At 45.0% G+C, this 576,716-nt stretch overlaps 14 protein-coding genes and 4 long non-coding RNA genes across 26 annotated transcripts in view; 9 read left to right on the top strand and 9 right to left on the bottom strand.

Annotated features, from left to right (window-relative positions):
- LOC119179440 (uncharacterized) overlaps window positions 1-111,945 on the bottom strand; it is a 169,595-nt gene extending 57,650 nt beyond the window's left edge. For 2 of the 7 annotated variants that reach the window (XM_075868474.1, XM_075868481.1), the window contains exon 1: window positions 26,428-26,713. The gene's annotated coding sequence lies outside the window, so the exon portion shown is untranslated. Of the gene's footprint in view, window positions 1-1,026; window positions 1,142-26,427; window positions 26,714-72,198; window positions 72,312-87,336; window positions 87,444-111,707 lie in introns of those variants that run through there. The other 5 variants (XM_075868475.1, XM_075868478.1, XM_075868476.1 and 2 more) reach the window with 5 other exon arrangements.
- On the top strand, window positions 78,403-92,709 carry LOC142767217 (uncharacterized). The gene is made up of 3 exons (XM_075868482.1): window positions 78,403-78,817; window positions 87,345-87,467; window positions 92,253-92,709. Exons 1-3 carry the CDS (start codon window positions 78,757-78,759, stop codon window positions 92,492-92,494), a joined length of 426 nt encoding a protein of 141 aa, XP_075724597.1. The 5' UTR covers window positions 78,403-78,756; the 3' UTR covers window positions 92,495-92,709.
- A 25,285-nt stretch (window positions 111,946-137,230) lies between the features above and the next one.
- LOC119180187 (WD repeat domain phosphoinositide-interacting protein 3) lies at window positions 137,231-184,910 on the bottom strand. The gene is made up of 10 exons (XM_037431329.2): window positions 184,700-184,910; window positions 184,232-184,306; window positions 181,703-181,804; window positions 177,673-177,760; window positions 176,580-176,674; window positions 175,361-175,551; window positions 162,813-162,898; window positions 147,008-147,112; window positions 143,942-144,063; window positions 137,231-137,711 (listed from the first exon to the last, which is right to left on the bottom strand). The coding sequence occupies exons 1-10, from the start codon at window positions 184,767-184,769 to the stop codon at window positions 137,599-137,601; spliced, it is 1,047 nt and encodes a 348-aa protein (XP_037287226.1). The 5' UTR covers window positions 184,770-184,910; the 3' UTR covers window positions 137,231-137,598.
- A 14,331-nt stretch (window positions 184,911-199,241) lies between these two features.
- Window positions 199,242-200,450, bottom strand: LOC142767215 (uncharacterized). The gene is made up of 2 exons (XM_075868473.1): window positions 200,115-200,450; window positions 199,242-199,986 (listed from the first exon to the last, which is right to left on the bottom strand). Exons 1-2 carry the CDS (start codon window positions 200,149-200,151, stop codon window positions 199,682-199,684), a joined length of 342 nt encoding a protein of 113 aa, XP_075724588.1. The 5' UTR covers window positions 200,152-200,450; the 3' UTR covers window positions 199,242-199,681.
- Window positions 200,451-221,809: 21,359 nt separating this feature from the next.
- Window positions 221,810-228,734, bottom strand: LOC142767214 (uncharacterized). Its single transcript, XR_012884780.1, has 2 exons — window positions 228,566-228,734; window positions 221,810-224,386 (listed from the first exon to the last, which is right to left on the bottom strand). It is a non-coding gene; the product is annotated as an uncharacterized LOC142767214 (long non-coding RNA).
- Window positions 228,735-257,374: 28,640 nt separating this feature from the next.
- On the top strand, window positions 257,375-302,752 carry LOC119179438 (lysosomal alpha-mannosidase). The gene is made up of 21 exons (XM_075868381.1): window positions 257,375-257,648; window positions 258,769-258,868; window positions 260,014-260,163; window positions 261,476-261,669; window positions 263,107-263,212; window positions 271,983-272,062; window positions 274,360-274,410; window positions 274,744-274,797; window positions 277,047-277,295; window positions 279,708-279,827; window positions 281,256-281,477; window positions 283,739-283,799; window positions 284,078-284,117; window positions 286,748-286,817; window positions 288,809-288,928; window positions 293,375-293,491; window positions 295,253-295,379; window positions 296,611-296,690; window positions 298,838-299,026; window positions 301,791-301,909; window positions 302,576-302,752. Exons 1-21 carry the CDS (start codon window positions 257,490-257,492, stop codon window positions 302,685-302,687), a joined length of 2,520 nt encoding a protein of 839 aa, XP_075724496.1. The 5' UTR covers window positions 257,375-257,489; the 3' UTR covers window positions 302,688-302,752.
- Window positions 302,753-302,757: 5 nt separating this feature from the next.
- Window positions 302,758-310,607, top strand: LOC142767213 (lysosomal alpha-mannosidase-like). Its single transcript, XM_075868471.1, has 4 exons — window positions 302,758-303,689; window positions 304,513-304,743; window positions 307,408-307,560; window positions 309,996-310,607. Exons 1-4 carry the CDS (start codon window positions 303,624-303,626, stop codon window positions 310,236-310,238), a joined length of 693 nt encoding a protein of 230 aa, XP_075724586.1. The 5' UTR covers window positions 302,758-303,623; the 3' UTR covers window positions 310,239-310,607.
- Window positions 310,608-317,009: 6,402 nt separating this feature from the next.
- LOC119179939 (ankyrin repeat domain-containing protein 55) lies at window positions 317,010-326,062 on the top strand. The gene is made up of 4 exons (XM_037431064.2): window positions 317,010-317,359; window positions 317,533-317,695; window positions 318,777-318,928; window positions 321,808-326,062. The coding sequence occupies exons 2-4, from the start codon at window positions 317,550-317,552 to the stop codon at window positions 322,281-322,283; spliced, it is 774 nt and encodes a 257-aa protein (XP_037286961.1). The 5' UTR covers window positions 317,010-317,359; window positions 317,533-317,549; the 3' UTR covers window positions 322,284-326,062.
- A 165-nt stretch (window positions 326,063-326,227) lies between these two features.
- Window positions 326,228-328,335, bottom strand: LOC119179941 (uncharacterized). Its single transcript, XR_005110913.2, has 2 exons — window positions 328,133-328,335; window positions 326,228-326,344 (listed from the first exon to the last, which is right to left on the bottom strand). It is a non-coding gene; the product is annotated as an uncharacterized LOC119179941 (long non-coding RNA).
- A 1,341-nt stretch (window positions 328,336-329,676) lies between these two features.
- eRF3 (eukaryotic translation release factor 3) lies at window positions 329,677-388,361 on the bottom strand. Of its 2 annotated transcripts, none has more exons than XM_037430572.2 (11): window positions 387,934-388,361; window positions 384,301-384,354; window positions 383,010-383,192; window positions 379,909-379,942; window positions 374,550-374,658; window positions 357,151-357,455; window positions 338,116-338,356; window positions 337,567-337,749; window positions 333,188-333,349; window positions 332,843-333,011; window positions 329,677-332,592 (listed from the first exon to the last, which is right to left on the bottom strand). In XM_037430572.2, exons 1-11 carry the CDS (start codon window positions 388,139-388,141, stop codon window positions 332,549-332,551), a joined length of 1,692 nt encoding a protein of 563 aa, XP_037286469.1. In that variant the 5' UTR covers window positions 388,142-388,361; the 3' UTR covers window positions 329,677-332,548. The 2 variants fall into 2 exon arrangements, with proteins under 2 accessions (XP_037286469.1, XP_075724585.1); XM_075868470.1 differs by lacking the exon at window positions 387,934-388,361 and adding an exon at window positions 386,754-386,848.
- A 445-nt stretch (window positions 388,362-388,806) lies between these two features.
- On the top strand, window positions 388,807-413,344 carry LOC119180248 (luc7-like protein 3). Of its 2 annotated transcripts, XR_012884782.1 has the most exons (9): window positions 388,807-388,977; window positions 389,763-389,869; window positions 390,922-391,054; window positions 391,671-391,886; window positions 393,342-393,506; window positions 400,165-400,810; window positions 405,614-405,674; window positions 411,706-411,887; window positions 412,498-413,344. XR_012884782.1 is itself a non-coding variant. In XM_037431394.2 (8 exons), exons 1-7 carry the CDS (start codon window positions 388,873-388,875, stop codon window positions 405,643-405,645), a joined length of 1,404 nt encoding a protein of 467 aa, XP_037287291.2. In that variant the 5' UTR covers window positions 388,807-388,872; the 3' UTR covers window positions 405,646-405,674; window positions 411,706-412,195. The 2 variants fall into 2 exon arrangements, 1 of the variants encoding a protein (XP_037287291.2); XM_037431394.2 differs by lacking the exon at window positions 412,498-413,344 and having other exon boundaries at window positions 411,706-412,195.
- A 3,568-nt stretch (window positions 413,345-416,912) lies between these two features.
- On the bottom strand, window positions 416,913-463,112 carry LOC119180305 (ATP-binding cassette sub-family C member 10). The gene is made up of 20 exons (XM_037431466.2): window positions 462,860-463,112; window positions 459,857-461,189; window positions 456,933-457,091; window positions 454,398-454,625; window positions 452,451-452,616; window positions 451,000-451,130; window positions 448,074-448,325; window positions 446,101-446,199; window positions 444,066-444,255; window positions 442,884-443,150; window positions 441,520-441,607; window positions 438,753-438,912; window positions 437,462-437,677; window positions 434,273-434,400; window positions 431,834-432,003; window positions 428,096-428,256; window positions 426,717-426,970; window positions 425,216-425,483; window positions 418,893-419,005; window positions 416,913-417,183 (listed from the first exon to the last, which is right to left on the bottom strand). The coding sequence occupies exons 2-20, from the start codon at window positions 461,153-461,155 to the stop codon at window positions 416,973-416,975; spliced, it is 4,560 nt and encodes a 1,519-aa protein (XP_037287363.2). The 5' UTR covers window positions 461,156-461,189; window positions 462,860-463,112; the 3' UTR covers window positions 416,913-416,972.
- LOC142767216 (uncharacterized) lies at window positions 420,542-426,028 on the top strand. Its single transcript, XR_012884781.1, has 2 exons — window positions 420,542-423,072; window positions 425,155-426,028. It is a non-coding gene; the product is annotated as an uncharacterized LOC142767216 (long non-coding RNA).
- A 191-nt stretch (window positions 463,113-463,303) lies between the features above and the next one.
- LOC119179815 (uncharacterized) lies at window positions 463,304-494,918 on the top strand. Its single transcript, XM_075868469.1, has 12 exons — window positions 463,304-463,538; window positions 464,812-465,093; window positions 467,277-467,445; window positions 474,486-474,659; window positions 476,104-476,193; window positions 477,864-478,029; window positions 483,868-483,988; window positions 484,525-484,610; window positions 485,204-485,399; window positions 487,650-487,852; window positions 488,518-488,986; window positions 494,495-494,918. The coding sequence occupies exons 1-12, from the start codon at window positions 463,397-463,399 to the stop codon at window positions 494,848-494,850; spliced, it is 2,454 nt and encodes an 817-aa protein (XP_075724584.1). The 5' UTR covers window positions 463,304-463,396; the 3' UTR covers window positions 494,851-494,918.
- A 4,216-nt stretch (window positions 494,919-499,134) lies between these two features.
- Window positions 499,135-506,974, top strand: LOC119179435 (sodium- and chloride-dependent neutral and basic amino acid transporter B(0+)). Its single transcript, XM_037430502.2, has 6 exons — window positions 499,135-499,372; window positions 500,385-500,516; window positions 501,506-501,681; window positions 504,276-504,463; window positions 505,038-505,173; window positions 506,694-506,974. The coding sequence occupies exons 1-6, from the start codon at window positions 499,165-499,167 to the stop codon at window positions 506,838-506,840; spliced, it is 987 nt and encodes a 328-aa protein (XP_037286399.2). The 5' UTR covers window positions 499,135-499,164; the 3' UTR covers window positions 506,841-506,974.
- Window positions 506,975-513,640: 6,666 nt separating this feature from the next.
- On the top strand, window positions 513,641-550,992 carry LOC142767211 (uncharacterized). Its single transcript, XM_075868468.1, has 12 exons — window positions 513,641-513,952; window positions 514,759-514,883; window positions 517,595-517,707; window positions 521,828-521,956; window positions 523,733-523,832; window positions 525,429-525,529; window positions 526,937-527,083; window positions 528,899-529,039; window positions 530,849-531,133; window positions 534,211-534,402; window positions 534,720-535,451; window positions 550,871-550,992. The coding sequence occupies exons 1-12, from the start codon at window positions 513,849-513,851 to the stop codon at window positions 550,907-550,909; spliced, it is 2,208 nt and encodes a 735-aa protein (XP_075724583.1). The 5' UTR covers window positions 513,641-513,848; the 3' UTR covers window positions 550,910-550,992.
- On the bottom strand, window positions 546,702-569,544 carry LOC142767212 (uncharacterized). The gene is made up of 3 exons (XR_012884779.1): window positions 569,303-569,544; window positions 550,159-550,212; window positions 546,702-547,161 (listed from the first exon to the last, which is right to left on the bottom strand). It is a non-coding gene; the product is annotated as an uncharacterized LOC142767212 (long non-coding RNA).
- An 812-nt stretch (window positions 569,545-570,356) lies between these two features.
- LOC142766799 (uncharacterized) lies at window positions 570,357-574,761 on the bottom strand. The gene is made up of 3 exons (XM_075868020.1): window positions 574,572-574,761; window positions 570,726-570,906; window positions 570,357-570,542 (listed from the first exon to the last, which is right to left on the bottom strand). The coding sequence occupies exons 1-3, from the start codon at window positions 574,640-574,642 to the stop codon at window positions 570,480-570,482; spliced, it is 315 nt and encodes a 104-aa protein (XP_075724135.1). The 5' UTR covers window positions 574,643-574,761; the 3' UTR covers window positions 570,357-570,479.
- Window positions 574,762-576,716: the final 1,955 nt, after the last annotated feature.

The following is a 576,716-nucleotide window of genomic DNA, read 5'->3' as shown; positions in this document are numbered from 1 at the left end:
CCCTCCGTGTCAATGTGCTGTTTCCGGTAGTTGTACTGTTTTCAAGAAAATTGGGTGACTGACTGAAGATGGATTGCGATTCCGACTTGTTGATGTTGTGGTGCTCGACTGGCAGGTCGCTGAATCGAATCCCGGCCGCATTGCGATGAAGGCGAAATAGTAGAGGACCATGGGCTTATATTTAGGCTACGTCAAAGTCATGCACTATGACATGGTCACCCAACAATTTATGGTATCCAGTGATGGGGGTGAGCTCTCTGCCTTCTTCTGACGGTCTGATCGGCCGTTTCATCTTTCTCGTAACGCGCTGTACCAGTTCAACTGCTACTATACCTTTAAATATTCGAAAAATCGGTCATAAAAATAATTTCGTTGCAAGACAAGCTCCAGAAGTAGCCGGGTTGTAAAGCCCACCCACTGTCCGATACCGCCATTTCGCAACGACGCGTGCGATGTCATGGGCAGCGAAAAACGAAGCAGTGGTATTCTACATACGTTTAAGCGGCTGCACACCATTCAATTTTTTAGTGCCAGCTGGAAAAGGCTAAAATACCTCGATCTCATGCGCAGCTTTCCGCGGTACGATACCGTTCGGCGGAATGCACACGCGCGCACAGCTGTCCTCGCGGCTGAGCCAGTGTTGCCCGTCTCTCAGATCGCGCGCGTGGTAAAAGAAACATTTAATAATAAATTAAGCGCTTGACAAAATGCGCCAGATTTCCACCAGCTAGTTTGTGAATGCACAAAGATTAAGCCACATAGCACAGATAGTGATAAAAATGAAAATGGGTGTCGCGGCACCTTTAGTGAACCCTGGGTGGTCGAAAGTTCCGGAGCCTTCCACTATATGACGCGTCTCTTCTGGTCATCGTAGCTCTGAGACGTAAAATATGAATAATACACTGTTTCACAAAGCTGTTTCATTTTGCCTAAAAATGTGTAATGTTAAATGCATTCGAAAATGAGACTTGCAGTGTTAGATTCGACAAAAGACGTGCTTACAAAATCAAAAGCAGGATCACTCACCCCACCATTGGTTATGCCTGCCTTCTCTTCTGGTCGAGGTCGCTGCACATAAAAGTTTCCCTACGATATGGCGTAACTCTCTTTCTTTTCCGGCTAACGCGCGTCCGTAGCCTTTGCTGCCATGGTCGTCGTCGTCACCTAAGATTGGCCTCCCCACAAGGGAGAGGAGGCTTGAAGGAGGGCGCGTGACAAGCACGGTAATCACACAGTGCGAAGCCGCAATTACCCACGCGCGCGAATTAAGAGGGGCGACGCGCCAGCTCCATCTCACATCCCCCGCGGGCCACAATCCCGTGACGTCACAGTCACCACGCACCTTTGATAGCGGTTGTCGCTGCGCCGGAGACGCGCGCGGGCGTCAAAATAGAAAAGATACCTTATACATTCTCCTTGCGCGAGTCGGAGGCGCAAGCAATCGACTTTCTCTGGTCTGCCGATGCACTGGTTCTCCCCCCGGCACACACGAGGCTTTCCACACCTAACGTGGTTTTGCTTGGCCTCCAAGATCGGAGACATTGCTCACAAGTATGCACCAACTAGCCAAAAAACAAGTCCTTTTGGAATAGCCAGGGGAACTTTGGCGCTATGGGAGCTGCAACGCACGGCGCTTCAGCGAGCACATAGGAATGATGGGTGGTACATGGATTTGCCTAATTTTCCTACTTCATGCTCCGTTTGGCTCCACGTGGCTTGAAGCTGCTTTCTCACGAAACAACAATCGGCAAATGTTCGGCAGCTACGCTTTCTCACGAAACAACAATCGGCAAATGTTCGGCAGCTACACTTCACCACATTAATCTTCTAGGCTCACCAATTCGAATCGGGTCACAAAGTTCAAAACAGTTTTTTCTTTCATTCGAGAAAAAAATGAAACACAGCAACAAACGAAGCCACGATTTCCATTAGAGGCCCGCAAGTACAAAGACTATATGCAACATTCTACTACACGAGACTATACCCATCATTCCCATGGTACGAGTGCCAGAGTCCCCTCTAGTTAATTTTGGAAACTGTTTCTAGCTATCTGTGCCTCTTCTGGTTGTGCGCTGCCTCCGTGATCGGCTTAGCAGTGACAAAACGACCACTACATGTGATGACGTCATGCTGACGTCTTTATAACGTCATAAATTTTGGTGACTTGTGACGTCGTAAAGACGCCATTCGGTGGCGTCATCACGGGGCTGTGATCTTTTTTTTTTTTTTTTAGGGCGGTGATCTTGTGCATCACTCGCGTGGACTCCAACACCGAAGTATAACCGAAGGACACCGACGGTCGATTTGCGCGCTTGTGGAGGCATCTGAGACTTCCGCTTGAGTAAACATGCAGTGTTTGATTGAACGCTCGTATGTATTTGTGTGTTTATGTAGACATTGACGCATTGACGCACTGTAAACCAAGTTCCCGACGAATTGGCACAGTTACTTGTAATCAGAGGCTGATAATGTCATGATGACAAACTGTTACTGTCGAATTTATAGCTCAGCTATGACTACGGCTATGTCGTTAAGCTGCTAAGTAGAAAGGCGTCCATTCGTTTCCCGTCCTCAAAAGCCTGCATTTAGATGAACGTGAAACTCAAAATCGTGCATGCTTTGCATTGTGGCACTCGCAAATAACCAAGTGTAGTTGAAATTAGTCAGCAGTCCCTTGCTACACGACATGGTGTCGCCACGATAAAGTTAAATTTTTTTTGTCGTTTCGATAATTTTCGGTGGGTTTAAGGTCCCAAAACCACAATATGATTATGATATGGGGCCGTAGTGAAGTGCTCCGCAAATTCTAACCGATTGCGCTTCCGTAACGTGCACCTAAATACACGGGCCTTGAGCATTTTCACCTCCATCAGAAATGACGTCATCACAGCCGGGATTCGATCCCGCGACCTGCGGGTCAGTGGTCGAGCACTACCAAACTACCGTGGCGAACTCGGTTTTCTTTTGTCACATGTGTATATGAGCGAGGATTTCACAAAGGTCACATTGAACATTTTTTTTATGAGAGCTTAGCCCTTACTCGCCGCAGTGCATGGTCAAGTGGTTATGGTCTTACAATAGTGACTGGAAAGTCACGGCAAAAAAACACGGCCGCAGCCACGACAATTTCTATGGAGGCGACAATGCTGAAGGCCCGTATGCATGGATTTAGATGCACGTTATAAAACGGCAGAACGACTAACACACAGTATAATTAGGATCACTTCAAATGCTTTAAAACCGTCCGCTACGAGCAACAGAAAACTTGGAGCATATGATAAGTTCCCAAACATATTATTCCAAAAAAATAAATATTAAAGGTGCCCAAACTCGACACATATAAACTATTCCTTTTATTTATGCGAAAATTAAAGTCTGACAAACATTCCTTCCAGAGTAAATACAGTGTGAAAACGACAGGCTATAATTTCAGAAATAGTTTTGTGTCTATACCACATAGTAGAACAAATTACGGGGAACAAAAACTTGCGGTTCAAATTCCTGATCTCCTCAATGGGTATAGCTTTACCATAAATCTCTTCAAATCCGGAATTGGGAAGCAAGCCTATCAAAACACAATAAAATAATTAATAGTTTCAGAAGACTAAAGCAAATAAAAAATAACTTGGTTCTGTATCATTGTTATGTACTATTTTTATTTTCTTTCTTCTTTCTCTTCCCACATGGGGATTGCGAGCCAATGCAATTTTTTTTTTTTTGCTCTGGAGTTGTGCGTGCATATTTCTGTTATAATTGCACTTATGTTTTCTTTTCTTTTTTTTAGTGCTATATGACTGTATTATTGATCTGAAGTGTCGTATTTGATTTTCATGTACCATTTTATATTTGTAAATGTCGTTTTCTGCTGCTGCTGTATGGGTGGCACGGCCCAGTAAGGCAGTGTTTGCCTTTTTGCCGTGTCTCCTAAGACAATTTTGTAATTGCTCTAAATAAAGTATAAAGAAAGAAATAAAGAAAAAGAAAGAAAGAAAAAGGAATAAAGGAAAAGAGAAAGGAAGAAAGGAATAAAGAAAGAAAAAAAGAAAGAAAGAAGGAAAAAGAAAGAAAGAAAGAAGAAAAAAAGAAAGAAAGAAACAAACAAAGAAAGAAAGAAAGAAAGAAACTTCCGCAGCCCTCTTCTACGGCGCCTCTCATATTTATATTGCGCTTTTGGGACGTTACACCGCAACAATTATTATTATTAACTCAACATTTGTTTTGAGGAGAAGCGGTGCTATTTTGTGTCCCAGGAACGGTTTCAGATCGGCTGTAGGACATTTCGCGCAATTGGCAGTCTTTCTGTGCCGCCCAGTCGGCACCACACGCCATGTGGAAAGGTGACAAGCAAGTCCGTCCGTCGACAGGCCATCACCGCCCGAGGGTGCTTGGGGACCACTCATTATCACATCTCCGGAATAATACGCGCTGCGACCGCCTCCGTCCCGCGTCGTTTTCCAGCCGTCGATCGTGCAACCTTTCAAGACGTAGCGAAACGCGGAAAAATCTTCGAGAATTACTCGTGACAACGCGTAGCAAGTTTTGCATCGTACACTTCGAGGATGATGTATTTCTTTTTCTCTATCTTGGTTGCTGCTTGTTAAAGTGACGCTAAAATAAAATATTCAGTCAATTTAGAGAAATTATTCCATCAGGGCTCCATAGTCATTAGTTTGACGTAAAGTCATCGCTTCGTGATGGTCAGTCGATCACGGAAATGGTACAGAACCAAGAGAGGTGCAGCACAAGAGAGATTAGAATAAAAGCAGGGAGGCCCGCCAGGGCTGCGCCTCGGCAGACTACACTGAAGAAGGGAGAGAGAAAACGAGTCTCGGAAGAGGAGAGTAAATCTGACATAACAGTTCCACGTCGGACGTCACAAACGGCGAATCAGGCGCTGAACAGCTTTCGCTGGGAATCGGCAAGGATGAACACATCGACTGAAAAAAAGCTTTTACCTTAGAATTGTCTTAGGCGAATGCAGAAAACCACCTGTTAGATTTTTCGCTTGTTGTTTTACGATTTACAACATCACAATTATGTGAAATGTTCTCATGGGAAACTTTTTGGCCTTATAAATTCTTGTCTTGCCCTAAAACAGGGACCAGGACCAGCGATTCAGGGCTGGTTAAATTACAAAAAAAAAACTGTGCAGGAGCGAAGCAGGTAGCAAAAGGTGTTTCAGTTCCACGAGGAGGGGGCGAATCAGGCAGTGTTTTGGGAGAGATGTGGTTTCAAACCTGAAACCGGGCATGTAGGGAATGGCGTTCCACTGAGGTCATCGGCTATTCGTTGAGATCCTCATCTTCAGTGAACAGGTGCACGACTGGTTAGATTTACCCATTGTGGCGCATATACCATTCATATGCATAATGGACTGCGACTATATCCCACCGTGACGACACGGGACGCCGACAAGCCCTAAAGTGATTCGCACCTAACACGAAAGCCGGAACCACAACTGATGCCCACCGGTGCGCTTCCGCGTTAAAGAAAGCGACGCCACGACATCCTTAACCTTCTTAGGAGTGACGTTATTCTCGCACCTACACTCGCGCGTAATTTTGGAAACGCGTCACCCGTGGCCACGCGCTTATTTGTGTGGTTTCGCACCTTGCAATAGTTTCGTAATGACGAAATATCCTAGATAAAAAGACAGTGGTGACGAAATGATAAGCTGCATAGAAATGAGACCGAGAAATTAGACCTAAATATAGAGCTCATTTTTCTGCTACGACGAAAAGGGAAGTACGCTTCTTGCAGCAATGGCGCCTTTTTTTTTTTGTTCGAGGAAATCAGTAATCTTTTTCCATCTTCATGAGAACAATAACAGGTCATTATGAATACGCGTAGCTTCGTGTCGAGCAGCCCCTCCCCCCCTCCCACATCGCCCCTTTCCCCTCTCATACACACGCATTAGTAATCATAACTGCTTTGCTTCAACGTCCCAAAACCACAATATGATAATGGGAGACGCCATAGTGGAGGGCCCCTCAAGTTTCGCGTGCGCCTATATCTATAGTTCGTGGGTCTGACAGATACTTTGCTTCCGTGAAAATGTGGGAATCGTGGCTGGGATTCAATCCCGCGACCTCTGCATCAGCAGTCGAGCTGATCACAAGAAGATCGCAGTGGGTGTTTGCAGCGGGGAAATGCCAGAAGCCTCCGGTAAGCCAAAGATGTCGCCCGGATCCAAGGGCTCAAGCCGTCACACCACCATCATCATTGATGAAGGGTGGGATGGGACGAGGGCTAAACCTTCCTGCTGCCTCCTTCGAAAGAAACTGCCGGCGATTGAACAAAGTTTATTCGTTCATGCCAGAAGCTATCATTGGACGGAACTGGTACTATGCGGTAGTAGTAAATGCGGTATATAGTTCAACTCGGTGAGGCACCTTCGTCGTCCTATGCAGACAGCCGGTTCGAAAAAGCACACTTGCTGCAATATTCACATCCGCAGCATCATTCGGGGGACACGTAAACGTCTGCTTCAAACTGCGCAACTTCGAAAGAAAGCAGCAAGCGACGGCCTTGCCATGCGTGAACCCCGGCATTTCGTGTGCCGCATCGACGCTATACCTGAGATGCGGCGACAGCCGAGAGGAGGGGTCTCCGTCATTTTTTTTTTTTTTTTCTGTTAGTCCGCGCAGGCTTTCCTCGTGAGTGGCGGGAGAAACCAAGGCCGTTAGCCCTTTCACTGTGGCGGCCTTCCAAGGTGTGGTGTCCCTTTCAGCCCTCCCCTACCGGGTCAGATTGGCGCGCGCGCCTTTTGGCAGCCGCCACGTCCAACGCTTTCCATTCGCACTGCGATTATACACTGATGAATTCGTCCGCTGATCGATCGATCTCAGTGTGGTGTTACAAATTTAAGCAACAATTATGTCAGTGCTACTTATCTACAACGTTAAAGCATCGGCAGAGAGAGAGAGTATCATTCAGTTCGGCTAACAAGTGGTGCGGTGTTCCTGTGATTGCGTTTTATGTCAACTGTATACGGTAGCGAGACAGAATTGTATATTGTATATCGTTTCACGTCAATGAACTAGCATGAACACTTTCTATAGGCACTCTTCTATGTGACTTTTCTTTTTATTTTCGTTACTGTGGCTTGCACGTACCATATAATCCGTGAAAAGGAGTATTGAGATAAAATAGAAGGTGCTTCCCGACAACTTCGTCGAATATTTCTCTCTGTGTGCGTAGGGCCTGGGAATGTTAGCCAGCTACGCTTGTAGCCAGTTCCGTTTGAAATCGAACCATCCCGTAGACTTGCTGATACTAGGCTGATGAAAACACTGATAGGTGAAATCTACTCGTCAATGCTATGTCGAACATGTGTGTTGTTCACGTTTCACTGCCTCCAGGATCAGTCCACTTTCAATGGCCAGATAGTCGTCCACATGAAGTGGGCATAGAGAGCGAGAAAGAGCTTCACACTCGCTGTACACTCCGGGTGATGCTACGAATGTATAAACACTCAGTGAATATCCACTCACTGTTAGGGTGAAACTGTTTGAATGAAACTGTTGGCCGTTGGAGTGTATGCCCGAAGCCACGATGACTCGCCACAATTTCGTGACTGCCCCTGTTCCGAAAGTGTTCCTGCCTGCATGCGTCGTGCTTATGGCATCGTACGCAGTGCGCATGCGCGTAGCTGCCGGTCGAAGCAAGCATTCTTTTATAACTTCCGGTGGTTTCATGAAGTCCGGTGCGATCACAAAGAAAGCCTTTGTACCTATGTTGTTTCACTTAGTACAACAACCATTGTGTCGCTCTTCCGGCCCGCAACAGTTGGACATCGCCCGTTATTCAATACCGCTAACAGCCAAACAACCAATCGCGTTCAAGATGCCACGCGTGCCCTCTCGAACGAAGTTGTCATATAACTATATGACTGGCCAACTGAGGTGTACAATCAGAACTAGGCTTCTCCGTGCTTCCGCACCTCTCGATACACATTTCCAGGCATCACGTGCGTTGTCATCACTGATGTCTTCGTCAACCCCTGCATTACTGAATCGTTATTTGTTCATCACGGAAGAAGAGGCGGCCTGTAAGTGTCTTAGCCCGAACAAAGCGTTTCTCTTCAGCATGGTATCAACGATACACTAACGTGTAATTGACACTTTTTCCGTGTTGGCGGCGTCACGAACGTCGTGAAGTCGGAGGAAGAAGCTGTCAGGCTATACTTTGCTCGAATGAAGCCGTCCCTCGAGGATAGACCGGATGACAAGTTATCGAGCCACGCCCACTTGGCGCCTTCTTATATCGGCGAACCAGGAATGGTATAGTCTACAACGAGGACAGCTGTCAGTACAAGAGGTTAACCGAGTCTGTACACAAACACACGATAGTGGGCTGTCATGTCGGATGGACTTCAATTGTATGATGAAACGGCAGAAACCTGAGCGAGTCAACCTTCCATGCTGGTCTTATGCTCAACCTCTGACCTCAAGGTTGCGAAATCGAATCTCTGCCGCATTTTTGGTGGAGGTGGAGGCGTTTGAGGCCCGTGTACGTAAATTTAGGTGTGCGTTAAAAAAAAACGGAACTTCTGGAGTGCTTTCTCTTATAAGCGCATATGGTTTTGAGACGCACCACAATCGACATTGATGTGGTATTACGTACTGCAATAAGCTTGGTCAGTTGGTAGCTAGTTATCATAAGAAGAAGGAAAGGCGCCGAAACACGCACTTACGTGGATCCCCACGTGTGCCGGATGGACAGGTGGCGCGCGGTTCAACACTTGTGCACGCACAGATGAGTTCTTGTCGGTCTTTTACTTAATTCTTGCGCAGTGCGCCCTGTAAGTTTATAGTCAACATTTGTGTGGTCCTGTTCACTGTTTCCCCGTCCTATAACTTTTTCATGTTGTACGAATGTATATGGACGTTGTTTTTTTTTTTTTGTATGCCGATTTTTCTATATTGCGTTGACGGGTGACTGTCGCAAGGGTGTGTGCACATGGTTGGCGAACGAACTTGTTTGCGTTCCAAACGTGCCGAGAGCGTCTCGGGGGAACCGACGCAGCTGTCCCCTGGCGCACGCTCGATCGAGCATCTGCCGCGACGGTCACGGAATCGATTCCCACTTGCCAGCGATGAAAACGAAATCGAACGAAGAGGCGGCGCCGAAAGGGGCCACGTCCGTGAACTTCCGCGTGCACCCGCGGGACTCGCTATAACCGGAAACGCCATGGCCGTACTGTGGGCTCATATAAAGGCGTTTGATTCAGTAGAAATATCAGAAGTCATGCAGACACTGTGGAATCAGGGCGCCGATGAAGTATATATAAACATCCTGGAAGAGATCTACAGGAGATCAACTGCTACCATATTGCTTCATAAAGAAAGTAACAGAATACCAATCGAGAAGGGTGTAAGGCAGAGAGATACAATCTCCCCAATGCTATTTACCGCGTGCTTACAGGAGGGTTTCAGAGGCCTAGAGAGGGAACAGTTAGGGATAAGAGTTAATGGAGAGTACCTTAGTAACCTGCGCTTCGCCAATGACATTGCATTGCTGAGTAACTCGGGGGACGAATTGCAACTCATGATTACGGAGTTAGACAAGGAGAGCAGAAAGGTGGGTCTTAAAATTAATCTGCAGAAAACGAAAGTAATATACAACAACCTCGGAAGAGAGCAGCGCTTCGAGATAGGTAATAGTGCACTTCAAGGTGTAAAAGACTATGTCTACGTAGGGCAGGTAATAACCGCGGAGCCGAACCATGAGATTGAAGTAACTAGAAGAATAACAATGAAGTGGAGCACATTTGGCAAGCACTCTCAAATCATGACAGGTAGATTTCCACTATCCCTCCAGAGGAAGGAATATAACAGGTGCATCTTGCCGGTACTTAGCTATGAAGCAAAAACCTGGAGACTTACAAAGAGGGTTCAGCTTAAACTGAGGATGACGCAGCGAGCAATGGAAAGAAAAATGGTAGGTGTAACCTTAAGAGACAAGAAGAGAACAGAGTGGATTAGGGAACAAATGGGGGTTAAGGATATCATAGTTGAAATCAAGAAGAGGAAATGGACATGGGCCGGGCGTGTAGCGCGTAGACAGGATAACCACTGGTCATTAAGGGCAACTAACTGGATTCCCAGAGAAGGCAAGCGCGTTAGTGGGAGACAGAAGGTTAGGGGGGCAGATGAGATTAAGAAGTTTGCGGGTACAAATTGGCAGCATCAAGGACAGGACCGAGTTGACTGGCGGAACATGGGAGAGACCTTGGTCCTGCAGTGGACGTTGTCAGGCTGATGATGATGATGCTTTTTCACGCAACGTCCGAATTGCAGTAGGGTGTTGCTGCTACGTACTGCGGTAAAAATAAAAACTCCTGTTTATTTGTAAGTTGTCGCATTATTACCGTCATTGTCTCGAACATGCATATAATGTTAACAATAGCGTGAAACAGTTCAGTTCTCATAAACTTAGGTGTCGGTGCCCACGGTTTTCTGTTGGCGAAAATTCAAAATAGATGCAAATAAATCATACAAATTTTCAATAGGAGCTCAGAGTTTTTGTGTGGCCTGTAAAGGTGTTTTAAAGGGGCCCCGAAACACTTTTTTGCGTAACCATAGAATTAATTCACTAGAAAAGCGTATAGCCTCACGAATTCAATGCCGCAAAAACTTTAAAAATACGTCCAGTACGAGCGGAGTTACAAAGGTTTGTCAAACGCTGCAATCACATTCACTCTTTTCTCGTCCTGACGAAAGCGCGGGAGCTAAGCAGGGAGGGATGGCAGGGCCGAACAAGAAACGTCATGCGCACCTCGTGACCTTGAGCACTTTTTTTCTTTTTTTCTTCGAATACGGGGCTGTGATGGCCTCTCGCGGCGATCTCGGTAACAACCGAGCGCGTCATGTTCTAATAAGCCAATGGCTGATAGATGGGCTGAATACGAGTTATTTTTGGGCTTATTCCGTGCTTTGTTGAGAGAAGAGAAAGCAATTTTCAGCTGACTTTGATAATTTATTGTGGATTGCAGGCCACGTGCTGCGCTACAATATTTCGCTCGCGTGTTGTCGGAAGCCTCTACCACCGATCAGCAGCGTTTTCTGGCCATGCTCGAAAAGTGTTGCAGGGCCCCTTTAACACAGACCTACGTCAGCACTTGAAAATACTTCGGGAAAATGCCCTACACAGCGGTAATGTGATGCGAGGAGCCCCGTTGAAACATCTAATATTGCACGACAGAAGCACTAAAAGACTAAATATGCTCTTTCGTTCAGATTTGCGCATATTTGCTCTCCTCAAGATATTTAAAATTATTTCGTATCTGCAATAACTATATAAGTTTTCGGCCATAAACTCTCGGCTTATGCAAATTAGAGCTACTTTTTAATTATCTGGAACAGGGAAGGAGCTTCTTTTCAGATCATTTATTTCCTTATTACCTTGGTAACATCTCGGAGCCTTGTTCATAATCGTAACTCAATTTCAGCGTCTCACCGCATGGGGAGCGCACGTACATTATATAAATTCTTAGCCTAGAAATTCTATAATCGTTCTATCACCCATAAGATTTACATGAACTGTGCGCCGGATATAGTCAAACCTGTGTGCGTGGCAGCGCAGTGATTCTTTTCTCAACCCTCTCCTGCCTGCCGTGTAGGTACGCTATGTGCGCGCAGGTAAGTACGCACACACGCATGTACGTACAGACACGGGTCGTGTCGTCTCCCGCCCATCGTGGGTCTTCCTTAGCGTGCGCGGCGCATTGGGCAACGTCACCCCTCACGTTTCCCCGCACGGAACGAGCCGTGACAGACTGTCGCGCGCGTGCTGAGGCGGATCTCGACGCAGCATCGACAAAGGCGGGAATGGCAGCCCGCAGAATCAGACCCCGTAATCGAGACAAAAACCCGTACGCGCACGGAGCATGCAAGCAGCAGCCACTGCCTTTCTTTTTGTCTCTCGACTGTCCGAGACCTTAGCGGCAAGTCCCAGAGCATCCGGCCTGCGGGGTAGTTCGAAATTGGGCACGGTATTCCGTTGAGGAAGGAACGAGAGGGTTATACGGCGAAGTTGGCGGCATTTCTTTTCGGGCTTTCGTCACGCGTAACAGACCCAATCACTGCCGTCGTCTGTGGGATGGTAGAAACAGAATACCGGGGGGTATTCGAGAGCCCGGTAGCTTCGAACGACAGGCCTTCCATGACGTCAGGTGGTAACGACACATTCCGTCACTACCACTCACACCTCACCCCTACCCTCTGTTTCTTTTTTTACGGAGGAGAAGAAGGGGGGAGGATGGACTTGCCAAGGGTCCGGTCTTCAAACAGGTCGCTTCGATGACGTCAGTTGTTATAGGCACCTTCCGAAGCTACAACTCTCCACCCCTTCCTTCTCCGCTTCGATCTCCCTACAATTATAGTGGCCGCCGCTGCCATTTCTAGTTTTTTCTTTTTTGTGGTGGGGAGGGAGGGGGGGCACAAGGCAATGCTTGCCCCCAACAGATGAAATACAACATGGCGCAGGTACCGTTTAGAGTTATGAGTCATCGCAGCGATACGTATTGCTACACGATGATGGCAGGCGCAGTGCAGTCTACTGTTAATGATTGATATTTGGAGTTTAACGTCCCAAAACTACCATATGGTTACGAGAGACGGCGTAATGGAGGGCTCTAGAAATTTAGACCACCTTGGGTTCTTTAGCGTGCACCCGAATCTGAGCATATGGGCCTACAACATTTTCGCATTCATTGAAATTGCAGTCGCCGCAGCCGGAATGAGATCTTGCGACCTGAGGGTCAGCAGCTAAGTTTACTTAGCCACTACACCTAACTCCACGGCGGGGCGGTCCACTGTTAAGAGGAACACTAAAGTGAGCACCATTGATATTGCCGGCCCTCTAACAAAAAGCGGATAAGGAAACAATGTCCATGCACGGCACTGGTGTGACAAAAAAAAAGTGAAACCTCCCAATTACTCGTATACGTATGCAAGTTAGTGCGATCCGAACACTCCGTTCACGCAAGCGTTTCCTCCAACAATGCATCCGTCCGGTGCGAACTGTACCGTGAGACATCGAGTCCATGAAACAGCTGTGTCAGCAGAGTTAAATATAATATATTAAAATGAACCGCAGTGTTGCGACACAGTGGAGCTTATACGAGAAGATTGACGTAGAGAAGCACGTGTTCACAAGCTCTGGTGGCTCTACGTTCAGTGGTGTAAGTTTCCAAGAAAACATTTGACATGCTTGTAAAGCCATGTTAGTGTCATTAGGACAACATTTTAAAACGGGCAGACCGAACAATGCTGCACAAAGCCAGCTGAAGAAAAAGTGTGGCTATAGTCTTTAGCCATATAATCACTCGAGCTGATGACTTCCACCGATTTAAGTTACGGAGTTGCATTGGTAACTTTTTTTTTAGGAAACAGAGACACGCTGTTTCGGGATAGGAAGACTACACTTCTTGAGCGTTTGAGACTAAAAGAGACAGTGCAGGGCTATTTCCAGCGGTGTTTGCACTATAGTCTTATCGAACTGAAATATATATACCTCGCACTAAATTTTAACTAAATAATAATGTAATAAAATGCTAGTCAGGAACATGCGTGTCAATCACGTTAAGCAATGCGTAAAAACGAAGGAAATAAAAGTAAGAGGAACACTTTCTAGAATGTTGCACGTGTCAAGAGAGAACATCAAACAGTATCGTGTCAACATCGATTAGCGCTGTCGTCGAAGAGATCCGGCTTACCATCTTGCCTTGAGAGTCGAGGCGGTACCGTCGGGTCACGGGAATTCCGACGCAGTTCCAGTCGTACAGCGAAAGCAGTAGCGCTAACACGGGTGATGCTGATTGGCGTTGGTGCACTAGACAACAAGCGCTACATAAGCCTGTTTTGTTGGAGCATTTGGATTCAAGTGTAATTTTCGCCAAACCATCAGAACCAACCGCGAGGCGACGTGCCGTTTGCGTGCTCTCGACACCGTTTCTCCTTTTTTTTTTTCTATCACGTGATTTTAAATTTTCGGTAACTTCACAGTCAGCTCGCACAACGAGCTCGCCGTGTGACAGCCTGTCAGTCAATCGAAACCGTACAATAGCACCACATTAATTAAATAATTAATTAATTAATTTGGTCTCATCCATCAGATAATTAAATGCTCTTCCGAGACAAGCTTCACCAAACAGTAATACCACAATTTTTTTCTTCCAATCTCCTGAATCATCTTTGCAACATCCTTATCACGAGTCGCCATTTTGTGTCCATTACTCATATCCTTCGGGTTCGAAAAAGAAAAAGAGAAGTAGTATTGAATCTCCTTGTCCCCAATTATCTGTAACAAAAGTAACCAAGAGCACTCACTTTTTGTTGCCTAAGAAGGCGCTGAAACAGTATCGTGGGCGAAGGACAGCTCCTAAATAGAGTGCACGTAAACGAACGTTATCTGGTACTGATAAGAGCAGCCACTACGTCTGTGGTCGCTTCATTATTACGAATGGTAAAGGCCCGTATATACTGTACGATGTCAGTGCACGTTAAAGAACCCCAGGGGTTCAAAATTTCCGGAGTTCTCCACTACAGCGTCCCTCGTAATCATATGGCGGCTTTGAGACGTAAAACGCCACATATTGTCTGAAATGTGACACGGAAGACAAATCGCGGCTGAATGTGCGCAAATGTAAGCAGGTAAAAGTACCAGCGAAGCCGATCGGGCCGCTAGGAACACATTCTTAAAACAGCGCACACGCAACTTGACACAAAGAGCTGAGACGCAAGCGTGCTGACTATCATGTGACCTTTTTATCTAACCCAAAAACAAAAACATCCAGAAGAAAAAGGCCAGGTGATATAAGGTGCTCGTATCAAGCAAACCACGAAGTATAAAACGGTTTGACTCATTCGTATGTCGACTCTAAAATACGCAAAAGGAGCTCTTCAAACAATTACCCCTTTTGTACTTTCATATCGAGGGCTACGACCTGGCGGATCTGATACCTAAGCGTGCGAGTGTTTATTGATCAGCCGCCACATCGGGCGAATGACGTGGCCAGTGACGCCCTCTGGCTAAGAAAAAAATATATAAAGAAAGTGTTCCAAACTCACCGCTTGGGGCGTCGGCTAACACTCCCAAGTATTCAGCGTACATAAGTACGAAGGTGGACGAGGGAGCAACCGCCATCGTAGTTCTAATGATAGGGCATCGGACGCGTAATTGGAAAGTGGCGGGTTCGGATCTCACCGATAGAACACGTGATTTTTAGCCCACTTTTTACTCCTTTCAATTTATGTGAGAGTCATTACGATACAGTTTGAAAACCACAGGTAATATCCCCCACGCTTCCCTAGGCTTGAATCTATGTCGATTTCATAAGTTGTGTACAATACAGAAAATGACCTTTTTGAACTATTCTCCTTCTTTTGTATTTGGATACAAATATGCGGCACAAAAGTCCAGGCCTTCCAGGCGTATGGCTCAATAAACAGGCACATCAACTCTCTTTGGAGTTCATGATACTCTCTTAGGAGAGTAATTAGAACCAAAAGAGAGTCATACCTATCTCTTTAAAAGATTCTTATGCATGCTCAGTCAGGACTCCCCTAGGAGGGTCACGCATACAATTTTTTGTTATTGCTTAGTGTGAATACGGAGAATCAGCTAATCTACTCTAGTAACATCAATGCTCACGACGTGAGAAATGCGACGACAATGATGACATAAGACTAGAAGTGTTTAACATCTAAAAAAATGCAACAATTTTTCTTGGCACTGAAGGGAAAGCTACGGAGGCGGAGCTTCTCCACATGCAACACTACGCGAAGTAGTGCGCTTTGGCGCGCGTCTCGTAAAGCTGTGGAAAGTGACGGGGGCGCACCATCAGCGTTTCACGTATAGACGCAGACGCCGCTCAGCGTTTGCGGTACACGTGAAAAGGCGGGACTTTGTCGCCGGTTCAAAAACACGAAGTTCCAACGAATAAATTTAAATACGAATATTTCGCTGGTGTGAGTTGTGCCCTGTCTCAAATAGCTATACGAAGAAAATAAAGGAGGAATTTTTGTATTTCACGTTCAAAGTATGGGTGCTATTGTAGAACTGCATTCTCTGGCGGTAGGATGCACGTGCTTTGGCTTTATAGCCTTCGCTCCAATGCCAAGAAGAGTTGTCGCCGAGTGTAGCTACTGTAAGGAGTGTAAAGAATGAGCTCAGCCACTGTAATACAATCAAATGCGATTATGAAAGACGTACGACTCTTATGCCCGTATATTTTGTAGCTATAACCTGTTTTTTTTTATTGTATCTGTCAGTCTTTGCCTCTCTTCATTGTACGTGTCTGTTCATGGGCTACGTAAAATAAAAATTGGAAGAGAAAATTGTGTTCAATGTCACAATTTTACCATTCAGAATGACGACTTCGTATATGCTTGAGTGGAGAAGCTAATCAGTTTTCTCTTCCGAAAGGAACAAGATGCGATCAAATCACGTGTAATGAAGCGTCATCATATGCTTGCCGATAGGCGGAATTAAGGCCATCCGCATAAACCAAAGAGGTAAGCAGAATCCCTCAGCGCAGTGGCGCACCGATCGTTACCGCAATAAGGAAGACAGAAACGGAGTCAAGGAGATTCGTTCGTCAGACACACCGTGGACTGTCGGGAGGCGACGGTGTGACGTGCCGCGAGTCGCGCTCATAATGCTCGCCATGAAGCGAAATGAGCGATGCTGTCTTCGCGTTATTTCTTGCTGTCTAAGAAGAAACGAAGAATTTCGGGCCACCCGCCAAAGCTGAAGCACTCGGAGTTCTGGTTTCTCCTTCACTATAGCATTCTCGCCACAGTGTAACTGTGGTTACGCTGCTCGACCACTGACAGGAAGGTCGCGGGTTGGAATTTCGGCCGCCGAATTTTCGAGCGAGAATACTTGCCCATCTGCGTACGTCAGACACGCCGGGAAGAACTGCTAAATGAAGCGTGGTATAACCTTAGTGGATGCGTCGAAGTAGAAGCGACCCACGCACCACTGGACGCACCGTCAAAAGCAGTCTTCACGAGTTTTACGAACCACTTCTGTGACATCGCAAGCGAATCTCTTCTTAATGAGGAGGCAAGAGACAAGTTCCGCTGAGCCAAGAATGCTACGCTATTAGGAATGTTGCAGTGGCGGGACTGACGCATGCAGTGTATTAAAGGATCGCTGCACAGCCTTTTACGCCGCCAACTTTTCAGGGTTATTTAAGCGCCACTGAACCCACGCACTTTCTTTTTTTCTCCTAATGGAACCGTAAGGAGGAAAACGCTGCTTCCCGACTTGGTAAATTACCCTTTAACAATATTGAAAGAACCCCCCTTTGGCGAGAAGACGAAGCTAGGAAACGCGAAATAAGAAAAAACAGGTGGCGGAGGCACCTTGAAGATCCCGCACCAAACGTCATGACGTCATAAATATTCACGGATTCTACTAGACCTTAAGTAGCTTTTTATACGTAAAAGCAAAGTACAATGTGCTATGATGCGGATGGAAACTCACAGTACCAAGTTTCAGGAAATGTTCAGCCAACATGGCCTGCATGCTGGAAAAGTTTTCATTATTCGTGACGTCACAGCGCGAAATTCGAAAGTGAAAGTTACGCCGTAATTTTCTATTTGAGAAATGAGCTCACAGAGTCTCTAATGCAATCGCCTGTGATGACTTTCTTTTCAGTCAATGTATTGGTTCTCCCATGACCCCCCCCCCCCTTTCCCCTATGAAAGCGTGGTTTTGCACTTTTTCCAAGATTGGAGTCACCGTTGACCAGGCGATTACGTCATGCGATAACGTCATGGACTATGTTATGTGACTTCATGATGACGTCCCGATTTCTAGTGATCTGTAACATTGTCGTGATTTCAACGTATGGTGATGATTTCTTGCATCACCCGTGTTAACGCCGCCATCGGTCAGTTATCGCATTTGACGAGGCATGTAAGGGTTCGGACTTTACAAACTTATGACTGAAACTAGCGCGAGTAGAGTATTTGAGGAATAAATGACCGATCTAAGTAGATTCATAATTTCACTTTAGTGTACCTGTAATTGTTTGCAGCGCTACCAGTCATGCACGTAACTAAAAGAAACATGCCTCTTTCTTTTGGTCCTGCTCAGTGAATCAACATGCTTCCGCGAATAGTGAGGTATAGTGCTATCCATTCCTCTATACTTCTAGCGAAGACATTACCCGAAAGTGCAGTAAGATAACGTAAAAAAAAAAGACACGAACGACGTTTCCGAGGAAAAGAAAATGCGCGCGCAAGATGTCCCAGACCCCTCTTGACACACACGCGCGCTCGGCCCGATGCAAACGACGGCCACGGAAAAGGATGACACAGGGTGAAGGAGAACAGAAAATAGATTAAAGAAGAAGAAGAAGCCAAGAAAGAGAGTGAGGTAACGTAGAGGAAACGCCCGACTCTCTCCCCGTCCTTCGCCACGCGGCAACGCACGAACCATACCTACTCCCACAGCGGCCGACAAGATGACAGGAATAATCGTAGCGTAATAGGCGGCATCAAACCGAGCCGAGCCAGGGATTACTGGCCCCGTGCACGCGTCGTCTGCAAGTTGCCGTCTGTTTTCTCTTCCAGGAGACGGACAGCCAGAAGCGGGGGACGTCAGCTCCTGCGGATCTGCTTTTTCTTGTTATTATTCATTTTCTTTTTCATCTCGCGTTATTTCCTTTTGCCGGATAGGAAGACGAGACTTTCGCTTTCTGCAACGTACGTGGGCTTTCGCCGCCAAGAAAGCAGCCGATGAAGTCAGAGAGAGAGAGAGGGGGGAGAGGCAGGCCAGACTATAGAAGCGTTAGAAGCGAAGGAAGAAGTCATGAGCGCAGCACCGGGAATACGAGACGTAAAAACGCCGCGATTCACGGAATTGAAGTTTCTACTCTATCTAGTTAAAGTAGAAGGAAGGATGAAAGGTCGGAAGGGGGGTTGTCATTCATGTGCGTGCTTGTCTTCTAAATGCGTAGTTTTCGGCGGTCAACACGAAACCAAAGGCTCAGCCGATGAAAATGCTCACTTTCTCTCGTTTTTATTTTATTTCTACATTGTTTATCTTTCCAGCTTCCCGGTCCCGACGGGACGCCTAGCTGTCACGGAGCACGCACAACGTGGTGTGAATTTACATTCGAAAGAACACTCCCTCAATGCCCAACGGAGCGCGTTAAAAACATGCATCCCCGCTGGTATTTGTGATATATCCCGCTTTGCAAGGTATTTCTTTTGTTTTGTGTTTCGTATCACCGTTCGTCGTCTTCGCACGTATTCGCGATAACGCCTAGTGCCTGACGCAGTTTTTATTGTGTTACGTCACCAATGAGGTAAACATCCGGACGTCAGCTTCCATACTACGCACCGTGGCCCGCAAATTTCCGAAGTCGGTGGCCAGTCATCAAACAAGTAGCCTGGCGTGCGCGGTCAGTTGCGATGCTGATATCACGAATGCAGATTTCGGGCACAGAGCGGGTTTACAAAACAAGGCCGACACATCAATCCAGAAAGATTCAGGTTGCATAGCGGCAAGAGGGTTTCTCAAACGCAGTTTCTTTTGTGTTCACTTTCTTGTTGACACTGACTTTATAGCAAAAGAAAGAAATAAACAGCAGTGTGTATGGGCTGCTACACAGCTAAAGAGCATCTTACCAGGGTTCACGCTGAGTTTGAGATGTCCGCACCGGAAGACTGCGTCAGTGGCATGCGTAATCGCGGCATGGTAATGAAAGCGAAAGTAAAATCAGCAATTCCTTCATAACTATGTCTGAGTCATTCATTCTTTTGGGTGAGCAGTGACGTCATCATTTTGCTTGATGCGAATATAAAAGTGCGTATACAAAACTGACTACAAGGGTGAATGTAGCAATTATCAATATGCATATATAAATATATTTTGAGGTGGGTATAGCAAATATTATTGTGTATATACAAAATTCATTATAAACTAACTATACAAAGAAGACTTGGGCCGGGCACGTAGCACGCAGGCAGGATAACTACTGGCAATTAAGGCTAACTGACTGGATTCCCAGAGAAGGCAAACGCACGAAGGGGAGACAGAAAGTTGGGTGGGCTAATGAGATAAAAAAGTTCGCGGATATAACGTGGCAGCAGAAAGCACAAGACCGGGTTGATTGGCGAATCATGGGAGTGGCCTTTGCCCTCCAGTGGGCGTATTCAGGATGATGATGATGCTAAGGGGCAAGAAAACCTTAGCATGACGTGTATACCAATGCTCACACTATACGGTATAAGAGAAGTATTGAATAAGTTAGGCACTCTACCACGTGTCATGGCGATCCAGGAAAATCAAATGAATGGAAGAATAGCGGATTAAGGTTTGTAAACACATGGAAGCATGCCGGACATTACGAAACATCAATGCGTTTCACAAACGCGAGCTCGTATAGCGTGAGGTAGGAAGCTTGTCCTCTAAAACCTCGTATTGCCTCAGAAAAAAAAAAGCAATAAAGAAGGACCTTCGTTTCCCGAGAAACACGTAAATAAAGTGTCGAAAAAAAAGAACTTGGGCGTAAAAGATTTTCCGGCCGTGATAGACTGCCTTACGTGGTCTAATCTATTTTGGAGCTGTCGACAGCCCCTTACGAACGAAGATGCTTGTAGCTACGGTCATCGAATAAGCGGAACTTCGGATGCACGCTTTCAAACATGGGCGGCTATCCAAGTCCGAGAGAGTAAGGACATCGTAATGGCTGGACTGTGCCATGCCGGTTCAAGCACAAAAGAAAAGACTAAGAAGAATACAATGAAGGTATATCGGGGGAGCCACGGTGTATCGGTGCACGGACGTTATAAAGGGAGTTGTCTGCAGATTGACAGCGGACGTTCGGCAAGCTGTCTGTCCTCTTTTAACTCCTCTAGTAAACTCCAGGCCACGAAGGCTGCATTTCGATGAGGGGGGCATGTTTTGAACACTCGAGCGCTTGAGATTTAACAGCACGTTGAAGAGCTAGAACACGCGTTGTAGAAATTAAACCCTCACCACGGTGGCCCTCGTAATCATATCGTGGTTTTGGTACGCGAAGCCTGCGCAGTCTTGCGCGCGAAACTTTCAGGGCTCCTAGCCCCATTGGAGAAAAGTAGGGATAGCGAACTTGGCTTGAGTGTACCTCATCAGTTACTGTTTTTAACCTCGTTTTATCACACGGAGTAACACTCCCTCTTAACCGTTTCCTTCCACCCGAAATGGCACTCCAATTTACGTGCTTAGCAGCGCAACACTTCAATCGCTACAGTCATACATTCAATGGGACCGTAAAACGACAACCCAGCTCGATAATAGATTATATCGCTGCAAAAGCCCCGATCAAGGGAGCATCAGTTACTGTAAAGCGGCTACAACAAGTGCGCTCGTGACCGGTGCGCCTTTAAGGAGCGCGCTCGCTGTTCAAGTGCGAAGGGGCTGTGTCGTGCGCTGTCGTCGTCGCTCGCCGTAACGCTCCCTGTGCAGCTTATTGAGCGCGCGTCGAGGAGAAGTCTTCTTTCTCTTGTTCTGGGAGCGCTTTGATGGCGTAACGCAGGGAAAACCTCGCATAGAAACTGGAAAACAAAGGAAGCAAGAGCGAAACAGGAAAAGAGGGAACAAATAGAAAGAAGATATAAAGAGCAAGAGAAATAAATAAAGTGAAATGGAAAAAAAAGAAAAGGCATAAAAGAGATGAGAAAAGAAAAAAAAACCGAAGAGAAACCATGAAAGCTGTCCAGCTCTGCGCTTCATTCAGGTGGGGCAGCTGCCTTAACTTTCTTTTTTATCTTTCTTTTCTTATTTACTTTTTTCTTTTTTGGGTCACGTTTGCAAAGCCAATGACACATGTGAGGCAATAAAAGTGTCGCTTTTACGTTAATAATTGTTTTTCAGTGCCCCCTTAACAGATCTGCATCTTAAATTGAGAAATACGCGTGCCGCTGATGTTTTTTTTTTTTGTTTTACTCACGCGATATGACTGGAATTGATTGAGCAGCGCCGAGAATATAAAAGCCGCCGCAAGTTTTTCAAGAAAAACAAGAAGAAAGGGAAGGGAAATGCCACGCCGCAGTATAAAACCACGCGTAATAATCCTGCTACTTCATAATCCTGAATGCACATACTAGCTTTTCTTTTGATTGCACGAGTCGCACGTGAATTCCTCCTCGATGCCTTGTGGCTTTCTGCAGGGCGCTGGCGACCCTGCCGTGGTCTTCGTGGCTCTGCTTATACGCCGAGAAGCTCAGGAGGAAGTGATTACGTTAGCGGTGTTTACACGCCGAGAGCTATAGGTCTGCGAAGGTTCCCTGAAGGCGTCTGCCTCCTCTCGTCTCGTATAAGGTCGGGCACAGCGGGAGGGAACGCTACGGCGCGAACAATCACGCGAACCGCATGTATTGCGTCCAGTGAAGAATGTCCGTAATTGCGAGAGATAGCGCGAACAATGGGAGAGGGAGAGTGATTAGAGGGAACCGGCACGCACGCTAGCTGGGAAGGAGAATGACGACTTCGAAGGGTGTATTTTTACTCTCTCTCTCTGGTACTACGCCCAATGTTTATACTCCACCAAGTGAGTTTACACAATTTGGAAAGGTTGTGGGATAGATAAAGCACGGGCGTAGACAGTTGGAGGGAGCACTTGAGGAGGGTTCCACTTTTTTTTTTAGCTAGCATGCATATCTATACTCGCAGACGTATACCAACATATGCACGAACTTATATAAAGGCTGTCTATTGTGCCGTTACACGCTAACTCGAATTCCACCAGAGCTTTATCTAGACAATACCGGGTCATTCGAACCTAAACCAATGTTCGCGCTGCTGTTGACGCGATCTTTTTTTTTTTTTTTTTTTACGCTGAGCACGATGCCGCTGCTATAAAAAAGCAAGGTCGATTACTTCTTTTTTTTTTGTTACAACCACGGCGCCAACCAACAGCCAGCGCACTACTACTCGTATTTTTAAATAGAGAAGAGATCCATTAAAAATTGCGTCACTCTCCATCGCGCTACTCTCCATCGCCCCAACACTCTCCATCGCGCTACTGCTTTTAACGCGATCGGTGAACGCAGACCATCAGCCCTTAACGAGCAAGGCGTCCGATTTCTTTTAAGCACTTTCACCTACACAGATACCAAGCCTGTGTGCACAAACTTCCTCAAATTAGAAAAAAAATAGCGTAGCTTGCACCAGTGGCGCAAGGCTACATACACAACGGAGCTGATCGGTATCGATAGCCGGTCGTGGTGTTTTCCATATTATGCAAGGTTATGAATACGAGGATGCTATGTGCACTTGGTCGTGACGTGACTAGTGCCACATGACACTACAGTCACCTGACTGGCCACGGGACACTGGTATCACGTGAGTGACAGTGTCCCATCACTCACGTGAGCATCACGTGCCATGTGGCTAGTCTTGCTAAAATGTGACGGGACTAGCTACATGACATTTCGTTACCACCTGGGTCTCGCAATGTGACAGTGGCGCTGCTGTGGTAATAGCGGTTGCTATATGCAGCGTAAGGCGCCTCGAGAGTTTTTTTTTTTTTTTTTGAAACCAAAGTTTGTACAGCCGGCTTGATCAGCTTCACTGTTAAGAAATCGAAAGTGTCACACAATACCACTGAGAGGAATCGAAGACGAAAACTTTAGTGCTGATGAGGCCCCCACCTTGAAATTTGGATAGAATAGGGTATTTTACCGCGAGAAAAAAAAAACAGAAATAGGTGTTACTTAAGCTCTTCCACAAATGAGCCTCTCTGCTCCCCCTTCTTCCCCGAAAAAAAGAGTTGCTGGCTACGGGCCTATTGCCGATGCATTACAGGCAAGCGTCGCGTCCGAATTTGACCAGCGATGAAGCTCTTAGTGTTTGATTTCGCGATTGTGGAACGTCCTGTGGAGTTCCGTGCCTAATGGATTGTCACACAATCCAGTAGACGATGGCTCGGTTTTAGAGTTACCCGTAGCTGTCAGTTGGCAGGGTCAAGAATACGCTCCAAAGATCCAAATCTAAATACACGAGCCGTCTTTCATTTCACCACCGTCGAAACGCGGCCGCCTCGGACGGAAAGCCACACCCTCGCCTTCTTAGCAGCGTAACGTCACAGCAGTTCAGCCATTGCAGCTTGAGCAAAAGAGAACTCACATATATGAAGGCGACCCAAAAAAAACCAAGCAAACTATCGAGCTAACAAAAAAAAAAACAACGAAAACGAACCACCCAGATTTCAGAATAGCGACACTAAGAGAATGAGCGAGCGCGAAACAAATTCGCAAAAAAAAAAGAAAAGAAACACGATGCACCCCAGTAATCCAGAAATGCGTATGCTAAACACCCTGGTAAGATGGTGTTATAGGTCACCCCACAATATCGCCCTTAAACGATCACCCTTAGATGTTCGTCACCCTTAAATGTGTGCCACCAAATCGGCAAGAATGTTGAAGTCGCCTCGAACCGTAAGTCTACGAATCATAAGTCTTCATTCTAGATTTTGTTGATCGGAATCTTGCATACCCAAGTGCGAATATCCGCAGCTCCGCGGCAAACCCCTTGCCATCCAGCTTTCACAAACTCGTGTATGGCGCGGTTTCATAAGCTTCTTGGAAGGGGCTCCATGAAAAAGACTGGATATCTCAATTTTCCTCGAACGTCCATTTGTCGCTGACACATGACAGATACGTGACTCGTGGTTTTGAAACACGGTAGCGAGCGGCGAAAGTCATCCTCACTTGAAGTACGTCTTCGTGTGACACGGTAGGAAAAAATATACATATAATAAGACGGTGAACAGATAAAAGCGGCGTCAGGCGAAGTAATCGGCTGCTTATGCGTGATCAATGCGGCCCCGAGAGGCGACGACTGTCCACGTTTTCTTCTCTTTTTTTTTCTTGCGGAACGCCTCTTAGGGGCTGTGCCAACCTACACTGACGGATCGAAGGTCAATCTTTCACCCGAGTCTTTGCCAAGTAGATGAGCCATTTTGAAATCAAATATCCATAGTTCATGTTTTATACCATAACTTTGTTGCCCTTCTGTGAAAACAGAACATTTATAACTTTGAAGTAATAACATGGAAGTGGACGACCGAGCGTCGTTGCATCTTCCAGCACTGCAGTGAACATATGACGCTGTCACTTATACGGAAATATCGTTTATAACAAATTTTAGACATCCCATTAATATTTTTTATTTGAATGCTCACTACACCAGAGAGAACTAACGTTAAAAAACCTTCTGAATACGCATGCTTCTCCCTTACGTCGAGCGGATTGTGAGCGTTCATTTTTTTTTTTTTTGCTAAGCCTAACGACGACGTGAGTTCAAATCCGGGCCCAGGCGGTCGTATTTAGATGGAGGTGAAACGCAGGAAAGTACTCGTGTGCCTGGATTTATATGCACTTTAAAGAACACTTCGTCGAAACTAACCCTGGCACCTCCATTTTATGTACAAGAGTCATATCGCGGATACGGTGGGTAATGCCTTAAATGTTATTTGAAAATTCCATTTATAATTTCAGTTTTTATGATCAAGAAGTAAAAATTATATTGCACTCTCTCTCAGCGCTAAGCTGCGGGGAAACTTATGTGAATTTCTCATAAAGAAAGCTTGATCGACGAAATAGTCGTCTTGGTTCAGAAATCGAACCAGTGATCAACGCCTTTGCGTGGCAATCGCTCTACCGATTGAGCTGACCAGGTTGCTGCCATAGTGCTGGCAGGACGAACTTATTTGCATTTTTTGTGTGCATTATCTGTAGTAATAAAACAACGTAACATACAGTGGTGCGTTTTGAAACACCTTTATATATTTAGGTGCGGACATGAACGAAAGTATCATCTCCTTTTCACCGATGTCCCATTGTGCAAGGATGTCGCAAACTTTAGCTCCACACTCCTGCAAGGATAGTATGCTTACACGAGTCGATCCCTGTGGAACCGTACCTACACGTACTTGACGATTACAGTAAAAGATTATAACAGTAGTTTATATATTTACCTACACTCAAAAGAGTTTTACTGGCCCCTAGAGGCATTGCGCAAAGGTGCGTATGCATCTAAACGTTTTGAAACATCTACAATAATTTAGAGGCAAAAAGAAGGAGTGCAAATATATACAAAAATGAATATATGCGGTAAATAATATTGCTCTGGGTGATATAGAAAAACGAAGCCAATTGGTCACAGGTAAACCATTTTGGACAAAGATAGCTTATTAAGCAAAAAAATTTGACACATTCAAATATGAATGAGATGAACGCGAACGAGCTATGTAAAATGACTTACTGATGAGCTAGTTGTCTCACTGTTTCAAAAAAAAAAAAGAAGGCATGGGGCAGAAAGAACGGGAACGAAATGAATACACGAAACGACAAACAGCGGTGCCACGACGTACGTTTGGTAATTGTGACAATGTACTTTAAAATATAAAGTACCACCAACCTTTGACGACGCTTCGCCGCTGATGACGTTTCGGCACTGCTCTCTTCTGTCACGTGACGTCGCTGAGTAATACCGAGTCGTCTCCCCTCGACGATCTCCGTTGCCCGCACTTCACACGTCCACTCACGCTGCAAGCACACACGTCAAACGCGAATCTTACTGGCTAAAGTCATTGTCATCTCGTATTGGTTCTGCGCGTAGGCACTCTTCCTTTTTCATCGACACCGTGTGTCTGTAGGGTGGGCTTCCCTGCCTCGCCTGTTCCGGTGGTGTGTACACCACGCGCGCCTGTTTTTTCCGCACACAGCGATGCCGCCGATGCCCGTTTTATAAAAAACCGCCGCGCGCTTACCTCCTTTCCGACAGGTGGTTTCCTCCTCGCCCTCGTCTTCGAACAGGGCTACGCGATTGGCTGTCGCGAGCCGCTTCCGATTGGCGAACGTAACCCGGACCGGTAACTTCCTGGGCGAGCGCGCGACGCAGCGGCGAGTTTGAAAGGGAGCGCGTTTGCGGTGTCGGATGACGGTCAATGCCTTCGCCGCCGGCGACCCAGACCTTCCTTCCTTCTCGCGAGCCATGCGGGGAAGCCCACTTGACGGGCTGGTCAAGCAGTGGACATGATTAGTGGGGTTTAACGTCCCAAAACCACCATTTGATTATGAGAGACGTCGTAGTGGAGGGCTCCGAAAATTTTGACCACCTGGGGTTCTTTAACGTTCACCCAAATCTGAGTACACGGGCCTACAACATTTCCGCCTCCATCGGAAATGCAGCCGCCGCAGCCGGGAATCGAACCCGCGACCTGCGTCAAGCAGTGGACAGAGACGACGAGGTCGAGCACCAGAAAGAATAACCGGAAGAAGCAGAGCACAGCCGGAAGCGGAAGAGAACGAATCGGTAGACAACACAACCCCTGCAGTGACGTACTGGGGTGACGGATTCACCATAACTTATCGGACCCTTAAGATGGGAAGACATCGCCGAATGGACAATTCTAGTTTCTAGCGTGCGCAGTGTCAACGTTATCAACACCAGAGTCGGATAACATGCATAAAATATTTTAGTTTGATTTTAATGTTTTCGTGGCAGGGTACACGCAAGCCAGATAGTTTGCTAGCTCTGCGTCCTGTATGCAGCCTATATCTCACGGTCACTGGACTTATTTCAATCATCTTTGTTTACGTGCACCGCGACAGGTTTGCCGTTAGTATGTCATCAGTTATTGTCTACCTGTGACGTCACACTTCTATGACACGTTATTAAGAAGCCACCCCCTTGACATCAAAACAGAGTGTGTAAAGATTGCAGTAATCATGATATATTCTATGTATGCATTCCCAGACACCACAGTGCTAGTTTCTAGTTTTAAATTTCTTGAAATTGTTACATTTATTTAATGTAAGAATCCAAAAATTTTGTAAATTCATGTCATCATTACATAAAGGCCAGGGGAGGGGTCAATCAGTTAAAGCATTTCACAAGATAAAAATATAGTAGCGCAAATATGCAAGGAATAACAACGCGGCACCGGATAATGCACGCACACAAAAGGAAGGCACAACCATCACCCGTCCTACCGAAATTTTTGAATACTCATGTGTATAGGTGTACAAGTACATATACAAACAAACGCATGAACACACTGACGCGGATGCCAAAAAGTCTAATCTCGGCCGCGGCCATATTTTAAACGACGAGAACCGAACATTGGCACACCGGTGTGCGCCGCTATAGATATCTTTTAGCAAATATTATCTATTCGCAAAGATCCCGGCATTTGACAGTTTATTTCAGTTGATGATTTCAGTTGAACAACTGCCTTTGGTATTCAGGGGTGGATCGAGCCACTCATTTAAGGGCGTTGGGGGGAGAGGGTGGTCCTTGAAGTAATACCAAGGAGTTTGGGGAGGGGGGGGGGGGGCTCTTATTTTTTAGCAGTTTTACTATCATCACAAAAACATCACCACCGAATAAATACTGTCAATTTGTGCTCACAAAGGTCACACTGATTGGCCTACTCCGTGATAGAAGGGGGAGCAAGCCCCGAAGGGAAGGGGGGTGCTGAGACTAACTTCGCGGGGGAGAGGGGCTTTACCTTTACTACCCCGGCCTACCCCTCTAGATCCGCCATTGCTGACACCACAGTTGCGTCTTTTCCGTTGTCCTTTGGTCACTGGGGTTCCTAGACCCAACATAACCTGGTAGCTTCTTCAACGTTGTTGAATATCAACGCTAATATCCCAGTACCATACACCACAATTTTCAGTGGAGCATATTTTTTTTTGTTCATCGCATCATACAAGTGTCGTTTGTGGAAGTAAATCATAATTATAACGATGTTTCAAGCAGTCAGCACTTGCTTCATGCTTGTAGAATTTTTTCGCTGTATTTTATGCATGACAAAGTATAACAGGGCTAAAGCATGTACATTGCTGTTATTATTGTAATTATTTTACACAATTATCAGGAACATACTTTTATACTAACCGCGGCACAAGGACATTTTTCAGCAATATTGAATCACCTCTGGCTTTTGTCAGCGAACGCCTAGCAGTTCCTTTAAATATGCTAATCTTATCGCAACACACAATCCTCTGCCGTTATGGATATTATTCTTCCCAATGGTTTTATATCCGACACACGGACAACTTCAACCATGATTAAGTTGACTAAAATTACAATTACCCACGGATACGAGAAGCTATAAATATATACATGACAGGCCTATCAACAGTTAGTCTCCTAACCATGGTTATCGCAAATAGTGCTAGGCGAGCATCGCTTATCATCACAAACCGAGAAGCCGACAAGATGACGGACAAGCTTCGCACCAGCCGCAAAACAGCGCAAGATAATCGGCAGCTTCGTATTCGAGCATTTTTATGGCACACGGCTTCAGACGGCGAAAAATTGTCAAGCGAAACTCGAGGAAAACTAGGTTCACCGTGGAATGGCTATAGCTACAAAAAAATATTCGCTCTTCGGTTGGATTAGCGAGAGAGTATGTTTCTTAGAAATATCGCTTTTTGCGTTGTTCGTGTCTCGCCGTCCCGTAGAACCGCAAACACCGAATTTGTAGCCGAAGGCGGAAGGATTCAATGCATTGTCCCGCAAACGTAGAAAGGCCGTTTTGGATAATGAAACTTGACGAGGATGTGCGTGAACTTTTTGCGGACCAATGATGAGCTCGTAAATTTTATCAGCTTGCTCAACTGAGCTCACTTGAGCACGCGTAGAAAGTCGCGGTGTTAAGTGCAGTTCATGCTGTAAACGTGCGTTAAGCCTAAAGTTAAAGCTCTCGGTGTGACACGATCTCCCCAATGCTATAAACACCGCGTGTTTACAGGAAATTTTCCGGTCCATGGATTGGTAAAAATAAGGGATAAGGGTTAATGGAGAGTATCTTAGTAGCCTGCAACTCGCTGATGGCATTGCCTAGATGAGTAACTCAGGGGACAAATTACAGCTCATAATTACAGAACTGGACATGGAAAGCAGAAAAGCAGGTCTGAAATTAATATGCACAACACTAAAGTAATGCGCAACAGTCTCGACAGAAAACAGCACTTTGCGATAGGTGGAGAGTCGCTGGAAGTTGTAAAGGAACATCTTTACATAGGACAGGTAATAACCGCGGAGCCGAACAACGAGATTGAAGTAACTAGAAGAATAAGAGTGGGGTAGAGCAAATTCAGCAAGCACTCTCAAATCGTGACTGGTGTAGTCTGCCACTAATCCTCAAGAGAAAGGTATATAACAGCTGCATCTTGCCGGTACTTACCTACGGAGCATAAAGCAGGAGGCAAACAAAGATCCATGGTTCAGCTTAAACTGAAGAGGACGCAGCGAGTGATGGAAAGAAAAATGATAGGTGTAACCTTAAGAGACAAGAGGGAAGGGTGAGCAAGGGAACAAACCAGGGTTAAGGCTCTCATAGTTGAAATCAAGAATAAATGCACATAGACCGGGCACGTAGGTAGGATGCCCGTTGGTCATAAAGGGTAACTGACTGGATTTACAGAAAAGGAAAACGTACGAGAGGGAAACAGAAAGCTGATGAGATAAAAAAAATTCACAGCTTTGCCGCAAAGGCGAAGCAATGAACGCGATAACAACAAATTGGAAGGTCACGCGCAGAATGGCAAGCAGATTTAAACGTGCCCCGCATTTCGCTCGCACAAATTAGGCACGAAACGTATTCGCAGGTACATATGAAGGGGAATAAGCGTCTCAGATGTTACTTCGCTAAAGCGTGCTCTTTTCGCAAACAGACTGTAAAATTGCAGCAACCTTTGTGCGCCCGGAAACTACATCAGAATCATTCCGGCGAAAGCCCTAGGCCAGCCAAGACGTACGATACTCCCCACCGAGAGATAAGGTGGGTATGTGTACGTATATAGATACGTACACATACGGTGAGTGAAGGCGGCGCCCACGCCGGGGGTCAAATCCAGCCGAGAGTGTCGACATAATTGCTATCGCAAGAAAAGTCTGCAGGTATAACGAGGCAACGAAAAACACAAAACCAGGTTCGTGGGCAGAGCATGAGATAGGCCTTTGCCTTGCAGCGGGCTTAGTAAGGCTGATGATGTGACATGGGTATCAGTTGTTATCTATATCCTGTCAACCTTTCAATTCACACCTCGTCTGAAATATTAGCCAACCATATTTAAGTTTTACACCTGATCTACGCTATCACCTTCACCAGTATGGACATAGCTGGTGCAGCAGGGCCGAGAGTACCAACACCTCCGCAGAAAAAATGTTACTCTGATTTGCAGTTTGTGCATGAGAGCTCTGCCTTCAATCGACATCATTCGGCTTTCGAATCGAAGGAGCTGGAAATTATTTTTGTGAAAACTACGGTGCATGGGCACTCAGCCGTGCTCCCCAATTAGGGCTGCACAAGTTGCGTCTTTTCCTTTCCTCAACCTCTCCTCAACTGAGCGAGGAGACAATGCAGCACGTCTTCAGCAAGTGCCCTCGCTACAATGCACTGAAAAAAATCCCTCGCAGTCACTTTAGCTCACACAGATCACCGGTGCCAGAGAGAAAACATTTTAGAATGTCATCTTGTGATGTAATCACTGATAAAGGCGATGAAGGTACTTATCAGATTCTCTGAAACATCAGCCCACTGCGCGCTAGTTGCGTCTCCCATGACTGAAGAAGATTCATCATCCAGTCATTCATCAGGCTTGGATCTACTGTTACAGGCCGATGGTGACATCGTGGTCCCCTTCCCGCTGTAGGATGACCTCCCTGCCCTTTCTGTCCACTCTCTTTCTCTCTACATATTTATTTTAAAGATCGCCAAGCCTCTCCGTGGGGTACACAGTGTTTCTAGACCCCTGCCTCCTTTTTCTCTCCTATAACCTGTCCTTGCTTCCGAAAACTCTGGCGTTTATTTCACCAACAAAGGTGTACTTATAGATAAGAAAATTAATGCGAGTAGTTTCGTTTTTAAATGTGACTCTTGACATAGTCAATGGTGACATCACGAACTTTGAGTGTTTTTTTTTTTTGTATTTGCTCAACTAAATTTCTGGCTCCCTCGACAGGTAGTGCACGTTACTTGTGCCGATCAGAAACTACGTATGCTCTATTGCACACCGTCAAGATCCATGACGTCACAGTGACTGGAGCTTAAACTTCACTGTGGCTTCGCCATCCGCATTCTGTCTTTGCGCCTTTTCTCGCTTACCACGCGTTTTCTAGCGGCGAGCATGATGTCTCTGGTATGGTGAAACAGCGATTTACTAATACGATAAACATTTCTTTTTTCTCTTAGGTGTGCGTCTAAGTTTGATACGTTTGAATGGGCACACCAATTTGCCAAAATGAGCTGATGTAATCACACGTGACAGGACAAAAAAAAAACATTTTCGTTGCAAGCCACGTGCATACGGCATTGCCAAACCAGTTTTGTAGTTCGATGGGCCTACGTCACTCAGTCATTTAGATGCAGAAACTTAACTTCAACGCTGCTGATTTCGGTGAGAAGTCCTTGCTACAGACACTTGCGCATGCGCGAACGTGTCTTGGCCTCAGGAGAATATGACGACAACCACGGTAAACAAATCTGCAACTTGGATTCTTCGTACAATTTCTGAATCCTATCTTTAACATCCATGCATTGAGCTGTAACTATGATTGTGTAAATTAAACCCAGACTAACCATCCCAACAGCGAGTCTTTCAGTCGATCTGATAAACATGCAGTGTACGCCGGTTTTCATCGGAAAACAAAATTAAGTAGTTTCAGCCATTTTCAAATCATGCGTGGATGTTTGCAAGTAAGTGTGAGAAAAAGTATGGGATAATGTTTAGTAGCACATGCGTACATACTGCGTTATCTTTATTATAAAAGATTAATTTTACAAATTGCCGAATGGCAGAGAGAATAACTGTGGTGCTTGAATTCGACTGCTCTTCGCAGAAGATATTTGAAAAAAAATATACAGAATCGACCAACCAATCATTATGTATTTGTTTAGTGTCAATTGGATTGTGACGTCTACGTATATAGTGCAATTAGTATTGCAGTTGCTAAGAATGCTCGGATTATGGAATTGGAATAACATCTGAAGATTATTTACATTTTTAAACACGTGCCTTCAGACTTGGGGGCACCCGTTCCAGCTTTCCAACAAAACATTTAGCGCGCTGGAGTGCACAAGTAACAAGAACGGCCATGCATGTTGTTGCACACTTTTACAATCCCAATCTGGAAACTCATCTTACCCCGAAAATTCGCTTACCTTCCGCAGTCACGTGGTACAATTTGCAAGCTTGAAATGTGTCGTAAAGTACACTCATTAAAAAGTTCATGATTTGAAAAAAAAAAGAGCATCGCTTTTTTTACTAAGCAAGCACGTTTAGAATATCTGTCAAGCGTCATTTATGAAATGGACAGACGAAGAAGTTCAGACAACACCCTCCTTCCTACCCCTCGCCGAATTCCTTCCGACACTCAAGAAGGCTGCGAGAGACGCCATAGGCGACAATTCGGACCACCTGGGTTTCCTTAAACGTGCATTGACATCGCACAGTAGCCAGGCCTCAAGCATATTGCCTTCATACAAATTCGACCGCTGCGGCGAGGATTGAAGCCGCGTCTAGCGGGTCAGCAAACGAGCATCGTAACTACGGGCACAGCTGGACACTGTGTTCAGAGGGTTGAACTCTTCCAACCACCCTCCTGGCTACTGACCGGAACCACTGCATGCCGTCGCTAGAACACGTGCTTGAGTTGCTTGCACGTGCGTGTGTAGCTTGTCATGGCGAGGCAAACGTGTTCAGAGGTACTGCACGGAGCACGAATATAGCCCTCGTCGTGATGACGTGAAAGGGGCATTTTGCAGTCTGCTGCCAGCCTGACGCATGTCTCGCCTCGTGTGAATTCGGTGGGAAGCTCCGCGGGTCCGTTACCACGATGCCTTCGATCGATTCCCGAGGTGGGGGCCTCCCAGCACGTTTTTCCGGTGCTGAGGTCGCCTGTAGCGGTCACCTTCTTGCCGAAGGAGTGTCGCCCCGACCGCGCCGGCCACGCTTGTCACTCAAAAAAATGTCGTGACGTCACCTCTGTCCCCAACGCGATCGGAAGAAGAAGAGACGAAATTCTTGTGGCTTCTCCTTTCAATCTGTATTTCTGGGAGATGAAGAAGTAAAAATAAAGAAAGAGAGGGAAAAGAAGGAAGAAACAACGAAGGTGGTCGCAAAAGTCTTGTCAAGCGAATCGCAGTAACACGCTTCGTATCGCCGCAGTATCGGCGTCTGGCATGCGGACATCAGCCGAGGAGCTTGAATGCGACGGGTGACAGACACCGCGCAGCGGGTGCTACCGGAAAAAATAAAAGGACCACACGGACGTCGTCGAAATTTCACTGGAGCCTAAAATATGGCCAAAACTTGTCATAATCTGCTGTGGTAGCTTAGCTGTTTACGGTAAATGGACAAGCCCACAATCAATCAATCAATCAATCCACCAATCGATCAATCAATCAATCACTCCATCCATCACTCCATACATTAATCGATCAATCAATCAATCCATCAATCAGTCAGTCAATTGGTCAATCAATCAATTTTAGTTGACTTTTATTACAGCGAGATAAGAACACGAGCACAAGAACAAAAAGCTGCATCTTGACAAAGGTCCTTACCCCATTTATCGACAGCAAAAACAACCTATCATGGATCTGAACATCTCCGATTCCGAATTTCTACTGAATATTTTCGGTTATCATATATAGCAGAGAATCAATACATGATAACTATAAAGTACACGCTTTTCTTGAGCTAACAAAAAAAAAGAGCACAGGGCATAACAGAAGCGGAAATAACGTGGAATAATGGAATGCGCAGGCTATTTCACACAAATTAGACGTACGAAATTTGTGTACGCAATAAAAATCGTTATGCATCCCATGTATAAACATATTAATTGTGGGGAAAGAAATATAAAGCATCTGTATAACTGAAAAACAAACAAACTGAAAAGCTTGCATAACAGGCATATCGTTTGATAAATAATGTAACGTAACGATCACAACTGATTTGAATATAAGGGCTCAACCAGAGACCGCTTCACTGCACCTCTTGAAAACTTCTGTATGCAAATGCCATTTATTTCAAATTCATTGAGCTATAGCATGGCACAAGGTATGATGGGCTTCTCATTCCATATTTCGTGCACGAAAAATGCGTAAGCCATTTGTCGCTCTCCCTTGTGTTGTATGAGATAGTTTTTTGGTACAGTCAGCTTGCATAATGGAAAAAAGCTATGGTTCTTGCATCGCGAGTATTTTTGGCATATTAAAACGAGGTTAAGATTATAGAAATTTTTCAGCGGGAAGATCTTAAGGGTGGAAAGTAGTTCTCTAGTATGGGCATCAACATTTGCTATATGCGACGTACGAACTGCTTTTTTCTGAAGCACTCAACCTATGTACATTGGCTTTTGTAGTGGCACCCCATACTAACAAACAATACGTTAAATGAGGGTAAAATAGGGTGTTACAAATCGTGCGCTTAATGCTCCGCGGTAAAGTATAGCGCAGTCTACAGAGTGCCTCGCAGGATTTTGCTAAACAGGTGGCAATAGTATCAACATGATCATTCCAAATAAGATCATTATTAAAAACAACTACCAATGTTTGGACGTTCAATGCAAGTTCTATGCAATCAGAGCCAAGCCGCAATCTGAAATCTTTTAAATCATGTCGTTGTGGTGGCGTGAAAAGGACCGCCTTAGATTTTGCTGTATTCAGTTCTAGTGAATTAACGAAGCTCCTTTCAGCCAAGCATTTCAGTGCACTATATATATTAGAGATGACCGAGAGAATATTATGTCGATTTGTCTGATGAAAATGCTGGTGTCATCTGCATAAACTATAAAGTTAGCGTCATTGGATATGTTTGTTATATCATTGATATAGATGTTGAATAGTATGGGCCCCGGTATTGCGGTACTCCTTGAGTTACTTCTTTTAGTGTAGATTGTTCTGACATGACTGAACCGCATTGCTTTCTGTGCTTTAGATACAAAATGAATAACTCAAGAGGAGTTCCACGAAATCTGTAATGCTCTAGTTTGTTAAATAAAGTGCAGTGATACAATTGGTGGAATGCCTTAAAATAGTCAACAACGATACCCAACAAATTTTGAAAACTGTACAACAATAACTTTTTTGTATTATATAGTAAGGCAAGTTCTGCTGACATTCCTTCACAGAAACCTTACTTTTGCGCTGTTATGATCGAATGTTTATCGCAGAAACTCGTAATTCTTTTGCAAATTTTTTTTTCAATCCTTTTGATATAACACCGAGAACAAACACTGGCTGATAATTCAAGAATACATTTCCGTCAGCAGATTCGAAAATGGTGCAAACTTTCACGCATTCCATTTCCCGAGGAAAAAATCCGGCAAATATTGAAAAGTTAAAACATGCGAGTAAGTGCTGCTGATAAAATGCCAACCACAAACTTTATCGGTCTTATCTGCAACCCGTTTATGTCCCGTGCTCTGTTATTTGTTTTAAGAATATAAAAGTTTGAAACACGTCATCCGAAGTTGTGGGCGCGAAAAAAAAAAGGTGTGCGTGCATTGCGCGGACCTAAAAATTTAGTTGTAATATTAAAATGTATTTTTTAAACAAGTGAAATAATCGCTAGCCTGCTGTGCAATCTACGCCTTTTATGATCCTGTGAATGTATTAGCTTAAGATAAGCAGACTGGCGGTTGTTGCGGTTTAACAACTGGTTAATTTCACGCCTAAGCAAGTCGCTCCAACTATTTATTCAGTGAAAAGGTTTTCAAAGTAAACTGCCCCGGTTGCTACTATATATATCTGGAGTTTTACGTGCCAAAAGCACGGAATGATTGTGAGAGACGTCGTAGTTGAGAGTTTTATAAATTTCGCCCATCTGGTGTTTCTTAACGCGCTCTGACATCACAAAGTACACGAGCGCGCTTACCATTCGGCCTCCTCCATCGATTTGCGACCACCGTACGGGATCGAACATGTTATCCATAACCTTGTATGCTTCCGTTATGAATCCCCAATGAAAAAACTCAAGGTGTTTCATGTACATGCGCCTAAAGCGGCTCGAACGTGAAAGTCACCCTTTTCTTTAGAGTTTTATATTGATCTTTCCCTTCCCCCCAAAGCTAATGAAATATTTGTAAAACTAACGTGGTTTGCCCTTTTCCGTGATCATGCTACCTTTGCAAAAAAAAAAATCACAGCATATCCACGGAGTGAAAGATGATGAGTGGGCGAAGCTCTGGATGTTCATCGGTGTAACAGTGAATCTTTTCCAGTACATCATCAAAGACGTAAATAACAGTGTATATGTATGCAGTCATCCGTCCATCCGTCTGTCTGTTTATCGAAACATCTCGAACGATGCGAGCGCCTTCTAGTGAACGCTTCGCCTACTAGGGGTGGCTACTGCAGACAACTACAACAACACAAGCCTACGCCTTAAGGAGCTTCGCCCCTAAAAGGCGTTGTCATGTCAAGTTGTCGCGTGACGCTACGTCATGTGACAGTATGATGACAACCCACATTTTGGAAATCTGTGACGTCATCAAGCCATATGTGCAGTCATCACGCGACAATCTTTTCCATCACTCATGTTGTCGTTAAGGACATGGGACGCCGACGGTCCATTCCCGAGTTTGATGAGCCATCTAACACTTTCGCCTTAATAGTCAAATAAAGGGTTCGGCAGAGTCCCGCCCGCGCTGAAGCTAACTGTTTAGCGACTGAGGGTTAAAAGGAAGACGCTAGATGAATGTATGTATGTATGGCCTTTGTTTCTGAAAGGCACAGAATAAAGACCATAACTGTAAGTGGTCCTGTGTTTACGGACCTGTGGGCATACCGACCCCAGCTTTTGCTTTAGGCCTCCATTCAATAGCTTTGCGAATATTGAAGTAACAGAATTTCATAACCGGTCACATAATGGTACAACTGCTTATACAACTTTTGCCTCGGCACTGTCCTTGCTAACCGAAAAAAAGAGTACAGTATATGTGGCTAACATGGCGGAGCAACCTCCGGAAACATTCTTGAGAGGTTATATTCAGGAAAACAATAATGAAACCAAAACAAAACAACATAAAGGAATAGAGTAGAGAAGGTGACGTAAACTTGAACCTCTCTATAGCAAGCCAGTTAGAACAGAAGCAACATATCGGCGGTATATGTATGTTATTGCAGGATGTACAGCAGAACAGCATGCATGCTTATTTCTGCGAACGACCTTATTTTCCTTAGGGAAGGCTCGAAACTGTAGAATACGTCTCGTCATAAGCCTAACCGGCCTGTGAAGTCATTAAAGTAATTGCGCCACTCTAGCAGATCACACTGCTATAAAATCATATGGACAGATGGAATGGAATGAAAAAGCTTTATTTTAGTTCTGCAGGACGCGCTTAGCGCGTAGCGGGCGTACCCAAGTAGGGACCGACAGGGAGTACCTGGCGGCCGTTTCGTGGGCCTGCTGGACGGCCCATTGCAGGCCGGCGAAAAGGGAGCTCCTGAGGGACCTTTTCCCACTTGTTTGAGGTCATAGCATATTCCTAGCAGTACACAGCAAAAGCGTTTACTTTGCCACAGTCGAAAGCAGAGGCCCGACAGTAGTCAAAGCCGCATCCGAAGCCCGAAGTGGGGACTAGTGAACAACCCGAATAACGGACCTGGGTGGTCATTAACGTAACTGCACCGGTATGGCAGCTGACAGTGGTACAGAACAGTCTATAGACTGATCTTCAGGTCGTACCCCCAGCAGCAGTTGACAAGTCGTTGCTCCGCCATAGCCGGTAGTGGTAGTCGACAGTAGCCAAAGCCGCATCCGAAGCCCCAGGTGAAGACTAAATAGCGAATATTCCATCGAAGGGTAAACGCTTCTGCGAAGCCCTCCCCTGGTGGTGCCAGCCACAGTCGACGTGCCCGGAATCCGGCCCAAAATGCGGAAGCGTCGCAAGCAATGGCCACCGCTGCGAAGACAGTTTCTGCATGCGGGCCTCCACGACACCGGCGAATTTACAGCGCACTCTGCGAGGAACACATGAGACCCCGACACTGTGTTAGATGCAAATGAAAGCCGCCCCTTACAAGAAACAACCAGGCATAAACGAGGAAAATATAGTAAAAGAAAGCTCCCCGGAGGCGACGCCGCTACTTCGTCTCTCTGTCCGTTCGCCGTAACGGTCGTGGCGCTGGCCGGAAACTCCGCCATTATGTCCTTGACACCGCTGCTTTCTCTTTTACTTTTCTCTCTTTTACAAGCGCACATATCTCTCGATGTGCGCGCATACGCGTTACGTAGTTAAGCGCCGTAAGGGTGCGGCTAGTGGTTGTGTGCATACTCGTTGTTGTGGTATGCGAGAGTTTGTGCGTGTGGTGCCTCGTAACCGGAGAGGTCCGCCGCTGGCTCGTCAGTCGGGTCGGTTCCGTCGTCCTTCTGCGACCCCGCTGCTCCACCTTAGTGCACACAGAACCAGAACACGCTTGTACAGCAATAAGCACTTCTCTTTTCGAGAGAGAGAATTATTTTGATGGAGTATTTTAGAGGTTTGCCGGGTTTTCACCTGTTCCCTCTATCTTAATGGCCTTTGGGCCTTAGCGGGGACAACCCCCGAAACTAACGGTAAGCTCTGACATCTCGTTCTATCTTAAGCGTGGGAAGGAACGTTCGAGAAATGCCTGCTGTGGAGGAAAAGGTTGCTACAATGAATGCGAGAATAAAACGAATGATGCCTGCAATGCGAGAGCAATAAAGGACTAGAATCATCTGGCCCTCCTCTCCAGAGCTAGGGGCTAGGATACTTTGGCACTAATTAGCCAGGAACCGCCCTCATGCCTTTCTAATTTCAGAAGTGTTCTGATTACTTCTGCTAAAGAAAAGAACAACCGAAGAACAGATTGCTTAAGAGACAGAAGAGTTAGAGCAACAAAGATTGGGCCGCAATTAAAATGAGCCAAGACGAGCTGCACGTGCGGCGACAGCTCGACTCTCCGGTCCTTGCCGTGTGCACAGGGGCGGAGGGTGGGTTCGTATCTTTAAAAGCGCGTACGCGACCTCACAGAGTGGTGCGAAAGTAACCCGACGAAAGAAGACCAGTGCAGACTGTACAGTGTGAGGCGGAAGAGACAAAGGCTGAGACGAGGTGTCACCTTTAGACGTCGTTGGCGATTGTCATGGTCAACGGACTTGCCCGTTGGAATGCAACGAGGAATCACTGAGAGTTCGATACAAATCGGGAAGGCTATAAAGTTTTTGGGCAGCCGTACTATCAATCATGAGGATCAACCATCAAGCCTTTCCACGTGCTCTATATAGATTGTCGATGAGATATTGGAGGAGCGTTTTGTTGCATGATGAAGGTGAAGTAGTATCGACCTGTTATACCAAATTCAGGGTATAATTCAGATCTCAGAATAATCGATCAATGAGATGAATGACCACAAATATCCTTATAACAAATTCATTATTACGACTTGGGAAATCGAGGTGATTTGATACTTTATAAGTTTGTTTAATCATTACAAACGAACGAAGAGTGAATGATCGAAGGTCCTCTTTTTAGTCTAACCTTGAATGGTTGTAGAACATAAAAGTGACACTCGGGCTGTCTTAGAAGACACAGCATAATGCGTCACATGGAAATGCCTGGCAGATCTGGTCGGAATAATAAAGAGGGACGGTTGGGAAAGGACTCCGTTGCGTCCTTCTGTATGTGCAATTGAATATTTTTGCTAATTCGTATCTCTCCATGTAAACTACCTGCTGTCCCCATGACGCTCCCTGCTAAAATTTTTTTGTTTGCTTGCCACCTCGATTTGAATGCGCTCGCCTTCACTGAGAGTCGAACATGCCCCCCCCCCCCCCCCCCCCCCGTGCTCGGCAGTACAGCTACCATACATCAGAGCCCCGTGGATTGGGCGTCTATACATTTCAGACACTCGGAGCATGGTAAAAAAGTTGCTGGGGCGTGACATACGAAACGCCCCATACATAATACAAAAGAGCTATTACTAAGACAGAAATTAAAAAAATAGTGTGTACTTCTGCACGGTCTTTGCACGTGAACTTCATTTTATTACCATTCAAATAAATTTTACCAGCTTTGAAATACCGTCGCCTTCTCAAGCCTTCCACTTTCTTTGCGAGAGTCGAAAAAAAAATAACAGAAGTGAAACAGGAATGTCTGTTACGCAGTAAATAACGTCTACGGCTCTACGGCTGACAGTTATGCTACTACTCTACATTGCAGTACACGTCTGATCATTGATATCGAACACCGTGCAAAGCATCACGTCGCCTACAGCCTGATAACGGGAGCTCGTTTTACGCAGGATGTTCCCTCACTTCGGCGTTTGCATAAGGAGCGGTAAGCATAGCTGAGAACCTTTTGCTTTCGACGTTTTTTTTTTTTTTTACTTCAGATCGAGATGGTGCAGGGCCGGTGAACGATAGGTGAATCTAGCTGCGAGAATGCGTACACGGATGCCCAGTTCAGCCCCCTTTTTTTGTTGTTGATACATTCGAAGCACTTCCTGCTCAGACGAGACCACCACGAGCGATTCTTCGACGGTATCTTTTTCTCAGGCGCCTCGGTGCGGAAGAAACAGATCAAGCTAGTGAGCATCCCTGCGCCCACGCACTTCGCACAAACAGCGCCGCATTCCGCGAACATTAGGATGTGTGTGTAAAGCATTTGTGCCGCGTGATTTTGGTATACAATCTGTGCGTCTCCCCTCCCCCCTGCCTTTTTCGGTCTCTTATCTCGCTCTCTCCTTCCCCTTTCCTCTCTCCTGTCTATTACCCCCTCCATTCATTTTCCCCTGTGAACCACTGCTGAGTTGTCACGCTTAGTTGAGGACAGTTGCGGGGTTCACTTTTCTTTGCCAATCCTAAGAACCACTCCGTCCACGTGGACATGACCGCCGAGACCAACGAGCGGAAGGTGCGCTCATCCAAGAGACGTAACGGGCAAGAGAGGAGGAGGGCTGAGGTGACGCTCTCGCATTACACCATTTCACGCGACGCGCGTGCGAGACGGGAGGACCTCGATAAGAATCAGAGGAAGCGGAGCGTCGAAAAGCGAAGCACAATCCTTTCAATTGCCTTATTTCATCGAGTGGAATCCGATCCGCGGCTTCATGCGTGTGTGTACACCCCGCGTGTAACATTTTCTGCACGCTGCGCGTAGGCGAAGCCGCTCGAGTCAACGCGCCGGCGACCTCCTCAACCGGCGCCTGAGTCGGCATGCATTCCGCCGAAGTTTGTTGGCCCTGCGTACTGTCGATAAGCTTTTCTCTCAGCCGCGGCAATCCGTAGCTTAGGGAAAGCCTTCCAGTGGTACGATACAGGAGCTCACCAGAGGAAGAAAGTAAAGAAAAATATGGCTGCCATGTCCTCCCGCTGGCCTGTCCGGAGTGCACTGTGGCTTAACATTTATACTTGTAGGGCCATATCAAGCAGAAGTCGCGGAGTAATGGAGCAGCCAGAGTGATCCGACTGCGCAGGGACGATTCCTAATGTTGACGATGATGATTGACACTCACCCGCAAAGTGGAACTGGCCAAGAAACTGGTGGTATGGGATGGTCAGTGTAAGTTCCTGCGAAGCTGAAAAGAGCTCGAAATAAGGTGTAAACACAACGTAGGATAAATCCACTGGGATCTATGGCAAAGTTTTGTGATGCCGTGCTGAAGAAATAGGAACGAAATAGCGTGGTAATCACACGATTTCTGAAGGCGCGTTATTTCATCTTCAAATGGCCCGCTTTTATCTCCCGTTTTGGTCTGCAGAAGTGTGTGCATACTGTGGGGAAGCTAAGGAAACGCACGTTCTGATTGAATGTAGAGATCCAAGTGTACGGTTCAGCACGAGTCTACATGAAAGTTTGGGGACAGCAATGAAAAGATGAACATGACCGCGATAAAAATAAATAAGCGACGCTCAGAGCATTAGTCGCAGAAAAGTAGAGAAAATGGCAAAAATAAATAGTGGGAAGAGTGGGGGCAATCGGCCGTGGGGGGGGGGGGGGGGGGCAAAGAAGCTGTATCTTGAATTTATGTTTCTTTTATTTATAATAAGACGGGTTGAATTGCGCTAGGCAAGACATTGGGTGAACTTTACAAAAATGGGGCAAACGTTATGCTTATTATCCTAAATATTTTTTGTCGAGCCTGGTGGAACACTTGTTACCACCCCGTTGTAACGGGCATGCTCAGAGCATCCATACATCCATGCATTAATCTAGGTGGGCATGGAAGACATGGCAGTTGTATAATTGCACCCAAAGAGGTTTGCTTGCGTCTTAGACCCACAGCGTCACGTGACCTAGGCATCCCGTCACGCGTGACGTCATGCCACTGCCACACATTATGAATGAAAGGCAAGGCCATGGCTTTCATTTATGGCAACTCGTCCTCTTGGCCGTCATTGTTTACATGATACCAGGTGCACAAAGTTAATGTTGGAGATCTTGTTTAACAAAATGCTGAATGTACGTCGGACACATTTGGAAAAGTGTAGTTTCAATGTACCAGTGCATCCCTTCGAACTTCTTAACTTCGTGATTTCAAACTCCAGCATTCGATTGAAGTCATTGTCTCGTCCAGCCACAACTCTTCGATGCCTTGTCAGCACATTGTTAAGGCGTAGTCTGTCGTATCCGCAAACAAATGAAAGGTCCCAAGGAAGAGCGCGTGGTGAAAGGCTGAGTTCACAGGTCAGGCCTGCCGCATCCGATCCCATAGACGCACGGCCTTTCTTTTAAAATGAAATAAAGAAAGAAAGAAAAGGAGAGAGAGAGAGAAAGAGAGCAGGAAAGAAAGAAAGAAAGAAAGAAAAGGAGAGAGAGAGAGAAAGAGAGCAGGAAAGAAAGAAAGAAAGAAAGAAAGAAAGAAAGAAAGAAAGAAAGAAAGAAAGAAAGAAAGAAAGAGAAGAGACTACAGAGCGCCCTCCTATCACCGGAAGGGTAATTTTCGTGTATACGACCCGACCTTCGCTTCCCACTCAATCTCGTCGGCCGCGCATGACCAGCGCATTCGTCGCGGACCAACGGCGCGTGATAGGACGAAGAAGAGGAAGACGCCGGCGATCGACATCCGGGTGAAGTAGTCACGGGCACCTCATCCAGTACGGTTGTTTCAACGCCCGACATCGGTGATGCATTCCCAGCGTGCAAGAAAAAAAGTTTTCAACCCCACAGGCAGACACAGAAATTACAGTAAGATCGCTGGCAAGTTAAATTACCCAGCTGACCACTTAAAGTATAGCGTTCTCTCGACTGCTTGCCGGTTACTGCATACCGGGTTCAGGGTTTTTTCGGGCGTAGTTGCTTTGACATATTCGAGAAGTTCTCAAGACGAGCCCAATCATATACGTTCGACGCTTTCAGACGCCACCTATAAAGAACGGTCCTTAAATGTGTCAAATCACTACAACGTTACTTCAAGACTATTCTACTGAAAGAAGAATAATAAGATCATTGTGGAATTCATGTGTGTTACAGTGACTCGTGCGAATTAGGTTGTAATTAAATACCTTTACCCTGAAGTCATTGGTTGCATACGGCATAAACAGAATAGAATCTCAGAATACGAATGTAGTGCAAATTCATTTTTGGTTTTGTCCATTTTGAGCATAGAAAATTGCCATATATTTGCACAGCGCAAGACTACCCTGCCCCATACTGCGGTGCGTTGAGGATTGCATTGACAACTTCGGTTCAGTTGCGTTCCAGAATGCTGCGGGCGTAACAGTCAGTGGCTTTCCCGAGCTCGTTGGCTTTTACTTAAAGACAACGTTTGCATCATGGAACGAAGGCACTTTTATTCAAAAAAAGGAGTGTGCATCTGTTCATGCATAGCACCCGCTTGAAGTGACATTTTTCTCGCTCACCATGACCGACTCTTGACTAGCCACCTCGACAGAACGGATGTCGTAAAGGTGTTTCGTTTTGTTGACGATTTTCTTGTGCTTTTATACTGCGATGATCGGGGCTTCAAAGCTGCCGTTTCAAACGCATTACGTCTTTTCGATGAGTGCATGGCACCTCTTTCTGACGCATGAGCTTCCGCAAGATGCTCCGTTCAGGTTTTTAGATTTGAGATTAAACATCTAAAGCGATCACCTTTGCTGTAAATATGAGCCCAGAGGAAGCAAACCTCTTCTACCGTGCTTGTCGGCTCATTCAAAGCTCGTAAAGCGAGGAATTGCTAGTCATTCTTTAAGAAATGCCCTCCGAAAGTCTTGCGGCCACTCGTTAATTAGCAGCTTCGTCGAGCAGGCTTCCCGTCTAATCAGCGCTGGTTCCCCCGATCATGTGCTGGTCTCGGTGGCGGAAAAGTCGCTTAGGGCAATTAAACAGAGACGAGAAACAGCGGTGAACTGCGTGGCTAGTATATATCTCAAAGCGCGTGGCTGTGATTCCCTATCTACATAGGATTTCTCACAATTTGAAAAAGATAGATGATAAGGTAGATGTGAAGGTGGTTTTCTCTGCCCCAGAAAAGCTTTCAGAGCTCTGCAAACGGGTGAATGCGCAGTCCACACGAAGGAGCTGCTGCTCAATCAAACATAGAATGCTATTCGTAGCATGGGTGATAGCCGTCGTTTATTTGCTCTCGTTGTCATGCGGCAAGATACATGTTGGGCAAACGGGCCGGTGCCTGAATGAACGTTTAAAGGAGCATCATTACAATGTATATCAGCAGTGCAAGGTCATTTGGGCATTAATTGCAGAGATTGTGGTTGCAGACCGGAATTCGAAAAGTGCACTGTTGTAGCCAAACACCGTCACCAGCTAACACGGGACATTATGGAGGCCAGTGAAATGCAAATGCTGGGTGATCGATGTATCAGCATGTCTTCGCTTGCTCAGACTAAAAAAGAAATCGAGTTTCTGGCTTTGACACAATAAATTGTGAACTTGTGCTCAGCTGTGGCGTTGTAACCTTATAATGAGATGATTATCTTGCTGTGATGCAATAGGTTGCGTGATTGCGCGGTGATATTCTCTCACGAGTATAAATTTCCAGTGTTTTCGCTAATAAAATTTCAGCGCTCTTTCTGTCCTTGTCTCTTGTTCTGTAGTTACGTCGTAACTACTCGTAGTCTTGCGCTGTGCAAATATGTTGACTCGGGGACGACATGAGGAGCTCGAGAGGATGGCTGCCCCCCTCATAGGATCAAACAAATTCGAAACACACCACCCCCTTCAAAGAACACACTTGTGGAGGACGCCTTCAAGAATAGAAGGCTATGATGCAATCGGGCCTCAATAACATCCCCTTCCCTCGTGCATGCCTCGACTTTGTCGGAAGGAAACGCACGTTTGCGCGATTCCCATCGGTCGGTTCAAACTAACGCCCACTCCAAGTACAGTTAGTAGCCAATTTATTTTATTTTTAAATGCGAATCTTTTCTTAGCGAACTTCGGTGACTTTGAGCGTATATATCTATTATCTAGCCGCCTACGACTTTTAGCTCTCCTGGTCATTTCGATAATGGTCGATACCAAAATTGGTATGACACAACATGACTGTATGACGAGCATAAGTGACTAGTCATAACAAAAATCATGTCATGTATGTCATGAACGTCATGATTTAAATTTCGTGACCTTGCTGATCTTGCGGTAGTTTCGTTCACATGACATTTCGCGAAACTGGTATGGTATGACATGACTGCATGGGGATCATAAGTGACAGAACCTAACGTGAAAATCATGACATGCAGGTGATGATTTTTGTGTTATGACTACATGCCACGCTCATGGTGCGCTCGCAGTCATTTCGCTAGCTTCACATATACGAAATTCGGAATTACGGGACCAGAATGGATGACAAAAGTACATGCTAGAGCAAACATGATAATTATGAGATGCGTACCATGTAAGAACATGACTACATGCTACATTCATGACGCACTCGCGGCCATGTCGCTAGCTTCACATATACCAAATTTGGTTTTACGTGACGTCAATGGATGACGAAGGTATATGACTGGTGGGAACATGGTAATAATACAACATAACACCCTCATGATGCGCTCGCGGCTCTTTCGCAAGCTTCACATATACCAAATTTGGTATTACGTGACGTGAATGGACAAAGAAAATAAATGAGACGTCCAAACACGATAATCATGACATGCTTTTCATATGACGCCCCACTGTGGTGGTCGAGTGGCTAAGGTACTCGGCTGCTGACCCGCAGGTCGCGAGATCGAATCCCGGCTGCGGCGGCTGCATTTCCGATGGAGGCGGAAATGTTGTGGGCCCGTGTGCTCAGATTCGGGTGCACGTGAAAGAAGCCCAGGTGGTCGCAATTTTCGGAGCCGTTCACTACGGCGTCTCTCACAATCATATGGTGGTTTTAGGACGTTAAACCCTACATATCAATCAATCAATTAATCAATCAATCAATGTAAAGCATGACTACATGCTCCGCTCACAGCACTCACAGCCGTTTTGCTAGCTCCATATATACCAAATTTGATATCACGTGACGTGGATTGACGAAAAAGGTAAATGACACGTCTACACATGCTAATCAGGATATGCGTGTCATGTGAAACATGATTACATGCAGCGCTCTGAGCGCGCTCACGGTCGTTTCACTACAGATCTACACATACCAACTTTGGTATCACGACGAAGGTAAATGAAACGCCCAAGCATGATAATCATGACATGCATATGATGTAAAACACGACTGCATTCTACGCTCATGGGGTGCTGGTGGCCGTTTCGCTTGCTGAACATATCACGTCAGGTAATACTAGATTTCGTATCACGTGACGTGAATAGACGACGAAGATAAATGACGCATTCAAACATGATAGTCATGACATCAAAGTCATGTACGGCATAATTTACGTCCTCCTCGTAGCTTTGTGCTCCTTTTAAAGTGACATATCAACCTTCCTTATTCGTGCTTCGCATATAATCGATTCCCACAGTACGTGGGATCTGCCAATTTTTGCCACTGCGAATCAGCGAAGAGCCCACAACGTGTTCGTAACACAACACGCGTATTTGCACTGCTGCACAGTTTGTTCATTATTGGACTTATCCGGGTTGTGCCTCGATCAGTCAACCTTTCTGTATACGCCGATGACATTTGCATCTGGGGTTCGGCAGTGACGCGAGCCCAAGTATACGTGCAAGGCTCCAAAAAGCAGCGATAATATCTTCGAAGTACCTCTGTGCTCGAGGGCTGAGAATTTTCTCAGAGAAGTGCGCCTTGATCTCTTTTATCCGCAAGCCGATGTTCCGGTAATTTTCGTCGGAAATGCAATAATTTAGTATACGACATGTCATCGGTTCTTGTGCGTCATTATCTACAGACATCTGTCATGGAGTGCTCATATCTCGCCCTTGAAAAAGAGGCTCTCCTCCATCGCCCACGTAATGCAATATCTCGTCGGTAAAACGTGGGGCACATCTATGTCAGCCATGCTTGACCTATACGGAGCACTCTTGGAGTATTCGCGGTAGCACAATCATGCTTTCAAAGCATGATTGAAGACTAACATCCGGATCCTGCAAATCATTCAAGGTCAAGTTCTTTGCACATGCTTGGGGTCACCTAAGTGTGCTAAAACTGTCGCAAGAATTGTCATTGCAAAAGACCACCCGATTGCGACATATATAACTGTCCACACACTCCGGGCGCATATTTGCTATATATATTCAGAGTGCCTGACCACACCTCGCCTGCCTGACACAAGAAAGACCAAAGGCAGAATTCTCCAGAGTTGATGCTACTAAACAGCATTCCATCCCCTGGAGGTTCTCACCCGCAAGCATATTGCTACGGCTGGTGTGGTACCAGTTATTATCTGTAATAATAATTAACCAAACTCGGTCTCGAGAAGTCCGACTGGCACCTTTGTGGTTTCATCTCGGTCAATCATCAAGTTCAAGACCTCGAATGTCACGGCATTTACGGGCTTCAAGCTCGCGATCCTTCTCGCCGCAATGAAATTTGCCATGCCAGAATCCTCTGCAGGTTAAGTGGGCTATATTCCGCGACTCCAAGACGACACTTGAATGTGTGCGAAGTCTACGACGTGGGAACTACCATCAGTTGTTGACCGAGATCTATAAAATCATGTCATCGGGCCATTAACCAAAGACATGACAGTCTTCCAATGGCTACCGAGTCACTGTGAGATCAGTGGTAACCACCTCGCCGACAACGCTGCACCGATGTGCCCACGATGGAGCGCCCACACGTACTGCTCAAAGACCTGTCAAGGGTTGGAGTAGCAAGAGAACTTCGCCTCATTGCGCATAATGTCACACTTATACATTGGAATCTTACACTCAACTCCACTCGACGGACAGAACCTCGATGCATTACTCCAACGACAGCTGCAGAAAGACTTCGTGGCGTGACGCTACAATGCTGTGTCAGTTGTGGGTCGGCGTAGCCTTTGCCAACTCCTACAGTTATCGCATTGGTATGGCTGACTACTCCAACTGTGATAACTGCACCTGCGTAAAAACTGTCGACCACGTCCTGTGCTATTGTCCCGGCTTTGGAAATCGCCGGACTCTCCAGATCAGCCCAGAAAGCCGCACGAGCCCGTCTACAATTCTTGAGGGCTCCATCACTGAGCCTGTGAAACCCTGCACTGTGTGTTCGGTGAGTGTGTGTGGTGTGCAATGTTTATCTCCTCCTCTCTCTCTTTTTTACTCCCTCTTTCGCTTCTCTCCACGTGTAGGGTAGCAAACTGAACTTAGTCTAGTTAGCCTCTCTACGTTTCTTATATTATTACTCTCTCTCTCTTGCAGCTATATTGATTAAATGTGCCTGGACGCTTTGCCTTTAAAACAAAAACTCGATGCTCAATTCCTATACTTTGACGTGCCAGGCAATATTCCATGCGCTCAGGAGAATCTTCCCACTATTTGTCATTCAGATAGCGTTCTTTCCCGTAGCAGTCCCAAACGATGACGGGGATCTGTGATAGCGCATCTGCTTGCCGCGCAGGTACCCTGGGTTCAATTCTCACCTCGAACCAAAAACTTCCACTATATTTCATTTGCATCTTTCTCGATGTTTCGGCTGTAGGAAAGATGATTTTCCGCTCCCAACCAACGTCGTCGACTCAGACACCTGAATTTGTATGAAACGAGTTATATTTAATGCTATCTGGTTACCGCAAGATTCGTTTGAATTATGCGCTACGAAAGACACTGTACGCATTTTAGCAGGCTCGGCTAACAAGAGGTGACCGCGGGAACGGTATAGTGGTGCCGATTTCAATCTGCGTATGGGACAACGACAACAGTGTGAGGAAACAACTGAACAGAAAATATATATGCTCAGCGCACGGGGGCAGGTTGCGGAAAGTACTGGTGAAACCTGCGAAATTAGCGACTCTAGAAACAACATGGACCATGCCTAAAGCACAGTCTGAAGCAAGGCACGCGAAGAAAAATTGCAAACAACGATGGGGCGCCACGTTTTTCGACACCGGGGCAAAAATAATGCATTTAGCTAAGCTGCAGAAGTTGTCCGATGTCGCAAGGCGGGAAGCTTGTCACTTAAGAATTTAAAAAAAAAATCTCGTAGCTTTGTGAGATAACGTTGTTTTTTTGCTCCCTGCTAGCTTGCCTAATGCCTTTGCTGCGGCGTATAACGCGCACGGTGTAGCGTACGTTATCAGATGCCACGCGGGGATAGGTGCTGTAAAGCACCGTGCATGACTTGCCCGTCTGGGTCATCCACGTGTTGAAACCGAAGTTTAGAAGGAACATAAACAGACGAAGTAAGGATGTCGCTGTTTAGTATGCGTGTGGCTACGCCAATGATTCATTGCTGCTTCTACCTTTTTTTTTTGTATAAGCTGGATTTGTTTGCGGGGACTATTACCGAACGGTCATAGCATTCGTTCACTCAACGACCCATGTGACCACTTCCTCTCTGTATCTCTCTCTCTCTCACGCCTCCGCAGCGAAGCTCAAATGTCATCGCCCCAACGCGCGCGCGAACACACACACACACACACACACACACACACACGCACACACACACACGCACGCGCACACGCACACGCACACGCGCACACACACGCACGCGCACACGCGCGCACGCGCACACGCGCGCACACGCGCGCACGCACACGCACACACACACACACACACACAAACACACACACACAGTCAGCCAATGGTACCAAATCTGCTCCATGTGGTTACTTTTTAGGACTTGTGCAGTGTTGCAGCCATGCAGGTCTGACAGTGAAAGGTAATCGGATGTGGCATTCCAAGAATTGCTTGCACCCCCCCCCCCCACACACTCGGAATCAAACGTAGGTAATTGTGAGAAGGATGAAAAAGCTTCGATATTATGTAAATTTTGCTTCTATTGCAAGTTCTTTTCTTTTGTCCGGATCTTTGTGGGATGGTGCTGCGACAAAGCTCCCTCCTCATTCTGTCGGTTCTAATTGAGAACTGACTCTTCGTACGCAACTAAATCTACCCAACTGCTTACTACTAATCTCACTATGAACAGTGGCTGCTCGGTATAAACGGCGAGTTTTGAATAATGGCAAGGAGGCCACAAGAGCAAATAAACAAATAAAATATTAGAAAGGAATTAAAATAATAGAAAGGAATACTCGAGCTAACGAGAGAGAAATAAATGAAAGAGACAGGGAGCTTAACCTAGAAAACAGGTTTGCTACCCTGTGCAGGCGTGGGGAATAAAGGGTCGGAAAGAGGATAGAGAGATATAAAATAAATTAGAAAAAAATTCACATGCACACACATGCAGGGCGTTCCGATCACAGTCGTTTGGACAGGCCGGTTGAACGCCAGAAGTGCAGGAGCGCCCTCACAGCCTTTTTCTGCGACATAAAGTCCTGTCTGTAGCGCAGGATCCTTTCTTCCGAAAGAGTCTGGTTATGCAGTTCGTCTAGAGCATTGCAGAGTGACTGTCTCTGCGAGCAGTATTGTGGGCATTCACACAGAATGTGCAAAGTTGTTTCGTCACTGCCGCAATGGTAGCATGCTGCAGTGTCGGCCATTCCTATGCGGAACGCGTACGCATTAGTAAGTGCGACGCCCAACCATAATCTGCACAGCACAGTAGCGACTCATCGGCGAAGTTCCAGAGGAATTCGGAGACTGAGAGTTGGGTCTAAGGTACATAATCGTGCATGGGTGAAATGTGACTCGTTCCTTTGCAACGTGCGCTTGTGAGCAACCATGCGGAGTTTCCCTGCAGCGTTAGTTCTGGAGAACGGAATTGATATTTGATCGTTTTCAGTATGGGCAGAACGGGCAGCTCAATCGGCCCACATTGCCAATTATTCCACAATGACTTGGAAGCCATTGAAAGGCTATTCATTTCATGTCTTTTCTCAATGAAATGGTGAATATTTTCTGCATTTTCGAATACCAGTTGTTCGTACGGGCCATAGCAAAAAGCGACGCGTGATTGCGTGCTTTGAGACGACCCCTACAAAGTAACAACTGGCCGCAGGCGAAGCGGCGCGTCTTTTCATGCCTTAAGCGCTAGTGATCCAAGATGTGGTCATTGTGTTGCCGGGCAACCAACTTGCTGCCCGACACTGACGGCATATTTGAGAGTTTTTTTTTTCTTTTTTCACGCCTGCTTCGAGTGTGAGGTAGAGAAGTCCTACACGTCAAAGCGCTCACAGGTGCTGAATAGACAACGCGAACGGGTGGTGTGACAAAGAAAAACGTGTCATCATATCCACGAATGTCTTCGCATCGCGAGCCATTCGCGATGGCCTGCGCATATGTCAATTTACGTTTGTGACGAGGTGCGCGTGATAAAGCAAAAGTGTTTCATCAAATTGTGGGTGTGCTAGTCGAGGGAACATGCTTCATGTACTCGGTGTGCAGCAAAGAGCTTTGTTGTAATAATCACGTGTCATTAATGTATATAAGGAACAAAATAGGCCCTAATATTGAACCTTGTAGGAAGCCATGAATATTTATTTCAAGTCGGACTTGATATTATTGATTAAAGCAAACTGGCTTCAGTCCCAGAAATAGTTTGGTATCAGATTTAATGTTACGTCTCTAATTCCGTAACCTGGTAACTTAGCGAAAAGAATTTCATGCTTGATCGAATCAAATGCTTTCTTAAAGTCTAAAAAAATACCGACAGCGAACAATTCGTTTTCTATAGGTACATAGACTCCTTGAATAAAACGATAAACCAGCTTCAGGATGCGCACACAAAGAGGAGAAGATGCTACACACCAGCGTGTGTGTGTCGTCCTCTCCACTTGTGTGCGCGTTCTTAGGCTGCAGGTTTCTCCGTTTCTTCAAGTATGCACCAACAGGCCCAGCAGAAGATTCTCCTCCTATACATAGATTCCCATGTGCGCTGGAAAAATGTGCGTTGGTCGTTAAGTGTGCGTTGACCGTATGTACCGGTCGTTTAAAGCATCCTATAGCTACGACACAGAAGGCAGCCATATGCGAAAGCTTCACTGACACAAACCACTTTCAATTTCATCGCCTACGTGTAGTAATCCAGAATGTAAACTTCTCGAGTAAAATCCTGCACTGAGTGGTTGAAGTACGCAACAGAGACAGGATATTACTATCCTGTTCAACTCTTGGAGGTGAAGCTTAAGGATCCCCCAAATTTCTTGCAAAAATCTTCTTCGTTGTTATTTAACTCTAGTTCACTGAATATACCACTTCGCATTTAACTACTCCCCCCCCCCCCCCCCCCCCGTTTCAATGTCGTATTGAGCCTGAGGATATGTTCATCAAGTCAAACCCGCAACCGGGGCACACCCTGCATCGGTCTTATAGCGTACTGGGCCCGCACTCCTCTGATTCATACTCGGCAAGACGGTGTATCGGCGCGATTGCCAGACATGCATCGTCTGTAGGGCCTGCTGCACTACACGCGTGTAGACTCGCCAAGGTCGTCTATCAAGGGCGTTCGATCTCGCCGCTGGATTCGCGGCGAATGCGTGTCGTGCCAGCTCCGTGTTTATTGTGAGGATCCCAGTGAGGAGATCGCAGTCGCAAGCGGCTGCTCATTTGTGGCAGCATACGCTGCTAACGTCCATGGTAGGTCCGAAGCAGTGCTTGATTATATGAAACATGCTACGCTGTTGTGGTTCTGTCGATTGTGCTCAGAAAAAGTGGTTAACGATTTAGAGTACTCGGTAGTCTACTGTATAGGAGGGCTGAAAGCCGTCTCTTGGGGCTCACGCTTGATGAGGCCGTATCGACAAAAATTACGCCCGGGCCGAAAAGTCTAGCGATGCCGCAAATGCGCGCCTACCCATAACGGATGGTAGCCAAAACTACCCGCATCATATAAATTAAAATGCTACCGTGTATACATGCAAGACCGTGCAGCTTGCAACAGTTGCGGGAGTGAAGATCCGATAAAACCACTAACTAAGCCATGTTCAAGCATCCTACCCCCGAAATAAGCACACTTGAACACATGCAAAGGGTGATTGATCACCCACTCCCTGCTATACCTTAACATTTTTTTTTTCGGCTACGCCCTTGATACTATAGAACATGTCTATGATCGATATCTTCTCTACAACGCGCACATATCACGCATAACTTGTTGACACAACCAGAAGACAGTCGGAACCCACTGGGCGCTAGCCGGTAGTGTATAATATGTAGCGCTACGATTTAACCCTACAATGACACTACAATCGGCTCTACAATGTGACAGTCGGAACTGCAACGTCAACCCGTAATGTCATCGCACCAAACTCTATGGCACTTCTCGCGCGGCAGTGGACTGTTGGGTAGGCTATACACTGCAGTACTCCTGCTTACACCTTCTTAAGTTTGTTTCGCCACCGTCATGAAGCGATTACCTTTTTGGCTGACAAGGGGAAGAGCTATTTTCTCAATAAGTAGGCATAAAAATTGCTTACGCAATAAATGGGTACTGCGAAGCCTGTCCGTTGAAGAAAAAAAAATCAAGAAACATTTTCAAAGGGTTTAATAAATGTATGGCAAGCGTGGTAGTACCAAGAAAAATTAAGCACACGATTTTGTGAGTGCACCCTCAAAAAATAAGTGCATGTTTTCAACAGTTTTTTTTTTGCCTCCTACTGTACCCTGACATCACTACGTTGTGCAAGCCTCTCGTCAAGTGCTCGCACAAGATATCGTGACGCTTATGCGGCCGTTCCCCTGCGCAGCTCAAGTTGGTGACATTCAGGCAGCCATCTTTAATGCTTTTGGCGATGCTAAAAATACCGCATTTTATTCCTTGGTGCCTGACGTAATCAAGCCTATAGCCGCACTGGCGCGTCATGTCAACAAAACTGGCACTGTAGCCTGCCGTGACGACAGCGTCAATGTCAGTTGGTGTGACATGCCAAAATCTCCTTTAACCCTTTACTGCCTAGTGTCGCGAATACACGCCATATTGAACGACCTTGAGCAAGCAAGTCACAAAATGCTGGGCGCCTTTAATGCTGGCTGTCAAGTATTAACGGGGAATGTAGCTTTCAGCATAAAAAAATGTAGCAGCGTCTTGTTTAAAGTATTTTGTGCTAGAACTAAATGTTTTGTAGCTGATGGTGGAGAGTGCGAAGCGCGTGCAACAGCTCTCACTTCTTCGGTTTTTTTTTTTTTTTTTTGCCTGAGTGACGTAAGTTCTATTTTTAAAATTTTGTTCATGTGGTGTCTACGCAAGCAACAGATGGCGCATGACATGTACGTAGTTCTGAGGTACGTTTTTTGTTGCCAGGGCCTCGTTTTTGTTGCATATGGAAAATTTGTCACATACATAAAAGTATGCATCAAAGTTCTATTTTAGATAATTTCACGGCCGAATCATTTAAAAGTTTCTATTTAAAGCTGGAACAAGAACACAATTTTCATTTTGTTAGACAAAATCATAACTCAGGCATTAAAGGGTTAATTACAAATGGAATATATTATAAGCATTTACTGAGATTCACACTTGCGCAGAGAATATGGTATTGGGGTTAGTTGGTATTGGTGCATGTTTTAACTGAATAAGGGCGCGCACATAGACACCGACGTGCTCTAGAGCAAGAAGATGCACAAAAGAAATATACGAAAGAAAGGAGGCTCGTACATATATATCACTTCTGTCACACGACCTGGCAGATGAAACCCCCCCCCCCCCCCCCAAAAAAAAAAACACACACACAAAAACGGGCTATAAAGCACCGGCCTCATGGTCAGATCCTCAGAGTGCTGATGAAGTAACTATTTTTCTGTTAACCTTATCGAGGGTGCACTTCCGCATTTCTGCCCACTTCTAAAGTGAAACGCGCCTATCATTTTTCTGGTGGTCTGATCTGGGTATTTAGATAAAACAATAACATCCCCCCTAAAAAAATGGTTAACCGCACGAGCTGCAATGTTTGAGCAAGTGTAAACTATATTTTGTGTCCAACGATGTCCTATGTTCTTACAGCCTGGTGTTGACACATCTTCCGGTTCGGCCTATGTACGTGTGACCACAGGAGAATGGTACCAAATATACAACACTTATTATACACTTCACGTACGACTGCCTACGATTCACGTCGCATCCTACTTGGTTTCGAACCTTGCTAGTTTTCTATCTATTCAGATACATAGCTTGTTTAATTTGTTTGGGACCGAAAATAGTATACCCCAGCATCATATCGATCCGCAACGTTTGTTATACCATGTGACAGCTTGTGCACGGAGGGGATGACAGTGCTTATTACCTGGTTTTTTTTTTTTTCATTTTATCATTTCCTTGGTCTTCCGGTTTTACTAACTTTAGTAGCTTCTGCGCAACCTCGCGTAGGACGAGCTGAGGGAAGCGAGCGCTGCGCAAGCTTTCTAGCTGATTTGAGAAACTTTCTGTCATTATATCATGTTACCATTTTTTAATGGCAGAACTCAAGGACGACATAACTATTCCCATTTTCATACATCATCATCAGTCTGAGGATCTGATCTGAGGCACGTGTTTTATAGCCCCTTTTGTGTATTCTTGCTGTTTCACTTGCCAGGGCATGTTGACAGAAGTGATTTATAGGTACCTACCTTTCTTTCGAATAAACTTTAGTTGTGAGGGGCGCTCTGTTGTGTGAATTTTCTCGCTGTAGTGTCTGTGTCTAAGTGCGCGCCCTTGTTCAACTAAAATATAAAGTGTTCTCGAGATTTGTATGGCAAAGTGAGCTCAGCTGCGAAATTTGGTGTCAGTACCCCTAAAATAGAGTATTTGCACCGTTTCACCCTATAATACTCAGTTACCGTATGTGAAGCTTCAACATCTCGTCACGCCAGAGTCATTGACTTCTCGCGTAGTCGTGGTTATAGTGTATAAAGCGAGCTCGTCAAGGATATTTATTAATTGATTGATATGTGGTATTTGACGTCCCAGAACCGCCATTTGATTAAGAGAGACGCTGTATTGGAGGGCTCCAGAAATTTCGGCCACCTGGGGTTCTTTAACGTGCACCCAAATCTCAGCACACGGGCCTACAACATTTCTGCCTCCACCGGAAATGCAGCCGCCGCAACCGGGATTCGATCCCGCCACCTGCGGGTCAGCAGCCGAGTACCTTAGCCACAAGACCACCGCGGCGGGGCCTCGTCGAGGACATCGAACCCGTGCTACGAGCCGAGACAAGTCAAGCCGCGTTGTCCGACGCCTCTTCTTCGGACTCGGCACTCAATCAGGCCATGCGGATGCTTCCGTGTGCACGCCTATAAGTGCTTGTTTCGAAGCTGACGTCCGCACGTCCAGGTCAGAAATTACAAAAAAAAAAGAGGCCGAGCAGTCATATCACCGCGCAGGCGGCACGCGTCGGTGCCGACTTTCGGAGAACACGAGACCGGTTACGTCATGGGCCGCCATTATATCCGCTCGCGCGTCAGTCCGGCACGGGCGGGGTCCCGAATGGGAGTTGAGTGGGGCGGATCGTGGAACGGATTCACTTTCGAGTGTGAGCGAACACCGCTGGCTCACTCGCTCTCACCTTCAACGCGTGGTCAGCGTACGCGAATCCTGCAGATTGATAACTGAGTGAGCAGGCGAATAATCGAAAAATGCGAATCCGAACTGAATAGTGACTTCCTAGATTCGGTCTTCGAACAGAACAGCCATAACTGACGAGAAACAAACATATTTAACGCAACAAAAGACGAAGTACAAGACACATAAGCAGACACTTGTTTTAACCGTGACAGTTTTTTTTTTGTCTTGCTCTGAATTATATACATCTCAAGCCAGTTATTTGTTCCAACTAGCCGAACTCATCTTTAATGGACATCACTCGTAACTATGAGCACATTTAGAATATCTCACGAATATTTCGAAGTAATGACTGCACTCATATAGACGCAGTTGCTGCAAAAGTGCTATATTTCTAGCAAAACATTTGCCGACTCATGTTGAAGTAATAGAGAATCATCAATTACAGGACAGCAAGGACGCTGGTCTTCAATTGTATGGATACTCTGAAAAATGCGAGGCAAGATACCCGAGCACATTTGTGCAAAAGAAAAAAATAAAGGAAAATTGGACAGCTCGTATAATTTCGTTTAGTAATATATTACTGAACGAAATTGATGATATATCAATATCTTTGATATCGATATCGTGATATCAATATCGTTGATATATATCGATGATATATCATATATAAGGTTTTACTTCCCAAAACCACAATGAGATTATGAGGGACGCCATAGGGGAGGGCTCCGGAAATGTTAATCGCCAGGGGCTCTTCAACGTGCACCGAGGCCACACAGGCATCTGCACTGCCGCGGCCGGGATCGAACTCCCGACATTCGTCAGCAGCCGAACACCGGAATCGCTACACCAACCCGGTGTGTACCGGTCTTTGTGAAAACCAGCAGATTAAGAAGCCAAGGAAGGTAGAGAAATCGAGTATTTTGTTCTGTTTTAGGTGAGATCGAAAGGAAGTGAAGGGGAGCAAAAAACAACTTGCCGCTGGACCGAACCGGTAGCCTTCGGAGGTTGCAGGTTCGGCCCTTGCCATTCACAAGAAACGACGAGAACCAGTAAGTACAAAAAGAAAAACTGGTTAGTTGATTGAACACCTTGCATGTGTAGTGGGTCAGTTACATTAACGGTATAACTTACGTAATCGCCAGATGGGCTGACCAGTTTTAAAAAGTTCGCAGATGTAACGTGGCAGCAGAAAGCACAAGACCGGATTGATTAGCGGATCATGGGAGAGGCCTTTGCCCTGCAGGGGGCGTAATTGGGCTGACAATGATGTTTACTAAATGTAATAGGTGAGAAAGAACAGTTATAGACCATTTTGGGCAAAAAAGAAATCTGAAAAAATTAAAACCCTTCGTGCAGGCCTGTTACCAGGATTTTTTTTTTTTTGAGGGGGTTGGGACACATGACGAATGTCGTGAGTATTTCGGAAGAATATATATTTTCTTTATTTTCGGTAAAACACTCCCTTCATCAGAAATATTCACGGCGGGAGAAAAAACTCAAACACCCCTGCCCCCCCCCCCCCCCCCTCTGACTACATGGCTGCCTTCGACCGTGCTATGGATATAGCACACGGTCACTTTACTTGCCGAACACTGTTTTCACTGTGCCACCCTTTCTTTTCTTCCACCTCTTTGAGTTCTTTCTACTTACGCTAGAAAATGTCGTATTTCAAAGTTCCAACTAGCCAACTTCCAGGTTTAAATACAACAAATCTCACCAGCGCTGGCATAGTACAGACATATATCAGAGACAACCGGTCAGAAGTGTGTAAGTAGATCCTGGTAGAAATGAAAAGACCGTAACAGCTTCAAGCATCCTTGTCACTTTGCGAGTAGGATTTATAACTTCAAATCACGTTTAAATGTAACAAAAAAAAAACGGTATCTCAGGCGGCTCAGCAGAAAAGCTTTGAAGTTGGATTATGGTGTAGATAACTGTGGTACGTAGTCTAACGATGCCATGGGCGCCGTAATTAGTGCTCAAAATTATAGTATGTGCATTATTATTTCTTCCAGCTTTTACCACGTGGAGCAGCGGCGGCGCATGCGCAGTGAACCACCGAGCTCGAACACGAACCGCTCTCACGCTCACGGTTTGCACCATGCGTTGCCACTTGTTTTGTCACACATTCTGATCGCAAATGTTTCGAGGCGTTTTCCTCGTTACCGTTCCGAGATTAGACACTGTACAGTGAGCCTTCTATTGCGCCAAATAAAATTTGTACTGCTAAAATTGGTCATTGCTCCCTTTAATTGTCAGGCTACGTTGCTCAGACCGCCCTACTTTACTGGCTGTTGTAGAATAATCACTCATAATTTATGTAAACGTAAGTTAGCGTAAAACTAATAGTGAGGATGGTGATTGTGTATGTAGTTCACGATGCCTGAATAGAGAGCGCAGCAAACGTTATCGTTAAAAAAGTCACGTTTTCGCCAACCTGTGAATGATGATGTGCATGCAACCATTTCCGCCTCCGTGAGGAGCTAAAGATTGTTACTGCATTTTTTCCAGAGACCCATCTCATTATCTAGCTTTTTGGTATGTATATTAGCGTTAAATTAAGATAAATTTCGAGGCAACTTCCATAAGCCATACTGAGTTCTCTTAACGGCAACCAAGACGAGTACGTTTCATAACTGAGGTCGACTTTTTTGCTGTTCCGGCAACCACGGTTCACGGTCGACAGGATGAAGAAAAGTGATGACGGATTATCCAAGACAAATTAAATGTAACAGCTACTAACTACAACACAGGCGGATTTCCCGCTCAGGTAATTACTGCTTACCGCTGGCAAGCTGAATAATCATTATATACAACACATTATACCGAATAAATAAAAACCAAATAACAAAACTAGCAGTGGAGAAGCCCGACCTGTAAGGTCGACAACCGGTGTGGTATCGTTTGTTTTGTTTTTAGATAGTAGTGATTTCGTGTAGGCGTGAACATTTTACCGCGCTTAAAACAGACAACGCAAAGATGCAACGATTATGGAGTCAGATCATTAACTTCACTGAAATTTGAAGCGCATAAACAAGAGATCTGAGGCACAGAAACAAGAGTCTTTACTAGCGATTAAATATTAAGAATAAATGGTTCTTTACGAGCCGATTAATCCTCCGCATTAGGTATGAGTCAGAGAACGACGAGTGACAACTACAACAACCCGTTTCGTTCTATGCTCACACCACTCCCACAAGGTAACCGCTAAGAAATGTACAGTGCTCACTCACTCATCACCCCTGTCGTGATTGATAACGAAAGGGTTGGTCTCGGTACTTCCTGGAAGAGGGAAATGGAGATTTCGGGGTGCGAAGCCGAGTCGCGTGCGCTGTGAGGCGCAAGTTTGTTAGAGGTACATATTGATAAGCCGCATAATAGAGACGTGTCCCGCACCGCCTCCCCTCTCTCTCATTTTCACTCTCCGTGATCCCGGACGATGCGGGCATGATGGAGACGCCATGCACCGCCCTGGGGACGCAGAGTTCAGAAAGAGTAACGCGTTATTTAAACATAGCTGAGGTCAATCCATCATCTAGGTGCTTTAAATCATAGAGTTTAAAGCATAGAGCGTAGGATACCCTGGCGCCGCGATCGTTGAGTGATCATGGAAATGATGGGATTCTTCGTACTTGCAGGTAGCGAACCACACTTGCGCCTTCGTTTAAAAGGACAAACCATTTTGCACTTCGTGACCCGATTCGAATTGGCGAGCCTAAAACATCAAGGTAGTGAACCATAACTAATAAACTATTGCTGGTGGCTGTTTCGTCATGCTGATAGCCTCGTCACGAAACAACAATCAGCAATAGTACTGATCAGCAATTATGTTTCACCACCATGATAGAATAACAAATAAACTATAGTTTATTGTTGTTCCGCGACAAAACAGCTTGAAGCCATAAGAAGCCAAAGGGAACGTAAAGTACTAAGATTAGGCAAATGCATGCATTGCACATGATTCTCATGCTCGCTGAAGCGCCATGCGTTGCAGCTCCCATAAACATTATAGCTCCAGAGTTCCCTCTAGTGTATATATAGGAAACTATGATTTAAAGTGCCTCGTCCGCGTGTGTTACCGCCATGCCGCACTTCGAAACACGATTGCATTGCAGCACGTGAGCTTTCAAGAGTAGCGCGTAAAAAAATGGAGACAAAAAAAAAAAAGCTGTAGCTCGCCGTAGTTTGTGGCGTGTAGCCAGAAAACTCGTTGGTATTCATCACACGGCAAGCCCAACTGCTGTGTTCAGCAAGTGCGAATTTCAAACGAAAACGAACACGTGAAGAGAGATCTCCCGAACTCTCTAAAGAGCGTTGCACATTCCATGGCTCTCCAATAAAGAGTCAATATGACTTGTGATGTGACTGTCTAAAGAGAGTCATGCCAGAGCAGCAAAAAAAAAAAAAAATTAGTCAGAAGCACTATACTATTTCTTAGATGACCCTGGAGAGAGAAATATTGTGTGAACAAACTCGGCAATGCGACACCTGGTAAATAAATACGGGAAACAATAAAGTACACACCTCCAAAACATCATAACTACGATGAAAGTGCCAGGCAGAAACGGGCCTCGATTCATATACAAGCTTTTCAAATAAATATAAAAAAGGTGCTATTCTCTTAGTGTGCACGTAACGTGAGCGTAAATATGTGCGTGTGGACTCTTAGCGTACAGTGAACTCTACCTGACCGTTCAGTTATCGCAACTTGTTTGGTAATTTCTATTGGTTATGTTGTCATTGATTTGCTTCTTCTTGGTTACGCATTTGCGAAAAGGACCCATAGATGTGTGCTCTTCCTCGCATTAACTGATATGTGGAGTTTAACGTCTCAAAAGCAGCCTATTTTTATGAGATACGCCGTAGTGGAGGGCTCCAGAAATTCGCACCACCTCTAGGGTTCTTTATCGTGCACCCAAATATGAGCACACGGTCCTGCAGGATTTTGCTTCTATTGAAAATGCAGACGCCGCCGCCGGGATTCAATCCCGCGACCTGCGGGTCAGCAGCCGAGTACCTTAGCCACTAGATCACCGCGGCGGGGCTGCTCTTCATCGCAATCTCTCACGGTTATTCGAGAATGACACAGCAAAGCAGAGCGTTAATCTTGTCAACAGTCATGGACCCCGTGAAAAGGTGGACAACCGATGATGAGGAAGTGCCCGAAGAAGAGCAAACCTATGTCAGAAAGCGCCGAATTCCACTGACGGACGGTGCAGACATTAGCCTGCTCAGGACAGGCAATCGAGTGGCGTTCACAAGTTCGTTTACCCTAATTTTCCTTTTTCTCACCGTTACGTAGCGGGACACACGCACACTAAAAAAAAAAAAAAAAACTCGGGCCCATAACAACGCTGATTCGGGCAAGGATTGCGCAACTCTCACGAGGTTCACCTTCAATTAGAAAGCAGTGACTTGACGAAAACCGATCACAGCGTTCAGAGTCGACGATCGGAACGTACCCCTCGTAACAATCACTTACGTAACTACCCGAGAGGTGAGGGCGCTGGTGGATAGAACGGAACGCTATCTTCGAACGTGTACCGCCTCAAAGCAACAATAATGCTGCAGCAAGAAATGGTATAACAGGCTAGCGAATGTGATCAAGGCGAAATGGTTCATAGAATGAGTCGTATGCAGTGCATCGTATAGGGCTCGATGAACTTTTCGTTAAGAGCTGGTTATGTCGAAAGACCCTTTGGCCGGCGCTCATTATGGTAAAACTTGCCGGTAATCGCTCCCTTCCAGATTATGTATAGAAGAAGGGAACGTGGCTGATGCGGCAACCGGTGGTTTTAGTTGGGCGTGCCTTCTTATAGTTTATTTTTCCTTTCGTGTGACAGCGGTGGAAGATGTTCACACTACATGTACATGTTTCGGTAGCATAATGGTTCAGATGTCATTTATTTATCCATTTTAACAGCGAAGCTGTCTTGCATATCGCCTTTTGTCCAACGAACCAAAAAACTACGATAATCATAAACGAGTGCACGCCATAGAAATCGGATCAATCCCACTGCTACCACTGGTCCCCTGAAAATGAAACACGCAACCAATTGTTATTGTCGTTTGCTTTGGTTCTTGTACATGCCTTCCTTTTGTGCCCATACTCTCCGCAACACGCTCGGGGCGTCCCTGTAATTACACAGAAAATCAGGCAAGGCTTGATTGAGTTTTTAGGGGCGAAGCTCCTTATAGCGGCACCCGTTCGTCCCCCGTAGTATGTAACGAGTATAACATTTTGACCTCCAAGGTGGTGCCGGTTAGAGACTTCTGTGCGTTGTTGAACAATAAAAAATAGTGCTTAATGTACATGTCAATGGCTGCTAATGAAGAATGAGAGACAGGAGCATTCGGTTTTTAGTTAACGCGCAGGCTGCGATCACCATTAGCAGCCATTGGCATGTACATTGAGCACTATCTGACAAGAAAGGGTTGCTACGGTAAACTAGCTGGGTGTAATCTTTTTAGCTTTAGAAAGGTTTAGCGAGCGTTGAGCCGCTGTGCCATGAATACAATGAACTTGTATATACCATGAATGAACTCGAGGTGGTTAAAAATGGGTAGTAGATACGACGCGCAAGCCGTAAGAAAGTAAAAGCCGAATTCTCCGCCTCTCATTTCCCATTAGCAGCCATTGGCATGTGCAATGAGCACTATCTGACTAAAAAGTTTGCTACGTCATACTCGCTGGGCGTAACCTCCTTGGTTTTCGAAAGGTTTAGCGAGCGTTCGGCCGCAGTGCCATAAATACAGTGAACTAGTATATACCATGAACTCGAGGTGGTTAAAGGTGGTTAAGGTGGTTAAAGTGAACCCGAAGCGCAAGCCGTAAGAAAGTGTGCCTGTGCCACCTCTCGTTTAGTCCTTGGAATGTCCGCTGGATGGCGGTGCTTCTATATGGGGAATATATGATGAAAAAATGCGAGATGGTGGTACTTGGAGTGTTGAATAGATGGACGAACGGACACATAGACAGATGCATGGATGGACGCATGAACGGACGCAGGGGCGGCTGCATGGACGAACGCAGGGACGGACGCACGAACAGACGCACACATGGACGGGCTGATGGACGCATGGACGGTCACACTGACGGACGCATGGACGGACGGAAGCAAGAACGAATGGACGGACGAATTCTTCGCCCCACTCTCCATCATTCACTCCGTGGATATGCTGCCATTTTTTTGCGTGGTAGTGGAATAGGCTTTAGCAGCCCCGCAGTCACGCGTCTGCTTTTTCTGTCTTCCCCCTGCCCTTCGTGCAAACCAGATGCCATAGTTTTGGCTGAACTCTCACACTTTCTTTCCTCTCTTACTCTCTCATTTTGTCTATTTTGTACAATTCAGCGAATTTCTTTCATTTTGTACCAAGTGTTGTTTCTTATTATTAACATATATATATATATATATATATATATATATATATATATATATATATATATATATATATATATATATATATATATATATATATATATATATATATATATATATATATATATATATATATATTTACTTTGTAGCGAGCAAACCAAAAGAGGGAAACAAATAAAATGTGCCATCAAGACTGGGTAAATCCCACTACTAAATACTGGCCCACTAAAAATGGCGCAAGAAACTGCAAGCCCTACAACAAATGGCTGCGAGGCGCTAGCCGAAGACCCCGAGTTCGTATAACGAGAGCACACTACGGAACGGGAAAGCAACGGCGGCTGCGAAGACACTGCGAAGGTCTACTCCAACGACCACGCGCCAGGGGACCTGTGAGAGGGGCGCCAAACAGAAGGTGACAAACAGCCCAACAAATTGAGTTCGCGTTACCAAAGCCACCGTCACGTGATAGTTCGTCGCTGCATATATCACAGGTGGTGGTAGCTATACTACCATATCAAAGCTTAACAAGGAGCGCTGCATAAAAGGCAGTGATGCAACATATCCGAAATACTTGAACGACATTTAAATGCGTTATCTTGACGAAGGAAAAGCTACCAGCTTCGCTATTTCATCGGTGTCTGCTAAAGCAGAGCTTGTTGAATATTGTTTAGTCCTAACCGTACGAGGGTGTCCCTAGAATAGGCTTTATTTCTCTCTCTCTCTGTTTTTCTTATTCGCGGCCACGATCGTGGCTTACTCGACCCTGAGGATGGCGGAGTGCTCGCGTGGATTGCAAAGTATCGCAAAGCAGCGGCACTCGCTCCAGCGTCCGCACTCTCTCCCCTTCGGTCAAGGTGGCTCACCCCTTTGTTCTATCGCCTGACCGCTTCCGCTTCGTTTCCCGGCTCGCTTTTTTTTTTCAAGGTATTGCTCGATTTCTCGACGAATCAGACAAAGAAACGCCCACCTGGAACGCTATATTCCTAAGTTTATTTCTGAGGATGCAAATTATCAAACAGCATTAGAAAAGAAAAAAAATGACAAACTTGCAATAAGCCGCGCAAGGCTTGGCACAGAAAAACTGGACAATTCTGAACACTAATCTCGTTGATTCTAAGTCGTTTCTAGGCTTTATCCAAGTTATATGGCTTGTTTAGAAACGGTAATAGCGTTCTTTAGTATTTCCGGTATTCCGATATTGTAAAGACGTATAGCGTAATACCGGATTGTGTGTGTCATGGCTGCCCCCACGTCAAGTGGCGTAAGAAGTGGAAAATTGTTAGCAGAACTACTAAATAAACACCACCCAAGCACTCCAGGGTTAACCAGCGACAGCTCAAGCATTCGGCCCCGGTGTTTAGCAGTGGGTTCAACCCGACGTGGCACTGCCGCCTTCCAGAACTATTGGTCCATATTCGCGCTTCTTAATGAGGTTAGACACGTTTGGCTTGGGTTTACCGCAGTGTTTATTTCAGGTGCCGCACATTTTGACTCGCATGATCACGGTCATAAAAAAGCGTAACGAGCGGTTAAATGCGTTTCGCAATGCGTGATCACAGTGGTTGTTCTTGAAACACAGGGGGGCACAGACGTCGCAGCCGAAGCCAAAGTGCCGCTGGAGAAACTCCCACTAGACACTTTCAGTTGGGCGTACGGAGAGGTATACGCTGTGAAAGTTACCGTTGCGTGCGCGGCGAGTGAAGTGCGCGACAACACTTTTAATTTAACGTACCTTAATGCGTTTCACGACGTTTCATAGACGGAATGCGAGATGCAAAGGTTTGTAATGCTTATCAGTGCACCGACGTCAGAATTATGCTAGGTCCCAGTAGCGTGGTCCCAGTATAATAACGTGGCCCCTGTGATCTGCACGAAACACATCCCAACTGCCAGGGGAAGGCCCACCAGCGTACAAGTCAGGCCGTGGCGTTCGCTGTGTAGATTTTTAGCATCGTTTCTGGGTGCACCGAATGCGCATGTTCACCTTTGCTGTTTGAACTTGGGTGTTTTGAACGCCATGGCACGCCGCGTTGTTGCAAGCGGTTGACTCCGGAAGCTAACTCCCACCGCAGACTATAGCGCACGTGTTTGGGTACGACACTGCGAACGACGTAACTGATAACACAGCCAATGAAGACCGCTCATGGCACCATGCACTGCCGGACGGTTTTTAGATGCGAAGAGGCTCTGACTAGCCTGTGTAACGCTGTCCTTCGTCCGCACCATGATCTCCTGGCTGCAGGTGTTGGGGCCGTGCCAAGTGGGTCACGCATTTTCTCGCAGTGCACACGTGTTGACGTCACACTCTCCCTAGCCTGTCGGCGCCCACCACGTGTCAGCTCACGCTTCATCCTCTCCACCCCCGGCAAAGCTCGAGCCCACTCCTCCCGTGGGCATAATCTCACCCGCGCCACCTCTCCCCATCTGTCAGCGAGAAGAAGCCGTGAAGGCGGGTGCGCTCGGCGCCGACAATGTGGTCAGCGCACCGCTGCTTGCCGGGCGATCTCGCCGACGGGCGGGACGTTGTCGCGGAAAGCTTCCCGCTAGTGTGCGCGTACCTTTCCGGGCTGTCACCGATGTTGCGAGGGTTAGCGAAGCCGACCGCGTTCGCGAATGGCGACGTCAACACCGAAGAGTCACGAGCCAGGAAAGCCGAACGCAAGCGTCGGCAGTAAAAGACGAGCGACACTGATGAGGTGCGAGTCAAGAACACCGATCGCGTTCGAGAATACAGACGGCGCACGGGTAACACCGACGAGACGCAAGCCAAGGAAGCTGAGCGCAAGCGTCTTCAGCGCATCCCGCCTCCCATGCCTTTGCGTTTCAAACAAACGTTTACGAAGACGAGCCCCCGCGGGGTACTGCAAACGTCTGGGCGTGGGAGGATCGTATGACCAGGCTTCACGATACCACCACACACTACCAGTTACAGAGGCGCATATACCCATCCCCTCACAAAAGGCTTAACAGGACGAAAGGCTTAGCAGGACGAAATGCTTAACAGGTGATTGACACATGGTATCTGCTCAGGAACGACGAGAACACACATGAGAAATTTTAACGCGCGAGTGTTAAGAAATACCCGACGTCGGTAGCGTCAATCCAACAAGTCCCAGCTGGAATCGAACCCAAGCATTTTGGGTACCAATGAAGCATTTTACCACGAAGCTACGCCAAGCCTTGGAACTACTTTTCAAATAGACGCTAATCTTTGTGAAACGTCACTAGGGAATGCAGTGCTGGCTATTCAATTTTATATACATTGCATACGTACCCCTTTGATACAGCTGTCAAGTCGGGTTAGCGTGAATTGTGGTTGGTTGCGATGCGCTGAAGTCGATTCATCTAGCAATGTCTGCAGGGCAAGCATATTCGCGAGCGTCAGCGCTTCATATCAGCTTGTGGTGTTGCGAATACGCGTGTTCCAGTTGGCATTGTTGCGTAAGTGCAAACAACTGGTTATATAAACACCTGCAATCTCTTCAACATATGTCTGTATATGCGACATTTGTACATTCATTCAGCGTCATTTCATGACGTGTCTTCAATAAAAAATTGCAACACTGTAATTTTTCTTCCGCCTGCTTCGCATTACGTGGATTCCCAGGTACGTGGAATCTGCCGAATTTTTTGTTTCTGCTAGCCATATAAAGCTTTCGCTGCAAAAGGCAGAATTTGTGTCATTAGAGATTTCAGGTGCACACCGTTGCCACTCACTATGCGTTTAAAATCATGGATTATTTTTATAGCGATAGGAATTATATCCATCATTCACGTTTACACACACACACACACACACACACATATATATATATATATATATATATATATATATATATATATATATAAGGGATTATAGGAAGTATCACGCAGGCTCTGATAGTATAGAAAAAGGAGTAATTCACACACAACGAACGTTTCAGCACAGTTTAGTCCGACGTTTCGACCGTGGGACCGGCCTTCGTCTGGGAAGGCCGGTCCCACGATTCCCAGACGAAGGCCGGTCCCACGGTCGAAACGTCGGACTAAACTGTGCTGAAACGTTCGTTGTGTGTGAATTACTCCTTTTTCTATATATATATATATATATATATATATATATATATATATATATATATATATATATATATATATATATATATATATATATATATATATATATATATATGAATGAAAAAATTACCAGCTGTGATTTTTTCTGGTAATTTTTTCATCCACTTGTCTTTCTTCTTATTTACATTACATGGGTTCTAATAACTTCCCCTGTACATTCCTTGGCATTACTGTCTGTTATATATATATATATATATATATATATATATATATATATATATATATATATGGGGAAGGATGCGCTATACATTAAGTATCTGCGCTAGAAGGCTCCTCATACTTTATAGATATCTGCTAGAGCACTCGTGTGTTTTCCAAGTTCCTCCTGTGGAATCAATAGCGAACTTTGCACCAATATCACGACCACCCTGAAAGACGAACAGAAACTGGCGCTGAACGGGCGCTCACAGTTACAACTGTTTATTCCTTGAGAAACATTCGCTAATAAATTCACTTTACGCAAGCACATGCGCAATGTGCTCGAGCCATCCTCTACTTATTCAGGCTATCGGGCACTTTCTGGTATCCTATTCTGCTCTAGTGTATATAAGGAAACTCCATGAAACCCTGCACACACCTAGAATGCCTCTGGTGGCGCTCGGCTTGCGTCTGAATCTGACGAAGCGCAGGGTTGACTCGCTAGCGTTCCGCTTATCTCTTCCGTGGATCAGCTGTACTTAACGCCCAGAATCTCTCGCGCAGACGAATCAGCTCTGCAGCTTTCAGGGCCAAGCGCGCGTTGGCGTTCAGAACGTGCAGCCTTTTGCGCGTTAGTGGCGGAAAAGGAAACTTTCAGCTGTGATGCGGTGGCGCCACATTTCGGTATGCTGGGCGTTACACCTACAGCGACGACATGAGTGATTCATACATACACTAATGCCAATCGCTGGGGCGTATATACAGAGCGACACGATCGGTCCTGGCTCGACGATCAGGGGTGATCATCGATTTAGAAACCCGTTAAGAGAGCACTATATGGTATAAATTAATATGTAGTTTGTCAAAAAGCGGTGTCGGCGTGGCAGTCTCCCACTGCGCGCTAGGACGCGTGCCGCAGAGTTTCGACACAGTTGCTTCCATAAATCAATCCCCGCTACGGAGTGTGTCAATTATATTGTAGATTTGGGGCACGTAAGACCCACGTATTAGTCTTCAGAGCGTACTGTGCTGTTATAAGTGCACAACCGGGGCTGCCGTTGGTCGCTACTTGCAGACCTTGTCTGGCGATAAAACTATCAGGCTAGCGCCATGGCTACTTTCTGGCTACTTTGATCTTGCATTTCGGTACATTTACGTACGATTTATTTTATTAATAAAACAGCAAGCATCTGTTAAGAATAACCGTTGGTTTTCTGTGGCCTATGCGTGCACGTCCTTTTTCGCTCGCGGCGCATGGTTCACGAGTGTCCCTGTCTGAAAACACAGGGACACTCTACGCCGACGTCGGAATTTCTGCGAAACAAGCTCTTTAACGCTATTGAGTTAATCATTTATTAATTTATTTGCAACTCACCTGTGGCTTGAACATAAAGAGGGGGAATATGTTCGTCAGGCGCTGTTGCTTATTCAAAATTATGTCACTTAATTTTGAATACTATAACAACTCTACACGTAATATCATTTTTTCCTATTCAGCTACAAATTCGGCACTAAAATAAAATAGTATGGCTTCTCTGATTATGACTTCTGGCTCTTTTTCGGATCTGCCAAACGACAATGCTCACAACAGGCTAAACGTGGTTTTTGAAGCGGGTTTCAACCCTGGGATTTTTTTTTCCCCTCAGAAGGCGTTCTACCGCAAAGCCACGCCACTGGTTGAAAAGTTTCTTGGCAAAATAAGCACTTTAGAAACACCGTGTACATATGGGAACGAAACGCAGATATATTATAGAGTGAAAGAAGATTAGAATCGCACCATGTCGTCACACCATGCGAATCGCGTAACGAAGGAGTAGTTTCAAGCTTTCAACCGTCACAGAGGGCTAAGCCGTACTTGCTTATCGTCTACGCGAGAAATGATGAAGTGCTGCTACGTATAAACGGGTTTTTTGTATTACGCATGCAATGCAACGGGCATACCTCGCAAGTAGGCGTCCTATGAGAATTCACAACGCGCGCTTAGTTGGACTAGTGGCTTCAGCACGTTGACGATGTGGGTGAGTTTCGAGGACATACACACCGAAAAGACAAGACATTATAACAGCGCTGTGCTTGTCCTGTCTATTCCCTGTTCGCCTCCCTGCCTTTCCTTGTATCTTTATCTCTCTCTCTCTCTCTCTCTTCCCTGTTCGCGTCCTCAAAGGGCACCCACCTCGTCGATTTACGTCGTGTTCTACGAAGGCTGCTCCGACAGCTTAGCGTGCTGACTGCGCTACGCATCCACGCAGCTTGCCTGGCAGTTTTTGTGTTAATTGCACCTTTATATTTCATAGAATCGGCGTCGGCAGGGTGGAAGGTTGCAATAGGCACACTTACCGCCCCTCAAAACACATCATTCACTTTACCCCACCCAAGAGACCAATGCTGTATTGAAACCAAACAGTCATACTGAATGCTATCTCATTGTTCTATGATTCAAGTATTATCGGAAGCTTGTAGCTATAGCGCGGACGAAGCCAACTTCTAGAGCCACGCGTTCGGCTGCTCGAGACAAGTACGATTCAGATCGTACAAGACTGGATGAAGAGTTCATGAGAACACTGTTTCAGCTATTGATGGCTGTTAACGTGGTGGAAAGCATCAAGCGATATACATGCTCCGTCCTACCTGTGTCCGGCGGCGTTTTCTTGCCAGTGAAGTACACCACGAAGACGTTCCAAGTGTCGTCTGTCGGGAACGCTCTGCCGCAGCTCTTCGCTTGGATCGGGGACAGGCTGCGGAACTGGCATTACACACATTCGGCGAAGCAGCACTGCAATATACTGCACAGAGGACCAACAAATAATACGTGAGCTCGTGACAGGATTGTCGTCCGCGCAATCTAGCTGCGATACTTCTGCTTTGAGAGCATACATCTCTGGACGCGTGAAATGGCCACAGCAACGCTCTCGATAGCAGACGTCGATTCGGTCACGCGCTAGCATGGTCCACATTATTTCGGGGCCGGCTGTACGTGACCTTGCGTCGCACGGCGCGCGAAAATTGTGTTCCCAATGTTTCTTCACGGCACAGTTGAGCCGGAAATAGTGCCATCAATCACATGGGTACTTTAACAGTTGGATGTCGAACAGACATGAGATCGCAATCGGCGTTTTATAATCTGACTGTGGTGGAATGTTGAACTACACGCGCAGTCCATCGCGTATAGTTTACATGATACCACTTGGTTATTCACTCCGTCATGCGCAGTCTGGCTTAAGCCATTTGCACCTTTGGAAACGAATCTCCAATGACGATGTAATAAATCATTATATGTGTTTTCTTTTTAAGCGCCCGCCACTTTCCCGTCAGTAACGCTACGTCACCCTCGTGCACGCATGCGCACAATAATTGAATTAGCCGAAAAATTGCCTCAGACTGTCTGGCCGATGTTTCGATAAGTGGACATATTTCAAAAGACGCCTCGCCACCCTTGACTTTGATTGGGGATAGTCTTGACGTCATATCCCATGATGACGCTAATCGCTATACCATATCTTCTCTCCATATAACGCTTTACAACCTTTGACAACTCGAGAAATGACGTCAACACCTGACCCACGTAAAACTAACTGGACAAGGATGACGAGCGCTTTTAGATAAAAATTTATGCACCAATCGAAATGTCAGCCAGCCTGTTTAAGGCACCTCAACCAGTTCCTTGAACAAATCTGCACTTGTTGCCACCCATCGGCTGCCGCCTTGGCATTCAATTCTGAGACGCGCGCACCACACGTGACTTAGAAGTCTAACAGCGCGCAGCGTCGCTTAAACTGGGCGCTACTTAATCGCGGAAATTCGCAGAGGACCGTAGAAAGGTACGCAACACTTATTCTTATGCTGAACAGGCATCCGTCGTCGTACCTTAACCACTAGTTGGTGCCAGTTCAACGTCGGTGAATCTTTCACCCGACCATGTCTGTCGAAGATGGTTACATGAAAGCGGCCCCTCTGTGCCGCACCACGTCCTGCCTGTGAAAGTTCAGAGGGGCGACTGGCCTCTCGCCGTCAGCACGGATGAACCGTCCGCGTCAGTTGAAGCGTGGCACGCCCATTACACGCGAATCGACGGAGCTCTCCGATACACGCTCAAGTTCAAGCCTTTCGCGTAACTCTTTTCGACTCCGGCTGTCAAAGAAGATTGAGCACGTTAATTCCTATAGTTAAGCCATGTCCTGTCCTTGACCCTTCCGCAAGGAACGATTGGACCGGGTGGCCACTTCTTTCTTTTTCTGGACCAGTGCCGAAAGCAATGCCACCTTTTCCCCTACATCACTGTGTTTAGGGTGGGAGTAGGTAGTGCTGGTGAAGCAAAATAAGCCCCCTCACGCCCTTCTTGACAAAGGAAATATGTGGTTCACAGGGAAGCAGGTGAATAAATAAGCTATTACAATGTGGAAAACTGAACTCAGACAATCAATAAAAGCTCTTACCGGTGGCTCTTTTTTTCGAGAAGAAAAACTGGGCTGTCGATCCGTTTCCGTACAGTGTACACGGAAGTATTAAGATAAAAAACAAAGCCTAAAAAATGTGCGGAATAAGTTACAGATGGGAAGGAGTGTATTAAAGAAGATCTCATGGACCAATCTTATATACTGTGCATCTCGGCCAGCGTGCGTATAGAGGAAAGTATTAAACGATAAAAAAAAAGAAGCAAGTTTTAAGAAGCTGAGAAAAAACAGTGAAAGAACACTGAGAACAAACAAAAGAAAAAATCTCGCGGACTGATGTTATACACTCTGAATCCCAGCGCTGCGTGCATAGTATACTTGCTGGGACGTCTATGGGGTTTGTTTATTGCGCACCAACCTGTTTATCGGTCTGATCGTCGACAAAACAACGTAATTTGTCAACCGCGCCCTATAAGGCGGCGGGACCGCACAACTGGCTTCCCCTGACGGCGTTCGCTGGCGACAAGCTCGACTCGATAATCTGAAGTTTATATATTCAACTCCTGCGTCCTTCCGAGAGAATGCTGGTAACTCTTTCGATTTTTTTAAGGCGTCCTTATTCACGCGTGACACGGCACATGATGTCTTGACGTTTAGTTTCTTGCTTTTTTTTGTGTTGATTTCTTCGTTATCGCTACGGCTAAGCGGCGTATGTTGCGATCCTGCCTATCATTAGGGCCTTTGCAGTGGCGTTGGCATTCCTGAAAGTGTCACGGTATCGCTTTTCTGAAAGCAAGGACGTTCACTGCAGAAGCGAAGTTGATGTGACTGGCTGTTTGCGAAGTACGCAGATGGTGCGTGGTATCACAGGGGCGAATGCATTAATATAGTACGTGGCCGAGCGTGTTGTTTTGTTTTTGTTTTCATGAAACTTGGCGTGATCGGGACGGGTTGATGACCTCGCCGTGTGGATTGGGTTGGTGTATTGCACGTTAGACGGGGCACTGACACCAATGTTTCGAGGCGAGTTCTGCCATACGAACCTCCTGCATGCGGAACGATCTGCATGTCCCTGGATTTCAATCGCCTGACGTTCTTTAAGGTGCATCATATTTAATAACACAAGCCACTATCACTTTTACCTTCAACGGAAACGCAACCGCCGCTGCCGGGATTCAATGTCGTGATCTTCGGGGGAACTTTCAAGCATGAAAACCTATATAGACCACTGCTGCGGCTGGTGCGAAAAACAATATGCAAGTGATATTGCGACATGATGTAAACGTGGCGAGAACGAAATTCGTGATGTCACCATGACTTCACTATGACTTCATTCGTATAGGGAGGAGGTTACCACATGAAATTGTCGCTTGGTCATAGGACAGCCGATCAAGGAGGCAGTACAAAGCCAAGTGAGGTACAAAATGTTCAACGAGGGGGAGAATGAATACACCGACCCAGAAGACTGATTTCACCTTCGAGTCGTCTTAGGCAAACCAAGGAACCCTGTCGATCGGCGTGCGCTGTTCGAAGATCAGGCATTCATCTTAGCCGTCATTCTCTCTGGACAACAGTGTAGCCGTCATAGCACTTGTCTGCGACGCTGCCCTCACGTCGCTGCCAATTTTGCAGAGCTGCGTGATGGGAGAGAGAATAACTAGTAAAGGCAGACCTGTTTAAGACAACCGGTGTGCTACCCCACACATGAGAACAGTATGGAAAGGTTAAAAGATGGAGAGGAAAAGCACAGAACACCGCATACGCGCACTCAGTCGCCGGCGCTGCGCCGTGCTCCTTACCGGGCTGCAGAAATTAGTGAAGAAAATTAAAGATGTAACCCGGGCATAAAAAGAAAGGCAACACGATGGGGCGACAGAACTCACGCCCTATCCTGTCGCCTTTCTTTGTTCTGTCTGCGTAGATTGCGTCCTTATTATTTCTTCGGTATGAACAAACTACCTCAACAACACGTTCCAGTAAGCTGCAGAAATTATAGGCGCCGTTTCTTTCCTCTAACCACCACCACTCAGTCGTAGTCCGTCACTCTTGCGTGGTACTCGACATCCCTGTCACGGCTGTTTGTCCAACTCTGTTTCTCTTAAAAACCTCAGTTGTGCCTTCGTCGTCTTAAGCTGCGGTGTCCACTGCATATACACGAAGAGTTTCAATAGACATTTGTTCTAGGCTATGTGAGAATCGGAACGATAGTAAACGTGCTCACGGTCCACTTAGACGCCTATTTAGCCACCTGTTGCGAGTATTAGGACATATGCATGCGTAATAATAATAATGTCAATTCTTGGGTTTGACGTATACCAAAACTACGATGTGGCCAAGGCATGCCCTAGTACAGCACTCTAGAAATTTCTATCGCGTGAGATTCTTGAACGTGCACCTCAGTCTATAGCACTCGATCTTCTTGTATTTTGTCTCCACTGAAATGCAGCCAGGATTCAGCCTTCGCATCAGCAATCAGGCACCGTATACCGCTATGTCTAAGGGGAGCAAAGCACAAGCATGCCTTCATTGAAGCTTAGTATAATAATTGAGGTTTCGGTCATTCTTTTTTTACCGAATTCGTGTTCTCCTCAGTCATTATCGGGAAAAATAACTTTTTACTTATATTTTCGTTGTTATCTTTGATGATTGCGCGGCTTATACGTATGCGATGGCGCGTCCTTTCAATGACATCTCGTTTCGCAAAAGTCGAAGGAAACCGCCTTAAGCCTAATCAGTTTCCCGCGCGCCTTCGGGGTCATCCCGTACCTCATACACAGTGGCCACGTCAGTCCATCGAGTGACGCCGCCTGCAGCCGCTAATCTATTCAACGGACGCGGCGCGCGTGCAGCCACACGCAAGCGTACATTTGAATATCTTCCCGTCTCCGCCACCCTTTCCACATTTACCCTTCTTTTATGAAGACACCGAACGTTGTATCCGTATAGGAACACTATAGGTGAAGGCTGCGCGGCTGCGTCATCTTGTCTATCTTGTCCACACATTTCTTGCGGCGCGTTTGGTTACAGCTATTCGCTCGGTTTCCCTTCTTTCTCTTTCGATTCTTGTTTGTATTTGACTCTTTCAAGATTGTTCTTTTTTGTCTTCATTTTATTTCATGTCTTCATTCTTTTGCACTAGCATGCACTGCATAAATAAGCCTGTTTATCCTACAGTGATTTTTATACTTTGCGTGCGGTGCGTGCGACGCATCCTTCAGTGCATTCCCAGTATATTTACACACTTAGGGTAAGTGCCGCCACTGCCTTTTCCGTTAACATGCCAAGGACGCAACTTACGGTGTGCGTGTGTGTGTGTGTGTGTGTGTGTGTGTGTGTGTGTGTGTGTGTGTGTGTGTGTGTGTGTGTGTGTGTGTGTGTGTGCGTGTGTGTGTGTGTGTGTGCGCGTGTGTGCGTGTGTGAGTGTGTGAGTGGGAGAGAGAGAGAGAGAAAGAGAGAGAGATCGCGGCGGTAATACGAACGGAAGAATAATAGACACACACGCATAAAGCTTGTTATAACTCTCTGATTTCGGCGGCGGCATCGCACGCGAGAAATCTGGCCAGCCTAAAAGCGGCCTTCGAAGGAACTGCCGTCGCTGGCGTATTTGTACGCGCTATTTTCCAATTACTGGTGCTCTCTGGATCATGGGCTATGCGGCGATGAGCCGTTTGTCATACGCCTTGTGATTTCACGCGGGTACATTTCAGTTAATTTTTGCCTGGACATGAACGAGTGATTATCATTGTTTTGTATAGCAAGGGAAGTGGTTTACTGCAAAGAACGTTGGTGAAGATACAATTTCAGGCATGGAGGAAGGCATTGCCCAGTGATAAATAAGTAAATAAATAAAATAAGTCCTGTACGCAGAAGCCAAGCTTCAATGGCTTCCATCTGCAGGACAGCACAAGGACTTATTTATTTATTGTCAAATAGTGCACTATAGTGCACTATAGAGCAATTGAAGGGTGGGGTACGTGAACAAAATGGAATGATAACAAGGCTGACATCACAGCAAAAAAAAACTATGAATGGGATGGAAAAGCTTTATTTTTGTCCTGCAGGACGCGCTTAGCGCGTAGCGGGCGTCTGAGTCCACGTAAGGACCAACAGGGAGTACATGGTGGCCGTTTCGCGGGCCCGCTGAACGGCCCAGCAAAACAAAGAAACAATGATTTAGCATCACAGTGCGTCTACAAAACCCGACAACGACCATTCACGACTACTACCGGGTAATTCAGTGGTTCCACCTTTCAATAACTCTGGGAAAATAACTGTTTGTGAATATGTTCGTGTGCGTAAAGAAATGCTTCAAGTTCAGGCTGTGGTAACGTTGTGTTCAAAGAGTGTTAGCACACGAGACGTAATCATCTGAAGGTTGTCGACAAGATGGTGAAGAAATGAGCGCAGTAGCTTTCTTTTCTCCTTATGTTCTTTCTCTCTCTCTTTCTCTAATTCTCTGGTTGAGGCACCGGAACGTGCGCGGTGTGAGCGCAAGCATACGGAATATCCCGTCGTCGTCATCATCGCGTGCGTGTGTATATTTACAAGCCGCTTCGCAAGGCGACGCGACTCCCGCAGCCGATACGCCACCGCCCGCGTTAATTCGGCGCCGATCTCCCCCTCGGCACTACGTCACGAGTCAAAAAGCGACGCCGTGTAACGGCCGACCATGCGTGTACACCGCGTACAGCCAGCGACGCGAAAGGATGGGAAGACCGCATCTCAGGCAGCGCCATCGTCTTCATTCATCCCCCGCTGCCAGCCGGCACCGAATGCTACATGGCCTTAATGGGTCATGGCAAAGGCATATATACCCCCTCCTGCCTTGCATACGAGGGCTGCCTTTCGAAGCTTCGGTGGGCCTCTTTTTTCTTTCCTTTTTTTTCGTTATGATTAACGTTCGCGGAAACACCCGTGCGCATTCCACTGTGGTGTTTTGTTGTTGCATTTCCTTCCTGTACTGCCAAAAATCTTGACGAGATTAAGTATTCAACCGAGTACGGTGTTCAGATTCCCTAAAGAACTCGTTCTTGCGCTAGTTTGTGCTTGCTATTAATCATGTCAGAAAGACATCAAACAAATAGAGAAACGGACAGTGTGTGTACTTGTGTCTCTGTTTTCTGTCTTTGCGCTACAACACGATTATCATCATGGGAGCAGCGGTACCTCCACTGTATTCAATGGGAAGATGCCTCCCGAAATACGGAAGTTGAGCAGCAGCGTCGTCAACGCGAGCCATGCAAGAAAACATCCCATGATGACATCGGCACACAGCACGACAGTTCGTCAGCACTATAGTGACATCGCAATGACGTCATCACGCCGCATTTAAGGCGTCCCATAACGTGACGACTCCTTACAGTGTTAACAATTGGCATCTTAGTACTCAAGGGTGGGTTAATCTCTGAGGAAGTGCAAAACCAGAGGAGGAGCAGGAAACTTTCGAAGAGTGGCAGGGATGCATCAGTATACTACACCGATTGAAAGGCAAAAGAGTTCATTTTTCAGTCGTTTTAGTCATAAGCATAAAAGACCCTGTACATTTTTAAACGTTAACATTCTCATATAAAAGCTGTCAGAGGCTGATATCCGAGTTTGGCGAGAGCAGGAATTTCAAATGGCAGTGGGAAGACCACCGACATATCCACAAAGTGAGGGATGTTAGAGGAACCCTCTAGGAGGTGCACGGGGCGTTTTTTGGCGAGACCATTTCTGTATAGAAAGGCTTGTTGACGAGCCGGCGCATGATGTATTCGTCGGAAGCCATGGTTTTTCTAAAATTAACTATAGGGGGCTCTGGCGCTGCGATAGAACGGCGACCATGGGAATGAGTACACGGATTTGCCTTATTTTTGTACTTGCGGGCCTGGAATCTCACTTGTGGCTTCGTTTATTGGTGTGTTTCGGTTTCGTTTTGAAGGAAAGGAGGAACCATTTCGAACTTCGTCACCCAACTTGAAGTGGTAAGTCTAAAGAATGTGGTGAAGCGCAACTGCTGAACATTTGCCGATTGTTGATTCGTGACAAAGCAGCTTCAAGCCATGCGAAACCGAAAGGAACGTAAAGTACGAAGGCTAGGCAAATCCGTGTACTACCCATAATTCCCATGCTCGCTGAAGCGTCGTGCGTTGCAGCTCCCATAGACAATGGCGCCAGAGTTACCTCTAGTGTATATAGGCACCATAGGCTCACTGGGCAGACGCAAATCTCTCTCTCTCTCTCTCTCTCTCTCTCTCTCTCTCTCTCTCTCTCTCTCTCTCTCTCTCACACACGCACGTACACACACACACACGCACGTACACGCACACACACACACACACGCACGCACACACGCACGCACACACGCACGCACGCACACACACAGAGAGAAACTGATTTCCGGTCACAACTGAAAGTGACTACGCAGAAAACACTACACAGAAACGACGCCATCCAGGGTTGGCTGAATTGTTCCTAAATGTAATTAATTTACATTGGTAATTACTTTTTATCGTTTTGAATTATGTAATTGATTTAAACTCTCAATTGCATCTGCTCGAAAGTAATCGCATGACATGTTACCTTTTAAATGTAACAAACTCACTTTGAAGTTACTCCAACGAATGTTCATCACTTTTGTAACTAACTCAGGGCTGTGACCTTCCAGCAGTTCATTAATCAATGCATCAAGTTCGGATTGTACGCAGCCTTTGCGGGGTCTCTGCACCAGTTACTGATCGTAACGGCTTCAGTGGGATGTGTTCCTCTTTTTGGTGGACCCGGCACACGCCTATGCGACACAGCCCCAGGACTGCGACATGTAACAAAATTTGCACTAAACATGAAGCGATCATACTTGTAGGGGTTTAAGGCGTCGTCAAAGTACCCATATGATCACGAGGCGTGCCTTAATGGAGGACACCGGCAATTTAGCCGACATGAAGCTTTTTAACGTGTACCTAAAATACACATGTACACGGACGCGGTCCTCAAGCGATTTTCGCGTCTATCGCGGCTGCTGGGGTCGGTATTCGATCCTGCGACTTCCGAGTCAGCAGTCGAACACTAAAACCACTAGGCCTGAAGAGATCGACTCTTGGCCATGGATCGCTGGTCCCGGCGAGGTGGACTCCTTTTGTCAAAACCACGCAGGTTTCAGCATGTCGTTCATAATCAAAACAGCGTAAAAGACAAAGATGACCACAGGCCAAAAGCAGTAGCGGATGCCATTATAAAGGCATCAACCTCTCCCATTCATCATTTCAATAAAAGAAAAACTACAGAATAAGGCGCTCCACTAAAGATATAAACTAGTCTCGCACTAGCGGTGACAGGCCTGAAGTGAGGCGCGGAGCTGGGCGACCTTCTTTTGAATTTTCTCTCTTTCTAGTTTGGTTTTTCTACCACTTTTTCTCTATATTACCACTTTCTATTTGTTTGTTTTTAATATCTATTTTTTTCTCTTGGTCACTATTTATATCTTCTTATCGCCATTTTCTCTTTATTTCTAGCTTCCAAGCCCTCTACTTCTACCTCGTTCTCTCTTACATCCTTTTTCTGTCTTGCTCTTTTTTTCATCTCCTTGCCTGTGTGTCTATTTCTTTAATTGTGACATCTTTTTCTCTGACTTAGCTGACCTTTCACTCTCTCTCTGTGTGTGCTCGATCTCTGTATCATCGTAATAACCACGCCTAACAAGTCGACGCGCGTGTTCTGGGAGTGATGCAGAAGACGAGCCGGGTTAAGAGGACGAAGAGATAGCGTGCCGATTTTCGGCTAGCTCTGCACGGAACAATGGCTATTCTAAACACTCCCTCTGCTAAATAGGACCCGACCTTGGCACGACGAGGTCAAGGCGCGGATTACTCCAGCGACCGCATAGACATCGGCAGGGTATCTTGGAAGTGTTCCTAATTGGCTTTCGCCGAGTACAAGCAGCGCCATGAAACTGCTCTTATACGCCCCACATATTATAACGACTTATCTAAGATGCTTAGTTAATTTATTCACAGTACCCTTCAGGGATTTCTTACGAGGGCATCACATAGGCGGGTGGGAACACAAAAAAAAGAAGAAGAAAAGAAAGGCAAAATCAATACTATAGTGCACGGAATACGCACGTCAGACATGTTAGGAAAAAAAGATATCGCGGAATCAACACATGCTAATGGCAGGAACATGAAGCTTAGCACAAATATGAAGATTGGGCATTCATTATTTACGACTAAATAACAAGTACATAGTAGCAGTGAGTAGATGTGGTATAACATTAAAATCAGACAGATCCAAAATATGGTATTGCATGCGTAACAAAACAGGTATACAGTAACGTCAATCTAAGTCGAACTGTTTTAATGGAATGAAACTCTAGAAAGCTGCCATTTATTTGCAGTTGTTATGGAGGATAGTAAGTCATTGCGTACATCTATTAAAACAAATTTCGAATGAGAACGTCATCAACATTTTTCAACGATGAATTTAGCCAAACAAGCCAGTCTTCCATAGCCCTGCAAAGAAAAAAAAAGGTCATTTGACTCTTTCTAGCGTCTCCTGACTCGCCACTTATAAACCGTTTTAGAAGATACACGTGAACTTGGATTCTACGTCACGACACTCCTGAAAGTTTTTTTTTTTTTTCACCAAAAGAGTTCAAGTGTCTTTTTAATGAGAGTCATATACGTAGCAAGTTGCAACTCAAAAAGAAAGAAAAAAAAGACAGCGAGCTTTTCTCTTGTGCTTATTGTACGCACGCTTGTCGTTCCGCCACGGTACCCTTCCTCGTCCAGTAATTGACGAAAGATTGAAGTGATTGTTCAATAAAGCGTCAACTTACATCTTATTCAAGGTCTTTTATATACAGTAGTGGATGCTTATTACTGTTTCTTTCTATTTGTTTACTTGCCGCCTCTTCCTCGTTAGCGCCTACATGCCAAACCCGCCCAGGTCGGTGACAGATACGACCACGGCATTCGGTCCATGCACGCGCAGGCGACAAAATATGCGGCAGGGCATCTTTATCTTCAAAAACGACAAAAAGTCTGGAGCGGGCAGGGCATCTTTATCTTCGTCAGACCAAGTTCCAAAACTCCTTCGTCACTCAAAGACGCTTGGAATCTCGCCCCTTGCATCTGCTCGACTTCGCAACACTGGACAGGTTTGTTTAAAATTATTCGTTTGGTTTTTTTTTTTCTTACATCGGAATACCCGCTGCATGCTTAGAACTGTAGCAGCCATGCAGAAAAAAATAGGCGGAGAGGGGGAGATATTGATGAAGAGGTGGGGACTTGGTCTTTCGTCTCAAGCCCGCTGATGGCGGCCGCGATTTCGCTTCAAATGGATAATAAAGTGGATCGATGAATTTGGTTATACCAGGGGTATCAAACTTGTATCAGCTACCGGGCAGCAGTCGTGAAATTTATTCCTGGAAAGTGCCGGGGCAGAAAAGAAGTTTAAAGCGGGCAGGGGAGGCGAGGGGACGTAATCCTCATTGGTTTTAACAATCCAACTAGAACAGACCGGGAACTTGCGGCACGCCTGTCGACTATCGTTTTTCACGACGCCTCCTCTTTGTCGCTCCCGCTAACAGGGCACTGAGACAGCTAGCGCGAACCCGTGACCTGAAGGCCTTCACCTTTCATGAAATATATATCGAGAAAGTTACGTCGCTCCGAAAGAAAGCGAAAGGGAAGGAACGTGTGCTACATGATCGGCCGAGAGCACCAGACGGACAATCCCTCTTGTTCGTGCGTTCGCCCACCGTAACAAGCAAGGCAGGGGGGAGGGGGGAGTTTACGGTCATCCTCTTAACCAATTCCGTCACGCTATATCCTATCAGAGTCTAAATCAATTTGTAGTTCGCACACGCCATGCGTCCAGTCACGCTACAGTGGAGCGTCCGAGTGGTCGCCTCTCCCTCCCCTACTCTGCGTCTCCCCCTCTCTCCTTCATCGCACGCCGATGGTGCCAAGATGCGGGCGATCTCTTTGTGCATTGAATGGGGCCGTGGACCTTTCAAAGAGTCGTGGAGCAACTGTGTGCCCAGAAGATGCACTGGGAAAGGAGCTCGAACAAACTGCAAGAGACGGAGGACCCTCGCATTTGAGTGACCAGAAATAGCAGACATCCCCCCCCCCCCCTCGTCCAGCCAGCTCAGTGAACATTGTCGCCTCCCCCAGAAAACAAGCGGGCTTCATTCGGGAGGACATTAAGCATTCGTTCACCTCGACTCGGAGGCGGCGGCCCTGAGCCGATTGCTTTCTCCTGGTCGCACCTCTCCGGTTAGTTGAGCACCGACCAGCTCCGGTTCCCGTATTTATACGAGGGTGCATGCACCGCTCGACTGCTGGGATGAAGTTCCGCTGCCTGGCTTGTGGAGAAGTGCTGTCCGGATGGGTTATTCTCTGTTAAAGAGGGAAACGTGTCCTGGCGATCGCTTTTCGCACATTGCAAATGTTTACGCGCGTACAATACGGTAGGCTTTGCGAGAAACAAATACAGAGGACCTGAGAACACGTCAAATATATTTGAGGCGTTTGAAATTCGCAAGAAGGAAGCAGCTTATCTTGATTGACAAGAAACTTTGCTATCTCGACGACATGAGACTGCGATCACGTGTCATGTATTTGCCCTAATTCTGATTTACCCCCAGCCGTCGAATGGGACAAATTTTCATGCTTTCGTGCATCAATGTTTCTTCCTATATGTTTCTTCAGGTATAATCACTGACACAAGCCTGCGTTCGGTGTTCTTGTCGAGTCGGTGTTCGCTTCTCCGTAGTAAAATTTAAAATGTACCAAGTTCAACCGTCGACGCTTCAGCTCTTGTCATTTTTTTCGTTCACTTATTTGCTTCATTACTTTCTCCCAATCCCCTCCCCGGTTCGTGAAATATCTTGCCAAGAAAAGGAAATTAACAACCAATCGTTTGTAGCACGAAGTCACGAGGAAATCTGAAAAGATTTTTCAGAATTAACGCGCTTAATAACCCTGTCACACGACAAATATGTCATTTACAGCGAACGTCATTCGCTTGTAATGTCATTTGTTTGCTGACACGAGAAAACTAATGACATTCGATGAAAATGACATTTTCGGTCGACTGAGTTCCCTAAACACATTCGCATTCAATTTCGAGCTAAATGAGTATATTGTCTCGACGGCAGGCACTTTTAGGGAGATGACTGTTAACATATGTAAACGTAACCTTTATCATTTGTAAATGTATGATTCTTAACTATATCAACTTATTACTGGTTTGATGACATATTAGTACGCGCGAAAGTTTCTAATAAACAAAAGCTACTCCCAACGCTCTCAACTACAGTGGCTGGACGCCGGCCATGAATATTTTTTTTTCTCTGCTGTAGTTGCCTGTATCGCGGATGTTGGTCGCCCGATTGCACGTGTTCTGGTGACCAAGGTAATGACTCCACGAAATCGCTGCCATCGTCTCATTTCTACAGCCGGAAAGTTAGTCATGTTCAGTTCACTCCACTCACGCCCGGTCATGTTATTTTTCGAGTGTGTCGTACTGATGAGGCAAGTTGTGTAAAACGGCCGCGTTTATATTCTAGGAGCACCTTTCCGCCCATAAAAATTATTTTTGTGAATACACGCATGTTACATACAAGTATTAGTATATTTTTATTGCTCCCAAAGTCCACGGCTCAGGAGGGATAAAGTCATGGTCATCATTTCAAAATGACATTTATTTTCGTCGAGTGACAGCACGCACATGAAATGACATTAGGTCCGCCTAATTTCATTCGTTGTAAATGACATTAGATTTGCCGGGTGACAGAGGTATTAAGCTTTCCTTAACAGTTGTGCCCCTTTGATTGATTGATTGACACGTGGGGTTCAACGTCCCAAAACCACCATATGATTATGAGAGACGCCGTAGTGGAGGGCTCCGGAAATTTCGACCACCTGGGGTTCTTTAACGTGCACCCAAATCTGAGCACACGGGCCTACAACATTTCCGCCTCCATCGGAAATGCAGCCGGGAATCGAACCCGCGACCTGCGGGTCAGCAGCCGAGTATACCTTAGCCACTAGACCACAGCGGCGGGGCGTTGTGCCCCTCTGCCGGTTTCAGCAGGAGTGACTTGCAATCCACGCTAGTGAGAAAAAGTTCAACCTCCCTGCCTTTCGTACTTTCTCTCTCTCCCCTCTATCGACTCTCTCCCCTCTATTGACAGAGTGTCCATTGCTGGAGACATTCACTGCCGTATTAAACACGTCAAAGGTTCGTTCTCCGGAGATGGAGTTAATGATTCCATTATCCCCAGACATGGACCATAATTGTAGCAGCGGCGACAGTTTCTGTCGGCCAGATGTGGAGAAGAAGACGTGCACTGAACTGGACGCTAGCCATCCACACGCTCATCCCGAAGCCGACTTTTCTTCCACACCCACCGGCCGCATCTTTTCTTGTACGGCGATGACCGCTGCTATCTTTTTCTTCCGAATTCCTCGTTCTGGCAAAACGGTGTGCGGGAAAAAACCGGTCCTCCGGCCATGCATATGATCGCGCCGACAGCGTCGACCACCACGCCGTACGTCGACTCGACGCCCAAACAAGTAACCCTTTTCTGTATCAGTAAACCTGATAGGACACTTATGAAAATTCTGCCTAGGTGGAACGGGGACCGCCGTTGGGAGAACTCACATTTATTCTTAGGCTGCATGCAATCGACTATAAGTCTATCACCTTGACAATGTAGACACCTGTGTGTTCTTCATATTTACTAATTGATTGATTGATTGATTGATTGATTGATTGATTGATTGATATGTGTGGTTTAACGTCCCAAAACCACAATATGATTATGAGAGACGCCGTAGTGAAGGGCTCTGGAGCCCTTCACTACAAGCATTTGGACTACGAAATTTCTGGACCAAAATTTCGGCCACGTGGGGTTCTTCAACGTGCACAGAAATCTGATCACACGGGCCTGCAACATTTTCGTATGTTTCGAAAATGCAGGTATTCGATCCCGCCACCTGCTTCTTTATATTTAGTGAGTCAGCGGTGAGTCATGGGGTTTTCCCAATTTCAGCCTCAAATAGGCTTCCGCTCTTTAAGAAACGGCACGCCCTGGCCACATACGGCCTCGCGGTAAAAATATCTTCCACTCACAATGATTCATTTTAAAAGGTCGTTTTCGGGGGTTCGACACTCAGCCCCTGAGAACGGGGCCCCGAGAAAAGCGGGCCGTTAGTCTTGCGTACTGTCTACTTTCCGGTGCTTCTTTTAAACATAGCACCTTGATGCGGCCAAGTAAAATCCTTTCTCCCTTTGTGCATTGTCCCGGTTACCGATATAAAGCCGTCGCGGAACGTTTGAGGTTCCGGACTGTAAGAAGAGATTTCAAAGGGACGATGGCGTTTCTCACTTTTCTAGCCGTCTTCCTTGTGTGCGGCGTTTTACTGCCAGTCAAGGGCCGAGACACCGAGGTGGAAACCGGCGCAAGTCCTCGGGGTCCTCTGTCATGGTTATTGCCGAGGTGGGGTGGCTGGCGAAAAAGTACGTACATTATTTTGTGCACATAAGTTTTAACTGTATAGCGCAGGATCGAATGATGCACGCTTTGAAAACTCGTATTCTTTCGAAAAATAAGAACGCACTAGATTTATGCTTCAATTGTACCAAGCTTTATAACTAACAAATAGCGTATTGGAGAGGTTCAGCACACCGCGAAAAGGTCAGTGTGGACTCTTCAGAAAACATCTGAGAAGTCAAAGAACGAGCACGTTATTTTCTTCTCGTGTTGGGCACAATTCGTGACAGTCTGTTCGCGTGACTTCATGAGGAAATAAGCTCTAGCTCATATACATGCAATGTGAATAGTCTCCCAGCCTGCTCTGCAAGCTATGCCGTTTTTGCTTTGTCTCGCATCATTATCATGCGCGGTCGACTTACTTCACTTCGCTTTGTGCGTTTTCCATTGCGCAGTCGGATGTAACTGCGTGTAGGCGTGAAATTCTGACTGGGACACTCCGGAGCAAAACGCTTTATCGCGTATTATTGAAGTACAAGTTGGCAATTGCCGAAAGCACGACACGACACCTGGTAAGCGAGAAAACGCGCGAAGAGGAACTGCGGCTGGGGGAGACACCACCTTGGATTCTCGTATCAAACACTCTGACGTCATCGATTTTCGAAGGCGTCTACTGGTTCCTACGTAGCTTCTAATCGATAAAAATGAAGTACATTGCCTGTGCACGCCATAGACTTAGCATACGAAATCTGAGAGAGAGAGAGAGAGAGAGAGAGAGAGAGAGAGAGAGAGAGAGAGAGAGAGAGAGAGAGAGAGAGAGAGAGAGAGAGAGAGAGAGAGAGAGAGAGATGCTCGTATGAACATGTATAGATGCTCGTTTGCGGTATGGGAGTCGACAATGCTATCTGTAATCTCGCTTGTAATTGGCCTAGGGAATGTGGTTTCGGCCTGTCCAGGTAAATGAACTCTCGTGTGGCACGTCCACCAGCTCAAACGAGGATGTCATCAATGGTAGAAGTCGTAACAAGGGAACACGGGTTCGCTAAGGAGAAGCACGGGCAGCACTTCTCTTTTAGTGAAGTCTCATCTCCACTCACTTCATTACAGAACAGAAAAAAAATATGGCAGCATATCCACGGGGTGAATGATGAAGAGTGGGGCGAAGCATCCGTCCGTCCATTCGTTCTTGCTTCCGTCTGTGTGACCGTCCATGCATCCATCCGCCCGTCCATGCGTTGAGTTCGTCCATGCATCCACCCCTGCGTCCGTACATGCGTCCATCCGTCCGTGCGGCCATCTGTGCGTCCGTCCATGCATATGTCTGTGTGTCCGTTCGTCCATCTAGTCAACACTCCTCCCTATATAGAAGCACCGCCATCCAGCGGACATTCAAAGGACTAAACGAGAGGTGGCACACGCACACTTTCTTACGGCTTGCGCTTCGGGTCTACTTCCCATCTTTAACCACCTCGAGTTCTTGGTATATACTAGTTCATTGTATTCATGGCACTGTGGCCCAACACTCGCTAAACCTTTCTAAAACCAAGGAGGTTACGCCCAGTGAGTATAACGTAGCAACCCTTTCTTGTCAGATAGCGCTCAATGTACATGCCAATGGCTGCTAATGGGGAATGAGAGACAGGGGAATTCGGCTTTTAGTGAACGCGCACGCAGCGAATTTTTTATTGTTCAACAACGCACAGGAGAAATTCCCTACCGGCACCACCTTGCAGGTCAAAGCGTAAGACATGTTACGCACTACGACGAGGGGCGAACGAGTGCCACTTTAAAAAGCTTCGCCTCTAAAAAATGGCTAGTGTTACAGCATAACAGCGGTTGTACACGAATACTGTCCTGACCGATATGAGGTGAAACACCGATTTCATGTTCATTCAACGACCTTGTAATTTACCCAACGGAATGTGACGCTTTCAATAGCCAGATATGTCTTTTCCCCTTGTGCACGTATTGTCACGAACGAGTTCGGGCTTGCCAACTGTGTTTAGCCCCTATGACTTTTGAAAGGTAATTTCGAGTTGGATCTCATATTCCTGACTACAGATGGTCAGGATGATTAGGAGAACATTCGAAGTGATGTGCGAGACGAATTCACTATCAAAACACAGAGCAGATATGTGAGGGTATGTGACCTTGCAAAACAGATGGATGTGAGAGAAGTAGCAGCGGAACTGTTTATATTCGGCAACACTCCGGAGAGCGTTTCCAAAACCATCATCATCATTCTGGCACACGCTCTTTTACGACACCGATTTGTGCGATGCGAAAACTCGGACGGGTGAGAAAACTAGCCCAGAGAAAGAGAAAGGAGAAAAAAAGAGTGAGAAAGACAGGTCAAAAGAAGAAAGACAAGGAGATAAAACAGATAGAAATGCAGAAAGAGAAATAAACAGACGCTAGAACAAGTAAAGCCAACTGCAGTTTTACAGACGCACACTTTAAAAGCGCTAACACGTTTCTTACAAGACAGTGGAATTGCTAACAAGTACTAAAAAATAACGAACTTTCATTTGTATAACACATGCGCTTATTATGGGCAGTATCATATGACATTCATCATATGTGTATGCTGAAGTGAATGACGTGTCGACTGCTTTTTACATACGAGCGGATACATCTTCATAAGAACCAGACGTGTGCTCTGCTGTTTTGTGCTAGTTGGATCAAATATTAAGGAGGGACATTATCAGAGACTTCATTCGTTGACTTCGAACATTTCCTTATCGTTGTGTTGTGATATGTGCGTATGTGCTTTTGCATATGTGTGCACGAGTGTTCTGTTTTACATGCACCGTTTCGTATGTTTTCTTTTGAGATACGTGTTAATTAACTTTCACTCAAGGGCTAAGGCGTAGCCGGTGCCATACTTGTGCGCCAACATCTCCTTATATATCATATCAATAAAAAATAAAATAGAGAAAGACAGAAGCAAAGAGAAACAAAAGTGCAAAACGGGAAAGGGCGAGAGGGAAAGGAGAATTAAATAAAAAGTAACAAAAAAGAAAGAAGGGTGAAGAAATGTAGGAAGAAAGAGAAAAAGCAAATACAAATAAGGAAAGCGCCCAGTTCCGCTGTGGTTTAAGCCTTGCGCCACTATAGTGCGAATTGCATACTTTTTTACTCGAAATAGTAAGTGACGGTAGCTGGATCATCATCTTCATGGAATTTGGGAGTGCGGGGGCAAATTTTACACTGGCTGTGTAAAATTTGAGCTCGCCAAAAAATCACGTGAAGATGGACGGATAAATGTCACATGTGAATGAGAGCTGAAATGACGCCGATAAGCTCACGCACATTAGTAAAGCTTTTTAACGAATTAGAAATATTGCAAACACACTATATCAGATAAATGTTATTGCTCGCACGGATAATTATGACTATAATCTGCGTTTCTGTGTAAAGCTTGCTGTACTAGGATTATATTTGTGAACGGCCATTTATACGTGCGTTTTGTATTGCTTCATGATTATTGCAAAATTATAAATCTAATCTTTATGTACGCTGGAGCCAAACATAAGCAACAACCTATCCTAAAACACATTTAGTTCAAAAACAAAAGAAAGCAAAATGCTACAGTAGGCCAATAAGCGCTAAAATCAAGCTATCGTAGGAGTACAATGTTACTGAAGGCTGTATGAACATTTTATTCTTTCAGACATTTATTTATTTATTAATTTTATTATACTGCCTGCTCAATTAGGGTGCTAGCCTGAGGAGTAAAAGTGCAGTTTACAAGTAAAAAAAAAGAAGGCCTATGTACATACAAAAAAAAAATAATTTCAAGTCATACCCACGGAGTGAATGATGACGATTGGGGCGAAGCTTTCATCTCTCTATCCGTCCGTCTGTCTGTCCATCCGTCAACTATATGGAAACCACTAACGCCATCTAGTGATATTATTTCTAAGTACGCATACACACAACGCCTCCTATTGTGTGAAAAGAGAGAGGCTACTGGGTACGCTGGAGGGACGAGGAATCGCCCTAGACCATAAGGAGCTTCGCACCCTGAAGAAGGATTGTTGCCCAATTACCACAACCAAGTACAATATAAACACAGCTTAGTGTAGCAGAAATAAATTTAAAGAAAATAATTAGAAAAATACTCAAAATTTAAAAGAACTAACAGTAACCCTGGAGACTCAATTATTTTTACACAATGCAGTATTGACAAATGTAGTGAATTCCATCCGTTAATGTTGCGTGGAAAAAAGTAGAATTGGGTCATTTCCAGTGCTATGTGGTGTTAGCGATACTTCGTGCCCTGTAGTTTGCGATGTCAGTGTTATTGCGTAATGTTCGCGATTAACAATCTGCGATGTTTCGAACGGAATAAAACTATTATTCTGCCAGTTTCCCGTCGTAATTGTAATGATTTTATACCTTGAAGATTCGTTGGATGAGTTGGTGAATCATTTGGACAATATTGAGAATAATTAAATGTAACTGATTTTTTAAAATCATATACAATGTTTCAGTATCATATTTTATATACATTTTGAACATTGTCAATTAGCCAAAGAGATTATTACAGCATTGGGAGTAAATTCATACGTGAAATACAAAACAAGTAATGCTAACAACAGAATATACGCTCAATATGGAAAGGTCTAAACAAAAATTTACAATGGTTACATGTTCCGTTCAGAATGAGGTTCTCAGACCATGAATGAGTACTCTAGCTTGGGCCTCATAATAGTTGAACAGACTAACAGCCTATTCATCTATTATGAGTTGGTGTACGTCTGTTTTTATTTATGTTAGTTTATTTGCATGAATGTGTACGTATGCAGGATGCCCGTGGGGCGAAGTGTACAAGGAGTGCCAGAGCAGCAGCTGTGTGGAGAACAAGTGCCACCAAGTCGGACTGCGTAGACGACGCGCATGCACGCTAGACTGCGTCAACGGCTGTTTCTGTATGAGACACCTGTACAGAAACAAGAAAGGAAAATGCGTGCTACCCTGGCGGTGCCGGACAAGCGGCATCAACCGGCTGCGCCCGTCAAGGCCTTCCGTAAAACCCGAGGAACACTGAAGAAAGCGCACATTATATTTACAAAGAAGAACCCACATATTTTCATTGTTTGGTGCTGTCGAACTTAAGATAACCCTTAAGTGCAAAGCCGAAAGTTTAGTCAGCGCAAATAACTCTCTGACAAGCTACTCTGTGAAGAAAAGAGCAGTGAAAAGAAACAAACTGTTAGCATATATTTTATAACGTCATATCCGTGACGAAAGTACGTCAAGAGAGCCGCAGTGAACCCCGGCATAAAACACTCTCGTGTTGAAAATGCAAGAGAGAAATGTGAAAAAATAAATTAGGAAATAAAGTTAAAACAAAAGAGACAACCTAAGTGCGTCGAGTTGATCAAAGCTGTCCAAATATGTAAATACAGTTTTCATCACACACCTTCTTTGCGTAAATCAGGCAAAAGGGCCCGCCCTGATACAGTAACGTGAAAAAGTTATCTGTGCCATCGAAAGCGTGCAATCCCTATTTCTCAATACATGGAAACCATCGGCTTCGTGTATGCAATGTCTGCTCGCGGAACCTTTTCGGTCAAGCGGAAAGTCGTAACTGCAACCGCTGTGGCTCAACCAAAACTGTAGAACATATTTTGCGTTCAAGCCCAAATAAACATCCCAGTGATACAAAAGTAGTATTACTCTGTGTTGATACCTTTAAGGCGAAAGCCTTAAATCAAGCACAAAAAGAGACCATTGGTGGCGTTGGTGTATCCGGGATAATAATTGATGGGGTTTAAATTCCCAAAACCACCGTACGATTATTATAGACGCCGTAGTGGAGGACTCGCTTCTCGTGCCAGCTGTCGCCTCCCCCCCCCCCCCTTATCTTTCTCGACTTGCGAGGCTGACACAGGCAGTGTCTGCTAGCTAGTAAAAAAAAAATTGTTCACACCTCCCCGAAGGAAATCATAAGGAAATGCAAATGCATTTTTGTGCCAAGAGTACACGGCGTAGTAATTTTAATGGCGTAAATTAATGACAAGACGACGATTTGCACCATAACCATTTATTTACATATTCATCAGCCAATAAACGGTCGAAAGTGAGGCGCGCGCTTCACTCCATTAATATATACGAAAGAGAGAGTGGACGGTAGAGTGGGGTACAGGAAGAAGAAAGAAGGAGCGGTGAGGCATTGCACCTACACTCTCCGCACACGTGGCAACTCAACCGAGGATGGATGGATGGATGGATGGATGGATATGGCTGTACCCTTTAGATCGGGCGGTGGCTAGCGCCACCAAGCCGTAATACTTAATGAACTCAAAACTATATTTATTTATTTATTCCTTAAAAATTGAGTTTGAGGATTCGTACTTTGCAGTGAAAAGTTTAATTTTCACTCGTGCCTTGACCTTAGCCACCAATCAGATAGCTTCCTTCTAGTTAAGTCTACCCGCTTAAAGTCTATTTTGCCCTCCCGGTCCCTAAACCCGAGTGCTTTGAAAAACTCTGCGCCATCATCCTGAACTATAGGGTGAAGCCCTTTACAGAACATTATCAAGTGTTCGGCAGTTTCTTCTTCCTCTCCACACGCACTGCATACTGTGTCTACCCCTTCTTATTTGGCCCGATATGTCTTGGTTCGCAGTACTCCCGTCCTTGCCTCAAACAGTAGAGAACTACCCCGAGTATTATCATAGATCCTTTCCTTGGCAATTTCCTGCTTAAAAGTTAGATAGATCTCTAGTGCGGACTTCATCATGCCGATTTTCCACATGTCAGTCTCCGTTTCCTTCACTTTCTTCTTAACCGACAGTTCTTTTTGGTTTGCCCCCCTGCTCTTTTCTAAGTATTTACCCGTCAACTTCCTGGTTCGCTTCCTCCATTTTGTATCGACATTCTTCATGTACAAGTAGCTGAAAACCTTCCTAGCCCAACGCTCTTCCCCCATTTCTCTCAATCGCTTCTCAAATTTTATCTTGCTGCTAGCTTCCCTGCCCTCAAATGATGTCCATCCCATATCACCTTGTACTCCCTGATTTGGTGTATTCCCGTGAGCTCCTAAAGCAAGCCTACCTATTCCACGTTGCTTAATTTCTAATCTTGCTTGAACTTCTGATCTCATGCACAAGACCGCATTGCCGAACGTCAGCCCAGGAACCATGACCCCTTTCCATATTCCTCTCACAACATCATACCTATTGTAATTCCACAGTGCCCTATTTTTCATCACTGCTGCATTCCTGTTACCTTTATTCGTCACGTATATTTCGTGTTCCCTCAGGTACTCGGTCCCATTGCTTATCCATACGCCCAGATATTTGTATTTATCTGTTATCTCTAGCGTGACGTCCTGTATCCTAAGCTCACTACCTTCGTTGTCATTGAAAATCATGACTGCTGATTTTTCCTTACTGAATCTAAAATCTAACCTATCTCCCTCATTACTGCAGATGTCCATCAATCTCTGCAACACTCTCCTACACTCTCGCCTACCCTCTCCTACACTCTCCGCACACGTGGCAACTCAACCGAGCTCCCGTTATGCGAGCGCCCTCACACGCCAAATCGCGCTCTTCCTCTCCACTCACTCTCCGCTTCTCCGCTCGCACCACCTGCTCCGGTTGCTAAGGGCGGGGATAAGCGCGTGCGCCTGCAGCTGTTGCTATGGGAGATGAAGTGAGAGCGGAGTGATAACACCTGCAGGCGCACGGACATCGACAGACGCCTGACATGCCCCGACTAAGAAATGCATTCACATTTAAAACCGAGTGGTCGCGCTGCACCACCGTGAACTGTCGAGTGCCTCGTATATGAAGGCAGTGGATCGCGCGTTCGGAATTCAGTCAAGGTCGTCTTCACTTGGCTTTCGTTTGACTTGACGCTTTGCTTGGGTTGAGTATAAGCGAAGGAAGCAACAGAACCTTCGACCAGTAGTGTGGCACAACCCAACATCAGCGTCCCACCACTCGTTCAAGGCAACGCTTCTCCTTCATTCGATAAATAGGAATAATAAAGACGGAATAACAATGATGCATTCCCAAACCGTACCCAATTACGCAACGTTCACGCGATACCCCTACCACTCGATCCGCGACACATTTACTCGAGTTTTCCTCGTGGGAAGATGTGGGCGGCTTTTTTTCTCTTTCTGTCTTTCTCAGCTGCTGCGCAAAACTGTGTGCCTGCTGCCGACTTGTGGTCACAAGAATATGCTGAGCCTCAAGCGCGATCGAATATCTTGACCAGCAAGTCGAGCCCGTTCATTGGCCAGTATATCACGAACACCTGTCCATTAGAGCTGGCATTCCCCCCATGGACACGACGAGTGGCAGGGTGTCAACTAAAAGGGGAGGGCGCTGCGATAAACCTTCACTCGCCCCACTCTGAAAGGACACGCCTATGATTCCACCCCTCGATATGGAACAACGACGTCTGGCCCGAATTGACACTGCTGCATGCGCTGACGAGCATATCAATCGAATGTCTCTGGTTTGACGAGACCTTTAATGTTGGCGGATATGCTAGTCTAGACGGACGCTATTCCTCCTGTCCTACTACCAACACGAATAATATTTCGCACAAGGTATCGTTGAACGCCTCAAGGAAATACACGCTCCTCGTCATGAACACTAGCTGGCACGGGATGCTCTCTGGTTCACCATCTGCGACGTCGTTCGTCGCAATAACTAGACGGTGACGCAGGCGGCAAACTTCGTCATGTTGACGAAGTACAATTTCTGCGTGGATGCTGCCCAGCTATATCAGTTCTGCTACAGTTCATAGCCACTGTAGTTCCGCCTTGGAATGGTGGCGAAAGTGCCGGACCTCAAATGGGTCGAAGAAAACTAGGTGATCATATCGAAGATCAAGAAGAATATGAAGAACTTCACTACGTTGGGCGTTGTACCTTCTTGATAATAAAGAAAGGGGAAAAATGAACAATTTCACACTATGCACCATTCTAGGATGGCTTTTTTGTTTTTCTTGGTATGTTTTCTTTTTCGATGAGTGGTGACAAATTTGAGACGTCCGTCTGGAGAGTTTGAGGTATATTCAAAATATAGATATACTGGCATCCTAACGATTTATTGTCAGCAAGCATTGTTTTGATGGGGCAGTTGAAAACATAGATGACCAATGTATGGGCGAACCAGTCTGACACGCATGTCATTAGTGATTCCAGAGATAAGAAAAGGCAGATCGCTTGTCTTTCAGAATTGCAAACACTTGGTGCATGGAGGTAGGAGAAAGGTTGGGAATAAGCAGAGAACATGCGCACCAGCATACAATGGTCTAGATGCGACCGTGACTGTACCGAAAAAAAGAAAATACTTTCAAAACTTTGCTGACATTATATATTGTGCAGTTTTGTACGAGATAACTGACTATAGGCGCGTTCGCTTTTTCGAGTTATGGATGAGGAGGAGACAATTCAACCAACATGTGACTTAGAAGGCACTGAGATCGTACGTGTCTTTCGCGCTTACAAACGTTATGGAATATACACGTGTATGTCTACATTGTTTGACTTCAATGCAGAGCATTGTTCCTCCAGAATTTCGTTATCTTCATTAAATAAGTTGAAAACACACATTAATAATATTTATATATTATGATGCGCACATTGCCTGTATTAAATACTAAGCAATTCATTGCTAAGCTAAGATATAAAATGCTAAGCATTTCATATGTAGCCGCTTACGTCTGGGTGCTCTCGTGATCACCCCCTAAACTTGGCCGGAACAAAAATTAGTACAGGAGGGAAGATGGTTTGACTAATATGACAAGCTGGTCAAGACATGAATAATGTCACAATACCGTAGCGTACGTGAAGCACCTTCCGCCAGACAGTGGCACATACCCGCGGGAAGGTGTGTGCCTCTGGTATTTGGGAATGTGCCACAGGCAATCGACACTCAGTGTCAACCCGGAACGGCGAGAATACACATGGGTAATTTCTGGCATCTGCAGCATTGACCCGACGAAGGCAAATAATAAATGTTAGAATTCCAGCAGGAATCGAACCCAAGCATTCTGCGTGGCAATCAAGCAATCTACCACAAAGCCACACAAAATTTCGGAACTAATATTCAAATAGACCGTTATATTCGCGAAACGTCAATCGTGGTTGCAGTTATGGGCTATCCAATTTTATAAATAATACATATGTACTCCTATGATACAGCCGTCACGTCGGGTTAACGTCAATTGTACGTAAGTGCCATGTGCTTAAATTGATGTCCAGGGCTACCATCCTCGCTAGCACCAGCGCTTCACATCAGCTTATCACTTCTGGTGTTGCTAATACGTTCCTCTTGGCATCGTTGCACAAGCGCAAACATCCGGTTGTATAAACATCTGAAATTTATCAACATACGTCTTACATTTGTACATATATAGCGCCTTTTTATGACAGGTCATTTAATAAAAAGATTGCTCTACGGTCGCTTTCCCTTCGCATGCCTCGCATAACGTCTGTTATCAAGGTACGTAAGATCTCCCAAATTTTTTTTTTCAGTTTAAAAGAGTGTCTTCGTTTTTGTTTCAGTACCGCTATGGTTAATGTTTCAATGTGATTTATTTATTTATTTGTTTATTTATTTATTATACCCCTCAAGGCCAAAGGCATTGCAGAGGGGACAGTAAAACAAATACAGTGAAGAATAATAACAGTAATGTAAAACGGGCTTCTATATTTAAACAACATTGGTTAGTGCTTCTCGAAAACGTTTATTGTGGGTGATTGATGTGATATCAGCTGGAAAGTCATTTCACTCGATCGTGGTGTGTGGTGAAAATTATTGCATTAAATGATTGCATGTATTATATACATTGTCAAATGCCGTCTGAAAGGGATGTGAGGGCGAGGACCGTTGTCAGACTCGCAATCCTTTAGTCCTCGCCGCCCTCTTGATTAAACAAGAAAAGTTGAGAAGAGGTGGTGGCGAGGTAAAGGTGAGCTTGAGGAAGTGGGAAAAGCTTTGCGCAACAGGATAACAAGGGGATGGGAAAGGTAAATGAAGGTGATGGTGTGATGTGATGAGCAGGAGGGGGGAAAAGGAAAGGAGGAAAGGAAGGCCACCAGCTCCGCTGTTTCCACTGGTGTGTAGCTGCATGCCCAATGTTCTTTAACACAAAAGTGTTTTATGCCGGGGCCCACCAAAACTTCAATGACGTATTTCCGTCACGGAAGTGACGTAGAAAAATACGCACGTTCTAAAGACAGAGCAAAAAAGTTCCGTCATCGGGTGTCAAACCCGTCACCTCTGGGTTCACGGAAGCAGATGCCGGGCACGCTCTCCACTGCGCCATGGCCTTTTTTTTTTTTTTGTTACCGGCTCTTACACGTATTACAGAGATCAATATAGGTCTCTATGAACAATAATACGCACAACAGAAGCGATGTCAAGACAGTCGCCAGACTATAAGTGGTTACATTGCTGAAATTTCTTTTGGTTCACCAGGCGTTCTACCCTGGAGAGCGAATCCGGAACAAAGTATTGTTGTTTGAGTATTTCAACGTATTGAGCAAGGCTTTCGCGGAAAAGCCCGCGAGCAGGACGCCTGTCAGAGTCACAGTAGAAACCGGCCACTCGAGCCCGCCATAGACAATGGAGGCCAAGCACCATTATAAGAACAAAATGTGGTCCATTCTCATTTTCCATTGTTAAAAACCCGATACCCAGTGAAAGTAAGGGGAGTTTCTTTTTGAGAGTTCTCTGTAAAACATCCCAGAAGTAGACACCTTCCCAACAATGCAAAAATACGTGTTTCATTGCCTCCGACTTTCAGCAGACCAAATAGTTCAAATCCCATGGCATATAAAATCCCCTATCCTCTACAATAGTCTTAACAAGTAACCATGACCACGGCATCTGCAACTCGTCGTTTTCTGAATCTTCTAAGCATGGAACGCATGTTCGGTCGAGCAAAGGCTTTCAATTCATCGGCGTTACTTCGAGCCACATAATATTGGACCAATCTTCCAGACAAAACTGTTAGCATACCTTCACCTGAAGCGTTCAAGAACTACACATTATGTTCTCATAGTTTTTATTGTTTGTGTTTTTTTCGCATAGCCTCGACTTTCGGCTTGTGCAAAGGATGCTTGCTTTGTTTAATTCGTATGGTCGAGTCAGGTGTCTTCTGTAGCACATTTCTTATGTCGCCTAGACATTTCTTATGTCTATTGCTACTACTCTACTGTGTCAAGTGTATTGAAATATCTGTATTTAATATTGACTTTGTACAACTGTATTCACTTTCTGTATTCACTAACTTACAATCTGTGCTGTTTGAATTATGATTTAGGACCCCCCTCAAGTGATGTTCTAAATGGGAACCTGTGATGTACTTGAATAAAAAATTAAAGAATATAATATTTATTACTGTTATATATAGTTACATAATATATAATCAATATAATAACCATTAATTAATTATTTAATTAATCAGTTCCTTCAACGCGTCGTTTTTAAGCGTCCGTCTCATTCGGCTCGTTTCTAGTAGGAGTGTGTGCAATTTTGTCAACACCAAACACACCCTTAGATGGCGATCTTACCCCAAGCGCCGGTGCCACTCACAGCACTCACTCATAACAAAAAAAGAAGCTCCGAATCGCGCTTACGGTCGCCCCGAGAAGAATCATGGCCAGCCAACAGATAAGACTATCATACCATCATCGAGAACAATATAGGTGGTGGTGCACCGGCCCACCAGCCTCGTCTGGCTCCGTGTTCCTCGTTCTGCGAACAGTCGAGGCCGGCCAGAGGGAAGGCGGGACATGTGTTGGGTTTCGCTCTCGTCGGGCAGTGGTGTTTCACATGCCACGAGTAGGTGACCTGAAGTTTGGCGCCCAATCAGTCGCGCTCTTCTAGCCGCCACATTGTTTTATCTGGTTCCGCTCTCGCCCTTAACTACCACGACCATCTATGACCACAAGGGTTTGTTTGATCATTAATGATGGATGTAATCATGACGCAGATGTATGACGAAGCGGCAACGTGGATGAATCCAAGTTAGAACACCAATAGGCAATGTGCAAGGACTACTTTTCTGAGCACACGTTTTACTTTCGTGTTTTACTGATTCCTATGACGGAGGGATCAACCATGTTTTTTATGCTTTCTTTTCTATGTTTTTTCTTTGTGTGTGTGTTACCAAGTGAGTAATGGCGCCTCGCTGGTAAGATTTTTTCCTAGGCGGCCGCCTATTGCGTCTAAATTAATTTCAGCGAAATACAGCAAAGAAAAACCAAAGCGCATAAAGGCACTATAGAACTCTTAAATCCATGATGAATTACGCTGTTTGATAATATATTATCCCGTGAACAACTAGATTTCCCCTATATTATATTCACATTGCAACTAATATTTTCTTAAAGTGCACTTTTTGCTCCTTCGTAATATCGCCCGATTCAACCCAAATATCTCGCCGTAAATTGAGCCCTACTGCAAAACCTATCAAGTTAATTGACCTACCAGCAAAAAAAAAAAAACATGCAGGATAGTCTTTTAAGCCAGTTTAACTATACGTAAATTCCGCTTCACTGGAGCCTTCCTCTGGTTAACCTACCTGTTTTCCCTTTATTTTCCTCTCTCTCTTCGTGTGCCGCGTTCATTCGTATAACTATACAAAAGTGGATACCTCCTGCGCTTAGCCTAACTGCAACTTATTAGTGCATCAATTGGGGCTCAAAATTTGTTCGTCGAAATTCAGCGTGATGCGTCCCATTCTTCGGCAGCCACTCTACGTGCAGTATGCTTGATGTAGGCAAAACCTTAAAAGTAATTTATTGTGCGTGTGCAACAATCAGGACTGCTGCAGCGGCGATGAATCAAAATGTTGTGAAGCATATACCTTCCACTGAGCCATAGTTGCTCATTGGAAATCGTCAGATTTCTCATTACGTCCAATGCTGTGTTCATTATTTTTCATGAATATTCTTTTGCAGGTGCCTATTAAAGGCTCTACAGCAAACAGCCGCACATGCTCCAACAAAGAACGGTGAAGTGATATAAACTACGCGTTCATAAAGCTCACGAGCTTTGAAATTCGAAATGGAAGGTTCGACCCAATTTTCTGACGTAATGCATGTGATACGCTTACATAGGCGCGAACTGCGTTCGTTTAAAGTTGTACATACTTTTTTCATGAAACTAAACAGAATGCTTCCAGTCACAATGATTGATTGGAAAAAAAGAGGGTCACTAGTTTCAACGAAGTGGCCCCTTTCTGCTGCTCCTTTAATACACATAGAGCATTCAAACGAAGAAAGTACCAATGTAATCATTTTGTGCGTTGTCTCTGTGTTATTTCTTGGTCTGTACAATTCATTGGTGTGCTTTGACCATTGTCTTCGTTCACATATTAAGCCGCCGTGCGATATTCAAGGCCACAGAGCCATCGCGAAGTGATAATGGCTTTTATGTGCATCATAGCCGGCTTTATTACGTGTTGCGCTTTACTGCCAGCGAAAGGGCAAGGTCCACAGCCACTTGTTGCAAGTTGTTGCCGAACTGGGGTGGTTCGAGAAGACGTGAGTGCTTCATTTTACACGTATAAGCTTAGCTAGACCGTGGGATACCATAATACACATTAAAAAATGATATCTGTTAAATACGAACGTACTAGATTTACACGTCACTTACAATAAATATCATAACTAGCAAGTAGTGTAAATGAGATATACGTTAAAGGCCAACTCTGGCGATTTTTTTACCATGTTAGGGTAATGACACTTTCATGTTCCTAAGACACTGTTGTCATTCTAAGAGAACTTGTTGTTGGGCTAGTTGGTATATCATTTCGAAAAGTTAATTAGAGCGCGAAAACTTGACACGATCACTCACACATGCACACACCCATGCATCAAACACACAGCGCTCACTTCCAACTGATTTATTCATAGCTCGAAGGCTTGAATATATACAGGACACATTGTGCGCACACACACACCAAAGAAGGCCAACAGCTTCAATTTCGTTGTTACCAAGCGAACTTCAGTTTATCGCTCTAAGGCGATGACATCGATTAACTGTACGTTTTGATAATTTATGCTGTTGGCCTTCTTTGGTGTGTGTGCACACAATGTGTCCTGTATATATTCAAGCCTTCGAGCTATGAATAAATCAGTTGGAAGTGAGCGCTGTGTGTTTGATGCATGGGTGAGTGATCGTGTGTGAGTGATCGTGTCAAGTTTTCGCGCTCTAATTAACTTTTCGAAAAGACACTGTTGTCACGCACCCGATAGCTGAAAATGCTCAACAAATTTGAATATAAATTTTAATTATCAAAAAACCGCAATACCAAAACCGAAATCCAGCCGAGTGGAAGCAACGTGGAATAGGTAGGCTTGCTTTAGGAGCTCACGGGAATACACCAAATCAGGGAGTACAAGATGATATGGGATGAACATCATTCGAGGGCAGGGAAGCTAGCAGCAAGATAATATTTAAGAAGCGATTGAGAGAAATGGGGGAGGAGCGTCGGGCTAGGAACGTTTTCAGCTACTTGTACATGATGAATGTCGATACAAAATGGAGGAAGCGAGCCAGAAATTTGACGGGTAAATACTTCGAAAACAGCAGGAGGCCAAACAAAAAAAAAAACTATCAGTTAAGAAGAAGGTGAAGGAAACGGAGACCGATATGTGGAGAATCGGCATGATTAAAAAGTCCGCACTAGAAATCTATCGGGCTTTTAAGCAGGAAATTGCCAAGGAAAGAATCTATGATAATGCTCGTGGTAGTTCTCTACTGTTTGAGACCAGGACGGGAATATTTCGAACCGAGACTTATCGGGCCAAATACGAAGGCGTAGACACGGTATGCAGTGTGTGTGGAGAGGAGGAGAAAACTGCCGAACACCTGATAATGTTCTGTAAAGGGCTTCAAATGATATTTCAGGATGATGGCACAGAGTCTTTCAAAGCACTGGGGTTTAGAAACAAGGAGGGCAAATTAAGCGGGTGGAAATAACTAGAAGGTGGTTATCTGATTGGTGGCTAAAATCAAGGCACAGTGAACATTAAATCCTTCACTGCAAAGTACCAGTCCTCAACTTCACTATCCAAAAGAAAAAAAAAGATAAACGTAGTTTTTAGTTCACTAAGTTTTACGACTAGGTGGCGTTAGCCACCGCCCGACCTAAAGTGCACAGCCATATTCATCCATCCATCCTAGTTTGTGCCGGCGGCGATCAGCTCGCTGTTACGGCGAATGCATGGTCAATCGTGTGTGGCTCATAAAGCAACACCACTTGGTACCTATCGCACGCCCACCAACACGGAAAAGGAAATCGCACGTTCAACCAAGGAAGCACCGGCCAAACCCACGCAATCCATAGCAGACAAGCAGACGCTACAGTGGCGCATCAGTTCGTCACTTCCGCCATGCAAAACTCAACGTCACACACACAATGTCATCATTAATTCTGGCAAGCGAGGTGAGCGTTTGGAGGCAAGCTATAAAATTCATTTGAAAAGAACTTCTGCGAGATTCTCAAGCCAGCAGTTTGGCATGAATGTCGCAAACGTCAAATGAGCGTACCCAGTGAATTTCATTGAAACTCATTGCCCTCGAAAAATCACCGGGGTAAGCATTTAAAGAAATTCGAAACTTGAAGCGATGAAAAACTTGTCGAGCACAAGGTCTTGCTGGATCCAACATTGCAATAGTTACGATATATGGCTATATACAGCCATATGCTGCAACTTAATTACTTCTACAAGCAGACTTGTCATCTTCAAGGTTCAATGTTAATACCAGGGGAGGAATGACAATGCCAGGAAAATTATGTATGGGACGTGTTCTTTGCAGTAATTCTGATGTAAATGTGGAGAAATACCGAACGTGCGACCTTCGAATTAGACGTCCAATGCTCTTCAAATTGAGCTACAGCAACGGCAGTCATTCCCCCCTCCCCCCATTCTCAAGGACGCGGACGAAGAAAGAAAATCGGACGCGTAATTCGAAGGTTGCAGGTTCAGTACATGCTGAAAACTAGCCCTTATTATTTTTTTTTGTCTTCGAGGCTGCAAGTGGAAGAAGACAAGGCAGCTTGTCGAAACGTTGACAGAGAGAGACACGCCATGTTCAAAGATTTCGGGGGGGGGGGGGGGGGGGTAGTGAGTAACGCAGAGAGAGGCTGCGTGTATGTTCACCCCTTATGTAATGTGCCGCGGGACCCTTGAGGTATCAATCAATAAATAAACAAATAATAAATAAATACCTGAATAAAAGGAAAGAAGGCGTTCATGAACGCGTGCGCAAGAAGAGAAGACGAGAGACAGATGCTGGAGCTAGCAACATGTTTATTGAAACAATTGGCGTGTCATTACTTCGGAAGGTACGTAGCATGGGCGTCCGAATTCAACTGCCCCGCCCCCGAAATTATTCAGTTTTGCAGGCGTATATACACGCACGCATAAAAATGTGCGCACGAACAAAGTATGGCTGAACCTATTCCCCGAAAAAAAAAATTTGGCTACTCCACGGGTACCTCCCACCTTTTGATGTAATGCTCACTACGTCACTACGGCTGTACTTGTGGGACACTTCGAGTAATATTATGACGAGAGGAGAAATATTCTGCAAGACTAATCCATTCTGCGGGCACAAAGTAAGTATTTAGGGCAACTATGTGTCCTGATAACGCCAAGTCGTGCTAGTTGTACAAATATCTTCATGGAAGTTTGGTGTGCTATGGTAAGAGGACACCAGCCTTGTTAGCTTCCAGTGTTTTAATAAATAATGTCGTTGTTTAGATGGATAAATTTCATGCATAGGTGAAGCTCAAAATTACATATATATTAATGAAAAGGAATTCGCGTTACAAGAATAAAACTATCAAAAAAGTCTTATGCTCCCGAAACGCTGTATTGAACGGCAACGTAAATGTATGCGCAGAATGCCCGCGGGGCCAAGTGTACAAGGAGTGTGAGAGCGGCAGCTGCGGCGAAAACAAGTGCTACCACATCGGCATGCCTAGACCACTTCGTTGCACACTAGACTGTGCGACTGGATGTTTTTGTAGGAGATACCTCTTCAGAAATGACAAGGGACAGTGTGTTTTTGGTGGCAGTGCCGGAAAGGCGGACGCAGCAGGCCACGCCAGACGCCGCCTTCTAGAGGACCTGAGTAGGAGTGAAGAAGGCACATACTGAACTTGGAAAAGGGAACATTTTTATTTTTTAACTTTGGTGTCAGAGGATTTTACTGGAGGCCAAATAAACAGCGCACTGATTGGAAAGCCTTCAGTCTGCGTGGATTTATTTATCTATGCTAAATACCCCACCAGCGCTGCCAAGCACTTGTCGGCCATTATTTCCCGATACTCGCTCGCAAAACTAAAACGTAGAAAAGGCTTCGCATGCTTTTCGTGAGCGATCATTAAAGAAATTGCCATGGTCCAAGGCAGTTAAGCATAGTTCGTCGAGCGATATCTTGCTTATTTTGAAAAATGACGAAACAGTTGGGTTGCAGAGATTTTCTTAATCGCATGTCACGACGGGAAGTCGACATGCTCAGACAAGAGAGCCAACTTCTTGCACCGCGAGATAATATAGCGTCTTACAAGTGCAAATCAGAATAAGAAAGCCAGAACCCCTACATTTTATAAGTGAATAAAACGTAACGAAACCTGCAATGACTATCATATTACAACGATATCACAACTCGTATATACTCAATTAATAAACAAAATATTTTTCTTATTCATTCTTACTGCCGGCCGATTCAACGCCCATAACCCGTGATTCACTAAGACACGTCATAAAGATCCATGGGCCAACAAAACGAACTACATGCACAATTGTCCTGTCAACCCCTGTAAGAACATGGGTTCCATGCACCGCGTTTCTTCGTGTAATACAACGGCTTCTTGAAGTTTCATTTTTTGGTGTAACGCATACCATAACCGGCTGCCTCACAGTAACCTTTTTACTGCGACTCAGTTCTCGAAATGCCGTGCCATTATGTCTGAAAGCGTTGATTAGGGCTAGTTGGTAATCCATACTTACTATTGTTTTACAGCGCACGACTTCCACCACCGACAGACGCTATAACTTCCTATTGACGTTTGATATATCAGAGCTCAGAATATATACAATGAAAGGGAAAGAAAGAAACCCAGACCCCAACAACACGTGTGTGTTTCCACCAGCTGCCATCAAGAAAGTGCAGTTCTCTTAGGGATAAGGAACGGTGAGCTGATACACACGTAATCTTCGTGGTTGTTGTTGCAGCTTCCACGACCTCCCTTGTACACTGGCCTCTAAACAATACTATAGTGTTGTCAAAGCGCGCAGTACACTCACATTCATGGCAATACTGTATAGCGTCAGGCGCCCTGTCCCCCCTTTTCCAGGCAGCATCCTTCGCTCTGCCCGAGTTACGTTCTGCCGCATGATGATGGTATCCTATACATAACACCACATGTGAGTGATGTGACGAACCTTTTATTGCGACTCACACTGCAATTTTTATTTCTGTAAACTTTGTCATGTTGCACAACTTGACCTATTTGCGAAACTGATATTTAGGGAACTGAACTGACTTCCACGCCTGCATCTTCTCCAATCTTCACGAAAGTTTTCGAGAAACTGATCGAGTTGTGCAAAATTTTTATGGGCCTGCATTTTCACATCTGACTTCGACAGGCAGGACTGTCAAAGTCAGATGTGAAATGATAAGCCTTTATTAATATCATGTAGTAAGGATGATTGCGTCATTGATGACGTATCAAAGTGTAATAAAACAATTGAGATCCACCTGCACTAATGTTGTTACCTGAAAGTGTGAAATGTCTATGATGCGCAGACTAATGGGTTTTTCCTCTCTTTTTTTTATGAAGAAGTTATGCAGGTGATCTTCAAAGTATTCATAGCAAGCACACTATTGTGCACTTACGAAGGACAAAGAGCCAATTATAAAATTATAAATTATAAAATTATACTTTATATATTTTGAAATGCACATGCAGGAGAACACATGGCGAAAATGTTTCTGAGAATACTTCTGCTTTGTGGTCCAACAAACGTGTTTACATTCGTTCCCTGTCATATAAGTTTGAATCAGGACAATGAACACGGCTAGCATCGATAAAAATCAGTCCTAAGAAAAAAAACGGTGCACAGCATGCAATTGTTACATTGTGAAAAACACTCTTAAAAATTGCCTTTAGAAATTGAATTCAGGAACAGCGCAACCTACAAGTAGTTACTTCGTAACTACGGAAGCGAAAAAACAAGGACAGAAAAGAGCGCTGACTTTCAACAAAGATTTAATATCGGAGTGAAGTACATATATAAGCGAAAATTGAGAAAAAAAAAACTTTTGTGAACTTTTGTGTATTGTCTTGCTTCAAAATGTAAAGCCGATAGGCAGTACTTGATGTTGTAGAACTTACAAGCCATTTAAAACAGGCAAGGGCTTTTCTCGGTCTTCTAAAGCCGCTTAGAACTTAATAATATAAACAAGCTGCGCCCTTAGAACTGCAGCACGCCTGCCATACATCTATGCAACAGAGTAGTGCTACTTCATTTCCATTCTAAATATGAGCGCTTGCCCCGCCGTGGTGGTGTAGTGGCTAAGGTACTCGGCTGCTGACCCGCAGGTCGCGGGTTCAAATTCCGGCTGCGGCGGCTGCATTTCCGATGGAGGCGGAAATGTTGTAGGCCCGTGTGCTCAGATTTGGGTGCACGTTAAAGAACCCCAGGTGGTCGAAATCTCCGGAGCTCTCCACTACGGCATCTCTCATAATCATATGGTGGTTTCGGGACGTTAAACCCCACAAATCAATCAATTAAATATGAGCGCTTTCTCGTTGCTAATGTAAATACTACGTATATCGGTAATAGAAAGTTCATCATTCCTTCTGAAAATGATACGTTTCGCCGAGAGCTGATGCGGGAACATTTGTTCAAGGGGGTACCGAGTCCTGACCCCTTCATTAGGAGGTGAGTTTACTCTGCCATACAAATTTCCTGTATACAGATACGGCTCTGAGCAAGTTTGACGCGCAGAAAATGCTATAACAATATATTTCAGTTTGATATTAAGGTCAATTTTTTCGCGACGCACCTACTGACATCGACACTAACTTGACTTCAGGCTACAGTACTAATACTGGTGACTCCACGCAGCAGCCTGGCAAGTTGTGATGACGTCAGGCGCCAAAAAAAAAAAGGCAGCTTGAGCATCGCTTTCTCAATCGCCTACTCTCGTCCTGCCGTCAATGTCATCCAGCGTACCTATGAAGCGAGCTAGCGGAATCTGGAATAGTGCACGTGCATGCGAATAGAAAATATACGCTTATCAGAGGGCAACGTAATCGTTTGATTGCGAATTTGTCGTCATGGCGCCAATATTTTGCCCTGTGAAGTGTTGCATCAGTGAAACGGGAGACAGTAGGTGCAAGTTGCACCGATTCCCGTTTGATCCTTATCTGACACAAGCGTGGTTTGACTTCATGCGCCGCGGCCGAGACTGGATACGCCAACCACGCGGAGCTTCGCCGCACATCACTCTGAACGCGTATACACGCGCAACGTGCAGTTACTTCGCATTGTCGACGAAGAACCAGTGCCTTCAATGTGATGTCGTCCCAACGTTGTGCCCCCCTGCCACGATAGTTACCACACGTGCGACGTGCCGCGGACGATCGAAGAAGCAACGCGCGGACGAAGTTACGTCACGAAAACGTGCGCGTGCACATACTACCACCTGGTGGCGCTGCTCATACCATGTCGTAGAGGAAGTTAAGAGAGTCATAGCAAAACGTCAGCAAGCCTCTAGGGAACACAGACATGCTAAGCAGCAGGGTGAACCGGCAGGTGATGTTCAAAGAAAATGGGAAATCTTTCTAAGCTGTGGAAGGGATGCATCCCTTCTGATCAATGATAAGATTAGAAGAAAGGGAGCTGAGTGGCTGGCAGAAGTACATAAAAAAGATAGAAAGGCAGCTGCGAAATTTGTGGAGCATCTAAACTCCTTAAGAAATGAGACGAGCCTACAGCAGAGGTTTATAACTACAGCTCCAGGTGCTAGGCTAGAAGGGGACGAAGCTGTTGAATATATAAGAACAAGCGTGACAGAAGATTTTCAACAAAGAAGTGCTTTATGCACCACAATAGACAAGGATGAATCAAGTGGCGCAATTGCTCCATTTTTACAACGAGAGTGGGAAAACGCTGAGAAAAGGGTTCCCAGTAGTACATCAACAGGCCCAGATGGCATTCCAATTATGCTGATAAAGACATTAGGTCCGAAGTCTAAGCAGGCTTTGAGAGAGGCAGTGAAAAAATTAATAATCGATGGAGAAGTTCCCGATGGATGGAAACTTATAGCATGATGAGCATGATCTCTAAAGGAAAGGGGGACAAAGCTGACATAAACAACTACCGTCCCATAACAGTGACATCAGTGATCTACAGGCTGGCGATGCAGATTATAAAGGAAAGACTGCAGGCATGGATAGAGGATGAGGGGGTGCTGGGGGAACTGCAGAATGGGTTTAGGAAACACAGGAGGTTGGAAGACAATCTGTTATAACTGACGCAGTGCATCGAAATAGCAGAAAAGGAACACAGGCTCCTGTGGCTAGCATATTTAGATATCAAAGGAGCGTACGATAGCGTGGTTCAAGAGGAATTGTGGGGAATACTGGACACACTAGGCACGGAAGATGTAGTCGCTAATCTTTTAAAGGATATCTATAAAGGTAACAAGATAGTTATAAAGTGGGGAAAACAGGTATCCAAGTCTGCAGAGGTAAAACGGGGGCTTAGGCAGGGGTTTCCTCTGTCACCCTTATTATTCATGATGTACCTACAAGGATTAGAGGCCAAATTAGAGAAAAGTGGACTGGGCTTCAACCTCTCTCTCGTCAAACAAGGAAAACTCATTGAACAGACACTACCAGCATTTATGTACGCAGATGATATAGTGCTAATGGCCCACAACAAGGAAGATTTGCAGAGATTGGTGGACATCTGCGGTAATGAGGGAGATAGGTTAGATTTCAGATTTAGTAAGAAAAAATCGGCAGTCATGATTTTTAATGACAATGAAGGTAGCGAGCTTAGAATACAGGAGGTCACGCTAGAGATAACAGATAAATACAAATATCTGGGCGTATGGATAAGCAATGGGGGCGAGTACCTAAGGGAACACGAAACATACTTGACGACTAAAGGTAACAGGAATGCAGCGGTAATGAAAAACAGGGCACTGTGGAATTACAATAGGTATGATGTTGTGAGAGGAATATGGAAAGGGGTCATGGTTCCTGATCTGACGTTCGGCAAAGCAGTCTTGTGCATGAGATCAGAAGTTCAAGCAAGATTAGAAATTAAGCAACGTGGAATAGGTAGGCATGCTTTAGGAGCTCACGGGAATACACCAAATCAGGGCGTACAAGGTGATATGAGATGGACATCATTTGAGGGCAGGGAAGCTAGCCGCAAGATAAAATTTGAGAAGCGATTGAGAGAAGTGGGGGAGGAACGTTGGGCAAGGGAGGTTTTCAGCTACTTGTACATGAAGAATGTTGATACGAAATGGAGGAAGCAAACCAGAAAATTGACTGGTAAATACTTAGAAAACAGCAGGGGGGGGGGGGCAAACCAAAAAGAACTGTCGGTTAAGAAGAAGGTGAGGGGAACGGAGATGCACAGACAGACAGATGCACGGACAGACGCACAGACGGACACGCGCGCGGACGGACGGACGAACGCAGGGACGGACGCACAAGCGGACGAATGCACGCACGGAAGCACGGACGGACTGATGCACGCTTCACGTTACTTACCATCATTTAGTCTGTGGATATGCTGTGACACAGTTTTTATTGACATGAAATGCAATGAAACAGGCTACTACGACTACGACGACACGACCCGCGACATACGACCCACGGCGTAAATGGCTTTGCCCCTAAACGAAATAGTTGAAGGCTCCAGCAGCAACAATTGCGCACAACGTAGGCGCACATCTTCGCGCAATTGCAGCTTGTGCACAAGAAGCTATTAACAACAACGCATTTTGTGCAATCCAAAATGACCAAGTTAAATACGCATGTACACAGCATGCCAATGAACGTGTATTCCACACGGTGCACTGGTGATCGCCATTAAGCCCGATCATGATCAAATTTCCCGTGATTGGCGCCCTTCATCAGCTGACGTAAGAGAGTCTATCACATCAAGCTTGATAGCGATTGAAAGTGCCCGCCTTAAGTTATAACTCTCGAAATGCAGAAATGGCATGACTTACGCTGCACAAACAGGAACGGTCTATGGGTTGCAACTTGTCGCGCTTGACCTTTACAAGCCACAAGAGTCGCCCTTTCGGATCTTTCGGGAATTTAAACATCCTGTAGCCATTTCGCGAGTGGTTTGTGCACCGTGGCACGCAACACCTGGACATTTTGCCCGAGAAAACGCCGTGCACGTGTCTCACTCAACCAGCCGCTACGAGATGGAGGAAGCCGAATGGCGGCTGCCGACCAGAAGGTGGCGCCACAGTCTCACAGAACACTTATACACACGCTTATACACTACCACAGTGCGCCTATACTCTACCTATACACTACTAGTGGTGGCACTCACCCCTTCAAAGAGTGACTCGACCATTCATGGGTAGAGTGTACCCAAGGGGGCGCTGACATCGAAGAAACCTACATGTCGTGACAAGCGAACCAAGACTTTTCGAACCAAATACGAAGGGGTAGACACGGTATGCAGTGCGTGTGGAGAGGAAGAGTAAACTGCTGAACACTTGATAATGTTCTGTAAAGGGCTTCACCCTATATAGTTCAGGATGATGGCGCATAGTTTTTTCAAAGCACTGAGTTTTAGTGACAGGGAGGGCAAAATAGACTTTAAGCGGGTAGACATAACTAGAAGGAGGTTATCTGATTGGTGGCTACAATCAAGGCACGAGCGAATATTAAATATTTCACTGCAATGTGCCCATGCTTAAGTCCGCCATTTAAAGGGAAAAAAAGGTAAATCTAGTTTTTGTTCACTATGTATTACGGCTAGGTGGCGTAAGACGCCACCCGATCTAAAAGGGTACAGCCCTATCAATCCGTTTATCCATCGTGACTTCAAGGTACAGCAGGAATCGCAATCGCTACCAATTGGTTTCTATGATTCTTTTAGCATACCTTCCCTTTCATTTTGTCCGGCCTTGTGCTTCTGCATAGGCTTCACTAATTTATTGGGTGCTAAAGAAAACTACGTTTGTGCCACATTTTCTTCCTATTTGTTGTGTTGTCTACCCGTTAGTCGCCTTGGCCGAAGGCCGTGGCCTTGTCGTGTGTCTACCTGATTCCACTGGTGGAAAGTGCTATATCGGACAGACCGGTAGATGCATAAATGATCGCTTGCGCGAGCGCAGTAACAAACTAAATAGCGTTGCTCCTGATGCTTTTCTCTCCCTTCATTGCCATATGTGGAAGTGCACACCTATAGATTTAAAGAAACGGTAGTTATGAGCACAAGTAGGTGCGAGATAACGCGGTTGATAATGGAGGCTAGTAGAATTTCAGCGCTTGGTGACGCTTTTGTGAGCAGTTCACCAATGAAGTTGAAAAATAAGGAACTCGATTACATGTATTCGCGATAAACGGTTTTTAGAGGCGAAGATTTTTGCACCATAGGTCGTATGTCCCATGTCGTCGTAGTCGTCGTAGCAGCCATGTGCATTGCATGGCAATAAAAACAGTGTCACAGCATATCCGCGGAGTGAATGATGATGAGTGGGGCGAAGCGTCCATCAGTACGTCCGTACATCCACCCGTCCGGCCGTTTGTGCGTCCGTCCATGCATCCGTCCGCCTCACCCCACCCGTCATCATTCACCTCGTGGATATTCGGATTATTATTTTTTTTTGTTTCGCACTAGGAAAAAAAATGCGTGCGATGCAGTCTTATTTTGATGTAGAAACAGCGCAAATATACAGGCACAGACGGAAGAAGAGATTTCCGCTGTATGTGCATCCAGGTATGAAGCACCAACTAGCCCAACTTTCGCTTCCAGTTCGATACAGTGTTTTCAAGCGTTGATGTATACGCGTTGGCTAGAATTTATGGGTGTGAGATCTACGCACATGTGACGTATGACGTTCTGGATAACATGGACTAGCCAGATCTGCGAGTGATAAACTGTTGTTAAATATTAGCGCTGTGTTGTCTTGAATGTACCTTTTGTTGTCCACGTCCTCTGTCTGCGCTACCATATAAAAAAATAGAAGAATGCTGCGTCCCGAAATTAACAATCAGCACCAAAACAAATGACCCGTGGTTCACACGCGATGTAAAAAGATGCCTAAATAGGAAGAAACGAGCTCTTAAAAGGGCTATACACGAACTAATACTCCGGAAGATTGGCTTAATTATAAAAATCTTTCAAAACAAGCTGAGGCCTCAATAAAAGAGGCCAAGGAAAAATATTTTAACTGCACCTTACCTAACCTTTTGAAAACTGACCCCCATAAATTCTGGCGCGTGGTGAACCCTACAGCCTACCCTTCTGAGCCAACTCTACTGAGTGATCAAGGCAAAGCGTTGTCGCCAGAGGAAAGTGCTGAATGCTTCAACGAATTTTTTGCATCTGTGTTCACGGAAGAACTTCCACTAGACTCACTGGCACTGTTAAAACCTACCATTCACGACCCTTTTTCTTCAATTACAATAACTGAAAATGGTGTCGCACAAGCTGTACAACGCCTTCCTCGCAAGACTAGCCCGGGGCCCGACGGAATTAGTGCCAAACTCCTAAAATTAACCTGCCACATATCAGCGTATTTATTGTCGCTGATCTTTCAGCAGTCGCTTGACACGGGCTGTGTACCGGAAGAGTGGAAATATGCGTTTGTTAAACCCATATACAAATCCAGCCAAAAGTCAGGTCCGAACAACTATCGTCCAATCTCTCTAACCTGTATATCTTGCAAGCTATTAGAACATATCATTTACTCGAAAATTATATCTCACTTGAACAGAAACAACATCCTCATCCCAAACCAACACGGCTTTCGGGAAAAACGCTCTTGCAACACCCAACTATTCGAATTGTTGACAGACTTGCACAAATCCATGCATAGCTCTGCTCCTACAGATGCTATTTTTATAGACCTTTCAAAGGTATTTTGATCGCGTCCAACGTAACCGATTAATAACTAAAGTCCGTAACCTCCAGCTTGATCAGAAAACAATCCAATGGATTCAAGAGTTCCTCTGTAACCGGTCGCAATCGGTCAAACTTAACCACATAATTTCCAGAAAGTGCATGGTAAAATCCGGTGTCCCCCAGGGCTCCGTGCTCGGACCATTATTATTTTTGGTCTACATCAATGACATTGGATCTAATATTGTTTCTTCTCTACGCCTATTCGCAGATGATTGCGTTATATATAAGGAGATTACCGAACCGAATGACAGTAGCATCCTACAGTCAGATTTGTTAAAACTCACAGAGTGGTGCAACTTGTGGCAGATGCACATCAACGCTGAAAAAACCAAACATATTAGATTTACTTCCGTAGCCAACCCCTCATCATCCGTCAGATACATAGTCAATAGCACCGTAATTGAGACCGTTTCATCCACAAAATACCTCGGCATTTTCTTTAGTTCCGACCTAACCTGGAACAGTCACATTGAATACATCACCAGCAAATCATCAAAAAAACTCGGTTTTTTGAAACGCCGCCTCAGATGCGCAAACTTGAAAACTAAACTTCACGCATATCAAGCTCTGATCAGGCCTTCACTAGAGTATGCGTCAACCATCTGGCATCCACACACGATTAATGTTATCTGATATGCTAGAATCGGTACAAAATAAAGCAGCTCGGTTTATCACCTCCTGTCATTCTCGCCACCAAAGCGTAACATGTCTTAAGCGTTCTCTGAACCTTCCATTGCTTGCCACGCGCAGAAAGTTGTCCCGCCTATGTTTTTTCCATAGCTTATATCATAGTGACTCGTCATTTTCCCGATCATTCATTCGCCCGGCTCCCTACGTTTCTGATCGCGTTGGTCATGCACATAAGGTCAATCCAATATATTCACGCACTAAGAAATACCAATTTTCACCCCTGCTGTTATCCATTAACGAGTGGAACGCGCTGCCATCAAACATCGTCGCTATTACAGAACCCTCCCTTTTCCAGTCTGCAGTACTAACTTACTTAGAAGTTGACAATAATTTGTAACCACCATTGACATTTAATGTGTAACGCATGCTTAGAGAATGTTTATTGCTATTTCTTGAAATATGTTTCCTGTTATGGTGAGCTGCTTACTGTGTTTTTTGCTTATTGTGTTATTAGTAATGTTGCTTGGGCTATCGGTCAGCTTGATTACTAGTATCACTCGCTGACATGTTGTTTTACTGATGCTATAGTAACCCCTTGTATGTATCCCCCCTTATGTAATGCCCTCTGGGCTCTTAAGTTATTTAAATAAATAAATAAATAAATAAATATATTATAACGCTACCAAACCAACAAGCCCAGACCACCACCCTCACCCGATGCACTTTCTTCATTGTGCGAGCTCCAGCATCGCGTCACCGTGATTGTCACGTGCACCTAACAGGAGTGTAGCCAGATTTTTTTTTTCGATTGGGGGGGGGGGGGGTGAGAGGGGTATGTGTCACACAGGTCCCGTTAATTAGGGAGGCGATCGCCGGGCTAATTCCAAGGGCCGAAGTACCGGCCCCCCGAACCACACCACGAAAGCGTGGACAATTTAGAAGTGGTCCTTCTTGGCGCGCCAGCGGACGCCGGCTGTGGCCCAAAGAACAAGTCAGAGCCGAGAGTTGATAAACAAACAAAATTATATTCTCAATAATGGCAGATCCAAAACAATACACACGTATGCACACTCCACAATAGTTGAGTACAATATGTCACCAATCAAACGACGTACTACACAGTAAAATCAGCCACACTCGAAACAACGGACACAGACAACAATACGCACTACAATGCAGTCGCATGCATTGAACAACCAAGACACTTAAAGACTAAAGAGATAGAAAACCTATTCAGTCCAAAGTTCTTGGAACAAAAGTCTAGATGATACTCTTCCGAGAATCACTCACTCAAAGTCCACGTTGTTGTCGTTCCGCGGCCCCCGAAGTTTCTCTTCCAGGAAACCTCGCCGAAGTTTCTCTTCCAGGAAACCTCACGTCTTCAATAGGCCACTCTCCAAGCTTCAAACTTCTTCGCCGGAAACACGTCGGCTTCACACACGCAGCTGTTGCCACGCGTCTTCGCTCGATAGCAGACGCACGCTCTTGCCTGTAGCTCGAGCCTTCACCCCTCAGGTGGAAATCCTCTTCTTCTTCTGCTTTGTCTCTACGGACAAAACCTTCGCCGACTACACGGCGGAATCCCTCCGCGCTCTGGCGCTAACTTCTGTCTTCTCCTGATCTTTCGTCTTGGCTGCGCGATTAAATACCTTCCGCGCGAGATTCCAGAAAGTTCTCATCATTTCGTCGGCGCGATGCGCAGCGAAGGCTGGGGGAAAGGTCGAGACGATACGAGGGCCGTCCGCGTCGGATGACTCAACCCGGCATTACCACGCCTCTTTCCTTCTAGAAATTTCGAGTGCTTGCTCGGCCGCCGATGTGGGGTGAGGAGGTTCGTCGGCGAGCCCACGCTTCCGAGGGAGAGAGTCGCGCGCCCGGGAGTCTTTGAATGTTTGTTTTCTTTTCTCCTTTTTTTTTAATCGTTGACCTCGCGGCGTCACTCTGGCTAGAGTGCCTAGAATATTCTCCTAGTGTCATGAACAGGCGCCTTCCTCATCGGCGACTGGGAAATTTATTTGGATTCAGCGTTAGGGGGCGCTACTTGCAACTGGCGCGTCAGTTTGCGTGCCGGCCGGGCCTTTCAACGTTGTGTCGGGTGGCGACTTGTCTGTGTGGTGAAGCGTGTTCTCGCTACGTTTCGAACATGTGCCGTGAATTCTCGTGCAGCGATTGTGTGTGACTATGCCTGAAAAAAAGGGAAGAACGTGCTTTGTGCCTTTGTGCAAAGGCGGGTACAAGTCTTTCAAGGAGAAGGTGTCTCTGTTCAGGTCTCTGTTCGTCTTCAAGAATGGGCGCGAAACATCAAAAGAGGAGACAAAGTTCTAGACAAAACTTGTGTAGTGTGTTCTCGTCATTTTGATGATCGCTACATCCAAAGAACTTTCAAGCATGTCATCAACGGCGAGGACGTCGAATTCGACCGTGAACGACCATCGCTAACGCCGGACGCCGTTCCTACCATTTTCCCGGATGGCCCCGCTTACCTGACTAAACCAGTGCCTCGAAAAAGAAAAGAGAGGAATATTGCTGACTGCACAGCTCCGCCTGCTAAGCGTAAAGCGCCGAATGAACCCGCGACTTCCCAGGCCTGTGACGATGCTGCCGCTGGCGAGGAAACAGCACAGGCGCCGCACCCGTTTCACAGCATAACGCCGCCGTCGGCATTATGCAGCAAAATTTGCTTGCCCAGTAACCCAGAAGCATTGTGCTTCGCATGGCACTACAATACAGTGCCGGGTGACGTGTGCGTGTTGAAACACGTAGTGTTTTCGTCAAGCAAGGAAGTAGGTGCTGCAGGTGGGTACCTTTGCAGTACTTACTGCCGCGGCATAAATGTGGAAGAGCACTATGTCAGCACCGAAACTGACGCACTCGCTTCGCTGAAAAGGGCCGACGATCTGCTTCTTTGTTGCGGCTGCGAAATTGAGCCAGCCGCTGGCACTAAGTGCGTCCGTTTCGGAAGCGGATGTTTTTCGCCCAAGTGCTTGGTTACTACGCAGGATGGGAAAGCTTGCTTGAGGTGCAAGTACCTGAGGAGACTGATTCAAAATCAGCGGAACAGACTGAAGAAGAAACGCAGAGGCACATTCAAGCAGCGCATTTCTAGGAAGTCTGTGCAGTTGTTCCGGGCCAAGAAGAAGCTGGCTAAGGCGCAAAGGAGCATTGAAGAGCTACGGGCAGTCAACAATGGAATTGCCAGGGCTGCTTTAGAAAAAAAGTTGAGTGGTCTGCCAGTGAAGCAGCGTATTGCTGTCAAAACCTGCTTTCAGGCAGCCACTCGGAAGTCGACCAGAGGCATGTCGTATGACACTGTGGATATTGGAGTGCATTCTTATGCGAATGAAAAGTCCACAGCTTTACGAGCATGTCCGCAGGCACGAAATAATGGCTCTGCCAAGCAAGTCTTGCTTAGACAAGCATATGAAAGGCTTTAAGAGCGCATTTGGATTTAACTCCAAAGTCATTTCAGCACTACAGGAGAAGACCAAGGAAATGGACGAGTTTAGCCGTCATGGTGGACTTGTATTTGACGAACTTAAACTTTCAGAGAACATTAACGTCAAGGCATCTGGGGAGCTGACAGGATTTGTGGACTTAGGACCATTTACGGATGACAGAAATAAGACAGAGGCCAGTGACCACGGGTTCGTGGTTATGTTTCAGCCATTCCAAGGTATGTGCATTTGAAACACAGCCGTATTGTGGATGAATGTTTACAAGTACTTAAATTTATCAGCAGCGTTTGGTACTATTACTCGATTGCCTTTTTAACCTGATTTCATCTGGGGGGCTACTCATGCATTGTGGGATTCGATATCTTTGCAGGAAAATGGACTCAGATCCTTGGCGTCTTTGCCTCAAAAGGCAATGTAAAAGCCTCGGTACTGTCTAAAATTCTTCTGGAAGCCACAATCCTCGCCGAAAACGCTGGACTATTTGTTGATTATTGGACAAGCGATGATGCAACCTGGAACCGGGCTCTCTGGAAGCTGTTTGGAATCAAAGGTGTGATATCTCTACTTTTAATTTTTAAATTAATTATATGAGCTGGTAGTCAACCAGGTGCTTTTTTTCTATTTGTGCAGCAACCTCCAAGGGAATCACCTGCATAGTTCCACATCCGGTCGAGCCAGGGAGGAACGTGCACTTCATATAAGACTTTCCTCATCTGATCAAGTGCATCCGAAATGCATTTGTGTCGACAGGCCTGCAGATCCCAGATGGTCACGTCCATGTTGATGTTGTCAGAGAGGCATGGATTAAGGACAGCAAGTCACTGACACTAAAAGTGACGCCGCACATCACGGAGTCACACGTGCAGCCAAAAGCATTTGAGAAAATGAGGGTAAACCTCGCATTTCAGATTTTTAGTGAGGAAGTTTTGAAACGGATTTTTCTTTTCAAGGACCACCTAGTTAAGACGTTTAAGATAACACAGTCTACGGAGAAGTTTATTCAAACGATGGAAAGACTGATTTTTTTAATGACGGCACGAATCCCTTCGAAAGGCCTTAGATGTGGTTCAGCAAGTGCGAGGTTTCTGGAAGACTTTCTCCCATTTCTGCGAGAGTGGGAAGAGCATGCTGCCAAGCACGGTGGGGGGTTTTTAAGCGAGAGTACTGCTCTAGGGCTCCGGGTGACTATTCAGAGCACACTGTCACTCCTCAGCTACGTTACTAGCACACTGAAGTACACATATTTGCTAACTGCAAACCTAAGCCAGGACAAGATGGAAAATGTGTTTGGTGTCGTCCGGCAGGCCTTTGGGAGCAACGATCACCCCTCCCCTGAGCAATTTTTGGTCGTCGTCAATAACATGGCATTTTACAGCCTCGCCAGACCCCCTAAAGGAGGTAACTCTCCTCCTGAACTGATTACTGCTCTTTTAGAGCCTTCTGATGTGCCCGAACAAAAGGGAGCTCGTGTAACAGCCCTTGTTGATAGCCTTCTGGATGAAGGAAACCTGCCGCATGCTGAAGAAGTGCTGGAAAAGCATGCCTCCCTGCTTGACCATGATGGCATGGTAGAAGAAAAGAGCGATAGCCGGCTAATTTTCTATATAGCTGGCTATGTTGTGCGCAAATCTCTGAAAAAATTTCCATGCCCTGATTGTGCATCTTGTCTCTGCATTATGCCTCTGCAAGCAGAATCGAACTGCAATGCCACGCTGACAAATCAGTTCAACCATGGGGGCCTGCTTTACCCATCAGACGCTCTTGAAAAGCTCATCATAAAGCTTGAAAATGCTTTCACTGTGTTTTTCAGCCGGAACAAGCTTCATGCCGAAAGCTTGGTTAGCTTCTTGCTTTTTCTTCAGGGTCATGAACTTGAAAAAGTTGGCTGCATTGAGCACGGTCGTAAGCTCACTACAGCGATTATTAAGTTTTACGCACTCACCAGACTGCACTTCTTCACGAAAGCAACAAATAAGAGCCTGTCCTCTAAGCGAGAGAAGCAAAAGCTCTTGAAAATGCGGTGGTGTCAGTAAGGTGTTCAGTGCTGTTCATGTAAAAAATGTAAATAAGTTCCTGGTACAGTGGCTTTTGTAATTCAGAAATCTGGCATAGTGAATCTGTTGGGAGGTCGGAGCTGCCAAAGTGAAAAATGTAAATAAATTCTTGACACTGACTTCTGCAATAAATGTTGATATTGTAAATTGACATTTTGTATTGGTTTGTTTTTCCTTACTGCTGGTAACTCATTCGCAGAGGGTCCTGTTCGCCAGTGGTTTCGTCTGGCGCACTGTCATTGCTTTGGCATTATTTATTTTTCTGATTACTTCGAGGCGTGAAGGGCCAATCGAAGAGATAATGACCCTTGTACGTGGGTGCGTCCAGGCCTGCCACCGAGTGCAGGGAAAGTAAGTGTCCATAATACATTGTATATATAAAAAGTTGCGAGAAGAGGGTTTGTACAGTGCCTGCGATTCTGCACATGACAACAAAGTCGCGACAGCAGCCTACGGGAGGGAATGGTGGTCGCGGATGAGGAGAGAAATATGTGATTTTTTGTGTTGAACAGTCGTACCGCTGGGAGCTCCCGGTTGGCCACCCCTTAATTACCGCAATTTAAAAAGTAGCATTGGTAACGCGCGAGCGGCCAATCTATGAAGAGGCGGCACGGCAGGAGGACACAAAATCTCAACAAGGCAGAGAGCTCGCATACATTTCGTTCAAATTCACATGCTTTATTTACAGCCTGCATGAAAAATGCAGGATAACAAGGCAATCGCGTGCTAAGCCATGAAACCACCACTGCAATTTCAACGCAAAGCGTCTGCTCCGGCTTGCGGCCTCCCCAGCTTGCCGAAAAAGCAGCGCGCCAGAGAGCGGTACTGCCACCTGGCGGCTGTATCGCATACCATTTCCCCTCGGCCGGCCCGTTCACGACACTAGGAGAAATATTCTAGGCACTCTACTCTGGCGTTTCGACCACTGATCTCCACTAGGGTTGCTGGATGGCGCTTCGCCGCTGTCACGGCCTGGCGCGCGCACGGCCACCGGAAGTTCAATGGCTCGTCCCGGAAGTTGAGCGTCTGCTACGCTTCTCAACCGCTGATCAGCATTCCCATTGACGCATTTTGCATTTTGTTCTGACTTAATGGCATTTTGGTGATACACATCGCGTTCAGATCACAACTTATGCTATACCGAAACATGCGACGTTAATATGAAGCAGTTTATAATTGCGAAGGAGAACAAAAATGTCACTTAGGTATCGGTTCGAGAGGAGACGACGCAGCTCGAACGGGATTTATGCTGGCGAGTGGACTTTATGATTCGTGTTAGGATGCACGTCTTACAATAAATTAACAGTCATGAAGGGGCTTGTATTAGTCGAAAACAATAAATCAACAGCCGTGAAAGGCCTTGGATTATCGGAAAATCAACTAGCTAAGCGAGTTCGATAACAACGCGGAGGAAGCTGCCTGAAACAGAATAACCGATTTGATGTTTGCTACGTGCCGGCCAAAAAAAAAAAAAAAAATCCTGAATTGGCTGTGCGCAGCTTGCTCCTGTTTTACCTTTGAAGGTTAGTACATCGGAACCCTTTACAATATGAATTCAAGCATATATGTGTAACCAGCAGGTCAAAGTAAATTCTTTTAAAACGCGCTTTCTCATCATTGCCTGACAAAAAGTATCGCCCTTTCTCTTGAAGGAAAATTTCTAGCTTATGAACACATTTATTGCTAGTTTTTAGGGACGCCCACCCATTGCGCACACGCAGTGCCTAATGCAAACTGGTCTATCCAGATTTAGATTTGCCTAGTGGTTACGGCTTTAATTGGACATTTTAGTGTAACCCTTAAAGAATGATAAAGGAGGACGCGTGGAACTGCTTCATTCGAATTGAGAGGCCTGCAATTGTACGAAAAACTCATTTACTCAGAACGTTTGTGCACGTGTCCTTGTTACTGACAATGCAGTGCCTGGAGATGGTTGGCAATAGTGCATGCAGGTTAATATTTAAGTATGCTTGCTGCCTCGCCATTGAAAACAAAACAGGCATACATGTACAAAGATGGATTTCACGTGTTTATTGTACTCGAAGCACTTAAGAACTGCCACGTCACGTCACTTCACTGGTGACTGAAAATAATCAACTCTGCAAGTCGCTTGAAGCACTTAAGAAATGCCACGTCACATCACTTCACTGGTGACTGAAAATAATCAACTTTGCAAGTCGCTTGCGAATGTTTGGTCCTGTTATCTTTGCAGTAGCTTGCTTCGCGGCATAGTGCATCCTGATCTTCACGTAGCAGCCGATGACACATTTAACAAGACGCACAAAGTGGTTGGAGTCAACTGCTGATTCGAACATATGGCCATGCAGTTCCGGATAGAGCTTGTTCGTGCTCAGCACTCCCGAAAGTTCTGCCATAACCTTGGCTGTCACAGTGTCAGCTGCATTCTTTTTGGGAAGGCCTCCGTCGTGAACCTTCTCCTGCAGTCGAACAGCTTTTTCAGTCAGCTGACAGATGTACGTTGTCGATGACGACGGCTTGGAAAGACCTCCACGGTTTTTTCTGTTCAGGAGTGCCGAACCACATGTCTCGGCAATGGTGGCCGAGTAGCATACTGCGCAAGGTATTTTACGTTTGACCATTCGGCAAACGAACCCTGCGATGTAACCAACGACGTTTCCAAGGTACGGAGACAGTGCAGGGAGATCCTCAACTATGACATCCAGCTCGCTCTCGTCGGGTAGGTCTATGCCTTGCATGAGGTCTTGTGTGCCGCTTCGCTTTGCTGTGGCCATGTCGAGCTCATCGTTGGAGCAAAACTGACTGCTCACGTACAGTATGCGCGTATTGTCAAGAGACTCACAGTTCCCTCGCCCACCCTTCACCTGGTTGTGTGTGACAAGTCGCTTGTATGCCGCCACAAATTGTGAGACTGTGGGATTGTTATTCCAGCCCCCTTTAGAACGCACAGCGGCAAAGAACAGTTCAATATGGTCTTGTGAAAGCTTGTAAGTAAGAAAGTAACGGAGTGGAGCATTGTCCGAGAGGAGGAGCGCGGATGCCAGACCGATGACACTTTCAATGGTCACCAGAAATCCTAGAAATGGAGAGTTCTTCTGGGCGTCCTGAAAATGGGAACACCTCATCCGTCAGTCAGCCCCCTAATGTACTCCTTGGCTTCTTCGAAGAAGTTCATCCAGGTTCCCTTGTTGCTAGGTCGGAGCGGCGCTTTGAAACCATTGGCCACTGGGTTGCGTGAATTGAGGAAATCAAACAGTTTATCGAACATTCGAATAAATTTCACAGTTCCTTCTGAATTTTTGAACTGTGGGAGTTGCAAGTCTTCACGACAAAAATCTATGGCGTCAGCCACACTAGTGCTTAAAGTCTGGACAGCAAGGTTGACTTTCATCTTCTGTTTCTGCCACTGAATGTGTGCAGCACGTAGTTTTGTTGCTGCATGCAGGCCTTCTTTTTCTTGAAGTTCTTGTAGCTGGACAATGTAGTCTCAGCTCACCGATGCGCCTGATGCGTCCCTGAGGCACCCAAGAGCAGAAAGAGCATTTCTAACTAACTTGACCATGTGACATGCGTCTAAAAGGCAGTACACCTTTTCTTGTGTTACAGGGTGAGGGAATGATGTTGACATCGCTGATGCATCTTCAACGGAAGCCCCCAGGTCTTTGAACATTGTAAAGTTACAACGGAGACCATCACATGTCAATGATGTCACGTGCACTCCTGTCTCATGCAACTTTGTCAGACAGAGCTTCACAATGTTCGCACGCTCTTTTCCTGAAAGACCATTGATCAAAAAATAGCCACACGGTACCTTCCAGTGGGAGTCCAGAGATACGAGCATGAAAACAAGGGCTTCAGACGCAACTGCGTTACTGTCATCGTCCACTTCATTGCCAATATCCACGTAGCCTCGAAATTTTTTGCCGTCCCATTCAAGGTGCTTTCTAATGGCCATTTCATCAACAACAAGGTTGCAGAGAAGCTGTTTGTTGTTCTTCTTAGCCTCATTGGCTTTTGCTCGGATGGCGTTGATTGCTTCGCTTGTGAATCCAGGTTCTCCGTTAATGGAGCTATACCATTTAGTTATAGTCGATGGATGTGGCAAGGAACATTGAAATGTTTCTCTGACATAGTTATATGCCTTTGTCGAGTAAAACTGTAGCGTGAGTGCAAATGCACGCAGTGCAGGAGAATATTTGTCTCGGCTTAACTTAACAGACGACTTGTCGCCTTCACTGGATGTTTGCTTGAGCAACCGTTTCGTAACTTCCAAGGGGATCCCCATGAAGCACCTTTCAAGCATTGCCGAGGCATCTTCTGAAATGAGCTGCTTGTGCTTGAGGTCATCAATTATTTCATTAAATGAGCTGACCTTCCTTCTTAACCGACGTTCTCGTTCAAGGCTGAGCTTCAGCTTTCTTTTCACTGTCGCCGCTGAATCTGTGCAAGCATCCAGTTTCCTCCTCAGTGTTTTTGGCGTGTCAAGGACTGCATAGCTGTGCTCGGCGACCTGAAAACAAAACAGTGAAAGTTAAAGCTGTTGAAAAAGACACCTTTCACAAAAACCACTCATCATATGACAGTCTTTGTAAAGCAGGCATCTGTTCGTAGCTTACGTGGTTTAACGCAGAAAATAAGCAACCAGGTGCACAGGGGAGTTTAGAAATTAACTTTGTCCCCTTCATTTACCGGTGCACTCGAGAAATGCCACATCAGACAGGAATTTCAATATTTTCCCTGGATTAGAAAAACTGGTGCTGCAGCCATGAATAAAACCAATGTTCTGCTATGACTACAGAACATACCAGGACTACTAACTTGATTCAAATTGGATGCTATCCTAGTGTGCGTAATGTATACAAAGTTATCGTGTTGGTTACCACGAGATTACAAGAAAGTGGCCTGACTAACATCGGACTAGTTACATTCAACCGAGGACGGACCAAGTAGCTGCACTCGGGCAGCGTAGTACAAAAAAAGGCAACTTGCATGGGCTGAGTTCTCTTGCACCGTGGTTGGAGTGTTGTCGTTTGGCTGTTCCACTGGGGTCACATCCACAATGGCAGTTCTCTGCTTAGGCGGCTTTCTCTCAGCAGTCCTCTGAAACAGCCGTGTTTCATTCACAGTTATGCTAATTTATTACTGCGAGTGCAAAATGCTGTAAGTAAAAAAATATGCTGGCGTCAAGCATATTATAGCAGTCTAGCAGTTTCTGAATTATACCACTAGCATCTTAGACAGCTATCATAGCACCACTGAGATATATAACGCAGATAGGAGCATTTCAGAAATTGAAAGAAAAAATTGGGCACTTAAAATTCAAGACCTCGCGCTTTGTAACGTAATGGACATGTTTTTCCAATTCCGTTTCATTGCTTACAGTACATGGTTTTCAGAGTAAGTGTGCCAAACAATTTCTCAACCACAGCTTCTCACAGCTACATGTAGATTTTATTGTGCTCCGAGCTAATTTGTAGGGCGTCATTTTTAAAGTGACTCAGCAGATGAACTACGAAAGAAGGTAGCGCCCATTCAGGCGATTTCAGTGTCTAATAAACGTAGCATGAACTAGTTATACGAACGCTAAACGAGCGAACTGCGATGGCCGAACAGTATGTTTTTTTTTTTCCGGGCCGCTATACCAAAATGCCGAGATGTCGTACTATACCTTTTCCAGGTGCTTCGGGAAAGAAAACAAGGTGGGCACGGCGTCAGGCTGTAGCCGAGTTCGTGCGCCCGTTCTGTCAAAACAGTTGTCAGTAAAGTGGTCACTGCAGAGTCTGCTACCTGGGGATGGAGTCCATTTGTCCCTTCTTAAGTTTACCACCCAACGCCGGTATAAATCCGGCTTAGAGCGTGGGAACCTGCGTAACAAGAGCCACAGCTTAACAACGACACTGATATGACGTTTGCGTTTCGCTGCGTATCACGCACGTCGCGCAGAATATTGTAATACTTACAAGTGGAACGTCTTCCCAGACGACTTCTCTGGTCTGCTGGTGCAGTTGACGGCGCAACAAGCAGGCATATTTAGCGGAATGCGCGCGAAACCAGCCCATACGTAGCACGCACTATGCTGGAACGGCGGCCATTTGTCCGACTTCCGGGACAAGCGCTCGAACTTCCGGCGGCCGCGCGCCGGAGAGCTCGAAGCGCCATCCAGCAACCCTAGTGGAGATCAGTGGTTTCGACGCGAGAATTTGGCGGCGCGCCCTTTTTGAGCGCTCGTTTTGTGACAGTATGTCACGCGTCAGTTGTCCACACTCACACTACACATGCGCGACTCTCCTCCTTCCATCTCTCTCCAGCTGCTGCGCGTTACTACAGTGTGGTGGTAGTGGTTAGAAGGAAGAGGAAGAAGGCACCTAATTTCTGTCTGCCTTCAGGCGACACGGCGCAGTGCCTTATAGGGGTGGGGTGAAGGAGGGATAAAAAGAATAGAAGGAAAATAGACGAAGAAGTAGACAGGCAAGCGACGGAAAAAGAAGGAGATAGGAAAGTGGGGATCCGGTCGAAGCAGTCCAAGGGCGGGGGCCACAATGCGAGAGCTGCACGGCGTCAGGAGACCGCGGAGGGCGAACCAGTCGGCGGGAGCTACGCTGGCGTCGGAGATCGCGAGGGCACAACCGTCCAGCTTGAAATCCTGCGAGCGAATCTTACTATAGTGTCTAGAATATTCCTGCAGCATTACTCTCTTCACTCATCGCCTACCACCTGCTTGCACTCACTCCCCCATTGCGCCTGCGCGTCGCCTCCCTTCTTTCTCCTCTCATATGCTCCTCCTCTCCTGCATCTCAAAGCAGACGCAGAGACCGTCTGCTAGCAAGTTCTTTTAATAAGGGGAAAAAAACGCCAGCTCGCGCTTAACAATCGCTAACTGGCCACCCTGTACATATAGGCACTGGATCTTGACCTCCAAGGTAGTGCCGGTGGGAGATTTCTTTTGTGAGTTGATGAACATCAAAAATTTACAGTGTTGCCGTTAACTAAAAAATTACACCATCTCCTCAAAGGGGACCATGGGGTGACGCGAACCATCGCAGCAGTTTCCAACACAACGTTCACGCGATGCGTAGTAGCGAACCAAGTTAACAAAGGAATAACACGCAAGGTTTATCACAACACCACAAACCGATAAAGACCGTTGAAACTCCCCACGACGCTCCGCATCACCCCATCGGGGACATGGTGTAACTTTTCCACTTGAAGTGGGGGCCGGGCGGGCTTATGAGGTCGACCGTCATTTTGTGCTTTGCTAGAGGCGTAGCCAGGGGGCCCGGTGTGCCACCCATTGACGCCCGGCCAGCGTTTCGATCGTCAAGCACGCGAACCTCGCGCTGGCAAATTCATTCCGGATATGCCTACGGCGACTACCGCTTCTGCAATGCTGCACACTTTATAAGCGAACCAATGATGATTGATCAATCAACAGGCAGCATTGCCTGCAGGACGACGTAGATGCGTCATGCGGGCGCGGCATGTTTCGGCGCTTCCTTTCAGGCCATAAAGGGACACTAATGCCTACCATCGCCGACGGGTGGACGTCTATTTGCGGCCATCAGAACGAATTACGGCAGCAATTCAGCAACAACTGAGAGGGTCATTTTGCGATGCACCAATCAGGGTTGTACTGTGTGTGCAGGGGGCACCCGATGTCCGGGGAACGACCGGACAGTCGGCAATTTAATTGCCGGTTTTCGGCGTGAAATGTCGGTGCGCTGTTCACGCGTTGCGCAATTAGATCGACGGCACTCGCGTTTTGGCGATGCCTTTATCTTCAAAAAAGATAACAGATAAGGGGGGCAGGGTAAGGTGTGTTCAAAGGGGGCACCTAAGACAACGGCGAGGAAGACAGACACACTATGCCTCACCTTCTTTACATGATGAGACCCGTCGCACATTGCTCTCGGCGTGTGAATGCCACAACGGTGGGCAGAATCCTGAGGAGAGACTGGCGACTGCCGCACGCAAACGCACAACAAAATTGGGCACCCCTTTTCGTTGTGGTACACGCAGTTAAGGTGAAATATGACACGAATGAATGTGTTTACCAAACTACGGACAATGCAAGGCAGATTATCGAAGCTTTTCTCGAAAAGCTTTGATAAAACGAAATCCCTAGATGCGTCATCAAACGCGAACATTGACCGCCGGCGTCAACGCGAGTGGAGCAACTATTATGAGTTGACACCGCAATATGACGTCACAGATCGGCGAAATAAGGTTCGTCGCAGCCAACCTTTTTAGATGGTTGTAGCGCACCCCTCCCGGTCATGTCATGTCAAAGGCTAGCTTAGCAACCTCCCCAACTCTTCCGTGCGTACGCCTATGCATGACATTGTCACTTGGTTGAGGGTCAGACAATGACGAAGGCTCTACAAAAAAAACTAGGTGACGTGCAAAAAGCTTCAGGTAGTGTACTTTCGGAGGGGGGCAGGCGAGGATCAATACATCGATTGAGCTGGCTTTCGTTTTCGAGTCGTTTCGATTTGCCACAAATGCAGAAGGGACCCTGTAAGTCTTTTACAATTACTACTGCAATACTAATAACAACGAGAATAATAATAGTAATATTAATAAACCAAGATCAATTAAAAACTGGGAAAAACCACCATAGCCATGTCTGCCCCTCAGGACCGCCGCCGTTTAGAGGGGAGAAGCCAGCGGCTTGCCCCCCCCCCCCCCCCCCCCCCCGAAAGGTTTCATGGATCAGTAAGTGCCCCCCCCCCCCCCTTACACAGAAAAAAAAAAAAAAAAGTCCTGCTGGCTACAGGCCTGCGGCCCACGGATCGCGATTCATGGGCAGCCAATTCTTTCCGATAGTTGTCCAAACTCCTTCAGTAGCCCGCAGTCAATGCATACTTCAGATTTCCATTTATAGCATTTCGTGTATAAATTTGCCGCGTGTTGCGATGCGGTTGAGTCACACCTGCTTTTTTTATTTTTGTTGTCGCTTTTTTGCGATGGTTATTACAGATGGTAAAATGCAACACCCGTGTGTTTAAATTTTGGAGCACGTTGAAGGGATAACAAAGTAAACGAATTTTAGACAGGCAAGTTCTTCATTTGGAATTGTTTTGTCATTAAATTCGCTGGAATGGGTTATTTATGTGAAGAGACGTTCAAAATTTCGCGCCGAAACTTTTCGCGCGGACGTCACCATGAAGCCACGAATTTCAAATTCTTTTCGCGTTTTGTGGCGACGTTAATACTGCGCAATGTTCAAAAACTTGGCATGTCAAGACTTTGGGTCCTTTAGAACACAGAATAACTATTTTGTATTTTGTAACATTGACCGTATTCCCGCCGAACTCTCAACAGAGTCGTACAAAGCTTCCAAGGCACAAATGACGACCTTCTTCAGGCCCTTGCATCTAAATATGTTAACACAGCAGTAGACCACACCCCAAAACCAGCTTACAACGGACCCGATAACCCAAGCCTGTATAAACAGTTCTCACTTGAAGAAATCAAAACAGCCATTCACTGCATGCGGAAAGGCACAGCGCCAGGTGCTGATCAAGTGTCAACAAATCAGCTAGCCAATCTGAGTGATGACATGACCGAGCTCCTCACAGATCAAATTAATAGGCACTGGGAAACTGGCCCTCTACCAGCAGAATGGAAAACCGCAGACCTGATCTTCCTACCCAATCCAGGCAAACCCGTTAACATAGATAATATACGTCCGATATCCCTTACGTCATGCGCAGGCAAAGTCATGGAGAAAGCCATACAGCTTCGCTTTACGGACTACTTAGAAGAACATCACATCCTTCCTGACACCATGTTTGGCTTTCACCCGCTTCTTTCAGCTCAAGACGTCCTTTTACAGCTTAAACATGAGATGATCGACCTACCTACCCCAGGTGCCCGACGACAAGAAAGAGCCATCCTAGCAATTGTTTTTAAGAAGGCCTTCGATAACGTAAGGCACTACACCATCATGACTAACTTGATAGAACTCGGCTGTGGACCAAGAATGTATGCATACGTGAAAGCTTTCTTAGAAGGACGGACGGCCACAATACATATAAGTGATCTATCTTCACAACCTATCACCATGGGTAATCGCGGCACCCCCCAAGGTGCAGTGATATCCCCACTCTTATTTAATATTGCCCTCCTTAATCTACCGCATGCCTTACAACAAATTCCGGGAATCCACCACGCCCTGTACACAGATGATGTCACCATATGGTCCAAGGGCTCACTGCAACTCGTAGAGAGCAACCTCCAAAAAGCAGCCTCGACAGTTCAGTTAATTGGTAACGCAGCAGGTCTGGAATGCTCACCCTCTAAGTCAGAATTGCTTGTTTTCCGGCACAGATATTCGAAAACCACACCTCTCAAAATCAAGACAGAGGACACCTACGTCCAGGAAGTCAGAAACATCAGAATCTTAGAAGCAATACTTTAGCAACAAGGGAAACAACGGGATCCCAATACAGAAGCTTAGGAACAGGTGCCTCCAAATTTCCCGTATGGTTAGCCGGATTGCCAATAAGCACAGAGGGCTGATGGAACACGACCTCCTAGGCCTCTTTCAAGCTTTTGTAGTCAGCCTTGTAACATACAGCTATCCCTACCTACAAATATCCAGGACATATGAACAAAAGATCGACAACATATTGTGCGACACCCTCAAAAAGGCATTGAACCTCCCTGGATGGACATCTACTGAACGACTCCAACAACTGGGACTTCACAACACCGCAGCAGAACTATTCAAAGCCCATCTCGACAATCAAATAATCAGGCTAGCCCTCTCCAGAACTGGCATGGCGGTGCTTTCTAAGCTAAACATCACACCACCAACACATGTTAAGAACAAACATAGGCTGCCGGAGGCATGGCGGACAGGCATCATCATCAAGCCTCTTCCTCGGAATATGAACCCCACATTCCATGCAGATAGGCGCAAAGCCAGAGCCAAAGCCCATGATAAATACTCAGATGACGAGAGCGCCTTTTTCGTGGACGCCGCCCGGTCACACACAGGACAGTGCACGGTGGCAGTAGCAAACCAGGGGCAATGTGTCGACTGCGTATCTACCATATAGGATGATGTTACAAGCACAGAGGATGTCGCTATCTCCCTCGCGCTTAGAAACCCAGCGTCAACCTTCGTCCTTACGGACTCAATGACGGCCTATTGCAACTACCTTAATTAAAGGCAAAATCAGTCCTCTAGCACGCAGAATACTTTCACAAGCAGCAGAAGGCCGTACTGAGGGAGACTGGAAACAAGTCATATGGATACCTGGCCACTGTGGAGTTAGAGGCAACGAGCTAGCTCCCGCCTCTGCCCGAGCTCTCTTACCCCGGGACTCTAAATTCAGTGTAGAGACTCCAGCCCTTCTAGATCAGGCGGCCCACCTGGCCACATACACTGAAATATTACAAAACCAAAGGCTTGCGCGGAGGAAATATCCTCCACCACATCCTCAACTCAGTAAAGCCGCACAGGTAGCCTGGCGCCGCTTACAAACGTTATCGTATTCGAACCCACACGTACTCTCCAAAATCGACCCTGGTAAGTACCCCTCATCAACATGCAGGCTATGCAACACTAATATAGCTACACTTTATCACATGGCATGGGAGTGCCAATGCAACACATCCAAAACAGATGTCTTTAGGGATTTCAGTAGAGATGGATGGGAGGCGGCACTGTCTAGCCCGTACCGGGGGGTCCAAGAGGCCCTGGTGGCCTGCGCAAGGACCAGGGCACAAGCCAATGGGATCCCGGACTAGGGACTCCACCCATTCAGCAATATGTATAATAAAGTTTTTCATCCATCCATCTGCTGTTCAGCTGTGGGTGGTAGCCACACTGCTGCCAGCGGCGCTGACTAGCAGCGTGTTATGCGAATGACTTAATACGAACTATGCCTAGCTGGTCGAGAAATGGGGTAGCCGATGCTATACAAAAGCGCCAACATCTCCTAAATATATAATAATGAATGACACAAGTCCAATGAACCTGTGCTACTGGCTCAATGGTTCGGTAAAAATTGTAAAAACTATTCCAGGTATTCACTTAAAAACGTCTAATTGCTGGCTATGTAATGCATAGCACAGCAAAATGGTTACCAGGGGATAAGATATGTCAGGGAAGAAAGAGATGGGGTGACAAAGTTAAGAAGTTGGCAAGGATAAAATGGAATCAGCTTGCGCAGGATATGGTAAACTAGAGACTATCGGAGAGGCCTTCGTCATGTACTGGACCTGATTAAGCCGGAAATGTTGATAAATTTCTGAATAAGGTCGGCAAAGCAATGAGCTTGTCTATAAATATATGTATTTCTTCAAAGTACAGTAGTAACAGAAGGAACATCTCTTCTCAATGCATTCAAGAAAAAGATAATGAAAAAGTTACTACAGTGTCACAACGTCCTGCGTGTTCACCCTTCATCCAGTTGTCTAGAGAGCACCCCATTTCCAAACAGTACTTGCACGAAAATTGTTCAAAAGGTATAAAACTGCAAAACCCACATGCAAAGTAGATTCCTTTTTTGCTTCATACCACGGCAAACTGGAACAAACACAAGGAATTTAAGAAAACAAACATCAAGCAATGCCATTTCTAATGCACGAAGAATTCTGCTGTGGCAATGCAATTTCTGCACCGTGAAGTGATCAGACTCTTAATCTCATGTGCATGCAAGCTGTTAGTGACAATGTCACGTGGTCATGGTTGCTCGGCACGGATCACACAAAATTGCTCATAAAGCTAAGAATAAGTAAACATGCAAATTAAAGTTTATCAATCACTGTGTACAGTGATTGATAAACTCTACAGTGATTAAAGTTTAGTGTTATACAGTGATTAAAGTTTATCAATCACTGCAGTGCCAAACAGGTCCCACAGTAAACACAGATACAACCAAGTATTGAAAGTAATTCTTATAGTTATTGATTTTTGATGCCCGATTCGCGCTGAAATCAACTTTAACGCTCGTAATAAAAGCTATAGAACACAATGACGGTACCTTTATGCCACTGACATAGTGAGGTTCCACGTAGCAGCAGAACTGCTTGAATTCTACATAGAATGGCATCAAAAAATATTTCTTTTAAGGTACAGTCAATGTAAACCTATAACTGAGTTCTATGGCCTGTAATAGATGGGGCTATATTAGCCTTATACACAAAGCCAACACAGTGACATTTATTTTGTAATCAAAATACAAACTCTAAGAATAAATGAGAATGAAATATGCACATGACCATGAAAAGAAAGGTCGCACGAAGTGTGAATATACAGTCCTCAGCATAAACAAGTTCTTACATCTCCCACAGCACCAGTCACACAACATATCTCTATATGAGTTCATGATGAGTGCCCCCTTCTTAGCGACCTCACCCACCAAAAAACTATGATGCTATCGAGAATAGAATGAAGGCCTGAAAACATATAAGAATGTTCCGCAGGAACTCCTCATGACCACACTTCATAGGTAACAAGTGTACTCGTCAAGGAATCGCGCACAAAAGACTGGACAGAGTAAAGACAACGGTTAAGAATTCTTCGCGATGTTACTACACCTCCACCACATCCAGCAACTGACCCAAGCAACATGGCAAATGCTATCTGAGCAAGTGTGCCTTAACAGTGCAGTACAACTCAAATTTCTCGTTTTTTTTTCTTTTTTGATTTTCCCTTGTGATTGCAATGTTTTTTTTTATTTTGCAATCAATTTACAACCCCTCCTTCATGGACCATGCGTTGGTCTGAAGTATTGTTGAATAAATAAAAAATGAAAAGCTCCAATGCCAGCCAATGACAAAACCATGACTTGTTAATGACAAGGGGTATTAATTCATGCATCAACAATGAGTTATACAAAATATACTACTGTCGAATGTTGCGTGACACCAATTACAGCTGACTGAAATTTCTGTGCAGAACTAAAATTGAGAGAGAAGTGAACAGAATGCGTCAGGCACTAAGGTTAGCATAACCCAACTTCCCTTTCAGGTCTTGGAGTATACAAACTTTTTTTACTCATTGCAGAATTTATTGTTGTCAAAAAAATAAGGACACAGCACGCATGTTCAAAACATGAGTTTGCGAATTTTCGTATTTTATGGTCCTGATGGAGCCCTGCAGACTTGGAAAAAATGCTCAAAGTGGCATGCTAGTAAGCTCCGGAAATAGCTGAACGTGTGAGTGCACATGATAATTGCACATATGAAAAGGCCCAACAAAATTGTGGGCCAAATCCAGCAAGTGACACATTTTTACTTCAAGCCAATGCGATCACCACGAATTGACAGGAATATCTTGACAGGTTCGGCCGGCCAAGTGTTACGCAGGGAAGATGGATGGGAAATTGTAACCCCACTGTCTTTTCTCCTTCATACATATTGTTTTGCGGCCCAAATGTGCTAAGTTGGAGTACCTTTGAACGATAGTAGTACGCTACTATTCATATCCTAGGAAAAAAAGCACCTGTTTGGTTTAGACTGTTGAAAGCATTACTTTAAATGTCTTTTTTCATCAATACAGTATACACAATCAATTTTCATCTATATTGCATGCACATTGATCAATAGAGCTCAAAAAGTTAATGTTATGTGTTCCACATCTTGCACTGAACAGAGATGCCAATATGTCATAGAGTGTGCCAATATGTCATTTTTTTTTTGTATACTTGATCAAGTCGTGCTGTAAAGCTTTTCGAAACACGATGTTACACTGAATTCACAGCTCTTTTTTCTATTCCTCTACAGCAACAGAATCATGACAAGGTAGCAGGTTACAAGTTATTTGTGCCAGGTACTGCTGAAAAAAAAGAAGCACAATGATTTTGCAAAACTATTAAACAATTTCATAAATTCTTAAAGATGCAGAGTAAGCATATTAAGGAACAGCATGTGTATATCGAATGGCAAGCAGTGAAGCAGTTTGGATGATAATAAATGCCCACATAACAGCAGAAAACTTCGTGGAGGCGAAATAAGAACAAGTTCACCATTTGTAATGATAAAACCAGAAACCAAACTTATAACACAACTCTACGAACTATTCATACAAATGGTTGACCACATTCGGCCATAACATGTCAAAAAGTACAGTATGGGCTATACAGGATGATATAAATTCAATTCTTTTGACAACAGTTGTGCAGTGTTCTGCTTGAATCAAGTTCAAAAATCCAGGAACACAGCAAGCTTGGTACACAAAGTGGCCACTGTGCAAATATTCAAGGGCTTTGAATATTCAGATGAACATTACAATTTTCGAATCAACTTCAACACATACTCAAAGTTTCAACTATTTGAACTACAGTCGAATCTCTTTATAAGAGACACTGATATAAAAGACAAATGGGTATAAGAGACAACAGTGTGCCTACAGTAAAATACACATTTATAGGAAAATGCATATGACGTACTTTGCTTATAAGGGATATCTCATATAAAAGACAAGAATTGCTGCCCAGAGCATGCCTCTTATAAAGGGGTTTAACTGTATTCGAAACAAATGAACAAATATACTGCACCCATATGACACACCTGGAAAGGTAATCTGAAATCTAGATGGGAGCCGACAGATGGAAACAACATAGTGGGATAATCGGGTTTAACAGTGGCCACCACTTTTGCAGCACACCGCTCCAACTTTGCGTTTTTCTTTCTTCTTTTTTCTCTTCTTTTTTTTCACTCTCCAAGAACAAATTTTGAATCACTACCACCTGACTTGAAGGGAAGAGAGGACAGTACTCTTCTGCTTTATAGTTTTTTCTTGCTTTTCAGGCGGCGATTATCAACAGAGACACGAGCTACCACCGTGACGTCACCGCTAACCCCTTCAAAACTAACACGCCAAGAATGACACGGCGCCTTTGAAGAAGATAGATCCTCCTATCGAAACGTCTGCTAGCCTGTCTGAGGCACTTACACTGTTAACCCTGATTATCCCACTACCTAAAAAGGTAGTTTCATAACAGAAACATGGTAAAACTGGTTATTCAGATCTGCCCTACTGCAGAGCTACACTTCGTGGTCAAATATGGCATATTACCCACATAATAATATTTATGTGTGCGCAAGTTTAAAGGCACACTATACAAGCTACCGTATATTGCCGATTTGAAATAGACATTTTAGACATTAGAATAATGTCTTTGAAATAATGATTTGAAATAGACAAATAGACATTAGAACAAGCTCGATCTGAAGTTTGATGCTATGCTACAATTTTTTTTACCTGGGCGGTTTGCTAAAAGAATGACTTCTAATCTGGAATACACGGTAAGTACGGGAAACTTTAATATGTGATGCATTTCACACCTTACACTTGCACCTTACTGCATTTAAACTTGCTTCAAAATTCTGCTACACTAATTACCACTCTCCCCAACTTCACTTGAAATCGGAAAAGTTTTTTTCACTGAAGCCAACAAGGAACAACTCGTCGTCACACCAAGATCACGCATGAGCTCAATCAAACAACAAAGAGCACGGTTAACAGGTTCACATCTTATGCCACGGCTTCGGCTTATCAGTCATAGTTAATTGGAATGCTCGAGTCTCTACTATCCAACTGGCCTGGTTGAAAATACTCTTCTGTCTGGAAACACAAGAAAAGAAAGAAAAGCACTGAAGTCTTTAGAACACCACGGACACCAAGCGTAGACAGGCTATATCGCAAGCGTACACTGAGGCAGCATTGTAACGACACAGGCGGCTTGCTGTGGTGGTTCAGTCACTAAGCACAGTTGTTGCATCCTCCAAGGCGCTAATGGCACCCGTTCGATGATCAGTCTTTTAACTATATTTTGGCCACTGTTGCAGATCACACAGTTCCTTGCACCAAATGGTGAGGCCCGTGACTACGTTGTTAGGAACGGCCGTTGTCGTCCGACATGTCGAGGAACTGTGCGTACACATCTCTCGTGCATTCCCCCTTTGCGTTGAACACGAACTTGTAATAACTGCCATCGGCACAGATAGCTGCGAGAAAAGAAAAAAATGTTTTTAAAAACTTTGCTTGTAAGGCACACAAAAAAAATGTTCAATAAGTGCAATGACTCGTATCATTGACACAATTAGAAAGAAAGGCAATAAAAAAATATATAAAATAAATACATAAACAAAATCTCGCAAACAAATTTCAAACCAAAATTTTCCAAAGCACTTGCACCAGTCACTCAATTTCGCAATACAGTAACTAGGGTGTCTAGAAGGTGTGGGAAAAGGTTTGCTAATGGCTTCCCTACGATGCAACCGGAAAGGGACGCAACAATCTCCACTGCCGTTGCGCACAAAGACGCTACGGCCGGGTTCCTCGACTTTTCAACACGGCGCAGAGATGGCACTCCAAGCAGGTTGTCAACAAACACGAATTTATTAACCCAAGATACAGCAAAGTGCGGCAATCACGGGCTTGCGGGCCAGCAAGGAACTCTGCATGACCGACCGAGAGTATTGCCACCTGGTGCTTGCCGGCAGGCACTAGGGCTATCGCAGAAAGAGCAGCAGCGGAGCGCGCGTACGAGAAGCTGCCTGCTGTGTGACGTTTGTTCAAATGCTACTTTCTTTCTTCTTTTTTCCTGGTTGTCATATATAAATGCAGTGAAGAATAAATAAACCTTCAGTTGGTAGTCTGCGCTTGTTCTCGTCTTTTCCCGTCCGTGTTTTCTACCACGTAGTATACTTAGATCATGTACCACCAACCGGCCCAATCGTACACTTTGGTTACAACAGTGCTACGCTTGCTGTCTCATACGTCTTTTCAGTGTGATAGCGTCAATGCACCTAGGTATCATGACGCCCTCGATTAGCAACACTCAACTCTGCGACAGCAAGCTGCTTTCGTTTTTGCAAAGTGGTGCGCACTTGGACAAAGTCCTGCCCAACAAGGCAACAGCAATCGGCAGCCCACTGCGTTTACATAGTCGCCGATTAAGGGGTCGTGAAATGAAAATGAAGCTGCTTGGTTGTAATTTTCCCTGCTTCAATTAGGATTAGACATGCCGATTACGAAATATTTTGGTACAATTTCCAGTCCACAATTAATTGCACCCACTTGAAATTGCAAGTTTTCTTGGGCACCTTATACCCCTATAACATAGCACTTGTAATGTCATTCGCAGTGAATAACATCAGGCATTAAAGTCATTTTCGTTGCTGCTACATAGCCATGGTGAATGAGACATTTACACCTAATGACATTCGCGCATTGAATGTGTTCACTGAACTCATGGAAGCGCGACATGTGTACTCTCTCAACAGGCAGCTGACAAGAGATTATAAAATCGACATCTTAATGCAAGTGTAAACGATGTTCAGTTGTCTATTAAAGGTTGTTAACTTTTCAGTAACTTTCTAAAGTGTAACGCTATAGTGGAAGCAATTTGTGCAGCTATAATCTCTTTCCCAGGTCTGACTTGCCTTGCTTACACAGGCTCTCTGCTGTTTTGGTGCAGCGTCACCACGTGCATTTAAAACCAAGTTGTTTTATGCTATCTATGGTCACAACTGCTGCAGTTTTGTCCACAGAGTTTGCGGAAAGCAGCGTTGCTTTGACTGGTCGAACGTTGGCTGTGCCCACTTTAGGAGTTCCGTCAGTAACGTTACCGCCATAAGTGATCGTGTCGAACGACTGCAGTTTTGTCCACAGCGGTTTTAGCAACGACAACCACTCGCACCATAGAAGACAGTGCGTGCGTTGGTCGCACGCGTAGTTCCGAAGCTTTAAGCACGGCGCTCTCGATCGGCCTTCGATCGACAGTTTCGGTACTAAAGTTCATATCGCATGCCGTGATTAGAAAAAGAGTTCAAAACATTCAAACTTTGGCCCAATGGACACATGAATTTGGCTGGGGAATTTCACGAATTCGTATCTGTCGTGGTTTCGCATCACTGAGACTCAACTGTAAGTTTAGATGAACACCTCTCAAATTTGTTTATAATGTGGTGGGCTCGCAAAAAGCCTAGAACGGACTAACCTGCATTTTGTTAATGCGGCCAGATCTCGCACACACATTTCCATTTTCGGGAGATTTTCATGGCAACCCTAGCAACGGAAGAAACGGTCGCAATCCAGGAGTCTCCCGGACAATGCGGGAGACTTCGTATATGATAATGATAACACCAATACATATAGCTCTCTCCTGGTGGCGGAATATAGCACTATGCCGAGAAATATAGACTTCAAGAACTAACGCGGCAAAAGAAAAATGGTGGCTATGACGTCATCATAGCTTGTTTTGTTGACCGCAGCGTGGCGGCGTGAGGGAAGCAGGGGGGTCACCTCGGGGTTCTCTCCGAGGGTGTCTATAGCGCTACGGAGTCGCTTTCTCACGCAAACTTCAAAATAAAATTAAAATTCCTTCCCAGCTATATTCGCGCTTACCAGCTATATTCGCTGTTGATCATCATCATCATCAGCCTGATTACGTCCACTGCAGGACAAAGGCCTCTCCCATGTTCCGCCAGTTAACCCGGTCCTGTGCTTGCTGCTGCCAATTTATACCCACAAACTTCTTAATCTAATCTGCCCACCTAATCTTCTGTTTCCCCCTAACCCGCTTGCCTTCTCTGGGAATCCAGTTACTTACCCTTAATGACCAGCGGTTATCCTGTCTACGTGCTACACGCCCGGCCCATGTCCATTTCCTCTTCTTGATTTCAACTACGATATCCTTAACCCCCGTTTGTTCCCTAATCCACTATGCTCACTTCTTGTCTCTTAAGGCTACACCTACCATTTTTCTTTCCATTGCTCGCTGCGTCGTCCTCAATTTAGGCTGAACCCTCTTTGTAAGTCTCCAAGTTTCTGCTCCATAGCTAAGTACCGGCAAGATACAGCTGTTATATACCTTCCTCTTGAGGGATAATGGCAATATACCTGTCATAATTTGTGAGTGCTTGCCGAATGTGCTCCACCCCATTCTTATTCTTCTAGTTACTTCAATCTCGTGGTTCGGCTCTGAGGTTATTACCTGCCCTAAGTAGACATAGTCTTTTACAACTTGAAGTGCACTATTACCTATCTCAAAGCGCTGCTCTTTTCTGAGGTTGTTGTACATTACTTTCGTTTTCTGCAGATTAATTTTAAGACCCACCTGTCTGCTCTCCTTGTCTAACTCCATAATCATGAGTTGCGATTCGTCCCCCGAGTTACTCAGCAATGCAATGTCATCGGCGAAGCGCAGGTTACTAAGGTACTCTCCATTAACTCTTATCCTTAACTGTTCCCATTCTAGTTTTCTGAAAACCTCCTGTAAGCATGCGGTAAATAGCATTGGGGAGATTGTGTCCCCCTGCTTTACACCCTTCTTGATTGGTATACTGTTGCTCTCTTTATGAAGCACTATGGTAGCAGTTGATCCCCTGTAGATTTCTTCCAGGTTGTTTATATATACTTCATCGACACCCTGATTCCGCAGTGTCTGCATGACGGCTAATATTTCTACTGAATTTCGCTGTTTCACTATTTCGCAACATAACAGCTATTTCGTTGTTCATATGTTGCCCCTTTCGAACGCTAGGCCAAAGAGCGGTGCTGTGTCCTAGCGCGTGGTCGTACTACGCCGACCCGTACCTTGAAGCCAATGCAAGCTAATTTTGCCCTCGCTCGAGCGACCAGGCCCTGTTGTCTCGGTGTCACCATGAATCTCATTTGCTCACAGAGACATGCTCGCGACGCCCTGTGTTGTACTTCTTGCCCGACATGTGGATAAGCCGCCCCTTTTCCCGTTGCCCCTTTTGCAATGGGCTCTGTACTGCATTTTTGGTGTCGCCTTGCCTGCGGCAACAGGCAACTTGTTTTGAGAGCAGCACTGCGTACTTGCCACGCTGCGCTCTGCGACGGTCAGCGCGGCCCTGCGGCTAGTGGCTGTACTCCTTCGGGATATGAGTACATTACAACCTGCCATTAGGCAAGAAGGCAATGTTAATCCCCTGAGATTAGCCCGCTTCACGGTTTCTTAAGCTTTACAGGCTAGCACAAACTCTTCCTTTTTTCTGTTACACTTGCGCAGTCATACTTATGAACTACAGTCGGACCCTGCTACAACGAACATCGCTTCAACTAAGTTTCCAGTCTAACAAAAAAATTCGCAGTTCCCCATCAGCAATCCATACGAGTCAATGCATAAATATTTTGGACACAAGAAACACTTTTTCTTCTGCCATTCCGCTTCAACAAAATTTAACAATGCAATTCTTGGTCTCGGACATTTATGAAGTGCAGTAAGTACAATCTGGAACAGTTTGACGCATTTATATAAAATAAAAATGCATATGCAAAGTCTAAATCGTGTGCTGGCACCACTAGAAACTAGAGTGTACTAGAATGGGAGAGTGGGGCTACCCCCACCGGCCAAGCTACCCCCACCGACGACGAAGCTACCCCCACCGGCCACTGTGCATGGCTGTAAGCATGGCAACATCAATGGTAACCATGGTAAACTTCAAGTGAAGGCGATGGTGGCACCACCTGAATTTCCAGAAAAAAAGATGAAAAAAAAATACCTAAGTGCTGAGCTCCATGCTGATCCATTCCCACATTTTGGTACACTCTTTGAGAAACTGCTGCTCAAACATTATAAAACATGGCGGCCGCCATTGCAATCAAGCAATGGCAATAAGACTGCCCTGCTTTTACCACTGGCTTGCTTCCAAGCCACAGACAATCCGAAGCTAAAGCTCAGCTGGTTCAATCGCTCAAATGTCTATGCTGCTACTGGGTGAAATCGTGGAACCATGCCTTTTTCGATGCACATTCCTTTCTTTCTGTTCTCACTTAGCCAGTGTGGTCGCTGATTAGAGTGACAGTTCGCCTGCATTATCAACAAAATCAGCCAGTCGCGATTAAATGATGACAAAAGAATAGCATAAAGTAAGGCATAAGTCACTGCTTCATAATACTACGCCTGATTTTTGGCGTTGTCAAATACTTTTTGACGGCAGATAGCTGCTGCTGTTGGTGTGTTAGTACAACTCTTTGGTTCGTCCTTGGAAGCCATTGCTCCAGCGTTCTTTTCAACATGGGGGTAGTTAGGCATACATGAGAATCGTGTCATGATGCTGCTGGGAAAGAAAAGGAAGCAGTCGACACATTTTGAATTTTGGTAATAGAGGCTGCTTTGTTTTGCTAGCTCAGGTCGACTATACCGTATTTACTCGTGTAATCCTCGCACTTGCATATTTCTCGCACCACCCACATTGCCCAAGAAAAATACGATTTCTTTTTTTCCTCGAGTAATTATCGCACCCCCGAAAACTGCCCCAATAATGTCGTCAGCTCGTTTCAGCCACTGATGATGATAGCGTGCGCCATCTGGCGCAATCTCTTAAGCATCAAGCGTATTATTGCACGCAGATTCAATCCACTTTAAGCTAAGCCGAAGTGGCCAGTGCGCGTTGCGGCGTGTTTTGTATGCTGTGTCGGTAATCGTGGCACGTTATGGGGTGATACTGAAGCTACACGGCTGCTTCAAGCTGCAAGTGATAGATCATGCACTAAACGACGGCAACAGGGCCACTGGTAGGCCCTTTGGAGTCTACGAGTTTTGTGTTTGCTACTGGTGACGGCAGCTGAAAGCCACTAAGACGCGTTGGGCCTGCCGTGTGCCTAAAACTGGGATTGATGGTAAACTTTATTTCTTCTGAAGGAAACTGCGGACGATTCTGTTAAATAGCCATCAGCCCAATACTGACGCCCTACGCTTACCTTTTGAGGGCTCCTGTTGAGCGACGAACGCTACCGCTACACCCGCAACGCCCACAACCTTTGAGTATGGTATTCTAATTCTCGACTATTTGCTTCCACTTTTGGTGTCTCAAATAAATCTTGCCTTGTGTTGAACCTCTGCTTTTATTGTTGAGGCAAGTTCTAAATAGTACTTTTTGAAGCTTGCTGTAAGTTGCTGGTGTGAGAATCCCCATTTGCGGCCACTTCGTTTTCTTTTTCGCTCTGTGCGTTTTCGTGGAAAGTTTTTCCTGCGTAATTCTAGCACCCCCATACTTTGCATCAGTTTTGCGGCAAAAAAAGTGCGAGGATTATGCGAGTAAATACGGTATATATATTTTTTAATTCACTTGTACAACAAAACTTTTCCTTCAATAAAATTTTATCCGTGCCCTGTGAGTTTTGTTGTAAACCACTGGCCTGCCAGCAACTGTCGCCAGAGTGTCAGAACTGTTCATAATTTGTAAAAATTTAGCACACATACCGATGACGGCGTTCTGGTCTGCTACAAAGGCACATATGCTAGGGCCACCCCCGGGCACCTGGAATTTGCCAAAGCTCCACTTGGAGCTGAAGTACTTGGGTAGGAAGCTTGCTGTTGCCCAGCTGAAAGCGCAAGATAATAGGTATAAGCACACACACTTTGCAACCGCTGTATTTGTGATCATCAGTTTTTACAAAAATTTTATATTAACAGTATGTTTGCAAGTAATGTCAACTGAACATTTCTTTCTTTTTTAATGAAAAAGTTCCTCTCATATGATTCTGAGAAAACAGGCCCCATCGAGCGAATGCCCCCTCAAATTTCACTAATATTTTAAAACTTCCGCATTGCTCAAATAGAGTGCTACCCGTCCCCTTCTCGTTCTGCTCCCCATCATGCAACACTGGCCTGCATGAATCCCTTCCAATTCAACTCAGCAGCTTGACCTGAAAGCACCTGAAACTTGTTCTCCAAATTCTATCACTTTTCCCCCACATAATGATTGCACCCTAAACTTAGTGAGAGACACCCGTGACTGGTTTCCTGGGACATGTGAGCCAAAAACTTGGCTTTCGAGACCTGTATTACAAGACGGTACCTAGGACACCATATTCAATAAAAGCAAGGCCTACAAGGTCTCAGTTTGTTGTTAAGAGCTGCTGCTTTTGTTCATCACTTGAGATGTTTCCATTCCCAAAGTCTCATTGCATTGTGATAGCGGTTCTTGTTTTTGTGACCTGTTGCAATGCACAAATGGGAGCGAGGACACTGCTGTCTATGGCGGGCACTTTTTTCTTTTTCTTGCGCACAAGTACTTTTCTGATACCATCCTGAATTTGGTGCCATTCCGAAAAAAGTCCTCCCCCCCCCCCCCTCACTGCCTTCACTTTGCCATCAATTTAGACACAGTGAAGGGGAGGGGGTAGGGCACTTGCTTGAAATTTATATTCTTATCAGTGCAACCTCCAGCCTAAATTATTCACAGCACACGGTAATGAAGCACATGAATTCACAGCACAGCATCGTCCACATGATGCCAACTAAACCAATGCATGGCTGGTAAAGAGACTAACTCATGACACAAGGTCTCCTATAGTTTAATACAATATGTCAGTGCGCACAGCACCAGTACCACTTCGTATGTAGACCATTCACAGTTTCCAGCTAGTAATAGATATCAGATTAAGGCCAGAGGTAGAAATATGCAACCTTTAGTTTCAGAGTACTCAAACCACATTATAACAAAGTTGCGTCTTGCAGAAAAATAAATTTTTTATGTCCGAAAATTCGTAATAAAGGTATATTCCTCACACATATTTAATGCAAGACTATATTTAATTTACTTTGTTACAACCAATATTTCGTTATATCTGGGGTTTATTATATTGAGATTCGAGTCTACTTCGAAAGCGAAGCAGAATTTACATTATAGTGCCACCTACCGCTTGCTACTTCCACTGATGTTTATATCAGGTGATTTTCAAACTTGAATGTACAGTTGAACCCCGCTATAACAGAGGCCGCTTCAACGAAATTTCCGCTACAACGAAAAATTCCCGGTTCCCCGTCAGCAGTCCATAGGAGTTAATGCATAAATATTGTCGCCACAACGAACACATTTTCTACTGCCGTCCTGCTTCAACTAAATTTCACGATGCAATTCCAGGCACAGATATTTATCGCTATACAGAAAACCCAATCTACATAACACTTTGATGCATTTTCAGAACCTGGAGATACGTCGACGAAGTCCAAAACACGCGTTGGCACCACCAGAAACCACCCCGATTCAGCAAACATGGGCGCCGCCATTGCTCGATAGTGATGGCAATGAGACTTCCCTGACTGGCCGCGACTGCCCTGCTTTTGCCACTGGCTTGCTTTCGAGCCGCAGACGATCCGAAGCTGAAGCTCAGTCGCCAAGTTCACAGTTTCTTTCACGCAGCTGCCATAGCTGCTCAGTGCAACCGCGAAGCGATGCTTTTTCAGATTCCAATGCTTAGTTTATTCGCGTTTGGCCAGTGTGGTACCTAATCAGAGCGGCTGTACGTCTGCATTACCAACCAAATCAGCTAGCCCCAGGTGATGGATGATAAGAATGGCATAGAATAAGGCAAAAGTCACCGCTCCACGATACCCTGCTTCCATCTCGGCGTTGTCGGATGCACTTTGACGGCAGACAGCTCCTGGTGTTAACGTGTTAATGAAACGGTTTGGTACGTTCACGAAAGCGGTTGTAGGCATTGTTTCAACGTGGTTTTCACCATGGCCTCGCTATGCAAGAATGTAAATTGCGTTGTGATGCTGCTGAAAAAGAATAGGAAGCAGCAGACACTTTTTTTAATTTTAAGAATAAAGGTTCCTTGGTTTCGCTAGCTCAGATCAGCTATCTTTTTTCGATTTCACAACAAAATTCTCGCTTCAAAATATTTTCACGCCCCATGAGTTTCGTTGTAGCGGGGTTTGACTGTAATTCCGTCTCCCACGTATCGAAGAAGTCCTGCAACGCTTTTCAAGGTATGCATCGAATGGCTCAATTAAAGAGGTGTATTGCCCAAATAATTGACCCCCACTAATATCTTTAGAATTTATTTACACGAACTTGCAGCATGCTGCTCTGGAAGCTAAGCAGAAAGGGATGAACACGGGAGAAAGAAGTTACTTTACATGTGCCTCATGACCTTGAGCAGCTTACTTTCAGCGGAAGAACGTACATGGTGGACACAATAACTATTCAGCTCACATCAGCGAATGACAGAGAATTTGAGCACATGACATCGTAATTTGGGCATATGACATTATTTGTAAAAAGACAAGGCAATGGTCCTAGCTGTCTTCAAGAATCAATTGCAAATACCAGGCCGCAGGCTGCGCTTTAAATGCTCAGCCCGTTTGTTTTCAGAAGCCCCAACAACCGATCGGCAACTTTTTCTGACTGCACTGACAAACTGTTGTAGGATCCCTTTAAATTTGCTGAATTAACAGCATCTATCCTACTCACTCTACAATGAACTTGTTATACATGTTAAGTTGTCATATGTATGTTTGAGAAGGACTGCTTCTTACCTTGACTGTTTATTTCTTACCGAGGAATCTTGAACCGAAAATATGTGCACTGTACCATGATCACTGGAAACGCACATCAAGGTCGAGTCCAAGTTGAAGTTGATACTGGGGAGAGAAGATTAAACATTTAGGACCAACAGAATGTTACAAAGAATAATAAGGCATGACTCTAAGACCACAACACCTGCTTTAGACCGGACCATGTATGTTGGCTCTATGAAACTCAGTCACGTAAAGGTGTTCAAACATTTGCACCCATGCACCCCAAATTTAGTAGAAGCCTCCCACGCCAAACGTGAGGGGTGCCGAAAAGTTTACTTTCTTGTCAATCCCAGAAAGGCTCCTGTTGAGGCTAACAAGGAAGACACGATAAGCATGATCACAAGGGACCTCATCTTAGCAATATGATTATTCAATAGGAGCATAAGGTTTCCTACAGAATGAAGAAGATAGTGGCAGGTAAACTGGGCATTAAATATATCCTCGTTACAATGGATCTGCTTACAACGGACATTCGGATACTACATACCAATTGGTGGCATTGCGTTGACCTCACTACTTGTTCCAATGATTGAGCTTCGTTTACTGCGGATTCTCGTACAACAGACATCAGATATAATTGAGTAAAATGTTAGGTCAGCAAGGTGGTCAGGACTCCTTTGCAGTAGCCTTTTCTACCGCAGACATCCCTAATTCAGTATTTTCTGACTTCAAACACCGCTTAGCATGCATTTTGGATGGCAATAGCGCCGCAGATGTCAACATACCGATTTAAGAACGAAGGCCACCCATCTCTGGTTTGTTAATGATTAGTTATGCCGAACTACGGCAATAAAAACTTGGCGTGCAGTGTGCTTGGTTTGTGTTCTGAAGCGCTGACACTTGAAATCGCATGCTGCTGCCACCGCTCTTCCAAGCGGTACGTGCGAAGCAAGCTTGACCGAGGTCCACTACAGATGTACAAGATGCCTATTCGTGGTCCTAACAGCCAGCGGCCGAAGTGATTCGTTGCTTGCGACAAACATTGCAGCTTCTTCGCTTTCACATATCCGCTAGTGCGACGGTCTTGCCCGCAGAGTTCAGGCGGAGTTAGGCCAAGCCACGACTTTGAGCAGAAAGCGCGGCTGCGATGTGCATAGCAGCGGTGCCCGATGTTTCAAAGTACGCCATGCTCGATCGCAAGTACAAAAATATGTCCCGCAGTGGTCTTCGTCGCCAGGTCCGAAGCGCTCTTAATCAGAACGTTCCTGCCAACGAGTCAATGCTATGACAGTGGGTTCGAGAGGCGCGTGTGCAGCAAGCAGTCATAATCTGAAGACTTCTGCTTGCTGCTGCCTTAATTAAAGCATTATTGTATCCTGAATCCAGACCTAAACACACAGTACGAGTGCGAAAATGTCATTTAAGTTGCGCAATTTTAAACAGTCACAACCTTGCGACGCACAAGAAGCAGACGACGCTCCCGAAGGCGTATCCGGGAACGTGCATCGGACCAGCAAGGCGTACTGAAGCAACACGGGAGAAGCAGCCAATCGGAGGCCATGAAATGAATTTCAAACATCTGCATTTTGAATTCCGAATGCTCTTCATGAAACACTTTTACGAAAAGCCCGAAATGATGGCGGCTATAAATTTTTGAACAATACTTTTTTTTTTTTCAACTTCCACAATAATTTTGACCACCTTGGCAGGTGCAAGAAACTTTTTACAGTACTTATATGTAGTTTTCAGTGAAGATATTTTGAAGTCAGATCGAAAAAAGGCTACAGGAATTGAAGATGCGATTTTCAAAAAATCAATTTTTTTTATGCCCCATTGAGAATGAATTTGTATATGACTCAATTCTCTCCAGTTATAACAGACACATGCAGTGTTTCCATAAAAGTTTTATGTAACAGTAGCTGGATTTTACATACTTCTTTTACAACAGACCGAAATCCTCATCATGGAGCTCTCCTGTAATGAGGTTGTACTGTAAAGGGACACTAAAGGCAAATATTAGGCAGCCCCTTGGTTTGGGCATGGTTGGACTTCTGGGCAGAGCAATGACACAACGACGAAGAAACACAGTAGACACCATAGGTGCTAACTCGCAACTGGCCTTTAACTCCATTGCATGTCCTTAAAGAGGTACTGACACAGAATTGCTTGGCCAAGATAAAGATAGCCTGCAGGATTGATTTCCGTGAACATGAGTATATCATCTGAAAAATATCAACAGTGAATACAGCTTCGCCAGTATTTCACGTGAATTTCGAAAATACAATATAACCTTGTTACAACAGACCTGCTTACAACAAACTTACGGATACTACATACAAATTGGTGCCTTTATACGGAGCAGTCTACTTGTTCCAATGATTGAGCTTTGTTTACTACATGTTCCAGTACAACGGACATTCGGATATAACTGACTAAAATGAAAGGCCAGCAAGGTCATCAGGATTCCTTTACAACATGAATATGATGATGATGATGATATATGGTGTTTTTTGGCGCAAGGGCCATTTGATGGCCAAAGAGCGCCAGTTCATGGGACATGGGATGTGAAAAATGATTGTGATTAGCGGCTGTATAAGGGCCATAAAATTCCTCGCGGTAAGGCGGGTAAGAACATACAGGTAATAAAATCATGACCATGCCGTGAAAGGTGTGTGTGGTGTGAACAGATGACAAAACTTGGTGATAATAAAAGACGATGGTGGATATGTATGGCTTTAGCACAAGTGCCTCACTCGTTCATACCCTTGCGTCCAAGGGCCGTGAGGCAAGTGCTTTCTTGTGTAGCCACCGCAGCGGAAACCTCTCTAAAGAGGTCGTGCTACGGAATGACCGGGTATATAATATGAAAACTATGAATTTCTTTTAAAAACGCTAACAACGATTTATGACTAAAAAGCGGGTCCCTACCGACGAACATTGCAGGGTGTAAAGTTATATGTTGTCGGTAGGGTAATGGAAAATGTTGTTTTCTTATAGTGTCCAATTGTTTGCACTGAATTAAAATGTGAAGAACTGTTAGTACTTCACCACATCTGTCACACAATGGTGGATCGCCACCTGATAAAAGATATGAGTGTGTCGTGTATGTGTGTCCTATCCTCAGCCTCGTTAATGTTACCTGTGTATGACGTGATTTTGATACTGGTAGCCAATGGCCAAGGTGTGGCTTGATAACGTGTAGTTTGTTTTGTATGTGTGTATCCCACTTGCTCTGCCAGTAGTCCCTGAGCTTTCGTTTGAGAGACGGCTTAAGATCAAGGGCCGGGATTGATGTGGGTGTAGTGGCGGTGCTTTCGTGGACGGATGCAGCAAGCTGATCCGCCATCACGTTGCCTTGAATCTCACGGTGCCCTGGCACCCAGCACACTACAACATGTTGGTTGAGTGTATAGAGTGTGCATAAAATGGAGTAAAGTGAGACGAGAACAGGGTTTTTTTGTTTTTTAAGACTGTGCAGAGCCGTTACCACACTGAGGGAGTCTGTATAAATTACTGCTTTTTGTATTTGATATTGTTTGATGTGTTTAGCTGCCACAAGTATCGCGTAAGCTTCCGCTGTGAAGATACTTGTGCCTGGATGTAGAGGGCCAGCATCCGAAAAGGAAGGGCCAACAGCAGCGTAGGACACAGAGGAGTTGGACTTAGAGGCATCTGTAAAAAACTCAGGACGTGTGTATTTGTGTTGAAGTTCCAGGAAGTATGTTTGGATATGGGCAATAGGCGCATGTTTTGTAACTTCTAGGAACGACACATCGCAGTCTATAATCTGCCACTGCCACGGTGGCGGGTATGCTACAGGAGCCATTAGACTGTGTTCAAGTGACACTCCAGTTTCTTCAGCTAGACCCTTCAGGCGTACTGAGAAGGGCTGCCTCATCGAAGGCCTGTTTTGGAACAGAATGGAGCTCGACAGATCATTAATAGTAGAGTATGAGGGGTGCTTCTTGTCTGCTTTCACCTTCAGGAAATATACAAAGGACATGTAAGTTCTCTGCAGATGAAGCGACCACTCATTTGACTCAACATAAAGGCTTTCTACGGGACTGGTGCGAAAAGCACCCGTAGAAAGGCGGATGCCCAAATGGTGCACGGGGTCCAGCATCTTCAAAGCACTTTGAGTTGCAGACTGATAAACAACGGCCCCATAATCTAAGCGGGTGCGAATGAGGCTTCTATACAGGCTGATGAGACATTGCCTGTCACTACCCCACGTAGTACGTGACAACACTTTTATAACATTCATGGCTTTTAAACATTTTGTTTTTAGATACTTGATGTGCGGTACGAAGGTCAACTTGTTGTTCAAGATTAAGCCTAGGAATTTATGCTCCGCATTGACAGACAGACGTTGACCGTTCAGTTCAATGTCAGGTTCCGAATGCATGCCTCTCTTTCGAGAGAACAAGACACAGGTGCTTTTTTGTGGGTTAAGTCGAAATCCGTTTTCATCTGCCCATTTGGAGACCTTGTTTAAACCCAGCTGAACCTGCCGCTCACACATTGCCAAGTTGCATGACTTGAAGCCAAGCTGAACGTCATCGACATATGTACAATAAAACATATTACGGGGGATGGACAAGTGCAAGGAATTCATTTTGATAATAAAAAGTGTGCAACTAAGTACACCACCTTGTGGCACGCCTGTTCCCTGGACAAATGTTCGGGAGAGAACACTGCCCACACGGACATGGAATGTTCGGTTTGACAGGTAACTTTCAATTATGTGAAACATTCTTCCGCGCACACCAAGGTGGGACAGGTCTCTTAGAATTCCAAAACGCCATGTTGTATCATAAGCCTTTTCGATATCGAGGAACACAGAGAGAAAATATTGTTTATGGACGAAGGCGTCTCTGATCTGTGCCTCAATACGAACAAGGTGGTCTGTGGTGGATCTACTTTCTCGAAACCCGCACTGAAATGGGTCGAGCAAATTGTTTGTTTCTAAGTAGAGGAGTAAGCGGCAATTAATCATTTTTTCAAATAGCTTACAGAGGCAGCTTGTTAACGCTATAGGTCTGTAACTTGATACAGTAGAGGGATCCTTTCCCTGCTTCAAAATTGGAATTATAACAGCCTCCTTCCAGGAGGAGGGGATCACACCTGAAAACCATATGCGATTATAAAGAGAGAGGAGGGTTTCTTTAGTTTCGGAGGGTAGTTCCTTCAGCATCGCGTACATTACGTTGTCAGAACCTGGGGTAGATGTATTACAGCAGTTGAGTGCTGTTCGCAGTTCTGCTAAGCAGAATGGTGCATTATATGCCTCATTTCTTGGGGATTTTCTTTCTAACTTTTGTTTTTCTATTCGTGCCTTGTAATTCTGGAAGGATTCGGAGTAGTGTGAGGAGCTCGATATGTGTTCGAAATGTGTGCCAAGAAAGTTGGCTTGATCCTCCAAGCTTTCCCCGAGGCTATTTACTAGTGGAAGAGAATACATTTGTTGGCCCTTAATTTTCTTTACCTTATTCCACACTTTTCCCTCATCTGTGTACGAGTTGATACTCGATATAAACTTTGTCCAGCTCTCTCGTCTAGCTTGTCGACGCGTTCTCCGTGCCTGCGATTTGACCCGCTTGAAATTTTCCAGGTTTTCTGCTGTAGGGGAATCGCGAAGCAACGCCCATGCTTTGTTCTGAGTGGTCCGTGCTTTCCTGCATGCGTCGTTCCACCATGGGACTCGCCGTTTAGAAGACATGCCACTCGTTTTGGCAATACATTTAGATGCGGCATCAAGTATAAAAGCTGTAAAATACGTGACAGCGTCATCTATGGTCAGGGCAGACAGCTCAGTCCATGTCATGTGTGTAAGAGTTCTATACCCTTCCCAATCAGCTGACTCAATCTTCCATCGAGGAACCTGCGGGGGTAGTTGATCTTTGTTCGGCGCACTCAGGATGATTGGGAAGTGGTCACTCCCATAAGGGTTTTTAAGAACGTTCCATTTAAAAACAGGTAAAAGGGACGGTGATGAAATGCTAAGATCTATGGAGGAGTATGTGTTGCTTGCAAGGCTAAAATACGTAGGCTCCTTCATATTTAAAAGACATAAACTAGAAGAGAAAAGGAGCTGCTCAATGAGACGTCCTCGCGCATCACAGTGAGCATCGCCCCACAGGACATTGTGTGCATTAAAATCACCTAGAACCAGAAATGGCTCTGGGAGTTCATCTATTAGTGATTCCAGATCACGTCTGTGTAGCTGTTGATGTGGTGGTATGTACACAGAACATATGGTAATGAGTTTGTTAAAAAGTACAGCTCGAATGGCCACTGCCTCCAGGGCGGTTTGGAGCTTCAAATGCTGGCATGCTATACTACGATCGACTATAATGGCTACACCGCCAGATGGTACGACAGGATCCTCCCGGTCTTTTCGGAAAATAATATATTGTCGTAGGAAGTCCTTGTGCTTAGGAGTTAAGTGCGTTTCTTGCACACATAGCACTTTCGCGTTAAACTTACACAGAAGTTCTTGGACGTCATCTAAATTTCTAAGTATTCCCCTTACGTTCCACTGTATGATTTTGTCCATAGTGGAAAAAAAAAGGGAAAAAGTGCTGTGTGCAAAGAAGACGGGGATTAACTCATTTTACAGGGCCTTTGTCAGGCCCTGTAATCGGCGTTCTGTCCTTTTTGGGGCGGTCGAGCGAAGCTCGCCGCTCCTTCGGCGCTTCCTGCGCCGTTTGGCTTGAACTGGTGTCCATAGCCTCTTGCGAGGCACTGGACACCCGCTCTAAAGAGCGATCTGTGCGTCGCTTAGACTTCGCCTCGATCGACGAAGTCTTTGTCCCCACCGAGCTGGGGGTTGATGGAGCCCCCTTGGCCTCGTGATTGCCCTGGCTGCTGCCAGAGCTTGTAGAGGTCACTGGTGTGGACAGGCTGAAAGTGGGCAGGGCAGCGCTGGCTGCTCCCGCCGCAGGGGCGTGTGGCATTGGCCTCGGCACGCTAGGCGTGGTCCGGGCAACTGCCAAGGGCCTTTGTGGTGCCGCCCCTCGTTGCACCACTTCGGCAAAAGGTGTTTTTAGTGCTAATGATAACGAGACTCGTTGTCTTGCTTCCCTGAATGTGATATTTTCCTTAACTTTTATAGTTATTATTTCTTTTTCTCTTTTCCAGGCTGGGCACGCTCTGGAGTATGCGGGGTGGCTACCTTCGCAGTTTGCACAGAGGATCTCGTCATGACTACATTCATCAGCACTGTGGCCGGTTGTGCCACACTTAGCACACATCAGCTGTCCTCGGCAGCTCTGGGATGCATGACCAAATCGCTGGCATTTAAAACAACGCCTCGGGTTTGGAATGAAGGGTCGGACATGGAGTTTTACATAGCCAGTTTCGAGAGTCTCGGGTAAAGTGGTTGAGTTGAAGGTGAGTATCAAGTGCTTTGTTGCTATTTCATTATTGTTACGTCTGATTTTGATGCGCTGGACTTGTATTACACCTTGATCCTTCCATCCATCAAAGAGCTCTTCTTCACTCAGTGTCATCAAATCTTCGTCCGATACCACGCCCTTCACTGTATTCATGGTACGGTGTGCACTCACAGAGACAGGGATGTTACCAAAGGCCACGAGGTGCGAGAGTTTATTGTACTGTTCCTTGTCTTTTAATTCGAGAAGCAGATCTCCACTTGCCATCTTCGTGGCCTTATAACCGGTTCCAATGGTCTCTCTCAAGCACTTGGCCACAAGGAAGGGTGAGATTGCTCTAGCTTTTGTAGATGATTGTTCGCAGTGGAGGACATGGTATTTTGGAAAAGTTTCTCTGTTTTTGGGCCAAAGTAGGAATGTTGCATCCGTGCGTACCCTTTTCGAAGCACGATCAGTTAAAGAGGGGGTCGGGGATCCCATGAGAAAGTGTGTATTTTTCGGTAACGGCGCCTACCACCCACCACGGAGTCCAACGAGGGGACGTGGCAGAGCATGTGGGCATGTCTGCGCAACGCCAGCAGTACGCAGTTACTATAACCCAATATGGTTTACCCTAGTTTGGATAGCCACACAAGGTTAACCCTTGCCGCCAGGAAAAATTGGAAGTAAAATGAAGTGAGGAGAAGACAGGAAAGATGTAAAGTGAGAACAAAAGACGAAGATATAGGGAGAGAGAGATAGGAAAAGGCGACTGCCGATTTCCCCTGGGTGGGTCAGCCCAGAGGTGCCGTCTACGTGAAGCCGGGGCCAAAGGGGTGTGTTGCCTCTGCCGGGGGGCCTTAAAGGTCCAATCACCCAGCGTCGGCTCAACCCCCAGGATCCCCTTTTCCCCGGACACGGCAAAGCCACGCACGGCTAGGCGTGGGAGGGAGTAGAAACTCCCCCGTTAGCTCGGGTCCGTGGTGTCGCTACACACCAAACGCCTACTTGCGCAGGCGCCCCTGCGGGGTTCTTTTACAACAGATTTTTTTCTACTGAGGACATCTAATGTTCAATACTTTCGAAATCAAACATCGGCATAATTTCGGGACGGCAGCAGTGTGCCGTGAATATCGACGTACCGGTTTAAGAACGAAGGCCGCCGATCTGCGGTCTGTTAATGGTCAGTTATGCCTAGCTAAGAGATACATGGCAACAGAGACATTCGACATTCGTAAAACCTCCGAGCAGGGGGGGGGGGGGGGGAAGGTTACCGATTTTTTTTTAATTTGTAGCTGTAATAGATTTGCCTCTAATGACAAGCATATTCATGATTTGCCACCAAATGTCAAATCGACACAATGAATTATTTTCCCCCATTTTTGGCACCAGAAGAAAACAAAAAAAAACATCACAAAAACAATAGAAAGAGAGGGGGGGGGGGGTCCCAAATACAATTGCAAACATTGATGTTGCAGTATCATAATGGCTTGGAGTGGCCGTACACACGAGGGTAGGGTTTCCCACTAAGGTAAGAGTCTCGAAGGGGGAGCGCAAATGGTCCTGAAATTTCGCGTCATCAAAACTACCAGCAAAAAAGTCAGTTTCTCTGCAAAGGCGAAGCAATGAATGCGATAGCAATAACTTGGAATGTAACGCTGAGAACGGCAAGCAGATGGAGACCTGCATAGTTTTAAGAGAAGATATTGTGGAATCAAATTTTATAAAAGGGAAGGACGCTATGTGATTTTTCAAGAAATCATTTTTTTTTATTCCCCCATTGAGAGTATATTCGTTTTTTACTTGTTATTTTCTTCAGCTATAACAGACGTATTCAATGTTTACGTAAAAGTCTGTTGTAATAATAATTGGATTTTACATACCTTTTTACAACAGACCAAAATCCTCTTCACTTAGAAGGTCTGTTGTAATGAGGTTATACTGTATCGACACCCTCAGAAACCACCCCACATAGACCTTCCTATTTCCCTTATGTCACCACACTGCGGTTAACACAAGTTATGATGATGTCATAGCCGCCATTTTTCTTTTGCCGCCTATGCTCCAGAAGAATACTACTCGATGGCTACTTGCGAACCAGTGGCTGTGGCGCACACATTTAAGGCTTTGTGTTTAGCAACACTGCTCTCACGTTTACCGTTTGAAACAACTATGCGGAAGTGCGTCACAGTTCTGTCTGCTGACAATGTTGAGACTTTGGTAAAGAATTTAGGCAAGACCAAAGGCAAATAAGAATTTCTGTAAGAGTGAAAAACCAATGTTTGAGAACATCTAAAAGATCATCATTATACACGACAGTGTTCTACTTACACAAAAATTAAGGTAAATGAACAACACCATAAGGGTCGTGAGAGGGACATTTTGAAATTATTCCAATGACGTCAAAGGGTCTGACTACAATCAACCGCTAGCAATCAAACCAGTTGCAATGAAAAAGAACTTTCCATGCATTACAACACACAATAAAATGCTGCTTCTCCGTTTGTGTTTGATTCATGAATGGCAATACCACAGGGAATAGCAAAATTGTTTCAAAAGTTCTGTTTTTGCCTGGTTAGGCTGGATAGGTGGTGCTATCTACCAGGGCTCACTTCAACCAGGCAAGCACCAAATTTTTATTGCAAGAACATTGTGCATTCTACTTCTGTTGCAAACGCGTTTTAATAATTTAATAATGAACAAGTTACTTTTTAAATATTTTTTGTCTCTCCCTCAATAACGCAAAGCAAACATGAATTTGTCTACGACTGTTGTTGCACAAAGCATCACAAGATGTCGACGCTATCGTCCAGTAACCCTGCATTCCTAGAACTTTTTACGCGTGTCAGAGGCTGCACAGTAAAGGCGGGCAACGTTGGGCAAGGAAAGTGCTACGCCAGAGAAGCCCACTTTCAGGCTGGTGCTTTGAAAAGTGCTAACACCATGTGGACTACTAAAATGTGGTTGTATTTCAAAATAAATACTTGCTTGACACAAAGGTAGCACTATAAGGTTTCTGTATCACTATATCAGCCATCGACATCAACTTAATATTTGCCTTTAGTGTCCCTTCATACGCAATACTGTAAAAAGTTTATCAACCTGTGAATGTACAGGCAAGGCGAGGCTCTCGATCATCTGTGCTGCTCGTGCACGGAGCAACTTCTTCCTCAGAAGTTCGAACAAACCCGGGCTCACTGCATATTTTATTAATTTATAGGCAAAATTTATGTATGCAACTTTTCATCTGTAAGCCGCAGCAACAACAGTGATCAAAATAGGAGACCTGACATCATTCAATGAGGTCCCCAAGAAGCATCACATAGGGCGCCCCACCGATTTCTCGATTTTGTTATTTTATCACTTATGAATGCACTGTTCTCGCCAGGAATGGTGAATGGGTGATTACACCAGTCAAATCAGACAATCTAGTTATATTTAAAGGGACACTAAAGCGAATATCAAGCTGATGTTGATTGCTGAAATAGTGGTCCAGGAAGGTCGCAGTGCTACTTCTGCGCCAAGCAATCCCCCACCAGAAAGTGGTTCGTCCCATGTCACTGTTGCCGTGCACAATGTTACCCGGCTTTGCACAGCCGTCGACACTACTAGCAACAGAGCGAAATTAGTGGGAGCACAGCAGCAACAATGGCCATTTAACAATTTACAGCCATGTCGGAGGCCATGGTTATACTTGCTTGGTACAACTGGGCGCCGCTAGATGGCACCACCTATCCAGCCTAACCAGGTGAAAACGCAATATTGTGAACTACTCGCGCCATTCCCTGCAGCATACCTACCAAGTTCAAGGATTCTGAATCCACGAGATTTCCGCAATGGGGGGGGGGGGGGGGGGATGAGTGAGTCTAGAAGCATCCACACAACTAGCGGAACTTATTTCCTGTGATGACGTTTATTCGAGCCGAGAAGTCGCAACGAGGTCGCAACGGAAAGTGGGCGTACGGCAAGTCTGGCAAAGACGGCACAAACTCTCGCGCAAGCAGAGCACGGGCTTTTCGTTGTCTTCCGAAGGCGCATACGCGTTGGTGCGTATGCTCCACTACAATACCCCCGGGGTGAAGGGTAGCCATCCTGGCGACTCAGGGAGTAGGCACAATGAGGGGGTCGTAGTAGTAGGGCTTGAGACGGTCGACGTGTACGGTCTCGCGTCCTCGACGGCGCAAATCTGGTGATTGTGTTAATGGCTCGATGACGTAATTCACCGGGTAGGTCGCGTCAATGACACGGTACGGACCATGGTACCGGGCCAGAAGTTTAGAAGACAGGCCAGGAACGTGCGGGGGCACCCAAAGCCACACAAGGGAGCCAGCACGAAATGTAGGAGCTATGCGGTGAGCGTCGTCGTGTCGAGTCTTTTGTAGACCTTGAGCCTCACTTGTCAGAGACCGAGCCAACTGACGGCAGTCTTCAGCGTATCTGGCGACTTCTGAAAGCGGGGAGCACTCAGATGCATCAGGGCGGTACGGTAGTATTGTGTCGAGTGGGTGGGAAGGTTCGCGGCCGTACAATAGAAAGAACGGGGAAAAACCGGTAGTCGCTTGCGTCGCGGTGTTATAAGCGAAGGTAACAAAGGGCAATACAGCGTCCCAGTTAGTGTGGTCGGAGGAGGTGTACATCCTCAGCATGTGGCCAAGTGTGCAGTTGAACCGCTCAGTAAGACTATTTGTCTGTGGATGGTATGCGGTAGATTTCCGGTGGATAATGTTGCATTCAGCGAGGATAGCTTGGATGACCTCCGACAGGAACACTCGACCCCTATCACTGAGTAATTCCTGCGGAGCACCATGGCGTAGAATGAAGCTGCGGAGAATGAAGAGTGCAACTTCGTGGGCGGTCGCTGCCGGTAGAGCTGCAGTCTCAGCGTAGCGTGTCAGATGATCGACTCCGACAATAATCCACCGGTTTCCAGAGCTTTACTCGATTCTACCGCGCCCTCGATTGTAACGCGCACCCGATTTCCACCGCGAAAAAAAAAAAAAACGTAAGACATCGATTGCAACGCGCACCCATTTTTCTCGCTGGCCCGCACGATCACACCACTCAAAAAAACGACTCCTTTCGGGAGCGTCTTCCATTTAAATATGAGGTACGGGCGAAGATTGTGCCCATCTGACGTGTAACAGAGCATTGCCGTCACTGTAGTTTTACCGTGGACCGATGTCAGCACGCGAACTTGCTTCGCCCCCTTCTTCTCGACGGTTGTGGTGCCAGGCATGTCGAAGTAAAGAGGCGTCTGATCGGCATTCCCGATTTGCCCAAGCAGGTAGCCGTTGTTGCGCCGCAAGTTTAGGACGAGCCTCTGAAAACTGTAAAGCTTTTCATCGTACTCTTCCGCAAAACTTTTCGCATATGCATGTTCCCCTTCGGAGGGAAAAGCCTTTCCTCTTCATAAAGTTAGTTAGCCATCACCTGCTCGCTTTAAACTGGCTCCGCATTAGACCTTTTTCTAAGACTAATTGCATAGCCCACACTTCGAGCAGTTCTGTCGTCACGGGCCGCTGTGCCGCTCGCTGCTCAAGCACATACTCGCCGAGCAGCTCTGTAATTTGCGGAAACCGACCCTGCTGTGGTCCACTGAAGCCTTTGCGTGAAGCTTTGCTGTCGACAATCTTCTGCTTTTGTTTCCGCCGGTCCCGCACGCATGTTTCGGGAACTCCGAACGACCGCGATGCGGCCCTATTTCCGCCCGTTTCTGCACACGCGATGACTTTTCTTTTTAAAGCGGCATCGTGGTGCACTCGAGTTTTTGGAGTCGGCCCTTCCACGCCGTCGATGCTAATGCACTACTAGATGACGAACTCCTCGGCACACGTACGAAGTGCCGCACATGGGAAACACATAGGCAGAAATGGCCGACGCGCCATGCCGACGCACGTAGGGGGTGGCCATTTTGGATTTGCCGATGGCAATAGATTGACCGTAATTTTTTTGTTCGTACTCGATTCTAACGCGCATGCGATTTATGAACTCGCTTAACCGGAAAAAAGGTGCGCGTTAGATTCGAGTAATTACGGTACTATATGGGAGGGGGCCATAGAGGTCTATACCCACGCGGTCGAATGGGCGAGCCGGGCACGGGGGCGGCTGTAACATGCCAGTAAGGTGCCGCGGAGGTGTCTTGTTCTGTTGGCAAGTGGTGCAAGACTGAACGTATTTCTGCACAAAGCGATACATTCCTCGCCAGTAATAGCGTTGGCGCAGCCTTTCGTAGGTTTTCAGGACACCTGCGTGAGCACTTTGGTGATCTGCATGGAAATTCATGCAGATGTCAGAGCGCATATGAGTTGGGACAGCAAGGAGCCACTTCCGACCACCAGGCATGTAGTTGCGGCGGTACAGAATGTTGTCACGTAAGCAAAAGTGGGCTGCTTGCCGGCGTAGCGCTCTCGTGGAAGGGACAGAAGACGGATCGGTAAGGTAGTCGACTAACAAGGCAAGGTATGGGTCTTTACGCTGCTCCGAAAGCATGTCAGTGGTGTCGAGTGGTGACAAGGTGGTAAAAGGGGGTGACAGAGAAGCCACATCTGGTGTTAATGGCGATCGGGAAAGTGCATCGGCGTCCGCATGCTTGCGACCGGAACGATATACGACACGGATGTCGTATTCCTGCAATCGAAGTGCCCAACGCCCCAGACGTCCGGACGGGTCTTTCAAGGTGGACAGCCAACATAGAGCGTGGTGGTCTGTGACCACGTCGAAAGGACGGCCGTAAAGGTACGGGCGAAACTTCGTAAGCGCACAGATTATGGCCAAACACTCCTCCTCTGTCACGGAGTAATTCGTATTCGGTTTGGGTGCCTTTCCGTTGTGCCAAAACTGCGCCAAGACCAACGCCGCTTGCATCAGTGTGAACTTCTGTGGCAGCAGTGGGGTCGTAGTGCCGAAGAATAGGTGGCGAGGTCAGCAGGCGGCGCAGCTGGTGAAATGCGTCGTCACATGCAGGTGACCATGCAGATATACCTTTGCTGTTGGAAAGCAGACTAGTCAGAGGTGCAATGATGGACGCGAAGTTGCGCACGAAGCGACGAAAGTAAGAGCAAAGTAAGAGCATACAGCTGTCCTGTATGGTGGAGGTGCAGTACCCAGCACCTCCACCAAATGTGATGACGTTTATTCGAGCCAAGAAGTCGCAACAAGGTCGCAACGGAAAGTGGGCGTACGGCAAGTCTGGCAAAGGCGGCACAAACTCTCGCGCAAGCAGAGCACGGGCTTTTCGTTGTCTTCCGAAGGCGCATACGCGTTGGTGCGTATGCTCCACTACATCCGTCAAAACAACTCACTCACGTATGTCTTTCTGGGACACAGGTGAATAGACGAGACGGCGCAGCTGGCTGCCACAAAAGCGCGGGTCAAAGCTTTGCTCACTAATCGATTCTTTTGACAGGAACGCCAAAACGCGTCCTTTTTTTTACGTATTTACTGCCTTTAATCTAATGCTGTGTTAGCCGCGTGCCCTCGGAGCTCGTAGATAGCTATCGTGTCATTGTGGCTGGGGTTTTGTCCGCAGAGTGTGCGGAAAGCAGCATTGCCTTGACTGACTGAGTGGCTCAATGCGCGCACACTTTTGGCGTTCTGCCAGTTACATCGTCGCCATACATGATTGTGTCAAGAACGACCGTGGTTTCGTATCTGCCGCAGTTTTGCATCACTGAGATTCTACTGTACGTTTAGATGAAGGACTCTCAAATTCATTTAAAATAAAACAGGGTTGGTTCGAAAAGCGTGGAGCGGATTGAGCTGCTTTTTTGTCAATTCGGCCAGATCACGCACAGAAATATGAATTTCCGGAAGATTCTCATGACAACCGTACAAACGGAAGAATTAGTTGAAATTCGGGAGTATCCCTGCCAATCCGGGAGATTTGGCAGGTGTGCCGTAGTAACAGCAGGCGTTTTTTTTTTGATCGAACAGAAATGGAGAAGCGGCATTCTATTATATCACTTGATGCACAGAAGGTTCCTTTTTTATGGCAGCTAGTTTGATTACTAATGATTAATTGTTGTGGGACACTCTCATGCCATCGGGATAATTTCCAAGATACCCCACTCATGTGGCCCATCGTGTGGTACATTTATTAGCCTAATTTTTCGGGAAAGTAAGGCACTGCTATTCATAACATGGCTGTTTTAGATGCATACATTGTGCTTTCACTCTGACATAAATTGTTATTTACCTTTAGTGTCTTTTTAATATTTCCCTTTAGTGTCCCCTTTCAAGTGCTGTTCTCCCCATGTGGCAAGCTCTTAGCAGTTGAGTTAAAGCAAAGGCCTCAAAACTTTTTCTATGCTCCTCACCAATTTGCCTCAAGACAGTGATACACGAACAGCAATCTGATGCGCGTGCAAGATGTGTCTGCTGCACGAGGTGTCACAGTAGGGAGGAATGCCTGAGCATCATAAAACAGGCTGGACTCAGTCAGAAGGTCTCACCAGTAGATGCTGGCTGTGTTAGCACCACGACGCAGCTCATTCACCAGGTTCCCCGAGGCAGTGTCGAAGACTCTGATGAGCGTACCCTGCAAAGCAATCAGGTATGCACAAAAGTCACATAAATGCTGCATAAAAAGAACAGCTAAGTACGCTGCATGTGCGATAGCTCTTCGACCACTTAGTGCATCATGAACTTCAAAGAAGGGGGTGACAGTGCACACGACTCAAACACACACACAAAAAGACACGGATGAACGCATGGACAAACACGCAGGTGCCAGTGTTCATCCGTGTGTACCACCCTCTTCTTGCATAGATGTTTAGGAGTATTCACTGGTACCCCGTCTTTGAAGTTCATAATACACTGCATTCTTGTTCATGTTATTCCACCAAAGTATTTACATAATTACGCTCACAAGGAAGGATCTGCACAAATTGGTTCATGATAAAATGCTGAAATTAAACTAGAGCTTTGAGAATAGAAAAATTCTATGTGGGAAATGAATTCCAATATTGAAGAGTTAGTATGAATCAAATAGAATATTCCTTGAGTGTTCGTCGAATATTTCTACCGGGAAGATTTTTCGAGTACAGTAGACTCGCGATAATTCAAATTCTTATAATTTATACTTTCAGGTAATTCAACAAAATTCAATTTTTTGGTTGGCCCTTTATTCTTTCAATGTATTTAAAAGTCTCTTAATTCAAACTCTATCATTAGGTTAATTCATACTCAGTGAAGACACCGAGGTCTTCTGATTTGGAGCAATTTTCGGAGCAGCGATATTTTCATTTTGGAGCACTTTAAAGCAGCAAAAGTTTCCATTTTGGAGCAATCTGGAGCAGCTAACTTCAAATCCTGGAGGGGAAGCAAGTTTGATTGATTGATTGATTGATTGATTGATATGTGGGGCTTAATGCACCAAAGCCACCACATGATAATGAGAGACACCGTAGTAGAGGGCTCCGGAAATTTTGACCACCTGGGGTTCTTTAACGTGCACCCAAATTTGAGCACACGGGCCTACAGCCTTTTCGCCGCCATCGAAAATGCAGCCGCCCCAGCTGGGAATCGATCCCGCGACCTGCGGGTCAGCAGCCGAGCACCTTAGCCACTAGACCACCGTGGCGGCGCAGGAGAAGCAAGTTGCGTTTACATTAAAGGGGAAGAAAAACTATTCTGATGCTCTTGTGAAGAGCTAGGAATATTTTGATTCATTGTAAATTTTATAGAACCGATCATCTTAGAAGCACTCCCTATTTCAGTTGATGATGCGAGAATAATGGCGTCATGCTGTTGAGCATTCTGGAAAAACTTGTTCAGTGATTCTTTCCATTCCAAATAAACATAATACTGGTTGAATAAAATTGTACTTCATTAAATAATATAAATACACCTATGTGGCTATCAGCAGATATGGTAGACAAATGCTGTGATATACAATGCTAGAGACTCGCACAGTCCCTAGTGCATTTTTCTAAGCAAGAATAAAAAAAAGGTTCTTTTTCTTCACAACTAATTAGACTGCTGGGCGTAATATGACATCATTCAGCTAGTTTCAGAAAGCCAACCTCTTACGACACTCATCTCTGTGCTGAAACTACACAACTCCACAAACTTCAATTTACTTTTGCAGCAATAGTTTATGTGGCTAAGGCGTTGTGTCTATGCTCTAAAAACTCCCTACCATGTCCTCTAGAAAGCAGTGCATAAAAAAATCTAACTGGGTACCTTATGCATATCTCTAAGATAACTCGAAGGCAAGGTTCATTTAGTTTTCAATGGGATAGCAATTGTATGAACATTCGCGACTGGTTTTTGACGTTGCAAGGGGTTTAGGCAAAAATTTAAAAATTAGGAGGCTTGCACCTTGGTCTCAAAGATGGGGTGGGGGCAGGCAAAAGGTCATTTTGCGCTATATATGCCATGACAAAAACAGATCTAAAGAAGGAAGCACATTCCCGATGTGCCCCCCCTCCCCGGCTACGCCACTAGCCGTCATGTTATGTGTAATGTCCCAATCGATAACATCCCCCAGTGCATCGTATTCTACACGCGGGTGAAAGCGCGCAAATGATGGCGACGAACGCGGCTAAAGCAGAGATAAGAACCAACCTGTCTCCTTTGCACTGAGGCCGGTTGTGGTAACATCACCTCACGTGCTAAGCCTACCGTCGATTATTAGTCAAGCAGAGAGGAACGTGCCGCTCGTGTAAAATAAACATGGGGGGAGGGGGGGTAAATTAAGCATCGCAATAAATTTGTTGAGTGTGCACAGTCTGTTGTTTACAGAGTTCCCTTGTCATGTGGTCTTGTTTATGTGGGAACAACCGAAAGATGCATCAATGAAAGGCTAAAGGAGCACCACAATAAAGTGCAGAAGGGTACTGATGGTCACTTGGCGATCCCCTGTAAGGAGTGCGGTTGTGTGCCTTATATTGATAACACGTGCGTGCTGTATCGAGACAGAGACTTGTTAACCCGTTTGATAGTAGAAGCGGCTGAAATGACACGCAATGATTTTGATTGTGTTAGTGCACCCTCTATCTCGCTCACGCGGAAAGAACTATGTTTTTTGGATGGGGTGATAGACAATAACGGATAGCGATGTACGGGACTGGCACGTGTGTTTTTTGTTGTCTACCATTTTTATCTTTTTTATTCACTTTTCTCTTTTTCTCTTTTCTTCCCCTTTATATACTCTGACGTTTGTAATAAACGTTTAGTTGAAGTTAAGCGCTTGTGTTGTGTGTTCTTTGTTATAGTGGCTGCGCTTCATAGCAAGATGGATCCTTACCAACTGGCCCGATACAATTGTTTATTGGGTATTATAAACTTCGACGTTAAGGGCGTGATCGCTGGCGCACGTACTATTTACGGCTGGTGAACCCTTCTACCTTATACTCTATACGCAAACAGACTGTGTGAAAAGTGCTTCACTTTCTAGAGCGGCACTGACCTTTGATCGCACGGCCATTTCGTCGCGCCATTTCGGAGGTCCATTCGTACGTGCCATTCATGCTGGACAGAGTCACACTGGCCTAGAGCAGCGGAGCGTGTGCCTGTCCACACTGTTGTTGGCCGCGGCTTCTATCTCACGCTAGCTACAAGCTACCGTTGATGCTTACATTACAGCACAAGGGTCTAAAATGCAGTATGACCATGTTTGGTAGTATTATGGTGTCTCTCTTTACATATTTCTGAAGAAAATGTCAGCTAGAGCGGTCGGCTGGGCGCTCTAAACAAATCTGATTCGATCTGTACGGGCATCAGCGTGCAAGAGATGTTTCAGGGGTCATCCAAGTCGCGGATATCGAACACTGCGCATCTGATTCCATCTGTACGGGCATCGGCGTGCAAGAGATATTTCGGAAGTCTCTAGTCACCCAAGTCCCAGATATCGAACATTGCGCGTCTGATTCCATCTGTACAAGCATCATCGGCATGCAAGAGATGTTTTGGGGGCCTCTAGTCACCCAAGTCACGTATATCGAACATTGCGCAGGCAGCAAGTTTTTTCGAGTGCGCGTACCTTCGAAATTGCAGCCCTGCCGCTAGCGCTTCTCACGGATGATGTCAAGCCTTATTATTTGGTATAACAATATAATTTATTGGTATCAGATTCATTGCTAAGAATATGAGTGAAACTAACAAATTGTATCTTTGAGATCTGATATTGCCGATATCGCGTAACTAAAAAAAACGCTGGCTAAAGGGACAATGATCATTCCAGTTTTCGTGCTGTCCATTATTTATACGCAAAGCAGACGTTAGTAGCAAAGAAAGTTCATGGGCAGTCTCATTATGCCTCGAGATAGCGCGCGCCAGCTACCTCCGCTGATGCAGCAGCCTCCCCTCCCTTCAAAACAAAGTAATAAATGCAATACCATGATGTTCATTTTTTTTTCAACGGTCAGCCATTGACCCTGGAAAGTGAGAGGCGGACGTGTAACAAAGCGTAGCCGCTTCACAGTGAGCTTTCCGACGCCAGAGCCGCCAGCGATGGCCTCACTACAACTATGCGTATTAAAACCGTATTGCGGCTGCTCCGACCAGGAGGTAGGTTTTTATAAATGAGATAATATTTAAAAAGAAAGTACACATAGTTTTGAATTCGGACCCTAGCAACCTCGAGTTCGAAAAGGCAGGGCCTTTAAGGGCTTTAACTGCCACAGCGATTATAAACGTGGATGTAAGCGCTGGTGGAAGGAATTACGAAACAGCTGTCCTGTATGATGATCCATGGATAAAGTATATTATAGGATCGGTGTCAATGGGTTCCCACAATTTATGTGTTCTTCTGCGGACGCGAAGCACAGAAAATGAAATTGCGATGTCCAGACAGACGTCATAGACATTCTGGCGGCACATGTGCAGTTATTAGTGGAAATTGCTTTATTACATGCTGTGCAACTCTTCAAACGAGCTATCAGCAGCATTCCTAGAACAGACGACGTCCACCGATGAATCGCCACCACAGTTTCACGCTACCGTTCTGACTATACGTCAGGAGCCCCTGCAGAGAGCGCGTTTCCCCGTTAACGGACTAGCACAACAGAGTTGCGTCGGCACCAAAAATAGCACCGAGGATTTTAGAATGCATGCACGACCGCTGTTTATTTAGCACAATAAAATAGGTACGCGATTGTGACTTTGGTGGCCCCAAGAAGAAAGTGCCCGTGTATTGACATGCTGGCATGACTATTGCTGGTGATAGACCATCCCAAATCCGACTTTAGCACGGTTCGGCGCAATTTCCGTTGATATTATCAGGACGGCGCAAGTAAATCTGATTTGGCACACTTTGGCGCAGTTGGCACAAAAGTGGGATCACTGCATACTTTTTGCCAGTCTATACCAGAAAATATCTGCTGCTTTCCCATTTTATGCTTATGCTGCTTTCCAATTTATGAGCTTATGTAATCCTAACAGTCTAAAAATGAAACGTAAGCCTCTGAAGCCTTCAAATAAAAAGGCTTTGCAAGTAAACAAATGTTTGAAAGGAAGCACACGCATGGTAAACCGTGATGCTTCTCAGATGGTATAGAGAGCTTTGTGCTGAAGGCAGATATAGCAATGAAGCAGTTGGCAATTCACGATATCCTTAAAAAGTCTGATACGCAGTAAATGGCCAATAAACTTGTTGAATTTACACCTTTGCTTTCTGCTCACTGCATGCAGTTAGGACTTAAAAACACTTAAATTTTTGAATCTGATAACATTAATGCCTAATCGTAACATGCGGTGTCACTTCACCAAGAGTAATCTATCTAAGAACTTCTGATAATTCAAACTTCTTGATAATTCAAATAAAATTCAGAGGTCCATTCGAGTTTGAATTAAGGAGAGTTGACTATACTTCAAAGTGAAATGACAGGAAAAAAATAAGTTGGATAAGATTCCTAAGCATTACCAACACATTGCTAATGCTTTCCGATAACTATTAAAGGGCCCTGCAACACTTTTTGAGCATTATCAGAAAATACTGCCTATCCGTAGTCAAGGCTGCCGAGAGTACACATGCCAAATATTATAGCACCACAAGCGGCCTGGAATTAAAAATAAATTCTCAAAGTCAGCAAGAAATACTTTCTCTTCTCTCAACAAATGATGCTACAGCCTTGAAAATCTCTGCGTCACACGCCAAGCATCAGCCATTGACTGATCTGAGCATGGAATGCTCGGTTGTTACTACAGTTGAACCCCGCTACAATGAAAGCCGCTTCAACGAAATTTCCGCTCCTACGAAGTATTTCTTATGCCCCGTCAGCTTGCCATAGAAGTCAATGCATCAGAGTTTTTGCTACAATGAAACATTTTTTGGGCTTGTGTTCACTTCAACGAAACTTTTACTTAGCAGCGCTTGGATTGAAAATTCGTTCGATGGTTGTAAGTCAGCGCATCGCCAACTGTGCAACTTTTTGTACGTTGACGACGCTTTGTTTCACCGAAAATGTGCGGCCATTGCAAGCCGCACCGCCTGTAAACAAAGTTATGGAGAGTGCCGCTGATTGGTGGCGATGACGATGCGGCTACCTTGCGATGCGTCGCTGTCCCGCTTTGCCGAGCCGGAGCCACAGCCAGGACGCATCCATGCCAGATCATGTGATCATCTGTGACCGAAGCTGCCGAGGCGATCATCGTGCTTCATCTGTGCTTGTGTGCTCACGTGTGTAGGACTCTGCGCCATCATGGCAGCAAAGCGCAAGTTTCTTACCCTTGAGGTAAAGGTGCGAATCATCAGCGAAGCTTCAACAGGCAGAAAAAAAACATTGCTGCGAAGTTCGGCATCTCCAACAGCACGCTGTCCACAACTTCAAAGGCGAAGGACGCGATAACCAGTGCTATTTCTGCAGGGACGTCCACAAAGCGCAAGAAGTTGACACCGTCGGCGCACGAGGATCTCGAAAAGGCACTGTCCACTTGGTTACTTGATATGCGCGCCAAGAAGATGCCAATCAGCGGAAGTGTGTTACAGCGAAAAGCACTGAATTTTGCTTGCATTCTAAGCATTTAGGACTTTGTTGCAAGCACAGGTTGGCCGACATTTCAAGGCCCGGCATGACATCGTGGGGAAAGTGTTGTGCGGCGAATCTGCGGCTTCAGACGCCAATGGTGCAGAGACTTGGGCGTCATCTTCTTTGCCGGACGTAATGAAAGATTATGCTTCGTCCGACATTTATAATGCGGACGAGACAGGACTCTTTTATGAACTGCTTCCGAAAAAGACTCTGCATTGAAGGGCCAAGCATGCAGCGGAGGGAAACACGGCAAGAAAAACGTGCGACTCTGCTTTTCTGCACTAACATGAATGGTTCAGATAAACGCTGCCCGCTTGTCATCGGCAAGAGCTTGAGGCCTCGATGCTTTAAAGGCAGCAGAATCTTGCCAATAAAGTACCGTATTTACTCGATTCTACCGCGCCCTCGATTGTAACGCGCACCCGATTTCCACCGCGAAAAAAAAAAAAAAACGCAAGACATCAATTGCAACGCGCACCCATTTTTCTCGCTGGCCCGCACAATCACACCACTCGAAAAAACGACTCCTTTCGGGAGCGTCTTCCATTTAAATATGAGGTATGGGCGAAGCTTGTGCCCATCTGACGTGTAACAGAGCATTGTCGTCACTGTAGTTTTACCGTGGACCGATGTCAGCACGCGAACTTGCTTCGCCTCCTTCTTCTCGACGGTTGTGGTGCCAGGCATGTCGAAGTAAAGAGGCGTCTGATCGGCATTCCCGATTTGCCCAAGCAGGTAGCCGTTGTTGCGCCGCAAGTTTAGGACGAACCTCTGAAAACTGTGAAGCTTTTCATCGTACTCCTCCGCAAAACTTTTCGCATATGCATGTTCCCCTTCGGAGAGAAAAGCCTTTCCTCTTCATAAAGTTAGTTAGCCAGCACCTGCTCGCTTTAAACTGGCTCCGCATTAGACCTTTTTCTAAGACTAATTGCATAGCCCGCACTTGGAGCAGTTCTGTCGTCACGGGCCGCTGTGCCGCTCGCTGCTCAAGCACATGCTCGCCGAGCAGCTCTTTAATTTGCGGAAACCGACCCTGCTGTGGTCCACTGAAGCCTTTGCGTGAAGCTTTGCTGTCGACAATCTTCTGCTTTTGTTTCCGCCGGTCCCGCATGCACGTTTCGGGAACTCCGAACGACCGCGATGCGGCCCGATTTCCGTCCGTCTCTGCACACGCGATGACTTTTCTTTTAAAAGCGGCATCGTGGTGCACTCGAGTTTTTGGAGTCGGCCCTTCCACGCCGTCCATGCTAATGCACTACTGGATGACGAACTCCTCAGCACACGTACGAAGTGCCGCACATGGGAAACACATAGGCAAAAATGGCTGACGCGCCATGCCGACGCACGTAGGGGGCGGCCATTTTGGACTTGCCGATGGCAATAGATTGACCGTAATTTTTTTGTTCGTACTCGATTCTAACGCGCATGCGATTTATGAACTCGATTAACCGGAAAAAAGGTGCGCGTTAGATTCGAGTAATTACGGTATGTGGCAAACAGAAAATCGTGGATGACACAGGCCATCTTCTGTGATTGGATAAAGGGGTTTGACCGCGACATGAAGGCCCAATACCGCAAGGTGTGCTTGCTAATTGATAACTGCTCAGCTCATAACGTTGACAACGTTGAGCTGGGCAATGTGGACGTGCGATTTTCCCCACCCAACTGCACGACTTTGATTCAGCCATTAGATCAGGGCATAATTGGCAGCGTTAAAAGGGCTCATTGGCAGCGGCTGATTCAGCGACTGTTGCTGAATATTGACACAGGGCACCAGATGAAACAGTTAGGGATAAGAGTCAATGGAGAATACCTTAGTAACCTGCGCTTCGCCGATGACATTGCATTGCTGAGTAACTCGGGGGACGAATTGCAACTCATGATTATGGAGTTAGACAAGGAGAGCAGAAAAGTGGGTCTTAAAATTAATCTGCAGAAAACGAAAGTAATGTACAACAACCTCGGCAAAGAGCAGCGCTTCGAGATAGGTAATAGTGCACTTGAAGTTGTAAAAGACTATGTCTACTTAGGGCAGGTAATAACCGCAGAGCCGAACCACGAGATTGAAGTAACTAGAAGAATAAGAATGGGGTGGAGCACATTCGGCAAGCACTCTCAAATTATGACAGGTAGATTGCCACTATCCCTCAAGAGGAAGGTATATAACAGCTGTATCTTGCCTGTACTTAGCTACGGAGCAGAAACCTGGAGACTTACAAAGAGGGTTCAGCTTAAATTGAGGACGACGCAGCGAGCAATGGAAAGAAAAATGGTAGGTGTAACCTTAAGAGACAAGAAGAGAGCAGAGTGGATTAGGGAACAAACGGGGGTTAAGGATATCATAGCTGAAATCAAGAAGAAGAAATGGACATGGGCAGGGCATGTAGCGCGTAGACAGGATAACCGCTGGTCATTAAGGGTAACTGACTGGATTCCCAGAGAAGGGAAGCGGGTTAGGGGGAGGCAGAAGGTTAGGTGGGCAGATGAGATTAAGAAGTTTGCGGGTATAAATTGGAAGCAGCAAGCACAGGACCGGGTTAACTGGCGGAACATGGGAGAGGCCTTTGTCCTGCAGTGGACGTAGTCAGGCTGATGATGATGATGACCAGATGAAAGTGGATTTATTCATGGCCTTACAAATGGCTGCCGCGTTGTGGACAGCGACCCGGCGAAGCATAATATAAAACTGTTTCACTCACACCAGCTTTAAGCCTGACACTAAAGTAACGGCCAACTCGTCAGTTCAACTCGACGAAGACGACGGTTGTGGCAGAGTGGATCCACCCTTCAGAAAAGCAACTGCGGCCTGGGCAGCCCTTCGGGACACCGAAAATATACCAGAGGATGCGAGCATGGATCAGTTCTTCGCCGTTGATGCGGACGTTATTGCTCATAAGGGGCTAACTGACGAGGCAACTATTGATGAATTTTGCCATGACGACGCGTCATCAGACGATTAGTGTGACGCTCAAGATGCTTCGGCGCCGCCTCCTCCCTTGAATGTAATGAACGCATTTGATGTGATTCGCAATTTCTTTGGCGTCCATGATAACGACGTCGCGATGCAGCAGATCACCAACAGCGAACATCGCTCCACGGCGCTGATGTCGTAAGGAAGACGGCAGACGAAGCTGACAGACTTCTTTCCCAAATAAATTATGTTTGTGACGCTTCTAGTCAAATGCGACAGTGTTCTGGGGGAGATTTCACCACAACAAAATTTCTGTATCAATGAAATTTTTTGTGCGTCCCTTCAGTTTCATTATAGCGAGGTTCGACTGTAGGGCCGTTGCAGAAGGCCGCGACTTGTCCATGTCGCGGTCTTCCGAAGAGCTATGCAACTCGAGGGGAAAAAAGAAAGTGGTCAACGTAACATGCTATGCGTGATGTATTTTCCCCTGTGCCACCACAAGAAGTGGGGTTAAAAACCCTGCCCGTTGACTATGCACATTTGGAGGGTGTGCACGAAAATGCCCTTCACAAATTTCCCAGCAGACCTCCACTGCTGGGCTGTACAAATCTGACTAACCTCCCTGTCTTTCTGCTTAACCTTTCCTCCTTACCCTGTGCCACCCCTCCCGGCTTACCGTATTTACTCGATTCTACCGCGCCCTCGATTGTAACGCGCACCCGATTTCCACCGCGAAAAAAAAACAAAAAAACGTAAGACATCGATTGCAACGCGCACCCATTTTTCTCGCTGGCCTGCACGATCACACCACTCGAAAAACGACTCCTTTCGGGAGCGTCTTCCATTTAAATATGAGGTACGGGCGAAGCTTGTGCCCATCTGACGTGTAACAGAGCATTGCCGTCACTGTAGTTTTACCGTGGACCGATGTCAGCACGCGAACTTGCTTCGCCCCGTTCTTCTCGACGGTTGGGGTGCCAGGCATGTCGAAGTAAAGAGGCGTCTGACCAGCATTCCCGATTTGCCCAAGCAGGTAGCTGTTGTTGCGCCGCAAGTTTAGGACGAACCTCTGAAAACTGTGAAGCTTTTCATCGTACTCCACTGCAAAACTTTTCGCATATGCATGTTCCCCTTCGGAGGGAAAAGCCTTTCCTCTTCATAAAGTTAGTTAGCCAGCACCTGCTCGCTTTAAACTGGCTCCGCATTGGACCTTTTTCTAAGACTAATTGCATAGCCCGCACTTGGAGCAGTTCTGTCGTCACGGGCCGCTGTGCCGCTCGCTGCTCAGGCACATACTCGCCGAGCAGCTCTTCATTTGCGGAAACCGACCTTGCTGTGGTCCACTGAAGCCTTTGCGTGAAGCTTTGCTGTCGACAATCTTCGGCTTTTGTTTCCGCCGGTCCCGCATGCACGTTTCGGGAACTCCGAACGACCGCGATGCGGCCCGATTTCCGTCAGTTTCTGCACACGCGATGACTTTTCTTTTAAAAGCGGCATCGTGGTGCACTCGAGTTTTTGGAGTCAGCCCTTCCACGCCGTCGATGCTAATGCACTACTAGATGACAAACTCCTCAGCACACGTACGAAGTGCCGCACATGGGAAACACATAGGCAGAAATGGCCGACGCGCCATGCCGACGCACGTAGGGGGCGGCCATTTTGGATTTGCCGATGGCAATAGATTGACCGTAATTTTTTTGTTCGTACTCGATTCTAACGCGCATGCGACTTATGAACTCGCTTAACCGGAAAAAAGGTGCGCGTTAGATTCGAGTAATTACGGTAGCTTCCAGTACTTTGGTCAGGTCAAGAAAAGAAGGAATGTAAAGGCAGCATGTGACCAATCTTTGTAACTCCGCTCGTACTGGACGAATTCTGAGAATTCTCGTGGAGGTGATTTCGTCAGGCAATAATCTCTTTCAACGAATCTATTTCGTGCCTACTTTAAAAAAGATTGCGGGGCTCCTTTAGGTCAATGACGCCTGATGCTGTCAAGTAACGTCAAGTACAAGAGGTATGTCGTTGTAGGCTGGAAAAACTGATGCTAATCTCAGATGTTTCAGCAATTTCAAATAAATAGCTTGTGGTAGCCAGCCAAATCTGCAGGCAACCTGAACTGCACAATCCATTCTAGTCCTGGCCAGTATTCGTAATACCAAGCCTTCCTTTGATGAAAGAAGATCATTTACTGTTACGCTCTAAATTATGCATTGCAATTATGTCCTATGTGTATCACTACGTATATGCATATCAGAGACAAGTGCACAAGGCCTCAACGTCCAGAAGCACTAAAGAGCTTGATAAATTTTGGAATGAAATCATCATGACTGGTGACGTGACTACTATTGAAACTAATATTCACATAAACTCAGTCACTTGGCCAATAAGGAGTCAGACTGTGTTTCAAAGCCCTTAAAAGGGTAATGAACAACTCCCTGTGCTTGAAGTGCATTTCCATGAATGTATTCATGACGAGTTGTTGGAGCTCTGGGTATTTCGTGGCTGAGCAGATATTGTAAACTGAATGGCACAAAGTGACATAATGTGATAATGTCTACGTTAAAATCGCCAACTAAAATGAACGGTTTGTACATTCAGGTGTTTTACATTGCTTTGTTGCAATTATGATTAGTCAACTAACGCCCACAACAAATGTTTTCGAATGCAATTATGAATTTGAGTTGCAGCCCAAACAACAGGGCCAAGAAACCTCCCAGATGGCCAATGAGCACGCCGATATCGCCGACCGCATCGCTGGCAAGAAAGTGAAACTACGTGCGAGTGTTCTCACAGGCCATCTGCAGTTTGTGCTGTACTGTACTAATTAGTTCGGGTGTTTCAAAATTTCAATAATCGTGCCTTTGTCGAGCATCTACAAGCATGTATATACAGCTGGCGAAACGTCCCGGTACGACACAGGCCATGTTGAATGTGTGCAGCCAATGCCGTCAATGGAGATCGCATCACTGTCGCGGCTCTTCTCTTGCAAGCAGGTGGACTTGTGAACCCGCCACACAATGTCCCCATGGTGATCGAGTGCAACACACCACTTTTGCAGCTCACACACATTAATAAGCAGTGATGAGAACCAGTTCATATAAATATCAATTCACACCTTTTCAGAGGCTGTTGCCAAGAGCGTTCCACTTAGGTTGAGCGCAATGCAGCTCAGAGATGCCTCGTGTGCTTCGATGTCAAGCGGAGACTTTTCGGTTTGGCCAAGGTCCACGATTTGAACGTGGCCAGTGTGTCGCCCGGGGAACGCCAGTAAGCTGTTGTTGCTGTTTGGGCACAGCACGCACAGACCTGCAATTGAGGGCAAGTATGTATGGGCAGCAATCACAGATGTGGTGTACAATCCAAAGGTCAAAGCAATTAAAACCAATCAGGAAGTCCTGAGGGGCTAGTTGATGAAGCCTAGTAAATCACTGGGAACAGCGTGCAACTAGAGAAAAGACAACACTAGGCTTGCCCGAATAATGAATTTGAGGTTCGAAGCAAATTCGAAGTAAATAGTGATCTTGGTCAAATAATTTCTAATCGAACTCAAATAGTATATATATCACATATCATAAAGAAAAAAGGGCATATTTGTCAAGACCAAACTAATCTGCACAATATTTCTGAAAAATTGAAATAAGGCCTGTGTATTTGCCCTTTTTTTTTTCATCATAGAAAGCGGAAACAACTTTGAATAGTTGAAGGACTTTACTTTTAGTATAATGAAAGTGATAGCCTGTAAAATATATCACTTTTTAACATTTGCTAAACTTGGAGAATATAAGTGGGCATAACAAGCTTCAAACTTTAAAAAAAAATCAATCAATGTGAGGGTAATATCACTATTCAACATTGAAATGGGGCTTTGCGACAGCGCAGATTTCCCCTTAATACATGTTTTCACGGTTTAGCATCACTTCACTGCAGTGAAACCACTTTTACAAAAAGTTGCGTGCAAACTAGTATACACCTGGATATGTGCTTTCAGGCTTAGCACCGCTTTACTGCAGTGAAACCACCTTTACATAGTGTCACATGCAAGTTAATATGCACCTATTTGTTCGTTTCAAATAATTTGAAATTTAGCAAATTTAAATTATTCAATGTGAATTCAAATAATGCATAATACATCCGAATATTCAAAGCATTCAAATATTCGCACAAGCCTAGACAACACGGAAGAAGACACAGAAGACAGATTGAGTCCTTTTAGTAATTGCACAATGATTTATATCGTTTAGAACTGTGACCAAGTTGAGGCACACTCCAGACAAACGATTGCTCTGTCCAGCTGGGCAAGCAACACAAAACTGTTTGGCTGCAAGCATGCTTACCTTTGTCATTGGGGCAGGTCTCAAAGACATGCAGCTGCTGTGGATTCTGGGTGAAGGTGTACACCTTGATCACAGACTCCAGTGCAACCACAATTCTGAAAGAAATTGATACAATAATATGATCATTGTCAAGGTTTTACATCTCAAAAGCACAATATCGATATCACCATAGCAGAAGGCACAGAAAATTGCGACCCTCTGAGGTTGTTTAATCAGCGTCTAAACCATTTAGCGCTATGCCTATGTCGAAACGCACAGCCACATTCGGGATCTTACTGAAAGAAAATGATAGCAAGCCCAATGCAAGCCAATTTCAGCTCAAGAGGCTTGTTTGCTTGTTGATTTATTTACTCACAGACTCCCTAAGGTTTGTCGCTCATAGACAAGCGAAATGAGGCAGAAGTTTTGAAATGCATGTAATTAATTACCAAGCGGAAAACTGAATTGCATATGGTTATGCATTTAACCCCTTTTAATGTTTTCCATGAGCACGGCTTCTGCTTGCCCAACTGTGCCCAAACAGCTTTGAATGAGTGTGGCTCGTCTGCTTGAGATAATACCTCCCCATGAGCGTTCTGAACAAGACTCACTGGTTTCCAGGCTAGTTTGTGTATCACTTCACAGATGACAGCACTAGCTTGAAAATTTCTTTTTTTTTAAGCTGCCATTTCACACTTTTTTGCAACTTGTGTTTAGAAAGTGTTTAGTAAAGGCAACACATGCGTTGCTCATGTATGAAGATGGAAAAGAAGCCTTTCATCATCATACAGCCCTTCCGGCACTAAATATTCAGATATCAATGTTATATTCACCTGTTTCTTGAAGATAAATTATTTCACTAATTGTGAAAGACACTAACAGGCCATGAGAAAAACTTCACCTTGTTCATTTAAGTGAACATATGCTTGAATTTTTTTGTCAATTAGAACTTTTTAGGAGCAAAAGATTTTATATCAAAATTTAAAAAAAAAGAATGAAAAGTTTTAGACAGAAAATTTTACAGAAAAGTAAGACAATTAAGGGGTTAATTTAGAACTGAATTTTTCAAATATCTGCACATTCCTAAAGAATAGAGAACAAATTCAAGGGTTACCTGTCTCGTCTCAGTCTCACTGCCTTGACATCACTGGTGAATTCCAGCTCAATGACATTCAACTTTTTTAGGTCGTCCCACACCATAACTGCAATATAATGACACAAGCACCAATTTTGCTTTTCACTGAGCACATAATTAAAGCGATAAAACATCAGTGTCCTGGTCATTTACCGCAATTTCATAATGGAAGTCCATTGTAGTTCAAGGTCATCATCTAACTTATATACTTAAAATATTGCCATTGCCACGCTCCTTTCTCAAGTTTCCTCATTGTCCCATTACACATGTAAGTGCAGCCTTGCGCAACCATGTCCATTGGGGAAAGAACCATCGAGATAATTGTAGAACCTTATGATGCGATTAAGAACACAACGGGAGCATTACAGATTCGTCTGGAACTTACGTAGCCGCTAGCGATAGCGCTGGAATATTCGACGGCACATGCGCAAATGCAGACGGGCGTCATCGCTTGTCAGTTGATCGACGGCCGGCGCTCAGTTCACCGCTATCCGTGCCAATGTGTATTGCTGTAACCCGATTTTCCTTTCACCGGCCACAAGTTCGGCCAAATATACAGTTTCATCTTAGTCGTACTGACAACTGTCGACATCAATGTCACAACTACATGACAATATAACTGAAATGATTTATTCTGTCATTATAAATAATTTTATTTTGCTGTTAATTGTATTGCAGTGATAGTAATACCATTTATGTTGCTGTAGTTATGGCTATATTTTATAGTTTAGTTTTTGCTTTACTTAAATAGAAGTGTTTCACTGATATTGCACTTTTTTACGATTCCCCTAAGCATTTTTTGATACACACATTCTTCAACATTGGCTGCCTAACAATTGTTGGACTAAGAAACCCTAGACAACAAAAAGTCTCCATTTTGTGTGTCACTACTTTGTTAACCATAAACTTGAAATGCATGTTTTGGAACGCATTTTTCACAAAAAAGTGGCCATACGCAAATGATTATTAGCTACCTGGCACCATGTCTGAAAAGTTACGAGCTTTAAAATTTGTGAGAATCTAGTGAACACCGTGTGAGAAGTAGGAACACCACATGCTTCGAAATCCTAAACACACTTTTCTTTATTCTTGTCACATCAGCATGCCCTTCATCACTATCTCTCGATAAAGCACACAGTTTGGAAGAGCAGACTGACGAACAACACATTGTTTATAAATCACAATGACGTTTTCATATGTTCTGATGGTGCCAATAATATTAACTTCTGAAATGTACATACACCTCTATGCCCAGCTGCAACATTAGAAAAAATGACAGCTTTGTGCACAGAACCCCCACAGAACAATGGCATGCATGCCTTCACCAGTCGTGCTAGCTAATTTCCACTCAAACTGTCAGTACATTTTCTCAGCTAATGTCAACACGACCTACATTAAGAGCTAAAGGGTCAACAACAACACGTTTGGCATCCTTCATGAAGCTCCCACCCAAGTTTCCCACCTAAAACCAGCGACGAAAATGTGCACCTGTATGAAAAGGTAACTACAAGGAATGCTCTAAAAGTGTTTGACATCACGAAAATGAGTAAGCACGACTGGATGAAACGTATAAGGTTATTCTCTCTCACACCAATGGCTGTGAGAGAAGCTGACATTTCTTCAGAGCTTGTAAACTGAGCATAGCGTCTTCTCATCATTGAATGTTTGCAAAATTTCTACCAACACTTTGTTTTCAAACAAGCAGATTTCTTGTTTTCAGCTAAAATTGCAAATGTTATCAAATAAGTAGAAGTACACTGTCAACATCACGGAAGTTGATTCGTAACGCTTGAAAACGGTTCTGCATGCACCTTGGAAGTAAAGTGAACGATCATGTTGCTATGGCAAAATGAATGTGGTTTTTCAAAATAGCTCTATGTACAAGGTGCCTTTTAAATAAATTTTTAAAATGCATTTCAGCCCATAATATGTCATATTCTATGTAATTACAGGGAAGGTGATGAAAAATTCATGATAAGCTACACAGAGGAAAAGAACTGTCGAAAGTATGCAAGCTTTCATTTTGACATACTATTACGGCTTGACAACGCCTCATCAGCTCTCCCTCTCTCCGAGAAAAGCACAAATAGCAAAGTGGTTGTAAATAGCCCAAATGAGTAAATAGGAAGAAAAGTTTTCATTTATGACCAAGACCTAGAAATAAGTACGAAAAAGAAAGAAAGCTGTAGCTGCAATTATGACCTCTATGAATCTTTCAATACGTCCGTGTTGGCAGTCTTTCCAATTTGATTGATATGTGGGGTTTAACGTCCGAAAACCACCATATGATTATGAGAGACGCCGTAGTGGAGGGCTCCGGAAATTTTGACCACCTGGGGTTCTTTAACGTGCACCCAAATCTGAGCACACGGGCCTACAACATTTCCGCCTCCATCAGAAATGCAGCCGCCGCAGCCGGGATTTGGTCGCGGGTTCCAATTTCAGCTGATGCATCATCGAGCGCAGTCCAAAACATAACTGTTGATGCGACAATGCTTCTACAGCCCCTTTAGTCAATGCACTGGATGATGTAATACTGAAACCATGTCAACAAACGCGTGCATTGATAAATTTCTACCACCGCATGAACTTTGGACATAGCCTAACACTTAGAAAAAGAAAAAAGCAAGAGCTGATCATTCTAATTTTCCCAGTGAATCAGAATATGTAGCTGATTACCAATTCAGCAGGGAAAACTACAGAAAACACCCAATTCTACCCAGTACACTGTATAAAAGGTATATATCAGATTGTACCAGGAATGCATATGTAGGTGCTTTCATGCGAGAAAGACCTGCACTCAACACAACCTAACCTGAGGCAACTTGGAGTTATAAAATATTAAGTTAAAAAAAAGGTAGCAAAGAGCTCCTGACTACTGACTCAGCCACATCAATACACAGATGCACAAATAAAAACTCAGTAGATTACCTAGCAACTTTGGTAGCACAGTGGTTAGCACTTTTCTTTTAAGACATTTTTTTTTAAACCGAGTCCCACCTTTATATGCAACATTACTAACAGCATGCAACACTGCTTCATGCAGCAGGTTAAATATATGCTTGAAAAAAACAAAAACAAAAAAATACATCATGAAAGCGTGCTATGGGCAGTGTTCATATGAAAATCATGGTCCTAATGCAAATAAAAAAAACTAGATTCCGTTGAGCACTATAGCTGGAGTAGTGTTTTGATAATTCTACGGACTGCAACACAAAACAAGATTTCAGGCATAACAGACTCATTGCGAACATCAACTTGAAGCAAATGTGCCAACACAAATTTCCGAAGCTGGATTTACTCTGCCACAGACATATGACTCTGAGCAAGTGTGAATGTAGATAAGATTTTGACATTGAAGTCTACTTTTGCATGGCACATACTTATATTGGCACCAGCATGATGTCAGGTTATAGTATCAATTCTGGCGACTTCTTCCGAAGTATGACTAGTTGTGATGACGTCGGGTATCAAAATATGCAAAATGATAACTTGCGCAGCACCGACAGATCCAGAGAAGGGAGCTGTCATAGAAATGTCGCAATATTTTGGACGAGAACGTGGCAAGCTCGTAATGGCAGTCAGGGTACAGCAGGAACACAAGCTGACCTTTAAAAATGCGCGATTATTCTTCAGGGTGCACTCACTCTTATTAGTACATTTTTTAGGTTCTTGAGGACCTGCCTATTCATCTGATGCAAGAAAATGACAACAGAAAACTGTTGTGTCAGTACCCTTTTCAAAGCTTTCCTTTTGGGGTTCTAGCCATAGCGGAAGACAAGAAAACGAGAGCCTAAGATCGTTAGATGATGCGATTCCGGCAACAAGAAAATGTCTAGGTGAGCTTAAATAACTTGTACTAAATATATCTGAATGGAATCCAAAAACTGATTGCATCACAAGAAATCGTCAGCCATTCAATGGTAGTGAACGTCAACTGCTGGTATACTACGAGGCCAAAAACTAAGACATGGCAGTTGTTGAGCCACAAAGAAACGCCAATGCCGACCTTTGTTTGGTGGGTACCTCGGCTTGCGTCCTCCTCCGACAAGAGCGAGGTAGTTGCAGCGGAATAGCATTTCCACTATGCCAATGCCGCCATCTGCAAAGTCTGATAGCATAACACTATATTTGTAAGATTAAAGTATTTTGAAAAAGGTCCTGCAACACATTTCCAAGTATAGCACTCTGAAACGCGGTTCCGAAAACACAGCACGGTTTATTAATGCATCTCCGCCATTGTTCCAACTACTACTTTTTTTTCTCCTCAGCAGACTACCCACTACTAGCTTATGTACCAAGAATGTCGTGCCAGAAGAAGAAAGTATGCCACAGATAATCACGTCCGGGTCACCAAAAAATATAGCACTCTGAAACGCGGTTCCGAAAACACAGCGCGGTTTATTAATGCATCTCCGCCATTGTTCCAACTACTTATTTTTTTTCTCCTCAGCAGACTACCCACTACTAGCTTATGTCCCAAGTGTGTCGTGCCAGAAGAAGAAGAAAAGTATGCCACACAAGTAATCATTTAATGGCCTCATTAAAGGAACTTATTGCCTCCAGATTGAGTGACACAAAAAAATACTTAGAATCCGACAAGTACGTGCAGAGTTACAGGGATTTACCCCCACTTTACAAAAGCACTGACACAAAAAATTCATTTTTTTTTTTTGCAGCAATATGTCGCTTATGACAGCTAGAAACCTCGTTTGCACGGGTGCGCGACAGTTACTTATTTAAAGATGTTTTTATGTCAAAGAGCATAAGCTAGGCAGGAGTAGTTCTGGAGGCAACGCACACACAACTGGGCACGTGATTGTGACCACGCACGAGAGCATGCGTGAGCAAGCACTGCACTGACAGCCAACACATGCAATGTCGCAGAAACGGAGGGAGAAATCGCAAGTAGCGCAAGTGCAAGCAGTCAGTAAACACAAACTCATGGCATAGGCTTGTCTACATTGCCGCTGTGCTGATGTTGGCGTTCGGAAATGCTCCAAATCTCGCTCAGTCGCACAGCATGCACTTCAAAATTGAATTTAAATATGTTCTAGCTATATTTACCCTTGATATAGAGTTAACATTGTGCCTGTCTCTGCATAAACCGATCTCAGTCATTATCTCGCGTTTGAAATTTTGTGTCCGAGCTCCCTGTGTAATTTTGTGTAAGCGCTTTCTTTCACTTTTGTATCAGTAAGTGTGGTGAGAGTTACTCAGGAGGAGGAAATGACAAAGAGGCAAGAAGCTTTCCATTCGTCAGTACATGCCATGACCTTGAGCTTTTTTTTTTCTATTGAAGCCATGTTCGGATTCCTGAGGCAGAGTGCAGGCTGTGACGATGCCTTGAACACCAGAAGCATATCGTGGTCTCGAAAAAATGCCGAGAACAAAAATCATAGCCGCTTCCAGTAACAGCAACGTGCAGAGCTCGGCGACATTCACATCGACGCAGCTTCTGCCAATTTTTCAAGTTACGTAGTGCTGCTGCAGTAATGTTATCGATGTGCTGGGTCCAGTTAAGGTCCGAAGTAAGCGTCACACCTAAATATAAATGTTTGTTTACTTTAGGTAGCATGGTGCCATCGGCTGCATGGTTGAATAGTGAGGGTTGTTTTCTTTTGGTTATTGTGATCACAGCGGATCTTTTTTTGTTTATTGACATCTGCCATGGTTGGACCAATTCGAAACTGTGTTGAGGGAGGCACTCAGCACAAGGCACTCGGTATGGCTATTGATTTCTTAATATATAACACAATCGTCAGCAAAAAATTTTGTTGGAGCCCATGTTCATTTCGATGTTGTTAATGTAGGTTAAAAATAACAAAGGCCCAAGAACTGATCCTTGTGATACACCTGATGATTCACAAATGATATTTTTGATGTAGCTTGTTCAAAGAATACAAATTGTTTTCGATTGAGCAATAAATCCTCTATCCAACAGGTGAATGATGTGTTACCTAAGTGGGCTTTCAGTTTCGCAATTAATTTATTACGGAAGACACTGTCAAATGCCTTTTAAAAATATAATAGAACCATATCTGTTTGACTGCTGCGATTGAGGCTATGTGCAAGGTTATGTACAACTTCACTCAATTTTGTAATGGTCGATAAGCCGCTTAAAATCCGTGCTGGTTTGGAGAAAGTGTGTGTGTGTGTGTGTGTGCGTGTGTGTGTGTGCGCGCATTTTCTATATTCCGTTCGTTTAACGTTGTACGTTACACTGGTGTTTGGTGAGCTAGATGTCCCATTCCGTGACCGTTTTCTAGTATCATCTGTCGTGTGACACGTGTAGCTGTCAAAATGACATTTCGCGACGCTAAAGGTCGGACTAGCATAGCACTGCTAATAGTTTTGACGCATGTAATCGGGACTGAGCGGCAAGTCGCCGATCGACCTACCACTAATACGCGTGCCCAAACAACTTTCTTAATTGCGTGACCGGTCATAAAGCATGCGGCTGTCGAAAACAGGTATATCCTATTCTGTCCGTGTACTTAAAACGTGTCTCCCACTACGGGACAGTCATAAAACTCACCCTGTTTCTCCTTTTCCTTCAGAGGATCACAGTTGTAGACCCTGAATCCATCCTCCATACCGCAGGCGAAGCATCCTGTGAAAGCGGACGAAACGGCACCACGAAACAGTTGGTGGTACGCACTTCGCTGAAGACGGAAATAGAAGCGAGGGGCGTCGTCGTTTGCCAATCGCTTCGGATAAAGTTCGTGTCAAGAGCAGTGACCCCCTTTTGCAACAACGTGGCCAACAATGCGGCTTCATCGCGACACTAAATCTCGTAGACCAGACGCGTCACCTTTACGACGGCACTAGAATAGCAAACATCCAGCTAAGACGTCATTCGAAGCGCCGCTTTTAAGTCGCAGCAGAATGTAAAACAGTGACAGCTCCCAGTGCATGGTAGCCCAAAAGAAAACGTGCTACTTCAAGTCTAGAAACGGGCAGTTAGTTACAAAGCCTTTCGTCACACTCCCATGTTTTACACTACCTTGGTCCTGGTTGAAGCCGGCGAATAGGAGGCCGTTGCCATAGCGGTTACGCGGCCAGAGGTTCATCATTGTAGACGTTGCACCCGAAGGCGGACAACGTCAATTTTGCTGGTTGTCAGAAATGTGCTATTGTGGTACTGAAACTGCTACCACCACTCGCAAGCTCGACATCTCGACAAGCACCACGTCCATCACCACAAACAAAAACAAATACAGGTGCTACAGTAGGAAGCATTAGTTTCGTACTAATTTCTCCGTTGACAGAAAACTTGCGGAAGGAAAAAATAAAAAAAACAAGCGTGTCAGTTAAAATTAATATATATAGATAGTTTATTTGCAATTTTTATTACCTTGGCGTTCAAAGTCACACAGCAAATGACAAGGTAGAGTTGAAAATCTCAAAGGCTATGCTTTCTACCCAAAAACCAGCCAAACTTGTCTGCACACACACACAAAAAAAAATGTTACTGCATAGTTTCCTGGATTTCCCTTGCCTGCGGGATTATCGACGGTCACATGAAAAACGGCCGTCGTCGGAACTATGGTGGTGACGCCACCTAAGTAGGAATGTCTTCAAATACAGTTTTACGTTTTTGGAGCCTAAATGCAACAAAAATAACGTAAAAAGTTTTTTAAAGGCGTAAACGTAATTATAATTACCCTACGTAAGTGACGCCGTCATTCAACAGGCAACTCCTTCAATACAAGGCATAGCCTCTGAATTCAGTACCAAACGCTAAAATTGCCGATCTTAAAGGTCAAGTACAAAGATCCTTATTCCTGCGTAGGCAGCGTTGCCATAGATGACGGGTGTTTCGCGCTCATTCGGCAGGCAATGGAAATCTAGAGTAAAAAAAGTAAAGAAACATTTTTTCGTGCGTGTTTTTAAAACATGTTTTTGTACAATGCACAAAATACAACTTGAAGCAGTCAAAATATGTCGTAATTGTGATGTTACTAACACAATGACTATGACGTAATTATTACAAAAAACATAGCCTTAAAAATTTGCAAGTTCTAAAGTTGCGTTTGGTCCACTTTGGCCCATGGTTTGGCCTGACCACGACCGGCTTTTTATTTATAAAGCCGGTCGTGGGCCTGACCCAGCCTGACCACACGTACTATCCGCGTCATAAAGTTTCATACAAATATTGTATGAAACTCTATGAAACTCTTCCGCAGTGTTTGTATGACGGCTGATATTTCAGTAGAAATATCAGCCGTCATGCAAACACTGCGGAATCAGGGCGTAGATGAAATATATATGAACATTCTGGAAGAAATCTGCAGGGGATCAACTGCTACCATAGTGCTTCATAAAGAAAGCAACAGAATACCAATCAAGAAGGGTGTAAGGCAGGGGGACACAATTTCCCCAATGCTATTTACCGCGTGCTTACAGGAGGTTTTCAGAAGACTAGAATGGGAACAGTTAGGGATAAGAGTCAATGGAGAATACCTTAGTAACCTGCGCTTCGCCGATGACATTGCATTGCTGAGTAACTCAGGGGACGAATTGCAACTCATGATTACAGAGTTAGACAAGGAGAGCAGAAAGGTGGGTCTTAAAATTAATCTGCAAAAAACGAAAGTAATGTACAACAACCTCGGCAAGGAGCAGCGCTTCGAGATAGGTAATAGTGCACTTGAAGTTGTAAAAGACTATGTCTACTTAAGGCAGGTAATAACCGCAGAGCCGAACCACGAGATTGAAGTAACTAGAAGAATAAGAATGGGGTGGAGCACATTCGGCAAGCACTCTCAAATTATGACAGGTAGATTGCCACTATCCCTCAAGAGGAAGGTATATAACAGCTGTATCTTGCCGGTACTTAGCTACGGAGCAGAAACCTGGAGACTTACAAAGAGGGTTCAGCTTAAATTGAGGACGACGCAGCGAGCAATGGAAAGAAAAATGGTAGGTGTAACCTTAAGAGACAAGAAGAGAGCAGAGTGGATTAGGGAACAAACAGGGGTTAAGGATATCATAGCTGAAATCAAGAAGAAGAAATGGTCATGGGCAGGGCATGTAGCGCGTAGACAGGATAACCACTGGTCATTAAGGGTAACTGACTGGATTCCCAGAGAAGGGAAGCGGGTTAGGGGGAGACAGAAGATTAGGTGGGCAGATGAGATTAAGAAGTTTGCGGGTATAAATTGGCAGCAGCAAGCACAGGACCGGGTTAACTGGCGGAACATGAGAGAGGCCTTTGTCCTGCAGTGGACGTAGTCAGGCTGATGATGATGATGATGATAATGATTGTATGCATGGATAAATTAATAGGAATGTACTATTTAGATTGGTCAGCGGCTAACGCTATTTTGATACTTAGAAACCCAAACAGCACCAAACAGCGGCAAAAAAAAAAAAGAAAATCGGGGAGCAGAACTTCCTAAACACTCAATTTTTTTGGAGGTGACCTTTATGAGAGAGAGCCTTGAATTTTACGGTAAAGTAGAATTTTTAAAATGGCTCGGCTGATTACAAGCACGGTGCATACAAGCAACCATGGAGGAAGGAAAGGAAGGAAATTTTTCCTTTCTTCACCCATGTAAGCAATGCACCTAACAACACTGTCCTTATATTGACTGTGTTGCTCTAGTCAGTTTGCAGTTTATCCACAGCACACCTATATATGCTATTTCTTTATTCTTTGCGTAACCGTGGTCGTGTGGGAGTACAGCGGCAGTATTCACCCCCCCCCCTCCCCCCCCCCCCTTTTTTTTTTCTTACGCCTTGCGATTCTTCTTTTCTCAACGGCGACCCAGCCGCCGGCTATCTCCCCACCCTTCACTTTTTTGCGCTATGTCGGCGACTCGGACGCATATTCGACACAACGCTTCTCTAAGTTGTGAAGCGTGTTAACGCTGGCACGGTGCTTTCGTTCACTGCAAGTCAGCTTGCGCACCCTCTCACCTCACACTGCCTCCCCCCTTTTGCAATACTGCCCCCCCCCCCCCCCCCCCTGTCTAGACACATGGGGGCGCCTGCGCCAGCAACTTTGTCGGCGAAGGTCTGTAGGTCAGCACCGCACACAGTCGTACACAATGAACCGTATATGCGCTCCCTCTCCGTTCAGATGCGAAGCAAGAAAGTCCACGTAACCACGGCCGCGGCAGCGCCTCCGTGACGCGACGATTCTCGCCGAAGGAAACCCACGGTAGCTGCGTGCTAAGGTGGAGGAAGGGCCGGGTGGAAAGCCGGCTTCACCGCTCCTGTTGCGGGCTAGAGTAGCACTACCATAATTCACTACCACACAGGCTCTTGTGTTCTGTGGTCCACACTCGGGCAGCTCATGTCTGTGAAGTGCAACGCATAGTTAGGCACACGGCAACTGTTTTACCTCAATTTTATTAAAACCAATCGTTCAAAGAACCCGTCATTCAAAACTCTCCTTTAGAAGACTAAATGGCGAATCACCCATTTAGCTAATAACATTTCCTGTCAAAACTTCCATGAATAAAACCAAGATAATGCTTTTTAGCATCTTGTCTGGCTTGCGACCTTTATTTCAGCCTTTAAAAATGACGAGGACGCTTAAGCACTTTTTATGATGTAAGCCTGGCGACTAAAGAACTCGTGACCGATTGCCGAGCGTGTTCGGAAGATCAGGCATTCGAGAGGTCAAGCCCAGGAGATCAGGCATTCCTGGATCTTTACCTGAAAGCTGGTCATCCCGCACTCCTACTGCTCCGAGTGGGATAATTTCATTATTATCGTTATTCTTTAAAATCTTTTTTTGCAACTTCGCTCGGTTCCCAAGACTCGGCATATATCCGCACTTGCCTTGCCTAGCAAAGAGGACATTGGGGACGAACATATTTTGCCACACCCTTAATAACTACTACTGTATTAGCACACTTAAATTAGTAATGTAGGCCTGAGTACTTGTTCTATTGAAGTCGAAAGCCACAACGTGTCCTCTAGGTGCACCTTTAGTTAGCCAAAGCCAAGGGTTGGCGTGGTGTGAAAGTGGGAAAAATCTGTCAATTTTTAAAAAAGAAACTTAGGCTTAAATTGGTCTACAAAGAAATGTGTTATTCTAACGGATATTGCAGAGATAAATGAATTATCCCTGCAAGTTGGTTCACATTGATGCCCCACACTGCCAGCCCGATATTCATCTCACAAGCAGTTTACTACGTAACACACATAAAAGAACTTTTGCGACAAGGAAGACATTGCATAGCTGCGTACAGGCGAACACAGAAAGTTCTCCTCCCCCCACCCATGCTTGCGAGCCCCGCTCGATAAGCGTGAGTGCTGACAAGCAGTGCGGCTTAATGTTCCATATCCGTTGCAAAGACATAAAGTGCACGAGCGGTGGTGCACTGTTCCTATTAATACCTAAAAAAAATCAGATCTAAAAGGTTCCATGCCCATTAACGAAATTTTAGTAAATCTTAGTTTTCTCCTCGATTGATTTGTGGGGTTTAACGTCCCCAAACTATCATATGATTATGAAAGACGCCGTAGTGGAGGGCTCCGGAAATTTCGACTACCTGGGGTTTTTTAACGTGCACCCAAATCTGAGTACACGGGCCCACAACATTTCCGCCTCCATCGGAAATGCAGCCGCCACAGCCGGGATTTGATCCTACGACCTGCGTGTTAGCAGCCCAGTACCTTAATCACTAGACCAGCCTGGTGGGGCTAAGGTTTCTCCTCATTCACGGCCACTCCATACGTGTGACTAAACAGCTTAGCCTTCCTGAATGCTACTTATGCCTGCATAAATATACGTGATGTCGTAATTTTTACATTACCACATTTAAGCTTAAATATTGTTAAAACACATTTGCTCAAACATGCTCACCATGCAAATACTATATGTAGTGGAAGAATTGCTCCTATGGAAATTAGTAAGGTGGTTTTACTACATGGGATGTGCCTTTGAGCTACTATCCCTCCGACTTGATAACATTATTTGCATACTTTTTCAGTTCTTAATGCATCTCGCGACACCAACTTTATGGGGGTGTACATTATAAGCTAAAAAATATTTATCAAAATGTATTTTCTACATCGCAAAATTACAGGAATGAAATTGAACTGCCTGGCCATTCTAGGACTGGGAATGAGCTAAGTTTTTCCATTCCGAGGAATTAAAAGGAATGGAATTGCGACAAGCCCTAAATCCTCGGAATGGAATCGGAATAAAATAGAGGTGCCCATTCCGCAACACTGCTTAGTATAGTCCAGTTATCATCATTGGCAAGCATTTTTGGGTTTCATTTGATGCAAATAGTACACGTTAAAGCCCGTCAGTGCGTGGCTTTTTTGACATGGAGGAATAGGTGTATAGCAAAATCGTGGCTCACGCAAAGAATTGTGGACTACAGTGCCCGTCTGCATCGACTTTCCGATTCTCATGTTGTTTAGCAGTTCAGTGTGACACCTCCCCCATGCTCTCTGTTGTAATTTTTGCACAGGCAGTACTACCTTTTTCATCTGAATGTGGCGCGCATTACTCTGAATCAAACACACATCACGCTTAGCCAAATAAAACACACATAAAAAACAATCCTTCGTTTTTCTTTTGTAACAGCAATCAGGAGTTTTCAAATAGGGGCCCCAAAGCTCTTTGTGTATGGACACTTTGGGTCAAGCAGGAGCGAAGAGTTTCTGAATAAGGTCTGCGGCGCTTTCGATATTCGCTCTATTCTTGGTCATGTCACTTCAGTGGGTGCCGTTTCGTTTGTCTGACCCAAAACTATTGGGGTAGGCTTCGGGGATCCCACTAAATTCGAGAAACAGCATCGCCAACACGAAACCCAAATGCAGTTTGGGTGTTGCGCATACGCAGTGGCCTTGACACCAATTTTTGAGGGCCGTGAAGCTTTGGGGCCCCGATTCGAAAACTCCCTAAGACTTCTTTGAAGTCTAGTTGGTTCATACTACAAATATTATTTGCTGCACAAGCAAAAGGAAAGAAGAAAGGAGGCACGAAAGATCACAAACTACCAGCTGTTTATTGTCAGTTAACGAAGCCAATACAAAGGAATGCCACAATGCACCAACGCAATGCAAAGAATGTTGCTTTTCTGCACATTGTGATGGCATTGTGGGGCATGCCTATACATTGGCTTCAATAACTGACAATGAACAGTTGGTAGTCTGTAATCTTTCCTACCTCCCCTCTCCTTTCTTTCTGCTAGTGCAGCAAATAAAGTTTTTGGCTCCGTGAACGGCACAGATATGAGAGTTCTGCATGAAGATGTGTGCTCAAGAAGAGAACGTAGCTAGCTTTTTGTTCCAACACTTTTATTGGTTTTCTACAACCAAGGCATCTGGTACATCAAGGAGTGAATGCAAAGCACACTTTGGCATTGACTTTCATATGTAGCAACAAAAACAACTAGACTACGCAGAAGCATTGAATATTGGTTCTGTAGAAAATTGAAAGGCAATCAAATTGGACTATACGTATCAGGTACATTTCATGAAGGTTCAACCATCAGATTCAGATGCTGGCTTTCACTCTTGAGTTCCACTCATGCAGATGGTTTCATGGGATGGTTTCTGGAAACGTGGTTCATTCGCTACGACACACTGGCTTGCAACAGCAACCCACTGCCCACTACTAAACGTTTGCAATGACATGTGTGACTAATGAATTGATCGACCTCCGCTTATTTTTATTTTTTTGCCAGCATCTACTGAGGATACCACCTGTATAGGAGGCGGAACGTCAATTACTTTGTTAATAATTGTTGTGTTAACTTGAGGTAAAGCTTTCACAATCAGTTACAAACCCATTTTAAATGCTTCATGCTGCTATTTTCTAGCCACCTGTCAAACGCGACTTGCTGAAAGCCTCAGACGGAGGAATGCTCCACCGGCATACCAAGAAAAGGGATAGAAGCTCAAATGACAAAAAAATATATATAAATTCCCCTTCCCACCCCCCCCAAAAAAAAGAAAAGCCAGGGCGGGGGGGCATGTAAACTTGGCAAGGTGTTCAGTGGCACATTATTGATTTACGGGATGTAGCTTTACGAATAAATATACCCTTCACACGCACTTTGCTTCAAACCAGCCAGACGTAGGTCTTTGACAAGTATGTTTACCTTTAGACATGTAGTATACAAGTAAACTCCGAAGTCGGTCTTCTGCAGGAAAGATATACCTCTTAGCGACCTGTTCTCTTGAACTGCAATGGGAGCCGTCGAAGTGGAAAGGTGAAGAGAATATTGTAAAAAAGAAAGTTTTAAAAAATGGAAAGCGTGCAACGTCGGCCTTTAACGAGTGTGGCTGTTGGATGATTTTTTACAAAAACAGAAGCAACTGTAATTTTCGTTACAGTTACTCAGTAAAAAAGTAACGGGGTTACAGTTACAAGTTACTCTAAACTGAAAATAACTAGTTGCATTTACAAGTTACTGAAGAAGGTAACTAGTTAATGGTAACACGTTACTAGTACATAACTAGTTACTGCCCAACACAGAATACATCAAAAAAAAAATTACACCATTTCCCTAAAGCTATTAAGCTCCGCATCGTGGTTGTGCAGCGCAAGCAGTCAGCTTTTTCAATTAAGAAACTTGCAGGCAGACGCTGCCTGCATCAGCTTTGCGAGTTGCGGTGGCGAGAAATGCCTAGAGGAGAGGGGTGAGCGAGCATAGGTTTGTAGACGCTTTCTGCGTCGGCATTGCGAGGGAGGAGAGGGGGAGTATAGGAGAGGTGAGAGAGGGTAGGGCACGTGCATGTGCAATGCAGGAGCAAGCGCAAGCAGCTGTTGGAGAGAGCGAAAGAGGAGAGTCGCGCATGCGTAATGTGAGTGCAGACGCCAGCTGACACGTGACATGCGAGTGAGCAAGGGATTCTCCGCATCTAAAATAGCGCTACTTTACGCATGAAGAAGCGAGCAACACATGATGGACCCTGACTACCAATAGAGATTTGGCATGTGCAGGGTTCTCCGTTATGAGAAAGTCTTAACAAAGAAAAAGCTCTGTAATAGATGCAAGGATTAAAATGAAGAGACAAAAGGGCTTCTTACAACGAGCCGCCATTTGTCCTAGTCTTTCTGGGTCAAGGAATGCAAGTGAGCAGTTCTTTGAACGCAACATTAGGTGTCCTTGGCCAGGATTATTGTCAAAAGACGTGTAGACATAACCATGCGCATTAAAGAGACCGAGAAGCAATCTTTAGGATACCTATTTTCTCTAGTGCAACACAAAGTTTATCAGTCAGATTGTCTAATCAGGGAAATGTAACATATGCGTAAAATGACACGAAACAGTCGTAGCTAGAATTTATCTGCGGCGAATATGAAGTCGTAAATGCACATGACGACACCTGCTGCAAACAATGAGCACGGAAGCAGTTCGTGTTTGAGCACAGTGGTTTTTTGTGCATGCATGCATGACACAAGAATGCACTGTGGCTGACATGGTTCACTGGCTGCCACACAGGCAGTGCCATTTCTTACTATGCAGCTCCTTTCTCCAAGTAAACAGCACACAACAGAGCGAGTATGGATAATAAAATACACACCCTAAATTTGAGGACTAATTATGGCATGCATGACAGCATCAGCTGCATGACAACGAGCAGCAAAGTGATCAACTTCATATTCTAGCATCAAGGCTCTTCTGTTGGGCATGACATATAGTTTAGTTACTTTTGAACAAGATTTAAAAATATAATTTTTTCTCACAATGTGGAAAAGATGCTCAAATCTGTCACTATATTTCACTGTCATTTAATTTCTACCAAGATCTAATCACACATTTTGGCCAGTTGTCGATCTCTGTAAAATATGTGAAAGGTCTGAACGAGTAAAGGTATGTGACAGAATTAGCACCCTTTATGCCATTTCCCTCCCTGCCATGCGCAAACCCTCAGCCATTGGTAATATTTGTCTTCGATGTTTTGTAGATGGTGTTTGCAAAACCATACATATCTTGCTGTGAGAATTGATGATTTTTCGCTGTGCTGAAGATGATGAGAACGAGACAGGGGCTAAAGGCCAGGTGGTGCTCAACTGGCACACAACCTGTCCTGAAGTCCCTGACTCCTCCTCGTTTCGTTAACTGCAGCCTAACGATAACTCATGAACCACCACCAACTAGCCCAATCCATCGCTCTGCTAAAAGTACCATCATGACCTTGAAGAGTTCAAAGTGAGTTTTGAGTAAAAAAGCAGCGCTGGAACTCAGCATGCAAAACAATTGCAAAATGGTTAATCTGTTCATGATGACATAGATACACGATTAATCCTGAATCAGCCCCTTCTCATGGACCGCATTCACAGAACTTCGTGGAAGATTTTAAATGAAATTGCATTCAGCGACACATTATTCATGGTATATCTCAAGGCAAGCAGTGTCATCTGCTATGAAGCCACCATCTTCCAGTGAGACAACATTTATGGGAACCGACACATGCCCCAAGTAGAGCACTTGGCTGCCCCTGTACATGATCTCTTGATCTGGCTTGACCCAGCTGAATTCGCCGGTAAATTTCATGTCTGTTGAAAAGCCCGAGGGATCAATGAAGCGCACGAGTGAAGCCTTAGTAGGTGCTGTGATAAACTTGTCGTACAGGCCTTCGATTATGTAAGGGCTGTACCGGATAGCATTAGAGCGTGGGTAAAAGCACAATCGTGGAACCACCAGATATCCTTGCAAGTAGTACGAAGGGCCGAAACGATCTTGACGCCTCTGGCGACCACGTGCGTGACTCACGTAAGTGAAATCATCCCAGTCGTCTATTTTCCAAATACGTGTCGGCGGGTTTCGCACTAGAGCTTTGTTTTTGTCGCCAAAGACAGTGGCAGCCAAGAGCATGAGGGCTTTGGATGCACCCTCACCCGTGAGTGTCGGCTGGGTAGAAAGCTCTTTCGCTAAATCGCAAATCTCTTCGGTCACAACGGCAGCCATAGCGCTGGGAATGGTATCGGTATCGCGTCCACACCCTTGGGCAACGGCATCCTTGATCGTGGCTTTCAACGAAGTCAGGTTCTTACGGTACTCCGATTCTAGGAGTTGTCTCGTCACTACATCGTTCAGAATCTGCTGACGCTCGATCGACGAAGTCACGCTGCTCAGATGGCCAGCGAATTGAGCACGAACAGCATCTTCCGTCTGCTCGGTGACTGACGTCACGGTGCGATCCAATTTCGCCGACAGGCGCTGTTCGAACGTGTTGAGTCTCGTCTGTAGCGAAGCATTGTCCCGCGACAGGTTGCTCAGCAGGTCTCTGACCTCCATGAGCGCGTTAGCCGAGTTTTCGTTCGCTGACCGATCCAAGTCGTCGGACGTCGGAAAGCAGCAGCCCGATGAGACGTGGTCCGAAATGTCCCGGTGCAGCACGCTGGCGCCGCACGTGGGACACTTCGCGCTGTGAAATCGGCACGCACTCGCGAAGTGATCCAGCATGGCAGATGCGGTGTCTTCGGCTACGCAACCGTTAGTGGCGTTCCAGCAACGTACCCTGAGTTCTAGGACACTGTCCCTGCTGTGCGTCGACCACGTTACATCGTCAGTACTCTCAAGGGTTTCTCCGTCGATCGGACAACGCTTCATCCCGCTGATAACACTGTCGAAGCATTGCCGACAGATGTGGTGACTGCAGGGCAAAGCGGTAATTGTTTGTGGCACCAGTCCGCAAACGCTGCACAGTCTTGACGACGGTAGCGGACTCACGAACGTCGTGGGCCGCCAGTCAAGGTCCGTACCGTAGCCGAATACTGTACGAGTGCTACCAGCTGCAGCCATGGCTGCGCTTACGCTTGGGATACGCAAGAATGGAGTTCAGGGCAAGCTTAAACTATATCAGTACCGTCAGTACATTGTCCGAAATAGCCGCGGCACAAAACACCTAAAACGTGCGCGCAGGTGGCAGGCGTCGGCTATCTAGCCACCTTATGTCAGCTGTACATCCTAGCCAAAGTGGTGGTAGCGGTTAGAAGATGAGAAAAGGCACCTAATTTCTGCAACCCGGTCGGGAGCACGGCGCAGTGCCTGTAGCCAAATTAAAATTTCCTATGCATAGTTCACTATTCCATTTCCTTAAATGAGTTTTCCCACCACCTAGTTCAGAAAAGTGCAGGTGCAGAAAAAGCGGTGCCAAGCGGTGCAGTGAGCGTGCAGCGCCGGTCGAGCAAGTGCAGGTGCAGCCTCAACCACGCCTCGGCACTAGCCGACACTAGCGCGCGACGGCTACAGCCAAAACGAAGGCGTGAGTTGACGTGAGTGCAGGCCGGAGAACACCTTGTAGTGTAAGCCTAAAATAGCCGCCTCCGCCGCCTTGTCCGATCAATACACGGCCGTGATGGCACTTCTTGTGACTGCGATGGAATTGCTGGACTCGAGCAGCGACGACGATTCCGTCAGCGGTGCCGTTTGCAGTGACTGCGACGATGAGTACGACGATGCGTGCATCTTGGTCGCGTGCGCGTTGGTGCGCGACGATGCCAACCGTGTACCCGGGTACGAAAGCATTATCGGCAGGTACCATGAGTATGAATTCAAGCGCCTCTTCAGGCTGTCCAGGGAGACTTTTGATAGTTTCAGGGCCAAGTTCAAGACTTCAGCCTTCTACCCAAGGGCAGTGCAAGGCCGCCAACAAATCAGTGCCGAAAAAACATGCCTCATAGCGCTTGTGTACCTAGGCTCACAAATATCTATGTACGCCATAGGCGACAAATTCGATGTTACCGAGTCGTCTGTTCATGTTTGTGTGACACGGGTCGTTCACTTCTTACACGCTATTAGCGATGAGATAATTTGCTGGCCTAGTAGCGCGGAAGTGACCCGCATAAAGAACGGCTTCCTCGCCAAAAGTAAAGGCAAGGGCCCAAGAAACACCATCGGCTGTATCGATGGATCACACATCGGGATACTCACTCCAAGCGAATCTACGCAGTCTTACTTCAACCGGAAAAAGTGGCCTTCGATAATCCTGCAAGGAATCTGCGACGACAGGAACAAGTTGCTGAACGTGTTTATTGGGTTTCCAGGTTCGGTTCACGACGCCCGTGTCCTGAGGGAGAGCCCCTTCTTTGCACGCGCAATTCAGGAATGTGAAGACAATTATATACTGGGTGACAGTGCATATCCACTGATGCCATGGCTCATGACCCCATTCAAGGACAATGGAAGTTCTTTTCCTACGTGGAAAAAGAGCTTCAATAAACGACACAGTCAACAACGAGTGCTTATTGAGAACACCTTCGGCCTGCTTAAACAGCGTTTTAGGAGGCTCTACCTTGTTGATGCAAAAAGTGTGCAACAGTGCTGCTATATAGTTATGGCTGCGTGTGTGCTACACAACATGTGCAACGATGAAAGGGACTTCCTTGAGGAACTTGCAACGCTTCCCCAAGAAGAAGATGTGGGCAATGATGAAAGTGAAGGAGATTTTGATTGCAGTCTGCCAGGCTACAGTCAGTCTCTGCGAGAGTTCATTGCAAAGGAACAGTGCTAGAAGTTCATCTTTGCTTCGCGATTTATTCAGTGTGCAAATGTTTTGCGAAGTGGGGTGCCGCGTCTAGAAGCAATGTTTTTTTTTAACAAATTAGATGGAGTAGACACTGCTAGTGTTATAAAAGTTTATTGCCCATATTATAACCCGTCCTTATTTGAGAGTACGTCGATCAACCGATCGAATCGCTGCATGCGCTCATCATGCCGCTTTGCCTTTGCCTCTTCCCATTTTTTTCTTTCCTCCAGTTGTTTCACTGCTGCCTCCTCTTGCTTAGCTCTCGAAGCTTGCATTTTTTCTAATGCCTCCAAGAGCGGCGTGACTTGGGACCTACTCTGGCGCTTCCTTTTTGGCGTTGTGCTGCTCCGAACTTTGGATGCTGTGTTGCACTCGACTGGGACTGCTGCATCTTGAGGTGCTTCAGTGATGCTGGTGCTGTTGAAAGTAATTGTACAGGTGCCATGTCATTTCCAGGCTACAGCACAAATTAAGTAATTTTTACTTACTCTGGACTTGCACTAGGCAGGATTGTTTTTCCAGGCTCCAAGAGCAGCCTTGGATTTACACTATGTTCTTTTTCCAAGACTTCTGCCAGCTCTCTGTAATAGACACTATGAGAATCACTGAAGATATGAAGACACAATCGTAACTTACTCTTCATATTCACAGTTCACACGGTGGTGACCTGAAGAATTGTTGTCTTTTTTTGACTTTTTATATGCTCTGTCCAGCGACTTCCATTTGTTTTCCACTTGTGTGGCAGTCACGTTGCACAAGAACTCCGTATTGATGGCCTCAGCCAACTTCTTCCACAGAAGCCTTCTTGTGCTAAACAAAAAAGCAAAGCACAGTTAGTAGGAAAGAAGGAAGCGACGTAACGTGACCCAAGTCTTGCAGTAGCACATGAACCTTTCCTTAGTACTTCATATGTGTAGCTTTCAGGGATAATTGCTAGGGATGTTCGATTATTCGAAAATTTTGGATAATGAATCAAACAGCACTGTATTCGGTTCCTAAGTCGAATCGAATTGCACATATTCTAAGTAACAAATATTCTTTTAATAATCGGCACTGGCGGGAGAACCCCAAAACAACGAAACAGCTACAAGTCATTCTTTCAATCCCTAATGTGACCTGTACGCAGCCCAAGCTTTTGCAAGACTACCTACACTATATTGATTGTCGAATGAATGCGCTTCTGAAAGCTCCATTCTTGCTCAATTTTTACTGCACTTTAGCTGTATCGCATTTATCAGCTCCTGTCTTCGTCTTGTAATAACCAAAGGTGGGAACTACGAGTGCTTGCAGCTTCACGACTAGCAACAGATACAAGTTTTGCGTTTGCGTAAATTGTTCTTGCAGATGTAAATTTCAACGCCCATTGTTATCCGCTTTTAGTGCGCAGGCCATGTTGTGATGACGGGTTGATCTGCTCCGTTACATATTTAGTTGTATCTGCAATGTTTGGTTGTAAATTGTTTTGTTTTTGTGTCCCAATTTTATTTAAAGTGAGGTGACAAAGTCTCACGTTGATAACGCTAGTCAATGCCGTAGTTGAACCTACAATTACAAAATGTTACGAATATTCTAGTTCCTGCTGCATACGAGATTACCTTAGTTTTCGTAATTGTGGTATTTTGAGTAGATTCAAACTGACTGTAATGGCCTTTGTCGAAAGTTTGTGACTATTTGTTTCAAATAAAATGTTCTGTTCTAAGGCTGTTTTGAAAATGGTCTACTTACTATTCAAACAGTATTCAATTACTATTTGTATTCTATTTGGTGCCATTACTATTTGACTCTTACTTGATTAGGTTCCGAAATTCACTATTCACACACTTCTGATAACTGCGAACGTTCTTTTTGTGCGGGAAGCATTATGTTGGAGAAGTTGAACATTGTGTAAATCACTCTTTTGGATCATAAAGCTTCACTAAGGAGACAGCCATATTCTAACCTGTCTTTGCATTGTAAAACATGCAGCTGCGCAACCTTGTTTGCTGACACGACGGCGCAGTCTAGGTTCAAAGATAGGGTAGCACGTGTCAAGAAGCATATCTCTTTTAACAATGAGCTGCACCATCTTGAAAAGTGGCAGTGCGAGAGAAATGCGGACAGACAGTGAAGACACAAGGACTGCAGGGCGAGACTTGCTAGAGATGTGCCTCAGAATAACAACATGCAATTCCCTCTAGTGCAAATTCTCAAGGCAGCACTACACTTGCAACATGGCTTGAGCTTGGAGGTGCTGCACCTTTTCGGCAAGACAGCGGTTGTGCAATGCCCAACACAAAAGCACCGTCGCTGTTTTTGAAGATCACTTGACTTAATGAAACATTACGAATGCCTTCGTTGTGTATATATGTGCGTGACTATACATACTGTTTGTGTGTATATGTAAACGTATATGTCACAGTCAGGCGCATAGCCAAAATTTTTTTTCAGTGGGGGGGGGGGCAGTAAAATGTAAATTGCTGGCAGTAAAATGTAGGCAACAATAACCATCGCCATTGTGAACTTCATGCGCCCTTATCTTGTTGGTGCTTGCCTAGAGTGAAACGGAATAATAAAAAGCTGCAAATAATTTTGGACATAGGATGACATACCGAAGTGCCCTGGTTTTTCCCACCAAGTCCTTCATTTCCGAGTATTTGGCGATGAAGAACCTTGTTTTTCGGGCGCTCCAAAGCTCTTCCACATCTTCAGCCGACGCGGCTGCTGCTGGAAATGCGGCTAAAGCCCCATCGCTGTCAACGTCGCCGTCGCAGGCAGGAGAAGGCGTCGGCGGTTGTGCCGGAGGGGGGTCATTTTCACGATTCCCTGCCATGAACCGCAACGTAACGCGCTTGCCGTCTGCAAGGGCGAAAACCAAGATTAAAAATACCGACATAGCATAAGCAATGCTACGAGGCTGTTTGCTGACCGACTACGACTCCTGGCCGCTAACCACGTTTTTTGGCAATGCATGCAGCCTGACTTACCTGATGCCTCATAGACGTAACCGTTGGCGTCCGTCATAAATGACCCGTCGGGATTGTGAAGTGCCTTAACTTCCTTTTGAACGCCCTGAACAACTATTTGCAACGTCGTCTGCTCTGGCCTTGGGGGGGACGCCCGCCATGCTGCACTACTCTGCACCTGCTTTGGAGTGCGTGCACGCCGGTACAGAACTCGTCAGGAACTAGGCTTACACCTAGACAAAACGAGGGAGCCAGTGCAGAGGGTGCGACAGAGGGCGCGCGCTGCTCCGGCAAAACGAGGACGAAGGTGCTGCACCCTTTGAACTGGTTCAGCCGGTGCAGCCAAAACGAAGAGACCAATGGAATGCGCCAGGCCCTGTGAGGAAGTGTTTCGGTTCCCCCGGTGGCACGAACCATTTCGAGGCAAAACGGTTCGGTTCACCCAATAGCCGCTTAAAACCGACTTGACTTGGCTTAAAGTGTATGAATAGATGGCGTTAGAATCGGTGTGTTAAAAAACACTTTTCAGGCGATTCGGGCGTTCGTTATTCTGTGGTTCAGGTAGAGTTCCTCACTAGCTTGTGACACACAGTCTGTGGCGGGTTCATCGTATTCTAGTCGTGATGTTTTTTTCTCCGATGCTGGTGTTGGATTGGACTGTAATCTGTTTGAAATGGCGAGAACCGCCTCTGCCCGTGGGGTCGTGGTCGCTTTCTGTTGTTAGAAAGTGATTCATACGCAAGTCGCTGCCGCTTTTCTTAATTCCTGTGATGTCGCCGTGCTTATCGAGTAGTTAACGTCATTCGCCCGAAGCACAGAATTAACACCTACCAGCCCGAAGTGTTTGCCACCAAATCTACAAGCAATGACAACGAGTATAAAATAAAGGCCTTTGGAACGCGATTTGTGAATATTGGTCTGATGCATGTACTACGCGGATGTATGGTAGGTGCATGCGTGTTGCTTGAGGACCGATCAAACAGCTGGTGTCACATGGGAGGAAGTATATACTGTGCCAACGCTTTCATTGAAGCTTGTTCTTGCGTAAGTGCGCGAGATAGATACGGCATGCACAAGTTGGAATTAGAGAACGTTCTTGTCCGAGTGGCTTTATTAAGCAGTCGCAAATGATGGCAATTTGTTTGCTTAGCAGTGTGTGTTTAGAATGGGGTAACCAACAGTGAAGGTAGTTGTGTGTGGGCGAGGAAATTAGTTTCCTTTGTTGCGGTGCCTTCCAAACAAATCCGTTATTTCTTCTCTTCATTGCGTCGGTCTCCTGATGTGGCACTAAATTTTGCTATGTGCTCTTCGTGACACTTCCTCTCGCTCTAGAATGCTCTAGTAAAAGTTGACGCTAAAGTTCAGCTGAAGTGTTTAAAGTTCCTTGCAGCTAACCACAGCAACATTTCTTTGTCTATGTTATCAGACGGACGCTCGTTACTTGGCATGCCTTTTATAACGCAAAACGTTTCTTTTTTTTTTTCATTTACTGAACAGTCCGGAAAAAATCGGGGACATTTGTCCCGACTGGGACAGCGCGGGCAAAGTCTTGGACAGTCCAGCGAAATTCGGGACGGCTGGTAACACTAGTTTAGGCAAGTGTATAACAATGAAAAAAATGTAATAAAATAGAAGTTTCATTGCTGGGAGCATTGTTGAGCTTCAATTGCTAACCCGTAAAGGTATTTTTAAATGTTAACATTGCCGCAATACATCAGTGTCATGGGGTGAAGTGCTTGCAGTGTATTGCAGTAAAGCATACATTATGCGCGCGCGTGTGTGTGTGAAATGGAAGCGTAGCACTGCTATTAGGCCTAATGCGATGTGCCGTGCTTTGTCTCATTACTGGTCATGCGACAGACGGCATCAGCACCAACTTCAACCTTTGTAAAGAGTCCATATGTTCCCCCCATAATTATTTTTTTTAATTGTGGCAAGTGATTCACACTGCGGTAAACTTCTAGTATATCGCATGAATAATTTAAAATTGTTGCATGACCCCTAATAAAGAAGTGAAAGATACCTGTGACAGACTCCTTGGTACTCCAGATTTTGTGCCATCAGATATGTGCTCTAAAATGAAAATGATCATTATTAGTGAAATATATACTCAGGCTAGGTATTGAAGATGGTTGTGCATGTTTTGCAAATTTCCTTTTAAAAGCTCATGCTTCACTTTATCGGGCTTTCTTTAGTTATTAAGAAAAATAGCTCCCCAAGAATGGTCTAAAATTAAACACACAGTTTGTCATGGGGCTAGTTGAGCTTAGCAAGAAAATGATTTATGAAAACCATTCTGTCGCATAACTAAGAGCAAGCTGGTTTCAGGAAACATGTTGATCTGAGATGATGGCACGTGTTCACGCATCTTACAAAGGCTGCTTGTTGTTATAATGTGGCTGTAATTGGACAAATGTCTGTCATCAGGTGTGGAGATACATCGCATCTCTGATGATCAAATTTTTAAAGAATAGGTTTTCAGGGGATGCTAAAAACTTTTTTTGAAGGGTTGAGCATTAGAGAGCATTACTTTATTAAAGTCTCCAATTTCATTAGGTTAGCACTGAGGCTTGCAGGTATGTTAAATGAGCATGGTCACTTGAGTAACACTCAGAGGTCAATAATTATAGGGTGAACAGCAAGGTATGTATGAAACCGGATTATGCAAATTGCAGAAATAGACATAATGAAGTTGTCGAGAAGACTTTGTTAACAGTACATTTACAGGCTTCATGCAGAATTTGCTTTCCAGCAGGGTGCATTTACTTTCGCTGATGCTTTCGATGGCATCATTGCAGTTCATAAGCACTGGTTTTACGGACTGCACGTGATGATCTTGTTTTTTCAAGGTTCATGTACTGATTAAAAAGTATAGGATCTAGAAACTTACATGCTGTCTTAAGGCATAATCAGGCTCACCATAGAGATAAGTGGTGACATTTTAGTGAGTTGTATGTGGGAGGTCTGTGTACATAACATCATAGTAATCTTGCAATGCTGTAGCTTTATATGTGTAACGAGTGAAGCTTCTTTTCCTGTTAAAAATTTCTGCCAAGCAAACAAGTTCCAACAGTAGGATTTGCCCTTGGGTAAAGCAGGTGGTAAGAGTGAGCTTATTCAGAAGCCCTTCAAGAGTACCCACTGAAGGAATTAGTACCTATAGGGCAAAAATTCCAGTGCACCAAGAAGGGCAAGGGAGGACGGTGCAGGTTAACATTTCAGGAGGACATCTTCTGGACATCATCCTTCTCTAGCCACAAGCTTGTATGGCCAATGTTTAGCAGACTCCTACTAACATAAACTAGGTATAAATGTTGCTTCTCTATCGCAAGACGACACACCATATACCTTTTGAGAGTCTCCTCACCACAAGCTCTTACATTAGCCTAAAAATATTTTTTTTCTACGGTGCCCTTTTTTTGTCCTAAACAGTTGTCTGAAGCAACAATATGCACATTGTGACAGTCTAGCTGGTGACCACAGAGATGGCTCCGGCCATCACGATGTATACTCCACTCAAAATGTAAGACACTGCAAAATCATAGTCCGGTGTGCGTGTATACAACCTTGGACATGCAAGCAGTGACCACTTCTCTTGTGTTCTCTGCACTGGCGAATGCTTGTTGCACACCTGTTCAAGATTGTGACAGTGAAATTAGTTCTGGCAATGCTGTCTCAGAGGTAAGACTGTGTACGCCCTTAGGAACACCATGGTGGAGCGAGCAGAGATTCATATCAAATGTAGTAATAAAGTGGCAACACCATGATGATACAAGCACACTTGCATTAATTTATTACATTTTTATTGAGGCAGACATCACACAGCTAAGCCTAGTTGTGATCTCTTTTCATTATTGTCTGCATAGTTTTTCCGTTGGTCACAGCACAGGAAGAAAAATTTCTCTGTGGGAGCACCATATTTTAAGCTTGCATGACTCCAATGAAGCACTGTGCGAACAGATATATTGAAAATGTCAATACTTCGGGTCCTATAAATGGTGAACTGGTTGTCACATTCAGCCGGTGATCCTGCAGGAGCTTTAGCATATACTCTAAGGTCATTTTTCATCAACAATTCCACATACAATAGTTTAACAATGGTTGTTAATGGGCAAGATGATGCATAGCTTCAGGGAGCTAATTAAGCTAAGGGGCAAAAATTATAGACGCCTAAGCACCACTGGAAAAATGAAAAAGCACAGAAAAAAAGCATCGGTCGCAGCTGAACTACAGAAAATATTTACACTGCACCACACATTCGCATCGTCTAGAATTTTCCCTAATAATGTTATACCAACCTGCCTAGCAGCAAGTACTTCTAAGGTAATAAAGTGCAGAATGATACTTGTATAAGACAGGGAACAGGACGCGAGTTAACTGCCATCTATCTTTGTTTGTGGCTTTGGTATAAAATATATAAGGAAACAGACACATGTGAAGAGTGACAGTGTGCAATGTCACAGTCATCAACAACATCACTTAACATTGCCTGCTCGAGAAATTTTCCTGGTTTTCAAAGTTTCAACAAATGTGTCACAATTAAATACACCACTTCTTTTCCAGCTTGAACTGCTTCGAACAGTTCACATCTATCAGGACTGCTGCCTGTAATCTTTGTCTGGTATTTAATCTGAACTGACATGCCCTAATACTTACACACAATCAGCCATATTTGTCTATCTACCCTTAACAGCCTGTAAGTTGACGTGTAACAACACACGCCTCACCCTTCCAGTGGTCATAGTCCATACGGGTCATTATATCATTCAGTTAGCTGCCTAAGTATACTTTCATTCATTCACTTCATATTTATTGAAAATAGAGATATGTGAACTCTACAACTGCTTTGCAAAAAACAAATGAAGTACCACACTTGCTATAATGGCTTAATTAAAAAAATTATTTCACGATGATGGCCCAGAAGCTTTCTCTAGAAAACATGTAAAGCCCATATGGAGAAGTATGCGTCCCAGAGAAATTCTGCAACTGCCAAATTCGAAGAGTGTGCAAAATATTCTACGATTTCACATACCAAGTTGAATACTGTTCTATTTGATTCAGTCGCCATTATTTGTAGAACTAAACATTTTTTACTAGTTTAATAAAATTTAAAATGTTAAGTGCACTGAAATAAAGTGAAAATGTGTAAAAGTATCATAAGTTTCATCTCTGGCAGGTTATACGCATTAAACATGACAGCTTATCTAGTGCAGCTGGCTGCTTCGCTCTAGGAAAGTAATTTTGCTACCTATACAATTGTCACTTACCCTTTCTTAACACTTCTGTAGATTTTAAGGGCTTGATGTTTTCGCCAAATACTCGATTCCTACTTTCAAGATTTCTAGGAGTCCTTATCATAGCTGCAAAGGGAGATACAGCCAGTATTTGATGTACTTGTTTTTATATTGCAATGGAAATAATACATCAACTGGGAAATAGCAATGAAACATTTTGTGTTAAATTTTATTTCAAATTCATTTTGCTGCGCAACTTGTGTACCAAACAGTGGCTGACAACCATTGGGTGTATTTCCACCATGCTCTGCCATGACGAAGCACATGCATGAAACTTGAGAGACAAAAGCTCATGCATGCAGGTGCAATTATTATGTAGTCATCTCTTGAAACATCCTTGGTAATTTTAAATACTTGGCTGGGCAGATGTCTGTTAAATTATTCTCGAATGTCCAGGCTGGCTACAAAATGAGCAATGCTAATAATGTTCTTGGCTTGTGCCACAAATTTTTTACCACTCATCCTTTGAAAATATTTCCTAACACTGTTTTTGTACAACCAAACAAGAATATGTACATGCTATTTAGCATACTGTTATTCACAAACTAAATGCCAGTTCATTAAAACTCAAGATAGTTAAACATTCATATTCCATAATTACGATCAAACTGCAGGTGAGTTACCACGACAACCAATCTTCCACGGATGTCATTATGTTTTCATTATGAATTTAGTAATTTGCATGCTTGCTTCTTTTTTTAAAAGTATGCATATTATTATACAAGACGCCACAACTAACTCATTTATCAACTTCAGTATTTTATCACTTTCAATTAACCATCATATTGCAAAGTCTTGAAACAAGTCACTTTTAAGACCCACAAGTTTTCTTGTGCCCTTACAGTGCATCGAAGGCCCTGAAGTGTCAAACAGGCCAAAAGGCATTGGTAAGGCTTGTTCATAGGCATTGGACAAATCTGTTTACAAAATGTGTTAAAGCCACATGCGTGCACATGTTTTGGTTTGATTGTACGATAACATAAAGAAAGGAAGGAGTGGTGCGACATTTCTCGCACAAGCCAAGCATGTGGTTAGCATTGCTAACTTTCACTTCACTTCACTTTATTATCTTAAAGACCCCGGTGAGGGGGTATTACATAAGGGGTAGGTTAACAAATGGAGGTTACAGAGAGTGATCTTCTGACAAGCAATATGTATTTATGTTTTGCGCAAACGTTGATGAACACGTGATGGCTGCAATGTCACGGGGAAGGCCATTCCAGTCCACTGCTGTGCAAAGAAAAAATGAGGCAGCAAAAGTAGTAGTGCCAGCGCGTGCGCATGCGATTGAATAAGAATGGGTTGTGCGGTGAGATATGCGCGTTGGTGGGATAATGTAAGGTGCTCGATTGAGGAAACTGTGAAAGAACTTGTGAAACAAACAGAGGCTGGCGATGCGGTGATGCACAGAAAGATTATCAATATCAATGTCATGTTTGAGGGATGATATGCTTATTTCGTATGAATATGAAGAGTGAATGAACCTAGTGGCACGATTTTGTACAGATTCTATTTCGTTTATTAGGTATATCTTGTGCGGGCTCCAGATGGGCGCTGCATATTCTAGTTTAGGTCTGATGAGCGATTTGTAAGCCAGAAGTCTTATGTCTAGTGGTGCGTGACGCAAATGACGCTTTAGGAAACCGAGGGGTCTGTTCGCGGATGATATGATGTTGTTTATGTGAGTGTTCCAGGAAAGGTCAGATGTTAAGGTGACGCCTAGGTATTTATGACTGAACTTGTTCGATAGCGGAATTAGATATTAGGTATGAGAATGATAAAGGATTACGCTGGCGTTGAAATGAGGCGAGTTTGCATTTAGTAGGGTTAAGCTTCATTAACTAAAGATCACACCACTGTTGCACGAGATCCAGATCCTGTTGGAGTGTAGTTTGATCAGAAATGTTAGTAACTGTGCGATAGATGACACAGTCGTTGGCAAATAAACGGATATGGGAAGATACATGAACAGGAAGATCATTAATATACATTAGGAACAAGAGGGGTGCGAGTACAAATCCTTGGGGGACGCCGGATGTTACTGGGAGGGAGCTAGAACGGGTATTTTTAATGGAGACGAACTGAGAGCGGTTAGTAAGAAATTGTGTTGTCCATGCAAGAATGTTGGGGTGCAGGTTCAGCTGGGAAAGTTTTAACAGTAGGCGTTTGTGCAGTACCTTATCAAAGGCTTTTGCGAAGTCGAGAAAGATTGAATCGGTCTGAAAGTGATGGTCGAGAGAAGAGTGTATATCATGAATAAATATAGCAAGTTGGGATTCACTGGATAATGATTTACGAAATCCGTGCTGGGAAAAATGAAAAAAATTGTTGGTGTCAAGAAAGTTCATGATGTGTAATTATAGGATATGTTCCATGATTTTGCAGGGGACGCTTGTTAGAGAGATGGGTCAATAATTTAGGGGGGACTGTCTGTTACCTGATTTGTGGACTGGAATGACCTTTCCCTCCATCCAGTCGTCTGGTAAAATTCCTGTTTCGAGTGACAATGAGAACATCATCGAAAAGTACACTGCAATAATTTCCTTAGTATTTTTTAACAACTTAGAGTTAATATTGTCTACGCCAGCTGATGATGAAAGTTTTAATTTGTCAATGAGTGATGAAATGCCACTAACGGATAACACAACAGGGTCCATCGCTGGTAAGGTCGTAGTAGGTGGCGTAAGAAACGGTACGTCAATTGGCTTCTTTAGTGAACACTGATGAGAACGCGGTGTTAAAGATATTGGCACAAACAGTGTCGCTTACGTCTTCATTTTTATCGTTTGTAAGCGTGATGTCTCGTGTTAGTTGCAGGTTTATGATTTCCGAGAATTTTCTAGGGTTAGATTTCAGAATTTTAGTTAAATCATTGTGATAGAATGTCTGTTTCGCTTTTCTAATTTCAGCATAATAAGCTTCTTCCGCAGCATAGTACTTGCTCCATGCACACGCATTACCATTAAACTTCGCAGCTCGAAAGAGGTGCTTTTTTTATTTTCAAGTGTTTTCAAACTTGTGGAAAACCATGGTTTATTTTTATTGGCAGTAAAGCTCACTGTGGGGATGAATTTATTAGTCAAGTCAGTTATCTTGTCCTTAAGCATTAGCCAGCGGTCATTGAGAGAACAGGAACCGAGATTGAGTTCGAAGTATGATAGAAAATCTCGTAATTCACGATTAATTAATTCATAATTACCCTTATCGTACAAGTGAATCGTTTTCCGGAAAATGGAGCGTATTTTTGGGGTGAAGTTAAATATGGTATGGATGACTTTGTGATCACTGATTTCACGTAAGTATGCAATAGATTTCAAGCTTTCGGGGCTATTTGTTAATACCAGGTCTAAAATGTTTGAGGATTCACTAGTGACGTGCGTTAGTTTGGTTACCTGTTGGATGAGGTTAAAGTTGAGGCAAACATCGACGAATTCTCTTGCTTCAGTATTTCCCGAGGTTGGTGAAACCTGATTGAGCCAATTAATGGAGGGAAAGTTAAAATCACCATAAAGCAGAACACGTGCGTTAGGGTGTTTATTAGTTACCTGGGATAAGATTTCGTTAAGTTTGCGCGGGAAGTCTCGGTCAGTTCGAGGGGGCCTATAGCATACGCCAAGCATTATTGCTTCGGGAGGGGCACGGCATATTACCTACCCATAATGATTCTAGTTGTGAAGATGTGTTGATTAGAGAGCATGATAGTTCTTTTTTAGTGGCGATGAGTATGCCTCCGCCATGTGAATTTTTACGATCGTGACGAAAGAATATGGTATTTATCCCGCACTAACTTTATAGTTAGTGCGGGAGTTTCAGACTAATTCCAGCCTATTTTTTAGCAATATATCTATAACATGTGGTACAAATAGTTTCTGTTAGTAATTTCACAAATGACAACACTATTATCAGCAAATCATGACGAAATTTAGATGATAGCAAGGAAGGGGCATTGGCAGTTAAAATGAGAAATAAGCTGGGCTTAGCTGAGCACAAAGCGAGTTCAATTTCATGCGAAGCATTCAAAGTACTAAACTTTGTTCGGTAGTGCCAAGGTCCAGATGACTTAATTTTAAGGTAAATGTTTATGACTGACCCTCTCAAATGTGTTAGAAAATTATAAAATAATTCAGTCTATGAATCACTCCATCAAGAGATTGGCACAATTTATGAGTAAATAAGTGGAGTCTAACTTTGAAGCGTAGTTTTAAATCTATACTGCGTAGTGTTGTATGAAATGTAGGGTGATATAGAGGTACTTAGCTGCTGAATAAGCTTTGTTAGAATATAATAATAGTAGTGGTATTACAACATATGTGCAAGTTAAAATGAGGAAAAATAATGATAAATTTTTAAATTCCAGAAGAAAAAAAGAAAATTACAAAAAATTACAGCATATTCATGGAGTGATTGATTATGAGTGGGGTGAAGCGTCCGTCCATGCATGCGTCTATGCGTTCGATCGCGTTTGAGAATGCAGGTGACGCATGGGTAACACCGATGAGACGCGTGCCAAAGGAGCCGAGCGCAAGCGTCTTTAACGTGCCCGCCACTCTGCCTCGTTCATGCCCCACCAACGATCCACTACGTATGGTGACTATAAAGGAGACTGAGAGATCCGCTCGTTCTATGCATATCCAGGCACAGCCCCCCATGCAGCCAATCTGAGAGTAGGGGTACAGCGCCATCTAGTTATCTTTACCCAACTGCAGTTTCTATTTAATTCTTAAGAAAGCGCTGTCTATTATACTGTTCGGCAAATACTGCCTTCCTTTCTTTGTTTTCTCTTCTCTCGGTTATGCGTGATGCTTGTACCATATCTAAGGACACAGTGAAAGATGAGGCATCAGTACCAAAAGGACTTATTTGGTTTGCATTCTTTCATGGTTTGGGGGAAGTATGAATATTTATAGCAACTTGATTTAAAAGTGTATTTATTATGTGTTTGTGAGTGCCTGTAAGGTGTTAACTTAAAATGACAGAAAAAAATTACTTCTGACGTGTCGATGTTTATGTCACTATGAATTAATTGAAATAAAATCTTTAGTTTTGCTATTTTTGCCCTATCTTGTAGTGTTAATAGACCAGCTTTCGTTTGCAACTCAGTAGAAGAATTCGTTAGATTGAATTTGTTATAAATATACCTCACTGCCTTCCTGTGCACCCCCTTTTAATCCTTGCAATTAGTTACTTTGTATGTGTAAACCCCACAATACTATTATAATCATGTTAGTAATATATTCATTATTATTATTATTATTATTATTATTATTATTGCATTGATAACATTGCACTTGATTTGCAGTTTACTCATTAAATCTGTATTTCACTGTTACACTGTTCTAGGCAGTATTTATAATGTCATTACAAAGACCTACATATTTTAACTGCATTTGATGGACTCAGATATATCAGCCAGTCCTGTGGCACACCCTACAAGACAAGAATATTTTCGACATTTCAGGACATCCCGGGGATGTTTTGGATTTTTGAACGAGGTATGTATTAGGGAATGACTGATGCACGGCTACCTGTTTTTTATGCAACCTTACCTTATCTCCAAAAGATCAGGTGATGGCAGTATGAGGCAAAGGAGTTAGACCTTTTCAGAGTAGCTTTATGCCTTTCTATAAATTGCAGCGCCATGTCCTCCTCTGGCAGAGAGGTGCTAGGCAATAGGAGGTAAGGGAGTGCCAGCCCGTTTAAACTTCGATGCAGCACACAGCAATATTTGGTTGTGCATATGTCCTGTGCTTAACACAAACTGTTTTTTAGTTGTTTGCAATGCTTGAAATACCCTGTGCCTTTTTGAAATGAAACTTGTACTGGCATACAATGAACTGTAAATGTTGTCAGCATTAGATGTACAAAAAGAAAAACCATCATGAAGGCAATGTGCCTTATCACTTATTTGCCTTGCACTACAGCTATTCTGGGATGAAGAGAATGGCCATAAGGAAGATAATAATAATAATAATAATAATAATAATAATAATAATAATAATAATAATAATAATAATAATAATAATAATAATAATAATAATAATAATAATAATAATAATAATAATAATAATAATAATAATAATAATAATAATAATTCACACCAACTGGTTTCATTATAACAAATGATTCCAGCTGATTCTATTTCCAGGCCAGCTGGTGTCATTTTCAGTCTCGAGTGGTTCATGCTGGGACCAACTGGAACATGTTGCTAATGTGTTGGCTTGTACTTAGTCCCAGCTGTATATAGCCATGGTTTCAGTTAAAGTGAACAGAAACCGTGGAGCATTTTCACCTGGAAAGGAAAGAATGTAGAAAGTGATGCATCCAAAGGCAGAAAAGAAAACAAAGAGGAAAGATAAAACAGGGAACAGAGCAAGAAAAAAAAGGCGAGCTCTCAAAGAGAAAGAGAGAAGAAAAGAGAGAAAGAAGGAGGCACACGCACACTGAACTTCTCTCACCCTCATTTTTGAGGGCTCCTCGTTTTTTCCCTGTGTCACTTTTTTACCGTTACCTGGCTAAATTTTTGCTCCTATACACCGATCGATTGAATCGACGGCACACTCAGATTTAGCGTACATGCTCGTTGTCACATCCTGTCCCAAAATTCTCATGCCTGTCGTGCCAGAAAACAGCTTTGCAATGAAAATCACTATCGTGCAGCTGAGGAGCTGTATCATGCACAGATCATAATGTCAGCCTGATCGCACGAAGTAACGGTAATAACTTAGTAGTACACCATGCATAACACAAACGTTCAGTGGGCCTTTAAGTTATGTTGTCTTAACTGCAAAAGTGCAAGTTGTGCTTTGCCAGCATTTTCCTCAACTATGAGGCATACACTACAGCTGTGTTTTGTGTGAATATAAAAGAGAGTACTGCTTAAAATGTTAAGTACACTGATTATACAATAAAAAATATGGTAATCGGCATTTCTAAGAGTTACATTTTCTTGTAAAAAACTGACACATACTTATGTCAAGATTCGTGCCGAAAGTACGTCTTGCCCAAGGTTATTTCTGAAAAATTCAGCATATTCCACGTAGCTCCGGAATCGACATTATGCGAAGCATGCGGAGGCATGCTTAGCATGACCATGTTATGATTTTTTTATAGCGGCACGTCATGAAATTATGCCAAATATACGTCCAAATGTTCCACACACAGACATACATTGAAGAATTCCAAGTGTTTATATAACCAGTTGTTTGCACTTGTGCAATGATGCAAACATGAACTTGAGCATTAGGAACACCAGAATCAATAAGCTGGTATGAAGTGCTGGTGCTAGTGAGGATGGTAGCCCTGGACGCTGCTGCATAAATCAACTTCAGTGCATGGCACCTAGCAACAGTTGACGTCAACCCGATATCACAGCTGCATCATAGGAAATTGGGCGACCCTTAAGGTTTGCTTTCAAGAATTGAACACGATAATGATACCCTGACCCTAGTGCGTACTTCAAGCACTTGGTGCATGAAATATTTTCGAACTTGGTATGCACTCACTATGTGGTCTGAAGGAAATGTGTGCAGCAAAATGTGTGCGTTTTGTTATGGCTGGCCACCTTGTAACTATGAAGTCATTAAGATGATCACATGTTCTGATGCCTGATTACAATGCACACTTGTATCAAGAAATATTACTGTGATATTACATATTGAATTGTGAAGGCAGTATACAGGACACATGTGTTTGCAAAGCCTAACATTATTTTCACTGCATTTTCAAGCAGATGAAGTTATTTTCCTTAATTTCCAAGTATATGTGTGACTGTGCGGTAGAACGCCTGCTTGCCATGCAAACGGCCTGGGCTTGATCCTCCCGCAAACTGGGAAATTTTTTATTACTTATTTTATTTGCATCTTTCTTGATTTTTCTGGTTGCTCACAAGGTTCATCACTCACAATCAACGATGCCCACGAGATTTTTAAAACTATCGCGTTAAAACTGGCATAAAAGGGTAACAATGTATGACTGATTGAATAAGCTTTTGCAGCTTATGCCAAATCACATTGGTGTGATATTGAAATCCCTAGGTCCATTGTTAGACTACCAAATGTCATTGTTTTCACTTTTATGTCTGGTTAGGGGTACAGCAATTAACTGGCCAGGAAGTGTAAATAGATCTTTATTTGGAAACATGCAGAAGTATGATAAAGTCAAGCTCCATTTCCCTTGAGAAATTTGAGTTGTATATGTATTTTGAAATGGTGTTTGAAAATCACAGCAGCTGTGCCATTACACCGCTTCGTGGCAAAAGCTTAGTATCGAGTTCTGGAGAATTTCTGCACGTTGCCTGCTGCAGCTCAGACAATCGTTAATCTGGCTTAAAATTATATAGCATATATATTGCATTCTCACTTTCAATTTTGCTTATTATGCAATTTAACTTACCCTTCGTGAATTCATCGATATTTTTCACATAATAACAGAAATTTGCAGAACTTCATGCCTAAAAATAGTGTGACACAGTCTTCACTAAAATATGGCCATCAGTTTATGAGAAAAAGTGGGACGCATGTGGCTCATCGACCCATGAAGCATCTTTGAATAAGTGGGGCAACACATGTCACATTGTCTCATAAGGGCACTAAGCTGTAATTCTGCTGCCAAATTTCTTGCCCAAAAAGGCCCAATGGAAGCAGTACAGAGGAACACTTCTAAAACTGTGGGAGAAAAATTGCAGTGAACCTTAATTTCAGATTTTCTACGCAATTCTGCGCCTCTGCCTGTGGCATTGAGTCTAGCGGCTCTGTCCCAAGGCCTTCACATACACGTACCCTTTCAGCTTGTGTCTGTCTTGTCGGTAGGTGGCGATAATATTGAAACTCGTCGAAAACAAGGAGAAAACAGCAGGCATAGATGAGTGCACGCATTCATATGAAAATAAAGAAAAAGGAGAATATTGCTTTTCATTCACATTTAACGAAGCTGTGTCTATGCATGTGTTGTCTTGTATCTGCAATGAACAAGGGCAAACATCTTAGTTAAGCCTGCATTTTCGCAAATAATTAAAATTGTGGTAATGAATCATGGCAAGCCACTTTGACGTGGTGTCAATGCACTGAATGCTGTAAGTGTATTAACAAATGCTGCATCATATTCGTGAACTCTATTCAGGTGTGACATATTTGCTTTTCTCATATATCTTGCATGATTTGATGATCTTGAAAATTCGTGTTCTCTTTGGCTTCCTGGCTGTATGAAGCAGCAATTTTGCCATATTTTTCCTTTGGCACGAAATTTTAGCAACAGTGTCTTAGCCACAGCTTTTGGTCTCATTGCCTCTCCTCATAATAATAAAAAATATCAAAGAATGTGCTGTTTTGCGGCATCCATCAAACATGAAAAAACAGTTATGCATGTATGCTGTGTTGTTAGGCTATGCAAGGAACTGCTTCATCATTTTTCATTCGACTGCACTTCCACAATGATTTTAGGCAGATATAATTTTTGCAATTTAGAAAGAAAATCTATAGTTGCATGCTAAAATTCTTTAAAAAATCTGAACAGAAGAATACCATAAATTTGAAACTTTAGCTACCTGGTACGCAATATGACACCGGCTGAAAAAAAAATATTAACAGAATAAAAGATTTTAAACTCAACGTATCACTGATACCATGCATTGTAAATGTGCAATATATAGTTTCTCAGTTTCCTTAATGTTTCTGGTACACCACAACTGGAAGGCATTGTGCTGATGGCAACGTAAAGTAGCAGAGAAAGTTTTACTGAGGAAAAAGTGGGATGCATTTATCCTATTAACCATCAAAAGGTTAAGAAATTGATGCTCAGCAGTGGAGCTTCCTTCACAGCAACAAAAAACCTGCATTGAACCACAGTGCATGTACACACCATCTCTCCAGCACTTTGCTCATGCACTCTGTCATGGCAGAATTTGGTACCAATGCAGTGAACAGCTGTAGGCCACTGTTTTCAACATGTGTTGCATATAAGACTCCATCAGCAACAACGGTTGGTGAAAACTGTTTCATTGCCTTTTTTGTGTTGCCAATGCGTGATTAGACATTCTGAATTACGAGCTTTCCAGTGACATAAAAGAAATGTACATTAAAAAAATTGATTGGCCGTAGGAAATAATCAAGCCCTCGAAATCCACAGAACCGTTGAGAAAGGGTAAGTATTCATTGGTACAAGTACATTCCTGGAGCTGAGTAGCCAGCTGCACTACACAACTTCTCAAGTCTTTTTTCTTTTAATGTGCCAGGGCGGATGCTGTGTATCATACTGTTGCACAAGTTTTCTTTTATTTTGGTGTACTTAACATTTTAAAACATTAGTCAACTTTTAAAACATATACAGTTTTGCAAATCATGACTTTTGAATTGAACACAACAAAATTAAATTTGGAGTGTTAAATCACTTATATTTCTAGAGATTGAATCACACTTGTCTAAAACACCCAGCCGACCGCTCCAGTTGCTGTTTTCTGCTGAAATATGTTAATGCCGACGCCGTATGAATATCTAACATGGCATACGGCGTGCTAGGCCTTTGTGCGATAATTTAAGCGTGAACAGAAGCATGTAGCTAAGGTGAAGTAGAAGCCGTCACTAACAAGAGCCATGCGCTCCGCTGCTCTGGACAAGTGTGGTTCCACCTGTACAGCTGCAGCGTTGGTATTTTTTTGGTGCATGAAATTCTCCATGTTCACTTTACATCTGGTCTATTATATAAAAACATGGAAATAAAAAGAATAACAAATAAAACCTTCTAGGTCTGAGTGAGAATAGAAGCCAAGCTGCTTGTGTGGCAAGCAGGCATTCTACCACAAAGCCACGTGCCTGCTCAAAAATAATTTTCATGCTTTACAAATACACGCGTCTAGTATACACGCTTCACAATACAATATGTAATATCGCAGTATTTCATGGTACAAATGTGAATTGCCACTGGCCATCAGAACGTGTGATTATCATAATGACTTCGTTGTTTAAAGCAGCCACGAAAAAAAAAAGGCACAAATGCTACTGGAGTATTCTCTTAGGACCATGTACTGGGTGCATATCAAGTTTAAAAACATTTCATGCACATAGTTGCTCATGGTTTAAAGCATACTACACAGTACCTGTATTGCGTGGTCTATCCTGTGTCCCATCTCTGCGCTCTTCGAAGTAACTATGTGTACGTATCAACAAGCGCGCTTAGCCACCATTTAGAAATCCATTACGCAGACTGCAACTATATGCGAAACCCTTACTAGCACAAGCCACTTTAAACATTGATTACGTAGTAATAATCTGCAGTATGAACTTTTCAAGTAATGTTACCCTGCAAAAAGTATGCACTAGGTGGTTGGAGTATGCACTAGGGATAGGATATCACTGTTGTGTTCAACTCAAACCTTGAGGGTCCCCTAATTTTTTTCACCAAACAATTGTAAGATTCATAGATAGTAATGTTCCACAAGCATGGTATTGTAAATAATCACCCTTTTGGCCTATACTGGAAGAGTGGAGGGGGTGTTGTTAGGAGTGAATTTACAGGCTGTTAAGAGTGTATGGAAAATTTGACAGATTGTTGTGTAAGTATGCAAGCATTAGGGCATGTCAGTTCATATTAAATACCTGAAAAAGATCACAGGCAGGGGTCCTGATAGGACTCTTGAAAGCATTTCATCCTAGGAAAGAAGTGATGTGTCATTGACACATCTGTTGAAACTTGGAAGGTCAGAAAAGTATTTCAAGTGTAGGTATGTGACGTTTCTTGACAATACATGACTGTGACATTGCACACTTCCATACTGTACATGTGTCTGTTTCCTAACATACTTGCTAGCAAAGCCACAACAGGGTGTTTATCAATTATAATTTTTTCAACTGTAGTGATTTTTCCAGGTTTTCCCATAGATTAAAAGCAAATTCCATGACCATAATGTCTTCTTGGAAAATGTGCAGTGGAAAGAACACTTTAGCAGTAAAAAAAAAATAAAATAAGAGGCACTCATATAAAACAAATGAACACATTTTACACACACACTCATAATGTTGTGAGTGTATGTGGTAAATATGAAAAAATGTGTGTATCTGGTCAAAACAAAACTTGCGACCCAGGCACTGAGGAAGTTGGCTGTTTGGTTTTTGGAACAACCAGAACACAACCACACAAATAAAATCACCTGTAGCTGCAAGTTTGAAGGAGCCTGCGATAGTCCAACAGTGCAGCCAATGCTGCTAGGAAACGTAAAGGTGGCGCTATCTCGTGGCATTCGTATAAAACAAAGATGCAACAGCCCGGCCAGTTGGCTTACTGGAGCACATTCTAGTTCATTATAATGGCTATAGCCTGCAGGCCATTTAGGATTGGATTAGATTACTTTGATTTAGACTGCTGTATTTACTAATGATTTGCATCCCCGTCTCATTTGTACACGTCTAAAATATACTTTTCAGCAAAAAGGAGTATTTACGTATTTTATGCGACCTTGTCTTGACAACGACTAACAACAATGTTGCGACAACGAAACTGTACAGCAAAATTTACTTTATCCTTTCTTTCACTCTCTTTTTTTTTTACACAATGCACACATGCTTGTTGGTGCTTTATTTCTCTGGGTTCTGACACGTGGAGCACAATCAAAGTACTCAGACACCTGCAATAAAAGCTGCGGTAGCGTTTGAAGCGCTGATGTTTGAATATGGGGTGGAAAAAAGGAATCTGTCAGACCGCAACTGCTTCCCCGATTCCATAGGTAAATAAAAGATGCAGAATCGTGAGTTAGGCAAATTGGTGAGTGTTCACCGTAGAATATTTTACAAAGGAACAGGTTAGAAGCAGTCAGAGAGCGTCACAGCGCTGATTTCACAACTGAAATTTATTTGGAAAAGGAAAGAACATATATAGAAAATATTGACTCATCAAAACTATGCACATGTACACATTTGTTACAACACAGAATGATTCATGTCTTCTCTAAGACCTTATGTTCTTCATCTAGACGAGTGTTACATGAAATACTTATGCACTTGTTGTTAGATCTAATGAAAATGCTTTGGCTACTTCACACATGCGCTAATCAACATGTCAATATTTGATATTTGTTTTCTACAAGTGGGGCACACACAGGGCTGGGTAGTATCGCAATAGTATTTAAGAGATACTTTTGAGTGTCTGTATTGCTGTATCGAGGCACTTTTAAAAAATGTATTTGTATCTCAGTAGTGAAATACTTTCACGGTGTATCGCATGTATCGCGATACTATCCAGGACACGGGTATCTTGTTACTTTTTTTTTTTTTGTAAATGAGCTGAGACGTGTTGACAATGGGGAAAAACATTTCTGCTGTGACCTTGGCAGTCCACGGCAAGATATGCACCCACCATTTCTACATTTCTGCTGAGGGCGAAACTGACTCCTACCTTCTTGAAAGCGAGCTAGTTGCTTTGCTACTCGCATCCCATGATGTGTTTGAATGATGGCCTGCTTCAGCGTGACAACAATGTTATACTGCTATATTGAATTCTAGCACAGATATTTTCATTGTGAGGAGTACTGTATACTGCACAATGGGCGCCATTTTTTAAATGTATTTCCTCATGCCAATTGAATGAGTAGAGTTTGTTTTTCTCGTTTTTTTCCACTTTTCTTTTGCAGCACCCATTTGAAAAACTGGAGCTTATTGCGGAAGCCACAAACCACCCAAAGAGAATTTGGTGCCATGTGCCATCTACGATACTTCTTTCTGCAGAGCATTTCTAAAAAACGCCACCATGGCCAAACAGCGATTCGAAAGAGGTCTTTTTGAGTTTCCTTTCGCATTCCTTGTTTTGTCCGTTCTTAATTCTTTCTGCCTTTTCTAAGATGTTTCTAGAAAACACTAAAACTTCAACTGGAAGTTCGTTTGTTTATGGTGGTTCCAGCACTTCGCTTGAACTATGCTCCTTTTAGCATAACTAATAGTGTTGCTGTTGAGTTACGGATTTCAGTGTACAATGCGTGTGACTGATGCTCTCATATGGCATAGTTTTTTATTGCAACTGATATCTGTAAATATGTGGTTATTAACAATTATGTGCAGTGTAAGCATCCTTTGTAATGCCTTAATGACATTGGGAGAATGGCGAAAATATAATAAATCAATTTCATTTGCAAGTTTCAATGTGCTGCACATAACAAATGTTTGTATGGAGTATAACTATCCCCGACATATACAAAAGTATTTTAGTATATGTATTCTGGAATACTTTTTTGTCTTTTTGCAAACGTATCTCTGAAATATCCTGTCACATGAATTACAAATTTATCTCAGTATCTGTATTTTATGCTTCCAAACCACGCATTTCGATATCTGCATTCCAGAATACTTTTTGGGGCATCTCTGCCCAGCCCTGAGCACACATCCACATGGCCTACAACGAGCTGCCAAATTAGACGTGATTTTAGCATCTGATAGCATTAGCCCATGCTCTCTTAAGCACACGTTTATGTAATGCCCCATTTCACCCAAATATTTGCAGCTGCAAGACAGTGGAATCCCATAAACCACGCCAGTAGTGCAAGGAGCATATCTGTGGACATGACTGGAGACACATTTGTTCCCTTTCCCTGGCTGCTGACACAATGCTCTATCCACCAAAGTACACACATTATGCACTTTATCACGTGCTGAGAATGACATGTTTATGCAATAACGAGCACCAACATTTTTCAAACCATGTGCTATCCTGTGTATGTATAGGATAACTGCCTGCCTCTTTTTCTTGCTAATTTCTAGTGCACTAGAATCACAATGATAAAACTTCTCGATCTTTGAAATAAGTTTTTGCAACAAGGAGCAAATCACGTCACCCAGAAAGCCAGAATTTGCAAGGCGAGCAACTTGTGCATCAAATGCATGCGCCAAAAGGTGCTCGCGTAACTTCTGAAGAGCGGCACCCAGCACAGTTGATGCAATGGCTCCCTGTATGGTTTTGAGCGGCCAGAATTAAAATTTAGAATTGGCTTTATGAATCTAGGTTGGTATTGCTATATATGTGATCTTTGATGAAAGCCTGTCTTAAATCAAGAAACTGTAGCTCATCAATTTTTTGAAACTCCAAAGTGAAATGCTGACATTTCGTTTTCCTCAACATCTTTCTTTATATTAGCAACCAGTAAAGAGCAATTGTTAATGTCCAGTAGAACTAAGAAGTCATGGACATATCAAACAGTGTGTGATGATAACCAATTCAAATGCTTTTGCAGCTGCCCGTCTACATACCCAAGAAAAATATAACTAATTACAGGTATACTCATGATTCAATGCAGATACCAGATTTTTGGACAAAATTATTTCTCTTCCAAGACACAACGGTAGAATTTAGGTGGCCTGCATGAGCTCTAAAAACGACGCAATAGAGATGCCACACTGGCACTGAAACAACAACTCATCATTATCTTCTCTGATGCACTGCTTTATACACTTCAAATCTTCACATTGGGGCAAACAATAATATAAATCTTTTACATCTATACCGAATGCATTACGGCACAAAGAAGGTTGTTCACTTAGTGATAAGATGATAGATTCTGAGTTAGAAATTCTTAGCGGATCACAAGTCTTCAAACGCTCCGAATTTCTTTGAATATACTCTGAAACATTTATTTACCAAGTGTCTTTTTCTGAAACAACAGCTCTTAGTGGCAACATGAATCTTCACTGAAATAAAAACTGAGTTTTTGCCTTTTTGCTTTTTTCACACTTGCCGCTACATGTTCCTGATTGAGCGTTAGTAACAGGGCATAAACTTATTCGTTCAGTCACCCGCTTTGTGCATCAACACTTTTTTTTTATTAATATATACCCTAAAGGCCCATTCAGGCATTACGCAGGGGGTTTTAGTTATACAATAAATTTGCAAATCAGAACATTGCCATTATAAAATTAAAGTGGTAAACAATGTAAAATACAGTTCCATAGACAAAGATGCAAAAGGAAAAAAAAATTGTGGCATGAATGAAAACTCAATAAGAGAGACACAGCTATAGTGCAAAAAATATATATATACAGAAAATTGCCATGAAAAAAATTGTCCCCTATCTGCATATTTGACCAAAAATGTCGTCGAAAGACTATTGTATTTCGCCTGAAAAGAGTGAATAGACAGAAATATTTATTTGATGTTTTGCACGAGAAAACTGGTGAATGGGATCCTGGAGGTGTTGTGTGAGACATGAGTGCCATCTGGCGGTAATTTCAGAAAACGAAAGGATGGCCTTTGTTATAGCGAGCACGCAGCACGCAGCATGCGTGCAATCTTGGAGGCCATACTTTGTAGATTTCAAGACAGGTAGCAGCACAGTATCGTCTTAGAAAAGCGTAGGAGACTCGCCTTTCCATGCAAAGCGTCGCATTGTCAGCTGCAGTGCTTAGAATTACTTATTTATACCTTTTCTAGTATAAATAAACACAGTGCACAATATTGACGTGTTGATATTGTGCCTCAAATATGCTCAATATTTGCTTTTTATTGACAATAGTACAAGTATGAACGCAGAAACTTGAGCAATACTGGTGGATGCTGTGGATGTGGTCGTACTTGAGCCTTTTTGCTGACAGACAGACCAAAATTTTTGCGTTGGAATATCCCAAGCAAGACTATCATCTTTAAGGAGAAAATATATTTACAATGAAAGAAGAGTAAAAATAAGCACATACATGCACTTACAAACTCACACAGATAGGTAAGTCATATGTCCAAGAAAATATTGAATTGGTTTACAAAGGCGGCATGATCAATGAATCAAGCAATGTCGCTCGGCAGTGTGTTCCAGTGATGTGTGCTTCGAAGTAATGTGAGTGTTGATACATAATTGTGTGTACCAAAAAAGGCTGTATTTTGAATTGGTTGTCAATATGTTTCAAAATATTATGAGGTGTGTTTGTGCAAGCTTTACGAAGGCAGATTTACTACGATGAAATCTATGAAAATGCAACAACAGCAACGACAGTCTGCGTGTTTCAAGAAGGGGTAATGAAAGTGAGTGTGTAATATCTGTAGTGCTGCAGTTGCAAGAATACTACTTGGTGGTAAATCCTGCTGCTTCATTTTGTATTGATTCTAGTTAATCGATGAGATATGATTGATGTGGGTTCAAGATGATGGATGCATATTCTATCTTTCAACGGACAAGTGTAGTGTACGCTAGCATTTTAGAGGTATAGTCCACCAAGTAAAGGTTTCTTTTAATAAATCCAAGTGCTTTTGACACCTCACTAGTTATGATATCGATGCGCTTATTTTAAGGCAGGTCAGAAGATAAATGAATTCCAAGATATTTAAATAGGGATACTTTTTCAATGGGGAGAGCTTGAATTTCATATTGACTCATTTCTGTTTTATGTGCTCTTGTAAACGTCATGGCTTTCGTTTTGGAAGTGTTAATTTGCCATGGTGACACAAAATGCGAGTTTATTAGGGTCCAACTATAATGACTCGTTAGCTTGGGTACTGTCAATTTTTCTATAAATGATGTAGTTGTATGTAAATAATTTGATAGTAGATGACAAACCATGTCCAATGTCGTTGATGTAAATGAGAAACAAAACTGGTCCCATGATTGATCCCTGGGGAACACCAGACTTTGCATGTGAAAGTGAAGATGCATGTCCATCCACATAAATTGATTGGCTGCAGTTGCTCAGAAAATTATTTATTCAGCTTTTTTCCAAACCAGTGGCTACCTTATCATTATACATAGAGCCATCTAGAGTTGAAAAGAAGCCTTCCTTGTCAGCAACCAAAACATGCAACTTAGCTTCCAGATGCGTCTCAGACAGCATGAACACTGTTGTGAGGAGTGACCAGGCTATGCACAACAAAGGCAAGCTGAAAAAGCCAGTAGGCTTTTTTTGTGAAGCTAAGTTGCGTGTTTTGGTTACCTTCATGCTACCTTCATTTACGTACTCTTCTATGAACATAATGATAAAAAATACTCATGGATTTAATAACACCATCTCAAGGAAATGAAATGAAAAGAGAGTGTGCTACTCTTGAAATATCTGCAATAAGTGCACAGCGGAGGACGTTTGCAGCTGCATCGCCAATAATAATAATAATAGCAATAATATTATACAAGGCAAAACATAGCCCAGCTAACCTCTTGTGATGGCAGTTCTAACATAAGCACCAAACTAAAAGGCCTTCAAGCCAAGCCGAATTTGTGGCCACGACAAATATGCACAAATTTACCGATGTGAGAAATGCTGTGCTTGGAAAGTCAGATATGATATGTGATATGTAGAAGGAACATACATCAAAATAGTGCATGTACCAACATGGAAGCTAAGAAATGCTTTAGTCAATGGGAAGAATAAGCTGCCGAGCGAACTTTCTGTAGTCTTCTTTACACTGTAGTCTGCCACGAGTGTGACAACATGTCAGTCTATGAGACCTGTGATTTCAATGAAAGAGTTAAACAACACAACAGTTCAAAATGAAGTCACCAAATCATGGGTGGCCTTGGATGCCCTCGCTGAACATGCGGAATATACAGGCTTTCAAACTGACTGGTCAAGCAACCGTGTTCTGGTCGAAGAAAACAAGCTTGCATCATGCCAGCACCTGGAATCCCTGCACATTCACACAGCTGCACATATACTCAATAAGATTTATGGAACGCTGACCATATACTTTTGGTGCTTACATCACGCACCTAGTCATACTTAAATACGATGTACCTTTCTTATGGCTGTCATTTAGAACAATATCAGGTGCCCAAACATCAGTAAACTTTGTGTTATTTTGGCCGGTGTATCCTTTTGTTTGTACACTAAGAAGAAACAGTTATGCATTGCCTTTTTTTAGGCCTCTTCTAGCTGTTCACTGTAGTTGCAGTCGAAGGAGTGACTTTTTGAGTATTGATCAAGGGTAATGCTTATTTTTGTGATGGTGGCACAGACTGCCGCCAGTTTCCATGAATTAGCCAGGTTTTACCAAAGTTTCTACAGTTTTCCAGCAAGGCCCCAATTCCCCGACTTTCCCAGGTTGGTAGACACCCTGCACAAACAAACATAGATGGCAGTTAACTCGCGTCCTGTTCCCTGTCTTATGCAAGTGTCATTCTGCACTTTATTACCTTAGAAGTACTTGCTGCTAGGCAGGTTGGTATAACATTATTAGGGAAAATTCTAGACGATGCGAATGTGTGGTGCAGTGTAAATATTTTCTGTAGTTCAGCTGCGACCGATGCTTTTTTTCTGTGCTTTTTCATTTTTCCAGTGGTGCTTAGGCGTCTATAATTTTCCCCTTTAGCTTAATTAGCTCCCTGAAGCTATGCATCATCTTGCCCATTAACAACCATTGTTAAACTATTGTATGTGGAATTGTTGATGAAAAATGACCTTAGAGTATATGCTAAAGCTCCTGCAGGATCACCGGCTGAATGTGACAACCAGTTCACCATTTATAGGACCCGAAGTATTGACATTTTCAATATATCTGTTCGCACAGTGCTTCATTGGAGTCATGCAAGCTTAAAATATGGTGCTCCCACAGAGAAATTTTTCTTCCTGTGCTGTGACCAACGGAAAAACTATGCAGACAATAATGAAAAGAGATCACAACTAGGCTTAGCTGTGTGATGTCTGCCTCAATAAAAATGTAATAAATTAATGCAAGTGTGCTTGTATCATCATGGTGTTGCCACTTTATTACTACATTTGATATGAATCTCTGCTCGCTCCACCATGGTGTTCCTAAGGGCGTACACAGTCTTACCTCTGAGACAGCATTGCCAGAACTAATTTCACTGTCACAATCTTGAACAGGTGTGCAACAAGCATTCGCCAGTGCAGAGAACACAAGAGAAGTGGTCACTGCTTGCATGTCCAAGGTCGTATACACGCACACCGGACTATGATTTTGCAGTGTCTTACATTTTGAGTGGAGTATACATCGTGATGGCGGGAGCCATCTCTGTGGTCACCAGCTAGACTGTCACAATGTGCATATTGTTGCTTCAGACAACTGTTTAGGACAAAAAAAGGGCACCGTAGAAAAAAAATATTTTTAGGCTAATGTAAGAGCTTGTGGTGAGGAGACTCTCAAAAGGTATATGGTGTGTCATCTTGCAATAGAGAAGCAACATTTATACCTAGCTTATGTTAGTAGGAGTCTGCTAAACATTGGCCATACAAGCTTGTGGCTAGAGAAGGATGATGTCCAGAAGATGCCCTCCTGAAATGTTAACCTGCACCGTCCTCCCTTGCCCTTCTTGGTGCACTGGAATTTTTGCCCTATAGGTACTAATTCCTTCAGTGGGTACTCTTGAAGGGCTTCTGAATAAGCTCACTCTTACCACCTGCTTTACCCAAGGGCAAATCCTACTGTTGGAACTTGTTTGCTTGGCAGAAATTTTTAACAGGAAAAGAAGCTTCACTCGTTACACAAATAAAGCTACAGCATTGCAAGATTACTATGATGTTATGTACACAGACCTCCCACATACACCAATTACCTCTATGGTGAGCATGATTATGCCTTAAGACAGCATGTAAGTTTCTTGATCCTATACTTTTTAATCAGTACATGAACCTTGAAAAAACAAGATCGTCACGTGCAGTGCATAAAACCAGCGCTTATGAAGTGCAATGACGCCATCGGAAGCATCAGCAAAAGTAAATTCACCTTGCTGGAAAGCAAATTGTGCGTGAAGCCTGTAAATGTACTGTTAACAAAGTCTTCTCGACAACTTCATTACTTCTACTTCTGCAATTTTCATAATCCTGTCTCTTCATACCTTGCTGTCAACCCAAAAATTATTGACCTATGAGGTGTTACTCATATGACCATGCTCATTTAACATACCTGCAAGCCTCAGAGCTAACATAATAAAATTGAAGACTTTAATAAATTAATGCTCTCTGCTACTCACCCCTTCAAAAAAGATTTTTACCATCCCCTTCAAACCTGTTTTTTAAACACTGAACAGGCACAGTGACGTGACTCATGAAAGGCATATCCGGAGCTTGTGGTGCAACTAAAATCTTTTTGGAGCAGCATAAAAGCTGCCTGAAGCTTTTAAGCTAGAGCTGTTGCACCACATGTTACAGGGAACTAGTTCATGAACATATGCATGCATGTTCACTTGGACTTCTGCTCAACATAAACGTAGGCTTTTTGCTTTTTTGCAGACATCCCCAATTTATATAAAGCTACCTAGCGCTTTCCGGGAATCCACATGGCATTTGTAAATGACTCTGGCTTTCAACGATAGTTTAGCTACAATATTGAATCACAGACTGGTAAGACTATTTATGCATTGTATTTACTTTCCAAAAAAAAAAAAGAGTCTGATTATATTAATGCTTTTATGAGTACAACCTAATCGTTCAATCTGTGGAGAAGTGGTTGCTGTCATCGTTTATGTACAGAATTGTTAGGTCCCTGATTAAAGAGCACTTCATAAAAAAAGGGTTTTGTAACTGGTTCTTACTGCCAACTATTTATTATGGCTCGACAAAATTTAGAGTTATGGGGGGAGTAAGTAGTTACACTTGGCAAACTGTTTGACATGTACAGTCGTCGAGGTCGAGAAGCCCAGCCGAGACATACCGGAATAGTGGAACACCATGCTTTCTAGGAGAAGTAAAAGTGATTTTACAGCATGCGGTACTGCTGATAAAATTTGCCCACTGTATGGACTTAAAACTTAACCACCTTGTATGAAATATTTTGAAAGTAAACTGTAACAAATAGGACCACAAATAAAAAAAAATAAGTGGTCAGTTCTATATGCAGGTACTAAATTAGATTATTTTAATACAGTAAAGCAAGACTATTGTCCAAGCACAACTAGCTCATTATTACTTTTATCTGACAGCAACCACAACAGTTAGAAACTATTTGGCTGAAGTCACGTGGTAACTTTTGTAGTATAAGCGGGTTCAGATTGTTAAGAAAGTTGGTGCCCAGCAACGTTTTCAACTACATTGCACGTTCATGTCCACTGTGATAACATCTTCAAATCGCAGGGGTAACGTATGGATTTCAAGCGTATGCCATATACTTGCACCCTGAGAGAACACAACAACGAAGAGTGCACGCATGCTTGACACAAATAATGAAATTTATGAAAAAGATGTAGCAGGTTTCATCTCTTGGCGCAGATCCCTGCAGGCACTTACCTAATTACCACCCCGTTTTGCCAACAAGCAGCCCACATAAGACGTTCGAACATGCGTTATTATGTCGGGTCATAACCAGTTTCCTATAACCACCCTTCACTTAGTTCTGGCACGACATATGTTTCAAAGATTTATTTCTTGCAAACTGTGTGAGTAACTGTAGACCATTCTTCAACACCTACGTCGTACGGCCTTCAACAGTTATTTTCGTGCTTACTCAATAAGAAGACATGAGCTACAAATTTTCTAAGTTTCTAAAATATGAATGGCAATTGAATTGTGAATGGTAATCTACACCCAGCCTTAGCATATATTTCCTTTATAATCATTTTCAATTTGAGGCATGGCACAAATTTTGAAGTACGACTGAAGCCTCTCATATGCATGTTTCGTTTATTTGAAGGTGCCATTTAACAATCTTGAATTAATCCTGCAATGAACTAAAATTTGAATGCCTTACGAATTGCCTGCCACAAAATGTATTTTACTAGGTAAATTGTTCTGGGCTTGTTACACAAGCTGAAGATGATGACGATACTGACTGCCGCATCGTCACTGATGAGGCAGAGGATAGCGCGTGTACAATTTAGGTGCACACACGAGGCCCAATGTCAGTGCTACATTTCCAATTTAAACACGAGCGCGCGCAATATGTATGCTTTACCGCAATACACAGCGTGCACTTCACCGAAAGGCACGACTGCCTTGCGGCACTGTTTAATTTTAAGAAGACGCTTAAGGTGGCAATTTTGAGCGAATATTTATAGTGCTCCCAGCATATCTTCAACTTTATTTCTTTTTTTTTTCTTTGTATACACCCACAAGAAAAGACATAGCTTAGAAAACCGATTATCGTATTCGGCGACAACATATTTAAGCCACTTGGAAAATAACGTGGTGTGAACGCCTGGTAATAGTCCATCGCTTCCAACTTGTGCATTTCGTATCTGTCTCACGCAGTTACGCAAGAAGAAGCTTCAATGAAAGTTTTGGCGCAAGCATACACTTCACCGAAGCGACACATCGATCCTTACGCTACACACGCACTTACCAGACATACACGTACGGCATACATCCACAAATAGCATAACACACGGTGTTCATGATCGGGCAAGTCGTTACCACATTGCTTATAGACAGTATTACAGAACGAGACCACGTATTCATGCGCAGAGGCGGTTCTCACGAATGCATGAGGCTCCCGGCCAAGCAAAGACCACGGATAAAGATCCTCACAAGCTAGTGAGGAACCTTGGACCTTTCGTTCCCACCACCTAAACGTCCCCCAAAAAATGTCCAACACGGCGATTCTGTCGCCGTCTATTTATACGTTTTCAGCCAAGTCAAGCCGGTTTTAAGCGGCTATTGGGTGAACCGAACCGTTTTGCCTCGAAAAGGTTCGTGCCACCCGGTGGCAGCAAACGCGGCCCTCTTCAATTGAGAGTTTGCTGCCTGCATAAAATCTTGGAGGCCATGCGTAGGTGTTCTATGACAACGCCTCCTAAATTTCCTGTGCCTGCCGGATTATCGGCGGTCACTTGGGAAGCAGCGGCCGTCGGAACCATAGAGTTTCTCAAAATTAACTAGAGGGCCCTCTCGCGCTGCGATCGTTCAGCGACCATGGGAATGATCATGGAGTGGGAATGGGTAGTAGACTAGTCTAGTAGTACACACATTTGCCTAGACTTCGTACTTGCGGGCGGCGAATCGTACTTGCGGCTTTGTTTATTGCTGGTTACGGTTTTGTTTTGATAGAAAGAACAACCCCTTTTGAACTTCGTGAGCCGATTTGGAAAGTAAGTATAAAAAAATAAAATGGTGAAGCGCAACCGCTGAACATTCGCCGATTTTTGTTTCGTGAAAAAATCGCTTCAAGCCACACGAACGCACACGGAGCCAAAAACAGGCCAGAAGTACGAAGCTTAGACAAATGTGTGTACTACTACTAGTCTACTACTAGGGTGGCTAGAATGGCCACCCATTCTAGCCACCCTACTACTACTACCCCATCACTGCCATCAGTCCCATGCTCGCTGAAGCGCCGTGTGTTGCAGCTAGAGGTGTGCGCCGAGGCGATTTCGACCGGCGGCGGCGTGGGGGTCGTCCAGAATCGGCGGCGGCGGCGTTGTCGGCGCACGCCGGTTTTTTCATCGGCGGCGGCGTGCGGCCAATTTTCGTCGGCGGCGGCGGCGGCGCAGAAACCGAAACTGAAAATTCAAAAGGCTCTTCTGCCACAGGTTACTGAATTCGTTGAAATTCAGGGATTTTCATCCAAATAGCATAAATGACACTACACAGATGTGTCGACATCCCGATGAATGCAAAGCGTTTTGTAAAGTAGTTTTTATTTTGCCTTCATATAAAAATAACGCGCATTTCAATATATGTCCATGTTCTACCGTAAATGTGCAGCACTTTGCTTTTTTTTAAATTTAAGATGCAGCAGTTTGTTGCTTTTGTTGGCTACGTCATACTTTATGAAACCTTCTTTCATTGAACAATGAGCAAGCAGTGACGCACGTCACTCATTTCGCTTTTTCCGAATCCGATCTTACTTTTACACTGTACGCTGCACAATAAAGAAGCACATCTGCTTCAAGTTTGCTTGTTGCGATTGCATGAAACCGCTTTTCTGAGTATCTGTCATGCTTTTAATGTAACTTTCCTTCAAACGAATCAAAATACCTTCTTTTCACAATGTGAGAATCTTTTATGCAGTGGTATAGGATGCGGAAGGAAACAAATCTGCGCATTTATTCAACTAGTTCTCAGCGCGGTGTTCAATGAATGAAGTGTAGACATGGGCGTGGGCGAGGCGGGTCGTGCAACATGAACACTTGACCCCTTCAAGCTCCATCAGCACTTGCTGCCCACTCTAGCGACACCAACACGACCCGCTCCCTCAGTCGTGATGCAAGTTGAAAGAAGGGTTTGCATCCCCCAAGACAAAAACCTGTGGATGGTCATATGTGCAGATGAGAGAAAATGCAATATTTGCTCAGATACACAGCCCATACTGGTCACGAGCTCGGTGTCCGTTGACCACGCCTGCAGAGAACGTTGACTCCCTGACCCCTTGGTGTTTGGTCAGGGGAGGGGAACACCCCTTGCAAGCGGGCCCCATTAAAATTTCTCTTAAAAACGTCACAAATAAGAATGCTTGATAAGTAGGTATAAAACATTCAACTTTCCAATGCTTTCTTTTTATAGCGTGTACACGTGCTCGAAACCCATAAGATGTGTGAGACAATCGAAATAGCAACAGCCACTCTCGACTTGTTCCGGAAAAGACTCAATAGAAGAATGCAATTACGAGTGCTGGGACCTATGTTTGTTTGTATATTTGATTTTTAGGCATGATTTAAATTCTTATATAAACTTACACGTGCTCGAAACCCATAAGATGTGTGAGACAATCGAAATAGCAACAGCCACTCTCGACTTGTTCCGGAAAAGACTCAATAGAAGAATGCAATTACGAGTGCTGGGACCTATGTTTGTTTGTATATTTAATTTTTAGGCATGATTTAAATTCTTATATAAACAAAAATAAAACCTGCAACATATTAAAAAGAGGCTGCTATTGCAAGATGTGTGTTGCAAGACGTGATTTTTCTAGACTTACATCTCTGCAAGGCACATCTGGTGTCACAAACTTGCAAGTGCCCCCCCTTTTCCCCACGACATTTCCCGAACCCCCCACCCCCCACCTCTCTAATAAAAAGTCACCAATGTAGGCCTCCGTAGGCCTCCGTGATTGCCTACTGGTGCGTGGCGGGCCATTCCGGTGGCTAGGACCAACAGTGCCGATTTCGACTTGCTTTATTGCAGGTGCTGAAGGATCAAGAAAAGGCCGATGTTTGTAAATTTCTTGAGAGTACAGTGATAGTTTCTTCTTGAATACCGTGGATTATTTAACTTCACTTTGAGTGTAATGCTCCAAATGAAAAAAAAAAATGGTTTCATCCTGTGTCACTGCAGGGTCAGAAGCCATCACATGTGCAGGCATCAATAAGCTTATATATAACATTGCTAAGATTCAGTACATTTCTACAAATAATTCTCAATTCTCCTTAACTGAACATTTTGAGTATAATCCTTGCTTGGGTTAGTATGTGTGAAACATAAAGTTGAGTTTTAAAAATTCTCCTTGTGGGTTTCTGCAGCAAAGACACATTGATTAAAACTGATGACTTCGGAGCTACGGCAGAGGTAACATTCGTTATGTTTTTTTTTCGGTTACGGTAACGGTAATGCGTTACCTTTTTTATGTATTCATATAACGTGGAGCCGTGAAACGTTCCCCTTTTTCTTATTGGAGTAACGAGTGAGGTATTTAGTTACTTTTTACTGTAACAGGTACATCACTAAATAGACTTACACGAGTGATGTCGGCCCGCACCATTAGTTGTTGTTGCGGTCTATAGGCTGGCTGTAAACATTACATGAATATATTCCTTTCACCCAGCACGTGAAAGGGAAGGGTTGCTTGACCACTGAGAATCTCGACCTTTGAGAAATACACAACAGCTTCTTGAATATGCATATCAGCATGAATATGCATATCATCCCACCGAAGCGTGCACTTCGTTTCGTTAAAGTTTACAGTCAACGTGAGTGCTGTCGTCACGCCGTATGTTTTAGGTAGAAATTTAGCCTACTCAAAATACCCAAAGACGTCGATCCACCTTCCAACGCGTGGCCACCCGCTGACGGTTCTGTATGAAAATGACATCCACAGTGAAACATGTTGCATCTGCTGAAATTTTATCGCAACAATATTATACTGCCACGCTCGCTTGTATTTTTATGTCACTGTCTTGCGCAAAGGCACTGCCGTAGTGGTTCAGGAGCTAAGGTACTCGGCTGCTGACCCGCAGGTCGCGGGATCAAGTCCCACCTGCAGCTGCTTTATTTTCGATAGAGGCGAAAATGCTGTAGCTCCATGTGCTGCGATTTGGATGCATGTTAAAGAACCCCAGGTTGCCAAAATTTCTGGAGTCCTTCACTATACGGCATCTCTCATAATCATGTGATGGTTTTGAAACGTTAAACACTACATATTAATCAATTGCCTTGCGCAAAGGACGCTTGGCTGTCTGCGAAAACTCTAGATTATTTTGGAATCATCTGATAAGCTTGAGACACCTACGATATGGATGCTACGTGTATAAATGGCGACTTACCTTCGCGCAGATCATATTACCAACGACCAGTGCTCTGATTACCGCTATCTGTGTAAAGCACAAATTTCTAGTACTTTGCACTTTCCTATGCACATGTTCACTAAATAAAAAGTGTCGTCTTGAGCAACCCATGTACCATCTTCTTTGACGTCGCAACCACGTGGCAATACCGTAAGTGAAATGAGAACGCTGAAATGATCGATACAAAACAGTGAGATGGGGCGTAAGTGCACGCCTAAGTTTGATTTGAGATGCGTATACCACAAGCTATTTTCTTCTATAGAGCCAATATGATGCGGATCTGTTAAAATACTGTTAAGTTGAATGTCAAGAAAGGAAGAACACCAACTTGGAAAGAGACAGTGGAGACGAAAAGTGATAAGTATTGACGTAAAGTTTGATCGGTCATTCCACGCCAAACGTCCAAGGCGTTTTGGCGACTATCTCAGGTGTATTCGAAAAAGTTTGGGCTGATTTACTCTATTGAAAGCAGTCTATTGCGAAAATGTTTTGCAGAGAAAAATGTTTTGGTCACCTATATGTGACCGAAATTCCGGCAATAGGCTGGGCCCTATAACGAGTCCTAAGATAAAAGAGCATTTACTGAGTGAGTCTATGTGGGCTCCATTTATTTTGCCGACCTATGGTTCCGAATATTTAAAACCTCACACGATGGCGTGCCTTGTAGTCGCATTGACGTTCCGGCTTGTAAAGCCGAAAATTTTATTTTTCAAATTATAAGACTGTTCATATCTCCCCCCTCCCCGGAACTCGTTCTGGGGTTGGTCCTTTGATAAAAACCAGTCTTATATCTTTAAAAAAAAATGCTTGGATATCAACTATTTATAACTCTCATTGAAGATGTGGAAATGAATGGCCATCACTAAATGACTGATGAGGTGAATTATTAACATTAAAAAGCACAGTGAACGTGACTAAAAAGCTAATTCTACAAAACCAATGTAACCTGAACTAATGATGTCACCACACGTCTAAAACCTCATGCAATGTACATTGCATACCTGCAAGGTGCAGTTATTCGAGCGCTTTTTGCAGTGAAATTCGGTCATGGAGTTAATCCCGTTCACGGTGGAGCTATTTTTAAATTTAACGGTTGAATATCTAACGAAGCATTAGGAAATTCTTTGCGTGAAACCCGTATTTTTTTTTGACGTAATTTAGGATTGTATACATTGTACTGGCACGAAGTTTAATGCAGGTGATGTGTTTATAGAGTACACCGTTCGGTGACTGTGGTAAAATAGAAACAGCAATTTATGTTAATTCATGCTACAAAACTCACGTGACCTGCTCCCAAAGAACAGAAGAATGCATAACGAAGGGCGTTACTAACGAACGGAAGAATTAAATAATTCTCGGTCTTTAATGTTGTTTCTGTAGTCCAATCTACAAACGTTCGTATTAAACGAGCATGACGGTATGAAGGCATGGAATTGGGTTCTGCAGCATGTTGTGACGCATAGTGCAACTTCAGGTCACCTTTATTACGTGACATTGGAATCCACACTGAGCTTGATCTATGATTATGTACCTAATCAAAGGAGAATGAGTGCTAAGCTCCGGTTTCATTATTAATGTGGCTTCAAAGACGAGAAAGCAGCACGATTCACAAGCAATCGAGCACCCGTTCTGTTTTTCTATTGCGTTGAACTGCTTGTGCCCTCAGATGCCACTTCAGTTTTTTCTTGAATAATTGTGGCGATTGGGAAAGTTGTGAGCGCCAAACAAGGCGCTAACAAGAATGAGAGAGACAGGACGGGTGCTTGTGAACGTCGCGTGGAGGCATTAGTTAGCGCTCCAAATTTCCCGATAGCAATGCGCCATCTGGCAGGATTTCAAGTTTTGTTAAAATGTAGCGATGACACAGATCATGGGTTTTGTCATGTCATTTGCTACCAATTAAACAGTGGCTGCGTAATTTAGGTTACCATGAAAATTGTCGCGGTCATATTTCAAGAAGGAAGGAGGCAGAAACGCACCGTTCATGCCATACGTGATCCTTCATCACTCGTGGAAATAAATTTATTCAAGCTGTAACGTGATTGAAGAATTCTGTTACTTCTCGGCAATCAGAGAGGCTTTTAATTCTCCAGTCTCTTTATGAGATATTGCTGCCATCTTTTTCCAACAGGCTTGCAGTTCTGTTGTACCGACATAGCAACACCCATGTTTTTGAAGATTTTTTTTCATTCCCATTCAAAAACGTTTCTATTCATAGTCATTTCTGAAGCACATAAGAACTGAATTCCTGTCGTTCGTCACCCGTCGCTGCGTTCGTCCAGTACGCACTGCAAAATGCTTGATGGCAAAGTCGTTTTTCACGCTCAAGTTCCTCGTACCCAACCTTCCGCGCTCTTTGTGCACTTCAAGGAATTCAGAAAGACTACAATACAGCCCAACGAGCTGTACACCATGCCGTCGGGACTGGTATGCATGGCGCAAACATGTTGCCAGTGGTCTCGCAGTGTTCTGCCATTGCGCTCCGTTCGCTGTTCCCAGAGCTCAAGTTTGGTCGACACGCGGCGTCGTTGCGGGCCATTGGTGTCGTGTTTCCCATGTCTTTTCTTATACACAGTGTTCTGCGAATAAATGCCTCTGTTTAGCCGCTGGTGCCAAGGTCACGGATTACGCTTTTCCTTCTTTCCTTCCGCAGGTGTGGTGACAATTGGTGGTTAGATTATCGGTTATTTCTTTATTTATTTTAGTTTTCTCGTTTAGCTAGTTTTCTGTATTCTTGCCCAAGAAAGGTGATTCAGAACATTTTTTTCTCGTGGGAATGATCATAGGTATGTGCGTATGTGGTTGCAGCTCCACATTTCCAAATCGTACGACTCGGACTGCCCTGCCGACGGCCCCTATTCTCTTTCTGCTCTAGCAGCCATGGCCGTCACGTTCTTCCAAACCTTCTCCTCCTACCTACTTCTAAACTCTTTTCACCACTCTCCCCTTTCCCTTCAAGCGACTGAGCAGTGGTCTCGCAAGGAAAGATAGTGCCTTTTTTTCTTTTCTTCAACCACACATTCATCCATTCAGGGGAAGCTTGCATCTAGTAACTGGATTGGAAAGAAGGTAAGGTTCGTGGAAAGTCACCTCACCCTGAGCTGCCGAGCACAAAACAAAGCTTAGCGGAGGGCCATGAGAAGGCAAGGAGCACAGCAAGATGAAAAGAGAAGATACTTTGTCTAATGGATTATTGCGAAAGCCAGTGGGGAAACCCTTTTCTTTAAAACCATCCCCACTTCTAGTCGTACATTGAAGTAACGAGAAAACTCGAACCAAAACATATTTAAAAGAAGCGACGTTTTCAAGCCAATCTCTCACCCCTGAGGAAGAAGCCGGACCAGCTTTGAAACATCGGGTTTTTTTCCCTTAAATATATATTGGTTCGAGTTCTCATTCCTTCAGTTTCTATTCAAAACAGGCAGACTTATATCGAATGTTTACCTTTGATTCCAGTCGTACATTATATCCTCGCTGCTCCGACAAACCCCCTCACACCGAGACATTTAGAGAAGGAGTGACAGGTGCGCAAACATAAGCAGCCCCTCTTCCTTCTTGGGCGCTTATAGCTCTCGTGTGCGTGTGTGTGCGGGGGGGGGGGGTAGAGAGAGGAGTACTGACGAAAAAAATGTTACATCTTGGTTTGTTTGTTTTTTCTGCACCAGGTAGCTAACGACCTAGTCATTATTTTATTTTTGAGGAAGCAGCATACAATACAACACAATCATGCCCACCTAAAAAGACGCAAACACAGGCATTGTATTGCAACTGATGAGGTATTGTCGAAAGACTCAGCTTATGTAAGATAACACGTACATGTGCACTAACACCAGAGCATACAATGAAGACAAGTTTTCTTGCAATGTTTTACAGGAAGACTTGATGAATGATGAACCATGAATGCACCTTACCTAATTTGAAACTCGGGACAGGTAACAGACTTTTTAAAGAACGCGACCCTGTCAAGTCATGGTTCTCAGATTTTATGCTGCAAAAATTTTATATTACACCATTCCGCACAATGACCAAATTACAAGCGTAGGCGAATGTATTGACCAGCATAGTATCACCAAATTTCAAAATAGCACAGGTATTTACAGCAGCCAATTTATGTGGTACTCATTGTATATAGTGCTATCAGCGCGCATGTGCCTGTCGCAGAATATATATAGTGGGAGTAATAATTCAATGGGCCAGTCAGTCTTCGTGAACGTATGGGATATGGCACAACGGGAGCGTTGTCAACAAGGATTGATATATTTATTTCCCAACAGTTTCGGGAGGGGTCCTCCCTTCATCAGGGGATGGTGAAGGGAGGACCAAACACAAATTGCCCCAGACACTTGGGCAGACTTGAATATAATGTTAAGTTTTATTTGGTTGATTTTGAGCATTACATTCGCAACAGAAGTACATCTGTCAGCGACAATCATTCTTAACCTCTCCCAGTGCCAGTAGGTCCGTTCAAGTTACGTGATGAAAACCAGTTTGCTGGACTATGTCATATATGACATGTCGCTCAAATTTCGGTCTCATGCATTTTTGATGAATCCAGCCGTCTTTTGTAAAGTCTCTACTGGCAAGTTTTTTTTTAAATTTTGTTTTGTTATTTTTAAAACTGGTGGCCTCAGACAAGCTTATTACGCCACTTCTCACCACTGGATAGCCGTTGTTACGCACGGCGCCTGGGCCGACGGGGGAGGGCCACGTTCTTTGTTCATCAAACAAGTCACCAAAGGGCTGCCAGCCTGCTGTCCGCCGTGTATCGTCCATCTTAGCCGGGAAGTGAGGTGGCATTCCGACAACATAATACGTTCGACGAGACGATCACAATTGTTTCTTGGTGTCACAGGTGCAGTGTGGTAGTCACGCCCCAATCAAAGATCTTGACTTGAGCGAGCGTGAGCGGCACTGTCACAAATGGTGTGTATGTCTCGTGATTCAACAGCTCATTATGGACCCATTCCCTGATTTAGTCAAAATGCACACTTTATAGTGAGCCACCCAGCTCATTCGCAAGAGATCTCTCGCCCTGTCTGTACAGAATGTAACAAATACTCTGTTAAGTTTGCCGTCTTACTCCTGAGTGCACATGCGTTTTCCTTTCTGTCTCTCTACACGCCCTTTCTTGCCCCTATTTCTCCACCCCAAGTGCTGGGCAGCAAACCAGATGCCAAGATATGGTTAATCCCCCAGCCTTCCTTTCTCTCTCTTGCCATCTTACTGCCTTGTCATCTTCATCCCGGATATCCAATGTCTTAAAATACCGGTACAAATAGATAAATTAAAGAATAAAACAGATGGTGAATATTTTCCGCATGTTCAGACGCTGCATATAAGTGGTCATCCTCGAAAATTATCAACTTTAACACCGCGGACAGGTGCTGATGTACCCTGAGTAGCTTCGAGCATGTATTTAGACTCGACGCTTTTAATCTTCATTAAACTTCTCCCTTTCGATTTCATCCTTCGGGGCTTTATGTAGTTCTTCATCTAACGCGCTGCATTCGTGCTGCACTGCTACCACTTCATTTCTTCTGTATATACTAACTGTTTCGGGCACAATTACAGGCTGCCATCTTGGACTGATAATGATGCCGTTTTGCATCCGTATGAATATTCGAATAGTGCTATGGTGAACTCGCACGCATCAAAACGCTGGGTCATTACATTCAACGTCGTATGACCATAATCATAGCTAATAACGGCACAAAAAACAGCAAAAATTGCTTTTAAGCTTAAGAAGGCAGTGTCTATGCTTTACTGTAACTGTTACATTTATTTTTTGTCAATTTGTCCAATATGTCATTTCATGCAGCGGCCGCCGAACTTGTGCCGCTGTTCATAGTGGTACTCTCGGTTTCTGAAGCTGGATGAAGATAACTAAGAAGCCTGATTTTTACTGGCTACATAAAATGTGAAACGAAGCTATGAATCAAGATAAAAAAGAAGACAAATCTGTGAAAAGTCCGTACTGGCGCATAAATGGCGCACCGATTGCGCCGATGAAAAACGTCGGCGGCGGCGGCGGCGGCGCGCCGATCAGTTCGCGTCGGCGGCGGCGGCGTGGCGACAACTCTCGGCGGCGGCGCGCCGACCAGTCGGCGCACACCTCTAGTTGCAGCTCCCATAGACACTAGCGCCAGAGTTCCCTCTAGTGTATATTGGGAAACTCTATGGTCGGAACTACGGTTGTGACGCCACTCAAGTAGGGATGTCTTCAAGTCAGTTATCACGTTTTTGAGCTTATATGCAAAAAAAAAAATAGCGTAGAAAGTTTTAAAAAAACGTAAACAAATTAAAATAAGCCCTACGTAAGTGACACCGTCATTCAGCAAGCAACTTTTTTAATTTTAAAGCATCTTTTGAAATTAGTAGCAAACGCCAAAATTGCCAATCTCAAAGGCTAAGTCCAAAGACCGTTATTCCTACGTAGGCAGCGCTGCCATAGCTGACCGGCGTTTCGTGTTCATTTGGCAGGCACAAAAAATCTAGGAGGCGTTGTCTGTGGCCATGCCTTCTACCGCGTGTTGTGACCGTCCGCCGCGTGAGAACGCTCGCCTCCGTACCGCTTTGTCACGTGGCATTACCGTACCGTTTTGTTACGTGACATCACGGCTGATTGAGGCAACTGTGACATAGCCTCCTAGATTTCCTTTGCCTGCCGGTTAATACGAAACGCCGGTCATCTGGCGGCGCTGCCTACGTAAAGATAAGAGTTTATGTGCCTTTGAGATCAGCAATTTTGGCATTTGCTACTAATTTCAGAGGATGACTTGTATTAAAAAATTTGCCTGTAGAATGACGGCATCACTAACGTAGGGATAATTATAATTACTTTTACGCTTGCATTTAAGCTCCAAAAACGTAAAAAATTATTTGAAGCTATCCCCTACTTAGATGACGCCACCACCATAGTTCCGACGATGGCCGCTTTTTATGTGACCACTGATAATCCGGCAGGCAAAGCAAATCTAGGAGGCTATGACTGTGAGATCATTTTAGGGTGCCTTGTTAAGGTTCGTAGGGGGCGACCGCCACAGGCGTTCGCATCCGTGCCGGAGGGGGAGGATAAAACCCGAGGGTAGGGCGGCGCGTTCGCGTCTCACGCAAGGAGGATTAAGGCTAAACCTCATAAGCGCGAAAATGCACGCGACAGCGACGAGCGACGCGACGTAAATCGGCTTCGCGCGATCAGTCGCTAGCGCAGGCAAACCTCATTCACGCGACGGCTTCGGCGAGCGAATTCCACTGTTGCTGGCATGAGGCCGTCTACTCGCACCAAGAAAAACCGCGCAGCGAGCGGTATGCAATTTAAAAATAAGATATATTGTTGTGTAATGGAACGGAATGTGTTTATTATTGCCTTGCAGCACTTTTTTATATGCACATGCGTAATAAACATTGCGTTATTTCTTGTTGCGCATACGTGACTCGGGCAGGGTCACGTGCACCTATGTAGCCTCTGTCTTTTCCGGTTTTTCGCTATTGGCTGCTTGAGCCCAGCACTTCCGGGCGATGAGCGACGGTTTCCAAATCTGGAGAACCGAGCGATCGCGCGAAAACGAGCACGCGACACGTCGCGCGAACGCCCTGTTTCGTCGCTCATAGTGTCGCTCGTCGCTGTCGCGTGCATTTTAGCGCTTATGAGGTTCGGCCCTTAAAGAAAAATTGCTGCAGTGGAAGCTTCTGCAATGCCTTGCCAGCAGAAGTGAAGCCACCTTTTGGCACTGCCAAGATCGCGGAAACATGCTCTTTTCTGATAGTGCCCACTTAAAAATTAAGTGGCTTTGATACGTTATGTAAATGCTACGTTAGTTCTCTATTTAAGGATAGTTGTTCCCGACGAAATAACACACGGAAGCAAGTATGGATGACTGAATCTTCAAAGAACTTTGCCCACAATTAGAGGCTCACTACAGAAAACTAGTCACTTTAAGACGCACTTGGAGCACTATGTGGCCCGGAAAAGTTCCCACATTAAACTCGTTGGGCATGCGAGAAAAACGTTTCGTTTTTAATCGCTGAACGGCGATACTTTATTATGCCCCTAGTAAGATGGCCGCTACAACCGCCATCTTGCCAGAGGAACGGCTTCACTTCTGCGCAATCATTTCCACTCCAGCAATTCTTTAAATCCTCCTTGGTCTCACGTTCTAGGTATAATTGGTTTTCCAACCCATAGCCCCCTCTATTTTTCTTGTCTGCCGGATGAGCGCGAAGCACTCATATATGATGGCGCTACCTACGTAGGGTTAAAGGTCTTTGTACTTGGCCTTTAAGATTGGCAACTTAAGCGTTTGCTAATTTTAAAGGCTATGCCTTGTATTGAAGGGGTTGCCTTTTGAATGAGCGCGAAACGCCCGTGATCTATGGCAGTGCCGCTTACGTAGGAATAATTATAATTAATTACAATTAAGTTTAAACCGTTTTAAAAATCTTAAAGTTATTTTTGTTGCATACAAGCTCCTAAAACGTAAAAATTTATTTGAAGACGACCCTACATAAGTGACGCCACCAACGTAGTTCCGACGACGGCCGCTTCTCAAGTGACCACCGATAATCCGGCTGTCAAGGGAAATCTAGGAGGCTGTGTCCAAGCAGTCGCAGTTAAACTATAGATGAAGTTTTTTCTTCCTCATTGAGTAAAACTTTATCTCATCTATAGAGATGACGATACTTGAATATCACATGCAAATATAATACTACTACACATGAATAAGCACTGCGATACATTTTTTTTTCCTTACGGATACTTAACTAGAGTTTTTTCACGGTTGGTTAAGAAACGAAATACGCAGCCTTTGATGAGATATAAGGTTTTTCTCGAGTAATATCACCGATAGTACGAAGTAATAACTGATGTCGGCTGAAGAAGACCCGGTGCAGCGCGGAGGACGAAAGAAAACAATGGTGGAGCCGCTGGAAGAAACTCTGATTTGATTGATTGATTGATTGATTTGTGGGGTTTAACGTCCCAAAACCACCATTTGATTATGAGAGACGCCGTAGTGGAGGGCTCCGGAAATTTGGGAGAAACTCTATGGCTGGAATGATGGAGGAAGAGAAGCTTGTAGGTGTTCTCCGGAAACCCTTGTTTACACTACGGAGTCAAACAGTGCAGTCAAGGTCTGAGCAGCTTCCTGTCCCCTTGTTTACACTACGCTGTACCTTGGTACTTGGTGGTCACTTTTGCGGTGACGCCACGTCGCCACCAGTGGAGGTTGTAATCGACCAGTGGGCTAAGCGCGCAAAATTTAAACACGCGTGGGTCCAAACTGCGTTTAGAGAATGAAATGCCAACGTAACTCAATTAAAGGTAATGTGACATGTAAAACACAAATATCACACAACAATTAGCTCATAATACTGAAATAAACAAAATGAGATCAATTCACATTTAAGCGAAGAAAAACGCAAAAAAAACATTACTTGTTTTTTTAGTAAGAATAATTGTGGGGTTTTGCGTCCCCAAGCGATGATATTGCTACGTGCCAGTGCATGGAGCTGAAGAAGACAAAGCAGATAGACTGGCACAAGCTAATCTGTGTGGCTGGCGCTGCTCACATAACCGGCTGTGAATACATCGGTGACTACCCCTCCGAATCGGTCTCCTTCTCGTAACATATTTGGTGGAGTTGTGCGATCCCCGTCCTCGCCACGGAACTCCGAAGCGGACGCTCCCTCGCGGCTTTCAACATGACAACTCAAGACTCGGCTACATCCTCTCCGGTCGCCCGCCCTTTTGCCCGGCCTGTCAACCCAGCTCCCGCAACAACTTTAGTCACGCTTCCCGCGCTCAAAGACCCCGGCGTGTTCTCGGGCAGCGAAGGTTCCGACGTGGACCAGTGGCTACACCTCTACGAACGCGTCAGTGCCACTTACAGGTGGGATCCCACTCTTATGCTCGCAAACGTCATATTTTATTTCGACGGAACTTCTCGTGTTTAGTTTGACAACCATGTGCACGAGCATGACATAACAAGCTGGGACAGCTTCAAGGAAAAGATCCGCGAGCTTTTCGGCAATACCTCTGGTCGTCGTGAAGCTGCGAAAAATGAGTTGCCGACTCGCGCACAATCTTCCACGGAGCCTTACATTGGTTACATTCAGGCTGACCTCTCACTGTGCCGCCAAGCTGACGAAAACATGTCCGAGTCTGAAAAAGTTGCGCATATCCTAAAGGGTATTTCCGACGAAGTGTTCAACCTGTTAGTATTCCACAATGTGTCATCTGTTGATGCGATCATCCAAGAATGCCGCCGGTTCCAACAAGTTAAAAGAAGGCGCATCTCCCATCAGTTCCAGCGTCTTCCGAACACCACTGCGACGTCCTCGTGTCTCGACACATATGAGGGAACTATGAGGGAAGTTGTAGTGTAGGCCTTCAAAAGTTTCCATCACATAGGTCTCGATTTTTTTAGGTCAATAGATCTCAATTAATTTCACTGGGTACATTCATTTGCACGTTTGCGCCATTCATGCCAAATTGCAAGCTTCAGGGTTCCTTTTAAATGAATTTTACAGCTTGCCTAAAAAAATCCACCTCTCTTGCCATAATTAATGGCAACATTGTGTGTGTGACGTTTTGTTTGGCGGAAGTGACGGAGATGATGTGCCACTGCAGCGTCTGCTTGTCTTGTCTGCGATGGATTTTGTTAATTTGGTCAGCGCTTCCTTGGTTCAGCCTGCGATTTCCTCTTTCGTGTTGGTGGGCGTGTGATAGATGGCGACTTGCTGGGCACAAGACATGCGGCTCATTCGCTTACGTGACAGAAAAGGCTGAAAACAATGGCTGATCTCAGGGGTTTTTTTTGTTCTTTTACCTGCAAATAATACGAACATTGACAACTAAATGCGCCTTTAACAGAAGTTAAATGTAGCCAAAAAGTAGCCATGACGGCCACCTCAATTTTTTAAAGCCAAACAGGGTCCTACAGTAGCTCATTTGGCAAAAGTAGCAACCGAATGCACTGCATTTTTCTTGCTTATAACAGAGCGTAAGTCAGGCATCGTTCATTATTGTGGCAGTCGATGTCGTACACATCACCATCAAGCTGCAATCAACGCGCTTTTCGCCGACAGTCGACTCAAACCGTCTGGCACGAACCACCTTTTCACAGACTCCTAGCACGACGCCATAACCCGCTCAGGGCTGCGCTAAATAGATGCCCCCCCCCCCCACCACACACACACACTACCACCACAAAAACTAATAAAAATACTAATAAAAAATTAGCCCCGTATCTGCATGTAATCAGCAAATGTCGTCGAAAGACGATAGTCTTGCTTGTAGAGCGAGTGAACAAAACATTTATTTGATGTTCTGCGCAAGAAAAAATCGGTGAATGGTATTCTGGAGGCGCTGCGTTAGAGTGCCTCGAGCGTGCAACGGAGGCGAACGAGCGCTTCAAGGCACGTCACACGTGAGACATGAGCGCCATCTGGCAGTTTTCTGGGAAAACAAAGCGTGTGGCTCTGAGAGGGGTGTGCGCGCCCGTTTCAGAGGTGATAAGGTGTAGAACGTAAGGCGACGAGTAGGTACCACCACCGTGTCGTCTTATCAAAGCGTTGGAAACACTCGCCTTTTCGCGCAAGCGCTGCATGGTCAGCGTAGCGTGATAAGCGCAACGGTCCTTAGAATTAGGTATGTATGCCTTTTCTAGTAAAACACGCACATGCAAAATATATACGTGTTGTTATGGTACTACAAATATGCGCAATTATTGCTTTTTAATTGGCAATAGCACAAGTATGAATGCTTAACCTCAAGCAACATTGGTGGGCGCTGCGGATGGGGTCGGCTGTTTAAGGTATCGGCTGACGCCGTTTCAAGTACCCGGTGCCGTTAACTGTGGACAAACAGACGAATGTACACACAGACAGACCAAAATTTTTGCGTCGAAGGTCCCCAAGAAAGACTATCGTCTTTAAAAACTAATAAAGTAATATGCCAAGAACATATCGGGCCATATCGAACCAAGACATATCGGGCCAAATACGAAGGGGTAGACATGGTATACAGTGCGTGTGGAGATAAAGAGGAAACTGCCGAACACTTTATAATGTTCTGTAAGGGGCTTCACCCTATAGATGATGGCGCAGAGTTTTTCAAAGCACTGGGGTTTAGGGACAGGGAGGGCAAAATAGACTTTCAGGGGGTAGAATTAACTAGAAAAAGGTTATTTGATTGGTGGCTAAAGTCAAGACACGAATGAAAATTAAACCCTTCACTGCAAAATACCAATCCTCAACCACACTAGTTAAAGGGAAAAAAATAAATCTAGTTTGTGGTTCACTAAGTATTACGGCTTGGTGGCGTTAGCCACCGCCCGATTTGAAAGGTAAAGCCCTATCAATCGATCCATCCATATAACTAGACGGCATTATTGAATTTCACAGCATATCCACAAAGTAAATCATGATGTGTGGGGCGAAGCGTCCGCCCGTCCGTGTGTTCATTCGCCCATCCGTCTGTCTGTCCGTCGGCCCATTCTTCCATCCGTCCATCCGTCTGTCCACGGACTGTGCGGTATGACTCTGAGTACAACTAATGGGCACGTGCCAAGACTTCCATTGCCCCAGGGGCCAAGCGACAAATACCATGCCTTTTCCGTTGCGAATGGCTTTACTTACAACCTAGGCAACCAGTCCATGCCGATCTCGAAGCCAAACAACCATTTCCATGCCGCTGGCAGCCATGATCGTCGACGTGCTTTTTCCAGCAGCTGCGCTTATTTCTCTGCACCAAACAATGTCTTCGGAAACGACACTAACACGTTAACGATGTGAACCACAGCCTCATCGGACTGCTCTGTGAATGGAGTGACTTCGCTTCATTCAGCGCGCATGCCGGGGAACTGTCACGTAGTCTTCCGCTTTGCCGTTAATCTATGCGCAGATCACAGAGTCCGATAGCATGCACGAACGTTTTTTTTTTGCTTTCTTCAGATTTTTTATTTTTGTGACTTAATTGATTAATGGTTCCAGCTACACATGCTCTACTAACGTGGTCCCTGCATTTTTCGTCCCACGTAGATGTCTTACATGAACCGTTCTGATCAGTTAGCCAGCGGCGGTTGTCTTCAAGTTGTGGTGACCGACTGCAGATCGAAGCTCACGGAAGCGAATCTCAACCGGGCCGGGCGGCGGCATTTCGAGGGAGGGGTAATGCTGGAAGCCCGTGCACTTATTTAGTTGCACGATAAAGGACCCACGGCCTCTTTTGTACGCGGTTATGGACAAAACACTCCAACAGTCTTTGTTATTAGCTCTACTGTGCCGTTGTACAAACGTCAAGGATCAAGTGTACCGACTCATCTTGCAGTTTCTTTAGTGCAGCTTGCAATATAAAAATACACACAGATATTCCTGACCAGAAATGAACACGAAAAAAATTGCCTTGCTGGAGCTAAAGATGCGCGAGGGCTTCCACGACGCAAGTCACGTGAATGCAGACCACTCTCAACACGCATGCCCACAGTGACTGTACCGGGCTGAAAGGCTGCGAATTGAAGTCACGCTTTCCAACTCGGGAAGATAATACTGAATTGTGATAGCACGATAAAGAGCTTCCGCAAGACACCACCCAATCTGAAAGGCGGAGAAAGCGGGAAGCGTAGAAAATCGACGAGTGCATTTTCTTGAACGACATTCACATCCAAGGCCTTCGCCTACAAGCATGAGCTCGTGGTGCTTCGTTACCGTCATCGAGTCTCGGCGCGAATCCTTCGTGAACCATTAGCACCTTACGGACCAGTATATTGAGTCTCGTCGTTCTGACTTTTGGTGCGTTGCTCTGCAGCTACATGATCTACGAGACCCGCTAAGAGCACTGTCCCGACCAAAATTGGCCAAGTAAATGACCTATCCTTCCGCAATATATCGAGACATCGAGGTGAAGACATCCGGCTAAGAAAGCCACTCACCGAGGTGAAGAAATCCGGCTAAGAAGGGCACTGCATTTCGCTTCCACGTACTCGGCTGGAACGTGAAAAAGGTGAGCGACTTCGTGGATACCCGGTTTCCGCGACGCCTGTATGGTACACTTCGTTGTCGTCAACGCCTAGCTGTCCGTTTCACGCTGTCGGCTACCAAACAGTTGCGGTCGCAACTGAGTCCTAGACTTGGACTGCTAACAAAAGCACAAGTGTGAATCACGTTGCACCGTTCACGCCGGTCTTGCCAGAGCCACTGTAAAGACGACTTTGCGAACGCAGTGCCCGGAACGAGGACAAAAAGTCGTGAAGCTCACGGGAACTACTTGCAGTGGACGTGCGCTCCCTACGAGCGATTATCGAGCAATACATGGAACCGCTCTTGTCTGATAAAGACAGCGAGGCATCATCGACACTTGCCGAGGCCGACGCAGCTCGAACAAGCCCGCAAGACGTTGCGAGCGTCTCGGACGAAGCTCGAACCACAGGGGACGGAGACCACAGCACGGAAGTCGAGGACGGTCCTGTCGGCAGAGTCGATAGCTCCGATACAGATGAAGAGCCAAATCGGTACTTAGAGGATACGATCGAAGAACACGGGAACCCTGAAGGAGAACCACGGGCCACGCTCTCTGCAGACGTCGTCGCCGTTCCTGGTGCAGTGGGGGGCGCTGCGGCTACCACTGAAGTAACAAGTGAACTTGCAGAGCGTCGTGCTAGAGCGGCGCTGCTGAGAGCCGTGAGGGGGCACGTTCGTCACACGTCCGGCGTCTCGCACGTCGTCGCGGCATCGGACACCGCGCACGATGTCTCGGAGCCTTACGAATGGACCATCGAAGACGTGCGGTCCTTCCTCGCCTTCCGGACCAATCAGCGAGAACGAACACATCTGCTGAGTACGCCGCGCTATTACTACGGCTACCGGGTTGTGGCGGACGTCGTGATCTCTCCAACGTTTCCTTTCGAGATCAAATTGAAGGCGTACGCCCTGAAAGGAGACTTCGACGAACAGCTGGCGTGGCCCTTGAACAAAACGCCGACGCTGTGGTTCGTCCACCCGAGTGGCGACCTCAGTCGTGACATCAGACTACGGGAGACCACCACTCCCTGGGGTCGGATCTCGGAGGACAGCAGCAGCAGCAGCAATGCGCCCCGCGAAGCCCTGTACAAGTGGTCGAGTGTGACGATCACGAGTATTGCCGAACTGAGAAAGCGCGGTTTCACGGCGAACGGCAAACTTCGATTCCGCTTCAATCTGGAGCGAATGCATGATCGCTCTTGAGGCTTTAATTCACTGGTCAGTACCACGGCGCAAGTTTGGTCCAATTATGTAGACCTGCAGTCCTGTTGATCTTTTTAATTATTTATGGTTTTAGAGCACGTTGGATGTTTGAGGGTGACCTTGGTAGCAATGAGCGCAACAACGTTTACAGAATCCCAGACACCTTCCACCCTCACGATTTTATTTTGACCTATCTATATACGGCAATAAATAAGCATACTTTCACTTGCCTGCGAATTCCTCCTATTTTTTATTCATACGTGGCAGATCTACACACCGCAAAAGAAAAGCTGGCAGAAACAGAACACTTCTTAGTAAAGTGTAAAGACGGTGAGAACTGCCGCAAAGTTCCTCCCTGCCGAGTCGCGGCAGATACGTGCGGCGTCTAATCTGAGAGCGATGTCGACGGTATAAGCATATACGATAAAAAAACACACACTCTCCTGCTGTATACCGGCTGGTGATGGCAAGAAACGACTGCTCGTCACATAAGAGACGGACCGCATAGCGTCGATCGTGGCTGCCTTGCACGCAGCCTTTCAAACCGCAATTAAACTGCAGCGGGATATCTCGGAGCAGATATTAGAATTATTCCTATATAGTGTTACTGTGATGCGACTGCCTTCAACTGTTCAATACGAACATGCCCGCTTTCTGTTGTCACTAAAATGTTCATTATGCCGCCCTAGTTAATTGTGCTGCTGACAGCGATAACTACTGTCTCTTTTTCAGTGCCCCGTAGACAAAATTTAACCGGAAAAATGCTTTTCCCGTTCTTTTGCATTTATTAAAAAAAAAAGAAATGAAGCTGAACTGTGTAAACACCCAGCGTGTGCGTTTTTTTTTTTGCGGAGGGTAAAGAGACGGAGTATGCCGGTGAATAGTGAAAATTGTAGAAACGGAAAAACTAGCTTAAGCGCGCGACAGACGCAGGCTGGATTTTGCAACATGTTTAATGAAACCATAACACACAAAGTTCCCAGGAAAGCCAATAGCGCATGCGTCGTACGAAAGAAAAAAAACACATGATTCACTAGAGAAGGGAATGACATCAATAGCCACATTTCCAACAAATCCGTTATCGTGCCTTCAGTATCGTCTCTCTCTCTCTCTTTCCATATATATATATATATATATATATATATATATATATATATATATATATGTGTGTGTGTGTGTGTGTGTGTATATATGTGTGTGTGCGTGTGTGCGTGTGTGTGTTATAATGACATATATAAATTGGCAAGTTTTTGTGTGCGGTTAAGGGCGCAATAAAGAAAACCACAGCTTTGCCGCAAAGGCGAAGCAATGAACACGATAGCAACAAATTTGAAGGTCACGCGCAGAATTGCAAGCAGATCGAAACGTGCCCCGTGTTTCTCACGCACAAAGGACGCACGAAACATACTCACAGGTACAGATTAACGCGAATGGCCCCGCCGCGGTGGTCTAGTGGCTAAGGTACTCGGCTGCTGACCCGCAGGGCGCGGGTTCGAATCCCGGCTGCGGCGGCTGCATTTCCGATGGAGGCGGAAATGTTGTAGGCCCGTGTGCTCAGATTTGGGTGCACGTTAAAGAACCCCAGGTGGTCTAAATTTCCGGAGCCCTCCACTACGGCGTCTCTCATAATCATATAGTGGTTTTGGGACGTTAAACCCCACATATCAATCAAGATTAACGCGAATGAGTGTCTCAGTTGTTACTTGGCTGGGTCTGAAAAGCACGCCCTTTTCGCAAACGGAGGCTGTGCAACGATTTCATGCAGTAACATTTGTGCGTCCGGTAACTACAACAGAATCGTCCCGATGAAACTCGAAGGCTAGCCAAGACGTGTGATTCTCCCCACTGCAAGATAAGGGCGCGCGATTGAGCGTACACCCCCTTATCCTATACGCGAGCAAATGTACGCGTAGGAGAGCCACCGCGCGTTCATTGCGCCATCTTGCTGATAATGCTGAAAACACGATAGTTCTCCCCCGAGATGCCCGCCAACCCCGGTAAGTGGTATAGCTTGCCGTTTGAACGTTGAAGGAGGTGCCTCTCGGTGGCTCAGTGGTTAACGCCTCGCGTTCACGACGCGGAGATCCCACGGTCGATTCCGCGCACCGGAGTATTTCTTTTTCTGGAATTTCTTTCTTTCTTGCGTTTTCATATACACAGATGCGTACACATATACGGTGAATGACATCGACGCCGGCGGCGAAATTTAGCCGAGAATGTCCATATATAGCTATATTGCAACAAAAATCCTCTCGGTGCCTTTACTTTTATCATACTTGTAAAAAATCGTGAATAATGAGGTAGTATTTATTTTTATTGCTGTAACAACTATTTGGATAATCGAGGCACATTTGTAATATTTTATACGTGCGCCTGCACGAATTCATCTTACTTAATAATTACCCGGTACAGGGAAGCGAACTTTTCGGTCAACCGTGGAAATATGAGTACAAAAGTGATGGTACATGCAATAATATACATGTGACCGGCGAACTTTTCAGGGTTACCTCGAAGGTGTTTTTCTGCACCCGTGTTTCCGAACGCTCGCCTGCGCCTGGTTTTGGTCGACCACGCCGCCGCCACCACCTAATGTTAAGCAGCCGATGTACCAAAAAGCAGACAACGCTATATTTGCATGGCATTTCGCACAAGAATGTGGCCTCAAAGAAAGAGGTTAAAGTTGCGTTGTCTGCACTGCGCCACACGCCAATGTGCTGTAAAATAATCAAGCACGCCAATGTGCTTGAAAATGTGCTATATCAGTAATGTACAGAATACACGAGGCAAAGCAAATGAGCGCCACGGGAACATTAGCCACACCAGACAGTCGCTCGAAATCGAACTGAAATTTATAGAAAGTTATAATTACAATCCACAGCGTTTAACGTCCCAAAATTACGATGTGATTATGGGAGAAGCCGTAGTGAAGGGCTCTGAAAATTTCGACCGTCGGTGGTTCCTCAAGGCACACCTATATCTAAGTTCACTCAAGCATTTTTCCCATGTAAATGTATAACGGCAACGAGAAAGAATGGTAACCACTATGATACACCCAACCACAACAATGCAGACTACCCGCAGGTGATGGAAATCGTCCAACAAAGCAATAAACACGCCCAGAATGACCTCAGCGGAAATTCAGTGAAGCCCAAACGTCATACCCCCCCCCCCCCCCCAAATAGAAAGCAAGCGGCAGTGAAGCCATTAAAGAAAAGAAACACCACACAGTTAAACTGAAAATGTTTCGGCCCACGTTGAACACACCCTTGTTGAAATTTCCGCATACGGCGTTCCTCATATTTCTATCGTGGTTTAGAGACGTTAAATTCAAACAATTTTCATTATGTCGCGTCCAGTTGTTCTCCTCCACTGTTTTTACTTCACAATAATTGATTTCCTTTTCAGTAATAATAATAATAATAATAATAATAATAATAATAATAATAATAATAATAATAATAATAATAATAATAATAATAATAATAATAATAATAATAATAATAATAATAATAATAATAAACTGGTGTTTGTTGTGCACAAAGTGCAGTACTCGGGCTCTATGTGACCACCACGGCCAGGATCGAACCCGGCACCTTCGGGTGAGCAGCCGAGATCGGTACATCATCACGGTGATCTCCCCTTTCGTCTTGTCCACCGACGCAACACGCCGGTCAAATTTCGTGATTAGGCATCTAAGGCTCGCACTTCGCCTTGAAGAGTATCATCGAAGCCCGTGCGCATCGCCTTCTGACGTGACGCGTGAGGGAACGAACGACTGCGCGTGTAACATTGGTCGTTTCGTTTGTAGTAGCGTCTGTTCTTCATCCTCTTCACCTAATGATCATCACCATCTTCGTCGTCCGAAGAATTGCTCCGGCGGCTCCGCTGAATAAAACTGGCAGATCCCACGTACAGTGGAAATCGATGATATGAGAATCATGAAAAAGAAATGTTGACATGTCACTTTAAAATCAGCACAACGTTACGAGGGGGAGGTAAATGATGTAGTACATGACTTCCGTGTCATGATTATTATGTTTGGATGTGTCATTTACCCTCGTCATCTATTCACGTCCCGTGATACCAAATTTAGTTTATGTGGAGCTAGCGAAACAGCCGTGAGCACGCTATGAGCGTGGTATGTTGTCATGTTCTTACATGACACGCGTGTCATGATATCATGTTTGCACCAGCCGTATATTTTATCATCCATTGACGTCACGAAACTACAAATTTGGTAAATGCGGAGCTAGCAAAACGGCCGTGAGCGCATCATGGAGGGCCCATATAGTCCACTGTATAGCGTTGACACGCCCGCATGCTGGGCACAGCGACGCTATGTTAGAAAAACGCGAGCACTCTATAGTCTGACGCCAGGCGCGACTAGCGTGCGTCGGCGCGGACCGACAGCAATCGGCGCGAAATGCGACATGCTGCATTTCACGCCGATGCGTTACCCAGAAAACACTGCGTCTTCCTCTTTTCGTGACGGAGGTATGCATAACGGAGGTACGCCGGACGCGCTGAAACGCGCATGCGTCAAAGCAACGCAGCGCGGCACGTGCCTGCGAGTATGGCTGTGTTCCAATACTCACCGTAGACGGCTAAATAGACAGCTAAATGGACGGCAGCCATCTTAAGTCCCACTCCAATTCTCACGTAGCCGGCAAAGTAGGCAGCTCCGAGAAGACCGCATCGTAGACAAATACGATGCAGGCTACTTTGCTGTCTAAACAAGATGGCGGCTCAGCGAATCACTCAGATAGATCAAATCTCGCCAGAATGGCCGTCTGCACACAAGCAGATGCTTTCCCAGACGCTCAATGGGAGTAACGTTTATTTATTTTTTATTTTAACATGAAATAAGCCATAAATTACAACTGTTACGTTTGTTTCTTTTAGCTTTTTTTTTGTTCTCGACGCGATGTGGCGCATCGTCACCTAAAAGCTGTCTAAACGTGTTCCAATTCTCGGACAACATGAACTCGGTGCCGTCTTCTAAGCAGTCTGCGTAGACTGTCTACGTGCTGTCTGAGAACTGGAATACAGCCCAAATGGCAGGACCGGCGCTTGGCATGGCAACACCGATGTGACGCGACGAAATGAACGCCGGCGAGCATGCGCACCGCGTCATGTCGAAATGTATTGGCGCCTTGACTGTGGCATGTAGTCATGTTCTTACATGGCACGCTTCTCATGATTATCAAGTTTGCACCTGTCGCATACCTTCGTCATCCATTCACGTCCCGTAGTACCAAATTTGGCATATGTGACGCTAGCAAAACGGCCGCGAGCGCATCATGAGCGTGGCATGTAGTCATGTTGTTACATGACCCGCATATTATGATTTTTATGTTAGGGTATGTCGCTTGTGTTCGCCATGCAATCATGTCATACCATAACAGTTTTGCAACATGTCATGTGAACGAAACCACCGCGAGAGCTGCAGGATCAGGAAATGTAAATAATGACATCCATGACATACATGTCATGGTTTTTATGTTATGACCAGTCAAATATGCTCTTCGTACAGTCATGTTATGCCATACCAAGTTTGGTATCGATACCATAATCGAAATGGCCAGGAGAGCGAAAAGTCGTAGGTGGCTAGATAGATAGATAGATAGATAGATAGATAGATAGATAGATAGATAGATAGATAGATAGATAGATAGATAGATAGATAGATAGATAGATAGATACGCTCAATGTCGCCGAAGTTCGTTAAGAGATGCTTTGCATTTAAAACAGCGTCTAGACCATGATATCGCTGCTGTCTTGCAGTATCATTGAGTGCCTACTGCAATTAGACTTGTTATGGGCCCCTAATCCTTCCTTTTGAGAATCGGTAAAGAGCCCACTACGCGAGGCAATGCGCGAACCTATATATGTTGACCATGACACTTCGTAATTAGTGGGCCTTCAAAACACCCACTCGTTGCTCAGTTCAAGTGTTTTCACGCCTGGTGCAACTCAATCTTCGCGTTTGGTGGTGGTGGTAGTGGTTAGAAGATGATAAAAGGCACCTAATTTCTGCAACCCGTTTGATGAGTCATCTAAAGCTAACTTTAATCTATGCGTTCCTTGGCTCCAGAACGTGCGCATGCTCTCCTCTCTCTCTCTCTCTCTCTCTCTCTCTCTCTCTCTCTCTCTCTCCATCTTTCAAACTTCCTCTTCCCTGTCCCCAGTGTAGGGTGGCATACCGGTCGTTCTAGACTGGTTAACATTCCTGCCTTTACTTTCCCTCATGTTCCTTCCTTCCTTCCTTGTTTTTATTAAGAGACCAAAAGTGTTCAGATACGTTTTGCGTTCGCTAAGAGGTTCGTAAATTTTGACTACTATGCGCTATCGCCGAACAAGCCGAGTGAGTATAGCTGCATAGTCTTAGCGCCGCAGCAATCCGGATGTGCCTTCTCCGATGTCAGTACTGCTACATTGTCGCGCATTGTAGCGAAGCACTCCGAGGACGGAGAGAGGATCGTCTTCGTTCTGCGCGACAAGAGCAGCACGACGCCTCCGCTCAACTTTGTCCCGCTATCGAAGCTATAGCCTGCAGCTGGCAACGTGAGTATGGTGTTAAAACCTTCTGATAACGAAACGAACTTGCAGGGAGGCCTTTCGAGCCTGTCGTTGTTACGACACCACACAGAACTTTGCTTAACACTTTGGAAGCGAGACTTGAAGGGAAAATTCTTGAGGGACAATTCATTCGATGATTCCCACTGCGATCGACATTATTATCGTGGTATATTTGCGGAGCTGGGAGCCTCAAGGAAGAAGAAAAAGCTTGACCGAAGTCACATATATTTGACGACGAGGCATTGGCAATTGAAATGGCTAGGCGCCGCTTTTGGGATGAAGTCTCGAAGTTGTTTCAAGGGCTTCCACCCTGTGAATTACGACGTTGGTTCAGATTTTGCGCACTCTAGTGAGTAGCAAGAATAGAGAAGCCATTTTTCTAATTTTATGACCCCTGTGCGCTGAGTGATGACCTGATCTGACATCATTTTTGTAAATTCATAAATATTTAACCCACTGGCTATATTACTTTGTGGTCTTCTGAGGTTTTAACTATTAGGAAATTACGTCGTAAAAATTCTCCGACGAACATAAAACCTTCAGGGCTGTGACACCCGTCCAATAGTCAAGGGGTTATTGTGCCCGACTTACGGTATATGAATGTCGCAGGATCGAGTACTGACCACGGGGGCCTCATTTCGAATGCTGTATACTTAGAATCGTGTGCACGTACAAAAACAGCCCAGATGATTCAAATGTGCAAATCTCTCCACTACGGCGTCCCTCATAATAATGTCGGTGTTTTGAGACGGTAAATCTTAGCAAAGAACGTCGCCATTTGTGTGATTCTGTTCTCAGTGTGTAGTGTATAGCCACGCACCTTGTTTTATCATTAGTTCTTACCTAATAGCTGAACTATATATCTGTAGTTCGAGGCAGAATTGCTTCGATATACTATACTGAAGGTGATAAAAATCCATGCATCTCCACAAAATGAATCATGACGAGTGAGCGAAGCTCTGGGTATCATATCAGTGATTAATCGCACGTTGCGCCACATTAATGTATATTGATTGGCATAACGTGACTTAAACAGTCGATGACAAACCTATAGGTCCCAAGGTCCGTAGTGTCTACGTTGAAGTCACCGACTTGTACAAAACGTTTTGCTTGTAGGTGTTTTATATTGTTTCATCATAATCATAATTATTATTGTTCATCTATTGCAAACATTTTTTAAATATTCACATCAGTGGGTATGTGCCACAGCTATGCGGGTTTGTGCCATAAGTTATTGGCGGTTTCTATATATCCAAGAATGGCGAGAACAGAAATCGGTCATTTCAATACGAGTGTGCATTGAAGTCGCCGACTGCTACGAAAAACTTGTGCTTGTAGGTGTTTCATCTTGTTCTGTCACAATTTTAACTAATATTACTCCATGGTTACACTTTAATTTTATGTCACACATTCACGAATCTCCCCGTGATGGCTTGGTCCTAAGGTGCTTCGCCCCTAAAACATTGCAGTCGAACGCGATTAAACGATGTTTGTCGAGTGGTAGCCCAACTTAGCTTGGTCTAAGAAAGAAGGAGACCATTGCTTTGCAAAAGCATAACTCAAAGGGGTCGTGCCAAGGTCACCCGTAAAACGACAATGAGGAACCGCCGGCAGCCACACGCATTTGCTAGGTGACGTCCGCCTAAGCATACAGTGGACCTGCATAAACGCTTATCGAGGCAGAACCTCGGTATTCTTATCGGGCATGGATGCTTAGCCACGATACGCGTCCATGCATGCAGCTCTGCTCAGGTTGACGTCATCTAGTGCGTGTGCAGTTCCACGTTGTCGCTTAAGAACGAGCTTTCCACGTCCCTTTAAGCGCATTTCTTGGTTGAGGCAAGAATGACGAAAAATCTACACGCTTCGACAGCTCGCTGCGCTAAGGTTACCAGAGCCGTCCTTTACGTCCAAGGCGACTCGACGGTAAAAGCCGCCTTCTTCTGCCGGTATACTAATGCCCAATGTGCAGAGAAGAAATAGAGGATAAAACGTTTGTTAAGATTTAGTAGGTAGGTGTGAGGGATCTTTAGTACGAGATCCCATTGGCGTGGGCTGCTGTCTTCGCAGAGCAATCGGGGAAATGGTGGCGCCCTCTCTTTCTCGGCGCGTGCGCCAGCCGCACGTTTCCTGAATTTGTTAGAGACTTAAAGTTTGTTTTTGTGAATATATCTTGTTCATTTCTGTTAATTACATTACCGTAGAACATTTGTTTATCTCAACTTGGTTTTGGGCATTGGTACCCTTGTTTTAAGGCCGCATCGACCATTTGATTGTGAGCGTGACCACGCGACATGACATCTACGGATGGACGACAAGCTGGTCCCTTAAAGCGCTAAGCACTCTAAGCAATCATCAAAAGACGACGAAAGCGCCCCCTCGCTCTCCTGCGGATAAGACGCCCACCAGCATCAAGCGAACCCACAGAGCCTGAAAACATTGAGAATCCCGACCCGTTTTTATGTCGAATGAAGCTGCGGCCGCGAAGGTGTACACCTCCGCGAGACGTACATCCGGGAAATTTCTCTTTTTCTGCCAAGCCTTCACTGTGCTTTGAGCAGGTAAGCATCTGCTTCGCGAATCCTCGACGTGACTCTGGCATAATGGACAGTTGTAGGTTCGAAGGTTGTGCGTTCGGTTCCTACCGGCGGCAAAATGGTTTTCCAACCGCTTCATTTGTTTTCTATTTGCGTCATAAATAATATACTAGAGTAAAGTATGCAAGTAATGTCCCCATACACCTTCTTTAGCTTCACTGCCTATTGGTTTGATTAAAATGGGTCGAAAAAAAAAAGCCTTCGATAAATCCCATCTTACTTTTGGTTTAATGAGCACATTAGGAGTTAATTCGTCTTAACAAACGAACTAGTGTCTCACAAACAGATCTTCGCTGCAAAATGCAATTGGCTTAGTCGTTCCTAGTAGCGTTACCTTTCTAACGAGCAGGTAGGAGGGAAGAGCCCGCAAGCCATGTGGTGCGGCGGTATCATCATTGCGGCGGCCACAGCCACTTTTCTGGTCACTGCCACCGCGCAGCCAATGGCAGCCGGTATGGGGCCGCTTCGCTCAGTGCCACCTGGAGGCTCGGGAACGAAGCCACCTGGAAGTGAGATTCACTGCACGTTCAGGGTGAGCTTCTACGTTCTATATATAAATCAATACCTAACAGCCCCTATACGCAAAATACGTCAAGTACCACATTTGTATATATTTTGCAAGTATTAGGTTACGCATTTTTTATGGATTATGGGAAGACAATATAAACAAGATACTGACCACGATAAAAGCAAATAAAAGCAAGACATTTTGGCCAACGCTTTGTTAACAAATAGAGAGACAGAGGCGTCTTGCTTTCGTTTGTTTTTGCGGGATCAGCGTCTTGTTTCAGTTGTCTTCATGCATGTGCCTGACCAGACGGGCTTCCGTCCAACTCTCAACTTTATTATGCATTATTTATTTATTACGCTATACGCATTATGCGTTCAAATTTCATGTGAATGCGCGGCCATTTGTTTTTTATATATACAATGTGGTAATTGCAGTGCCTCTATACGCAATGGCTCGTGGGCCTGTAAAGTACTCAAAATGATAAAACACCGAGTAAAAAGGGCGTGCTTTCGTGCCACCTTAATAATCATCATCGTTCCTCTCGCTACTTTCCTATTAAGAATTCATGATGATAACGCACCCTCCGTTCGTGAACGGCTTATATAACTCAAGGAAGGAAACACGAGAGGGAGGAAAAAGACATCCTTTCTTCTTTTTCACTATTCCGAGAGTGTGCACGCTCCATTCTCACTAACCTGCGCCATTAAGTGACGTGCTATTACGCAAGTGGCTATTACGATCGCTCATTCATTTTTCTTACCTCATCTCTATCGTGGACTTGTCCCCGTCATCATCATCAGGTTCACGTAAGACATGTGCTGCCCCATGGTCCTCAAGCCATAATCGTGACGCCAGCACAATACTTATTGAACCGTAATGCTACTTAAAAAAAAGTGTCACTACACTGTCTCTGTACCACTACCCCCCACCTGAAGTTTGGTGAGTGCATTAGTGAGTGGGTGAAATAACCTTATTCGGTCCACAATAAACGCTAGTAAACTCGATGTCACCTGGCTATGCCCACTGAGAGAGCTGAACCTACAGCGGCCTGTTGATCTCGCCTTTTTTTTCTTGGCTCGCTCACTGCCTAGCACCACGCAAGTGAATGACTCTTTCAACTGCTCTACCCACTTTTCTGCAGCTTTGTCCGAAGGCCAAGCCGAACGTGATCAACATTCACTTCGTGCCGCACTCGCACATGGACATCGCCTCCCACAACACCTTCGAAGTCAACTTGAGAAGTAAGCTCATTCTGTGACATTGCGGAGGCTGCGGTATTCATACTCGGATACATCTTAAGACGTCCCGTGAGGCTCTGAGCAGACGACCGAATCACGGTGCCCGATCGCCTCTGCGACTAAACAAACCGTGCGGCTCATGCATTTGAAAATGTTCTCCGGCCGTGCACCTTATGACGTCAGTCCGGAGGGCACGTCCGTTGGCGCAGGATTGTGTGCGTCCGCCTTTGAGGAGAAAATGCCTCGCGGTCTTCTAAAGTTTTATGCGACTACACTGAAGTGTTTCGTAAGTTAATTTCATGTGTGGACAAATGCGTTTTCTTGTTTTCATCCCGTCAGTGCACTGTTCTGGGCGCTGTTTTCTTTCAAATTCAGTAGCGCACCAACCAGCCCGATTCAACATGTTAATATAATCATACATGCTCCAACCATATTTGTTGTATGATTTCTATTTGCTATATTTATTGTATAGTGAAGTTGACCCACGCCTAACTTGAGGTGCATGTTCGCTTTTCGATTTCCGATCAAACAGAACTACAGTAGGCTTCTGAAAAAAACAGATGTCTCGTCTCTTCAATCCCCTGCTGTCGTTAGCGCTGTTAAGCACTTTTCGTCTATCTTCGTCAACCATGCAGCACCAACCGGCCCAGTCGAGTGCCTTATTAAAAATCAAGTTACAGACGAGATAAAAGAACACCTTCATGCCGGTCATGTTCGGGTTTCGCTCACTTTTTGCAAAAGCAAAGCGTCTTAAATTTGCATGAGGCTCCTTGCGTTCGACAGTTGACACTCCTTGTGACAGACCAGTGCTGTGGACAAACAATGCTTCCATATCCACTTTCAGAAACAGCAATATGAATGGTGCCCATACGAGCGCTGCTTGTAAGAATGTAACACACTGAACAAAACGCTTTAGCCAAAAACACCTTGTTGTTCATGGCGTGAAAGACACGCACTGAAAGCAGCAACATCACTGACAACATTGTCAGATTAACAAAAAGAAAAACGGCGATGAAAATCCACGGCATAATCAGCCGTAGATTTTATTTTGTTTCTCAATAACACGTAGTCAATTTGCCCGATGCCTCGATTAATTATGCTTGCTAGTGTTATAACTATGACTACAGTGTGTTCCTACACCGTTCCAGAGGCGACGGCCATCTTGAACTCTGTCAGCGGTGAGCTGCTGAAGAACAAGAAGCGCATGTTCAGCATGACCGAGATGGCCTTCCTGAAGAATTGGTACGAGTCCAGTAGCGAGGTCTTCAGGATCATCTTCAGAAAATTTATCGCCGAAGGTAATGTGGCAACAGGAGGTGCGGGTGGTCGATTTTTATCCTGGTAAGAATTCCGTCATCGTGACAGTGTCAGTAAAATGCATAAGCATTTTATTACTCATCAGAATTCCCATCACCATCGTCATTATCACAATCATCAGTGTCACGAAATTAGCATAATCATGAAGACATTGCAGGCGCGCACTGCCTTCCATTACAGGGCGCGATGTTTCGCTCATCGGCATGCAGGTTCCCATGAAGGAAGGCCCAAGGGTACCTCCATGATCACGGGTACCTCCGTTAGCGTGCAGTGCCGATATAAAAGGGCACGGGAGATCTCTGATACGTGTCAAATTGCTTAGAATTTAAACTATTGCATAACACAGCCATCTATTTTTCTCTCTAATGAAGGGACTGTGTGTGTGATGAAGGGCGCATGGTGTTTTTACGTACAATTCACTCCCGTTTTAGCAGTGTCGTAGCCAGAAACTTCGGTATGACTCCATCCGCCCACGCCAATAGAGTATAGTGCCTATTTTTGAAGAAAACAGTTCGACTTAGACGAAGACAGGAGAAGACACTCAGTTTCATAACATTGGAGTGCACTGAGATGCCACACAAGTCGACAGCCCACGTATTACTACGCATTCGCACATGTCTCACAGGCAGTGGGAGGCATGACTTGCGGACGAGGAAAAGCAGAGGCAAACAGCTTTGCTTCACCAGGCCCAGTGAGCCGCCTGTGCCAGCAGAGCTCTGGACTGAAGGCCCAACCATACCTGTCTGCATTTATTTTTATTTCTTCCAAATAAACTTTTCTCCTCCTCCATTGCCGCAAGGAGAGCGAGCAGGCAGTGGCGGCTCATCATCACGCATCGTTCCACGGCCAGGGCAGGAGCAAGGACTAGGCTCCAGCGTTTCGTCCCCGCCTCACCTGCAGCACGCAGGCGATGAGCTGCGACCCATGAAATGCATGCGTGCCGCAGGCACCGACAGTATGCTGGCGAAACCGCAAGCGCCGCTCGCTACTATCCCGGCCAGTCTTTGGGAAGGGTGGCGGGGCTTGCCGCTTGCCACTGGCGGCCAGAAGCTGCCGCAGTCGTTGCCGGGAGTTCTGGGCTTTCTGTTAGACCAGCACTTGTTCTGTTTTCTTTCTTGATTGTGCACAGTCTAACAATAGAACTGTTTCGCCTTTTCGCACCAAGAAAGACGAGTGGTATCTCGGTTTTCATGGAATCTAACAGCATACTTACTTCTGTTGCATTCTCTTACTATGTTACTCATAAATATTTATTTATTTATTTTATTTATTTATTGGACGGATGTGCCACAGGCCGCGTGGAGTTGGTGAACGGCGGCATAGTGATGAATGACGAGGCGAGCACGCACTACTCGGACATCTTGGACCAGATGACGCTGGGCATGCGCTGGATCAACGCCACGTTTGGCGCATGCGCACTTCCCCGTGCGGTCTGGCAGTTGGACCCGTACGGCCACTCCAGGGAGCAGGCTGCCCTCTTCGCACAGGCGAGTCTACAACTCACGTCCAGGATTGACACGTGATGGTGGTCATAGATGTGCACACAGAAGGGGAGGGGGAGTGGCGTCACCTTCCTCTTTATCATCTAAGAGGTTCGTCAAGTCGATCACATAGCAATCTCTTCAGAATGAGTTCTTGATGGGCGAGTTAGACGAACACAGGAAGTAGTGATGTGCACAGATGGAGCGCCAACTATTAACTGCCTTTATTCATTTGGTCATACACATTTATGCGCATCCAAATACAGTTCCTCACTCGGCCTGTCACGCCATTGTTCAAAGTGTAAAGTCATGAGCCATGACCACCATGTTTTCGACGACGACGACCGAGGAATCGCGATGTTGCATTACAAGAACTGTTTACTTATCACATAACCTTTACTCCTGAAAAGCCAGGGAGCAAAGGCAGACCACTGTGATGAGCACTTATGTACTCGCCTCATATTTTTTCGCATCCATCGTGAAGCTTGCCTATCTTTTCACTCTCAACCAACGGGGGGAGGGGGGGGGTTCACGTGAGCTATGGCATTGATCAGGTCATGCAGACGTCATGAGAACGTCACAAGTAGTAAAAATTTGTAATGTCATCGTGTCAGGTCACGTAATTACGTTATCCCGTGGCATCGTCACTCGGTAAAGATAGCCGATCTCGGAGGTTGTGCAACGCTACGTAAGGTGCAGAAAGCTTCATAGGGGGCGAAACAATGTGTCTGAATAAGGAATTCAAGGTAGTTCAATGTGTGTTAAATGGACATGGGCCGGACGCCTTGCGCATAGCAGAGTTATTCAATCATACGAGTTGCGTAACTCCCCATAGGCTCCATGTATCAAAATCCATACACGCAATTGGCCCAGATGTCGGAAGTGTGCACATCGACGCGCCACCTGTTGATCAGCACGCCAGCTATTAAACGCATTATTTTGTTTCGCGTCCCGCTCCCAGATATCGCGAAAGTCTGCCGACTCTTGCAAAATCGGGCCAATTGCGTGTCCGGCTTTCGGAACGCAGTTTCGCAACTGGAATGATTGAATAACTCTGGCGTGTAGACAGAGTAACTGCTGGTAATTAAGAATAACTGGATCCCAAGAGAAGGCAAACGCACGAGGGCGAGACAGAAAGTTAGGTGGGCTGATGAGATTGAGAAGTTGGCGGGTATAACGAGCCAGCAGCATGCACAGGACCGGGTCGATTGGCGGAACATGGGTGAGACCAGCAGTAAGCGTAGTCAGCATGATGAGGAAGATAATGATGAAGATAACGATAAATGCATGTCTCTTCCTATACGGCATCTAATGTCTTTCAAGAAGCCTGGTCTCCGGTTGTATGACTCAAAGCATTGCCGAACGCTTAACACACTTAACGGGGAGCATAACACGCTGTCAAGCTTTATTGTTATGAGTTGAGCGGTCGGCACATCCTCGCAGATGGGTTTCGACGGCCTCTTCCTGGGCCGAGTGCATCACCTGGAGCGACGCTGGAGGGGAAACCAAGACGCCTTGGAGTTCGTGTGGCACGCCGACGAAAAGCTCGGTAAGTGTCCCTATACTTGGTTTCCACGCAATGGTGAAACAATACGGACTCTTTGTAGCAAAGCGTATACAGGAAGACAGCACAGGCTCTGTTATCGTGTCGTGTGGTAACGCTTGTGGGCATCATAAGCGGGCATGTGCCTCAGACATTGGGTACTAATACCACTAATAATCATAATCATGAATACGTATATGCCGTAAATACTGGGTAAATCCCCCCACATACAACTTCCACTAAATTGGAAGAGTGAAATAGCCGAACAAATCGCGAACGCGTTATCATAATCATACCACTGGAGTACTACTTCAAAGCTAAACAAAACGTGTTTAATAAAGAGCAGTGATACAGCGTCTCTGAAAGCCTTTCCGAGCACAGTAAGGGCCAAACCTCATAAGCGCGAAAATGCACGCGACAGCGACGAGCGACGCTATGAGCGACGAAACAGGGCGTTCGCGCGACGTGTCGCGAGCTCGTTTTCGCGCGATCGCTCGGTTCTCCAGATTTGGAAACCGTCGCTCATCGCCCGGGAGTGCTGGGCTGAAGCAGCCAATAGCGAAATACCGGAAAAGACAAAGACTACATAGGTGCACGTGACCCTGCCCGAGTCACGTATGTGCAACAAGAAATAACGCAATGTTTATTACGCATGTGCATATAAAAAGTGCTGCAAGGCAATAATAAACACTTTCCGTTTCATTACACAACAATATATCTTGTTTTTAAATTGCATACCGCCCGCTACGCGGTTTTCTTGGTGCGAGTAGACGGCCTCATGCCAGCAACAGTGGAATTCGCTCGCCGAAGCCGTCGCGTGAATGAGGTTTGCCTGTGCTAGCGACTGATCGCGCGAAGCCGATCTACGTCGCTTGTCGCTTGTCGCTGTCGCGTGCATTTTCGCGCTTATGAGGTTTGGCCTTAATGCGTTATACTGACGAAGGGAACGCCACAAATTCAACAAGTGTCCGCGAGGCAGAGCTGGTTAAATTTTTGTCTTGGACTTTCGTTGTCCCTTGAAGCTCGTGACAAACTTTTTTCTTTCATGCGTATACGTACGTCCAACTGCGATAGATGGCTAGACAAGAAGAAACGAGACAGGCGTCATCCTGTTTTCTGCATTCGATGTGTCTTGCTGCTGTTCACCTTTTCCTAGAGATGTACGCACTTGCATAGAGAATTGTTTTACACTGATGCGGGGTTCCTATGACATACAGAGAGCTTGCAGAATGCGGTGAAAGAACGCGAGCGATGTTGTTACTATATATATATATATATATATTGTTACGGGAGAATAACTTTACTTTATAAAACGAGGAATAAACTCGGTGGTGGACAAGATGGCGCCCAGCTGGCTCACAGATCTGACAACATCGTCCTCCTCCTTGTCTTCTTCGTCGTTCTCATCCTACCGTTACATGATTTCCCCGGCGGCTGGAGCACCGACCCGGTGCTAATCAGGAGGCACTGGAGTAATACGGTTTGAGTCGCGTAACATGCACTACGTCAGTGTGAGGGTGAAGGATGGCGGGGTCCGTAGGGGTGATTTCGTATGTGACGTCAGTTACTTGGCGTAAGATACGGTAGGGACCTGAATAGCGTGGGAGTAACTTCTCCGAAAGTCCAACGCGGCGCGAGGGGAACCATAACAGAACGAGATCTCCGGGTGTGAAGTGGACGTCACGATGGCGGGCGTCGTATACGCTCTTCTGATTGTCCTGGGAGTCCAGTAAGCGTCGTCGAGCAACTTGGCGTGCCGCTTGGGCCTTCATTATTGCATCACGAGCGTACTGAGACTTGTCATTTAGTCCGGCCGGCAGGAGGGTGTCGAAAGGTAGCGCAGGGTCACGGCCGAACAACAGAAAAAAAGGAGAGAACCCAGCGGTGTCGTGTCTGGAAGAATTGTACGCGAATGTTACAAACGGTAACGTAGTGTCCCAGTCGCGGTGATCGGCGGAGACATACATGGAGAGCATGTCGGTGAGAGTGCGATTGAGGCGCTCCGTTAGACCATTTGTTTGTGGATGGTAAGCAGTCGAGAGCTTGTGTTTAGTGGCGCAGGAGCGGAGGAGGTCATCAACCACTTTGGAAAGGAAGTAGCTGCCTCGGTCGGTAAGGAGTTGTCGAGGGGCGCCATGATGTAAGATGACGTCCTCCAAAAGGAAATCGGCCACGTCAGTTGCACAGCTGGTTGGAAGGGCCCGTGTGATCGCGTATCGGGTAGCATAATCGGTTGCTACTGCAATCCACCGATTACCCGCAGCTGACGTAGGAAAAGGGCCAAGCAGGTCCACGCCAACACGGTAGAATGGGTCTTGTGGGATGTGCAGTGGCTGAAGACGTCCGGCCGGAGGGGCATTTGGTTTTTTCCGTCGTTGACAAGGGTCGCAGGCTGCAATATAACGGCAGACGTCGCGGTACATGCCAGGCCAGAAGAAGCGCCGGCGAACTGTGTCGTAGGTCCGTGACACGCCGAGGTGACCCGCTGTAGGTGCATCATGAAGCTGGGCGAGAACAGTGTGACGCAATTGAATGGGAACGACGAGTAGTCTTTCGGGGCCGTCAGGACGCATATTGCAACGGTACAATACACCATCATGTATTTCAAACATTCGAAGGGAAGGGTCGGGCCTCACCGATGTGAGCCTTCGGATAATACCGTCCAAGAAAGTATCTCGTCGCTGCTCGATTCCAATGTCATGAAACGCGGATAGAGAGAAAACGTCGATAGGAAGGGTGGTTTTAGAAGAGTCGCCGTCTGGAGGGTCGACAGGATACCGGGACAAGCAGTCCGCATCTTGATGCAGGCGGCCGGTTTTATACAGGACTGAGTAATCAAATTCTTGAAGGCGCAGCGCCCAACGGCCAAGACGGCCTGAAGGGTCTTTAAGGGACGAAAGCCAGCACAAGGCGTGGTGATCTGTGATTACTGTGAATGGCCGGCCGTACAAATAGGGACGAAATTTACCGACTGCCCAAACAAGTGCCAAACATTCCCGTTCGGTTATTGAATATTTTCTTTCAGCAGGCGAAAGAAGGCGGCTGGCATAAGCAACAACACGGTCTCGTCCTTGTTGTTTCTGGGCGAGGACTGCACCGATGCCATAGCCACTTGCGTCTGTACGAACTTCTGTTGGAGATGAAATATCAAAGTGGGCGAGGATAGGCGGAGACGTAAGCAGACACACTAGATTTTGAAACGCATCTGCTTGCTCAGGGCCCCAAATGAAGCCAGCGTCTTTTTTGAGAAGTTGAGTGAGAGGGCGTGCTACGTCGGCGAAGTTTTTAACAAAGCGGCGGAAGTAAGAACAGAGGCCAACGAAACTGCGAACGTCTTTGGTACAGGTTGGTACAGGGAAATCTCTTACTGCGCGTATTTTATCTTGATCAGGGCGAACCCCCACGGAATCAACGAGGTGTCCGAGGACAGAAATTTCACGACGGCCGAAGTGGCACTTTGCCGAATTGAGTTGCAGGCCCGCCTTACGAAAGACAGATAAGATTTTCGATAGCCTTTCAAGGTGCGTCGCAAAAGAAGGCGAAAAAACGATAACGTCGTCCAGGTAGCACAGGCAGATGGACCACTTGAAGCCGTGCAACAGAGCGTCCATCATACGTTCGAATGTGGCGGGCGCATTACATAAACCGAATGGCATCACTTTAAACTCGTAAAGGCCGTCGGGAGTGATAAACGCCGTTTTCTCACGGTCCATGTCATCAACGGCAATCTGCCAGTACCCAGAGCGGAGGTCAATGGAGGAAAAATATTTTGCGCCGTGAAGGCAATCCAGGGCATCGTCTATGCGTGGTAAAGGGTAGACGTCCTTCTTCGTTATTTTGTTTAAATGGCGATAATCGACGCAAAATCTCCAGCTGTTGTCCTTCTTCTTTACAAGTACAACAGGGGACGCCCAGGGACTGCATGAAGGCTCGATGATATTCCGAGAAAGCATTTTGTCGACCTCCTGTTGGATGATGCGCCGCTCTGCATGGGAAACACGGTAGGGTCTCCGATGGATTGGACTCGTATCGCCTGTATCAATCCGGTGCTTAACAACGGACGTCTGGCCGAGTGGGCGGTCGCCAAGGTCGAAGATGTCCCAAAAAGATGCAAGCAGGGAACGCAGGTCGTTAGCTTGTTCTTTCGGCAAGTCGGGGGCAATCATCTTGGTTAACACACTTTGGTCTGATGGAGGAGTAGACGAAGTTTTTTCGGCACTCGGGATGCTGTCATGACTTAGAGTGCAAATATGGCACTCTGCCGCCGGCACGATCTCGGCTAGAGATATACCACGAGGGAGGACTTGTGTACATAGTGAAAAATTCACTAAGGGTAGGCAGGATGCATTGGCCGTAATAGTGATGACGGTGTGAGGAAACGCAACGTTGTGCGAAAGCAGGACGTCAACATTGGGGGACACAATATAAACACCGTCTGGGACAGGTGGAACAGGGGAGACGCCTATGTAAGCTACTGTTCGTTGAGGGAGACGCAGGTGTTCTGTAGAACAAAGCCGACTTGGAGGGCAACTTGGAGGATCAACAACATTAGGTAGAGCGAGTTGCACTATACCGGCAGAGCAGTCTATCAAGGCCGAATGTTCAGACAAAAAGTCTTGGCCCAAAATTATGTCATTAGGGCAGTGTTCTAAAACATAAAACAGAACTGATGTGTGGTGTCCGGCGACGCTGACGCGAGCTGAGCACACACCAATTACGGCGACTTTTCCACCATCGGCCGTTCGGACCACAGGAGTTGGGCCAGGAGTAAGGACTTTCTTCAGCCGTGCTCTAAGGTCAGCGTTCATGATAGACACGTGTGCGCCAGTGTCAATGAGGGCTGTAGTAGGTACACCGTCGACGTCAACATTGATAAGGTTCTGATGTGCGGGCAAGGTCAGTAGAGGATTTTGGGATCGGGTCGGTATTGCAGCATCACCTCCAAGAGCTGCTCCCGTCAGTTTTCCGGAGGTGAACGCCGGAACGAGCTTGGGGACGGCGATCGGCGGGATGAGGGCGAGCGGGAGAAACGGCGTTGTGGCGAAGGGGAGCGGCTGGATCGGGGGCGCGAGGAATTCTCAGGCGTTAGCGGCTCTGTTTTCGGTGATGAGCGTGAATTCCAGACAGGTGGGCGATGGGGCGGAGGGTGAGGCCACGGAGCAGAGCTGGACCAAGCACGGCAGTGACGCGAAATGTGGCCTATACGACCGCAATTGAAGCATATCGGCCGGTCGTCTGGGGTGCGCCATACCGCCGGGTCGCGATAATGTGGGCTGGCAGAAAAACGTCGGTTGGGCGGGACAGTCACGGGTGGATTTGGTGTGGCGTAGTCTGGACGATGAATGGAGCAGACGTTTAAGCCGGCGTTGGCCAGTTCTTGCCTCACGACGGTCTGTATGAGAGAGACGGTGGCGTGATAGCTTTCGGAGTTGGGGGAAGCTGACACGAGTGGAGCTGCGGCTTCTATTTCCCGACGGACAATACGGACAACGTCACCGGGACTTTCCGTAGAAGGCAGGCGAGGGTCTTCGCATGTGGACGTTGCAGCCGTGTTTGGAAGCCGGGCAAACTGGTGGAGAACACGGCGGCTCTTCGCTTCTTCAAAGCGCCGGCATTCAGAAATAATGTCGTGGACCGTAGATGAATTCTTGAACACAAGAAGGTGAAAGGCGTCATCTGCTATGCCCTTAATAATATGGCCAACCTTATCGGCTTCGGACATCTGCGAGTCTACCTTGCGGCACAAAGCGAGCACGTCCTGAATGTACGTGAGGTATGATTCGGTGCACGTCTGAACTCGACGTGCGAGCTCGTTTTGGGCGGCGCGTTGACTTCCCACAGGCCTGCCAAATAGCTCCCGGAGCTTTTGCTTGCATAACTCCCAGCTAGTCAGTTCTTCCTCGTGCGTCTCGTACCAGACCTTTGCGGTACCTCTGAGATAAAAAATCACGTTGGCCAGCATGAGCGTTGGATCCCATCGCATACGTACACCCACTCGTTCGTATGACTTCAGCCAGGCTTCTACGTCAATGCCATCAGTGCCAGAAAAGGTACCTGGATCTCTCGGGGGCTCCAAGATGAGGGTTGACGGTCCAGTTGGAGAAAGCACGGACGTAGTTGGAGAAGGCACGGTAGACGGGGAAGGGTCGGCATTGTTGACTGCAGTCGCCATGGGGGAGACCACTAGGCGCCCGCTACGAAGCTCCGTTTTGCGTGAAGTGAGTACCCCGCACCTCCCACCAATGATGTTACGGGAGAATAACTTTACTTTATAAAACGAGGAATAAACTCGGTGGTGGACAAGATGGCGCCCAGCTGGCTCACAGATCTGACAACATCGTCCTCCTCCTTGTCTTCTTCGTCGTTCTCATCCTACCGTTACAATATATATATATATATATATATATATATATATATATATATATATATATATATATATATATATATATCTTTACGAGACACACACGTGTCTCTCGTAAAGTTAGCATGGCCACCATCGTCACTGACGGTGGTACCCCCCCCCCCTTTTTTTGTCTTTGTCAATTTTTTTCCCTTTCATCGATCGCCCTGCATTAACAGATGCCTTAAAGAGCCCCTACCAATATCTCGTTTTTGTGCATACTAATGGCCTCTTGAAGATTTATCTTTTAAGCTGACAGCTCGCTATAGTTAGTTCCATCTAAAATGAGCAAAAAATAAAGTCATAGTGTCTATGGGAGCTGCAATGCACCACGCTTCAGCCTGCAGCATGGGAATGTGTAGCGCACAGATTTCTCTAAGCTTCGTCCTTTCGACTCTGTTTGGCTCCTTGTTGCTTGCAACTGCTTTGTCTCAAGACGAAATCCAGAAACATTCAGTGCCTCCACTTGACGGCCTTGACCTTTTAGGCTCACGAATTCAAATAGGTTCTCGAAGTTCAGAATGGTTCATTCTTTGCGAAAGCACCAGTATAAATGCCAAGCACAAGCACAAATGCGAAAGCACAAGAATAAACGAAGCTGCAACCGCGAAGGTTATGCAAATCCATGTACTACGCATCATTCCTATGGCGCCAGAGTTCCTTCTAGTTAATATTTGTAAGAAAACTTTACGGTGTGTTGCATGTAGACCGTGTTGCCGTCTGCGGTCCTGGGTAAATACCTGTGGGTTTTTAGCAGCGCCTCACAACATTTATCAGAACGGGTTAGAAATCCTTTCTGATGGTATTACAGAACAAGCAGTGACGACTACTATGAAGCAGAATTAGCTGGCGCTCACCCGTTTATATGAAGAAATTATACGCAAAAAACGTACACCGAACAGCAAACGTTAAATACGAATTACTTGTCCGTCAGTACATAACGCACGCACGCACGCACGCACGCACGCGCACACACACACACACACACACACACACACACACACACACACACACACACACACACACACACACACACACACACACACACACACAGACACACACACACACACACACACACACAAAGAAAGAAAGAAAGAAAGAAAGAAAGGAAGAAAGAAAGAAAGAAAGAAAGAAAGAAAGAAAGAAAGAAAGAAAGAAAGAAAGAAAGAAAGAAAGAAAGCTTGCTAGTTGATAAAACTTCATCACAAAAAACTTGTAGCTGGACCAGAACTAGTATCTCCGGGGGGCGCTTGGAATAATCCGTGCGCATGTATCGACCAGCTCCATTTATTTATGATGTCAGCCCCAATGTGGAGCTATTGCAGGAGTGGAAGGCACATTGTAATATTATCTTGCACTCTATGTACAGAAAGAACGATACTCTTCTGAGACAATTTAGTACAGTAATGTAAATGAGACTCTCGATAATCTATAATAAACTAATACAACAATAACATAGTAACAATGATAATTTAGCTCATATAATAGTCACTTGGATATAGTTGGAAAAGGTGCAACAATAGCGAAATACACACGCGCATGCAAAATTAGAACATGTACAAGAAATTTGAGATAACTAACCATGGGTATAATTTGAGGAAGTCAATAACTGTTGCCAGAAAAAAAAAAATGTGCGAAATAGGCCTGGTTACAATGTCATCGGACAAGGAGTTCCATTGAGCAATGGTTTTAGGCAAAAAAACTAAACCTAAAGCATTAATTGTAGACGAACAGCGCGGGAATAAACGTATACAGTGACGATGTCGACAAGTTTTGTTCTGCTTCATTTCAATGTATTTGTCACGATTAATATTTTTTATCTGCTGGTGCATATATTTGATTTACCAGCCCCATGGTAAGCTCGGATTGTCTGACCTTTCAGGTAATGCTACGAAGGGCACACACAAAAACCTACACTCTCAGATTTCATTCACTGTTAATTCACAGCGCTAGATTAACCTTTCATTCACTTTAAATCACTGTAGCACTTTATTAACTGATGATCCACATTTGGTTAGCCTTATTTCACCTTTCATTTACCGGAATATGAAACAGCGTTGGACACAGACGATATTGGGTGAAAAATGTGAGATACAGTTTGTTTTGGAAATTATGTTATTTTCGTTTGGACTTGCACCCTTAAAGCGCGAGCTGTTCAGATAGCCCGCGTTTCTGCGCACTGTATATGGCATAGGAAAGCCACCCAAAGCTTGCTAAACATTCGTTATTCTGAAATGTTCGTTAAACCAACGTTCCGACAAGTGAGAGTTTACTACGTGTAATCAACGCCAAACGGCGCATTCGTTTATACGTAAGTACTCCGTGGCTTTCGTCTTACTTATGAAATGTACTCTTTCATGACTCGTAAACTTGCAGAGTGGGAGATCTTCACCTCCATTTTGCCCCATCGTTACTCTCCGCCCGGCATGGTGAACTTCAGGGAATACTTTCTCACGGTGAGAGCTGTGGCTAAACTATTATCTGATTGATGTAGTCGTGTCTTGCTTTTCGAAAACGTTGCACATTTTTCTGTGTCTATATTTACAGAAGGGGTACACAAATACAGGGCAGGAACGTTCACTACGCAATGATGATGATGATCAAAAACTATATTACTCCCAAAAGAGGGGTTCAATACGCAAGGTTTCACATCTATAGTACCTTGGGAAGCGAGCCTAATCTCTGACTGCCCTCCCCCAGTAACGTAGGCAGCAATATCTTTCGCGGGCCCGGTGTGCTGCTTCCTGTCTATAGGCCACTGCACCCTCATAATCCAGCAAACCTAAATTGTATTACACATTAACTCTTTCTGGAATAAACAAAGTAATCACATCGGGAAACACCAAAGTCTGTTTGATGACCTACAACGAAATTACCCAGGCCTTCTACCTGGCCCGACGAACGTTTCCTCCACCCAGCAAAAATATGAACAAAATATAGGTGGTGGCCCTGCGACAGCTGCAGACGCATACGTATACCCCAACCCCTAACGGTTTAACAAACTATACCCCAATATATATGCGACGAATATATGCAAGATATGCCATATTGAGGTTGTTACATTGAGTCACATGCTCTCGGATTGTGCCAAAAAATCCACAAGGTGCAAAAACTGAAACCCTTCGGCCGTGGTGGGTCGCTGTCCTGTGCAGCCCCAGCCTCGGTGACCAACTCTGGACCGTCCAGCAGGCCCGCGAGGTGGCGGTCAGGCAAGGTCTTGACGTCCCCACGCGCAAGACATAAGGCCCGGTCGGCGAAAGCTCAGTCTAACTTTCAATAAAGTCTTTACCAACCAACCAACTTAGGCCACCTCCCAGAATTCCTGAACAATCACAGCTTTTTAATGCAGTGGAAGTTCAAGGTCTCGTTCTTCTTTGTTACACACAAAATTAACGATAACTAACATACAATGATGTCATGGCATCATTATCTGTTAGTTATTGTTAATACTGTAAACAAAGAAAAAACAGCGCTTGAATTTAGACTTCTTTCTTTTATTGATAGTGAGGACCTCGTTCTGGCAGACTTGGTGCATTCCGGTGGTATGCGAGGTTGGTCAGCTGCCAGCTTGTAATAAGGCCACGTGCGACGTGACGTCAATAGGCAGAAAAGGAGTGTTCCGCACTCGTCTTCGTGGTTACTAGTGGCGCTAGCTTACACTTCCAAGCTTAAATGCACGTATATATTCGCTGACGCGGGGATGACCGCCGCTGTAGCTCAGCTGCATGGTAGAGCATCGGATGTGTTATTCAGAGGTCGCGGGCTTGGTACACCTGCCGGCGGCATATTGTCTTTTCGTCCAGTTTTTCCTTCACACTTACATTACAATGACTATATGATTCCCTTTCTTTGGCATTAGTATTTGTGAGTTCTATAATATCGTGCATAACTTTTGAAAGCGCGGCTCTTATGTTCATGTTCCTGCTTCGAGCGACATCGCCGTTACTTACGTGGACGAAACAGGGCGAACGCGGAGTCTGTCGATATCAGGGGCCACTGTACTGTTCTCTCGCTTTCGTACACGTCCAACACTTGCCACGCGACGACATAAGAAGCTTAAGAAGCACTTGATGACGCACGAAAGCACTTGCAACCTATGCTTTGTGTAAGTGGCCTGTTTGGAGCGGTGTATAGAAGAGGTCCGCCATCTCGTGCGAAAGCTTCTCTATCGAACCTCTACTGAAGACGAATTCATATGACTACGCACCATTCCTTCTCATGCATTTATTCCCAAAATGCGGCCGAGAGTTGTCCTCTTCTACGAAATAAAGATTCAATTCATTCCCTCGTCATGCCCTTCGGTCGGAGCTCGTGCGCATGCAGGGCTGGCACTGCTACACTTGCTGTAACGGAGCTGTTGGTGTTTAGCGACGCCCGAAATGCGCAGAGTGGTGTGCGTAGCACTAAAGCGCCGGCTCTTTCTGTGACTGTATGTAACGGCGGACAGTCAGAATTTCAAACACGGTTGGCGCTGCCCCAACACGAAGCTGTGCCACTCAGAATTCGGATTCGGTGGTGTCAAATCATCGGTGACTTTTTTTTTTCCTCTTTTGAACGGCACTTCTAGTATACAGCGGCACTCTGTGGCATATTATTATAGGTTATCAAAAGAAAAAAAAAGGAAGTCCACTGTACTTGTGAGTCCAGGTTGACTTCGGTAATGGAACACCGGCAATGTGAGACCTCGAAGTACTTCTCAATACAACAGTGATAATACTTCTTACGTTGGTTGGTCAACATTTTTTTTTTTCAGGAAGAAAATAAAGCGAATGTCGCTCATGGATTCATACAAGCTACAGACACCGTAAGTATTGCTTCAGCACAAATGTATACACAGCTTGAGTTTTGACAAAGTTCACTTTTGATTGCATTACTGCCAAGATTACGTTTTCTGCTCAAGTAAGAGAACCCTTTCTGCAGATTATGTAGACGTTCATCTACAGGTTTACATGTCTTTTTCCAAATTTGCAGTATAAGTATTACCAATAATCCCCCGTACTTTCCTTGGCATCGTTTCCTGTCAATTCTCATTGACGGTCTGTCTAACAAAGAAGAAAAAACAAGCCCTTGAATGCTCACGTCCTTCTTTTAGTCGTAGTGTTTACCTGATGGTGTAGAACGACGTCTTATTTTACAGGCACCACAGCCCCTCGACTCTCCAAGCGATGAATTTCAAGCCGACCCGATGAAGGTAATTAAACAATCGCATCTTCGACAGCAACAACGCTCACATTCACTACAGTTTTTATAAGGAACGAAACGTACTTTCTGTATAATCCACTCAGCGTTCATGTGCTTGTGCAAAGTAAGCTTTGCCGCCAATTCATGCCTTAAAGGGACCCCTAAAAAATTAAAAAAAAACGATGTTCTCCGTATAGCGAAATCACTCGCACCGAATAAAAAAATACCACGCTCGCTACGACAAGAAGCTCGGCGAGAGAGAAAATGCGCAGGAAGAAAGTGCGAACGGCGACGCCGAGTGCCAGTGTTAAACAAAACTCTGTTCAGTCAAGTGAAAAGATTGATTGATATGTGGAGTTTAACGTCCCGAAACCACCATATGATTATGAGAGACCCCGTAGTGGAGGGCTCCGGAAATTTCGACCACCTGGGGTTCTTTAACGTGCACCCAAATCTGAGCACAAGGGCCTACAGCATTTCCGCCTCCATCGGAAATGCAGCCGCCGCAGCCGGAATTTGATCCCGCGACCTGCGGGTCAGCAGCCGAGCACCTTAGCCACTAGACCACAGCGGCGGGGCCTTCTTCATTTATAGTGGGATTCACGCAGTTTCTTAAGTGCATGCCCGTTTATGATGATTTTTTTTTCGTGTGTGGTTTAGGTACGAGGTGAACATGAAACGACATGCTAAACACGTTGGCTGACAAAAGAACACGAGATAGAAAGAGAGGAAAACAAACAAAGAAAAAGAAAAATGCAGAAACAAACATATACCAAAAAAAGAGATGGAACCGAGAGAAAAAGAAAGAAAGAGAAAAACGGATTTATTAGCGATACTAAAACAGTATCTAACTGAATTATCGCATTGACCTTTTCATAATCAATAACTGCGACTTCAACTCAATGTATTCAGTATAGCACCTAGGCATAATTAACTACAGCTATCATAGGATAAGATCGCCCACTAATCGGTCAATCGCCTCTTTAGGTACGAGCCGTGTCCGGAAGAAAAGAATAACAAAAACAACAATGACGTCACTCAGCTACGCTCCTCCTTCAGGCTTGTCAACACTGGTGCGAAGCCCCAGAAGTTTTTTTTTTCCCTCATGAGATCCAACTAGACGAACATAGCTGAGCTCCATTTGAAGGAACTGTACGAATATTAGGTGTAATACACTCCTTTTCTGAGAGATTATCCAGGCTTATGCGATAAGCGCTCAGGTTGCTACACACGTTATTCCGTGTTGCTTACTGATAAAAATAGCGATATTGAGTAAATTGTTTGCTCAGACAGGGATATAATGAAAAGCGCTCATTCCTTTCATTTGTATGTTATGCTGTGTAAATAAATAAATAAATAAATAAATAAACAAATAAATAAATAAATAAGGAGACCACGTTTTAAAGTGGAGTGACAAGGTATCTTTCGTTTCAATCTTGAAATTTATAACCCTTGAATTAGCTATTTGTCTGATTTCTAACTTTGATTAATTCTCATTTTTCTTTCGCCTTCTTTTACTACTATTTTGTCGGGGTTTATGCTTTTTTGTTTTTGTTTCTTTAAACAAAAGAACATCCTTTGCAAGTCCTATATCAATTTTCAAAAGTGAATAATGACTATTTTGACTTAACGTCCCAAAATCACGATATGATGATGAAGCAAGGAAGTTGAAATTGAAGGATTTGTTTTTCTTTGTTAGGCACAATACTGATGAGAACCAACAGGCATTGGTGCCTACGAAAGCGTAAGGGATGTTGATCACTGGAATCGTTACTACGAATAGCATCCCCTTCCTTTTAGCATCACTGTTTGTTAGTTCTCACCGACATTGTGTCTAGTCTAGTATGCTAGTATGTCTAGTATGCTTACAATGCGGCTGCCGCACTGAAGCCGCCGCGGTCAGGATTAGATCGCTTGAAGTTCGGGTCAGCAGTCGAGCGCCTTAACCACTGTGGCGAGTTTTTCAAGCGTGAGCGAGTGAGTGAACGATTTATTGAGGGGAGAAGCAGACCTATACATAACTAACCATTTCTTGCAAATTTAATGCAATACATAACATATTCATAAGTGACATGGAAACAAGACAAGTGATATTCCTTTCACTGCAATGCTTATTGCGATTGCGAATGTGCTAGTGAGGGAATGGGTGCTCAGGGCGTGTTGCTTGCTGTTTATGGGACGTTACATGTTTGTTCTCACTCGTCGCTTGTCAACCGATAAGAAATGACGGAACAGGCAAGACGGGATGCAACGACTCAGTGTTACAAAGCGATTAAACTGCATCTAGTCCTCTTCGAAGATGTCCTAAAACACAGCAGCACTCGCGCGCGATCACAGGAAAGCGACGAGCTGAAGTCCACGTCAGGAGAACTTTGTCAGCCGGGGTCCACGGCTTGCGGACCTGCGCTGTACCCGGCCGCCAGCTCGCGCTACGGAGAGCTGCCAAAGGAGGACCCAACGCTAGGCAAGTCCAACGCTAGGCAGGCACCGGATTCACCTCCGGCTCAGGTGAGAGATTCGTTAAAATGCATGAGTACGTGAGTTTGCCCTGTATACACAGGGCGTATGACACATCGAGCAGTGGAAAGCAGGTGTAACCACAAGAGATAGGAAGCAAGCAGAGTAGATCAGGGAACGAACTGGGGTCAAGGGTATCATAGCGTAAATCGAGAAGAAAAATATGTCATGGGCAGTGCACGTAGCGCGTAGGGAGGATAACCGCTGGTAATTAAGGATCACGGACTGGGTTCCCAGAGAAGGCAAACGCATGGAGGGGAGACAGAAAGTTGGGTAGGCCAACGAGATTTGGAAGTTTGCGAGTATAAAGTGGCAGCAAGCACAGGACCGAGTTGACAAGCAGAACATGGGAGAGGCCTTGGTCCTGCAGTGGGCGTAGTCAGGCTCATTATAATAATGATGATACAGGGTCTTCCAGGTAACTCGTACCATAATTTAGAAAAAAAAACCATGCGCCCTAGAAGAGCTGTAGGCGCTCGCTGTTTACTAGTGGTACCCATGCCTATTTACAGCCTGTCTTATTATTGCGATAGCGAGCATATAGACCCTTTTGGCTGGACGTTGCCATCACCGCCATGCTTTGTAAAAAGTTCAAATCTATGCCCAAGCACCATACGCTAAATTTGTTTTCATCAACAGCACCACCATCCAGGTGGGAGTAAAAGCTCGCAAGGGCTACAGAAGAACGCGGCTGCAACAGACATAAAACAAGCCGGCCTTCTACATCGCACCAAGGGTGCATGCAATAACATCTGCCGTCTATGGCCCCTCAAGCAGAGGTCAAGCGCCCCTGCCGTCCTTCGCTGGGCGTATATAAGAGCGTAGGTAGGAAAGCGGGTGGGCTGCGTCACTCGAGCAGGAACAGCGAACTTTGTTCGTAAGGGTGAGGTCGCCAGCACTTGCGAGCACTCAATCTCGACAGACATCAGGGGACAACTCGTAAACTTGTTGTGCTCTCAACGAACGTGGGTAGCACAAAAACAGTTTCGCTCTGTGCCGTATCCCCCTAAAGCGGCTTGTTGTTGCGTCGCGTGTGGTCGTTGTCAGGTCACGTGCGCTTGTTTCCAAAGGCGTTAGATGCCGGCCCTGCTTTGTGTGACTCTCCAATTTGTGGCTATCGTATCGATTCAGCCTTTCGGCTAAACTGTTATTTTCGTCCACTGTATACCTCAGTTCCTACGCTCTGTCTATCGCTGTTGTTCTAAGAGGTCAGTCGAGCTACTCATTCTTTTCAAGTGCCGAGTACTTCAAGGGCCGGCCTGCTGAATGCTGCGATCGTATGATGCCGTCAGTGTAACGCAGGCAAAGCTACGTAGTATAGCGTTGTAGCGTATTCCTCGCTCCAAAAAGAAGTCTTCTTCCTCTCGTTCTTCGAGCGCCTTGGTGATGACATCAAGTGTGGACATTACTACTATGGCTAGGGAAATACAACGACGAAAACCACGTATAAAAATTGAAAGAGAAAACAAGCGACGAATAGAGAGAGAAAGGAAGAAAAATAGAAAAATAAAATAGGTAGAAATGAAAGAGAACAACACAGCAAAAGAATGGAAAAGAAAACAGGAAAGAAAGATAGGAGGAAAGAAAGAGAAAGCCGGAGAAAAACAAAGCTTTATTTCTAAACTAATTTCTCAGATTGGTTTTAGTTTCACAGTCCATTACTTTAGGAATACTGCCGCCTGGTTCTTGACAAACCCCCTTTGTGGGTGAGTGCCATCTATTATGGCTCGACATAGCCGATCCTGTAGCACACGGCGATACAAAACTCGGAGCGTACTGCACACAACTACGCTTTAATGGCGACAGAGAATCCGTAGTAGAAAAACACGTGCGTAGTGGGTCAGCCCTTTGCTTCCTCTTCTTTCCTTGGTCCCAACACCATGTATATAGGGTCATCATCATCATCATCACCATCATCATCAAGGCTGTCCAGATCCGCGCTTCATTGAGTCTTGGCACGCCTGGAGCGAAGCTATTTTACTTTGTGTACACACACACACACACACACACACACACACACACACACACACACACACACACACACACACACACACACACACACACACACACACACACACACACACACACACAACGTACACTATCGTACTTCAATGAAGAATAAATGTTTGAATGGGGCTGAATCTGTTGAATAACATGACTCTATCTTCCTTGGTGGTGCATACTATAGGTCTGCGAACTCCCTGAAGAGTTGACTCGAGCCATGCTAGCCGTGATTCTGACTGTGAGTGAGTTCGGGAGAGTAATATGCTGGTGAGCTTGAGTGTGAGTGAGTCCGGCTCAATAATATTTTGGTGACTCTGAGTCCGAGTGAGTCCAAAGCACGAAATACATTTATTGAGTGAGTCTGAGTCTGTTTCACTTTTTTGCCTACCTATGGGGCAGACTGGCCGTGGCTACCAGACGCAGCAGCGCATCGTGATGTTCGGCGACGACTTCGCCTACACCAACGCCACCGTGTGGTACTCGCAGATGGACATGCTCATCGACACCATAAACTCAATGGTGAGATTCACTATGAGTCGACTGTGCGTTTTCATATTGTTAACTCACCTATCCTATCCGAACCTCATATGGGGCGACACTTTAAAAAAGAGGCTCGAAATTCAGCTGTGCAGCAAAGGGAATAAAGACTACGGCTATAAAATTTCCAAGAATTTTCGAATATAGACACAGGTTGCATTAGAGCTCAAAATTACTTTTAAATTGTATTTTGTGATTTTATTTTCGTTTTCCTACTCTTTCTACATTTGTACTTAAAAAAAAACTACTAATAGCAGCTAATAACAAATCCTGGTGATCGTGTCCGAACGTAGCAACCAACGACTTACAGAAGTGAAACTAAAACTGTGAGCGCACAACAAAGTTTAAAAATGTGATGTTTTGTAGGGTTGCAGGTGTATGATTACCACTTAAGAATGTTTTATGCTAAAAAAAACACAAGCACACCTAGGCTAGTGATACTAAAATGCACCACCTGGAAAGGGATGTCTGCGCGCCTAGCATTGACCGTTTTGAACTATCCTGGAACGTCAACTGCGAGGGCTGTTGCGAAGGAACCACTACGCCGTAGTTCTTTCTTTTGCGAGTTGGCGAAGCACCCGCTGCTGCTACTGCTGCTAATGACTAACTATGCCTGAATGCGGTGAGCCTTTGAACCACCAACTCTTGGCACGATTAACATGTTTTGACACTTGATGAGATTCCACACTTCTGCCACCCATTATTGCATGCTTTTAGAACACTCCTCGCTTCCATATAAGGCTTTTTTTATACAAATTCGAGCGCAGTTGACAGTAATTACATGCATTGTTTCCATGTACTAAGAGGGGGAAAACACTGGCATGGTCCTGCGGTCCAACGCCAGCTTGACGTGCAGAAGACCTGAGTTCGATTCCCACTTGAACCGATGATATTATCAGGAGTGAAGCTCCTTAGGCCCACACTCTGCCGTCGCCGTCGAAGCTCTCCGCGCCGGACAAGCTTGCCGAGCAAAATAAGAGTTGCTCGCTCCCGGCGAGCGCATGCGGGCAGATGGCTCGCGCCACCCACTGCCGCCATGGGGCGCAGCAGACGCTCTACCCTTCATGAAAACAGGCATCAGGTGCATTGTCGCTTGCGTGGCGTTCACTCGTTCGTTGTAATCGTACACGGATCAAGTTCTAGTCCGTATAGTTCGCATATATCTTTTTCACTTCTTTTACGTATTTTCTGCAAAACGAGCCCTTTAACGCTACCGCGTTAGTGCCAACTAACCTGCTTCTACAGGTGTTTCAGCGTCAACCTCTGTAGATATTTTAGATGCCCCAATATTTACAGCTAAATTGACGTAAACATCTCAAATGTTCAAACTCGTTTCTCAGATATCTGCATAGATGCGCATAACCAAGCTGTATTCAAATACGCTCACAGCCAGCTGTGATTCCTGTGCAGAACGGGAGCCGCTACTACGCGTTTTACTCGACGCCCGAGTGCTACCTGCGGTCGGTGCACGAGCAGTGGTTCCGGCGCAAGAAGGGACCTTCGGAGAGCGCGCTCTCCTACAGCGGCGACTTCATGCCATACTCGGACCGAAACTTCGAGTGGTGGACGGGTTACTACAGCAACAGACCGCAGCTCAAGTACCACATACGCCAGGCGTCCAACTTCCTACAGGTAGAGTAGACGCCTGCTACGCGTGCCGGTCTCGGATTCAGCAATGTCTCTACATCGGCGTGCGCAGGGAGGGGCAAAGCTATATCGCGAGATCAAAAGACAAGACGAATGTTGTTTTTTTTTCTTCAAAATGCAGCCAGCTCCACTTGGCGGACACTGATGTAACAACGAAGCGGGTGACGTGCAGTTGGGTTGAAGTGGGTAGGATGAATGGCGACGAATAGAGGGAGGAGTAGTGAGTTGTGGGAGAAGTGGCACATATCCGTAGGGGGATGTGCCCACTTGCTGGTACGGCGATCCCACTGCGATCAACGACAGACATCGGACATAAAGACCCGGCCAAGAACAGCGGCGCTGTTAAAATGAAAGCGAAGCGAGATGGCGCACTTCGCGCAAAAACCTGCACGTTGTCCCTGGCTTTTGGAATTCAACACCAGAGGTCTTAGCCCACCATGGCCATAGCCTTGCCGCTTCAGGATAACTTCTTCGTGGGAGAGCAGGTGTTTACTAAACATACTGTAGAAGCGAAGTGCATACGATAGAGGGACACGACAGACGAGAAACCCGTTATTAAAACAAATCAATCTGATGACAGACTCTTAGCCGATGACTTAATGGCCACCCTCTTAACCTGGTCGATCAGCGTTTGCTGGTTTGTCAGGTCAGAGCTGGACAGTCAAACCTCCCATTTTCACGACGTGTATGTTGGTGTCATATCTGCGAATGTCAGGTGATGGAGAGACTTTAAGCAACCCCATGTATATGATAGAGTGTAGTACTTCCTCCGCACCAGAGGCAGGAACTTTGATAGCACGTGGCGTGTTAAGTTTTGTAGCGTAAGATACACACTGGCCGTGGTTGAGCAGTTTCGCGCGGCTTATCGACAGCCGTGTTGCGCATACCCGAGGAACAGTGATGTCACAGGGCACACAAATGGCGCGCCGGAGGCTCCTGGAGTGACGTGTCACTAGTGGGCTTACGCCTGACTCGCTCGCTAGTCTGTCCTTGCATCCGTATATCTGTCATCCATCCGTGCATTCGTTCATCCGTCCATCCGTTAGTCCGCAGCTAACGCTACGTATATCCTGGCGTAGCCAAGCTAAGTCACTGCAATACTCTTTTATGTGGGAACAAACCCCAGTTTTAAATATTTTCTGATTTATTGCCTCTCTTCTGTAGGGCATTTGTGGAGAAAGGCGTGTGCTTGAAGGGTAACAGAAGAGGGAAAAGAAAGATGGACAGGAGCTACGCTCACAATGTTTACTAAGAAGAAATGCTTTCAATATAAACACAAACATATGCATGCACAAACGCATAGAATCCAAACAACGGGGTTAAACAGACAATATACACAAGTCATGACCCTCAGATAGTGAATAATGTCATTTCAGCACTACATAATGTAACAGATGTTTAACTGACGCATGGCAAATAACTCGCGCGCGGCTTTCAGCTTGCCTGAAAACCTGAAATCGCGGTTCACAAAGACAAGACCAGCATTGTTCCGAAAGGAGCGCACTCGGATTTTCGGTTTTAACTTCGTTCGGCCGTTATGCTGAATCAATAGTTGTCAGAGTGGCACCCCTTTTTATATCCTTCACTTTTTGTGTTTCCTTTATTTTACGAGCTTTACGCTGATACAATAATAGTTTCCTATAATTAACTATAGGAAATGCTGGTGCTCTGATTGTTAAGCCTCCATGGAAATGATGGGGAGTACACTGATTGGCTTAGTCTTCGTGCTTGCGGCTTCGACTGCACTTGTGGCTTCACTTATTGTTGTGGTTTGGCGTTTATTTCCGGTAAATAATTAATCCCCCATCGTGAACTTTGTGAGCTGATTTGAATTGGGGAGCCTAATAACGTTCTGGTGGCGAAGTGAGACTGCTGAACTTCTTGCGACAAAATGGCTCCAGACAACACGGAGCCAAACGGAGCCGAAAGAACGAAGACTATAGACAAATCCGTGTACTGCCCATAATTCCCAGAAGCGCCATGCGTTGCAGCTCTCATATAGACGCTAGCGGCACAGTTCACTTATAGGAAAACTCTATGACTACAACATGCATAGCGCTGTTCTTTAAACAATGGCTGAACAGGTCCGACATGTTAAAGTGTGCCTCCCACGAGACCGGGTGCCTTCGATTCCCAATGGGACAGTCAGGGTAAGGGTGCGTACTCAAAAGCGTCACCGGCAAAAAGCGTACTGCCGTCTCATGTTTTTGTCGATGTTCACAGATATTCGTGTGGACGTTTCGCAGGTTTGCCGCCAGGTGACGGCGCTGCTCAACGTTATGGAGGATTCCAAAGTACAAAAGCTGGGTACGTGTATTCTTTCTTTCTTTCTTTCTTTCTTTCTTTCTTTCTTTCTTTCTTTCTTTCTTTCTTTCCACCTGTGAAGCAATGGTGTCGGCACAGGGTGACGTCGTCAGATAATAATAATTTTCGCGTCATTCACGTTGACGTGGAGGCCACTGCCGACTATGGCTGTGGAAGCTCACATCATTTTCTCTATTTTGAGGCATATCGCCTAACGTTCTTCAATTCAGTGAATAATTCTTTCTCTGGCCTTACATTTATTTTTTTTATTTTTTTTTCAGAAATGGCGATTGCTATGGCACAACACCACGACGCTATCACGTGAGCATTGAACTAACCGAACACAACTCAATGATCTGAAAAAGAAGTCCAGAGGCGACCCAAATTCTTCCCTTAGGTGTCTGGTTGAGGCACTTACACGACGGCGTTCGTGCGCCCTGGTGTATTTTGTGGGTTAACTGTGTTAGGCCACACTGCCGAAGAAAATGTCAGAGGCAACGGGCAAAAGTGCGAAGAAGCGCGTGGTTGAGATCAGCAGTCAGCTACACCAGGTGCCGCAAAGATCGCAGCTACTCACTAATCTTTCAATAATTTTCATTAATTCTATTGACAGTTCATGAATCCTTAAGTAGAGTTATGCTCCAGTGTATGTATTCAATACGAATCTTAACTTCAACAAGTATCATGCATTTGTTTTTTCATTTTGTGCCTCTGCAACACCACACATTCCAACGAGACGGTGAGATAGGTGAACTGGTGAACATTCATGTCTTTATAAGCGCACAAAAGGAAGACGGACTAAGTAAGGACTTCACTGGACAGCAATTTATCAATTTCTGTTTAGGCACTGTCCTGTCCAATTCTTAGTTCTTCGGTGTTCGTTGTTCGTGCGCTTCAAAAGATTTTTCTTTAAACATGGCCGTACAGTCATCGAACCTTGGTGTGCATTCTCTCGTGTTCGTGTATACATGCCTACTTTCTGAGTACGAACCAATTAGCTGAACTTGTTCTATAGTATGCACAGCTTGCACGTGACGTCACTGTTGCTGTGGTTCTTCTGCAGTGGCCATATTTATGAACCACCGCTTAAACTAGCGTACGTGCGAGCCGTATGATTGCCGTTTTAAGTACGACGGAGCCACACTGCTACTGTCACTATCTTCCTCACGATTGTTTGTTTGCTCTGTGTGTGTGTGCGTGCGTGCGTGCGTGTGTACATCATGCCACCGTTGGGCACAAGGCAGCCGTTAAATGCGGCGTACTACTCAAAGTTCCTTGAAGTGCGTTCTCGCGATGAGGAGAAGGTGCACTTGTGCGACGGAGTGGATCCGTACACACTTCGACCCGCAACGGACACTACTTCAAATGTCTTTGCCATCCCAAAGGTGTCGCACGGTGACATTGAGAACTATTTTTTTTTTTTGTAACTTGAGTGAATTCAAGGCTTTGAAATCAGTGGAAGCGTACAACTACTTCATCAGTGGCTGGAAAAAAAGCCTGTCTATCAAGCTGTTTTGAGACCGTAGAGTAATCGTCGTTGCAGAGTTAAGTTTAATGGTTCAACAAATTCATACATAAGCCAGCCCCGAATTATCAAATATGAACTCTGCCTAATCAACAAATGCTGATGTTTGCGCTTCGCGAGATCGAATCCCGGCTGCGGCGGCTGCATTTCCGATGGAGGCGGAAATGTTGTAGGCCCGTGTGCTCAGATTTGGGTGCACGTTAAAGAACCCCAGGTGGTCGAAATTTCCGGAGCCCTCCTCTCTGACGTCTCTCATAATCATATGGTGGTTTTGGGACGTTAAACTCTACACATAAATCAATCAATTTGATGTTTGCACTCAGTTCTCACGCGAGTAAAGCGAGGTGCTCACGCGAGTAAGCGAGGTTTTTAGATCACGCCTCTCCGGCTGCGTGTTGCTGTTATGTCTTAAACATAGATGGATGTAGGTGCGTGTGAAGGTAGTACTGATAATTTAGTCACTGCGTGTGGAATGTCGTCGAGAGAGAGCCGCATTCTGATTCACCTTCACGAACGGATGCGTTGATCTTGTTCAGCAGCAGAAATGCGCGATGAAGTTTCAAAGTGGCAGAGGGGAAACGAAGGATGAAAGTGGAGATGCATTCATTCGCGTAGGTCGTGGACGATTTGCTCTGAACAGAAGGGTTCGTAATACAGCATTGTTTGCTTTTTCGTTAACAGGCCAGCGGTGCCGCGGTCGCATCGGCGCACGTCCGGCTCAGCTGCTGCGTCCACGATCGCCGTGTCGTCGGCGCCGTTCAAACTCCGCTTGCCACTTACCGTGACACCACCTTTCCTCGCTCTCATGCCACGCAGCGCCTGTATGCTTGGAGCCGAGTTGCAGAGACGGCACCCAATCTGGGTTCGTCTCGTCGAACAACGCGGACGGCTTTCCTTCGAACACAAGATCATCTACGTTAATTATTGTCATAATACTTCCCCTCTCTGTCGCTTATTTTCTACGAAGTGAGCTCCACACACACGAAAATTGTCGTTTTGTTCATTGAAATGCGCACGCTTTTTTTTGTGCATGCCAGTCCTCCGATGGTTAGCGCTAAGAATTTTCGTACGCTCAGGCTGGTCTTCAATAATGTTCGGTATTCGAAAGAGGCTCGTACTAGTGGGCTACGCAGCCTACAATTGCGCACATAACCATTCCGGAATAAGAAAGCTGTAGGTCCAATGAGACGCGGCTGAACAAGGCCTGACCGCGGTTCATAAAAATGGCCGACTCGCTCCGAGCAGTGACGTAGGTGCAAGCTATGCATTTCCTCTACTTTTTTTTTCCTACGTGTTTCTCTTCGCTTTCTTCGTATATGTCGTCTTTTAGGCGTGTCAATAATTAGTTAACTCTGGTTTCACTGACAAGCCGTATCATAGCTCCGCCCATAGAGACACACTGACACGAGCTCTGCGTGTTCGGCAGGGGTACGAGTAGCAGCGAGGTGGTCGCCGACTTCACTCACCGCATCAGCACAGCGCTGGACGGTTGTGAGGTGAGTGGCCTAGTGTTTGTGAGAGAATAAAATCCTTTATTTGAGAAGAGAGTTCAGGACTGGCGTCCTTATTCTCGGAGACAGCTTTCTGTGTGAATGAAGGGAAAGCTACGGAATCAAAGAGGGCATGTGCCACCGCTGAAGAATAGAGCCCCCAAATGCGTCTGTGTTTTCCGCGCGAAAATCATCAAAAACAACATTACTTTATTTTCTACAGGATGATGCTTATAAAAAGACGCTGAACGAGCCAGTAAGATGTAATTATTTTTTTTGCTTTATGAAATGTAATTCCGCGTTTTGCACGTCTGAAAACGTCACGCCGCTTTTATGTGCATCTCATAGTCAAAGTGGCGTCTTCCCCTTCAGGTGGCCACGCGTCGCCCTCCAGCTATTCCGACGACTCGCCGAAGGAGCTCGTCTCGAATTTCACTCAAAAATAATTGTATAAGCAAACATGGTAAGTTCTATGCTGTGGTATTATTCAAACACGGCCGTCCTTCGAAAAGCGAGCCTAGCCGGACTACGCGGAGGAGGAGCACAGTAGTTCCGCCCCCGTAGCTTTCCCTCCATTGCCACAGACTGTTGTCTCCGAGTATAGTACAGGACGCCTCGAGCTCGGGCCACGTCCTGGGGTTTCATGATGAGTCTCAGCTGGTCGTCGACGTTGTAACTGACCAAGGCTTTCCCGAAACTCGTTGTTGCGGTAAGGTTTGGCTGGCCTAAACGCGATATTGTCAAGGAGCTCGTTTCACAGAAGTTACGGCGTCGACGTCGTTGCCTTCGAGCGAAAAATTGAGACAAATGAAAATTTTAAAAAAATCGGGAAATCCCGCGTACCATGAGAATCGATGTCATGCGAAGGAGGCAGTGACTGTGGTGTAATTTACTTGCTGAGTGAAACGCTACAAAGTGACGCTAAACATATGTTTAAATTATATATACGCACAGATATTGAGCAGTCGCCACCCGCTCAAAAACACTGAGGCGTATTTAATGATCACCAGCAACAAGATAATCAACCAATCGAGCAGAGGCGTCGGTTGACGCGTTGCCTTGGCGTAGTTGGTACACCGATCCACAGAAGGAACAAAGACGGCGTCCTGGGCCACTGTTCTTGCAGCAGTCAATGCTGGATAGTTTCGGATGTAAATGATAAACGTACAGGCGTTATTTATCTTTGAGAGTGGTCCACCGAGGACCGAAGCCAGGCTAGCAAGTGAGAAGGCGACGCGAGCAGGGCCCGATCAAGCTAGCGGGTTCAGCGCTTGAAGACAGAGCGTCGTCCAGTTTTTAAAGGGACACTGTTTAAAAAAAAAGCACGACACTGTTTTTGTTTTCAATAGGGGATTAAGGATAAGCGAGCGAGGAATAGCGTAACGAGTGGGCAGTCCAATGCTCCACCCCATTACAAAAGCTTGTTTTTGTTTCCCTATCAACTGTGGCGCATACCCATTTGAGTCATAATTCCTCATCATCGTCAGCCACTGCATGGGCAACTGGCACAAAATTTCTTGCAAGTGTTTAGTGGATACCACGCTTTTAAGAAGAATCACGAAAAATAGCAAAGCAAGTGCTGGCCTACTACCCAAATAAGTTTATTAATAATGACCTAGAGAATATCAAGCAAGTGTGCTTGCAGTAGTTACCCAATGAGTGTTTCGAAAAGGTTCTGAAAGGCCACTCTTCTAGCTTTCGCTGTGACTGTGCTGCGCCTTCGGCGCAGGTCTGGCGTTTTTTTTTAATTGTTTGTTATTAGCTATCATTTATATTTATTGTTTCAGTCACATGTATATGGTATGTGAAAAATGACCTTCAATTGATATCCTGCGCTTGTCCCCGTCTGCTTGTCATCCGTGCTCTTTAACGCGCAGTATACACCAATCGTGAGCTGCTCAAAAGCCACAGCCATCGTATGCATCCATAGATACAACCTCTGGGGTAAATCTCGCCAGAGTTGTATTCTCACTCGCCTCGGCTCGTGCGTTGCGCAGGAAATCGTCGCCAAGGCCATCGACAACCTGGCCACTATCTCGACGAACCGAGTGCTCCTCCCAAAGTTCTGCCGGAAACTCAACCAGAGCGAATGCCCACCGTCGGAGAGCCTCGAGAGGGTAAGCTTCCTCCAACCCCGCAGTGCCTTACTATTGTAATCATCATCATAGTAATCGTTACTAAGTGTATCGTCATTAATAATGTGGGTTTCTTATCTTTTATCTTCGTATCTTCCTTCCCCCTTTCAAGCACGTGCCCTCATTAGTTTTCACCATCTGCGTCATTATTACGATCATCAACATATAACCTTATTTTCCCCCTTCTTCCTATTTCGTTACTACCATCTCCATCACCATCATCAGCATATTGTTCATCGCCTCCTCCTTCTCCTCACTTTCTGCTTTATTTTCGTTGATTATCTTGAAATACCTTACAGGCGTACTGCGCGCTGTGTATGGCAGAAGTCACAAAGACAGCATCGTACATAAAAGGGAAGTGATCAAAACCAACACAAATGAATACTCATTGCACTTAAAATTTGAACACACAATATCTCACTGTACGCAGTTTTACTGAGCTACCTTAAAATTTGTAATGCCGCACTGACAAATAGTCTTCGCGCTTCAGTGCAAAGTAAAAAAAAAAAGGAACAATAACCTGCTGCGTCGAAACTAATGAAAATATAGTTTTCAAATCAGCTGGAGTCGATCACAGTTTTGTCTTTAACGCCCCTTCAAACTCCGACCAAGAGCCTCGACTAGAGCCTTCGTGTTGTTTGTCGAGTACTTATAAGAGCTTGCTTCGTCGCGGATCTGCTCTTCCGATAAGTACTTCGACGTAAAATCTACCAAAAGCAAAAGGTTGCTGTTCATCGTGCGCCTGAACTCAACCAATGCCCCGCTTTGACATGCTTTTTTATTTACATTTGGCGGAACATGGGAAGGTAGACTACATTAGAGCCGGCTATACCAACATCATAACAGTAATGTACAATAGAAAGACACAGAAAAGCAAAATTGGGAATAAAAAAGAAAAAAAACTAATCAAATGCAATGTGTACAATACTATACACAATATAGGACATATAATGCATGAATAAGTACAGTATGTATGGTCATAGTTCAGTTAATATATAGGAATCATACTGCGGATAGAGTCTGTACAGATAGCGGCAAGGTATGATGTGAACTAAAGACAGTTCATTTGATTTGTGTTCATTTAAAAAAAAAACGACGAGGGTGCTCACTGCGCGTATTTAATTATCCGAATACGGCCATGGTCCAAGTATTTTTGTAATCGTGAATGGTCGTCTGTCAAGTCGGTTCAGGCGATCCCTCAGTTCAGCGCATTGTTGATCGTATTGCGGACATTCTAAAAGAATATGCACCTCTAAAGCATCAACATGATCGCAGTGGTCGCAGTGCATAAACGTTCTTCTTTTATGCGGCATAAAAAGTGAGGCGTGTATGAAACACCCAATCGTAGACGGTGCAATAGCGTGTCGAATGGTCTATCAATCTTTTGATTGGGTGAAAATCTGAGAGACGGATCTGTTTTATATAAGAGTGACGACTTTGTATTTTTGTCAAACCAAGCATCTTTGCATAATTTGTGGCACAGTTTAGAAAGAACCTTCTTGCTCTCTGAGAAATAAACGGGCACTGGTGTCGAGTGAACATTTTTGTGTGGTGCAGTGGCTAATTTGTCAGCAAGTTCGTTTCCTATCACTCCTACGTGGCCTGAAATTCATTGACACATATCTTGTGGCCGTCTAGATAACCGATGGTAATTGTTTTTAATATTGGATATATGATGCTGTCATCTATATGAAAATGAAAATCCTTAATCATTTGCAGCGCTCCTTTGGAGTCAAAATATATTACCCAGTTTTATCTTTGCTGTCTTTCAACAATGAATTTTGAAGCTTGTAATATTGCAACAAGCTGCACTACTGTAAACAATGTCTTTCGAGAAACTCGGAATTTTTTTCCTACTTTATATTCGGGTGTATGAAAAGCTCCAGTCAAACTTTCGTCCATTGTAGAGCCATCCGTGAAAACAAATGTGAAATGGTTTTGGTAATTGCACATTTGTTGAAGCGTTAGAAATGTGGCCTCAAGGTAGTGTGCCGAGGAATTTTTTTCTATCCGTTTGATGTCCAAAGTAACTGGAGGTGACGTAAGTTGCCAAGGAGGAAATTTGATATTGTATGCTTTGTGCACTGAGCCTGTGAAGAGTGCATCACTGCTAGCGTAGTCTTTATGCGGCGAAGCCAACCACATTCACCGGAGAACATGTTTGTTGTATGATGATGATTATTATAATGGTGGTTGTGGTGGTGGTGGTGATGATAAAAAAATCAATATCCCGAAACAGTTTTCCCGAGCTCGTGAGCTCGGGGTCACTCTAGGTGGGAGGGTCCTTCATTCCAGGAATCATCTGGCCGCAATCACCTCCCAGGCGCTGGCGACGAATCCTCCCTGGTCAGCTAGGTGCCGTGCGGTGATCTCGGCCTTCCACGTCTCGGCTAGGAGGTTGATACGAGCACTATTTGCGGGTTTGGAATTGTAACGCTACGGTCGCTGAAGTATTAGGTGTGCCAGTGTGTTTGGCACGTTGCATATCGCAGAGCGTCGGGTAGATTCTATGCAGTAGGATGCCATGCGGTGCGTATACTTGTTTGTTAGTTTGCTGTCTTCGTATTGCTGTGCTTTAATCAGTTCGGGGTGAGGCGGCGCTACACCCCGCGAGCTAGGCGACAGTGTTGCAGTATGGCTTGATATGCCGGCGGTACGTTTTGCTGCAGCGCTGGCTAACCGCGGGTCGAGTGAGGCGGTGAAGGAGGCCCGGTTGACGTGACCGTGGACCGCGGCGTGAGCGCTTCGCTTCGCTCGAGCCCCTCGCGTTCCTGAACCCACGCCACGTTGGAGTAAGAAATCAGAGTGCTTCTCTTGTTTCGAATTTCAAGAGCTACGGCGGGGATTCGACCTCGTGTGTAATTGCAGCCAGCGGATTGGGGTGACCACGTTATTACCGGTCGTAACAGCAAGGGCGATCGCTGCTTCCTACGCCGCCTCGAAGCGCTGTACCCGGATGGCGGCAGATGCCAGTTCTTTTCTTTCTGCGTTGACCACACTTATAGCGAAGGCGTTTTTGCCCGGTTATTCAGCAGCGTCGATGTAGGAAGCATCTGGATCGTGCTGGTGTCTTCTGCGGATGGTGTCAACTCGAGTGATTTGTCTTTTCCGATGATACTCGGAATGGATATTACGTGACACTTGGGCGATGCTCAACGATTCGTGGAGGTATGGCGGTATCCGCACTGTGGTCCACCTCTCGGATGCAGCACTCGCCGTCGCCATAGCCAAGCCGCTCAGGGACCAATGTGACCGATGACGTGAGCTTGAATTTAGGACTACGTTGTGCTTCTACCAACTCTTGACAAGTGTTGTGTTTCCCCAATCTGAGCAACGGGTTGGTCGACGTCATAGAAGCTTTGCCGTCTTTTCAGTGAGCCTGTATGCGGTCATGTTCACTGTAACAACAATTTTTACCCCCCTACTCCCTTCCCCATTCTTTCACCATCACCGAGGCCTGTCTCAAAAGTGTCGTGATACTCGCTGGTGGCACATGCCACCAATCGCTGTACCCCACCTCCCTCCTTTTCAGTGTGTCGTGACGCAGTGCTGTTATCAGCTGCCCTTTGTGCTCACTGTGGGAGGAGCGCGTGTCGTTCGCTCGGAGGAAGAAGAGCGGATACCGAGGGAGCCGCTCTTATTCCTCCGAGCGAACGACAATTTCGTGCCCAGCGGTAGCACTTGACTTGACTTGAAAAACGACTTGACTTGAAGCCACTGCCGGGGAACGTTGAGCCACTATCGCTTCAGTTTGAGTTTAGAGGTTGCATATGCATCATTTATAAAATACTTATATACAGATGAAGCTACCAGGGTATAAATTCCGAAACGGGACCCTCGGTTAAACGCTACCAGGATTGTGAATAAAAAGAATTATTAGTAGCAGTTAATGAACAAGCAAGAAAAGCTGAAATAGGAAATTATTAACACAGAACGCTAAATACAATACAGATAATAATAATAATAATAATAATAATAATAATAATAATAATAATAATAATAATAATAATAATAATAATAATAATAATAATATACAGGCCATAAAATTGCAAACAGCGAAAACAGTTCAAATACAAGATGAAATAATAGAAATGCAAATAAATGAAAAGCGAAATGCCATATTAGGAGAACACAATGTCAAATACAAAACAGCAAGAATAAAACTCAATAAAAGTAAAAAAAAACCCAAAAGTAAACACTAAAAAGTAAAATTAAATTAAAAAAATCAATACGACTTTTAGAAGAAACATAAAAAAGCACAAATTAGAATTATAGACAAATGAAAGAAATTACATGTAGTAACTAAGGTGGGCAATCAGCATGCACCCATCTTCACAGTGGAAGAGATCCGAAATCTTCCACTGAAGGGTCGCGTTTTCGTGCGAAAACATTTTGACGTCCTCCGGTCGTTGCACTCTGCACTCGCAGTTCTACGTGACGGTGTACAACCCGCAGAGCGTCATGGTGAAGACCCACGTCCGGTTTCCCGTCGCCACGAGCGGTTACAGGGTGGTCAACGACCAGAAAGCCTTCGTTCCGTCGGAGGTATTTATCAATCCTTGTAGCTTTCCATCTTGGCAATGTGCCTGTTTTGCCCAGTTGGTAATCCATGAATTTTTTTCATTAGCGCAAACTTCCGAGACAGACGACGCGACACGTACAAGCGCTAGCTTCCATCTAAACTTTAACGTTTTGGAACATATTTATACCCACGCGCCTCTGCCACTCTAGTTCAAGAGTGTGCAGTCCATTGCCTTGTCGGTCCGCCGCAATGCTGTATCGGTTATGGCAATAGACTGCTTGTCCGAAGGTCGCCGGTTTGATTCCGGCAGCGGTGATTACATTTTTATGGCGGCGAAATGTGCCTGTGTAGTGTGCGCCACGTAACAGAACACCAGATGGAAGAGCTACGGCCACTATGGCGTCCCTTGTGGTTTTGAGACACCAGATATTATCGGTGCCCTGTCTAAGAGAGTTTTGTCTCATGCAGCATGTGATATGTGAATCATTTTGTATGAGTTTCCTTCTTTGAGTGTAGCTGATAGTTTGTAAGCTAATTAGCCATAAATTCGCGATTTCGGGATTTGAATCACTGGTGCGCGCGTTACTTCCAGGACAAACTCCGCTACTCGTGTCATGCGGCCCCCGCATGACGTCAACTTGCCCTCCTTCACTTGTCACTTCCTATCGTGAACCCGACATGAGAGCTCTGACATGAAAGGGAATTTCGCTTGTAACTTACCGTTGAACACAATCTTGTGGCATGCGTGGCTAAAGTTAACAATTTATAATCCAGTTTTGTACGTTATTTTCAATTTGCGCAATTTTCGCTCTTTGCCTGCAAAGCCTCCACCTCACCACCGATTTGCCTTCCGACGTGTCGGCGTCGTGCAGCTTGGCTCTCCGCCTCAGAAGGTTGCCCACGATCTAAAAACAATCGAGAAGTTTCCCTCACATAGCGGCGTGGCTTTCACCGAACACTGGTGACTGCTTTTATGGGCGAAACCTGGTCAGATAAAAAAAATGCTTAATTTAATGAAATAGCGTTGAAGAGCTCATTTGGCAGAAATTTCGGCGTAGGCGTCGTTGTTTGTGACCCACAAATAATCATCTCGCCCGTGACAGAAAATTGTGCAAGCGTGTAGATAAAATAAATGAAAGCCTTCGGCTCGGGTGAGAATATAATCCACGTGGTCTGCGTAGCAAGCAGGCGTTCCACCACAAGCTACGCTATTGCTTCAAACTGCATAAAAAACAAGAAAGAAACAGTGTGAGTCGTGAAAAGACTTTTGTTAATGCATGGAATATGTATTGGTAGAATCGTAGAATCGCGCCAAACTTCAAAACACCACGTAAGTTCGCAACAAGTAGGTGTTTCACCATTACATCCTTTTTTATGCGCTCGTACATATTTAATCGTCATTAACTGCAAAAGCATCTACGAAGTGAGCAGCTGCGTAGGTTCGTCTGTTGCCTTATGAAAGTGTATTGGGATTTTCACTGATTCGCAAAATGAAGAGTTCTGTAATAGTGGGTACGTAACAAGTGCTCATTCTAGAAGTTTGAAACGGACAATATTGCAGGCACAGTCATTCATTTCCTCATGGCACAGTAGAGGTACGCACCGAGAATTAAAGCTGTAGGCTAACGCACGACAATGCGGAGCGCACGAGGCCCGATAACGCGTTCTGCTCTCGAAGGCAAAGCTCAAGCGTTCTCCAAGTTTTTGTCCAATGAGTATAGTTAATACATATGAGCTTATGTACATTTATGTTCACACGTGTTCCCAATCGTGACTGTTCGCAGATCATTCCCATCCAGCACGCACTGTTCCACATTCCCGAGAGGAACAGCACTTCCTTCCACGACCTTGTGTTCCTCGCCACCGTGCCGCCGCTAGGCGTCTCCACCTTCCTCGTGCAGCGGTTCCGCGGTGAGCTCCGTGATTCGCTGAACCAACCATCCGAGGTTAAAGTGTTTTAACGTGGAACAATTTCACGTTGTTTTATGATGGGCATCGTGTTGGAGACATATTGGTAACACATGGCTCCCTGGAGCGCTTCTTTTGTTCATAGAGTACCCATTAATCGCAGGGGCGGCGCCAGTGGGGGGCACGGGTGGGCTGGAGCCCCCCGAGATTCTCGCCTGCCCCCCCTTGCCCCCCCCCCACAAGAATAAGCACAGTCAAAACACAATGCATAAGTTGTGTGCCTCCCTGACCCTCGAAGGAACACAATTGTTGTCGGTGGCCCCCTCCTCCTCCCAGCCCCCCCCCCCCCCAAAAAAAGAGAAGAATTTCCAGCATATCCACGGAGTGCATGATGATGAGTGGGGTGAAGCTTCTGTCTGTCTGTCTGTCTGTCTGTCTGTCTGTCTGTCTGTCTGTCTGTCTGTCTGTCTGTCTGTCCGTCCGTCCGTCCGTCCGTCCGTCCGTCCGTCCGTCCGTCCGTCCGTCCGTCCGTCCGTCCGTCCGTCCGTCCGTCCGTCTGTCTGTCTGTCTGTCTGTCTGTCTGTCTGTCTGTCTGTCTGTCTGTCTGTCTGTCTGTCTGTCTAGTGAACAATCCAAGTACCGCCATTTCACATCTTTTCATCTTATATTCATCATATACAAGTACCGCCATCCAGCGGACATTCTAAGAACTAAACGAGAGGTGGCTACTACCACATACTATACAAACACGAGACGCGCAACCCATGGCGTAAGGAGCTACGCCCCTAAAAATTCTGGCACCACCCCTGATGACTCGGAGTATATTGTAGAGTGTTCTTTTTTCATATTTGGAGCTCTGCATTGACTGGGACTGAAACCCCTGTCTGCGTGTTAGTCACAAGGGAGGGCTTAATTATTTCGAAATGAGAGGTCGCTCTGGGGCTGCTATATAACTCAGGATGTTCAAGAGATCGATTGCGTAGTGGCACCCTATATGTGCACTATCACACGCTCACTGTGCGCACAACAGCGAGAAGCTGTTTCGGACCAGAAGAACCGCCACATTGACGCTCTGGGATTGTCAAAAACAAAAACGAAAATGAAATAAAAGAAAGGGTACAGTGGCGCGCTGCTGGCATAGATCCACAAAATTATGAAAGTAACACAGCTTTCGAAGTTTCATATCCTAAAGCATAAACTCTAAAGTATTTTACTGTGTCTTTCTTCCCTATAGGGGCAACGTTCCTGAGGCAGCAAATCAAGGCTACTGAACGTGTACTCTCCGCCGGCACCGACTACATCCTCAAAAACAAGGTGTAACACACACTTTATTCTTTTTGGAAAATGTAAAAAAAAGAGCCCGCTATTTTCTCCTGGCGCTTCCCTTCTATTCGGCAAAATTCGCAACACCATTGGTTGGTTCACGTGACGTCACGATGGAATAAGCTCTTGATTTGTCCATGTGTGAAGGACGTCAGTCGTGAATAGTCTCCAACGCTGCTTTGTCACGCAGTCTCAAGCCCTTTCTGCCTTGTCTCGTTGTCTCGCGTATGTGATCGACCGACTTCACTTCGTTTTGATTGTTTTCGACTGCCAAGATAACAGCGTACAGCCGAAAAGCACATAATGCCGATAGTATCGTCGCTGTTTCCCGCGCGTTTTATGAAAAAAAAAGTGGCGAGAAGGAGATGAAGGCGAGAAAGGACGCATGCTCTCACGCTCAGATTGCTTTAGGGGTCCTTTAACGTGTCTAAAAACAACCGAGAGCAATTAAGAATCTTCGTTTGAAAGAACTAAAGCTTTTTAAAGACGTTTTGTACGTACCAGGGCCATTAGTTAAAGTATATAATTGTCCCAACAAGAATTAGAGGCTTCCTACTGAGTGTTTCGTTTCATGTATTGCCTCCCCCGCAACACTTTTCGCTGTTTTTGTGTTTCTGTACACAAGTTTAAGCATCTCACGCAGTTTTGAGCGATGCTCCTTATGCTAGAGAAGCGTTATAGTTGCTATATAAAATGATGACCTGCTATTTGAATGCTCTATTAAGGACGAGTACGTTTCTGTTCATGACTCAGCATGTACGCTGAGGTCGGGCACCTGGGGTGGTTTCTGGGCTCATGTCAAGCTGCAAGTCGCAGGTTTTAGCCTTGAATACCAATTCAAATGTAGTTTTTTAATGAATTTTAGAAATTAAGAGGTTGCAATACTTTCAGGAAGAAAAGCGAGAAACTTGTTGGTAAATACTACACCGACAAAACGTATATGCCACCAGAGTCCTTCAATGGCACTGACCAGAAAGACGCTCCGCTTGCAACGGAGTTTGAAGAACTCCTTATACACGACAGCCACGCCCGCGTTAGAACTGGTGCACCTCTAATTAAAACGAGCGAACAAAAAAGCAAAACATGAGAAAAGATAAAAATACAAGTTTGATATAGAAATAAAAAATGCTATATGAACACCTGTCAATTCTTTATTAAGACAGTGATTTAAAACCTATTGCAAACAGAGATATAACGGTGTGAACACAGATATAACGTGGAGGAGGAATAAACAGGATTCACAAAGAAAGATGCAAAAAAAAGTAGCAACGAGACCCAGTTTGAATAGCTTATACCCTCGAGATAAGCCCTTGTCGCGCCTATGACCCTTCAACACTACTTCGACCTGGTGTACATTATACAGGTGCACAATAAACTGGGTAAATAATGTCGGATGTATCGGCTCGGTTTCGGCACCACCGTATAGGCACCCGGCAATGCAGTTTGCGAGATCTGATGGTAGCGCCAGAACACACAGCCTAGCGGGTAGGCGCCGCAAAACCGAGTCTTCCAATGCGTAGCCTAGCGAGTAGAACCAGCAAAACCGAACTTGCACGTGCGTATCATTGTCTTTTTTAGTTGTGAGCAAGCGGTCACAGCTTAATATGTAAGCACCCAGGAAGCGTTCTTTGCAAATGTGCCAAAAAAGGGCACTGACACTTCAGCGTGTCACTGTGTTCAGCGAGCGTTCCATTTTCTTAGTACCCTGGCGGTCGGTACCAACAATGCTGAGGCGGCCCATTGATTGATTTATATGTGGGGTTTAACGTCCCAAAACCACTATATGATTATGAGAGACGCCGTAGTGGAGGGCTCCGGAAATTTTGACCACGTGGGGTTCTTTAACGTGCACCCAAATCTGAGCACACGGGCCTACAACATTTCCGCCTCGCTGAGGCGGCCCAAAGAGCTTCGTTGCACCCTCTGGTTCACTGTCGGGTGCCTATTGGGCCGTTACTAAAAGAACTGTATACGTATACGTTCCGCGTCCGAGTCAAAATGGCTGTATTGGTGCTGTGGACGTTTCCTGACCGTATCGATTCACGTCGCGAAATAAAAGTAAGAAAACATTCGTTTAAAAGACACAAGGTGGTTGCACCTTACGTAGTATACCTAACAAAAAGAACTCTCGAACGCAGTGGTACAGCGTGGCGGTGGACTCGAGCAGCTGCCTGTTGAAGAGGGTTTCGCTCTTGGGCCAGAACCAGCACGTGTCCCTGGAACAGTCGTTCGCCGGTTACGGCTCCGAGTACGGCCACGTCCTCTTCGCGCCCAAGGAAGCCAAGGCCGAGGAGTTTCGCGCGAACGCCACCTGCCGCCTCGTAACGGTAACGCGTCATCCGCGCGCGCTGAGTCGGACTGAAAATTGGAAGAGTTGGTACGAATTCGTAATTATGAAACGGCGCCACGAATAGCGCCGAAATCACTGAATAACACACACAAAACAAGCGGCGAATTCTCAAGTGAAGTGTCATTCACATGCGCAAAACATCAATATGTGTTTTGCTCACCGGCCCAGTCAAGCTGCTTTCCAACAGGTTTTAGCTGCAGTGGTATCCCGCAGAGTCCTTGTATTTTTTGTAAGTAAATGTGTATTGTATTGTACCCGCACGTGGCTGCACAAAGAACAAAAAAAAACATTGGTTAAACTAAGCGGCGCAAATCTTAAAACAGTGAAACTGGGCGATTCTGAATACGGTTGCTTAGGACGGTCTTGTTTCTAGCTTTACCTCGGCGATGCTAGCTTGTTGCGACGTTGGTTCTCAGCACAGACACGTTCCGGTTAAACCAGCCACGACACGGCCACGTCGCTTCGGGGCTGCTGCCTTTCCCTGCATTGCATTCCCTCGTTGTACGCACTCGGGGTCTTCGGCTCACCACCTTCGCATCGCAGCCATTTGTTGCAGGCGGTGGTCAAAACATTTAATAATAACCATTAAATGATTACAGATGGGTTAGGCGCTGTAGGGTCAACTGCTGCATTTTGCCTTTTTGCTAGAAATTGTGTACAGTGCAATTTACCCTATTTCAGTAGCACGTAGTCATTTATTATTGTTTCTGATAGGCTTATCAAATTTCTGTGGCACATTTGTCGGGCTACCTTCTTCATTTTTAGTGGTGAGTGGCGGGACTTTGCCGATTTCTGAAGCGAATACCCATTTATGGGAGGTTTCTTTTTGTTGTTGTTACGGGGTGGACAAAGAACAATTTGCTAAATGGCTTCACTGTTAGAAGGCTCAACACACCTTGCTGTCTTGCCCATATAGAGTGTATGTCACATACGACACGCAAAAGATGAAGAAGAATGAATACTGAAAAAAGTAGAGAAAACACAAAGTGTGAGCGCTGAGCATCAACTGACTTTATTTTAAAACAATACAAAACGTTTTCAGAGATAAAGTTTGTTAATGCAGTGCGTTGTGTTTTTATCTTATGCTTATGCGCTAGAAATGTCGTCCACACCAACTTGTCAAACATGAAGGTTTTCAGAATGTGTACCCCCCCCCCCCATATCACCCCCCCCCATATCAATCAATCAATCATTGCTAGGAGTATGTGGCTGTGAACCTAAGTTCAACGAAACCAGCATTGTTGGAAGGCGTTGTGATCCCACAACAGGGGAGATATTTGAGACGCCGCTTGGCTTACACAAAATAATTCAAGGCCATGCATCAGCTTCTTTTCTATTGCTTTGCAGCAAAAAGAATTATTGCATGTGATGGGTAGGGGGCTATTCTACATTTTTATCTGCAGACCAGATTAAGGAGGCCGCCCTGCCGTCCTCTCACGCCTTGCGTTGGCGTAACGCAGGTCGCATCTGTGGTGAACGTAATAATAATAACTGGGCTTTAACGTCCCAAAATCACCATTTGACTATGAGTGACGCCGTAGTGGAAGGCTCCAGAAATTTCGGTCATTTGGGGCTCTTTAACTTGCACCCAAACCTGAGCACACGGGCTTACAGCGTTTTCTCCTCCATAGGAGTGATGAACATCAGCCGAGCAGTCAGCATGTTGGGAACGCTAGCGAGTGCTTGTCGGTGAACGCCAGTGCCGCCGAAGGGCTAATCCATCTGTCCGAGTCAAAGACACGACAGTGGAACGTCAGCGTCCGGAGTTGACACGAAAGAGAAAGACGAAACACCAGCCCTGGGTGTTACACACAGTTTTCGTAACAGTAAACAGTAAAGGAACTGTAGAATAAAGAGCGTAGAACAGAAAATGTATAACCGGAAAACAAATAACATAATCATGAGTAGAGAAAAACACATAGTCTATCACATGATCGTATGGAAAGGACCGAGAAAAGCAGATCAACGCAAAAAAAAAGAACAGAAAAGAGCAGATAAGTACAAGATAATCAAAATTATGGACCATCTGTCCGAAGCCCTGATGGGATGCGAAGGAGCAGCGGTGCGCACAGCGTTGACTCGGTTGAAAGGGGCGTCGACGCGCGTGGTGGAAAACCGGTTTAAAGCGAAACTAGGTGAAGCCATTACTCGAGTAAACGTTTGTTTGAAACACAGAGACACTAGAAGCGGGTTAGGTTTCATCGCAGATAAATGAACCGAAAGAGTGTTTCCACTCGACGTGCGGTTGATCGTTGCGGGTAGTGGAGAGGGTGAAGCGAGAGAGAAGCATGTTCCAAGCGAGCGGAGGGACCGGCAGGTGCGGGCGCTGCGGCGAGCGTGCTGTGGGTGAGAGAGAGAGAGTGACGCCAGCGTACACGTGCAAGGGGAGCGTGACGTCAACGCACAGCCTACTTGGCACCGCTCCAACGCTTGCGGCGAGGGGAACGCGTTGCGACGCGTTCGTATGGACGCACGTACTCCAGTCAAAGGGCTGCTTCTCATCTAAAAGAGAAACAGGCGGATCATTGCTCGTCAGTTCATGCAGCTTAGACTTAGGGTAGAACTGGCTTTGGCTTTTGCAGCTTTTTGTACAGACACATGTGGACATATATTTATAGATGTCTCCCCAATGTCTAGCTTTCTTGCAAATGTGTGCGAATTCGGCGGTCAATTTAACAGTCAGGCATTCGGTTAACCAGACAATGAACAAATAAAGCATTCCCATCCGCTGATCTGCGCAGAGTACCATAGTGCAGGAGGTGCACCAGTGGTTCACCCCATGGCTAAGCCAGGTCATCAGGCTCTACGTCGACCAGGACTACATCGAGTTCGACTGGATCGCCGGACCCATTCCCACCACGTGAGGTCCACGATACATGACCTTATACGAAGTGTCCAGTAACATTGTTTGTTCGAAATGCGTTGTAATAAGCTACGCCATATACATACCTGCGCATAAAATCATTCTTACAAACACTTATTCTTGTTTGAGATTCCATAAAACAGCCCATAAATAATGAACTAACAGAGAAGAGACATACAAGTACTAACTTTCTGATGTTTTAGATATTTTCAAAAAACGTGGTTATATAGCAATGTGAGTAAAAAGTCACATGATCAACTATTGAAGAGACTTAATTACTGCACCCCAACCCCTTGTACCCCCCCCCTCTCTTCCTTCTGTGCTCATGCCTTAGGGGATCCCAACCGATGTATTTACTCCCCTTTCTCTCACTATCTTACAATACATATAGAAGCAGCCGTAATGGTCATATATATCAATTATGAAATTATGATAGAAATGAGGCATTTAGGGTGCCATCGATAGATACATCCACTCAACTGTGAAGGCATCTCGGCATGCCATTCAGGCGTGCCCCGAAAGAAACGACGCGATGAGCACGCTGAATTCTCTGTAAGCATCACATAAGACAGGCAGGCCGTTCTCGAATGGTCCGAGACGACTAATCTAAAGGATAAATGGTGTTGCATGTTTGTAAAGGGCTCAAACTTCAACCTTACGCAGACCCCCATCCAAGCTCGGTTATGACGTGGTGACCCGCTTCAAGTCCAACCTGACAAACTATGGCATCTTCTACACTGACTCTAACGGCAAGCAGACAATGCCACGAGCGTGAGTGAATATGTACCTCCTGCGCTACCTAAACGAGTTATGTGTGCTTTTTTTTTATGGCCACCTTACGCTCCCACAGATACATTTCACGGTTATAAGACCGGAATCAGAATTACGAATATACGATATTGGCGCTGTGAAATTTGTGTATTCGTAAAACGAACTGAAAATAAAGAATGGACCGAAGGGGCCGCGCTTCATTAGACGCATTCGCATGGGTCAAGTACAAAACACACGTGAACGACATTGTAGTCGAAAACGCAAAGAAATGGACTTGGGCAGCACATGTAGTACGAAGCATAGGCGTGAGCTGGGCTCCCCTTCGGGGTGGTGTCACAGCAACCCCATTCTGGTTAAGTCAAAATACGGGAAACACCTTGCACCCCCCTGCCCTCTTATGTGACTAAAGGGGCACCCCACTGATCTCCACTAAGCACCCCTGCCCTCCGCTCCCACCCGTGCGTACGCCTATGATGAGAAACCAAGGTAGCTGCAAGACATTCAAAATAACAAAATGAATTCCAAGAAAAGGCCAGTGTGTGAGCAGGTGGCCGAGAGTTTGTTGGTAAAAGTTAAGTGAACAAGTTGGCGGAGATAATGCGGCTGCAGCAAGCACAGACTCGATTGACTGGCGGAACATGGGAGAGGCATTTGTCCTTCAGTGGGCGTATAATCAAGCTGGCGCTGATGAGGGTGATGAGGTAACAAGATTAGTCAGTAGGAATATGCCCTCCTCATACCAAGCCTAGCGGGCAAGCCTCGTATTTTGTTTTGCAAACTAATTTACTTCGAAACACGAACCGTCATCTGGCGCAGCGCCAACGCAACGAGACCATGGGATGCGAGCGACAAGAACAAGCGCGAGCGCCAGCTGGTGCAGTCCAACTACTACCCCGTGGTGTCCTGGATATATGTGCGAGACAGGAAGAGACAGCTCCAGATGAGCGTGCTGCCAGACAGGCCGCAAGGGGGCACCGCCTACCAGCCTGGCACCATTGAGCTCATGGTATGCACGTGTAAGATGACTGCTAGTTAGGCGTGCTGGCATACGTTCATAATGGAAAATTAGTTACGAAGACGAGAAGAGCACAGGACAGGGCGCCTTGTCCAGTGTTCTAGTCACATTTTGATGGAGGCGAAATGCTAGGACTAAGGTCCGTGTACTTAGATTTAGGTGCATGCATGCTGAAGAGCCCCAGGTGGTCGACACTATTGGACACTCCACTACGGCGTCTCTCATAATCATATCGTGGTTTCGGGACGTAAAGACCGAAAGAATCTCTGTTACTGACTTGTCACGTATATGACACTCGTCAAAGAGACGCGATAACACTGTTTTGGGTCCCACGGCTCTTCCACGAGAGCATGATGACTCCAAAGAGATTTCATGTGTCTCTATAGAGTCATATATGTGGGAATCCGCGACTCGCAAATACGAGTCATGACTTTTTTGTGTGTAGTGTGGTTGAAAAAAGTGGAGTCTTACAAGTTTCGTAAGCTGGCTAGTAGCTCTGCGAGAACTATTGAGTAAAAAAACCCAAGAACAAAATGGAAAGTAGGCGGATAAAGGAGAGAATGGCGTGTCACTTCTTTTTTTTTTCGTACTTCGTCCTTCTGGTGGGTTGATTTCTCATGTGCCAAATGACCCATTCTTCAACCGTACATCTTGTATGCACAGCGTGGAAAAAACGATGACATAATATGAAATAACGGACATTAGCGCTTGTGTCCATTTGTTACTTCATCTTTTGCTCAGATTAATTACCGCGCCATGGTAGTTTACGATGCACCGACAAGCGACAAACGCTACCACATTTTCGGCACGACAGATCCACCGACGGTTCATGGGCCACGACGGCAAGGGAGTCATGCAGTCTCTAAACGACTTGGGTGTCGACAGGAAAGGTCTGGTGGTCCGTGGCCGCCATCTGCTCCACCTGGGTCGCATGGACGTAGCCGCTGTGCGCGTCCGACAGCTGGCCAACGCACTCGTCATGGCGCCCGTACTCGCCTTCTCCGAGGGAATCTCGCCACAGACGAGAACGATCGAGACGCGCAACGTAAGGCGCACGCTTGTTTTACATCTGCGTTGTATATGGCAGCATGCACTGACCAGAGGGCGCTGTGATGAATTCAAATGGAAGCGCTTTACTGTTTGAAGCCAGATCGGGTTACCTTAGGACGCGTAGTTATGAAGTGAGATTCAGTAAAGAATACGAACAATGTACGTGCTGTGGGGAAAGTAAGGAAACAACGGAGCATGTTCTGATTGAATGCGGGGATGTCCACCAAGATGTGCATTTAGGCACGAGACTACATGAAGCCCTTGGGTTTATGAGACAACAACGGTCAGCTTAACACGCCCGGGACAAAACTAAGTAAGAGATAGTTAGATTATTGTTGGCAGAAAACTACATAGAAAGGGCAAAACATGTGAAAAAATTGCCGTAAATTTTGCCGTAAAGCGCCGAAAACTGGGCTGTGCATAGCAAGGGCGGATTGTTAGCATTGTTCGTGCAACTGAATTGACGAGGATGGGACAGGAAGAACACACAAAAATGGCTTGTGTTTTTTTTCCTCTTCTGTCCTCGTCAATTCAGTACCACGCTCAACTTTATGAACATGGGCTGTGCATTTACGTCTTTTTTTTTCTATGGTAAGATAGATTTAATTGAAGTAGACAACTAAGCCATTAAGTCGACATAAAAAAAGGAAAATTTTTTCCTTTTTTTTCATTGTCGAACCCGGTGGCACGCTTATGACCCCCCCCCCCCCCCCTTAGAAAGTCGACGCCGATAGAAGAAGAACAAAACTTTATTTTGAGGGAAGGGATTGAAAAAGGGAGGAGCACGTTGGGTGGGCCCCCAAGTGCAGGGCCTCACTGGTTTCCGCCGCTCGCCTAACTTGATTCAGAAGCGCTCATTGCACTTCTGTGTCCGAGCAGGTGAGTTTATGCCTCCCACTGCGCCAGACTTGGTGTTGCCATAAAAGAGTTCAAATCAAATCACCTTGCTTTCGATCACACTTCGAAGAAATGTGATATAAAACCGCCACACCACAGACAAGCATCACGGTACAACGTAAAATATATTTTGATGAGCAGTGATAAATTTTAAAAGAATGTGGAGATCGTCTTTCCTTTCAAGCGATTTATAGCTTTCATTCATCCATCCGAAAGGTAACAGTCGATTCATTTGAAACAATCGTTTAAGCGATTTCCCCGGTGAATCAAAGTATGAAGCAAGATAGCGCGACCGAGGATCATCACCAGTGGCAACGCTAGTCAGGAAATATTGTGAGACAAACTGGAAGAATTGGCCATAAGTGACGACTATAATACAGCCTTTTAGGGACATGTACCGAGAAAAATAAGGTTTGAGTAGAATGGGAAGGAATAAATATAGAACGCATGGAGCTGGGACAGGGATGTTCTTTGTTCCCGCTGTCATTTATTTTGTAAGTGGTGAGCTTGGAAAAAAGCACTAGAAACATTGGCTTTAATCTGTAACACAAGCAGGCTGGCGTGGCGCTAGAACAGCAGCGTCCAAGTTCATTTCCTGCTGACGTTATTGCCTTATTTGCAGACAGTCAGAATGTCGTGTATCGGCTGGCGCATATAGTATATGCGAAAGAGAAGGTGAAGCTCTGGTGTAACAGAACGTGGATTTACGGTATTCAATATGATGAGGTGGTGGTGTAATTACAGGGCTAAAAAAACACCAAGGGTAAGCGAATACAAGTGCCGCAGAGTATGGGTAAGTGAGGGTGATAGATACGTGAGGAAAAGCGTCTGTTGTAAAGCAAAAGAAAAATGCAATAACGAAGCACACAGCGCTAGAGGGAAACTATGAAACCAGCTGCTTTCAGGTCCGTCGAAAACGGGAATGGTTCTGGTCTTACATTTGGGAACTCATTTTTGTCAGTGAGGTTAGAGATTCGATCAGGAATGAGTGTTAATCAAATTACTATGGGACGCCTCGCTATGGGCGCTCACGGAAAGACGACAAATGAGGCTGTAAGGGGCGATAAAGGATCGACAAGTCTTGACGTGAGGGAAGCAAGATGAAGAACGAAGAGAGACGACGGAATATAAAATACAGGCAGAGACAAAACGCGCGTGGTACTTTATGCAAATGTCTTAAAGTCTGACCACACGTGCGTGCTGACGTGCTGCAGCGCGTACGTGTACATGACTCGAGGGAGAAAGCCAGCTTCTTCCTTTTCTTTTCAGTCGATGTATTGATTCCTTCTCTCCTCCGAAAGTTTTCTGCACCTTGAGTGGTTTCGCGCCACCCGAACGATCGGAACACCTTTGCGAAAGCGACGATGTCAGGTGTTGACTTCAGCACATGACGTCATAGTGAGGACGCAATGACGTCAACAATTCTGGAGATCTGCGACGTCGTGATGACATATGGTGGGCGGCATCACCTGATGACTTTTTTTTTTTCATCACTCGTGTTGACACCGCCGCTCGTATTGGCATTTGATGATGCACCTACGGCTTTTGCCTCAATCAATATCACTAAAATCAAACGTGACCTGCAAAAGTTCGTATTTAGTTTGCTGTAACCGATAATTCACTATATCAGTGTTCGTTATAACCAGATTAGTATGGTATCTGTCCTAAATGTATCAATCATAAACGACATATATTGACGCATTTACACGTGCTCGACGTAATACGACGCAATCGGCGTCGACGTAATAACTGCTCGTCGCAGTTCCGCGGCCTGGGTGCTGCCCTGCCGCACGGCGTGCAACTGCTCACCCTGCAGCAGCACGAACCCAAGAGAGTGCTGTTCCGGCTAGAGTACATGCAACCAGCCATCGTGCCCCGCGAGACGCCCATGGCCGACGTGGCCGTACCCTTGCACGTGAGTACAGACCATTTTCTCCGAGTTGAACTCCCATCCCCACCTTCCCCCTTCGCAAACGACAAAGTTGCATGTCATTCAACAACCTGCAGTCATATATCAGCATTGAGAAACACATGAAACGCACAGACACATCTGATAGACAACCGTTGCATTGATAAGAACGGACTTTATATATTTATTTATATACAGTCGAAACCCTATAAATAAAACAGTTCGGCAGATCTCACGTACTTTGGTAACCAGCGTTATGCAAAGCATGCGGACGGAGTGGCGCTAAAGATACCTACAAATGCATGCAAACAGCCGTATATGTTTTATACAACCCATTGTTTGCAGTTGCGTGAAGATGCCAACAGCAACATGGATATTAGCAACGGCCGAAAAGATAAGCTGATATGAAGCGCTAGCGAGAATGGTAGCTCTGCATGTTATATAAGTCAACGGATGGCACCCAACTACAACTGACGATAACCCGACGTGACGGCGGTATCGTAGGAGTACAGTTGGCCGCAAGCATTTGCTTCAGTTTAATATGCACCAACTTTACGCCCACAAAGACTGTCAGCAATGCTCAGCGCAGATCGCTCTTCAGTGCTCAGGAAGCTTCACAATCGTAGTAGATCATTTTGCCAAGATTTTTGCGCGAGAAGCGAACAATGAAGTTTGTTCCAGAGATTTCGCTACCACCAGACTGGAAAGTTCGACGCGTGATGCAATAAAAAAAGGCGCACCCCAGCGATGATCAGTTGATCGATGGCCAAATGCCCGTTCGCCGATAGGTGCAGTGCCAGTGTGTATTGCCGTAATCTGACTTTTCGTTTACCGGTCGGTCAAATTAACAGTTTCATATTCGACATACAGCCTGCTGCCTGCGTAACGTCACGACCATGTGACAACATGTAATGTTCATAAAACTGAATAAGTAGCACTGCAACCACAATCGGCGTTTCACTAACATTAGGGCCTATTTGAAAAGTAGTTCCGAGACCTGGTGTGGATGTGTGGTATTGATTGCCACGCATAATGCTGGTGTTCGATTCCTGCTGGGACTCTGACATTTATTTTTTGCAATCGTCGGGTAAACGCTGCCGATGTCCGCTTTTTTTTAACGCTCATGCGTTAAAATTACCTATGTCTGCTCTCACAGGCATCCATACCCAGCCGTGGGTATGTGCCACTGTCTGGCGGAAAGTGTTTCACGACACACATCATATCATGACCAGCGAGTTACATTCGTCAAACCATCTTACCCTCCCCTGCTAATTTTGCTTTGCCCCAAATTAAGGGGGTAATCACGAGAACGCCTTAGACGTAGGCGGCTAGATAGATAGATAGATAGATAGATAGATAGATAGATAGATAGATAGATAGATAGATAGATAGATAGATAGATAGATAGATAGATAGATAGATAGATAGATAGATAGATAGATAGATAGATAGATAGATAGATAGATAGATAGATCCTCAAAGTGCATGTAGTTCCCAAAGAATTGCTTCGCATTTAATAAGTGAACTGTGCGACCATTCACCGAAGATTTTTTCCCGAGTAAAGGGACGATCAAATTTACAGTGATCTATTTTTTTTTGGCGTGGTAGGATGCGCGCGATTCCGTTCTGTGCGTGCCAAAGTGCTGTCAAGAAAAATTGTTGCGACATACACGGGGGCGACAACCAAAAGCTACCACACTGCAGCGTTGTTTTTGTCAGGGAACCATATGAGCCCGCGCGTCTGAAATGTCCGCGAAGGTGGCCCCATTGTAGCTTATAAACATGGGCGATCCCACGTTGAACTATGCAAGCCATGTACACCGCCATCTGAAGTTATTACAGGCCACCCTTATGCGGTAACGTGGAGAACGAATGCAGTTATTGTGCGAGCGAGTCGACCGGAAAGGATGATCAGTGCGTTGTGGCTAGATGTCGCACAATCAATGAATTAACTGAATCGACCACCTCTTGCACCATCCTGTACGTATACAGTACTACCGACTGTCGAGTCCACGGTTCCCGCACATGGTTGCGGTGTGCAGCTTCATCAAAGAAAAGCTATCGTCATAGCTAGGGCACCTAGATGTTCTATTGTGATAGCGTACGCTCGAAGAAAGACTGCCTTGGTCGATACCACAACTTTTTAACTCGCTTATTTCAGAAAAACCTTCGTTAAATCGAGTGTGGTGTTCAAATCATTCAAATTAAATAACAAACACATCTTACCCAAAAATAAGTGTTATATCCTGAAATTTGTTATAAAAATATACTTCTATCAATTGCAAAACTATTTTTCGTTTACTACGTTTGAGCAATATATTTATAAGGTATGAGCATTTCGTCTATTCGTGTTCATGGCAACACGAAGCCCTATGAGCAATGAAAATTCCTTCGTTTGAATCGTAAGATTTTTTTCTTAATGCTCTGCGTTCAATGCGAAGGCCCTGATGTCCACGTACGAGACGACCAACGTGCGCGAGGTGACCCTGACGGCGAGCCAGTGGCTGGACGAGCAGCCAGAGCAGTTCGAGTGGAACGTGACGGTGGCCAGCGGACGGCGACGCGGGCACGCGCCCCGGCGAAGCGGGGACGCCTTCGACCACGACAAAGGCGCCATCATCAAGGCCCACATGGCCGTCGGAGAGATTCGCACCTTCATCGCCGACCTGGTGCTGCCCAAGTAGAACGCTCCCCAGAGCCCCCCAACAAATGAAAAAGAACAAATACAAAATAGTAATTGAAGAAAACTAACCCTGGTTGTTGTCTATGAATTGTGCGACAGAATCGCTGAAATGACGCAGCCAAAAACTTGTTTGCGCTTCGCCTTTGAGAGTGGAAGCGTAATAGGGTTCCGTGCGCATTGCTTTCAACCTTGGATCGTCTGAGCGCGTAACACTCGCCATCTCAAGCTGTCCTAAAATGCCGGTGTAGGTAGATCCTAAACTAATGGCTGTCTACTGGATGCCCACTACGTGATAGTTCATTTTGCTAATTGGCGAAGTACCTGCCATTCGTACGTGTCTGTGTTCCGACTCTAGACAACATCGTAGACAGTCTACGCTGACAGCTTTCAAGACAGCATTAAAGTGGTAGGTGTTCTCTGACAGAAATGGAACGAGTCTGGATGGCGTCTACCTTCGAGACGCCACCTCGCGTCGAGAAGAGAAGGCTAAGATAAACAAACGTAACTGCCATTTTTAGCTTATTTCGTGTTCAAACCTAGGAAAAATTGAGCGTTACTCACTTCGAGCGCCACAAAAATCGTCTGCTTGTGCGCTAACGACCATTCCGGTGAGATCCGAGCTATCTGAGGATTTCACAGAGCCGCCATCTTGTTTGGAGAGCAAAGTAGCAGGCTGGATCGTTTTTGTCGACAATGCCGTCTTCCCGAAGCGGTCTATTTCGCTGGCTACGGGAGACTTGGAATGGGACTTGAGATGACTATTTAGCCGTCTACGGTGAGTATTGGAACACGCCTCGAAAGGTGTCACGTGTACTTTCGCTGCTGCGCACTTTGTGATGGGCGGGCAGCCTCATCGTTGTGCAATGCACAAGTTTTGACGCCTGCTGTGATTATAGGATGTGATTATAGAATGGCAATGGATGCCATGTAGCGGGAGGAAACTCCTCCCGCTACATGGCATCCACGTAGTGTTTTTTTTTCCAAATCAACTTTAAGCAATGGCGTGGCTTTGAGAATTTCTGCGAAACGTGTTAACGCTATCGCGTTAAAATCATCGAACACTTACCGTATACGACAGGGGTTCTCGAACTAACCTACAGTCGTATAGGTTGTATTCACGTGACGTCAACTTGGCGGGCGCGGGAGCGGAAAGTGCGCCAGCCGTGCTGGAAAACCGCGTGGCCACCATCTTGAAGGCCAGCATACCGGCGGCCGCAGTAGCCGCAGTCGAGTGCGGCGGTTCCAACATGTGCACACAAGTTACTGCGAGCACGTTGCTCTTCCTTTATTTTATTCGGAGTTGGAAGGTACGAGATTTACCATTTGTGAAGCTGCTGCAGCCATGGGCGATGCGTGCACAGCGCGCTTGAGCGTGTACGCTGAGAATTAGGACGCCGATGCTAAACAGCAACACGCGGACAAAGTGTTTTTCTGCAGTGTGCGTTGACCCACTCATTCTGACGAGCGAGGAGGTCGCATTTGACACGACACTTGTCTCGAAGGTGGAACTCTTAGACATAAAGGACTGCTTGGTGCATGTACGACAAGTTTTGTGACGGACGAGCGACTCAAAGCCAAGAAATTGTTGGATGCTTGACTAGTGTGTTTGTCCACTAACCCTAAAGATCCACTAAAATGTCACGTTGACGGCGTCGCTGTGGACTCAAAGGTAAAATAATCTGAATTTATATTCTATCTGTAAGCGCTAAAGTAAGTCGAGTTTACCCATGAATTTGATACTAGTACTATAGAGACACTACAGCGAATTCTTTAGGTCCATCGGCTCGCCTCAAGCCCCCTGGGCCCACACGGCCGACGGATTACCTGGAAAGGGCTGATTTGCTGTCTGGGATGCCTAGAAAGACCGGCCCCTGTTGTTGGAGTCGTCGAAATGCACCTGAAAATGAACCGCGTAGCCTCCAAGATACACACCGCGCGCTCGCCATCTCGAAGGCTATAAAGAGTCTCACGATGCCTCACAGATAGCAGCATATTATCTAGCGTTTGCTGTTTTGCTTGATCAACGCCTCTGGAAAGGCATAACATGTTTTCCGCTAGATGGACAGAGTTGTCCCATTTTACAGCTGTTTGAAAGTTCCTGTGTGTTTTTAGCGGCGATGACTGCCCTGTCCCGGGCTTTTTTGACGTAGTTTGAGGCTTCCCAAATGCGCCTACAAATCACCGAATGGGTTAGTTTTCGTCGTGACACCTGTCCAACGAAATGCGTTAAAGGGGCCCTGAAACACTTTTTCAAGTAACCATGAAATGAATTCACTAGAAGAGCTTATTGCCTCACGAATTCGACGCCGCAAAAATTTTAAGAATCCGTCTAGTGCGAGTGCAGTTACAAGGTGTGTAGCATGCTGCAATTGCATTATCTTTTCTCTCGTCCCGACGTAAGCGCTGGAAGCTAAGCAGTGCAGGGGTGGCAGGGGAAAGAAACTACCGCGCCTAGTGGCCTTGAGCACTTTTTTTTTCTTCGAATGCGTGGCTTTTTCAGTGGGATTGCGCGCGCACGCGTGGGCAAGTAGCGGCCTCCCACGGCGATCTCGGTAACTTGATTTTTCGGTCACAGACGCACATACGATTTTTCGCTCACAACGGGGCCGACACCGACGACGGGATTTCTGCGACATGAGCTCTCGAACGCTATCACGTGAAAAGTGCCCCGCCAGGGTGCACACTGTCCCTGCGCCACACTCTCTCCTTCCCCCTCTCTATCTCTATACCTTTAATCCTATCCTTTTAATCCCTCGTTACCCCCATAATTCGTGACCTACTGTTGAGGTGCCGCTCTGTGATGCAGACAGTTACGGGGCTCACTTTTATCTTCTTTTCTCTTTTAAGAGTCACATAAGAAAGCCCTGGTTACCAAAGACGATTGGTGCGCACCGGTGCGCTTTCCCGAAGATGTCATTAGGAAACTCTATGACATAAGGCAGAGAGAGAATAAAACATATGTTTGCTACCAAAGAAGGAATGTCGGTGAGTGGGTCCTTAGTGTGAGATCCCATTGGCACGGGCCGCTGTCCTCGCGCATCTCATGAAGACCTCCTGGGTCTTCTGATCCGAGCTGGACAGAGCTGCCTCCCACCCTACAGTGTTGTGCTGTGCTCTGGGTTGTAGAGGTGGATTGTGTGAATATTCCCATACCATGTGGCACAGGGTGGCTGTTTTAGTGACGCAGAACCTGCACTGTGGTGCGTATGTGCCAGGATATATCTTGGACAGTATGTTTTGATTGGGGTAAGAGAAGGTCTGCAGGCGACGCCACGCTACCTGAGATTCTTTACTGAGCTTTGGCCCCGGGGGCGGAAGTTTTCGTCTTTCGACTCTTTGATGTTCTAGAATATCTGTCTATGTTAGGAGCGGGTCCATACGCACAGCCGAGGGTGGGTGCGATATGTCGTGGTCGAAGGTCCGGAAGAGTAATTTTCGGGCCGAGGCATTGGCGAGCTCATTGCCTCTAACTCCGCAGTGGCCGGGTATTCATATCAGCTGTTTCCATTCGCCATCTGAGCGTGAGGACGAGAGCTGTGTAAGAAGTCGATGCGCAATGGGGCCAATGTAGCCTTTACAAAAATTTCGGTAGGCTGCTTTTGAATCTGCTAGAACGAAGGTGGACCTTGGGTTTCGTAGGGCGAGGGCAATTTCTGCTTCGTCCATACTATACACCTTTTCACAGGAACGAAAAAAACACCGCCATGATGGGCTGCGCGCGGGAGTACAAAGGCTAAGGGTGCAGCGTTGCCACTGCATTTTCGAGGGGACGCGCCAATTTGCACAGCCCAAGGAGGGCTATGGCGGCGCCCAGGGAGGCGTTTATGAAAAGGTGAGTACACTAAAAAAAATATCAAGTAAAAAGGGTGTTTTTGTTCCACAACAATAATCGTCATCAGGCTTGCGTGCGCTTCCTTTCTTGAAAACTCGGCGCTGACCACTTTCCTATCGAGAATGCAATGTAACCCTGATAATGGGCACGTCGATCGTGACCGGAACATACACTCTAAAAAAAGCGAGTAAAAAGGGTGTTTTGTTGTCCCACAACAATATTCGTCATCTATATTGCGTTCCATCCTTGCGCTATCGCCCCGCGCCCGGTACATTCCGGTCACGATCGACATGCCCATTATCAGGGTTACATTGCATTCTCGATAGGAAAGTGGCCAGCTCCGAGTTTTCAAGAAAGGGAGCGCACGCAAGCCTGATGACGATTATTGTTGTGGGACAAAAAGACACCCTTTTTCTCGATCTTTTTTTAGAGTGTAGTTGTGTCTGTGTCCTAAACTGACATAAATCACTTTTTTTTATAGAGATGGTGGCGTTATCTATTGAACAAAGCTGCAAACGCTTTTCTCTGCGCTCAGTAAATTTTATAAATGACCATTGTATATTTCCGGAAAGTAGCATTTGAACTTCATACAATTTTAGTTTATTTATAATACGTGAACATACTTGCTTACAAGTTGTGCTGCGAAACTTTGAGTGTTTTAAACGCCTACATTTAGCGCTCCTCTGAAGTATTCTTATGGCAACAATGACAACGTTTTAAGACGTCAGCGTTTAGGTGGCTCATAGCCTCCTAGATTTCCCTTGCCTGCCGGTTTATCGGCGGTCACTTGAAAAGCGGCCGTCGTCGAAACCATGGTGATGGTGCTACCTAAGTAGGGGTGTTCTCAAATAAATGTTTACGTTTTTGAAGGTTATATGAAACAAAACTAACGTGAAAAAGTTAAAAAAAAGCGTTAACGTAATTAAAATTAACCCTACATAAATAACGCCATTGTTTAGCAGGCAACTCCTTTAATACAAGGCATAGCCTCTAAAACTAATAGCAAACTTAAATTGCCGGTCTCAAAAGCCAAGTACAAAGACCTTTATTTTTATGCAGGTAGCGCTGCCATAGATGACTGGCATTTCGCGCTCATTCGGCAGGCAAAAAAAAAAAAATCTAGGCGGCTGTGGGTGGTTACAGCAGCTATAGCTTTTTCGGCCTGGCTCTTATCTAGAGGCACTGTATTAACTCTACGAGTCTAACCATAGCCTCTTCAATTTCTTTTGCCTGCCTGATTATTGGCGGTCACTTGAAAAGCGGCCGTCGTCAGTATTATAGTGGTGGCGCTAGCTAAGTAGAAGTGTCTTCAAAAAAGTTTTTACGTTTTTTGGTGCTTATATGCACAAAAATAACGTAAAAAAGTTTTAAAAAGGCGTAAACGTAATTATAATGAACGCTACGTAAGTGACGCTATTAATCAACAATCAAACTATTTATTACAAGGCATCCTCTAAAATTAGTAGCAAACGTCAAAATTGCCAATCTCAAAGGCCAAGTACAAAGACCTTTATTCCTACGTAGGCAGCGCTGCCTTAGATGACCAGCGTTTCGCGTTTATTCGGCAAACAAGGAAAATTTAGGAGGCTATGGTCTAACCAATGCCTCCTAGATTTTTTGTGCCTGCCGGATGAGCGCGAAACGCCGGTGATCTATGACGGCACTGCCTACGTAGGGGTAAGGGTCTTTGTACTTGGCCTTTGAGATCGGCAATTTTGACGTTTGCTACTAATTTTAGAGGATGCCTTGTAATAAATAGTTTGCTTGTTGAATGACGGCGTCACTTACGTAGCGTTCATTATAATTACGTTTACGCCTTTAAAAAACTTTTTTACGTTATTTTTGTTGCATATAAGCTTCAAAAACGTAAAAAGGCTATTTGAAGACACCCCTACTTGAGTGGCGCCACCCCCGTAGTTCCGACGACCACCGCTTCCCAAGCGACCACCGATAATCCGGCAGGCACAAGAGATCTAGGAGGCGTTGGTCTAACCATAGCCTCCTCTATAACTTTGTGCCCGAGCGGTCGGTCCCTCAGCGCCGTCCCCCGAGCTATTATGGGATGCGAGCGCTCCTGGCGGAGCGCCGAGGCGCAAAACGAGAGAATGGATGGCAGCTATGGAGAAAAAACCGGCTTTGAGTAACTACCGAAAGGGCAAAAATGAAATAAGGAGGGAGGCATTTTACGATAATTCAAGGGGAAGCGCTTTACTGTTTGAAGCGAGATCGGGTTGCCTTAGAACGCGTAGTTATAAAGCAAGATTCAGTAAAGAAGAAGAACAATGCACATGCTGCGGGAAAGATAAGGAAACGGCGGAGCATGTTCTGATTGAATGTGGAGATATCCACCCAGGTGTACTCCTGTATCCGTCAACTGAGCTCGTAATGGTTCTAAATTCTCTAAAGAATTACGCGGAAGTTTTCCTCGCAAGAGCGAGAAAGATGAATCAGCCACTGAAGGCTGCCGTTGACAACGCCGCGCAAATACTACAGAAACGTGACAAACTCAAGTGCTCGACCCCGGGACATCATAAAAAACTTTTGGAGGTTGTGCTCGTGAAGTTTCTCCGCCCACTTTTTCTGAACTTCGCGACGAGTGTGACTGACAAACACGACTTGGCAAAAGATTTTCATGTCAAACCATTGTCTCGAAAAGTGCTCAAGCTTTGAGCGCGAAATCAAATAACAAAGCTCACATTGCATTCTGCATACAGTGCTTGTGTTAAAAATTTGGTGTGTGCGCACTTCTTAACGTATACGCATAATCCAATGCAATGTAGACGGTTTCTAGACCGTCATAAACGCAAGCGTGCATAGGCCGCGTCGTCTGCTGTTATTATGGGATCGGTGCGGCATCTGGCGGCGAGCGCCAAAACTATAAGGGACGGATGGCGCGTATGTATTTAGCGCTAATGCGCGGGCACAAAAAAATATAGGAGGCTATGGTCTAACTCAATGGTTCCAAGATGTCAGCGCTCAGCTTTTCTCTATAGTCTGTATATTAACTCTACGGTTCTGGGGCACGCTTTTCTCGTCAATTCAATGCGCCCTTGGAGACGAAAATGGATCGACTGTCGTAGCTGGCTGGAGTCGCGGTCGTGCGCATGTAAACATTACGACGCTGTGCATTCATTCGACTGATGTTGTCAGTGCACCTGTGCTTAACAGTTGAAGTTGAAAGGCTGAAATCCGATGAGCTAAGCAGCTGACACCGAGGTGTACGAGTTTCGGTGACGGACCTCTTCAGGCTTTCTCGGGGCCGTGGGAGTCGGACGTTTTCGGAATCCACGGTAATGAGCGTTGCCCATCGATCCTCTTTCCTCGATCGCGTAGCGTAAACACGCGACCGACGTGCTCCCAGTGAGGCGCATTTGCGTCCGTGGGTTTTGTAAACAGTGTGGCTGCATAGCGACAGCGTCTAAAATAATCATGTCTGCGCAATTTCTTTCTAATTTTAAAACAGGCAAGCCTGCTGCCGTTATGAAGGTGGAGTTGGGTAGCGCTGCGGACATACACTTTGCCGTGACCAGCCACAACATCGAAGCCATCGTCAGGCACGTCTCCTCGGGAGGCGACGTGAACGCCAAGCTACAAGGAGCGACGCCTCTTGGAGCCGCCCTGTGCAGGTGAGTTTTTCAGTGCTGCTTTGGAATGATCGTACAGGGCGCACAGGTCTGAAATGACCCCTCTGGCAGCCGGTGATTCTATGCAGTAGTTGCAGTGCCTCGTGATTCCTTGCGCAACGTTGATAGATCCTGTGATCAACTGACCCTCGTCACGAGACGAACTCGGTTTCTCGCAGCTGTCTAGGCGAATACCTATCGGCTGCCTTGTTTGATTAGTTAACATCCTTTACAAACTCTAGAACTTTGCAAAGTTTTTTTTTTTTTTTACCTAGAAATGGGGCTTCAATTCAGTGCCTTACATGATTTGGTATGCCAATCAAACGTTGCCCTGATTTTTGTTTCACACTAATGCGATGATGGAAGATTCGAACCTTGTGTACTTCTCGCCTTGTGTACATACATGTGTTTCTTTTGTTTTCAGTTGGTGTTAGAGCAGTGCACTGCAAATTCTATTATACGCAACCATCTGGCCCCTACACTGGCGTTTCTCTTCTATGTATACACTATCCCACTAAGGATTCGGTTTGATGAAAAAGTAAAATAATCATTTCTCATAACTGGGAAATTGGGGCGCGTGTCTCTGCCAAATGAAGCTTGTATTACCATCAAATCGATGTCTCATCATCCTCACTTCAGGCTGTACTGGCCATGAAGTTAATGTAAGAGCTTTTGTCAGCCAATGAGGAATAAGAGCCGACTGCATAATACAGGCAAGAGAGGGTCTTAACTTAACCCTTTACTCTCGTTTCTCGGGCCAGCCTTTTCATATGGCTGTCGTCTTGTATGCTTTACAACTCAATGAATTCGCAATAATTTTTCAATTCTTGCCCACCACGGACCCTCATAAAAACGAAACTGCCCCACTGAAGTCAAGAAGCTCTTCATTTGTGAATGTCTTGTGGGTTTACAAATGATGTGTGAATTATCTGTTCTGTATAATCTGTGAATGATCTGCAGACTCAAAAATGACCTGAACTATCTCCATCTGTGAATGATCTGTGGAGTCACAAACGGTCTGTGGTTGATCATTTGTCAGTGATCTTCATTTCTGAATGATCTATGATTCATCACTTACATGCAGGAAAGCATGGGACACTGCGCGGATTCTGCTGTCACTCGGAGCTGACGTGAATCAGTTCAGCCGAGACACTGTCGGCCGTGAGGAACCACCGCTGTGCATTGTCTGCCGCCTGGGAAATGTTGACATAGCAAAGATGCTCCTTCGAAACCCTAGTAAGTTGTCGCTCACCATTGCACTTTTTTGGTTCTTTTTCTTCCAGGTTTACTCTCTTGCTGCATGCAACTGTGATCACTGGTGATGGCTTAATTTTCACATCACACATTATGCAACAACCTGTTGGCTTTGTGTTTCAACATCTGTTTGCTCTGCATACTGCCGAACAAAAAATATGTGCCTGGATTGATTTGATTCCCCATATTTTTTCATTAAGAGTTCAGTACTAACAATTTAGCTGGTCTCGATAACTTGGCTGGTGTAGTACTGACAAGAGTGAGAAAAATACATATATTTAGAAGCATTAACAGTAGTATGACACGATGAAACTAGGCATTGCAAGTATAATTTATTGGAAAAAAACAGTCATCACGTATGGGCATGTTGCTGTTTCAGCATACAGGGGTGCAATAGCTGTGCCAATTGCGCCAATTTGATACACTTCCCCATTTATGCACCGAGCTGTGCCAAAACAAAGAAACTTGTAAATTTGCACCACGCTGCACCAAAATGCCCGGCCGACCTCTAAATTTTTTCAGTTGCGCTAATTTCAGCTAGAAATGGAGGCCACGTTTGCCGCCTGTAGGTTGTCCTCAATCAATTCAGGGATCCACGTGCCCAGACCCTAACCCACGATGTATTTTATTATATACATTAGGTTACGACACTCGCGAGCAACCAGATAAAGTAACAATGTCGTGCGGCCGTTGATATCGGTCCGCTGACCGCAGCGGAAGCAGGCGGGACAACACAACTTCAAGACAAAATGCGTTGCCGTAGCCACCAACACTTTGCGAGAAATATAAATTCGCTGGTCAGGAAACGTGCCTGCGGCATGTTAGCGGATAAAGCTGGAAGCGTATGCCACTTTTACTGTGTGGTTCAGCGAACAAAGGTGTTGCTGGCTACTGCAGTGGTTGCCATAGCAACAGCACATGCAATAGATAGCCGCAGCAATTATTTCTCAATCATTTCCCAGCCGTTTCTAGCCACGGCTGGGTTAATGGGTATGTGCCGCTCTTACTCTGCCTAGTCAAATGCACCTTGCAAGTGAGTCGTGTTGTGCCCTAAACCTAACCTGGTCGTAAAAAAAAAAAAAAAAGGAGGGGAAGGCAGGGGGGTGTAACAGTTTGGAAATTTCTTGGCCTTGTTCTGATCCATGCAGAATGCTACATTTGCCGCAGTATACCGGTGCCCTGCGGAAATGAGTTTTAAGGTTTTGAAGGGGCTGTTAGCACCAGTCACGGAACACAGCACTGTTTAAATAATCATGCTTGTATACGCTGCATAATTATGAGTACTAATATGATCGCCGACGTCTAAAAATGCTACTGGCCAGCACTTAGGGCAGTGTACGACGCTTCAGGTGTACTGAAGAATCAAACAAAACTGTGCGGCAGTTTTTTTTTCACCACCCCTACTCTTCAGTTTTACGAATCTCCAGAATCTCAAGGTCGCCAGCTTGGCAAATGCACATCTTAATCCTGGTCTGCAAAGAAGTTTATAGGTGTGGCGAATGCCAATGTGTTGCTGAATGGGGTGGTTCAAAGTACTACTTTTGTTGAAATAACAGTGCTCATACTCACTCTGCAGGATTTAAGGGACTTAGGCAGGGGGAGCCTTCTTTTTTATAGTTCTCTAAATTTGGAATTGAGTGCCGCAAATGTAAGATTTCGCTGCTCCAAAAATTGCTCCAAATTCTATTTCGGCTGTTGGAGCTCTGAGCATATTTATTTTTGTTAAGCAGGTATTTTAACGGCACTTCTGGGTGGGGACCCTAGTCTAGGGCTCCACTGGCTCTTGTGTGTTGGAGGGATAATAGACTCTTTTGGTTCTCACTTGTAAACAGTGCCTCCCGAACAATGTCTGCACCCTTAGGAGGGGGTGTGTTTTTTCCTTGCCTATTCACACGTTACAAGGGCCAGCATGGGTTTTGCACCACACAATTGGACTGTTTAATGTGCCAGGTTTACCTTGCATGGAAAGTCTAGGTGCGGGTATGAATTCGCCAATTTGCCATGCCAGTTCCATGCCTGCATTTTGTTCAGTTTAGAGCGTGGAGTTGTAAACTCTGGGTAAAAAGCAGCACTAAGAGACCACAACACAAGACAAAACTAACCACTGACGGACTTATACGCACAAAGAAAGAATACAAGTAGTCAACTGCATGCATAATTGCTCATTCTTATGTGAAGAAAGTTTTATGACCTCTGTAATTCAGCTATACTGAAGTATGACTCAGCTTGAAATAGATCAATATCCACAAAGAATATAGTCAAATTGCACTTCAAAACTGACTAAGTTCCTAAAAATATCCATACACTTTGTTGTTGAGCCGTATTCGAGCAGGAAAGTTTCCAGTTCAACAATATAATTGGAAATGGAACTTATTTTTAGATTTGTCACATTCATCGATGGGGTCAATTTGACAGCCACGGAGATTGGTTGATGAATGAAGTGGAAATGCAAAGATCATAGTTTTCCTGAATGTGAAGTGCTTATGGGACTGCACATGACCTTTGATCCATATGCCTAAAAATGACGTGTGTGCTATGAAACAAAATTTTCTCGAACGCATGAGCTAGAGTAAAATGACAAATGTTAAGTCACCGTGGTGACGTCACCTGAGTTCATCACTGTACCCACCGAGTGGTTTGTGAAGACCAACAGTCTGCTAATCCACCATCACAGTTTCCTTGTTGAGACATTTGTCCATCATTTGAGCCCCTTCCTGAGCACTTATTTTCCAAGCCAGCACCACACTATGCCTTTCCGTATTGAGAAGAATGGAGACAAATTCATCTAAGCACAGAAGAGCTCAACAGAAGTAAACATGTCAATGCAGAGCAATGTACGTAATGAAACTTTTTCTCTGTAGGCATCCGCCTGTGCCGCCGGGACATGTTCGGCAAGACGCCCCTCTGGCTTGCCACCAAGCACGGACGACGAGACCTCGTCTACCTCCTTCTCATTCACAATGCCAGCTTGCGTGGCACCACGTGCTTTGCCGACTGCCCCATATGGCTGTGTGCCCGGTATGGCGCACGGCACGCCATCGCCGACATGCTTCTCGCCGCTGGAGCGCCTCACGGATCTCGCGATGGAGCGGGCAAGGACGACGTTGCTTGGGCGATGGAGCGTGGGGACCGGAAGCTGCTCAATGTATTCCGGCTTGCAGGCTTAGGGTCTGACAAAGTATCACCGCCAAGCCTGCAATGGCTAGCCAGGCGCGCTTACTGGATAGGCCAGGAGGGTAGGAGGGAACCTAAAGGCCGGGACTTGGAGAAAATGCCCCGAAGAATCAGAGATTACGTGCTGCTGAAGGATATCTACACTCAAAGCAGTCACTGCTGACGTTGCGGGGCCAAAGAAAACGGTGCTTGCGAATTGTTTGACGGGCCATACATTTAAGGATAGAATTGCGCTTTTCACAGATGATCAAATAGCTGTAATAGCTGTAGCAACAACTTGGCAAATGTGATGAACAAGCCGAGACAAACGCTCACCTTGACAATTGTTTGGCAAGGTCGTGCACAGTCTGACTGCAGCTTTAGTTGTGCCCTTTTCTGTCACGAAAGATGGTGATCGAATTTGATGATCTGCCACTCCATGCAAGGGCGATTCGTGCTGTTATAGCAGTACAAAAAAAAGTAGTACAACAGCCAGTAATGGTGCATTTTCTTCTGCACCTTTTCCTTCTTGCACTGTTGGTTTCCTAACCATAGGTATCTGCCTGTGGCATCAAAGCAGGCACAATTATTTGCCATTAAGATGAATGAAGGCATGACTTAGTGCATATATATAGATGACAATAGTGTTTTCCACGAAAGCAAAGAACCCTGCTCACTTTGAAAATGGCCTAACCTGGATTAATACCTTTTTTTTTTGCAAAGACTACACATTTCAGCACTATGCAAATGGAACGAGATGCTATTAGATAGTTGACGGGAATTTGGAGTGCAAGAAACACACATTCGCGCACTTCGCGACACGGGGTGTGTGTCGAGTTGGCGAGTGGCCAGGAGAGGCAGTACGTGTCATCGAGACAGCCTCGCCTCGCGACTCCAACGATCAACACGACGACGCTGCGTGTTAGACCCAGCAAGCAACCATTAAAGAATGAATTGGTGTTCTTATGAGCATTGCATATTTTGTTGATAGCTACTCGAGAAAAAACTGGAACTAACTTAAGTTAGTAGAAAGTAGCACCCGCCCTGTCTTGTGAATCTGTTTTTGCGCTCGAAATTCCTGTCAACTGTGCACCATCTCGCCGAATTTCACGTTTTATTAAAGCTATTTAGGTCGTTTGTGCTAAGCAAAAGGATGACTGCCAGTTGGGCAGGTTGGTAAAGATTCATGATGAAACAAGCGCTAAAAATTTTCAGTTGCTAGTAAGCGCTTGTCTGTGTCCTCTCTGAGTGTGTGTATTTTCAGCGCTTGTTTCATCATGAAGCCAAAGGAGCCTGCATTTATGATGGAGCAATCGTTTTACCGCTGGTGATGCCTTCAGCCTTTTTGGGGTCTGTGACAGGCATTACTTATTCTATAGTGAGCATTTTTAGAAAAGCGATGCACTGTTTCTTTTGCAAATTATTAGAAGCCCCAGTGACACTCGGGACACATTACTTATTCTACATTACTTATTCTACAGTGAGCATTTTTAGAAAACTGATGCACTGTTTCCTTTGCAAATTATTAGAAGCCCCAGTGACACTCGGGACACAGAGGCAGCTGAAGCTGTTGAGGCTGGCTGGAACAAGTTTTAAGACTCACAGTAGCACCCCCATGCGAAATGCGAGCACAGTTTGTGCTTCCTATCAATACTACGATCACCTTGTCGACACTTTACTGAATGGCATAAGTGCTAGAGAGCGATTGCCACTATGTCAAGACATGCATCTGAAGAAGTTACAAGCCGTTATTAGTGACCACTGTTTTTAAGGATACTCTTCAACCTTGTTGTAAACAATGGACATAGTGAATCAGTCTTCGAGTGTTTATCACTGATATTACGTGCGTAACAAATAGGTTACGGCAAATGTCATAATTCGTTATAGCGGGTTTCCGTCATATAGTATACTTGCGACCAGTCTCTATCGCAACATATATTCATTCTGTTGAAGGGACCTGTGGTCAGAATGTTTCATCTGTGAGCTCCTGCTAAGGTAAATAGCAGAAGAGTTTGTGTGTACTAAGTTAAGTATCTTTTTACCTCCTCCAAGTTTTATGCACCTTTGGCCACTTTGAATGGCCAACGTAGTTGCGTTTGTCATACTCAATTACACATCAGTGCAATCGTCTCCGTAAGGCTGCTTTGTGGGTGCAATGTATTGATAGCAAATGGCAACCAAGAGAGCATTTCTTTCTACCACGCTACACAATTGAAGTAGCTTATTTATCAAATACTATGAGAGCTTACTGTGCCTTGAGATTCCCAGTGCGATGCTTCTTGGTATTTACTCGTACCAATCTGAAACGGTTCTAGCAGGGCATGGAAAGTCGGAATTTGTGCAGCCTTGTTTCGCTAGCGCAGGCACAACATGACATTAAAATCACACCATGAAATGCTGCCATGGTGCGAGGCATCTTATCTTGCATGCTACCCATGTAAATTGAGGTTTTGAGCCACATTTCTGGTTGTTTACGAGGTCCAAGTAATGCATTGCCAATTTGCACAAAAGCCTTTGCACTAGGCTGCTACTGCAGGAGGCAGGGTGTAGGGCAATCGTGAGCCAGCTGTGCCCGTTTCTGGCACCTCTGCAAACAAACGTCGTGGTTCAGAGGTCTCCAGTGTTGCAACCTCGAGTGTGTACGAATGCAGCACGTCATAGACTAGTTCAGGTGTTGCGGCTGAATCGGACAGGCTTTCTTAAGCCGCTTGATGAACTGCACTTGCAAGCCTTCCTCATTGTGTTTGCATGTTGACCGTAGACCAAAGACTCGGCCTTGCAGCCTGTGTATCAAGACTGGAGGAGGGGGTGCCGACTGAAGATGTTCGTCGTCGTTGCCGCCATTTGATTGATTAAGAAACCAGACTTAGTAGTGTGATGTGTTGACTGGGCAGTGTTTGATTTCATTACTATTTCCACTGCTTTCTTACTATTTATCACATTCAGAATGACCCATATTATACAGTATGTGCTCCGTTCTCTCTAGTCAAGTTTTTCAGTTAAACAGCACAGTTGTCTCATGTGCTAAATGTGTGGTTGAATTATATCCTGGAACAAAAGCTCCTCGTGGCAGCGTTTTGCATGTCGAACCTATTTAAACTTTAGCTGTAGACCTATAGCTAGATAAACATTTGGTGCCTTTTTTGAAGAGGCTAGTAGGCAGGCCTCCAACTTTGCAAATCCTGTAAAGTGTTTACAAATAAGCAGCGCACGACGTTTTACAAAAGAGAGACGATAGGGACACCGCTGCCTCTCTCTTTTGTAAAACGTCGTGCGCTGCTTATTTGTAACCATGAACTATCACCAACTCGCCCAACTTTCGGTTTTACTGTAAAGTGTGCGGGCTAAGTGTTTTGAGTGGTCGTTGTATGGGTGACATACAAACAAGGCCAATGAACAGATGTGCAAATGATAGCAGGCATGTTTATAAAGATTGTGACCACACTCGCCTGCTCGTGGTGAAAAAAAGATTGTGACACCTCGCGGCCGTTGTACGGTTGCCGTATAGACAGGTGATGTTGAAAAAAAAAATTATGCATTGACTGTTCAGAAAGCGTCACTTCTTGCTGTCAGTCACTATGCAACCTGACAGGCAAAATATTGGAAAAGTCACTACTGTGTGCTTCACAGACTTGCACATATGGATCTCCCTGTCACTTTGCAACAATGTGCAATGCTTGAAAGCTTTGTGCCAAAGTTCGTGTCGTTTCTCTTTGCCTAGTCTTCGATGTGGCATGCACGTGACCTCTCCTCTTATGCCTTGGAGATATGCATTTGTTTTCGTGGTTGTGTTGATGCTCATTTGAAATAAAGGTTTTTCAGATTTATGAAAATTATAACTGCACTGAAAATGAGACACGGGAACAAAGTGGACAGGACGATCGCAGCATGATCGCCCTGTCCACTTCATTCTCATGTGCTGTCATAATTTTCCTAAATGTCTTACCAACTAGCCCCCCATCATACGCTTCTCGAGTTTTTCAGATTGCCTTGGTGCTGTGCAGGCATTGTTCGATGCAGCACAGGGAAACTTGGCAACAGGGCCTAAGAGATGTACGTATGGCAACTCAACTGAAATAAAAAAGGACTTGCCTAAACTTCCTGCTTCAGGTTTTGTAGAGTCAAAACAAACTTGCCTGAAGTTTTTACTTCTGGTTTCAGACAGATTTGCGACAAAGCAGTCTCGCTTTCAACAAAACAGTCATTCTTCATAGATCGGGCATGTTGACAGCCTACACCACAAATCTGCCATGCAAAATAAAGCAACGAATGATAGAATTAGTTGGCGTACAAGGTCTAGTGTGATGCAGGAAGAGAACCTGAAAACTGTTTGTACATGGGGGGTGGAGGTATAAACCCCTCTCCCCTACTGAATTTTTTGCTGTTTGTAAGTGCATGCAACCACGGAAAACTCCACGAACTTACGCAAAGTTGCGCCTAACACTATCTCCCCCCCCCCCCCCCCCCCCGAGGAAAATTTCTGGCTATACCTCTGTCAACAATGCATAGAATTGACCATGAGAACAATGTAGCCGGTCTTATGCTTGAGGCTTTGGCATACACAAATATCGGCAAAGATGTATACGTGAGCTCGTATTACATTACCATGCAACAAGAGACATCATGCTTCATCACTTGCGTACAACCACACATGCGGCAGTTTGAAAGGTCACACTCCCTTAGAAGTGTGGCAGCTTGGGCTAGTTGGTATGGCATTACGATAGTTATAGCGCGAGAACAAAACGACGACACAGAGACAAGAAGGACACCAAAGACACGAGTGTCTTTGGTGTCCTTCTTGTCTCTGTGTCGTCGTTTTGTTCTCGCGCTATAACTATCGTAAAGTCACACTCCAGTCAGGGAAGAAAGAATGAGCGTCGCTTGAAAAAAATTAGTCCCGGAAACGTCCTCAGTCCGTAATGTTTCATGCATTATGAAACCTCACAGCCAGCCTTTGCTGATCATTGAGGTTGGTCTTCACCAAGGGTTTCCCTCACAAAGCTTCGAGTACTAGGAAGGTTTAGTGGGGATTGTCTGCAGCCTTCTCCACCTACTGCACGTGAAAGGGACAGGCTTCTCTGCAAAAGGGGCATTGCAGATAGAATCCGCCTTTCTTGCGATGCCGCAGAGCATGGGCACGGACTTTTGACCCTTTGTAGCCCCTACACAATCCACCTTCTTTAAATGTTCCGTGCTGCCGTGTACAGTTTTGGCTAAAAATTGACATCAAGGCCAATGTACAATTGTGCAAGTTTACATGCTGAAATGTTAGCAGGCATGTTTATGAAGATTATTAGTATCTTACTATAGAAAAAAAAAAGTCAATTCACAGCCCAGTTCTTCGCATTTATGGCAGGATGCTCTTTTCCCACTACAGTCCAATCCTCTTACAACAATCCCAGATATAACAATCGATCGGTTATAACCACCATATTTCGGTGCAGTTACGATTTTCCTATTCTACCCTTGGAAACTAAGTCCACATACAGCGCACATTTTTCAAAGCCTTTTCCTTTTACAATGCACAAGACACGGTCGCGGTGAAAACATGCGTATACGAAGCGAAAAATGTTAAAACGGACCTTCTAAAGCATGCGAGAGGTGCGCGCTCAAGTGCGCCCCGCAGCACTTTACTTGCGACGGAGACCGCGGCGACGAGCACTGCACGCCGATTCTGGACGTTGCGAGCGAGATCGCTCACTTTCCAGACGTTTCTTCACCGGCGCAACAGAAGTGAGAGAAAAAAAGTCACATCTTCGCTGCAAAGGCGAAACAGTGAACGCGATAGCAACAAATTGGAAGGTCACGCGCCGAATGACAAGCACATCAAAATGTGCCCCGCATTTCTCACGCACAATTGACGCAAGAAGCGTACTTACAGGCACAGATGAACCCGAATAAGCGCCCCAGTTAATTCACTGCGTCTGAAAAGCGCGCCCTTTCTGCAAACGGAGACTGTGCAACGATTGCAGTGACCTTTGTGCTCCCGGTAAATAAAAACGTAAATGAATAGGGGGCAGCATGAAGACTTACGTTCACGTTCCGCATGCCAAACTTTGGGGCCCCTATTCGCATGACTCATCGCCGGCAACCTTATCACAGCCATCTGCCGATAGCTGCATGCTCGGCAGAGCGATGACAGTACAAGCGCGTTGGGGGCAAGGTTCCGTTTGGAGTTGCATAAGTCAGTTGCCAAACTGCCGCTAAATTTGGCAGAGAAATTTTTTTGTTGTGGTTTTTTTTTTTGTAAGAGTTTGCTGCTATTTGCGGTGCATTTCGCGAGTGCATGAGCGACGCTGGCCGTTTCAATTCCGTTTTAATCAACGGAATGAACCGCGCATTACAGAAGTCGAGCGTGGCGCTGCCGTGCAATTAGGAGGCCAATTTATTTTTCCCCGTCATCCCTAATAAGGAGACGCGATATCATGATCGCACAGCTGCGCACACAGCAAGAGAACGCGCCTAGACTTCTGCTAGGCGCGGTTCATTCCGTTAATTAAAACGTCCCTCGTTCGCGAAATGCACCACGGATGGCACCAAATTCTCACGGAGAAGCACAATATCGGCACCGCTGCGTCGGGCGAAGCCGCTTGCTCGCAAGTTTTCGTTGGGTAAAACGAACAGGCAATTCGCCACACCCGAGCATGATCCCGAGTGAAGCATGTCCAAAGAAAGCACAAACGCGCGCATTCACTGGACTGATAGCGAACTGGCATGTGACGGCGAGAGCCGAGGTTGCGACGTGCTGCACCACACGCAACTAACGATTCTTATTTCTTTAATTTACTCGTTGGACTTCACATTTCTGAGCCCGCAAGCAAGTCCCGCCTTTTTACTGTGTACCTCAAATGCAAAGCGCCGTCTGGGTCTACATGAAATGCTGTTGGTGCTCCCCATCACTTTGTGGTGCACGTCACGAGGCGCGCACCGCATTGTGTAGTGCTTCATGTGCAGAAGCTCCGCCTCCATAGCTTCCCCTTCAATGCCAAGAAAAGTTGGCGCTTGCGTGCTTCGAACGCACAACACCATCCACCATTTATCCACCATCCTTTATAACAGACACCGCTATGCTGCTACTTGAAATTTGTTATCTCTGCTTTCTTTTCTTTTGCTGAATCACTATTGTTTGTATTTGGAATCTCGTAAGCTAGGGTATCATGGTATTCGAATTTAGTGTCTACACAAAAGAAGCCAAAGATTGAGTGACAACAGAAGTCCACTGTCATTTCAACCTTGTCTTGAGCACCAGATGTTGACATACTTTGCATTGTTCCCACTAGAATGCACCTACATCTGAGAAACCATGCTGCAGCAGCACTGTTGAAGAGCAGTGTAGGAATGGGTGCATTGGTCTACACTATGATTACGCATTCATAGCAGCACAAGAGACACTAGGGGCAGATGAGACAACACAGAGCACCAACATCCAACTGTTTATTTCTTCTAAAATGTTTTACTTTACACAGTAGCGCATCCTCACAGCAGTTTCTCCCCTCACATCAGTGCTGCTAAGAATTCGTAACCATTCTTGTGGAACTTCAATACAATAACAAAGCATCAGGTACAACAATATCATGTTGATTGGAATAAACGTTTTTATTTGTTTTTCCTTGGTAGTTTGGTAAAAACAACAAAATCAAAGGGAGAACAAAGAGGAAAAAAAAAAATTCTCCCGCCACTTACTTTCACCACATAATCATTTCTTCAAGAAATTAAAACAAGATTTTTTTCCACTGAAGATCGTTTTCAAGCCCATGAACACTGGGCACGAGTGCGTCAACCACCACCAGTTTTTTCCTCTGTTCCTCAGAAAAAAAAAAAGTATGCACATTTTCTTCGTGCTATATTACGTGAAACATTTAAAACTAAGATCTTCGCCGCACTCTTTTTAGATGCAGGCGGTGAACGAAACAACCTAAACGAGGAACGCGGCGCGTAGTACCTCCAATATGTGACAAATTCTGGACATATTTTGTATGGAACAAAATAATAAAGCGCCATGATATGCAATAATTGCCAGACAACCCAAAACCCATGCACTGTGAAATGCACGATACCCTGCGCAATTAAAAATACATATATGGCAAATGAAGTTGACAGCTTGCACAGGAGGCGGACTAAGCCGTCTTCCCCGAAAGGGCAAGTATGCTAACCGATGTGTCATTGTAGCGAAAAATCTTGTTTCAAGGCACAAAGAAAGGACAATTGTACATATTTACTATATAAAACACAGAACAGAGCAGAGAAAGGTTGCACATATATAAACAAATTCTCATTAAAAAAAAAAAAGAAAAATCCAGGGAAAGACGGCAACAAAATTGAGAAATTTGTGTGTCTATACAAAAGAGACAGAAAAAAAAAAAGTCTCTCCATCATCTCTGTAGACTGGTCTCGTCCGGTAACGACCGTCTCAACGGCTGGTGCACATTTGCCTGTCCTGTTCTCAAGAGTCTGCAGACTGTCCCAGAGTTGAACCGAACCCAAAGTAGACCTCACTTGCAAGGCAACCCATTTACTTCTTTCTTGAAATGCAATGCCCGTGGATTTCGCTTAAGGGAAGGCTTTCCCAACACCCAAATAGGCTACGTAAATGGCAGTGGGAATATGGTACTTGCTACTTTGAATGACCAATGGCTGGAGCACACACGATACCGGCACCAGGTACACAGTTGCCGGAAAATCTACATAACCAGCAGTTTAACGCCAGACCTAACACCAAGACTGCGAGCGCTGTAAATTGGTACCATATTGTTGTATGGCATTGCTGGATATAAATTTCGGGATCTATGGTGGTACCACAGATCCTGCAGCAGTTTAAAACTTGCTCAGTCTAACAGCAGGAGTGCCCAAAAAATACTTCGTGACAACGGACTCTTGTGCAGATTGGTACTAGAAAATGAAGCATACTGGTAGATGGCAGATGTCTAGAATTTATAATAAAAATACTAGAAAGGTACCAGGAGATAACTTGCCTACTGCTTCCTATGCCAGGCTATCAGCCACACAAGCCGACAATATTACCAGGAACCAGGCATTGCGTGAGAGTGCTTCGACAAAGTGATGGCAGAAAAGAATAAATGATTTCTCGTAGCAGCAAGGTTAATTCAGATTGGTGCCGTATTCAACTACTGTTGAATACTGAAGAGCACAATGATACAAAAACAAAATACACCCATGAAAACTGGCCAATATTGTTAACTAGCATTTCGCACTGGCACCCACATTCGCACCACCATCGTAGCCTCACATAACTATCGCCTCCAAGTGGTTCTTCAAAGTGAAGGAAGGGGTACACGCTGGCCGTTTTTAAATCCGTGTCTCAACCACGACCTTCCCGCGACCCCTCCAACTCTCAAGCACCTGTATTATACGGCACAGCGTCATCACCACGAGGCCCTTCTCCTTCAAGCAAAACCACGTGCACCGCATTGCCGCTAAGGGAGCATTCGTAGCACAACAGAGTTGTCAGCTCAGTTTCCGTGCAAAAGTTCTAAAGCTCATCCCACCATGCGGCAAAGGTTTAGGTCCTGGAGCTAGAGTCATCAGAAAAAGGCTTATCAAACAGCCGGAGCCGCAGAAAACTTACAGGTTCAGAATGCACACAGTCATTCGATGTGTGCAAACAGGGGCGTTTTCTGGTATACTGTCAATGGGCCTTTTCATGCTATGGTAACCTATCCCAGTACAGTCAGGCTCAAGTGGAAGTCCATCCGTATATGCCATTAACATCACCTCTGCTGCCAAATTTCGACTATCTCTATGATGCAGCAAATGTGACTGACAGAATTGAACTTGCATCACAGTGCCTCTCTGCTGCGCACCCATAATATTGTGTGCATGAACGTTCTAGCTCCATCTGAAATTACACAGAGGTATTGAATCTATTGCCAAGAATGCAGAAAATAAAGGAACTAATCAAACAATTCTTATGCACAACTTTCGGACACAAGTTATCTTTTGCTTGTCTTTGTGGAATCGGGGTGTTCCACGTCTTGCTTCCAAAATTTGACGTATTCGCATGCATAGTGCTTACAGAAAAGGAAGTTGTTTTGTTTTCTGAAACCAGGTTATTCTGCATACTATTTTTGAAATTTCAGTTACATGCCAAGACTGCTAATGCAACGAGGCACAACAATACAGTGGTGCTGCAGTGACCCTCTTCTGATGACTCTAGCGCTCTGGTTTGGGCCCAACTCGAGTCCCGAGCCGACTGCAGACGGCGCACCGCCGTGGGGCCCACGGTCATCCGCCTGCGGACGACGGCGCAGCGGCTCGAACCGTGCGTTTGGGCCGGCTGTCGACGCCTCGTGCGCCCCCCTCGCAGTGCCGTTGTTGGCGGTGGCGAGGTGAGTTGGTGGAGCTGGCGGCGCCTTGCTGCTGCTGGCAATCCCTGGGTGGTGGTGGCGGCTGCGAGCCGGGAGAGTGGCACTGCTCCGGGGCTGCTCCCAGTCATTCCACCACCCGCAGCACCTTCCCGATGGCAATGGTGCGACCTGTGCCACAACACCAAATCCAAACCAGTTGAATTAAAAGAAAGCGTTCCAAGACTTAATATACCAAAACAACGACACAAGACAAAGTTGTACTTGTGACCAAGCAAACACCTTACAGTCGTAGGGAAATACACAATCCAATTCAGAGGCCAAGAAGTTCAAAGGGCAGCTAACTGATTAGTTCAGTGACGAGTTTGCTCGGGAATGAATCTATTTGGGAACCAGACAGAGACAAGGAAGGGAAACATACCTTCGTCCCTCAGGGTGAAGCGTCCCATCTGGGGGAACTCCTTGAATGGCTCCATGCATACCACACCAGCGCATTCCATGCGCATGATGGCGATCTGGTCCTGTTTCACAAACCGTGGCCGCGTTTTGCTCTTCTCACCAGACTTGCGGTCCACTAGGCAGATGATAGTCTGTGGCAAACAATCACGTCTATCAATACCCATAAATACAGTTTTCTTTCAGGATACCAGGGAGGAAAGGGGCTTATTTGTTTTTTCAGACACCCACAAGAAAATTTCTCAGATTAATTAAGCGGCTCACTGGTTCAAGCTACGAGATATGGAGAGCACAGGAACATTATGCGTACCTTGACGGAGCACTCCTCGATGGCGGCGTGGATGTGCAGCACGGCGCTGTAGCCAGGGCAGATGATGGACTTGTGTTCCAGGATGACCACTTGCGCATCAAACACCTTGGCCACCTTGCACTGGTTCACCACGTCGCACAGCACGAACCCTGGAGACACTTCCTGCAGTTTTTTTTTTTTTTGTGAAGTCTCAGCACTACCGACTGGAAACTCCAACAACATGAACAAGTTGCACGACGACCGCTGAACAGTGTAAAGACAAGAGACTAGGACAAACCTAGATGCAACAGAAAGTCGCACAGGAACACTTCTTTCCTGGGCTGCAGAATCGAAACCTTGAACTTTACAAGGATGCAAATACAGTGAAACTGAGGAAGAGGTAGTACTTGAGAATTTCAATTAGAAAAAGCCAAAGGAAAAACTCCCAAGCCAACTACTCCAGGCTTAGATGGGGGTACCCATCTGCCTCATTAACGAAACAAGACAGCACTAAAGAAACACTGCTGAAATCCGTAGAAAAGTGCTTACAGGTGAAAGAAATAGTAGAGACTTGGCAGAAACGTAGAACGAACTTAATCTGTAAAGGCAAGGTAGAAAAGGTTCACATTCGCTTGTATAGGCCGCTAGCCACTACATCCGAGTTATACCGGTTGGCAATGCAGGCAGTAAAATTTAAAATTAGGCCCGTATCTGCATGCGTGTTTCACTGCAAATGTCGTCGAAATACGATAGTCTGGCGTCTGGAGAGAGTGAACGAAATGTTTATTTGGTGTTCTGCGCGAGAAAATTGGTGAATTGTACTTTGGAGGCGCTGCGTTAAGAGTTTCAATCCGTGCAGCAAAGGTGGACGAGTGCATCAAGGCACGTTGGACACAAGCGCTAACTGGCAGTTTTCAAAAACAAAGGAAGGCGTGCGCACCTGTCTCAGAGGCGATAAGGTGTAGAACGCAAAGTGGCAGGCAGGCACCACTACTGTGTCGTCTGGGAAACACTTGCTTTTTGAGTATCGCGTTGCATTGTCAGCGCAGCTTGATAAATGCTACGGTCCTGAAAATTGCTTATGTATGTCTTCTATAGTATAAAAACACAAAAATATCGACGTATTCTATGGTGCCTCAGATATGCGCAATAATTGCTTTTGAGTTAACAATCGCACAAGTGTGAACGCTTAAACTTGAGCAATATTGGTGGGTGCTGCGGATGGGGTTGGTCGTTCAAGGTATCGTTACGGTAGACAAACAGAGAATTGTACAGACAGACGAACAAAAAATTTTGTGTCTACCCCAAGAAACACTATCGTATTTAAAAATCGTATGAGAGGTGCCGACACTCACTGCAAAAATTTCTAAAAGAAATTTTCAGCGATAAATTTTATGTAGATGTTCCTTATCTGTTTTCCTGCTAAACAAAACAGAAAGTGTTATTTCATCCAAGAAATATATTTTAAAAAGTTTCCAATGTGGAAAGCAAGATATGAAATGAACCCCGCCGTGGAAAGTGCTTGAAGGGGGTGGGGGGATCCTGAAAAAACCATGGCACACCCCCTGTAAGGTAGTTTGCGCCGGGTGGCGCACCTGTCTCGCACAGGAGCCGTATTTCGGGGGTGACAACTACTGTATAAACCGGAATACAAGTCGAGATATCTTTAATAAAATAATAAGCTAAATTCGCCCCTACTCTTATAGAGCAATATGGCCAAAAGTGCGCTGCTGTCTGGCAACATGTGGCTTGCATGTGCTTGAGAAGTCAAACGCAGCCATATCCGCATCTAAATACAATTGCAGGCAGTTTTTTTTTTTTCTCTGTCTGTTTTCTTTGTGTTCACAACTTGCTTCCGATCTGTTCAAAATTTTCGCTCCGCTTGACATTGCGCTGCATTTTTAGTGGTCTCTCTTTTTTTTTTCATTCACTGAATATGAGTAGCGGTAAGAGAAGGCAGTACTCAGCTGTGTTTAAACTAGATGTTGCCGAGTTCGCAGAAGCAAACGGGAATATGGCTGCTCAGCGCCGCTTTGGTGTATCGAAAAAAAAAAAAAAGCGTGCCCTATTGGAGGTCGCAGAAAGGGAAGCTGCAGATGTGCAACCCTCGAAAAATGTCATTTTGTGGATGAAGTGCCGTTCACCTGCAGCTGGAGAATAAGCTAGCGGACTTTGTGTGGGAAGTTCGTGCGCGCTCGCTGCCAGTGACCATGAATACCATTCACAAGAAAGCCGTAGAACTCGCTCGAGAAGCTGGGCTCAGGAGAAAAGAGTTTTGTGCGCCAAACTCTTGGGTGCGTCGATTTATGAGACTCAAAAGATTTTCTCTCTGGCGGCGCACATCCATCTGTCAAAAGTTACCGGAGGAGTTCGAGGACAAGCTTATAAACTTTCAGCGCTTCGTGAACTGGCTTCGGGGGCAGAACGACTACATGATGGGGCAGATTGGCAATGCCGATAAGGCCCCAGTGTGGTTTGACATGCCTTCGTCGACCACGATCACGCAGCGCGGCGCCAAGGATGTGAAGCTGTTGTCCACTGGCAACGAGCACTCACGCTTCACCGTCGTGCTGGCATGCACGGCAGATGGTAGAAGGTTTCCGCCTTTCATCATTTTCAAATGCAAGACAGTGCCGTACTGTCTTCAGAGTGTAGCACATGCGTTCAGAGTGTAGCACATGCATGACAAGCAGCTGTAGCAAAGGGGCCAAAAGCCTGTCCTTTGCCAAGCCTTCCCCCCACCCCTCCACTTTTTCGATGAATCGTATTGACAGCATTAAACAACAAGCAGCTTTCACCAAGTGAGAGCTTCATTTTCTGAAGCTACATTCTCTCAGATTGTGATGATAGCAAACTAGAAAAGTGCTCTGTTTTCAACTTCTACAACTTATTTTACTTCTACAATCGAATCTCGATAATTCGAACTCGAAGGTGCCTGAAAATTTGTTCGTATTAATCAAAGCTAAATGAACGGAGGGCTCTCCATGCAGTGGCACATGAGCGTTGAGCTAACACATGAGGGGGAAGTTTCAGAAGACTTATATTTATTCACAAATCACAGGACTTCCGTTAATAATGAAGTATTCGGTGGTGGGCGGCTGCACACGTTTGCCTTGCAGCGAGTCAATCCATTTCGCACGCACCTTGCAAAGCATTTCTACTTCGGCTTCAGCATTCTTTTGGCAGGAGAAGTTGCACGCGGAAATGTCCAGCGCCGACACTTTCTAAAGACGACGACGACAACAACTCCGTAGCAGATCCTCCCGCTCTCCGCTACGCAGTCTCAGCATGGCCAGCACATGACGAGAAAGGAGGAGCGTCTCCACGCGGAGAGAAGCAGAACGGCATTTGAGAGAAATCAAACACCCCACGGCAGCCTTTTTTTTTTTGCTCTCTTCACGCGTGTTGTTGAAATGAGAAGGGTTACGTGGCGCATGAGAGACCCCCCTCTCTCAAGGCGCACAGTGCGCAGAGCCATGCTGCCGCAAGGGCTGCAGAAGATAGTGCCCTTTTCCTTTCCTTCAACCACACATTCATTCCACCAACACCAGGTGTTGATTCCACCCAGAGACAGCTTTCTATCTTTTTCTTCTCTCTCTCTCTTTGTGCACGGCTTTGGAAGGAGATGGTCTTTACGTGGCAGGGACGGAAAAGGGAGAAGCGCGACACAGGTGTGTCGCAGATCAGCATTTGAGAGATACCAAACACTTCACCGCAGCCTTTTCTTTCTTTTTCCTTTTCTTCGCGCGCAGCGTTGAGGTGTCGCAGGTGCCGCCGCGGGATCAGGCGGGTTGCTGAGAGCATTTTCGGAGTGCGGTATGTTCAAATTAACCGTGGGAAATGCTTAGGCGTTCGAATTACCGCGCGTTTTCGCCCATTGGAATACACATAGCTTTGACGGGACCTCATCGTGAGTTCGAATTAACCGGAAGTTCAAATTAAGCGTGTTCGAATGAATGAGATTCGACTGTACTACCCCAATAATGAAATCGTTTGAAGCATTGGAAAAAAAAAAAAAATCGCTGAAAAATTAAACGTTACTATTCTTATCACCTCGTACCCCATTTAAACAGCAACTTCGTTTAGGACTAGAGTTTCCACTTACTGAGAGCGTATTGAGGATCAGAAAATTCATTGTAGATAAATATTCATGACAAGACTACACTCAAACCTCATTGTAATGAACTTGCATCTTACACAGAAATAAATTCGTTATAGCCAAAGATTTATTGTGGAGGCGTATTCCTAGCACTATTTCCAGTGCAAGACTTTTCACTTACCTCATTACAACCAATATTTTGGTATATTGAGGTTTGAGTGTATTCTTCGTTTACTTTGTCAACCATTGATGCGTCATGTGGGATCTAGTACAAAGACATACGCGCCAACAACCAACATACCTCTTCTTCCACGCCCTTGAGCTTGACTTTGACGTTCTCCCCTGACGTAATCAGATTCGTCTCATCCTCGTCGGACCATAGCTGGAGCACTTCGACAGTCCGCCGGTTTGGCATCAGCAACAGCTGCTGGCCTCGCCTTGCCGACCCAGACTCTACTTTGCCCAGCACCACCGTGCCCATGTCCTGCCACGACAAATGCAGTCATACTCTGGCTCGTGTCGAAGCACATATGATAAGGAAGTAACACTTTACAGTTGTTTTATTGCACTTGTTAATTAAGGGCTCAGTAGTCTGCCCATAGTTATTTACATCAAAGAGGATAACTGGCTGTGAGAAGGGCACCGGGAACGCGAAAATGATGAGATGGAAAATTGAATTTTTGGGCCGATTTTCGACTTCTAAGTGCCGCGTACCCCTTACACATGTGTGCAGCCCTTGGCTGTAACCCTATAATCGGAGAAGATGCACATGTAACCAACTTGCTCTTCCAGTTGGCAAAAATACAATGAAGAAAATCATTCCAAAACAAACATATGCATGCGTCCACACCTTGTACTTGTCGACGGCAGGCATGCGGAAAGGCCCGTCGGCAGACCGGCTAAGCGGTGCCAGGCTGTCAATGTACACGAGGAACGGGGGACCCCTGTACCAGGGGCAGACGTCGGGCGGCGCCACCTCTTTCAAGTAGGCTCCCGTGAGTCCTGAGCAGGGCATGAAGGTCAGCTCCGTCTTGGGGTTGAAGCCGCACTTGCGCAGGTACGGCACCAGCTTGTCCTTGCACTCGTTGTACCTGCAGCACAGCACGTCCCTTTCATGGCTCGTGTTCAACACGTACTGAATGTGTAGGTAAGAAGTGCTGATCAATAGACCCTTTTCGAAATTGTAAAGCTAGCTTTTCTAATATGCAGTATGCACAACTAATGGCGGCCAGTCACTTACTGCAAACGGCCTGTTCAAGCGCGGTTTGATTATGCTTTGTCATGGCAAATGTAGAGTCTGCTCTCTCTATATAAACTCGCATAATAGGAGACCCAGCACGTTCAACTAGGACCACATCTCCGCTTTAAGCACTACAGGTGTTACTACTACTTCTTCAAATATGCAGTGCAGAGAAGCGCACTTGCCCATGAAAAGGGTCATTGGATGGCGAGACATCATAGCAAGAAACAGTGCGAAAATGACATGACCTCGCAATAACAAAAGACAAGCATGACCATCATCCTGACTGCAACCATCGCGGCAAGGCCTCCCCATGTTGAACCAATAATCCTGGCTTGCTGCAGACTTGTTCCACAGCTTAATCCCTAGGTTGGAATCCAGTCCGTTACCCCTAATGACCAGTGGTTATCCTGCCTACATGCCACATGCTTTGCCCATTCCTGTTCTTCATTTCGACTGCGCTGTTCCCTCAATAAAAAAAAAAAAAATGACAGGTGCCCGCTATATCACGATTATACCTGCTTGTGAATCGAGGAAGTACCAACTAAGCATTCGCAAGGCAACATGTGCACCTGCTAACTCTCAATGCTGTTGCTGCTGATGCTTACACTTAAGAGCTGTCATTAGCGGGCCCTAAACCAGATTAAGGGTATGAGTCGGAGTTTGTCGGCATGAAAAATGGCGCAGTCTTTTTTCTTTTCTTTCTTTCTTTAAGGCAGCAGAAGTGTCATAGACTGCTCCAAATGATTGCCAGTAACTGTTTCTGCGAGTAGTGCTGACAACCCTTTCCAAAAAATAATACGCTGTTCCGTAGGGCACCACTGTGTTGCGGTGAAGGTGGTTTAGGCAGCGTTCTGCATGGGCTAGAACACGGCCAAGAAATTTTCAAATACCACTACGCCCCACCCTCCCGCCTTCCTTTACGATGGGTGTGGGGGGGTGGGGGGGGGGGGTGGTTTGGGGCACAACATTTCGGCTCGCTTGCAATGCGCGTTCTGCCAGATAGAGTAACAGCAATGCACGCTCGTTGGTCCGGCGACAGCACCAGATATCTACCGCCGGGACAAGGCAGAAGAATTTTTTATGTGCCGTTGCTATGACGACCAATGTAGTCGCCATCAACGCCAGCGTTTGCAGCACGTAGACTCTGTTCGCGCGTGAAAAACGCGTTATGCGCTCCCAAGTTCAAGTTGCTAACATGTCACAACCGCTTTTGTCGACTAGGAAGTTCATGTCTTTTGCAAAGCGTTTGTGGCTATGGCAACGCATTTTTGTCTTGAAGTTGCGTTGTCCCATCGATAGGTATCCATTGTGGTCGAATAGGTTAAAAGTTCCATAGTACTGCTACTAAGTGAAGGCCAGCAACGGTTGGATAGTTTTTTTTCCCGTGACTTCTTTTTTTTTTTCTCCTGCTCCCAAATTGGTGCCGCCCCGCCTCGGTGGTCTAGTGGCTAAGGTACTCGGCTGCTGACCCGCAGGGCGCGGGTTCGAATCCCGGCTGCGGCGGCTGCATTTCCGATAGAGGCGGAAATGTTGTAGGCCCGTGTGCTCAGATTTGGGTGCACGTTAAAGAACCCCAGGTGGTCTAAATTTCCGAAGCTCTCCACTACGGCGTCTCATAATCATATAGTGGTTTTGGGACGTTAAACCCCACATATCAATCAATCAATCAAATTGGTGCCACCTTTCCTTGTAAAGATGAAAAAAATGGTACTTGGCGATACAAGTCTTGAGGAGTAGTGCGAAACATTCATATCCAACATAAGCCATAATTGGAATTAGAGGCATAATTGTGGAAGGAGTGGAAGCTGAAGTAACACTTGAGCGTTCATGAAATGCATGTGCATATACAACACAAACCCACCAAGCCCACCTGCCCATGTCCGACTCATCTCCACAACTTGCACAAATACCATGTACGTGTGAAAGGCTGCCTTACCCTAACTGTCGCAGATTACCTGCAAGATTACCTGACACGCCTTACAGATTATTGTAGAATCTGCTAGCATCCAATAATAAACACACAATGTAAGAAAAACAATTTAGGTGTGGACACTCTCCGCTCACCACGACGGAGACCGCACCCAGATAATGTTCGGCTTTAGTACATATGCCGGCTGCAGTATTACGGTGCTAAAGTGAGAAGGCGCTGCGACATCAGAGCCAAAAGGGAGAGAGTTCAATGAGGTAGACCCACATCCCCCCACCACCTATTTGTATACCCCCCCCCCCCCCCCGTATCACCGTGCATGCTAGCAACTAAAGCTAGAAAAATAAGGCGCATTTTTCACAATTGAAAAACGCGACGTGCCTCCTAGGTGTTCTCCCGTATGCAATGTCAGAATGGATGCTATTACACAGCACGCCATCTAGGGTGCATATTGTTACGAAGATAAAGTGAAAGAAGATGAAGGGCAGAATAAGCTGACAGGTGCGCGAGTGTGTCAATCATCTATAGTGACTCTTGCCTAAGTTATTCTTCTGTATATAGATTGTACATAAGCCACCAACCACATAACATATTGTTACGTGAAGGAGAGGGGTAGTCACCGATGTATTTACAGACGGTTAGGCGAGCAGCGCCAGCCACACAGATTAGCTCGTGCCAGTCTATCTGCTTCGTCTTCTTCAGCTCCATGCACTGGCACGTAGCATGACCCCCGGCGGCGGAGGCACCGTCCCGGTGCTTTAAAGGTCGTTATCCGACGCATTATTGTAGGGCTTGATCCGCGAGACGTGTACGATATCACTGGGCCGCATAGTAGATGATGATGGGCAGATGGGGCTGATCTCGTAGGTGACAGGTGTTACTTGACGCAATATACGATAGGGTCCCGTGTAATGAGACAGAAGTTTTTCGGATAGGCCCAGCCGACGATGAGGGGACCAGAGTAAAACGAGGGTACCGGGAGCGAAATGTACGTCTCTATGTTCCGCATCGTACCGACGGCATTGGTTGGTTTGCGACGCCATCAGCCGAGCGCGAGCGAGCTGACGGGCATGATCGGCTCGCGCAATCGCGTCGCGGGCATACTCGCTGGTGGACGAGGTGTGAGCTGAGATGACTGTGTCCAGTGGTAAAGTCGGCTCCCTTCCGTACAATAAGTAGAACGGCGAAAAGCCCGCTGTGTCGTGACGGGATGAATTATACGCGAAAGTTGCGTAGGGTAAGGCAAGGTCCCAGTCTCGGTGGTCGGGCGACACGTACATAGCGAGCATATTTGTTAAAGTGCGGTTAAATCGTTCCGTAAGGCCGTTTGTTTGAGGGTGGTAAGCGGTTGTCAGTGTGTGTTGCGTCGAACAAGAACGCAGAATGTCGGCGATGACTTGGGATAAAAATGTACGGCCACGGTCTGTGAGAAGCTGTCTCGGCGCACCGTGAATCAATATAACGTCCCGTAACAAGAAGTCAGCGACGTCGGTTGCACAGCTGGTCGGTAGAGCTCGCGTAATAGCGTAGCGTGTAGCGTAGTCTGTGATAACGGCTATCCATTTGTTTCCCAATGTTGATGTGGGAAAAGGACCAAGCAGGTCTAACCCAACACGGTAAAATGGTTCCGCGGGTATGTCAATTGGTTGAAGATGGCCAGCGGGTAGCAGCGATGGTGTCTTACGACGTTGGCATAGGTCACATGTGGCGACGTATCGGCGTACCGAACGAGCAAGGCCTGGCCAGAAAAAACGGCGCCGGACGCGCTCGTACGTGCGGGATACGCCAAGGTGTCCAGCTGTGGGAGCGTCGTGAAGTTCGGTGAGAACACAGCGGCGCAAATGCTTAGGCACAACAATGAGAAGGTCGGGCCCGTCTAGTCGGAAATTGCGACGGTATAGCACACCCTTTTGAATGACAAAGTAGCGGATGGAAGCATCATTTGTGGAGGATTCCATACGGCTGATGATGTCAAGCAGCTCTGGATCACGCTTCTGTTCTTCCCCAATATTAAGGAAGTCGGACACTGACAAGATAGAGTTCTCCGTGGGCTCGTCGGTGTCCTCAGGATCGTCGACAGGGTACCGGGAGAGGCAATCGGCATCACGGTGTAGGTGGCCAGATTTGTAGACCACCGAATAGGAAAACTCTTGCAGGCGCAAAGCCCAGCGACCAAGGCGGCCTGATGGATCTTTCAGAGAGTTCAGCCAGCAGAGTGCGTGGTGGTCGGTAACTACTGAAAATGGGCGTCCGTATAGATAAGGTCGAAATTTCGCCACCGCCCATACAAGAGCTAAGCACTCACGCTCTGTTATCGAATAGTTACGTTCAGGGGCGGATAGGAGGCGGCTGGCATATGCAATAACGCAATCATGGCCATGTTGTTTCTGAGCCAGCACTGCACCAATGCCATGGCCACTTGCATCTGTACGGATTTCCGTAGGGGCAGCAGGGTTGAAGTGTGCCAGAATCGGAGGGGTAGTGAGAAGAGCGACGAGAGTCGAGAACGCAGAAGCCTCTTCGGAGCCCCATGAAAACGGGACTTCTTTCTTGAGGAGCTGCGTAAGCGGCCTCGCTATGTGCGCAAAATTTTTCACGAAGCGTCGGAAGTAGGAGCATAGTCCGATAAAGCTGCGTACATCCTTCGCAGATCGTGGTACAGGAAAGTTTTTGACGGCGCTGATTTTTGCCGGGTCTGGTTGTACACCGTTGGCGTCTACTAAATGGCCAAGCACTGCGATTTGATGGCGTCCAAAGTGACATTTGGACGAGTTGAGCTGCAGGCCAGCGCGACGGAAGATTCCCAGGATGGCTGAGAGGCGTTCTATGTGAGTTTCAAACGTTGGTGAAAAGACGATGACGTCGTCCAAGTAGCACAAACATGTGGACCATTTGAATCCTCTGAGCAGGGAGTCCATCATTCGTTCGAAGGTGGCTGGAGCGTTACAAAGGCCGAAGGGCATGACCTTGAACTGATATAGGCCATCGGGGGTGATGAATGCCATCTTTTCACGGTCCATTTCATCTACCTCTATCTGCCAGTAGCCGGAACGAAGGTCTATGGAGGAAAAATAGTGGGACCCATAGAGGCAATCAAGCGCATCATCTATTCGTGGCAGAGGGTAGACGTCTTTTTTGGTAATTTTGTTTAGGTGTCGATAATCCACACAGAAACGCCATGCACCGTCTTTCTTGCGGACTAGCACTACAGGAGAAGCCCAAGGACTGCAAGATGGCTCAATGATGTCCTTGGCGAGCATTTTGTCGACCTCACTCTGGATAATGTGACGCTCGGCCGCCGACACCCGATATGGACGCCTATGAATGGGATGCTCATTACCAGTGTTTATTCGGTGGCTCATACCGGTAGCTTTCCCCAACGGACGGCCGCTGATGTCAAATACGTCGATGTAGGACAGCAGAACCCGGTGGAGCTCATCAGTCTGCTGCGGTGTTAAGTTGGAAGCGATCATCGAAGTAATAGCGCTGTCGGAGCAAGTGGCAGACTGATGTTGAGCGTGGGGCTCAGAAGGGGCGGCCATCGCGAAAACATCTACCGCATTGTCTTCTAAGGTGCAGAGCAACGCTAAAGAGATCCCTTGCGGCAAAACTTGAGGTGTCAAGCTTGTGGTGTACACGTATCCCGAAGGAGTACGGCCACCAGCGTGGGTCCGGTCTTAGCGAGCCGCAGGGCACGCGTCAACCGTCGCCGTGGCGGGAAACACGATACTGCTCAAGTCGCAACACTTTATTGTGGCAACACCAACGCAGTACAGCCCGTTGCAAAAAGGCGCGGCGGGAAAGCAAGTAGGCTTATCCACGCCACGGGCACAAAGTACTACACAGGGGTGCCACGAGCACGTCTCCGCGGTAAAGGTAATCCACGGAGACACCGGGACAAAGGGGCCCGGTTGCTCGAGCGAGGGCAAAGGCGCTCGCGTTGGCTTCGAAGGGAGACGGGTCGGCGTAGCTAGGCCACGCACTAGGACACCGTACTGCCCTTCGGCCGTGAGTACGCAGCGGGGCAACAAAAGGTGAGCGTTCGCATCGGGCGCGAGGCGCCGTCAGCGAAGTCCGACGAGCCCCGAGCGACGGGACTCGACGGACGGAAAAGAATGCGTGGCTCACCGTTTGAAGTCCCGGACTGTACTCCCCGCTCCCGACGCAGCGCGCGAAAACCTCTCGGGGGTCCCCGCGCGCGGCGCCACAGTCAACATCCGCTACCGGGTGAGGGAGTTAAACGTCACTCCGCCCTTCCCAGCGCGGCTGACGGCAAAGGAGGGCAGACATGTCGGGACATGAGAAAAGAGGCGGCAAAGCCCGCGCAAAGGCAGCGGGCCAGCCTCTAAAGCTAAAGTTGACAACTGGGAGGCACGTAGAATTTCCTGCGACGGACAGAATGGTGTGCGGCAAAGTAATGCCACGGTTTATGAGAACATCGGTGATAGGGGTCAGAACATAGTCACCGTCGGGAACTGGTGGTATTGAGACGAGCTCTATGTAGGTCAGTGTCTGTGGAGGGAGGCCCGCGTGTCCCGTTGTGCAGAGGCGACTCGGCCGTTGTGTAAGAGGTTCTGTTGCGGGCAAGTGTAGACGGAGCGTACTGGTCGAACAGTCTATGAGGGCAGAATGCGCGGATAGGAAGTCGAGGCCTAAGATTACGTCGTGGGGGCATTTATCAAGGACGGTGAAGAGAACAACTGTGTGTCGATCCGCAATGCTCACACGAGCGGAGCATATTCCAACGATAGATGCTATGCCACCATCCGCAACACGGACGAACTGGGTGGTCGCAGGTGTGAGAACCTTCTTGAGCTTGCGGCGAAAATCACTCGTCATCACGGAAAGTTGGGCGCCGGTGTCGACAAGAGCAGTGACATGTAGGCCGTCTACTTGTACGTCTATAAGGTTCCGTTTTGTCGGTATCGTCAAAAGAGGATTTTCGGTCAGTCCGAGCGATGCAGCGCCACCTCTGGGGGCTGCAACGCTTAGTTTTCCGTCGGAGAACCTCGTGGGAAGGCGGGGGAAGATGGTCGGCGGAGCTGTGGAGAACGAGACTGGCGACGTTGGGGGGATGGAGAGCGGGAGTAGCGGCGTTCAGAAGCAGGTTCCTGGGCAAAATGGTCGCGGTTGGTCTCATGGCGATAGGCAGGACGTGCATATAAGGGACGAGAGGACGGTTGTGCAGGAGGACCCCAGCGACTTCTGCAATGGCGAGAAATGTGCCCGATTCTGTGACACGAGAAGCATATCGGCTTGTCATCGTGTGTTCGCCATGCGGACGGATTACGGAACGTTGAGGGAGAGCCGGTCGGGAAGGGACGTGCAGGCGTGTATCGGGGCTGGTAGTCGGTGCGGGTAGGCGGTGAGATAGAGTGAATTCCCAAGCTGGCGATTTCCTGCCGGACGACTGCTTGAATGAGAGGCAACGTAATTGGCGGAGAGGGGTCAGGGGACGTTGTTCCCACCTTAGCTGGAGCAGCCGCTTCAAGCTCCCGCCTGATGATTCGCGGCAAGTTGTCACAGTTGTCTGGTGGATGATATGGGTCGAGACATGAGGACGTCGCAGTGGTGTTCGGGAGGCGCTGGAACTGATGGGAGATGCGTCTGCTTTTAGCTTGTTGGAACCGGCGGCATTCTTGAATGATGGCATCAACAGACGACACATTGTTGAATACCAACAAGTTGAACGCATCGTCGGCGATACCCTTTAGGATATGGGCAACTTTTTCAGGTTCAGACATATTTTCGTCAGCTTGGCGGCATAGTGAAAGAACAGCCTGAATATAACCGATGTAGGGCTCCGTGGAAGATTGTGCGCGAGTCGACAACTCATTTTTCGCAGCTTCACGACGACCAGAGATGTTGCCAAAAAGCTCACGGATCTTTGCCTTGAAGCTGTCCCAGCTTGTTATGTCATGCTCGTGGTTATCAAACCAAACACGAGGTGTTCCGTCGAGATAAAAGATGACGTTTGCCAGCATAAGAGTGGGATCCCACCTGTAAGTGGCGCTGACGCGTTCGTAGAGGCGTAGCCACTGGTCGACGTCGGAACCCTCGCTGCCCGAGAACACGCCGGGGTCTTTGAGCGCGGGAAGTGTCACGAATGTTGTTGCGGGCGCTGGGTTGACAGGTCGGGCAGAAGGGGGAGCGACCGGAGAGGATGTAGCCGAGTCTTGGGTGGTCATGTTGTAAGCCGCGAGTGAGCGTCCGCTTCGGAGTTCCGTGGCGAGGACGGGGATCGCACAACTCCACCAAATATGTTACGTGAAGGAGACTGACTCAGAGGGGTAGTCACCGATGTATTTACAGACGGTTAGGCGAGCAGCGCCAGCCACACAGATTAGCTCGTGCCAGTCTATCTGCTTCGTCTTCTTCAGCTCCATGCACTGGCACGTAGCAATATTAATGAGACATGCTCAGTACCGTAATTACTCGAATCTAACGCGCACCTTTTTTCCGGTTAAGCGAGTTCACAAATCACATGCGCGTTAAAATCAAGTGCGAAAAAAAAAAAAAATGAATACGGTCATTCTATTGCCATCGGCATTTCCGAAATGGCCGCCCCCTACGTGCTTCGGCATGGCGTGTCGGCCATTTCTGCCTATGTATTTGCCATGTGCGGCACTTCGTACGTGTGCTGAGGAGTTCGTCATCTTGTAGTTCATTAGCATCGACGTCATAGAAGGGCAGACTGCAAGAACTCAACGAGTGCACCAGGATGCCGCTTTTAAAAGAAAAGTCATCGCGTGTGCCGAAACAGACTGAAATCGGGCCGCATCGTGGTCGTTCGGAGTTCCCGAAACGTGCGTGCGGGACTGGCGGAAACAAAAGCAGAAGATTGTCGACAGCAAAGATTCACGCAAAGGCTTCAGTGGACCACAGCAGGTTCGGTTTCCGCAAATCGAAGAGCTGCTCGCCGAGTATGTGCTTGAGCAGCGAGCGGCACAGCGGCCCGTGACGACAGAACTGCTCTAAGTGCGGGCTATGCAGTTAGCTTTAGAAAAAGGGCTAACGCGAAGCCAGTTCAAAGCGAGCAGGTGCTGGCTAACTAACTTTATGAAGAGGAAAGGCTTTTACCCCCCAAAGCGAACGGGCATGGGCTAAAACTTGCCGGAGGAGTATGAAGAAAAGCTTCACAGTTTTCAGAGGTTCAACCTAAACTTGCCGCACAACAACAGCTACCTGCTTGGGCAAATCGGGAATGCCGGTCAGACGCCTCTCTACTTCCACATGCCTGGCAACACAACCGTCGAGAAGAAGGGGGCGAAGCAAGTTCGCATGCCGACATCGGGCTACAGTAAAACATGAATGACGGCAATGCTGCGTTGCACGTCAGATGCTTCCCCCGTACTTCATATTTAAACGGATTTAAACGGAAGACGCTCCCGAAAGGAGTCGTTTTCTCAAGTAGTGTGATCGTGCGGGCCAATGAGAAAAATGGGTACGCGTTGCAATCGATGTCTTACTTTTTTTTTCGTCGTGAAAACTGAGTGCATGTTACAATCGAGGGCGTGGTAGAATCGAGTAAATACGGTACATCATCAGGCAACGTAACTCTGCAGCGGACGTTGCGTCACTTTTCCGGCTGTGGACGCCGAGCCCTCCGCATCAACGTCAGCATCTCCGTCAAACACAAGACAAATGCAAAGAAAAGACGCGAGAGGTATTTGGCAAACCCATCAACTGTAATATCGCTAAGAAATCAATGCTAAGAAAATATTTGTGCTAAATGGGTCCGGCTTCACTACCACTTGGCATCGACTACACGATTAAACATTTGTGTCGAAGTATTAAAAATTAAATTAGGCCATTTTCAGTTTAAATTAAATTAGGCCATTTTCGTGTATGCTGGGCCGCCTCCTCCCTAGCCCGAAAAAGTGGCGCAGTCGTCGAACATGGTGAGATGTTGGATCGCCGAATAAATTTCGAAGCAATGGCCATCCTTGAAAGCGAGCCGAACTGGAGGAGTAACTCGAGTCGTTGCACATACAGAGGACAGCCGATAACATCAACCGCTCTCTCGGAGCCCTTCCCTTAGTGTATACACACACAGACTGCGCTCCACAGCAAAACGAGAGAGTAGGGGGGTCATTATCAGCCCCGCAAGTGCTTTGAAGGTGCCTCTGCTACGCAGTCCTGCAGTCACCCCTGTGAAAGGAACCAAGTCGGTTTCAAAACATCGGGTTTCTTCAAAAACTTTTGGTTAGTCTAAATCATGTCCTAGCTACCTGCATTGTTTTGACCACACAGCCAAAGGTTCCCAATGGTCAATATGTCCTCCCTCCCCTAGCCGATGTCCTTTTGAGCTGCAATACTGCTGTTCCCCATACACTTGCGACTATCACTGACAGCTGCACCTTGATCCCACTTCTTAATTTCAGCTTGTGCCCTCAGGTGGTATGTTCTTGGCCTCGTGGCATATGGCATGTTCTTGGCCAATGCTGACGAATTTAAAATTGTGCTCACCACCGAAACAGATTTACTTCAGTCTCCGGTTGCTGACAGCCACTGTTCTCTGCCGGATCGTTTCTCAAAGATGCTTGCACCCTATGAACGCTGCGCAATGACATCTGTTGCCTTCTCGTGTCATATACCGACATTTTTAATTTTGATGACATACCTCTAGAGCAAACATTTGCCGTTCAGCACCGTACAAACATGGATGATGCCAACATAGGCGACGCCAGCCCTATTCGCTGACACGCCTACCGCGTCTTCCACACTAAGCGCAAAGTTATTCAAATGGAAGTTGACAAAATGGTCAGCAAAAATGTCATCGAACCATCAAATAGTCTTTGGGCCTCCCCTGACATCTTCGTGAAGAAAAAAGACGGCAGCTGGCACTTTTGCATTTACTATCGCCACCTCAACAAGATCATGCGAAAAGATGTATACCTGCTACCACGCATCAATGACGCTAAAGCCCCTCCATGCGTTTTCCGCCGGCTAGGTTAAGAAGCACCAACTCGTTCTTCCACTCTTTCTTTGCAACTGTCCTCCAACCAACAGAAGCAGATGTGCCCTCATAAATTTTCTGCTGCTTTTCTGGTTCGTGACCCACCTCAAGGCTAGCCAAAAGCCCCTCCATCCGCAGGATAGAAAAAGAAAAGCTCGCATCACTTGACACTGTCATTCACACTGTAAACAGTGTACCACCGCAAAGCTGTCGACCCTGTCGGGCAGCCTCGTGCGCAGTGGTGAGGTGCCACTCCTCACGAGCTTGAGATGAAACTCGAGACAACACTTGTGGAACAAAAAAGAAAATATGGACTTTCCCATGTGTTCAGAAACAAGGTAGAAGAAAAAAAGCGGAAGGAAGTCGCTCAATAACTTCCTTTAGGAAGCTCTGGAACCGAAATTAGGGGGAACAACGGTTGGCACTACTAACAAAAGCAGCAGTGGATGCAATGGGGGGCATTAGATGACGTGTTACAACCTGCACGGAACTACATAATTCTCGTCTATTGATCTTCGGTCTGGCTACTAGCAGATTTCTGCTGATGAAATGAACCGCGAGAAAACAACTTATATTAACCTGATGGATTATACTAGTTTAAGGTCATGCCGTTTGGACTATGCAACACCCCTGTGACATTAAAATGGATGATGGACTCTCTACTGCGCGATTATAAGTAGTTGCTTTACTTGACTCTGTTACCTCGACGATTGATAGTCTTTTCATCTATTTTCGACAGCCACCTGACCTGTCTCACTGCAATTCTCGCAGTCTGCAGAACAAGTGGGCTTCGACTGAATTCCGAGAAATTAGGCTTGTGCGAATATTCCAACGAATAGTAGGGTATTCAAATTCATTTCGATTCGAATTTAAATTATTGAAAATTTCGAAATATTCGCAAGGAACGAATAAATGCATATAATTCCGAAGTACCGCCTGTAAAGGTGTTTCACTGAGGTGTAGGGGTGCTATAACCTGAAAGCACCTACTTAGGAAAAATTCGCTTTGCCGTGAAGCCCTTCTGCAAATTTAAGGGGGCCCCAAAACATTTTTTGATCATTGTAAGAAAACGCTGCCGATCGGTAGTCTAGGCTACTGAGGACACGCAAGCCAAACATTATAGTGCAGCACGCGGCATGCGATTCACAACGAATTCTCAAAGTACGCAGAAAATTGCTCTCTTCTCTCAGCGAACGACTCTACAAGCTAAGAAAGCACGTGTGACGCATTTTCTTTCCTTGTGCTATCGCTTCTGTCTTAGCTTCCAGCGCTTTCATTGGGACGAGAAGGGAGAATTCACTTGCAGCGTGCAACAAATTTTTGCAGCTCCGCGCGTACTGGAAGGATTCTAAATATTTTTCGGGCGGCGAATTCATCAAGCAATAAGCTTCTTCAGTGAATCCATTCCATGGCGCCTTGAAAAAGTGTTGCACGGCCCCTTTAAATAGAAATATTACCCTCAAATCAATTCATTTTATTATGCTTAAAAGCTCGTGATGACGGCTTATATGCTCCGAGTATAATAAACTTTAAAATGTTACATATTATAAGGGTTATGACTGGCATCCTGCTAAAGTCATGTCCTGCTACTACTCAAAGTTTTTTTTACTTCTTTTGAACGGAAAAAGAAAGTGGCATTTGCCCTATTTTTAAAAAATATTGAGCAGGTTAGTTGGGCCATAATAAATATGCCTCTTTTTCTTCATATGCCATATGTACTATTCGAAATTATTCGACCAAAATCACTATTCGCTTCGAGCCTAAAGTTCACTATTCGCACAAGCTTACGAGAAACGTCAATTTGGCTGCTGACAGTTTGATGTTAAACCAGATACCGAAAAGACCCGCACTGTCCGCAGCTTCCCGGTGTCCCATTCTACCCCTGACGTCCAGAGCTTCACCGGCTTAAGCTCTTACTTGCTAGGCCACATACAGACATGCGGAAGAAGAATACCACATTCTCATGGGGCCCTGAGCAGACTCAAGCGTTCACCTATCTCATCGGCTACCTAACTACGCCGCCCATACTTGCCCAATCTGCTATCGCAGAAGCATGCACCGACACTAGTGGTCACGATATCGTTGCAGTTCTCGCTCAGCGGCACCACGGTAGACCTTGAGTGATAGTTTGCGCTAATCGCCTGCTCCCCCACTCCCACCACGAGAAATTATTCTATCACCAAGAAAGAGTGTTTAGCTTTATTTTAGTTTGGCCATCATCATCTTCTGGCCACATTTATATGGTTGCACCACGCCCCCTGCTGGCAGACTCCTCTGAGGGACCCGACTGGACGTCTTGGTCGCTGGGCATTAAGGATTCAGAAATTTTTGTTTAGCGTCATCTAAATGTCTGGCCGTTCGCACAAGGATGCAGACTGTCTGTCTTGTCATCCGGTAAATCCTGCTGATCCCATTGGGCCTGACTCGGACAGTTGAGTAATTGCGTTTACTGACATTAGCTATATGCGCACCGAACAAGTAATAGTGTGCACCGACCGATTAGTCAGTGCACACAATCATGAACGCCACCCAATATGACAGTTGTGACGCCAAATCCCGTATATTCGTGGTGCATGACGGCATCCGCTACCGCCCCAACGTCAGCTGACCGTGAGCTTCTGCCTGTCATTTGTCAGCATCTATGGTCTTCTCTACTTGCGGGACTCCAAGACGTAACAACGGTGGGACGCCTCGGAGTTTCTTGCATACAAGTGCGTGCAACGTCGATATGTCGCCACTTGCGACCTAAGGCAACACCGGAAAAGACCTTTGCTGCCAGCTGGATATCTTCACACAATTGACGTCTCCTCTGCACCATTTCATCGCATGGGACAACCTTCTTGGCTCATTTCTGACGATGACACTGGGGAATAAATGGATCGCAGTCACCATAGATTATGCGACCCCTTACGCGACAACAAAGGCCAGGCCAACCAGTAGCGCCACTGATGTCGCGGATTTTCTTCATGACGTCACCCTACAACACGGTGCACCCAACAGTTGCTTACAGATACGGGCCCCTCTTTTTTTTTTCTAGTGTTGTCGACGACCTCCTTCGATCGTGTGCCACAGAGCACAAGCTATCTACCACCTACCACCCACAAACTAATGGCCTAACTGAACATCTCAACTGCATGCTCACAGAAATGTTATCGATGTACGTCTCTCAAGATCACGGAGACTGGGTCGCCATGTTGGCCAATGTGACTTTCACATATAATTCCTTTCGACATGACACCGCGGGATCTTCATCATTTTATCTTTATTATGGTCGCCTGAATTATTTTGCTTACACCAAGACTAAGCATGATAGCCCAGAAGTTAAGCCGCACTATACACTCTTACCTGCCGGCACAAATCAAGGTTTACATGTCCTCCGAGTTCCTACAACGCTGACACCAGATATATTCAGTGCTGCTTTAGAAGGGCTCAGGAGAGTACAATGTCCCAGGGATATGGAAGAGGACATGACCACAGGGTGCAAGCCTCCAACGAAGCCCTGGGCTGGGCACGATTAAGGCAATAGAAGGACTCAGCGCACATATTTTACTGTAACCAAAAATTCCTTTTGCATTTAGCATAAAAGCCCCAAAACACCTTCATTTACATTTCAAGCAAATACGAGCACAGTAAAGTTTAGAATGCTGTCACAATCAATAGTGCAATACACAGTGGCGGTGTGCGCTGCGGACGTTGCACAAAAGAAGAAGCAATCTAGTGTTCCTCCTTTATCTGTTCTAGTCTCTAGCACTAAGCGGGCCAGAATGAGTTTTGAAAATGTGCAAAAAGGCAAGAAAAAAAAAAAAGCAGTTTTTTGAAAATCCTATCTTATCTTTTTGGTACATTTTTGATATCAGATTCCAAAATATCTACTCTGAAAACCACGCAAAAGTGCTTCGAAAAAAAAAAAAAATTGTTGCAAGCACCTAGGTGGGTAGGCAATAAAAAACACGAAAAAAAAAACAGCAATTTTAAAGAACTTATAGCTCCACAATAGCTCAACTGTGAGCTGGCTTCTTGGACTCTTCAAACGATTCCCTGCTTCAGCTGGATCCTCCTTTTAAAAAGACGTGCCCAAAAAGCAAATACTGCAGGGTCGTTTCGAGGCCTCCAGTTCGCTGCGTCTGCCTTTGCCCCAGCTTGCCTTGCTATTGGTGCAACGCTTGCTCCGGGAGAGTGTTGTCTACTGCTAGCACGTTGCGAGATCTATGGGGGTGCTCACTCCCCGTAAAGTCGTTTGCGTCTTGTGGCGCACACATGCCTCGTACATAGGCTGCATTCAGGGTTGACTATCAGAGCGGTTGATGATTAAGCTCACCATCATCATCATGGCATCATCATCGTTATGTCATAGACATAACAGGGAGGGGGCGCTGCGACTTGGGGAGAGGGGGGCAATGTCAAGCCCTGTGCACAGACACAAGAGGGAGAGAATATGCTATCAAAACCTTTGCCCCCCCCCCCCCCCCCCCCCACAAAGGAGAAACCTGCTTGCGCCTGCTCACTACATATCTCGTGTGACGCCACTGCAACTTTCGTAGGCCTTCCAAGAGAGCTACGGATGTTTTGGACACGCTTGCGATGGGCTTCGAGAATGAGCATTTAGGTACACTTCGGAGGTTAATTTAAATATATTTTAGACGTTTGCCGTATCTGACCATTCGTGCGGAGTGTCCTAGCATATAGAAGAAACCCGCAAGAAGAGTGTTTTAGTCTCGAAAAGGAGAGACGTAGATGTTAGAGCGACGGAAAATTGCCAAAAAATTGATTTTTTTCTTTTGCGAAACTGATTTGCGACGTTTGTACGTCTGAGCACCTACTGTCAAATAATGCTGAATTCAGTCGGGAAATGCGATAAAATGGGCCTTCAAAACGCCTCGGCAGCAGGCTGAGCGCTGCCTTTTTGGGCTAGATTTGAAGCTGTTGCCTTGTGCACAATTTGCACTACAGTAGACTCCCGATAATTAAAACTCCGATACAGTAGACTCTCAGTAAACGGAACCTGAAGGTATCGGAAAATATGTTCCAATTAACAGGAGTTCCGTTTACTGAGAGGTGAACATGGGTGTAGGACACAATAACGAAACCAAGCATCGCAGAAGAAATAGTTCCGTTTACCTGAGAGTCTACGGTAACTCATACTTTCAGTTAATTCAAACGAAATTCAATCATTTTGGTTGGCCCTCTATACTTTCAATGCATTTGGAAGGCTCTTAATTTTAACTCATTTAGTTAATTCATACTTTTTGCAGTTCCATACCGAAAAATATCTGCTTGCTTTTTCACTACCCTTTAAAAATTTGCGGCTTATATAATCTTAACAGTCTAAAAATGACACATAAGTGCCTTAGGCTTTCGAGGAAAAAGACTCTGCTAGTGAATAACTGCTTTAAATGACCCACAAGCACAGTGAACCGTGATGCTCCTCAACTGGTACAGAGGGGTCGGTCTGTGCTGAAGGCACATATAGCAAAAAAATCAGTTGGCAATTCACGATTTCTTTAAAAGATCTGATGACTCCACACCTCTGCTTTCACTCATTTGGTGCAGTCAAGGTTTAAAAACGCTTAAAGAAAATGCCTAAATGCGACAAAATCAATGCCTAATCAACATGTGTGGTGTCATCTAACCCAGATTCATATATCTGAGTTCATCCGTCACCTGGTCATGCAAACGTAGTCGGCAAGGCCTTCATTATTTCAGTACATTTAAAAACACTTGCTCTGATACGAAGCACGGCTCAAAATGCGCCTAAATTATATCACCACCGAGTGTTTACGTTCCCCGCCAAGAGCTGGCCGTGGTGTCTGGAAAGTCTGTGTCCAATATGACATGCTAGCCGCAGCGACAACACATCCGCGTGCTACGTGCTTGACCTCGCATTTTTAGAACGCTAACGCGTGAAATCACCGCACTGCTTCGAGCAATTGCTGTGTGACGAGTGTGGCCGTGGTTGCTTCATGGCTGTGGGGTCCGTTGCCGACGTGTAAAATGCCGATTTGTGATTCCGAGCGATTCCGAGGCGCCATCGCATGTTCTACGATGTGGTTTGCTGCTGGCGATGAAGCACATTGCGGTTTGTTCACATTTGCATGTCTGCTAGCACAACAATCTTGCTCGCAAAGTTAGAATTAATTTCGAACCGCACCGTGAGAGGGGTTAGGCGTAACCAAGACTCTGATCGCGATGAGCACAGACGCGGTGGCTATTTCAAGGAGCACCATGTTAACTTAGACTGTGAGTACCAAGGGTGGTCACGCTGACCACAAATCTTCACCATGAACTCAAATATGCTGGCGGGCAAGACGTTCAACAGTGAGTTCTACGAGTGAAATGAATAAAGGTCCGAGGCATGCTTTGCGATGTTCACGACAGGCGCGTCCCGCTACTGTAATCTGATGACTGAGTTTGCTGGAACATCAACTAAAGCGTAATTATCGTCGACCTTTGAAGACATAATAAGCCAGAGAGTGACTAAATAGTGCGATTATCAACAGTCGTGACCTCGCAACGCGGAGGCTGCAGACGATGCACACACAGAGCGACGATCGGACCAATGACGTGGCATGCCGGAGCATTATGGTGACCACAGCCAATTGGGGGCCCCGAAAGGAGCTTCAGAAATTTGCTTTTTATGCGCTTGTTTTTAGAGGGAGGAGCGAGCTGAGGCGGGGAATGGGAAACCAGAGAAGTTCTCTTTCCGACAAGCACCAGATAGCCGTGCCTGGCAGAGCAAAAATATTTGCCTGGTGGAACAAAAATTAAAAGAAAAAAACTTTTTTTTTTTAATTTCCACAGTAACTTTCACCACCTCTGGTGCACAACTATTTTTAAAAGCACTTCTGCGTGGTTTGCAGTGAAGATAATTTAGAATTAGAAAAAGTGCTACAGAAACTGAAAATATAGTCGAATCTCGTTAGTTCGAACACGCTTAATTCGAACCTTCAGGTAATTTGAACTTGCAATGAGGTCCCATCAAAGCTATGTGTAGTTCAATGGGCGAAAGCGCCCGGTAATTCGAACGCGTAACACTTGCGACGGTGAATTGGAACATACCGCGCTCTGAAAATTCTCTCAGCACCCAGCTCTAGGAGGAAGTGCTGGCACAGACTTACCGATGATGATGGGTTGATGAGTTACGTGAGACTCTGGCACAAAGCGCTTCGCGCCGCGTCTACTTCCTATCTGGCTGGCAACGGCACATTTCCACGCGCAACTTCTCTTGCCAGGAGAATGCTGACGCCGAAGTAGAAATGCTTTGCAAGCTGCGTGCGAAATCGATTGACTCGAAATTGATTGATTGACTGCGTGGAAAATTGATTGCAAGGCAAACGTGCATCACCAATTACTTCAATTAATGATGGATGTCCTGTGATTTGTGAATAAATGTATGTCTTCTGAAACTTCCCCCACGTGTGATAGCTCTATGCACATGCGCCAGTGCATGGGGAGCCCTCAGTTTACTTAGCTTTCATTAATTTGGACTTCTTTTATTTTACACCAATTTTCGAGCCCCTTCGAGTTCAAATTATCGAGATTCGACTGTATATGGTCAAGGGGAAAAAAAACAGAGTGTGAGCACTAACACTGTCCGTTTTTTTCCCATCTTCACCATATATCATCTTGACGCTCAAACTGAGTTGCACTAAAGCAATATCATTTGATCATGCACCAATTCGCCCAGTCAGCAGTACATGAGAACGATGTTTATAACTGCGTAGCAAAGTGCAGGCATCAAGAGAGTACGACGACTGACCTCTCCTCGGACCATTCCACCGTGGGGTCGTCCATCTTGTTGACCAGGACGACCAGGTGTCGAACCCCAGCCGTCTTGGCCAGCATGGCATGCTCTCGCGTCTGGCCCCCTCGCTCAAAGCCTGTCTCAAACTCGCCCTTGCGCGCCGAGATCACTAACACCGCCAAGTCAGCCTGGCATGCACCTCCGATCATGTTGGGCACAAAGGATCTGTGGCCTGGTGCATCCAGGAGTGTGAAGTGCTTGTTCTCAGTCTCGAAGTAGGCACGGCCCACTTCCACAGTCTTGCCCTTGTCCCGTTCTTCCTGTTAACAGTGCATTGAGACAGCCTGAAAATTTGCGCACACCTGCAACTTCAATTCAATGTTTGCATGCACAGTGATGAAAGCCACATTCTGCTGTTTGGAGCAGGCTCAAGTGTCTTCAGAGCAGATGCATTAACGACTCATGAAGTCTGAAACATCAATTAAGCATCTAATAAATATGCCATACACAGCTAGTATACAAGCAACAAGATAGAAAGGTGGGCTAATTGCCAATTCATAATTGATCAGCGAACTGGGAGCACGAGAGGAACACACACACAAAGCAGAAAAGAGACACACAACACGATACAAGGCGAATAGTAGCATCATTGGCGTGAATCATGGGGGAGGGGGAAAGGAGTCCGGACTTTTCTTGTGTTCAGGCTGGGGAGGACAGCTCTTGCCAGTGTGCCCCTTGCGATTTATCTTTAGCACATAATATAAATGAGTTAACAGCTAAGTATAGTGCAATCAAGTTTTTAAAAGGCTTTTAGTCTTTTACTGCGTACCTGTGCTAAATGCCCCTCAGCTAGCTATGTGACCTACGGTAATTGAAAAAAGGTGAAAAAAAAAAAAAAGAGAGACTGAATAAAACAAAAAATTGCTCGAGCGCGGACCATGCGCTCGATTTCTTAGATTTCATTTGATTGATACCGTAAAAACCCGCATATAGTTCGGACCCACGTATAGTTCGAGGTGTAACTCGGGGATAGCAAACGCGAGAAAAAACATTTTCACGCGAATATTGTTTGAGGAAAACAGAAAAAATGCATTTATTTACAGACTTGCATACGCACGCACGCGCACGATTAGTCGTCACCTTCGTCTGACACACTGTCTTCCGAATCTCCCTTGTTCGAAATGTCCTCCCACAGCACCTCATCCTCCGTGCCATCAAGTGCGTTTGAGATGAAGCACTTCTTGAAGGCACAGCAAACGAGCGCCTCGAGAATGCAGGCCCACGCCTCGGCGATCCACGAGCAGAGCAGAGCTGGCGAGGCCCGTTTCAGCCGTCCGGCAGGGGTCACTTCTGGCTCTCCGGACCTCATCCACTCCATATACAGGCGCCTGATGTGGTCCTTAAACGGTTTATTAAGGCACACATCAAGTGGCTGTAGCTGGGATGTCATCCCGCCCGGGATGACGACGAGCTCAGTGCGGAAGTCGCGCAGCAGTCGCTTCACGGAGTCCGCCAGGTGACACCGAAACGCGTCGAGCACAAGCATCGATGGGAGCCCCAGCAGTGCTCCGGGCCGTCGACACCACACAGACTTGATCCAGTCCAACACCAGTGACTCGTCCATCCACTCCTTGTCCTGGCAGTGGACGACAACATTTTTTGGGAACGTCTCCCCCTTCGGCAGCGTCTTTCGTTTAAACACCACGTAGGGTGGCAGCTTGCGCCCGTCTGCCGTGCAGGACAGCATTACAGTTACCCGCATTTTCTTGTTTCCAATTGATTGCACGGTAACTTGCCTGGAGCCTTTTTGATGCACCGTTAGAGCCGAGGGCATATCCAGGTACACGGGCGTCTGGTCAGCATTGCCGATTTGGCCCAGCTGAAAGGGGACTGCCTTTCGCAAAGAAATCACGTGCTTCTGAAAGACGACAAGCAGCTCTTCGTAGATTTCTGGCAGCTTCTGCGAGACCGACGTACGCCGACGTAGGGAGAACCCAGCGCGACGCAGGAAGCGAGACACCCAATGCTTGCTTGCCTTGAAGTCCGCAGGCGGAATGCCTTTGTCTCGAGCGATCTCCCTTGCCTTTGCCTGCAGCAGCTCGATGTGCACAACGAGTTGTGCAGCTCGTTGCTCCCGAACAAGGTCCGTCAGTTCTCGTTCCACGTCTGGAAATGCTCCATTTTTCGTTCCCCGGAAACTTTTTCTCTTGCCGCAGCATGCAAAAAGAGCTTCCTTCTGCTTCCGCCAACCGCGAATGCTCCGCTCATTCACGCCGAACTGCCGCTCCGCGGCACAGTTGCCTATGGTTTCGGCAGCAGAAATAACTTTCCTCTTAAAGGCAGCCGAGTACTGCCTGCGCGGTCCCGACATGGCTTAAAATCACGTAAAATCGTGGCCGTCGTGATGTGCGCCAAGTGATTGCAATGGCCACTGTTGCTCGCCTGATGCACGCCTGTACCTATAGGTCTCTAGGACTAACGCCGCTCACGCTACCACGCCACCTAACGTAGAAGTGCGCAGACACCTGATAATGATGATAGCACCAATTAATGCCAAAAACAAAACTGAATTCGGGCCGAAACTTTTTTGGGATCCGCATATAGTACGGGGCTGAAATTGCGCACCCTAAATTTTAGAAAAAAACCCCGGGCTACACACGCGGGTTTTTACGGTATGTAGGGTGTAACGACCCAAAACCACCCTATGATTATGAGGGCTCGTCATCATGGGTGCGCCGATTTATGAAGTGGAAGGGCTTTGCGCTCAGGCGGCGTACTTCCGTGTGCCAAAAACTGCCCAGATTTCCATAACAAGCTGGTCGAGTATCAGCGCTCTGTCATCGGGCTTCGTTGACAGATTTGCTACATAACGGGACGCGAAACTCCGATATGGCTCGATATGCGTTTTAAACGAACTGCATACCTGCCAAGTTCAAAAATTCTGAATCCGCGAGACTTCCACTAGGGAAGGGGGTGCACTGAATCATTTGCTCCTATTTTTTGTTCGACAAAAAAAAAAAAAAAAAAAAACCTAGGCGAAATAAGCAAAAAAAAAAAAAAAAAAAAAAAAAAAAAAAAAAAAACAAGAGGGGTTGGGGTCTTATAGTGGTTTGGAGTGGTCGAACACAAAAGGGTAGGGTTTCCCACTAAGCTGAGAGCCTCAAAGGATCAACAGAACTAACAGAATCTATTTCCGTCAAAAACAACTCGCGTACGTCTTTCTGGGACACACGTGAACGAACTGGACGCCGCAGCTGGCTGCCGCAAAAGCTCGTGTCACAGCTTTGCTCATTATTAGATTCTTTTGACAGAACGCAAAAACGTGTTTGGCCCCTGTTTATTACGATAGCAATTATATGAACAGTGTAGGCTGGTTTTTTGTCATCGCCGCTGTCATTCACTGTATATGTATACGTATCTGTATTGTGGGAATTGAGGCCGGTCCGCTGCCTTTGCGCGGGCTTTGCCGCCTCTTTTATCGTTGTCATTTCCCGTCATGTCTCCCCTCCTTCGCTGTCTGCCACGCTGGGAGAGCGGAGTGACGTTTAACCCCTCACCCGGTAGCGGATGAGGACTGTGGCGCCGCGTGCGGAGTCTCCAAAGAGGTTTTGCGTGCGTGCGTCGGGAGCGGGCAAGAGAAATCTCCGGGAACGACATGGGGGTAAGCATGCTTTTCTTTTCTGTCTGTCAGCTCCCTGTAGGGCTCGTTCGGACTTCGCCAACAGCGCCTCGCGCCCACGGCGAACGCTTACCTTATGTCGCCCCCCTTTCCGAACGCTAGGCCGAAGAGTGGTGCGGGTTCCTAGTGCGTGGCCAGGCTACGCCGACCCGTATCTCTCCGAAGCCAACGCGAGCGCCTTTGCCCTCGCTCGAGCAACCGAGAATTGGTCTCGGTGTCTCTGTGGATCACCTTTATCACGGAGACGTGCTCGTGGCTACCAGTGTAGTACTTTTATGCCTGTGGCGTGGATAAGCCCATTAGCTTTCCCGCCGCGCCTTTGCAACGAGCTGTACTGCGTTTGGTGTAGCCACAGACAATAAAGTGTTGCGACTTTGAGCAGCAACGTGTTCTCGCCACAGCGACGGTGCCCTGCGGCTCGCTAAGACCGGACTCACGCTAGTGGCCGTACTTCTTCGGGATACGTGTCACTACAGTATGTATGAAAACTCAAGAAAAAAAAGAAGCCGCCCGCACTCGGCGTTCAGCTCGTCGCAACGCGCTGACGCGCGCATATCATATACTTTTCCTCGTAGAGGAGGAGGGGGGAAGTGTGCTTTTGGCTTTCACTGGAACAAAATTGCGGTAGTTGTCGGGCTCACTAAAGCCACTTCAGTCTCTCCACAAGCTACGTTTGCAAAAAAGAGTGCGCATTTCATACACGTTTCTTGGCACTGAAGGGAAAGCGACGGAGGTGGAGTTTCTGCACGTGGAGCACTACGCAAAGTAGTCCGTTTTGGGGCATGTCCTGTAACGCTGTGGAAAGGGACGGGAGTAGGGTGGCTAGAATGAGGAGGTGTGAAAAGCGGCCGCTGAAACTGGTCCCCAAAGCTCGCAGATGCCGCTTGGAGCGCTGCACGCAGAGGCGCGGGTACTTTTGCGCAGGCGACATACGAACGAGCGCGCGCTGCTCTCCGCAGAAATTTCTCTCACAGGTAGACGCAGGCCCGTAGCCGGGGGGGGGGGGGGGGGGGTTAGGGGCCCTTCCTTTCTAGTTTTTAGCAAGTGCCCCCCCCCCCCCCTCCCCCAAAAAATTTCTGGCTACAGGCCTGCTCTCGCGATGTATGGCGGTCGCCTATTTTCGGTGAAAACCTTTTTTTATTGAGTCAATGTACGACAATACTTAAGACACGTAATGTCTTACGTGGCTTAAGTATCTCTATTTTCTTGCCTCTGAAAACAATTCTCGAGAAGGGATATGAGCGAGACCCGACAGCAACTTTTGTGAATTTCATAATATTGCGGTTACTCAGGGCAAAACTGAAGGGGTGTTACGAGACGTTGGAATTACTGGAAGACTTCATATTACTTAGAGCATGTTGAGGGGGGACGTGGGTTCTAAAAATTTTTTAAAAATTTTTGCTCAATCTTAACCAAACTTCACTACCTAAGCTAGTTTTTCATGCTGATTTCAAATCTCTAATTTGGTTCTTAATATTTCAAGTGGTTTAGAAAATATGAAGATCTTAATCTTAATTAATTGCGTACTTCTTACAGGACTTCTTGGCAATTTATTCTTGCTAAATCCAAAAAGTGAATGTATAATCCCAATGCTGGAGACTTGCTGTGGGGGTGATGCTATTTTTATCCATTGAAGGCATTTTATAAGCAAGAAAACGGACGAACACTTATGGTCACTATACTACAATAAATTTCTCTAAAATTTTCAATGGTAACTTTTAAAGTGATGCTAGAGAAATAGAAATTGCATCACCCCCTAGATCATGTCAAGGCAAACAAAATGATACCAACTTTGTCGCATTCACTCAAGTTTAACATAGGAAAAACCCCCGTAAGGCTGAGCGCAATATGCAAAAACATCGAACTGAGAAAAACTCGTTTGTAGTTTCTAGCAACTTTAACTTTTGCTAAAGTGAAGCTACAGCGATATTAATGACATCATTCTATAGCTCTATATTATAGGATAAATGGCCATGCTCAATTTCATTGTACCCACACAGAATACTGCTCACAGCTTGTTCTAGAACTATAAAATAGTCATTGGCTCAGCATGAGAATTATTATTTTTTTACTTTGTGGCCGTTCCAGTGCTTGCAAGTGAAAGGAACACAAAAAAAATCATGTAATAATGTTGTCCTTGGATAGACAATAGATTTACACAATGTTTAGGTCTAAAACCAAGAATATTATTGCAAAAATTCTCACTATTTGCCATCATGACTGTTTACAGCAGACCAGGGCTGTAAGCAGAGTCCCCTGCTGGCTTGTGACGCTTTGAAAGTCTTTCCTTTATTGAACTGCTGTCGAGATGCTCTCTTCGCCATTTTTGCAGCCCATCCTTGTCCTTCTCAAGGCTGCGACACCGCACCAAGTTATTGCCAGCGCTGTAGCCCACCTTTTCGGCAATTTCCACGTTGCTCTTCGTTGTGCCTTGGTTAAAGCGGCTGATGGCTTCGGCAACTGCCCTTTCAATGCTCCGCAAGGATGCATGCTGAGTTTTGGGAACCTGCTGCCAAATCATAGCGTGCAGGCTCTCACTTAGGTTCTGGGTGATCCCATCGCTGCACCTTTCCAAGAGGGCATTGTCGCTCAGCCGCCTAAACACAGGCTGTAATGCCTCAGTTACAAAATCAGGCAGGCTGTCCTTGTGTGGTGGTGGCTTCTCATTTTTCGCAAGAACTCTCTGAAATTTGCACCAGGATTCAGAGCCTTCAGGGCAAAGGTCATGCTTTGGTACCTCGTCAGTTAAAGACATGTGGTTCAAAGTTGCTAGAACAGCCTTCTGCATACCTGGAACATCGTTCCTGTGGCTTCTCAATGCGTAGCCATAGTTTCTCAATGCGTAGCCATAGTATGAGGTGATCTTCTTCATCTTTTGTTGCGCAAGTCTGCCCTTTCCACCAAGTGAGCCACCTTGAGCTTTTTTTTTCTCTACAAGGGCAAGTAAGGTAGCTCCCATACGCTTGTGTACATGATTTATGCAGTCCTTTTTGGCCACCTTTATGAAGCCGTACACCTCTTCTTCTGCGAGTACATGGAATTTCCTGCTGTCGCCGTCCGACAGCATCGTCGTATAACGAAGCTTGTGCTTTTCAAGTGACCGCTCAAAGAAGTGTAGAGCTGCCTCCACTTCCATCTCGCCAGCATTACAATCAACATTCTTCTGGCACAGAGGGGCATGCTGAATGAGCCAGGCAGAATGTCCTGCTTCTCCTTCCTTGGGTCCTGTGGTGCAAGCCAGGCAAAAGTTCGATAGCACGATACGGTCTATCACGAGGCCACTATACATCTCAACAATGCAGCCAACACATATATGCGAGCTATGTCCACGCATAAGCCTGGTGCAGTCATAAATGACATCGACGTTTCCGGGCGCGTTGCCTAACTCCGCATAGAGCTCCTTGACGCGAGCAACGCTCGCCGCTTCGCATTCGGCAGCAGTCGCACAGCAGGCTTCTTTCATTATATTCATGTGGCTTTGGTAACTCTAGCGGTGGAGCCCTCGATGCGAAATATTCATCCCGGCGAAGAAATCCGAAAGAGTCGTTGCCCCCGTGCCGATACTGTTGATGGCCTTCATGGCACGCATAATTTGACCTGCCGTGGGTTGTTTTGCGGCTCCCGTGGCGACTTCATAATCAATTTTAATCCATTTACTGATCGAATTCAGCGTTCACAATTTAAGCACACGTGCTTATAGGTCTAAAAATTTTAAATATCGCAATTTCTCAAAATCCACTTTTTGGCGATTTTTCACCATTCTAAGACCCGCGTCCCCCCTTAAGTTCCTTCATCCACGAACAGAAACATCGGTACAAGAGCCTCGTTTTGCTGCTCCAATGCGAACCCATAATCTTGTGCGAGTCGCAGCTTAAGTTCTCACTGGGCATTCAATCATTGGTTTTTGAACGTAGAAGTTCTAGCAGCCTACAATTGCTCATTAACTTAGACGAGTAACCCTGTAAGAGCGCTAGAACTTACGTTTGCCGCGAAGCCTGTGACTCGAGAATTGTCCCCAGCAGCAGAAAAATAGAGGAGACACTTTTTAAACAAAAACATAACTTTATTTCATGCATGCCAAGGTATTCATGCTCTGCCACTAGAGTACGCATGGCTGAACTCTCCACCCTTTCTTTTCCTCTTCTTTTTGGTTGATGCCTTTCAAAAAAAGTGGACACGAGTGAGGCAATAAAATTTCACCACACTTTTGCTCAAGAGAGCACCATGCTTTGGGCAGCCAATTTGTTGTGTCTCGCCAATCCCCTTCAGCATCTCTATAGCCAACTTGGCGTGAAGACGTGCTGAGCTCAAGAAACGAGCGATTTTGTCCTCAAGGTTCAGGATGAGGGTATAAAGGAAATTCGACGGATACAAAGTTCGCCCAGATCCCACAGCTTGCTTGCCTGGGCTGGGAGATTTCCTGGCACAATTTCTCTCAAGACACGACAGGCGTTCTTGCACTCATCACAATTATTGCTAAGTATACGCTTTCTCGCAACGTAGCCTGCGACATAATATACAACGGGGGAGTCACTTCGCTCAGCAGTGTACGATGCATGATCTATCGACACTATCGGCACCCAGACAAGCACCAACGCTGGGTCTTTTTTACCGTTGACATCCTTGGGCATTTGAGAGGGACCTAGCGCAAACACTGACAGATGGCATACTTGCAATGTAGCGACTGCTTGCGAAGAAAATCCCAGCGCACCTGCAGCAAACACAGGGAAGTGCGTCGCTCCCTACCCGCGCCACTGCCATCAGCGCCCCTTGCGGCATCGAGGCGTTGAGTGACCCTCTCTGACAAGCGAAAAGCGCCCCGCTCATCACACCTCCCCATTCTAGCCACTTTAATGGGGATGCACCATCAGCGTTTCATCACCTGTGATTATGTATCGTGGACCGTTTTTGTATAAACAGCGCGTTAAGTGTTGAGTGGTAAAAGTTGTTAGTTCGTTTTCGTCCTGTGTGTATCGTTGATTGATTGATTGATATGTGGGGTTTAACGTCCCAAAACCACCATATGATTATGAGAGACGCCGTAGTGGAGGCCTCCGGAAATTTCGACCACCTGGGGTTCTTTAACGTGCACCCAAATCTGAGCACACGGGCCTACAACATTTCCGCCTCCATCGGAAACGCAGCCGCCGCAGCCGGGACTCGAACCCGCGACCTGCGGGTCAGCAGCCGAGTACCTTAGCCACTAGACCACCGCGGCGGGGCCTGTGTGTATCGTTTTCGTGCATCATTTGTGCGTGAGCAGCGCGCTGTACGTTTCGATCTGCTTGCCGTTCTCAGCGTGACACTCGAAGTTGTTGCTATCGCATTCATTGCTTCGCCCATGCAGCGAAACTGTGACTTTTCTTTTACGTATTAAGGGCTTCAATCTACCGCTGCGTGCCCTCGGAGCTTGCAAATCTCTATCGCATCGACGCGATTTTGTGTGCGGCGGTAGCGGCAAACGGTAGTTTAGTTTTTTTGCAATCCCCGTGCGCGTGGCTGTGCACGTGCTTTCATAACTAAGTTGCTTTATGCCATCTACGATCGCATCTGCTGCAGTTTTGTCCGCAGAGCTTGCGGCAAGCAGCGTTGTTTTGACTGATTGAGTACACACTTTCGGGGTTCTGCCAGTTACGTCATCGCCATACATGATCGTGTCAAGAGCAAACGCAGTTTCGTCCAGAGTGGTTGTGGCAACGACAATCACACACACTGTAGAAGACAATGCGTGCGCCGGTCGCATGCATACTTTTAAAGCTTCGAGTACACTGCTCTTTGCTTTCGTTCGAAGGTGTCCATACTAAAGTTCACATAACCCACCGAGATTAAGAAATGTGTTTGGTACATTCGAATTCAGGCGCAATAAACATAGTGGAATTTGGCCAGGAATTTTCACAAATTTGTATCTGCTCCATTTTCACATCACTGAGCTTCTACTGTACGTTTAGACGAACGCTTCTTAGATAATAAAATGGGTTAGGTTCAAAAAGCCTGGAGCGGACTGAGCTGCTTTTTTGTCAATGTGGTCAGACCCCGCACAGAAATTTCTATTTCCGGGAGATTTTCATGACAACCGTACAAACGAAAGAAGCGTTCGATATCTGGGAGACTTGGCAGGTATGGGACTGTGACCACCAAAGTGAAGCTTTTTTTTCACAATGGGCAATGAGCATTCGCAATTTATAGTCGTGCTTACTTGCACAGCCGATGGGAAGAAGCTGCCCCCTTACACGATTTTCAAGAGAAAACAGCTACTAAAAGAAGACTTTCCTTGGGATGTCATCATGAGAGCGAAGGAAAAAGGGTCCATGAATGAGTCCTTCATGTTCGAGTGGATCCGGCTCGTGTGGAATCTGTGACTGTCCACTTTTACGGTGACAGAGCATGTTGTTGCTTAGCTCAATTCGATGTCACCTCACGGCCGATGTAAAGGAGGCTCTGTACGATGGCAAGATGGACTTGGTCATGATCCATGGGGGACTAACATCAATCCTCCAGCCACTAGACATAGTGCACAATAAACCTTTCAAGGACCGCGTGCACGGGCTCTACAATAAGTGGATTTTTGGCAACAATCCCAAGACCCCCGCTGGCCACCTACGACGTCCACCATTCGCAACCATTTGTGGCTAGTTGGGTGCTGTCAGCTTGGAAATCTCTGCCGGAAAAGATGGTGCACAAGTCTTTCCACGAATGCTGTATCAGCAACGCATTGGATGAAACCGAGGATGCACTCTGGGACATAATTAGTGAGATATGAACGTTGTCGAACTAGTAACGTGTTATGCAAGCCGCATATTTATCAAGATAAGGGTGCGCCTCGATACAATTTCTTGTTCAGATTCTAAGTTGGAGGGGGGGGGGGGGGGGAGAAAGTCAGTCGATGTTCCGGTTTTTACGGCAGTTTTCATAAAAAGTTGATTTGATTGATTAATTTGTGGAGTTTACCGTCCCAAAACCACCATATGGTTATGAGAGACGCTGTAGTGGAGGGCTCCGGAAATTTCGACCACCTGGGGTTCTTCAACGTGCATCCAAATCTGAGCACATGGGCCTACAACATTTCCGCCTCCATCGGAAATGCAGCCGCCGCAGCCGGGAATCGAACCCGCAACCTGCGGGTCAGCAGCCGAGTACCTTAGCCACTAGACCACCGCGGCGGGGCGGTTTTCATGAAAAGTTGGCCTCTAACAAAACTTTGGCACTCGTTCGCGGTGCTGCGTGCTCGACCGGTCGAGTCCCGGAAGAAGTACCCTCACTTCATCACAAGGTGACGTTCCTTGCATTACATTTAAGGTATGCTGTGAAGCGAACTTGTCTACTGCAATACAGTGGACTTCTATTAAGGGGGCAGACTGGTCTTGGACATTTCTTCAGTGATCTTGATCAAACTGCACAGCATTATGCAGTTTTTTCTGCTGATTTCAAATATGTAAGTAGTTTTCCTGTAACTCATCTTGTTCCTAAGATAACGTAATTTCCCGCCCTATTGTTTAAGGCCACCATAGAAAAAAAAGTGCTTAATTAAAAGTGATATTTAAGATATGCCAAAACAAACTAATGACTATAGATTGAAACGTATGGAAGAGTTTTTTGTTTTTAGGCTTTTCTTGGTTATTTTAAAGCAAAATGAACAATCCATTTTCAAAAGCAGTTGGAATTGTGTTACAGTTTTGATGAGTAATTAATTAAAAGGACTTGTGCTCTAAATTCTGCTCCCATACTTGCATTCTGCACACATACAGGTTTCTATAGCAAAAAGGAATTACTGTTGTACCTGCCCTAGCTGCAGAGATATTGAGGCCTCAAAATCAAACAGTCATAATTTTTTTTTTTTGAGAAAAATGGAAAAAATTGGAAACACACAGCTTCTTCAAAAAGCAACAATCATGGTGCGCACGATTTGCAATCTTCATAAAGGTGCTCATAAATTCGTAGCAGAGCTTCTAACATAGGTGCCGGCAAATTATAAAGAAGCCTCGAAATCGGTTCCCCATTTTTTTGCAGGTTCTGCCTGTTAACAGTACCAAGAATCTGGACAGTTAGAATGACATTACAAGAAAATTACCAATTCCTTGTGTGTGAAAATTTGCTGTGAGATAGAAAAATACTTGCAGAAATCAAATATGGCAATTTTAAAAAATGAATTTTTTCGTCACTTTTTGGACCCAAAGACCAGTCTGCCCCCTTAAACTTAACTCAGTTAAACGGAAAAGCAGCATAAACAAAACTACCCAGGCACATTTGGTTGGTCTCCTATATATTTAATGATAAAAAGTTTCGGGTAATCGGGACATTTTTTTCGCTTACGTCGGTTAAATGGAACTAAAACGAGCAAAATCCAAGAACGACGAAAGTGGTCACGATAGTCTAGCAACCATGAAACAAATGCCAAAGCTAGCCTAGCCTAGCCAATCTAGCGATTGCACATGTCCACGCACGTCAAGCAGCAATTGACGTCTCGTCGTGAACTTTAGGACAGCCTTGAGGAACTTATAGCTGAAGTTCAAGATCGGGACTTGTGCTCAAGTGGTAATGAGATGGTGTGTGATCCCAAGCTCATTTCAGAGGCTGACAGAGCTGCAAGAGGTACTGTCATCAAGAGGTGCTGTCAAACTACCGTTATTACTCGAACCTAACGTGCACCTTTTTTTCGGTTAAGCGAGTTCATAAATCGCATGCGCATTAGAATCGAGTACGAACAAACAAATTACGGTCAATCTATTGCCATCAGCAAATCCAAAATGGCTGCCCCCTTTGTGTGTCGGCATGGCGCGTCGGCCATTTCTGCCTATGTGTTTCCCATGTGCGGCACTTCGTACGTGTGCTGAGGAGTCCATCATCTAGTAGTGCATTAGCATCGACGGCGTGGAAGGGCAGACTCCAAAAACTCGAGTGCACCACGATGCCGCTTTTAAAAGAAAAGTCATTGCGTGTGCAGAAACGAACGGAAATCGGGCCGCATCGCGGTCGTTCGGAATTCCCGAAACGTGCGTGCGGGACCGGCGGAAACAAAAGCAGAAGATTGTCGACAGCAAAGCTTCACGCAAAGGCTTCAGTGGACCACAGCAGGGTCGGTTTTCGCAAATTAAAGAGCTGCTCGGCAAGTATGTGCTTGAGCAGCAAGCGGCACAGCGGTCCGTGACGACAGAACTGCTCCAAGTGCGGGCTATGCAATTAGCCTTAGAAAAAGGTCTAATGCGGAGCCTGCTTAAAGCAAGCAGGTGCTGGCTAACTAACTTTATGAAAAGGAAAGGCTTTTCCCTCCAAAGGGGAACATGCATATGCGAAAAGTTTTGCGGAGGAGTAAGATGAAAAGCTTCACAGTTTTCAGAGGTTCGTCCTAAACTTGCGGCGCAACAACGGCTACCTGCTTGGGCAAATCAAGAATGCCGATCAGACGCCTCTTTACTTCGACATGCCTGGCACCACAACCGCGAAAAGGGGGCGAAGCAAGTTCGCGTGCTGACACGGTAAAACTACAGTGACGGCAATGCTCTGTTACACGTCAGATGGGCACAAGCTTCGCCCGTACCTCATATTTAAATGGAAGACGCTCCCGAAAGGAGTCGTTTTTAGGGGCGAAGCTCCTTAGGGCGTGGGCTGTGCGTCCCCTGTAGCCTGTATGTAGCCACCTCTAGTTTAGTTCTTGCAGTGTTCACTAGATGGCGGTACCGTCTCCTGTATGTAGCCACCTCTAGTTTAGTTCTTGCAGTGTTCTCTAGATGGCGGTACCGTCTCCTGTATGTAGCCACCTCTCGTTTAGTTCTTGTAGTGTTTACTAGATGGTGGTACTTGTAGCTGATGATGAAAAGATGCAAGATGTTATAAACTAGAAAGCGGTACTTGTAGTTGATGAAAGACGCGAGATCTTATACAGCAACCGCTCTCTCTTCATTTCACAGACCATAAAGCCGTCATAATGAAGGGACATGGCAAGCCATCCATCGTCTAAGAACAAATAAAAGTTGATTTGTGTATATACACACACAGCGTTTCTCACGTCTTTACATGATGATCGACTGGGCGAATTACACGGAAGATTCACAGTTTACCGATGAATCCCTCTAGAGCTTCGCCCATTCATCATCATTCACCCCGTGAATATGCCGTAATTTTTTTTCGAGTGGTGTGATTGTGCGGGCCAACGAGAAAAATGGGTGCGCGTTGCAATCGATGTCTTACGTTTTTTTTTTTTTTTTCGCGGTGGAAATCGGGTGCGCGTTACAATCTAGGGCGCGGTATAATCGAGTAAATACGGTAACACCTTGCTGCTCTTGGAGCCTTGAAATTAATGAGCGAGTGCACAAGTTCGGTCTGCGACATCAACAACTCAATCTGGACAAGCCGGAAAACCGCTTGATTATACGACGGTTCACAGAATATGCACACACATTCGTCGCACATAGGCGTCTCTGAAATGATAAGCGGCCTAGTCGGTAGATGAACACACGGCGACCGCATCAGCTCGCAAGTGTGCCTCTGCGAAAAACATGCAGCGGGCATTGAAAAAACGCCATTTAGGCAGAAAGTACTACATGGCTGGTGCCTACTGAGAAAGCTGAATTTGCAAATCATTGTAAATAAACAGCTTTTCTATGCTACGGTCTACCCAACAGGACATGTGTTTTGCATGCTTTCTCAGGATTTAAATTTTGCTGCAGTTGCAAACTTGTCTAAAAGGTATCCGTTTCCCGAGCAGCTAGAACTGTCATTTTTGTTGTAGGTGGTAGGTGTGAATTTTTTATTGAGACCTTCAAAAAATTTTATTGCTGCCAGAAATCGGAGCATAATAAAAAGGGTGTGTCTGCAACACTGAAATGCAAGGTGCCACAAAATTTGCTGAAATTATCAAATAAAAAAAAGCACTCCTACCGTTGTGTAGCTTATGTTCATTAGTACACAGGCATCGGCCAATAGTAGCTCTACAATACAAATTTTATTTGTCATTATACTGGCAAACAATAGGTAATTAAGTTTAGGATATCTCAAAAACTAATTGGTTTAGAAGAACAGTAGTTACATTTTTGAAATCAGTATAAAAAACCCAATCACACTGCGAATTTTTTTTTATAAACACAAAAATATCTGGCATTTCGTCTCAACACTAGCAGCCATCCGCCGTCAAAGTGCATCCGACAACGCCGAGATGGAGGAGGATATTCTGAAGCGGTGACTTTTGCCTTATTCTATGCCATTCTTATCATCCATCACTCGCGGCTAGCTGATTTAGTTGATAATGCATAGGAACAGCCGCATTGATTAGGTACACCACTAGCCAAGCGCGAATAAAATGATAAGTACTGGAATCGGGAAAAGGCATTACACTGCAGTTGCACGCAGAAGCTGCGTGAAGGAAATCATGAACTTAGCGACTGAGCTTCAGCTTCGGATCGTCTGTGCGGCTTGAAAGCAACCCAGTGGCAAAAGCAAGGCCATCCTCCATGAACAGGGCAGTATCATTGCCATCGCTATTCAGCAACGGCGGCGCCCATGCTTGCTGAACAGTGGCGGTTTCTGGTGTTGCCACCGTGTGTTCGACTTCGCACCCGTACAGCAGACTCCCATTAAACGAAACTCTGTTAAACAGGAAGGTCACAAAAACGAAACTAGCTTGGGCACATTTGGTTGGTCTCCTATATATTTAATGATAAACATTTCAGGTAATTGGAACATTTTTTTTTTCGCTTAAACTAAAACTAAAATGGGCAAATATCCATGAACGCTGAAAGTGGCCACGGTAGTCTTGCAACCATGATGCACACACCGAAGCTAGTTTAGCAAAGCCAATCCAGCAACCGCACACGTCTGCGCACGCCACAGCACACGTCGAGCAGCGATCGATGTCAGCACAATGCACTTTCGCTGGCAACAAAAGTAAAAATCATTCAAAAACTTGACCACAATGACCTTTCGAAGACGGATATTGCGAAAAAGTGCAATATTCCCAAGTCACACTGTCGAGGATACTAAAGAAGAAAGGGAAGACTGAAGAAGCTGTAAAGCTTGGGAACTTTGCTGCAGACAGAATGCAGATGAGAACGACGGTATACAAAAAAATCGAAGATGTTCTTTCCTCTGGTTCAAGCGAGCGCCCAGTGCGAACTTCCCGAACAGCGGTCCCATTTTAGAAGAGAAGGCCAAAGAGATTGCTACTCGGATGGGGGACTTCCAGGTAAGCGATGGCTGGCCGACTAATTTTAAAAAGCAGCATGGTCGTCATTAAGACAGTTTCTGGAGAAAGTGCGGCTATAAATAGAAATATTTGTAGTGACTGATAGCAGGGGAGGTCGCAAGAAATTTTAGAAGCCTACGATCAACGGGATGTGTTGATAAAATGGGGTCGTTTTACAAAGCACTCCCTATTAAGACTCTCGCTTACGAGGGGTAAACCTGTGCGGGAGGAAAGCGAAGCAAAGCTCGTATTACAGTGCTAATAGGTGCCAACATGAACGGTAGCGAAAAGTTGAAGATGGTAGTCGCGGGGAAATCAAGTCACCCCCGGCGATTCAAAAGTGTGCGCATGCTGCCTGTCACGTACTATGTGAACGGGAAAACTTGCATGACACACGCAATCTTCGAGACATGGTTGCACAAAGAGGACAGAAGATTGTTGGTTACCCAGCAAAACAGGAAGGTTATTTTTATTGTTGATCAATGCCCTGCTCACGGTCAAGTCGATAGACTCAAATCGATCAGCCGAGAGTTCTTGCCACCAAATGCGCCTGCAATCATTCAACCGATAGACCAGGGCATAATTGAAAACTTGAAGGTCCTCTATTGCCGAAGTCCTCCAGCAAATGCTTCTTTGTGCAGACAACAAAAAAGATTACATTGTGGACTTGCTCTCAGCTCTTCCCAATGCCTGGGAATGCATGAAAGTGTCAGCTGTGCAAAGGTGCTTCCACCATGCAGAATTCTCAAGACAAGAAGTCCTTCCAAATGACGAAGACAACATTGCCGAGGCAGAGGAGGCCGATATTCTCTTCATACAGGTGACACAGTCTACTTCTTTCACGCGAGTGGAATATGAAACACTTGATTCAATCATCGCCACATGCCGCGAGGACAGTCTTGAGGAACTTGTAGCTGAAGTTCAAGATGAGGACCGGCGCTCAAGTGGTGATGAGATGGCGTGTGATCCTGAGCCCATTTCAGTAATGAACAGTGTAACAAGAGGTGCTGTCATCTTGTTGCAGCACTACTTTGAATACGATGGTGGCACAGATTTCCTGACCAGCCTTTCGGCCATGCACTCCTACTTTGTGAAAAAATGCTTGAATAAAGCCAAGCAAACTGTTATCACCTCCTTTTTTCCCCCGAGTCGGTAATATATTAGCATTTTTTTTTCCAGTCCGCGACAGTTGGTGATTTTGAAATGTCATATTTCATTCATTTTATGGGCTTTTCTTAAACGAAACTTCTCATAAATACAACAAATTTTCTTGCCCTTTCGAGTTCCGTTTAAGACGAGTACACTGTATTTTCAGGTTCTCAAAATGCATCAAAGTGTTAAACATTGGGTTTCCTGTGTAGGAATAAATATCCGAGCCTGAATTCCACCATGAAATTTCAGTGAAGCGGGACGGCAGAAGAAAAAGTGTTCGTTGTGTCGACAATATTTATACATTGACTCTTATAGACTGCCGACGGGGAATCGTGAATTTTTCGTTGTAGCGGAAATTTCGTTGCGGATTTCCTTGTAGAGGGCCTGTGGACGGCCACACACTCTTACCTGGTTTGTGTCTAGTGCCCAGGAGAGGTACCAAGATTCTCTGTTCTTTTCTTTTGCTTCCCGCTCGTACTTTTCCAACGTTCGCTTGTCTACCATTCCCGTCAAATATCTGCACACAGAGAATGAGAAACAAATGGATGTTCACTACAGTCGCTGGCACTACAGGCTAGGACTACCACAATGTTGATTGGTTGATCGATATGCGAGGTTTAACGTCCCAAAACCACCATATAATTATGAGAGACGTCGTAGTGAAGGGTTCCGGAAATTTCGACCATCTGGGGTTTTTTAACGTGCGCCCAAATCTGAGCACACGGGCTTTTACAGCATTTTCGCCTTTATTGAAAATGCAGCCACCGCAGCCACAATGTTAATAGAATCCAAGAACGAACATGCCTGCAGTTATTTAGGATGACTTAGGCCTTATGTACGAAAAAACATGACAGGCAATGCATACCCACTATAACTAGCGTTACTGCCCGCACCTGTAAAATCGCAGGAAAAGCAAAACACAGTGCTTGGATGGTTGGCTAGCAGAAAGCAGAAACAAACCACAAGAAAGCATTGGTCTGTAATCTTCCTCTTTCCTGTATTTTTTTGTTTTTAGTGAATAGAAAAAAATTTTGCAGGCAGATCCGATTATGGCGGCGACACAGTAGAGCCTCAGTGATACGATCAATGCTCTTTCGAATTACGGGGTTCACAGCTCATACACACACACAAACACACACTGCCATGGAACATACGATAATCCACCACTGGTGTGGGAACCCAAGTGCAGCACATTTTGTCCTCCGAGATTGTGGGCTAAAATCAAGGAGAGGGCCCTGCATTTCGATTACAGATGGCACCAGCGCGTGCTATTTGTGGTCCCATGACAAGTGAACGAGGGCTGAAAAAGTGGACGGACCTGCTGGAGGAGTTTGGTCTCGCAATGTCGACATGAACGATTGTTGAGGACGAGCACAATTACCAGCCCTCCAATTAGCATGGCAGATGACCCAATTTTCGACGAACTTGAAACACATCTCCTACACTACTGTGGGAAGAAAACATCGAAATTTTCTGGCCTCCTTTAACATGTGCACTTCGAAGTCACCTTTACTGCAATATTCTAATGTCATACAGAAAAGCGTACCCAAAATTGGGAAGGGGCCACTGGCTGTTGCGGGCCAATACACATCTGGTTCATTAATTACACACATGTGCATGAGCCGTATGTTTAATAAAGTATGATTTCTAATGTCTAAAGTCCCTACTGACAGTCTATCAGATCTCTTCATGACATTGCTGCAGATCTGACAATGAATGAAAACATACAACAGTTTTCCACTGTAACATACTAATTTTCTCTATGTTTTCTGAATACACTCAAACCTCATTATAACGAAGTTGAATGGGAGCCACAGTTATTTCATTATATCGATTATAACAGTTTGTGGCAATGTATGCTCAGATGGGCGCACACCTATCAGCATGCAAAGAAGGAAACCGCCTCGCGGCCCGATGTACTGCGACGCGACCACGCGTGCGGCAGAAAATAAACACAGTCAAATCACATTAATTTGAATTTCCGGTTAATTCAAACTCACGCTGTGGTCCCGTCAAAGCTACGTGTATTCCAATGGGCAAAAACACCCTGTAATTGGAAAGCGCAAGCACTAGCGACGGTTATTTCGAACATATCGCGCTACATAAATGCTCTCAGCACCATGCCGAATCTTGTGGTGCCACCTCTCAACACTGCGTGCGAGAAAGAAAAAGGAAAGGAAAGACTGTGGCGGATTGTTTGTTCTCTCTCAAATGCCGATATACGATGTGCCTGTGCCATGCTTCTCCCCTTTCTGTCTCTGCATGTAGAGACCTTTCTCCTTTCAAAGCTGCACGCAGAGAAAGAGAGAAAAAAAAAAAAAGCTGTCACAGAGTGTTGACTCTCTTTCTAATGCCAGCCAATCTGCTTCTCTCCGCGTGGAGATGCTGCTCCTTTCTTGGTGCAGAGGGTAGCAGCGGAGACGCGCAGTCGTTGTCGTCTTTGGAGAGTGTTGGCGCTGGACTTAGCCGCACGCTACTGTGCTTTGCAAACTGCGTGCGATATTGATCGACTCTCTGCAAGGCAAACGTGTGCAGACGCACAACACCGATTATTTCAATTAACGACGAATGTCCTCTGATTTGTGAATAAATGCAAGTCTTCTGAAGCTTCCTCATCGTGTGTTCTTAATAGCTTTGCACCCCAGTCATGTGACCTGCTGAGCACTTCCTCAATCCTCTCCGCTGGCTGTGTGAGGACGGCCCTCTCAGTCGCACGGGCGTGGCTGTAAGGTCGGTACATAGGAGGGGGCTATAATACATGCAGGTACACGAAATGATTACCGTATAAACCGGACTATAGGTCGAGTGGGAAAATAGGTCGACCCCCCAAGTTCAAGTTACTGAAAAAGAAAAAAAGGAAAACAACCCAAAACTGCCGAACCGAATTTATTTTCGAATTGGGCGCACCGCACCTCGATCGTCGGAGCTCCCCTCAACCACCATCGCAACTGCTCCTATTCGTCCGACGAAGCACCACTGTCTTCTGAAGACGAGAGTTTGTCGCTGGCTGCCTCCCACAGTGCGTCATCTTCAGTGCCATGCAGCGAGTTGCTTATGCAACATTTCTTGAAAACATTTTCCACCATGGAATCCGGCAAGGAGCGCCAGGCGGAAAGCACCCAGCCACCAACAGCCGCAAACAGAGGCCTCTGTAGGCGGCCCGTCGGTGTCTTGGGGTTGTCGCCGGACATCCACTCTTGGTATTCCAGCCGCACTCGGTCTTTGAACGGCTTGTTTATCACAACGTCGAGCGGCTGGTGAGTAGACGTCATACCACCTGGTATCACGGCGAGGTCCATTTCCCCGTCGCCGGGTGCGCGTTTCACTGCGTCGGTTAAGTGACGACGAAACGCATCCAACACCAGCATGCTGCGAAGACGCAGCAGTGCACCTGGCCGATGGTTCCACGCCACTGTTATCCATTCAAGCATCACGGCCTCGTCCAGGTATCCCTTTTTGTTGATGCGAACGGCAACACTGGGCGGGAACACTTCGTATGGCACTGTCTAGCATTTGAAAATGATGAAGGGCGGAAACTTTCTACCATCTGCCGGGCATGCCAGCATGACGGTGAAGCGCGATTGCTCGTTGCCAGTGGACAGCAGCTTCACATCCTTGGCGCCGCGCTGCGTGATCGTGGTCGACGAAGGCATGTGAAACCACACGGGGGTCTCATCGGCGTTGCCAATCTGCCCCATCATGTAGTCGTTTGCTCCCGAAGCCGGTTCACGAAGCGCTGAAAGTTTATGAGCTAGTCCTCGAACTCCTCCGGAAACTTTTGACAGATGGATGTGCGCAGCCGGAAAGAAAATCCTTTGCGTCGCATAAATCAATGCACCCAAGAGTTCGGTGCTCGAGACTCTTCTCTCGTGAGCCTAGCTTCTCGAGCGGAGTTCCAGGGCTTTCTTGCGAATGGTATCCACAGTCCCTGGCAGCGAGCGCGCACGAACTTCTTGCACAAAGTCCGCTAGCTTATCCTCCAGCTGCGGATGAACGGCACTTCGTCCACCAAACGACATTTTTTCGAGGATTGCACATCTGCAGCTTTCCTTCCTGCGCCCTCCGATAGCGCACGCTTTTTTCCGATACACCAAAGCGGCGCTAAACAGCCATATTCCCGTTCGCTTCTGCGAACTCAACATCATCTAGCTTAAACGCAGCCGAGTACTGCCTCCTCGCACCGCTAGACATATTCAGTGAACGAAAAAAAAAGGCCACTAAAAATGCAGCGCAATGTCAAGCGGAGCGAAAACTCAGAACAGATCGGAAGCAAATCACGAACACAAAGAAAACAAACGTAGAGGAAAAAAAAAAAGACTGATTGGATTTTGATGCGGATATGGCTGCGTCCAGCTTCACAAGCACCAACACCTCCTCTAAACAATGCCTGGGGAATGGCTCGCGCTCCCAGCGGAGTTGGCCTGCCTTCAGTTTTGAGCAAGCGCCGCGCGATAGCGTTCGCAACCGAGACTATTATCATGGCAGCGGGCGGTACCAGCTAAGCGCTTTTCATCTGCGGCCCATAGGGGCGCGTCAGTCGAGAGTTGTTCGAGACCTGCAACTGTACACCGCTATTTCGGAGGCTATGCAAAGTGTTGCGTTGTTGCACTGTCCGCCACAGGTGATGCTAGCGACCGAGAACATTCTAAAATAAAGGAGGGAAAGGGTGTGGCAGCCGTTTTTCTTCTCATGCGGCAGGCATCTTCTAGAGGAGGCGTTGCAAGCACATTCAAGCCACACGTTGCCAGACAGCGTCGCACTTTCGGCTAGACACCGCTATATAAGACGAGGGGCGACTTTAGCTTATTTCATTGGAAATATCTCAACTTATATTCCGGTTTATACGGTAATAGGGCCAGAAAACACGCAAACTAAACACTGATTGATTGATATGTGGGGCTTAACGTCCCAAAACCACCATATGATTATGAGAGACGCCGTAGTGAAGGGCTTCGGAAATTTCGACCACCTAGGGTTCTTTAACGTGCACCCAATTCTGAGCACACGGGCCTACATTTCCGCCTCTATCGGAAATGCAGCCGCCGCAGCCGGGATTCGAACCCGCGACCTGCAGGTCAGCAGCCGAGTACCTTAGCCACTAAAACACCGCGGCACGCCGCCATTGGAATTCAACATTAGTGCTATAAATTCGGCCTCTAATCATAATGCACTGACATAGCCATATGCTGCTCGCATGTCACTACTGTATTGCAGTGAAGCAGGTTTTTTTTTTTTTTTTTCTGCTTCAGCTGCCCCTCATTAGATATCACTACGTTGCATTGCCTTGTGGTGTTGTTTCCGCAGATTTGTGCCGAAATCAGGATTGAGAATTGGCACATGGCACCCAAGGTTTCCGAATCAACTGGAATGGTGCTGACCGCCGCTTCAAAATATCCGCTCAGACTAACATTGCAAATTACAGGACCGTAGAAATATTGTGAATTTCGGGATTTCTAAATAACAGTTCTGATTAACGAGGTTTTACTATATCTTGTTCAAGGGTCTGAATATGAGCTTTTTTTGTAATGCAATACTTGTAGGCATTAAGTACAAAATGCAGAAAAAACAAAATGAATATACTGAATGCTACTTCAAATAACAAGTGATGCAATTCTCTAGCACATCAGTAACTGTTTTTTCTAGCTAAAAACTAAAACAAACGGTAAAAAATAAACTAAACCATCTATATGTTGTTACAGAAAGATGTGAATAAACAGAGACTTGTAATAGTGATGATGTAAGTGGTGCAGTAAGCAACTCAACTTACAGAAGCTGGCCACCAATGGTAGACTTGCCGGCGTCTGCCAAAAAGAAAAAGAAAGAGGCTTATAAGTTTGAAATATCTTCACACACAGTCTTCTCATCACTTCTCATGACACTGAACAAAGGTTTAAGGGGGATGAAGGTCTGATTTGATTGATATATGGGGTTTAACGTCCCAAAACCACCATATGATTATGAGAGACGCCGTAGTGGAGGGCTCCGGAAATTTCGACCACCTGGGGTTCTTTAACGTGCACCCAAATCTGAGCACACGAGCCTAAAACATTTCCGCCTCCATCGGAAATGCAGCCGCCGCAGCCGCGATTCGGACCCGTGACCTGCGGGTCAGCAGCCGAAGTATGTTAGCCACTAGACCACCACGGCGGGGCGGGGACGAGGGTCTTAATGGGGCAGATTGCTCTTTGGGACCAAAAAGTGACAGAAAAAATCATTTTTTAAAATTGACATATTTGGTATCTGCAAGTATTTTGCTATATCTCTGCAAATTTTTACACACCAGGAAGTAGTAATTTTTTTTGTAATGTCATTCTAACTGTCCAGATTCTTGGTGCTGTTAACATGCAGAACCTGCAAAAAAATGGGGAACCAACTTCGAGGCCTCTTTATAATTTGCCGGCACCTGTGTTAGAAGCTCTGCTACAAATTTATGAGCACTTTTATGAGGATTGCAAAACATGCACACCATGATTGTTGCTTTTTGAAGAAGCTGTGTGTTATCAGTTTTTTCCATTTTTCTCAAAAAAGTAAATTACCAACTGTTTAATTTTGAGGCCTCAATATCTCTGCAGCTAGGGCAGGTACAACAATAATTCTTTTTGCAATGGAAACTTGTATGTGTGTAGGGTGCAAGTATGGGAGCAGAATTTAGAGAACAAGCCTTTTTAATTACTTATTAAATTTTTAACACAATTCCAACTGCTTTTTAACATGGATAGTTCATTTTGCTGTAAAGTAATAAGAAAGGCTTAAAAACAAAAAAAAAAACTCTTGCATTATTTCAATCTATCGTCATTAGTCTATGTTAGGATATTTTAAATATCACTTTTAATTAAGCACTTTTTTTCTATGGCAGCCTTAAACAATAGGGGGTGAACTTAAGTTATCTCAGGAATAAGATGAGTTACAAAAAATCTAATTTAACAGTTGAAATCACCAGAAAAACTGCATAATTCTGTGCAGTTTGATCAAGATCACTGAAGAAATAAACAAAAATGTCTAAGAGCAGTCTGCCCCCTTAAAAAAAAACCTTTTACTTATCCTACTGCCATGAAAATTCTCATACATGTATACCATTGAATGGTGATTGCAAATCTTGAAACAGATTTAAAATAACTCATTTAGAAAAAGTAATGACAAGTTTCCACATTATAATTAGGTAATTTCTTATGGATTATTATGGTAACTTACAATAAAAAAGATTAGTTTTCGAAACTACATGTTTCCTCTAAAAGGTTCATCCTACAGGCCAAAAGCAAACTAAATGTCAAAACAGTTATTTTTTTTATCACAAATAATTTTTAAACTTAGAAGGTAAAGATGAGCTTCCAGCAATTAGCTGGTATTAGTAATAAAGTTATAACTTAATCAACATTGAGAGAAAAAGAAAACCTTTAGCCTGTAGTTCAAGTGCTTCAGACAGGAATGGTACCAAGCTTGTTTGGATATCTTCTCAAAAACTTGCTCAAAACTTCCGTAAGGCACATTCACTTCATAAAAATAACAAAGCCAAGAAAGTAATGTTTTCAGTTTTGTTTCATATATTAAGCTTTTAATAAAAATAAATGGTATTTCGCCATAATACAAAATTTTTCCAGCACATACTTTCAACTACAAATACCTCAAATTGCAATTTTTGATAGCTGGCACTTTTTATAATTTTGTCCCCTTTAAATAAACAAAGAATAACATACATGAAAAAATTTTTGAAGAGCATAAAAGCATTCACTAAGAAAGCACCAAGCCTGCACTTGAAAAAATTAATGAAGTGGTTCGACGATCGAGCAACTGTTAGTTGATCCCGGATATATCGAAAATTTTAAATGCAATTTGTATTATTAGGAGTGCATTAATTCACTACAGGTCCCATGACTGATTTCTAGAAATTGCAACAAGCACTAACATGCTGATACTCTAGCAACATGCCAGAAAACAAGGTGACAAGTTACCGCACCTTGTTTCACAAGAAAATAGTCCATAAACATGTCTTCCTTCCTGTGCACCACCAAGACCATGTGAGCGGATGCCTACCGGATTTACTCGCATATTTACTCACACCTCTTGCATTGCCCAACAAAGTTATTTTTTTTTTACCCTCAAGTAATTATCCCACCTCTGAAAATTGCAGCTTCAATGTCGTCTGTTTCTTCGAACACTGATCAGTACCTACAGGTGTACCTCAGTACACATCAGTACCTACATCAACACCTACAGGTGGTGCAGCAGTCCACCGCACCAATGCGCCGCCTGCGCTGCAAGCGGCAGCTTGCGACCACTTCGGTGTCAACTGGCGAGCTACGAATCGTCTCTCAGTCAGTGACACACACGTATGCAAGTGCATGTGCCAATGTGACAGGTTTGGTAAAACAAGCTGGCTTCCAGAAAGATAAAGGTGCAACTTTTGGGGCCCCAGATAAAGAACAAAAGGGTTGCAGAAATTCATGAAATCTGTCATCTTTTTGATGTGACATAGCCCAGTAGTACGACAGAGTGTTTTGAAAAGGCGAGTCATGTGCGATTGGCCAGCGTAAAGCTCGAAGCGTAGCTAGGTCGTCACCATCACTGTTTGTAAACATATATTCTTCTCATTTTGCCTGCTTACTGGGGAGTAAATGATTGAGCCTTGAGAAAGGCTAAGGGACCCAACTTTTTCCTTTTTGCATTGCCGCATTTTTTGCTGCTCCTGAAAAAGTTTTCATACAATTTACCTCTCGTAATAAACGCATCCAGTTTGCTCCGATTTTGCGGGGAAAAAAAATTGTGTTCAATACGCTAGTAAATATGGTAAATTGAAAAAAACTATACATTATCTACTACACCTTCCTCAGCACTCCCAAAATGGTGCTCGCGCCCACTCATCCTACGTACCAACGTGGCCAATGAAGACGACGTTTATGTGCTCTTTTTTAGGACCCTGGTCATCCTCCTTGGGCGGTTTCTTGCGTGGTTTGGTGGCGACGTCCATGCGCTCGTCCTCGTCCCCCGTCGAGGGCGTGTGGTCGCCCCCACCTGCGTCCTGAGGACTGTCCTCCAGCGTCACACATTCCCAGTCTGCAAGACGTGCAAGTCGCGCATGCAATTACTGGATTTTTAACGACAATTACACATAAACACACATACACGAGACAGTGATGTAAACAACTGGGCACAAGACACCAGTGTATATACAATGAAATAGGGGTTGAAGAGAAAATGGAAATGCAAAACCCTGCTCATAAGAGACGTCTCACATAAGGAACAAGTATTGAAAGGTGCTCCACTGTGCATTGCGGGGGTGCTACCACCCCCTGTCAAGTCGTTTGTGCCTCGTAGCGCACATGTCTTACGAATAGGCCACACCTGCTGAGCAGTAGGTGGCGAAGCACCCGCACACGATCTTCATCATCATTGTGGTTAGCACGATAGCGCCAGCAGCGATGCATGGTGGCGAGGCTAGGTGACAGGACAGAAAAGATTGGAGACACGGTAGAATTTCTCCCATGGGCCCCTCGTGACGAGTACCCGTTCTGATCAAGTGTAACGGAGTATAGGTATAGTATAACGTTGTGTTCAGCATGTTGATCACTAGTGATGTGTTCCATTCGGCTGACAAAACCATCTATAAAAAGTAGCTCAATAAACGTGTTGTTTGGCATAGGGTATTTATCCAAACTGCTTTGGAGAAAAACCGTATGAAAGAATAATGTTGGTGAAACGCCAATTATGCTTGCAGTGCTGCCCATCTAACTTTATAAACACCTTGCATGTAGTCCTGCGGTACAGCAGTCACTTCAGGGTAACGTGAATTGTAGTTAAGCGCCATCCTCTGAAGTTGATTCATGTGCCAGTGTCCAGGGCTGCCATACAAGCAAGGAAAAGGGCTACATATGAGCTTACTACTTCTGGTGCTGCAATCATACCAGTGTACCTGTTGGCATCATTACTCAAGTGGTTATATAAAACACGTGCGACTTTTCAAGCAACTGGTTATTTAAAGCATGTGACTGTTGAATGTATGTCTCTGTGTACAACATTTGTAAACACCAGAGTCGTTACATTACGTTTACCCAATAAAATAAAAACACAGTCACCTCCCCTACGCATGTTTTGGCAAATTTTTTTCAATGGCCAATCTATAGTTTTATGCCATACTGCTGTCAATTTCAAGAGCAAGCTTTACCTGCCGGGGAGTCGTCCATACTTGCAGAATCCTCCTTGTCGCTGTCTTTTTTATCTGCAAATATATATAATAAATAAAAAAATGAGGAGTCGCTACACTGCCCATGCTACAAAGAGTCAAGCACCCAAAGATGATCAAATATAACAACCTTGTTCAACCGATACTATAACATATGCCCTCAAAGAGACTGAAGACTGACGGCAAGTTATCTTTACCACAAAAATATTTTAATAACTTGGCACAAGGTCAACTTTAAAAACCCCGCAAATCCTTAACAAGGAACCATCGAACGGCTTCACAAAAGAACCCTGACAGCAAGTTTTGTTTGAGACTTTTTTTTTTACAGTAATTTATAGCTTTATGTCTGGTAATGACGAAATTGAACTGTAAATGCTGCGACACATCGCATTATGAATGCCAGCATTGATAACTCAGAACTATTTTGCAATAGTTCAAAATGCCCACTTCAACACCATGAGAACCTCAGCCCCACAGCGGGGCAGCGCCTGCGCTATTCTCAAATAGGAGGACCTGTGGGTGGTGCAGAACTAAGCAATTTTTTTTTATTTACAGATACTGCAGGCCCTTCTCAGGCCCAGGCAGTAGCGAAAACAAAGAAATACATTGACAGAAATTCGACATATAACTTGTCAATGTGGGTGCTTTGAAAGTTTCGCCACCCCAATGCACAAATGGAAAATGCGGCATGACAATGTTAAGCAGCGCTGATGCCAAGAATCTAAGCAAGTCGATAAGCACACGACTACGGGTGACCCAGTACTGCTAGCTCACAGACTCTCAAGGTAGCGGGTTCGGTGCCTGCCTGCAGCAAGCTGTCATTTCGTCCACTTCGCTTTCTGCACAGCTTCATCACAATCATTACAACACACTTAAGGCAGTACAATTAACGTCCCCCATGTCTTCCCTGGCTTCAATGAAATTGTGTAGAACACAGAAATAAACTCTTGAAAGCTCCCTTCATTCGTCTCGCATCAAGAGAGACAACGGGCCACTTGGCTAAATAAGAAAACTCACTCGCGTCTTGTAGTGCGCCTCATCTTGCAGGACTAGATCCTCTAGAACACGGTCACTTACGAACTGCCCACTCCGTCGGCGAGACAGAACCCGAATCGCAAACTACGTCCTAGCGACAAGCTAGACAATGCTTGCAACGGAAAACCGACCGTCGACGTATATCCCGCCGGTAGCGCGACCGCCGTCTCCAAGCCGAGGAGGGAGCTGCCGGTGAGAACTACTACGTCGCTTCATATAGCCAGGCGAAGCACGCGCGTTACTAGGCACATTCCACAACACCCAGCTTCCGAGATCACCGCTCCTGACAAGCCCGCGTGCCACCACCACACTGCGCCACCACGTTCTTATCGGCCAGCGATACCGCCGGCTGGCAAGGTCGTCCCGATGTAAGCTCCAGGCGGGGTCTTTCACAGTCGCGTCTTCTGCAAGCTGCTCCGATGCAACACTAGTTTCACCAATTTTTAAGCAATCCCGCATATGAGAGGCTAGTCAAATACCATTTAAGTTAGTGCTCAAAGCCGCGTCGCTACGTTGGCATATCATACTTTCACTGAGATATCACGCAAATACTCGAAACCAAGAGCAGGTTATCCCAACGGGGGCTAAACTGAAGGTAGAAGCGAAATTTACCCCTTCACAATACGCTACTACACCATGTAAACATGTACCACCAGTTACGGTTAGACGATAACCAACAATCAACCGCGAGAATACAAAATCGAACAAAAGAAACCTGCCGCCGCAGGAGCCGAACCTAGAACAACACATCCGATGCTTTAACAATAACACGAGCAAAGTTTTCCTGGTTTCATTCATTAATTACGGGTAGGTGGCATGAGTTACCACCCAATCTGAGGGGTAGAACCATATGCACCCATCCATACTTTACTCTTAAACACGTGGCAGCTGAACTGCCAGCTGTGCATGCGTCAATGCACGAGCAAAATTAAGACAGGAATGTAGCGTCATGCAGCGTCTACCTTAAAAAATGGCGAAAGTAGCGGCCAAGGTTAAGTTGCAATCAAACTGACAGGTTTCGTGACTCGTGTAACATTGGTTTTCACCTGCGCTACCGAGCAGGTGAAACAAAGATTTCGCCACTGCGCAACATGGGTGGAAGCCCAACCGAAAACATTCTTCGAATTCTTACTTCGGCCTCGTTCGAAGTAAGCGAACAGCTGGCGTCAGCGTACAAACCATTATAACGAAATCAAAACAAGATGACCGAGTTTCCGTACTACAGACAACGTTGAAAGCACGGTGGTGTCTACAACTTAGCGCCACAATAAGTGAAACAAACAAGGCGAACGACAAACGGGCCGGTATTTGCTTCAGCCTCCGGCAAGTGAGTGTCGTCTGTCCGAAAGACGCGAACTCGAAGGTCTACCGCATACCTAAGCAACCAGGGAAACTAGTACCTCGTCACGTTATCCGGTAGACACCAGCACCACTGAAGAACAAAGAAAACGTGTTTTTCGACTCACGCAGTCGCACGACGTTACTGATCTCCACTCCGCACACGAAACTACGATACCCTCACCACAAGTGAGAAAGAAAAGCTAACGAGAGACCGTCAAATGCGGCACCTAGCGTAAATCGGAAAACAAAATGACAGATACAAAAAATCTCTCGTTATCTTATCAGCAGTAAACGCCACAGGGGGACGGGCAGTGGAGACGGTCACGGAAATCTAGAAAGCAAAAAAAGCGGACCAGCGTGGCGCATATTTGGCATGAGCTCCTGCCCGAGCGCCGTCCCAAAGTCGTAGCAGCAGCTACGTCAGCGGCGCGAACGGCAACCGCTTTTCTTTATTTTTGCGCAACGCCGGTGACGAAGCTACTACGTGATATCGGTGGAACGGAAGGGGGGTCATCATGCGGCAACTGGCTTCCAAAACTCCACTCGCGCACCGGCGATTTGTTTTTCGAAAACTTGCGGCAACATCTGTGATCTTCAGTGACTGAAAGCCCACACTGCGAATGGTCGGTGCCCAACACGTGTGCTGCGCGATCGCAGCGACTTGTAAGCTTTGAAGCACGAACTTATGCTCGCTTTCGGATAACCAAAGTACCCCACGTACCACGAGGCGTGGCGTACACTTGTCATTAAACGTCGCATGGGTCAAGCAGCCATGTTCCGTCTCGCAGGAAAAACCACGTGTACCGCAAGGCACTGCGACGAAAAAAGGGCGGCGGGAAAAGAGGAAGGTGGTTGGCCCGTCGAGTCTTTTCACAACTCGCGAAATCACGGAGTTCCTAGCGTTCCTTCCTAACCACGGTGCCCCGTCTAATCCGCCTCTTCATCGTCTTCGCAAGGGGCGACGAGTTTTCGAGGTTATTGACACCTGCTTTTTCGTGTTCGTCGTACAGAGAAAGGGGGGGGGGGGGGTAAGCACGAGCGATCGAGCTCTTGCGTAGGCCTACCGTCACACAACGCGCTTCGCTAAATTAAAAAAAAGCAAAAAAAAACAATAAAGGAAACTACGATGTCGTTTACGTTGACACGATGTCAGGCGATCGGCGGGCTACCTCAATCGGTAGCTGCACTACGGGTAGCCGAAGGATGAACCCCCCTCGGCAGATGGGCAACCCCGCTTACCTGATGGAGAATCTTCGTTGCCTTTCTCCGGTGGGTCTAACTGTGCCATCTGCAACGTGGCGAATGAAGGCACGAACGGCGGCGCGTCCACGTTTAGCTTCGAAAACGACTTTGCCATGTCGTCGTCATCATCGGCATTGTTGATCTCCACACTGTGGTCTTCCCAATTGTCCGGCGCCACTTGCGCTTCGGGAGACGATGTGTCCATAGTGAAATCCTCGCGTGGTTTTCAGTGGAAACGGCCTCGGTGATCACGGATTGTTCGGGGTATAAGGCGGCGGGTGGGAGAGGAAAAAAATAATGGCCTGTGTGTGTCCCTTTGCACAAAATTAAAACGCGGCGCAGCAAGCACCCCAACTCCACCAATTCACCGCGGTGCGAGACCACCACCGCGTGTGCAAAATTAGGCTTGAAAAAAAGGAAAGGGAAGAGCAACGAGAAAGAGAGAGACGCGAGGCGAACCTAAGTGCGGGCCTAATTTTTGCATAAAAATTAAATTTTGTTTTTTTTGTATTATTATTTAGTTATGCAAAAAGAAATCGTTTATTTGGAAGCTAACATTTTTTGGTAATAAAATTATTTTATTGTCAAATAAGTAGTGCGTTCCGTTAAGTTCTAAATGTATCTTTTCACTTGATGACGTATGTTTTTTTTTTTTTTCCAGAACGTTTTGTCATTTCAAGAACCCACTTAAACATAGCTATTGCAAAATACAAAATTGTGTGACATACACTCAGCATTAATATTTTACAGTTATCAAAAAAGCTTTAAGTTTTAAACAAAATGTGTTATAAGTTTGGTATTACGCGAACGCGTTTTAATGTGACGTAATAAATCACGTGGCCTGTAATTGCAGGATCGCAGCAACGGGAAATTTTTGCACCGAACAGAAGTACCGAAGCTCCCCTGGCTCCCCGTAGTTGTTTTTCGTGATCGAAAATGGCGCTCGCCTCAGCTAAACAACTTCTCGACGAATTGATGGGCCGGGATAGAAATCTCGCGCCCACGGAGAAGAAGAACACTTGCAACTGGGAAGACCCCGACGTAAGCGTCCGTCTTTTTTTTTTACCGTTTCTATTTATTTGAGTCGTTAAACGCGTCGTAGTGTCCAATTCTGGGAACAAGCTGGCCGTGCCCTTCGTTGTCTTTTAATTCTTTTTTTTTTTAATTCGCCAACGCGCAATAATCTGCGCCGTAACTCGTACGCGCGTGTAACCGCTTTGCCAGTGCGGCGTTTCCATTCCGAGCCGTCATGGCAAAGCCAAAAATTTCGGCGCCGAAGTACGCAATAGCATTGCTTATACGGCCACACTTCACGACGCCATCGTCTGCATAATTGACATATTCTGGAGCGATCAGGCTTTCGATGTTGTTCAATAACTCCTCGTTCCCTATTAGCGTACACTGACCATGCACACCGTTGCAGTGATGAAGAATATCGGCAGGGCTCGAAATCCCGCTCGAGCATCTTATCGCGCAGTGCTACGATATCAAAGCGTGTTAGTGCTACACCGTACGCATCTCCTGTTCTTTGTGTGTGTGGATTGTAGACGATATTACCATGCGTGACACCTGTGCAGTTGCAGATAGCCGAGCTAGTTGGTAGGTGTTCATGTTAAAAACACGAGACGTACAAATACGGACACACTAGAGAGTCACCCCAAATGCAGACAAATGAGTTTGTTCATGTTTATATGTTATATGAACTGATTTGCATCAATCTTATTTGTGTGTGTATTGCTGCATTGGCTGTATTGAAGTGTCCGCGCAGTGATCTCGCTTCGTGCGATTACATGCCTATTTTATAATCACTGACGTCGTCATTGTAGGTGTGCAAGCACTTTCTTGCCAAGTTCTGCCCCAACGATCTCTTCGTGAACACCAAGGCAGACTTAGGACCCTGCAACAAAGTTCACGACGACAGGCTGAAGAGAGAGTAAGATTTTTGTATCTATGACTCGTGTCTTGGCTCAGATGAAGTGAAGTTGTTTTATGCAATAACAAACCATTTTTCTGTATTTTAATTAGATCACTCTTATTCACCTTCACAACCTAAGAAAATAAGGTCAACTCTGCCCCTCAGTAATCAGGGCCTTAGATAGGGGAAAGTTAGGGATCAGAGTTAATGGAGAGTATCTTAGTAACCTGCAATTCGCTGATGATATTGCCTTGATGAGTAACTCAAGGGACGAATTACGGTTACTGAACTGGACACAGAAAGCAGAAAAAAAGGCCTGAAAATTAATATGCATAAAACTAAAGTAATGTGCAACAATCTTTGAAGAAAACAGGCCTTTGCAATGGGTGGAGAGACGTTGGGAGTTGTAAAGGAATATGTCTACTTAGGACAGGTAGTAACCGCGGGACCAAACCATTAGAGTGAACTAACTAGAAAAATATGGATGGGGTGGATCACATTTGGCAAGCATTTTGACATCATGAATGGTAGATCGCACTATTCCTCAAGAGGAAGGTATACAACAGCTGTGTTTTACCGGTACTTAGCTATGGAGCAGAAACATGGAGGCTTACAAAGACGTTGCAGCGAGTGATGGAAAGGAAAATGATAGGTATAACTTAAAGAGACTAGAAGAGAGCAGAGCGGGTCAGGAAACAAATTGGATTTAAGGATATCATAGCTTAAATCAAGAAGTGGATATGGGCCAGGCACATTGGGCATAGGCAGGATAGCCGGTGCTTATTAAGAGTAACTGACTGGATTCCCAGAGAAGGCAAATGCACGAAGGGGAGACGAGAAGTTAGGTAAGCTGATGAGATTAAAAAGTTGGCAGGTATAACGTGGCAAGGGAAGGCACAAGACCAGGATGATTGGCGAATCGTGGGAGAGGCCTTTGCCCTGCAGGGGGCGTAGTCAGGTTGATGACGAACAGGTCAAGCTATTTCCTTTGAAAGTGTGGAATGCGAGTGACAATTGGACTTGTACATATCTGACATTGGCCGTGCTTGTTTTATAAATTCCTTGCCAAGGTATGAAGCAAGCCCTCGGTACCGCCAAGAAGGCTATGAGGACTCCTTTCTCCAGTTCTGCCAGTCCATGCTTTCCGACGTGGAAAAGCGTATCCGGAGGGCGCGGCAGCGACTGCATCTTAGCAACCAAGAGGTTAGAGTGACTTCCAAGGCCATTTGAAAGAAATATGTGTAGCGCGAGGCGAAAAAATGAACGCAGGAAAGAATAGACTGAGAAGACAGAGCGAAACAAGCCCACATCGCCACTCTTGTTTCCAAGACCAGGCTGTTGTGTTACAAATAAATCTTGCTGTAAATGGAACTCTTTTCAATGGAACAACTGCCCCTAATATGATTAGTTTAATTCCTATATTCTGCACCACTGTTACAATCTTAATGAACAGAACCATTGTTAAAAAAACTTGAGATAGACTAGCTGGCACCTTGATATGTACTTTTCCTTTAGTTAGGAGTGCTAGGTCACAGCTGGTCCCTTTATGTTCTGAATTTTTCCTCAATTTTTCCTCCCATGTCTCATTTCACTATGTATGAAGGAAGGAGACTAGATCAAGGGCTTTTTTTTTTTAAATGCAATTGCACGAAACAGAAGCATATGGGTACATTTGTTTGTTAACTGGAGCTTAGGAATTATGATAATAATGTGAAAAAAATAATTTGCCACTGGGGGGTACCCAATCTGCAGCCTATTCACTTCATCTTGTCTGTTGCGCAAAAAGGTGTGCTTCGGTGTCATCACCCCATTTTTGCAGGGCGGTGTGGTTATCAAGATGAAAGAGCCAGCGGCCCCAACTGACGAGCGGGTGATCGTGCTGAATGAGCGCATCCAGGGCTTGCTGCAGCAAGTGGAGCAGCTGGGCTGTGAGGGCAAGGTCGAGGAGGCGCAGGGGATCATGAAGCTCTGCGACCAGCTTAAAGAGGAGCGCAAGTCTCTCGACAAGGACTCCGACAAGGCACACTGGCTCAGGGTGAGGCATCCCCAAGGATCTTAGCTTTGTATTTGCCACAGATGGCGAAATAGACAGCTTACCACATGGTGGTCGTCTTGAGCCTCGTTCCAATTTTCAGATAGCCATCAAAATAAACTGCTTTGCAAAGACAGCATCAGAGACAAATATGATGTAGGCAGCCTTGCTCTCCAGACTGCAGTCAAACATCGATATAATGAAATATCAATTATAACAAAGTAATTGAAGAATACTCTTGCAATGGATATACTGTTAGACATATACTTTTATAATGAATTTTTGGATACAACGAACTTATTTCCATGTTAGATGGAACTTCATTATCAAGAGATTTGAGTGTATACAGTCGAACTCCGCTACAATAAACGCCGCTCCAACAAAATTTCCGCTACAACGAAAAATTCACGATTTCCCGTCGGCAGTCCATAGGAGTCAATGCATAAATATTGTCGCCACAACAAACACTTTTTCTTCAATCACCCTGCTCAAACAAAATTTTACGATGCAATTGCAGGCTCAGATACATAATGCTATGCAGTAAACCCAATCTTTTCAATGCATTTGAAGGCCTGAAAATGTGTCAACGAAGTCTAAAACATGCGCTGGCACCACCAGAAACCGCCGCTGTTCAGCAAGCATGGTTGCTGCTATTGCTCGATAGTGATGGCAATGAGACTGCCCTGCTTTTGTTTCGCCACTGGCTTGCTTTTTAGCCACAGACGATCCGAAGCTGAAGCTCAGTCGCTCGCTTCATGGTTTCTTTCTTGCAGTTGCTGGGTGCAACCGCGGCACGATGCCTTTTCCGATTCCGATGCTTATCATTATGTTCGCGCTTGGCCAGTGTGGTAACTAATCAGAGCGGCTGTTCGTCTGCGTTATCAACAAAATCAGCTAGCCGTGAGTAATGGATGATAAGAATAGCATAGAATAATGCAAAAGTCGCCGCTCCACGATACCCTGCCTCCATCTCGGTGTTGTCGGATAGTTTTGACGGCGGACAGCAGCTGGTGTTAACGCGTAAGTGCAACTGTTTGTTTCATTCACAAAAGCGGTTTTAGGCGTTGTTTCAGCGTGCTTTTCACCATGGCCTCGCTATGCATGGGTGAGAATCACGTTGTGACACTGCTGGGAAAGAATAGGGAGCAGCAAACATTTTGTGAATTTTGAGAATAAACGTTCCTTTTGTTTTGCTAGCTCAGGTAAGGTATATTTTTTTTATTTCACTACAACAAAATTTTTTCCGCGCCCCTTCAGTTTCGTTGTAGCGGGGTTCGATTGTATATATGGAGGCTAACTGGAATCCTGTCAGAGGAATGTAGTCGGAAGAGGCAGTTGGGACCAAGGGATTTTGCAGATTGGCTTGTGTCGAGAGTTGGCGAATGGGAGTTGTGTAGTAGACTGCAACAAGTCAGCTGCGGGGGAGTTGGTCATTGTGCTTTGCCTCGTACTGTGCAGCAAACGGCAGAGCTGGCAGCTGCCCAGGAGAAGCAGATGGAGGTGTGCGACATCTGCGGAGCCTTTCTCATTGTTGGTGATGCGCAGCAGCGTGTCGACGACCATCTCATGGGCAAGCAACACATGGGCTATGCCAAGCTCAAAGAAGCTGTTGAGGAAATCCTGGTGAGTAGTTGGCAGTGCCACGATTGCCCCAATTTGTTAACTTCAAAGCGCAGTTGCCCTGTAGGCACTTTCAGGCCAAACTTGGTAGCTGGGTGGTACTGTGCTGGTTGCAGATGATTGGGACCTTTCTGTGGCTTGCTCGGACCAGCGAGTCATGATAACATATACTTTGGCTTCACTTATAGTCAGAAAAGTGTATTAATGAGAGCCTCTGGTCTTAAAAATGACAAATTTTTAATCTTAGAGATATTTAATGAAATTAGGTGTGTATGTATGTTTCTTTCACCTGTTTTCAAAAGTGTAATTAGGTTTATTGTACCTCAATTACTTCCTAGATTATGGAAAAATAATTGGTCTAATTAGGTAAGATTTTACAGGTGATTAAGGCACTTTCTCTCAATATTTTTTGGTTCTGTCTAAAATGCAGCTGTAGCCAAAGATCTACCATGTGGAGCTATGCTATTTATATCGATGCTGATATACATCATCACATAAAAATTTTCAATTGTGTTGATGCTCCATAATTCTGCAGTGTGATTCGCTGACAATATTGTTCAGAAAATTTCATATGTTCGACTTAGCCATAAAAAATAGCACAGCTCCACAGTTTGATTTCTTAGAAGTTAAAGGTACAAATTTATTGAAATTGCCTCACAAAAACACAACGAAAAGTTCCGTAGGGTAGTCAGGCTGCAAAAAAATGTGAAGTTTAAAAATTCGCCCCGTATATGCATGTTTCACTGCAAATGTTGTTGAAAAACGATAGTTTTGCGTGTGGAGAGAATGAGCAAAACGTTCATTTGATGTTTTGCGCGAGAAAATCGGGGATTGGTATTCTGGAAGCGCTGCGTTAGAGAGTCTCAATCTGTGCAGCGAAGGCGAACGAGCTCATCGAGGCACGTTAGACACGAGCGCAATCTGACAGTTAACTTCGAAAACTAAGGAAGGCATGCACGCCCACAAAAGAGTCACGCCTGTTTTGGAGGCGATAAGGTGTAGAACACAAAGCGACTGGCAGGTGCCACCACCGTGTCGTCTTAGCAAAGCGTTGGAAACACTTGCCTTTTTGAGCATGGCGTTGCACTGTAAGTGCAGTTGAGTAACGCTACAGTCCTTAGAATTACTAATGTTTGCGTTCTCTGGTATAAAGACACACATACAAAATATTGGCGTATTGTTAAGGTGCTTCAGATATGCACAGTGGTTGCTTTTTAATTGACAACCGCACAAGTATGAACGCTGAAACTTGAGCTTCATGGGCGCTGCGGATGGGGTTAGCAGTCTGGAGTAGTATCGCTTGATGCCGTTTGTGGGGGACTAACAGACAACTGTACAGACAGAAAGACAGACCAATATTTTTGTGTCGAAGTACCGCTAGAAAGACTATTGTCTTTAAAAATCATATTAGAGGTTCTGGCACTCGCTGCAAGAAATTTCTAAAAGGAATTTTCAGTGATAAATTTTATTCAGGTGTTCCTTATCTGTTTCCCTGTCTAAACAAAACAAAGTGTCATTTCATCCAAGAAATAATTTTTAAAAATTTCCAATGTGGATGGACCAACAACGACGTCTCGTGGCCAAGGAGTTAGCAAAGGCCAGAGGGTTCCTGGAATGAGGAGACCTCCCACCTAAGGTGGACCCGGAATCTTTACCGCTACACTGTTTGGAAATAAACATTTATTCCACCTCCTCCTCCAATGTGGAAAGCAAGATATGAGTTTGCCGTGGAAAGTGCTTGAAGGGGTGGGGGGGATCCTGAAAAGACCATGGTGTATGACTAAAGCTATTGGGTATAAGACTAAAGCCACTGGTTCCTCATAAACTAATGAGAACTTGATTCTCATAATTAACCACTTGCACATTAAAAATCAATTAACCACATAGATGTTAGGCATCATGCTGCCCTGTGTAATAGGTTAGTATGAGCTGAGTGTCAGTTTTGTTTAGCCACGCGCAGATGTAGCGTCCCGAGACAGTGCTGCATGTGCAGGGAACTACATAGGTTTCGCGTTTCTGCGAAATCGCGGCAAAACCAAACCGCTGCACCTTAGCTCTTCCTTCACTCAACTTCTTACTCGGAGCATGACATGCGCTTTCTGTTCTGTTGCTCGCATGTTCTTTCTGCACACGGAGCGGATCGTAAACTTAAAGGTGCCTAATGTGTGAGGAGTAAAGGATGAGCACAAGGCACATGCCGAACGTGGAAGTGCGGTGACGGTGACGAGGGAAAGAAAGTCACCCGAGTGCACGCACATTAGCCACCTCGATGCAGAGGATCGGCCAGATAGGTGCTCGTGGCATGCGACCCGAGCTGTGATGGTGAACTACAAAATATGAACGAGCGACTTCTCTGTGGGGCGCTGGACAAAGAAAACAGAGAAAGAAGCACGTGTCGCACCCACGATGAGAGCAGCTCGTACTCTGTTCTGGAGGCGGCAGCACGCAAAGCCGGGAAGTGGCCTTCGACCTTGAAAGTCTCTAAGCGAGGTTGCCCAAGTTCCGGGATAGCCAACAGCCGTTTTCTTCTTGGCAGGATGGCTGCAGGTCACCGTTCAGGCAAGAAGGCGTCCATCACCTATTGAGCCTTGAAGCAAGGGACCTAGGCCTGGTTAGGCCTAACCTCGACTGAGTGAGGATGGCGAAGACTACTGGGGGCAAGTGGTGTAGCGGCAGGCTGGACGAAGGCAACCGACACCGACGATGAACTCGTGCGGCCTGCTGAAGACGTCAAAGACGGTCTTTTAGAGAGATTGATGCGGTGGGAACATCGGGCCGGCGAGACGAACAACGATCAAACTGTAAGAACATTGCAGTACCACAAGGCCCATAATTGGCTAAACTGGGTTGAAGAGACGTAAAGCCTAACTAAGACACCCTGCCTCGCCGCGGTGGTCTATTGGCTAAGGTACTCGGCTGCTGACCAGCAGGGCGCGGGTTCGAATCCCGGCTGCGGCGGCTGCATTTCCGATGGAGGCGGAAATGTTGTAGGCCCGTGTGCTCAGATTTGGGTGCACGTTAAAGAACCCCAGGTGGTCTAAATTTCCGGAGCCCTCCACTACGGCGTCTCTCATAATCATATAGTGGTTTCGGGACGTTAAACCCCACATATCAATCAATCAACTAAGACACCCTGTTTAGCTCGTTTCAGTACTGAATACGAACTAAGATCTGTTAATGTAAATAGGGTTTTCATTGTATTGCTCAGTGTCATTAACGCTTCTTTTTTTGTATTCAACTTGTTCTTCATAAAGTTTCTTGGTCGTCCTACCACGGCCTCCTGTCCCTGTCTTACTCTCTCGAGTTCTGATTCAATATTTGAAGCACTCCCGAGATGAGATAATCGCGACACACCTGCTCCACCAAACTCTTGTTCCGACAGTGCACTTCTAGCCGACGCCTTCTTGTTTAAAGTCAGCTTTTTACCGCTTCCAAAAGCTCGTTGCGAGGACGGTTTCCGACAAGAGTCTCTGGGCATCTCGATCGCGTAAAAAATCTACTGGCCCAAAACACAAACACGGTGCATGGACAAACATGCACAAGCTCAAAAGTAGATGCACACAATTGGACAGCCACAACGATGAACGCACAAGAAAAAGAAATATACGCGTCGGTCTTGCCAGCCAATGGGAGACTCAGTATGGCGCACTCGAAGTACGCACCGAGTGGGAGCCAATCAGCAGGCCGGGAACGACCTTCAGAAAAAATGCGAAGGCAGCCACTCTGCTTGGATGACACCATTTTGAAATGGCGCAAATTACGCACAAAGGAAACCGCTTCAAATGTAGCTCAAGATGACGGCGTTCAGCCTGCTATAATGCTCATGGCACGTTTGCGACATTTGAACTAATTTAGTTTTTAGGGGGCTTTTTACTGCTGCTGGACTGTCCTGAAGGCCCATTATGTTGCATTGTGTGATTGAATTTAGCGTTAGTAATTTGAGAGTAGGTGCTCCGAGGTACAAACGCCCCTAAAATAAGTTTTTGGCCATTTTTGATTGTGCTAAGACCAGTGTCCCCCATTAATGAGCCATTTTGCTTTGGATGCACTCACAGTGGCTGTTGAGCATTTGCCCTCCTCACTGAGTGCCCCTTCTGAACTCGCGTGGCATACGTCATTGCTGACGCATTGTTAGAAACACAGTCTAGTTTCCGGTGCTGCAACTCTGTCAACTCCGTGCTTGTTAGATGACCGCTGTTGTGTCGGCCTGTGCTCCTATGAATATATATATATAAGTGGTTATAACAGAAGAAAAGAAAAGAAAGGTGCCGACCCGTAACTGTCTCTCCTTACGAGGACACCTCAACAGGTCAGCAGAGGAATGGGATATGGGGAATAAAAGATATAGGGAAAAAGAAGGAGGGATAAAAAGAATAGAAGGAAAATAGACGGAGAAGAAGCCAGCCAACGAGAGGAAAAAAGAAGGAGATAGGAAAGTGGGGATCCGGTCGAAGCAGTCCAAGGGCGGGGTGCCACAATGCGAGAGCTGCACGGCTTCAGGAGACCGCGGAGGGCGAACCAGTCGGCGGGAGCTACGCTGAAGTCGGAGATCGCGAGGGCACAACCGTCCAGCTTGAAATCCTGCGAGCGAAATTTCACACAACACGCACGCGAGACCAGAGTCGAATGCCCCTATGAACTGTGCCGGTGTGGACCCTGTGTTGTGATTTCACTATGTGGAACACAAAAAGAAAGTATATATCTAGGTTGCCAGAGAGCTGGTCTTGCCAATGATTTTAATTTTATTGTTTGCAACAAACTTGAAATGTGAAATGAATGGACACAAACATGAGTGAAAACTTTCTGTAACATATTGTTTACGAATGTTATGAATTACAATTTGGTGAACAAGATATAGAAGAAAAGGAATGGCATCATCAGCCAGATCTATTGAGTACGAACAGATTGCTATCAAACTTGTTATTGTGAGTCAATAAAAACATATCAAGATGCCCCATAAAGCTACGTGTCATGCCTATAAATGTGACACTGAGAAAAATGCATCTAAAGCTTTAGTTTCCCATGAATTTAGGTAGTAATGCACGGCATTTGTATAAATAGCATCATTATGTAGCTTGGCCCTTCAGGAGCAAGATGATGCCATATATGTTACAACAACGCCACAGGAACCATGAAAAAATTTGCTGTATTAGTATGCATAGTCTTTGTGAGAAAGCTGCTACCAAACATTTCCCAGTTGTTTTTCACCTTGTATGTGTACACTGCGCATAAAAATCACATGCTTATGTGGTCTGTGCTGTCGCTATTTGCACCAAAGCTATGGTAATAAAATTAAAAAAGAAAACTTTTTTTTCTGAATTTTTGCTATGACATGGGCTTGAATCTACACATCACAGCTGACCAGGGCTGTAGACAGTGTCCATTATTCGCTTGTGCCTAGTTACGAGCTTCTTTTTCGTGGCATTCTTAGCTGCATGATCTTTGTTGCATATATAAATGATATTAATGATGGATCTCCAGTCACCCTCAGTGAAACAAATCTATGGTCGTGCATGTCACGCATTGAGCATGCCATTACGAGCTTCACACAAACATTCTTAGACACTCGCCACAGTCAGCGCAAATCATAAGTCCGAGAAAGTAGTTAAACATGCTCAGACGTACCATGAAGAATTCCATTATGCTTCCACTCAGGTTCCAATATTCCGTGTCGACGCCAAGAAGTGCGAATTTTCGTTTTGTTGCCAACTTCAACGCCGAGTGCTTTTTCACGTTGGCCGCACTTGCTGTGCGCTGGCTATTTTCTTCAGCTGATAAGAAAACGGTATCGACGCATTTAGTGATAACACTCAAGGCTTGGGCTCACGAAATATACACACTAGTCGTGCCAAGTTGTGTTTTCGTACACAAACTACCAACCGACGATCCCCGATGCATTTCGCGGCAGCACTGAAGGTATGGCTCGACAAGGCGCACACGGTCGATGTAGTGAGTTGTGGTGCTGCAGTATATGATGCGTCAACAAAGCGATCCTGCAATTATGAGTTGCGTGCTGGCATTCGATGCGCCTGCGCTGGGATGCAGCTCCGTGTTCAATGTGTCAAGCGGGTACCACGGAACATACCTCACTGAATTCGGCATGAATTCCATGGTCGCCGGCGTTTCTTGCTGAATACGCAGTGGGTAGTTTTCTTCAGATGAATGTCTTCGAACATTAGAGCAGCTCAATAATCGCAGCTGGTCAAACATGGTAGTGAACTTGCGAACCTGAAGAACATCGTGGAGCAGCTGAAAGTTCAAGCTGAGCGAGCGTGAAATGATAACGTGAAACCTGGGGAAAAACAAGAAAAAAACGCAACGGGCCAATAGGAGGTGAGCGTGCGCTTTGACCAATCACGTGCGTGCAAATGGCCATTGAAAAAGGAGTGGTAGCATTGCTCTTGCTGCATCGGCAGGAAAAAGACTCAAATAAAGCAGCTTCAAAGCAACACCAAGATGGCGGCGCCTACTGATTCAACAGTTGCTTCTTGTCCCAAGCAACCGTTTGCAATTGGTCGTGAGAGCTTTTGCAGTTCACAAATACAAATGCATCCTAACCATTATTGCTCCTGTGGTGTGTTGCGAGTGTGTCTCTTTGTAGATTCTTGTGCATGACCTGCCACATGAAACAGCACATCCAAACATGCACTCTTTCTTTCAGAACCGGCGTGAAAAGGAGCGAGAGGAAAAGGAAAAGCAGCGAGAGCGTGAAAGGGAACGGCGGCGAAGACGTGAAGAGGACGACACTCGAAGCAGCCGGCGAGGGGCTGAACTGGCACGGGACGATCGGAGGGATCGCGATGAGAAGCGGCACAGAAGTAGGTCTCCACGCGACGACCGAAGAGAACGCGCAGATGACAAGAGGGAGCGCACGGACGACAGAAGACGTGACGAAGACCGCAGACGGGATGATGACCGGAGACGAAATGATGAGCGCAAGCGTGACGAGGATCGCAGGCGAGAGGAGGATAGAAAGCGTGACGATGATCGGAAGCGGGAAGAAGAACGCAAGCGAGACGAAGACCGTAAGCGTGACGAGGATCGCAAGCGGGACGAGGACCGTAAGCGTGATGAGGATCGCAAGCGCGACGAAGACCGCAAGCGTAGTCGACGTGATGATGACAGGAGCCGGCGGGATGATGACAGGAGCAGAAGAGATGACGACCGGAGCCGAAAGGACGATGAGCGGAGCAGCAGCAGTCGCCACGACGATGACCGGAGTAGTAGGAGCGACCGCAGTTCTCACCGAGACTCACGGTCATCTGGACATGATCGGGACAAGTACCACCGCAGCTCATCTTCTAAAGGTGAGCATGCTTGTGAAGATGTTCACCTTTTGTGCTTGTGTGAATGCGTGTTTGTGCATGCGTGTGGTCTAGGAGTGTGCAAATTTTCAAATAAGAATAAGGCAAGAAACTCCTCAAATACCCTTTTGTGCTTGTGTGAATGCGTGTTTGTGCATGCGTGTGGTCTAGGAGTGTGCAAATTTTCAAATAAGAATAAGGCAAGAAACTCCTCAAATACTTTATTTACTCACATAATGAATCCAACCCCCACCTTGGTTTCCGAAAAGGAAGGATCTATATCCATTCATTTTACTTCTGTGGGATAGCCAGTGTCATTCACGATCGAAGCAATGTTAAATCACGCCATTATACAACAAAATGATGACACAATAATGGTCAAAACACAGTTCAACAACCATGCGAAAGAGTTGTGAGTGCGGACAATGTTGATCGTAGTATGTATGTCTCGCCTTTTGTGACAGCGCCATCTGCCGAACGCAGAAGAGAGCTCGTTGCTTATAGCGCCAGATAAGCATAACGGCAAAAGGGGGAGGGGAGAACAGTGTGCAACTGCGTCAACTGTGTGACGTGCACCGCCTTGCGATGCTGCGTTCCTGTCATAGTGAACTTCGTTTGACATCTGTTGCGCAGGACACGATGTACCTGTGGGCTAGCTACACGGCTAGTTTTAAACCTAAAGTTGGTTGAGCATGGGCACAGAACGGTTTGACGACAGCAGGCGCTGATCCGTGCGTTTTCTTTACGGGAGAAAACAATAGCTTCAGCCTCTACAAAAAATGTTTGACGCGTATGTTGCAGACCAAAAGAAGGGCAGTTTCTCCTTGTAGAAAGCGAAGTTCTCCGTAGAGGCTCCATAGTCCTGTCACCGATTTGCAAGGCCATCAGCAGTTGCACAGCGAGTTTCTTAAAGGAGCAGTGACATCAACTTGACGCATGTCGCGTTTTTTGCGTCAACGCGTAGTTGTCAATCCCCTAGTGATGATTCGGTACTAATAATTCAACAGACGGGTGGATTAATATGTTTAATATTAATCAGTATGACCTGTATTGAACCGAATTCAAAACAGTTGGAAAGCTCGCCAATTTTCAGCGCTGCCAAGCTGTAACCACTTGCAGTCTCGCCCCATCTGAAATGGTGACACGATTTTCATTTGACATTTTGTCTGCTCTGCGCATAGGTATGTCTTCGCCACAATCATTGTCATTGCCGCTGTCATGACCGTCCTCAAGCGACGATGAAAACACTGAGGACTACCGTATTTACTCGCATAATCCACGGACTTTTTTTTTTTTTTGGTGGAATGCCAACACAACGTTGGGGGGGGGGGGGGGGGTGAGAATTACGCGGGAAAAACTTTCCGCGAAAACGTACAGGGTGAAGAAGAAAACGAAGTGGCCACAAATTGGGATTCTCGCGACAGCAACTAACTGCAAGCTTTGAGAAGTTCTAATTAAGACTTACCTCAACAACAAAAGTACAGGTTAAACACAAGGCAAATGTTATTTGAGACACAAAAGGCCCAAGCAAATAGTCGAGAATTAGAAAAACGTACGCAAAGCTTGTGGGCGTTGCAGGCGTACTGGTAGCGTTCGTCACTCAACAGGAGCCCGCAAAAGGTTAGCGTACGACGTCAGTATTGGGCTGATGGCCATTCAACAGAATCATCCGCAGTTGCCTTCTGACGAAATGAAGTTTATCATCCATCCCAGTCTTAGGCACATGGAAGGCCCAACGTGTCTTGGTTTTCAGCTGTCATCGCCAGTAGTGAACACAAAACCCGTCGACTCCGAGAGGCCTACCGCCGCCCCTGTGTCAGTTTTTTCGTGCTTAATCAATCACTTTCAACTTGAAAGTAGCCATGTAGCTTTCGTATCGTCCCATTACGTAACAACATTACGGACACAACGTACAATACATCCCGCAGTGCACACTTGCCACTTTGGCTTAGCTTGGATTGGATTGAATCTCCGTGCAATAATAGTATGCTTTATGCTTAGGAGATGGTGCTAGATGGCGTGCGCTATCATCATCAGTGGCTGGAACGAGCAGAAAACATTATTGCGGCAATTTTCGGGGGTGCGATAATTACTCGCGGAAAAAAAGAACTTGTATTTTTGTTGGACAATGTGGGGGGTGCGAGAATTATGCGAGAATGAGGATTATGCGAGTAAATGCAGTATGTAATCGCAGCCATTCACGCCAGGGCGAATAAGCTTTAGTTTGATCCTCCTCTAAGCATTAAGTCTAAAATCGACACCAGACCAAGCAGCGACGAGGCAGCTGGAGACGCATGCTTGGGCCACGCTGGCCTGCCGTAAAACATATGAACGCTGCGTGCGTGTTATTTGTTTGCGATCACCATAACTTCAAACAGTCACATTCACGGTCACGACTTGATGACAAATCACCTGAAGTGGCCCAAAGATAATCCAGGATTGACATGACATGAATGTGCTGCAGCAAGCAAGCAAAACAAAGCAAGTGAAGCTGTTACTAGGCAGCCAGGTGTTGCCGCCAGACGGTACCACATGTAGACACTGAGATGACAACACTAAAATTGTCGACGTCGTGGCTGCTCGCTCATCATCGCTAGATGCCTGAGGCGTGTCCTTGGAGCTTGGTGAACGTCGGCTGAACACGTCAAAATACCGTCGATGTCTCATGGCAAAGCACGCGTCGATGAGCCTTGGACACTCTTTGCACTCGAAATAGGGTATAACTTATACGTAACTGACGCGATTCATACTTTGCTAAAGAAACATGCATACCAAGCAATCGAATGAACGCCACATCTCTAGTTTGAAATTCAGTGTCATTGCTCCTTTAATACGTACAGCCGTGTGAAATTATTGCTGTTATAGCTCCTGTGTAATGAACCCTCCCCCCAAATGACATCAACATTTCTGGGGGAAAAATTGGGTTCATTACGCAAGTAAATATGGCATCAAATCAAATTAGTGTGAATACTTCTATAGTTGTAAAACAAAAAGTAAGGATAGTTTTGATTGCTCTGTTCAAATAAAAAATGTGTTAGCATATCAAGACAATCAATGCACTAGTGAAGTTTTAAAGAAAAAAGAATGTGTAACACTCCTAAGTTGTTACTTCTTCGAATGTTCTAATTTCTCTGAATATTTGCCTCTTTAACAGGATATTCAGCAGTTGCCAAGTATACTGGAATACAGTCGATCCCAAATATATCGAACTAGGATATATCGAACAGTTCAGAAATACCCTTGAATTTCTCATGCAATAGTATGGGACTGGTGCACCCATATATCGAACTCCCACACTGCAGGACGTCTGGTATATGGAACGCTGCGGCGCGACAAAGCCGTCAAAGCCGAAAAATCACAGTTTTCATAGCAAATATTGATCAATTTTTGGCTGCGTTCTAGCAAGATCCAATCCCTTTTTGCGGGCAGGTGACAAAAAGGCAGTGTTATTACATCGTGTTGATCCGGATTGTTGCGTGGCGCTTGCGAGTGCACCGGTATTTTTCCTAAAGACAGATTGCCAAGGAAACCAAAATGAGAATGCGAAGCGACTCAGCGATCTCGTTGCAGTGTTTGCATTCCCTTTCGTGGTTGTTAGCGCACAATGACACGCGAGCCTGAAAAGCATGGCCTTCGAGATTTGCAACCTCATGACGTATTTTTAGTGTTTTCGGTTTTAAAATACATGTCTCGAAGGCTACGCTTTTTCCAGCTTTCTGAATCAAAGCAGCTGCTAACTACAAAGCCACAAGCGCGTCGATATCGTCAACATGTCGGTGGTAGGAACTCGGCGTGGTCGTGGTCTTTTGTGCCTTGTGAACTTTTGTTCTTCTCGCATCGTTCTTGATAAATCCTGATTCGGGAGCTGCACAGAATGTTCACCCTCACGTAGCGATAAAAGTTATGAGTGGCACTTGGAGCGGCGTCAAGTAAAGCGTCGTCATAAACTTTCCTTCCGGGTCAGGTGACAACTTCAGGTGCGTCATGACCGCTGACAACGACGTACGGTACCTCAGTGAATTCTGCGACTTATCAGCATTTCCGGGCACCATCACAGACAGTGACTTCATCGCTGCAGCAGGCGACGTATCTGTTTCTGACTGCATCGATGCTGAGATCGTGGCTGCCGTTGCCAGTGCCGCGGTAGTGTAGCAAAAAGATTATCAATATTCCAACGCATTCGCTGCAGCCGCTAACCAACTTTTGCTGCCCTTCAAAGCTTGCATCGGCGTTCTGTATCAACACTGCTGTGAATCGTTACGTTAGCGCTTGTAACAATATTCGGGATCAAATGTAGTATTTGAATATTCGTTTCTAGAATCAAATATGCTATAAGTTGGGGAAAAATTCAATTCATATATAAAATTATGAATGGTACACCATTACCTGATTATAACAAGGTTGCATCTTATACAAAAGTAAATTTAATATATCTGAGTTTGTTATATCAAGGTCTGAGTGTGTTTGCCGCTGTAGTCAAATACAGCTTATGAAGTCCAAAGAAGGTCCACCCGATTGACCAAAGCGCTGGCAATCGATCACCTTCGTGACTAAATAAATAGGCCAGGCCAGCTCTTGCTTATGGCAATGTTCTCCAAAGGCAGGGTCAGCGGCTGCCTGACTTATGAGGTCAGCCTTATGGGAATGCCATGGACTTCTAAAGTTGTGTCCGACTATAGTGTGGTTATCTCCTGCTTTCGCAGTGAGACGACGTCTAGGATGAGGTCTCTGTTGGTGTCAATTTTATCCAGACTGCTATTCGCTTTCCTTGCTTTTGTGAAAGGCTCTGCGTTTGTTCCTGTGCAGTGAGCAATGGCGACTCCAGCCCCCGTCACTGAGACTTCAAGTGAGTTGCTGGGGATGACAGGTAGGTGTCATTTACGGCAGGAATTGTCTGCCTTTTCTCCCACTTCCTATCACTCTCTTAATTTTTTCCTGGTGCATCTTCATTTGATCCTTTTTCGTCCTGTTCTCACGGGGGATTGTGTGTTTCCTGTTGTGGGGTGGTGACCTCTCCCCGTATGTGTCGCAAGAGGGTTGGTTGGTGGGGAGGCACAGATAAGCGGGCTGTTGGGGTGCAATGTTGTCGGGGACGGGTTTCCCCGATTTCTACGAAAGGACAGACTGAAGACAGACCTGCCGATGTGCCTTCTTCAATCGTGTGTCCTTACGACTTTTCCACCTTCCCCGTCTCTCCCATCGGCGGAGCGGCAGCTTGAGGAGCCCATCTCGAGGTCAAGCGAGATTTGCGGAGCGAGGGTTCTTGTGTAACAGGCGAGTAATGTACCAGGTATGGCCTACCAACAACTGCATTAGAGGGCAGCGGGCTGTCGTCTTCTCACTAACTTTTCATTGCTGTCGCGGGGTTGCTGAACCAATGTGGCAATATATATTAAATGTAGCACATGTTCTTCATTCACTTTTTGTGGCTACTCTCTTTACTTATTTAATTTTTTATGGTTAATGCATGAAACAGAGTGTAGTAGCAAGAGTTGAGCACACTGGCGCTTTAATCATTAGTAGCTGATAGAAATTGGTTTCAGCCACATGAGTTCTAAGAAAAAAAACGTGACAGAGCACACATTAACATTCTATGCACAAAAAAAAAATCATGTGCTGCAATATCCCAGCCCATCAGTTTCCCTCCTTCAAATGATTTCATGATAAGCATCTTATTACTTAATGTCTCACCATGTAAATAAGCGAGACAACAGTTGGTCATAACTAATGCATTTTATAGATACTTGTTGGTGACCTTTGCATCGGCTTCTGTGCTTTGCTGCTAAAATTTTCAGTGGATATGTTGGCATGTGCACCAGAAATTATATGTTTGCGTTATGCATGCTTCGTCAGTGAAATTATACGATAGATAAACTGGCTATCTCAATAATGCTTAAATGCTGTATAAAAGTTTTTTTTTTTATTCTCTGGTGCATTAACGTGCTCTCGCACATGCAAATATTAGTAAACTGAGCCACTACTAGTTATGAACATACTTGGATAAAGCATTGCACTATCAGACGATTGCAGGGTTCGTGAACGTGTTCTGGTGATGTTCTGGGGTATTGCGGCAGTTTGTCAGCTTTACAAAACACTAATTACACTATCTTGACCTCTTATTAGTAGAGAACGTCTTTGAGATCTGCATAAGGAAACTTGCACCAGTACAAGACGCAGGCTACATTCCTGCAAGTGTCATTAAAAAAGCGCTTCACCGAGCTTAGTCATACATGTCCATTAGTTGTAGTCTGCGTGCATAAAGTGTTCAGCTCAGTATTCTTCTTTCGCGTCAATTCCTTGTTCAACGCGTGTGCGACCGCCGGTGCATGGTTGAGGTTGCATGCCACAGACGGGTTGTAGCTGGGTTGTACAAGCAAGCGTGGAAAGACAAGTAATTTGCTGCACGACATCTGAAGCAGTGGGCTCTTACTTTCAGAGGTGGCAGGTTTTGGTGCTACCTGGCACCAAAAGTATGACTTCCCCAAACATTATGCGTGATGATGATGACCGTACAATCGTGCCCAAGTGTGCCTTGATCGCTGTTCACAAGTAAGTTCTGTTCGCTTGAGCTGCGGCAAGACAGTGCGCAAGATCACAGGTGACGGCGATCCTGTTGTCTTTTGTGATAAGCTGAGCGAACATTGCTGTTGCTGTTGGAGTGTTACTGTATTTACAAACTTTTTTTTTTTTTCTGCATGCAACTCTTCATAACACAAAGCTGGGGGGTTGTCGGGGACCGCGTCTCAGGCTATCTCTAACTATCTGCATCACACGTTTTTCTAGTGTGAGTGTAGACAATCTTACCTTTGATTTTCATAGATGATGTCATTTTCGGAGAAACCAAGCTAAGTTTATTTTTACACTAATACACAACAGATTCTGTGTAGTGCACAATGTAACCACTCCTAAGAAAACCCTAAAAATATGGATTCCCGCTGTGTATGGTCAATCACAAAGGCTTGCAAACTATCGTATTTATGGGGGGGGGGGGAGGGGGAAGTCATGTCCATGTGCTGTCCTGTTGAAATGTTCCGTACGCCATTCTGTAGATTTCTGTATAATTTTACGAAGTATATGTATTCCATATCAATCAGATTAAATTTTCTGTTAGAAACCTGTGTGCTTAAGATGTAGATGCACTCTTCAGAACCTCAGATGGTTGAAATTTCTGGAGCCCTACACTATGGTGTTTTTCATGACTATATTGTGGCCTTGAGATGTTAAACCCCAGACATTATATTACATTCAATTTCTATAGCAAGCTTCTGGAAGCATGTATGACTCTTGGAATGCATACAGAACACTTCAGTAGGACTAGTGCTTCAATTTTCTGCTTGAACCTTAAACTTCAAATGACATATGTCGCCTTGTGGAGTTTCATGGTCAAGAGTGCATATTGTTCATGCTTAGCCGTTTGCAGAGAAACTGTCCGTAAACTAATGAATTAGACTGTGCACTGAGCGTGGCAAATTTAACGCACAACACATTATGATTGCGAAAAGTGCTCTTTTGTACAATTGTGTATATGTGCCTGGGACATGTGTGCAGTAAAATTATTGCCAAGTATTCGCCAAGAATTGAAAATTGCAACTTTTAAGGAATACACTACACAGGAACTTTAAAGAGCAGAAGTTCTGGGCAACTATATATACTGGATTTTATCACTGAACAAATTTACTTTGCATAGAGCTGTGTATGACAAATTGTGGTTAAGAACAGCATACTCGTCGCAGGTTGAAGGGGCTAGCACTTTCTTGGGATCTTAAACTACTGCTAGTTCACTCGCAGTCTTAAAAATATCTCACGCCTTGAAAGTGACTCTTTTTGCTTTCTTTCATCTGTGGATCCCGCTTCATCTGTGGATCCCGCTGTTCCGCATTCACGAGTGACACTGCTTTCCTGTGATTTTTTTTGTTCTCTCTTGCCTTTCTAGCAATTATTTTTAACAAAAGATACGTTTGCTTTGTTGCAAGTGTTTTTGTATAACGTGATGATGTAACGAATTGGGCCGCGCGAAGAAATGCAGCGGCCGCTCGGGCAAATGGCAACGGCACCCCCCAGAGTCACTCACGTCTTGACACACAGGTGGGCTTATGCCACTCTTGTTGGACACTCTCGAGAGACTTGGATCTTGTTTTTGATTCACCTTTACGATGATAGCCGTATTATTTTTCTCTCTACTACGCACGGTTGCTAACTGCGACTGTTCTTGAAGTGGCCAGCTCGCAAGTCTCTGCAAAATGCTTGGCATCTCTTGAGCGAATGGAACAGGGCAGGTATAAAAAAAAAAAAATATGAAAATGAAAAAGGGCAATGGATGTGTGGATATCTTACTTAAATTACTGGAAGATGATGTGGTGGTGTTACTGTTCAATGGCTATGGTGGGTAAATCTCTGAATGTTTTATAATTTGCTGTAGCTTTGATCTGAGAACATGCTGGAAATTATCAACTTATCAGCTAATTAGTTGATTGTTCAATGGTATTCTGCGCTGGCTGACGGCTTGCACAGCCCTCGTATCGATTTCTTTAACATCTGAATGCATTATGTAAGACTGTGGGGTCCTGTAATGAGGCACGCCCTGTGAGCGAACGGATATAGCAGATGCGGTCGGACCAAACGACTAACTACTTTTACATCGACAATATTGTCAGCCGAATTGAATACATCACTAGTTGTCAACACGGTAAAACATTATACAATAATCTAATACACTCAAACGTAAGAACACGCGTAAAGGGGGCATCGTCAATGCTCGAGTCACCATGAGGGGCCCACGGGGAACAGCTCGTGGCGCCGTCCACACGGACATACCACGAGAGACAACTGTTTGCGCTACACGCCAACGAGAACTGCTTATGTGCCATGTGCCGTCACCTAGCCTCACTCCCGGGCGTCATTGCTGGTGCTACTGCACTAGCGATAATGATGATGATGGTGAAAATCGCGTGCAAGTGCTGCGCCACGAGGCGCAAATGACTTTACAGGGTGTGATAGCACCCCCACAAGACTTATTTGATTGTTCATGTCCTGCTTTTACTCATGTGGTTGACACCAGCACTGGCCAATCCTGTGCACATAGAGGCATATGGCTAGAAAAATTGAAGATCGCCAAATGTGGCAACATTGAGGTTAAATCATTGCATATGTAATGCACAGCATGTGGATTAAGTATAATTTGCTGCCTTTGATTTATCCTTTTCATTACTGAGCATCCTGAACGGCTGAACGTCTCTTTCTCAATTGCGCTTTTCAAATTTTACATGACAGTAAATTTTTTTTAGGATGACTGCCAGTTGGGCTTGTTGGTAACAGTTCATGATGAGACAAGCGCAAAAAATACACACACTCAGCGCTTGTCTGTGTCTTCTCTGAGTGTGTGTATTTTTTGCGCTTGTCTCATCATGTAAATTTTTTTGCTGTACTTTATCTGATATCGCGTGGTAGTTAGCCACCTTTGAAAATACTTTTATCTTGACATTTGGGCAAATGAATGACATGCGATCGTTTCGAGTAATCTGAATGTTATTTTTGATTTGCCACAAATATGCCACATTTCCTGGTGTATAAGATGCACCTTCTACTTTTCTTTATTCCTGTGGATAAACTTGTCATATAAGATGCATCAGTGTATTGAGTTATGTGGCAGAAAGCTTGCCTCTGCGGCGGCCCGCCCGTTGATTGCTACTTTCGTGGCACTTTCAATGCGGACAGCGAGCACACTGTCCACATTGGTGGTGCTACAAGAGTAGACATGTCCATGCGCGCTCGCCCACCTACTTGCTGCCGGCTTGCGGCCCTACCCCTACAGACGGAGAGGTGGTAGTAGGGCAATGAAAGGCCAGATTAGCTTGTGCTTGAAAACTCTTCAAAAAGCCAACAGTGGGTTAGGTTTAGATGAAGTCATGTATTTCGTTACCCACCATTCCACTGCTTGATGGATTAAAACTAGTGTGGTACAACAGGCCCTTATCTGAAAATTGGCAATTCTTTTTGAGCAGTTTGTCCTTATGTGCCCCATTGTCGAGATGCCAAGCATTGCTTGCGTGTAGGTTTCTGCAATGCCCTTGTGGTGATGTTTTACTGGCGTACATACTCTCTCTCTCCAAGGCATTAGCTTTCCAAATGTCTCGCTCTACCTTCAACAGCTTTGCGGACAAAGCACAGCACCAAAGCTATATGCCTAGCCCTGCTAGGCGAAACTAAACTCGGAGGTTGCCTTGTGATGGAATGCCTAGCATCGAATTTTCTGAGGTTATAACGTGCGAGTGCAGGGGACTGTTTATTAGTGTGATGCAGTAGTGAGCTTGGTTGTTCTCAGAATCGAGGCAAGCTAAATGCGCAAGGCGTTGGGTAATTGACAATGGATTAAGCAGTCATTTAGCAGTGCAGCTTTTTGATAAGGGCTTGATTAATATGTTTCACTTCTCATTGTTCATAAAATGAGATTCACTATGATTGGAGCACAGCTGTGCAGACTTGCATTGCTCTCTGAATGCGCATGCTAACGCAATCATAATGGCATTTCCGGTAACAAGTTATGGAGTAGATATTGCCACGTATATTTGTCATGTAGTATTCTTAGGATCCATAAATGAAATGCGATTCAGCTTTGTATATATGCAATCAGTGTTTATTGTTTTGCATTGAGTCTGGCTGCGTGCCGGCTAGAACCAGTTTATAAGCCATCTGTGAACATGTGGAACATGAATAACTTTGTGGGTGCAGGTAGTCAAAAATAGTGGATAAAATTTATTTTCTAAAAATGTCAGAATACATGGGCCAGTGCCTTAGAGAGAGAGAGATGTCAAAACTCACCACAAGGTTTGAAGTGTTGTAGATGGAGCCTTTCATCTGCCAGACCCTTCACGCCCTTCGACTTTTATTCCGTGTTCCAGCACTCTGGTTGCAAACCTGGCAAGCTGGAAAGCACTGGTGGAAGCAGCGTCTATGCGCGCAGGCGTTATGCTGACAGCGACCTCCACTGGCGGCAGCAGCCCAACCAACCTACGTAGCCGCGGAATACAAGGAACGAACAAAGAACCCGCCGAGCCTCCACCATCTGTTTCACCGAAAGAAGGTGCTCCTTTGCTTTCTGTTTTGTCTCGCGTGTTAAGTTGAGAGAGCGAAAAAGAAAAACGTTTCCCGTTCATCACTCTATTCCTTTTTGGCCCTTTTGTGTCCTATTCCTCCTTCTCCCCTTCATCGCACACTGCACTCATCAATCTCACCTTTCCATTCTTTGCACCAATCTCGCTTGTCTTTACGTTAACATGGACAGTCATGTGAATACGGAATTTTGCAATGTTATGGAGCTGCTTTGTTTTTACGTTAATTCACTTTCACGATCAGAATGGAGAAATAAAGAGTGGTGTTGTAGCAGTGCTACTGTTTTGCCTGTTGTGTGATTTCCTTCAAGACAAATGGACATACACCTCATCTAACTCTACGCAGATATTTTAAATATGCCAATGCACTTTGTGATGACATTACTAAATGTATGTTGCTGACTAAATAAATGTTTTTGCTCTGCTGAATTACTTAATTAGCCAAAATCAATTCTGATTTTAAGCAATTAAGCAATACCCCCTTCAGTAGCAGTGTGTACTTTTGTATACAACTACAAAGGCATGTCACGCTGTTTGTGTTTCTTTCAAATGGTTTAAAAGGCAGTGTGCATATTTGTACAGGCTTCCTGAATGGACAACTTGAGGAGCTATTCTCGCGGTGTCCAATTCAGCCTCTCTTGATTGGCTGAAGCTGGCGAGCAGCTCGCCGCCTGTTTCCGGTCTTTCGTCCGGAACATCATTTTGATGCCACGCAGCTTTCACAACTCTCAACACAAGTGAGAAAGACTGAATGAGTTTTGCCATAAGAAATGCTGCCCCTAGAGATTCGCTTTTAGACTCGCATTTCTGAGGCCATGCATATACTCTGATCACGTTGGCCCGTGAATATAGGTTTAACGCGGACACCCGCCTGACGCTCCTGAAAGGTCTATGCATCCCCTGCATCGCTCTTCAAACATCTCAACAAGTTCATACGCACATGCAGACTTGTCAAAGTTGTTTAAAAGTCCTGTTACTCTACATTTCATTCTCTTAGTTCCTTTTTGTGCTGGGAATGTGCTGGCAAGTTCGGCGCACTGACATGGTCAAGTGCGCCATGACGTCGTGACTCGCAGTTGTTTTTTTTTTTTCTTTTTGAGTAACTGTACGCACTCCAGTGAATCGGGCATGTCCACGAATTGGACACTCAGAGAATAGCTTCCTAGCAGTCATTTAACTTAACTGTGCTGCATATTGCTGCAGAGGACCACTTTAGTACTGGAAACACCACTATGTTTGAAGACCAACGTCAAGAAATGACGTTGCCCAAAATGAATACAACCTTTGCCTGAAATGAATACAAAAAAAAACGACCTGAGTTTCGAGCCTAATATTTGACTCTACTGCAAATATTGAAGTTGATTGCAGACTAATAAGATATTTAATTACATGCTAATGGCATTAATTAATAAAAGGTTCAACAAAATGATGTACTGCCTCATTTTCTTTCTTTGGGTGTAATATAAAGTGTCTTTGAATCATTGTGTGAATTTAACATATTTTTAGACAGTACATCGTTATTCACGTCCGAAGGGTACTGTCACTTAGATCGGTGTCTAAAATTTCAGTTTCAGCAGTTCCATTCCGACGAGACAAGATTTCGTGAAACCTTCGACATTATAGAAAGGTATGTATCCAGCCAAGAGCTCTCAAAAAATGATACATGATTACGATGCTTCCTGATGTAAAATTTGAGTGCAGCCCTACAGGCATATTCCAGGTTGCCAGACAACATAAATGCCAACTGCGTGAATTTGTGCGTTTCTATGCAGGTTATGATAGTGTATTAATTTAATATTGCTTAATCCTTACTAAACACGAAACGGTGAGAAGTGCAAATTTGACACAATGCGGGAACATCAGCACAAGCAGTAAGTCTGTTCATTATAAGCTTTTTGTGCATGCTCTAGCTTGGCTGAGCATGCACAAAAAGTAAGTCTGTTCATTATAAGCTTTTTGTGCATGCTCTAGCTTGGCTGAGATGTGCAAAGGGCACGGTCATTTGGTGGTAGTATCTGAATCAACCACAATGCTGTGCTGTGCGACTGCATTCCGAATGCTTCTCAGCATTCGAAGCATTGTAATCATGACTCGTCTTTTGCTGTGCTCATTCACCTAGTTGCGGCCACACATTGGAGGGGGCCCTTAAAAGCTGTGCTGCATAAGTGGCCAAACAAGACTTTTTTTTTTTACTAGGTTTGCTATGTCTGAAATGTATCCATCGCTTGCCTTTGTCATGGCAGCAAGCGCTTTCCTTTAAACTAGTTAACGCAGCTCCCGCTTCATCACACTGAACAGGGGAGGAGAATGCATAGCCTGCGTCGCGATCTAAAGGCTGTGTCGTGACCCTTGATGCAAAGGCGAGTGTCCTAACCATTTGGCTATCCAAGCACGCTGGCAGAGCAGAGCTAGCATTTTGTGCATAAGCTGGTGACAAAAGCAATAGAGGAAGGTTAAGATGAATGGGAGAGAGAGAAATAAATGGAAAGAATAATGGGAGACAAGAGACTGACAATGTAGAGACATATAAATATTACGAGTCTTGAGCATCTTTTTTTTTTTTTCATGAGGCACACCCTGCCATCACGATGTGTTGATACATAAGTGTGAAACAGAACTCTGAATCAGTGTCCAGCTTTTAGTCATCTTGAAAATTGGTTTCTGTATGATTGTCTCATCATGCCAATCATAGACATGAGTGCATCCACTCGGAAAGTTCCCTTCAGGATTCTTGTGATTACGAGTCCCAACATCTGGCAGTGAAAGTTTTTTTTCCCCTGTAATTACTGAATATGTTTGCTAGTGGTTAATGATTGTTTCATGCACACCTTATTTTAGCAGCATCTCCTTCAGTCAGTGTGATCGTGACACACCTAGTAGATAATTGCACAATATAGACAATCTCTAAACCTAGAGCATTCAAAGATGACATAGTTGCATCCAGCATTGCATGACAAGCATCAATGCCCAGAGAAGTGGCTTTATTGGCTGTCGTTTCGTTGGCAAACATATCACAGAGAAGCACCATGACATCAATAGTTCCGTACTGCAGAAGCCACCACCAGAAGTATGAGCTGGATTGTGCCTATTTCATGGAACTGCTTATGGGACATGAAAAATGAAGAGAACTAGAAATGTTCAAGTGATATGCCCACCACAGTGTAGTGTCAATAAACTTGAGGTTAATACCGTCCATATTATATTTCAAGTGTGCAGTATTTTCGGGGGCTGGGCTGTCATTGCTTGAAGTAGCACACCATGCGTTCCTTCTCCTTCTTCGAGCGGTCACTTTTCATCATCGGCAAAAGCACAAGTGTGCTTGGCGCAACGCAGGCAAAACCCCGAACGAAAGCAGAAAGAGGAGGAAGCAAGAGAGGAAATAGGAAGAACAAGAAAGAAGGCTCTGCACGTTCTTTCACCCTTAGTGCGATGCTGCCTTTTTTCGTACGCACTCATTGAAAACACTGTGGGCAGGTAAGGTGTGAACCTTATGTATCAACAACACTTTGCTGAAGCACTAGTTCTTACTTCCTAAATGCTGGCACCGAACACATTTGGCATGGCTCCGTCAACCTTGAAGTAGAAGGTTGCGAGTTTGGATCCTGCCAACAAAAAGGGGGTGTTTTTTCGACCACTTGTCTCATTTTATGCCATAACTACCTCACTACAGTTAGACAACAAATTAATGGTTTTTATGTCTTTGGTGGCTTGAACATATATTCAATTCTTTCGGTTAGTCAAGCACAACAATAGATTTCTGATACATTTTTCGTATATTTAGGCGGCTACGGCTCAATGATCTTTTTTTCCAAAGTTTGGTACGCTAAGTCTCAAACCTCCTCAGAGGCTAATCTACTTCAGACCCAGGGGTTTCCATCAAATTCTATAATGTTATGGCAGTTCGTATCCAAATTTCAAAATTGCATTCTTCCCCCTTCCCCAAAGAAACGAAGAAATCGGTTGACTTGGGGAATGATCACTGTTGTACAGCTTATCCTGAAAGCTCCAGACTAGTAATTATACGGCAGAGTGTAAACAGCCTTATGTATGAAGAAAACTTGCTCATTCTCTGCACCATTTTCGCTCCTCTATAGTAACCTTAACAGGCAATGCAGGGGCACTTTCCAAGATACCCTCACCAGAGAACATGCAATTATATATTCATAATATAGCACAGAGGAACAGAAATTGCTACATGACCGTTCAAGGACACTAACAAAATGCTAGGCATATTTTATTGCTATGGTCTGAATCCAAGCGGGGACACTAAACTGAGAATATAAAGCAGCTGAGATTGAAAAACCATACTTTGAAAACTCTATTGATGTTAACTTTGCCATCATAGGTTTATCAATACCAGAGGAGAAAATCAACATCACAGTTCAATTGAGCTGAAATTTCCACATGGGACCGCCATAGATTTTAAAATATATTGTTTGTTTTTTGGTGGCAATGGCTCAATAATTTTTTTCAGAAGTTTGGTACGCTAAGTCTCAAACCTCCTCAGAGGCTAATCTACTTCAGACCCTGGGGACGCCATCAAATTCTCTGATGTTACGGCAGTTGGTGTCCGAATTTCAAGGTCGCATGGCCACCTGCACTTTCTTTTCATGTGCATTTTCTAACCTAATAATCATCATCTCGTAGCAAGTAGGGTTTATCATTTCAAAAGAGTAATTTATCAATTTGAGAAAATCATTTCTGTTGTATTGTCCCTTTAACATTTTTGAAGCGAACAACATAAAAGACTTAACGTGGCAACTGGCAGACACACACAAAGCTGCGTTATTCATGTGTTTCTCAGTTTTCTTCCTGCAAAATTGGTGAACTACATAGCACTTTGAGCAGTTAGGTTTACCTCATTAACGTTAACCGCACTGTACACTGCACTCCAACATGTGTTAACATGCTCAATTAATGTTTCTTTTTATTTTACGAAAACGCCATTTCAATGCGCATTCTATTGCATTACCCGTCCAAAATAGGTCACAAAACAATTGCAAGGAAGATTCGTTGTTTAATGTCTCGCTGTTAGACGATATAAATTGAGAAATGCACTACGGATCCGAGAACCCTATTAACGGAACGTCATCTTCATCCGCTTCCGCGGCCTCGACGAGCACCGTGCCCCCGTTCTTGCGGGAGGCTTCAACGAGGGTGCGGAAATGTCCATTTCCGAGACGGAGCAGCTCCTGTGGACTGCCGGATTCGACAACCTTGCCATGGGACATGACTAGGACTTGATCACAGTCTAAAACGGTTTCCACCCTGCATATCGTTTTACTGGACTTCAGTGTGTGATCAGTAAAAAGAATTCAGAGTATGTACCTAGTTAACCTATATGATGGAATTATACTTAAAGCTGTGCATTTTTCTTCTTTTTTGTTTAATTGCAGTTCTCCCAAACTAACACAGCATTTTACTTCGTCACTGTCTGTAATAAAATTAAATTTATAAGTTATATGTGTAAAATTTAAAGACTCATACTTTAAATATAAAAATTGTATTCCAAAGCAGTTAGGTGTAATGAGTGAATGGTGAAGTTTAGGTTCGAAGCGAATAGTGATTTTGGTAGAATGATTTCAAACCGAGTAGTGTTTATCACATAGTATAAAGAAAAACTGGCATATTTGTTAGGATCTAACAAACCTGCACAGTAATTTTGTAAATTGAAACAAGGCTTGTGCAAATGTCTTTTTTTGGTTCAAAGAAAGATGAAACAATTTTGAAAACAGCAGCAGGATTTGACTTCCTGCAGAATCAATGCAAGCCATAACCTGCAAATTACGTTCATTTTATAATTTATTCTGGTGTCACAAGCTTCTAAACTTTAAAAATGACGAGTCAATGTGAGGGTATGGTAATAATCTAGCCTTCAAGTAACGCTTTGCAGCAGTGCAGATTTCTCCTGCAAAGGTGCTTTCACAGCTTCGCACATCTCCACTGCAGTGAAACCACCTTTACAAAAAAATACATGCAGATTAATATATTTCTATTTGTCCATTTCGAATACTTTGAAATTTTCAACAATGTAAACTCGGGTTCCAATATTCAAAGCATTCAAATATTCCCACAATGCTAAAAATAATCAATAGACTTGAGGCAAATAATGGTTATAGTACACACTTCGAAAAGTGATTTTGCTGGAACGAACCATTCTATTTTTCCAAATCTGAAAGGTATTCCTCATATCTACTAAGCAGCTGAGATCTAATTCACCAAATTAAATGAAAGCCACCACTATTATTGTTATGGTAACAGCTTTGTGAATAAAGATTTTCGTGAACAAACATAGAAGGGCAGATGAGATTGAAAAAATACTGCTTACATCTTCCCACGGGGGAACTCGAGTGAATTCATTGTAGAGTGGTGGGGGTATCACGTGAATGTCGCGCAATTGGGTATGGTTTGGGCATGCTTAATTGTTATTTTGCCTTTATTATTATTTATTGAATGAAACAGAGGCGCTGCTTTCAACGTCAAGTGCAAGCCAATCAACGAAGCTCTTAAATGAAATCCTAATGGGCAATCTAGTGTCTACAAGTACGACGTGGCCAGTGGACGGTTGCGAAGCACGAGCAGTAGTAGTTTTTTTTAACTAGCAGACGCTGCCTGCGTCGGCCTTGCAAGGCGAGAGAGGAAGAGGGGAGCGACAGTTTTGGGGGTGTTTTCCTGGGCCAGCACAAGACGCGAGCATTCAACACGAGACGCGATCATGCACAGTGGGGGTGTGGATGGTGCCACCGCCGACACCAAAGCGCAAAATCGTGCGACTGAAAAATGCTTTGCATTTAATAAGCTTGTGGGTATAACCTGGCATTAGAAAGCGCAGGTCCAGGTTGATCGACAGGCTATGCACTGCAGTGGGCGTAGTCAGGCTGATGATGATGGTGATGATGGATAAAGATTTTGGCTCTTACAAAATTTCTTTTTTGATTGTAGCGCAAAACAAGACAAAGACAGGTTTATGTGCTCACCTGTGAGCTATCACCAGGATGGTGGTGTCGTGGAATGTGCTCCGAATCGTTTCCTGAATTGCACGATCGGTCTCAACATCTATGCCAGCAGTCGCCTCATCCAGGCAGAGGACCTGGAGAATTATTACCATGTTCACAACTCGTTACCACGTTTGTGACTCGTTACCACATCACGACACAAATACCGACAACGGAAGGAGAAAATAAATGACGTGTCCAGCGGCAGGCTTTCAAGAAAAGATCCGCTGCAGTGTAAGCCACAGCAGCTTGTTATCAGCAGGGCCAGTGCTTGCCTCTACTTTACCTCAAGTATATGGCCTTGTCAGTAAGTCCCAGTTACAAATTAGTGGGATGGATCACGGACGAAACAGTATCGCTTACTTATCTGTAAGCGGGACCAATCCATCTCACTTACAGATAGCTGCAACTAGAGATTCCTGGTCGTGGGGATATGAAGTGCGCCCATAGCCTCTGCACGGACATTTCTCTGTTCTGCTGATCCCTTTATTCTGCGATGGCAAGCGGCACCACTTCTCGCCCCGCACTGGTTCTCGTGGTGGTGAAGCGCATGCTCTCCAAGCCACAAGATTTGGCGTGACTGAACCATCTATGTGCCAGCATGCTCTCTCTCTCTCCTCAGGTGGCACGCACTTACCAAGAAGTGAGATGGGTCAATCCGATGAACGGAACCAGTTCCACTTACGGTACAGTACCCCTCACGAGACAGAGCCCTAATCTGCCTACGAATCAACCTTCTATATAAAGACTAGGTAAATTATAAGAGAAATATAGCTTGTTCCCAATAAAAGAAGATGCCTCTAGCTGAGTACTAGGTTTGTGCAAATAGTAAATTTTTGGTTCGAAGTGATTAGTGATTTTGATCGAACAGTTTCGAATCGAATTCAAATGGTACGTATGACATATAAAAAAAGGGAATATTTATCATGACCAAACTAACCTGCACAATACTTCTTTTGAATTGAAATAGGGGCTCTATGCAAATGCCATTTTTTCGTTCAAACGAAGTTGAAACAACCTTGAGTAGTAGTTTCAGTAAGATGCGAGTGATAACCTCTAAGATACTTAATGTTTTAAAATTTAATATACTTGGATCATATAAGCGGTCAAATAAGCTTAATAAAATGAAGGATTGATTTGAGGGTAACATGTTCCTTTAAAGGGGCCCTGCAACACTTTTTCAAGTAGCCATGGAGCCAGTAATCATGCTTGTTGCCTCACAAATTTACTGCTGCAAAGTTTATAGAATCAGTCCAGTTCGAGCGGAGTTCCGAAAATTTGTCGCACGCTGCAATTGCATTCTCTCTTTTTGTCCCGACAAAATAGCTGGAAGTTAAGCAGGGAGGAATGGCATGGCGAAAGAAAATACCTCACATGCACCTCGTGACCTTGAGCACCTCTTTTTTTTTTTTTCTTCCTTCGAGTATGCAGTTTTTCAGTGCGATCGCACACGTACTTGTAGACAAGCGGCGGCCCCTGTAACGACGAGCGCACCATGCTCAAATCAGCCAATGCCTGTGACCAGAGCCGTATATTTCTTCTTGGCTGTGACAAGTGATTTTTGAGCTCGTAGTGTCATTTGCCGAAGAAAGAAAGCAGTTTTTAGCTTTGAAAATTTGTTACAAAGTTTTTAGCTTTGAAAATTTGTTACAGGCAATGTGCTGCGCTAGAATATTTGTCTCGCGTGTTTTCGGTAGCCTCGACTACCGATCGGCAGCATTTTCTGACCATGTTCAATTAGTGTTGCAGGGCCCCTTCAAATTTGAAGGGGGCTTCACGGTTAAACAAGTTTTCCTAGGTAGGTAATTTCACTGCTTGACACCCTTACCTTGCAGTGAAACAACCTTAACAAGCGGTGACCTGCGGATTAATATACACCTATTCGTTCATTGCGAATACATACTTTGAAAATATTCGAACCATTCGAATATTCGCACAAACCTACTGAGTAATGATAATGTTGTTTTTAATAAAAGTGACATACAAGCTTGGTAATAAAATTGGTAACATGAGTCAAGCGGTATCTCTCGTCAAAAATAAGTTGACTTTGGCTTGTAGGACGTGTTAGGAAAGCATCCACTATTTTTCTTTATAAGATGATCTTTCATGATGCCACTGGCGATATGGTGGAGATCCAGATTCATTTCCAAGTAAGTCATTTCCACTCCACCAAATTTTCTTCCTTCATCCATGCACTCGAAAAATCTTTCTAGCTGCCTCCAGTGTAATAACATAACGGTCGTTCACAGCGTAACATTCTGTTGCCGAGTTCTAGGCTTCAAGGTAAACTTTTGGCCATTATAGTTTTGGCTTAACGGTGCATGAACACAAAAATATAATTTTTTTGTTACAAGTCTTGGATTATTGAAATTCATTCTCAAGGGCACCCCTCATGTTGCCTCGTGTTTTTTGCGATGTTTCAGTATTTTGCCTCTATTGCAGTTCAGCAGCAGCTGTAAGAAATCCAACCTGTGATCTCGTCCACAATATCAGAAAGTTGCACCTACTGTGCCAATATCAGGTCAGCTCAGTATGTAACGAATATACCGAGTGTTCAAAGTCAAGCTTTACGGTTTTATTAGAATTCAGCTCTGGGAAGAAGGTGAAAATCATCTTTGCGAATGAGTTATGTATCCAGGGGGACATAGTGAGGCAATAATTATTTCTGTCAGACGCCCAATTAAGAATGAATACAAATGAACTATTTAGTAACTGCTGCTAGGGGACATGTTTGTATTGAACAGTTGGAGGCAGTTTCGTTTCTACATTGGTTGAGCGTTTTCTTCATGTGTCTAAGGACGAATATACAGGGTGTCTCAGCTAACTTTAGCCACAGTTTAAGAATATACCAACACAATATATGATGACACGATCAAATCCATGTTGCTGACAGCTGCAAGGAGTAAGCTGTACTTTTTTTTTCTATGTCCTGCTTGATCACTTAATTAGGCATGTTAATTAAGGAACTTACAAAGCAAAAAAGTGGAGCAAAAAATTTCAATGAGAAAGTTATCAATTGGTTTGCAAAATATGCTGATGCACATTTTAGATCCCTGGCTAAGGTTAGCTGGGACACTCTTAAACACATGGGATCTCTTATATGCAGGCTGGTTTTCACATGACTGTACTAGCCTCATATCTATACATTTTGCTTAATAAATACGTCCATGAGCACTCAACATTGCTAAATGGTACTCGCATCATTTTCTCACCCACTGCGAATAATAGTTTAGCTTGAGTAGGCTGCACACACATGACTGATCTCGAGCATTTTTGTTTGCTGGGGCACCCCAAGTGATCACCAATGTTGAAACTTAACCGTTGAACAAAAGCTTAGTATTTCAGCCTCGGCACTCAGAATTCAGTCATTCTAACCCCGGTATGCACAAACGCTCCTCCACTCGACTTTCATCCTTCACTTGACAGACTTGAACACTGCACCACTGCTCGGCTGAAAATGACGCTGCGCTACTCAAAAATAGCAGCAAATTATCACTGATATGCAGTGACTTGACCTGCATAGAGATGGCGCTCCCATCGGCTTTCTCAAGTGAAGGTGGAGCGTTGAGTGAAGGGGCGTTCTAGAATAGGGGGGTAAAAATCGATACCGGTATGTTTCTCGAATTCAGACGTGAAATCTTTTCCAGAAATCGCAAGGTTAGCTCACATTTCTGTTCAGCCTCCCTGTCCTAGCCCATGTGGAATTAAATTTAGCGACTGCGACCCGCTAACTGAAGCGAGTTTGAGAGCTCTACTGTTGAGACATGCCTATCTCGAATTCAGGTGCCTATGCTTCCGGCAGCGTACTCTCGCACCCAGACGTCATTTTTTTCCGAACTGCCAGACGTGTATCTACTGCGTCAAGTTATCATAACAAGCGGCAGCTCCAGGACTTCAAAATGCTTTTATTTAAGCAGGTTCATGTCACTCCTGCATACAAAAAGTCGTCTGGGCACAGCTGCGCTGTCTTTGAATGCGAAAGCAATCTGCGCAAGAGGAAGATATTACTCATCGCTGTCTGCGAAGATCACAACACGAAGCGTGCCGGTTTGGTGCTTTCAGATTGCACAGATTTCCATCCGCAACAAAAACTGCTGAGCTCTGCTACAAAAAGATAATTGCAATCAACAGGCAGAACTACAAGCCCAGCACTGGTAAACGAGTAAGTACACTTACTGCGTGCCGCCAGCTATCGCGCTTTACAATAGTAATTTGCATGAGGCATGCCTGTAGCATGCGGCACCAAATTATTGCTATATTGTTTCTCAGGCCGCCTGCCAATAATAGAAGACATTACGATCGAACCTCAGCTACAACGAACGCCGCTTCAATGAAATTTCCGCTGCAACGAAAAAGTCACCGTTCCTCGTCTGCAGTCCACAGGAGTCAATGCATAAATATTGTCGCCACAACGAACACTTTTTCTTCTGACTTCCGCTTCAACAAAATTTAACAATGCCATTCGAGGCACAGATATTTATTGCTGTACAGTACACACAATCTTTAACATTTTAATGCATTTTCTAAACCTTAAGATACGTCAACAAAGCCTAAAACATGCGCTGGCACCACCATAAACTACCGCTGTTCAACAAGCATGGGCGCTTCCATTGCTCAATAGTGACGTCAATGAGACTGCCCTGGTTTTGCCATTGGCTTGCTTTTGAGCCACAGACGATCCGAAGCTGAAGCTCAGTCGCTCAGTTCATGGTGTTTTTTTTCATGCAGATGTGCGGAATGATGCCTTTTTCGATGCCAATGTGTATCATTTCGTTTGGGCTTGGTTATTGTGGTAACTAATAAAAGTGGCTGTTTGTCCGCATTAACAAGCTCAGCTAGCTGAGAGCGGTGGATGATAAGAATGGCATAGAATAAGGCACAAGTTACCGCTCTACGATACCCTGACTACATCTCGGCATTGTCAGATACACTTTAACAGCGGACAGCTGCTGGTGTTAACGTGGTAATACAACTGTTTGGTTCGTTCACAAAAGCGGTTGTAGGTAGGCGTTGTTTCGGCGTGCATTTCACCATGGCCTCGCTATGCATGCATGAGAATCGCGTCGTGACGTTGCTGAAAAAGAATAGGAAGCAGCGAACACTTTTTGAATTTTGAAAATAAACGTTCCTTTGCTTTGCTAGGTAAGATCAGCTATATTTTATCGGTTTCACTACAACGAAATTTTCGCTTCAAATTTTTTTTCGCGCCCCATCAGTTTCGTTGTAGTGGGGTTCGACTGCATGAGTAAATTACTCTTGCGTGCATGCACATTATGAGCATGTTTAGTACAATATAACCGTGTACTATTGCAATGCAAAGCAATGTGAACACTGAAAGCGTGGCTTTCAACTCGGTCGACCGAGCACCATGCCTTCACTGTCGATAGGCGAATCTGTTCGCCCAGCCAGCATCACTGTAGCAGTATAAAATCATGCTCTGACTGGCACTTTGTAACCGCACGCACATTCTGAGTGTCAGGCTTGACTGGCAAATAATAAGCACATTCGATGCATGAGCACAAGCCAGAGCTGGATTCTAGTGCTATAATGAAGCCGGCAGAAAGCAAAAGCAGTGAAGGCATGTTGCAGTTCGACAGAGTCAAAAGCCACACTTTTGTTGTTGGCGTTTCTTTCCATCGCTACAGAGTGTACCTGATGAAGTTGCTTCCGCAGTATGCAATGCATATGCTGTGGCATTACAGACTGTCGAGTTAGGTCTTTTTGATGTTCGCAAAAAAAAAAGCAGCACAAATTTCTAGGAGAGGAAAAGCATGAAACGTGCTTACAGCCGAACCTAGGGTGGGGGAGTTTCGCGTTTGATTTGTGGAGCGTTTGCTAGGGTGGCAGTTTAGGATGTTGCTTCGCTGTGCCTGCGAGAGATAGTGTAACACGCTGCCTAAGTATGGCAGCACACATTGAACTCGCTGTGTTCTGGTTGTGTGTATGTTTGCAACAGATACCACATGTAGCAAAACAGCCATTTGGGCTAGTTGGTAGCGGTTGAGTATGGAAGATAAAAGTGGGGCATGATATGTGACACAGACTGGAGGAGAGAATGGTGCAAATTTGTGTGCTTGTATTGTTGTCCTCTCCTCCAGTCCGTGTCACATACCGCGTCTCACTTCTATCTTCCATAAAATACCACATTTTTATCAAACATGTTACCAGGCGGAATTGCAATTTGTTCAAACAATGTTGGAGTGCCCCTTAACTAGCTTAAACTACACAGTTTTGTGCAATCCAGCATTTCGCAGCTGACCTTGAATCAGCTGTTCCCTGTGATACGCTGCCTCCAACGCACTCACCCGTGCCTTGTAAAGAAGGGCCCTGGCCAGGGCCAAAAGCTGACGCTGTCCAGCGCTCAGCACAGAACCGCGCAGACCCAGGCTCGCTTCGAGGCCCGTGCCCGCCGCAGCGCTATTGTTGCGCAGCGACCGCACAGTGCGTCCTAGCTGACACCTGTCCAGAGCCCGCCATATCTGGCTGTCTGAATGAAGACCCCGAGGGTCCACGTTGTCTCGCACCGATCCCGAGAACACGAACGGATCCTGTGGGATGGCTGCCAACCTGGACCTGTGAAAGTAGCGATTCAGGTCAAAGGGAGGTCTACTCAATACAGAGCCTTGCCGAAAGTTCGTAATGCAAAAGGCAAATGTTGTCATCCAGCTGGTGGCAGCAGGTCTGTTGTAGCAGGAAGCATGTTGCCTTTCCATATGCTTTTTGCTTTTTTTTTGTCAAAAGCACTCATTGAGCAAGAAAACCTGTCTATAAGGCAGTATGATTAGACAAGGTGTCTCAAGATGTCACTACCAATGTTCAGTATCATCATCAGCCTATTTTACATCTACTTGCAGGATGACACCCTTTCTCAATTACCTCCAATTCTATGCACTCTTTGCAAATTCTGTCCATTTTATGCCTGTAGACTTCTTCATTTTGTGGTTCCATATAACCTTTTTTCTTGTTCTTTGCAGTTCCCATCTCTTGGTATCTATTTCAATGCAGATTAATTATATGAGGCACTAGAGGCACTTTTATGAGGCACTTTTAGGCAATACTGCCTAAAATGGCGCTGCGGGTAATCTTCCTGATAAAAAATTAAGAATGTTATAACTGACCATTGTTTATATGTTCTTTTTGTGACGTGACTTGCCAAGATACGCTTTCTTCTTATCAACTAGAATATCGGCTGGATGCCTTTGTTCTATGATCTATTCTGCTTTCTTCTTACCCAGTGATCATCTGATAACCCAGCTGCTATTATAGCACAAAAGCCATCAAGTTGAATTGAAGGGCACAAATGCTTGGACAGGGATAAAGAACACAGGCTGCGAACAAGCGCAACTAAATTTCATGCACAAGGTCAAAGAAAGTGAAATAACATCATTTGTAGGAACACATGTTATTTTGCTTTCTTTGGTATTGTGTGCATGCTTGAGGATTGTGAAGCAGGGCTTTTGGAAGAACAAAACTTAGATGCCGATTTGTGCTTGTCCAGTGCTTTTCGTCTCTGTGTCAGCAATTGTGCAAGTCAATTCAACTTCAGCTACGTGCCAACTAGTTTGACAACAAATGCTACTTAGCCAATACTATCTACACTAGACATTCGGTAAATAAAACCTGAAGGAGCCAGGAAAATACGTCGTATTCAACAGGAGTCCCATTTTCTGAGACATGAACAACGGTGCAGAGTTCAAATATGAAACCAATCATATAAGAGGCAGTTGTTAATTTAGGTAACAATTTAATTTAAGAGATATCTATCTATTAAAAGTCTATTGTAGTTCATTTTGCTATGAAACACACCTGACTTCCTTGGGATTCACACGAAGGACATCGATGCCGTCAATGTAGATCTGCCCACTCTCGACAGGCGTAAGCCGAAACAGAGCCTGGAGCAGGCTGGATTTTCCTGCGCCCGTGCGGCCCACTATGCCCACCTTGCAGCCCTTCGCCGCTTCAAAGCTTACGCCACTCAGTGCAGCGGGTAGACCGGGACGATAACGAAGAGTCACCTTGCTGAACTTGACTGCACCACAGAACGGCCATCCGAAGGGAGGCTACAAAACATATGATGTCAGGATACACTTAGAAAATACACGCAGCTTCAACTGAATAGACGTCGCGAGGGCTGATTAAATACTAGTAGCATAAGTGCACCTTTGCTCACAGCATGTCCTTCTTCCTCTCACCAGCACCACTTGTGTTCGAGCGTGTGCCACTATAGGCCGACTCCTTTCACTGATACAGCCAATCACGCTCTCCTCCAAGCTACACCCTCTCCATGTCACTAGCATTGCTACCCTTCTCTAGTTGGATAGACTTACTACACAAGGCTTCCCTCTCAACCACTTGACTTTCCCTCTCGTCAGGCTCCGCTTTCGCAGCTGGGCTGGAAAGCGTGGTCAACGAAGACCCAGGGATTTATCTCTGCCTTAGGCAGTCCTGTTGTTAAAGTAACTCAAGCAACACTCTTTTAGACATATAAAATACACCAAAGTCACAGAATTTATCGAGGATTGAGCGATTATACTGAATGGCACGCAAACCCTGTAGATTGCAGCATATAAGTCCACACGCCAAATCGTGGCACCCAGAAGAAGAAGCAATGGAGTAGTATGCTTAAAACGTGCAAATAGTTGCAAACAACACACGACTCTTGGTCAATTCAGCCCCGTGAAAAGACTGTTAAGTTGCAGGCAGTTGGACTAGTGACTTCCGTTGCAGCACAGCATGGCTTCACAGCAAGACGTGCAAAACCGCGAAGTCATGCTGCCGCGATGAAAAATACTTAGTTCAACCCCAGCATAACAAACATGAACGAATCACAACATGGTAGTAAACAAAGATACCATGTTACAGCATGCAACAAATATGAACGTACCTTCAAATGGTTATCTTCATTTTAAACTCAACTTCACTATAGTGACCATACAGCATGCAACAGCTGAAGATTTATTTATTTAACTAGGCCAGACGAAATCATCAGCATAACAAACATAAACACAAATTCATTAAGAAATAGTATATAAAAGCAACACTAAGATGCTACAACAGCAAGCAAACAAATGCTTGTAAAAATAATTTAACGTAATGAAGGTATTACTATAGTGCTGAATTCAACTTCCCTATGATAAACGTATTGAAAAAAAAACACGCTAGAATCAAATAGGTTCACAACGTACTAAGATGCCCCCATCAAGCCTCTCTTCCTCGAGTTCCTTGATGTACTGGTCACACCGCTCCATGCTGACCATCTCTTTCTCTGTGTCCGTGAACGACGTCACCAGGCTGCTCAACAGGGATGTGACCGACAGTGCATACGACAGTGCCAGGCCCACGAAACCTGTAATATGTGTAACTGTTAATGCACAGCCAACAGTCACCTTTATTTACCTAGTTCACAACACAGGTAAAATCTGAAGGGGAATACAAGAAAGTTTTATATGTGGGTAATTCAATATATAAAAGCTTGTGCCGGTTCCACGCCATATAAACCGTACAAACTGTAGATCAGAGCAGAGGGTTCCTCTGTTGATGGTTGTCTTGTGTCTGTCTAAGTTGAAGCAGTGGGTTTACCTATATTTGGTAGTGCTCGGCTTGTATCCAAGTCTTACGAATCTTAGGGTTACCTCATGAATTGCTGGTGTTTTGCTGCTGCCGCTTTCTTCAGTAGATATGCATCTAGGTAACTACCAGCAAGGGGATTTCGCCGGCTCAGACAGACGAGTTGGCCCTTCAGTGACGCTGGTGTTCAAAGCAAGCATGCACTGGCATTCCAAACGTACAGCCTGTTTGGTATCCACAGCAACAATAAAAACCTTCACTTGTGATGAGTGGCGCCCTCTCTTAATGAGCTATTTTCCTGTTGACTTTCAGCTCCTCCTTTTGACCTATTCTGGTACTTTGAACATGACCCCAAGTGACGACATGAGACAACAGAAGTGACAGCTGGGGCCTCTAAAGTGCTCCACATTTGAGTTTTAGTATTCTTTATTTTTAAAGTTTCCCACAGTCACCTACAAAAAGGTATAAAATATCTTATATTTATAAAAATTATTTCAGGGAGATTTCAAAACTATGATATACACAATAATTTGCCGAGCATAGCTGCGACTGCATTTCACAGAGGGCCAGGTAGTATTGGAACATACTGTACAGCATGTTTCAAGAGATGCACCTAAAAATTCTAAATATAAAGGAAACACGATACTGTATTTGCTTGCTACCTCCAGCATTACTTTTTTTGTCGCAGCAGACATTTTAGGACATGAAAGTGGCATGGGTACTCGGTGAATGTCCGTTTCCTCTGCACCTAGGAAATAATCGTGCACTGACCGCATCAGTGCACCCTATGTGTTGCCCTCAGGTGACATTTGCGTCGAAACATTCGCACCCTCTCTGGTCATTCTGCACAATGACACGAAGTTCCTCTGTTTGTGAGTGTTCATCACAGGCAACACAGGTATTCCCAATAACTTGAATGTGCAATCTCTATGTAATGAGCTCAATCTTCTAAATTTTTCAGCGTGCTACATTTAAACTAGCTGCCAATTTTGTACCCAATAAAGGCATTTTTTTTGTGTTTGCACTCTACTGCATGTTTTGCACTTTTTTGTTCCTAATGCTTTTGAACCACCAGAGGCAAGGAGCCAAGAAAACATAAAGACATACTTGACACTACAGCATTAAACTATGCAGCATAAATGAACAAGCGCTTGTCTACAATTGGTGAACTGTCTTTCAAGTCCACGATGCAGAGCATTCACTAATAAACAAAAAAGTAAATACGAAAGCATGATTTATAGACTTGTGCAAATAGTAAACATAAGGTTTGAAGCGAATTCGATGCAAGCAGTAATTTTGGTTGAATAATTTCGAATCGAATTCAAATAAAATATATGACTTGTTAAGAAAATGGGCATATTTATCATGACAACTAACCTGCACAATATTTTTTTTTAAACAAGGCCTCTATGCTTTCATTATTTTTTTCAATTCAAAGGAAGTAGAAACAACTTTGAGAAGTAGCAGGATTTCACTTTGAGTAGGATGCAAGTGATGATCTGTAAAATATGTAACATTATTCATTACAGCTAGAGTGTATAAGCCAGCAAAACAAGCTTCTAAGCTTAAAAAATGATCAATCGATTTGAGGATATTATGTTCATTTAAAGGGACCCTGCAGCAGTGTTTCAAAAAATAGATTCATTAAAGAAGCTTATTACCTTATGAATTAGGCCCTGCAACAACTATTTAGAATCTGTCCAGTATGAGTGGAGTTGCGAAGATTTGACACATGCTGCAATTGCATTCTCTCTTCTCGTCTCGACGAAAGCGCTTGAAGCGAAGCCGGGAGAGATGGCATAGTGAAAGAAAATACGTCACGTGCGTGTTGTGACCTTGAGCACTCTTTCTTTGATAATGCGGCTTTTTAGTGCGATCGCGCATGTACACGTGGTCATGTTGCGGTCACCTGCAGTGGCCCCAGTAACAACCGAGCGCCCCATGCTCAAATCAGCCAATGGCTGGTACAATGGCTGTGACGAGCGATTTCTGACATTGTGGCGTCATTTGCTGAGAAAAGAGAGCAATTTTTGTGTTACTTTTAGAATTCATTGTGGATTCCAAGTTGCGTGCTGCGCTATATAATTTAGGTCACATGTTCTCTGTAGCCTCGACTACCGATCTGCAGCGTTTGCTGAGCATGCTCAAAATGTGTTGCAGGGCCCCTCTAAATTTGAAGCGAGGCTTCGCGGCAGAGCTAATTTCTCCTGAATAGATGCTTTTACGGCTTAGCTTCGCTATACAGCAGTGAAACCACCTTCACAGGTGGTTACATGCAGTTCAGTATACATTCATTCGTTCATGATTACCTATTAACTCATGATTACGGAGTTAGACAAGGAGAGCAGAAAGGTAGGTCTTAAAATTAATCCACAGAAAATGAAAATAATGTACAACAACCTCGGAAAAGAGCAGCGCTTCGAGATAGGTAATAGTGCACTTGAAGTTGTAAAAGACTATGCATAGGACAGGTAATAACCGCGGAGCCGAACCACGAGATTGAAGTAACGAGAAGAATAAGAATGGGGTGGAGCACATTCGGCAAGCACTCTCAAATTATGGCAGGTAGATTGCCACTATCCCTCAAGAGGAAGGTATATAACAGCTGTATCTTGCCGGTACATAGCTACGGAGCAGAGACCTGGAGGCCTTCAAGGAGGGTTCAGCTTAAATTGAGGACAACGCAGCGAGCAATAGAAAGTAAAATGGTAGGTGTAATCTGAAGAGACAAGAAGAGAGCAGAGTGGATTAGGGAACAAACCGGAGTTAAGGATATCATAGTTGAAATGAAGAAGACGAAATGGACATGGGCCAGGCATGTATCGCGTAGACAGGATAACCGCTAGTCATTAAGGGTAACTAACTGGATTCTTAGAGAAGGCACAAGGGTTAGGGGGAGACAGAAGGTTTGGTGGGCAGATGAGATTAAGAAGTTTGCAGGTATAAATTGGCAGCAGCAAGCACAGGACCGAGTTGACTGGCGGAACATGGGAGAAGTCGATGTCCTGCAGTGGACATAGTCAAGCTGATGATAATGATGATGATTCGTTCATGTCAAGTACTTCGAAATATTCGATAATTTTAATTCAAAGCGAATTCATATACTCTACTATTCGTTCAAATATTCGAAGATTTGAATATTCGCACAAGCCTAATATGATTTAGCAAGAATAGCTAGGCTTCGCGGGGATTCTTTGATGACTCATCACTTGGAATGCCTAAACACCGTGCTAGTTAACACCTGCTTTTCATTGTATGAAAGTGCTGACGGCCCCTAATGTGATACTACAAATGAGATCTCTAAGGTACTAAAAATGGATGGATGCATACCGCTCTGAGCACAAAATAGCCCTGACCTGCACTGACCCCACGGACCTGGTGTTGCACAACAGCCAAAAAGGCGACACCAGAAGTAAGCAGAACACCCATAAGTTGTAGTCGCAGGTTGAGCCACTGAGATGCTGCCTGTGATGCAAACACGGCCTGCTGGTTGACTCCTAGCTTGTGCAGGTTCTCCTGGCAGAACCTGAAAGCAAAACACACAAGAAGCTTTCATCGTTAAAGTACCATAAAGCAGGCTTTGAGATGAAGGGATACCGTTATCATTAATATGCTTTCTGGCACAAAAGAACTACTGACTGTTGTGGGATCTCGAAATAAGAGCCCGCTTTTGGAGTTATTGGACACAGAAACGCGGTCGAATCAAACCAAAACAAAATATTTATTGAACTACTTTTACATAAATGATATCGTCAGCCGAATCAAGTAAATCACTAGTGACCAGCCCGCTAAACAGAACCTTATACAATATATTCCAATGTACTCGATCAAACATAAGAACGAACAAGGTAACGTGAAGGTGGGGTTGCCAACGCTTCACCAGCACCTACTATATTTTATCAATGCCAGCCAGATGCGCCCAATCCAGTGGTTCACGTCCCTCTCCGCTAGCCCTTTCCTGCTCTCACCCATCGCCTAACCTTCGTGAGTGCTTTGCGGTCATGTGGGTGAGAGCCCATCATGTAGTGCCCCACGACGGAAATCATATTAAGTAATTTTTTGTTCAGTTGCGTACATCCGTGGGGCGGCGTCTTGCATTCCTCGTGTTCATAATGTTGGTTGCTACCCTGGCTTAGTAAAAAATACAATGTTTTGAGATAGCGCATCGCCATTCGTGGCGCTACCTGGGCAACCAATAGAGAAGAGTTGCTGCAACGCAACTGCATGCGCTGACTTTGAGAGTGCTGTGATGTAGCGGCGGCATTGCTTCAAACTACAAAGTAGAAGCCCGAAGAAACAAATCTTACAGACGTATTATATTGGAGTGAGAAACACATCTGTCCCATCTCTGGGGGGAAAGCGCTCGGAAGCATATTTGGCGCGTGCAGTGTGACCCCTCATATAGTGCCGCATCACGACCACTCTCTGAAATAAGGCGGACTGACGGCTTTCGTTGAGAAGTGCGTGTTTGCACTGGCATTGAAAGAAATAAAGGAGGTGTTGGCTTCACTCACCACGGGAAACGACCCACAGTGCCGTCCCCATGGACTCACTGCGGGAGACAACCGTTCGCACGAGCCGTTACGCACCAAAGAGCCTCTCCAATTTTTTCTGTGCAGCCACCTAGCCTCGCCGCCAGGCATCACTGCTGCTGCTACTGCGCTAATAATAATGATGATGACAGTGAAGACCACGTGGGAGCGCTGCGCCACCTACTGCTCAGCAACTGTTAACCCTAAATACAGCTTATCCGCGATACACGTGTGCGACACAAGGCACAAATTACTTTACAGGGAGTGATAGCACCCCGTCACTGTGGAGCAGCAGTGCCAATTTATAATGACACAAAAATACGTAAACAGATGACAGATGGTCAAGTGCTCTGTAATAATTTAATATACAGTATAATCTCTTCAACCCCCTGATGACCAATGATTAATTAACTCATCTCAAACTTTACGCAATATTTTGGAGCTGTTCAAGGCCAACCCACAAAGCTAAAATTCTTACTTTTATCATGCAAATGACCATACTTTCATTATAGCAGTAGAAGCAGCACAGATGAAGTGAGAAGGATGTTCTTGCATGAACAAGTATTTCATTTTTTTAAGTGAAAAAGAGTAGACTTCCTGGGAAAGTGCAGATTTGTGCATGTGGTGACTATAATCGTTTCACTCTCCATTTGAAATGTTCTTTTATGGTTTTGTAGATTCTGCTTAGTTCAGCTATCACTCTAAGAAAAACTAGAGTATTCGGGGAGTAGTTCTGCTATACAACTATGATTGTCATCTGTCTTGCTCGCGTTTCCTTTCTTGAAAACCCGGCGCTGGCCACTTTGCTGTCGGGAATGCTACGTCACACTGATAAAGTGCGCTGCTCGTGATCGCGAACTACCGGAACCATGGTGATAATGACAGGAAAGTGCTCGAGGCAAATGATGATTATTCTTGTGTAGCAGAAACACTCCCCAAATACTCGATTTTTCTTGGTGTGTACATTTCATCACATGTGCTATTATTTACTATTGGTAAATGAATGTAAATTCATTGTACACATATCCTGCATTAAACTTGAATCTCTTTACAATCAAATTTTACTTAAAGTTAGTACTTGTCTTTATGTGCACTGTTCCTCTGTCTTTTTCCTTTCTCTCAACCTTTAAAGCATCATGAATTACTACACTGCAGACAGAGGCACGACTTGGGCAACACCCTTGAGTCTTCTCTTTGCCAATGTCGTGCTCTTGAATCTTTTTCGGGCCTTTGAACAGACGACGCATGTGGCACGTTTCTCACCTAGTGACCACCTTGAAACTGTGGATGACCGAGAGACCGGCAAACGTCTCGCTAAAGTGTGAGTATACGGGCGACAGCGTGATGCTGCCCAGACGTCTCAGCTCCCGCGATGTCCAGCGGTAGTATTGCTGCAGAATAAATAATGGCAACGTTGCTACAGCAACAAAATGCACAACAATAACGGAATTTTCAACACTACACTTGAAACAATCAAGCTTTCTTCCTTTCATACTTTTGTGAAGTTGAGAGCTCACAACCACTCATACTTTCAGGAAAACTAGATTTACTATTTCACGTTTTAGGCTAACAAATTTATCTTTTATAGCATTTGAGATTACACTGACAGCTCTCTTTCCTAGCGTAATGTCTCATTGACTTTCTTTACAGCTGCGATCATTGTCTATAATAAATCATAGAAAACCTCCACAGAGAATCTCTTCTAGGAATTCTCTAAGTGATGGAAGATATCGAGTTTTACTACAGAAGACTATTTGAATGTAGAATTTTGAGGAAAATTGACGGAGCATCTACAATCTTCTTTCTAGAGTTTGCGACCTTTTGGAATGGCCCCTCAAAATGCCCATCCTGCTACCATTGAAACATGCGTTTGCCATTGCATTTTAATCATGTCAGAATTTTCACGATGTGTACAATTTTCGGTCAGCTTTACACATAGTCTTAATTATGCTAATGACAGCTGGAACACAAGAAAGATGTGTAATCATTTCAGTATGAGGCCCAATTCAACTACAATCTATTATTTCATGCCTATCACTTCACTCCTTCATACAGAAAACTTGGTTTGAAATTCATACTTTCTCTCTGTAGATAAAAAAAAAAAAGTGAGGTTATGAAAAAAAATATACGCAACAAAGGCACACTGGACAGAGGCTACATGCCTAAGAAGTCATATCACAAGACGAGCCTAAGATATCAATTTTTAGGTGTTTTAGAGACGTAAATAGAAGGCAAAACTTTAAAAGCTGTTTTCTCAATACTGTTTTTTTAGCATTATGCTCAGCCCATGGAGCAGATATCTTGGCAACCACTGCACAGATTCTGGTTGCATTTGTTTTGTAACAACCCTTGAACTGTGCTTCGGAGGGCTACGATCTTAGTTTTTTTCATTTTACTCCCTAAAGAATTTTTTGTAGGGTTTCTTGTTTGTATTGCAAGTGTGCTCATTGCAGTGTCACTGGAGAAAATGTTAACTACAATATTTAGTGTTGCAAAAAATTATTTTGAAAACGCTGCCACCTTCAGCATACATTTGGCTGTGCGTACAGTAATTGCCAACTATTTTTGTCATTTAATAAATCCTCCAGCGCCTCCATAAGGTTTAATGATGAAATAATTAGTCTCTCAATAAGTTTTGTGGTATCACCTTGAAATTTTCATGGAAGCACTGTGAGGTCATTTTTACTGTCTGTGCCAATTTTTATCAATATTCAACCTGAAACAACAACGTTAGTTTTGAAAGCCGCGTCCCCCCTTAAGTAGCACTTTAATTCCAGCACCGTTCTATTCTTACACTGTTGGGAAAGGGTGGTGCTCCTTTTGACAACCCTGATTAAGAGAAACACCTAACCCTCATGCACTTTCGCCTCCATAGGAAATGGCATTTCGCACAAGGCAGGGGTTCACTAAAAACAAGATCTAGCCTTAACGAATTCTTGCAAGCAAGTGGTGCCAGTCTTCAAGGTGAAATTCCCCACCACAGCGCATGCGTGGTGCAAGTTCACTGAGACATATGATATAGCACAATCAGAAAAAAAGAGAATCAGTTTCACTGAAGGGCAAACCAATGAATGTGATAAAAAGAGATCGCAATGTGGCAAGTAAGGCTAGCAATTCACTATTTTGAATTTGTCTCGTGTATTTCAACAAAACGCTAATTTAAGGAAATATGGCCAAGCCAGGGACTGAAGCAGATTTCGAGCCGTCAGTTTTCTAAATGCGAAGTAAACTTTGACAGCACACCAAGTTTACATGCTGTCTGCGCATGCTTGTCGAGATATACCGTGCCTTTCAAGCGAAGCAGCCCCCTCCCCGGAATCCCTTCATGTTGCTTACGAAAAATGTAGGGCGTTTCCCCTCTGCTTGATGAGCGACCGACGGCAGGTCTTGCACGAGGCGCGATGTTATTGCATGCACCTCCTGTGCAATGGAGACAGCTCGTTTCATCTCTGCTTCAGCCGCAGTTGTTGTTACCACTCCCAAGCTTTTACTTGTGAGTAGAATGTGCAATTCACAGGGTAATGTTATCGATTTTGACTTTATACAGAGCCTGGCAGTGATGGTGAAAACACACTGAGAGCATGCATATGGAAGAGTTGAAATGAGGGACAGTTGGTTCATGATACTTGAAAGCCAAGAAAAGCGCCGGACATGACAAAGAGGTGCTCTTTCAGCGGTGTTTGCCTCTTTCTTGTGTTCTGTGCTTCGGCTGGCTTTCTTCAAGTGTCCATATTGTTACGAGAAGAAAAGGCATCCCAGAGTATATTAGAAAAGAAAAGGCATTGCAGAGGTATGTATTGCAGTAGCAATACATACCTCGTTACTGCAATTGCTACAGCAATAAAGCTGCTCCTGATACTTGCAAACTGTGTAGCAAGTTAGCCCAACAAATGGGTATGTGCCACAGAAATGTGTGCAGTTTCTCAGAAGACTAACATTGTCACAAAGGGGCTGTGCCTTAAAGGAATATTAGGTATCTGAGAGTGCCGTGCCACCTGCTTGGAACTTCACACCGACAGCGTGCCTGTTACGATAATTACACCACTGCCACGTGATACTTTATTGTTATAAAAGTTAGTGCACAGTTCGTGCTTTATCATATGCAGCCACAAGTCGCCCGAAGATAAATCGCACTACCGAGGAAGAAGCCGCAATCCGAGAAACAAGGCTTGTTACTGCGTGAGAACAGAAACAACAGCATCGAATGGATCCGCTAAGCTCAAGAAAAAGTTCAACAACGCTATAGCCGACGTTAAGCCAAGTTCACGAGAAAGCTCAACATCACTACAGCCAGGATAAAGCAAAAGTTCTGCCTAGATACAGCAATGCATAAGCATGAAAGTGATCAGCTTCGCTGTGCTGTGTATCAAGCATTGCACGATTAACTGCTAGCTTTGAGCCATTTTTTTTTATAAAGATTCAATACTATGCAGTTCACAGCAAATATTGTACCTGGAGGGAGTGGTATGCAAATGCCAAGGGTACGAGCAACAGAAGCACCCAGGGCAGGCCATAGGAGGTGACCACCAAAGTGCCTGCCAGTGCCACACTCTGTGCCAGCACTATGTTCAACATGAACGGCAGCGTGTCGTCGATCGACCAGATGTCCGTCGAGAAGCGGTTCAGCACCCGACCCACAGGAGTGGCTTCCAGGAATGACAGTGGTGCCTGTTTTAATGGGGAAACATGTAGCTGGTTGCTTATCTGGACCTTTGCATAAGCTTCAAATGGGTGATGGTAACATGAATACAAACACACAAAAGCTTAATATACATACACAGACCCCATGGCCCAAAGCGAGCATTTGCTGAGCATCCTCTGTTCGAGCCATTTGCACCAGCTGAATCAGTTTTTCGAGGTGTCGTGCCCTGCCAATATTTACAGTGACCGGGCAGTGAAGTCCTCTAAACTATGCCCTTAATATAAAAAAAGGGGGGATAGGATAAGCGTAGCACAGCAGTAAAAAAAGATTTAGGAAAGGTGCAGCTGGCTGGTTTGCAATTTTCGCACATCCTACTTGCTAACGGTGTCAGATTTGTGCAAATGTGCAGGTGTAACGGAGCAATGTAGGAGATGACATAGTGTATGGGCTAAAGTCTTATCTTTTCAAGTCTTATCGTGTCATACTTAATCTGTTGGTGTTGTTGCCAGCTGTATGCCCCTACTTCCCCCATTACATTTCCACTCAAGATTAGGCAACCCCAAGCCTAACATGGTAAATATAAAATATTATGCAGATTACAATGCACATGATGGAATCTGAGTCAAATGAATCAAATGAAACCTTCATGATGTGGGTGATTAAATGCTACAAAACTAAATGGAGTGCATTTTTTTGCCTTTATTGTCATTGTATGCTACATGCAATCTCATGCGATGTCTGTGTGCTCCATGAGTCGCAAAGCTGTGCAACTGTTTGTGTTTCCGCAACATTTTCACTAACTTCATTTGCCAAAAGGTAAGCAGCAATTGTGTGAATGAACACTATGACATTGACGCAGTGGCCACACAAGGGCAACAGGAATACAGTGCCAGTGACTCTTATTTGCCACTTTTATTGCATTTGTGACCTAATTGAAGCTTGCAACTAACATACGTATGCTTCTTGGGCACAGTTGGTATTGTGGATATTCGATTAGATAGTAGCCGTGGCCACAATGAGCAAACTCTAGAAGAATTTCGATTGACGCCCCATTAAGAAGATGTCTGACTCGTCTCTCAGAGCAATGCTGCACGTAATTACCTTGAGCACCATGTCGAGAAGCAAGTCATGGACTTTGACCGCGGCCACAATGCCGCCGTAGGCAAATGAGAAAGCACGAGCCAACGTCAGGAAACCGTTGGCCATGGCGAGGCCACCATAGATTGGCAGGAAGACATTCATGACATCACTGTTTGTGTCTCTGGAACAGTAAGAAAGTAAGAGGACACATTGCTGACCTTTGAAGCATAGAGTTTCCTAAAATTAACTAGAAGGGACCGTGGCACTGCGATCGTTGAGTGACCATGGGAGTGATGGGTACACACTCCCATGGTCACACATTTACCTAGTCTTCGTACTTGCGGCCGATGAATCGTACTTGCAGCTTCGTTTATTGCTGTGTTTTGGTTTTGTTTTGAAAGAAAGAACGAACCCTTTTGTATTTTGTGACCCGACTCAAAATGGTAAGCCTAAAACAAAAAGGTGGTCAGGTGCAACTGCTGAACATTTGCTGATTTTCGTTTCGCGACAGAACAGCTCCAAGCCACATGAACACACACGGAGGCAGAAGTACGAAAATTAGACAAATCCGTGTACTACCTATCATTCCCATGCTCGCTGAAGCGCCATGCAATGCAGCTCCCATAAGCACTAGCGCCAGAGTTCCCTCTAGTGTATATATAGAAAACTCTATGCTTTGAAGCCCTTTGCACACATTTATGAACACAACTTGTCTTTTTTAGGACTAGTGGATATGAAAGAGCAAAGTGTACAGCAATGGTTTGTTGAACCTCCTACATAATTAACGCATCTTTGTTTAAGTGTCGCATATGATCACTTTGCTGAAGGCTTGACAATTCATTAGACTTGCAGCTTTCTGCGAGGCACATCAGAAGAGTAATTTTTTTTGTTTGAAATGAATATAATCAAAAACTAAGTTGCACTGCATTTATAGCCTGAGGTTGGTTTCTACTTTTGTGAAAACAGAAGATGAATGACTTCAAAATAAATAGATATGTAATTATAAGTTAATCAAGGTTAACTACATTAAAGCATGCACATAAACCTATTAACACATTATTTTTGTTGCAATAAAATATCGAGTGCCTTTAAATAATGTTGTGTAAGTTTGACGACACTTCTTCACGAGTCTTCATTTACAGACACTTCTTCATAAGTTACCCCTCGAGGGGAGTGCTTGTGTCCACTGCAATGATGGACAAAATAATATAAACTCTCTACAAGGCACATTACAGAGAGCTTGCAAGATCACACACTCATATTGCTGAAGCACAGAGCCACTTTGCAGTTTCACTTGAAAGGCAAAGCCTTGACAGTGATAGCTAGGGTCTCCAAAAGTTTGGGGCCCCAAAGCCCTTTGCGTATGCATGCTTTGGATCAAGCAAAAGCAAAGAGTTTTCAAATAGAATCTTTGGCATTTTGGACACTTTCTCTATTCTAAGTCACTCAAGACTTGGCCGAGAGCCGTCACTTCAGTGGGTGCCGTCACGTTTGCCTGATGCAAAACTTCTGGGAAAAGTTTTGGGGTTCCGGATAAACTCAAGAAATAGCATCCCCAACACAAAACCCAAACATTGTATGGGTCTTGTGCATGCACAGTGGCCTCGACGCTATTGCTTTGGGGTGCTAAAACGACTGGGGTCCCTATTCGAAAGCTTCCCAGTGTTTACCAACTAGTTAAACACATGTTCTCAAGCTTAACAGAGCAACACATAATCTGGTAACATACCATGGCAAGTTACACAAGGAAACTCAATTAACGAGTATGACAGCATGATTACAGGGCTCATGCATATAACACTCATGGCAGGAGGGCTATGTCACACGTTGCTATGGCTACACTAGATAATCAATTGGGCACAGCTCCAATTCCAAACAAAACTGAACGAGTGAAGCAAAAGAGTTGAAGATAATTTGCGCTTCACTTTCATACTTCATTTAGTACATGTCTCTTGAGCTGTTTCTTGAGTTTACGTTCCACAAAGTGGATCAACAAATTGGGTCCAACGTGAAGCACAGACTCAAATCTAATAAACTCGGGTCCTACAACTGAAGCAGATTTTTCGAGGAACCCAGCGTTTTCAGCATGGTCAGATAGCACTGCCGTTAGGCAGTCGAGGCTCCTAAGAACATGTGAGCTTTATGGTGCAGCCTGAAACTTACAATGACTTCTTACAAGTCAGCTAGCAAATGTTCCCTCTTCTTCCTACAAATGATGCCGCATACTCTACAGAAAGGACCACGCCATATACACAAATTCACAGCTAATTGAGCATCGTAAATAGCATAGCTACCATGGCCGCCACAAGAGACCTGCATGCAATTATTTGGAGAAAAAAGTGCTCAAGGTCATAATGCATGCGTGACATAACTTAATTCTTTCTACCGGGCAATCCCTCCCTGCTTAGCTTCAACGCGATTGTCGGAAAGAGAGAAGAGAGACAGTAATTACAGCATGCAACTAATCTCTATATCCACTTGTGCTAGCCAGATTCTAAATATTTTTTCGCCGGTCGATACGTGAAGCAAGAAGCTCCTTCAGTGAGGCCATTTTATGGTTACTTGGACAAGTGTTGCAGGGCCCAGTTCCAATTTGCTTAACTCTGCATTCTGCTCATTCAACGTTGTTTCTTCGTTCTTCTCCTTGTATTTGAATTCTTACGAGAGTGAAAGAGTGATGAAGTCATTTTTCTGAAAGTGACTCTTCACAAGGAATTGACAATTATAACAAACAACTTTGTCATGCGCACCTTAAAAACCCGTCAGAAGGCTGGGAAAGAAGGGTCACCTGATGAGACGACGATTTTGCAGATTGTCAGTCGTGTTCGCCCAAGAGACCCACACAGCAAGCCACCAGTCAGTGGAAGTGCGAGACACTGCAACAATGCATACAGTTTGCTTGTGATTGAAGGCTAGCACTATTAGGAGCAATATTAATTGTTGTATACATGCGCTTGCTAAGTAACCAAGTTTCTTGCGGCACCGCAACAGTAGATGACCACAACAAGGCTCCTGCATAGTGACGGCGTTGATGACAAGCGCCTCCCGTGGGAAGCACATGCTGGCACTAAGGGCAATACGTTGTCTGTCCCCGCTGGTGGCAGTTTGTTATGTGTAGAGCACATGTGGACGGCTGCTTTTTCACGACACTGTTTTTCCCTGTTGACAGCACAGCCCGTAGAAGCTCCCGCCTGCTGTGGGGACAAAGAGCCGCACGCTAATTGTGGCCGTGATAGTGCGGCAACCATAAGTGAGCCCCCCACCTTCTTGTTCGCTCACGAAAGAGATAAGCGCGCACGCCCGGAAAGGCGATGTTCGCTCCGCAGAAATAGGAAGCTATCGATTCTTCCATTCTTCCCGATATGTATATGTGTATGTGTGTGTGAAGCCATCTTAGCTACAAAATTTTGTGTCAGTGCTCTTTTAAAAGGTGCATGGACAACAATTTTCGAAAGTGAGTTCGTTTTATCATACAGATCTCCTAAACACAAAGATGACTCTGAGCACATGTGAAACTCAGTAAATGCTGAGACGCAAAAAAAAAAGACAACTGAAAACTTTCACGTCAGTACACCTTGAATTGCAAAATGATTGCAAAAGATTTGCTCCAAATTAACACAACAGTTATTAACCAAATGACATAGACATTTTTCCATCTATGCAGCTGGCAATCTCGGAACAGTGGGAACACTTCACACTGTCACACGTTACATACATCCTTGTAAAGGCTCGATAGGGGGCTGTGGTTGCTGCTGCAAGCCGATACATCCACGGCAACTGAATCACAATTTCAGCAGTTTTACCTAATTCCCACCCTTCGTTCACGAGGTAGCGCCATCTCATTGTTTAGATCAAAGCCATGCGCTTTCATCCAGCAGAGTGCAACAACCTTCGTCTTAGAATGCATTGAACGAGCGGCTTTGGAAACATCCTCCCCCTTTACGTTGTTTAAGCGTCGGAGTTTTTATTGTCCGTGTGACTGATGTAAGCTGCACTGCAATCCCAAATTGTACTTTGTAGATTACCAAACTCTGATTGTCTGCTGTATCGTAAACATGTGTCCCACCCGACTTTTAGGACATTTTCGGCGTATCAATACACTTTGGAGCATCGATACTATGAGCAATATTGCAAGAAGGACTATACACTGACCTTGCATAAGGACAAGGGACAGCAGGACCGTAAGAGCCAGCCAGTTGCCCACAGCATCCCAGTAAGAGCGTACCGTGCTCAGGCGCACGGCTCCGAACTCCCGTTCCTCGTCTTCAACCAGCGTTCCGGCACATTCTTGAGATACAGATGAGCCAGTGCTGTAGCTGGACTTTGCTGCTGAGGACGACGACAAAGACGGTTCTTCGGATGACGTCAGCTCTGGCAGTGCTTCTATTACGGACGACTTTAGCACTGTAGATGGTGGACCTGTCAAGGATAAGAGAGGAATAAAAACATCCTGAAACCATTTCACAGCACCAAAAACGAGGACAGATGAAACAAAGGGGACACAGCGTTTTCGGAGTTATAAAGTTGTTCCAGTATGTCTTACAAACTCACCCGAGCTTTCATGCTCCTAGGAATAAGGAAACTGAAGAAGTTACTTAGTTGTAATTAAGATTCTGGTAAATCGCACATACAACTTAAGTAAACAAATCCTAATTATTAAAAAATATGTGAAGCTTTGTAACTGGTAACTCATTTACTGAATTCAACAAATTGAGGTAACCGCATTATGGCAATTTCTTCATACATACCTTTACTTCCACTAACCACTAAAAAAAACGACAATCTCTTTCAGTGTACTAAAACTTCTACATAGTCTCCCATATGCATTGAGTCTTCCACATGCTCACAGTATTCATCCAAAATATCAGTTCAAACGTTACTACCTGTGAAATTGCTCCCCCACAGTTCAAGATCTTCTGTTTTGCTACTTCTGTGCATGCAGTCATGATTATTCTGTTACTCATAGTGTCATAGTTTTTTTATAGTATACGTGTGTATTGCCACTGCCATACTTATTTAATTCTGGAGTTTCAAAAGCTGAAACCATGGTTCCATTTGTTTATTCAGCACCAGATATTGTCTTTTATTGTAACAAGTATGTATAGATCACAACGCTGTTTCTGGCATTATGACAATCCTCTTATGTCATTTGCATCTTAAGATTTCACACATTGCTAGAACGAAAGTGTCCTTCAATCAATCAATCAGTGCAGTCTCATGTATCCTGACCCTCATCACACATAATATTGATCTAACTGGTCGCACCTTCAACGAACAATATAAACTGCTCTCAGCACAATCAATCAGCGAATCAACCGACATGCCATCACTCACCCTCAGCGATGAGCTTGCCATCACGCAGCACAATCACATGATCTGCCTGTGCAAGGAAGCCCACTTGGTGGGTGCACATAAGCCGAGCCTTCCCTCGCATGGCTCCTAGGACACAACGTTCAAACACCTGTTGCGCCACGTGGGCATCCAGTGCTGAGAGCGGGTCGTCCAGCAGGTATACGTCACAGTCCTGGCACAAAAGCCACCAGACTGAATTACAGTTGAACACCATTACAGAAGACACTGACTGAGCAGACAAATAAGTATAAGTGTCCCAACTTGAAATACGGGTTAATATGAAAATGGATATGTGGTACCCTGTTTGTAAGAGACATACCTAAAAAAATGGTGAATTGGTGCACAGCCTCAATTCTCGACTACGCCACACCAGACCCCAGTAAATCCCCGATGCTCCCAACTTGAGAGACTTTCCAGCATGGCTTAGGCAGATGCAATGATTGGTCATTTACAATAGATAACGTCTTCTATGCCTGGCCTCACATCTTATGAGCTCAAAAAGTCCTAAAATGCCCTTCTGCCCAGCATGCACGAGGAACATTTGCCTTTATGCTTTCTCTTTTTACCCTCTCGTTTCCCTGCACACACATAGTGTCACAATCTGGGGCACGATCTCATACACTTTGAATACACACTCTATAATACAGCATCCGTCCTTGCAATAGGAAAAAGGTTGAGGTTCGCGTAAACACCACAAACTGGACGTAAATGTAAGTGCAGACCTATTGGTTTACTCTGCTGAAACCAATGTTTTAACAAGGAGCCTTTGATCAGTAAGGGCTCCGACCCCCTTTTGAAGACAATGTCAGAGACTAATTATACCCACTCTCTGTAAAAGTATACGACTATGATAATTTCTGACCAAATGCCACCTGCCTTGATTACTTAGCTAGGCACTTTATGACATGAAAAATATATTCCTGGATCGCCACTGCACCTTACATTTGGAGATGCTGGTGATATATACAGTAATACCTCGTTAACTCGTAGTCGTAAAAACCAGGAAAAATTTCCAGATAAACGGATTCTCGCGATAACTTTAGTTGTGCTGAATCGTCGGGAAAAATAAGCGCTTTTCAGAAAAATCACTACTACACCGGCTATTCAGCGGCAGTTCCTCATCTTTCTTCTTGTGCAGGTTTCAAAAAAGAAAAAAAAAATAACATACAATAGACTTTAACCGACTAGGTTTTGCCAATTAAATTTGCAAGGCCAGAGCATCTGCCTTTTCCATCATTATTGCTGTGGTGACGGGAAGGTTGGCCGCTCTGGCATTTCACAGCTATACCATCAACACTGCTTCAACATCTGGGAACTTCGAGCCTCGAACCCGCATTTGCCAGATGGAGAAGCTCGGCTGAAATCCATCCAGCACCTTCTGCCTGTTTTTCAGCATCATCGGAAGCGTAGACAAAGGGATGCCTAATTCCTGCATGATGCTTGATTTCGTTCAGCCTCCTTTTTCCACTTCCTTAATTAGGGCAACATTTTTTCCTAGCGTAAGCGTCTTCCACTGCTTTGCCACCATGCTTGTCATACTCATGCTAAGTTAACGCTTTTCACAGTCAGGGAAAAATCCGTACCACGCAGTTTGTGCAGATGAACGAAAATCACACATCTAGAAGAATTATGAGCACTATACTCAGAGTAAGCGAAAAATCTGTACCACGTGGCTTGTGCAGATGAACGCAAACGAAAGGCAGGCGCGGCTAAATAATAAAAAAAAGTCGACGGATTTGAGGTGTGGCAGCATCATGCGAATCTTGTGGAATGGTCCGGCGACGGAATGTTCGTTTCACTCCCAGTCAAAATTCTGAGTTATTCACAATTTGACCCGAAAATACTTCGAGATAAAAAGAAAAATATACATGGGATATATAGAAAAATGTTTGGTGCCACGTATGATTTTTCGAGGTATGCGAGTTTGAGGAGGTATAACTGTAGATCAGTTGTACATGCTTTTGTGAAAAAACGCGAGCGCACTCTCCGAAGTCTGAGTCAACGAGCAGGTTGGTACCTGGTACAAGGCCCGAGCCAGGGCAACTCGTCGCTTCTGGCCTCCGCTGAGTGTCTGACCTTCCTCGCCAACTTCCGTCAAGTCGCCAGCTGGCAAAGACTGTGAAGGAATAAGGACTGTAATAGGTACTCATCACCCAATCTTGCACGTAGTCAAGTGTTAATGCACTGATCACCAATATGAAAAATAATGTACAGGGTTTTAAAAATTTTGCCGACCATGCAGTATATATCCATGAATAGTTTACCAAAATTGGCAAAATTAAAATGAAAGATTTGAAGTCATCATTATCGTCATTATTTATTTTTCTCTTAAAGGCCATTGGGAGTATAAGATAAGGGGGAGAACGAGTAACATAAAAAGTCAGAAATGCAACTTTTCAGGTCACAAATTTGGAACACACTTCTCGAAGAAATGGAATATGTACTTGCTCAAATTCAAAAAAAGGAAGAATAATCTAAAATCGCAACCAATATTACAATGTGAGGCAATTAGTGAGCAACTGCTTAAACACAATGGGGTTATGCTTGCTGACAACACTATCGAACAATTTATTCCACTCTACAGTGGTGATCGGCAAAAAAAATTGATTGAAAAAAGATGAGCCATGCAATCGCTGGATGCTGCAAGAGTTGAAAAGGCAGTAGATGTACGGTGTGGAGGGTTGATGAGTTTACCGCAAAGTTGCGGGAAGTTGTTATAAAGCCTCTGAAACAAGCACAGCCTTGTAATCTTATGACGGAATGACAGACTCAAGTCCCAGGAATAACTTTACGGTGCCGATGCTTTTGTGACCGCTGTACCTGGAAGAGATGAATCTGGCCGCAAAATTCTGTATGGATTCGAAAAGGTTGATGAGTTATGCTTGGTAGGGGCTTTAAATAGCCGAGGCATATTCAAGCTTACTCCGTATGAATGTTTCATACGCCAGCTTTCGTGTTGCTGAGGGTTGCTGATGACACAGGGAAAGGAAACGTCTAATGTAACCAAGTGATTTAGCAGTTATCGGCAGCTAATTTTGTGATGTGATTGGACCATGTCAACTTTTTATTTATTGTGAGACCGAGATAACGATATGATTCAATAGAGGACAAAGCCATCAAGTTTAGGGAGTACGTGTAATCGCTGTTTCAGCACTTACGAGATATATGCATCACTTTGCATTTCGAGATGCTGAGATTCGTAAATGAATTAGAACACGAGGTCTCGATTAGATGCAAACTGTTTTGGAGGACATTATGGTCCCTATGGTGTGTGATATGACGATAAGGAACACAGTCATGTGCAAAAGTCGAATGGAAGATGAAATGCCGTTTGGAAGGTTGTTTATGAAGATGAGAAAGAGCAGAGGACCAGGGACAAATCCCTGTGGTACTCAAGAAATCACGTCAATAGTGGTTGAACAACGATTTCCGACAACAGTGTTTGGAGGCGATTTGTCAGAAAATAGAGGACTCATGACAGCATGAGCGGGTCCAGTTGTATGCATGAAAGCTTTGCCAAAAGTCGCTGGTGGGGAACACAATAAAAAGCTTTGGCAAAATCTAGATAGATGACATCAGTTTGAAAAGATGAGTCTAGGTTCAGTAGCAAATTCATAGAGCTGAGTATCACACGATAAATATTATTCATAGTGAAGGGAATATATCAATTAATTTGCAGGTCAGAATAGCTATTCTACAAGCAATGTTTAATTGACTAAGCAAAAAAAATTGAAAATGGCAGATTCAGGAGGTGCACATGCACCTTGATTGGCTGCTAGGCTTGGCTAGCTCACATTTGACAAGCTGTACAATTTTCCATAACACTTAAGTTACTTTTGTGTACTGAGAGTTTACTGTATAATGCAGTAAATTATTTTTAGTGCCTTCCATTATATTTAGGTTTATTGGTATAGCTTATAAATGTATAGGCTTAACTGTTTAGCAGTATGAACCAAGCTAAATAGTTGAGCAGCAAGACAAAAGCATCACCTTCAAGTCATCGACAAGAGCACAGCATTCGAGTGTTGCTTGGTAGCGTGCTGCGTCGAATGGCCGCCCAAAGAGCACGTTGGCACGGAGTGTGCCTCGCTGGAGCCATGGTTGCTGGGGCACCAGACCCAAGGCCATATCCAGCCTCTGGAGGTTGACTACACCCTGGACCCGGCAGATGTTGCCAGCGATGGCCGCCAGCAGGGTGCTCTTGCCGCTGCCCACCCGACCCACCACACCCACAAGTTGTCCCTGCAGGGTGTCGAGGAGCTGACTGGGCTAGTTGCTTATTCATACTGAACATAAATAGATTAAAAAGCATGGCTACGAAAAGCAAACACACTGGACATGCACTGTCCTCAGATGGTGTGAGAAAGGGGCACATGAGCAAGTAAACTGTTGGTTGCGCTATCTCACTTGGCTCGTACAGCTGCGCATGCTAGCAGCTGAGTGCGCTCGCTCGAACATGAAGCTTTGTTTCTTAAAGGGACCCTGAAACGTTTTTTTTGAAGTTTTGTCAGCATTTAGGCTAAAGCATCATCAAATCCTTCACACCATAAATTTAGCGACACACACCGTGTACCAAGGCCGCTATGGACAATTATATCTATACCCTTCTTCTCAACCCTGCCTTGCCTCCTGAACTCGTGAGACATGCTGGCATCCTTGTCAATCACAGCACTCTCGTGAGTGCACTCGACGGTTTGAGCTTCGCCTAGTAATGGCTTCCGAGACTGCCCATCGACAGGTTGCACGCAATCTCAAAGGCCACAACTCAGTGTGCCCTACAGCACATAATAATAATAATAATAATAATAATAATAATAATAATAATAATAATAATAATAATAATAATAATAACACCTTTTATTCAAATAATATGTCATCTGGCAACAAAAAAGAGTGCTTGATATCTGCTCCAATAGGTGCCGCCACACGACTACCTGTATGGTGACAACCTTCAAAGGCATGCGAACAAACCAAAAGAATTCGAGAACAATCCCTGATAAGCGTAAACTCTGGCAATTTGGTTGTGCCTTCAGGGGTGAAGTTCCAGCCGCACACAAATGGATCATAGCATTGACCACAACACTCATTGGAACTAGCTGAAGAGATTCCAGTCAACAGATGCCTTGCAAACAATACATAATGTTGCAGCTTTGATTGATATGTGAAGCTAACATCCGAGAACCACTATATGATTATGAGAAACGCAGTAGTAGAGGGCTCCAGAAATTTCTACCACCTGAGGTTCTTTAATGAGCACTCAAATCTGAGCACACGGAACTACAGCATTTCCGCTTCCATTGAAAATGCAGCCACCGCAGCCGGGATTTGATCCCGCAACTTCTGGGTCAGCAGCTGAGTACCTTAGTCACTAGACCGCTGCGGCGGGGCGATGTTGCAGCTTTGGAAGTCACCGATTGTTCCATATGTGGTACACAGCCAAGGAAATATATCATGTCCAAAAAGAAACATTGAGAAAAACACTGTCGCTCAGCTCATGCAAACATGGAGCATGCTGTAACACAAGCAGACGATGCTCATTGTCCACAGGCAGTTCCGTGACGTAGATGCAGAAAGCCAAGAAGATCGGTCAATGGGTGCTATGCATACTGGAACATTTCTGCATGTAAAAGGCTCTAGTAGTTTAAAACTCATTGACTGAGCTGCTGCGACCTGCAGCGATACACATATTTAATATCTTGTAATATGTTACACAGTTGATACAGAGAGCTTAAATCGGGTTTCAAACGATACGTAGGACTTGCTTTACTGGCTCAATGTGTTTATGCGATATCATCAAAACCGTTTCAGGGTCCCTTTAATATGCAAAAGATGTGCAGCAGGCCGCTGTATTCATTAATGCTGTTTTTGTTTCTTTTGCGCCATTGCATTTTTTCCAGTTAGGGTATTCTTTTTTTGTGACTGTTCCCACGGAAAGATAATTCATTCATGTCATAAAATTCAGTTGGAAGTTCGTGCATGTCCTTAGTGTTTGCTTTTTGTAGCCGTGTTTTTTTCACACTGTTTATTTTTACTTTGTTGAGGCTATGCACTAGCAGTTAAAGAGAGAGGGAAAAGAAAACATCACACTTTCGTGGTAAGCATGAAACACTGAATGCAACACCAACAAGTTAGAATCCTGCAGCAAGTAAGACTAGCAGCTAGAGTTATTCCATTAGGGTCCAATCTAGCATAACTCTACAAAAAAATAGTGTGAGAATACAGCTACAATAGCAACAAAAAATGAAAAGCGGTTTTTGCGTCATCAGCTGTATCAACACGAAGTAAGCGGTGAGAGCACAGGCCATACGAGGGCATACAAGTCATCTGTTTTTACACGAAAACAAGCCATCTATAAAGCGCAAGCCAGCGCTTGCGACTGCGCCCTTTTGATCAACATTCACAGTTGCTGTTCCAGCAACACAGCCCCACCAACACCAGCGCCCCTTCATGCTCCTTTCCTTTATGAAAGACAGGCAGGGTCTTTACTCTCTGCTTAGAAGGTAGGTCCTGCAGGTGCGGCGATACTATCACATGTGCCCTTCGTGTGAAGAAAACGGCTGGCTCGTTTCATCTCTGTTTCACTCTCATTCACCCCTGGCATTCACATACTTTTACGGAAGTGTTGAAAACATACAATGTGCGGGGCGATGTTACCAATTTGGATTTCAATCAAACATAATAACGACGGCGAAAATCTGCCAAACGTGTGCATATCACTGGTGTCACAATTAAAACAAGGTCGAGAAAAAGTGAGTAAATCAAGATGAAACAGCTTTTTTATAAAAGCTGGCACCTAAAATTCGCAAACACTTACAAACACAGTGAAGGCACAATACTAATAGTACACCCTTTAGTCACAGGCACCTTTCACTTTGCTCGTTTATGACTAACATAGCCATTTCGCATAAGAACAGACCTTGCGTAGAGTTACGTTGACCGGTCCTAGAATGAAGCCCTGGGCTCCGCTGATGGCTGCTGGAAGAGTGGCATCACCTGTCACGCTGCCCCAGTGAAAGACACCGTTTGTAACCTGTACAAGCAGGCCATCTGCACGAAGAGATGCAGATAGGTTGTTTGCATACAATTAGCTTTTCTGCAAACACTCAAACTTTTGTGTGGCGCAGAAAATGTGGTGATATTGCAATTGTAGATGAGTAATTTACTAACCTGAACCAAAAATCATTTTTCTTCTTAGTGTTCAAGTACTATTTTGAAAGAAAGTCATTTTTCTAGTACTTATTTACCAGTGCTGCAGCAGAAATTTGTCAAAGCCATGGCAGAATAGACATTTCACAACTCAAATCAAGTGGCCCAACTCAAAATCAATATAAGGCTAAGTCACAAAAGAACGATGTGAATTTCAAGTCAAGTGCTTCTTAAAAATACAGCGAATATTGTATCACAACATTGTCGCTAATATAGTTTTGATCAATTATCATTCAAAGAGAATAATATTACTTTTGTAGATATTTTAATGAGCAGGCAAGATGTAGCTAAGTTGCATAGTGTCTGGCATATGTCAGAAAACGATAGGAATCTATTGCCATCTTTGACAAACCACACCGATGCGTCCAGGTGCTACAATGACAGGATGAAACAGAGCATGACCCCTTCAGAAGCCATGTGTACAATTGTACACATACCTAAACTTTGGAAGAGTGTCACGCACTGCATCTTACGTTAAATAACTTGAAACACAGTGCGTACATTCGTACAGTCTTCCTGAGTGAATAACTAATGCTCAATTAACTTCATTATGCTGAACATTGCTGCAGAGGATCACTTTACTGAAGACACTACCATGTCCAACAATCGTTCAACATGCCGCAATGCAGCACCATTGTCCAGAGCATTTTATTTCTTTGCTTGAAACGAGTGCAAGCACAAAACAAATTGTGCATGCATTTTGTGTATAATATTAGGTTCTTTTTACTCAAGTATTGAAGCTTACTGATTGCCGAATAAATAAATAATTTATTACATGCTAATTAACACTAATTGATGTAACTCACACAGAACAACACACTTCTTCATTTTGTCTCTTATAATATAATACTGAGTGCCTTAGAATCATGCCCTGCATATTTGACACATTTGCACACAGTGCATCATAATTCACACTTGAAAGGAATGAGGTTGTCTGGTGCACACAGGTGCAATCTCACAAACTGAGAGTAAAATGTGGCAGGTGCTATTTGTTACTTAAGTGATTATGTTATTCTGTGATTGAAATGTTACTCAGAACTGAGCCACTCTGTCTGGATTCAAAGTACTGTTCAGGCTCTTTTCGTTGAGCATGCTACCTTTTATGCGACGCAATGTAGGCTTAAGAATGAGCAAGTTTAGGAGAGCCTAAGCTGTCGTTACCCTCTTTTGAGGCAGTGTAATAGCTGGCAGGTGCAAAATCATGCAGGTCAAGAAAGCATTGGGTACGTTTCAACGAAACCCATGCCTCCATGCATCCATTGATGACCCAGGGGAAGGCGTTGAGTGGCACTTTGAGCATGTTGAAGAGAGCAAGGCACGTGAACACCTGAAAGAGGAAAGAAGTATGCATTATCAAAGAGTTGATTGACCAGTTCAGTTAAGGTCTAAAGTTCCAAGGCAGTGCTACTGAGTACAGCACCAGCTGAAACGACTAAACTGTAGGAAATGGCTTTCTAAAGATAAGGGAGAAGTCTAAGTGGGTCACGCAAGTTTGAAAGACAGCAAAGTTGGTACATCTTAAAGACCTAAGGTGGCCTTCTTGGCTGATGATTCTCTTGGAGTAGACAGAGCAGAGTCGAACCTGTCACAGATCCTGCAAGAATGTCCAAACTACAGCACCTGAACTAACGTGCAAAACTGGCTGTGGCACGCTCGGTAAAAGTGCAGGGCTTTCGTCACTCGTATTCGGAGCTTGCGGCAACCAGACTGTCTCTGTCAGTGGGTGCAGCTGATAATCAACGGCAGCGAAGGTTTTTTGTGGACACCCAACATTTTACATCAAGTTTTAAAAAAGAAAAGCGCACACCACAACTGTCTCACTCAAGCAGAAAACCTCAGCCACTGTGCAAGAAAAGCAGATAGAGGAATAAATGAATATGACAAAGGAGAAGTGAATGGGATGATGACCAACAAGATGATGAACGCCCAGACAATGCTTTGAGCCATGGCTGAAGTGACGTTCTGGAGAAAGGAGCGAGGAAACTTGAGCCATTCTGACTGGCTTCTCGCTTGGCCTCTTCACTCTCCTCCACCATACAAAAGTGCAGGCACCGATCATCAGTCTGACTACACTTTCATCAGCAATGTATCATGACTTTGGCAACTACGTCATTGGCAGTTACTTCATCAGCAAGCAGCCAATGACTGAGCAAGGCTTCCTCCATGTTTCGCTCGTGTCAGAGGAGCGAGATGATGAAGTTTAACGGGAGGGGTGTGAGCCAGTGGTGAGGTAAACAAATATGCATCATGCATGACAACTGCCAAGTCAAAACCGCATCACCACGAGGCCATAATACCATTTGGCACTAGTCCAGAGGAATTAACAAAGTCAAAGCAACAGAACATTGCCCATGGGCAATGTTGTGTCACTTTGCAGGAAAGATGACTGAGCAGGTGCTGTAGAGAAGTGTGGTTACTGTAATAGAACATTCATGCAGCATTGTAATATTCGCAAAATGTGATTGTTACAGCTTTTTGTACACGCCAGTGAGCTTGCGTAAGAGTTGAAACCCTCACTGAGGATTATAATACCCCCTAATGCGAATTCTCAGCCCAGCTTTGTGTTGGGGCAAGGCCAATTGGTTTGAAGTTTTGGCTGTACGCAAGGTATCCAACACATTATAAGCAATAATTTTCGTGTAGTAGTACAGCATCATTATTTGTTATGCTACACATCTGTAAGGTATTATGCACATTTTGTCAATGCTGCATGTAACTGGTGAAGATTAATTATCATGGCTGAGCACTTTCCACTGAGTGGGACGCATTAAACAACACACTCATTGTAAATTTTAAAATTGTGTGATGACTTGTTGGCATTTTACTCTTCTGCCAGACTATATCCCATGGGTTAATACGATTCCTTGCCCGACATCATGCCTGTATAACATGCTTCTGCAAATGAAACACCAGCATGGCTCTGTCGTAGAATACTTTACTGTCATGCAATGGGTAAAAATCCATCTTGGGTATTTTCTTTCTTGTTTTCATGTCTATTCCTTATGTCACCGATAACGACAGCACTCAATGCAGGAATGGGTGCATGAGAGCTGCACTTGTAACTTGTCAACTGGCCCTCTAAGGCTTTCGAAATGGTGCACTGCTCACCTTTGCAGCTGTGAGTCGGTGTCCTAGAAGGACATATGTGACGAAGGAGAGAACCGACATGAGCACAGGCGTGACGACCCAGAAGAAGACACACAGGGCGTCCAGGTACTTGCGCTGCCGCAGGAAGGCCACCTCCTTCCGCCGAATGTTCTCGAGCCGCTCCTGAAAGAGGGCTTCCCATGCATGCATCTTGATCATCCGCATGCCCCACAACACCTCTGACATCAGCTGCAATGGAAGATGAGCATGGGAAGCTCTGTTTTAATGAGCCAAGAGCTGAATAACCATTTGCATACTAAAGCTGGGGGTGTGTGAATAATTTAATTTCATCTCGAACAAAACAGTGCCGAACAGTGGTCAAATATTAGACACAAAATATTTCATTGAATATTCAGCAACGATTCATTGAAAATTCAACAACAAAAAAAAACTGGCTCATGTCCTTGAGCCCATAACGACGTTGATGACTGTTAGCGCAAGACTACAAATTGGCATGTACAAATACAAGTGGTTCCACATGAGCCAGCTTCATTCTCTCACCCCTTGGCATTGCAATGTTTCCTGCAATCGAAAGCTCTCTGGGCACTTCAGTAACGGACATGAGAAAGTGTTGCATAGCAATTTTGCTGACATAGTGCAGCTCCGCGCACATTTTATTTCAATGGAGCATCCTTTGTTCGGATAAGGGGCTCATTGAAGTGTTTATAAGCCACACGACTATATGGCCTAAGCTCAGTGATCTGGTTATTTTTTTGCACTAGCCATTCAAGTCTCCCAGACTGTTCCGTGGCCTTGTTTGCTGGAGTCATAAACATAGCTCGAGATTTTTGCAACAGTTTATAGATGAAAGGCCTACTGTAATGATGCCACGATTAGTTTCGACCACCCCACCCTAAGTTTTAACACAGGCACTTGTTGCGCAGCAGATATTTGTCCTGTCAAATCATTCGAAACCTGTAATAATAGCTATTCAAAAGTCAAATCAAACTATTTAATTAGGTATTATTTAGTTCGAATATGAAACTTAAACGTTTGCATACCCTTAGCAGTAAAGACTCTAATTTAAATAAACCAGGTTTACGAGAGGCTGTATGATTCAAAAAAGGTTCAACAGAGGAAAAAAAAACGTGGGTGATCCTTCCTTTTAGAAATCAGTATAACACAAAAGTGAAACGTGTCTTCATAGAGGTAGTTGAGCGTTTTTGTGTGCATCGTTTCACCACAAAGGTAAGGAATGAATGCTACAGGGACGAACTGCGAAGTAAGTGAAGAGCGGCAAGCAGCTCGAAACTTGCAGCGTGTAACTTGAGCAGAAAGCACGCACGAAATGAGCATACACTGGACAAGCGCAGACTAACAACTGTCACAGCTCGATACTTAAAGCGCACTGTTTAAACAGAAAGAAAGATGCACAAAACGAATGCACCAGTATACACAGGAACAAGCGCTAACAACTGCCACAATTCTGACTTCATGTGTGAGCGGCATGCTCCTTGCTTAAGCACGGCCGCGGCAGCAAGCGAAGTGACCTTTGTGCTTTCTCAAATCACAGAGTCTGATTGGCGTGCATGCAGGAGAGCCCACACTTCGTTGAGTCGACTCCCAACAAAACGCGAGAGACGACAACCTTGAGAGAGAGCCCAATGCAAGCACGTCAGGCCATCTTGCTACTGATGATGAAAACGCACTGGGGTTACAGAGTTTTGAAGACCACCGAATGGTGTATATAAATGGCTTGCCATTAGCAATCTTGACAAGATATGATCTGTGGCCTAGTGGTTAGCACCGCATGTGACGGAACGTGTGGTTCCTGCGATGCCTCGCCACAGAACTTTGCCTTCTCGTTTTCTTTGCAATCTCTTAGTATAAATTTTAGAGCATCATATCTGTGACAGAAATACGTCAGTGGAGTTGCGGTGAACTCCAGCATAAAACACTTTCGTGTTAAAAAGGGAAAAAGCCATTCGAACCAACACATGGTGTATGACGTGCCTCTGAAGCTTATGTGTACAATTGTAGACACGGTGCCTGAACGGGATATACAGAGATGGCTCAGGGCAAGTTTGAAGATCGGCTAACGCTTAAAAGATATTTTGACGTTAAATTTTTTTCATGGTGCATCTAGTGACATTGACCCTAGTGTGTCAGGCTCCAGTGTCACTGGTGACTTCCTACTAGTTCCAATGATGTCAGGTACCAAGACATTCAAAATGACCACCGCTTCTGCATAGCAATGATACATGGAGTGGAGGAATCGTATATGCATCATGACCTTTTGCACAAGCAGGTCACAAGAATCTCATCATGGTCATCTTAGGGAACAGTAGAAACCAAAAGTATCGTTCAAAAGCATACCGTGATTACTTTTTCATAGAGCGCTCACACTCAGAAGTACATTTTTTATGCTCTTAGAACTTGGCCTTTCATTTTATGCAGAAAAAGGAGAACTGAAAAATTTTCACGTCTGAACCATTTAGTGTATGCCTTTGCCCTCATACACTTCTCAATAACACTCGGTTCTAGGCAATCCCACACCTTTATGCGTTCATCTTTGGATGACATCATGCCGGTGCTCAGTCTTCCAATATTGAGCGCAATGGAGCGGTTGACAGGGACTAGCAGAATGGCCAGCACCACGCCTGCAAGAAAGGCCAGGCCCACTTGCTGCCAAAGGAGGAACATAGTCACTGCTACCTGCAAACAAAATTTGAGAAATTATGAAAAAGTAGACTAAGATCCCATCACTCTTCAAAACCTGATGCATATTACTGATATAGACAGAAGCTTTGCTCAGGAAAAGTCAGCAGAAGAATTTATATGACAGGACAGTTAGCATCAACAAGTCTGCAGTATCATAAGGCAACAGAGGAAGCTTACTCAGATTCCTCAAATGAAGAACCTAGCAGTTGAAGATTTCCCAGGTTTAACACAAATCCTTAAAACTGTGACAAACTGTTTCATAGAAATTCGTTTAAATGGGCCACGACACCCAATTTTTGCTCATAATCTGTGTTGTGCGAGTCAATCCTTGGCTGTTCACAAATAAGCACTCGGAATTCCAGTGAATTTGATCGAGCATCTAATTTATAATGAACACTTTTTTAAACACATAAATGGCCTGAGAGTCAGACAAGAATGGCGCACTCGCGAGCCGTGATGTAACCAGGGTTTCCTTTGCAAATGTCCACATTCCTGTAAACAACTTTGTTTTGTGGTCAGCCGTGCTTAAAATGAAGCTCTTTCAGCTTTGTTCAGTTTGGCATGGAAAATTTAATGATTTGCAGTGGCAGAAACTCTTCTCCATGAAGCACATGATGTCAGAAATGCAAAATGGCAGTTACTAGCAACGTTTATAGTCAATGACTTCTAGAGCTCATTTTACAAATAAATATTCTTTCATAGTTCATCTTTCGTATATCTACAGGCTCAATAGATCATCTGCTTCTATTTTTTGCTGAAAGCCACAATCAGGTGGGTGATCGTGTCATGGCCCTTTTAAGGCGTCGCGCCAAATATTGAAGGATGCCTACTTTCTCTTTTCAATTCAATTCAATTTATTTCGCCATCAAAACAAAACATGATAGCTGAGGGGCCCACAGTAAAAACAATCTTTCGATAGCTTGACAACGCCGTGGACACCTACAAGGAAGAAAAACCTTGGCAATATGAAAAGAAGGCATAAATAATGTTTCAAATAGCGGAAAGGAGTAACACAATATTGCCACGTTCCATTTCCCAAGTTTTGTTATCGTCCCAAAACGCTACACAATTCTCAGCGCAAGCCGCGCCTGCAGTTTTCGAGAAGCTTCCGGACTGTAGTAGATCATTTCGATAAGATCGCGCCTACTCTGCGAACTGTACAGATTATTCTGGAACCTACGCCACCGCCAGCGATAACGCTGAAACATTCGATGGCAAGAGTATAAATGCCGACCCGCTTCGCCTCTTGTCAGTAGTTGATCGACGGCCGACGCTCCGTTCACTGCTATCTGTGCAAGACTGCTACTGTAATCGAACTTTCCGTTTACCGGGCACAGGTTCACCCAAATAAACAGTTAAATTCCAACATAAAGTCTGCTGTCTTAGGCCACGTCACAACCCCGTGACAATATAAGGTGAACAATGCAAGTGGATGCAACAATAAGCAGTAAAGAAAGGATTTTATAATACAATTTTAATGTTTATGTCCTAGATACAAAATGAATGACAGCAAGATGAAACATAGGGTGCAGTTTAGTTAGAGTACATGGTCATCATGCTATAAAAATGTAATATAACAACATAAGTTCAACATTGTAACCAAACAAAAAACAATGCATTTATGTAGTATTGTTATGCATGTTGGTAAAAGAAATATTCAAAAATTGCTTTTTTGTAGTCTTTTCTATAATGTTGTTTTTCTACATAAATTATTTAGAGGACGTGGCAATCCATATTTCAATAGTTGCCATTCATATTGTTTTTTTATTCATTTAAATGATCCATTCACGCGTTTGCCGAGTTGCGTCTTTTCACTAATCTGTCTGTACCTTCACAGTATTATCAAAGGTGAGCATTTGGCAAGAGTCTGCCTTGTTGCAACAGACACTGAAGGAATGAAAAAACTCCAACCAAAAATATATCGGGATGACTCGATGTTTCGAAGTCGCTCTGTATTCTTCCTCAGATTGATTGATATGTGGGGTTTAACGTCCCAAAACCACTATATGATTATGAGAGACGCCGTAGTGGAGGGCTCCGGAAATTTAGACCACCTGGGGTTCTTTAACGTACACCCAAATCTGAGCACACGGGCCTACAACATTTCCGCCTCCATCGGAATTCTTCCTCAGGGGATGAAAGCCCGAGATCTATGGCGTTTATAGCTTGCCAAGTCTGTTCTTGAGTTAAATGTTGGCATGCCTCGTAATCAATAAAACATGCACAGTGAAACATCACAGCGAACATGAAGAGGACGGTGAAAGACAAGAAGGGTTCTGCCGTTGATATCGCTGCAAGAAAACCTCATCACCACAGCTCCTGCCTACGTAGCACTATAGTATTAAATATAGTATGTGTGATCCAAATAGCATAGTACTTCTTGGGAGCCATGTGATTACACTTGAATTTCCGATTAGTCATCCATAAAGACCAATGGACTTGAATACTAAGTCACACTTTTACCAGGACTCTCTGAACAATGAGAGGTGCAACCCTGCAGTTCACGCCACCGATAGAGAAGGTCATTGCCGCTGCCGCCAAGGAACGCACAAAATCAACACATGCACAACTGCGCTTGAATTTCACATTAGCAATTGTTGTAAGCGTTGGTAATCCTTTACATAGTCATTAGCCTAGCGATTGTACTTATAAACAGCAGATGCACTTCTACTCAAAGCAGTTGCATTATACAATCCAATGCATTACATATTTCTAGAAATAAATAGAGGCTTTCTAATGTAGCGTGTCAGACAACTGACCTGAAGTGGTAAACTCCATGCCTCGTGCAAACTCTGAAAGAGGCCAACGATTCGATCAACGTCGGTGGTCATCAGGTTCAGTGCTTCCGACGAACTCTGTCGCAGCTCCGTCGCATCGGCACGCAGTGTCTTCTGGTAGACCAGTGCCACGGCAATCGCCCTCGCCTTGAGACCCACACGCGACACCAGGTAGCCGTAATGACTGGACAGGAATGCACCAACCAGACATGCAAACGTGAGCCCTGACGCATAGGCATAGCCAGACCATGCGGGTCCCTGACCAGGTCCTTCTTCAAGGAACATGATGAGCCTGTTGAGCAAGACAGGACTGGCGAATGACAGGACATCTGCAAGGAACTTGAGAACTCCGATGGCATAGTACTGCTTTCCAAGGCACCGGTGGAACAGCACAAGAAGGCTGGGAAGGGGCTTGGAGGCGTCAACATTCTGGTAGAGCTCCCGCACGACCTCTTCGGGTCTCAGGCTGACCGGAAGGTCGTACAGGTCATCGGGCTCCTGAATGTGGCCCCGGTATCCACGGCGCATCAACCGTCCGACCCACCAAAAGGTGAGGAGCGAGAAGAAGTTCGTGTCTTCCGCCGTGCCGAGCTGTTGGGCTTCGTCATCCGCTTCGAGCAGACGAACGTAGCTCTGAATGGATGATGGTGACTCTTGGCTCGTCTGCGGCGGTGTCTCGCCTGCAGTGCTCGAGCAATGTATGGCAGCTGTAAGGTAGAAGGCACAGGCAAGCGCGCTTGCAATGTTCGAGTACAAGTCTGCACAATACGAGAGTTCAGCGCCATGATCTGACTCACTCAGGGAAAGGAGCGCAGACACGCGAAACGTTGCACACAATCCGGACATGGCCACAACAAATATCACAGGAACCTCGCCAACGAACCGGCGGTGTCGTGGCAGTGGGTTTGTCAGTGTCTGCAGGTAGAAGAAGTGGACCATCCAGGTCAGGATGACAGCACCAATGTTGAACATCGTTGAGGGTGCCATGACCTCGCCGAGTATCAGCTGGGACATGACGAGGTGAACAATGGGACACAGCAGGAAGACGGAGCAGCACAGCTTGCGAAGATGGATCCGCCATGTCAATGGCAGCAGGTGGACGAGCTGGTGGTCACGGCGTAGGGAGATTTGGCGGATGCCGACGTAGTAGATGCTGATGACCGCGACTAGAATGTGCACAGCACTTCCAAGGAGATCCAGAAAGCAGCGGCTCAGACGGTTACCCTCCCAGACGACCAGGGTGCCATCATTTGTTGCACAGAAAGCGTCCCAAAGGTTCATCGCTTCATCTGATCACAGCTTTCCCTCTCTGCTTCTGCAAGAAATCAAGGCAAAATATGTCGCCATAAATTTTGATGTTCTTTTGCCCCAATAAATGAACAAGCTATAGGTGGTGAAAGCTACACAGGTAGCCCTTCATCTTAATTTACCTTCCACTCCAAACATAGCCTGAAATATAAATGGACCTTGATAATAATAAATCAACTAACCGGACAGATATTTCTATTGATCTACAACAAAATTGATAAGTTTTCAAACTTCTACCTAATCTGCTTGAAATACCACTTGCCTATCAAATCAAAATGCATGTAGGGAAGCGGAAGAAGTTTATAAATAAACCTATATGGTTGTACAACTAATTGTAAATTAAAGCATGCAAGTTTGCCACTGTCTGAAACATGAGGATGCTGTACAGGACCATTAAGAATAACCACATAGGGAGGCACATTGTAAGGACAGTGGCAAAAAAGGCATAAAATGTTGATAAAAAAAATAAAATGCTAGCATGTAGCGGCTTGTAAATGACACGGCCTTTATGCCAGCATTGTAAGTACAACTACACACAAGTACCGCTACATTGGCCACTTAGCCAGCTGCAGGCACATTGCGTAAAATTCTGCATTTTTTTTCCCAGTCAGGACCCATACGTTGCTTTTGTCTTGCATTAAAAGAAAATAAAAAAGAGCCAAGTTTTGTCAAAGGAAATACGTAAAAACTATGAGAACACATATGTGACAGTAGAAAGAACATTTCTTGACTATCTCAGGCGGCATATTCAGTACAGCTAGCAGTGAGAATTTTGCGACCTATCTGTGATCTCAAACAGCTCATCAACTATTTTAGAAGGCACCCACCCAATCTAAGGTAGTGTTAGGATGTTCGTATAGAAACTTGAGCGGCGTAAGTCAGAAGCAGCAAATTAATCGAATACTGAATGTTGTAGAGAAGCTAAAACAGGATCATGTGAAACTATATGAACCTGATACGCAGTTTGCGAGAAGTCTGGGCATACATAAACAAACAGGTGAGAATACAAGTGACAACAGGAAAGTTCAAGACCTGTTGGGACATCTCGATATATCTGTAGCAAAATTAACCGCACATTTGCAGTTATAAACAATTAGAAGTGTGGTTTGAGGAACAAGCGGCAACTATAGCCTAGATACTAACGCACGGTATGCTCTGGAGAAGGTATTTTTTATAGGAACAGAGATGCTGTCACTTCGGCATATCAGAGAATGTTTGCAAACAACCTGTGGTATATGTTCAGAGATATGATAAATGCATGTTGGCGCGGGATTATACAACGAGCCAGAGATATTCCAGCTTGAATGCTCGCAAAATGAGCTTTATCCCAGCTCCGTGGGAAAAGACTACCGCTACATAAACAATCGGGCAAATATGGTTATCTCAGTTTATATATACGTTTAAAGAAGCTCATTGAGCGCCGTTTGAGCAGTCAAAGCAACCGAAGTGGCCACCCTTCGTGGAAGCGAAACACAGCTAGGGCGGCCCGCTTGCGCTGAAAACAAGAGGAAAGGGAAAGCACAGGACACCCACACACACGACCGAAATCACCGCGATCGCGTCAATGCTTACGCGCAACACACGCTCGCGCAACGTGCACGCGAAAGCCGAGTCACCATGCCCAGAAAAACGAACACAGCAACCTGTAAATGCAACAACACGAAACACATCGCTTACCCAAAAGCCGTAACTGCTGAGAAGCAGCTAGGAGACACGACGACCGAGAAAACCGACAGGAGCGCGCTTTTCGCGTCATGTCGCCGTCCGAACAACTCGCACCTGTGTATTGGCGAGCGTCATCGCGAGATATCAGGAACTGCTTCACACGTCAGATGTACCACAAGTTTTTAAGAACGATATGGGCAGAAAAAACTACCCGGCTGTGAATAGCGTCTGCTGCTCGTCGGATCATACGTTTGCCAGCAATGAGGTTATTGCGCTATCCTCAGTTTCGTAAGTATTTATCTTTATTAACTTTACAAAACAAACACTTCAACAATAAATTTTAACATATTTGTTGATTTTAAAATAATATCATTTTTATAAGTGCAAAATTAGTCCTGTACATTGTAATTTTGGAATGAAACTTGCGTCTTGCCTTAATTAACACTCTCGGTTAATGGCGGTCGTTTAGCGGCATTTGAAGATGAACCATACGAACAAAGTGTAGCTTTTCATAAAACGAAGGCCTGTTTGCTCTTCGTGTTCACGATCATGCCAGTGCCCGCGGAGAAACTGGAAAAATGGAATGCCGTCTTCGATTTGTTACTGTTTCGACAGCTGAAGGATGACGTCGACGATACGTTGGTTGAGAAACTTGTCACTTTCCTCGATGCAAGCGTGCGACAGGACTTGGGTGCGATCAGCTTTTTATTATTTTGTGTAGTGCGCTGCAAAGCGTGTGATGTTTGTTTCCCAGTGAATATAGCCCATTCCCACCATAAATAACTCGTCAAAAGAAAGTATATTTTAACCTTTAGTGGAAACATAATAAGAAGCATTTTGTGTGCGTGAGCTGTGCATTTACGCAGTCTGCTGTCACATCCAAACTTATATTATTTATTCACTATAAGTTCGCGATTGGTTCGTGCTGCTCCGCAGAGAAACGCACTAAGGTGAAGCACCGTCTTTCATGGGACTCCCGTATATTCCTTATCATGTTGCAGATAGTCCTTACTCAAAAGAAGAATTCTAGTTATTCCTTTTTCTTAGGTATGTTTAACTGCGAAAACTCTACCACACTTCAGAGCCACCGTTTTGGGACGTTATCACAGAGACGTATTGATGCGGTTTGTAGTGTTATTCAAGCCACTCAATGTATCCCGCATCAATCTTTGCTTTAATAAATACTCTTGAAGTAATTTTTAAAACGTGTTAAAATGTAACACATACGTTACACTTAGTTGGGGTTATGTAAACACAGCTTCTAGGTCTGCTCGAGCTTTCAAAAATTCTTTACGAGAGCCGTTATGCTCTTTTTTCTTTCTCTCTGTAATTTTATAGATTTTCATTACTATAATGATAAACACTACTGTAGTTATCATTGAAAGGTTATGATATGCTTTCCTGGCCAATCTGCCAGATTATGCGCAACAGTCTTGAGGACAAACATTCAAACCTTCCTTGGCTGCCCGAGGGTTAGTGGTTAAGTTGTTGACTGATTCACACTGCCACTTCCTAGTTTCCTGGTTAGGTAGAGTGACTGCCCTTGAAAGGCGTTAGTCCTGGGTTCGATCTCTGTACCGCAACCTGTTTTATAAATCTAAGAAGCTTTCCTTTTCAAGGAACCCGCATAGATTTCCTTAATAACAATATTTGGGGTTTTGTGTCCCAAAACTACAACATGAATGAGAGATGCTGTAGTGGAGAGCTCTGGAAATTTTGACCATTTAGTGTTCTTTAATGTGCCCTTTCATCCCAAAGTGCATGGACAAGTGCTATATGTGTCATATGGGATTGCACCCGTGACTTTGAGGTCAGGAATTAAGCACCGCGGCCACTGATCTACTGGGACAGACTGTATGATTTTTTTTTTTTTTTTGAAGCTTCATTTTGCGGATGAGTGGTTGTCCTTGATCCCTTTCGTAAAGTCTAGAGCACTGTTGCTAAATGATTTATGTAAATTTCAGAATTCGGCACGGAGCTGTGGAGAGGCTGCGATGTCTTACTCAAGTTGGAAAAGGCACTTGCAGTGCCTAGAACATCCGAATCCCTTTGCTTCGCACTTCGGCTCATTGCCGTCTTCGGAAAGCTTGAAACAATGTTCACATCACTTCTTGACGACAGTTGCGTGCTGAAGGCCCTGGACAAGTTTAGTGACAACGCCGGTGCCCGTGAGCAGGTGTCGTATCTGGAAACCGTGACATCGTTTCTCAGTCACCAGTCTGGTCGAGCCTGGTGTATTGAGCATGGTATGTGACTTGATTTTCCTGGCCTTAGCAATGCCGGTATTAAGTGGGAACTTATGTCAATCAAATTTATCCATTTATTTATTTTAAGGCAATGCATTTCTGGGCATCTTTCGTTCTTTAGCAGGGCACATGAATAAAAAACATTTTTGAACAGCAGGTGTTGCTGGAGCCCACATTTTATTGCTATTATTCAAATTGTTTCATAGGCTCCTACATTAGAAGGTGGGATTACATGAGTAAAGGTAATTTCGAGAGCATCTAAAACCTTGTTATGCAATGTTTATTCACTGTTAGTATTAAACACTGAAAAGTAGTAGCATCTTTGTGTCATAGTTAATCATGTGCCAGTAATTAGAGAAGATAGCCATTTCCCCCACCCTAAAATTGGTGGCATTACAAGTGGTAATGATGTGCTCCGGAATGCCAGTCTGCTGAATAATGGCCCGCTACAAAGCGGATAAACTGAATGCAGCGGTTCTACTTAAAATGCATTGGAAGCTGTCCATGAAATCCCGAGCCAGCACCACCCCTACAGCAAAAGATAATTGGCAAGATTTGAAGTGGGGGTCTTGCTCGATCACGGGCCAAAATTAAAGATGCTCGAAGAAGAATGTGCACCTGTGCTTCTAATAAAGCACCTTATTGGATACACTTGCATTTACAGTTTTTACTTAACTGGAGGGAATTCATGTGTGAAACTTCATGTGTCATGACAAGGGGTGGAAGACATTCTTCAAGTCTTGCAACAATTTGTGCCCACTCCAAATGCAACCCTGAGGTATCACACATATCTAAAAAGCTCTGAGAGCTTGGTTTCCTGAGAACCGCTGCTATGGAACTGCGCAGCAGCGAACAGGTTGAGAAAAAAGGGGGGGGGGGGGGGAAGGGGGGCTTTTTTAGTTATTGGCAAATATATTGAATCGCCCAAAAGGGAAAGGGGGCACTTGCTTGGGCAGGGGTGCTTTGCTCAAGATTTTATGGTAGTGGGATATTCCAGTTACATGAAGTGCAAAATGATTGTACAAGAGGCAGTGTTGTGTGGTTGGCACTATAGATATTATGAAATACGTAAATTAATGCAATTAGTCTCTGTCATTGCGAGGTGGAAAGAGACTAAAGTTTTAACAAGTAGTGTTGTCTGCTTCTGATGGAAAAACCTTGAATCTGCTGTGTTGGTAAAGAAGACAAGCCCACATGTCAGAACATTGGCTCCAGCATCACCCCGTGTTCAAGAACATTCATCTCTTCAAACCTCTGACCTCTTCTGAATGTCTGCCTTGTTAGATGATGGCAGCGAGTGATGATTGTGACTGCTGACCAAATTGAACTATCATCCCTGCTGTGCGGTTCAATCTTGACTAATTGATCTAATATACTTCTGGGGCTTTGCATGCCTAAACCCACAATATGTTTATGAGGCACATCTTGGGCTAATATTGGCTGCCTGCTCTTATACAAACAACATTGTCTTTGTTCAGCGTCGGTTCAGTGATAGCAGTGTTGGTGAAATATGGAGCATCTCACAGTTTGTGGCCAGTCAAACATGGTGACAACGTAAGCAGAATACTACTTGAACTGTTTACTATGTGTAAAAAAGGAATAGCATTGAAATGAGGTTGTAGCAATAACTTGACCATGTATTACTGAAAATACGTCTAATTTACATGACCCTGGTTCAGGGAAAGCCTTTGAATCATGCACATACACGTGCTAAAGTGGCCATTTTCCTTCATCTCGTCAAGTAATTGTAGACGTTCAGCAGTGCAATCACTGCTTTGAATTGTGTTTCTACCCAAGTTGAGGAAAATGCAGTGAGCCATGGAAAAGAAAAAAGAAAAGTGTAACACAAAGGGGTGAGAAGTGAGCAGAACGAAAGCAAAGTGGTGTTTTGCCGAATCCACATGATGAAATGGGCACGAGCAGAGCATTTAGTGAGAAGGCAAGATAACTGCTCGTTATAAGAGTAGCGGACTGGATTCCAAGAGATGCGTGAGAGGGAGACAAAGATAGATGAGATTAAGAAGTTTATAGTGATAAGGTGTCCGCAGCTAGCACAGGACTCGCTTGATTAGCTATCATGGAAGAGGCCTTTGTTCTGCAGTGGAAAAGCCTTGTCCTGCAGTGGGAAAGTCAGGCTGATGATAACAATGATGCCTAAAAAAATTAATCTCGTTACATTCTAGGTGTCTCGTCAAAGGTATTCCAGTGCCTTCAGGAAGCCAGTGTCTTTGTCCAGGGAAAGGCAGAGGCATATTTTGTTGCGTTCCTCGAGTCGGACTTCAGCAAAAGTGAAGTTACTGCATTTGTAAACAGGACTCTGACTGAGGAGCTACCGCCGAGACACCGTAAAAGGCAAGCACAACACTTATGCCCATTTATAATGGTGTTTCGTGCATCATTGTCACACAGTGCTGTGCTGGTGATTTGGATTAAAGGGGCACAGATAATGATTTTCGAACCTGGCTTTACTCTATTATACAATTTTCCTTTCTATGGAGACGGCTCTCAGCAAGTTTCAAACTCGGGAAATGCCGATGAGGTAATTTATTTTGACATTATTTATTTATTTATTTAGGAATACTGCAGGCCTTAATAGGCCCAGGCAGGAGGGGAAAAGTACGAACAAAAGTACAAAGTCTGCAAATATCAAGAATATATACAAGTAGGATCTATACAAAGCAACAACAAAGTGAATCTACTAACAAGTAAATGAGCACTAAAAGAAATGTGATACAAAGAAAAATAATATACAATATGAGAAGATAAACAATACAGAACTATCTAATCAATGTACAAAAGAGTTAGTAAAATACTGGATCACTGTATTGAAAGAGGAAGGGCTAGATCTAAGATGAAATGGATGCGATAGAGTCTGTGTTGCTGAGTGTACTAAGAGGTAGGCTGTTCCAGTCGGCTACTGTTCGAGGAAAAAAGGAATACTTAAAGATGTTGGTTCTGGTATTGTAAGGCGTTAATGTGGCAGAGTGGCGATGTCTTGTTCGGCGAGCAGTGAGAGGCTTTATGTAAGGTTCAGGAGAAAGAGACAATTTATTTTTATACAGTAAGAATAGAAATTTAAGCCTGTGAATTTTTCTTCTTAGTTGCAAGGACTGAATGTTGTGTTGGGCCATTAGGTCACTTGGAGAGTCACTGGTGCGATATTTGGAGAAGATGAATCTTACTGCTTTACGTTGGATCCTTTCTAGCGCATCGATGTTAGTTTTAGTGTAAGGATCCCATACGATAGCTGCATATTCAAGCTTAGGACGGACAAGAGAGGTATAAGCGGTTAGACGGGTCTCGGGAGGAGCATGTTTTAATTTGTGTCTGAGGTAGCAGAGTTTTTTGAAGGCTGAGTCGCAAAGGTGAGAGATGTGGGAGTTCCAACTGAGATTATTAGTTATGATGACACCCAGGTACTTATATTCATCAACCTCTGTAAGAGGCATGGATGCAAGATTGTACGTAAACGAAAGTTTATTAATTTTTTTGGTGATTTTCATAAATACTGTTTTATCAATATTAAGCTGCATGTCCCAGCGTTCGCACCATGTTAAAATTTTTTGAAGGTTAGAGTTTAGGGTGATTTGGTCTTGCTGGCAGGTAATTTCATTAAAGAGTAAGCAGTCATCAGCGAATAATTTTATCTGTACAGGTTCAGTAATAGAGTCAACTATGTCATTAATGTATATATTAAACAATAAGGGTCCAAGAACACTTCCTTGGGGAATTCCAGAAGTAACAGCAAGGTCACTCGAACAGCAATTATCAATTGCAACAAATTGCCTACGGTTAGTGAGGTAAGCAGAAATCCAATTTACTAGGTATGAGGGAACGTCCAGATGAACAAGTTTTTCGATTAGTTTCGCGTGTGACACGAGATCAAACGCCTTCCTAAAATCCAGAAATATGATGTCAGTTTGTCCTGATTTGTCGACAACGCTAGCGAGACTGTGAATTACAGTAGTTAATTGGGTTACAGTGGAGAGGCCCTTCCTAAATCCATGCTGCATAGGAGTTAAAATAGCTCGATCATCAAGAAACCTAGTGATTTCGTTAGCAATAATGTGTTCTAAAAGTTTACAACAAGAGGAGGTTAGTGATATGGGGCGGTAGTTTTGAACTAATGATGGATCGCCTTTCTTTAGGATAGGAATGACACGAGCAGATAGCCAGTCGTTCGGAAGCACTGCTGAAGATAGTGATGCACGAAAGATGATAACAAGAAAACGCGATAGCATTTCGGCGTATCTGTGAAGAAACACGTTTGGTAAGTTGTCAGGCCCGGGTGATGATTTTGTTTTTATATTCAACAGCATAGAAAAGACGCCAGGCAAAGAAACAAAACTAAAGTCATCCTTCACCAATGTGTGATTCAGGCAACGGGGAACAGGCGAGTTTGAAAATATACTATTAAAATAAGCATTGAAGTGAACAGCGATCTCTTGTTTAGCGACGACAGGATTGCCCTCGTGCATAATATGGTCAACTGGTTTACTTTTTTTGCTGAGAAAGCTCCAAAACTTGCTGGGAGCAGTTCGGATGAAGTTAGGCAGGGTAAATTGAAAGTAACGAAGTTTAGCTGCCCTAACAGCCTCGTTTAATTTAGCTTGGCATGGTACGATTTCGTCACGAGAAATACCCCGTCGTCTCAGACGTTTGACTTTTCTCTTCGCATGCACTATCTCACGCGTCATCCAGGGAGTAGGTTTGGATGTTTTTTTAGTTCTGCTTGGAATAAAGTTGTCGATACAGTGCATACAAATATTCTTAAATTCGTCCCAAAGTTTAGCAGCGTCATGTCCCCCAAAAGCACTCAGACTATCATCAAGGTAATCTAGTACGCTCTCATCATTGGCACGTGAATAATCCTTTACAGAAACAGTTTTACAACTAGTAGACTTGGGAAGATCGATGGTACAGGAAAAAGCCACAAGTTCGTGATCAGAAATGCCTTGTTCAACAGAAACAGAAAACTCTTGAAAAGTCTGGCTAATAAATATGAGGTCAAGTATTGAAGCAGAAGCAGCGCTAATTCGTGTAGGCTCAGTAACCACTTGCTGTAAGTTATGCATCAAAATAATGTCACGCAAATGTTCATTGTTTACGCTCACATCAGCGCTATATGTACCGCGAATCCAGTCAATGCCCGGTAGATTGAAATCACCTATTAAAAAAATTTTATTGTGTACAAAAGATGCCATGTGTTCATGCAGATCTTGAAGAAATAGCGGAGGGGAATCAGGGGCTCGATAAACAGCAAATAATAGAAAAGATGTATTACGGCATAAAATTTTTAAAGAAAGCGTTTCAAGATTAGCTGTCTGACGTAGGAGAACTGCGGTGATATCTTGCCTCACCAAGACAGCAACACCACCACCCCTTGTATGCCTATCGCGACGGAAAGCACGGTAATCAGAGGGAAAAACGTCCGTATCATCTATTTCGTCATGCAACCAAGTTTCCGTGATGACGACCACGTGTGGGTTATGCCCAAGAATAACCGCTTCGAGCTTATCAGTTTTATTAAGAACACTTCGTGCATTAATGTTCAAAATTCGGAAATCACGAGGTGGAGGAAGTCAGTCCTTTTTTGAAGTGCTACGATAGTTATGAATTTTAACCCTGCTGTTGGTGGGATCGCTCCATATAAAGTAATCGTTATCGACTCGCAGTTTCTCGTCTATCAAAGCGACTTTCTTGCCATCTTTTTTTTCTGCTTTCGCACTGTCCCATAGCAATTTACGTTTTCTGAGTGTTTCACGCGAGTAATCGTTTTGTACGGAAAAGCTTGTCCCTTTTAGCTTGTAGGCGTTTTTTAGAACATCACGTTTTTCATTAAAGTTTTGAAAAAAAATGATAACTGGTCTTTGTTTACCCGGCTTCCCTAGACGATGGATTCTTCCAATCAAACTACAATTTACATTTAATTTCTCGGAAAATATATCGGTAACAACTTTTTGCTTAAGCTCAGTTTCCGTTTCACCGGCTTCCTCTTGAAGACCGAAGATCAACAGATTAGAACGCCTACTCCTGTCTTCTAAGTCCACAATTTTGGATTCTAGAGATTTTACGGTCCGTTCAAGATCATCTACACGAGCAGCACGTTTTTCCAATTCAGTGAACCGACGGCCCCAATCAGCGAAAATCTTTTCCATGTTATTTTGCTGTGTTCTAAGAGCCGCCACATCTTTAACCAATTTGGTTTGTCCTACCAGTAGTTCTTGCAGCATTTTTTCTATGTCGGGACCTGGATTTGTCTCAACATCACCGCACAATAGAAGCAAGCATGCACAGTACATTTCGTAAGCGATACTAGCACAACGCCGTGGGCACGGCAAGACCAAAAGGCAGCGGTAATCGCTCTTGAACGAAGCAGAGTAATAACTAACCTGCATTAAGCAGAGAAATGGCTTGTGAGGCCACATGCCCGCAGCTGGTCCGCCGTGCCCACTGAAGGTGTGCAGTTTCAGTCGTCCTTTTATAGAGTTGTCGACCGATGTCACATGACGTGCAGGTGGCGCCGGGGTTGACGTGGGTGTGACCAAGGCTGGCATGAGAAGAAAGGTTCCTTGATAAGCCTCCGTCGGTGATCCCGTGTTAAGAAACCACGTGGAAGGAACAGGCACGTTTTGACAGCTTGTAGATCCGGTAGAACAGAAGTTTGGATGATACGTCGCTTCGGTCAAACCAAAAACGAGCACCTGCATTAAGCAGAGAAATGGCTTGTGAGGCCACATGCCCGCAGCTGGTCCGCCATGCCCACTGAAGGTGTGCAGTTTCAGTCGTCCTTTTATAGAGTTGTCGACCGATGTCACATGACGTGCAGGTGGCGCCGGGGTTGACGTGGGTGTGACCAAGGCTGGCATGAGAAGAAAGGTTCCTTGATAAGCCTCCGTCGGTGATCCCGTGTTAAGAAACCACGTGGAAGGAACAGGCACGTTTTGACAGCTTGTAGATCCGGTAGAACAGAAGTTTGGATGATACGTCGCTTCGGTCAAACCAAAAACGAGCACCTGCATTAAGCAGAGAAATGGCTTGTGAGGCCACATGCCCGCAGCTGGTCCGCCGTGCCCACTGTCGCCGTGCCATAGTCAATTTTTGTGTAGCACATCTACTGATATTGATGCTAGCATGATGCTAGGCTACAGTATCAATTCTGGTTACTTCACGCACCACCATGCGTAGTTGTGATGACATCAGACACCAAACACACAGAATTGCTGCTTGTGCATCAAAAACAAAGCCACGCAGCGGAGCAATCGTAAAATTATCACGAGGTCTTGAGCAGGCATGCAAGGAGAAGCTCATAGCATGTCATGGAGTTGAGAAAAAACCAGAGCTAGCTTTTAAGAACATATAGTTAATTTTTTGAAGTCTTACTCACGCTAACAGTGCATTTTATAGGCTCTCAAGAGCTTGACCTTTTACATGAAGCTAACAATAGAAAATTTTTGTGTCACTAACCTTTTAAGCTAGATTTGGATCACATTACTCCACAGTGATTGGCTTTCTTCTGCAGCTTGCATACAGGAGGCAGTAAGGATCAACTAATTCGAACCAGTTCATGCCTGATTGCGGGTAAGAAAGACCACACGACCCTTGTAAAGAGTTGCTATGACCAGCTATTCATCAACAGTAGTCATTCTGCTGTACTCTTGGAAGAATATCGCAGTAGTATCCAAAAATGTAAACAAATCTATTTGTTGCCATGACTCACTAGCAACGATTCCCCAATTGTGGCAGCATATTTTTTTTACGAAACGCTCTGCTCTGGTGCTTGGGCTCTTAATTTCATGCCTGTCAGTGCTAAATTCAATTGGTAAAGTTGCATTGTGCCTTAGTGAAAGAAAGTAAACTTGCAGGTAAGTGTGTTCAAATAGCACTTGCGAAGCTCGACGTTGTGTGCAGGTTACTCATTATGCACCCGCATTGATGTAAAAATAGTAGTTTCTCAGGCAGCACTGAGTTAACATTCGGCCCAGTTACAGGTGTTTTGATTGAGAACATATCACTTGCGTAGTTAGTAGTCGTAGCTCTTGCACTATATATTACAGAAGCTGTTTCACTACACGCTTTCCTTTACGGTGTGTTCAGTGGCTAGCATGAACCCACAAAATGCTCTTACCGCAGTCTTTAAAATAAGTTTTTGAAGCTGACAGCGAGTCGTGCAATGTATGTCTAAGACAACCTTCCCACTAAAGGCCAGTGTAAAGCGGAGATTAGTGGTGTTACCAGAAATGTAAACATGTCGCAGAAGTCGTGCTTTAACGAAGTCGACTCACTGTCATCTGCAGACCGTTCTCAAGCATGCGATTGGCCGTTATTTAAGCCCGATATTTTAAAAAATTCCTTTGAAGAACCTGGTGGTAATTGGCTTTGTGGTGGTTCCGTAGTTGACATGCAGTGTGTGGTCAGTAGTGCAACATGTGTAGATTATCACTGTTTTTCTAGGAGTCATCTTCTAACCTGACTGACTGGATCTGTGCACATGACAGTCAGATATGATACCGCATTTACTTGAATGTGACGCGAGTTTTTTTTTTTTCTCAGATTTTCGCTCCTAAAATCAACCCTCTCATACCGAGTACCGAAATTCTATTTTTTTTTCATAACCTAATGAAATATCACCCCTCGCGTTACAATCGTGCTCGTGTTACAATCGAAGAAATATGGTGTGTTACGACGCGATGCTTATGCAACCTAAGTTTTCATGTGCTTTCTTGACCATTTTCAAGGCAAGTCTTAATTAAAATGCTTGTGATATTTTGCAGAACACCAACCCATGCGCATTGCTTGAAATCGACACCGAAGGGAGCGAATTACACATGCTCTGGACTATTTTTTTCTGTTAATAAAACTTTCTGTGTTTTCGGCATTTGTGAATACAATGCGCTAGCGCTGGTCTCGAAGCTTCTTTTTCCTTGTCCGATCTTCTGCACGGTGGCATTTGTTCATACGCCCAATGTTTCCGACCTCACTCAGCAGGGTGGCGCTCCATGTCCGTGGAAAATCTAGCGCTGGTTCTCATGCTGAAATGTGGGTGCACCTGTGAAGTCAGTCAACAGTCAGTAAAAGGATTACCAACAGCAAAAAATTAACTAACACCATGGGTATCAATTGCAACAGTTGCACGTTATCAACAAATAGTAGAAGGGGTTATTTCGTTGTCAAGCAGGTGCACTGATGGTTGGCTCACACATATGGTCTCATGCTTCTCGGATATGAAATGCCTCCATTAGTTCTTTGAGTGATTGAATATCTGTCCCACATGCCTTTGTTTCGTCCTGTTTATTTACGCTTTTCAGTAAATAGCAATGTTCATAACGTTCTACCTACACTGGCTTAGTTCTTGAATAGAGGTTTCTACACATGCCAATATTTATTTTCAGATGTCTGCACATCATTCGTTCCTTGCTTGAAAAGGATGCCGAATTCGGAAAAAAGCTTTCCTCTGAATCTGATGTCCACCAGCGCCTCCTTGGCTGCTGTGTTGCCTGGATGTCGTCCTCCGAAGCATCCGGTGCAGCTGCTGACGTTCTCGCCAAGCTCGCATCTACTATGCAGTGCGTAAAAAGAACTTCTTGTTACTTTGAACTTTATGACCAGTTCTGACTTGGTGTGTCCACTTTGTGCAGTTGTTTAAAAGAGCATTGACACAAAAACTTTGCACCATGTCTTTTTTTTTTCCTATAATAGGTAGCTTATGTACTGCGCATCACGGCTGGAAACCTTGTTTGCATGAGTGCACAACAGTTATTTATTTTGAAAGTTTGTTTTAGAATGCTTGGTCACAGTTTTAGTTTCGAAAAGCACCGAGCGAAACAGGAGCAGTTTCAGTAGTTCGTTAAATACAGCTGGCCACATGAATACGCAAAACTGTGATGTGGACGCCTCACACGAGGGTGCACACAATTGCACTCTGTACTGACCAGCCATATATATAGAGAGAAACAACTTTATTTAAGGGAAAAAAAAATCACAGAGGACCGGGCCGTCACTTTCTCGGCTTGCTGTATGGCCCGGAGCTGTACTTCTAGGCTTGTATTACGGAGTACACTTTCCCACGCCTTAGACGAGGGAGGGGTCAGGAGATCAGGCGGGGGTGGATCCTCGCTGCCATCCCATAATATACGGTATACAAATTCATGACATAGGTTTGTCTATGCTGACACTGCGTCGATATTGGCATCACGAGGTCATCTTGCTCATTCACACAGCATGCACTTTGAAATTTATTTTAAATTTGTTTCTAGGCTGTCTTTGCTCTTCATATTTCGTAGATGTTTTCTATGTTTTTATATAAGCCTAACTCACTCATTATCTCGCCTTTAAAGTAGGTATTTTGTCGGTGCTCTCTTAGGTTATCATTGCTTAAAGGGGCCCTGCAACACTTATCTTTTGTCAAATGACTTAATAGTGGATTCTGTTGCCCGTGACCCTCCTGCTTCAAAAACTTTTCAGATTCATCAAATATCAGTGGCTTGCCTTGAGTGTTTCCCCTTCCTGATTTCTTTTGAACATGTCGACCATGATTTATGTTTCAGACATTCATGTCGCCAGCATAACACAGCTCTAATGCTTACATGATGCAGAAGCTGACCTCTAAGACTATGCACTATTCATGAAATTGGCGAATATTTTTCAGGCTCACTCACCACATAGTGGTTGTGCCCACTTGTTGCATTAGCTAGGGACCATATCGTGAGTGGGAACATGGTGAATTTTCGGTTGTTTTTGGCACCATGTTTTAAATACCCTACTGCATGCAACAGATTCAGAGAAAGCAGTAAAGTGTTTGTAAATTTTTGGAAAAGTGATTAAGCCCTTGATAGCCACGTTTGCTATCCGGCTACATTAATTACATGTCATATTTCTTATTACCCATACTGAGACAGTATTAATATGTAGTTACCTTTGCATACTCCAGATAAAGGAATCACGTGCAGTGATTGATAGTCATGTGTTCGCGTCAAAACATTTATAACGGTCCTTTTTCCTATCCACCAGGGATGACAGCTTTTTTGAAGAAGTAATGAATTCACTCAGCAGCGACAAACTTGTCAGCATCAAGTTTGCAGCCAGCTTTATTGCAGAAAGGCAAGTTCTTTTATCTGCAATATTATTTTTGTTGTTGAAATCTGTCTATTCTATACAAGTTAACACATTTGCTGAGTGACTTGATTGCAAAAATGCCAAGAATTTTAAATGAGCTAGAATTATGCAATGGTGTGTTGTTAAGATATTTTTTTTTTACATATCAATAGCGCTGTTGACACCATAGTGCTCAGTTCTAGATGGATTGATTCAAGTTACATTAATTAATAGACTGGGACTCACCTTAAATAAAGTTAAGTTTTAATTTCTAACAAATGCTCCTGTAATGAAGCAAAAAAAAAATGCACCTTGCAGATCCAATATCTCCATGTGTCGAACATATAATTTATGGAAAAACCTGGGGGGTGTGTAAGTATGTGGCTAATGATCTATTGCCTTCACATATCATCACTTGCTGTCCTTCGTTTATGAAAGTGCCCACAGCAAACAACTGTAGGTCGTAATAGTGGCAGACTTTTGCTGTACAGAAACTGGGGGGGGGGGGGGGGGGGAGAAGAAGAAGAAAGCCAAATAGTAAATAGCAAGAAACAATGGTGCATAGTACTACAAAAAGGGAAAAAAGCAACAACAGGAAAATGAAAGAGAGAAATTGTAGAGAAGCGAATACAAGAGCTGAAGTTGTCATAATGGTGATGTAAGGCTTTTCGTTGGATTGTAATACCTGTGATGGCATATACATGACATTTGCGATGCTTTTAAATAAAAGCTCACTTGTGTAATATATTCAGTTTTCTGCTCCATGCAGTCAGATAATAGTTGTCTCACATATTGACAGCAGCCTTTTTACACGTTAGGAATGTTTTAAGTCGAAACCCGCAATAACAAAATCGCTGGGGAAACTGAAAAATTTCGTTTTCGCGAGAATCTCGTTGCCGCGAGTGTGAGATATAAAAACATTGATACTGCCAGCAGAATGAGAATTTATTGCCAGAAGTCGGTCAACTTACTTTGCCCACCCTTGCCATGCAAAAACTTCAAAGCTCTCCCTTTGCACTGGAAAAAGTGGCCCATTGCTATGTTGTCATCATGTGCGCCAAAGAAGGAGCGAAGGGTGTCCAGCGCATCCAAGACAACCCGCGGGTTGGGTTTCTCCGCATGCATCTCTTCTTCGTCCTCGGTGTCGTCAGCTTCACGCACGCTTTCGATAATGGCCTCATCGGCCACCTCCTCGTACACGACTACATCGTCATCAGCGCCAACGAATGCATCAACGGTGAGTACATCTGGGATGTCGATGTCGACGGCTCGAAGTTCCCCCAGCCTTTGGTCAGGGATAGAGGCACTCTATATACGCATACGAGCATATTTTCGACAGTTAACTTTTGGCGGGAGGGTAAAATAAGGCACGCACCGTGCCAGAAAATTCGTTAATGCGGGATCGCTGTCCAAAAACATTTCGTTGCCACGAGATACGTAATACATGGGCTTCTATGAACTTTCGCCTGGGATCCAAAAATACTTCGTTGCCACGGAGATTTAGTACTCGCGGGGTTTCGTTATTGGGGGTTTCGACTGTATACGCTGTTTAGTGAAGTGTTTCAGCGAAAAAAGCACAGAGTCATTGTCCTAATAGCAGTGCATGGTTTTTCAAGCAACTTCAGCAATTCTACCATGACATCAGTGATTTAGTTTTGCTTCCCCTTTTGAACCAGTGCTCATTTATGCGCAAATGTGGAAATCGAACGGAAGATTGCAGAAACCCTCACAAGTCCAATAGCCACAACAGAGTCCGAGTTTGGAAACAAGTCAAAAGTGAGGGCGCTGCAGTCCGCGGCTGTTTGTGAGCTGAAGAGAGCACTGCCGCACTTTGCACACTTGGTATGTCTAAACAAAATGCCTTTCATTTTATTTTTTTTCTTTAAGCAAACAGCATAATCTCCCTTTAACCCTTTGAGTGTTCTTGCTTTACATGCATGGTGGCGGTTTTATTACCATCATTGTCTTGGCTGTACGGTTATTTTCAAACCTCCGCTTAAAATTTTATGCCACAATGACAGTGAATGCTTACTGGGAGGTGCTGCTACCCTCGTCGTGAGATAAACAGAACTGATTTTGAGCATCAGTGCATCGAGCGTTCGGCAGCAATGTTGATGGGCAATGCCCCTTTCGTGCTATCTGTTTCGCTGTGTTATCACATTGAAGGTGCGCAAAGCTTGATTTTTATATTTATCAGCATTTTATATTGCAGGGGTGGTAGAAGTTGATTTCTATTTTTACTTGCGCTGCTTTTAGCTTGTTTATCGCAGACTCTGAGGAGTTATTCTAGTTAGTGGGTTTATTCTGTCAAAGGCTGCACACGCAAAGAAGATGTTGTGTGTGTTTGCCAAAATACAAGAACAGAACGGACAAGCGTTTAATGTATGTGGACTGCGTTAAGGCGCTTTGCGCAGCCTCATGTTTCAAGGAATACCAAGCTCTGAAATACTATTGAGCATTACGCAGTTCTGAGTGATACTGACATCGGAAATCACTCCCAAGTTTTTAAATAATGTTTTTCCTAACTTGAACCATTTTATACAAAAAAAAAATCATAGTACAAGGCTTTCATCATCTGCAAAAAATTCAACACCCTAATTGATTGATATGTGGGGTTTTACAACTCAAAACCACCATATGATTGTTGTAACTGTGTAACTTTCAACAAGTGTGTTGGAAGTTACACAGGGATAGATGGCTTGGGGTAAAGAAGTTATTTTAGTGAGCGTCTAGGCTTGTGCGAATATTCTAGTTCATTATCGAAATGAATATTACTCTAGTCAAAATAGTTTTGATTCGAATTTAAAATATGCGAAATATCAAAGTATTCGAAATGAATGAATCAACATATAGTAGCGTGATTCTAAGATTGAGCGACGCATGGCCGGTCAGCCAATTAAGTTTATTTAAAAATTTTATATATTTTTACCTGATAAGTGAAACGAATAGATCGGCAATTCATTTTGCTAATAAAAATTTTCTCTATGCAAAGTAAATCAATAAGGACGAGGAGGTTGAGTGCCACGCTTACCTGTTCTGCTGTTTTTTCATTCTTTGGTGATGATATACAACATAAAATATAATAAAGAAATATATTAAAGCTATGTACCTCAAATTTGTTTAGCTAAACATATGTATATTTTTGCTTGTGTTCAGTTATTTATAGCTTTTCTGTGCAGTGAAGATATGTTTAAAAAGAATCTTAAAATCGGCCTGGAAAACATTTGGTTTAATTTGTGGGTCCTTGTATCAAAAAAGGTGTACGACCCAAATTCTGCACTACATTCTCAGCATGCTTATCCATAAAACTGCCAAAGCCTATATTACGTAATAACACTTTTTAATAAAGAGATACCATTGCGCTACCTTCAAGAAAACAGTGTACGAAAGAAATTCTGATGATTAAAAAAAAACAATTTTGATATTTTTTGAACTTTTTATACTTATGCACATCAGCTTTTGCATTCAGTAAAAACATGTCGCATAATGTGATTTCACTTGCAATTACATCTGCTAATAATGACCTTGCACAAGGATAGGCAATGGCAGATTGGACTTCCTGCTCGCTAAGTGTTTGCATTCTTTGGAATGCAGGCCTATGTACTTCAGGTTTTTAAAAGGCCAGCAGCACTGAAGTAGATGTCGGCTGCACTGAGGACGCCAATTTCGAAATGATTTAGTAACGGAACTGGTCATGGAGTGTGGAATTACCGAGCAAGCAAGCGCGCACAGTTCGGTGTGTTCCAGTGCGTAGAGGGCTTATCGAATAAGGCCCTTGTGAAAGACTGAGCACACCATGCAGGTTTGAAGATTGCATAACATTTGTGATCGAGTACAGCTTTTCAATTCGGCATGATGTTGTATTGAGTAATTATGTCTTGGCTGCTGCAAAAAAGCAGTAATAAACATGGTAGTTAATGATTATAAATCAGTGTTGTATGCATGGGCTTCTTTGAGGTACTGGGGCATCAAGGTGTGATGTACATATAACTCCACGAAAAGTTCGTTTCTTTGCAATGAGCTTCTTGTGCTTGGAATGGTAGTCTGCACAATAACATCGCTCTGAGCTGTACTTTGGAACTATGAAACGCACAGCAGCAGAGTAAAGCGTGAGCACTGTTGGAGTCAAATGAAGTGCGAGCAGCGGACTGTGCGCACAACCAGTACAAGTCGTCGGCTGCCATCATCTGAGATAGGCATGCCCATCCGGCTATCTAAGTTTCATGTCAATACCTTGAAGCGTTTCTTGTGTGGGCACTTAATGTGACCGGGAACTTGAGGTACAACGAGCAAATTTGTGACCTTGGCTGATCGCCTCTCTTTTGCGCACCAAGCACATGCGTAGGAATCCCAACAGCCATGCCCAGGTTGCGTCAGTCACCTTGGAGCGCTTTTGTTTAAATATACAAGTTTGTATTGTAGACGTGCTTATGTTTGTGTTTACTTCGAGCACACAAAATGCGCAAACAATGTCTGCTACGTCTGCATTCCTGTCTTCACTCTGCTAACAACGTGTGGCTGTGATGCAAGTGAAAGGCAAAAAAAATTGACGCTCCAATGCACATGCTTTGAAGTTACCCCCAGCTTAGATACTATCGTGAGAGCGCAATGAAACCACGACACACAAGAAACAACTGGTGCTTTTGTTCCGCAACTCACGATGGTTTCTATGTCAAAATACCAACTCGCCCAATAGTCAACAGTTTTGTAGCAACCCCGGCTGTATCGCAATCTGAGGACTAAAAACGAGCCCCCTTTACCCTGGAACACACCAGACTGAGCGCGCTTGCTTGCTCGGTAAGGCCACACTCATGGCTGCTCCCGTGACCGATTAACTTTGAAATTGGCATCCTCAGGGCAGCTGACAGCTATTTTGGTGCTGCTTGCTTTTTAAAAACCTAAAGTATAGGCCTGCATTCCACACACTTAGAGAGCAGGAAGGGTGATCTACAAGTGCCTATTCTTGCGCAAGGGCATTATTCGACGGGCCATAACTGCAAGTTAAACCTCATTATGCAACATGTCTTTATTGATTATGAAAGCTGATGTGCAAGAGAATAAATGGCGAAAACTTAGCAAATATCAAAAATAGTTTTTTTAATTGTCATCAGAATTTTTTATTGCATGCTGTTTTCTTGAAGTTAGCATGATAGTATCTTTTTATTAAGGAGTGTTATTAACCTATGAACTGCTCATTTATTTCGAAAATTTTTAATCAGAAAGTGCCTATTTTATTATTGCTAATTTTGAATCTGGTTCTAAAAAGTAGCTAGTCGATGTTGAAAAATTAATTTCATCACATACTTAGTCAAATCGACGAAATAAAGTTTATTTCTGAACAATACACAGGAAACCAGCTACCTGCCGCTAATAAAATTTAAAAACCTTATAAACTAAACAGTTATAGATGCCACATCTTTCTTCACTTGTGTAGCCAAGCACCTTTGCGGTATTTCCCTCAGGAAGCTTTGGGACTGTGTGGAAAATTTAGAAACGCGGAATAACGAGGGCACGCGGGCTTCACTGGCGGGCACTCGCAATGTTCGCGCCCGAGCCGTCACCGGAGCGGCTACTCGATTTACCGTGATCTCTGTCTTTACTTTCGAGCTCAAGATAAATATACATCTGTACTCTAAACATCATCACTGAAAGAAGATGATGAAAATAGCATTTTTTTCGTGTTCATGGGCCCGCTTCGCATGGGTCGCCACCACCGCATGCCGTGTTTTCATACAAAAACCATGCTTCATAGCTTCAATATATTTTGTGTAATTCATCTGTGCTCATATTTGGGTGCTCATTAAAGAACCCCAGGTGGTCGAAATTTTTGGAGCCCTCCAGTACGGCGTCTCTCATAATCATATAGTGGTTTGGGATGTTAAACCCCACATATAAATCAATCGATCAATTGTGTAATTCATTGTCAAAGTTGGAAAAAAACAGCAGCGCAGGTGAGTGGGGCACTCCACCTCTTCATCATTATTGATTTACTGTACCGAAAAATTTTTCCAACAAAGCCAATTGCGGATCTCTTGTTTCCATTCATCAGGCAACAGTCCATAAAATGTTGAGACAAAATTAGGAGGCTGACCGGGCATGCTTTGTTCAATCTTACGTGGAATCACCCAGTATAAACCAAATGTAACCTCTTTGTAAAGGCAATTGCACTGCAGTGGAGGAGTGCTCTACCGAAAATAGACCTTTCCAAAAAAATTCCGCATTGCTGTGAACTCTCATTGCAAGGTTAAATGATCATATTGCCCATTGCCCATGCATTGATTCATAATTTTTTTTTAAGGTTAATAGCTTGTTATATTGATTTATATGCACTAAGTATAGTAAATCTTAAAATGTAGCATACTTTACTGGTTGTCACCTGCATTCTACCAAAGGTCAAATCCTGCTGCTATTCAAAGCTGCTTTCACTTCAGTTCGGACCAGAAAGAATGACGTTTGCTCATGGCTTGTCTAAATTAAAAAAAAAATCATACTGTGCAGATTAGTTAGGTCATGACAAATATGCTCATTTTTCTTTATAATATGTGATATCTGCTATTCCAATTTACTTCGAACCCAAGAATAACTAGTATTTGTACAAGCCTGCTCATCGCCTTGGGGGTGCGAGATGGAATGTGATCGCTCACTTTCATAGAGCTTTCCGTGCATGGATGTGGCTTACTGCGTAGCGCACCATGGAGCTCGGCGCATGGCGACACCCCGTGGCAAGAAGCGCGCCTCTATTAATTTATGTAGGCCAATTGTGCGCTGTTTGATGTGAAACAGCATATCTGCAGAGAGTGAGCATGGGCCTCAGCATGAAAGGAGGGCACCTGAGAAAATGGCAACATTTCACTCCACTTTTAAACTCTTCTTGCCGGGCACAAGTGCAAGAGTTAGCCGACATGTTCACCACAGTTTCTGCTTGGCACACAATGCGTTTTCACACCAAGTGATTCATTGACCTTTTTCAGCTATACCCAAACTTTTTGTTCCTTGCAACACCTGCTTTCAGAATTAATAAAGGGGGTTGGGTAACACGGGTCTTGAATTTTGTTTTAATTCTTCATCGATAGAGATGAGGCTTGTGGAGTTTATGTGTATTTGTGTGCAGGTTTCAAGTATGCGACTATTTTTTTATTATAATACATAGATTTTAAAATATACATTCCACATTCTTTTTGGGAGCTATAGTTTGTCTAAACTGAGGGAGTCACGAAGTGAATAAGCACATCAAAATGACCTGGAATGAGTACAGAGTTCAAGAAAACAAAAATGGATGTTACAACTCTATTTGAGCAGGACTTATGGTATCTTGAACCATCGCCAATCAGTCAACGTCAAGCTGGAATTTCAGTCACAAATATTCAACATACCATAACTTTTGTTGAAATGTGCTTAAAATGATCATTTTTGTTTTATTGCACTTTGTACTCATTCCAGGTCAATCTGACTTGCACATTTACTTTGTACCTCTATGAATTCAGGCAAACTATAGCTCCCAAAATGGCACCTGGAATTTAAAGACTGCGGTACACGTTACCAGAAAAGTAATTGTAGAATTGAAATCAGCTCATAATGATACATAAACTCAACAAGCTTCATTGAAATTGATAAAGGAATTTTAAAAAGCTTTCAGGTGCCATGTCTTCATTTTCACTTAATTTCATCTAATTATTTTAGGCAACTCACGAAATGGTGGCCAGCAAGATAATGCAGTTCTTAACGAATTCCTCGGCTGTCAAGGTGACACGGCTGCTTTCCGTCGCCCTCGAGTGCCTTGCATTTACTGTGGAAAAAATTGGTAAGTGTTACATCCGCTTTTGGTACGGTCCCTGAAACGTTTTTTTCACACTCTGTTTTTTATTCGACCACAACTGGAGCAAATCATTGGTACCATATTTCAATGAAAACACGCCTTTTTAATGGAGCTACGAGTAATAAGTAAATATTTCTCCTCTGCTCCGCTTTTCACCTTTATCTACCTCAGCTCCTTTTTTTTCGAGCACTCGGGGCTAAGCTCTACCTTTACGGGGCCTGTGCTGTGTTCCACAGCCAATTGTATCAGCAGTCACGGTAACGTCAGGTGGGCAGAACATGTCGCTCTGTGAATGGGCGGTTGAAAATGCGTTTGGCCGAGTCCCAGCGATCTGCAGTAATTTTCAGCTTTAAAGCATTGCAGTAAATTACACAGTTTACGCAGAGACCTCAAATTGGTTTGTAAATGGCCGTTAGTACTTGGTCTACCGGCCCAATGTGTACTTTGTGTACGAAAGTACCCCCCAGTGTGTGTGTGTTAAATTTTTTACATTCTTCAGCCAGCTGTTATCTTATCAACAGATCTTGTGCAAGCAGATGCAACGAAATTAAGAAGTTATCTGGATAACCTGGCACCATTCCTTCGTGATCCGAATTTGTCAGCTCATGTAAGTAGACCATAGCATTGCATCATTTTCTGTTATGTGTTAAGGGGAGACCCCGCTTTATTTTGAAACACTTTTCAAGTCACACTTTCCTTACCTCACAGGTGTAAGTAGTTTTGTAAGTGTGACCCTAAAAAAGCCAGGTTCTGTGAGTGCAAAGAAACGTTGCCCTTTAAGGCGTGCAGACACATGCATATTTGTGTGTCTCATTCTCCAATAATTTATGCTTTCTCAGTCGTAGGTGCATTGGCAATCAACCATTTCAGATTTGGCAATCTCGTCTTTGATCGCGGTCATTCATCATTTCACATTGCTATGTTTCATTGTTTCTTGCTTGTAAACATGTGGCCGTCATTGTTACCTGTAGCCACTGAAGCATTGTGCTGCTAAAAACGTGGATGAAGGTCCGTTTTCTGTTATGGAAAAAAGGAAAAGTTCGAGGAGAGCACTGTACAATTCGATGAAAGAAAGACAGATAGAAAAGCAGTAGGTCAGAAATGCATGTCAAGCGTCACGTGCTGCCATTTTCCCCATAGGAAGAGTGCTCTTGATTTTTTCCCTTTGCTTCATCCTGACACTGCTACCTGTGTTTGCAGGCACTGAAGCAAGCCCTTGCGGTATGCTTGACATTTGTTTGCGTCATCTTCTCAAGTGCGAGCCAAGATTTCGACTGGAGGGCATGCGGTGCCCTCTGCTCCTTTGGCGAATCCCTACAGCGTCAACTTGTGTCGACTGAGCCACAGTTCGTGGAAGCTGCCCTTGACTCTTTCGGCAGCATTGGGAATGATGCCGGTATGCCACTTCATTTGATCACACCTGTACGATATCTGCGGTGACTGCATTTCCGATGGAGGCGGAAATGTTGTAGGCTCGTGTGCTCAGAATTGGGTGCACGTTAAAGAACCCCAGGCGGTCGAAATTTCTAGATCCCTCCACTACAAGGTCTCTCATAATCATATGGTGGTTTTGGGACGTTAAACCCGACATATCAATCATCAATGCCTGTACGATAGGTTACCGTATTTACTCACGTAATGAACTCACTTTTTTCTCGAAAAATCAGAGCAAGGTTGAAGGGTGTGTTTATTACGTGGGGTGAATTTTATGAACATTTTTTCAGGGGAAGGAAAAAATGTGGTAATGCAAAAAAAAAGTTAGTTCACATAGCCTTTCACTATTTACATACATGTACACTGTTTGGAAACAGCTTCTTTGTTGCACTTTGCTCATCTTTGGGGGTTGATGGCACTATCTTCTGCAAGCTGTCCCCAAGCCGCTGCCCCCCTCACTCACACCATACAAATGCTTTGCTGCTATCTTTTCTGGCAATTATTTAACTGCAACAGTGGAAAAAACAAAGTAGGCTAAAAAGGAAAGGGGAGCGGGTGGGGGGGGTCTCGCGGGGAGTGAGTGACCTTGGGTGGTGTGGGCAGTTTGGTGACCTTCCCTCCCTGGGTGGTTATCAGCTGGGTTGTCTCTACACTCACACCACTGGTGAACCTCCTGTGGTGCACAAATAAGATGGGGGACCCCATGCACTGATAGAAGGAAAAGCAATAGGCAGGCAGCAATGGGCGAAGGGGGGGGGGGGGGGGGGTGAGCCAGCGGAGGTGGTTGAAGGGGGTTGGGGGGAAAAAATAGAAATATTGATGACTGAAGTTGGGGGGGGGGGGGGGGGGGTTGCATTTATTATGCAAGGCGAGTGCATTCATTACACGAGTAAATATGGTAGATTTAGTCATACTAGAGGTTGAACGTCTTCTGAGACTATTGGCTATAAAAGGATAAAGCATAGTGGGAAGTTTAGTCTTGGTTCATGGCTTCTTGCACTAAAATGCTAGTAATTCATTTTGAGAGAAAAAGCACAGTTTGTGTAAGGTCTACTGTATTCACTCGCCTAATGTAAACACTAACCATGTTGGGCTTCTACGCTTCCAACTAGAGCTGTGCAAATAGCAAAATTTTGGGTGCAAAACGAATTTGAATATTCAAGTGTGAGTGCATATTGAATGGTACACTTTTTGAAAATTTCTCGAATATTTTTCGAATGCTTAAAAGTGAAATTTCAGATAAAAAGTTGTAGAGGTTTCCTGAGCATATTCTTATAAGATAACATCATGAAAGCATTTATTCTGGCTAAATTGATGAAGCGTATCATGGTTGCCTTATCAAGGATGAGGCGCTGCAGAGACCAAATTGTACTTACTATGTACATCATCTGGTACAACCAAAGTATTGCCGACAATGCGCTACTGTTTCCTCAGCCTCTTTTTTAACTTTTGTGGTGAACAAGGGTGTGCTCTCTTCGACTCCACAGTTCTAGATCTGCCTCATTAACGTCAATATGTAAAAACATTTTAAATATCCAATTGAGTTTATTTGCAACAAGGTTGTGGAAGACCAGGGAGAAAACTGCATTGAGCAGCTTGAAGGGAGCCTGGCCACCTTATGGATGCTCAAAATTTTTGGAGTACGGTTTTCAGACTTCCTGCCCGAATTTTTGGTTCAGAACAGCATTAATTGAGCCCTCACTTCTACCGCATTTATCATCTTCATGTTAAAACCAGTGTTTTCTTCATTCAATACATTTTCGACCATAGCAGAGCTTGAAAGGCAGCTTTGCCACAACATGATTGTGATGGGGGAAGCATATTGAAATCTGAAGGCCAATTGGACATTGAGTGTATCTGTATTCGGCAAGTGTGAATTGAATCGAACAGTAAACACTATTTTAAAAAATTAATTAGCAATTTCAAATACTTGCACACCTCTACTTGAACATTTAATGTGTACTAGTCTGCCTCACTTGTTTAAATGCTTTGTAAATTACATAGTACCCGTACAGAATTCAGTGCAAATTTTGAGGCATTAAGTGGAGTTTGTTTGTTCATGAAATCATCATATCACCCCAGCTTGCTTTTGATCAGACTCAATATTTGCAAATTGTTTTCCTCTATAGTATGCCACTTGTGATTTCTGCATACACAACTGAAGAGATAAAGGTGAATGCCCGTCACTATCCCCAATTATGATTGCTAACAGATCGGCTGAATCTGCAAGCGTGTTCGGCTGCACTGTCCTGTCTTGCTGATTGGCTCCAGCACTATGGACTGGCCAGGTTTGTGTGGGACAACTTGCGGAACGGTGATGGCGGGGTGCGGGCATCAGCGGTGGCTGCGATTGGAAAGCTGTTTGTTCGAGAATGGCTGTGGACTCACTTTTGCAACCGTCTGTTGCTTGACGAGGTGAGATTTAAAGACATCGTCGTTTATGGCATGGTATGGTCGTGTTCGATAAATGCACAAGGAACACCATGAGACAAAACTTGAGGCTCAGATAGGATTTATTTGTACACACTGCATGATTTCATTTGAAACTGGCTTCAACACTATCTGGGATTTCTTTGGAGAAGCTTTTAAAGGTTTAATTTTTACATGACCCTGACTACGTGTCTAAGAGAGTGGACCACGGCTTAAAAGTAAAAGAAATATCATTTAAAAGTACCATGTACAGCAAGTCCTTTTTCCCCAATACAATAAGAGTTTGGAATCGGTTACCAGCAAACATTGTTAGCATAAGTTCAAATGCAGGATTTGTCCAGGTGCTACGTGATGTTATTGAATAGGCATAACCATGTTGTGATGTCCTAACATAATTATGATCATGTTTCATGTTTTCGTGTTTTCTCCATGTAACCCCTGCTTTGTATTATGTGCTTTGTGTATTCCCCCCACTGTATTGCCTATGAAGGTGCTGTGAGTATTTGATAAATAAAAATAAAATAAACTTGATACTCAATCAAGCTGCTTTTAAAGTTATTTCTGAATTTTTGTAAATAGAACAATGCTGAATATGCACATTGCTACACCCTTGGGAGAACATGATAAAAGCAAACACTATATTCCTACAGGCAAATGTCATAAAAGACGTTTCATCAATGGTTGTGGACGATGCAGACGTGTTTGCCCGACGATCCGCAGCATCCACTCTTCGCACCTGGCTCACTCGAGACTGCCTTGGACTGCGCTCCAGACATCGAAGTGCCTTGCAGCGCTGTGCGTCCACCATGCTCTGTTTGGACTTGGACTGTGAAGTCCAGTTAGCCGGTCTGTCGATCTGGAAGACTCTTCTGGGAGAAAGTCTTGGTGCGTCGAGTGCAGTTTCTGACTCCACTGTCAAGGAAATCCTCAAGGATGCTGACACAGCAGGTTTTGGCACGTCTATGAAAAAAGCGATGGCCTGCGATGCGGACCAGGAAGTCCAAAAAGATGCTCAGGCTTTTATGTGTCAGCTGTGGACCAGGCTGCACGACCAGTGTTTGTTGCCTGAGAAAAGCCGTGAAATGGGACGTACCCAGGATGAAGTGAATGCCTCAGACGGTAACATTTTTGTCTCCCTATCAAGGCAAGAGTGAGAGGATTGCATAAACATATTTCGTATAATGAGGTAGCAGTGGTGCACCATAAAGGCATGCATGTGCGTTAAAATGATGACGACCTGAAGTGTAGCTAATGGCTAGGTATTAAGACAGGGCATGCAAACATAGATGCAAGATAGAAAGGTTGCGACAATTTTTTTTTTTAGACTAGTTGGTTCATACCGAGTTGCATGTTTCACATTTGCAGTACAATTTATAAAGAAATCTTGGTTTTGTGTGCATCGTGATAGTGCAATGTTGTGCATGGCTGTATATTGGCTTTGTGAACTAATAATAAGCAGTAGGTAGTCTGCACTCTTTCTTGTATGCCATCTTTTGTCCCTGCTTGCACAGGAAGTCAAGTGTTTTTTTTTTTTTTTATTACAAGAGAGAAGTTAAGGTCTGCGTTTGTGGTGCCTCCTCTTTTGTATTCGTGTTTGCACGTCCTGTCTCATTAATGCATGACTTTTGTTTTTTATTTTAAATATTTAACCACACTGTTATGCCAAAACAGGAGTTGCTCAATCAAGCACATGTTCACTGTTTTCAAAATCAATACAATAGGAGAAAAAAAATCTCACAAGTGCATATATATGCATGGACATATAAACATGCATGAACATATGTAACATATGAATATATGAAGTGGCTCCTCTCTTTACCAGCAAAATGCATGGCGTAAGTTGTTACCACGAAATCGATGCAGCATGGTCGTTCTCCTGCTTGCATATGGCATATGAACACTTACCTACCTGCATGTGGTATACGAAGACATGGTTTGCTTGCACATATGACATGAGCATATGTAACACTTACTCCTAATGACATCCCCTATACTCTCCTTGATGTGATTGTCTCTTAAAGCCAATGAAGCAGCTTATCTCATGAACACCAAAACGCTTGTTGTGGGCTTCCGCTGTGAAATCAATGCAGTGTTGTAGCTTACAGTGATGGAAGTGCTGCTCCGACTGCTCCAAAAGATATACGCTGTTTCAGGCCGCTCCGAACAGCAGTTTTTGTTGGTAAAACAGCACCCTTGCTGCTCTATAAAATCACTTCCATCACTGAGCCTACTATCGAAATGTGCCAACAAGGACGTGTCTGAAATATTTTAATGTGTTAGCAGATAAGGCAAGAGGCTTTAGAATTTAGAAGTGACCCTTGGCTTTTCTTGCTGAATCCTGCTTGTCACGGTGTCTAAATATATTATCCCCTGGTGTGCTATTCTTATTCAGCCTGCATACTACATATATGGCTTGCATTGATGTTAGCATAGCTGCAAACTTGGAGGACCAGGAGTGGATTCATCGTTTCTAATTCTCTTACCCCTATGAGCCCACAATTAAGATTTCAGTATTCTAGTTTTCTATGGCAGCATCGAGGCAGTTTAGGCCAATGTGTGCTCAGAGCGAGTTGTTGGCAATCCTGCTGCTGTAGTTACTTGCGTAAGCTCTGCACTGTTTTTTTTTTTCTGTAGAGGGTTTTGCACGAGGCAGTCTTCATGGCTTTTCACCGAAGCCTTAAACTGTTCCCAGGCTGCTGTGCAGAGTACTGAAGCCAACAGGAATTGACTATGGAAACATACTTTCCAATCTTAATTGCTTGACTACCCCGATTGTTTGATGAGTCAGGTTTTGCATTTGGGTGTCGTCTGTTGTGTTTTTTACTGTTTGAAATTCCCATCACCTTTTTAAGTGTTCTGCACTGGTCTGGTTGGTACATCTTTGGAACAGAATGTTACAGCACTTCAAAGAGGCTGACGTAAATGTGTTCATTGATTTGACATGTCCGATATTAGATTTAGTTGGGTCTGAAGTGCTCGTCGATTATGTCCTATCAACCTATTACTCTTGATGATTGTCGCAAATAATATCGCCTGCAAAGAGCTAAAAATCCTTCTGTGCACCTCTTGTTGTGACATCACTGAGTAGACTGAGAAAATCTACGACTTGTATCCGCAACTACTCACCGAATTTCACTGTGAAGCATAAATTCACAAACATCCAGCTATTGTGTAATAGTGGTAAAACTTTCTCTGCAGTTCATCAGAGCAGTGTCCATCTTGAGCCAAGTGTTGCATAGGGATGTGAAAGTGAAATTATCACCCGAAAATTGATGTTGATCCGGATGTCTTGCTGAATTAACAGGCAAACCAGATCTTTAATCATGTGTTGGTAATTGCTCTGAATTTGCTCCGAAATGGCACTGAGAGAATTTTACTGTTTGGCCTACTCGTAAATCCTAAAGAAAAAGTGAAAAGAATCTGTGTACTATCATCCGAGTGTGCTACTAGTGTGCAGCATTGTTGGCCATGATCTCATTTGTGCAACAAAAAACTGGGATATTAAGCAGGTAGCCCATTTGGCAGTTCTTTTTTTTCAGCTAGACTTGCAGGCTAGTGTGGTCAATGGGAAAATCAGCACAGTTGCTTTTATCTGATTCGTATTACCTACTGCTTATTTGGCAACAGTTATGGTGGACTGAGGCTACTTTAAAATTTGGTGCTCAGTTTGACCAGTTTGTTTTGATTTCTGCTGCAAATACTAGTATTTTAATTATATAGCTTATTTTGCTGCACGTTTTTGAAAACCAGCCATCTTTTTAATTGTTTGCTTCTTGAAATTTACATTGGTTGTTGTCTGTGAAATATGTGCAATAGAATTTTGATGATGCGAAGTCAAAGAGAGCACGCAAAGTATGCGTATCATCCTGAATTCGTATGAACCAAAAACAGGTTAAAGCTGATCATGAAGATGAACGAGAGCTTTATTGAAGTCAAGTACTACTTGCTGAAAAAAGTCCATGATGTTCTTTAGAACTTTCCTGTCTTTGCCACCTCTCAATAAAAGGCCGCGGTTTTCTTGCTCATGCTTCTTTCAAACTTGTCACTAAAAGGAGGGAAAGCGGCAAAACTTAATGAAAATTCATTCAAAAACGTGTCGCGTAGTCATCACGAAAAAAATCACTCACACAGAAGAATTCAAGCAAAAATGCCAAAGCCACCTCAAAACCCCGTCCGCACCCGTCGAAAATGTGCACATTCGTTTAGCCTACTGCCGCGGCCTTCACCGCATGAGAATTCATTGCATTTTTCCCGTTTCCTGAGCATCAAAATTCGTACCGAGTTCTAGTTAAGCATGCAAAGCACTGAAAAGAAATGTTTGAAAAGAATAATGTTTGTACAGTTTCCACCTATACAAACATTATTTCGCCCATCAGTCTGCTTCTTCGGCGATTATTTTTCCCGGCTTTCCCGATGGTTTTCCCAGTGGATTGTGTGTTGCATGCGGGGTCTCGTGCGTCTGTGCGAGAGACAGATTGAATGCATTTATAGTATATACATATATATATATATATATATATATATATATATATATATATATATATATATATATATATATATATATATATATATATATATATATATATATATATATACACACACACACCCATCTCTGTTATACCTTCATCTTCGGTATCTTTTACTCCCATTCACCTATTCACCGCATGTGTTTCTTGAGGTGACTTCCTAAGTGAGAAACAGCTACAATGACGCGCTTATCTTTTTCCCTTTTCTTTTAGAACCTCTCTTCAAACGGAAACGACACGAGCGCACATTCCGGCAGTAACGGACTCGCTGTTGCTGCGCCTCCTTCTACTTCTGGTGTTCGCAGCAGTCAAATCCAAACAGGGCTCTCGATGTACGCGTTTTTGTCAAGATCTTGAGCTTTGTAGTGCTGTGCGGGTAGTTTGCAATTGGGTCTACGCGAGCCACCGCCAACGCTGTAGAGTCTATCGTGTGGTTTGAGAGCTAGTGCAGTCGGTGTAGCCAAAGCCGTGATGCAAAAAGGTGATCTGCTATCGCGTGGTGCAAAATTTGCTCTCTGGCATATTTTTTCATGTCAGCCTCGCAGCGTGGTTTTCCCGCCACTTGGGCGGCGAAGCGACGGAAATTTCAGTGAGTTTTGCCGCGTACACTTTCCTAGCGGCGTTGTGTGAATGGGCCTTCCTCCCACAGACAGGCCGTGTTGCGCCTTTCGTGTGCAGCAGTCAATCGCGCGTTCATATCATATGTGGTGGCTGGGGAAACCATTCCTATAACACTGAATCATGGCGTATTTTATATAATGAAGTCCGTCTGAAGGAATCTTAAAATTCGTGTCGTCGTAAAATTCGCATCAACTGTAATGGTATCATCGATATTTTACGGTACTATAATAACTCCTAATACTTACGATATGCTTTGATCTTCAATTGGTGTATGGCAAATTTTGTATCTGCTTCCAAAACACCAATAGCTGCTCCAAACTAAAATGTTGCTGCTCTGAAAACACTTACGGTTGCTCCAAAACAGCACCCTTGCTGCTCTATAAAATCACTTCCATCACTGAGCCTACTATCGAAATGTGCCAACAAGGACGTGTCTGAAATATTTTAATGTGTTAGCAGATAAGGCAAGAGGCTTTAGAATTTAGAAGTGACCCTTGGCTTTTCTTGCTGAATCCTGCTTGTCACGGTGTCTAAATATATTATCCCCTGGTGTGCTATTCTTATTCAGCCTGCATACTACATATATGGCTTGCATTGATGTTAGCATAGCTGCAAACTTGGAGGACCAGGAGTGGATTCATCGTTTCTAATTCTCTTACCCCTATGAGCCCACAATTAAGATTTCAGTATTCTAGTTTTCTATGGCAGCATCGAGGCAGTTTAGGCCAATGTGTGCTCAGAGCGAGTTGTTGGCAATCCTGCTGCTGTAGTTACTTGCGTAAGCTCTGCACTGTTTTTTTTTTTCTGTAGAGGGTTTTGCACGAGGCAGTCTTCATGGCTTTTCACCGAAGCCTTAAACTGTTCCCAGGCTGCTGTGCAGAGTACTGAAGCCAACAGGAATTGACTATGGAAACATACTTTCCAATCTTAATTGCTTGACTACCCCGATTGTTTGATGAGTCAGGTTTTGCATTTGGGTGTCGTCTGTTGTGTTTTTTACTGTTTGAAATTCCCATCACCTTTTTAAGTGTTCTGCACTGGTCTGGTTGGTACATCTTTGGAACAGAATGTTACAGCACTTCAAAGAGGCTGACGTAAATGTGTTCATTGATTTGACATGTCCGATATTAGATTTAGTTGGGTCTGAAGTGCTCGTCGATTATGTCCTATCAACCTATTACTCTTGATGATTGTCGCAAATAATATCGCCTGCAAAGAGCTAAAAATCCTTCTGTGCACCTCTTGTTGTGACATCACTGAGTAGACTGAGAAAATCTACGACTTGTATCCGCAACTACTCACCGAATTTCACTGTGAAGCATAAATTCACAAACATCCAGCTATTGTGTAATAGTGGTAAAACTTTCTCTGCAGTTCATCAGAGCAGTGTCCATCTTGAGCCAAGTGTTGCATAGGGATGTGAAAGTGAAATTATCACCCGAAAATTGATGTTGATCCGGATGTCTTGCTGAATTAACAGGCAAACCAGATCACTCGGCTGAAGCTGAGGCACCCATGGAGTGCTGTGACAGTACTTCCACTGTGGATCGTTTGGCAGCCATGGAGGAAGTGCTTGATCTGGGCGTGTCGGAGTGCCTCCAACGGAAGTTGAAGCTCCCCGAGAACATCCGAAAGCCAGCCGCACCACCGACAACATGCACTTTAAAGTCAGAGCTGGTAGATACGACAGAACTTCTTGCGAGACTATCAGCTCGGGGAACATTCAGAAATTATGATGTGGAGCATGTTACAGAAGACTTTCACAGTGGTGACTCCCTTTTAGAAGACATCTTGGCTGCTGCCGCATCAGATCATTGCGACAGGGACTGCTACTGATTTCCTATCACATACAAACATTTGTATGTAGATGCAATAAATCTGTGTAAATAAAGAACTGCCGCAGAGACCGTCTCATGATTGATGTCGACTTCAATGACATGGGTGTTGAACCAATCATGTGACAAGTAAAATGTTCCAAATACTTTGTGTTTGTGTGGACCACCTCTTGAATTTGTTGTTACCAACATAGTCTTCACTTTTCCATGGCGCAATGTGAAAATTAAGCCAACATCATTTTATTATTCTAGCATGCATTCAAATGAAAACAAGCAAAATATACAGACCCGTAGTGTAAAGTTCAATGAAAGTTCGTCTAGTCATGTGTCATGATGAGGATATAGATACAGTCATTGATCAAGTCAAGGTGAAAAAAAATTGCAGCATATCCATGGAGTGAATAATGATGAGTGGGGCAAAGCGTCCGTCCGTGCATGCGTCCGATCGTGTTCGAGAATGCAGACTGCGTGCAAATAACACCGACGAGACGTGAGCCAAGGATGCCGAGCGCAAGCGCCTTCAAAGCACCCGCCGCTCTGCATCGTCCATGCCCCACCAGCGATCCGCCACGTACGGCGACTATCCAGGAGAGTGAGAGGCACTCGTTTTCCGCGTACCCAGGCACAGCCCGCGCAGCAGCCATTTGGAGAGTAACGATGCAGTGCCATCTAGAATATCCTCACTCAACTGCAGTTTGTATGTACTTCTGTGAGACAGCGCCGTCTATTATACTGTTCGGGAGGTACTGGCTTCTTTTATTTCTCGTCTCTTCTTCTCTCGGTTACGCGTGACGCATGCCAAGGTTAGACCTTCGCCCCTGAGACTCATATGTTTCGGGACTCAAACAGGTCCCTTGCTGTGATTCACGCGCTCCTTTGTAGAGCGTGGTTGCTCGTGCGTGCGCGCTCGTCTCGTGATAGAGATGAAATTTAAGTCGTGTTTTCACTGCAAGTTCGCAGGAAGTTTGAGAGCATGATGGTCACGTCGCTCGCTGAAGCAGCCGCGTTTGCGAAAGGAGCGTACAAAAATTGTGACAGTTGTTGATTCATGCCCCTCATGTGTATGTTCTTTTTGGGTGTATCCTTTCTGCTCGAGGTGTGCGCTGCAAGTTTCAAACTGCTTGTTATTCACGTGACATCACAGTTCATTGCCATATTATGCATTCCATCACCCTTATGGCAAACAATGCAAGTCATCATCATCAGCCTGACAACGCCCACTGCAGGGAGGCCTCTTTCATATTTTACCAACCGACCTGGTCCTGTGCTCTCTACTGCAACGTTATACCTGCGAACTTCAATACCTCTCTGAAGGCAAGTTTCACTTTCGTGTTTCCGATTCTTATGATAGGGGGATCAGCCAGGCCTTACCAGTGCATTGCTCGGAACACAGTTGCGAGAATAAACGCTGATTCTCTTCCTCACCAGTGCCATGTCTGCCAGAGCAAGGGGCGATAGCGATGTGTCGCTCTACGCGATATTTCTGCATATGTCCCGTGTGACCCTGAGCAAGACCATGGCCTCCGAGATGGCGGGCCGCGCCCGCCATCTCGGATGCTATGGTTGAATTCCTTGCGTTGACTGCTGATTCACTAGATAGCGCTGTAGTCACTGCAGGTTTCCGTGCTCACTCACTCTCTGCGTTTCGCGTAGTCTGGTACGGGATGTGTAGCAACTTTCTGTGGCAATGAAGCGAAGGCTACGTTGGCGGAGCCTCCGCTCCTGTACTCCTCCGCGAAATAGTCCGGTTCGGCTCGCGTTTCAAATGACGGCCGCGTTCATCTAGTTCCACTGCACCCAATTTGATACGCCTACTTATACAGCCATTTGTGAGAGAAATTTGACACAAGCTCTTTCGGCGAGTCGTCGGAATAGCTGGAGGGCGACGCGCGCTCACCTAAAGACGACGACGCCATTTTGATTGAGAGGTGAACGTAAAACGTGCGACGTTTTCAGACGCGCTTAAACGCGAAATGATCAACTCTTCAGAAAGCAACAAGAAATCATGGTATCTCCTCGGCGTGTGCAGTGTCTCTTTACAAAGATCATGTAGTAGAAAATGTTCTTAACACAGACGCATTCATGGCACTATATTCTACAGCGGTGGCACATGCCTGCTTTGGCTCCGTAGCCTTCCGTTCATTGCCACAGAAAGTTGTTTCCAAGATTAGCAGTTGCAGTGATCATTCGCCTTTTTTTTAAGGTGCCACAGTGCACGCGCCTTTCCCTGTACGGAGAAAGATACGCAACGCCGCTTGGTTGCAGGGGTTTTCGTTTTGGCACTGAGGTGTGCACGGGCTCCAAGTAGCCCGGCCTGGTCCGGCCCCCAGGCCGTGTTCTGCTCATCTTGGGCCGGGATCGGACTCGGGATGCTTTGTTTCCTATCGGGTGGGCCATTCAAGGTGCGAATCCTCAATGGATTTGTTTTCCAGCTCGTAGTGACCAGCACACGGCATGAACTTTGCGAGCATACCCACGGAATTGAACGTTCCTACTGTCTTGCGTCTGATGTACTGAACTTTGCAAGCCGTTCGGCGGAACTTCAGTTCTGCGAGTATGTGACGCAGGACCGCCGCACTTCACTGAAAGCCCGAAGTATTAGCTTGTCATTTTTTACAGGACAGTCAGTCTTTATTACATACATAATGGTTGTCGGACGTGAGCATAAGCCTGCCGAGCAAGCTTCTAAAAACAGGAAGAAATGGAATAATACGAAAAGAAAGAAAATGACCACAAGTACTCTGTACATACACGACATCTGGCGTTTAAAGAAGGGGCAGAAGCTTGGGGAAGGGTCCAATATACACATGAGGTGTTCATATAGATTACAGTCTGTACAGATGTTCACTTACATGAAACATTAACGAGATATGTTCGCCATTATGAAAAGGTAGGAATTATGACAGTTATGAAGAACTCATTCTCATCTAAATGGAGTTTTTCTCCCCTTCTCTCTGTTGGTGAATGCCCCGTAGCGGGTAAGCACCATGGGTTGAGGAGCAACCCGAAGCATGCGCGAAGCACGAGCCTCGGTTCTTCGATAGAAGAAGAATCGGTGCGCAGCGCGGATGTTCTATCGCCTTTCGGTCATCGCTGTCGACTTTCGCTCTCTGCGGCATTGCTTTCCCGCCACCAGTCAGACTCTCTTCGCCTTCACCATGTCGTCGAGTGACGATGAACGGGAGGTATGCGTAAGCATGGTATCTCGCTGGTGGGCGCTGAAGGCCCTTCGGTCGATTCGAAGGATCGTATGATAGGTAATAATTGTATGACGGGTTAATGGATTTACGCCGTAATGGAGATCTCCAGAAATGTTGATATTACAATGTTCGTTAGCGTGCACTGCCATAGCACAGTGCAGGGGCCATTTCTCCTCCATCGAAATACGAAAGTGGCGGCCGGGATTCGATCCCGCGACTTTTTGGTAAGCAGTAGAACACCGTAATTACTGATCCACTTTGGCGGTTATTGCTTGACAGCTAATGAATGCAAAGAAGCTTAGGGGTGTCGAAGGCTTGACCTCTGTTCAGGTGCCGAAACTCGATAGCCAATATTAATAAATAATTATTTAACGTATTGAAAATACGTCTCGATCTTATTCTTTGTGAATGGTGGTAGACGAACACAAGCTAGCTGAAGTGGACAAGGTGACTGCACCGCGGTTTTGAAGTTGGCGTGATGAACAAGGTTTAGGGGAAGATTATTTTAGTCGATGGATGTCTTAATAAAAAACGACTAAATGTTCTTGGCTGTGTAGGCACATGGAGATTACGAAAATTTTACTTGGCTCATGCGCTGATATGAATTGAAGGGCATATTTTAAAGTGCGCTTTGTCAAATCATGCAAACCTGTGGAAAAAATTGCGAATTCATTTATCTGCAAGCATGACCTTACATGGACAGCACACTCCATGAGATTCAGGATAACTCGTTGTTCTACAGTGCTTATATGACGTTCAGTAAAAAAAAAAACATAGTGGTGCCAATTTCCTTGTCGACTGCGTCCCAGCAGATCTGTAACTCTATATACTCGTTTCCTGGACTCTGTTATCACGTGATGTAATATTTCGGAAGGAACGCTTCTTATATTTCAAACTACGACATGCGAAAATAAAGTTAGAACACCTCCTAGCAAATAAAAGATACTCTTGCCTCTCTTGAGACAGTCACGCATCATCACCGTTGAAAAAATAAAATTCCCATATGGCATTGCAATGCTATCAGAATGAAAAATGCCAAGCATTCCCACTCCGGCATATTGAAACCGCAGGTACAGGATCCGTGTTGAATTTTCCAGTCCTTAACGTATTTATTCATGCATGAAAGTAAACGTAGCGCGCATATGATGCATCGCAGTGTTTTGCCCCGAATTTCACGCTTGCGTTTCGTGACGCCTGTTTCGCAGGAGTACAGCCCTAAGAACTACGCCAGCCGCGCGCACAAGCTGGCCACCCTGTTCATCATGACGGCTGGCAGCGCCAACGCAACGCAGTTTCCCATGATGTTCATTGTCAACGGAGGATGTGAGGACCTTGATGTAAAGCATAACATTCGACGCGGAGATAACGCACCGCCCATTAAGCTTATTGCGCCCAAGAAAACGCGTTAGCTTACAGTTTAGCCTCCTCGACTCGAAGACCGCCCTAGGAGGTAACTGATCTAGCAACAGTTATTGCATCAAGTAGGTTAGATCATGGAATATATTTTTGGTAAAATGTATCAGTCACGAGGCCAAAAGTCACAGCACCCTTAAAGAGAAAGCATGAGATGCACAAACCGCGAGGACGGCAACGAGAGGCGCACGCTCCTCGCAACGCGTGGGGCGGCGATCTTTGAGCGCACCATTCACGCCATCTTGTTAGTGATGACAAAAACGGGCAGGAAGTAACGAGTAATGCCGGCAGAACATGGTGTATATAAATAGCTCGCCAGCTGTATAACGTACGTTTGGCGGCCTAGTCGATTGCACATCACGTTGCGGGAGCGAGAGGCCGCAGGTTCGACTCCCGTTGCAGTCTATTTCTTTGCCATCTGGACACTCAAGAACTATCAGTTGGTTTAGATGAACAAACTGCACTCTAAAAACCATAATTCTGCTTATTTTGGCATCATAAGTTAGCGGAAAAAATCGAGGTTGATGGTGTATTTTTAAACTTCGCACGAAAATCTCTGCGCGTGACGCAGGAAATTTCAAAATTATTTTTGGTATTTTCGTGGCACTCGCTCAATATTTCCTGAAACTTCGTATGCCAAGTCAATGGCACCCACAAATTACAATGTATACTTCACTCTTTATTGATTGGAAATTCTGCGTAGAACCCAATAGACGCCTTCAAAATTTCTTATGGTGCGGGAATGTCAAGGTCAGGTTGCCACCCTCGTTTCCACGCTTACTAAGAGTCGTGTCGCGGTGGTGTGTTCGGGATTGTTAGATTGTATGCTTTACTAATACGCGAGAAATCTTGTTGCTCTTTAGTGTCCTGCAGATGGTTCCAGTTTTCGAGTCGTGTTTGGCGAATGCACCTTCTGTTGCAGTGCCGTTCCTGCTGGCGTATCTAGCGTTCCTCGCCGTCGTGACATTGCCGATCATGCGCCTGGAGAGCGGCCTGGCCCAGTTCGCTGGAGTCGGTCACTTCGGCGTCTTCTCCACGGTTCCGCTCTTCATCGGTGAGTGGACAGAGCTGTTGCTATCTTCCTTTGTTTCCCGACTCGTTCTTTATTGTGGGTTATGGTTCAGTTATGCTCATTTCAGAAATACATACGCGAAGGGCTGAGCATAAACACGTCGTGTGATTAGTACGATGCGTGGTATTTCTGTGGCATATCTGTGTTCATGCATACCTGTGTTCGCGAAGTCGTACAGTACTCACAAACACTGCAAATGTTTTAGCATAACGACTAGTATCCCAGTAACTCGAGGTAACCATGTTATGCCGCGACGAATCGGATCACCTAAGATATATCTCTCGCATACATGTACGTTCTAGTCGAAATTACGTCCTTACGACTCGAACTGAAGATGGTGTAAACAAAAGTATGCGAGTTACTCAGCCGTAAATTGTCCTGTCTCAATCCTGGAGTACTTTACAAACAGTAGTGAAGCGTCCTGTCTGCATTATGTATTGGTTACAAGTAATGTAATGAAAACGACAGAATTTTGCGCCAAGGAAAGCAATATTGGTGGTTTCCTCTGTGTACTACAGTATACATTTAAGAAACCACTCATAATGTATGCCCTAGCCTTCTTTGATGCAATTGCCTGTTGCTTTCATTGCCTGTGTATAATGCAGAAAAAAAAACGAGCCTCTCGGACAATTTCCATATTGATATCAAATGAAATCAAGTTTATTCATCTTTCGAAGAAAGGAAAAAATAGGAGCTGCCACAAAAAGCTGAGCAGCTTGACGATGCGACAGCCCTTCCTGGATAGGACAAATAATAACATGGAACAGATAGCGAAGGTACACAAACGTTATTGATACAAATTATCGAAAACTGTAGAGCGTTGGTGTCCTTGGTGTTTGCGTTCCGAAGAGTTCTCTCTCGATATATGGGAAACGACAACTGCACTACCGAAGTTCTAAAAGCGTTCGTTGTCTTATACATTTGGTCGCAAGAGCCTCGTGCCATAACAATAGATGCTTGGCGCGTCGCAGGCGTGGGTGTTACGATGGGCGTGTACGCGATCGTGCACATCGTGGCAGACTCGGTGCCGGTCACCGACCAGCTGCTCTACCTGCTCGACTCCGTGCGGGAGGCAGCGGGCAACGAGTGCCGGAACGGAATGCTCCTGGCGCCCAACCGCTCCTGCTTCGTGCCCAGGCACCCGTTCGTGAGTGGCTGTCTCGGTGCCTACAGAGATGTAGAAAAACGATACGCGTTGTTGGTGCATCGCGTTTCGATGCAAGTGAGGTGCTAGAGGCCCGAGTATATGGATGTGCACGTAACAGAACCCGGGCTTTTCGAAATTTGCGAAGCTCGCCACTACAACGCTCACCATAACTGTATCGTGGTTTTTGACGTAAAACTCCCCGAACTATTAATTGTTGCTGCATGTATATTTGCCATGAAAGCGGTGCAATCAAAGACATGAGACAAGGTAACACGAACGATCGTATGCGCGCGCTCATCCTCGTTGCTTTGTCTTTTTTTTGTGTGTGTGTGTCTGTGTGCGAAGCTTTCCTAAAAAAATGCGCACAAAAATACCAATGGCATTCAGGAACACAACGCTTTCTTTTCCGCAATGGCCGCGCCTAATTTGCTGGTTCATTCGAGGCAGTAGTGGCCGGTGCACGTTTATGTTTGACAAAACAGGTTTATTCGGACAGGAAGAAGCGAGAAATGATAGTCTGAAGTTCCTACAGATATTCGTGCAGGGAGTTGATTGAGCCAGTCATACCCTCATAACAGAATAATAAAAAACAAAGTAGGAAAAAAACTACGAACGAAGGCAGGTGAGACAGACAATTAAAGGCTGTGTTTGTTACCTCCCTTCGTTTTTCTTCCTCGTTTTTTTTTTTTGTGGGCCGTCAGTTTAATTTTTTTTTTGTGCTACGAAGAACCACCACCCTGAAGTTCATGTTTATCGGCATGTTTATGGCGTCATAGATAAACATATACATTGATTCAAATTCAAGTCTAATCAAGGCGACAAAAAAATAGGGAATCCTGAAAGGGACACTAAAGTCAACTATTAAATCGACGTTGATTGTTGAAATGGTGGTCCAGAAACCTCCTAGTGTTACCTTTGCGCCAAGGAAGGGCCTATTTTGAAATAAAATCACTTTTTAGTAGTCCACATCGGCTTAGCACACTTCAATTTACCCGCCTCAAGAAACAGACTCGCCGGTCTGTCTCACCCCTTGCACATCACTGTTGCCGTGCACAACGTTGCTCGGCTTTACTGCGCTAGTAGCAGCAGACCGAAAGCAGTGCGAGCCACAGCAGTGAAAACGGCCATTGATCAATTTCCCTCCATGAGCTCCGAGATCGCAGACGCTTTTGTTTCAACTGCGCCCCGCTAGATAGCACCACCTGTCCCGTGTAACCACGTGAAAATTGAATTTTAGAATCACTTGCACAATTCCTCATAGTAACGTCCGGCGGTTCTTCTTTCCATAAATCAAACAGAAATGAACAAGCAGCATTTTATTGCGTCTCTTGATGCACGGAAAGTTTTTATTTCATGTAGTTAGATCGATTACTTGTGAATAATTGTAGGCGGTCCGTCTGATGTCAATAAGATCATTTTGAAAATGTCCTACTGCGGCGCTTGTGTTCTTGTGCATTTACCTTAATTTCTCGGTAAGTAGGGCACTGTTGTTGATAATATTGTCGTTTTAGGTGTTGTCATACATTGAGCTTTCACTCTGACGTAAATTGTTATTTGACTTTAGTGTCCCTTTAAGCTTCGCCTTCAAAAGTTGAACGTGATAACGATATTTTGTTCCTAGTGCTTACTTCAAACAGGTTCAAACACGTGGTGTATGAAATATTTTCGAAATTGCCATGCTTGCTATGCACCCAGTACGTGGCCTTAAGGGTGCAGTAGCGTGTGTGCCTTTTGTAGTGAGTGACTGGGCTAAAATTATAAAAGTCATTATGATAATCTAATGTTCTGACGACCGATGGCAATGTACGCTTGTGCCACGCCTTATTATTGCGGTAGTTAATGTTGTATCGTCAAGCATATATACAGCACACGTGTGTATGTAAGGCATGAAAGATACCTTCACTGCATTTGCAAGCAGAGGAAGTAACTTTCACTATATTCACAAGCGGAGTGGCTGTGTGGTAGTACACCCGCTTGCCACGCAAGCGGCCCGGGTTCAATCCCCACCCAGAGGTTCTTTTTATTTTATTTGCATCTTTCTCAATTTTTGGGTCACGCAAAGATGATGATTTTTCGCTGACAACTAACGACGCCGATGCCGGAATGTCTGCGAAACGAGCACTTCTACGCTATCTCGTTAATATTTATTTGCCATGGCACTTTGAGAATGCATCATATGGTTTCTGCAAACAACCTTGCCTGCCCTCCTCGTTCAAAAAAGTCAAGTTATACAGGCCAGCTTCTTTTTTTTTTCTTGCTATTGTTACGAGAAGTCCACTTTCAAAAATTATGCTTACCACAAGTAATCACCATTTATATCCGACGCCGTCAAATGCTCGTTGAACAAAAATGCACTTGTATTTATTTCTATTCTATGTTGTGCCACTGATATTGTAATTTGGGACCACGGTCGTCGGAATAAGGTTTCTAAAGAAACCCCCACCCCTACAGCTCTCAAGATATACACTCCATTAAATGCGATGTAACAATGGTTTGCAACCCCTTCCTCCCATGGACGCCCATGTCTGGCACGCGCAGCTTATTTGAAGACAATATGTGCAAAGACAGTCATTTTGATGACTGGCCATGCGCAGTCACTGTGCAGGATCACCCGCGCTCGGCTCGCCGAGTCCTTTAGGCGGCGGCCCCTCACTCAAGGAATGCCAGTGATGGATGCGAGCGACGAAGTCGCCCACCTGACCCTGGTACCACCCGAGGTGTACCATCAGCACATGGCCAGCTGCCTGCCCGGAGTGTACAACTACTTACAGCCGTACCAGCTGTGCGTCTGTCTCGATGCGTAATTCTCAGAGCAACAGATTATTTTCGTCGTGTCAACAATAAAGTTCGCCTTTTTGGCTAGAAATATTGTGAAATATGATTTACGTCAGCCTAATGTGAATTGAGCCGAGTAGCATACATGGTGAACGAATTTTGAGCTCGGGTCATTCCCTCGTGATATTACGAGTAATCTGTATTCATACGGAATCAAAGCCCACTGACAAACCGAAACTTACAATTTTTTTCGCATATAAAGTATAGGCACTAAACGGAAACAATGTTGTAGTTTGTACTTGGGTGATCTATTTTTCTTTGCCATTTTCCCCTTAAGCAACCAAGGCACTGTGCACAAATCACGCACTTAAGCTTAGGCGCCAGCAGCATGCAGGGCTGCGGAACTAGAGCAATATGATCGAATAATACAAAACATTTTCTTCCAGAACGTAAGGTTGCATTAAAATAAAGGCGAGTTTAGAGAGATCGCTCTACGAGGGCGCGACGTATTCCCAAGTGACATGAGGCTGGTTGTTGAGTGATCGGGCATCCATATTTATTATCATTGGCCTTTACCACAGCCGTCGTCATGGCAATTGGTTCGAGGAGAGCTCCTCGGCCCTGAGCGAGATTCGTGGTCAGCGCCTGCTCTCATTGGCCGCCATCTGGATGGTGGTGTTCGCACTGGCTCACCAAGGCTTCAACAGGGTGAAGTGGGTGCGTGGACGTTATTACTGAAATATGCACTCTGTATATTCGAGTTATGATGCACTGTCTGCAAAGGTATGAGATTCGCATGGCATACTAATTCTAAGGCACTCAGTATTATTCAAAAATAAAAAAAGAAATAAATAAGTGGTTTCTTTGTGCGACTTTCAGCAACTAATCTTAACTAACATGCAGCTAATATCTAATTATTCTTCCATTAGTCAGCTTCAATACTTGCATAAAAAGAATCAACATTGAGGCCCGAAATACATGCAGTTTATTTTGTTGTATTTTAGTTCCAAGCAGAGATAAATCTATCTATCTATCTATCTATCTATCTATCTATCTATCTATCTATCTATCTATCTATCTATCTATCTATCTATCTATCTATCTATCTATCTATCTATCTATCTATCTATCTATCTATCTATCTATCTATCTATCTATCTATCTATCTATCTATCTATCTATCTATCTATCTATCTATCTATCTATCTATCTATCTATCTATCTATCTATCTCCGCCTACGACATGTAGCTCTCCTGTCCACTTAGATAACGGTATCTATACCAAAATTGGTGTGGCATAACATTACTGTATGACGAGCATGAATGACTACTCATAATATGAAGATCATGACATGTGCGTTATGAATGTCAATGATATAACTTTCATTATCTTACTGCTCTTGCCGTGGTTTCGTTCACATGACTTCTTGCAAAACTGGTATGGTACGACATGACTGCATGGCGAACGTAAGTGATAGACCCTAACGTGGAAATCATGACATACACGTCATCTAAGTCATGTCTACACGCCAAGCTAATGATGCCCTCGCGGTCGTTTTGTTGGCTCCCCATATATCAAAGTTGGTATCACGTGACGTGAACAGACGACAAAGGTAAATGACACGTTCAAACATGATAACCAAAACATAGATGTCATGTACTGCATAATTTATGGCAGCCTCGTAACGTTGTGTTGGTTATAAAGTGACATATCAACCATCCTCATTCGTGCTTCGCATATCATCGATTTCTACTGTACGTGTTACGCTACGCTCAAAAAGGCAAGCATTTCCAACGCTTTGCTAAGACGACACGGTAGTGGCACCTGCCCGTCGCTTTGCGTTCAACACCTTATCGCCTCCGAGACAGGCGCCCACGCATTCTTTCGTTTTCGAAGATAACTGCCAGATAGCGCTCGTGTCTGACGTGCCTCGATGCGCTCGTTCACCTTCGCTGCACAGGTCGAGACACGCTAACGCAGCACCTCCAGCATACAATTCGCCGATTTTCTCGCGCAGGATATTAGGTAAACGTTTTGATTACTTTCTCCAGACGCAAAACTATCGTCTTTCGGCGACATTTGCAGTGAAACATGCAGATACGGGGTCATTTTTTTTTCTATTGCAGCTATCTTTTTCAGGTGCAACAGAAAGTCTACAAACAATTCGCCCCACGTGTGATTCAATATTAGGCCTTATATACCAGTATGTAGTGATTGAGGAGACTTACCTTCGCAGTTTGTGTACGTGATGGTGTGCATCCACGTCACGACGACACTGCTGCTGCTCGTGCGAGCAGCCACTCTTCCCGGCGCCATGAGTGGCCTTGGTACGATGCTCTACACCGACTGGAGCTACGCCGTCAATATGAAGGTCTGGGATTGATTGATAGATTTTTTAACTATCGGTTTGTTTTCTAAAGGCCTTGGGGAAAATGCGCAAATAGATACCGCCTTTCATTCATGACGTTTGACTTTCCGTTTGCTGAATTCTAAATGCTCCCGGCAATGAGAATTTCCAAGTGCCTTCTAACAGCGGAGCTGTACTCTCCTAGGCTCTGGTAGATTAGGTCCACAGGAAAAAATATAAGCTAGAAAAAAAAAGAAATTACACCATCTCCCGCTAAAGAGAACCATGTTCAGATGCGAGGCAGCGAGTGCATGCTAATGCTTACACTGGCAGTGAGGTTGACGCTGGCGCTAATCAAGACGCCCTTGACTGAATTTCGAACGCGCGATCCAGAGCCCATACAGGGTGGCCAGTGAACGGTTGCGCAGCGCCAGCAGTCGGTTTTAGGGGCGAAGCTCCTCTTAGTCTAACCTTGTATACTCTATCACGCGTAACCAGCTGTGTCAGACAGGCTGATGGACGGACAGCTGGATGCACGGATCAACTGACGGTTGGAAGCATGGACAGAAGCATGGACGAAAGCATGAACGGACGCACGGACGGATGGGTGGACGGATGGATGGCACTCACTCACTAGATTTCGTGCCGACCGATATCTTTTAATCCCATCCTGTTAATTCCTCCTCACCCCCATCCCTTGTGAGGTACTGTTGAGGTGTCGCACCTGATGCAGACAGTTGCGGGGCTCACTTTTCTCTTCTTTTCCCTTTAAGAACCAGATAAGGACGGATGGATGGACTGACTGATTTACGGACGAACGCATGGACAGACGGACGGACGCATGGGCAGACAGACAGACAGAAAGACGGACGCTTCACCCCACTCGTCATTCACTCCGTGGATATGCTGTGATTTTTCTTACTTAGCAGACGCTGCCTGCGTCGGCCTTGCGATGGATGGATGGATGGAAAAACTTTATTTCGTCAGAAAGCAACTGAGGATGATTCCGTGTTAGATGGCCATCAACCCAAGGTTGGCGGCGACCTGTGTGGCCCACTCCACGACCCTTAACTGGACGACTGGGTATGAGCTGGTCAACATGGCCTGCCAGTGCTCAAGAGAGGGATCACGCATAATATCCACCGGCGGCGGCACTATGCTACATTCCGTGATCATATGTTGCCACAGCCTGACACCATTTGCATTGCGGCTTAATCTCCTCCGGGTACATATTGTTCAACACGTAAGGGTTGGGAAAAGACCGCGTCTGGAGTTTTCTCCAGACGCATTCTTGCGCCTTAGTCAACCGCTTGTGCGGGGGCGGATAAAACCTCCGCTCTAGTTTATAATGATTCGTTATGTCATGAAAGGACACCAGCCCATCTCTCGCGGACCTCCCCGGAACTGGCGGCTCACCTACCCGGCTGACGAAACCTCGAGCGTTCAGGTGAGCCGCCTCGTTCCCAGGGTTCCCAGAGTGTGCTGGTACCCAGACAATTTCTATTTCTCTAATTTCTCGTCCCGTGGCCCCATGCAGAAATCGTGCGGCGGTCGCCGATATTCTGCCCCTCGCCAGATTTCGGATGGCTGTCTTTGAATCACTGAAAATCAAATCTGACTGCGAATTAGTTATAGCTAGCGCTATTGCCGCTTCCTCTGCAGTTTCCGAGGAGCGGGTTTTGACCGATCCAGAGGCGACCAAGCGCCCCCGCCTGTCCACCACCACAATCACAAAAGCGTCTTTGTCCTTATATTCCGCAACATCTGTATAGACTGCCGCTTTGTACTCGCCGTACTCAACGTGTAAAGCTCTGGCTCTTGCCTGCCTGCGCTGCGTATGGTGAATCGGATGCATATTTTTGGGCAAAGGTTTTATGTACAGGGCCTTATGTAACTCTCGCCGCCCCTGAATTTTAGTGTCCCCAGTGGGAGCCTCTGCTCCAATGCCAATCCTTTCCAATATGATCCTGCCCGCTTTGGTTGTCGAAAGCCTAGCGTGCTGCATCACCAGATGCGCCTCCCATAATTCATCCAGGGTGTTGTGTACCCCTAGTTTTAACAGCCTTTCTGTAGGCGCGTTGTTAGGCAACCCAAGCGCTGCCTTGTAAGCTTGCCGGATCATAGCCTCGACCTTACCTTTTTCTGCGGCATCCAACTTCATATAAGGTGTCGCGTAAGTAATCCTGCTGAGCACAAACGCTTGTACCAGCTTACAGAGTTCTTTTTCTTTAACCCCGCTCTTACGGTTAGCGATTCTTCTGATTAGCCTGACAGTAGCATTGACCGTGGTCTTAAGTTTTTCAAGGGCCACCCTATTCTTCCTGTTAGTTTGCAGATATAGGCCAAGAATTCTAATCGTTTGAGCTTCAGCTACTGGCCTACCCCCCACCTTTACCTCTAACGGTGGTGGCGGAATATAGTGTCTTGCATGTAGCCCTCTGGGTTTGTCCCGAACCACAAAGAGCTCGGACTTGGGCTGAGAGCATGAAAGTCCCGCCTCCCCTGCCAACTCTTCGACAATATTAACTGACTGTTGCAATGTTTCTTCCAGATGCGCGTCACTACCCCTGGTTACCCACAGAGTAATATTATCTGCATAAAATGTGTGTTTGAGTCCCGGTATCTCCTCCAGCCTCGGCGGTATTTTAATTAAGGCGATGGTAAACAGGAACGGTGACAAAACTGAACCCTGTGGTGTCCCTTTGCCTCCCAACGCGAATGAGTCCGATTTGATATCTCCTATTGAAATTTCTGCGGTTCGGCCCTCCAAGAATGATCTGATGTAGCGAAATGTCCTGACCCCTGGGCCAATTCGGCCTTGCGAGGTTAGAGAGGGGGAGGGAGCGGCAGTTTTGCGGTTGTCTTCCGGGGCTGGCATGAAACGCGAGCATGCGCAGTGGGGGTGTACAGAGGGACAGCGTTACACAGGCTATACTCGGCGACTACTTTTCTTGGCACTGAAAGGAAAGCTACAGAGCCAAATCGCGTGCATCCTACCACCAGTGAAAGTAGTTCAAAAGTAGCGCCCGTATTTTCAATTTTAATGGGGCCCCAAAACACTTTTTTAGTAACCATGGAATTATTTCACTGGAAAAGCATGTTGCCTCACAAATTCAACGCTGCGAGAATTTTAAGAATCAGTCCAGTACAAGCGGAGTTACAAAGGTTTGTCACACGCTGCAATAGAATTTACTCTTTTCTCGTCCCGACGAAAGCGCTGGAAGCTAAGCAGAGAGGGATGGCAGGGGCAAACAAAAAACTTCATGCGTGCCTTGTGACCTTGAGCACTTCTTTTTCTTTTTTTCTTCGAATACGGGGCTGTGGTGGCCTCTCGTGGTGATCTCTGTAACAACCAAGCGCACCATGTTCGAATAAACCAATGGCTCACAGATGGGCTTACTACGAGTGCTTTTTGGACTTATTCCGTCATTTGTTGAGAGAATAGAAAGCAATATTTAGCTGACTTTGATAATTTATTGTGAATTGCAGGCCACGTGCTGCGCTGTAACATTTGGCTCGCGTGTTTTCGGGAGCCTCTACTACCGATCGGCAACATTTTTTGACCATGCTCAAAGAGTGTTGCAGGGCCCATTTAAATATCAATCTTCCTCGTTTATTTTCTACGTGGAGCTATTTGAGACAGGACCACGGTGTAAGACGCAAACACTTCAGGTGTGGACACTCACGAGACGCGATCGACCAGATAAAGTAACAGCGACGCGCGTCCGTGGGACCGCTGCCAGCGGCGTGCCTATGGGCGAGTAGACGCAACTTGAAAACAGAAGGAGGCGTTGCTACAGGAACTGGTCTTTCGCGGGAAATTTGAATTAAATGGCTCAGAAGCGTTGTTAGTGCCAAAGAGTGAAAGTGGATTATTGTCTGCAAGCATGACGGGTGCTCGTGTCATGTGGAGAGCACGATATACATGTCGCTCTATGGAACGCATGCAGATATTGGAAGTGGTTCTCGCACGTCCTGTGAATTTAATACAGCGTGGGGCGTAAAAAATACACATATTACTGACACGCTTTCCAAAATTTTGTATCAAGCGGTTCTTCATTTAGATGCGCTAGTTTTCGTGCACTCGCTGATGGTAGGTGGAGCACTCGTATCGGCAAGCTGGATCTGCGAAGCGCGCGAACAACTTGGGGGCACGCCCATGCTTTTGATGATGAGCAAAGCAGAACTTGAATGAGACCACGTGACTGCTCCTAAAAAAGAAGTAACCACTTAGATACCTTGAAAATTAGCTGGCGTGCTTTACATGAATACTGTTCGGCGTTGCGCCAAATTCTATTTTCGCGGCTCCAATGATAACTTGGCGAAAAGTTCACGGCCGTGTGATTACCCGCTGGGGGACAAGTTCACGGGGGATTCTGCGAATATCTGCTCGCTGATTTCACCATCCCTTCTTACTGCGCATGGAAAGAAGATTACAGTATTTTTTTTTCGTATTGAACAATCAGCGGCCCTTTCTAGGAATGCTACTGGAAACTTGCTCACAAAGAGCAGTGAATGAACAACGTAATACAGTAAAAAAAAGGAAAAACTCACTACGCCTGTAACTAAAGGAAACACTATTTACTGCAAGTACCATTGTGTTGTACAAACCTAAAACAAATGGTCGTGCAACAATTATTCATGCAGATTCACAACGAATAATCTCATCTGTGAAGTGTTTGCTGCAGACTGCATTGCGTGTGCTGAGCGGACGTTCCTTCCTGCAAACCGCTTGAGTGCATGCTTTCGGGATCAGAACGAACCATTGTACAATATTACATTTTCTTGGCACGTATACGGTAACATAACCGACAACCACTAACGAAGCACTTTCTTCGTATATTCACACACTGCGTTGACGTCTTCTTTCAGCAGATTTCATTCATGGCTGCTCACCACATCACAAGTTCATTTCGCAAACGGGAATAATGAAACGCCACTTGTTACTTCATCAAATGCTCCAAAGGCACGCTAGCGACTGAAGTGGCAAAATAACTTGTTTTTTTTGCGAGTGAAAATCGTGACGCTTTTGGAACGCTGGCGTTGCCACCAGCCTCACTGGTTGCTATAGCAACGGTGCGTGAACTTTTTCTATTTATACGTTGCGCCGGCTTGCCGATAGGTGCGCTGCCGGCAGCGGTCCGACGGACACGCGTCTCTGTTACTTTATCTGGTCGATCGCGTCCCATAGAAGAGCCGAGAAGTGTCCCCACCTAAAGTGTTTCTATCTTACACCATGGACAGGACGCAGCTCACACCAGCAAAGTATTCGTATTTATTTTAATTTATCCGTTGTGGCTTCGCGTTTTTGAACGCCTAGGAAAGTGCCGCCTTTTTACGGGCACCCCAAACGCGAAGCGGCGTCTGCGTCTATATGAAACGCTGATGGTGCGCACCCGTCACTTAGCACAGCGTTAAGAGACGCGCGCCAAAACGGGCTAGTTCGCGTAGTGCTACATGTGCAGAAGCTCCGCCTCCGTAGCTTTCCCTTCAGTGCCAAGAAAAGTTGTCGCCGAGTATAGTCAAAGAGCTGCTTCGAATCTAATAATATTAATGTTGTCCTTTATTATATTGTCGGGAAAAACACAGATGCATTCCTGGGACTAAGTTCTTCAGTTGTGGTACACGCCCACCTTCGTTCTGTAGTCTTCCCTCCATTGCCACAGGAAAACGCTGCCTGCGTCGGCGTTGCGAGGCGAGCGAGGCAGGAGTGTAAGAGAAGAAAGAGGGGGAGGGGACACGCATGCGCTATGTAGGTGTAAACACCACGTAAAAGAATGGCTAGAGGAGAGGGAGGGAGAGCGAGCGTAGGCCAACAGACGTTGCCTGCGTCGGTGCTGCGAGGCGAGAGAGGGGCCAGCATAGAACAGGAGGAGAGGACGCGCTTGCACAGTGGAGCGCGGACGCCACCGACTCTAGCTCGCTCATAAAATGCATCTAAAAACTTATGGGCCCCCCCTTGCCATCGCTGATGCCGCTTTCACAAGTATAGCGATACTCCGCGATGGCCATTCCGACCAATCGTTGTGCCCTTTTGCCTCGTGACATTGACACTGTGGCAGCGCTGTTACCAGCAGTTATACTTTGTACTCACTCTGTAATAGATGTGTGTTGCTCGCTCGAAGGAAGAACTACGGGAAACGAAGGAGTATCAACGCACAGAGAAGAGACAACAGGTGCGTCATCGTGCGTGGAACGACTTGAAGCCGCCGCCGCAGAACGGTGAGCCGTAGCCGCTGGTATGGAGGCTTCCCTCTCCAGAGTAGCGGCGGGGCTCTGTTCTTCTATTGTGATAGCAATTATATGGGCTGCCTCGGCGGTTTTCGCCGTCACCGTGACCATCGTGTCCCCTTCAGAGTTCAAGTTGATAAGATCCCCCATCGCATCGTACGTCCTGGCTGAAAGCAGAGATCAAACGAACCAGATTATTGATCTCCATCGCTTGCAGAAAGCAACCGACGGCTGCATGCTGTACCGGCCATCGAATGCTCAAGCAGAGAGGAAATGTCCCACGCATCTTTAACGAGCATGAATAGACGCGAAAGGGGGGGGGGGGATCTCGGCAGGCATCACGGGAGGCTCGGGAACCATTATAAGTGCCACGCGAGAAGTGTCCCTGCAGCAGCCGCATTCCCTTACACCAGCGTTTTGAAAGTTGCGTGAGATAGGATTCAAAAGAGTTAGCTGCCAGCCACACTTCGTATACTATTACAATTTGCTGCTGCTGCATTCATTGTTTTAGACTTTGGGTGAAATCAAATTTGTTTTCTCAGGTTGCGTATTAAGATTCTTACTACATCGGTTCATGCTTATTGATATGACATGGAATAATCTTCACTGCAATCTACATTTATTGCTTTCCCATAGCCTCGACCTTTCCTACATATTATAGTCTGCTTTCAATTTAGGAGTGCTAGTGCGTCTCGTAAGCAAAACAAGGAAATCGTTACAAGTGAACTTAAGTTCATTGCATAGAGACAGCCGACAGGTGTGTTTAAAAATTTATGCACTGATGAAGTGCTGTATAAACCAAATCGCCCGCAGATGTGGTGCAACGCACTGTACGCATCTCTGGAGAGCGTCGGCGTCACCGGCTCCATTTACCTGGGCATCGTTCGGTTCAACAACTTCAAGAACGATTACCATAGGTGAGACAGCTACTTACAGAGCCACTCGATGGGAGAACGACACCCTGAAGTGATGCCGAAAGTTGTCGTTGTCGTGGCTTTTCTGACCCGGAAGGCGCCGATTTAGACTTGTGATGAAGGTGGACGCGAGCTTGCAGAAGTGTTTTATATAAAAAAGAAAGTTGTATCGGTGACAGATCGGTGGTTTCACGAGGAAGTGAAATTCGTTTTCGTACTGATTGCCGTTAACAATGTTATATTCTTCTTCAAAGAAGGGGGCACTTGTACACGCAGCCCATGACTTACTAACTCCTTGACAGTCGGCACTCTTCCTTTTAATGCGCGCCACAACCTGCGCTCCTTTCGCGAATATGTACCAACAAACACTAATATTACTAGGTTGTTTCTGACGTCATCACAGAATATTGCGATTGCAAAAGCGTTTATTGAACACATCGTACATGAATATTTTAAAAATATCCATAACGCGACATTGTAAATTTTGCGTACGTCGATGTTCCCGTAGCAAACGTCAACTGTTGAGTTTTGCTCTTTTCATTGTAGTAAGTGGACAGTTATGAAATCGTATGTTTCATTTATCACTACAGATAAACAAGAGGATGATTTTTATAAGACGTTTTGTTGTCATTATACATGACCCCACCAGGTAAAAAGTTTCGATTATGTGGAAATGATGTATTGAAGAAAACTGGGGTGGGGCTTAATTTCGTTTTCCTTGAATAACCTAAAAATACAACTGTCATGACGTTGATTAGAAACGGCAATAATTATTAATAATGAGTCGTGAAGCATGCCTCTCGATGCAGGGACGTGTACATCGTGCTGGTCGCCGACACGGCCTCCGAGCTACTCCGCACGGCCATCACGTTCATGTTCCTCGGCCACCTGGCCTCCGCCATCGGAACTGATGTTCGCACGCTCGTCGGCATAGGTGCGTTTCGTCCGAGATGTTGGTTACAACCTCTGAATAAATGCAAGCGCCGCCTGCGGCGCGTCTAGGCGGGATAGAGTCGGGTAAGGCCAGATATGAGGAATTAAAAGTACATCGTCCTTACTTAAAGTATTCCGTTTGCCTCAGCAAAGGGTTCGGAATATTCGCATAAATTTGGTGGGAAATTTGAGTTTTCAACCGCCAACTAGCGACAAATATGCTCGCGAAATTCAGCTATCTAAAATGAGCAAAATGTTCTTGGCGTCACGTAAATGAGCAAAGGTGAATGGACAATGCATCTTCGTAAGCTCAGTCTTTGAGACACCAACGACTTTCGGTAGAGCATACATGCGTTTCTTCGCCCCGCCGCGGTGGTCTAGTGGCTAAGATACTCGGCTGCTGACCCGCAGGTCGCGGGCTCGAATCCCGGCTGCGGCGGCTGCATTTCCGATGGAGGTGGAAATGTTGTAGGCCCGTGTGCTCAGATTTGGGTGCACGTTAAAGAACCCCAGGTGGTCGAAATTTTCGGAGCCCTCCACTACGGCGTCTCTCATAATCATATGGTGATATTGGGACGTTAAACCCCACATATCAATCCATCAATACATCAGTTGCATTAAAAGCTGTTATGCGTTCAAAACAAGGGTCACGTGCTCCGCCGCCGGTGTTGTGACCACCTTCGCACGAAATAAAAAAAAAAGCTCAGTAAATAACAGCGCTAATAACGAGGGACATGAAAAGAAGGAGACAGACAGCGGCACTGTCTGTCTCCTTTTTTTGTCCCTCGTTATTGGCGCTGTTTTTCATGTGAATCACGTCGTACCATCTCGCCCAAGCAACCACGTTAAGTAAATAAAGAACACCAGAGATACTTTGGGTTTCCAACCTAGGTCCGCTGCGTGCCAGTCCAGCATTTTACCACAGAGACATGCTGGTGCTTTTAGAACAGCAAAGGAACAACCAGGCGTCACACAATTTGAATTGCGTAAGAGTGGGTCGTCAAATGCTCCAACCCATTGATTTGATTGATTGATATGTGGTGTTTAACGTCCCAAAACCACCATATGATTATGAGATACGCCGTAGTGGAGGACTCCGGAAATTTCGACCACCTGGGGTTCTTTAACGTGCACCCAAATCTGAGCAAATGGGCCTACAAAATTTCTGCCTCCATCAGAAATGCAGCCAGGATTCAATCCTGCGACCTACGGTTCAGAAGCCGAGTACCTTAGCCACTAGACCACCGCGGCGGGGCTGCTCCAACCCATTACAAAGCTTCAGAGGTAATTCTTCATCATCGTCAGTAACATCATCAAAATATTGCACAAATTCCTTGCTAGTGCGTAGCGGGTACCACGTGTCTCAGAAGAATGACGAAGGATGGCATGGTGAACTCCTCCCTATTGCACAAAAATTATGATTCGTGGCGTAGTGGGTACCCTGTACCCAAAGCTGTTACCCAAAGTGTGTTTAAAGAAAAGGCTCTAGAAGGCCACTCATCGAGCTTTCCCTGTGACTGTGCTGTGTGTTCAGCTCAGGCCCGACAGTTTTTGTGGTTGTAAGCGATTATAGATGGTGCACTTTTCCATGCACAGCAGATAAACCCAGGGTGCCTCATGCCTGTTTTGAACTTCTTAACTGAAACATCTGGAAAACGAGGCCTTATGGGGGGCCTTTTGCAAAAACTTTCTGTGATGGTATATGTTGTTGTTCACAATATTTCCCGACCGAATTCAACTTGCACCAGATAGAAGTATTCCTTAACTAGGCTGTAAGCGGAAGTGAAGTGCAGACAGGAAGTAGTAAGCGAAGCCTGCAGGTGAGTGTCTAGGAATACCGGCTTTGATGGTCAACCATCAAGGAAGGCCGTACGTGCAAGCTGGGCGTCAACACAGCAGCAGTGATAAATAATTAAATGCATGCGCATCTATCTAAGCTTGCTTTAACAATAGTAACGAGATGGTTATCTGAACAACTAACGCATTGTCGCTTCTTGGAAGTCACTACCGCAGATACCCCTATTGCCACAACTTTCTTAAGTGGTACCTAAAGCTGCTCGCAGTGACTCGCATTGCTTGCTCTTATAGACAAAACTGAACCCATTCCAATACGGAGAGATGTACCTAAGTGCTCAGTTTCTCCTCAGAACAATAGGGTAATAAAAATAACTGCCATATGAACTCTAATGACAGTACGCAAAGTGAGTAAACTTGAAAGCGGGCTAACCCAACTTGATACTTTTGCTAGTAAATCGTTTCAAATTAAAACTTATGTTTCTGGTTGTATTAACACCTCTTTCATCTGACGGCTGAGGCTAAATTGACGACACGTTGACGTATATTGGCCTATGCATCTTCTCACTCTTATTGTTCATTTCACTGTGTATTTCATGCTTCTATTCTTGACTGCGGCAGCGCTGCTATCCTGTATATCTTGTCAGGCAACCACCCTGTGACGAAATTCGGCTAACAGTATTGATGAATAAATTAATTAATCAATAAACGACGCCGACAATTGAATTTGGTACCTTTAGAGACAGTTTGTTGTGCAAGTCGAAAAAATCAAGCGAGTGACTGTATACGCTGTGAGCCCATAGGGCCAGTCTCCATCTCGAGTTTATTCGTTTTTTTTTTATTTACGCTATCTATTGTGATGGAGCTTTCATTGCACTAAACGTGCTATTCGGTCGTGCTGATCTCAACCTATTTCAGAGTCGAGCCTAGTGGCGGGCATTATGCCGCAAGCACTGAGTGCCGTGCCGTATCAGGAACTGTGGAGCCAGGTTCACGCCCTCTGGCTGCTGTCCACGATGCTTCCGAAGTTTGTGAGTGCATTCCAAGGGTGCTCGTTTTCGCATGTACATCAGCACCTGTTAATTTGCTTGTTTCTCCCTTATGTTATACGACCGGTGAATTCCCCACCGCGCTGGTATGGTGGTGCGCAATCGCTGACCCGAAGTTAACGTGTTCAAAACCGGCCGCAGCTATCGTGTTTCAATGAAGGTGAAAAGCTGCACGCACTGTGGGATATCTGTGCGCAGTATAGAACGCCAGATTGTAAATATTTCCGTGACATTGTATCATGGCGTGTCCGTAGCTGTGCTTGCCATTGGTAATGGAAAGTGTCGTTGCCACACCTGGCGTGCGTTGGAAATTTGGCCAAATGGGAGCAAATATAAACAGCGTTTGGAATGCCGCATTGTCAGGGGTCTATCGGCCACCATTATCTGCAAAAAAATTTGTGGCCATAATCTTACTCTTCAAGAAACGACAGGGCAAGTGCGACCGAGCAAAACATGTCGGACAGAATTTGCCCTTGCCCCCACTGCGTGCGCTTGATTATGGGCGTGGTGCCTCATATTCATATCGTGGTTTGGGATTGACAACCGCGCTATAAAATCGGTAGCCTAACATGTGTCTCTAGTATATCGGTCTCCCAAAGAGCGGTGGCCGGGCGGCCGGAGCCGTAAGAAAGGGAAAAGTGTCACCAGAAGGAAGCGCGCTGTCATGATAAGGGCTGATACACGTGCGCTTGCGTCGCCCTTTATCACTGCACATACTTCTATTATTATTGTATCTGCCATACAGAAATATCTTTCGTTGTCTCTTTATGCGTTGCGAAATATGGTGTGCTGACTAAAAGCATTCAGTTTAGCTTGGCATTAACGGAGATGGCGCACAAGATATCTTTCGCGTCGCGTTATTTATCAATTGTTTCTGAAACCCAAACGCAGTTGTCCTACAGTTGGGCTGCTTTTTTTCATACTTTGGTGTTTATATGCTTTTCTTAAACGGCCAGTATAAACAGGATCCGTCTTTTCTTTCAACACCCACCAAATAAACACGCTAGTTCCCACAGCAGACCCCATATTTTGTGAACATCGCAGCGCTACGCGCCACGGAGGTCTTCCATTTCGAAAAAAAAATAAAAAATCCTGCGCTTCTTTTTTTGCAGATCGCGTGGCCGTGCTCTTTGTATGCGCAGTGACGAAATCTTGCTCATGGGCACGGATGCTAACTCGCTTCGAGCATTGCGCACCCCTGAGCTTGTCTATTGGTCATTCGCCTCGAAACCGTGCCTTGTCCCTGTGGTGATGCAGTATTTCCTGAGCTGCCCTCTACTGTTTTTATAGAGCCCGAGACTATATACCGGTAGAAGCGGCATTGCCAGAATGAAGGCCTCCAAGATAGAGGCGTTCCGCTATGTACTTTACCGTTACAGGCCTACCAACCTTGGCCAGGGGGCGCTGCGCCACGCACGTTTCGCCGCCTTTGTAGCAAAAGCCGGTCGCTCGGTACCCCTCTCCCGCCTTCTGCCTGCGCTTCCTCAGCGCGCTGTTGTATGGTCGCTCTGCTCGTGCAGCGTCACCTGTGACTTGCTCCGAAGGTTTAAAAAGACAACCTTTGCGGGACCAAGCAAGTCAACCACGATGTCTTTGAGCGAGTGCTATGTGTATGTCGATGATGCACAACCGGCTTTCTATGACATTAGAAGTGAGGTGACGGCGCGAATTCTATTGGTATGTTACCTGTAAAACGCCCATTTGCTGTGTCAGTCGTGTATTTTTTTTTTGTTTTTTTAGTCATGTCTTCTCGGAGCTCTCGGCAAACCACCACCACGATTTCGCGTGCGTTTGTATATAACGTTCGGATTTCGACTGCTTGGTAGCCAACTTTGCAGCGCGGCTTTAAATTTGTTTGGACATCAGTTTGAAGAGACTAAAATTACGTCTGCTCTGTTCAGTCCCTTGCACTATTGCAATGCGCGGTGCTCAGTTTCATAAGAGTTTCACTTTTGCGGAAGTTTTCATCTGATGTGAACAACGTCGTATAGTAAGTTCAATGCCACCGTGATTTTTTTACTGCTCTTTTGATAGCATATTGATAAAGTATTTTATGCCCACTCTTACCAAATCTGTTTTCTACAGCGCATGTCTCGTTTCGAATGATATGCATGCCATTGATCACGCAGCTTGTTCACTGCTACGAATGTCGTTTTGGTTGTTTTGGCAACTCGCTTGGTCTTCTACATGTTATACAATACCCACTAGGATCGAGCTTGTGCTGCCATTTGTCCCTGATAACCGTGTGTAATTTCACGACACCATCAAAACTTTTATTGCCGCCTTGGTTTCTTTTTTAACTCGTTTTTATAGCGGCAGCTGTATATCGCCCGCGGCTCAGGCGCGTGCAAGGATATTGTAACAGAGTCGTGACGTGGACGAGGGAAACAGACTGTAATTAAGAAATGAAAGTGTTTATTTGGCCCCGCCGCGGTGGTCTAGTGGCTAAGGTACGTGGCTGTTGAGCAGGAGGTCGCGGGTTCGGATCCCGGCTGCGGCGGCTGCATTTCCGATGGAAACGGAAATGTTGTAGGCCCGTGTGCTCAGATTTGGGTGCACGTTAAAGAACCCCAGGTGGTCGAAATTTCCGGAGCCCTCCACTACGGCGTCTTTCATAGTCATATGGCGACTTTGGGACGTTAAACCCCACATATCATCATCAAATGGTTAATTTGGCCGAAGTTGTGACCCGTAAACTGAAGGTCAGATTACAGCGATGCCCACTGGCATGCACTGATAGCGGCGAACAGAGCGTCGGCCGTCGATCAACTGGCAAGCGGGAAGGCGCGTCGGAATTTATTCACGTGCCATCGAATAATCTATAGCGTTATCGTTAGCGGCGATGTAGGTTCCGGAATAATCTGCAATGTTCGCGAAGTGGGCGTAGTCTTAACAAAGTGATGATTTGATTTGATATGTGGTGTGTAACGTCCCAAAACCATTCTATGATTATGAGAGACGACGTAGTGAATGGCTCTGGAAATTTCAATCGCCTAGGTCTCTTTAACGTGCTCCCAAATCTGAGCATACGGGCCTACAGCATTTTCGCTTCCACCTAAAATGCAGCCGCCGCAGCCGAGATTCGATCCCGTGACCTGCGGGTCAGCAGCCGAGTACTTTAGCCACTCAACCACCGCGGCGGGGCTTATCTATATATGATACAGCAGTGAACATGACATGAGACTAATCGCTCTTATTTTTCACGAAATATGGGCTATCGATGAAATACGTTGCGTTCAGCATGGCACTTACGGATGCGATAATGAACGCTCAGTATTCCCTCGCAACTCAAAAAAAAATGATGGATGCGCAAGTGTTAGCTTATTTCTCAAGCTATGATGCGGTTCGTAATTTAGGCGTATTGCAGCTAAGGTGACTAATGGTTTCTACTCAAGCAATTATTAATTAAAATGTATCGCACTTCTATCTTCTCTGTGCCATGGTGGCATAATTCACGGTTATAGCACGGCCGCTGGATGAAAAAGCACACGGGTTTGTTTTTTTTTACATTCATTCAGTGGTCGTCGTTATGGCACTCTGCTGTCGACCCGCAAGTCGCGGGTGCGGCCACTTTTTGCTGAAGGCGCAATGCCAGAAGCCCTCGTACCGCGCGACATCAGTGTACAGACGTCAGCACACTCTTCGAGAGCACTCGAGCAGCGCCCTCTGGTATGAGCTGGCGACGCTTACCGATTACACCAGGTTTGAAAGGAATGACGGCATGCTGGGTGCTTATTAAGGGAAATGCTCGAGCGTCGGTTATCTCCTTGTTATCGGTGTACATGGTGCCGCCGTGTGCCGGTCCGGACAACTGCGTTGACCTCGATCTGCGCGCTAAAGAACGCCAGAAGGTCCGAATTTCTGGAGCCCTCCACGCAATCATATCAGGATTTTCGGAGAAAAAGCCCCGCATATATTATTAATATTATTATTATTATTATTATTATTATTATTATTATTATTATTATTATTATTATTATTATTATTATTATTATTATTATTATTATTATTATTATTATTATTCATGACTCCAGGATCTTTGCAACCAATGTTTTTTTTGTTTTTCTTTTACCCAAGCCGTATTACTGTTGCCTTTTTGCAGTTCGTCGTGCCCGACATCGTGATCGAGGTACTGAGCCAGGCCCAGCCGTACACTATGTTGAACCGAACGCTGATTCATTTCTTCGTGTGCGTAACAGTTATGATGACCAGCGTGGCCGTCTGCAGCCCGGTGAGTCTTCTTGCCAAGGCCTTTCTGCAGGGAACAGCGCTGTGCCATCCATTTGAGACTCTCAAATATAGTTACCTGTTGCTCTAGGAATGGCGAAAGTAGTGGGATCGAATCCCGGCTGTGGCGGCGGAATTTCGATGAAGGGAACATGCCGAAAGCCCGTCTAGTTAAATTAAGGTGCACATTGAAGGGCCACAGGAGGAGGTCGGAATGTCCGGAGCCCTCCATAACGGCGTCCCTCGTAATCGTATACCGCTGTTCTAGGATGTAAGACCGCAGCACTTAATATTATTGCGATATTAATAAACGTCTTTCAAACTAAGAAGCACTGAAGAACGGTTGGTGAGCACTGGCTTCATCAACAAGAGGTAATATTTTGTTTTTCTTTTACCTATGACCACTTCAGCTTGGCTTCGAGGCAGGCTTGTCAACGTATTTCAAAAAATTAATTTGAGCGCGAACACACCACACAATAAGACACGCACAGCGCTCACAATGTATGCTGTCGGATACGCTGACACGATTGCGAGGCTTGTCTTTCCTTTGGCATTCAGTGCTATCCAAACAATGGCGCCAGACAACATGTGTAGAATAAGTTTACTTTGATATCGTCGCCCAGCGTCTGCAGACTAGCCTCACCACAATAGACATTATCGCGACAAATTAGCAGAGTCGCTGCACGTCACTCGAGCATCAGCAGTGATTAATACTTGTTCAAAGGATCGACGCGCTATCACGAGTGAAATCAGTACGCGCCTCCTAACCTTGCACGCGTACTTAGCGCTGAGACAGCACTAAAACCACTTTGCTGCTTGAAGACCGAATTCATCTACGTCAGCTGTTTTGTAGAGTTACGCGAGATTTGGTCCTAAAGGAGTTAGCCTCACTTCGCATAACGTTCCGATCAGTTGATGTCGCATTCATTGCTTAGCATCTTGCACTTCAACCCATTTCCCCATCTATTTTTATTGCGCAATTATATTCACTCTCCGCTGGATTTTGCCGCCGGCGTCAACGTCGCCGTCACTCATCATATATGTATACTTATCTATATATATGTAAACGCAAGAAAGAAAAATACCAACTCCGGCGTTCGGAATCGAGCATGGGACCTTTGAGTCGTGAATGCGAGGCGTTAACCACTGAGCCACCGAGGAGTACCTCCTTCAAGGTTGAAACGGCAAGCTATTTATATCTACCACTTACCGCTGTTGATGGGCATCTCAGGGGCAAATATCGTGTTTTCAGCATTGTCAGCAAATGTTGCAATGAGCGCGCGCCGCCACATCGTCATGACGCGCTGGAGCGCGCTCTCATCTCTCACTCGTACTTTGGCCCGTGGAGAGGAGGGGAGTGGACGATCTCTCGCGTGCCCTTATCTCCCGGTGGGGAGGATCCTACGTCTTGGGTGGCGTTGGGCTTGCACTGTAATGACTCTGTTGTAGTTACGGGGCGCACAAATGTCACTGCAATCATTGCACAGCCTCCGTTTGCGAAAAAGGTCGTGCTTTTCAGACACATAGAAGTCACAACTGAGACACTGATTCGCTCTCGGTTATACCTGTGAGTACGTGTTGTGCGTCATTTGTGCGTGAGAAACGTGGGGCACGTTTCGATCTACTTGCCATTCTGTGCGTTACCTTCCAATTTGTTGCTATCGCGTTCATTGCATCGCCTTTGGGGCAAAGCTGTGACTTTTTATTCAGTATCAAATGCTGCTTACGAGCAATGTATTATCCAGTGTTGATGCTGCAATAGCGGTAAATTGTCTTTCAGGGTGGTGCCAACATGGCCGCAATTATCGTCCACAATCACGATCAGAAGTTGCGCTTCTTGCTGCTCTTTCTGGAGTCCATCGTGCTGCTACAATTCTATGGTAGGTGGCTGTACTACCATTTCAAACGTCTGTGAAAGACTATGGCGGTTATACAGATGGCTATACAATGCAGAAGGATTCACCTAAATGCGACACATCCAAATTGCGACACGGGAAGCTCGGAGTGCGCCATGAACTAGTTACCGATTCTCTTGAGAAAATGTGCCATTCGGACTGGCGAAAGAAACTCGCTAGCCTTGACATTGATCCCCTTGTTTTCGGTCGTAAATCATGCATTCCGAAGCGGGAATGATGCGATAAACTGGATTTTCATATATATGATGGCATCGAGGCGTTAAAACCTAAGCAGTAAAGATATCCAAAGCCGGCCTCAACTTATTTTGTCCCCAAAACTAGGAGGCAGGGGCATCGTCATTTCGATGTACGGTAATATCATTAAATTGAAATAACGCAGCAGACCGTTGAAGGGTACTGCTATGATCGGCCTCCCCGGCTTCGCGCCACTTGGACGAGGGAGAAGATTGCGGCTGAGCCTATACCCTGATTTGGTCCGGGTCAGCGCTCTCAAATGTGCAACAAAAGCTGCGACAACACAAAAGTCGTGCTTCGAATTTGCCAGCGCAATAGGCTCTCTCGTCAAAAACCCTTTGGACAGATTCGAGCAACTGACGGTCTAGGAATAGCAGTTGAGGCTACTTGGTTTGTTGGACGTGCTATGAGACGCGCCGAACAATTATATGAAGGATCCGTCTTTGGGTACGTTTCCCACATTCTTTGGTGACTTCATGTATTCGTTTCCCTCAAGCCATGGCCGGCCCGGCACCGCAGCTGCTACCGATGAGCCGCTTGACTATACAGTTGATCTGCACGTGAGATACAGCGTTATTGCACTGTGCTGTGTTGTGCGTATTGTCGCATTGTGTCCGGTGTTGTGTTTCTTCCTCACCGTGCAATGAACTGGGCGCGCCTCTTCCCTCTTTCCTGGGTTGGGGCGGAGGCGCAGTGTTTGACTCTTCATTATGGGGCGGAGATGAAGACGATAATATCGCGGGACTGTCCTGGTCGTAATTGTTTTCCCCTGCAGAGAATCTTGAGAGGACCAGGGCTTAAAACGCGAGCGACGCTCTAGACAAGTTCCAAAGGCTCCCAGGAGCTCAAATAAAGGTTCCATCGAGAGCTTCCATGATGCTACCGCCATCATGTACCTTCACTATGTAGATACAAATAAATGTTCCTGTTAACAGCTCAGGCTACTCTGCTTTACTTCTCCTTGAGATTCGGCTGGATCCGGCCCTATGGACAGAGCCTTGACCAATCGAATGACGTTTACCTATAATTTTCATACACAATGTTCATTCAATCATAACAATATTTCAAGCTTATTTGATCGATGTTCATGGAAGAGCATCGGAGTAAGTAGGTACCTCGTACAGAATTTTAGGAAATTGATATTTTTGAGCAACTTCCTACATAGAGAAGAATTCAGCATGGGAATTTCTTCGAAATTGAGCATTTTTTTTTGTTTCCCATATAAACAACAGTATATTGGTTAAGTTGTGTTTCGAAACTGACAAGACAAACGTGCAATTTTACGTTTCATGCCGTAGTCACAATATCTCTGTTTCTATGTTGCAGGTGTACGCCGACTCGATATAGCTTGTCGAATGATGTGTGGTCGAGATTGCAGCGATTTCGTGAAAGTCTGCTTGGCATCCGTCATACCTCTGATAGTAATCGTAAGTACTCTGTTAGGTGACTCCAACAGTAAGCATTCTGTTCTTAGTGATTGTCAGCCCTTCCCCCACCTTTTTCTATTCCCCGTTCCGCAGTGCCTGTCACCGCCAATCTTCCTTTGTGTATGTCTGAATTTCACCGCCTATCTCCCTTGTTTGAATATGAGAACCATCACCGCAGTAGCCAGGTGTTCGGCAAATGTCGGCGTCATCGTCACAGAAAGGCCATGAGTCGGAAGCTAGGTATGACTTGGTAGGCAGCCTTAGATTTCCGGCCTCTTGCTAGCTTCAAATATTGTGACCAAATGCTGTCGCAAATTGCTCGGAAATTTTGTCGACTTGCTTTTCTGGGAAATGATGAAAATATTTTTCACACCTAGCTGTCTCTAGACTTTTGGTGTCGGCTTTTACGCGCGTACACACACGTTGTGTCCTTTCCTGCGTTACTAAATTCACTTCCGCACTTCACGACAGCCCCTGATAGATGGGTTCTCCGAGAAATATCAACTTGCGCAGTGTTGCGGAATGTCGCGCTTCTAATTCGACTGAGCCAATATAGTTGTCTCTTTATAAATGTAGTGTACCATCTAAATTTTATGGCCGACCGTTGACGATGCGCATGGGTGAGACGGGTAGTGTTTAAAGCAAAACTTCTTCGTGTTGTATGTCTATAATGCGCTGTAGTATTCTTGTTGTAGAAAGACGCGTCAACTAGCAAAATGTGCCTGAAGATGTTGGCGCGTTATCATGCGGGGACTGGACTAATTATTCAAAAGACGTGGTCCAATTGAACTAACCTGACAATCGCGTCATGACCATTCTAGATGGTCTGCTGCGACCACAGAACACGTGGAAAGGTTGTTGGACCACGTACGCTGACATGGCATTCACGTTGAGTGTATAGTTGTTAAACCATTATTTGTAAAGCTTTGCAACAGCACGATATCTAGTGAGTTTGCCCGAGCGGGCTTAAAGAAAAAAAGCATTTTTCTAAGCTGCATTCACTGCTCTGCCCCCCCCCCCCCCCTCCCATAGCATTTTGCAGGTTATGTGGTTTTACGCGGCCTCCGAAATAGAAAACAATCTAAACTTTTTCGTTATTACACCTCACGTGGATATGCATTGTCTCCGGGATCGAGCCAGTATTGACAAAGCGACGATCTCATTGTAATGACGTCATCACGCGACAGACGTCATCACGCGACACCAAGTCGGATGACGTCACGATGATGTCACCGCCGCCGTCGACTGTCGCGTGAAACTTCAGGCTTCCTCCATAGAAGACACACATGGTGCGCCTCAGTCTGCACGTCAAATTAGGATAAATTTTTGAAAGCCCGTCTGCCGTTTGCACTGCGAATCGCTCTGGTCTCACGCGACATTGATTTGCCGCTCTCTCTTGTTTCGCAGAGTCTGTTTTTCGCCAAACTTGTGTCGAAGCACTCTGAAGATGGCACGTACCCTGTATGGATTTACGCTGTGATCACGTGGTTCTCGCTCGTTCTAGTGAGCTTCATACCCGTGTTCGCCATTGTCTTATTGACTGATGTAAACCTGGTGAGCCATTGCGCAATGTCGTTGCATCCAAGTCTGGCCTGTTTTCTCATCGCTCTTGTGACGAAAGTGTTCCTGTGTTCCTCTACATAACTTACACAAGTAACCAAGATGACGAAAAAAAAGTATTTTCATGAATTTTTAACTAAGATATTGTAGCACTATTGTTTGTGTTTGTCGATATTTGTTTGTCGATAGCAGCGGACCTAGAACACTACCGCAGGGTAGTGTTCTAGGTCCGCTGCTGTTTATAATTTATTGCAATGATATTGTTAATGCTATTACTGATCCGGTTAAAATAAGACTTTTTGCAGACGACTGCATTATTTTCACAGATGTACAATCGCCAGATGACCAGGTTGCTCTCGACACTGCCCTTAACAATATTCTTTCGTGGTGTAACAAATGGGGCATGGTGCTCAATTTCGATAAATCTGTTTGCCTTCGAATTACTAACAAGAAAAATCCCCTTCAGTTTTCCTATTCCTCCAAAAGCCAACCCTTAAAAGAAGTCAGTCAATACAAATACCTAGGTATAACGATAACGAATAAGTTGTCCTGGAATGCACACATTGCCGATGTTTCGTCATCGGCTTTCCGTAAACTGTGTCTTTTAAGGCACAAACTCAGAGACGCCCCGTCGCAAGTGAAACTATTAGCTTATAACACTTTAATACGTCCAAAGCTTGAATACGCTTGTATTGTATGGGATCCGCATACTAAGTCTAACATATATTCCCTCGAAAAGATTCAAAGACGAGCAGTGCGTTTTATTTACTCAAAGTATGGTCGTGGTACATCAGTTACGGAACTAATGCGAGATAACGAAATCCAGACGCTACAATCGCGGCGCCAGCTTCTCCGTCTAAAATTCTTGGACTCACTAATTAACAATAAACTTGGGCTAGACCCATCACATTACGTTACCCCAGTTTCGACCAGGCAAACTCGTCATTCTCATGTCCGATCCTTAACTCCGTATTTTGCGCGGACAGATTTATTTAGGTTTTCCTTTTTTCCGAGAACTGTAACAGAATGGAATAACTTGCCTTCTGATTTCCTCCAAACCTTCGATCTTGATGAACCCAATGTTTAATTCTGTGAATCTTGACCCCCTCCCCCCCCTCCCAATATTGCTTGATTTTTTTTTTATGTTTCTCTTCTACTCGCTCTTCTCCTACACAGATGTATTTTAGTCAAGCTGTGTTACTCATATACTGATCGCGTGCTTTCTTTGTTATGATGTTTTTCTTCTACTCGCTCTCCTCTTACACAGATGTATTTTAGTGAAGCTGTGTCACTCATGTACTGATATTGTGTTTGCGTTTGTGCCCCTCCTGCTTGGGCCTTTTTGGCCTGCAGTATTTCACAAATAAATAAATAAAAATAAATAATATTTCTTTGTATTTATTTACCTTGTATATCAGTACCAACCACTTCTGTTCAAAACCGACCCCTGAACAACCCATGAAAGGGCTGTGGAGTCGCTGCATATCTAAAGCGTAGTAAAAGTAGATTGGTCGAATGATTTATTCATTCATTGATTCATTCAGTCATTCATTAAGCAGCCGACCGACCCATACACTCTGCGGTCATTACAAGTGTATTACACAATAAAAACGGATTAAGTGAGTGAAAGAATGCGTGAGAAAGGATGAGTATCCCATAAAGTAAGTGCACAAGTTAGCGATTAAGGTTACTGCTCCAAGACACAAAACTAGGCTGAAAATTCCTTCAGATTCTATGACATCTGATAAACAGATTCGTCAGGAAATAAAGTGGATGCTTATCAAGTTCCGCTCTCCCGCGCGCGGACAGACTCTTCAGAACTTGCTCTTCCCGCTGCCCACGTGGGTTCCACTGAAGTGGGAACAGGCCATGTTCTACCGAAAGACGCTCGTTGTCGAAGGGTTCGACTCGGACGCAGCGAGGAACCCCAATCCTCGATCGAGAGTGCAGGCAAGTTGCTGTATTTGAAACATTCAACTGGAGTTTGCTGTGGATCAAAACCAAGTGCTTAGTCAACTAAAGGACGCCTGGAATGATATGTGCAGGGTTGGCATAACTAGCCCCTGATTAGTATTCAAGACAAGCTGATGTTTAATTCCTACACATAAATTATATTAAAATTGGTATTGTGGTCATTGACGCTATGATTAGATGTCGTGTAACGGACGTTCTATTCGGGCAGTGGAATAAATGTTCTTGCTTTACTGGTTCGAATACTAATGTATCATGATCCCTGGATGTGTCTGACCCTATAAAACAAGGAATTTACGGTAAAGTGAGCTGTACAACGAGGCACAATTATAAAAAAAGACATGGTCTTATTTCTATGCGGGAGAATGGGGCTTGCTGAATTGGTAACAGCGTCGGGCGTGTAAGCCGAAGGTCACAGACTCGGTCACTGCCAGTGGTATGTTGTCTTTTTGTCCAATTTACTTTTTTCACATCTAAATCACAATTAATGTAATACACTTAAAACAGTATACTTGCCATCCCATATACCTTCCTTGGGTTCATTATCAGCTGGATTTCTTTAACGTTGTGTTAAGCAAAAAATAATGATAAAAACAATTCCTCCGAATTCCTCACGTCTTGCATTCGTTGTGTTTTTTAACAAATCGAAGCGCGCGATGGACGCTGTTCGTGAAAGGACGACGACGAAAGGAAAACGTATACGGCGGGAAGGGCACAACGCTATTGCATTTTGACCACATCGAACTGTAGTCTCCGCGTGCATTGGCGATGAATGGAATGCACAGAGTAAAGCTTAAGAGCGCGACACATTATCCGCTAAATGCTACCACAGTGTATAGCCGGATGAATACCACCTACCCCCATATGAAGAATCGGAGGGGAATCACAAAACATTTCAATATAGAGGTAATTCAATATTTTAAAAAATATTTTACATATTGAAAATACATCTCATTCGATATACACAATAGTTTGTGTGTGTGTTCAGATGCGTAAGCATTTGACTTTCACCCCCTTCCCCGCCAGTGTTATCTGTCCTCGTCTAAGTAGTTGGCTGCAACTCTTCTCAATAAGTGAACCAGCGAGCTCCGGCACCGAAGGCGATGACGGAACGCTCCTGCCCTGACCTGGCCACAAAGCGTTGCGTGCTGGTGAGCCGTTATCGCCTGCTCGGTCAGCCTGCGTCAACGGTGGAAGACATCCCTTTTCCCGTGCGCTTGTAGACGCAAGCCCTCCAAGCCTTCTTCGAGTTCTTTACGTCTGTGGACCTTGCCGCCTTATAGAGGAACGCTTTCGCTTCGTGCTACTGACTGCACGGACTAGACTCTCTCCTGTCATTGCTTTTCAATTTTTATTTCTCTCCTCTCTTCTTCCTATCATCTTTGCGCCCCCTCCCCCCTCGCTAAAGGCGCTGAGCCGGGCCCACGTGACGGGAGGCTAACCTCTCTCTCCGGCAAGCACAAATCTTATTGATCGTTTTTCGAAAAACATTCACTTTATACCCCTCGGATCTGTGCTGTCTGGTCACAAAAAAAAAAAAACAGCACTGCGCACATATCATACATAACGATAACAAGTTCATTAATTAACAGACATGAGTGAAATTTCTTTCTCTAGTAAGGCTACCGAAGGGTGGCTAACACACTTGTCTTTCTGCTTGTCTGTAAGATAAGCCTCCATTATCTCACTAGAAGTCTTACTTCGATTCCTACATACCAAGGTAGTGTCGCGAAAACTGGGAGAGCACGCGCACTCATCGCAATGCATAATGGGTGTTTGTTTCCCCAGGCACGTGGTCGACAGCAATCCAGGCGCGCCGGGAAGCACAGCAGATGCGGGAGCTCCAAGTCTTCGACGGAGCTCCTAGGGTCTGATTTCGTGATGGCCAGCGACGGCGTCTTCGCCTTGCCCGGAACCAACACCCCGATGAAGGAGCGGCAGGCCAAGTCCGGTCCACCGGGGTCCAGTGGCGTGGCCTCCCTGTCCGGAACGGTGCACGTGTCTCGGAATCTGAGCTCGATCCGGCGGTCCGCACAACGGCTTGAATTGCAAGCGGAAGATAAGGTGTCGCAGGTGAGAAAAGAGAGAGACTAAACTTGACTTTATTTTTCTCCTTGCTATGGTCAAGAGAAGTTAGTGCCGGGAGATCAACCGTTCAGACCTACGGTAGCCTCCAGACGACGGCCAGTGCTTGGGTTTTGGTGGCGTCCTCGGCCAGCCGGATGGCCCAGAGTTGGTCATCCGGGCACGCGCTGAGCAGCACAGCCTCCAACTGCTCTGGTGGAGTCAACCTAAATGTAGGATTAGCGCTGTGTTTGATGCTGTGTGTCGCTGCGGGACATGCCCAGATGATGGGTTCAAGTTTGGCGCGAGCCGCCCCGCAAGCTTTGCATGGGGATGTCTGAACGACTTTACTGCTATAGATCGTGGCTGTACGGAATGTTGATGTTTGTAATAATCACCTTGTTGTCGACTGGTGATTATTTGGCGAATTGTCAGAAGATGGGAACTTCAATCTTGCCGTACGGTAAGAGATCTAGACATTTGAAGATTGCACAAACGATATTTGGTACTTGCTAAGAAACAGCTTTGTTTGAATATTTAACAGATATTTTCCCGATTACTGTAGCGTTCTTCGTTCATTTATTATTTGTATGTATGTTATTAAATGGATATTTATATGTACTGTTTTGCTGTACCTTCCCGAGGTGTCTCACGCAGAGTGGGCCAAGCCAGGAGACACTCTCTCATTTTGCCCCCTAGCTTCGTGGGCCCTTAATGAAAATACAATAAATAAACAAATAAATAAATAAATAAATAAATAAATAAATAAATAAAAAATATTCGAAAATTCATCTGTTCATATTATTTGAGCGAACACCTTAAGCACCCTTCAGGAAATTCATCATCATTATCATCAGCCGAACTGCACCCATTGCTGGGCCAAGACCTCTTTTATATTCGGCTATGCAGTCCAGTCCTGTGCTTTCTGCAGCCCCGTTACACCTGAAAACGTCTTAATCTCATCTGCCCACCAAACGTTTTCTTCCCCTTCCGCGCTTCATTGCCGTCGCATGGAATACAGTCAGTTACCCTTAATGACCAGCGCTATGTTCCCGGTCCATGTCTATTTCTTCTTGATTTCAACTATGACGCCCTTTAACACCCATTTGTTCCCTAACCCACTTCGGGGCACTATGCTGATTGATTTACTGATATGTGGAGTCTAACGGCCCAAAACCACCATACGATTATGAGAAACGCCGTAGTAGAGGGCTCCAGAGATTTCGACCACTATGGGTTCTTTAACGTGCACCCAAATCTGAGCACACGGGCCCACAGCATTTTCGCCTCCATAGAAAATGCAGCCGTTGCTGCCGGGATTTGATCCCGCGACTTGCGGCCCAGCAGTCGAGTACTTTAGCCACTAGACCACCGCGGCGGGGCGGGGTGCTATGTAGGATTGCCCAAGTTTGGCAAACCTCGGAATCTTTCCAAGCTGTGGCGGTACCCCATTTTGAACGAGCTAACTGTACGAAAAGGTCAAATGTATTCCTTAGCGCGCGCTGTATTCTATTGTTTACGATGGCGCGCGCCTTCACATCAAGGGCGGTGAACGAAGTCGCGTGGTGTCTCAAAATCAAGGACACATGCTTTCGTTTGTTTGTGGTCCCATTGAATGCGGCAGTGCATCCATGCAAGCAAAGTGTAAAAAACGTTTACTAAGGATGTTATTTAGAGGCACGCGCTGGTCAAATTCATTTTCGAGGGCTTATTGTCGGCACTGTGTATTCTTTAGAATAAGAAGCATCGTGGCCTCTGAGACTAGTTCTGCACGAGCGCTTTACAGTAAACATCAGGGCTGTCGGTAATCGCTAAGCTAAGGCCACGCGTATAATCATGGACGAGATTGTTGCTCGGCCGCCACGCGCCCACTTCGTCTTTTGCATAGTCTGCTAATTTCTCGAGCACGCGCGCCCGGATGAGCTGATTGGCTGGGTATGTATACCTCAAGTCGGGACGAAGCTAATCGAGCGAAGTCAGGTTATGACTAAGCTATTTAACCCGTATCATAATAAATAATACTACGCTCATTAAGTATATGGTGACTAACGCGACGCAAGCTAGAAACACGCCAATTAAAGCAATGCTAATTAGCACTCATAAAGATCATGCTGGCAAGGTAGTTCTAAATATATCGACGTTAATTAGTTCCATGCTGCTCAATATTTTGTTAATTACGGGTTAAGGTAACTATTGAGGTGTTAATAGAAACTTTACCAATCAAAGCGATATTGAGCAATATCGCGTTAGTTGAGCTCTCGTAAACTAGTAACTTCCAAATTGTCACCTTGTTGACGTGGTCTTCCCTCCGGAGCTGACCGAGCAGACAGTAGACGAACCACGCAAAAAGCTGGAAGTTAGATGATCACGGGCTGCTCTGATAGTCTTGCACCGGTCGTGCAAGCTGATCAAATTATTCCGTTTGCATAGAAGCTGCTGCTTAGCTAAATCCACTGCGTGAACCGCTTGACAGACACACCTGCATTACTAGGACAGTTTTGAGTTGAACTGGGACTTACAGAATCAAAGAGTGTGCATACCAGAGTTCACGGCTCGGCAGCGACGCCCCAACGTCATCGTCCCAACGTGCGCGCGCGATCACTCACTCACTCACTCACTCACTCACTCACTCACTCACTCACTCTTACACGCACACACACTCACATAAACACACACACACACACTCACAAACGCGCGCGAGCGCACGTACGCACGATGTAAAAGCTATATTGTTGCGTGGCTGCGATGTCTCGCGCCTTCAATTTCACCGCGCTGACGACGCATCGTTCACAGCCATAAGACAAGCACTCTTGGCGGCTTTCATGGCGAGAAACTTTACAATTTGCTTGTTTGTGGAGACATTGTTTCTACCGAAATAAATTACTGCAGAACAACCTTCAGACGTACAACACATTACAGAGCGCATACCGTTCTTTATCGGCTTTTCATTGCACTGGGTTTTCATATTAACGTATACGGGAGCCTGCTCAGTTACGTCGCTTCAGTTTATATAATCATAGTTTACATCGGGTAGTTTCTTCCAGCCGGGTAAGTAAATTTACAATTACCTAATCTACGCCTTGCAGGTAGCAATGGCTCTAGTTTCAGAAGCCGAGGTTGACGAGAACCGAGGTGTCTGCGTGGTCTCCGTGACCCAGCCGATCTCGGGCACCGGCCCCTCCTTCAAGGAACCTTCACAGAAGACTGCAGTTGTTGCTGCCCCGGCAGCCGAGTTGCCGGATAAGATCGGCCCCGAAGCCAGCAACATAACGAACGAGGTGTGTTTGCATTACCCTTAAATTCGCAGAAATTGATGCTTTGAAGGACACCGCCATTATTGCCTGAAATGAATCGCAGCTTTGCATGCAAACGTTGTAGCGGGCACTTGTGACGTATACGAAGTCAACGAATTGCTAACAAAGGAATTCAGCCTCACAATGCATGATTACCCAGCAAAAGCACGTGTACATATTAGTTTTAGAATGCTATGACCTGGCAGACGAAACGTTTACTTCATGAGACCCGGGATATACTTTGTACAGAATCAAGTTAAGCCAATTAAATTAATTCTCAACTATTCTTTGACAAAGCGCAGGTTTTCCCAGCAGCATCCGCAGTCCGTGTGAACACACTCAAGGGACATTCACATGCAACTCTTCAAGGCGACTTGACCAAACTCGGGGTCAAAGGCAGTGCTTCCTCAGCGACTGTTCCACAAAAGTTAACTTACAAGCCGTCTTCGGTGAAATCAACGAAGGGTGATGCAGATAAATTCAACAAGAGTGTACCTTGCTCGGATCTCAGTGGACAGCAAAAGTTGAGAAGCAGCTTGGAAAAGCTTCAGTCCGGTAAATCCAGCACTCGAGGCAGTGATAAGCCTGCCGGGGCTACTGTGCCACAAGTGGCAGATAGTGAGATGAAGCCAAGCATGAGCACTCTTAAACAGCCGCGTGCCAGCATCGCCTCCAATAAGTCTCGAATGAGCGTGGATCAAATGCTGTTTCTCAATAAGCAGCTGCCTTCCGATTCGGAGCAGGGAGTGCTGCAGAGTGACGTTAACGTCGTGGTGGCCATTGAGGCACAGCCTGTCGCAGCACAACAGATGGCGGAAGGAGCTTTCGTGAAAGAACTATCGAAAGGACAACAGGCACAACCGGAACCGGAAGAACAGCAGCCGCAAGTCAAGCAGCAGCCATTGCGTGGAGAGACGGGTGCCGTAGGTGGTCCGGAACGAAGTGCGGAAGTCGGACCAGGAAAGAATGTGAAGGGTGGATCTTCAAAACGCAGCAAGGCTGAGCGACGCAGATTGAAGCTTCTAGCGAAGAAGGTAAGCAAACGCTACAGTGACTGGCATGTACTGAAGTATTAGCGCATAAATTTTCTTGTGTTAGCACATTTTTGTTAGCCCACATACGCTGAAGGGTAAGCGGTGTAAACAGACGCGTACAAAAACGCCGATTCTGACCAAACTGTGTTCACAATCGCTGCATATTGTACGAGGTCCTTATTTCTATATATAACGTATTTTTTTAAAAAAAGGAACATATTTTTGTAAGCCTTACGACGCTGCAACAGCTAAGGCATGGGGTGAGACGCTAGCAGCAAAACATTTTCTTTCGCAGTTTTCGAGTTTAGGCTATACATTAGTTTTCAACTGGTACTTTTAAGGTGCTATCGCCAAGAAGCAGAATAGTTAATTTGCTCAAAGCAGGGTGAACCTATCAGGAATCCTTGTCAGCAGTAACCAGACGCAAAATGTGTTATGCATTGATTCCGGCTGGAAATGAAGTTGCCGCAGATTGCATACGGTTAACAGAGCAAAACTAACACACGGCGGATAAAAAATAGGTGGTACAGCGCCTGTTTCGCCTATTTCCTGACCGCCGTGTGTTATTTTCGTGCCGTTAACTTTAAATATGCACAACGAACAAGCCCATTCAGCCACTTTGTTAACGTATATTGCAGCAGTGACTTGTTTCATGGCAAAAGCAATGAAGCGGAGATGGCAACATGATGCAGAGAAGCGCGAAAGAGAGGCGTGGAGCTAACGTCATGAACTGACAAGGCAGCACAGTACGCAGAACAGGCCACATCTGGACTGACAGAGGCTGTTCTGCGTGCTCTAGTCCTGTATGTGCCTTGTGTTGCGGTATTGCTGTGCTGCTTTCACAGTAAACAGGAACCCAGTTGTATGCACATTGCTCATCGCGATAACTAAATAATGAGTAATGAAGTGACAAATCACCGTTTTTGTTCAACCAATTTTACAGCAAGCTGGGAAACAGCGAAAGCTAGCGGCGTTAGTGCCCTACAAGTCCTCTATGGGGCTGCTCTCCGTTGAGAGCGACTCGGAATATATGCGGGTGCCAAAGGCAAGTGGTGCCGCTGTCAAACAAGGCAAGCAAGGCGACGCCCAAGAGGAGATTCCTAAACTCCAGGAACCTATGAGAAATAACGTCAGTCAGGCGGACGCTTTTTCCTCGGGAAATTCACCCAAGTCTGCGGAGTCGGTCATGAAAGTGGCTCAACACGCGGCACCATGCGTCTATAAAGTGGAGGGCAAAGCATACAGGACAAAAGGTTCTGGAAAGAAGACCTCCCTGCCGGCCTTCAACGTGAGGTTACCTGAAGAGTCGGCCGCCGTGAAGCGACCTCGTGGTATACCTGGGACATTGACAAGTCCACAGGAGCGGAACCACGGGGCGAAGAAGGACGCAGCGACGGCCGGAAGAGACTTTTCGGAACCAGTGGTCGTGGAAGCGGAACTGCAAGGTGATGTGTTAGAACCCGCTCGGCAAGTTCCGTCAAGGAAAGAAGGGTCTCAAGCAAATGTCGCTACCTTGAATCCGGATGATAAACGGCAAAAAGAAGACAAGCGAAAGTCGCATAAGAAAAGCCGCAAGAGACAACATAAGAAGGCGGCTGGTTAACAGGCGACCACATTGTTTCTGTCTTCGCCGAGTCATGATGCCGCGGTCTTTTCACGTGGTTCGAATGAAGGAGAGCGAAAGAACCGCTTTAAGAGGTAGTAGTGACTCACTGTAGTTAGGGATACTTGGCTTTCTGTAGAAATCGTGATGTGCTTTTCGAATGTTATTAATTATACCATCTTAAGAGGCAAGATGATGGATTATAGTACATGATCGTTAAGTAGAACGCGCCCTGTCTTTTAAAATGAATACACATCTCTGCTTACGCAGACAGATACGTCTCGTAGGACGTGGCTTAAAGCAAAAAAAAAAAAATCTGTGGCTTGCAACAGCTACTTGCTGACTGCTTAGCATGGTATCGATTCCCACTATTTTGTCGATTTTGTTTTGCACAGTTCGGTATATTAACACTATAATGAGTGTATCTAGTCGATTTTGTACACATTGTTACGTGAAGGCACATGGGGAACTAGGCGTCTGAAGATATATTTGCACAGCGCCAACGCGCAAACCAAGATGGAGAACAAGAGCCGTGTCCTACACCAAAATCACGTCGTCTTCCTCGGCGCATAACTAACCGCTCTAGTGGGACACTGTCTCATAACATAACTCCCGGGTGCTGAAGCACTGTATCGGTGCTTTCTATGATGTTGCCGAGTGGTAAAGCTTAAGGCGAGATACATGAACAAGGTCTGTAGATAGTGAAGGGGAGGAGGAGGAAGCCTCAAGCGGGGCTATCTCGTAGGTCACATCTGTCACCTGGCGCAATAAGCGGTAGTGTCCCGAGTAGTGGGAAAGCAGTTTTTCAGAAAGTCCAATGCGCCTAGTCGGAGTCCACAATAGCACAATATAGCCCGGAGTATAGGAAACTTGGCGATGATACACTGTCTCATAACAATATAGCCAAACCAATCTGTTTCTCTGCCTGAAAGCCCATTTCTTAAAATAACGAGCGTGCAGCGTAAACAAACACAGCTAAGACACGGACAAGCTCTTACTACCAAGTGAAAGTTTAATCGGAAAGCTGTGACAAAGACACACTGACAGGTTTCGTAAGCACAAAGGATGAAAGCACACCACAGACCGAACATTACACCTGCAAAAAGTATATATCAACCCCAGCTTATCAAATCCCACTTTGTGTATATTTCTTGACGTCTACAGCATCTGCCACTGTCCAGAAACGCATGCTGCTTATCAGCCAAAAGTATTGATGGTTTACTCGCACAAGACGAGTTGTCTCGCACTCTTGCCCTCGACCTTTTACGTGCAGGTGGCAATATGAGGTCCGCTGCTGTCAATTTATATGAATGACTTACCGACTATCCTGTCCGTATTAAAGTGTATTTCTATGCTGATGGAACGAATATGTTTATTTCTAATCGCTGCATCTCTACGCTGACAAGCAAGCTAAATGAAAATATTTCGAAAACCTGCACGTGGTGTGAAAATAAGCTGGAAATTAACCATAAAACAATAATAAGGCTAACTACGTCATCTTTTTTTGCATAAGCGTTTGTTCGACCTCATTCAAACCATTGCTGTCGGCAGTCATGCTATCTTTCCAGCTGATCATTGTGCATTTTTTAAAGTGCATCTCGATAGCCACTTTAACTTTCGTTTTCGTTGTCTAATGAAAAAAATAAGAGTCCGAAAGTGGCTTTGATGTGCGCGTTCTCGTCAAAGCTGGACTGCACTTATCTCTCTCTAATCTCGTATCACTTATTTAAATTCTAACTACAGAATTGAATGGTGAGGAAATACGAACAATAGTTGCTTGACGTCACCGCAAGCCATTCGAAACTGAGCCTTTCGTCTAATCATGTCTTCAACACATTGTGTTAATACCGCTTCATTATTGCATTTTCATAATATTTTAAATGCGTCTTATCTCAATAAACATAATATCGGCATTTTTTATAGAGCACGCAGAATAACGTCATGTATCCGTAATACGAACGACATCCCAGGTTAATACTAATAGTACTAGATTGGATAGCATCAATTATTTCATCTTACCCATCGTCCGCAACAACTACGACAAGCTCGTTTTGAAGATATTTCCGCGTTGGCATTGGTGTGGGTGTCGTTGGTTGTGAACAAAATAAATTCCTAAATATCTCAAAGTATGCAAATAATTGCAATAGGATGGAAAGGTGGGCTAGTCGGTAATTCATGATGGTTCAGTGAACTGGGAGCGCGGGGGCAAACACGGACACAAAGCAAAGAAGAGGCACACAGCACGAGCGCTCAACTAACAACTCAGAGTTGTTAACTGAGTTAACTAACAGAGTTGTTAACTAACAGAGTTGTTAGTTGAGTGCTCGTGCTGTGTGCCTCTTCTTTTATTTGTGTCTGTGTTTGCCCCCGCTCTCCCAGTTCGCTGAACTATTATGCAAATAAAACAATGAAAAGTTGGTTCGAGTGCTGTGCAGGTGTTCTACCACCCAACCGTGTGTCTGCTTGGAAATGCAGTGAAGATAACCTCAACAAAGTGAAATAACTCTTGCTTTACAAACACGCGTCCTGTATACAGGCTTTACAACACAACATATAATATCGCAGTGACACTGCGTGGTACAAACATACAGTGCCATTAGGCGTCAGAACATGCGATTAACATAATGTCCTCGTTTAAATCATTACAAAGGGCACACACATTATTGCACGTATTTTCTTAAGATTACGTAGTGGGTGCATAGGAAGTTAGAAAACATTTCGTGAGCATTGTTCGTGCTTTAAAGCATGCTACTTGTTACACAGAATTCAGTGAAAGCTTCACTAACACAAGCCACTTTAAACACTATCGATGATTTATTTATTTTATTTATTTCATAATACTGTCAACCCTCGCTTGAGGGTCATAACAGGGAGGGAGTACAATAGTAAGTACAAACATAAACCCAAAACAACTGGCACTCAAATAGCAATGCACACAGGAAACCAAAATTGGCAGTAGTTCAATTCAACCATGGCCAAAATAAGCATCAATTTCTCTGTCAAAAGATTGAACATCGGTACTATTAACAACATGATGGGGCAAAACGATTCCATTGTACTATATCATTCGAAAAAATGACCACCGAAAGATGTCAGTGCGAGCGTTGAAAGGTTTAATGGGGGCATCATGATTCAATCTAGCGCTACGTTTTCCGGGGAGGCGTATGTACTCGCCTTTAGGTATTTTTAATATTCATTGCATGATACGATATAACGTTTTAAGTTTTTGTTTTTGTCTTCGAATTTCCAGTGGTTCTGAATTCAATTAATTGAGCATGTCAGTTACTGAATCCCGCCTTCTATATCTAGAGCACACAAACCGTACAGCACGCCTCTGAATATGTTCTAACTTGGTAACTAAGTGTTTTTGGTGAGGGCTCCAAACCACGGAGGCGTACTCCAGTCTAGGTCTAATATATGTTTGGTATGCAAGCAGCCTAACGTGTTTCGGTGTTGTATGCAACTTTGCTCGATGATAACAAAGTTTTTTAAATGACTCAGAACAAACTGATTCAATATAACAATGCCAGGTTAAGTTGTTTGTAATTGTCACCCCTAAGTATTTAAAATATGTCATTCACAGAGGGTGTTGCTCCCGATGCTGTATTAAAATTTGGGAACATTTTTCTTACAGGTAATGTGTACATAAGTTGTTGTTTTTTTTTTTGAGGTAGTAATTGTAGTAATCCACAACTCCTCAAGCAACATCATAAAATAAAGGTGTTGGAAAAGAAAAGGAATAAACGTGTGCAGGCTAGTACTGCAAGAAAGAAAAAGAAGTTGAAAACGAGAAACGGCGTTCGGTCTGGTTTCTTCGACGATCGGTAGTTTTCCTTTACAAAGGTATGAATTGCGTGGTTGAAATGCCCTCTAGAGGCAGAATATCACTGCCGTGTTCCACTAGAGGTGATGGTTAAGGTTCCCTCAAATGTTTCAACACCGGTCCTCGACTGGTCTAGTTGTTTTACTTTTCGTTGCTTTTTGTCTCTATTTTTATTTACCCGAATCCTTGTATCATTATTCTTCTATGACCTCCGTTGTTTGCCTATATCGCTACGTTTATGTGCTTTCTCAGCGATTTTTGACAACCCTGTATTTAGGTTAGTTTCTTGCTTGTCATCGCATTAGATTTTGCCATAATTGTTTTCTTATTGACATTTTGCTTGAGTTATGGCGACGGCAATTATATGCACTTCCTGGGCTGGTTTTTTGCCGTCGCCGTCGCCATCATGCCCCCCTGGTGAGAGCATGAAAATCAAGATGGCCGCGACCAACAGCAGCACAAGCAGCATGCGGTCATGGCTGTGAGTAAATCCCGCGTGCATTTTACGATTGCCCTCGATGTGGAGCACCTTGCTTACGTGAGGAGCTTGAATCTGTTCGCGGACTCCGTGCAATGGACAGCTATCGCTGTGAAAATACAGGAGCTGACGGGGATGCCTTTCAACGCCCGGAATGTCCGCAGTTGGACGGAGCTACTTGTGAAATGTAGGGTTGACTCATGTCTTGACTCGTGTGAACTATAGTTGGCCACGGCCGGACTCGACTCCTTTTCCGGCGCTCCCCTTACGGCCTTCGCATTGGGGCGTTTTGCTGCCTGCCGCCGCAAGTTCGGGGTGGCGCTGCTAGACCACTGTTGCTCCGCCGCCTCCAAGCGCGTTCACGGGCGCAATGTGCGCGCCACAGTGCTATGGCCATCATAACAGCGCTGAGTACGAGGAACAGAACCAACTGCGGTGCCTGAATTTTTGAAGATGAACGTTTTATCCACACAATACAGCTCGGTCGTTGCATGTGATGAGGTTAAAATGGTATAGTCGACCTCTGAGAGCACCGCTTACCCAGTCGCAACCATTCTGGCAGCTTTCCCGGATTTTCGCCCACGCGTGTTGTCACAAGCAACAGTAATCCATTACAGCGCACAAAATTCAGAGAGAAAAAGCAATATTTATTTTGTCGTAAGGTGGACTAGAACTTCCCGTAGGTAGACGGCGATGACTCCGCTTTCCGTTTCGTCGGCTGTCGAGGAGCCGAGGTGGCCGAGGGGCCACGCGCTGCAGGTTCTTTACGCGGCCTCTTCGTAGCCGGGACCATATACGAAGGATACTGATCGAAGACCGTGGGCACGGCTCCTGGACGTAGTTTCCGGATACGATATCCGGGAACATAGTAATTTTCCGTGAAGTGTTTGCTTCACACTACAGTCGATGCGGACTTGTCATTGATGACGAGGTTTTCACGGGAAACATTTTTCCTCCACTTCGAACGCAGTTCCTCATCGCTAGGAAATTGGTGGTACGACACACCCGGCGTCTTCCCTTGCTGTGACTTACACAGTGGCACGCAACAATAAACCATGGCTACGCTAGTGCAGTTAGCATGCCTGAGCGTGTCTGATGCATTGTTTACCCGAGGTCATCGAACGCAGCCAAGAAAAGTCGCAGTCGGCGACGCGGGGAGACGGCGGAGCTTACAGTGAAGTGGTGCTGCCCTCTACGCGTCAGAAAAAAATATATGCGTGGCGCCGGTATTGAGAAGGCCGTAAGGAGCGTGCGGAAGGAGCGTCGAGTCCGGCCGTGAGTTGGCTATTGTAGTTTATGGCTTAGTCAATAGGTGTCGCCAAGTAGCACTCAAAGACGAAGGTGTTGACATTTAGGCGCAGTCCATGTGTCCGTTGTCGCGTACGCTAGCAGCCTCAGCGGTAACGTACGTAGCTCGCTAGCCGTTGAGCACGTACCACATTGCGTGCTCTAAGCTAAAACTGTAATATCGGTTGAGAAAATGCGCACTTGCGGAGAAAAAAAAAATACGTTCCCTGCTTGCCAGGTTCTTCTTTGCGCCTCTAGATGGCCCCACCTACCCGGCCTCTCACAGTGGTGACGGCAGTGACTCACCTGGTATTACGCCGACGCAAAGAAATCTACGGTCAAACTAAAATTCATTATTAACGATACCTGCGCGTTACTTGTTAGCGATGATATCTTTCTATACGGTACTCCACTTCGATAGATTGTGACCGTGTTGGCGTGTAACATACGTGTAATGAAAAGACTCCCCATTGCGCTTTTTCCGCGCTTCGACAGACGACTGCGACTCGCAATGGTTCCTCCACATGATGACTGTCGAGCACACGTTGAATCATGCTCTTTTATTTCGCCGATTTTTTACGGGTGGTTTGCATCTCGGTAATTTCGCGAAATCGTTCAAAGCGGTGCGGCGATCAGACATGACGAGTGAGTGCGTTTCCAGGCTTCGCCGCCAGTCGGTGCCAAGATAAGAACACTCGGATCGTCACGTCATCGCTACTAGCGCATCGTCACTCGGGATGGTATGCGTGGAATGTATCACACCGAACATGTAGCACTAGTGTCGATGTCGCAGCTTCCCTACGATTACTATTAAGCTCTCGTACGCTGTTTGCCATTGAAATGAAATAACTTTCACGTGATGGACGCGATTCACATTCGGCCAAGAGGACGCACACCGAGCCATCGAATGAAGGGCACATCTCGATCCTGAAATTTGATTGAAGGCGATGTCATAACCAATATGGATAGGATAGTAGAGGTGGTACCTATAGCTGTCATTTGTACACTTGAATCTCACGGTCATGCACACAATTATTTGACTAATTCAAGCATAAAACAAGACGAGCAAGGCTCAAAACTGATCTCAAGGAAGCTAATAATAATAATATAATTGCAACAAATAACTAAGAAATAATCACTAGTATGTCCAGAATTGCTGAATATGCTTTGGGGATATGCGTGTGCCCATTACCCAGAATGGGAAATATCCCCCTTGTCTGGCCGTAATCTAAGACGGGCTGCCGCTGATGCAACCCTGAATTGTACAAATTGGGCGCCTGGCCATCAGGCTTTACGAGGTAATAGGGTGCTGACGCGGCCATCTGAGCGCTTACCTACTGGGCTGCACGCGCGTGCTCTTACGGCTTGAAGGCCAATACACCGCTGCTTAGGTTCAAACAAGGATTATTTCTTAATACCGCAACACCCTTCTCTTGCCTCCTGCGCAACGGGGATGAGCGAACTTAATGGTGCCTGCAGACAGGTGCTTAATTCATCAAACACTTCGATCCAAACATGGATGGGCGATGCCCACACTGTGAGAAGACCTGTGACATCTTCAAACACCCCCTTCTTCTACCCTAGAGGCAAGGGAGACTGCCTTTCTCAACTGCTCCTCACTGGAGCGTCTCTGGTGAGACAGTCGTGAGTCAGGGCTTCGTCATGCGTTGTCCCTAACTAGGTTGCTGACCATGTACTGCGGTCATGCTTTAGTCCTCAAACTCTTTTTTTCCCTCAATAAATGTTTACATCTCTCTCTCTCTCTCTTTCCACTGCCTCGCCAAGCGTTAGATTCTTCTTCCCACCGCTACACATTTGAAAAGGGAAGCAGCCTGACGGAGCTCGCTGCTGACTGCCGTTTATAAACATGTATCTCAACTAAATTGACGTATGCATGTGGGAATCTGCAGAAAACGAAAGAAATGTATAATAACCTCAGAAAAGAGCAGCGCTTCGAGATAGGTAATAGTGCCCTTCAAGTTGTAAAATACTATGTCTACTTAGGGCAGGTAATAACCATGAAGCCGAACCACGAGATTGAAGTAACTAGGAGTATAAGAATGGGGTGGAGCACATTTGGCAAGCACTCTCAAATTATGACAGGTAGATATCCACTATCCCTCAAGAGGAAGGTATATAACAGCTGTATCTTGCCGGTACTTAGCTACGGAGCAGAAACCTGGAGACTTACAAGGAGGGTTCAGCTTAAATTGAGGACGACGCAGCGAGCAATGGAAAGAAAAATGGCAGGTGTAACCTTAAAAGACAAGAAAAGAGCAGAGTGGATTAGGGAACAAACGGGGGTTAAGGATATCATAGTTGAAATCAAGAGGAGGAAATGTACATGGGCCGGGCATGTAGCACGTAGGCAGGACAACCACTGGTCATTAAGGGTAACCAACTGGATTCCTAGAGAAGGCAAGCGGCTTAGGGAGAGGCAGAAAGTTAGGTGGGCAGATGAGATTAAAAAGTTCGCAGGTATATAGCGTGGCAGCAGAAAGCACAAGACCGGGTTGATTGGCGGATCATGGGAAAGGCCTTTGGCCGGCAGTGGGCGTATATAGTTAGACTGATGATGATTGTAAATGTGAAAGCCACATTGTGTCTTCACAAATTCCCAGGCGGCGTATCGAAATGTTTCCAAAGGTAAAGTCGGCCGCTTAGCGCATTCAATTCTGCGACAGGCTGTGACCCCTTGTCAAGAGGGATGGGTGCAGATGCTATGGATTCCAGGGCACACAGGAGTCCGAGGCATTTAGCTCACTCACGCCTCCGCCCGCGATCTCCTACACAGGGCCTCTGCTGCTTTATCCACAGTGCGACTTCTTGCTGACCAGGACGACGTCAACCCCATCATTTTCTATACTGATATCTTGCAACACATATAGGCCGAGTAGATGTACTCTAGCCCCACCTAATTCCAAATTAGATCGTCGATTTGCGACGATTACTATCAATGTCCTTTCCAAATCTTTATGTAATTGTCCTTTATGTCATTGTCTTTTCCAAATTTAATCCAAGATTGATCCTTCGGATCACAATCCGCAATGTAAATTTTATCCCACGATGGACATTCAATTTCATATGGTCTGCGAGTGTCAAAATCCCAGTATATCAGCCAACCATAGTCCTACAATAGTCAAGTGCGAGAAGACCCTGCGAGGAGGTCCTGGTCGACCAAGCTTGGAAGGTGGCTAGACCCAATGATCTCTCAGACTAGGAGGTACACCCATTAGCTATTTGCTTATTACTTGTCATAGTTGTTTTATTGTCTTTTTCTGGGTCGTTTTTACAGTCAGTAGTATTTGAAAATGTTTCGTACCTTGAAAATTAACAAACGGAATTATACTTGTGGTATTATGCAGCTTGATCACTTAGCGTTTGACTGCTTTCGTTTTTTGGAATTTCACTCGAGTCCCGTCATGACACGTCGTGCGCAGACTCGAGCGAGTGTTTACAACGATGAACGACGACCACGGTACGCGCAGCGTTACACAATTTGCAGACCAAACTTTTTGCAAAGCTTCCTCACGGTTGTACCTGATGTGCGAACTTCTCGGTGGATACCTCAGCCATGCTGCCAGGATATGAATGTGCGGGAGCATTAACATGGGTCCTTCCAGACTACCCTGAAATGCCTATCGAAAGTATGTTGCGAATCGCCTACTACTTCATAATTATTTCTTTCGCCTATTAGCCAAGTATACCCACGCGTAGGCAAGAAACGCGCACATCTGTCAGCTTCGTTGATGCTGCTGCTTCTGATGAATTATGTGTAAGAGCGTTTTCATGGCCATTGAGGCTTTTAAATTGCCCAGTCGTTGTGGAAGTCGTACATGCATCGATGCCTGGCGAACTTGTAATTGAGCCATCAATATTGTAGGTAAGTCAGAAACCACCTTTTAAAATAAAGGGGTTATTCTCTGAAACACGCACTACGCGTTTGGCATACTATTTATCCGGCCCAGCTGGCACTCGCAGGAAAAGAGGTTACATGCTCACGAAGAAATTAAAGAAGTGGGCGCAGTGCGCGGATTTGGAATGTTAAAATCTCTTTCATTCAATTTCACAAAATTTGAAGTTGGCGCAATGGGCCTGATGGGGCTCAATTCATACCCTTTATCCGGATTTTTGAGCATTGTATCACCTTAGCTATTTTCCATGCCGTAAGGAGCCGTGAAATTCTTATTGTGTGATTGATAACAAAATACAGTACACGACGCAACGAGCAATATTTTCAATCACGATCATATATTTCGCTTGCGGCGAGATTAAAAAAAAAACGCGTTTTGTAACGAGGCGAACAGAAACACCGTCACGGGGTTATCATGACGCGCGCTGTCAGGTCACCGTATTCGCCAGCGACATCGTCAGCGGAGTTTTCAGTGGTGTCTTCCAGCGGTTCACCCGTCAGCGACTGCTCGCTGCTGGCTTCGTCAATGTCACGTGCGGGATGGCGCGGCTTGTCCAGCTGATGCGCCTCCTCGTCTCTGACGTCGTCCAACGCTGGCACCTCAGGCTACAGCAGAACACGCGAAACAACATGATGACATGTAATCGGGCAAGCGAGCGCTGCAATGACAAAACATGCAATGACACGTGCAATGACAAAACGAAAGACCAAATATTGTCAATGTATCATTTATTATTTTGACTCGATTTGGTTTTTCACTGTGAATTCGATTTATTCCTTGCATGGACAGTTAGTTCGTCAACTATTTACAATTTAGGCATGGTGTCATGCAGCAGTTACTAACATATACTTGTTTCCGTTATTTTGATATTAGCGCTTTAGTTTGTTTCTAATCTAGCTAAAATTAGCAACGAAAACTTTATGTATGCGTCCGAAACCCCGTAAGCCATTGAGTGGAGATCTCTTGGCTGTGAAAATATGTGAATTATTTCGTTACTATGAAATACAAGCCGCCTACTTACCAAGTCCGGGGACCTGCAATGTAATCAAATACACACTCTGATTCCTGGCATCATTGCTTGCGAGCTCGACAATAAAATGGCAACGCGTCGTCTGCAGATACGTGTCGTGGGCGGCGTGTTCGGTCAGGTTGTTTTAATTACTTTTCAGATGCATCGACGATGGCGCCAGTGGGAGGAGCCATCGTGTGTTTGGCGAGTCAGTGGCGTCCTCGTTTGCGCAGTTTCAGTCGCATGTTAGCGATGCGTTTTTAGCAATTTTAAGTAAATTGTTGTGATGACTTCCTGGTTATTCCTGTTAATTATATTGTTATAGACCTCGTTCATTTATTTTAATCGGGTTTTAAGCATCGCTAGCCTTGCTTGAGGCTTGTATTTACAGCTCGATTTTGAGCGTGAGTGCACCAAACGAGGCACTGGACGGGCGACAAGTCAAGTTCCTAAAGCTGCATACTTAAAAAGGCGGAGGTACCAGTACTGTTTCGCCTTTTTTTTTATCGAAGTGCAATACTGTTTCTTAAACAGTAGTACAGACAACAAGATGCTCATAAAAAATGAAAAAGGTTGAGTAGATCGTGCAGTCTTTCTTCGCTCACTGAAGTGCTAGAACATCTGCGTTTATCACTACTAATCTTCATTAACCAGAAAAAAAATTGTTTGTGAATAGTCAAATAAATAAATAAATATTGTACTTACTCCTTTGTATCTGTTAATTCCACATAAAGCTTATTTAACACAAAGTCTTCCACAAATATAACACAGTATAAAGTGACAAGGAATATCTTGTATTGTATTCTCAAAGCTTTCTGAAATTTTGACAGAGCTGAATTGCTCGACCGCGAGGAGATATCGCAATGTGTATTAGGGAAAATTCACTGAAATGTTTTAAATAAGTACTTCTCGAAATATTAAAACTAATGAATAGTTTCCAGTGAGCTCGCAAGGCACCTTATAATATTTATCGTTTTTGCGGCAGCATACTTTACCACGAATGATTTCAGTTTTGCAATGCTTCTGTTCTTTCGTCGCCCACTTACAAGTGCACTTTTGTGCATCTCATCAAAATTGACTGGCGTCACAGTTTCATTAATGTAGTCAATACACATAGCAATTCATAAGTAGACTTTAATTACCTGCGCGATTTAATAAGCATCGATCTTGAAATGTCCGGAAAACGTCAACACTTCCCGTTCATAATGCACAAAATAAACGCCCTACATAAGCTGCCGGTTTGACACTCCTCGCCTCCTTTGATTTATGATTACGTCACCATGGCGTCAACAACAAACATAGCGTTCTTTTTTTCGTAATATGTCATAGCGGCCTAGTTGACGAGTCAACATGTTTCAAGAACGAGGGATATATTGTGTTATTTTATATCTTTCTTCATTGAGGTAAACTAAAATTTCTGAAGGCAATAAATAAGGAATTTTAATGAAGAGGGGGGGGGGGAAGAAACATAATATACAGAACCACACAAGAAAATTAGAATTATGAAAACAGTCAGTAAACATCGAGTGGTGTACAAAGATGATCAATAAAACAATTATATGTTTTAAAGATTTTCAACATACATAGAGCCCTTGATTATGATGACCAGTGTTACATGTAAGTGATGAAAAACAGTACGAAAAACAACGCAAAGGTGACATTTGCGAACATAGCAAATACGTATCTAATCAGTAAACCGGAAATCCAATTAGAACGCAACCGTTGATTGATTGATTTGTGGGTTTTAACGTCCCAAAACCACCATATGATTAGGAGAGACGCCGTAGTGGAGGGCTCCGGAAATTTCGACCACCTGGGGTTTTTTAACGTGCGCCCAAATCTGAGCACACGAGCCTACAACATTTCCGCCTCCATCGGAAATGCAGCCACCGCAGCCGGGAATCGAACCCGCGACCTGTGGGTCAGCAGCCGAGTACCTTAGCCACTAGACCACCGCGGCGGGGCTAGAACGCAACCGTGGCAGTTACCTTTTTTTATTTTAGAGAGGCGAAAGAACTTATGTCGATAACCATTAACTCAGACGTCTGTAAACGATTTTAAACAATTTAAAAGCGAGTCATGATTAACAACGTCTGCGGTGTCAGCAGGGAGCAGAATAAATTGACGGATTGCAAGAAGGATTGGCGAGTGAAAACAACATAGCAGTGTGGGCGAAAATAAGTTTAGGTGCGCAATCCACTCGCAAATACACGTATGATTAAAAACAAAAAAAAAACCAGAAAACTAGCCCCACCGCGGTGATGTAGCGGTTGAGATACTCGGCTGCTAACCCGCAGGTCGCGGGATCGAATCCCGGCTCCATTTTTGACGGAGGCGGCAATGTTGTAGGCCCGTGTGCTCAGATTTGGGTGCACTTTAAAGAACCCCAGGTGGTCTAAATTTGCTGAGTACTCCACTACGGCGTCTCTCATAATCATATGGTGGTTTTGCGATGTTAAACCCTACATATCGCTCATATTGATTGAAAAACAGAAGACGAAGCATAAGTATCGAGCGGAAATTCTTTCAGCAAATTATACTCGTGACATATAAAAACAGACTATAGCAAGGCTAATGAAAACGTGGCTCGTACCATTTCGTTTCGATGATGATGTTGCTGTACACATGGTACTCCCTTCCGACGGCGCTGCATATGTGAATTTGCAAAAAAAAAAAGAAAAGATTCCATAACTCGAAATCAATCAAGCCATTGAAGAAGTGCTGATAATAACGCGACGCACTCCTGACAGAGTAATCCAAAAGACGTCGCTTCTTTAAACTTGCTGGGATAACAGTGACTGAGCTCAAAGAAATGTTTTTATAGACCATTTTACATTAAAAAAGATACATTGGCGCCACCACCGGGAGTAGTTAAACGAATGTTAATTTTTGTAAATTTTATTTTACATTATTCATTCTACCTTACAGGATGAGTTATTGCGATGGCAGAAAGACAAGTACGATTAAAGAAAAAAAAACAAGAACAGGTAGTGCATCGCTTGTAAATGTGCGGGAAGATGGTCGCAAAATAAATCTGATAAACGCAGGACGATGTTGTACTAACTGAATTCTTTTTTTTTTATTCAGTACACACATTTATGAAACGCAATTTCACGGTAATACCCCGCCATGACGAGCAATATTAGACAGTGATATGGGGATGACATGTGAAAACGGCATATGCAACTCGTACTTTTTTGGCCGGTCTGAAAGGCCCCAGTAATTTCACTCTGAATTTTCGCCTGGTTCCTGTGAACCACTGCGGTCATTTCTAACAACAGGACGCATCCGCTCTGTCTTTTTAGTGCATGGCTACGAATCAACAAGCTGTGACGTTTCCTTGAGCGTATATTCAGGCACCTTCTGGTCTGCCCGGCGTTGACCGTCGTGCATGATAGAGACCAACTGTGCAAGGCACCAAAGGCTTGGTGTTTTTCACACTACACGCCCTGCGATTTTGTGATGGACAGTCAGCACGCTTCCTGATGTGCGCCACCTTTTGATAAGCGGGAAACGTCTACTGAGGCCACGTGATCGCCAGTGGTTGTGTACGGTGTCTTCGCCACTCGTCCTGAGAGGCGACCTTGGAAGTTCCGGTCTTCAGCTTGAATGGCGCGTCTTAAGTTTTCACATGTGCCGGTGATGACGCAATTTGGGAATCCCGCAGTCTCTGCATTGGGCAGTGTACGAAATGGGGTGCTCATTCGGTGTACGCAAGATTTTCCAAGAGCGGACTTTGGGCAGGCGAAGGCTACGTCTTCTTTAACCCCACAAAGCCTGTCTAGAGGAATTGCCATAGAAAAAATCAGATATCTCGTTTTTTTGCTCTTGGGATACAAGTGAACTTATTCAGAACAAGTTGAAGTGCTAAAGATGTTACATATCAAAAATACAATTTGTATCATATTTGATACAGTGGGCTTTTCCGAAAGGCACGTCAGTGTCATGCTTCAGCACCTATGATAATCAAAAAAACGATTTCTTTCCTTGTTGAGGCAAAGTGTGATGTCACATTTGGAAGAAATGATGGAACTTAACTTGTTCTCACATGCCACACAGTTCCTGTAGCGCAGCTGCTGGTTCGTAACCAGTGGGAAATGCCCAACACCATCTTTCCCGACGTCAACATTGGGCTGTCTTAGTGGAACTCTTCTTTTTCTTTTTGGAGCAGGTAATGGCAAGCTAGAAGGGCGTCCCTTTTTTTGTCTTTCCAGGCAGCATTAGGCCCTCTGACAGTGCAGCGATAACTACACGCAACTTCATTGGCTTGGAGCGCAGTTGGGCAGATTGGCGCCTGTGCAGATTCCATGCATTTACTGCACAGGTTAAAATGCTGTGGTACAGTAAATACATGTACCACCGCCTCGACCTGATGGTGTACTTATACAGGGAAACTTGGTAGTTGTGTTGATCAATCCTCCCCATGAAGCTGTTGTACACGCCCACAACACATGGGCGTGGTACGTCATTGTGCTTCTTGGCTTTGAGGTCATAGCGTGTGATCGTCTATATGGGCTCCACAGAAGCAAAGTTTGAAACTAGGGTGACTGCTTTTCGATCAAACTACTGTACAACAGCGAGACCATTCTTGTTGTCGACACGGTAGACATGGGAGCCTTGTCCAAGTTTCTTTAGGGCTTTTTCCTCCATGATCTGGCAATACTTCAGTCTGTTTTGGCAGAGCATACCCACGTACTGAGTACCTCTACTGGTGAGTTTTTCAACAAGGGAGCTGAAAAAGTTGTCGGCAGCAACTTTGAAGCCCTCGTCAGAGGGGAGTCCACTGCACATACTGAGGACAGTATCACCTCCCAGTCCAAATGTGTAGGTTCCTTTCCACTGCATTTGGTCAACGTCGAATTAGTAGAGAATGCCTGTTGCTTTAGCGGGCCCCCAAAGCTTAAAACCCCACGGCGTAGGCTTGTTTGGCATGTACTGTTTCAGCATACTCCTGCCTGTAAAAGCAACCATCATCTCGTCCACTGCGTTATATCCTCCTTGTTCTATTTTCGCGAGATTCCGTTGCAACAGAAGAATCCAAGGTCTAAGTTTCCGTACCTTGTCTGTTCTCTTCATTTCACTGGCTAGCACGTTGTCCACTGTGTGCAGGCATGCCATCAGCTTTAGAAAGCGGTTCCTAGACATTGTGTCTGCTATTGGTGAATGTCTGCTGGCCCGCTCCCAGTAACATCTCACATTTGCCATTTGAACGAGGCCCATCTGTAGGTAGATTCCCAGGAACTGCTCAACTTCTGAGATGTTTGTATTGACCGATGCGCCAAAATTTTGAATGCTGTAGAGATTTGTTTGTTGAACAAGCATCTCTGACACGTCGTTGGTGAGCAGCTTCCGAAACAACTCCATCGGTGTCTCCAGGTCATCCGGCTCACTAAACGTCCCGGAGAAGTCTGCGTGGCAAACCTGTAGCAAATCATTTTCCCAGTTCCTTCCAGAAGTTGAGCAGGATCATGCACTGCTGCAGAATAATTCAGCTCATCGTCATCACTAGCGTCATCTGGCGCAGCGTTGTTAGCAACGATCCATTCTTCTTCATCGCTGTCCGAAAGATCACTGAAGTCACTTACGTCGTCACCAACAGCAACACGCTCTAGGATATCTCTCACCGCCGCACCTAAAACGAAAAAAGACAGCACGATCGATAACCAAATAGTGAAGCAAGAAGCATCGAACAGTTGCTTGTGTTTTATGACGAGCAGAAAACTTCATCTTATGCTTTCATTTACAACTGAGAGCAAGAAGGATGCGCGTTCAAGTAACACCTGCTGTATCAGATATGATACGGGCGAAATTACCACACCACCGTAGGGTCCGAAGCTACCACACATCCCAAATAGTTATACCTAGTGATCAAATAATGTATCAGGCTAAACGATTCACAAAAGGTTTAGAAAAACATACGTCATAATTACCTTTTTTAGTGTAAAACGATCGAGCTGGAATACCGTCACGTACGGTACTGGAGGCAGCCATCTTCGAAAGTGAGCTAGCGGCACTCTGGTGGCAAAAAATAGAAGCATGGAGATTCGAAAACACTCTTCAACGTTCCCCAAGCACCACTAACCAGCATGATGATGGATGGTAGCGCAGACAACGAACACGGACAAGAGAAGGCACATAGACACAACACAGCGCTAACTTTCAACAACAGTTTATTACACGCAGATCTCCGTGGTGTATGCGATCCACCACGCCAACGTCGCACGTGCGTAGCTCTAAAAACCATCAAATATAACCAACGCGCGTGTTCCAATACTTTACAATTTTATATTTTTCAATCTTTTTTTACTTTTTCTTTCTTCCTTTTATCCCATGTTACCACAAACCCTATCGCGAATACATGTAATCAAGTTCCTTATCTGTCAAAACCACTGATGGGCTGCTCACACACGTGTCACCTAGCTCTGCAATTCTGCCGGCCTCCAATACCAACCGCGTCATCTCGTGCCTACTTCTATTGATTATAACCGTTTCCTTGAATTTCGGTGTGCACTTACATCTCTGGCAATGAAGGGAAAGAAAACCATCAGGAACAACACTATTTACTTTGTTATTGTGCTCGCGCAAGCGATCGTTTATGCATCTACCGGTCTGACCGATATAACACTTTCCACAAGTAAGTGGAATGAGGTATACAACACACATGATGCACTCCACAAATAGGTTTCTATGTTTCTTTTGGCATACATTTGATTTTCCCTTGTCTGGTCTTGTGCTTCTGCACAGACTCACCAACTTATTGGGTGCCGAGAAAACTACGTTAGTGCCACATTTTTCCGCAATCTTTTTTATCCTGTGAGAAACCTTATGCATGTATGGAATCACGGCAAAACTTTCCTTTCTTGAGCTCACCCTATCCATCCCTTCACATCTTTTCTCCAGCACTTTTCTGTGCAATCCTTCAGCAACGGACACGACGAGGCTCTTGGGGTACCCGGCATTGCTTAGCCTCGAGACCTGTTGTCTGAAGCTTTCATTCATGAGGCACCGGCAGGACTTCTTTAGTGCCTCACTCAAGCACATCCTCGCAATGCCCCGTTCCACCAGTTCAGTATGCGCTGAGTGAAACTGTAGTAAAGGCTTACTTGCTCTGGGCTCGTAACACCAGCATGTCTTTTCATCTGAGAATTGAAAGTTAATGTCAAGAAATCTGAGCCTTCCGTCACATGGCATTTCAAAAGTCACTTCAAGTGGGTTAAGCCCCTCACGAAAAACGCTACACACGCTATTACATTGAGTAGCAAAATCTGCAGTTCTGTCATTGATAAACACTAAAAAGTCATCGACGTACCTAAATACGTGCACAACATTGTATTCATTTAGGCGTCCTGATAGCCTCCTGTCCATTTTAGCCAAAAACAAATTACTTAAAACTGGTGCTAAGCACGAGCCAATGCATACTCCTTGTTTTTGCAGATACAGGGTACCATTGTTTTCAATAAACGTTGACGACAAGTAAAACCTAAGTAATTCTAAGAAATTGTCGACGGACGTACCTGCTTGTGAGCTAAATCTAACGGCACCGTACTCATCGATGCATTCGCCAACACTTGTTAATACTGCTGATTGTGGCAGAGAATAGTACAGATCTTTTATGTCAGCCGAAAACGCTTTTAACCCTATGTTTTTTCGTTCCCTGACGAAACTTATCACTTGTTCCGAATTTTTTGTCAGGAAGGGGTCATTTATGTCAAGCAAGTTTAATGTTCTTTGCAGATACACAGCTACAGCTTTTTGCCACGTGTCCTTCTCCGACACTATCACTCTGAACGGTACTCCTTCCTTATGCGTTTTAGCACTAAAGAACACATCCAGACTGTCATTTTTACTTTTTCTGATACCGCTAAGCACACCTTCTAGATTCATCCTCTTACAAAGTTCTATTGCTTTTCCCCTCACTTTTTCAATCGAAATACTTTTCTTTTCGCTGAACACTGCCGTAATAGCACTTTTAGCCTTTTCTTTAAATTCATCATGCGAGAAAACCGCAAACCCTCCTTCTTTATCGACTGGAAGTACACTCAGAGCATGCTGTGTCAAGTAAGTTTCCACGCGTTTGAGAGGCAAACTGCGGCATGGAAGCCTACACAATTTTAAAGCGTCCACACCTTCGTTGATGATCCTGGTGGCTTGATCCTCGGGAACCCGCTTCGACACTTGACGTACAATTGATACGAGTTCCGGCTTGTTCTTTTGAGGTTGCACGGCAAACTTTGGCCCAAGTCCCAATACTTCTAGTACAAAGTCCGGTAGGCAGATGCCTTCTGCCACATGAACGTTGGAGGTTGCACTCACGCGCACTTTGTCCACCAAATCACGTAACAGTCGTAATTGAAGCTTCCAGTGGAATTCTATCATTTGGTCTGCCAGACGTAGATGCTTTCGAAAGTGAATCTCCGCTGCATATGACTCGTAAGTTCGATGCATCTGCGCCCGTAGGTAGGCTCTGAAAAGGCGTACCTGTCGAAGCCATTCTGAGCGCTGAATTTTCATGATCCTCGTTCTGTGCCCATCTGAAGGGGTACACCCTCCGAAGAGCGCTCGAACATCCTCTGGTAGAATCTTGTTCCTTATGGAAAAACTGAGCGTTCTTGCCTTGCACACGGCGTTGACGATGAGGGATACAACACCCGAAGGATCTCGCAGTACATGAACGAAAGAGCCCGTTGAACGAGAAATGAAGTCAATGAGGGTGGCGATTTGGGCTTGTTGGTATGGTTGCATGATGATGGATGGTAGCGCAGACAACGAACACGGACAAGAGAAGGCACATAGACACAACACAGCGCTAACTTTCAACAACAGTTTATTACACGCAGATCTCCGTGGTGTATGCGATCCACCACGCCAACGTCGCACGTGCGTAGCTCTAAAAACCATCAAATATAACCAACGCGCGTGTTCCAATACTTTACAATTTTATATTTTTCAATCTTTTTTTACTTTTTCTTTCTTCCTTTTATCCCATGTTACCACAAACCCTATCGCGAATACATGTAATCAAGTTCCTTATCTGTCAAAACCACTGATGGGCTGCTCACACACGTGTCACCTAGCTCTGCAATTCTGCCGGCCTCCAATACCAACCGCGTCATCTCGTGCCTACTTCTATTGATTATAACCGTTTCCTTGAATTTCGGTGTGCACTTACATCTCTGGCAATGAAGGGAAAGAAAACCATCAGGAACAACACTATTTACTTTGTTATTGTGCTCGCGCAAGCGATCGTTTATGCATCTACCGGTCTGACCGATATAACACTTTCCACAAGTAAGTGGAATGAGGTATACAACACACATGATGCACTCCACAAATAGGTTTCTATGTTTCTTTTGGCATACATTTGATTTTCCCTTGTCTGGTCTTGTGCTTCTGCACAGACTCACCAACTTATTGGGTGCCGAGAAAACTACGTTAGTGCCACATTTTTCCGCAATCTTTTTTATCCTGTGAGAAACCTTATGCATGTATGGAATCACGGCAAAACTTTCCTTTCTTGAGCTCACCCTATCCATCCCTTCACATCTTTTCTCCAGCACTTTTCTGTGCAATCCTTCAGCAACGGACACGACGAGGCTCTTGGGGTACCCGGCATTGCTTAGCCTCGAGACCTGTTGTCTGAAGCTTTCATTCATGAGGCACCGGCAGGACTTCTTTAGTGCCTCACTCAAGCACATCCTCGCAATGCCCCGTTCCACCAGTTCAGTATGCGCTGAGTGAAACTGTAGTAAAGGCTTACTTGCTCTGGGCTCGTAACACCAGCATGTCTTTTCATCTGAGAATTGAAAGTTAATGTCAAGAAATCTGAGCCTTCCGTCACATGGCATTTCAAAAGTCACTTCAAGTGGGTTAAGCCCCTCACGAAAAACGCTACACACGCTATTACATTGAGTAGCAAAATCTGCAGTTCTGTCATTGATAAACACTAAAAAGTCATCGACGTACCTAAATACGTGCACAACATTGTATTCATTTAGGCGTCCTGATAGCCTCCTGTCCATTTTAGCCAAAAACAAATTACTTAAAACTGGTGCTAAGCACGAGCCAATGCATACTCCTTGTTTTTGCAGATACAGGGTACCATTGTTTTCAATAAACGTTGACGACAAGTAAAACCTAAGTAATTCTAAGAAATTGTCGACGGACGTACCTGCTTGTGAGCTAAATCTAACGGCACCGTACTCATCGATGCATTCGCCAACACTTGTTAATACTGCTGATTGTGGCAGAGAATAGTACAGATCTTTTATGTCAGCCGAAAACGCTTTTAACCCTATGTTTTTTCGTTCCCTGACGAAACTTATCACTTGTTCCGAATTTTTTGTCAGGAAGGGGTCATTTATGTCAAGCAAGTTTAATGTTCTTTGCAGATACACAGCTACAGCTTTTTGCCACGTGTCCTTCTCCGACACTATCACTCTGAACGGTACTCCTTCCTTATGCGTTTTAGCACTAAAGAACACATCCAGACTGTCATTTTTACTTTTTCTGATACCGCTAAGCACACCTTCTAGATTCATCCTCTTACAAAGTTCTATTGCTTTTCCCCTCACTTTTTCAATCGAAATACTTTTCTTTTCGCTGAACACTGCCGTAATAGCACTTTTAGCCTTTTCTTTAAATTCATCATGCGAGAAAACCGCAAACCCTCCTTCTTTATCGACTGGAAGTACACTCAGAGCATGCTGTGTCAAGTAAGTTTCCACGCGTTTGAGAGGCAAACTGCGGCATGGAAGCCTACACAATTTTAAAGCGTCCACACCTTCGTTGATGATCCTGGTGGCTTGATCCTCGGGAACCCGCTTCGACACTTGACGTACAATTGATACGAGTTCCGGCTTGTTCTTTTGAGGTTGCACGGCAAACTTTGGCCCAAGTCCCAATACTTCTAGTACAAAGTCCGGTAGGCAGATGCCTTCTGCCACATGAACGTTGGAGGTTGCACTCACGCGCACTTTGTCCACCAAATCACGTAACAGTCGTAATTGAAGCTTCCAGTGGAATTCTATCATTTGGTCTGCCAGACGTAGATGCTTTCGAAAGTGAATCTCCGCTGCATATGACTCGTAAGTTCGATGCATCTGCGCCCGTAGGTAGGCTCTGAAAAGGCGTACCTGTCGAAGCCATTCTGAGCGCTGAATTTTCATGATCCTCGTTCTGTGCCCATCTGAAGGGGTACACCCTCCGAAGAGGGTGTAATCAGAAAAATTCGGAACAAGTGATAAGTTTCGTCAGGGAACGAAAAAACATAGGGTTAAAAGCGTTTTCGGCTGACATAAAAGATCTGTACTATTCTCTGCCACAATCAGCAGTATTAACAAGTGTTGGCGAATGCATCGATGAGTACGGTGCCGTTAGATTTAGCTCACAAGCAGGTACGTCCGTCGACAATTTCTTAGAATTACTTAGGTTTTACTTGTCGTCAACGTTTATTGAAAACAATGGTACCCTGTATCTGCAAAAACAAGGAGTATGCATTGGCTCGTGCTTAGCACCAGTTTTAAGTAATTTGTTTTTGGCTAAAATGGACAGGAGGCTATCAGGACGCCTAAATGAATACAATGTTGTGCACGTATTTAGGTACGTCGATGACTTTTTAGTGTTTATCAATGACAGAACTGCAGATTTTGCTACTCAATGTAATAGCGTGTGTAGCGTTTTTCGTGAGGGGCTTAACCCACTTGAAGTGACTTTTGAAATGCCATGTGACGGAAGGCTCAGATTTCTTGACATTAACTTTCAATTCTCAGATGAAAAGACATGCTGGTGTTACGAGCCCAGAGCAAGTAAGCCTTTACTACAGTTTCACTCAGCGCATACTGAACTGGTGGAACGGGGCATTGCGAGGATGTGCTTGAGTGAGGCACTAAAGAAGTCCTGCCGGTGCCTCATGAATGAAAGCTTCAGACAACAGGTCTCGAGGCTAAGCAATGCCGGGTACCCCAAGAGCCTCGTCGTGTCCGTTGCTGAAGGATTGCACAGAAAAGTGCTGGAGAAAAGATGTGAAGGGATGGATAGGGTGAGCTCAAGAAAGGAAAGTTTTGCCGTGATTCCATACATGCATAAGGTTTCTCACAGGATAAAAAAGATTGCGGAAAAATGTGGCACTAACGTAGTTTTCTCGGCACCCAATAAGTTGGTGAGTCTGTGCAGAAGCACAAGACCAGACAAGGGAAAATCAAATGTATGCCAAAAGAAACATAGAAACCTATTTGTGGAGTGCATCATGTGTGTTGTATACCTCATTCCACTTACTTGTGGAAAGTGTTATATCGGTCAGACCGGTAGATGCATAAACGATCGCTTGCGCGAGCACAATAACAAAGTAAATAGTGTTGTTCCTGATGGTTTTCTTTCCCTTCATTGCCAGAGATGTAAGTGCACACCGAAATTCAAGGAAACGGTTATAATCAATAGAAGTAGGCACGAGATGACGCGGTTGGTATTGGAGGCCGGCAGAATTGCAGAGCTAGGTGACACGTGTGTGAGCAGCCCATCAGTGGTTTTGACAGATAAGGAACTTGATTACATGTATTCGCGATAGGGTTTGTGGTAACATGGGATAAAAGGAAGAAAGAAAAAGTAAAAAAAGATTGAAAAATATAAAATTGTAAAGTATTGGAACACGCGCGTTGGTTATATTTGATGGTTTTTAGAGCTACGCACGTGCGACGTTGGCGTGGTGGATCGCATACACCACGGAGATCTGCGTGTAATAAACTGTTGTTGAAAGTTAGCGCTGTGTTGTGTCTATGTGCCTTCTCTTGTCCGTGTTCGTTGTCTGCGCTACCATCCATCATCATGCAACCATACCAACAAGCCCAAATCGCCACCCTCATTGACTTCATTTCTCGTTCAACGGGCTCTTTCGTTCATGTACTGCGAGATCCTTCGGGTGTTGTATCCCTCATCGTCAACGCCGTGTGCAAGGCAAGAACGCTCAGTTTTTCCATAAGGAACAAGATTCTACCAGAGGATGTTCGAGCGCTCTTCGGAGGGTGTACCCCTTCAGATGGGCACAGAACGAGGATCATGAAAATTCAGCGCTCAGAATGGCTTCGACAGGTACGCCTTTTCAGAGCCTACCTACGGGCGCAGATGCATCGAACTTACGAGTCATATGCAGCGGAGATTCACTTTCGAAAGCATCTACGTCTGGCAGACCAAATGATAGAATTCCACTGGAAGCTTCAATTACGACTGTTACGTGATTTGGTGGACAAAGTGCGCGTGAGTGCAACCTCCAACGTTCATGTGGCAGAAGGCATCTGCCTACCGGACTTTGTACTAGAAGTATTGGGACTTGGGCCAAAGTTTGCCGTGCAACCTCAAAAGAACAAGCCGGAACTCGTATCAATTGTACGTCAAGTGTCGAAGCGGGTTCCCGAGGATCAAGCCACCAGGATCATCAACGAAGGTGTGGACGCTTTAAAATTGTGTAGGCTTCCATGCCGCAGTTTGCCTCTCAAACGCGTGGAAACTTACTTGACACAGCATGCTCTGAGTGTACTTCCAGTCGATAAAGAAGGAGGGTTTGCGGTTTTCTCGCATGATGAATTTAAAGAAAAGGCTAAAAGTGCTATTACGGCAGTGTTCAGCGAAAAGAAAAGTATTTCGATTGAAAAAGTGAGGGGAAAAGCAATAGAACTTTGTAAGAGGATGAATCTAGAAGGTGTGCTTAGCGGTATCAGAAAAAGTAAAAATGACAGTCTGGATGTGTTCTTTAGTGCTAAAACGCATAAGGAAGGAGTACCGTTCAGAGTGATAGTGTCGGAGAAGGACACGTGGCAAAAAGCTGTAGCTGTGTATCTGCAAAGAACATTAAACTTGCTTGACATAAATGACCCCTTCCTGACAAAAAATTCGGAACAAGTGATAAGTTTCGTCAGGGAACGAAAAAACATAGGGTTAAAAGCGTTTTCGGCTGACATAAAAGATCTGTACTATTCTCTGCCACAATCAGCAGTATTAACAAGTGTTGGCGAATGCATCGATGAGTACGGTGCCGTTAGATTTAGCTCACAAGCAGGTACGTCCGTCGACAATTTCTTAGAATTACTTAGGTTTTACTTGTCGTCAACGTTTATTGAAAACAATGGTACCCTGTATCTGCAAAAACAAGGAGTATGCATTGGCTCGTGCTTAGCACCAGTTTTAAGTAATTTGTTTTTGGCTAAAATGGACAGGAGGCTATCAGGACGCCTAAATGAATACAATGTTGTGCACGTATTTAGGTACGTCGATGACTTTTTAGTGTTTATCAATGACAGAACTGCAGATTTTGCTACTCAATGTAATAGCGTGTGTAGCGTTTTTCGTGAGGGGCTTAACCCACTTGAAGTGACTTTTGAAATGCCATGTGACGGAAGGCTCAGATTTCTTGACATTAACTTTCAATTCTCAGATGAAAAGACATGCTGGTGTTACGAGCCCAGAGCAAGTAAGCCTTTACTACAGTTTCACTCAGCGCATACTGAACTGGTGGAACGGGGCATTGCGAGGATGTGCTTGAGTGAGGCACTAAAGAAGTCCTGCCGGTGCCTCATGAATGAAAGCTTCAGACAACAGGTCTCGAGGCTAAGCAATGCCGGGTACCCCAAGAGCCTCGTCGTGTCCGTTGCTGAAGGATTGCACAGAAAAGTGCTGGAGAAAAGATGTGAAGGGATGGATAGGGTGAGCTCAAGAAAGGAAAGTTTTGCCGTGATTCCATACATGCATAAGGTTTCTCACAGGATAAAAAAGATTGCGGAAAAATGTGGCACTAACGTAGTTTTCTCGGCACCCAATAAGTTGGTGAGTCTGTGCAGAAGCACAAGACCAGACAAGGGAAAATCAAATGTATGCCAAAAGAAACATAGAAACCTATTTGTGGAGTGCATCATGTGTGTTGTATACCTCATTCCACTTACTTGTGGAAAGTGTTATATCGGTCAGACCGGTAGATGCATAAACGATCGCTTGCGCGAGCACAATAACAAAGTAAATAGTGTTGTTCCTGATGGTTTTCTTTCCCTTCATTGCCAGAGATGTAAGTGCACACCGAAATTCAAGGAAACGGTTATAATCAATAGAAGTAGGCACGAGATGACGCGGTTGGTATTGGAGGCCGGCAGAATTGCAGAGCTAGGTGACACGTGTGTGAGCAGCCCATCAGTGGTTTTGACAGATAAGGAACTTGATTACATGTATTCGCGATAGGGTTTGTGGTAACATGGGATAAAAGGAAGAAAGAAAAAGTAAAAAAAGATTGAAAAATATAAAATTGTAAAGTATTGGAACACGCGCGTTGGTTATATTTGATGGTTTTTAGAGCTACGCACGTGCGACGTTGGCGTGGTGGATCGCATACACCACGGAGATCTGCGTGTAATAAACTGTTGTTGAAAGTTAGCGCTGTGTTGTGTCTATGTGCCTTCTCTTGTCCGTGTTCGTTGTCTGCGCTACCATCCATCATCATGCAACCATACCAACAAGCCCAAATCGCCACCCTCATTGACTTCATTTCTCGTTCAACGGGCTCTTTCGTTCATGTACTGCGAGATCCTTCGGGTGTTGTATCCCTCATCGTCAACGCCGTGTGCAAGGCAAGAACGCTCAGTTTTTTCCATAAGGAACAAGATTCTACCAGAGGATGTTCGAGCGCTCTTCGGAGGGTGTACCCCTTCAGATGGGCACAGAACGAGGATCATGAAAATTCAGCGCTCAGAATGGCTTCGACAGGTACGCCTTTTCAGAGCCTACCTACGGGCGCAGATGCATCGAACTTACGAGTCATATGCAGCGGAGATTCACTTTCGAAAGCATCTACGTCTGGCAGACCAAATGATAGAATTCCACTGGAAGCTTCAATTACGACTGTTACGTGATTTGGTGGACAAAGTGCGCGTGAGTGCAACCTCCAACGTTCATGTGGCAGAAGGCATCTGCCTACCGGACTTTGTACTAGAAGTATTGGGACTTGGGCCAAAGTTTGCCGTGCAACCTCAAAAGAACAAGCCGGAACTCGTATCAATTGTACGTCAAGTGTCGAAGCGGGTTCCCGAGGATCAAGCCACCAGGATCATCAACGAAGGTGTGGACGCTTTAAAATTGTGTAGGCTTCCATGCCGCAGTTTGCCTCTCAAACGCGTGGAAACTTACTTGACACAGCATGCTCTGAGTGTACTTCCAGTCGATAAAGAAGGAGGGTTTGCGGTTTTCTCGCATGATGAATTTAAAGAAAAGGCTAAAAGTGCTATTACGGCAGTGTTCAGCGAAAAGAAAAGTATTTCGATTGAAAAAGTGAGGGGAAAAGCAATAGAACTTTGTAAGAGGATGAATCTAGAAGGTGTGCTTAGCGGTATCAGAAAAAGTAAAAATGACAGTCTGGATGTGTTCTTTAGTGCTAAAACGCATAAGGAAGGAGTACCGTTCAGAGTGATAGTGTCGGAGAAGGACACGTGGCAAAAAGCTGTAGCTGTGTATCTGCAAAGAACATTAAACTTGCTTGACATAAATGACCCCTTCCTGACAAAAAATTCGGAACAAGTGATAAGTTTCGTCAGGGAACGAAAAAACATAGGGTTAAAAGCGTTTTCGGCTGACATAAAAGATCTGTACTATTCTCTGCCACAATCAGCAGTATTAACAAGTGTTGGCGAATGCATCGATGAGTACGGTGCCGTTAGATTTAGCTCACAAGCAGGTACGTCCGTCGACAATTTCTTAGAATTACTTAGGTTTTACTTGTCGTCAACGTTTATTGAAAACAATGGTACCCTGTATCTGCAAAAACAAGGAGTATGCATTGGCTCGTGCTTAGCACCAGTTTTAAGTAATTTGTTTTTGGCTAAAATGGACAGGAGGCTATCAGGACGCCTAAATGAATACAATGTTGTGCACGTATTTAGGTACGTCGATGACTTTTTAGTGTTTATCAATGACAGAACTGCAGATTTTGCTACTCAATGTAATAGCGTGTGTAGCGTTTTTCGTGAGGGGCTTAACCCACTTGAAGTGACTTTTGAAATGCCATGTGACGGAAGGCTCAGATTTCTTGACATTAACTTTCAATTCTCAGATGAAAAGACATGCTGGTGTTACGAGCCCAGAGCAAGTAAGCCTTTACTACAGTTTCACTCAGCGCATACTGAACTGGTGGAACGGGGCATTGCGAGGATGTGCTTGAGTGAGGCACTAAAGAAGTCCTGCCGGTGCCTCATGAATGAAAGCTTCAGACAACAGGTCTCGAGGCTAAGCAATGCCGGGTACCCCAAGAGCCTCGTCGTGTCCGTTGCTGAAGGATTGCACAGAAAAGTGCTGGAGAAAAGATGTGAAGGGATGGATAGGGTGAGCTCAAGAAAGGAAAGTTTTGCCGTGATTCCATACATGCATAAGGTTTCTCACAGGATAAAAAAGATTGCGGAAAAATGTGGCACTAACGTAGTTTTCTCGGCACCCAATAAGTTGGTGAGTCTGTGCAGAAGCACAAGACCAGACAAGGGAAAATCAAATGTATGCCAAAAGAAACATAGAAACCTATTTGTGGAGTGCATCATGTGTGTTGTATACCTCATTCCACTTACTTGTGGAAAGTGTTATATCGGTCAGACCGGTAGATGCATAAACGATCGCTTGCGCGAGCACAATAACAAAGTAAATAGTGTTGTTCCTGATGGTTTTCTTTCCCTTCATTGCCAGAGATGTAAGTGCACACCGAAATTCAAGGAAACGGTTATAATCAATAGAAGTAGGCACGAGATGACGCGGTTGGTATTGGAGGCCGGCAGAATTGCAGAGCTAGGTGACACGTGTGTGAGCAGCCCATCAGTGGTTTTGACAGATAAGGAACTTGATTACATGTATTCGCGATAGGGTTTGTGGTAACATGGGATAAAAGGAAGAAAGAAAAAGTAAAAAAAGATTGAAAAATATAAAATTGTAAAGTATTGGAACACGCGCGTTGGTTATATTTGATGGTTTTTAGAGCTACGCACGTGCGACGTTGGCGTGGTGGATCGCATACACCACGGAGATCTGCGTGTAATAAACTGTTGTTGAAAGTTAGCGCTGTGTTGTGTCTATGTGCCTTCTCGTGTCCGTGTTCGTTGTCTGCGCTACCATCCATCATCATGCAACCATACCAACAAGCCCAAATCGCCACCCTCATTGACCACTAACCAGCTTTCGTGCTTTCAGTTTCGGTTTGTAGCAGCGGGGCTAGCTTCAAACTTGGCATATCAAATATGATACGATGGGCGTTGTGGGGTTAACCAGTCGGGATGTTCTGAGCGATAGTCCAGGAGTGGTTTTGCCGTCCTGGGGGAATGTATCTAACATCAGCATCCAATGCTAAGTGCACTGTAGCTGCTTTTCCTGAGGCGCTTGGTACGTAAAGTACAACCGCTAAGCTGATACCCTAAAAACTGCGGAATTAAACTTCATTGAAAAACCCCCATGTACCCCCCCCCCCCCAAGAAATAAAAAAAGCTCAGGCGCGAAGACAGATGCTTGAGCTAAGGCATAAACACGGCGTGTCGCTGGAGAGCACACTTCAAAATGCGGCAAGCATCCCACGTGGCTAGTATTATGTTGGGCAGCCGGGGTGCTGTGTCAATATACGAACCAGTGAGCATGAGCTAAATTGAAGCAAACAAAACGATTTCGCGCATTCGCCTACGCACTGCAAAGCTTGCAAGTGGCAACAGCGACTACTTATTTTCTTGGTAGGAGCAATACGCAATGCTTGGAAGCATTTTACATTTCAGAAGGTCTGTAAAGAGCGAATTGGCAAACTGTTGTTACAAGTATACGCTTGGGACATTAAGTTTTCTCGGCATTAATTGTTCAGTTATAGCTATGCTACGCGTGTCACCCCGTGTCGTTGTCTTTTGTGCGCGTGTTTTTTGCGTCAAACTGTGCCTTCAGTATCTCAACAACTTGGCTCAGAGTAAGTCCTTGACAGGCGGACTTGTCTCTTTCAAGGCCTTGAAGCAACCTTGGTTTTTTCAACTGTCGCCTTGAAGGGTCCGTTTGTCGAAGCGTCGGCTCTAGCGGCACACCGTCATCACTAATTTTAATCTCAAAACTTCCGTGCGTATGTATACATACGACACGCGTGACGACACCACGCAGAACGAAACAACCTAAGTAGCAGCCTCTCTGCTTCAAAAATACGTGTTTGTTGTGCATACAACGAAGGCCTCGGACTCGCTTCAGTTAGCGGGCTGCAGTCATGAAATTTAATAGTCCGCCAAGCGCCAAGATAGTGAGGGAGCTATGAAGGGGAATCTGAGGGACGGTATTATTTAAAGGAAATAGCAGCTAACGTTCTCATTTCAAAGAATGCCTTTCCCGTATCTCTCATATGGGTCATTTCTGAAGGGCGTAACCACTGTGACGGTGTAGCGGCTACAGTGCTCGGCTGTCGATGTGAACGTCGCCAGTAGTGTCACTCATCGCACTCCGACGGGAGCCCCGCTACTGAGCTGACGGTGCACGTGACGCCAGATGGTCGAAATTGACGGAGCCCCCCACTACGGTGTCCCTCATAATCGCAATGGGCAACAAGCAACGCCAGTAACGTTAACCACGGTTCAACGCTTGTGAACGCAGTCACTAAGAAAATTGCAAAAAAAAAAATGTATGAAGACCGTCATGAAGGGTTCAGGCCGTGAGCAAGAGGTCCGTGAATTGCGTGTTTGGGACACCTGATACAAATATGCACTTTTATATTGCGAAGTAGTTAAATCCAGTTAATTATACACCCGTTAATTTGGAAATTAGGATAATGTGAATGCATTTTCTGGTCTCGTACAGCATACTCATTGTTCAGTGGCATCATATTTTTGTTAATTCAGTCAACTTGGCCACAACCAGGTTCATTCGGACGATTTACGGAAAAGACAAGCTCGAAACTTCAAATGTGTGACGCAAACGAGTGAAAATGGCATCTGTGGTCAACTGAGCCAAGGATGGCGCAGTTTGCATCGCCATCGTCATCAACGTGAACCATGTGGTAACGATGTTTTGGGTTAGCACGCTTCGGATTAGTTAAAAAAAGAATGCTGCGGCTACATTTTGAACAATGCCGCGCTCTTATGCCACCTTCTCACTGAGAAATTTGGCGATGACAGCGGTGCCAAATTTCCTGAGGTGGCAGTCCGACAGAACAGCCCTTCCCGAGGCGATCAGTCCGGGATCGATTTTTGCGGCGGCTGCTGCCAAATTGCCTTACCACGAACTAAGTAAACGTGGTTCGAAAATTCGAAAGAACGGCGACGTGCTTGCAATATTACTTTTTATTTCGCGAATTCTTCCGCCATTCTTTCCTTTGCGAGTGTGTGTGATTGGCGAAAAATTGTTTCATGGAATAAGAAATGCTGTTCCTCTCTTTGAAAATGCTTTGCACTGTACATATGTATGCACTGTACCCTTTTTTTTCCAATTTTGTTTCCCTGTATTTATTAATGCATTTATCTCTGATATTTTTTGTTTCGTACTTGCTCCCCTTACCCAATGCTTTATCGGGCCCTGTAAGGTATCATGAATAAATAAATAAATAAATAAATAAATAAATATCACAGCCGTCGAATCGATAGCGAAGTCCTCCGTAATCGCTCATTTCTTTTCGATGAGTGCCTAGTGACGCAAAATCGCTCGTCAAGAGTGCAGACACTGGCGACCTCGCAGAACAGTTAACACTATCTTGGTGTGACCATGCTTCTCGCGTTTTGCAAAACCATGCATGCGTCATTTGTTCTTCGGCGAATGTACGTACGTACAGTGCCAATTTTGATGAAAGGGAACACGGGAGCGCGTGGCCTGCGCGCTCCGGCGGCTGCTGGCAGCGCTTTCAAGCGGGAGCAAGAGCAACCACACTTTCTTGTCGCGTCATCTCGCGGTGAGCAAAACAATCGTTCGTTGCTGATGTGGAACCAGTGGCAAGATTGTGAGCCCCTCCCCCTTCAAGGTGATCACGCGAGAGCCGGTAATCGCCTTGAAAGGGGAGGAGTTGCTATTTTGCCGTTCTATATCAGCAACGAATGGTTGTTTTGCTCACCGCAAGATGACGCAAAAAGAGACTGTGGTTGCTGTCGCTCCCACTTGAACGCGCTGTCAGCAGCCGCCGGAGCGCGCAGGCCACGTGCTCCCGTGTTCCCTTTCATCAAAATTGGCACTGTACATCTCTGTTCCTCAGGCATCGCCACAAGGTTGACTGCCGGCAGTCGGAGCAGTTCGACGACTTCGCTCCTTTTAACGGGATGCGAACGCTACGCGAGCGGAGAGCTGAAGGCCCGCGGGAACATCCGCGTGTGATATCCAGCGCCTGCTTTTTGGTTAGTGCTTTACACGGACGACGGCACTATTGATGGCGTAGTTAATAAGCAGCGTGAAAGATGCAAAATTGCGATGGCGTGAGCCTTTTGCTTACTGTGGACGGCGGATTCCCAGTATGAACGAGTCTTCATGCAATGTAAGTACACAGTTTACGCATTCATAAAGCAAATGAAAGTGCACTGACGTATTCTACATTTGTTCATTGTTTTATTGGTGCTTTCGGGAATTCAACATTCGGTTTAATCGAACACTATTTCCCGGGCCCTTACACTCCGTATTAACGAGCTTCTACTGTAAATAATTAAGCGATGCCAACAGTGACAAATGAACGAGTTCTAGTTAGTTTCTGCTTGTTTGTGCGTTGTTAACGCGCAAGTCAGTGACAGGGTGAAGGAACTCACATGAGGTGGTGAGGGCGTAGATGGTCAGTCCGCCTATTAGAGCGGCCGAGAAGACCACCGCCAAGCACGGCAGGACCGGGAACGGACGCGGCTCTTCGGCCCTCTGAGCACGGCGCTGGCTGCGTGAAGTTGAGGCACGGGTATACGCTTGTAGCGGCTAGGTTAGGCTGATCTGTAGTTCACTAATGAGACCTTTGACAAGTGTCTCCCCAAATTGAGCCTATTGTTGAATCTTCGAAGGTCGCCAAAAGACAAATGAACCCAAAGATGCGAAGCTAACTGGGAATAAGAGTTACTAACTGGCCAAAATGGACCAGAATACTAGCAACTAACAGAAAACGAAGCTGCGATGAAACCATGGAACTCAGTAATGAGTCGTTCTCTCCAGTGCCTTCTAGTGAGCCATCTCTTGGGCTCTTTTCTAAATGAACTGTGCTCGAGCTGAAAGTCGGTGCTGCCCCATGTGGCGACTGCTCATTGTCGCCAGTACCGTCAAGTAAGAACCTTTGCAAAAACCAGAAAAGTATAGGGGCCATTATTTGCAGTAGTCGAAGGTTGCAGGAATGGTCCTTTTCGACGGCAAGTTGTCTTTTCTTTAAGCCTAGCTTCTTGCCATTTGTATCAAAATTATTAATACTTACCTTAGTTTCATTGCCTGCCAGTTTTTATTATTGTTTTGGTCTAACAAAGAAAATGAGCCGCTACATTTGTTTTCATCCATTGAAGTATTGCAAGCCACAGTTAAAATTTTTGGTGGGGTATCTCAGAGTACAGAAATGCTAGGATAATTCTTACAAGTATTACTATGTAGAAGTTCAACTGCGTTCAACTTTCCCATGCAAACACTCACAGAAAAGTTGATTATTCGATCTCAGTTCGTTGGCCAGCTGACAGTGATAAGAGTCTCACTATTGGTGCCCCTGAATGCATATCTGGAAATGTCGTTTCCACGTGCCTCGCAGCGCTGAATTTTACGCAAACCATAAAACTTATTTTTGAATACCATGTATTTAGACATGGTAGCCTGACCTTGTTAAAGGCCACAAAATCGCAATGTTGCTGTTACGTGCAAGAAACTTGTGTACGCATTATTCATCTCAACAGGAGGGGTTCGTACGCACGTGAATTTAGACGTCACGTCTTCATAAACACGTGACGTGCAGGTCGACTAGTGAGCTTACCGTATAATTTCGAGGGAGTCTTTCTTTCCGCCCTTGAATCGCCTGGCAATAGCATTCACCTGCGAATAGAAAAATGTGCATGTTAGTCACTACCCCACTTCCCATCTAAACCACGACAGAGGCCGTTCGAAGAAATACGTGTATAAACAATAAATAAATTCCTAGTTGACCATGCAATTATAGTTGCACTTTTAATTGCTAGTAGCATAGGTATTTATTGATTAAGATAGCCTGAAGTGTACCGGTCTGAGAAAAAAGGCGGTGATTCCCTGGCAAGGTGTCGGTGCCTTCTTCTCGGGCTCCTCTTCCTCGGCAATATGGGACGCCTCGGCTGAAGGACTGAACCTGGTCGTCTTGGTGACGTCACCCTTCCTGCTGCTGCCCGCGTCTGCCAGGGTCGACCGAAGGCCCTCGCCGTTCCTTCTGATAGCCAATCAATCGATAAATGAATCAATGAAGACTGAACGAATATGATATGAACGAATATTTTAGAGCGAAGCTGTATATATACTTAGCAACGGGAAAACTATGGCGGTCCGTGAGGGCGAGGTTAAGTGCCAATGCTACAGGATACGCTACCACAAACGGTTTCCACGCTTGTGCTATATTCTCTTCAGGTTTCGTCATCATAGATAGTTAGGGATGATAACCCACCGCAGCATAAACTGCTACCCATTCCTCACGTGTTCCTCCCATTCCTTACCATGTAGGCGGTCCTAATATTTTCGAAGCCAACAGCACCGATCGCGACGTTTGAAACGTCCATCTCTTAAATTTGGGAAGTGGGAAATCAAAAAGTGAGGCTCTTCGACAGATCCCAGATGGTACACGTGGGCAGCACGTGTGAGCTTCGCTCGCTGGCTACTTGTACGGAGAGCTTGGGCGGCGGTTTTTTTTTTTTTTTTAAAGGGAAGCTGAAGCACTTTTCTAAAAAAAAAATGACTTAGAAGCGTGTAAGAACAGTTTGATGCCTGCTGAATTTAAAAAAAGCGATGTGAGAGTTCTCAAAGGTGAACGCCAATAGCACTTTTTGGTGAAAAAAAAAAAAGGAATGGCTGTGGCCGCCCGGCTTCTTGAGGTGCCGAGCGAACACGGCGACGTCATTCTCGATATGACGCGTCATCTGCAACAGCAGCACTGCTGAAGCGTGGCCTCTTCGATTAGTGACATCGTCAACAATAATGTCTGTCCTTCCTAAACACGAAGTTTGATTAAATTCTAAAATCTCTTCAGCTTCCCTTTAAGAGCAAGCACTTGCAGAGCTGTATTTAAATAGTACACAAAAATGAAGTGACAATCTTTCTGTGGAACTTAAGGAACAACAGAGCAGCTGTTAAGTGTGAAATATTTCGTTAAGAACCTTTCCTAATGATCAGCCAAAGAAAAAGAACCAAAGACTTAGGAAACATCTCTACTATTAGATAGCCGACGGTATCGCAGACACGTGTTAGCTAATTCTTCTACTAGTCGCTACAAGTTAGCTAGCTGACCCGTGCGATGAATGCAAAGTCTGCACGATACGCTTTTGAGGGCGTTACTCATGCGTAACGGAGGACATATGAGAGGACAGGAAAAGGGAAGGTTAAGCACAGCACAAGCAGTTATCGTCTGTCTAACGTCCTTTTGCGCAACGGTCTAAAAGCAAAAACCACCGATGCTTTGTCAACTCGAATAGTGTCGGCGTCAACACCAGTGGTGCCAAGAATCATCACGTCATTATGTCATCCTTCATGTCATCACAACTTTACAGGACGGTGCATTTTGTTAGAACAGAATCGAAAATTGAGCTAGGTGGATATGCATGGTGCCACTGTAGCTTAAACGCACGAAGAAACACAAATGAAGACGGGAAGAGCGCAAGGTTTATCGGAAAGAGAATAATGAAGGGGATTTTGTTACGTCTATAGACAGCACATGACGATTCAAACACGTGACATCGCGACTTGGTGCGCCGATCTCGGAGGCCCTGCAAAGCCACATTGGGTGCACAAGGCTTTCAGGAAAGTGGGATGGAGTGGATTGAATACAATCCACTGAGAAGAAAAATTCAGTCAGCTCCGCTTCGTGGACACCAGAGAAAAACAAAGCTGGTGGTCTTTGCTTCATCAGGCTAACGAATGTTTGTCTTGCAAATGTTGTATCGGCGCTCTTCATAGAACACTCTTGGTAGAACTTTGAGATAGTAGTATAGTCTTACTGTGTCTTTACCATACCACTGATGTACGTATATTCACACCACATATCAATCAGGAATGCCTAGAGAAGGGAGAGGGGAGAGCAAGCGTAGGTGAGCAGACGCTCCCTGCGTCGGCGTTGACAGGCGGGAGAAGGGGAAACGTAGAGAGAGGGGAGTCGAGGCGCATGCGCGATAAGGATGATCACGCCGCACACCGGTTTGAGCTCGACCCTAATCTGCTTCGTACCTAAATGTTGGCGTTCGAGTGTGGTTCGAACTCGGGCCGTTTGCGAGGCTGGCAGGCGTTCTGCCACACAGCCACGCGTCTGCTTTTGAATACAGTGAAAACAACTTCCTCTGCTTGGAAACGCAGTCAAAATACCGTTCATGAGTCCTGCATACAAGCTTCACAATGCAACATGTAATATCGCAGCAATATTGCGTCAATTGCCGTCGTTCGTCAGAACGTGTGACTATCGTAACTACCTCGTGATTTAAAGCCGGCCACCCAATGCGCACCCGTCACTGCGCACACAGACCACGTAGTGGGTGTATAGCAAGTTAGAAAACATCTTAAGTGCATAATACCTCAATGGTTTGATGCATATTGTGCTACATATTACATAGAATGAAGTCATATACAAAAGCTTCACTGACACAGGCCAATTTTAACTTTATCGATTACATTGTAGTGACCCACAAGGTAAACTCCTCTAGTTACATCATACAATAAAGAAAAAGTAAGCACCAAGTGGTTCAAGTACTCACTAGGCACATGATATCGCTATCCCGTTCGACTCGTAAAGCAAAGCTTAAGGGTCCCCCAATTTTTAGTGGACCCTCCTTGACGGCATAACCAAATGGAGAAAGAAACAAATTACAAGCATATGCAAAGTGAACGCTGGTCTCGTCTTGTGCTTGCCAAGTTTAGCCGCCGTTCGTTACCTTTTACGCATTGTGAAATTGTACACCGAAGAAGAAGCTTCTAAAGTAAAATAAAACTCGTTTCTGTGCAAGGATATGAAAAAAATATGCTGCTATCTACGCACTCTTTCAGTGCAACATCAACCATTTGGTCGCAAGGAAGGCGTTGAAGCCAGACGTGTCTTTGAGGTGTCCGGGTTCTTCGTGAACGATGCGAATCCGAGCCAAGTCCGGAGCTCACATATCCCAGCATTCCCATGCGACCGACAGCTCGCAGATCCACTTTTTTCTCTAGGTATATGTGGGAAGTTCTATGAACTAAACAATGCTTGAAAGTGCTCGGTGAGTGGCGCGCGTCCATTTCACGTATTTCACGCACTTCTGTTTTCTCTCGGAAAAGCAACCAGGCGGATTTACGCAGAAACTGCATCTTTGATTCTGGAGTTAATCGAGGTGAAGTACAACACAGAGAATATTTTACCTCATGGTTCAAGAATGAAAAGGTGCCTAATTCAAGTTAATTGATCAGCTCTTAATCATAATATAAATGCAGGTTGTATGTACACACGACTACCACTAATATACAACAGTTAGAACTTTCGTAATGCGCATGATTTTGAATCTTGGTTCAAACTAAGGGACACCCTGTATAATATATAGTAAGATACGCTTTTCTTTTCAAATGAAAACGTTTAGTAACATTTCGCTCTCCCCACCCCCAACTCCGCTTGCTCCAACTTCATTCAATGTCGCGACCCTCAGCGCGACTTTGAATTTCGTGAGTGTGGCCCCTCTAGGTGAGGTGAGTCTTGGATCCCTGGAGGAGGATTTGCTACCTGTACAGTAGCCAGTTCTTTAAATGATGTGCTCTGGTGTCTGTGATGGTGCTCTTCTCTGGTGTTTGCACGCCCCTACCTCAGTTCTCTCTCATTCTGAACGAATAAAGGGCGAAAGAGTGGTTTAGGAAAGCAAAACAAGGCCGACTCACCTGGGTGCTCGGAATGACTCGTGAGCCGTCGATGGTGCTGGTGGCGCGGCTCTAGGCTGGGCGTGTTTCATCTGAAACTAAGAGGTCCTGACCGCCACTTTTTACTCGGGAGAAGCGATTGCGGGTGGTGATGGGCGTCCTTTGAACGAAGATGGGCGCTGACGATGACACGATAGACAGGCGCGCTGGCCAGTTGTATTTCTCCTTGATGGTGATGATTGAAAATTGTATGGAAGGTACCCAGTGTCGTAACACGACACATATGAACGCGATAGCGTTACAATGCTCTTCTCTTTTCATGACTCAAACCCAACGCGGCGGATTGGCGAGCTCGTTTCGCAGTTACTGCAGTGTCGGTGTCACTGGCGGCGTCGTTGGTTGTGAGCGATACGTCATCATCTTGTCCATGACCGAAATATCGAGAAAAAAAATTAACTGGATTTCCCCAAAGGAAACCCTAATGGGATGCGAAGCAGCAGCGTTGCGCATGGGTGGCGTCACGGGTTGAACGGGACTAATGCGGGTGCTGCGGTGAGATTCGCTTGAAGCGATGGCTGGCGCAGGTCTTGTCGTTTCTTCAGAGTGGACAGGGGCGCTGGACCGGAGTTGGCGCACAGTCCGCCTTGACTACGACAACCTTGCGATCGGTGAAATGCACGCTGAGAGGTTTATGCAGACATTTGACGTCGAAGTTAGCAAAGACACATCGATGCACATTCCCCTTATTATGGTGGGTAGTTTCCGTTCCGCCGACACGCTCTTCAGCGAGTGCACGTTACGCATGCAATCGACGAGCCATTCTCCTTTGACAGGTTGGGAGCGAGATATAGCGTGAAGATCACGACGTCACCGACACTCATGGTGACGCACTCGGAGCAGCAGCGTCTTCTAGAGGTTCTGGATCGTTCTTCCAGGTCGCCTGCGGATCGGCCGGCAGAGCACGGTGCTTGCGCGAGGGCGCTTTGGTGGAGGGCGTGCGGCGCTTTTGAGACGTTGCCGACGACGGCGACGTCGAGGACTCGCTGACGTTGGCCTTCCGCTGTCGGCGCTTCCGCTCGGCTTCCTTGGCTCGCGTCTCCTCGGTGTTGCCGACACGTTGAAAAAGCTTGCGTTTTGCTTCCCTGGCTCGCGCCTCGTAGGTGTTGCAGGCGCGACGTCGCCATTCGCGAATGTGATTGGCTCTGCTAATGTTTCGGCTGACGAAGGAGCTTCGCCTTCCGGTGTCCTCTCCTTCGCATATAAACGAACCGAAAAGACTGTTCACTTGATGTGCGCTCGAGCCTTGCGAGTGAGAGAGGTGACGCCTGGTGAGTGTGGGGCAGGAGAGAGAGAGGTACGTCACCACGCACTGCGAGGGAAGGCATGACCTATTTGGCACCGCCCCAACACCTGTGGTGAGGGGACGCCACAAGTGTTGGGGTGGTGCCAAGTACGGTGCGGCGCGTTGGCCTGGAGACACGGATGGACAGCGTTACACAGGCTAGTAAAATAGCTGCTTCGCACCTAATAAAGTAAGTAATAAATCTTCAAGTCCAAGGGACAGCCGAGGCCGGCTACGTCGCAAGCAGGCGTTCTACCACAGAGCCCTGCCTTTGCTTGAAGGTTCGTAGAAAAAAAAATGAAAACACAGTATGAATGTCATGTAGTAGAAGGTGTCTCCTTAACGCATGTAGTATTGCGTGGCAGATGCCTGCAATCAAGCCAGGCGTCGAAACAAGTGAATTGCGCAACAAATGAGTGTTTTAAAGTCCCACCTCTTACAAGGCGCCTAGACATATTTAATCATCGCAATTACCGTCGGCTAGATTCAGCTATATTTACGCCGGGAGAACTGTCGGATGATGTGATCGTGCGAGTGGATTTCTACAAACAATTTAATGCTCTATTTTACTGAAATCAGAAAAAAATTGAATGTCATTATCATAGTCATCATTCCGAGTGGGATCATGATAATCATAATTTAGATTTATTTAGTTGCTTTATATCCCCCATCTACTGCTACTGAAACTACTCGCTATACCACAATAAACATAGCTGTGCTTGCTCTTATATTTTTTTTTTACTTTGTACCTCGCTCTTTTGATTTCTTTCTCTGCCTGTACCACAGTACACATAGCTGTGCCTGTGACAGTGCTGCGCGGAACG

This window comes from Rhipicephalus microplus, chromosome 7 (genome assembly GCF_043290135.1).
Source record: "Rhipicephalus microplus isolate Deutch F79 chromosome 7, USDA_Rmic, whole genome shotgun sequence".
Lineage (NCBI taxonomy): Eukaryota > Metazoa > Arthropoda > Arachnida > Ixodida > Ixodidae > Rhipicephalus > Rhipicephalus microplus.
This window is presented reverse-complemented; position numbering and strand designations above follow the sequence as displayed.

What these genes read in the sequence shown, in the direction of transcription:
- LOC142767217 (XM_075868482.1), top strand. Translation starts at nt 78,757, where the DNA reads ATGGCAAAGGCATATATACCCCCTCCTGCCTTGCATACGAGGGCTGCC. An exon ending in GGCTGCCTTTCGAAGCTTCG is followed by an intron (nt 78,818 to 87,344) that starts GTGGGCCTCTTT and finishes TCACTTTTCTAG; the next exon opens with CCGTCTTCCTTGTGTGCGGC. An exon ending in GTGGGGTGGCTGGCGAAAAA is followed by an intron (nt 87,468 to 92,252) that starts GTACGTACATTA and finishes GTACGTATGCAG; the next exon opens with GATGCCCGTGGGGCGAAGTG.
- LOC119180187 (XM_037431329.2), bottom strand. Translation starts at nt 184,769, where the DNA reads ATGATGAACCTCTGGCCGCGTAACCGCTATGGCAACGGCCTCCTATTC. An exon ending in GTGAGACTGAGACGAGACAG is followed by an intron (nt 176,675 to 177,672) that starts GTAACCCTTGAA and finishes AATTTCTTTCAG; the next exon opens with AATTGTGGTTGCACTGGAGT. An exon ending in AACACAGCCAGCATCTACTG is followed by an intron (nt 147,113 to 162,812) that starts GTGAGACCTTCT and finishes TTCTCTCCCCAG; the next exon opens with TATCAACTTCAACTTGGACT.
- LOC142767215 (XM_075868473.1), bottom strand. Translation starts at nt 200,151, where the DNA reads ATGACGGACGCCAACGGTTACGTCTATGAGGCATCAG. An exon ending in TTACGTCTATGAGGCATCAG is followed by an intron (nt 199,987 to 200,114) that starts GTAAGTCAGGCT and finishes TCGCCCTTGCAG; the next exon opens with ACGGCAAGCGCGTTACGTTG.
- LOC119179438 (XM_075868381.1), top strand. Translation starts at nt 257,490, where the DNA reads ATGTGGTGCGGCGGTATCATCATTGCGGCGGCCACAGCCACTTTTCTG. An exon ending in AGGCTGCCCTCTTCGCACAG is followed by an intron (nt 261,670 to 263,106) that starts GCGAGTCTACAA and finishes ACATCCTCGCAG; the next exon opens with ATGGGTTTCGACGGCCTCTT. An exon ending in CCTCGTGCAGCGGTTCCGCG is followed by an intron (nt 295,380 to 296,610) that starts GTGAGCTCCGTG and finishes TCTTCCCTATAG; the next exon opens with GGGCAACGTTCCTGAGGCAG.
- LOC142767213 (XM_075868471.1), top strand. Translation starts at nt 303,624, where the DNA reads ATGAGCGTGCTGCCAGACAGGCCGCAAGGGGGCACCGCCTACCAGCCT. An exon ending in GAACGATCGAGACGCGCAAC is followed by an intron (nt 304,744 to 307,407) that starts GTAAGGCGCACG and finishes TGCTCGTCGCAG; the next exon opens with TTCCGCGGCCTGGGTGCTGC. An exon ending in ACGTGGCCGTACCCTTGCAC is followed by an intron (nt 307,561 to 309,995) that starts GTGAGTACAGAC and finishes TTCAATGCGAAG; the next exon opens with GCCCTGATGTCCACGTACGA.
- LOC119179939 (XM_037431064.2), top strand. Translation starts at nt 317,550, where the DNA reads ATGAAGGTGGAGTTGGGTAGCGCTGCGGACATACACTTTGCCGTGACC. An exon ending in CTTGGAGCCGCCCTGTGCAG is followed by an intron (nt 317,696 to 318,776) that starts GTGAGTTTTTCA and finishes ACTTACATGCAG; the next exon opens with GAAAGCATGGGACACTGCGC. An exon ending in GATGCTCCTTCGAAACCCTA is followed by an intron (nt 318,929 to 321,807) that starts GTAAGTTGTCGC and finishes TTTTCTCTGTAG; the next exon opens with GCATCCGCCTGTGCCGCCGG.
- eRF3 (XM_037430572.2), bottom strand. Translation starts at nt 388,141, where the DNA reads ATGGACACATCGTCTCCCGAAGCGCAAGTGGCGCCGGACAATTGGGAA. An exon ending in GTGGAATGGTCCGAGGAGAG is followed by an intron (nt 338,357 to 357,150) that starts GTCAGTCGTCGT and finishes GCTGTGCTGCAG; the next exon opens with GTACAACGAGTGCAAGGACA. An exon ending in CTGCCGTCGACAAGTACAAG is followed by an intron (nt 337,750 to 338,115) that starts GTGTGGACGCAT and finishes TTGTCGTGGCAG; the next exon opens with GACATGGGCACGGTGGTGCT.
- LOC119180248 (XM_037431394.2), top strand. Translation starts at nt 388,873, where the DNA reads ATGGCGCTCGCCTCAGCTAAACAACTTCTCGACGAATTGATGGGCCGG. An exon ending in ACAAGGCACACTGGCTCAGG is followed by an intron (nt 391,887 to 393,341) that starts GTGAGGCATCCC and finishes CGTACTGTGCAG; the next exon opens with CAAACGGCAGAGCTGGCAGC. An exon ending in AAGCTGTTGAGGAAATCCTG is followed by an intron (nt 393,507 to 400,164) that starts GTGAGTAGTTGG and finishes TCTTTCTTTCAG; the next exon opens with AACCGGCGTGAAAAGGAGCG.
- LOC119180305 (XM_037431466.2), bottom strand. Translation starts at nt 461,155, where the DNA reads ATGAACCTTTGGGACGCTTTCTGTGCAACAAATGATGGCACCCTGGTC. An exon ending in AGTTTCAAGGTGGTCACTAG is followed by an intron (nt 432,004 to 434,272) that starts GTGAGAAACGTG and finishes TTTTGCTTTCAG; the next exon opens with GTTCTGCCAGGAGAACCTGC. An exon ending in ATCCTGGTGATAGCTCACAG is followed by an intron (nt 417,184 to 418,892) that starts GTGAGCACATAA and finishes AACGATATGCAG; the next exon opens with GGTGGAAACCGTTTTAGACT.
- LOC119179815 (XM_075868469.1), top strand. Translation starts at nt 463,397, where the DNA reads ATGCCAGTGCCCGCGGAGAAACTGGAAAAATGGAATGCCGTCTTCGAT. An exon ending in CAGCATTGGGAATGATGCCG is followed by an intron (nt 485,400 to 487,649) that starts GTATGCCACTTC and finishes GATTGCTAACAG; the next exon opens with ATCGGCTGAATCTGCAAGCG. An exon ending in ACCGTCTGTTGCTTGACGAG is followed by an intron (nt 487,853 to 488,517) that starts GTGAGATTTAAA and finishes ATATTCCTACAG; the next exon opens with GCAAATGTCATAAAAGACGT.
- LOC119179435 (XM_037430502.2), top strand. Translation starts at nt 499,165, where the DNA reads ATGCATGAAAGTAAACGTAGCGCGCATATGATGCATCGCAGTGTTTTG. An exon ending in GTTCATTGTCAACGGAGGAT is followed by an intron (nt 499,373 to 500,384) that starts GTGAGGACCTTG and finishes CTTCTGTTGCAG; the next exon opens with TGCCGTTCCTGCTGGCGTAT. An exon ending in TCGTGCCCAGGCACCCGTTC is followed by an intron (nt 501,682 to 504,275) that starts GTGAGTGGCTGT and finishes GGCCATGCGCAG; the next exon opens with TCACTGTGCAGGATCACCCG.
- LOC142767211 (XM_075868468.1), top strand. Translation starts at nt 513,849, where the DNA reads ATGTGGTGCAACGCACTGTACGCATCTCTGGAGAGCGTCGGCGTCACC. An exon ending in TTCAAGAACGATTACCATAG is followed by an intron (nt 513,953 to 514,758) that starts GTGAGACAGCTA and finishes CTCTCGATGCAG; the next exon opens with GGACGTGTACATCGTGCTGG. An exon ending in ATCCTCGATCGAGAGTGCAG is followed by an intron (nt 529,040 to 530,848) that starts GCAAGTTGCTGT and finishes TTGTTTCCCCAG; the next exon opens with GCACGTGGTCGACAGCAATC.
- LOC142766799 (XM_075868020.1), bottom strand. Translation starts at nt 574,642, where the DNA reads ATGAAACACGCCCAGCCTAGAGCCGCGCCACCAGCACCATCGACGGCT. An exon ending in GAGTCATTCCGAGCACCCAG is followed by an intron (nt 570,907 to 574,571) that starts GTGAGTCGGCCT and finishes ATTGGCTATCAG; the next exon opens with AAGGAACGGCGAGGGCCTTC. An exon ending in CCGCCTTTTTTCTCAGACCG is followed by an intron (nt 570,543 to 570,725) that starts GTACACTTCAGG and finishes TTCTATTCGCAG; the next exon opens with GTGAATGCTATTGCCAGGCG.